Raw genomic sequence first — 511,449 nt, forward strand, 5'->3', positions numbered from 1 at the left:
GGGGGGGGGGGGGGTTATATGACTTTGGCCCGAATTGTGCCCTCCGCCACACACCGCTTGGTGGCTAGTGGAGTATATATGCAGATGTAGATTTTTTGAGTGGATAGCTCTACGGAAGTGCCGATGAAGTTAAAGAAGCCCTTAATCAGTGGTTCAACAACTTGGCGGGAACTGAGTACGCAGATGGTATAGGAAAACTGGTAATACGGTACGACAAGTGCCTAAATTTGAACGCTGACTATGTAGAAAAGTAGCTTGGGTACCAAATTGTATGTGAAATACCGTTTCGTTTAATTGTATCAAATAAAATTTTCTCCAGAAAAAATGTTTCTTACTTTCCCAATGACCGTCGTACATTTAATGACGAGCTGTCCGCGACTGTATTGCGTTGTACCTATTTTGCATTATGTCTGTTGAAACTTCCTGGCAGATTAAAACTGTGTGCCCGACCGAGACTCGAACTCGGGACCTTTGCCTTTCGCGGGCGAGTGCTCTACCATCTGAGCTACCAAAGCACGACTCACGCCCGGTCTCACAGCTTTACTTCTGCCAGTATCTCGTCTCCTACCTTCCAAACTTTACAGAAGCTCTCCTGCGCACCTTGCAGAACTAGCACTCCAGAAAGAAAGAATTACTGCGGAGACATGGCTTAGCCACAGTCTGGGGGATGTTTCCAGAATGAAATTTTCACTCTGCAGCGGAGTGTGCGCTGATATGAAACTTCCTAGCAGATTAAAACTGTGTGCCCGACCGAGACTCGAACTCGGGACCTTTGCGTCGAGGAATCGAGTCTCTGTCAGGCACACAGTTTTAATCTGCCAGGAAGTTTCACATCAGTGCACACTCCGCTGCAGAGTGAAAATCTCATTCTGGATTATGTTTGTTTCTTGATAAACTTCCTAACATAATTTTTACAGGTAGGTCGCATAATGCTCCATCGGGTTCCCAATCGTGTTCTAGGTGTTGCAGATAAGGATGATGCGCTCCGGCGTTGTTGATCATCAGCTGGCATACTTTCGTCCACGTGCAGGCGGAGCGCCAGAGCGCGCTACACGGGTCTCTGAGGAGCGAGTGGTCCATTCTCCCAGCCAGCAGGCAGCAGGCGGGCAGTCGCTTACCTCGCAGCGCTTCGCTTATCGCGGCGTAATTTTAATTAGCGGCCGCTCGGCCCGCCCCGTTCACACGTCTCGCCGTCCAGCGGGCCGGCCCCCGCACGTCACGTTCACGTTCACACGGCGGACGGGGATCCCAGCCACACCAGGCCGCCAGCCCAGTCTGCTCCTGAAGCGGCTGTCGTCAAGAGGGGAGGGACGGATTTTCTCACTGTGTTCCGCAGTCGATTAATTGTGCAGTCATGTCGCGGTCTGAAAACTATGAAATCGGTATATTGTACACGTAATCGGCAAAACTAAAGAAATATGACCGGAACATGCCAAGCATATGTTATACACACATCAAAAAAAGTCTTGCATCACACCGGTTCCCAGAACTCCAGAAGATAGACGTTGACTGTGGATATTGTATCACAGACACAGTCCTTTTGACTGCTCAGTGATGTCACTAAACCCGCCCAAAGATGTAAACAACCATGCATGAGCAGCGCCTATTAGACAGAGGGGGTCCGACAGCCGATCAGTTCCAGTCATTCCACCAGATAGGAGGTACACGGTTCGTGTTGTCTGTAGTTCATCCATGCCTAGACGGTTAATACCGCGGTTCCATCGCGTCCGCATTGTTACTTTGTGCCAGGAAGAGCTCTCTACAAGGGAAGTGTCCAGGCGTCGCGGAGTGAACCAAAGGGATGATCGGACATGGAGCAGATACTGAGAGACAGGAACTGTCGATGACATGCCTCGCTCAGGCCGCCCAAGGGCTACTACTGCAGTGGATGACCGCTACCTACGGATTATGGCTCGGAGGAACCCTCACATCAACGCCAACATGTTGAATAATGCTTTTCGTGCAGCCACAAAACGTCGTGTTACGACTCAAACTGTGTGAAATAGGCTGCATGATGCGCAACTTCACTCCCGACGTCCATGGCGAGGTCCATCTTTGCAACCACGACAGGATGCAGCACGGTACAGATGGGCCCAACAACATGCCGAATGGACCGCTCAGGACTGGTATCACGTTCTCTTCACCGATGAGCGTCGCTTATGCCTTCAACCAGACAATGGTCGGAGACGTGTTTGGAGGCAACCCGGTCAGGCTGAACGCCTTAGACACACTGTCCAGCGAGTGCAGCAAGATGGAGGTTCCCTGTTATTTTCGGATGGAATTATGTGGGGCCGACGTACGCCACTGGTGCTCACGAAAGGCGCTGTAATGCCGGTACGATACGTGAATGCCATCCTCCGACCGAGAGTGCAACCATATCGGCTGAGCATATTGGCGAGGCATTCGTCTTCATGGACCCCCATCGTGCACATCTTCCGAATGACCTCCTTCAGGATAACGACATCGGTCTACTAGAGTGGCCAGCATATCCTCCAGGCATGAATCGTATCGAACATGCCTGAGGTAAATTGAAAAGGGTTGTTTATGGACGACGAGACCCAATAACCACTCTGATGGATCTACGCCGAATCGCCGTTGAGGAGTGGGACAATCTGGACCAACAGTGCCTTGATGAACTTGTGGATAGTATGTAACGACAATTACAGGCATGAATCAATGCAAGAGGACGTGCTACTGCGTATTAGAGGTACCGGTGTGTACAGCAATCTGGACTACCACCTCTGAAGGTCTCGCTGTATGGTGGTACAAGATGTAACGAGTGGTTTCCATGAGCAATACAAAGGGAGGAAATGATGTTTATGTTGATCTCTATTCCAGTTTTCTGTACAGGTTCCAGAACTCTCGATACAGATGTGATGTAAAACATTTTTTGATGTGTGTAGATAAATATAGCTTTGACTCTGGTGATTTTGCCCTATGTTATATTTCCTGATGTGAAATACGACAAAATATTGAATCACTATCGGTTATTTTGAGTTCTGCTGGCGGAACGTTTGTCTCTGCATTTCGCACTTGTTATGTTACCAAGTTGTCCTCCACATTTAACAATCATACACAACCGCTCGCTCGACGAAAGATCCGTGCCCAAAGATTGGAAGGCCGCACAGGTCACAACAATATTCAAGAAATGCAGTAGAAGTAATCCGCTAAATTACAGAAGTAATCCACTAATATCATTAACGAAGATTTGCAGCGGGATTTTTCAACATATATTGTGTCTGAACATCATCAGTTACCTCGACCGAGCGACGTGGCGCAGTGGTTAGCACACTGGTCTCGCATTCGGGAGGACGACGGTTCAATCCCGCGTCCGGCCATCCTGATTTAGGTTTCCGTGATTTCCCTAAATCGCTTCAGGCAAATGCCGGGATGGTTCCTTTGAAAGGGCACAGCTGAATTACTTCCCCCATCCTTTCCTAATCCGATGGGACCGATGGTCTCGCTGTGTGGTCCTCTCCCTCAGAACACCAGACCTTGATGAAAAAAATGGTTCAAATGGCTCTGAGCACTATGAGACTTAACATCTGTGGTCATCAGTCCCCTAGAACTTAGAACTACTTAAACCTGACTAACCTAAGGACATCACACACATCCATGCCCGAGGCAGGATTCGGACCTGCGACCGTAGCAGTCGCGCGGTTCCGGACTGAGAGCCTAGAACCGCTAGACCACCGCGGCCGGCAGACCTTGATGAGATCGGTCTACTGACACACAGCATGGATTTAGAAAACATCGTTCTTGTGAAACTCAACTAGCTCTTTACTCACACCACGCGTTAAGTGCTATTGACAAGGGATTTCAAATTGATTGCGTATTTCTAGATTTCCAGAAGGCTTTTGCCACTGTACCACACAAGCGGCTTGTGGTGAAATTGCTTGCTTATGGAATGCCGTCTCAGTTACGTGACTGGATTCGCGATTTCCTGTCACAGAGGTCACAGTTCGTAATAATTGACGAATGTCACCGAGTAAAACAGAAGTGATTTCTGCCGTTGCCCTTATCTGTATAAACGGTTCAGGAGACAATCTCAGCAGCCATGTTAGGTTGTTTACAGATGATGATGTCGTTTACCGTCTAGTAAAGTCACCGGAAGATCAAAACAAATTGTGAAACCATGTAGAATACATATTTGTAGCGTGCAAAAATTGGCAGTTGACCCTAAATAATTAAACGTGTGTCATCTCCTTGAGTGCTAACAAAGAGTCCGTTAAACTTCTGTTACACGATAAATCAATCAAATCTAAAGAACGTAAATTCAACTAAATACCTAGGAATTACAATTACGAACAATTTAAATTGGAAAGAACTCGTAGAGAATGTTGTGGGGAAGGCGAACCAAAGACTTAGTTTTAGTGGCAGAACACTTAGAAGATGCAACAGATGTACTAAAGAGAGTTCCTACGCTACGCTTGTCCGCCCTCTTTTGGATTACTGCTGCGCATTGTACCATATGGGATTAACGGAGTACAGCAAGAAAGTTCAAGAGGAAGGACAGCACGTTTTTTATAATCGAGGAATAGGGGGCAGTGTGTGACGGACACGATACAGGATTTTGGGTGGATGTCATTAAAATAAGACATTTCTCGTTGCGGCGGGATCTTCTCACGAAATTTCAATCATCAACTTTCTCCTCCGAATGCGAAAATATTTTGTTGACACCGACCTAGAAAGAAACGAACATTATTTTAAAGACCATTACTGGCCATTAAAATTGCTACACCACGAAGATGACAGGAAGAAGATGCTATGATGTGCAAATGGTTAGCTTTTCAGAGCATTCACACACGGTTGACGGTTGGCGCCGGTGGCGACACCTACAACGTGCTGACATGAGGAAAGTTTCCGACCGATTTCTCATACACAAACAGCAGTTGACCGGCGTTGCCTGGTGAAACGCTGTTGTGATGCCTCGTCTAAGGAGGAGAAATGTGTACCATCACGTTTCCGACTTTCATAAAGATCGGATTGTAGCTTATCGTGATTGCGGTTTGTCGCATCGCAATATTGCTGCTCGCGTTGGTCGAGAACCAATGACTGTTAGCAGAATATGGAATCGGTAGGTTCAGGATGGCAATACGGAACGCCGTGCTGGATCCCAACGTCCTCGTATCACTAGCAGTCGAGATGACAGGCGTCTTATCCGCATGGCTGTAACGGATCGTGCAGCCACGTCTCGATCCCTGAGTCAACAGATGGGGACGTTTGCAAGACAACAACCATCTCCAAGAACAGTTCGACGACGTTTGCAGCAGCATGGACTATCAGCTCGGAGACCATGGCTACGGTTACCCTTGACACTGCATCACAGACAGGAGCGCCTGCGATGGTGTACTCAACAACGAACCTGGGTGCACGAATGGCAAAACGTCATTTTTTCGGATGAATCCAGGTTGTGGTTACAGAATCATGATGGTCGCATCCGTGTTTGGCGACATCGCGGTGAGCGGACATTGGAAGCGTGTATTCGTTATCGCCATACTGGCGTATCACCCGGCGTGATGGTATGGGGTGCCATTGGTTACGCGTCTCGGTGACTTCTTGTTCCCATTTACGGCGATTTGAACAGTGGACGTTACATTTCAGATGTGTTACGACCCGCGGCTCTACCCTTCATTCGATGCCTGCGAAACCTTACATTTCATCAGGATAATGCACGACCGCATGTTGCAGGTCCTGTACGGGCTTTTCTGGATACAGAAAATGCTCGACTGCTGTCGTGACCAGTGCATTCTCCGGATCTCTCACCAACTGAAAAGTCTGGTCAATAGTGGCCGAGCAACTGGCTCGTCCCAATACGCCAGTCGCTACTCTTGACGAACTGTGGTACCGTGTTGAAGATGCATGGGCAGCTGTACTTGTACACGCCATCCATGCTCTGTTTGACTCAATGGCCAGGCGTATCAAGGCCGTTATTACGGCCAGAGGTGGTTGTTCTTGGTACTAATTTCTCAGGATCTATGCACCCAAATAGCGTGAAAATATAATCACATGTCAGTTCTAGTATAATACAGGGTGTTACAAAAAGGTACGGCCAAACTTTCAGGAAACATTCCTCACACACAAATAAAGAAAAGACGGTATGTGGACAAGTGTCCGGAAACGCTTAATTTCCATGTTAAAGCTCATTTTAGTTTCGTCAGTATGTACTGTACTTCCTCGATTGACCGCCACTTGGCCCAATTGAAGGAAGATATTGTTGACTTCCGTGCTTGTGTTGAAATGCGACTCATTGCTCTACAGTACTAGCATCAAGCACATCAGTACGTAGTATCAACAAGTTAGTGTTCATCACGAACGTGGTTTTGCAGTCAGTGCAGTGTTTACAAATGCGGAGTTGGCAAATGCCCATTTGATGTATGGATTACCACGGGCCAACAGCCGTGGCGCGGTACGTTTGTATCGAGACAGATTTCCAGAACGAAGGTGTCCCGACAGGAAGACGTTCGAAGCAATTGATCGGCGTCTTAGGGAGCACGGAACATTCCAGCCTATGACTCGCGACTGGGGAAGACCTAGAACGTCCAGCCTATGACTCGCGACTGGGGAAGACCTAGAACGACGAGGACACCTGCAATGGACGAGACAATTCTTCGTGCAGTTGACGATAACCCTAATGTCAGCGTCAGAGAAGTTGCTGCTGTACAAGGTAACGTTGACCACGTCACTGTATGGAGAGTGCTACGGGAGAACCAGTTGTTTCCGTACCATGTACAGCGTGCGCAGGCACTATCAGCAGCTGATTGGCCTCCACAGGTACACTTCTGCGAATGGTTCATCCAACAATGTGTCAATCCTCATTTCAGTGCAAATGTTCTCTTTACGGATGAGGCTTCATTCCAACGTGATCAAATTGTAAATTTTCACAATCAACTTGTGTGGGCTGACCAGAACCCGCACGCAATTGTGCAATCACGTCATCAACGCAGATTTTCCGTGAACGTTTGGGCAGGCATTGTTGGTGATGTCTTGACTGGGCCCCATGTTCTTCCGCCTACGCTCAATGGAGCACGTTATCATGATTTCATACGGGATACTCTACCTGTGCTGCTAGAACATGTGCCTTTACAAGTACGACACAACATGTGGTTCATGCACGATGGAGCTCCTGCACATTTCAGTCGAAGTGTTCGTACGCTTCTCAACAACAGATTCGGTGACCGATGGATTGGTAGAGGCGGACCAATTCCATGACCTCCACGCTCTCCTGACCTCTACCCTCTTGACTTTCATTTATGGGGGCATTTGAATGCTCTTGTCTACGCAACCCCGGTACCAAATGTAGAGACTCTTCGTGCTCGTATTGTGGACGGCTGTGATACAATACGCCATTCTCCAGGGCTGCAACAGCGCATCAGGGATTCCATGCGACGGAGGGTGGATGCATGTATCCTCGCCAACGGAGGACATTTTGAACATTTCCTGTAACAAAGTGTTTGAAGTCACGCTGGTACGTTCTGTTGCTGTGTGTTTCCATTCCATGATTAATGTGATTTGAAGAGAAGTAATAAAATGAGCTCTAACATGGAAAGTGAGCGTTTCCGGACACATGTCCTCATAAAATATATTTTCTTTCTTTGTGTTGTGGGTTGGCAGGAGAGCCAACACCCTAATATTAGAGGAAGCCGAAAGGCACGCGTTTTAGCTCACGCAGGCTGGCGTGAGGTCTGGAACAGGACAAGGAAATTAGAATTTAGAAAAAAGGACGTAGGTGGTGTAATACTTAACTTTAATCCATTAATGGTGAACGTCGGTCTGACGCTACATGTATCACAAGATCAATAGCAACTGATAATGGCGCCTTGCTAGGTCGTAGCAAATGACGTAGCTGAAGGCTATGCTAACTATCGTCTCGACAAATGAGAGCGTATTTTATCAGTGAACCATGGCTAGCAAAGTCGGTTGTACAACTGGGGCGAGTGCTAGGGAGTCTCTCTAGACCTGCCGTGTGGCGGCGCTCGGTCTGCAATCACTGACAGTGGCGACACGCGGGTCCGACGTATACTAACGGACCGCGGCCGATTTAAAGGCTACCACCTAGCAAGTGTGGTGTCTGGCGGTGACACCACACTTTGTGTGTGAGGAATGTTTCCTGAAAGTTTGGCCGTACCTTTTTGTAACACCCTGTATATTTGTCCAATGAATACCCGTTTATCATCTGCATTTCTTCTTGGTGTAGCAGTTTTAATGGCCAGTAGTGTAAGCGAAATCAGAGCTCCCACGGAAAGATATAAGTGTATGTATTTTTGCGTGTGAAAGTTTTATATCTCCCATGCGCGTATTTCGGCTGGAGTTTGTTTGCGGAACTCTTCACACTACTAGTTATATATTTTGGTCAAGACGACGAATTGTTTCAGTTCGTGTGAGTGTTATGTCCAATAAATTCTGAGAAAGCCGAAATTTTATGCCTTTAATTAGTACAAGGTTTTGTACTCTATCTGAGCAAAATTGTCCGGACATACCTATGTAACAGGGAGCTGAACACTAGATTCAACGAGGGGGCAGACCCGACAGTATGAAAGGAGATGGAGAGAGAATTGTGTTGTCAGTAGAGAAGCAGTTAGTAGCAAATGGCTCTGAGCACTATGGGACTCAACTGCTGAGGTCATGAGTCCACTAGAACTTAGAACTAGTTAAACCTAACTAACCTAAGGACATCACAAACATCAATGCCCGAGGCAGGATTCGAACCTGCGACCGTAGCGGGCTTGCGGTTCCAGACTGCAGCGCCTTTAACCGCACGGCCACTTCGGCCGGCAGTTAGTAGCAGAATGGGTCGATTAGGAGAATAGCGGTTTCGATCGTGGACAAGTCATTGGATGTCACGTGAGCAACAGATGTGATGGTGAAATGTAAACGTGAGAAAGCAAACGTAGAGCAGGCACACCTTATGTACTGACGGACAGACACGGTGGACGATTGCTGGGGGCGGTTGTAAAATCGCATGAAATGAGAGGGAGGAAATACTCTTGTACATTAGATATAATTATTATACGGACACTACATCCTAGCAGTTTTAGGTGGGCAGTGTTTTGAACTGTAGTTGTGTAAGGTATTGGCAGCGGTCGGGTCTGAACTACCACTGCACTTTTTTTTTCCTTATTTCGAAATGTAATCGGACTTTTCCTGCATACTCGTGATAACGCTGGTGCCCGCCAAAAGACCAAAGTACGGCAGATGGATTTGATGGACTGGGACTACCAAACTTTTGAAGGAATGTCAAACATTTATGGGACGATACAGAACATACGTTGCGTGCTAAAAAATATTATCAGAAAGAAAAGTACCAAGTTCACTGCCTTCTTCAAGAGCAACACAAACAAGCTCTGCTTTTGGTGCACCATAAGAAAGAAACCTCACCAAAAGATAAGGAAAATAGTAGCATGTGCAACAAACGTTCCGTTAGCAAGATCAGCATTAGATATCCAGAGGTATTAAGCAGCATATTAGAACATCTCAGAGTGAGATTTGTGTTATCCGCGGAAATGGTGTGGAGCGAAAATATACCGTGGTAAGAAATAAATTAACATATACACTACGCCAAAGAATTAACGCAAATTAAAGAAAGTATGTCCAGCCTGCCTAGGTCACACGTACGAGAGTTGCTCAGAAACTAATCTTCCCATTTTCTATCTGTCTTTTAATTCAGAAGGAAACGAAGTGGCAGGCCGTTGTGGCCGAGTGGTTCTAGGCGCTTCAGTCTGGAATTGCGACACCACTATGGTCGCAGGTTCGAATTCTGCCTCGGGCATGGATGTGTGTGGTGTCCTTAGGTTAGTTAGGTTTAAGTAGTTCTAAGTCTAGGGGACTGATGACTTCAGATGTTAAGTTCCACACTTCTTAGAGCCATTTGAAACGAAGTGAAATCTCCAGAGCATATAACCACAACCTCCTCATTAAATGTCGTTTCTCTTTAAAGTGCACATCCTCTCAATTTCCGTCGTCGCTTGAAAGCGGACACATGCGTTTCTCGCACGTCGAAAATCACTGTCCATCTTAATTGGCTGATGAAGTTCTCCAAGTTTTCAGAGTAGCGACTGCAACGAGTCTAGCAGTACAGACCGATGAGAGGCTGATGGTGGATGCTTGAGGCCGTATGGAAGATGGGGATGAGACCTCTCATCGAAGTTACGAACTATGGGCTATGGGCATTAACATCTGAGGTCATCAGTCCCCTAGAACTTAGAACTACTTAAACCTTACTAACTTAAACCTAAGGGCATCACACACATCCATGCCCGAGGCAGAATTCGAACCTGCGACCGTAGCGGTCACGCGGCTCCAGATTGAAGCGCCTAGAACCGCTCGGCTACAACGGCCGGCGCCGTGTCCAGGGCATTTCATATTTTGCTATTTAAAGATTACAGAGCCGAGATACAGGGATGAATGTGCACCTAAGAAATAAATATGGGAGAAAATTAGGGGGAATGTGGAGGGTAGATGAGAGAATAAAGCCATAGGAGAATGAAAGTGTATTAGAACGAGTCGGGAAAGGTGAGAGGGAGTAAGGAGGGTGGCGAGAAATTGTGCAAGAAAAAAGGAGAGTACAGAAATGAAAGGATACGAACAGAAGCAGGGAGGAACCGAGAGAGACGCGGACAGTGGGGAATGTGAAGACAGACAGGCGAAATTTAGACAAAGAAGAATATTCAGGGGGAAAAAAGTGTTCAGGTAGAAGAAGGGATCGAGGTAGGGGATACACGATAAATATGGGACTTAGAGAGGACGGGATGGGACAAGTACCAACCACGTTGTGGGAAGGAGCTATTACAACGCTAATCCCGAGTGATTTAAGCAAAGCGAGGCAGCCATAAATCAGCTCCACCGCGGACGTAATAATGTAATTCCTGCTGCCGGAGGTTACGACTGCAGGCTGTCCCCGATGAATCACGGTGCTCGCCGGAGCTGTCCCTTCTACCATGAAATTTCGCTACGCGATGTCTTAATAACCCGATGGGAGGCAAACGAGAGACTGGGAGGCAAAAAGCCCCGCGTCCCGGCGCAGCGATTGCGCATGCGCGCTGCGACGTCGCGGACAATCGCGGCCGCTGGCTGCGCGTCGTCGCCGGCTAATCAGCCGGCCAGAAGCGAGCAGCAGAGTCTAATAATATTCCGTCAGCGTGGCGGCCGGGGACGCGGCGTTATAATAAAGATATAAATCGGCCGGCGCTTATTAAGGGGGCAGTGAAATACGTCGGCGCGTGTAATTGGGCGAGGCCTGGCCAGCCCGGCCCGTGAATGGCGGCTTTTTGCCCAGCCGCACGCCATTGTGTGCGCCGACCCGTCCCGACAAATTCCGCGCTCCCACAATGCCGTCGCCATTAATTGGCAGTCGGCGGGCGGACCGCGAAATAATACAGCGATATTTCGCGGCTCGGCGAGCGTCTGCGAGCGCGAGCGCAGAGGGGGAGGGACGGATCCCCTCTGAATTGCCGGCGCCGACTTTAACTTTTAAATCGAGTCCGAGTCGCCGCCGCCCCCTCCGGGCTGTGTCGTGTTAGGCCTGTAAACGCTTGTACCCGCGCTCCGCGCTGCGCGTTCCGCATTTTCTGCCGCGGAGCCGTTTCGCCTTTCCCGGTGGCGGAAATTTAGCGCCGCTGCCGGCGTAACAAGCGGCGAGGCACGCGAAGACAGTCGCAGGATGCACTCGCCGGCCACCCACGGCTGTCTGCGGCCGAAGCGGGTGCGCAGACTCCTACACCTGCCCAGCAGCAACACCGACCCAAAGGAAGGCCTCGGCGCTTGTTCGTGACGTCACGTCAGCTAGGCACGGCGAACGCCAGGTCTGTTGCAGGCATACTCATAATGGTGGTGTCTCCCTCCCTGACACAGGAAAATGTTAAACTATTGGCGGTAGTTGAGCAACACACATTTGTTCTGAGAGATTTCTGCAATCAATTAATTGTGCAATTCATTACACTTCTTAACAAATAGTGTACTCCTGAACTTCAATTTCCACCTGTTTTAAGGATTGACATATAAAAACAACTTCATGGTCCAGCAGCAACAGAATTCGTGCTTCATTCCCTTATTTGTAAATCTGAGGAAGTTACGTTTGTACTGGATTGCTTTTACAAGAAACTATGAACATATTGGTGCTCTTCTTCAGGTATCTTGGTTGACTATGGGGTGAGGAGCACTGCATTTTAATGAAATATAGTGCGATTGTGCACGTTGGGGGAGGGGGTGGGGGACAGAAGAAGAGGCAAAAGAGACATACTTGTTTTATCCAATAAAATTTTTTTATCATATAAAGTTTCTCCTTTCAGTTGCAAGAGGGGAATATTAATCTTTTCTAATGTGCATGCTTAAAAAAGTTTAAGCTCAGCAGTATTTTCGATGTATGAAGCTATTTTTTTTTTTCCTGTTTAGAATTCCTTTCGTTGAAAACGACTGTAATCTAATGACTGGCAACAGTTGGACATTTACACATGTAAATTAGTTCACATTTCCAGTGACGATGTCAAACGAAAATAAATAAATTAATAAAAGAAACGAGTTAATTGTAAGGGGGTTGGGGCAAGATTCGATAACAAAATGGGACAAGTAAATATAGTTACTTGAACGTAAAATTTCCGAAGCTTGCAATGGGACAAAGCACCTTCTCGTATTGATCTACGTTTGTTTCGACAGGATTCAGTAATACAGAACTATGATCTTCATTTGTAGCTTTACGACAGTAAGAAAATCTTTCATCTAAATAAAACTGCAGAATCCAAAACAATACCAAACATTTTGTCCAAAAATAAGAGATTTATAGTGATAAGCACGCCCAGGCGTTTCTGCCTGCAACAGACCTGGCGTTCGCCGTGCCTAGCTGACGTGACGTCACCAACAAGCGCCGACGCCTTCCTTTGAGTCGGTGTTGCCAGCAGGCGGCTGTCTACTCGCTACAGTACGCCGGCGTCGGGGGGTACTCTGTCTCGAATCACTAGGGTCACTCCAAAAGAAATTCACACTATTATTTTTAAAATCTGTCTTTTATTCTACACGTTTGAACGTTTTACAGTGTGTAGATACATCCTTTAGGAACAATATTTTCATTTCTCCACATAATTTTCATCCCTCTCAACTGCCTTACTGACTTTACGACTAATCTTAGAAGAAAGATGAAAAGGCAAACCTACGGTTCTAGCATTTGTAGACTTGGAGAAAGCTTTTGACAATGTTGACTGGAATACTCTCTTTCAAATTCTGAAGGTGGCAGGTGTAAAATACAGGGAGCGAAAGGCTATTTACAATTTTTACAGAATCCAGATGGCAGTTATAAGAGTCGAGGGACATGAAAGGGAAGCAGTGCTTGGGAAGGGAGTGAGACAAGGTTGTAGCCTCTCCCCGATGTTGTTCAATTTGTATATTGAGCAAGCAGTAAAGGAAACTAAAGAAAAGTTCGGAGTAGGTATTAAATCCATGGAGAAGAAGTAAAAACTTTGAGGTTCGCCGAAGACATTGTAATTCAGTCAGAGACAGCAAAGGACTTGGAAGAGCAGTTGAATGGAATGAACAGTGTCTTGAAAGGAGGGTATAAGATGAACATCAACAAAAGCAAAACGAGGATAATGGAATGTAGTCTAATTAAGTCGGGTGATGCTGAGGGAATTAGATTAGGAAATGAGACACTTAAAGTAGTAAAGGAGTTTTGCTATTTGGGAAGCAAAATAACTGATGATGGTCGAAGTAGAGAGGATATAAAATGTAGACTGGCAATGGCAAGGAAAGCGTTTCTGAAGAAGACAAATTTGTTAACATCGAGTATTGATTTAAGTGTCATGAAGTCGTTTCTGAAAGTGGAGAGTAGCCATGTATGGAAGTGAAACATGGACGATAAATAGTTTGGACAAGAAGAGAATAGAAGCTTTCGAAATGTGGTGCTACAGAAGAATGCTGAAGATAAGGTGGGTAGATCACGTAACTAATGAGGAGGTATTGAATATAATTGGGGAGAAGAGGAGTCTGTGGCACAACTTGACAAGAAGAAGGGATCGGTTGGTAGGACATGTTCTGAGGCATCAAGGGATCACCAATTTAGCACTGGAGGGCAGCGGTGAGGGTAAAAATCGTAGAGGGAGACCAAGAGATGAATACACTAAGCAGATTCAGAAAGATGTAGGCTGCAGTAGGTACTGGGAGATGAAGAGGCTTGCACAGGATAGAGTAGCATGGAGAGCTGCATCAAATCAGTCTTAGGACTGAATACCACAACAGCAACAACAACAACAACAACAACAACAACGAGCAGGGACTGGATATTGCGGCTGAATCTTGAAATGCTTACGAAAAGCAGGATTGACGCGCACGACAGATTCGTCGTAGCGAAAATAGCACTCCATTATGAACGTACGATGTTGTTTCGACCATATGACATCATTACTGACGTATACATGGGATGAAAGTAGACACTCCGTAAAACCAACAGACGGCTGTACCTTGTTCTTAGCACGCGTTATTCAAATTTGAAATCGTCGAAACATTTCGCTCCCCGTGACAGAACTCTCCAATTATCTATTCCCAACTGTTACCTGCGGCTGAGCCCCAATCTCTGATTACTAAATGCCCAACCCCCTTGACATATTTTAAAAGATAATTAAGGTTGTCGATCAGTTCTTCAGCTTCACTGTCATCTGCATCTGCGACCGGCATGTATACTTAAGACATGATTCTCAGCGACCCGTCCCGGATTCACAGTGTAACACTGACCAGGTGGAGGCCTTACACTTTGCCAGCCGATGAGGACCTCCCAGAACGCCCGATATGAGTCCCATCGAATATTTATGGGACACAAACGAGAGGTCAGTTCGTGCACAACTTTCAGCCCACCGGCAATACTTTCGCAATTATGGCCAGCTATAGAGGTAGCGTAGCACAATATTTCTGCAGAGGACTTCCAACGACTTGTTGTGTCGATGCCACCTCGAGCTGCTGTACATCGTCTGTCGAAAGGAGGTCCGACACGATATTATGTGGTGTCCTATGACTTTTCTCACCTCAGTGTAAAGTAAACGCTATTCCATGAAAGTGTCGCCGGCGTAGCTACCAATGTATCTGGCTGCGGAGCACGGAACCTGGTTTCGATTCCCAAATGCGTTCTACAGAATTTTTCATTTCTATTTTCTCAGTTTCGGAACTGGTAGGAATAGGGCGTTTAATAAGGTGGATAAATAAATTTCTCAAACGGCGTGTGTTTGTACGGAATTAAAAGCTTAATCTTGGTCGCTTTACAATGGTTCTTTCGCTCGTTCTGTGGCATGCCAACAATTTCCTTGGAACAACTACATGGATAGTACTTGCTGTACACATTCGAAGCAAATATACTCAGGGTTCCGGGAACATCTAAGGAGCGCAATCTTTGCGCAAGTACGTTATTCCTTCGGAAGATTCGGCGGGAAACAAAGTTTCGTGACAAGTAAATAAAAACGCCTACAGTCGTCCTTATAATTTTATTTTATTTTGTCGCTACTAGTTTCAACGGTTTATTGCGTCAGCACTCCAACCATCAACTGCGGCCGGTCGAAGTGGCCGTGCGGTTAAAGGCGCAGCAGTCTGGAACCGCAAGACCGCTACGGTCGCAGGTTCGAATCCTGCCTCGGGCATGGATGTTTGTGATGTCCTTAGGTTAGTTAGGTTTAACTAGTTCTAAGTTCTAGGGGACTAATGACCTCAGAAGTTGAGTCCCATAGTGCTCAGAGCCATTTGAACCATTCAACCATCAACTGCCAAAGTCATAGGACACCACCTAATATCGTCTCGGACCTCATTTTGACAGACAACGTACAGCATCAGTTGGCAGTTGATGGTTGGAGTGCTGACAAATTATCTGCGTATCCAGTAATGCTGGCAACTGATAGGTTATGCATGGGGATCATATCAACCTGTACCGCATCAAAACAGCCTGAAGATGACGCAATGAACCGTTGAAACTGCTAGCGACAAAATAAAATCATAAGGACGGCTGTAGGTGTTTTTATTTACTTGTCACGATAGTAAACGGCCGTCGTCCCAGAGACCTCCTGCTAAAAGGATGGACATACAAAAGCTTGGAAACATACTTGGTTTACATTCAAAGTATTTCTTTTCCGACAATTAATCTTGACGCGTAAGAAGAGTACGATAACATTGGTGGAAATGTAGATGCTGAAAGTTGATCATGAAATATTGCTGAATCGTTATTGCATCTGGGCACTTGTAGCTCAGGGTTTTCAGAAGCAGATTGCCATTTTGAAGCTTTGAAATAAAGTTTTGAACTCTTTGGTAAAAATAAACATCACATATCTCGTATACAGGTGTACAGTTTTCCGTTATTACTTCTACCGGGTACGTCTGCTGTCCCTAGTCATCTATAAACATGCTATGATACATGACGGTATTAGTTCATCCACTCTAGGAATCGGATTTCAGAAAAAACTTTTTATCAGCAATGCGTGGTTTTAAAATGTTTTCAAGATTTGTTTTGTAAACAGAATTTGTGAATTTATCAGATTTGGAACAAATGGTGTAAACATTTTTCCAGACGCTGTGATGGAATTTTGCGTCGTGTACGAATGCGTTATCTTATGTAGGGTCAGGGGCCCTAATGTTGTCTCCGCTCCTAATTTCGTCCCTCTGGGAATTTTCAGTTTATACAGCTGCGTGTACGTGCGTGACCTCTGTCCATTGTGCTGTTGAGAGAGTTTGTTGTTTGGAGCACACGTAGCATGAATGTACGAAGGAATTCATTTTTTAATGCTGAGTTGAGTTAGTGTAGCAGTCAAATTAAGAGCCTGGAATTCCTGGCGTGAGCACTGAAGTCAGTTCAAATACTGGGCTTCATTTCAATCGTGTGTTGTGGTTTCTGGAGTGTAATCGTCACGGTCAGGGGTTTCCCCTGTGTTATTGTAGCGTGGGAATGTTCTTAATTTCGTCCTCCGTGAAGTTCCTATTTTCGTCCCAGGGACGAAATTTGCAGTTGTTATCAAACACTGATTTCTATTTGCTATTCAAAAAGACTACGTCACTTTTTTAATATGGGACTACACAAGGGGGAGAGAAAGGCATTCGTTGCAGAAGTGCTTAGTTTATCATCTACACAGACACACAAATTCATGTGGTACACATCTTTGGAAGGTTAAAAAACTTGAAAATATAGGTTCATTTATGACAGACATTCAAGTGATTCGTAGTAGTGAAACTGCCTGGCAATGTTAGAAAGGAAAAAATACTGTTAAAGCAGTTGTACTTAAAAGAATTTTCATGATGGACGAAATTAGGAATAGATTTTTTTTATTTCTGTTTTTGCAGTGTTAACTTTCATGTCAAATATTGGCTTTAGTGTGTTACAACAATTTAATTGTAACTTGCCTTCAAGTGGGGCATAAATTCAGGAATGTATATAACAATTTGTAGCCTTTTCCGTAACCTTTAAGGACTTATACAGTTCTTAACGTACTGAGGCGACGAAATGTGGGCCCCTACTTTATACTACGAAATCTGAGAAGCTTTCGTTTTTCCCCCTTACGCGATAACGTGCTTCGAAGGCTCCTCTTCGCAGCAGTCTTAGTCGGAGTCGTTTTCTTACAACGAAGCATAGAATTTTAATTTTTTACTAATCCGAGTGGTTTGAGATATTTATTTGCCTACGTTGTTCTAATTCTTTATTGATTTACTTATCTCCTATTCCAGATTCCTTGACCGTTACCCAGCGGGTCCTTCATTATGGGTACATAAGCACCAATCTAGAAAGTTTTTTCCTCCTTTTCCAGGAAAACACGCGTTTACGGACCCCATATACAATGAAAAATGTTCAGTTTTAAATTTATGATCCCGTGAATTTTGAGTCGATTGCATGCAGTACACTTCAGGGGTGGTTTTCTCGAAAACTGGGGTTGCTGAGCCAAAATACCTCAAAGTCTTTCATTCCACGATGTACACAAACGACCTGCCGAATATGAGCTGAATCGGTTGGCTGTGCCTGAGGTTTTTCCCCTTGTCCCTAGGGACGGACAACTTGTTTATAATAGGTAGTGATATAAACAAAACTTCGTCTGTCAATTTATTACTAGAAACGGTATCCAAATCCTTACAGTAGTTTCTGCGATTAGCCTTCACATACAGACAGAAAAACGAGGCGGAAATTTTAATTTATAATGTGTGTAGATCGATCAAGTCTGTTAGGTGTTCACTTAATCCGACCACCAGGTTTATTTCTGTTCGTTATACACAATCATTTACACTATTACCAGTTTCCCTATTAATTATTATTCCTTCACCAGGTCTGCCTTTTTTTACCCGCTGCGAATAATCCTATGATACCCACTTCTAAAATCCTCCTCTTCTGGCCATCCCATCTCGCAGATTACTGAAACATCTATGTGGATACCTTCCATTTTCATCTCTTGATTGTCATGTTAATGTAGTGTTTTAATGCTCCGTGTTATCAGCCTAATCATGAGGCGTGTTTTTAAAGTAAGTAGCGTTTTGAAATTAAAAAAAGACGTGCTAAGATATCTCAATAATTCTATTTTTAGATGAAAGCCTGTACCTTAATCTACTTTTCTACATACTTTCCGTCAGTATTGAGGCACTTGTCATAACGTTGTACCAGTTTCTGAATACCCTCCTCATAGAAATCTGCCGCCTGACCTTTTAACCACTGCATCACTACTGTTTTGACTTCGTCATCGTCTTGAAGACGCTGACCGCCCAGGTGTCTCTTCAAGTGCAGGAACAGATGGTAGCCAATGGGCGCAAGATCGGGGCTGTACGGAGGATGATCTAGAGTTTCCCATCGAAAAGATGTGATGAGATCTTTGGTCTGATTCGTCACATGCGGAAGGGCATTGTCTTGCAGGAAAACGATGACCTTTCTCAACTCCCATGGACTGTTGCTTTGATACTGATGTGGCGTAGACCATCCATGTTTCATCGCCCGCAACAATTTGGCTTAAGAAATCATCACCGTCGTTGTGGTACCGCTCAAGGAAAGTCAATGCACTGTCTAAACGTTTGGTTTTGTGCACATCCGTCAACATTTTCGGTAATTCAAGTGCTCTGTCACAATGCCATACAAAACACTACGAGAAACATTAGGAAAGTCATCCCGCAAGGAGGAAATCGTAAAGCGTCTGTTTTCTCTCACCTTATTGTCCACTTCCTGCACCAAACTTTCATTAACGACCGAAGGACGCCCACTCCGTTGTTCATCATGCACATTTGTGCGGCCATCTTTAAATGCTCTCACCCACTTTCTTACCATTCCAACACTCATAATGTTTTCTCCGTAAACTGCACAGATCTCACGATGAATATCGATGGCTTTTAGGCCTTTAGCACTAAGAAATCTTATAACAGCCCGTACTTCACAGTCGGCGGGACTCACGATTATCGGAGGCATCTTAAACTCTCAGTACACAACGTAAACAAGGAAGAATCAGACTGTAATGGCGTCAGTGCGTAGATTAAGGTAAAGGCTCTCATGTAAAAATAAAATTGTTGAGATATCTTAGCAAGTGTTTTTTTTTTAATTTCAAAACGGTACTTACTTAAAAAAAAAACACCGCCTCGTAGCATTCCTTTCAGTTTGATAGCTCCTCCCGAAGAGACTTCGAACTAAAGATCCGAATAAGGGACTGTTTAAACTCGGAATATTTTACCGAGAGGAAGCCGTCATGACACTTACAGCAGCGAATTTTTCTTCTTTAGAGCCAGCAGCATAATATACGTCAATAATGACATGATCACTAGAAAGATGCATCAAAAGAGCTGCTTACAATAATTAATTTTTAATAACGCCGAGTGTTTCGGCATTTATCACCACTGTCAGTTACGTGCGAATACAGTTCCGATGAGAATATGACAACTCAGCGATGTGCACAAATGAAATGACACAGTTTCAAAGACTTTACTGGTCCCAAACAGATATGATTTGACGTATATGGACTGAAGTGGCGAGTGAAAATTTGTACCAAGGCCGGGCGTGTATGCCCGCGTGGTCCCTCTGGTGGACGGCGCAGCCAACGTGTTGCTGCATCAGTAAATCCCCATCACCCGCGTACTGCTTCGCAAGTTGGGAGACGCTGCAGCATGCGTGAGGAAGAACAGTGCGATGAAGTACTGAGAGGTCCTCCCGCGTGAGCAGGGTTGAGCGAGGCCTTGCGTTTCCATGGAGGAAGCTAAGTCCGTTTGCATTTTTGTGGCGACCAACACGCGGAAGTCGTTCGTTCAATTTCCAGGGACGGGGCGGGGGGGGGGGGGGGGGGGGGAGTCACGGCTCTGAGGGGCCGGCCAGCACGCGGGAGAGATCGGAAAGGTTTGCGCGACCTTGGCGTGATCAGCTACAGTGCGTTTGTTCACTGCCATGTTCCCGTAGACATTCTGCAAGTGCCTACGAATATCTACGATGCTCTGGTTTTCCCCCATCTCTCTGCTTGGAACACACCTCCTTCGCAGACGACATTTTGAAGGCTGTGTATAGAACCGACACCTATCGGAACTTCAAGAAACTATAGCGGCTGTTCAGTCTGGAACCACACGACCGCTACGGTCGCAGGTTCGACTCCTGTCTCGGGCATGGATGTGTGTGATGTCCTTAGATTAGCCAGGTTTGCAGGCCGAAGTGGCCGTGCGGTTAAAGGCGCTGCAGTCTGGAACCGCAAGACCGCTACGTTCGCAGGTTCGAATCCTGCCTCGGGCATGGATGTTTGTGATGTCCTTAGGTTAGTTAGGTTTAACTAGTTGTAAGTTCTAGGGGACTAATGACCTCAGCAGTTGAGTCCCATAGTGCTCAGAGCCATTTTTTTAGCCAGGTTTAAGTAGTTCTAAGGTCTTGGGGACTGATGACCTCAGATAAGTCCCGTAGTGCTCGGAGCCAAATAGCGGCTGAAGCGGGAATATACCACGATGTTCCACAACAAATTCCCCATTTTTTTCAATAGAAATGGCAGAGAAGAAATGTGTTGCATTACGTACTGAATGTCCCTCGTATCTGCGAAAGAACAGATAAATTTAAATTACTAATACGAGGTGCATTCAAGTTCTAAGGCCTCCGATTTTTTTTCTAATTAACTACTCACCCGAAATCAATGAAACTGGCGTTACTTCTCGACTTAATCGCCCTGCAGACGTACACTTTTTCACAACGCTGACGCCATGATTCCATGGCAGCGGCGAAGGCTTCTTTAGGAGTCTGTTTTGACCACTGGAAAATCGCTGAGGCAATAGCAGCACGGCTGGTGAATGTGCGGCCACGGAGAGTGTCTTTCATTGTTGGAAAAAGCCAAAAGTCACTAGGAGCCAGGTCAGGTGAGTAGGGAGCACGAGGAATCACTTCAAAGTTGTTATCACGAAGAAACTGTTGCGTAACGTTAGCTCGATGTGCGGGTGCGTTGTCTTGGTGAAACAGCACACGCGCAGCCCTTCCCGGACGTTTTTGTTGCAGTGCAGGAAGGAATTTGTTCTTCAAAACGTTTTCGTACGATGCACCTGTTACCGTAGTGCCCTTTGGAACGCAATGGGTAAGGATTACGCCCTCGCTGTCCCAGAACGTGGACACCATCATTTTTTCAGCACTGACGGTTACCCGAAATTTTTTTGGTGGCAGTGAATCTGTGTGCTTCCATTGAGCTGACTGGCGCTTTGTTTGTGGATTGAAAAATGGCATCCACATCTCATCCATTGTCACAACCGACGAAAAGAAAGTCCCATTCATGCTGTCGTTGCACGTCAACATTGCTTGGCAAGATGCCACATGGCAGCTGTGTGGTCGTCCGTCAGCATTTGTGGCACCCACCTGGATGACACTTTTCGCATTTTCAGGTCGTCATGCAGGATTGTGTGCACAGAACCCACAGAAATGCAAACTCTGGAGGCGATCTGTTCAACAGTCATTCGGCGATCCCCCAAAACAATTCTCTCCACTTTCTCGATCATGTCGTCAGACCGGCTTGTGCGAGCCCGAGGTTGTTTCGGTTTGTTGTCACACGATGTTCTGCCTTCATTAAACTGTTGCACCCACGAACGCACTTTCGACACATCCATAACTCCATCACCACATGTCTCCTTCAACTGTCGATGAATTTCAATTGGTTTCACACCACGCAAATTCAGAAAACGAATGATTGCACTCTGTTCAAGTAAGGAAAACGTCGCCATTTTAAGTATTTAAAACAGCTCTCATTCTCGCTACTGGCGGTAAAATTCCATCTGCCGTACGGTGCTGCCATCTCTGGGACGTATTGACAATGAGCATGGCCTCATTTTAAAACAATGTGCATGTTTCTACCTCTTTCCAGTCCGGATGAAAAAAATCGGAGGCCTTAGAACTTGAATGCACCTCGTAGATCTACATGTATGGAAGTGGAACGTAGACGATAAATAGTTTAGACACAAAGAAAATAGAAGCTTTCGAAATGTGGTGCTACAGAAGAATGCTGAAGATTAGATGGGTAGATCACATAACTAATGACGAGGTATTGAATATAATTGGGGAGAAGAGGAGCTTGTGGCACAACTTGACCAGAAGAAGGGATCGGTTGGTAGGACATGTTCTGAGACATCGAGGGATCACCAATTTAGTATTGGAGGGCAGCGTGGAGGGTGAAAATCGTAGAGGGAGACCAAGAGATGAATACACTAAGCAGATTCAGAAGGATGTAGGCTGCAGTAGGTACTGGGAGATGAAGAACCTTCCACAGGATTGAGTAGAATGGAGAGCTGCATCAAACCAGTCTGTGGACTGAAGACCACAACAACAATAGAGTTACAGGGTACCCCGCGCTATGTACTAATATACGGTGACTTGCAGGTTATGTTTGTGGACGTGTTAGACTATTTTAAAATATCTTTCGGTACTAGCCCTGCGAGGTGCGGTACTTTCGTAGTACGTACACCAGCTTTTTCTTCTCCTCCCCCCTCGCCATTCGCTTCACTGGTACGCTTCCCGTTGGACCAGACCAGATCTTGTCCTTGTCCCTATGCACGGTGAACAGCCTGGTAGCCAGAGGCGTGTCACCTGCTCTCTGACGCGCAGCTATGGAAAGCCTAGGTATCCGCTCAGCTGGCAGTGCGTTCGGCGTCTATAGTGCGATTAAAACTACTTTGTACTTGACAGCTAGCCGGGCGCGTCACCGTGGGACAGTGCGGGCCAATCGCACGCCGACGTCCAGCACCCCTCCCCCGCGTAGTTGCCACTGCTTATGCGTCTGCGTCACGCTTCAGTACCTGCTAACACCTGGTCTTGTGCGCGTCGTGTTGCGTGAACTGCGTTATCCCAGTGTCTGCTTCTCCTTTGTTTCCACTACGAGTGTGTGATAAATTACTGTACTGACTTCTGTGCACAAAACGTCCGAAAATAAAAAGCGTGGTCGTCCTAGAGTTCGTAGTCTGAAATCATCTTCGAAGAAAGTTGGGCAAGGAACAGCATTGAGAGGACAATCGCGCGAATACGTCTGCAACGTAAGACAATATTTTGAGATGGAAAGGGAGAAGGGAGGGCTTCTTCTTTCCGTTAATAAGGTAGTCCAGAGGACTGCGGCAGCATTAAGAATTAGCAGAGCAACCGTTATAAACATAGGCAAAGAGCAAAATGAAAAACTGAATACATCGAATCTTAACTCCGAACCGCCAAGTCTGGAAACTCCGGGGAAAAAACGACACGTCGAGAAACGTGTGACGAATGTTGATTCTTTCGAGCAGGATGCGATTCGCAGACGTTTGTATACATATTATCACCGTAGAGAGCATCCAACGTTACAAAAACTGAATGTATCGCTTAAAGAAGCTAGTCTTTTTGTTGGCAGTAAGTCATCTCTTCGGATGGTTTTATTAAACCTGGGATTTAATTACGAAAAATTAAGTGGTCGTACAGTTCTCTTGGGACGGCAAGATATTGCTGCTTGGCGATGCCGATTTTTGCGGCACGTAAAGGACATTGGATTCTGGCCATACACTGAAGACGGGTTGGTTTGACGGATCACAAGAAGGATTGGCAATACCTGTTGGCAAAGGAAGTAGAATTATTGTTGTTAATGCAGGTACCGCCTGTGGGTTTGTTGCTGGCTGTCTACATGTTTTTAGGTCAAAGAAAACCTCATGTCTTCGCGTCATATTTTCGCGAGGAAATGAACCACGCCACCTTTTTACGATGGTTTGAAAATTCATTGTTACCGAATTTGGAGACACCGTCGTACATCATTATTGACAATGCGCCATACCACACTGTTGTAAAGGACAAAGCCCCAATGCTATCTTCTAGAAAAGACGAAATTATACAGTGGTTACGGCGAAATAATGTACAATTCGATGACGGAATGAAGAAAGTGGAACTATTGGAACTTGTGTCACAACATAAGCCACGACACCCGACATACGTTGTAGATGAAGTTGCCAACAAACATGGACATTCTGTAATTAGATTACCTCCCTATCATTGCCACTTTAATGCTACAGAGCTAATATGGGCCCAAATCAAGGGGTACATAGCACGTGAAAACAAGACATTCAGGCTTTCAGAAGTGGAAAGACTTTTACATGAAGCTGTTTCTAAAGTATCTGTAGAAAACTGGAGTAATGTTGTAGTACATAGAAAAGCTGTCATTCAGGAGGCGTGGAAGAACGAATCCTTATTGGAAGATAGTGTTTCCGAATTAATTATTGCCGTCGGGGAGTCATCTGAAAGTTCTAGCGAAAAAGATATAAGCGGCGTTTTCCAGCTGTCGGACACAGAACACGTCGAGTGATGGTAAGTTGAAAAAAAAATTGTACCTTTTGGTGGTGTTGATCTCGTTGTCTCGGTATTTAGAGTTTTGTGATTTGTTGCGAAATTAATGGCACAAGACGAAAATGTAACTAACGGCGGTATATGTGCTGTTTTCTCCCACCCCGCGTAAGTTATATCAGCACTTCAACGGTACGCACAATACTATTCTTGTCTTGGCGAAACTGTAGCACGCACCCACTTCCAACAAGCTCTAAAAATAAATTCAAACCTTTCCCAAACTTTTCCTCGCTTTGACCCTCCATGAAAAATGTAAAGGGAAAAATTTGTCGCTTACTACATTTCTGATGTCGATTTGGAAAAAGTTCCGAGTCAGACGTGAGATTTTAATTTATTACTCCACAATTACTGGCTGTATTGCTCAGAAAGTTTACAAATATTATCGAAATATGCCACTGAAGCCAACATTAAAATTTTGTTGTTTTACGACACATGGTTTAGGAGATTTGGAATGATTAATATTGAATAGCGTGAAAATTAAACTTTTCGTAAAAAAGTTAAATATTTCTCTATTTCAGTAGCACAAAATTTTCAGTGAGTTCAAAAATGGTTCAAATGGCTCTGAGCACTATGGGAGTTAACAGCGGAGGTCATCAGTCCCCTAGAACTTAGAACTACTTAAACCTAACTAACCTAAGGACATCACACACATCCATACCCGAGGCAGGATTCCAACCTGCGACCGTAGCGGTCGCGCGGTTCCAGAATGAAGGGCCTAGAACAGCTCGTCCACCAAGGCCGGCCCAGAACAATGATTGGTACCGATAGGGCACACACGCCCGTGTTTGGCGCTGGAGGAAGGCCATAGACCGGGATGGAGATTACGTGAATTGCGAACAACTTTCATTTTTATCAGGATAATGATCGCAAGGATACCGCGCATATTGTACAAATGCGGCTGCTCTTCAATTGCTCGAAAGTATTTCACCCCCCTCCCCAATCGCCAGACCTTAACCCAATCGAACATTTGTGGGATAAATTGAAACGGACCCTCCGCGCAGACAACATCTATACGAAGGACACCTTGAAAGAGAAACTGCGCCAAGAATGGGCAAATACAGGCCCAGATTTCACGAAAAAACTCGTGGAAAGTATGCCTAGTAGATTGGAGGAGGTATTGAAAATGAAAGGTGTACCCACAAGGTATTGACATTTTCGTCGTACAACTTATTAACATTTATTGGATAGTGTCCGAATACTTTCGTAGCAGCAGGGTGTGCAGGATGTTTCATTTTTGTTGTTACGTTTTCTGTTATTTATGTTTTGGAAACGAAATAATACAATAATTCTTTTGTAATTAATGTTGTTACGCATATAAAAGGTGTTACAAAAAGGTACGGCCAAACTTTCAGGAAACATTCCTCACACACAAATAAAGAAAAGATGTTATGTGGACATGTGCCCGGAAACGCTTAATTTCCATGTTAGAGCTCATTTTAGTTTCGTCAGTATGTACTGTACTTCCTCGATTGACCGCCAGTTGGCCCAATTGAAGGAAGGTAATGTTGACTTCGGTGCTTGTGTTGACATGCGACTCATTGCTCTACAGTGCTAGCATCAAGCACATCAGTACGTAGCATCAACAGGTTAGTGTTCACCACTAACGTGGTTTTGCAGTCAGAGCAATGTTTACAAATGCGGAGTTGGCAGATGCCCATTTGATGTATGCATTACCACGGGGCAATAGCCGTGGCGCGGTACTTGTGTATCGAGACAGATTTCCAGAACGAAGGTGTCCCGACAGGAAGACGTTCCAAGCAATTGATCGGCGTCTTAGGGAGCACGGAACATTCCAGCCTATGACTCGCGACTGGGGAAGACCTAGAACGACGAGGACACCTGCAATGTACGAGGCAATTCTTCGCGCAGTTAACGATAACCCTAATGTCAGCGTCAGAGAAGTTGCTGCTGTAGAAGGTAATGTTGACCACGTCACTGTATGGAGAGTGCTACGGGAGAGCCAGTTGTTTCCGTACCATGTACAGCGTGTGGAGGCACTATCAGCAGCTGATTGGCCTCCACGGGTACACTTCTACGAATGGTTCATCCATCAATCCTTATTTCAGTGCAAATGTTCTCTTTACGGATGAGGCTTCATTCCAACGTGATCAATTGTAAATTTTCACAATCAACATGTGTGGGCCGACGAGAAACCGCACTCAATTGTGCAATCACGTCATCAACACAGATTTCCTGTGAACGTTTGGGCAGGCATTGTTGGTGATGTCTTGATTGGGCCCCATGTTCTTCCACCTACGCTCAATGGACCACGATATCATGATTTCATACGGGATACTCTACCTGTGCTGCCAGAACATGTGCCTTTACAAGTACGACACAACATGTGGTTCATGCACGATGGAGCTCCTGCACATTTCAGTCGAAGTGTTTGTTCGCACGCTTCTCAACAACAGATTCGGTGACCGATGGATTGGTAGAGGCGGACCAATTCCATGGCCTCCACGCTCTCCTGACCTCTACCCTCTTGACTTTCATTTATGGGGGCATTTGAAAGCTCTTGTCTACGCAACCCCGGTACCAAATGTAGAGACTCTTCGTGCTCGTATTGTGGACGGCTGTGATACAATACGCCATTCTCCAGGGCTGCATCAGCGCCTGAGGGATTCCATGCGACGGAGGGTGGATGCACGTATCCTCGCTAACGGAGGACGTTTTGAACATTTCTTGTAACAAAATGTTTGAAGTCACGCTGGTACGTTCTGTTGCTGTGTGTTTCCATTCCATGATTAATGTGATTTGAAGAGAAGTAATAAAATGAGCTCTAACATGGAAAGTAAGCGTTTCCGGACACATGTCCACATAACATATTTTCTTTCTTTGTGTGTGAGGAATGTTTCCTGAAAGTTTGGCCGTACCTTTTTGTAACACCCTGTATATTGCTAATAAATATGTTTGGGTTTCATAGTTAGTGTTTCTCGAGTACTCATTGTGAAACTTCCCACTGTAACTGAATACTTTTGCGACTGAGTGTATATACGTATAGGCTCGAAATGAATGCTAATATGGCGCCTCACAGCTCGATGCTGAAGGGAGATGGCGTGCATGTGAGGTAGGTGGCGTTGTGCCATCTGATTGGTCAACGCTCAGACCCACGCTCAGAATATCTGACATGCCAGACATTGCTCTGCACGTTCGGAAACATTCCCGAAAGTGCTATTCCACGCTGTGACGTCAGAAACGCGGCACACACAACGCTCAACGTTTCGGATGCACGGTCCGTGTGCCGACGGCTTAAGTATGCGCTCAGCTGGTACTTTTTGCCGATGATACAAGTATAGCTACCACACCCGACAGACAAGAATTAACTGATGAAATTGTAAACGATGTTTTTCAGAAAATCGTTAAGTGGTTCTTTGCAAATGGGCTCTCATTAAACTTTGACAAAACACAATATATACAGTTCCACACAGTAAATGGAATGACCCCATTAATAAATATAGACTTCGATCAGAAATCGGTAGCTAAGGTAGAATATTCAAAATTTCTGGGTGTATGCATTGATGAGGGGTTGAACTGGGAAAAACACACTGAGAATCTGCTGAAACGTTTGAGTTCAGCTACTTACGCTATTAGGGCCATTGCAAATTTTTGCGATATACATCTGAGTAAATTAGCTTACCACGCCTGTTTTTATTCTCTGTTTTCGTATGGCATCATATTTTGGGGTAACTCAACATTGAGTAAAAGAGTGTTCATTGCACAAAAGCGTGTAATCAGAATAATTGCTGGAGCTCATCCAAGATCATCCTGCAGACACTTATTCAAAGAGCTAGAGATCTTCACTGTAGCCTCACAATATACGAGGTGCATTCAAGTTCTAAGGCCTCCGATTTTTTTTCTAATTAACTACTCACCCGAAATCGATGAAACTGGCGTTACTTCTCGACGTAATCGCCCTGCAGACGTACACATTTTTCACAACGCTGACGCCATGATTCCATGGCAGTGGCGAAGGCTTCTTTAGGAGTCTGTTTTGACCACTGGAAAATCGCTGAGGCATTAGCAGCACGGCTGGTGAATGTGCGGCCACGGAGAGTGTCTTTCATTGTTGGAAAAAGCCAAAAGTCACTAGGAGCCAGGTCAGGTGAGTAGGGAGCATGAGGAATCACTTCAAAGTTGTTATCACGAAGAAACTGTTGCGTGACGTTAGCTCGATGTGCGGGTGTGTTGTCTTGGTGAAACAGCACACGCGCAGCCCTTCCCGGACTTTTCTGTTGCAGTGCAGGAAGGAATTTGTTCTTCAAAACATTTTCGTAGGATGCACCTGTTACCGTAGTGCCCTTTGGAACGCAATGGGTAAGGATTACACCCTCGCTGTCACAGAACATGGACACCATCATTTTTTCAGCACTGGCGGTTACCCGAAATTTTTTTGGTGGCGGTGAATCTGTGTGCTTCCATTGATCTGACTGGCGCTTTGTTTCTGGATTGAAAAATGCCATCCACGTCTCATCCATTGTCACAACCGACGAAAAGAAAGTCCCATTCATGCTGTCGTTGCACGTCAACATTGCTTGGCAACATGCCACGCGGGCAGCCATGTGGCCGTCTGTCAGCATTCGTGGCACCCACCTGGATGACACTTTTCGCATTTTCAGATCATCATGCAAGATTGTGTGCACGGAACCCACAGAAATGCCAACTCTGGAGCCGATCTGTTCAACAGTCATTCGGCGATCTCCCAAAACAATTCTCTCCACTTTCTCGATCATGTCGTCAGACGGGCTTGTGCGAGCCCGAGGTTGTTTTGGTTTGTTGTCACACGATGTTCTGCCTTCATTAAACTGTCGCACCCACTAACGCACTTTCGACACATCCATAACTCCATCACCACACGTCTCCTTCAACTGTCAATGAATTTCAATTGGTTTCACACCACGCAAATTCAGAAAACGAATGATTTCACGCTGTTCAAGTAAGGAAAACGTCGCCATTTTAAGTATTTAAAACAGTTCTCATTCTCGCCGCTGGTGGTAAAATTCCATCCGCCTTACGGTGCTGCCATATCTGAGACGTATTGACAATGAACGCGGCGTCATTTTAAAACAATGCGCATGTTTCTATCTCTTTCCAGTCCGGAGAAAAAAAATCAGAGGCCTTAGAACTTGAATGCACCTCGTATATATTCACTTATGAAATTTGTTATTAACAATTCGAACGAATTCAAAAGTAATAGCAGTGTACATGGCTACAACACTAGAAGAAAGGATGATCTTCACTACTCAAGGTTAAATCTAACTTTGGCTCAGAAGGGGGTACATTATGCTGCCACAAAAGTCTTTGGTCACTTAAGTAATAGCATCAAAAGTCTGACAGAGAATTTCTTAATGGCAACTCCTTCTACTCATTAGATTAATTTTTGGATGTAGTTAGTGGGTAATTTGGCAACCGCCACAACAAAAAATATTGAGTGTCATGTAATATTTTGTCTAATGTAATATCTTGTACAGGCACCTTTTATTGACCTGACACGTTCCACATCATTACGAGGCGTCGTATTCATGTTCTATACGAATGTAAAGCTGGCAGTGCGGTGCGTTCGGCGCCTGGCTGCACTCAGCCGCCCGCCCGCACACCCACAAACAAACCTGCCGCGGCCTTGACGGCTGGCGCCGCAAGGCCGCGGGCTGGGGAGGCGGCGCGACCCTCCGGGCTGCCCTCCGCCTCCTCCTACCCCTCCTCCTCCTCCTCTGGTCTTTTTGCAGAGGGCCTGCCCCGCTGCCTGCTGACTGATGGAACGCCGGCCGCGCCTTTAATTGGCCGGCCTGCCAGACGACAGCCGCAGACACAGACACAGAGCCCGGGCACAATTAGTGGCTCCGGCCCGACATTGGTGGTCCGTCGCTCTCAGGGCAGACGGCGCCCCGACAGCGCCGCCGCTCTCCTCTGCTCTCCTCTTCTCTTCTCTGGGGCAGGGTCCTCAGACTACGCCGGCACGACCTCAACCGTCTCCAGGTTGCTCTTCGTTTCTTTTAGCATCTACTGCCACGCTGCCTTCCGTCCTCAATTATAAATTGCATACCATCACTTTCATTCAGAGGCTTCTAAGAGTTTCATTTGTGTGTTTGCTAGTTTCCCCGTTTCATATCCGTAGAGCTGTAATTGGTACATGACTTTCTTTAATTTTTTTTATTGCCTCGACATTAGTACACTACTGGCCATTAAAATTGCTACACCAAGAAGAAATTGCAGGTGATAAACGGGTATTCATTGGACAAATATATTATACTGGAACTGACGTGAGATTACATTTTCAAGCAATTTGGATGCATAGATCCTGAGAAATCAGTACCCAGAACAACCTCCTCTGGCCGTAATAACGGCCTTGATAGGCCTGGGCATTGAGTCAAACAGAGCTTGGATGGCGTGTACAGGTACAGCTGCCCATGCAGCTTCAACACGATGCCACAGTTCATCAAGAGTAGTGACTGGCGTATTGTGACAAGCCAGTTGCTCGGCCACCATTGACCAGACGTTTTCAATAGGTCAGAGATCAGAAGAATGTGCTGGCCAGGCAGCAGTCGAACATTTTCTGTATCCAGAAAGGCCCGTACAGGACCTGCGACATGCGGTCGTGCATTATCCTGCTGAAATGTAGGGTTTCGCAGAGATCGAATGAAGGGTAGGAAAAAAAATGGCTCTGAGCACTATGGGACTTAATTTCTGAGGACATCAGACCCCTAGAACTTAGAACTCCTTAAACCTAACTAAACTAACGATATCACACACATCCATGCCAGAGGCAGGATTCGAACCTGCGACCGTAGAGGTCGCGCGGTTCCAGACTGTAGCGCCTAGAGCCGCTCGGCCACAATGAAGGGTAGAGCCACGGGTGGTAACACATCTGAAATGTAACGTCCACTGTCCAAAGTACCGTCAATGCGAACAAGAGGTGACCGAGACGTGTAACCAGTGGCACCCCATGATAGGCCAGTGTGGCGATTACGAATGCAGCGTAAAGGGTAACCGCAGCCATGGTCTCCGAGCTGATAGTCCATGCTGCTGCAAACGTCATCGAACTGTACGTGCAGATGGTTGTTGTCTTGCAAACGTCCCCATCTGTTGACTCAGGGATCGAGACGTGGCTGCACGATCCGTTACAGCCATGCAGATAAGATGCCTGTCATCTCGACTGCCAGTGATACGAGGCCGCTGGGATCCAGCACGGCCTTCCATATTACTCTCCTGAACCCACCGATTCCATATTGTGCTAACAGTCATTGCATCTCGACCAACGCGAGCAGCAGTGTCACGATACGATAAACCGCAATCGCGATAGGCTTCAATCCGACTTTATCAAAGTCGGAAACGTGATGGCACGCATTTCTCCTCCTTACACGAGGAATCACAACAACGTTTCTCCAGGCAACGCCGGTCAATGCTGTTTGTGTATGAGAAATTGGTTGGAAACATTCCTCATGTCAGCACGTTGTAGGTGTCGCCACCGGCACCAACCTTGTGTGAATGCTCTTAAAAGCTAATCATTTGCATATCACAGCAAATTCTTCCTGTCGGTTAAATTTCGCGTCTGTAGCACGTCATCTTCGTGGTCTAGCAATTTTAATAGCCAGTAGTGTACTTAAAAACACAATAATATTACACTTAACATAACGTACAGGCGGCAGTTTGAATAATATCAAAACACGTGAATATATTAGAAAGCCACCATTAACGGCACCACATCCGATTCTTTAAAGAATCGAACACCCATATATAAACACCTCCAAAGAATTAGGGGCACAGAAGCTGACAGCCTGAGGTCTTAACTGGTTTGGTCCCAGTGCTGGGAAACCTGTCTCGGTGGGCCGTATAGATTTTGAAGTGACTGATTCTTTGTGTCTGCTGGAACAGTTTAACTTCTATGAGGGGAGCTTTAATCTTGTGAAGTTTTCCAATAGTTTCGAATGATTACAGTTGCAAGCAGGTAAAAAGACCGCCAGAGTGCATTAGTGTTGTTCGTGTTGTTGCCGGCCTGGCAGCGTACATAAAGGACGTGAATACGGTCAGACATTGTCTGATCACGGTGAAGGATACGGAGACGGCGTGTACTCGTGAGAAACAAGGTTATCAGTCGTGTGTCTCCATTTATCCAGCTGGTTGAATCGTGCAATATCCAGGTTTGTGGAACTTTCGGATGATTGGTTTTAGAGGGCGGTACAGAATTTACCTTCTACAAGTGCCGCTCAGAATTCACATTTTGTGTGTATTTCGATGTTCAGAATAGTCCCGCACACATTCTATGAGACTAGGATCGGATAATTTGAAGGAAAGGTTGCCCTAATCTTTGTAAAATCAGGAGCGTATGCGTATCAACAGCATACTCGCCACGAAGACCTAAAAGGAGAAGCTAACCTTGGTCACTGAGAATGTTGAAATAAACTTCCTGGTTAACGTTCATGGCAACGTAAATGAGTGAGCTCGATGTATGGCACGAAAAATACTACCGGAATACATTCTTACAAGTTAAAAAAGGACACAACACGAAGGAATTATCCAACTAGGACGGAAATCAGTGGATAAATGTACGTGTACAGACAAACAAATGATTACAATTTCAGACAAATTGAATGTTTTATTTAAGGGAAAGGGTCTCGCAAATTGATCAAGTCAGTAAGGCGTTGGCCCGCCCCTGGCCCTTAGGGAAGCAGTTTTCCAGCTTGGCATTGAGTAACAGAGTTACTTGGTGTGCTCCTGAGGGATGTCGTGCCGAATTCTGTCCAAACGGTTCGTTAGATCGTCAAAATCCCGAGCTGGTTGGATAGCCCTACCCACGAAGCTCCAAATCTCCTCAATTGGGGAGACATCTGGCGACCTTGCTGGACAAGACAGGGTTTGGAAAGCACGAAGACAAGCAGTAGAAACTCTCGCCGTACGTGGGCGGGCATTATCTTGCTGAAATGTAAGACCAGCATTCCCATCACAGATGATTACCAGGCAGTAGGGCGGGTCGGTCTCCCACCGCTGTCTGGGGCGCCTCCAGTCTTCGGCCTGGAATCTCACTGACTGAAGTAGAATTGCCTTCGGTAACGAGTCCTGCTTCGAACTGAGCCCCGATGAACGGCGAAGACGTTTCTGGAGAGGCTCCAAACAATGGTGGGATGCCAACCTGAGCGTCGCGCACGCCACACGGCTGGGGGTGCTATTTCCTTTCATTGTAGGACCCCTTGGGTTGTAATCCGCGGCAACCTAACAGAACAGCGGTGCGTCGACGATATTCCACGCCCCTCTTGTTGCCCTTCACGGCAAGCCATCCTGGGCTTCCATCTCATTAAGATAGCGCCTGCCTGCACGTGGCAAGGATTTAAACTGCTTTTCTTTGTGCTTGTCAAACCCTCCCTTGACCAGCGATGCCGCCGGGTCTCCCTCCAATTGAGAATGTTTGGAGCATTATGGGTAGTGCCCTTCGACCATCCCGGGATTTTGACGATCTAACACGGCAATTGGACAAAATCTGGCACGATATCCCCAAGGAGGACATCCTACAATTCTACACCCCAAAAGTAAGGTCTCCTATTTTTTTATAAGTACATAGACCTGTTTATTTCCACAATGGTTTACATCAGTTTACAGCTGGAACATTTAGCTACTTTTCGACATAATCACCATTTCTGTCGATGCATTTTTGTAGACGCTGTGGCAGTTTTTGAATGCCGATGTCATACCAATTCGCCGCCATGCTGTTCAGAAAGTTATGAACCTATTCTTTCACCTCGTCGTCGGACCTGAATCGCTTTCCGGCCAAATGTTCTTTTAACCTAGGGAACAGGTGATAGTCACTGGGCGCCAAATCAGGACTATAGGGTGGGTGGGTGATTGCGTTTCACTGAAACTGTTGCTGGAGAGCAACGGTTCGCCGAGCGATGTGTGGGCGAGCGTTGTCATGGAGAATGTGTACGCCCTTGCTCAACATTCCTCTACTCCGGTTCTGAATTGCCCGTTTGAGTTTTTTCAGAGTCTCACAGTACCTGTCAACGTTAATTGTGGTCTCAGCGATTCAGCTCCGACGACGAGGTGAAAGAAGAGGTTCATAACTTTCCGAACAGCATGGCGGCAAGCTGGTATGACATGGGCATACAGAAATGTGCCACAGCGTCTACAAAAATGCATCGACAGGAATGGTGACTATGTCGGAAAATATGTTCAAGCTGTAAACTGGTGTAAACCATTGTAGAAATAAACAGGTCTATGTACTTATAAAAAAAAAGGAGACCTTACTTTTGGGATTACCCTCGTATCAATCAATGGCAAGCCGAATCACTGCTTGCGTAAAGTCCAGAAGTTGACCGGCGCATTATTGACTCGCTCAGTTTGTGAAAATCATTCTCTTGAATATACAACCCGTTTTTTCTGAAATTGTAACCAGTTGATTGCTTGTACATGTACACCATATCTGTCGATTTCCGTTCCGTTCTGGTAATTCCTTCGTGGGCATCTTCTTGTGTCTACCACAAAACCAATTCCGGCCTTAACTAAACACTCCATATACTGGGGTTCCACGGCTCTTCGTGCGTCCATTCACTCGGCGTCTTGCACCATTTGTAAATACGTAACATCGTGATTCGTTGGACCACACTACACGTCCCCAGTCAGATACTGTGTACTTTCTATGTTCTTTGCCTCATTAATGAGGTGAGTAATATTCTTTTGCCAGGTTGTCGTTGTTGTTGTGGTCTTCAGTCCTGAGACTGGTTTGATGCAGCTCTCCATGCTACCCTATCCTGTGCAAGCTTCTTCATCTCCAAGTACCTACTGCAACCTACATCCTTCTGAATCTGCTCAGTGTATTCATCTCTTGGTCTCCCTCTACGATTTTTACCCTCACCGCTGCCCTCCAGTGGTAAATTTGTGATCACTTGATGCCTCAGAACATGTCCTACCAACCGGTCCCTTCTTCTTGTCAAGTTGTGCCACAACCTCCTCTTCTCCCCAATTCTGTTCAATACCTCCTCATTAGTTATGTGATCTACCCATCTAATCTTCAGCATTCTTCTGTGGCACCACATTTCGAAAGCCTCTATTCTCTTCTTGTCCAAACTATTTATCGTCCATGTTTCACTTGGATACATGGCAACGCTCTATACAAATACTTTCAGAAATGACTTCCTGACACTTAAATCTATACTCGATGTTAGGAAATTTCTCTTCTTCAGAAACGCTTTCCTTGCCATTGCCAGTCTACATTTTATATCTTCTCTAATTCGACCATCATCAGTTATTTTGCTCCTCAAATAGTAAAACTCCTTTACTACTTTAAGCGTCTCATTTCCTAATCTAATTCCCTCAGCATCGCCCGACTTAATTCGACTAGATTCCATTATCCTCGTTTTGCTTTTGTTAATGTTAATCTTATACCCTCCTTTCAAGACACTGTCCATTCCGTTCAACTGCTCTTCCAAGTCCTTTGCTGTCTCTGACAGAATTACAATGTCATCGGCGAACCTCAAAGTTTTTATTTCTTCTCCATGGATTTTAATAGCTACTCCGAACTTTTCTTTTGTTTCCTTTATTGCTCGCTCAATATACAGATTGAATAACATTGGGGAGAGGCTACAACCCTGTCTCACTCCCTTCCCAACCACTGCTTCCCTTTCATGCCCCTCGACTCTTATAACTGCCATCTGGTTTCTGTACAAATTGTAAATAGCCTTTCGCTGCCTGTATTTTACCCCTGCCACCTTTACAATTTGGAACAGAGTATTCCAGTCAACATTGTCAAAAGCTTTCTCCAAGTCTCCAAATGCTAGAAACGTAGGTTTGCCTTTCGTTAATCTTTCTTCTAAGATAAGTCGTAAGGTCAGTATTGCCTCACGTGTTCCAACATTTCTACGGAATCCAAACTGATCTTCCCCGATGTCGGCTTCTACCAGTTTTTCCATTCGTCTGTAAAGAATTCGTGTTAGTATTTTGGAGCTGTGACTTATTAAACTGATAGTTCGGTAATTTTCACATTTGTCAACACCTGCAGTCTTTGGGATTGGAATTATTATATTTTTCTTGAAGCCTGAGGGTATTTTGCCAGGTACCAGACTCTAAGTGTCCCCTGCATGCTGTTCCCTTCGCAATGTTCGCTAGGAAACTGATGGTGGAGTTATATTCGCTAACAGCGGCGATCCCATTTAGTGCGAAACCGATTGCCACTGACAAGCCGTGACACTCGCCACCCGTCCCTGTCGGTTAACATCTTTCTGCGGCCACTTTTCTTACAACACGGTACGCGGCAGCGTGTGATGCATCTTCCTTTGTACACACGTTGGACGGGCCGCAGTGATATGCCAAGCAATGGAGCAACTTTATTCACAGTGTGCTCATGGGCATGGCCGACGCGATAGCTCATTTTCACCATTCTGCCACGGCCACCCACATTACTGCACTGATTCCATACAAGGGTTAGCACACCAGCTCACTGCCATGACTAGCGTTGCGCAGTGGAGGGTCGCGTGACCACTTGGTACCGTTATATACCATCTACAACGCTCCGAAGCTACCAGTGTGCTTTTGTCTGGTGAGCTTACCTCGTTACTTCATGTTCCAAACTGTCCATACCTTGTATTATTGTCTCTATTACTAGCTTGCTCGATAATGCCCAAAGTGAGCGAATTTGGTTAATCCCCAATGAAAAAAATTATTTGTTTCCAATAACGTAATGTTGGTACAGTCCCAGAAAAGTTGATACAGGAAATGCTGCTTTGATTCTATTTATAGGTCGTCTCATCTTCTCAACCACACCGGATAGGCAGCTAAGTTCACAAAATATGTGATGATTATAAACATTTTTCGTGTACGCTGGCTAGCATAACATGTTGCTGCTTCGTCGCTCTTCTTATCACCACCCATGTAACATCTGGAACTGGAATTTAGCACTCTATATATGGCTGCAGTTTCACAGAGCATCAAGTCACCCTCATTACTGCTGTTTGCAACAAAAGCTGATGCGTTCAATGTCACTTTTTCATCATGAGAGCACTCTGCGTGGAGGAGCTCTTCTGGTTCCGAATAATTTGCCAACTCCGGTCTCTTCAAATCAACTGTTTTCATTAGGTTCCACACAGCGGTCTCTTCCTAATGTAGTAGCTCATGCAGAATGATAGCTTCTTGTATACATTCTGATTCTGTCACCAAAATCTCCCACAAGACAGACGTTCTATATTTAATTGTGAACATTTTCGAATTATTTTCGTACTATTGGAAAGAAAACTTGATTTCTCTTTCAGACATTACATTGGCTACCAGGATAGCGTACTTTCCTCGGTGGCTACGAATAACTTCGACTATCATTTCAAAATACATTTGCAAAATTGAAGAGCCAGCAATTTATCCACAGTCGATGCACCTCAGAATACAAAACACCATTCGTCGAAAAACTTCGATATTTGACTTTGCAATAGCACCGCGGAACATTACCTCGCCTTCACTTTTGTATCACTTATAGGATAATCACCTGCATGAGCTGCGTTCTGCTTTACTCGGTGACTCTAAGCCATTTGACATTCTGCTCAGTAGAATTTAATCTCCTAAAAAATAAAACAGTAGTCTCCAGTTCTCATTATGGAACACACATTTACACAAACAAGGTTACATGCAGCGCCATGTGATAGGTGACTCCAAAGACAGCGGGAAGACTGTGAAACGCAGAGCACGGGGGGGGGGGGGGGGCAGTCAGACAGGAAGGTGCCTCTGACAAGAGCAGACCAGTACTGCCGTTTTCCACCAGTCTGGAAAGAGGGGAACAGTCGGGAACCACACTTCCTTTGTGTACACTGCTTATAATGGCGGACCGAGTGAATGCAACGCAACATGGTGAAGTGTTATATTCGCAGAATATAAATATACGCTTCAGAAAGGTCAAACACAATTGCGAAATTACTGTCACATATTGCTGAGCGATACTGTTTCATTTTCTTCCACTATTTGGCGCTCATTTTATTGATTTTATGTGGGATTGGGAGGAAGGCTTTCGGTTTGTTGCGCTGGGAAGGTGCACAGCCGGAATGGTCTTAAGGTCCTGCTATCGGCAGAAGGCAGTCAGTAAATCTTGTTAGGAGAGGCGAACTCCACCAGGGAGACGTGTAGTTTTCGACTGACCTACCTGACGGCAGGATGTGCTGTGCTGCCACTGCCGACCCAGACAATAAATGAGTTCGACATTTTGCCTTTTCTGCAGGAACATCAAAGGTCGAGATGCTGCAGTGCCATCCAGCCAGCGTTAGAAAAATGATTGCCGTTCGTAATCCCATCACTGTGCTTGGCACAACCAGGAGTGTGCCAACCTCGTGTTTGTCAATGTGCATTTTGTGTAACAGAAGTGAGAAATTTCTTCTAAATCTCTCTGTTCCCGCCCTCCCCCAAGGAAATAAGCAATATTCTTGTCCCTCACATTGGCGATAGCAATGGGTCATCCCCTCCACATGGTATTTTCGAAAGTTATGCAGTTGAGGGCCGTGAACTGAGATTCTGGGGTGCTCTGTTATGGGCTGCTGCGCTGGACGTTTCCTCTGCAGGCTACTGCCCCGTGCTGGTTTGCACACGGTAGATGTTGGCGAAGTGTGTCAAACTGCGGTAGCGTGATCTATATTCTAAGCAGCTCATTAATTACTTTCTCTACCATACAACTAATGTTGCTTAATTTGGCTAAATTTGTGACTTCTTGTTGTGTTGTCAACTTTGATTTTGCCAACTGCCCAGATGAGCAAATATAATTAAGCTTTCTCCATACAGTTTTCCCATACTTTTTGGTGCCTCTCCTCAGCGTCAGCATATTTTGCAATTTGATATGAGTCTTGGAAAACTTTGGTCTCTGGTAATTTGATTGTGACTTATGTCAGTCATTAAACCAAATACATATCCATTAATATCAGTTCTGACTAAGATTTCAAGATCACTTCTCTTAAAACTTCCGGGCTGATAGGCCGTGGTCGAATTATAAAAGTCTCCCCTGACGTTTCGTCTCCGACTGCGGGAGACATCCTCAGAGGTACAGCGGTGAACTGCGGAGAGAACTCGAGGAAGCGCCGATTATATAGGCAGTACAGAGGGCGCCACTGTCGATCACGTGGCGTCGGCTATGAGATTGTCTCTGGTAATGCCAACATTCTCGATTGAGAGTAATCGTTCGTCACGCTTGCGGTGCAACGCTGACATCCAAATTTTATCCAGTTTAACACCTTCGTCTTTCTGTTAAAATTATTACGGTGTTTATCAATCTCGATAGCCTCTATATACATGGGTGCATAATAATGAGAGGTTTTTGATATAGAATGTTGGCACTACCAGAGACAATCTGATAGCCGACGCCACGTGATCGACAGTGGCGCCCTCTGCACTGCCTGTATAATCGGCGCTTCCTCGAGTTCTCTCCGCAGTTCACCGCTGTACCTCCGAGGATGTCTCCCGCAGTCGGAGACGAAACGTCAGGGGAGAGTTTTATACGTCGACCACGGCCTATCAGCCCGGAAGTTTTAAGTGAAGACAATACCGGCCGTGAAAGCTTACATTGTATGATCATCTCAAGATCTAAATGTCCTGGAGCTTTTCCATGGTTAGGTGACCCACTAATAATAAATGTAACTTGCTGCACACCCAAGCTTGATGTTCTCGCAGTAACCTGTGGCCACCCCACAACTAGAGGTACAGGCTAATTAATTAATCCTGGGGACACAAAACATGTCAGAACTTTAAAGTCTTACACAGATACGCAGTATATGAAAGCCAGACCCTTTTATGTTTGTTTTAGTGGTAATTTGGATAATTGATTGTGCTGGCGATTAATAAAGACGCAAGTCATTTGAATTGGGTTTCCTTACCTTATAACGTGATAGCACCGCCATACAGTCTGGAGAGAGGCACATCAATTGCATAGATGAGTCGTAATGTATCGTATATATTTCAACACATTTATTCGTGAGCAAATGTGCAAGTGTTCTCCAGTATAATTATTTATGTCAGTTTAACATGTATAGTCTTGCGAGGTGTCGAAGAGGTCAGCCACGGTAGGCGCTACTCAGAGTAAAAATTTGAAATTTGTGGTAAGATCTTATGGGACCACACTGCTGAGGTCATCGGTCCCTAAGTTTACACACTACGTAATCTAACTTAAACTAACTTACGCTGAGGACAACACACACACACACACACACACACACACACACACACACACACACACACACACACACACACAAGGCTGGACTCGAACCTCCAACGGCGGAAGCCGCGCGAAACGTGACAGGACGCCTAGACTGCGCGGCTCCTAAGAGTATCTATAACTATACAAGTTTCAATGTTAATTGCGGTTCGTTTCATTAAACTGGTGGTTTAAACGGTGGAGGAGGGGGGGCTGAGACTATGAAAGGCACAGAAACTCAGTCCTTGTGGTCTTGTGTGTTTGGTCTTCAGTTTTGGAGGAAACTTAACTCCGCTATAAATCTTTATTAGTCACAGTACACTGTGTGAAGCCACTATTCACAGCATGTTTTCAAACTTTTAATAACCCTGATTTAATTTAAAACTTTCAAGTTTTGCTTTGGGCTGCTTCAATAATCCTCTCCAATTTTTTCATTAATTCTTTTATAATGATTTATTTAAATAAAGTTGCAATCCTACAATACTTTCAAATCTGACGATAAGGTCTCTTGAATTTTCTAGCACTCAGCGTGACTGATAGCGGTGTGAGACTTCTCCCTCCCTCCCCTTTGATATAATGCCTGTCTCATTTGCTCGACTCCCCCCCCCCCCTCCCCCCGAATTATATTTATTCAACTACGAGAGAGGGGGGAAACCTTTCGAGGTTACCTTAATGCAATTGGCCTGCCTGTGGTTGGTTTCCTATCGAGTATGCGAGGAGGTGCAAACTATAATTGCACCCAAAATCAGCATTGTCAGAATGACAAAAATTATTATTAGTAGCATCATATAATGCCACAAACCTACCTACAAACTGTCGGATTCCTGATATGCAGAATCAGTAATGTATTTCGTTCCAATGACAAAGAGGCTATTAAGCAGGCGGTCACAATGTTTTGACTCATCAGCGTATATGCATACGGAGTGTTTGCAGATTAATGTCTAACTTTCACAATCCGATATCAGCGCTCACTGTGGCGTCCTGGAAGTTTTGGCTCCATCCAAGTCTTTCAGGGACCTTTTAAAAAGCTGGAGTGAACGGTTCTCCGCAGTATGTCCTCCAGATCGTTCCTCCACACCACACACATGCTTATTCTAGACGTGGTCACATTTCCCTTGACCGATTTGTGGGATTAATTTTTGACAATTCGTAACAAGGAAGATAAAATCCTGCAACCCTCTTTGTTAGGTATTAAGTTAGATGTTAGTTCTAGGATGAATGTCCAGAGTTAGGTTCTTTACATTTCTCGGTATGGCAGAAAACGTGTGTTCTGACACCGCCGGTAACGATTCTCATCGCCTGATTCATAGGTAGCAGTTTTTTCGTCTGTGGATCGTCTTCACAGCTACAACGGACAATTTCGTTTGTAATCACACGTCCTGTTTGACAAGGTCGGGACAGGCAGAGGACGCAGCATTGCCAGACGAAATTTTGGAGCATCACAGACAACCTAAATCAAGATGACCACGTGAGATTAGAGTCTTTATCGTCCTAAATAAAAGGTCAGCCTCTTTAAAAACGTACAACCCTATTCGGCTTATCCCTCGAGTAAAACATTGATTTGTTTATTCAATCATGCAAGGAAGTTTTTGATTTGAGTTAAAAGCTAGTGGTACACTGTTTATTCATTTCTCAACGCCTGTCACTGCACACACACATTATTTCATAATGTAACAGTACACGCTATTAGGACCATTACGCCGATCTCTGTTTCCCATCTGTAACGTAACTTCCCATTTGCTTACCTGAAACACTGACCAGTTGTTTCCGGCTGTTTTATAGAGTCGATTTACTCTTGAACCACGCGTATACGGCGGGATCGTGCATTGCTGCTCAAGCGACACTGTCCGAACAGGAGTGATACAAAGATTTTGAAGTATTTGCGCCTTTCAAATAGTACAGGGTTATTACAAATGATTGAAGCGATTTCACAGCTCTACAACAACTTTATTATTTGAGATATTTTCACAATGCTTTGCACACACATACAAAAACTCAAAAAGTTTTTTTAGGCATTCACAAATGTTCGATATGTGCCCCTTTAGTGATTCGGCAGACATCAAGCCGATAATCAAGTTCCTCCCACACTCGGCGCAGCATGTCCCCATCAGTGAGTTCGAAACGGTAAGGCTTCTGCTTTAGCCTTTTCCGTAAGATTTTCCAAACCGTCGGCTGTGGTACGTTTAGCTCCCTGCTTGCTTTATTCGTCGACTTATGCGGGCTACGCGTGAAACTTGCCCGCACGCGTTCAACCGTTTCTTCGCTCACTGCAGGCCGACCCGTTGATTTCCCCTTACAGAGGCATCCAGAAGCTTTAAACTCCGCACACCATCGCCGAATGGAGTTAGCAGTTGGTGGATCTTTGTTGAACTTCGTCCTGAAGTGTCGTTGCACTGTTATGACTGACTGATATGAGTGCATTTCAAGCACGACATACGCTTTCTCGGCTCCTGTCGCCATTTTGTCTCACGGCGCTCTCGTGCGCTCTGGCGGCAGAAACCTGAAGTGCCTTTATGAGTTTTTCTACGTATCTGTAGTGTGTCGTGACCATATGTCAATGAATGGAGCTACAGTGAATTTATGAAATCGCTTCAATCATTTGTAATAGCCCTGTACATAATTACAGGTCCAGAGAAAAAAATCAGATAAGCAACTTTTTTTCTCAAAATGAGTTCTGAAGTGCCATTAGATTCTCCATAGATAGGACTGTGTGTTAGCAGCATGGGACACGAATTGGAATAGCTTATTCAAGGGTTTTCACATACAGAAGAAGAAGAAGAAGCAGATATCTCAATTGTCCCAGAGAAAAATAGCCACGTAAGTCAACTAAAATTCAACGAATGGCCGAGCGATCGCCGAAATTTCGCGGCGTTATATGCTTGTAATTTTATTGTTCCATTCTTTTTAAACATTGTATTTATGAGAGTAAGTTGTTGTTTCAGTGCTGTTTAGTATATAGTGCTGTGATATTGAGCTGTCGTCATTTGGGAATAAAGAAGAAGGAATTCCGCAAAATGAAGATAAGAAGCGGAGAGAAACTGGTCGAATTGATGATGTTAGTAAGGAATTAAAACTTTCACACGATATGGACGAGTGTCGTAAATATTCCGGTCATACGTGCTTTGATGTCAACACTAAATCAGAAAAAGCTTAAATAGTACGCAAATTTAACAGCCTAGAAATGTATAACGATCGGAATGCGTGTTTGGGTGGTTTGATAACAATGTCTGTACTCTATTAAGAGTAAGTGTACACGTCACACAGAAGAGAACGTGAAGTTACGGGATGCTGCGTTTGCGCACAGAGTTTGAGTTCCTGTAGAAGGGCAAAACACGAATTTCACCATTTTTCGCTTCATACACCATGTCGTTCATAATAACATAAATGGCTCGACAAACATCAAGATCACGTTTACAGAGCGAGTTCATTTGTATGTAGAATCTGACAGGAATGTTACTCTGTAGAATTTCAAACAAAAGCTGGAAACCATGGAGGATAAGCATGATCGAAACTTCGACAATGAAACCATTACCTTTCACTGTGGAGTGAGCCTGTCAGGAAATTGTCAACGACTGGAAAAACATTTTAAATGAGAAATATGAACTAAAATGTCCCTTTAGGACCTACACATGAAGTAAACTGAGGCCTCTTCCGGACACCCCAGTCTGATGAACTGGAGAGACGCGTACAGTTGACCCATGGCATCCAGGATCATAAGAAAGCCTGACAAAGGTGCATCAAAAAATAAGACTGGAGGATTGGAGCTACCTTCTTTGTCCTACACATGTAAATTTAAGTAGATAAATTAACGCTAGTCCTCAAATTTTCCTTCAAAATAGGGTGTATATAAACATGTAACAGAAGTCTTTATTTATCTGCAGGTCGCCTACGTATTTACAGGGCAGAGTACCAGGATTTAATTAATCTCATGAAATTATGTGGCCTGGCAGCAGTGAAGTTTGTCCACAGAATGTGACACTACTGATACCTTTGAAGATAACTGTGAGTTTCCATGTTACAATAATAATATTAGAGACGATGACGATGATGATAATAATAATAATATATTAATTATAATATTATAAATGACGATAGTGGTGTCAGAAATGTTAATAAAAAATTCGCAAATATTCATAATGATGATAAAACATTCGAATATGCAAAGAAAACCAAGAGCAGCTCACTCTCTTGCTTCGTTCTGTATCTGTATCAATACGAGGTGCATTCAAGTTCTAAGGCCTCCGATTTTTTTTCTCCGTACTGGAAAGAGATAGAAACATGCGCATTGTTTAAAATGAGGCCGCGTTCATTGTCAATACGTCCCAGAGATGGCAGCACCGTATGGCAGATGGAATTTTACCGCCAGCGGCGAGAATGAGAACTGTTTTAAATACTTAAAATGGCGACGTTTTCCTTACTTGAACAGCGTGCAATCATTCGTTTTCTGAATTTGCGTGGTGTGAAACCAATTGAAATTCATCGACAGTTGAAGGAGACGTGTGGTGATGGAGTTATGGATGTGTCAAAAGTGCGTTCGTGGGTGCAACAGTTTAATGAAGGCAGAACATTGTGTGACAACAAACCGAAACAACCTCGGGCTCGCACAAGCCGGTCTGACGACATGATCGAGAAAGTGTAGAGAATTGTTTTGGGGGATCGCCGAATGACTGTTGAACAGATCGCCTCCAGAGTTGGCATTTCTGTGGGTTCTGTGCACACAATCCTGAAAATGCGAAAAGTGTCATCCAGGTGGGTGCCACGAATGCTGACGGACGACCACATGGCTGCCCGTGTGGCATGTTGCCAAGCAATGTTGACGCGCAACGACAGCATGAATGGGACTTTCTTTTCGTCAGTTGTGACAATGGATGAGACGTGGATGCCATTTTTCAATCCAGAAACAAAGCGCCAGTCAGCTCAATGGAAGCACACAGATTCGGCGCCACCAAAAAAATTTCGGGTAACCGCCAGTGCTGAAAAAATGATGGTGTCCATGTTCTGGGACAGCGAGGGCGTAATCCTTACCCATTGCGTTCCAAAGGGCACTACGGTAATAGGTGCATCCTACGAAAATGTTTTGAAGAACAAATTCCTTCCTGCACTGCAACAAAAACGTCCGGGAAGAGCTGCGCATGTGCTGTTTCACCAAGACAACACACCCGCACATCGAGCTAACGTTATGCAACAGTTTCTTCGTGATAACAACTTTGAAGTGATTCCTCATGCTCCCTAATTACCTGACCTGGCTCCTAGTGACTTTTGGCTTTTTCCAACAATGAAAGACACTCTCCGTGGCCGCACATTCACCAGCCGTGCTGCTATTCCCTCAGCGATTTTCCAGTGGTCAAAATAGACTCCTAAAGAAGCCTTCGCCGCTGCCATGGAATCATGTCGTCAACGTTGTGAAAAATGTGTACGTCTGCAGGGCGATTACGTCGAGAAGTAACGCCAGTTTCATCGATTTCGGGTGAGTAGTTACTTAGAAAAAAAATCGGAGACCTTAGAACTTGAATGCACCTCGTATACTTACCTGATTTCTTTCCTGAGAAGTTGGTAGACTTTGTGACTTTTCTACAATTTTATTTCGTATTATTGATGTTAAGCACTTTATGAAAAGAACTTATTGTGTTTCGAAATTAAAAATTCGTTTTCTGAGTTTCACTGAAAAAGTGACTTACTTGGTTCTTACCCTGGACCCTTCATATAACATACTGCCTCTCTGTAACGTTGCGACCTCTGTATTACTTTGGTTAGGCTTGAGTCTCCATTTGCTTCTTGTTACTCCTCCTCCTCTTCTTCTTCATCCCGGCGTTTACACAGTGTCTTCACCTTAACTGAAGCGGTATGTGGGTATCAGACTGGTATTCCCCTAGTCAGATGTGAGAAACCGCCTAGAAACAACATCCGGTGTGCTAACGCGCGCCGCTATCTGAGCGGGTCCGGAGTCCCCATTTGCGAAACCACCCATTCAGTACGGTAAGGTCATTAGAATAAACTCTTGTAATTATATCTTTGCTGTTACTTATTCATGCCAGGTCATCTGTGTACTCCATTGTATTGCAGTTATATTTGCCATGTCGTGGACATACAACTTAAGCAGAATGGATGCCAGGGCGGGTCCCTGAGGGTGAAGGTTATTCAGGATTATTTGCTAGCTTTTCCATTCAGGAAAATCAGAGAGCGCGTTGTTGAGTGAACTTGCTGAGTACTAGTTTGAAATCACATCACCTCAACTCACTTGAGGATGAGGCCGCCTTTCCACACTTCGTCATAAGCTGCCGTGACACGAAAGCTGCAGCCAATATGAGGCGCCTCTGAAATCTGGAAACCACCAAAGTTGGAAGTGTTGGAACCTGACTTTAAATCACCCTGTTCGCCAGGTATTATTTTATAAGTGACCTCATGGATCCGACAGAGAATCAGCCTCTCCACTCATTTATGCGTTATACTGATAGACGTTGACGCTCAGCGACCTCGATTCCTTCTTTGCGAAAACTGCGATTACTTAACCTTTCTTGAATACCTTACGTCGTTTTTCCACTCGCAAGATTACACTGACGAATTGTACGAGCCATTGTTTCTGACACAACCCCACGGCTTTCAGGAACTCCGAATATACCCCACCAAATCCAGGAGCTGGGGCTTTTTCAGTATGCGGAACAATCACGACTAAGTTGACTTTTTGTATGAAATGATAATTAAATCGACACCCTAGCTGCAAACAGGCGTTGATATACTTCATTGGGGACATGTTGAAAATGTGTGCCCCGACCGGGAATCGAACCCGGGATCTCCTGCTTATATGGCAGACAGTCTATCCATCTGAGCCACCGTGGGCACAGAGGATAGTGCGCCAGCAGGGACTTATCAATGTTGGGGCATAGCATGTACGTTCGCACAAGAAGGTCAATGGCCGGGTAGCCATCTTTTTAACTATATAAGAAGGTAGTATCTATTCCCGAAGGAACAGATGTTATTGATGACCATGTAGCTTCTCTAGAATGAAATGATAATTAAAAACATGTCCCCAATGATGTATATCAACGCCTGTTTGCAGCTAGGGTGTCGACTGAATTATCATTTCATTCTAGAGAAGCTGCACGGTCATCAATACTATCTGTTCTTTCGGAAACAGATAGTACCTTCATATACAGATGACTCTTTGTACATTAAATTCACGTGCGTTGTGAGGGTATTGTCTGTCTGCACACAGTTGTTTCTTCACATTTCGTTTTTGTATCTTATGCAGTTTCCACTTGTCACAGCTTCCTGCCATGCCCTACTACAACAGCCATATTGATCCATTCTTATCAACGTACCAATAAGTATACTTTCTTTCTTTCGCAATTTTTAAATTTTAACGGAGAAAGGGACATCCACTACAAGACTAAGATGACATACATTACCTGCATTGCTTGAGACATTGCTGTTCAGATGAAGTGACTAAAATATTGCGACATTTATTTGGAGAAAGAAATGAAAAGTGAAATGCACTAAAGTCTTTAGCAAGACATCCCTATCGTAAATGCGATTCAGAAATCCAGGGGTTTGAATATCTCCATCGTGAGGCTTTCAGTACTCGGGACGATGAACATTTATCAACCAGTGCACAGTTAATATTTTGTTTGTTGTGTAAAAATAATTTAGTATTCGCTAATAAGCGTACGACAATGCTGCAAGTGGCTTGATCTCGTCGCTTAGCTTCCCCCAAACCTTTGCACAGAATGAACTAAAGTGGAAAAACAGGGGGAACAGCCAAGTCCCTTTGGAGAAGACATTTGTGCGTGTTCTTGAAACTGTTCACGATATGGAATTCGATATGTGATCATAGTGTAATTATTGCGTCAAATTTGGGATCTTTTCTGTTCTACGATTGTGATACGGCAGTTCCAGTTCACCTGCATTCCCATGATTAGCCTTGGTAACAATTCACTGCTCGGTTCGAGGCTGTAAGAAATGCCAAGTATGATGGTAACGAGGTCTAAAATAACTGGATCTCTTTCCTTGGACTCCACTTGTTAAAGGAATTGTTCGGCAGGTTAGACGAACTGCCGGATGTTTTGTGTGTGTCGAAAGCACATCCAGCTCCCGTCGAGGACACTAAATACAAGTACATAGACAGAGGAGTGGAACAAGAGTCAGTGCGCAATATCTCACAGCAGTATGAAATATTATTAGGAACAGAAAGTAATGTTAGTGTCTTCATTTACAACATGTGACACAGATTAGAAATGTTTCACATCCAAATCCGTTTACAAACTAAATATATAAATCTATGAATATATAATACTATTTATTAACACTATGACACACCAAAAGAATAAAAATATATATTCTGTACCAAGAAGGAAAAAATTATAAAGAATTTCTGATAAAATTGTTGAAAAATACTGATAGCGATTCGTTTACCAACCTTTTCGCAACACCTGCCTTTAGAATAGCCACGTCATGAGAAAACCGAGCCATTAAAAATAAAACTGGCCCCATAGCAATCTCAAATACCACGTCAAAAACATACTTAGCTGCGTGATACAGCACCAGGTCACGTTTTACGCTGCAAAATGTGATATGTCCAGAGGAAGCACGAATTTAACACGTTTTATACAGGCTTGCGAGTATGCCTCAGTACGAAGTCCAACTATTAGAACAAGACTGTAACAGGAAGTATATTCAGATGGACTACATGCTTGTATTAAACCGAGAGTAGAGGTTTCTGAAGCTGCTTGCACGAAGCTTACATAAACAAAAATGTAAACAAAAAAGGGAAGTTTAGCAACAAAAGCAGGTAGATACATAAATTAGAGAACCTGTTAAATGGAAAGAATCGAATATATATGACATGTATAAATACAGAGGACTGGAAATATTTAAAAGTGCAGCAGTCATGAAAATATTTAAAGAATTAAAATATCAAAAGTTGGTAAATATTTTCTGAAACTCTTTTAAGAGTGAATCATATCACTGGAGCTCGAAGACATTATTTCCGTGTTATTAGAACCTGGAAGACTTTTGTGATAAGTCTGCCGTAGACAGGCTTTAGAGCGCGACAATAACTGATGAACTGGAAAATACTACGTAAAATTTACAGGGGCGTCTCACGACATGAAATTATGTTGTACGCTACAGTGATGCGGGAAACATTCTGGAAGTGTCTGGGAAGACTAGACTTCACGGGGGAGCTGGGCAGGCAGCCGGGGCTAGCCGGCGCTAGCCGTCGCCCAGGGCGAGCACCTGCTCGCAGACGCGCTTGTAGCTCCAGGCGTCGCCGCGGAGGCGCTTGCGGCGCACGGCCACCACGTGCTCCGCGTCTGCAGAGGGCGCCACCAGGCACACCTCCAGCTCGAACGACAGCCGCGGCTGCTTGGCTCGCACCACCCACCTGCCAAACACAACACCTTCTCACTATCCTCATCGCTTTTATTTACATACGCAAAACAACGACACATCAGAATCGCCGAAATTTTTATATAACTGAACATTATTTGTTCTATTTACTCACATCATCAGAGTTCCACATATATATGAAATTGAAGGTACTACACTTAAAACTTTATAGAACAAAAATCCGCTTCAGTTTCTAGTAATTTTCTTAGTTTATTCCACAAAAGGTTTCGTAGCTTAAAGCAAGATCCTCGGGCGCCATTTGCGTGTCGTACTGTCCAGGCGGGTGCTGTCGCTGCTAGTCCTACGCTCCCATGCGTTTCAGAGAGGGCCACAGACACGGGTTCACAGGTAGATGCCGTGTCTCTTGACTTCCGCAAGGCGTTCGATACAGTTCCCCACAGTCGTTTAATGGATAAAGTAAGAGCATATGGACTATCAGACCGATTGTGTGGTTGGATTGAAGAGTTCCTAGATAACAGAACGCAGCATGTCATTCTCAATGGAGAGAAGTCTTCCGAAGTAAGAGTGAATTCAGGTGTGCCGCAGGGGAGTCTCGTAGGACCGTTGCTATTCACAATATACATAAATGACCTTGTGGATGACATCGGAAGTTCACTGAGGCTTTTTGCGGATGATGCTGTGCGATATCGAGAGGTTGTAACAATGGGAAATTGTACTGAAATGCAGGAGGATCTGCAGCGAATTGACGCATGGTGCACGGAATGGCAATTGAATCTCAATGTAGATAAGTGTAATGTGCTGCAAATACATAGAAAGAAAGATCCCTTATCATTTAGCTACCATATAGCAGGTCAGCAACTGGAATCAGTTAATTCCATAAATTATCTGGGAGTACGCATTAGGAGTGATTTAAAATGGAATGATCATATAAAGTTGATCGTCGGTAAAGCAGATGCCAGACTGAGATTCATTGGAAGAATCCTAAGCAAATGCAATTCGAAAACAAAGGAAGTAGGTTACAGTACACTTGCTCGCCCACTGGTTGAATACTGCTCAGCAGTGTGGGATCCGAACCAGATAGGGTTGATAGAAGAGATAGAGAAGATCCAACGGAGAGCAGCGCGCTTCGTTACAGAATCATTTAGTAAACGCGAAAGCGTTACGGAGATAATAGATGAACTCCAGTGGAAGACTGCAAGAGAGACGCTCAGTAGCTCGGTACGGGCTTTTGTTTAAGTTTCGGGAACATACCTTCACCGATGAGTCAAACAGTATATTCCTCCCTCCTACGTATATCTCGCGAAGAGACCATGAGGATAAAATCAGAGAGATTAGAGCCCACACAGAGGCATACCGACAGTCCTCCTTTCCACGAACAATACGAGACTGGAATAGAAGGGAGAACCGATAGAGGTATTCAAGGTACCCTCCGCCACACACCGTCAGCTGGCTTGCGGAGTATGGATGTAGATGTAGATGTTTGAGGTGGGTGTGATACACCATGACTCACTGGCCCGACCACCACGCATTTACGTTCTAGTATTTATTTGGCGGCACCTGATGATGAAACTTTAAGTTCGAAACCGGTCGTGGAATACTTTTAACAAAATTACCACCATAAATACGATCTATTTTGTACATTTAAAAGGACACTGAGACACAGTACCTCGTCAGATTCCTGTGTACGAACATGTACTGTGGTGGCATAGCAGCAATCACTCACAGTTAGAAAGCTGTAACATTCGTCTCCGTGGATTCTGACCCTACCGAAGGCGCTCCATGTACATACATACTCCGCATGCCCCACCACACGGTGCACAGTGCAGCGTACCAAGTTCGACTACTAGTCTTTTCTTTTCCTATTCCACTTGCAAAGACAGCGAGGGAAAAACTGCTGGCTACATTCGTCCGAACGAGCTCTAATTTCACCGATAATATCTTCGTGATCTTAAAGCGAAATCTACTCGTGCGTTGGGGACAGCAGAATCGTTCTGCAGTTGGCCGCTTCTCTAAATTTCCTCGACAGCAGCTCGCAAAAAGAACGTTGTATTCTCTCCAGGGATTCGAAACCGCGTCGCAGCAGCACCATAATAGAGTCATAGACTCATTTGGTAATGGGTACAATATAACACACCAATATATTTTAAAATGGCATTGCATTTGAAACGGAAGAGAAGCAACGTATGTATACGTTTCAAATGCGAGTCAATTCCTGCAAATGTCTGGAACTAGCAATGTACGGAAATATGAAGTGGAATAATTACTTTGTCGCAAATGGTAAGTAAAGAAAATGGCAGACTTCGATAGATCGGAAAGACAGCGACAAACTGAAAAATCCAAAGTTGCACAGTGGTTCAAAGTCCACATTAAAATGGCTGGGTCATACTCAGCAAAAGAATAGAGGTGTTCAAACCAAACGTCGCGCCGAAGACAGCTTTAATTTCTTGTAAACTGCAATTTGACTACAAAAGATACTGCTTAAGAAACAACAGCCTCTACGAAATACTGCTGAAATAAGTGGCATCCCTGTCACGTCACATTAAGAGGGGAAACGAAATGCATACCAAAAATACTCACGCGACTCGTCCCTGTGAGATACTGTCGCGAAAATGCCGGAAAACATTAAATAGGAAGCACACGAACAAACGCTGTATGTATCTCGCAGATATCTTAAATTCTCAGGTCAGAATCAGCTTCCCATGCGTAGTGCCCGCAAAAACCGTCAAGTCCCTAACGGTAATTACGTTTATTACTCGCTGACAGCGTCAAGTTTCACTGCACACTAAGCACTAAGACGTAATGAAGACTAACTTTTTTCAGTCATCAGATTATAACTAATTTGATGCAGCCCGCCAAGAATTCCTCTCCTGTGCCAACCTCTACATCTCAGAAAAGCACTTGCAACCTACGTCCTCACTTATTTGCTGGATGTTTTCAAACCGCTGTCTTCCACTGCAGCTCCCTCTGGTACCATGGAAGTCAGTTTCTGATGTCTTAACATATGTCCCTTCTCCTTGTCAGTTTTTCCCACATATTCCTTGCCTCTCCGATTCTGCGGAGAATCTCCTCATTCCTCACCTTATCGGCCCACCTAATTTTCAACATTCGTCTGTAGAACCACATCTCGAATTCTTCGGTTCTCTTCTGCTCCAGTTTTCCCACCGTCCATGTTTCACTACTATACAATGCTGTGCTCCAACCGTACATTCTCAGAAATTTCTTCCTCAAATTAAGACCTATGTTTGATACTAGTAGACCTCTCTTGGCCGGAAATGCCCTTTTTGCCAATGCCAGTCTACTTTCACGTCCTCCTTGCTTCCTACTTCCTCCGACCGTCAACGGTTATTTTGCTGCCTAGGTAGCAGAATTCCTTAACTTCATCTACTTCGTGACCATCAATCCTGATGTTAAGCTTCTCGCTCTTCTCATTCCTGCTAGTCCCCATTACTTTCGTCTTTTTTGATTTACTCTTAATCCATATTCACTGCTTATTAGACTGTTCATTCCATTTAGCAGATTCCGTAATTCTTCTACACTTTCTGAGAATAGCAATATCATCAACGAATCTTATCATTGATATCTTTTCACCTTGAATTTTAATTCTACTCCTGAACCTTTCTTTTATTTCTACCATTGCTTCTTCGATGGGATTGAACAATGGGGGCGAAAGACTACACCCCTGTCTCGCGCATTTTCTAATCCGAGAACTTTGTTCTTGGTCTTCCAGTCAAATTATTCACTCGTGGCTCTTGTACTTGTTGTGTATCACCCGTCTCTCCCTCTAGCTTACTCGTTTTTCCTCAGAATTTCCAACATCTTGCACCATTTGACGTTGTCGAACGCTTTTTCCAGGTAGACAAATAATATTAACGTGTCTTGATTTTTCTTTAGTCTCGCTTCCAGTATCAGTCGCATCGTCGGAATACCCTCTTTGATGCCTTTACATTTCCTAATGCCAAACTGATCGTCATCTTAAACATCCTCAGTTTTCTCTTCCATTCTTCTGTATATCATTCTTGTAAGCAGCTTGGATATATGACTTTTTAAGCTGATTGTACGATAATTCTCTCACTTATCAGCTCTTGCAAACTTCTTAATTGTGTGGATGATATTGTTCCAAAAGTCAGACGGTATATCGCCAGACTCATACATTCTACACACCAACGTGAATAGTCGCTTTGTTGCCACTTCACCCAAACGATTTCAGAAATTCTGATGGAATGTTATCTATCCCTTCTGCCTTATTTAATCTTAAGTCTTCCAAAGTTCTTTTAAATTCTGAATCTAATACTGCAACCCCTATCTCTTCAGATCGACTCCTGTTTCTTCTTCTTCTATCACATCATCAGACAAGTCTTCCCCTTCACAGAGGCTTCCAATGTACTCTTTCCACCTATCTGCTCTCTCTTCCGCATTTAGCAGTATAATTCCCATTGCACTCTTAACATTACCACTCTTGCTTTTAATTTCACCTAAGGTTGTTTTGACCTTTCTATTTGCTGAGTCAGTACTTCCAACAATCGTTTCGTTCAATTTCTTCGCATTTTTCATGCAGCTATTTCGCTTCATCTTCTCTGCACTACCTATTTGTTTCATTCCTAAGAGGCTATTGTTTCTGTATTCCTGAATGTCGTTTAACATTTTTGTACTTCCTTCCTTCATCCATCAACTTAAGTATTTCTTCTGTTGCCCATTGTTTCTTTACAGTTACCTTCTCTGTGCTTATGTTTTTCTTTCCAACTTCTGTGATTGCTCTTTTGAGAGACGTCGATTCCTCTTCAACTGTACTGCCTACTGAGCTATTTCTTATCGCATTATCTACGGCCTTAGAGAACATCAAGCGCACCTCTTCATTCCGTAGTACTTCCGTATTCCACTTCTTTGCGCACTGATTCTTCCTGTCAAGTCTCTTGAACTTCAGCATACTCTCGTCACTACTAAATTGTACCTGAGTCCATATCTGCTCCTGATTACGTCTTGCAATCCAGTATATGATTTCGGAATCAGTGTCTGACCATGATATAATCTTATAATCTTCCCGTATCTGGCGGCCTTTTTCACGTATACCTCCTCATCTTTTGATTCTTGAAAAGAGAATTCGGTGTTACTACCTGAAATTTGTTTCAGAGCTCAATTAGTCTTTCTCCTCTCTCATTTCTATTACCAACCCCATATTCTCCCGTAACCATTTTTTCTACTCCTTCTCCTATAACCGAATTCCAATCCCAATGATTTTCGCTTCGCTTTACGTTCCGTATTACACGTTGAACACCCTCAAATACTTTCTCTACCTCTTGATCTTCTACTTGCGACGTCGGCATTATACCTGCACTACTGTCGACGTTGTTTTGCTGTCCACTCTGGTGAGAACAACCCTATTACTGAACTGTTCGCCGTAGCTCTCTCTCTGTTCCATCTTCCTGTTCATATCGAATACTTCTCTCGTTATACCATTTTCAGCTGCTGCTGATATTATCCTGTATTCATCAGACCAGAAATCCTTGTCTTCCTTCCAGTTTACTCCACTGACCGCCGCTACATCTAGATTGAGCCTTTGCGTTTTCTTGGCTTCCCTATTACGTTCAAACTTCTGACGTTCCACGCACAGACTCTTAGAACGTTACGCTTTCGTTGGTTATTCAATCTTTTTCTCATGGCCGTCTCCTCCCGGAGATCCGAATGGGGGACTATTCCTGAATCTTTTGGCAATGGAGGGATTCATCACGACACTTTTCAGTTACAGGACACATGTCTTGTGGATACACTGTGTGTCTTTAATGCAGTGATTTTCATTGCCTTCTGCATCCTCATGCCGTTGATCAAGACTAATGCATATTACATAATATACGATACTAGCTGGTATCCATCTCTGCACATTAATTTAAATATTAAATTTGTACAAAAACCTAACTTCTACCACTTCAGAGGACACCTTTATCATGTGTGTAATTAAAATAACTAAAATATAAATATACTAATTTTTTACAGTCATTTGCATAAAATTTGCCAGACATTTATAATATTTAAATATCATTTCTATTGAATATCTACGACAGTCACAAAATTCTTTGACTTGCATGTTAGAATCTTCATCGTTCTTCTTGTTAGCACTTGGCGGGAGGAGTATCTATATGATGTGGTGTTGGAAACGCAGTTGTAAAGAGCAGTAACGTTTAACTGTTGAAAGAAGAATCTTGCGGAACATTTTATGACTCATATTTTGCAAATCAAGCATCTATGAATTCACGAATAAAGAAGATTCAAAGAAGAACTGCTTTATTTAATGTTAGTAAACTATTAACTCGGCAAACTTTGAAATAATACGAGTATATTCCCTAGAATAGAAATAATTCTAGACTATCATACCCCTGAAAAGAAGACAATGAGGTCCACTTCTAGGCAATTACATAAGTAAAAGACTTATACTTTAGTAAAGTGGACATTCCTTTCAATTAGACTTCTTTCAGAAAAATGACGAAAATCCGTTTGGTGGACAAGTACAATTTTAAAAGCATGTTTTTCACTCAAATGAAACATCCGCATTAGGATTCACTGCGGAAACGACAATAATTCCAAAATTTATATTTAAATATTGACGACTCTGTACTTTTATAGTTTGCTGAAGATTACGTGAAAATCCAAGCACTTGAATCAGTTCTTTTAAAACCAACAGTATTTTGACAATACGGTGATGATACTTCTACAATCTGGCCTCATGGTTTCAACAGTCTACGAGAGTTCCTTCAAAATCTTAACGCCGTAAAGAATAACAAAAAATTTAGTGTTGAGACAGAGAAAGAAGACTGATTGCCCTTTTTAGGCGTCTTTGTACGATGCAAAAACGATGGTACATTTCGAAGGCCCACTCATACAGACCTGTATTTACAGCCTACTAGTTGCCACCATCCACACAAACAATGGGCGTTCTGCAGACCTTGATCCACCGAGCACATGCCATCTCAAATGCCATTAACCCGCAAGCACAACTGGAATAGCCGCAAATTATGTTCCTGAACAATAGATTTTCGTATAAGCAAGCACAGAGAGTGCTTACACGTGTAAAAATGCCAGAATAAGGAAGAGGACGAGACAGTTTATCTACTATATATTGGAAATGTCTGCGCGAAAATAGAACATTAAGCACATACAATGTTAAAATGAGTTTTCGTCCTCTATCAAAACTCTCGACGCTTTTGAGATCTATCAAAGACGACTTGAAGTTGGACAAGACAGGCGTTTAAAGGATTCCGCCCGATTTCGGCAACCACTTTAGAGGGCAAACGACAAGTACTGTTTAGGAATGCATTGTGGAACGCCACCGGTATATTCGCTTTCTCGAAGCAAGGAAGTTCGCTATCGCTGAGCATTTCTACTGTTCATCTAATGAAATAAACTGACGGGGAAAAAAACGCGACGCCAAGCAGGAATTGTGCGACACAAACCAAAGTTCGTAGGCGTGTTTCTACATTCGAAATATGATTTCTATTCAAATTTCGTCACAGTCGCGCAAGAGCGGCGCTAGTAGCGGCATTATGAGGATACAAATCAGGTTTGTTTTAAATACACGCTGTAACTGTCTCGAGTGTTCGTTACCTTCGAGATTGAAAGTGGAGAGTTGATGTTAGCCAAGAAATCCTTTAAGGCAACAAAGACGCCATTATGAACACCTCACTGAGGCTGCACGAGATCCTGTAATAGGGCTACGAGAAGCTGGATGTTCCTTCTGCGATATTGCAGAAAGACCTGTCAGGAATGTAGCCACTGTACATAATTGCTGGCAGCGGTGGTCGCGAGAAAGTACGGTCGAAAAAGACCAGGCAACGAGCGGCCACGTGGAATTACCGAGAGAGAAGACCAATGTGTCCAGTGTACGGCTTTGGCGCATCGTACCGCATCTGCGGCAGCAATTTGAGCGACGTATGACACCACAGTGACATAACGAATTTTTACAAATCGGTTACTTCAAGAACGGCTACGAGCCAGACGCCATATAGCGTTCATTCCACTGACCCCAAACCACCACCGTTTGCGTCTTCAGTGACATAAGGCGAGATCTCATTGGAGGGCAGAGTGGAGGTCTGTTGTGTTTTCTGATGATAGCTGGTTCTGCCTCGGTGCCGGTGATGGCCATGTGTTGGTTAGAAGGTGGCTTGTTGATGGCCTACTACCAACCTGTCTGCACGCTAGACACGCTGCACCTACAGCTGGTGTTATGGTCTGGGGCGCGTTTTCGTATGAGAACAGGAGAATTCTTGTGGTTATCCCACAAACCTTAACTGAAAAGTTGTACGCCAATGTTGTGATTGCACTTGTTGTGCTAACACTGATGAAAAGCATTCCAGGGGTTGTTTTCGAACAGGACAACGCTCGCCCACAAACTGCTGTTGTAACCCAACGTGCCCTACAGTGTCGACGTGTTGCCTTGGCCTGCTCCATCACCAGATCTGTCTCCAGTCGAGCACTGTCATCCACAAACAGCATTAACCGTCCCTGCATTGACCAACAAAGTGCAACAGGCATTGAACTCCATGCCACAAACCGACATACGGCACCTGTACGATACAATGCATGCACGTTTGCATGCTTGTATTCAACATTCTGGCAGTTACATCGACTATTAATGTACTAGCATTTCACATCTGCAATGGCTTATCTCGCCCCTACGTTAACTTGTGATCCTGCAATGTTACTCAAATAGTCTAACTCAAACAGTATAACAAAAATTGTGGCCCATACGTCAGACTTTCGGAGCCCCATTTTCAATGAGCCAGAGGAAATGTGACTGTCCGAGTCCCTTATCAGTCGGGAAGGACGTCACTGTCTCAAAAATGAGGCATCATTACGATGCAACTATAAAATGTAATGAACATCTCCAAGAATAGCAATCTGGAGTATGGAAAGGCGAAAAAATTTAAAGGAGAAATACCAAGTACATGCTGCTCAATTGGTAAAATTAGATTGCCAGCACTAAAGTTACTCCCACCTGAATTTTCTGAATGCGTGAAAAGCGAAGCACCGGCATCGAAGGACTTTTTTTTCTTCTCCAAAAAGACGGTATAACGGATGCTTCCAGATGACATCATTTGGAGTAACACCAACAACCGAGGATGGAGGATTTAATCTGGTGTTTCGGATCCAAGGATAAGTGTATCACATGATTGGGTCATTGTTACCATTTACAAATGAAACGCGGAAGTTTTTACAAGTTTATTTTGTAGGAAACGAAGATGACGAAACCTACCAGCGCTCCTTCAACGTCACTGGATTGCATCGAGATACAATTCTGGATCTACAATGTTTCCTACATAAAAGTAATGAATTGGTACGAATGTTTAGAAATAAAATCGAATAAATGGTCGCAGATAGTTGCAATATAGTAATTTGAACTGATACGAGACCAACAGGCGAACAAAGAAAATGGTTAGATGCACCTCAGTCAAACGAAATGGCCTAAGTAATTGCGGACAATGAAACTGTTATCGTGGTATTGAGATAAGTACAGACAGGAAACTAAGACCCCAGTGAAGCGGGTTATTATCAGCTAGCTTAGTAATAAAATAATTTATCTTTTAAACTGATGCAGATTTTGACCAGAAAATATTGAAAGTGGAGGAAATTTCTAATGTAATACGCGTATGATCGCTAGTAGACATCACAACAAAAGTATTCGGGCACCAGTTAGTGGAAATTAAAATTGGGTGTGTCCACACTTCGCCTTTATGACTGGTTGAACTGCGTTGGGGACTGTTTCAATGAATCTTCTGAACCTCTGTGGAGAAATGACGGCCTATTGTTCCTCAAGAACCGAAACCAGAGAAGGTAGTGATGGTAAAGGAGCATCTGTGAAGCAACAGTCTGTGGACAATAACATTTCTAAAACAGACCGAGTTACCCAGTGTCCCGACCCGAAGCCAGTGGAACAGCTGTGGGTTGAGCGAGAACGTCGACCTGACTCCAGACCCCAGAGTCCACCATCACTACCTTCTCTGGTTTCGGTTCTTGAGGAACAACCCTGTCAAACTCCCTTCTCAACCACAGCTACCCTTTCGTGACTTTGACTCTCATAACTGCCACCTGGTTTCTGCACAAATTGTAAATGGCCTTTCGCTCCCTGCATTTGGCCCTGCCACCTTTAGAATTTGAAAGAGAGTTATTCCAGTCAACACTGTCAAAAGCTTCCCCTACGTCTACAAATGCTAGAAACGTAGGTTTGCCTTTCCTTAATCTACCTTCTAAGACAAGTCGTGGGGTCAGTATTGCCTCACGTGTTCCAATATTTCTACGGAATCCAAACTGATCTTCCCCGAGGTCGGCTTCTGGCGGTTTTTTCCATTTTTCTGTAAAGGATTCGTGTTAGTATTTTGCAGGCGTGACTTATGATTAAACTGACAGTTCGGTAATTTTCACACCTGTCACCATTTCCTTTCTTTGGCATTATATTCTTTTTGAAGTCTGAGGGTATTTCCCCGTCTTATACATCTTGCTCACCAGGTGTAAAGGTTTTGTCATGGCTGGCTCTCCCGAGGCTATCAGTAGCTCTAACGAAATGTCTTCTCTCGGGGTCTTGTGCTTGCGTAACAAACCGTAATTGAGTCAAATACACTACTGGCATTTAAATTGCTACACCAAGAAGAAATGCAGATGATAAACGGGTATTCATTGGACAAATATATTATGCTAGAACTGACATGTTATTACATTTTCACGCAATTTGGGTGCATACATCCTGAGAAATCAGTACCCAGAACAACCACCTCTGGCCGTAATAACGGCCTTGATACGCCTGGGCATTGAGTCAAACAGAGCTTGGATGGCGTGTACAGGTACAGCTGCCCATGCAGCTTCAACACGATACCACAGTTCATCAAGAGTAGTGACTGGCGTGTTGTGACGAGCCAGTTGCTCGGCCACCATTGACCAGACGTTTTCAATTCGTGAGAGATCTGGACTATGTGCTGGCCAGGGCAGCAGTCGAACATTTTCTGTATCCAGAAAGGCCCTTACAGGACCTGCAACATGCGGTCGTGCATTATCCTCCTGAAATGTAGGGTTTCGCAGGAATCGAATGAAGGGTAGAGCCACGGGTCGTAACACATCTGAAATGTTACGTCCACTGTTCAAAGTGCCGTCAATGCGAACAGGAGGAGACCGAGACGTGAAACCAATGGCACCCCATAACATCACGCCGGGTGATACGCCAGTGTGGCGATTACGAATACACGCTTCCAATGTGCGTTCACCGCGATGTCGCCAAACACGGATGCGACCATCATGATGCTGTAAACAGAACCTGGATGCATCCGAAAAACTGACATTTTGCCTTTCGTGCACCCAGGTTCGTCGTTGAGTACACCATCGCAGGCGCTCCTGTCTGTGATGCCGCGTCAAGGGTACCCGCAGCCATGGTTTCCGAGCTGATAGTCCATGCTGCTGCAAACGTCGTCGAACTGTTCGTGCAGATGGTTGACATCTTGGAAACGTCCCCATCTGTTGAGTCAGGGATCGAGACGTGGCTGCACGATCCGTTGCTGCCGTATGGATAAGATGCCTGTCATCTCGACTGCTAATCACGCGAGTGTGACGGAAATGCTTTAGGAACTCGGGTGGGAGTCTCTGTAGGAAAGGAGGCGTTCTTTTCGTGAATCGCTACTGAGGAAATTTAGAGAACCAGCATTTGAGGCTGACTGCATTACAATTTTACTGCCATCTTATATTTCGCGGAAAGACGACAAAGATAAGAGAGATTAGGGCTCGTACAGAGGCATATAGGCAGTCACTTTTTCCTCGTTCTGTTTGGTAGTGGAACAGGGAGAGAAGATGCTAGTTGTAGTACGAGGTACCCTCCGCCACGCACCGAATGGTGGATTGCGGAGTATGTATGTAGATGTAGATGTAGTGATACGAGGCCGTTAGCATCCAGCACGTCATTCCGTATTACCCTGCTGAACCCACCGATTCCATATCCTGCTAACAGTCACTTGATCTCGACCAACGTGAGCAGCAATGTCGCGATACGATAAACCGCAATCGCGATATGCTACAATCCGATCTTTATCAAAGTCGGAAACGTGGCGGTACGCATTTCTCCTCCTTACACGAGGAATCACAACAACGTTTCATCAGGCATCGCGGGTCAGCTGCTGTTTGTGTATGAGAAATCGGTTGGAAACTTTCCTCATGTCAGCACGTTGTAGGTGTCGCCACTGGCGCCAATCTTGTATGAATGCTCTGAAAAGCTAATCATCTGCAGATCATAGCATCTTCTTCCTGTCTGTCAAATTTCGCGTCTGTAGCACGTGGTGTAGCAATTTTAATGGCGAGTAGTGTACTTTGCAATCGTCGTGACAAGTAATGGAGAAAGTCTACCGGATGAAATATGGCGTCGCAGCGAATCAGCTAATCACATGCCACTTCATCTATGGCAACACACTGATTGTATACGGGCCCTGAAACAACAGCAGGTAGTCACACAGACGGGCTGTATTACATAGCAACCGACAGCGCCCCCCCCCCACCTCTCTCTCTCTCTCTCTCTCTTCCCCCCCCCCCCCCCCCCCCCCCACACACACACACACACGACGCATCGCGGCGCGTTGAGACCCTGCCGCGGGTGTCCCGTCGGCGGCTAACGAGACGATAAATAACAGCGGGCAGCCGCTCAGCCGCTGGTGAAGAATGGCCGCCGCCGTAATTTGGTTTATAAGGTTAGGCCGCGGGTTAATAACCTCCCATAACGCTCGCAATTATTTCCGAAGCGAAGCGAGAAACAGCGCCAAGTGTGAGCTGCCGCGGGGCAACGCGGGCCGGATCTGCCTGCCTGCCTTCTGCCTCAGCCCATCCCCCCCCCCCCCCACCCCCCCACTCAGCCTCCACTGCGGCGCTAATAGAACGAGTGTAGCGCGGCGCGGCTCGCGTTACTCCGGGAGAATACCCTGTCAATACTCGCGGGGCCTTTGTACACATTAGCAGTCGGCACCTCCATATTATAATGAATGCTCGGCGGGCAGTATTTCATTTATCTGAGCGCGCGCGCCGCACGACCTCGCAGATAAGCATCGCGCAGCCGCCAGGGGCGGACGCGGCCGAGCAGCGGCGAACGCGGCCGAGCAGCGGCGAGCGCAGCCGAGCAGCGGCGAGCGGCGGCCCATCGCCGCGGCCCATCTCGGCTCGGCGCGCCTGATTGATTCCACGCGTGAGATAGCGGGCGCGCAGCTGCGCTAGCCGTGCCGTGCTATCGCTTTCACCGCAGAGCGCAGTTGACGCAGGGGAAGGCGGCGGCGGCCTCCGGCAAAGGCAGCGGGCTGAGGTCGTGACCCCGCGGGGCGTCTGCCCTGCCGCGGACACTCGCTGCTCCAGATCCGCGTTCCTCGCTCGCTACCTACACGGGACGGCCGTACTGCCGATAGTACACCGCCTTATTTCTGCGTAAAGCTGGCGGAAATATCGATAGTTTGTAAGAATAACGTCGGTATTCGTACATCGATATTATGCTGTAAATACGTCGACAATAAAGATGCATTTTTCGATGTATCGGACTTCGAGAAGTCTATTTGTTATACATGTTTGTAAGTACGTACTGATTTTTATACATCCCCATGAAATTACTATAACAAAACGAAGATTCGTAAGTTTTTCCAGTGTTATATTAATACGACAGTTAATAAAGAAGATCAGAGACGTACTGTTAAATTCACAAATCGCCCAGCGATAACTAGTGATCATTTAAGACGGGCAACAAATGTAAGAAATTCTCGAAGGAGACGCTTTGAATGGTACTGAAGGACTACGCCCGAATTTGTACAACGTAGTTTGATGAAACTTCCTGGCATATTAAAACTGTGTGCCGGACCGAGACTCGAACTCGGCACCTTTGCCTTTCGCGGGCAAGTGCTCTACCAACTGAGCTACCCAAGCATGACTCACGCCCCGCAGGTTCGCAGGAGAGCTTCTGTAAAGTTTGGAAGGTAGGAGACGAGGTACTGGCGGAAGTAAAGCTGTGAGGACGGGGCGTGAGTCGTGCTTGGGTAGCTCAGTTGGTAGAGCACTTGCCCGCGAAAGGCAAAGGTCCCGAGTTCGAGTCTCGGTCCGGCACACAGTTATAATCTGCCAGAAGTTTCATATCAGCGCACACTCCGCTGCAGAGTGAAAATTTCATTCTGGAACCTAGTCTGATGCTGCCACACGTTGTTAGCAACTTTCTCCACATATGCTGGTTGCTGTGAAGGTTGAAAGCGACAGAAGTACGGAATTTACAATACCTATAACAAAACCGTCAGGAGAAGCCTGCGTCACAGCTAGTGTGGAAATTGCACTGCCAAATTGGTTCAGCCAGTCACTAAATGCACACGTACTATATATTAGAATCTATCTTCTGTTATACTCGAATAAAATATGCCACAGAGGTTCACTGTGGCGCCTTTTCTTTAGTGCCAGGCATTGACAAAATATGAAAAACGCTATACTTTTTTTTAAATTCCAAGTGCTGTACGAGTCAAAATAAACAACTGTGCTGCTTTCACCCACTGACTTACTAATATTTCTCTCCCTAGTCGACCATATATTTACTATTTAAATTTACGAAAATCGGCATATTTTATGTTACACACTCTTCTTAAAATTATACAATTTTTTATTTATTTGTTTTTTTGGATAGGGGTTCTATCCATTCTATAGTCTCTGGTGAAGTGATGAGGAGTGAAGAAAATACTGTTTCAGAAGTTTTTGTCGGTGTGGTATATCCGAAAAAACACAGGCATATGCAGCGCCACTAGACATTTCTCTCACTCGTACTGTGTATCATTTTTCGTCTTACTTGCTTGGCACATTACAAATCCTAACAAAATCTGAAAACGATTGCTTATAACTCGCAAAATATTGAAAGAAATCCAGTGTGTTATACACCATTAAATAGATCAACTTCTCAGCTTTCCAATGATACATGTCAGGCTATCTATTATCAGAGATGAAGAAACAGTAAGTCGAAACTGTAGCCGCTCGGTCCGTGTCACAGACAATGCAATAAGTATTTACAGTAAGTATATTATCTGTAGGCAAACTGATGTAATAAGGCAGAAGGAAAATGTAATTTAAAAAGGTTTTGCAGCGGATAAGAACTTTTGGAAGGACTTTGAGGATCTGAAATGCATTGCGCAACATTAAAAATCTTGTAATGGAAAGTGGTGGCATTCAACACCACAGTATCACCGACTGTGTGTTAACCAACAGAAGGGGGGGACCACAATGGCGGCCTAAATTCCTCTGTGCGCGCCCTAATCTCTCCAATATTGTTATCACGATTCCAAGGCCAAATATTCGACTGAAACTGAATGATTATTGTCGCATACTGTTCCTCGAACACAAATTTTCCCAAGAGGGTACCACAAATGCTACACTGCATTTCTTTCAAAGAATCCCTCAAGGACCCTGATCACACCTGTTTCACCAATCTAATCATTGAATTCGTTCGATTTCTGCTACTGTATCCTTTTTGACGCCGACTCCAAACGCTGGAGAATTACTCCATATCATCGCACTACAGTTAACATGTATTTCCTTTAACAGATGCACTCCGGTTTCCTAGCAACTTTCGAAGACCTCTATGTCTCCCTTCGCCTTTCCTAATACTGATTCTGGATGTTGATCGCGTTTCAGATACGTTATTAATAAGCTCCTAAATATTTATAAACGATTTGACGTGCTGAAGGTCACAATCAATCTTTTAGTCTCTTTGTAGTAGATATTATCTTTCTTTATCTACATTTAAAGAGAGCTGTCATACGCTACACCACGTAACAGTTGTTTATGTATATAGAGGGCAATAGAGATTCTACTACGTTTCCTGGAGGCACACTCAATATTACTTTCGTTTTTGTGGCACATTCACCGTCTAGCATAACGTACTGGATTCTGTTTTCTGCTGCTAATGATGCGCGAGAGGGTGACAGGGACGGAGGAGGAGAGAGACCGCCAGTTAAGCCGTCGTCCTCACATGGGACGTGCAAGCGTTCGTGGAGGTATAGTTGGCAGCTCTGTGACGTCACTACATGGGATTTCACGTTTCAGAGCACTCCCAACCGCGAAAAACTGAATCACACACATCATACTTTTGCTTGTAGATTAATGCAAGATCGCTTTCTACATCACAAGCATAAACTGGGAGACGCCAAACTGGATTACGTCGTTTGCAGCTGAAGGCCGTATTTGATGGTTAAGTTATTGTTTCAGAGCACTGGCCCCTTTATGATGCCTCGAAAACGCATAATTATTGGTACGATTTCTTATAGTAAAATTACGTAAACGACATATTGTTTTCGTACTGTAACTTGCGTACTACGGAAGTACGCCATTTCTAGACAACGGTGCAGTGAAGATCATTAAGAATATGTCGCTTTCGGTATTATTTGTTATAATAAACTGTCACTTTATGACACATCGGCGACTAAAGCCTTCAAGACATCGAAAGATCGACGACATAGTTTCATTTAGTACATGACAACGGTTGTGCAGTGGATTACGGCGAGAACTTAGTGAACTGAAAGGTTGTCGATTCACATCCTGCTATCTGCAAATACTTTTTTATTCACCTTCACGTCTCCTAAAATAAATGGGATGTTCTTATTACTTTAATAGAAGCGTGTTCTGCACCATGTGACGATGTGTGTGGAAAATTTGCGCTCTCTGTTACAAGTGAGTTTGTTCGATTTTGTGAATATGGAACAATGAATTGCGATAATGTTGTCTACGTCACTAGCTAATTCCTCGCTAGCAAATGTAGTGTATACTATAGACAGAACAACATGGCTGGCATGTGTACGACGGAACAAATTTGCGTATTTTTCGTAATCAAAATGTGCGCTTTGTGCGCCGAATGTAGCGGACACTACCGCTGCAGAGCACGGCGGTCGCAAACAACGTAGGTGAGCACGTTCTGTGTGACGTACCAGCTCGTTTCTGAGCGTGCACTAACCAGACGGAAACAACGTTTGATGTGTTTCACGTTCCGTGTGAGGTCGGCTTACGGCGGAGGGAGGCTTCGGCAGTTGTGACACACAACAGGCATAGCGCGGGCCTTCTCCCTCTCCAGTCGCACCTGCGGCCACAATTATACTCGCGTCATATTTTAAGAGGCGCTATTTGCGCGCCGACAGGGGAACCAGAGCCGAGAGCCGGTCCACCGCGGGCCAGGAAAGTGGCCAGCAAATTGGCCACACACACACACACACACACACACACACACACACACACACTCGCGGCCCATCGCCACGTCCCGTATCAACAACACAGTGCCAGATGCACTAGACTTCGGTTGCGTTTGCACCGAACCAACATGGTTAGGCCGGAAATGGCTCTGCGTGCTTGTCAACCGGTATCTGAAGTGAACATGGAACGGCCCTTTACTCCGAAGCGGCGTGCTCGCTGTCATGTTGTTGACTCGCAGACTGTCTTCACATCCCGGAGCTCTCCCTTCATCTAGAAATCTCTATTCTAGGGAACAGTGTGAAGTGCTTGGCACATGTTACTGTTCATTAAACCATATATTAAGCTTTCTTGTCGTTTCCTTCGCAGATGGAGCGTGTGAACAATGACTGCTTTCAAGCCTCTGGGGGATGTTTCCAGAATGAATGTCCGGCACACAGTTTTAATTTGCCAGGAAGTTTCATATCAGCGCACACTCCGCTGCAGAGTGAAAATCTCATTCTGGAAACATCCCCCAGGCTGTGGCTAAGCCATGTCTCCGCAATATCCTTTCTTTCAGGAGTGCTAGTTCTGCAAGGTTCGAAGGAGAGCTTCTGTAAAGTTTGGAAGGTAGAAGACGAGGTACTGGCAGAAGTAAAGCTGTGAGTACCGGGCGTGAGTCGTGTTTGAGTAGCTCAGTTGGTAGAGCACTTGCCCGCGAAAGGCAAAGGTCCCGAGTTCGAGTCTCGGCCCGGCACACAGCTTTAATTTGCCAGGAAGTTTCAGGACACTACTAATTTTGTTTCCAAATATTACAGATTTGTTTTTCCTACACATCCGCTTAATTTACATTTTTGTATATTTGGAGTTAGCTGCCATTCATCACACCTACCAGAAATGTTGTCCAGGTCATTTTGTATCCCCCTACAGTCAACTCAACTTCGCTCCCTTACCGTGCACCACAGCATAATCAAGAAACAACCGCAGATTAGTTGTCCGCCTTGTCCCACAGGTCATTTATGAATATAGCAGATATACCTGTGCTGGCGACTCATTCTCATTTGCCACCGACGTAAGGAGGAAAATAAAGATTAACTAATAGTCGTCTCTTCTGGTAGCAATCGCAGGGAAAGAACGCAAGGCAAACGCGCCCTCGCATTTTGTACAAGATTTTGTTCAATATGGTGGAGCTATAGTGAAAGCCTACATTGTATGAATATAGTGGAGAGTTGACAAAAAACTCATTATTGCCTATTTCATTTCAAGTGCAACCCTTTTAATGATATGCCTTTTCAAGTTTCTAGAAAAAGCAGAAACGAAGTGTGAAGATGCAGATTTGGAAACTGAAGCTCTGAGATTTTGAGTGAAGAAGGTAAGATTTTTTTTAAAAAAATATTATGTACCCTTACAATTTTTACGTCCCAAGAACTTCAGCACTATTCCAGTGTAGACAAAATAGTGGTTTTCAGTATCCCACCAATGAACCTTAGCCTGTGATCTGCTTTAGTTACGACTTAGGTTGTGTGTTCGACCACTTCATATCTATTCATGTTATTACTGCTAAATATTTGTGCCATGTTACTGACTAGCTATGTGTCATTTATCCTTTGGTCAAAGGCTCCTGCGCTCCTATGTTCCGCGAGAACCATCCATTCTTTGAATTTATCCTCATTAAAAGTTAGTTATCAGTCTTTGACGAAAGTAACACATACTCGATATCTAAGTGTATGTTGGTGAGGATGTTAACCCACTGAAATTCCCCGTAGACGACTCTTTCATCTGCGGGTGTAACTGGTGGTATTCGTCAAGTCAATGTATAACATGGACAGCAGCAGTCCCTGGCCTACAACGGATATTACTTCAGTAACTCTAGATATCACTTTATACTAATTAATGTGCTGTCGCAAAGCGGTTAGACATCCCACAGAAATACTTTCTTTAGTTGTCGGTGCGACACAGAATCAAAACCCAGTTGCCTGTATTCCTCTCAATGTATTACGCCTACATCTAGATCTATGCTCAGCAAGCACCTTACGGTGTGTGGCAGTGGGTACTTTATATACTGTCACTTTGCCCCTCCCTTTCCCGTAGCAGTCGCCAACAGTGCGCGGAAGGGACGATTGTACAAGGCTCCGTCTGAGCTTGAATCTCTCAAATCTTGCTGGCATGGCCTTTTCGCGAAACAAGTTTTGCAAGTTGGTATTTTTGAAAACTACTTCGACTCCCATTGTGAAGTTTATTTTGTCCGATGTAGGTAATGACAAAACAGGTTATCTTGTGGTGTTCTGCTACGAACAGACGTGAGTGACATGGGACTACTTTTGTGGATCAACTCTACTTCCTTTTTCTTTAAAAAAAATCCGATTGAAACAAATTCAAATGGCTCTGAGCACTATGGGACTTAACTTCTGAGGTCATCAGTCCCCTAGAACTTATAACTACTTAAACCTAACTAACCTAAGGACATCACACACATCCATGCCCTAGGCAGGATTCTAACCTGCGACCGTAGCGGTCGCGCGGTTCCCGACTGTAGCGCCTAGAACCGCCCGGCCACACCGGCCGGCTCCTTTATCTTCGCCGGCCGCTGTGGGCGAGCGGTTCTAGGCGCTTCAGTCCGGAACCTCGATGCTGCTACGGTCGCAGGTGCGAATCCTGCCTCGGGCATGGATGTGTGTGGTGTTCTTAGGTTAGTTAGGTTTAAGTAGTTCTGAGTCTAGGGGACTGATGACCTCTGATGTTAAGACCCATAGAGCTCAGAGACTTACATTTACATAACATCATAGTATATACTTGTATTAAACTAGTAATAAAGTACGAGAACCTAATAAAAACGTGAATGTTAGGTAGAAAAATTCGGAAGTGTCAAGACGGGAACCACTGCCCCAACTAACAACTCTATTGAGGTCAGTGACGCTACTCATTACGCTAGACCAACACCTCAGTCTGTGAATCTAATCATACTATTTTACGGCTTGCTGGAAACCTTAATCGTAGATATGTTACTAACTGAAATTTAATTATAACAAATTATACCAAGAACAATGCGGTTTGGGTGGAACTCTGTACTGAAGGGAGACGGCGTGCATGTGACGTAGGTGGCGTTGTGCCATCTCATTGGTCATCGCTCAGACGCACGCTCAAAGTATCTGACATGCCAGTTATTGCTCTGCGCGTTCAGAAAGACTCCCGAACGTGCTATTCCACGCTATGACGTCAGAAACTCGGCACGCTCAACGTTCGGATGCACGGTCCGTGCGGCTTTAGGAGGAAGGCAAACCGTGGTCGAAGAGATCGCCCAGTACGTAAACTTACGCGCCCTCGGCGCGCAGCAAAGGCGCGCGCGGTTCACGCTGGGAACAAGGAACAGTTTGACCACATTAATCTACATCTACATCCATACTCCGCAAGCGACCTGACGGTGTGTGGCGGAGGGTACTTTGAGTACCTCTAGCGGTTCTCCCTTCCATTCCAGTCTCGTACTGTTCGCGGAAAGATGGATTGTCGGTATGCCTCTGTGTGGGCTCTAATCTCTCTGATTTTATCCTCATGGTCTCTTCGCGAGATATACGTAGGAGGGAGCAATATACTGCTTGAGTCCTCGGTGAAGGTATGTTCTTGAAACTTTAACAAAAGCCCGTACCGAGCTACTGAGCGTCTCTCTTGCAGAGTCTTCCACTGGAGTTTATCTGTATCTCCGTAACGCTTTCGCGATTACTAAATGATCCTGTATGAAGCGCGCTGCTCTCCGTTGGATCTTCTCTATCTCTTCTATCAACCCTATCTGCTACGGATTCCACACTGCTGAGCAGTATTAAAGCAGTGGGCGAACAAGCGTAATCCTCGGTCGCGCCACATACACGGTTTCCAAATGCTCCTCACGCGTGTCAAGTCAAAACTGTTTGTAAAAAGCGACAGAAGCCCATTTTGTTCCCACGCTTCGTCAGCGAACGTAACAGGAGGAAAGCTCGATACACGGTACCACAAGTAATACCCTGTATGACGCTCTTCACAGTGATCCACAAAGTGCAGTTATACGCAGCGGTTGGGCCCCGACAGCGCCCTGCTTCAGGTACCAGGAGGTTTATAAACAAGGCGCCTTCCCCGTCAGTCCCGCCGCCTGCCTGTACACGCCGGCAGGTTGTCCGGTAAGCGCGCCACAAAAAGGGCTATTAGTATTAGCAGCAGCCGGATGTGGTCAGGGCAGGGCAGAGCGGCTCTGCGCAGCCACCTGTGCCGCGGCCAGACCCAAACTGGATTTACAGCGTCGGAGCGCCCGAGGACCCGCCAACGCGCTGCTTCCTTTTTCAATCCACGCACTACGTATTCTGCAAGCGCGAGACATTCTGCGGTACAGCAACACGTGACACTGCAACCGGACACTGCCACAAATCTGTAGCGTTCGCGATCAGCGCAGTTTCCCGACTTTCTCGCAGTCCAACATGTATGTGGTGTTCCGTTGGCGTCGTAACGACAGTGAAGTGCACAGAGACAGACTGCCACTGCAGTACTGAGAAGATGCCAGCGCTCTGAAGCTCAAGCAGTGCTAGGAGTATGGCTTCATTTCGATCTAAAAGTTCTCCGTATGTATGGAAGCAGCCTACTCACGCCGTAGTAAATTCACATCAGTCTTTCCATTGTGTGCCAGCCAGTCCGCGGTAACTAGCTCTGACGTCATAAAGGTTGCGCAATACTTTAAAAATCAAGTGAATAACCTGAAACATTTCTAGCATGTCAGGAGTAATACTAAATTAATATGTGTTGAATATCAGTTCGATAACTTTAGCCATTTTCGAAATTTGGACGTTTTTCTGTAAAAATCATTGGCGCAACAGAAAAGAGCTAGAGACTTCAAAATTTATAATTAGATTCCTTTTCATAAATATTTAATAGAAACAGTCTTCTGGATCTCACAAATTAAGATTTTAGTTGAAATTCATAATTTTCTGGTTTTTGTCTTAAAAAGTAAGGAAGCAAGATAGATTAAGTAGGCTAATAAATAAGGCTAGGATGTTTATATTTAAGTAGAATGGAGATCCGCTATAACCATAAGGATGTGAGAAGTTTCATTTGAATACCTATAAAACTATAGCGATAGCGTATCTCCAAAGGGCCAGTTCAGAGCTCGTCTACTGCGTGCAGTGTAATTAAATTAATTCTCTCGCCCAAAATATTTAACTTAAGCCACGTCAAACTTTTATTATGATTACTTACCTGTGTGCTGAATGCGCATTTAAATTAAGAGCTTCATCGGCCATCAACAAAAGAAGCTATGATTTATTCGGTAACCTAATGTGGTGCATTACTAGGCCAGCGGCTAGTCGGGAGAGCCGATTTGATCAGGCGTTCCCTTAGCCGTCCGCACCGCGGCTTTATATATAAGAACGCTGCGCGAGGAAGCAAGGCCCCAGTTCTCTCCAGACGCTGAATAGCACGCCATCTGTGTCGGGAGTCGCGTCGGTATCATTGCTACAAACAGCCTAGGATGCCGTATTAAGTTACTCGGAATACGCGTAACCATGAAATCATTTTCGAGTGAAGTGTTAATTCTGGGATGACTTTAATGATCTATCTTCAGTTTGCGTATGTCGTAGTTTCACGTGCCGCCGCGGGACAGACATTCTACCATTATTTAGCGTGGCGTTTGATGAAACATTATCATCAAATCATGGCGAGCATTCATTTAAATATTTAATTTGGACAGTTAAAGTTGCATCAGCGCATTAGACTCTGAACTGCTCTGTTAGTTAGATTGTGTGGATTCTTTTGTTTTCATCTGTGACTTTCAGAATACATAACGTTTTTTAACGACCGTTTTTGATAATAAATCCCAGACAATCTCCTAATTCCTCAGAGCTATAAGCTGTAACTATAAGTGTATTCTCAGATGAAGTGGGCACTAGGAATTCTAATTACAGGCTTCACGTTTTGCTAATCACTTTCTGGTTGCCAAAATTGTAGTTAGAGAGCCAGTGTTGAGAACGGCAAAAGACAGCATAAATAATAGGAACATTTTAAACAACATATTCCACCCGCCGCCCCACACGTACTTTCACGAGGAGAACACGGCAAGCGCCGCAACCTCATATCCCGGAAACTTCGCTCTGTGGAGGAGGAGCCAAAATAATCGAACACATGTCTCCGCTTATCCTTAAATACACGGCCGTTTCCGAGAAAATGACTGTCAAAATTTTCGTCGTAATTTACATCCATTTTACGGCCCACAAGCTCAGCCTAACTCAAGACGTAGTGGCTAGCATCGCGACCTCTCGGTTACTACAGGAATGTTTATTGCCAAGTTAGGGGATACATGGACGTTACATTAATTGTAAACTTACATCTGGATTTCACAAAAAGTATCATACATTTATTAATTGAATGTATGACATTTTCAGTGGTCACACTCTCTTTAGGGCAACGGCCTTGCCGCAGTGGATACACCGGTTCCCGTGAGATCACCGAAGTTAAGCCTTGTCGGGCGTGGTCGGCACTTGGATGGGTGACCATTCAGGCCGCCATGGACTGTTGCCATTTTTCGGGGTGCACTCACCCTCGTGATGCCAATTGAGGAGCTACTCGACGGAATAGTAGCGGCTTCGGTCAAAAAACACATGTCATAAAGAAAGCGTGTAAGCCGTCTGAGGATGAATCACAACGATTCGAAACCGGTAACGGTATCCTTTGAATAAAGGAACTGAAAGCAAATTTGTGGCTGGTCGCTGTCCTAACACCATCAACATCTGTCTTCAAACAACAGCCACGGTCTCCATCATGTCATCATATGACAAAATTGCAGCAAGAATACCACCTTACGACCGGGAGAGCGGTGTGCTGACGCCACGCCCCTCCTATCCGCATCCTCCACCGAGGATGACACGGCGGTCGGATGGTCCCGGTAGGCCACTCGTGGCCTGATGACGGAGTGCACACACTCTTTAAATTCTCATATTCTTACACTTCAGTATCATAAAATTCTTGTATTTTGTTCTTACGTTTATTCCTCAGGAAGGTTTGGTGTATTCCCTTCGATATTACCGATCCTAGAAATATAAAAATTTCCGAACACCATGAGAATCGCGCAAAGCCAGGTTTGCCACAGCGACATTTCTCCGTATCAATTTCACTTGGGAAAGAAACGTCGTTGACACTGCTGAAGATTGCACGCGGTGGCAATAATTTCGCGGCAAACCACGCATAACGGATCACTTTTCCACAAACTGGCGCTTGCAGCTGATTATGAATCAATATACACTACAGGAGTTTCACTCGAAACAATATCAGTTTTTTTGTCTCATTCACGAGGCACACAATTAGCAGACGAATGACAATGCTATTTCAATACACATTGGAAAACATTCGTGCAGTAATTTTCTACTGACATGGGTAGATCTATGAAAAACAAAAATAATAATACGGTTTCGAACACGAGGCCGCAACGCTAGCCACTGTGCCACCGCTTCGGTTAACCTATTTTGTTGCTAAAAGGCACATACAATACCTCGAAAAGTTTCACCGCCGTCTTCACAGAAACGGTCGATTATCTACGGATAAGCCAAGACACTTTTTCGCCTACTTTGACCCCTCTTCCACTGAGCGAAGTTTCCAGGAAATCGGTTTATGGCACTTGCCGTTTTCTCCTCGTAAGCACAACTCAATCGGCGGAAGTCAAATTTTTGGCATGTCAAATTCATATTTTACGGCGACCACAATAAATTTTTGGGAAACATTCCGATACAGATAATTACAAGGAAAAAGTCCGTTGCAACGATAACCTGGGAAACATTACCCGTTGCACACTAATTTTAAGAAATGCAGAACGTAAATGTAATAAAGCATTAAACACAGGGTGCGAGTTAGAGTTTATGCGGTTCTTAGGATAAGCGCATTAAGCCGTTACTCGTCGTACTGTGTCGCTTACTGCGTGGCATAATGTAAATATGCAAGTAAGATATTGGCAAACACCTGTTACTTTTTTAAAGTTTCCCTGAAAGTCGCTGGAAAATAAGATCCAGAGCTGCTTAATCATGTAGTGAGTCAGAAACTGTAGTTCACGTAATCTATATATTCCCGACATGGTATCATGATGTGTAGTTATCTGCAATAGTTTGGACCCTAAATAAACTTTTAAACGCCAAGATCCTTGTAAAGTGTTTACTAGATTTAGACAACCGATTTCGTCAAGACCATATTGCCTTCTTCGGATCTTATGCTTTATAACATTGCATTATCTTTTTCCTGAGAATGAGAAAGGTGACAATATAGTGTAGATGAAACCGGCCATCTAAATGTAATAAATGCTTTACTAGCGACTTTTTCGTCTGAAGTTTCTTCAGAGGTCACGTAATGGTCAGCTCTACGAGGCGAGTCTGGGGCTCAGAACTTGAAAACTTTATTTACACCGTCCGGAAACAACCGCGAGCCCACGGCACCGTCAACCACATCCAGCCCCTTATGCAGAAATGGAATTACCGACGGTGAATGCTGTTGGGCGAAACGTACTTCCTGGACAATTCCTAGCTTCACAGTCAAAATGCTTCAAAATGGCTCTAAGCACTATGGCACTTAACAACTGAGGTCATCAGTCCCCTAGACTTAGAACTACTTAAACCTAACTAACCTAAGGACAGCACATAAATCCATGCCCGAGGCAGGATTCGAACCTGCGACCGTAGCGGTCGCGCGGTTCCGGACTGAAGCGCCTAGAACCGCACGGCCACATCAGCTGGCCAGATAGAAAGTGCAGCTGCCACAATAGTGGTTTTTGTACGATTGTGGTAATCGTTCCCGAAACCGATTGTGAGCACCGGAAATAGTCTCAGATGTAATGAATAACTTCAAAACGGAGGGCTGAAGTTGTGAAACGCAGCGGTCTGTTAACATAGGCTGTACAGCCCTGCAACGGATAAATTTATTGTCTGGCGTCGATCCCGTTTTCCGAGTCCACGCATTAAGGGCTGTGGCCCGTCCTAGATTAGCAATGAATTAAATTTTGTTGCCATTTCAGTCGCCACATGTCACTGCACCTTCAAAAGGCAGGACAGAGTCGTGAATACCACGAGCCGTCAATTGATGTAACCTTCAGTGTGTTCTTTTCTGTACTTTAAGAGTTTGCTTGATGTGTATCTTGCAGAATCTGTCCAGAATTTGGAAAGCGTGTGTGTTCGAAGCCCCATAAAGTCTACATCCCAGCTGATGCGTTTGCCAGGAGCAGCGACGACCATCAGGACTGTGCACCGTTTCCAACAAGCTCTGGGTCTGGGGTTACCAGACGTCAGCGTTTACGCGGACATGTCCTCATTTTCGACGTGAAACGTAGCGTCCGCATACATTTTTGCGATTTCCGTTTACGTCCGCATTTTTTGGTTTTGGGAATGCAGATCTTTCGATTTTTGTTTTCATGTCGTATCGTCAACAATTTATGTACTTTTTACTACTTTCATTGAATTGCATCGTTTGTTATTAGCTTAAATTCGATCTGTTACACTCACAAAATCGAAAATATCGAAAAAAATGGTTCAAATGGCTCTGAGCACTATGGGACTCAACATCCGTGGTCATCAGTCCCCTAGAACTTAGAACTACTTAAACCTAACTAACCTAAGGACATCACACACATCCATGCCCTAGGCAGGATTCTAACCTGCGACCGTAGCAGCTGCGCGGTTCCGGACTGCGCGCCTACAACCGCTAGACCACCGCGGCCGGCCGAAAATATCGATTTGTAGTGCATACAAATTATGTATCTTTTACCTTCGAGATAGCTGCTTCGACCATAGGTAGTATCTATGGTCAAAGCATAGCTGTGATTGTCTACGTGCTGTTTGTTTTTGTGAGAGACACGTGTTTTTAGCGAACTTGTTGATCATCCAGCTGCATCTTTACTTTCCGTATTCATCTTATTGGGTAAGTTTCGTGAATTTCAAAATATAGCTTATGGCACAGAATTATAGTTAACTTTTGTAAGTGAAGACTTTTTTATAGATTAGCTGAACAATGCGTTTTGATAATTCTTTGTTTAACTTTTGTTTAAGATTATTTCTCATCATGCCAAAGAGGAAGTGTGCATTTACGGATAAACTCCGAGAAAAATACCCGAGCTTTCGTCCTGGATGAGTTGAATGGGAAGCAGAACGTATGGTTTGTTGCCCAAGGAGCTATGTATCTATAGCAAATCACGGCACCAGCGATCTGGAAGTTCACATGAAAACAGAAAAACATATGAAGTGTGTTAGAAGTGCAAGTTTGTCAGGTGAAGTGTGTAATTTTTTTTTACAAAACCCTGTGCTGAACTGGGCACCAAAGTAAGTGCTGCTGAAGAAACTCTTGCTTACCATACGGTGGTTTCACCACACCAGTTTCAAATCTATGGACTGCACCAGCGGACTGTCGAGAGAAATTTTTCATGACTCGTCCATATCATCAAAATTCTCGTGTGGACGTACCAAAACTGAAGCAATAGTGAATTCAGTTCAAGCACCTCATTCACTACAATGCATCATGAAAGATCTGGAGTGCATTCCTTTTGTTCGTGTCTCGACAGATGCTAGCAACCATGGGAACATTAAAATGATCATTATTGTAGTTCATTACTTTGATCAAAGGAATGGAGGACTGCAAATTAAAATATAGAAAGTAGACCAAATGAAACTGCAGAAACCATTTCAACATATATCACTGATAGGCTCAACAAGTTTAAAATTAAGGACAAATGTGTGGCGTTTGGTGCTGATAATTGAAACACAATGTTTGGTGGTATTAAAAGAGGTGATGGAAATAATGTATTTGCTAATCTAAAGAGGGTACTTAACAAGGTATTGGTTGGAGTGGGATGTCCTGCTCACATTCTTAATAACTGCATTCAGCACGGAACTGACCTCCTTGAAATTGACTTACAAGGATTAATAATGAAAATATATAATCATTTTTCGATATGCACTGTCCGTGTACAGTCACTAAAGAAATTTTATGGTTTTGTCGAAATAGAGTACCAACAACTTCTCAGCCATAGCAAGACTCGATGGGTGTCACTATTTCCAGCCATTCAGAAACTTACAGAGATGTTTCCCGCTATGATATCCTTCGTTCTGTCACAAAACAAACCTCCAACAGTCCTAAAGAATTTTTTATGGACCCTATCAATGAGTTATATCTATGGCTTCAATATTTCGTTGGCATTTTTCATAATTATATTAGTATCTTAGAAAAGGAAGAAAACTCCCTTATGGATGTCATGAATGTACTGTATTCCCTTAGTGGTGTTCTTCAGCACAGAAAAGATGAAAATTTTATATCTTTGAGTGTGAAAGAAAGATTGTTTCAAATGGAAAATGATGGTTATGCTTTGAAGGTGTAGGATTTTAAGTGCCATGTTGGTACCCTCTATGAAGGATGTTTGGAGTACCTGAATATGTGGATGGAACCATTTTGTGAATTTTCTTGTTTTAAGTGGCTCAGTTTTTCAGATATATCGTGATCTTACGTGCAAGAATCAATCAAATTTTTGTTGAATAAATATATTAAAACTGACGATGAAAAGTGCTTTGATCAGTTTTCCAGTTTAAAAAAATTCATAGCCACATATGGGCCGTTTCTGATTTTCCATCATAAGAAGTGGTGCAAGTATGTTGAGTCGTGTAGCAGTGAGGGACAGTTTAGCGAGTTGATCAAAATTGCACAATTCTTCTTCGCCTTGCCAGCCCATAATGCTTGTGTGGAGAGGTTGTTCTCCTTAAAAGAGGCACAGTGGACAAAGGAGAGAAATAGACTCACTATTGACACGGTAAAGGGGATTGCAATGGTGAAATTTAATTTTAGAAATTTGAATTGCAAGAACTTTTTTAAATATTTGTGTCAAGAAAAGCAACTTTTAAAAAAGATGCAGTCAGATGAAAAATACATAGGTGTGTGAGATGTGTGTAATGTTTTTATTGTTTTTTTTCTTATGTTATAAATTTAAGATATAGAAAGTGTGCTCATTTTTCATCCTAAAATATGGAAAATGTCCTCTTTTTGGCATTCCGAAATCTGGTAACCCTGTCTAGGTCGGCACTCATCTCGTCGCGCGTCGCACTGTATACTACCCCGTACGCTCTCTTCGCCAAAAGAAAAAAATTAAAAGAAATTGGGACTCCGTACAGTACCCACCGCCGTGTACTGTACTAGATGACGGTGCAGCCTCGCTCTAGATACCAGCCGCAACAGAACCCAGCCAGCGCGCACACGCCAGACAACAGCGCGTGTAGCGGCGCAGTAGCGTGACGTTTTAATGACGGCTCGAACGACAAACAAGCGCGTTTGTCTTCTCCTTCCGGCGAGTAATTATAAAAGGCACACTTCTTACCAGACTCCGCTATGAGCGAGTAGTCACATGTCGCGTAGAGATCCTCACGCAGTCACTTCGCGGCAGTAACAATAGTCATCTTCCCGCAGCATAACATCAAATGGACGACAATGTCATATATCAGTAATGACTGAGTTGGGACTATATCCACGTCGAAACTGTAAATGCTGAAACGGTTACACTAGATGTTTGTAGAGGAAGGAAGTTAGATCTCACGTCCCGTAGACGAAGGAACAGAATTCCGCCGTTTCCTTTTCAAAGGAGACATTCGCTCATTAGCGACAAGTAGTTTAGGGAAGCCACAGAAAAATCTGAATCAGAACTGCTAGATGGGCTCTACATCGCCGTCCTCCAGAATGTAAGAACTACTATCCCCCCCCCCCCCCATGTCAAATCCCGTCGCTAAGTATCAAGCTTCAAGAACCGGAACGATATTAGCGGTTAGAGCAAGCGGCAGGGATGAGTACACTGCGAAACAATCATTGCCTTACGAGAAACAGTCACACAGTGGAAACCACCGACGACGACGATATTCTGCATACTGGATGGTAAACACTCGAAACTAGATCACTACGCTTCCGTTTACGAAAAAATCGAGCTCAACGGTCGTGAATGATCAGCAGCACTCGGAATTAACTCAACTTCATTTATGTACATAAGCCCCGCAACTTAATAGAAGGGCCGACTGAAAAGTTTCCGTATGGAGCCGTGCTGTCCAGAGTAGGTATGCTAATCATGCCAAATCGCAGTGAGCACTGAGGCAACCAACCCATCAATACACTAGGTTGAAGATACCCATACATAATCCCATGTCTGTTGCGCGAAGAAGTCCGTAAAGGTCTGCTGAACATCCTCATCCGCAAGGATTCGTCGACCCTTGAAAGGCCATTTTTAAGGGGCTGATGGGGGGACATCAGGACTATAGGGCGGCTGCTCCAGGGTGTCCCATTTCGGTTGGCGTAACGTCTGCGTTGCGACGTTGGGACGTGCCTTATCATGAAGCAGCGGCACCCTTTGGTGCACCATTCCACAAGTGTGGTTTTCGACAGACATGCTGAGCCCATACACAGTCTTCATTCTCCGATGGATGTCTGCTGGTGTTCGTCCTTCGGCAACCAAGAAAAGAATGACAGAGCGCTGGTCCAACACGGTGGCGCACGAAATGTGTTGCCAGTTGTTTCTTTCACACTTTACGACGCACATTAGATATCCAGCTGGGATCTCTACAGATGTACCAGCAGAGCTTGGAAAAACAAATGAGTTACGAAATGAATGTAATTCACGATACTGCCGCTAGGAGACTAGTAAGCAGCAATAGCTGACAATGGAAGACTGACGCCACAGCAACGATCGACAATTGTGTTACTTTTTCATGAAACGAAAAGCCTTGTTGTGACTCAGAGGCGTTTTCGACAACAGTTTAACACACGATGGGTCCCTTGCAAGAAGACCATCCACAGGTGGTACAGGAAGGAACAGTATTGGAAGCGAAGCGACCTCGGCCTAGGCCTGTTTGTTCGCCGGAGAATATTGAAGCGGTACGAGTTGCTGTACAGAGAAGTCCCGGGAAATCGTGTAGAAAGGCATCAGTGCAACTGGGAATATCCAGACGCTCCGTTCAACACATTCCTAAAAGTGACCTCCATATGAACCCATACAAGATGACCTGTGCACAGAAGCTCACTGAAGAACACAAGCAGAAGAGATTACTGTTTCCTCAGTGGGCGGAGATAGGGAAGAAACTCTCAACAACGTTTGGTTTTCAGACGAGGCGCATTTTCATTTAGACGGTGTGGTTAACAAGCAAAATGTACCCTTTTGGGCCACTGAAAACCCACATGTGTTTCATGAACGACAACATTATGCTCCGAGGATTACAGCGTGGGCATCAATTTCCAGTCACGGACTTATTGGACCCTTTTTCTTTAAAGAAACTGAACAGCGAGCTTTATTTGAGCATGCTTCGCAATAGCTTCTTGCTACTGCCTTGCCCTTCAACAAGCAGTAGTTCATGGAAGATGGAGCAAGGCCACATACTGCAAACAGTGTGTTGGAGTTTTTACACGAGCATTTCGACATGCGGATCATTTCACTCAGGTTTACAGGTCGCTTCAATGACGGACACAATTGGCCCCCCAATAGTCCAGACCTCAATCCATGTGAATTTTTTCTTTGGGGATACCTAAAGGAAAAAAATTCTCCCGAAACGTCCACATGATTTAATGGAGCTCAGAAGAGTTATTCTTCAAGCTTGCAGTGAAATTACGGGAGACATGTTCCGTAGGGTAATCACCAACTTCATTGTTCGTTTGGAGGAAGTTAGGAAGCGAAATGGTGGATATATTGAACATGTGCTGAGTTAGAACAAATCTCCATGGACGGCTCTTCATTGTAGTATGTGTTCCTTTCAGATTGTATTTAAAGTTTATATTCAAAAACAAAATGGTAACACATTTCGTGCGCCACCCTGTATTTGGACGCATTTGGTAATAACGCCGACATAGTTCACGTTTCCGCATTTACCGAATGCACTTCGGAAAGACACAAATGTCACACTAATCCCTGGCCTACAAGTCGGTGGTTATATACGCGCATCGGAGTCGCACTACGTTGCATACAGCTGCAGCAACGCCCTCAAACGGAAAAGTTTTCATCGCCCGTTATACTTTCCGACATATCGCAGAATATTTTATTACGATCCGTTGTAGGCGTCTGGAGAGGAAAACCATTGCTACCAGGCGCAGTGGCCAAGTGGTCTGTCTCAGGCCTTCGTTCAGATCACAGTCACCTCTGTGAGCGCGACCGTTCGAACCACACTTTCTGCAAACTTTTTACTGTACAACAAGAGAGTAGAAGCTATCGTGAAATTTTTATATCATCATTTCAAATAAAATAAGTTTTATTATGACGAAGGAAAAAATTAACAGCGTATGTGTCCACGTACTTTGATCCCACGTGCTTCATCATCTGCAGGTAAGCCCCTACAATGCGTCGAACTGTATTCATCACAGAAACAGGGTAATAGAGAAACCATCTTATCTTCTGCACAAGGTACACTAAGCGTGAGCCACTGTCTTGTGTGCATTTATTTCCTGCCCATTGTGTGATGGCAAGGAAACCTAGTTTACGTGTCTGAAATACTTGGCTTCGCGACTTATCTCGACTTACGTGTACGGTAGCAAAGTCAAAGTAACAAGAACAATTTTGTATTACGGAAATGAAGTGGTAGAGGGACCTCCAGACCAGATGAGAGGAAACGCAGACGCCAACAGACTGTAAGTAATTACTTATTCACATAAAAAAGGCCGACGTGAACTATCTGATAATCTAAAAACAACAAAACTGTATCCTTCTGGATCTCACTGAAAATTCCAAAGAGTAAAAAACAGGCGAAACGCGTCTGGGAAAAATAAATTACAGTTCCAGTACGAAAACGCCGTTTTATTTGCAAAACAAATCCTGCTTCGCCGTTCTATGCAAGGTCCTTATACCGTGTATGTGCTTTGCTGCTGTCTTCCTGCGACTTGTGTTGAAATCTGCGTATCTGTAGATGAGTGTGATGACAGCGTGAAGAGCTTAGCGTTTAGTTTGTGTTGTTATGGGACAAGGGAGGTTAAGCCCGATGCCGATATAAACCGGACTCCTCCCCAATAGCATCAGGAGAGCCGGAGGGCTGAATGTCCCCATCCGACGCATGAATAACCATCGTCATCACATGCTCTCACTTCATGAGACACTCTGAAGTGTTTTGGCATTTAATCCGAGACACTGGCACAAAGGCTGTATTCAGAAACTTTACGCCACCACCTCTCTTCCCTTCCTGTCTAAATACTGGCAGTGAAAATCTTCTACCACCAGAATTCGAACCCGCTTATTTCCGTGTCGAACGCCATCGCACGTGTGTTCGTCAGCAATCCCCGCTATGGAGGCTGGTAGGGTAAGGTAAGGTCGTAATATTTATTCTGAAACAATTGATAATGAACAAGATTACAATGGGGGAAAGGAGCAAAGGTTTAGAAGAAAATACACGAAACGAGCGGAAAATGAAAAGGGGAGACAATGGGTGGGGAGAAAAGGTGTCAAAGGAAATATGGGAAACTGCCGACGCAACGATGATCACGCGTCTTCTGAGGCTAGCGAAAAATGCAAATTCTACAGATTTGTGCTGCCCGTGTTGTTGCTAACGTCACTACGAATTTTTTTCAGGAATTCTATAAATGAAGTTCTCTTTCCTTGAAACTACAGTCTGACAGGCGCCAACAACTGATACCACAAGCACCATTGCCTCGTATGTCCGCACAGGAGATTCATTTATAGACTTGCAACAGAGGAAGTAGTGTCCTCAGTATGACTACCAGAATTTCCTCTAATGCGTGTGCGAATACAACACATCCGACGTAACATCGAAGGGAAAGAAATGCTAATTTCTGGAGAACGAGGAAACAATTTATAACTATGATAACCCACGAGGATGGCAGGAATATATAATTTCAATAAACTAACGGAAATATTAATTTGGAACGCGGCACTCGAATACACAATTTTCTTTATTCTTTAAAGTTTGTTGCTCTTTGACGAAGTTCATTGTAGCCCATTCGACTGGAAAAAAATTTGACGAAGGAACCGGTCGCAGTTTAACTCAAGAAAGCAGTCTCGCATTCACCCGAAATGATTAGCCGAAAAACGAAAAAAGGCTCAATCTCGAGATGCGCTCTGCTTCGTAAGGTTCTCAATATTTCATACCTTTTCAAAACGTAAAAACCAGATACACAACATTAGCTGATGGCAGTTAGTTACGGTAGAAGATATAAACATTTATCTCACCCACGAAAAAAAAATTAAAACTTATCGTTCTGTCGATGTTTATGTAATTGGCACCGGAGAACTAGCTGAGAGGATGGTACGGAAGACCGTGTCGAAGGAATCCCACAGGCGTTTGCCGAAAGTTTTGGGCGACCGTGGACAACGCGTATAAGAAAGACCACGCGGTCGGAGCCCCGGTCCTCTGGAACAAACAATCCCGTTCCTTCATGGGTGCGCCGCAACGCTCGGTTTACTCCAAGTGATGTTGGCGTTTCCGACGGACATTCGCCACTTCTGAGCAGTCACTTCACCTGTTAGCGCCACTACGTCATCAGGCTCTACAATGGCTGCGAACAACGTACATGCGAAGAAAGAACTTATGCTCTGCCTATAATCTTAATGGAATATGCACCCCCCCCCCCCCTCTCTGTCTCCGTCCGAACAGGCCTTGGAAGGACCAACGGTACCGACCGGCCGCCGTGTCATCCTCAGTCCACAGACGTCTCTGGATGCGGATGTGGAGGGGCATGTGGTCAGCACACCGCTCTCCTGGCCGCATGTCAGTTTCCGAGAGCGGAGCAGCTACTTCTCGATCAAGTAGCTCCTCAGTAGTTTGCCTTACAAGGGCAGAGTGCACCCCGCTTGCCAGACCGGAGGGACTGCGCTTAACTTGGGTGATCTGACGAGAACCGGTGTTACCACTGCGGCAAGGCCGCTGGCAGACGGGATGGCCGGGCGCGGGTGTGAACCATCGTCCTCCCGATTGCAAGTCCAGTGTGCTAACCACTGCGCCACCTCGCTTGGTACGATTCACCTACATAATATAAAACCGAAACAAGTGACCAATTGGAATTTCATTTATTAAATTTACACGACTGGTTCTCCATCTTCAAGCACCATGTCCGGTTTGGCCTGTAACTGGCCGCCACTGTTACCATGTTTATGTAGTTCTCACTAAAATACGAAACAAAGTTAATGTTTCATACGTTTCACTATGTACATCAAAGTAGCAAGTTAGCAGTGACCACAAGGACACCAACCCAGATCTTGTAGACAATATCTACCTAAGGAATGTATAAGATTAAGAGGCGGCCGTTGTGGCTGAGCGGTTCTAGGCGCTTCAGTCTGGAACCGCGCGACCGCTAAGGTCGCTAGTTCGAATCCTGCCTCGGGCGTGGATGTGTGTAATGTCCTTAGGTTAGTTAGGTTTAAGTAGTTCTAAGTTCTAGGAGACTGATGACCTCAGATGTTAAGTCCCATAGTGCTCAGAGCCATTTGAACCATTTTCAATTATAAAAATTGAAGGTCAAGAGAGAAGTGCTATGGTTAAAAGGGCGCACGGCAGGGTTGCGGCGTTTCTTATCTACTACACAGACTTCGTAACAAATAAACAACGTAGGAAATGAAAGGAATGTCAGGTGTGAGATAAAATTTCAGAATGTCTTCAGTGAAAGTGAGGAAGAATTCAGGAGCTGGTGAATGAAATTAACAGTCTGCTCACCGCAAAATATGGATTGACAGTAAATCAAAGGTAGATGAAAGTATTGACGACTAGCAGAACTACGATTAACGATCAACTTATCAAAATTGCGGACCACACAGTAGACGAAATTGAAGGAATTTTGCTACATTTAAAACACCTGACAAAGTATGGAAGACATAAGAAAGTATACGACCAATCCGAAAGAGGGCATTCCTCGCTAACAGATGTCTACTGGTATCAAATATATGTGCCAATCTGAGGAAGAAATTTCTGAGAACGTATGTCCGGAGCGTTGTATGGAAGTGGATCATCTACTGTGAGAAAGCTGGAAAGGAAGAGACTCTAAGCGTTTGAGATGGAGTATTAGAGAAGGATGCTCAAAATTAAGTGGACTAATAAGAAATACGGTGGTTCTGCGAAGAAACAACGATGAAGTGACTACGTGGTGAACACTAAATGCAAAAAGGGAGCAGAATGATAGGGCATGTCTTAAGTCAACAAGTATCAAGGGCAGAAGCTGTAGGAGAAGGTACAGTTTTGAATATATACAATGAATAATTGTGAACGTTTACTGTTGGTGCAACTCGGAGACGAAGTAGTTGGCACAGAAGTGGAAAATGAAATGAAATGATCGTATGGCGTTCTTGGCCGGGAGGCCCCATATGGGGCAGTTCGGCCGCCGTATTACAAGTTCGTTTTAGTTGACGCCACTTCGGCGACTTGTGAGTCAACGATGATGATGAAATGATGATGAATGACACACAACACCCAGTCATCACGAGGCAGAGAAAATCCCTGACCCCGCCGGGAATCGAAACCGGGACCCCGTGCGCGGGAAGCGAGAACGCTACGGCAAGACCACGAGCTGCGGACACACAAGTGGAAATCGTGGCAGACAGCATGAAACAAATCACATGACTGGCGACATTAAACACCGTTCTCATATACAGGGTAGCAATGAAGTCCAGGAAACATTTCCAAAACATGTATAGGGTAATGACTAACGTAACATAATAAATGATCTAGTACGTGGAAGGAAAAATCTCAGGATTTTTTACGTTGTATTTGGAAGCTAGTACGGAGAACCGACAATATGGGTGCCACCGACCATATTTTCTGAAAATAGCGGGGAACCAGCCAGTCTAAGCATACTGTGTGCTGGAATTTGTCCATCGGTAGTTAAGAATGCAAGGAGTTCTCCGTGTCGAGTTTCACAAGACACTGCTAGTTTACGACAGCATAGTACAGTTGTTCAAGAAATTTCTGGTGTTGTGGTTGGTTGTGCGATGACAAACGTCCACAACGTCGATCGGTCATGTCAGAACAGACAACGCCGGCCGATTGGCCGAGCGGTTCTAGGAGCTTCAGTCCGGAACCCCGCTGCTGCTACGGTCGCAGGTTCGAATCCTGCCTCGGGCATGGATGTGTGCGATGTCCTTGGGTCAATTAGGTTTAAGTAGTTCCAAGTCTAGGGGACAGATGTTAAGTCCCGTAGTGCTCAGAGAAATTTGAACCATATTGAGAACAGGCAGTGGACAGTGTGAGGAACAGACTTCGCAAAGTCTCACAAAATCTACCTGTCGAGCTGGTGCAGAATTAAACAGCCCTCAGCCACCAGCGTACAAGACTACTAGAACGCCACGTCGCTGAACAGGCCGCGCCGCGGCCGTTGATCTGGCGCTACTTGAGTGACCAACACGGTCGCCGCTCTCGGTGTCTTGTGAGGTTACATCAACATTGGGTTTATGTTCCACCTCTACCACAGAACCTCGGAGAGTTGTGACACCGAGTCGCAGCTGCTGTTCCTAGCATCACTCCTGGTACGCTAGGTCGGACATGGGTAGAACTGGTTTACCGATTAGGTGGGTTCTGTCTTACTAAAAGCGGACATACACAACATATATAAACACTGTAAAAAGCTTTAGGAGAGTGTCTTTCACATACTGTATCATCACGTTGTTCATGTGCACTTTACAGATTTTTTTGAAATGTTTCATAGACTTTATAATTACCCTGCACATTTTTTTTACATTATAATAGTAACCATGTAGATTAAAACAGAGGAAACTGCAAAAAGGTCGGAATTTAAGGAGATGGGACCTGGATAAACTGAAAGAACCAGAGGTTGTACAGAGTTTCAGGGAACAATTGACAGGAATGGGGGAAAGAAATACAGTAGAAGAAGAATGGGTGGCTTTGAGGTATGAAATAACGAAGGCAGCAGAGGATCAAGTACGTAAAAAGACGAGGGCTAGTAGAAACCCTTGGGTAACAGAAGAAATATTGCATTTAATTGATGAAAGGAGAAAATATAAAAATGCAGTAAATGAAGCAGGCAAAAAGGAATACAAACGTCTCAAAAATGATACCGACAGGAACAGCAAAATGGCTAAGCAGGGATGGCTAGAGGACAAATGTAAGGATGTAGAGGCTTATCTCACTAGGGGTAAGATAGATACTGCCTACAGGAAAATTAAAGAGACCTTTGGAGAAAAGAGAACCACTTGTATGAATTTCAAGAACTCAGATGGAAACCCAATTCTAAGCAAAGAAGGGAAAGCAGAAAGGTGGAAGGAGGACATAGAGGGTCTATACAAGGGCGATGTACTTGAGGACAGTATTATAGAAATGAGAGAGAATGTAGATGTAGATGAAGATGAAGAAGAGATATGATACTGCGTGAAGAGTTTGATAGAGCACTGAAAGACCTGAGTCGAAACAAGGCCCCGGGGGTAGACAACATTCCATTAGAACTACTGACGGCCTTGGGAGAGCCAGTCCTGACAAAACTCTACCATCTGGTGAGCAAGATGTATGAGACAGGCGAAATAGCCTCAGCCATCAAAAAGAACATAATAATTCCAATCCCAAAGAAAGCAGGTGCTGACAGATGTGAAAATAACCGAACTATCAGTTTAAAATGTCACGGCTGCAAAATACTAATACGAATTCTTTACAGACGAATGGAAAAACTGGTAGAAGCCGACCTCGGGGAAGATCAGTTTGGATTCCGTAGAAATATTGGAACACGTGACACAATACTGACTCTACGACTTATCTTAGAAGAAAGATTAAGGAAAGCCAAACCTACGTTTCTATCAAAAAATGGTTCAAATGGCTCTGAGCACTATGGGACTCAACTGCTGAGGTCATTAGTCCCCTAAAACTTAGAACTAGTTAAACCTAACTAACCTAAGGACATCACAAACATCCATGCCCGAGGCAGGATTCGAACCTGCGACCGTAGCGGTCTTGCGGTTCCAGACTGCAGCGCCTTTAACCGCACGGCCACTTCGGCTGGCTACGTTTCTATCATTTGTAGACATAGAGAAAGCTTTTGACAATGTTGACTGGAATAATCTCTTTCAAATTCTGAAGGTGGCAGGGGTAAAATACACGGTGCGAAAGGTTATTTACAATTTGTACAGAAACCAGATGACAGTTATAAGAGTCGAGGGACATGAAAGGGAGGCAGTGGCTGGGAAGGGAGTGAGACAGGGTTGTAGCCTATCCTCAATGTTATTCAATCTGTATACTGAGCAAGCAATAAAGGAAACAAAAGAAAAGTTCGGAGTAGGTATTAAAATCCATGGAGAAGAAATAAAAACTTTGAGGTTCGCCGATGACATTGTAATTGTGTTAGAGACAGCAAAGGACTTGGAAGAGCAGTTGAACGGAATGGACAGTGTCTTGAAAGGAGGGTATAAGATGAGCATCAACAAAAGCAAAACGAGGATAATGGAATGTAGTCGAATTAAGTCGGGTGATGCTGAGGGTATTAGATTAGGAAATGAGACACTTAAAGTATTAAAGGAGTATTGCTATTTGGGGAGCAAAATAACTGATGATGGTCGAAGTAGAGAGGATATAAAATGTAGACTGGCAATGGCAAGGAAATCGTTTCTGAAGCAGAGAAATTTGTTAACATCGAGTATAGATTTAAGTGTCAGGAAGTCGTTTCTGAAAGTATTTGTATGGAGTGTAGCCATGTATGGAAGTGAAACATGGACGATAACTAGTATGGACAAGAAGAGAATAGAATCTTTCGAAATGTGGTGCTACAGACGAATGCTGAAGATAAGGTGGGTATATCACGTAACTAATGAGGAGGTATTGAATAGGATTGGGGAGAAGAGAAGTTTGTGGCACAAGTTGACTAGAAGAAGGGATCGGTTGGTAGGACATGTTCTGAGGCATCAAGGGATCACCAATTTAGTATTGGAGGGCAGCGTGGAGGGTAAAAATCGTAGAGGGAGACCAAGAGATGAATAAGCTAAGCAGATTCAGATGGATGTAGGTTGCAGTAGGTACTGGGAGATGAAGAAGCTTGCACAGGATAGAGTAGCATGGAGAGCTGCATCAAACCAGTCTCAGGACCGAAGACCACAACAGCAACAGTAATCATATCATGCCTGCTTTAAATATTGTCTACATGTATTGCCGTAATATAAGACGCTTTCACCTAGTTATCGCTGAACACGCGGAAGTAGTAACAATTTCATATATGACTTTGTAGTAATGGGCCAAACTGAGAAGAGCAACAGTACACCGTGTAACTGTCGCTCACCGAATGTTCAGCGGGTCTCTCCAAGGCACACATTAGGGCAGACAGTCCGCCAGCTCCCCCTGTGTGTCAGCGAGTGGACGTGGTGTGTGAGCCTACGGGGGCGCCCGCACGTGAGCCCGGCTAACCTGCCGCTGGGCAGGCGCCGGGACCCGCGCGAGCGGAGCCGACTGTACCGAGATGCGCCCTTACAAGCCGCCGCGCGCGGCTAATAACTCGCCGGGAAAAACTAAACACGGCCGCTCACGCTCACTCTCACTCTCGCTTTCCGGCGTAAACCACACAAAAGAAGTGAATGACGGGCGAGCAGCAAATTACGCGCCCAGGAGGCCGCACAGCTGGCCGACGCGACGCGACGCCACAGCTCGGCGCCACAATCGCGGCGGGCTGGCGAGCGCGCGCCCACCGCGACCGACGACCACTTGCTGTGCGGAATCGGCGAAACTGTCCTCGCGCCAAGACGGGTTTCGTGCTTCCGCCACTGTTCACTACGACCAGTGTGGTTACACGCTTGTCGTCATTATGCAGTCTCCGTTTTCGACAGTGCATTTGTCTTGTACAAGGACTGTTGTAATGTTGTTCCATTAATTTGTTCTGAAAGCGGTGCTGATATTCAAGACAATAAAAGCAGGTTAAAAGCTGTCAGCTATCTGGGGAAGCCAACCTTGCATTACTGAGCAACTGTTTCACCCGGTATCCAGTCTAGTTTACCAAATTGCCAACCAGACTAATTACAATCTTTTAATAGTCATCTTACAACAACCGGTGATTATATATATACATAATAGAATTTAAATAAAAAGAAATAAATCAGTTTATATTTAGACATTTGTTTTACTATTGATCATTGTACCGTTAAAATTTCAGCATATTAAACTTGATTCATAACTAAACTGGTGGCTTATTTAGGGTTGTGGAAATGTGAGTTTGTAATCTTACGGAACACATCAAATATGGAGCCAAGATTGGGAGACTACATACAACACTGCATTCATAAAATAACACACGAAGAACGTTGAAACATGTGCAAGAGGAAATTAACCACAACCAACTGATTCAATTTTCACCCAAACAAGCTACGCTCGTAGCGCAATCCTGTCCGTCATGAAATTACCACACACTGGTATACTAAATTCATACTAACTCTCTGTGAAATCTTCCCGAAAAGAATAGCTGAGGGTTACTTTGATGCTTACACCACATGCTTCACGTGGTCAACGTGGTTTGCACAAACAGTGTAAATGCACAATAATTTTGATGATTAAAATAAATTACATCGAAACGCAGTTTACAAAAGAAAAACCTCGAACTGGTTACTATCGTCTTGCTATTAACCTGATGGGTCAAACAATTGTATAAGCACGTGGTACTGGTCTCACAAAGTACACCCCACGTGGGTTGAACATAAAGAAAAGTTGCTATATTGAAAAATACTGTCAAGTCGAGACGTTATAATCTCACGCACATTCGCATTTAAGATTGATGATCTGAATTAGAGTTACTGATCAACACGTGGTTCCACTGTACTCACAAAGTAGTGACAAAGCAACTACCGGAAGATATTCTGAACTTCACACTCGAATTACACTGCGTTGCAACTGAAGACAACATTAGATATTTTAGAGCTAAACCTGAAATAAAGGTGATTAAATTTTCAGTTAGGCTGAACTTAAGAAATCCATTGTCCTACAGACTTAGCAGAAACGCGCTTAGCCGGAGATCTTACCACTTCAGACGCTCGCCACGGACAGACTGCCATGGGCCCCTACCGAGCGTGCTAACAGATACAAACGGAAGTGAACAGAGAGGCAGCTTCCTATACCAACATGACAAGGGACAGACATGACCATACTAAGAATAGAAACCTCTCTGCTTTTAGAAAGCGTAGCTACCTGTTCCGGCATTGGTCCTACTGTTCTCTAGCAGACAGGCCTGTCTGCTACCATCAACTATGCAACTAGAAATATATTTGCTCATTCATCCTCCACACAGACGGGAACGGATGACAGTATCTTATCATATACAGTATATAAAAGAAAGCGTATGCAGGTTCCGTATGGGACACTGTGACATGAATTAGATATAAACTGTGTTTTATAGTGTAGTACTGTGACAGATCGTTCTTGTTTATATGTAAAAGTAACACGTTCCACTACTCAGTCTCCTCCCAGATAGTCAGAAACACCACAGTAAATTTAGAAGAGGAATTTATGCCGTAAATGACAACAGATTTAAGAAATTAACATGAAAGGAATCCAACAGAGACCTTTCACTGTCCTGATGCTCTACTGCGAAAATATTTTGACAGAGTACTGAACGACGTAGACCGAAACGGGCCACGTGCACTAGATGACGTTTCCTCGTTGCCAAGCTTGTGTCGCGTCAGAGGGTCGCCAGTTCGAGCACCTGCTTTAAGTAAACAATGTCCAAGCTATAAAAAAAAGGGCCCCTTTTAGGGCCGACACGATTTGTTAAAGACTTTCTGTATGTGGACTAACAGCTGTTGATGGGTTTGTTCTCCGTAGGCCGGCCGGTGTGGCCGTGCGGTTAAAGGCGCTTCAGTCTGGAACCGCGTGACCGCTACGGTCGCAGGTTCGAATCCTGCCTCGGGCATGGATGTGTGTGATGTCCTTAGGTTAGTTAGGTTTAATTAGTTCTAAGTTCTAGGCGACTGATGACCTCAGAAGTTGAGTCGCATAGTGCTCAGAGCCATTTGAACCATTTGTTCTCCGTATGTCTTATAATGAAACTACAATGGATGTGTCGGGACCCCAGTGGATTCGCCCCGAGAGCGGAAGGCTGGCACGGAGCGTGCGGCCCGCCTCGGCTACACCGCGATCTCCGGCAGGCAAAGTATTCGCGGTCATGCGTTGTCCAGAGCATCCGGCTACAGGGAAATCCCGCGGCCAAGTTCCCGTAGTTTAAAATTGTGCGTTGTCAACCTACATAACATTAGTACTTTTCGTTCCTACTAGGGTTAAAATTTCTCTCCACCCTGTATACAGAGCATGAAACGTCTGGTAAAAGCCAACCTGTGGCAAAATCATTTGCGGTTAGTAGTCCAGTCGAATGCGCAAAAGGTGGTGTAGAATATTTCATTTTTGTAATTCGTTCACACGATTGGAAAGGTTCAAAAACCGACTTTTGCCAAGAAAATTTATGTTGTCTTAAATGTAGTTAAAAAAAACCTTCGAAAATTTCTTCCTTTTCCAGGTCTACAACAACATTTCAGTTTCTTGTGCTCCCAGTGCTTTGACGTCTATTTCCTTTTTAAAACAGTACAAAATTCTCTACAAATCTAATTGCTACAATTAGCAAAATCGCTATAGTTCGTCAAAAAATATCACTTTTTAAATTTTATGCAAAGTGGCAAAATTTAGTTTTTTAGCACTTTCATTTAAGTTTCTGTTTATTGGGTGAGTCACAAACTATTGCCACCAAGAATAACTCCAAAAGTATGATAGGAACTGAAAAGTTTGTGGGACAAAAGTTGCATGGGACAACAGGGACCATAATATGACGTTGGTTTTTTGTTACTAGGCGGGGTCACTTCAGAGATATGAAGGTCAACTTTTTTTTATGGGATGCTATAGTTTGGTACTTATTTTCTGATAGCAGCTATCGAGACGAATCGAATTATGTCCAACAGTAAGGTCTTTGAAGGTCAACGAGGCTCACAAAAGTGGCATGAACGTCCATCTACATTAGGTGTTCAAAGTGATGACCATTGGTGTCAATGCAGTGCTGCAGTATTCTTATGATGGATTGAGTGGTATTCCTTATCACTGCGGCCTTTATTGAAACACGTGCTCTGACAATTCTCTCTCGCATATCGTCAGGTGTAGTTGCAACGTCTTTATAAACAATGTCTTTTACGAATCCTCACCAAAAAAAAAAAAAATCCAGAAGCGTCAAAACTGGCGAACTACACATCTCCTCCGTGTCCAATCCGACGATTTGGGTATTCTCTCTGCAACTCATTTCTAGCGATCAGCGAAAAATGTGCCGAACACCCATCGTGTTGACACCACATTCTGTTCCTTGTTCCTAAAGGTATTTGTTCCAATAACAGACCTAATGTTTCGTGCAGGAATGTGGTGTACTTCCTGCCATTAAGATTTCCTTCAATGGAATAGGGGCCTATATTTGTGTCCTCAAGTATCCCACACCGTACATTCACCGACCACGGTTTATGGTGTGCAACTTGCCGCAGCGAACATGGATTTTCAGTTGCTGAATAATGCATATTACACAAATTAACATTACCATGGTTCGTCAATGTAGCCTCGTCGGTAAATAAAATCAAATTAATAAATGTGTCATCCCTCTGAATTTGATGTTGAGCCCATCCTCAGAATTCAATGCGACGCATACAATCCGTGCCCGTTAATTCTTGATGGAGACTGATGTGGTCAGGATGATATTTATGGCGATGCAGAACACGAACAACACTACTTTCTCTCATTGCAGATTCACTTGCGATTTGACGCGAACTAGCACAAGGATCTCGAACCACAGTGGCAAGAGTACGAGTTTCCGTTTCCTCGTTAGTAACTTTCCTTTGCCGGATATGTTTCCGATGCGTTAAAGATCTAGTTGTTCTCAATTTATCGTACACATATCTAAACGTACGACGTGTAGGGTGAGTGTGTTGAGGATATCTTTCAGCGTATAAGTCTCTAGCTCTCCTAGTCTTACCGTTCCTGTAAGTGTTGTATTGCGAAACAGATGGATACGCCGTATTCGGCGAATATTTACTATTTGCACGGTATACGAGGGACAATTGCCAGAGCATGTGCTTCGATAAGTGCCGAAGTGATAAGGAATACCGCTCAATCCATGATAAGAAGGTTGCAACACTGCACTGATACCAATGTTCAGCACTTCGATCACCTTCTGTAATTGCACATCATGCCACCTATTTGACCTTCGTTGACATTCAAAGAACTTACTGTTGCACATCATATGATTCGTCTCGATAGCCTCTATCAGAAAATCCCATTTGAAAAAATAAAGTTTACCTTCATAGCTCTGACGCGATGCCACCTAGCAATAAAAAACCAACGTCATATTAGGGCCCCCGTTGTCCCATGCAACATTTGTCCTACAAACTTTTCAGCTACTATCATACTTTCGGAGTTATTCTTGGGGGCAATAGTTAGTGACTCACCCTGCATATATGAACTAGCCAGCGACAAGAAATTGAACTAATATTGACTGAAATAGGTAAACTGAAATAGGTAATTAATTATACTTGCACTGTATGAACAAACCATATACAATACGAGCTGTGGGTAAACAGATGGAACATAACTAGTTCGGAGGAATCATTCCGGCGGTTTGAGTTAACGAAGCAAGGGAACCATGGAAAACCTGAATCAGGATGGCCAGACAAGGTTCCGAGGCCACCTTGCTCACCAGAACGATGCCGACTGGATCCCCCACCCCCCAATCGCCGTTTTCTCTCTCTCTCTCTCTCTCTCTCTCTCTCTCTCTCTCTCTCTCTCTCTCTCTCTCTCTCTCACACACACACACACACACACACACACACACACACACACACACACCTGAGAAAGAGGGGGGAGGGGAGGGAGGGAGAATAGAATTGGGGAGACGAAGTATGGCAAATTATCCGCCCTCCTGCACCAATTATCTCACATTGTCACCTTATCATGAAAAAGAAGGTCTTACAGGAAATTAAAGACATGTGTCAGCTTGGCCAAATTGCAAGTGGCTACATAGAAGAGTCTCACACATCTGCATCAGGTTGGAACGCAATGGCTAAATAAACTTCGTCATGCCATTCCATCAGAAAAAAGAGAAATCAATAAACAAACAATATTTATGTTATAATTCACTGTACATCGCTAGGCGTTAGACGATGAATGTGGACCTTAAGTGATAGGGCATAGTCGGTTCTGTCTTGTGGCAACCGATGTACCACAAACGTTCAAATTACCGAATTAACAGTATGAAGTATGCGTGTTAGCCAGAATAAATTTTTTTAGAAAACGAAGGCAAAATACGTTTCATTACATGCGAAGAAAATACGTACGAAACATAAAGCGAGTGGCACGAACTATTATCGTCCACGCGATTCCAGAAAGGCAGTACTCTTCCCAGAACAGAGGGGAGGTGAGGGGACGTCTTATACAAACGACAGAAGCGGTCCAAGGCGGCTGCTGTGCAGAAATCGTGTACTTCAAAATAAGCACGTACTGGTGGAATTTGTAGACGCTATTAGCGTTTCGGATCATACAACACTTGCAGACGTGTTGATCATCTTTTACTGACGAGACGTTTCTTCAAAATAGAAACTCGACAACTTAAGCATAAGAACGATAGCCGCAGTCCGTCACCGTTCATCCCACTTCGTAACAAAATTGGCAGATCAATCTCACTACTGAACACTTTTAAAACGTGTGGCTCAGATTACACGCGGTGACATGACGTCTCGGATACACACAGCTGAAGGTAACGCTAGTGTGACTGATTTATTGATACTGCTCGATTGCGAGGAAAACAGCTTGCAAAGAAAACACAAGTACGCAGTGGCCTCTAATACCGTCTGATTATAGGGTACTCAGAGCAGCCTGCATTAACCAGGTACGCAGAAAGTGTTCTGATGGTCGCCGGACCCTTCATTTCATGTCACGTGAGCGCATTGTTGAGTGTTCTACACAGGCAGAAGCCGCAAGAAAAACGCCGATTTATTTAATGCAATCCACTTACGATACTGAAATGCCAGTTTTAACAGCGATTATAAATTTTTTTCGTTTATTTTTCATGTTCTATCCTAGCAAATTAAAAATTACACCTGAATGTTCGAAGACTAATCACCATCATTTTTATCAATGTTCTAATTTACCACGAGAAGGCCAGTTTCCAAACGCTATGTTTCAAGACCGAACTGACACGATCACAGAGGTCTGTACGTTTCCAGCGGTTTTCACGGACGAACTAAATACATTCTACAGCCGCCTATACTAGGGTCACAGTGCTATACCGATAATCGCGTGACATCGCTTTCATTCAATGAATAGTTCTAGTTCTCGAAACGAGGTTTACGGCATATTGCAGTATGCAGTAGGTCACGTAATTTTGTCATAGGCTTCAAAATCTTAACTCTTTTACACGAACCGAGATATTTAAGCAAGCCTTTCTTTTACTTTTAATAGAACGACATAACATCTTGAAAGACGAGTACAGTGAAACAGCGATAATTAATGCTTGCCTTGAAACTTTTCTCAAAAGTACCCGTGAAACATTCTAAAAACGTAAGACAAGGCGGCCAGAATTGACAATTGCGGTGTTAACATCGCCAGGTGGCGTTCTCATGCCAGACTGTGTCGTAATAAGCAGCGAGAACGTATGTCGAGTCTGCTGAGACAGGGAGCATTTCCTCTTGACCGTACTGTCTATGACAGAGTGCGGAATACGATTTTTGTAATGGAACAATACGTTAACATTTGACGAATCAAAAGTTGATTGAGGAAGCACTTCGAAATATGTGTATCTACTCGTGTTTAGTATACGTTGCATGTAACAACATAGCATGGCATGACAGCCTCGCTTATCTACATTTAAATTACCAATTTCACCACAATTATCAAATACTTTTATCATATCTACATCTACATCTAAATCTACATCCATAGTCCGCAAGACACCTGACCGTGTGTGGCGGAGGGTACCTTGAGTACGTCTATCGGTTCTCCCTTCTATTCCAGTCTCGTATTGTTCGTGGAAAGAAGGATTGTCGGTATGCCTCTGTGTGGGCTCTAATCTCTCTGATTTTGTCCTCACGGTCTCACGGTCTCTTCGCTTGACCCCTCGGTGAAGGTATGTTCTCGAAACTTCAACAAAAGCCCGTACCCAGCTACTGAGCGTCTCTCCTGCAGAGTCTTCCACTGGAGTTTATCTATCATCTCCGTAACGCTTTCGCGATTACTAAATGATCCTGTAACGAAGCGCGCTGCTCTCCGTTGGATCTTCTCTATCTCTTCTATCAACCCTATCTGGTACGGATCCCACACTGCTGAGCAGTATTCAAGCAGTGGGCGAACAAGCGTACTGTAATCTACTTCCTTTGTTTTCGGATTGCATTTCCTTAGGATTCTTCCAATGAATCTCAGTCTGGCATCCGCTTTACCGACGATCAACTTTATATGATCATTCCACTTTAAATCACTCCTAATGCGTACTCCCAGATAATTTATGGAATTAACTGCTTCCAGTTGCTGACCTGCTATTTTGTAGCTAAATGATAAGGGATCTATCTTTCTATGTATTCGCAGCACATTACACTTGTCTACATTGAGATTCAATTGCCATTTCCTGCACCATGCGTCAATTCGCTGCAGATCCCCCTGCATTTCAGTACAATTTTCCATTGTTACAACCTTTCGATATACCACAGCATCATCCGCAAAAGGCCTCAGTGAACTTCCGATGTCATCCACAAGGTCATTTATGTATATTGTGAATAGCAACGGTCCTATGATACTCCCCTGCGGCACACCTGAAAGCACTCTTATTTCGGCAGACTTCTCTCCATTGAGAATGACATGCTGCGTTCTATTATCTAGGAACTCTTCAATCCAATCACACAATTGGTCTGATAGTCCATATGCTCTTACTTTGTTCATTAAACGACTGTGGGGAACTGTATCGAACGCCTTGCGGAAGTCAAGAAACACGGCATCTACCTGTGAACCGGTGTCTATGGCCCTCTGAGTCTCGTGGACGAATAGCGCGAGGTGGGTTTCACACGACCGTCTTTTTCGAAACCCATGCTGATTCCTACAGAGTAGATTTCTAGTCTCCAGAAAAGTCATTATACTCGAACATAATACGTGTTCCAAAATTCTACAACTGATAGACGTTAGAGATATAGGTCTATAGTTCTGCACATCTGTTCGACGTCCCTTCTTGAAAACGGGGATGACCTGTGCCCTTTTCCAATACTTTGGAACGCTACGCTCTTCTAGAGACCTACGGTACACCGCTGTAAGAAAGGGGGGAGGGGGGCAAGTTTCTTCGCGTACTCTGTGTAAAATCGAACTGGTATCCCATCAGGTCCAGCGGCCTTTCCTCTTTTGAGCGATTTTAATTGTTTCTCTATCCCTCTGCCGTCTATTTCGATATCATATGTATCCTAGGCCGACATAAACAAGCAAGTTATCGCTGTTTTCGCCTTTTCATGAGCTATCGAATGGTTCGGCCCGAGACTCAAACCCGGAACCTTTGTCCTACCGACTGAGCTGTCACAGCAAGACCTGCGTCCCGCTCTCACATCTTCACCGCCAATGCCTCACCTCCTACCTCACAAACTTCGCAGAATTCTCCTGCTCTCGGGACTAGTAAGAAACGATATTGTGAAGAATTGCCTTAGTCACAATCTAGCGGACTGTTCCCAGAATGAATCTTTCCGCCTGCAGCGGAGTGTCCGCTGCGGGCGGTCGTGAGTCGTGCTCGGACAGCCTATGAAAGATTCCGTGTTCGAACCTCCTTCGGCACAGCTGAGACGTGAAAATAAAACAAATAGGGTTTTCACATGGCTTACTCACCACTCTATTTTAAAAATTCCGCCGTCACTATGTCGGTAGACTAAGATATTTAATAGAGCACCACTATGACCTGCCACGTGATACCCTTCTACTAGAATTCAGCTATTAGCACTCACGTAACTCCCGCATAATTTACTGACGCTGAGACAAGTCTCTACGCTTTAAAATAAATAAATAAATAAACTTCCGGGAATCAAAAACAGACCTTCCTGTGATCATCCTTGTGCCATCCACCCATCTCGCTACACGAGCCGCCCATCTCCCCTACATTTTCATTATTAAGTTTCTTCGCCACTCTGTTCCCCTGTCCATTTGTTCTCTCTCTTAGTTAATTCCCGACATGCATCTAAATTTTTCGATGCTTTCGAGCTAAAATTCATGTCTCACTGTCACAGAGCAGAACTCTTAATACCTATTGAATGTATCCTCACATTCAGACGGACTAGAAGCTTCGTTTACAAAATTTATTTAGCTTACCAAGAGCGGACCAATTTCACTCTTCTGCTCAGCGTCTTTTGCGGTAACCTACATCCACTGATAGCAGTTCATTATCTGGCAGCAGAAATTAATTCTCATAGCAACTATTTTCCTGATTGCAATAAATGCCTGAGTTCTACGACCACTTTCAGTTAATGGATGAATATTTTCAGACACTGAAATCACAGCCAAAGTACAATTCGTTGGTCACCGAAAGACAACATATTGGAGACAGATTGCGATAAAGCAGGGCTGTTATCATTCTGGTGAGAGTTCAGTGATTAGTTTTACTAACGGAAGCACTCTTAAGACTAAGTGCTATGTGTAATGCCAAATATTCACGAAGCACACGTGCGATAAGACGCCTAGTGAATGCAATTGGGTTTGCCGCTTACCTGCATACAGGCCGATTCGGCTCTTACATAAAAAAGTCGGCAAAATTTGTCAGAAAATGATATGGCATGAAGATCCCACCAGAGGACATTCTAGTGATCTTGCATATGGTATCGCTATTTACAGTGGTCAACTTACTGGAAGTATTGCAACAGCTGATTCCGATTTTTGCTGCCGAGGTCTTTAGATATAGTCTCATGACCACGTACTTGGAATGGATTGGCAAGTTTTACGAACTGACGGATGGCGTGTCCCTCGGAAGCCGCTCTGACACGGCTGTAACAAAAATTTTCGTGGAAAAATTTGAACAGGCAAAATGTTCAAATGTGTGTGAATTGCTAAGGGAGCAAACTGCTTAGGTCACCGGTCCCTAAGGTTACACACTGCTTAAACTAACTTATGCTAAGAACAACACACACACCCATGCCCGAGGGAGGACTCGAACCTCCGACGGGAGGGGCCGCGCAGTACGTGACATGACGCCTTTTTTTTCCTGTTTTGTTGTTGATCGTTGTGTTTGGTCTTGCGGACGTCACATGACATCTGTTCAAGTTCGTTTGTTGATCCTTCCACTCAGTTTTATTATTATTATTATAATTATTATCATCATTACAGAGGCCAACCAGCTCTCTGACCGAACACGCTGAGATACCGTGCCGGCTGTTTTTCTTGCTGTGCTAGTCATCCTGTAAGAAGATGGCAGGAATCCCGCACACTCGGGCCGTTACCGTCACGCAACATAAAGAGCACAGTGAAGTATAACTATCTGAGAAATCAAGGTCTTCCTAGTGCTCATCAAACACGTTAACGAACACGTAGCAAAGATGTTCTCTAACCGAATTATCGCCGTAGTTTACAAACTCATCAAAAAGATACAGGATGCCTGCAAGCCGTTGGAAAAAAGCAGGAATTTACAGGACACCGTGTAGTCATGGTAAAGTATATGGGGGAGGGTAGCACAAAAAGAACGATAGAAAAACCACTAGAGGAACACAGCGGAATCTCCAGCAACGGGGAGAGCAGCTGATGAACACGTTGCGCACCCGAAAGACCATCAGAATGGGTTTGGTAAGATTCAGACCTAGGCTGTCAGGAGCAGATACTACGATAGGCTGTAAAGAGAGTCGATAACGATTATTAAATACAATAATAACATTAATCCGAAGGAGGAGGGAGTGAAACTGATATTTATCTGGCTGCCAGTGCTAAAGAACTTGCACAACGGTCTTCCACCGTGGGTCGATGGCAAAAGCGGACGACAGGAAACGATAAAACTGCGATGTGTATCGGATATTCTTAGAACTTGAAACACCCATCCACCGTCTCCACATGGCGTCCTCTGGAAACAGAGACGAAAAGCTGCGTTCCTCCAACAAATAAACTGCTCGAAATTACACTACTGGCCATTAAAATTGCTACACCATGAAGAAATGCAGATGGTAAACGGGTATTCATTGGACAAACATATTATACAAGAATTGACATGTGATTACATTTTCACGCAATTTGGGTGCATAGATCCTGAGAAATCAGTACCCAGAACAACCACGTCTGGCCGTAATAACGGCCTTGATACGCCTGAGCATTGAGTCACACACAGCTTGTATGGCGTGTACAGGCACAGCTGCCCATGCAGCTTCAACACTATACCACAGTTCATCAAGAATAGTGACTGGCGTATTGTGACGAGCCAGTTGCTCGGCCACCATTGACCAAACGTTTTCAATTGGTGAGAGATCTGTAGAATGTGCTGGACAGGGCAGCAGTCGAACATTTTCTGTATCCAGAAGGGGCCGTACAGGATCTGCAACATGCGGTCGTGCATTATCCTGCTGAAATGTAGGGTTTCGCAGGGATCGAAAGAAAGGTAGAGCCACGGGTCGTAACACATTTGAAACGTAACGTCCACTGTTCAAAGTGCCGTCAATGCTAACAAGAGGTGACCGAGACGTGTAACCAATGGCATCCCATATCATCACTCCGGGTGATACGCCAGTATGGCGATGACGAATACACGCTTCCAATGTGCGTTCACCGCGATGTCGCCAAACACGGATACGACCATCATGATGCTGTAAGCAGAACCTGGATTCATCCGGAAAAATGACGTTTTGCCATTCGTGCACCCAGGTTCGTCGTTGAGTACACCATCGCAGGCGCTCCTGTCTGTGATGCAGCGTCAAGGGTAACCGTAGCCATGGCCTCCGAGCTGCTGCAAACGTCGTCGAACTGTTCGTGCAGATAGTTGTCTTGCAAACGTCCCCATCTGTTGACTCTGGGATCGAGACGTGGCTGCACGATCCGTTACACCCATGCGGATTAGATAGCTGTCATCTCGACTACTAGTGATACGAGGCCGTTGGGATCCAGCACGGCGTTCCGTATTACCCTCCTAAACCCACCGATTCCATATTCTGCTAACAGTCATTGGATCTCGACCAATGTGAGCAGCAATGTCTCGACACGATAAACCGCAATCGCGATAGGCTACAATCCGACCTTTTTCAAAGTCGGAAACGTGATGGTACGCATTTCTCCTCCTCACACGAGACATCACAACAACGTTTCACCAGGCAACGTCGGTCAACTGCTGTTTGTGTATGAGAAATCGGTTGGAAACTTTCCTCATGTCAGTACGTTGTAGGTGTCGCCACCGGAGCCAACCTTGTGTGAATGCTCTGAAAAGTTAATCATTTGCATATCACAGCATCTTCTTCCTGTCGGTTAAATTACGCGTCTGTAGCACGTCATGTTCGTGGTGTAGCAATTTTAATTGCCAGTAGTGTATATAGTTCCGACCGGGAAAGTTCATGTTTTAACATCCAGCCTACCACGACGTCGTTAGAGACGCGCAGCAGCTGCCCGGATTAAAGAAAGGTGAGGAAGGTTTCCGTTCGTGTTTTATTTTATTTTATTTTTTCTTTTTTAACCCACGATTTTAGTGAATCTCCGAAAACTGTCTGGTCAATCGAAAGAGTATTTGAACCGCCGTCCTCTGTGTCTGAACACTGCCTTAGCCACCCCGCTAGGTACTACCGTACCGGAGGAAATGTGAGCAGTCGTTATCTTGCTCTAGGTGCGAAAAGAACATATGGTACTACACTGACAACAGAAATACAGGGCTATTACAAATGATTGAAGCGATTTCATAAATTCACTGTAGCTCCATTCATTGACATACGGTCACGACACACTACAGATACGTAGAAAAACTCATAAAGTTTTGTTCGGCTGAAGCCGCACTTCAGGTTTCTGCCGCCAGAGCGCTCGAGAGCGCAGTGAGACGAAATGGCGACAGGAGCCGAGAAAGCGTATGTCGTGCTTGAAATGCACTCACATCAGTCAGTCATAACAGTGCAAGGACACTTCAGGACGAAGTTCAACAAAGATCCACCAACTGCTAACTCCATTCGGCGATGGTATGCGCAGTTTAAAGCTTCTGGATGCCTCTGTAAGGGGAAATCAGCGGATCGGCCTGCAGTGAACGAAGAAACGGTTGAACGCGTGCGGGCAAGTTTCACGCGTAGCCCGCGAAAGTCGACGAATAAAGCACGCAGGGAGCTAAACGCACCACAGCCGACGGTTTGGAAAATCTTACGGAAAAGGCTAAAGCCGAAGCCTTACCGTTTACAATTGCTAAAAGCCCTGACACCCGATGACAAAGTCAAACGCTTTGAATTTTCGGCGCGGTGGAGATCATGATCAGCAATTCATGTCATGGCCTCCACGCTCTCCCGACTTAACCCCATGCGATTTCTTTCTGTGGGGTTATGTGAAAGATTCAGTGTTTAAACCTCCTCTACCAAGAAACGTGCCAGAACTGCGAGCTCGCATCAACGATGCTTTCGAACTCATTGATGGGGACATGCTGCGCCGAGTGTGGGAGGAACTTGATTATCGGCTTGATGTCTGCCGAATCACTAAAGGGGCACATATCGAACATTTGTGAATGCCTAAAAAAACTCTGAGTTTTTGTATGTGTGTGCAAAGCATTGTGAAAATATCTCAAATAATAAAGTTATTGTAGAGCTGTGAAATCGCTTCAATCATTTGTAATAACCCTGTATATTTCGCCATGCATATCGCAGCTTCAGTCCACGCCATAAAATGCTAATACGGACAGGATTTTGTAGACGCCGCAGCGTCCGCTACTGACAGAAGTGGACATTCCTGCTATCTGTAGAAGCACAGATGAAACCCTGTAATGTGTGGTCACAGCCGAGAGGTGGCCAACGACACGGAGCTAGTTGAGTCGGCAGAGTGCTGGAAATGCCGACCACGGCTGCCACCGACACCCGCGCTGGGGTGTCCCGACAAAAAGAACCGTAATCTGCCGGCCTTCGTGTGGAAGTAAATGTAAACACTGCGCCTGTGTTTTCGAAAACGTACAAAGTTTTAAGAATGGGAGGTGCAATTGGTCTTTTACAGGGAAAACAAAAATACTGCGTGGAATAAATATGCCGAGCAGTGGCAAAGAATTAACTTACGTACAAGTGACAGGCGTAAGAGATAATATTTCAGATAATTTTTATTTCTACAAAAAAAGGCAAAAACTTTCGATTATTATTCTTCTGTTCTGTCAGAGTTTTGAGGGGAAAGCCTTACCGTAACTCACCAGACGCTGTACAATTATTTAGTTGATAACGTAAGTCATCAAAAGCATCCGTGTTTTATTTGAAATGACGGTACACCGAACCTAATTGCTTCTGTCATAAACAATTTGTATTTATGTAGCAACACTTCGCAGCAATCAGCGCGAAGATAGCTGACGAAGGATAATCGCCGTTATCTAACATTTTATTAGCGGTCTCGTGTTACAATATGTGCCCCTTCAGACCAGCAACCTGTATCTTTTATATATCAAAGACTGATGTTTCCTCGTCCGGCGACCGTAAGTTACAAAATAACATTTTAATTGTTTTAATTACGAGAGCCATTATTCCTTCGAGAATTCGCAAAAAATCACTAAAAGGAAAGTCACCATAAAAGTGAAGCAAAGTTACATTAACATTAAAACTGAAACACTATTTGAGAGAGCACAACTCAAACCCGTAATCCGACTGTTTATCTCATTTCGCGAATAAGCCAACCTTTAGAAGCCGGAAAAGACAGACAGAACAAAAAAAAAATGAGGGAATACTGGAAGGAAAGGATGAAACAACAGCGACATATGAAGAACTGGAATTGGAACGTGGTATCTAGAAGGCCCTAATGCAGAAAGAGGAAACAGTTTATTCCGTCGTGTGTGAAATAACGCCACTAACAATAAGAAGAAACAACGGTAGTGGTAGTTGTGAACATCTGAACCACGACATACTACATAATTAAGCGTGACGCTAGGAAGCTATATGAAGTGGCACGAAAACGTAAAATCAGTGTTGGGAGAGGCGAAAGGCAAACTTGAATTTCTTAAAAAGTACTGGGAAAGCGCGGTCGTTCTGCACAGGAAACTGCATACAAGACACTAATGCGGCAGATCGGCAGATACTACAGTTCTGTTCCACCGTTCGGAGTTCTTTCAAGTAGCCATGACGGTAAAGAAGGCACAAATTCAGAGACGCGCTGCTAGATCAAAACCGGTCGGTTCAGCTCTTACGAAAATGTCACAGGAGTACTTGGGTAATAAAACTATGAATCTTTGGAAGAAAATCTGAGTTGTTCCCAGGAAACCCTGTTGAGCAAATTTTAAGAATCGGCGTCCAAGGGAGAGGGAGTGTACGAATATCCTGCTGCGTTCGGACAGATACTGTTCTCTCGCTCACTACTCGAACAGAATTGGGCACAATAACGCTAATGATGATACAAAGTACGCTCCTTCAAGCACAGCACGGTGGGTTGCGGAGTACACATGTAGATGTGAGTGTGTTTCGATTCGACAGTCTATGCTACTTAGCCACGGCCACGACAATAAGATTTACTAATGAAGAGGAGTGTTGGAATGAATGGTTTAACTGAGACGTCATTATACGTATCCGATTTCCAATCTACAGCCGATACGAGGGATCTCATATCCGCTCTCTCTCTCTCTCTCTCTCTCTCTCTCTCTCTCTCTCGCGAGCGCGCGCGCGCGCGCGCATTTTGGTTTTCACCGCAATCAGGTCTACTAGTACGTATAAATGTGTCACTCCACGTGAATAGAGATAGCAGTTCTTGGAACAAAAATATTTTAACGAGATAGGTATCTGTAAATGTTTCCAACATCGCACTCACTGCACAGAGCATTTCAGTAAATTTCCATGTAATCTCCTGGGACTGCTCCACTCAACGGCGACTGAAGGTCATTCAAAAAATACTTTTGAACTGTAACCAGATGCTGGCACCGTGGTCGAAAATGCTAGGTAGCACGTTCGAATTTAGGATGCGAAGAAAGTATCTTCAATGATGTTTGGCCGGCGAGGGAAGAATGGGGTGGAGGAGTGCTGTGTGCCAAAGTGGCTAATTACTTCAGAAGTGACACAGTTAATACATACGAGACACCAGCCCTTCACTTCGATAAGGACAGTCGCCCTAGTGTTTTTAAGTGATTCAAATGGCTCTGAGCACTATGGGACTTAACATCTGTGGTCATCAGTCCCCTAGAACGTAGAACTAATTAAACCTAACTAACCTAAGGAGATCACACACATCCATGCCCGAGGCAGGATTCGAACCTGCGACCGTAGCAGTCCCGCCGTTCCGGACTGCAGCGCCTAGAACCGCAAGGCCACCGCGGCCGGCCGTAGCGTTTTCCTTTTGCAGGTTAGTATTCCGTTTACTATGGGTTTATTTATCGACTGCAATTTTTTTTTATTTGTAGTTCACTGTTGCTATCTGAGTTTACATATTGTCGTTTGCAGATAGTGAGTAGAAGTAGAGTTGTGGACGGTAGAAAATAGGCTGCCAAGCGTAGAAATGGGAACATTTCCGAGTTAGTCTTCTAAATGAGTTCAGTAGAGGAGTGACAGCAGCAGAGGTGGCCAGAAACATTTGCGGCCTGTGTGGGGATAACGTCATTTCACAAAACACGGCAAGCAAACGGTTCTCTCTTTTTAAGGAGGATCGTTTTGACACTAGCGACTCTACATCTACATCTACATATATACTCCACAAGCCACCCAACGGTGTGTGGCGGAGAGCACTTTACGTGCCACTGTCCTTACCTCCCTTTCCTGTTCCAGTCGCGTATGGTTCGCGGGAAGAACGACTGTCCGAAAGCCTCCGTGCGCGCTCTAATCTCTCTAATTTTACATTCGTGATCTCCTCGGGAGGTATAAGTAGGGGGAAGCAATACGTTCGATACCTCATCCAGAAACGCACCCTCTCGAAACCTGGCGAGCAACCTACACCGCGATGCAGAGCGCCTCTCTTGCAGAGTCTGCCACTTGAGTTTGTTAAACATCTCCTTAACGCTATCACGGTTGCCAAATAACCCTGTGACGAAACGCGCCGCTCTTCTTTGGATCTTCTCTATCTCCTCCGTCAACCCGACCTGATACGGATCCCACACTGATGAGCAATACTCAAGAATAGGTTGAACGAGTGTTTTGTAAGCCACCTCCTTTGTTGATGGACTACATTTTCTAAGCACTCTCCCAATGAATCTCATCCTGGTACCCGCCTTACCAACAATTAATTTTATATGATCATTCCACTTCAAATCGTTCCGCACGCATACTCCCAGATATTTTACAGAAGTAACTGCTACCAGTGTTTGTTCCGCTATCATATAATCATACAATAAAGGATCCTTCTTTCTATGTATTCGCAATACATTACATTTGTCTATGTTAAGGGTCAGTTGCCACTCCCTGCACCAAGTGCCTATCCGCTGCAGACCTTCCTGCATTTCGCTACAATTTTCTACGTTCAGGAAGACCTTCGGGGATTGATAAAAATCGTTTAAACGCACCAATCCACAATGATCCATATCAGTGTACTCAAGAACTGACAAATGTGATGCACTGTGAACATTTCACCATCGTGTGACATTTGCATGCAACGGGAAAGGTTAGAAAATCGAGGGTATGGGTATCCTCTAAGCCAAAATCATACAAATCAGCAGGTGGGCATCTGTGCGTATCTGCTTTACCGTCGGTCAATTGGCTCGTGAAAAACACCGACCATTTCTATCTTGAATCGTTCCTGCTGACGAGAATTGGTGTCTGTATGCTAACGTAAGGAACACAATGGACTGGTTGCGCCAAAACAAAGCGGCAACTCCCCGTACAAAGATCTGCGCGCATTCTCAAAAGATAATATTACGCAAATGTTCAAATGTGGGTGAAATCTTATGGGACTTAACTTCTAAGGTTATCAGTCCCTAAGCTTACACACTACTTAACCCAGGGCCGGACAGAAATTCTGCACGCGTGCGGTGCTCCTGCACATGTGCAACTTCCGTGTCACAGCGTGCACGCCGCAGCCGTCAGCGTACATGTAGTGCACGTTTCTACACACAGATGTCGCTGCTCTGTTACGCAATGTGCGTTATCGACACCTCGTATGTATATCACAACCTAGGCTGTATCTGTAAGATCTGTTGCTTCATCGAGCGCAACAGAGAAAGCAACAAAGTATTTAGCCCTATTTATAGCTGCCTGTGCAGATCGCCGGCCATAGCACTTGTCACTGTTTGTTTGGATAGACTGATTTCTTGAAACCTGCTAACGTTCGTGGGACACACAAGTTCTGCAGCATCAATCAGACACTCTTTCACAAACTCCCCTTCAGAAAAGGGTTTCCCAGATTGTGCAATTCTTAATGCGATTTTAAAACTTGCTCGCAGTGAAGGTTTAGTGTGGTTGTCATTCTGGAAAATTTGAAACAGTACATTGTACAGCGTACAGTAAAACAGACATAAATGTAACACTAGAAACTAAGAGTTCAAGAAGTATCAGTTACTTTGACGTACGGTAAAATCGAGTTGATGTGTCTCGTCCATTTTCTGGAGGACATTTAATTTTGCTTGCCGTTCTTCACTGTTGAGTACACTACACTCGTCTTTGTGACATGTATTGTAATGTCTTTCAATTGAAAACTTACGCTGGACGCCTATTATTCGGCGGCACAGCAAACACTGTCAGTTTTCACAAACGGCTACAAAAAAGAATTGCAGTTCCCAGTCAATTTTAAACGACTGAGAACATAGATCTCCCGTCCTTTGCTTTTTCACAGTACTTGCCATTTCTCAGTACTTCTCTGTTAAGGTCACCAGGGGTAAACGAGACTGGATATGTTGAGCTCTTGCTTGTACCACAGGGAAGTGGAGCCGCCGCCGTTCATTTAGGACACAAGTCTAATAACAGATGTCGCTCTCGCTCGCTGTCGCACACGTGCGTACATGTGCAGCACTTCCGCACGTCTGCACACTGTGCAGCGCTTGGCCGGCCCTGACTTAACCTAAATTATACTAAGGACAAACACACACACACACATGCCCGAGGGAGGACTCGAACCTCCGCCGGGACTAGCCGCACAGTCCATGACTGCAGCGCCTCAGACAGCTCGGCTAATCCCGCGCGTCTAATATTATGCATCTGACGGTACAGTGACGGAGTGGTGTACTACGAATTGCTTCCTCCAGGTGTGGCCTTCACTGCTGACATTTATTGCCAATAACCGAGACATCTTGCGGATGTAGTCAAAGAAAAACTATCAAGACGACTGTGTGAAGTTATGCTACTCAGAAGTAACGTGCACCCCCAGTCTGCTAGACTGACAAAAAGCACTATACTGGAGTTGGGTTGAGAAGTCATCCCGCACCCACCTTATTCACCTGACCATGCGCCCTCAGATTTTCACCTATTCCGCTCTCTATCGAACATCATTCAAGGAACTTCCTTTCCGGATGAAAATGCGCTCCTAACACGGCTCAATGAATTCTTCACCTCAAAACCACGTGATCTCTACAGTCGCGGAATCGGAAAGTTATCCTAGCATTGGGAGACTCTCGTAAATAGTGAATGAGGATATGTTACTGACGATTAAAGCCTCTGTCACGTTTATCTGCTGTGTTTATTTAACATATGGAAGAATGCTGTGAACTTAAGCACCATCCTAATGTTTTCCGGGACTCTGCACCTTTTTGGCTGTAATTATTAGACAGTCAGCTGACCTGCTATTTTGTCTAAAACTGACACGGTGAGACCGTGGCTGTGTACAATTAATGTAGGTTAATTCTTACAGACAAGAAAACAGCAACCAGCCACTATTAATACTGCTATTTATTTAGGTAAATAGCGCCGTTACTGGTTTCGAACTGGCAAGTTCATCATCAGACGGCTGTTCACATGATTTTCAAGATGCACTTTACACTATCGTCCGTTTTCGATTTTTTGTTATTTTTGGTGTGTTGTTACCCTACGGTAGAAAAACAGTGTTAGAAGCGCCCTATGTGAAAATAACTAACCTCCAAATGATGAAATACAGCGTAAATAAATATGTGAGGTTAAGTGGTTATGGTACTTACGTCGAAAATTCTGCGCGATTTTGCAGGGTTGTATTTTTCGAATCTTCCTAAATGTATCCAGCGTTACGTAATTTGAACATCAAATGGTTCAAATGGCTCTGAGCACTATGGGACTTGACAGCTATGGTCATCAGTCCCCTAGAACTTAGAACTACTTAAACCTAACTACCCTAAGGACATCACACAACACCCAGTCATCACGAGGCAGACAAAATCCCTGACCCCGCCGGGAATCGAACCCGGGAACCCAGGCGCGGGAAGCGAGAACGCTACCGCACGACTACGAGCTGCGGACTATTTGAACATCACCATCTTGTGCAAAGCAACACACACACACACACACACACACACACACACACACACACACACACACACACACACACCAAAAAGAATTTGCCACATGTGAAGTTATCACAGAGATTTACAAACACGACAGTGTCAGAGACGTTCTCTCTCAGAGATATCACAATACTTACGCTGTATTTCATCGTTTGGAGGTTAGTTATTTTCACATAGGACGCTTCTAACACTGTTTTTCTACCGTAGGGTAACAACACACCAAAAATACTTCGCCACAGTCGAATAATAAAAAATCGAAAGCGGACGATAATGTAAAGTGCACCTTGAAAATCATGTGATCAGCCGTCTGATGATGAACTTGCCAGTTCGAAACCGGTAACGGCGCTATTTACCTAAATAAATAGCAGTATTAATAGTGGCTGGCTGCTGTTTTCTTCTCTGTAAGAATTAACCTACACTAGTCAGCTGACCGTTTAAAAAGTCACCAATACGTCCAAATAACTCAGAAAAGTGCAGGAAAAGTATAAATTTTGTACATAAATGCGTGAGCTTATCGACAGAGCGTAGTGTTCCATTCCCGTTACTACTTTTCAAGTTGTGAGCGGCAGAATACCAGTCCAACTAGCGAGGAAACGTTTGGCGGTGTGACAAAGGGGAGACGGTGCTACAGGAAGACGGGGACTGACTGTTGTGGGAACAGTGGTCGCGCATTGTAAGTGCAGCGTATCGCATCGCATTGCGCGGTGGCCGGCCGGGAGGCTGCGCGCTGCAGCGGAGGAATGCGAGCAAGTAGCGGCGAATGAGTCACCAAGGACACGGCGGGCCCCGGCTTTTTACGGCGGGCAGCGCTGCCCTGCGCTGCTCTGCTCTGCGGTTATCGATATTTCGAGGCTGGCCGTGGGAGCAGCCGACCGCAGCAGCAGCAGCCTTTGCCTCCCTCCGCTTCTCACGGGACGCGCAGTGCCACGCCACATCCGGAGCGTCACCGCGTGCCTCGCCTCTGTACAGTACACAGGGGCCTCCTCCGGTCGCTACATTGTAGGCGCGCCTGCCGCCTAACGAACTGACGCCGCGGATCCTCCCCACAATCTTAGGCGGCATTCTCGTGGCTGTCTCAATCACGCCAGTTTACATTAGGGATGTGCAATGTTGGCAAATCATAGATGCTGATGTCGATTCGTCATCGACGCCTGAACATCGATGGCCGACAACAACCGATCGCGCTAAAATGATATTTTTAACATCGATGTTAAATAGTGAATTTATAAAATGGCATAAAAAACCAATTACAAATACACCTGATATATTTGTTATTCAATGGAAACAGCAGTAGTGTAACAATGACATTTTAGAGAAGTTTTCCCTTCTTCAGTCTATTGCATTGTCGACAGAGAGTTCAAAAATGAGTTACAATAACACTAAAAAATGTACTATGACCATACTGGAAAAAAATAGTAAAAATTATCAGTGACGTTACAATAGCTGTGCGTAAGTTCTTAGTATACAGGGTGATTCAAAAAGAATACCACAACTTTAGGAATTTAAAACTCTGCAACGACAAAAGGCAGAGCTAAGCACTATCTGTCGGCGAATTAAGGGAGCTATAAAGTTTCATTTAGTTGTACATTTGTTCGCTTGAGGCGCTGTTGACTAGGCGTCAGCGTCAGTTGATGCTAAGATGGCGACCGCTCAACAGAAAGCTTTTTGTGTTATTGAGTACGGCAGAAGTGAATCGACGACAGTTGTTCAGCGTGCATTTCTGTATATGGGGCACTGAGAATCCGCGGGAAACAACTCAGTATGAACGTGACTCGCCTAAGGTGAACGTTTCCTGTGCCATTTCAGCCAATAAAGTTTTTGGTCCCTTTTTCTTCGAAGGTGCTACTGTAACTGGACTACAGTATCTGGAGATGTTAGAGAATTGGCTGTTCCGTCAGCTCGAACAAGAAGCACAACAATTCATATTTCAGCAGGATGGAGCGCCACCACATTGGCACTTATCTGTCCATAACTACCTGAACGTCAACTACCCGAGGCGATGGATCGGCCGCCAGGCAGCCCGTGACAGAGCACTTCATCACTGGCCTCCAAGAAGCCCTGATCTTACCCCCTGCGATTTTTTCTTATGGGGGTATGTTAAGGATATGGTGTTTCGGCCACCTCTCCCAGCCACCATTGATGATTTGAAACGAGAAATAACAGCAGCTATCCAAACTGTTACGCCTGATATGCTACAGAGAGTGTGGAACGAGTTGGAGTATCGGGTTGATATTGCTCGTGTGTCTGGATGGGGCCATATTGAACATCTCTGAACTTGTTTTTGAGTGAAAAAAAACCTTTTTAAATACTCTTTGTAATGATGTATAACAGAAGGTTATATTATGTTTCTTTCATTAAATACACATTTTTAAAGTTGTGGTATTCTTTTTGAATCACCCTGTACTCGTATATTTAGTGTAGATGAAGACTGCGTCTGGCTGTACAGAGAACGACATTAACAGAAGACCAGGCTACAGATAACTTGGAGTGCTTTTGGTAAACTAAATAATGAATTCGAAACTAAATTTCCCTTATCTCTTGACAAGAGAGTTTACTATCTGTATCTACCACCAGTTACGGCCTACTGCTGCGAGATGGACACTTTAAATGTGAAAGGCAGTCGAAAACAGAATTATTCAGCAAGCAATGTAGACATGCTAGGAATTACTCGAAGAGACAGGAAAAAGTTAGGATCAGAGGACCAGGACCAGAGTGGAAGGCGTAACGAAACTGAAATGGAGGTGGGCGGATGATATAGCCAGGCGAGCGGCGGCACACGGAATAAGCGAGTTCTGTCTGCTGCATTCCAGACCAGACAAGGAGAAACCGAGACGACGACCTGATGGGAGTCGGAAAGTGACGGGCACGAATAGCTGAAGACTACTCATATTTGCACGAACGTCTGTATCTTTCCGTGTGAGCCCTCATTTCCCTTACTTTATGATGATGATCGTTTCTACCTATGTAGATCGGCGTCAACAAAATATTTTTGAGTTCGAAGAAAAAAGTTTGTGATCGAAATTCGGTGAGAAGATTCCACCGCACAAAAACGCTACGTTTTAATGGTGTCCTTCCCAAATCCTGTATCATTTCAGTGACACTCACTCCCCTATTTCGCGATAACACAAAACGTGCTGTTCTTCTTTGAACGTTCTCGATGTACCTTAATGCTATCTGGTAAGGATCCCACACCGCCTAGCAGTACTTTACAAGAGGGCGGACGAGCGTATTATAAGCATTCTCTTTAGCAGATCTGTTGCACGTACTGCCAATAAAACTGAGTGTTTGGTTTGCCTTCCCCACAACATTTTCTCTGTGTTCTTTCAATTTAAATTGTTCGCAATTGTAATTCGTAGGTATTAGTTGAATTTACGGCCTTTAGATTTGACTGATCTATCGTGTAACCGAATTTTAACGGATTCCTGTTAACACTCACGTGGATGACCTCACACTTTTCATTATTTAGGGTCAACTGCCAATTTTCCCACCATACAGATATCTTTTCTAAATCTTTTGCAATTTCTTTTTATTGTGGTGATGATTTTAATAGATGATAAACGACAGCTTCATATGCAATCAACTTAAGACGGCTGATCGGATTGTCTCCTAAAACGTTTATATAGGTAAGGAACAACAGAGTGTCTACAACTCTACCTTCAGGAACGCCAGAAATCACTTCTGTTTTACTCAATGACTTTCCATCAATTACTACGAACTGTGACCGCTCTCACAGGAAATCACGAATTCAGTCCCTTAACTGAGACGATATTCCATAAGCACTTTGCGAGTTTCTCTGCTGTCAGATGAGTTACACCAGAGTCTTTAGACTTTTATTCAAAACACTCAAAACAGCCATTTTCCTGTGATGAGTTCGAATGTGAGCAAGAAAAAGATATGTTCTATTGAATAGCAGGTTCCAATTGAGTACTTTTTTTTTTTCTTTACTATACGAGCGGTCTCGGCCGTTCTCAAGTGTTCACAGCTGACTTAAGAAGATATAACTGGTGTCTTAAAACAAGGCACTAGCAGGTACACGCCGCGAAATTCTGAACGATGTCACGTAGCTACTGGCCACAACTGAAGTACATGCAAACCAACTTTTGTCAGTTGCACCGCTCAGGATAGATCGGTGGGCGGTGAGCTGCATTACAGTTGTAAGGACGAAATGCAGTAACAGAGGGTGCCAGCAGAAGACGGGAAATTCGCACTTAACCAGCAGCACTTGGTACCAACAAATCCTGCAAAGTATATTTCAAAACAAAATGATGATACAGACATAAAGAGAAATTGATACGATATTTGAATACTGTAGGCATCAATGTACTACGCTTACATGTTAAAACAGAACATAATCCCGTAGGATATAAAGTACAGCAGACGACACTCCAGGTACATCAGTGAGGTAGAAACCAGCACGGCAAGTTGCCAGTATGAACGGCACACAAACAGTAAAACATTATCACCTTGGACGGAGTTCATTTACGTTAAAGTACGTTAAACATATTTTGAAAGACGTGTGCAAGAAACAATACACTAAATTACAAGAGAAAGAATCCTAGCGAAAATTATTAATATGTAGGGTTGACATCCGTCCCGACATATCGGGACCGTCACCGTTATGGACCTTCTTGTCCCGACAAGACCCAATTTTGTCCCGATTTTGCAAAATAATGTTACGACCTTGGCTCAAATACTGGCACAACATGTGACTGTAGTCTCAGTTTTATTTACGTCAGCAGGTTTATGTTGACAAGAAGTTACTTTTTACGGAATAGGCAACGACGCTTCGAAACACAAGGCTGAAAAGATGTTTCCGTTAGTTTTTCAATACTTTACTGAAACTGACTGACAATCCAGCAGAAGCTGTTGAAGTTTGATTCGCTGAATAACGAAACATCGGAGACAATTACAAGTTTTTTCTAGACACTGCAAATCCTATTAGATAAATTAATCGCTTTTTGTGGAGAAAGTTCCAACAACAACTTCGGAGAGCTTCATCGACGCGACCAGCGAAACGTGTTTCACCAAGTTAAAGAAGAACTAGGAAAAAATGTAGAAGGAATTGGATACCCTGCACGTATTCTCCACGATACTATATCAAGCGGTACTGGTGTCTTAACTGTCGACATTGAAATAATCGACATGAAAATATTTAATTATTTTTAAATACACACGGTAAGGACAGAGAAGCTGAATGAGTTCTGCTTATACATTGATGTCAACATCAGACTCTTCTATCTCGTTCAAAAACAAGATGGCTGTGTCAATGCCCGCAGTTGAGAAAATTCTAAAGCTTTGAATTCCATTAAAACAATTTTTGATGGCAAGGACACGCCGTCTAAAATAATTCCAGATTTTTTCAGAAGTCCAGTCAGTGAAGTTTTCTTCATGTTGCTGCAGTCAAACTTGGCTCTGTTTGAAAAAATACATAAAAAGTGTGGATGGAATAAAGTCTCGATAACTGAGATAAAAAATATATCAATCGACACTCAAAGATGTCTGGAATGAAGGGAAGACTGTCAATTTTATTGGCACGCAAATCAAAATGAATTTGAACAAATTAAAGAATGAGAACTCTAACCAAGAAAATAATAATTAATTTGATCTGAAATTAGAGGAAGAGACTGGCTTTCTATACCACAGCATCTGAGTACTTAGAGAAATGGGCTATTTCTTGTAATAAATATCAAGGATTTGATTCGATAACGCTGTCTAAAACCCACCATTGGGTGGTGATTGAAAACCCTGTTACATACCTGACTAAAAATGGTGTGAAGACTTCAGGCAACAATTGTTTTCGGGAATATATTTACCGGTATCTGAAGAACTTTTTAGAAACAAAGCGTGACTCGGAAGAATGTTGAGTCTAAACACTCCGTGGAGGAAAGATGTAATCCACCAGTCCGTTGGACCAGCAGCTCTCATATGCTGTGACAGAATCTTCTTGAGTGGTGCGGTGCGGGAGTATCCGTTACGTTTTCGCCGCCAACTGACGTAGTTGTAACTTTCGCCACTAGGTGGCAGCAGCTTTCACAACGTCGGCAGATACGCGCGGCGACGCCAGAGACGCCACGCTGTCTGCGAACGCCTCGGTTGGCGCGTTGGATTGGTAGCACGAATAAGAATTAAATCAAGCCAACAACGAGAAAAATGCGAACAAGGTGTCTCCACTGCTTTGTTGGAAGGACGCATTTAACGCCGAAGACCGATTTATGTTCCAACAAAAACGAACCGGACTTTGTACATCCAACAAAACGAAGTTATATTTAAACAGACGTGCTGAATAGTAAACGTTGTGAATGCGTTTAGCACCCGTCAAGAGCACTAGTGTAGTACAGATTCGTCTGTAGTACAGAAATGGCTTAAGAGCATATACATCAGTGTCAGGAAGGTTCAGAAACACAGGCACCGACTGTCTTTTCGTAGGCAGGAGTGAGGACAAGTACTGTGCTCAATTTTGCAAGACTGTTGCATAAATGAAACTTCCTGGCAGATTAAAACTGTGTGCCCGACCGAGACTCTAACTCGGGACCTTTGCCTTTCGCGGGCAAGTGCTCTACCATCTGAGCTACCGAAGCGCGACTCACGTCCGGTACTCACAGCTTTACTTCTGCCAGTACCTCGTCTCCTACCTTCCAAACTTTACAGAAGCTCTCCTGCGAACCTTGCAGAACTAGCACTCCTGAAAGAAAGGATATTGCGGAGACATGGCTTAGCCACAGCCTGGGGGATGTTTCCAGAATGAGATTTTCACTCTGCAGCGGAGTGTGCGCTGATATGAAACTTCCTGGCAGATTAAAACTGTGTGCCCGACCGAGACTCGAGCTCGGGACCTTTGCCTTTCGCGGGCAAGTGCTCTACCATCTGAGCTACCGAAGCACGACTCACGCCCGGTACTCACAGCTTTACTTCTGCCAGTACCTCGTCTCCTACCTTCCAAAGGTTCGCAGGAGAGCTTCTGTAAAGTTTGGAAGGTAGGAGACGAGGTACTGGCAGAAGTAAAGCTGTGAGTACCGGGCGTGAGTCGTGCTTCGGTAGCTCAGATGGTAGAGCACTTGTCCGCGAAAGGCAAAGGTCCCGAGTTAGAGTCTCGGTCGGGCACACAGTTTTAATCTGCCAGGAAGTTTCATATCAGCGCACATTCCGCTGCAGAGTGAAAATCTCATTCTGTTGCATAAATGCTTACCGATTTTTTTAATACTACACAGGATTATGTGGGTTAGATGTGGGTCAGATGTAATCTGAGATATATTCATGGACTCATACACTTGATAACTGGCCAGTAATGGTTTAAATACCACACAAGGGGACACTATCGGCAGAAATGTCCACGGGGAAGATATAAGCTAAGACTCTAAAAACAATGTATATGTATGCGAACATTTAAAGAACTATGATTTATAAACTGAATAAGTTAAAGAACAGCTTCATTACAGACGAAAGACGGATGAAAATGAGAATTGCAACGAAATTTACTGCAGTGTACCAACATACATGTAATGTAACATTAAATGGTAGGCTAATCCTTTTTGGACCTGTACAAAGAGTGTGCTTGGAAAAAGAAGTTAACAATAACTGTGTGATAGAAGTCTAAGAACGATGCGGATGGAATGCCCCTCTTTAAGAACTGCTTTCCAGAAGAGCGTTACACAATTCTCAAGAAAATTTCGTTTACTGACATGAAAATATTTGATAGTGGTTTGGACAATAATGCTGGTACTTGAAAGCCAGTGTTGTGTGTACATCCTGAATCAAACATGGAACATCGTAGATGCACCAGACTTCCACTGCGATGTAGTCGTGAACGCTACATGTGGGTTCGGTCGGTCGGTCGGTCGGTCGGTCGGTCTCTCTCTCTCTCTCTCTCTCTCTCTCTCTCTCTCTCTCTCTTTCTGGCAGAACCTTTTGTCTGTACCGGATGAATAAGCATTTTGCTTACTTAGATGTCCAGACGAGAGAATTGCGTTTCCGTTCTGGACTAGCACAGTTGCCTTTGGGGCGCGTAGCCGGCCAGCACCTTGGAGGCTAAAAATAGCCCGCGACCTGCGGCGGCTCTCTTAATGCATACTGAGCAGCTGCCCGTAATTCCGGACATAATTTTCGCCATTAGTTGCTCGCGAGGCTGCGAGGAAGAGGCGCAGCGATGGCGCTCTTGGGCCATCAGTCTGGGTGGACAGCTTTACGACAGGAGCACCTGGCCTGAGGGCACGAGCCAGTCCCATACATCCTGCCAACTGGCTCCTCATCCAACTCGATTTATAAACAGGGCTTCGGCAATGCCTCTGCTGTCTATTAGGCGACCTTCAATGGCTCTGCGCCCAACAAACAAGTTACAAGTTTAGAACGCAGGAACACGTCTGCCCATACTATCCGTCCGCACATAAATTAAATACGACACTTCCGAGAATGTCCAGGCCCGTAACTGTACGTTGATCTAATCTTTTTGCGTATTCGCGCGCCAGCTCCCATAATTGTTCGAAATATGTCATTCAATTTTTCACAGAACATTTTCTCTAACAACATATTTGTAAATTACTAACAGAAACTAGCTACAGGATCGTCCAACGATCCACGCTGTAAAAAAAAGTACCACCCTATCCACTGTAATAGTACTGTGGTCTCGTAACACTATTCGGCAGCAATGAATCTAGGGCACAACGGGGCTGAGCCGAAGTTTTTGTTGGTTCACTACGACTGAACCGAGAGCACGCCAGGAATATCCCATCACTCCCGCCTTCCCTGTAATGAATGAAGGTCGAGGGGCACCGCATTAGCTAAAATAGAGGCAACTGGAAATTTTTAAACACATAAATTTGTCGAAAACTTAGTCCAGATGCATATAGTAATTCACACTGGAAGCGGTAGTGACGAAACCGTTTTACCGGCAACATTCGTAACATGCATTATGCAGGTCATACGATTTACCTAGTAAGGTATGTACTTCGCCGCATTGGCTTCGAAATCTATGTCTGTAGTGTGATTTTGTTTTCTATGGTTTACAACATTCACGTGACAACGTGGAATGGACGCACTTCCCATACCACGATGCCCACTATCTTGTTAACAGCGCGTTGCTACAGCTGCCAACTCTGAGAAAGGTCCAGCAGCGCTACACTCTCTTCATTCGTCCGCGTTAACAATCCAGCAGCAGCAAATCGTGTATTTATCCCTTAAATTCACATATAAATCAAGTTACAACTTCAGCACAATAATATGCCTAACTTCAGTTCATGCTTTGTATCTCCCATGTGGTCTAGTGGCTAGGATAGCTGGCTTTCACCCAGCAGGCCCGGGTTCGATTCCCGGCATGGGAAATTATTTTAATTTATCACAACGACGAGACTTTGTTTCTAGATGCGTTTTATAACTGTATTTGAACAGATCTCAAAGTTATTGTCGCTTTCATCTGTTGCTTACATGAGCGATGACGATGTTTATTTAGTTAGCCGACATGTAAGACGGCTCTGCTTCGGTGGCTGCCATTTTCGCTTTATCATATGCCTGAAGCATTCTCCCCAATTATGTGACACTGTATACCGAGCTCTCTTCTTAGAAATTTTGGTCGTCTTCCGTCAATGTTTCTCGCGGTTAGAAAGGAAGGAAGGAATTTATATAGTACCCTACACCAAAGGTGTACTATATAGTACTTATTATATAGATAGGCTTACGATTGGCCGGGCTACGACGCAGAAATCAAAGAATTCTGCACGCCAGGTATTAAGTCGACTTTTAGGATGGAGGAGTCCTACTAGCGCCAGGTTTACTTCTGAAAGTAAACAACCCGAGGTACTGCTCAGAAGCCTGACGGCGTTGTGCTCATAAATCCATGCACCAACGATCTCACAGCCGCTGTCCCAGTCACAGTAGTTGTTGCACATTATGATCACGACAGCCTCCCTGACCACAGAATCGTGGTACGTCGCTAAATCAGACAACATTTATGTCCCAGTCAACGTAATTTATACTCGTTTGCGCCGCTGTGGCAACAATCGCCGATTTTTCCAAACTCGATATTCGACGTGCAGTTGCTGTTTTGCACATCGTGCGTGCTGATAGTTGCTATCGTCTTGTAACTGATAAGGATAACGCAATTGGGCTAATCATATGACGGCATAGCAGCCACGATAGTCAGTTGGCCCTGATGATAGCCAACTATTGTAGTTATTTGTATGTTCCGTGAACCACATTTGCAACAACTCGCTATGATGTGAAATGTGTGTAAATGGTTTACAAATACACATTTTCTGTTTGAAAATATCGCTACACATAGACAAATAACACAACTTCATTCTTTCTTTAATCATAATTTAAAATACAATTTAATAAAAGTAGCCCAGCCACATACACACTTTAGGTGGTCAGGATTCATCAATGGAATGGAAGGACTTGTGAAGCAGAAATAATTTCAGTTTATTAAAATATTTTCATTATCTGCCAGCACCTTCAATTCACTACGGAGATGGTTAATATATTTTTGTGGCTGAGTATTTTACACCTTTGTGTACACATTGGTGGATTGTGGAGGATATTTTTGCTCCTCGTGTGATGATTATTAACGTCATTACTATTTTGAAATTGTGATTAGTTCTTCACAGGGAAGTTATATGGTGACGCTACTTCTAATGCACCTTCTTTTTCGAACAATTGCCTGCCTGAGGTTGAAGGACAGACATCAGATACCTTGACCAAACGTTTCTGTGTAAATAAATACGTTGTGATGTTCACCTACTATAGCCCTAGAACCAGCGATTGTGTAATATATATATATATATAAAGAAGAGAGCAAACAACCACTCTTTGAAATCAGTTTTTTATTTTTTATTATTCTCACTAAGCAGTTTTAGAGCCTCTTCAGGCTCATTTTCAGATGGGTCACGTTGGTGTTACACATTTGTTTACGCAGCCTGATGCTGGGTGCTGGTTTCAGTATGGAGGCATTTGTAGCTATTACTGCAGCATACTACACGTATTATACACGGCGAACATTAATAAAACCGACAAACTGCAGGGACGCATTCCTGACTGAAAGTGGACGAAAAAAGGTCGTACAAACACGTGTCCGGAAGCGGACGGTGAGCGTGCAATGACAACAAACGGTCGCGGAACACAGCACAGAGCTGCATCGCATCCACGTCACAACAGACGTTCAACGTGGCCTCCATGGGATGCACACGTCACATCACGGAGTGCCGCACTCTTTCGCATGTTCCCGCCTCTCCCCAATTACAATCAAAGGCGTCCTGAATACGCTCTTGAAGGGTCTGCACGTCCAGAACTTGTCTAGAATACACAACGATGATAATCCTTGCACTTGTTGTGCCCGCATCTCGTGGTCGTGCGGTAGCGTTCTCGCTTCCCACGCCCGGGTTCCCGGGTTCGATTCCCGGCGGGGTCGGGGATTTTCTCTGCCTCGTGATGGCTGGGTGTTGTGTGATGTCCTTAGGTTAGTTAGGTTTAAGTAGTTCTAAGTTCTAGGGGACTGATGACCATAGATGATAAGTCCCATAGTGCTCAGAGCCTTTTTTTTTTTTTTTTTTTTTGTTGCACTTGTTGTAATGCAGGATACACGTAATCGTACTACGGCTTACTCCATGTTGGGTGCCACTTGCCGCGGCTTGCACTAGGAATCGTCTCTCTATTCTGTAGAAACCGATCCTCCAAGTCTAGTGCCGGAGTGGCCGAGCGATCTACGCGCTACAGTTCGGAACCGCGCGACCGCTACGGTCACAGGTTCGAATCCTGCCTCGGGCATGGATGTGTGTGGTGTCCTCAGGTTAGTTAGGTTTACGTATTTCTAAGTTCTAGGGGACTGATGACCACAGCAGTTAAGTCCCATAGTGCTCAGAGCCATTTGAACCATCCAAATCTAGTGTACGCACAGCTCGCCGCCTTCCTGCATGTTCGTCTGTCTGAAAGGGCCCATGATGACACTAACGCCCCCAAAAAGGACTTGAAATTTTATGTGATGTGCTTGGTGTATGTGAGGGTACTTATTTTGGTACAGCCGTGCAGCCTCTCGACCGTTTCCAGCTGGTTGGCCGTTCACAAACACCACCTCGGCTTGTTCCAGACATGGCAGCCGGACCAGTCTGCTGCTTAAAGTATGCTGCCTGAATCACACAGCCTGCAACACACATGGAACACACGGCACGGGGTCAGAGGAACTTTCATTCTTCAGCGCCATCTACCGTGGCAACGATGCATTTTCGGACACATGTTGATAGGACATTTTTTCCTCCGTTTCCAGTAGGAAACGGTCCCTGCAGTTCGTCGCTTTTATTAATGTTCATCCTGTATACACATCAATTGTAAAACATTTATTGGATGCTGCAGCCTTGTGGTTACGATCAGTATTATATGTACAGTCAAAAGTGATTGATTTGTGACCAACAGGCAGTCATAATGAAAGCTGACAAGTGGATACAGTAGAGTCTCGATAGTTCGAGGTGAACGGGACCGGAACCACCTCTAACTATCGAAATTTAAATGGGAAAAAGAAATATTATGATATTGTAAGTAATACAGGTCAAAATATGAACTTTATTAAAATAAAAGTATTTACACATGCATTTGCATTGGCAGAATAACATTAATTATTTATTTAGGCAAGTAATAGTGAAGTGTCTTTTGTTTGGCGAAGCTGCAAAGTTTCCACGCGTCAATGTCACGCCATAGTCTCAGGAGCAGTAGGTCAGTTGGTGTCGCCTCAGGCTGTTGTTCCCCGTAGCATATCAATGCCATGATCCATGGGCTGAATGGGACAGGTAACGTTTGGTGGGAAAAACAAGGCGAGGATACCGTCGCACTGCAGTTCTCCTGTACGTGGATGTGAGGACGCATTATCCATGAGCAAAATTGCTTTGCATGGCAGTCCCCTTTCTTTTAAAAAATTCTTGAAGTCAGGTACAAATGAGCTAGAAAACCAGTTCTTGAAGATTTCCTGATTCATCCAGGCACTATTCTGATGTGTATAGACAACCGGAAGAGCTGAGATGGATACATTCTTGAATGCTCTTGGCTTGGCCGACTTCCCAACCACAACTAGTTTTAGTTTGTGGTTTCCAGTTGCATTTGAAGATGCCATAACTGTGAGCCGCTCTTTGCTTTTTTTGTGCCCAGGAGCACTTTTTTCTTCACAAGAAGCAAGTGTTCTCGTTGGTAACATTTTAAAATTTAGCCCAGTTTCGTCACTGTTATATATTTGTTCATTAGACAAATTTTCGTCAGTTATGATTTTTTTTAAACTCGATGATAAATTTTGAAACGGCCTGAGCGTCACCAGAGAGTTTTTCTCCACATAGGTCTAGTTGACGCACTCCATACCTCTTCTTCCACTTACCGAGTCAGCCCACACTAGCGGCGAAATTGTCATCTCCTTCCTGCAGCTGGTTTCCAAAAAACAAAGCTTTTTCTTGCAAGATTGGGCCACAAATCGGAGCACCCTTCTGTCTCTGTTGGGTAAACCACATGAACAATGCCTCACTTGGTTTTTGAAGTCTGACTTCTTTATACTTCTTCGACTGAGAGATTCGTGTGAGCATTTCTGTGAAAAAAACTGTTCCAATTTAAGTCGGTTTCTTCGCCAGTCACCAACAGTAACTTCACCAACACCATATTCGAGAGCAAGTTTTTTTATTGTGTCTCCTATGTCAAGTCGTCTCAATGCTTCTAATTTTAGATGCGAAGGCACAAATTTCCTCTTTTTTGTTACAGCACTCATCTTTGTAAGGTGTAAAACGGAACACACAGTCAACAAACAAAACTGTACAGTACAGGTACCGGGAACTACAGCAGCGTATGAACTCCACAGTTTTGATCGGTAGCAGTCGGGGTATTTCGTGCCATACTGACAACAGATGTTCGTGCAACAGGGCAGCGAGCTAATAGTCGGTGTTGATTGCATTGTTGTCTGCTTTGTTACTGAGCTGTACTCTCCCTATCTATCTTTAGCAATGATGTTTTCATTATTTATAATGTCAGTAAAACAAAGCAGATCTTTACAACTTTATATATATAAAGAGGCTTGGATTATTGGAAACTCGAACTGTCGACACTCTACTGTACTTTAAAAAGGCAGCGTGCCACATGAAGATCCGGCCAACAGCGTCATTCTGCCGCACCTACCTGCAGCACGCGCTTTGGGATGCACGTAGAATATTTAGCGTTGACTTTCATGTTAGTTTAAATTATAGTGGGATTATTTAGCCGCTACAGTGTTTATTATGGATGGCATAAAGAAAAGGGAACAAGTTTCAGCTTATGAGGCGGCAACGGAGGTGGCTTATGAGACGTAAATTCTACTATACCTACATCATGCACTTCTTCACGAAGGCAGGGAATGATAGGAGGATGAGGAGGTGGCAGGGAAGGGAGGGGGGGGGGGGGAGGAATGGGCGCGTTCGAAACGTCTGTGATTCTCAATCTGTCCAATCGTAGATGGAACTCGCCTCTGTGGAATGAGGAATGTCAAGACACGGTATTTCTTTAATGTCACAATTGGAGAAAACATACCCGCCTACAACGAGGACCAAGAGTAACGAAGCTTCAAAAGCTTGAATAGTCCGTCATGATAAAAATATCGGCAGCAAATAATGCACTCGCTGGGCACCTAGGAGTTAGAGGATGGCCTCCCGGAAAAACGGGTCGGGTTTGCGATGGCCTTCCCCCGGTACGTACTGAGTTATGACCAGCGCCATTTAACAGCCTGAGGAGAGCAAGTGAACTGTAAAAACAGCGGAAACGCCTCCGCGCGGACGCTGGAACAGCTTTCCGTCGCTGCACTGCTGAACGTATTTCTACACCAACATCTATAGTCTGCGCACCACGGTGAAGTGTGTGTGGTAGAGGGTCCTTTTTACTGCGCAATATATTAAGTTTTATTCACATTTCATTCATTCACGGATAGAGCTTGCAACTGATATCTGCTTGTACACCTCTGTGCGAGCTGTTATTCGCCATCTCTGCGGGACAGACCGACAGGGGACTGAAGAATGTTCGTACATTCCGTTCTCAAAGGCAGTTCTCTAATTTGCCTATTCACGTTGTACCGATATTAACGGTCTTCTCACTGAACTGTCTGTCAGTGAACATTTTTCAACGTTACTGTTACTGTCACCAGTCAAACGCGCATGTGGCTATTCATGTCGCATTTCTTTTAATCCTCTCCATGCCCTCGACTGTTCCACAAACTTCGGCAGTAGTCATATATTTCTGTTGTGTCAGTTTCGTATCACACTGCCGCATCTGGCCATTAGAACACAGGTAATTACGTCGGCTATCCCAGAAAACGATAGACATCGGGGAAGACAGTCTTGCCAAAAACGTGATTACTTGCTTTACAACAGTCAGATGCTCGGCGTCTTTGATCGCAGCAGAATAGTGCTACAGCATCGAGCGCTTAAAGAGATAAGAGCGTGTTCTACCGTCTGTTCCCAGCCACAGACGGGCCTGCCGCTTCCGCAGCCTGCCTTCTACACGAGGTCGCTTCCGCATCTGGACTCTTGTTGCTGGTCGCGCCAACGCTGCCCACTTACGGTACGGCAGCTCATATACCACAATCTATCAGCTAATGCTTCCCTTAATACGGAAATGCCAGGCAAAACAACCTGCAGCCAAAAGATGGACGAGGCCCTATAAAACTGGTCGAAAAAATTACGCGTCATCCAAAAGAATGCTTGCTCCTGTTTGGAAGAAACACTGGAGACTAGGGATTTCTAAATACATGGAACAGTTCTGAACGGAGTCGTGATTCTTATGTTGTACACAGGAGAAAGTTCCGAAAGCTGTTGGTCACTGTAATACAACGTCGATTATCGACCAAGATGTGTTTTCATGTGGTATATTTACAGGTATTCGATCTTCGAATTTTAGTAATAAAATGTAACTCGTTGTGTAATATCGATGTTCGTGAATGTAGCGTTAATAGCACCACTTCGGTTCTCAATGCAGGTCAACGATCAGTCAGACAGGGTCAGAAGGAGATTGTTCGCTGACGATGGTGTTGTCTACAGCAAAGTACAGTAACTGGGTGGTCGTTAGCAAATGTGTACAAACTTCGGCCAAATTTCCACTTGGTTGAATGAATAGCAATGGTCCTTTTCAAATGTGGGACAATACAAAATAAAGCACGGAACATGCAGACCAGATAGTACCTGATTCAAGATTAGTCGCGAATGTAAGCAACTCGTCACATCATTTAAAAGTGCAGGGTAATACTGAGAACCGAAACGAAACACGACGAATACGTGCAAAGCAAATTGCATAAAAGACGTTAGTGCGACCACTTGCAGAGTATTGCTCTAGCGTCTGAAGTCCTTATCTACACTGCTGGCCATTAAAATTGCTGTACCAAGAAGAAATCCAGATGATAAACCGGTATTCATTGGACAAATGTATTATACTAGAATTGACATGTGATTACATTTTCACGCAATTTGTGTGCATAGATACTGAGAAATCAGTATCCAGAACAACGACCTCTGGCCGTAATAACGGCCTTGATACGCCTGGTCATTGAGTCAAACACACCTTGGATTGCGTGTACAGGTACAGCTGCCCATGCAGCTTCAACACGATACCACAGTTCGTCAAGAGTAGTGACTGGTGTATTGTGACGAGCCAGCTGCTCGGCCACCATTGACCAGACGTTTTCAATTGGTGAGAGATCTGTAGAATGTGCTGGCCAGGGCAGTAGTCGAACGTTTTCTGTATCCAGAATGGCCTGTACAGGACCTGCAACATGCGGTCGTGCATTATCCTGCTGAAATGTACGGTTTCGCAGGGATCGGATGAAGGGTAGAGCCACGGGTCGTAACACATCTCAAATGTAACGTCCATTGTTCAAAGTGACGTCAATGTTAACAAGAGGTGACCCCATACTATCATGCTGGGTGATAACGCCAGTATGGCGATGACGAATACACGCTTTCAATGTGCGTTCACCGCGATGTCACCAAACACGGATGCGACCATGATGCTGCAAACAGAACCTGGATTCATCGGAAAAAATGACGTTTTGCCATTCGTGCACCCAGGTTCGTCGTCGAGTACACCATCGCAGGCGCTCCTGTGTGATGTAGAGTCAAGGGTAGCCGCAGCCATGGTCTCCGAGCTGATAGTCCATGCTGCTGCAAACGTCGTCGAACTGTTCATGCAGATGGTTGTCATCTTGCAAACGTCCCCATCTGTTGAGTAAAGGATCGAGACGTGGCTGCGAGATCCGTTACAGCCACGCGGATAAGGTGCCTGTCATCTCGACTGCTAGTGATACGAGGCCGTTGGGATCCAGCACGGCGTTCCGTATTACCCTCCTGAACCCACCGATTCCATATTCTGCTAACAGTCACTGGATCTCGACCAACGCGAGCAGCAATGTCGCGATACGATAAACCGCAATCGCAATAGGTTCCAATCCGACCTTTATCAAAGTCGGAAATGTGATGGTACGCATTTTTCCTCCTCACACGACACATCACAACAACGTTTCACCAGGCAAGCCGATCAACTGCTGCTTGTGTATGAGAAATCGGTTGGAAACTTTCCTCATGTCAGTACGTTGCAGGTGTCGCCACCGGCGCCAACCTTGTGTGAATGCTCTGATAAGCTAATCACTTGCACATCACAGCATCTTCTTCCTGTCGGTTAAATTTCGCGACTGTAGCACGTCATCTTCGTGGTGTAGCAATTTTAATGGCCAGTAGCGTAGTAGCCATGGATCGGTATACAAGGCTACAGAGAGTCAAATTTTACCTCGCTCAAAACAACAATGGTGTATGACAGGCATTCGGCGCTACTGGTACGAAGTACTCTCCACCACACACTGTACAATGGATTGTGGAGTGTACATGGAGACTTGGCCACCAGTTCGTTCATATTTTGCCAACACCTGTGGCTGCAGGTTATCCGAGCCAAACTACCGCTAAACGTTCCCGCAGAGTACGGAACTTTTTGAGCGGCTGCGCGCTTCCCACGGCGGGCCGCGCGGTCCATCCGCAAAGCCGGCGAGCGGCCGGCCGGCTGCTACCAGATACCAGCCCGCCGCGTATTCTGCGACGCGGCGCGGCGCGGCGCGACGCCAGGCCACGCTTTGTCTGACGTCCGAGTCTCACGGCGCGGCGACCCAAAAAACGGCCGAGCTGTGAGAATGGACGGAGTCTTCTGGACTCGGGACGCAGCGTCCGCGAGGCCCCGTTAGCCCGGCGGAATCTCACAGAAAGGCGGAGGAATTATATCCGCGCGGCTGCAGCCCGGCCCTGAACAAAGCGCAGCGCATCGCCAAAGAAGCGCCGGGGACGCGCGGTAAGTCACGCAGCGCCGGCACACAATGAGCGGAGGCCCGGCGTCGGTGTCCAGCTCGTTTTCATTCCCAGCTCTACGCTCGGCGCAGATTCTGCGTTTTGCTACGGATTAATACTCCGTCGACGGCGACACTACTAGCAGCCGGCAAACGAGTTCTTTTTTCTCTTTCTTTTATCGGCTCATCCAAGTCATTAGCGTCGCAGACCCTGCACAAAGCTCGTGGAAGAATCGAACTTCGAGTTTGTGTAACGAATCAAACCACGCGAGTCGTAGCGTTCTTTAAAGAAACTAGGGAAAATCTAGACTGAAATCGCCTGATCAGTCGTTTAAGCACGACTACGTGCCAGAGATTTTATCGCTGGTATTTCACTTCTTGTAACATATCAACAGAAGTACCATTCCTTGTGCAGTATTAATTCATGTTTGCCTCACAAGTGGGAAGAAAAGTACAGAGACCGTGTTGAAAGAGCCACATCAACATGTACTTGCGTTAAGTGCAGAGAAAATCGTGCGCAACATAAACCACGATGTCTAAAAAATGGTTGAAATGGCTCTGAGCACTATGGGACTTAACTTCTGAGGTCATCAGTCCCCTAGAACATAGAACTACTTAAACCTAACTAACCTAAGGACATCACACACATCCATGTCCGAGGCAGGATTCGAACTTGCGACGTAGCGGTCTCGCGATTCCAGACTGCAGCGCCTAGAACCGCACGCCCATTTCGGCCGGCCACGATGCCTAAATAGGAGCCAGAGCGCTGTTCCCCCGCAGCACATTTCCAGATTAACCGCCCGCACTCGGTCGCCTCGACTTCGACGATGGCGCGACAGTACGGTTCCGAAACATCGCATGGATTACGATTCGAAGCAACCGACACTAAGCGATACGGAAATACGCAAACTTGATGACTTGTCACAATGACAATCGTGGGAATTCTAACTATGGCTTAGTATTCGACAATGCGTCGTTTCCGTGCTGATTTTGACCTTCAAATAATTATGTGGTCAATAAAAATCACACTAGAAATTACGATGTAACTTTAGTGTAAAAATTTTAATGAGAACAGAAAAAACTACAGCTACGGACTAATAGTGCAGTTTATTGTGAAATTGCACATGATGCTTCAGAAGCTCGGTTTGTCTTAGACGAAGAGACGGTGGAATTAATTGGAATGGCAAGTCATTAGAGACGTAAACAACTTGGGGCATACCGACAATGTGTTCACGAGAGTTTGCAGGGGTGCAACGGATCCGCGATCTCTTACTCTAGGATAAACATATTTTACTCACAAAGGTCGAGGACACACCTATAATAGATTATCAAGCACCGAGAGCGCCCGGAGAGTGTTATAGTTACAAGATTTTAAACATGGCTGCAGCAGCAACTGTTAAAATTCTTCACAATAAAGGATGGCAGCCAAAAACAGTTGCAGGATAGAATTTTTTTATTGAAATTCTTGACCAAGGTTTCGGTACATATAAATATACCTTCATCAGAAGTAAAACTTCTAAAATTACATCATGCACTGGAGAATAATAAAACAATTATGCCAAAAGGCGTCGTCAGTAATTAAAATATCATCTCCATTTGTACAACATGTGTAATGGGCACAGGATCAAAGCGAACAGTTTAACAATGTTACTTCGCCTATGAACTATGAGTTCATGGGCGAAGTAACATTGTTAAACTGTTCGCTTTGATCCTGTGCCCATTACACATGTTGTACAAATGGAGATGATATTTTAATTACTGACGACGCCTTTTGGCATACTTGTTTTATTATTCTCCAGTGCATGATGTAATTTTAGAAGTTTTACTTCTGATGAAGGTATATTTATATGTACCGAAACCTTGGTCAAGAATTTCAATAAAAAAATTCTATCCTGCAACTGTTTTTGGCTGCCATCCTTTATTGTGTTATAGTTACGTTTTACAACTGAGTCTTTACTGGGAGTAGTGGTGTAAGAGTGGTGGTGTAATGGCGTAGCGGGAGGAAGCATGTTGTACCGCATGAGATCGTGTCCCCATCTCCGTGGGTTGACTCCCAGCGAAGCAGATTATACTGGCTACTGACAAGTGTCTTTATTAAGAAATGATCATAAATTCGGAGTGTCAATTTTACGCGTCCCAGACTACAGCGCCGGCCCATGGCTTGCAGTGAAAGGATAGCACGTGTAGTTTGTTAAAACAACGTATTACCATATTTCAACATATCTGGCCTGTTTCGAGACTAGGCGTGAATAGAGATGTACTACTATAGTACTGACGGTCTCTACCAGTGTTTAAGGAGGATACACAACTTTGTGCAAACTTTCCGCAACCTTTATTAGTGCAAAAGCTCTGTTCTTATAATACAGCGTTATTAAGCAGCCGAAACCCGACTGGAACAAGTCCTACCTAGTGGTTAAATCAGTTAGCACTTACCCATTAGCACACCGTCATTTAATATAAAGGTTAGGTTGCTAGATTATAAGACTAGTAACAATACTAAAATTAATCGGGCGTGTTTCAGCGGGCCTGCTGTTGGCGACATTGCAGGTCAAAGACGTCCTGAACCCACCCAATGACTGAGTAGGCCTTAATTAAGTCATCAGAGACCGAGCAGCTCTCGGCAGCGCTCCGAACAAACCATACGCGACACCCATCCTTTCCTGGGTGATGCAGTGGTTGAAGTGACGGACCAGCACCTGGAGTCGCAGGATTCAAATCCCCATCGAGCTTTCTAGATTTGGATTCCCTTGAACATACCGATTGAAACGTCCCCTTAGAAAAATTATACATGACTGTGTTTAAACTGACACACAATATTTTTAGCGCAACGCAATCTGACTATCAAAAATCCCTACAAAAGAATGGCCCTGACTAACATTAACCTATACCTTTCACAAATCACTTAATTCACAAAAATCTTCGTTACTCGAACTACTGCAATACAGCGAGCGCCACTACTGCCAGCTAAATAAAAGATTCAAACTACGGAAGGCACTAACTACTGATAGGCATAGTTAGCAAATGAAAGATTTTAATAGAGAACAAACAATGTATTTACCTTAATAGTCATAATATATATAGCAGTTCATGACATCCAGTCTTACAAATTTCAAAACTCCGCCATCTCTCTCCCCACATCCACCACTGCCGGCGGCTCACCTCCAACTGCTCAACGCTACGAGCTGTTCACATCCAGCTGCCCAACACTACAATGGCAGACAACAATGCAAACTAGCCACAGACTGCACACAGCACAGCCAGTGATTTTCATACACAGCGCTACGTAACGTTGCCAATAAGAAAACATAAACACCCTACTTACACGATACGAATGCCTTGAATTTACTTTGAAAAGTACACTTCTGATTTTCTGCTCCATACCTGCTCAATCTCGGAATCCACGGTTGGGTTTCGGTTAAAAAGACAGTTTTTGGGATGTTTCTCCATTATGGATAAAAATGTTTGGAAACGAGGAGGTGGCTCTGCTGGATAAATGCCGAGAGTATATATCGTTAAAATCTCGGAAATCTTCTGTGCTTATTTATTATTTAGGTTTCGCCTCATACAGGATTTCACCTGTAGAAGTGGGGCAACTCTGAACCTCTGTATCTTGAAAACAGATAAAGATATCACGAAAATTTTCGTTTCAATAGTCTTCGAGGTCAGAGTCTTACGAATATATCGCAAAAATGTCAGCCATTTGCTGTACATAGCCCTCTTGGAATCCTCGGATGGGTTTTGGTCCGCTGATGACAGCAAAAACATAGAAAAAACAAAAACTTTTTTGGGGTTTTCCGAGGAACTGCCCGTGAAGTAATGGTGCCTCCGTAAGTCTCATCAAGCCCGCCGTAGACCACGTACATACAGACAAGCAGCAAGTGCATTGCCGCCAACATAGCCGTCGCTGGACATTGGAGCGGTGGAGGCCTCGTTCCCTGTGGACTCAAGATCCACGCTGCTTGAGGCTGCACTCCAGACGGGCTTTCGTGGACATGTTATAAGCCTGTGTAAAATATTCTCATTGCGAGTTTATTTACCCTTTCAACGACAGGAAGACGGAGCTCCTGAGTTGTTATACTTTTACTATTTTTTAAAATGTCTATTTGTTACTGATAAAACAATGGCAGGTCAGAAAGTGGCCTAGTACTTTGCTTGTAGTGTGTATTTAAAAATACACTCAAGTGAAAAAAATGGGTATTTCGAGGGTTGTCGCTGGATAGTTTTTTTCCATTTTGGCAAAGGCCTAACTCAACTAGAAGGCCTGAGTGCAACATGACCGAAGAAACACGTGCTTGCCGTGAGATGACAGGCATCCTTGGACAAATGGCAGACGAGTACTTTAAATCTGTTCTCGATGCACTGCGCACTTTCTGACGAAAGCTCAATGCCATGGGTGTGTCAGTTGGTATGAGGAAATGCAAAATCCGTATACGATATCGTAACAGGAGATGACAATTGGATGTAATCGAACGAAACGGAAACTGAGCAACTATCAACAGTCAAACTGTTTCATGATGAACCGAAAATGACTAAAGTGATTCGTCCGCGGAGCGCTTCCAGGAAAATGACGACTTGTCTCTTTTGCTACACAGCACATGGTGCGACTAGTGATTTAGTTTTCAGTTGATGAAAGAACAGTTGCCGGCCGCTGTGGCCGAGCGGTTCTAGGCGCTTCAGTCCTGAACTGCGCTGCTGCTACGGTCGCAGATTCGAATCCTGCCTCGGGCATGGATGTCTGTGATGCCCTTAGGTTAGTTAGGTTTACGTAGTTCTATGTCTAGGGGACTGATGACCTCAGATGTCTAGTCCCTTAGTGCTTAGAGCCATTTGACATAGAACAGTTACTGTTCACTGGTAACTAAGATTTGTCATGGCTCAGTTTATCGATGAAGTCAGGGTAAAAACGCGAAAACATCGCATCTTTCTTTTACAACTACATACAAACTCTGCATGCTACTGTCTTGTGCTTGTCAGAGGGCATCTTGTACCATTTCCTTTCCTTTCCTGTTCCCAAATAGACGAAGGGAAAAAAAAGACCGTTTGTATGCCTCTGTACAAACCATAATTTCTCTTATCTTTCTAGTCCTTACGTGAATATTATTCATAATGACAATGCGCCCCCCCCCCCCCCCCCCCCCCACCTCACCCGTCAGACAGCACGCGAAGGACTGAATCATCTAACGGAGAAAAACATCTCTCGACTTGTACCTGCCAGATATGCCGCCTAACGGCATGTTTGTTCCCTTATGTTTAACAAAACGTGCGTGGACAGCTGATTTCCATCACGCCGAGCAGCTGTTGAGTCCTTCCAAAACCATGTCTTCGAGGTACCAACATCAAAGTGGAAAATATGAATCCAGAATTAGTTCAAAGTCATGTACAACTCTCTAAATTTGAAAGCGAATTTTTTGAGTAAAAATAAAACAATTTGTACCACGAAATCGTCTTATTTCACTGTTTTTATAAACACTAAGTCTAAATATACGGTTCCCCTATTCTTACGCATCTACTTACAAGCGCAGACATTCACAGGATCTCTGCCATAACAACAATCAGTTCTTGCTGGTAAAGATCATGGATGTTAGCGTCTGAAAGGCAGAATTTCTACTGTGATTTGAGGAGGCAAGAATACCAAGAATGTCATCTCGACAGACTTCGTTGTCGTGGCGGAAGCCTGGCGAACAGTATTTACCTTAATGTGTTGTGGTGACAGTGATATTTTGGCGCATGTGGCGGCTTGAGACTTCATTATAGTTCAGAATTTTTGTCAGTAAATATTGCCTAAGGTTTAACGAAAACGTGTACACTGTAGCTTGCTTTGGAATGTAGCCTCTCGTGCCTCTGGCCGATAATGTTCATGACTGCAAATAAAGGACCATTACATAACGGTTAGAAAAAAACTGAACCGATGCTTCCCCTTGCTCTATTTGCGTGTGGAAAAGGAAAGGAAATGTCCTTCGAATCTTATAACCGCACGTAGTCTGTGTGCAAATCTTGAATAATCTTTCGCTCCCTGTGTTTTATTCCTGCTGTCTCCAGAATTTTAAAATTTTTTCTCTAAATCTAAATATTCTATAGACGTGAGTCGCCTTCATTTAATGTATGGTCTAAGAGTCGTAGGGTCAGTTTGCATCGCGTGTTGCTACATTGCCTCGGAACCTAAAATGATACTCCACAAGGTCGACCTCATTTTTTTTTCTATTCTGTGTAAGTAATTCGTGTCTTTATTTTGCAATCACGACTTATTAAATTGGTATTTATGTAATATTCACACGTTGTTGCACAACTGTAAGTACACTACTGGCCATTAAAATTGCTACACCACGATGATGACGTGCTACAGACGCGAAATTTAACCGACAGGAAGAAGATGCTGTGACATGCAAATGATTAGATTTTCAGAGCATTAACACAAGGTTGGCGCCGGTGGCGACACCTACAACGTGCTGACATGAGGAAAGTTTCCAACCAATTTCTCATACACAAACAGCAGTTGACCGGCGTTGTCTGGTGAAACGTTGTTGTAATGCATTGTGTAAGGAGGAGAAATGTGTACCATCACGTTTCCGAATTTGATAAAGATCGGATTGTAGCCAATAGCGATTGCGGTTTATCGTATCGCGACATTGCTGCTCGCGTTGGTCGAAATCCAATGACTGTTAGCAGAATATGGAATCGGTACGTTCAGGAGGGTAATACGGAACGCCGTGCTGGATCTCAACGGCCTCGTATCACTAGCAGTCGAGATGACAGGCATCTTATCCGCATGGCTGTAACGGATCGTGCAGCCACGTCTCGATCGCTGAGTGAACAGATGGGGACGTTTGCAAGACAACTATCTGCACGAACAGTTCGACGACGTTTGCAGCAGTATGGACTATCAGCTCGGAGACCATGGCTGCGGTTACCCTTGACGCTGCATCACAGACAGGAGCACCTGCGATGGTGTACTCAACGACGAACCTGGGTGCACCAATGGCAAAACGTCATTTTTTCGGATGAATCCAGGTTCTGTTTACAGCATCATCATGGTCGCATCCGTGTTTGGCGACATCGCAGTGAACGCACATTGGAAGCGTCTATTCGTCATCGCCATACTGGCCTATCATCCGGCGTGATGGTGTGGGGTGCCATTGGTTACACGTCTCGGTCACCTCCTGTTCGCGTTGACGGCACTTTGAACAGTGGACGTTACATTTCAGATGTGTTACGACCCGTGGCTCTGACCTTCATTCGATCCCTGCGAAACCCTACATTTCAGCAGGATAATGCACGACCGCATGTTGCAGGTCCTGCACGGGCATTTCTGGATACAGAAAATGTTCGACTGCTGCCCTGGCCAGCACATTCTACAGATCTCTCACCAATTGAAAACGTCTGGTCAATGGTGGCCGAGCAACTGGGTCGTCACAATACGCCAGTCACTATTCTTGATGAACAGTGGTATCGTTTTGAAGCTGCATGGGCAGCTGTACCTGTACACGCCATCCAAGCTCTGTTTGACTCAATTCCCAGGCATATCAAGGCCGTTACTACGGCCAGAGATTGTTGTTCTGGGTACTGATTTCTCATGATCTATGCACCCGAATTCCTTGAAAATGTAATCACATGTCAGTTCTAGTATAATATATTTGTCCAATGAATACCCGTTTATCATCTGCATTTCTTCTTGGCGTAGCAATTTTAATGGGCAGTAGTGTATTACATTCTTCTTGAAGTCTGAGATACTTCGCCTTTATCATAGAACTTGCAGGTCAGGTGGAATAATTTTGTCAAGGGTGGCTCTCCAAAGAATCTGAATAACTTAAAGTTAATTTCGTTTGCTCCAGGGGCCTAGTTTGGACTTAGATCTTACAGGCCAATTCTTGTTGTAGTATCGTGTCGTCCACGTCATTTTGTTTCCTGCCCTTTTTTTCCTTTTTACAATACTGTCTTGAAATTCATTTTCCTTGTGTTGCGGACAATACTTAAGCATTAATGGTGTTCCATAATTCGAAAACAGATTGACAACGACGGTACAGGCGTATAATTATGTGCATTTCTCCGGCGAAAGTTCATGAAAACCGTATGAAATACCTCACCACTGCAATTTTTTTGTGTTATTATTTCACTCGTGTATTGCTGCTGGGAGGATTAATGCGGTGTTTCCTAAACGACTTCCAAAACTACGCGTAGTCGACAGACGCGGCAGGTTAGGTCTTCTTGAATCATGGATTAACGCTATGAAATTCGAGTGGACAGTAATGTCTTTAGCCATGTGCCATTGCGCCCCTTAGGTGGATATCAAATGCTTCTGCACTGAGACGTCGTTAAATGTTTGCGGAATGTAATTTACATACAAAGGTAAAGCTTACGTTCAGACGAACGCATGACTTAACAATCGCAAAACGTAAACAGTGGGAAAAATATGCACTAACAAAGAATACGTCGAACGTGCTCGATAGTAATTAGCAAATGTCACTTGCTGTAGTTCGCAGCTTGATATTTCGAGTGCTATCCGAAGGAGATTGTGTTTATACGCACGCAGAAGTTAACTATTTCACAAAAAATTCCAAGCATGTCTACCGCGTAGAGAATGTGTAATACAACTTGTAACACGCCCGGGGGTACAAATGGGTGGGGTGGGGTACCTTTAAACTGTTTGCCTTTTCGTGACCGTGCGCCCTGTTCACACCACGTACCTGGTAATCCCGCGGCGGTCGTACTGTTCTGCTCCACACTGCTGTTGGCTTGCCTGAAATTATCTATCGAAATATGCAAGCGGGGTTAGGGGAGCCATTCAACGTTAAAACACAACACTGCCCTATGTCTGGTATGAACAACTATATTCTGAGACGATTAAAGAAAATCGCAGGTTGCACAGTTTACATTCTAATTCGTAAGTGTTTATCGCAATTAATGTATGATTACCAGTCCACAATATCACTTGGACGAGCGTACGCGTAACCGGCACGACGCGGGTGATTGTTGATGATGCGGAAACGCGGTGACCGAACGCATGTTCTCACGCTCGCTACAAAACACTGATACTTGTTTGCACTCTTTTATGGTAACTAATTTTTGCTTATTCACATTAGTTCATTCTGAGAGAGCGAACACGGCGCCGATGATTGATACTGTACTGTACGAAACTCAACGAGAGGATACACAAATACGTTATCAGCAGCACTGCTCATTTTTAAATTACTTCTTGACGCACTTTCCTCTGAATCACTTGCATATTTTATCACTTTACTGTAATAACACTTGTAGCACCATGCTAACAATGACTCCCAACATGCAGAGCTACACACTACACAACTTAACAGTTCCGTGTCCCGCGCTCGACTCGGCAGACGCGGCTGCCCGCAAAGATCCTCCGCAACCAAGCCAGCGATATGACAGTACGCTCACAGACTCAATCACGTAAGCATATAATTTTAACATATGAACTTAAGGGGGATAGGCTGTCAAACGGGCCGACTTGGAGCAGGAGAGTCACCACAGGACATTTTAATTTCTACTGTCTATACTTTTACAAATAAATTCATAAAACTTTGTCACCATGACCAGGAAGAATTGAGGACTCTCACTCATCGCAGTGGAAGTTCAAAAACGTAGCAAAATACCTTTTTTTTTACATATGAAATTTCATCGTTTTTTCACTTATTACTGGCTGCATTTGTTGCTATAGGTACACTTTTCTTCCTAAGTAAGAGAGATTCTTCGATGAATTTTTCATAGCATACAAACAGTAGTTATAGGTGTATGAAACTCTAGAATTTTACTAAACTATTAAAAAACTGTGGAAAAAATTGAGATAATTAACTATAAAACTTGAATTTTTTCTAAACATGAAGTTTAAAATGTAACAGTTCATTAATTTTTTCATAAATTAAATAAATTCTAGAGTTTATTACGCCTGTAACTATGGTTTGTGTGCTGTGCAAAAGTCATCGAAGAATCTCTCTTACTTAAGAAGAAAAGTGTACATATAGCAACAAATGCAGGCAGTAGTAAGTGAAAAAATGATTAAATTTCACATGTAAAAAAAAGTGTTTTGTTACTTTTTGAGCTACCACTTCTACGAACATTAATCCTGAATCCTTCCTGGTCATGCTGTTCAAGTTTTATGAATTTATTTGTAAAAGTATAGACAGTGGAAATTAAAATGTCCTGTGGTGCCTCTCCTGCTCCAAGGCGGCCCGTTTGACGTCCTACCCCCCCCCCCCCCCCTTAACGTGTTTACGGAAACATAATGACTAAAAAACTACCGCATCTGGGGTCCAGGCGAAAGATGCTAGTTGAAATTCAAAAACCGATTAGCGTAGATAAGAAACGGAGCCTCCTTCTTCAGTGCAGATGCAGAAGTAAGTCCGAACTCCTATGGGGATCTAAAATTAGCGAGCTCGGAGGACCTGGATGGAGACTGCGGACAGATGGCGCTCGGTGGTAGTCTGGGTCGGCCGTGAGGCGCGCCGAGGTAGTCCTTGCAGTCGCTATACGCACTGTGTCCCGGGTGGCGCAGTGGTTACCGCACCTGCCTAGCATGCAGGGGATCCCAGGTTCGAATCACATTTTCGCTCGTCGTCGCTGGTTCCGCGTAATGTCCCGATGCAGCTGACGTCAGTAATCCCTTCCCTTTCATTTATCCCCTCCCCTTCCACCTTCAATATACATACAAACAGAACTATACTTACTGCCGAATGATCGGCGAGTGCATCGTCATGCCCAACAGTCGTGTATGTAGTGGCAAAGCCGCGACTCCTCGATTACACTTTCAAACTCGTCCAATCGCTCTCCTTTCTACGCTAGTATGTTCCACTTGTATGCGACAGACTCAAGTGAAGAGTTTGCAGTTAAACGGGCAGCGGCGAAGACTGGCGAGTCGAGTCTCCGAGCTTACGCAGACGGCGAGTTCGGAGATGATGCCATAGGACCTACTGGCGAGTTTCTGATTGCTGGCGTTCAGCCAGCTTCACGTACGTGTTTAATAGTTAAGATTGCTGGTGCTCGTCGTCCAGTCTTTAAGTAGCGCGAAGGCGCGTGCGCACGGGTTATTGCTGCACGACGCGAACTGTCGAGTTTGGCGTCCTCTGTCGAATATTCATCTTTGCTGCGTGGGCGCAGGGCAGGGAGCTCACCAAAGTGGCTGGCTTGACAAGTGGTGTGACACATGGCGTGGCAGACGCACGGCAGTAGCGTTGCGCGCGCGTGACTCGGGCCAACAGAAGCAGCATGGCACCGTGTCTTCTTCGCACGATCAAGTGTCCCGGTTTACTCGACTTGACGTTTCATGTGAATGAAGCAAAGCCACGGCGCTTGTGTAGGCAGTTTCTCAGCAAAACTTGTACCTTTCGCGCAAAGAATTCAAAACTACTAAGAGTTGTCGCACGTTCTCCGCTAGGCTCATTTTCTCACACAATTTTGAGAAAACTATTAGATTTAAGAAATTGATTTTTCTCGCATCTTAAAGAACTGTCATCGCATCTTGATAATGAACTGGCTCTTTTCGATTAACATGATTTACACAAAACCAGCTTACTTAGGTCTCTTTAGTTGCATATCTCCATTCTCTTCCACAAACAAATTAAATGAAATCCAATTACTATATCTGTATATTACGTTTTGTTGGTCTAGTGGAAAAATATCGGTGTATTTACGGTCACAGCAGTTCTGAACACAGAAACAGGAATGCTCAAAATAAAATGTGGGACGTAGCCAATTATGATTGCAGTGGGCTTGGGATAAGCGAGACCTGGACCACGATTCAATGGAAAAAGGACTGCAAGTGAAATATCATAGACAGATTCAGAAATTGAAATTCATTTAACTTGTTTGTGGAGAAGAATTAAGATATATGACTAAACAGAATCACATAAGGTGGTTTTCTATAAAATACGTATACAAATCTTTTTACCAACTTGCTATAATATGCTTTAGGTATATAGCTAAATACACTTTTTTTTCAGAAAAGAAAATGCTTCAATTGGCTCAGAAATAAACTACTGAGTGGAAGTATTCAGTCTCATAGCACTGCACTGTTCTGTTGGTAGTCGTTGATTTTCTGACTTTTGACTCGAGTTCTCGATAGGGTGGTGAACATTCTGCTGCACAGGTGACTTAAAATACCGGTTGTTTCAAAATGAATATGGGGTTTTAAAGGCCTTGTAGCATTTATTACACTCAACTTAGAATTATAAATAATACAGCAAATTAAAGACCAACCCAAACAGTTTCTCTCACAACTGTTAAACGTGAGCACCATTCGTCACACGGCATACACCCGAGTGGATAGCCGAATTCTCCCCAAATCCTGATCAGTGTGTGTGGAGTAATTTTTGGAAAAATTGATGCAATCATATTTCTTAAGTCGGGTGGATTAGTTGGTAGGTGAGGCACATACACGACATATTTTATGAAAGTAGAAATTTCTTGGCATCAGATCGGGTGCACGTGGATGCCAAGCTCTGTCATCCGGTCCCTTGGGGCCAGCACGGCGGTCGATACAACGTCGTTTAACCAATCACATACTGAGTTACGCCAGTGAGACGGCGCACCACGTGCTTTCCAAATAAAAGTTCTGTGCTTCAGCTTCTTCCTTTTGAGGGAAGAGCCATAGTTCTAGCCCATCAAGATAAGAAACGCCAGTTGCTCCAGCGAAAAACGAAGGTCGGAAAGGGGCACAAAAAAATCAATTTAGGGTAGTGTCGCTGGAATTGTGCCGTCTCCTGTGGATTTGCTGACCTCTAGATGCCCACATTGTGTGTGTGTGTGTGTGTGTGTGTGTGTGTGTGTGTGTGTGTGTGTGTGTCTCCACATTTCCACTTAGGTGACACGTTGATCATCACTGAAAACATCACAACCATGAAAATCTACGTCATACAGTAACAGTTCGTTTGCAAAGTTGACACGTACAACCATAGTCGTAGGTACATAGTCATCCGACGGCACACCCTTAAGACTATTCACAGCATATCGGTCGGGAAAGCTTGAAAAGTCACATAGTCGCAGGCTTTAGAGCTTGTAACTGGTATACAAATAAAGATGTTTGAGCTTCTCTTTCATCTGATGTATTATTGACAAGTGTACGTTGAATGTAATATACTTGCTATAAATCCTTAAAACCCCGATACTCATTTTGAAACACCCAGTATACATAATCATGAATCCTTAGGAAATTATGAAGCAGACAAACAGCTTGAGCTACACGTCGATTTTATTCGTGTCACAATTTGTTGAAGTATCCAGAATCCGGATCCTTCCATTTCTTACACGAAGAATACAAGTTCTAATGGGAAACAAAGTAGATTGAAGGATGCTGCTTTTCTTCTTTAAATACATAAAACACATATTAAGTTGTTTAAAAATCAGGATATCTTGATCGTCCTTCTACTGGCGTTGATTTCCACGCATGCTTCGCTACTGCCGTATACTTGACACGCTGTGAGTCATGTCACTAGTCTGGCCACTTTGGTGGCGTCTTGCCTAAAGGTGGTATTAAGTGCATGCCCTCTGTCGAATTGTTGGCCAACAGAGTTAAAATTCAGGTGTCAATAAACTGTCGCTACACGAGACAATAGGTTTAAAATGTTTTCTTTCAGAATATGTTTTAAGGAAATCACAGGGTCCCACGCCTTATCCAGTTGGAAACTGCCATCACGATTAATAAGATCTTCCACAGTCTTCACTCCACAGATTCCTTCATAACTCAGTTCCGGAAGTATCTTGTCATGGACAAGATTTCCGTGGCAGAATAATCAATAGAATACAATGCTTGACTATAGCTGATTTAATGGTCTGCAAAAGGTGAGTGTGGCGATAACGCTTTACGCACCTTTGACGTCCTATTACTACGTGTTTTGTGTGGCATGGCATTCTGCGTACTTCAGCCTTCCGCAAACCCATATAATTCTTTACCGATCCGAGCAGAGCACAGGTCTTTGCGAGTTGAAGCGGGCGCGCCACCAAAACATTATGACATGTGGTGCCGGATTGAGCACCAGTGACGTCACTGCCGAAGGCGCGCCTACGTAAGCACGGCAGCGTCATCCACACGACTGTCAACCACTTGACAACGGCAGAGCAGATCTCTGCAGAACGCTTGAAACCCAAGACTATTTTCCTAATAGACAGGGGCTTACTGACACTCGCTGTTGCTGCGCGACATTCGCAAATGGAACAGGAAATGTAAGAACCACGGTGTTCGAAGTACTGTCGCCCGTACGTAATGCAGCTTGCCGAGTATACAGGGTGGTCCATTGATCGTGACCGGGCCAAATATTTCACGAAATAAGCGTAAAACAAAAAATTACAAAGAACGAAACTTGTCTAGCTTGAACGGGGAAACCAGATGGCGCTATGGTTGGCCTGCTAGATGGCGCTGCCATAGGTCAAATGGATATCAACTGCGGTTTTTTTAAAAATAGGAACCCCAATTTTTTATTGCATCTCTTCGTGTAGTACGTAAAGAAATATGATTGTTTTAGTTGGACCACTTTTTTCGCTTTGTGACAGATGGCGCTGTAATAGTCACAAACATATAGCTCACAATTTTAGATTAACGGTTGGTAACAGGTAGGTTTTTTAAATTAAAATACAGAAGGTAGGTACGTTTGAACATTTTATTTCGGTTGTTCCAATGTGATACATGTACCTTTGTGAACCTATCATTTCTGAGAACGTATGCTGTTGCAGCGTGATTACCTGTAAATACCACATTAATGCTCAAAATGATGTCCGTCAACCTCAGTGTATTTTTGCAATGCGTGTAACGACATTCCTCTCAACAGCGAGTAGTTCGCATTCCGTAATGTTCCCACATGCATTGACAATGCGCTGACGCATGATGTCAGGCGTTGTCGGTGGATCACGATAGCAAATATGCTTCAACTTTCCCCACAGAAAGAAATCCGGGGACGTCAGATCCGGTGAACATCCGGGCCATGGTATGGTGCTTCGACGACCAATCCATCTGTCGTGAAATATGCTATTCAATACCGCTTCAAACGCACGCGAGCTATGTGCCGGACATCCATCATGTTGGAAGTACATAGCCATTCTGTCATGCAGTGAAACATCTTTTAGTAACATCGATGGAACATTACGTGGGAAATCAGCATACATTGTACCATTTAGATTGCCATCGATAAAATGGGGGCCAATTATCCTTCCTCCCATAATGCCGCACCATACATTAACCCACCAAGATCGCTGATGTTCCACTTGTCGCAGCCATTGTGGATTTTCCGTTGCCCAGTAGTGCATATTATGCCGGTTTACGTTACCGCTGTTGGTGAATGACGCTTCGTCGCTAAATAGAACGCATGCAAAAAATCTGTCATCGTCTCGTAATTTCTCTTGTGGCCAGTGGCAGAACTGTACACGACGTTCAAAGTCGTCGCCATGCAATTCCTGGTGCATAGAAATATCGTACGGGTGCAGTCGATGTTGATGTAGCATTCTCACTCAACACCGACTTTTTGAGATTCCCGATTCTCGCGCAATTTTTCTGCTACTCATGTGCGGATTAGCCGCGACAGCAGCTAAAACACCTACTTGGGCATTATTATTTGTTGCAGGTCGTGGTTGACGTTTCATATGTGGCTGAACACTTCCTGTTTACTTAAATAACGTAACTATCCGGCTAACGGCCCTGAGACTTGGATGATGTCGTCCAGGATACCGAGCAGCATACATAGCACACGCCCGGTGGGTATTTTGATCACAACAGCCATACATCAACACGATATCGACCTTTTCCGCAATTGGTAAACGGTTCATTTTGACACGGGTAATGTATCACGAAGCAAATACCGCCCGCACTGGCTGATGGTGGTGGTTGGTTTTGGGGAAGGAGACCAGACTGCGTGGTCATCGGTCTCATCGGATTAGGGAAGGATGGGGAAGGAAGTCGGCCGTGCCCTTTCAGAGGAACCATCCCGGCACTGGCCTGGACTGATTTAGGGAAATCACGGAAAACCCAAATCAGGATGGCCGGACGCGGGATTGAACCGTCGTCCTCCCGAATGCGAGTCCAGTGTCTAACCACTGCGCCACCTCGCTCGGTCGGCACTGGCTGAATGTTACGTGATACCACGTACTTATACGTTTAAGACTATTACACCGCCATCTACCACAAAGCGAAAAAAGTGTTCCAACTAGAACATTCATATTTCTTTACGTACTACACGAATATGTAATAAAAAATGGGGGTTCCTATTTTTAAAAAAACCGCAGTTGATATCCGTTTGTCCTATGGCAGCACCATCTAGCAGGCCAACCATAGCGCCATCTGGTTTCCCCCTTCAAGCTAGACGAGTTTCGTTCTTTGTAGTTTTTTCGTTTGATGCTTATTTCGTGAGATATTTGGCCTGGTCACTATCAATGGACCACCCTGTATAGTACGTACATGTGGGATTTGTAGAGGAAGGACGTAGCAGAGACCATTTGTACCACGTGTAGCACGCAGGCTACGGTAGCTCTGCTGTTGTCACACAGCTTTGCACGCGCGCTATTGGCAATGTCGGACACAGCATCGGTGCCGCCATGTCGACGCCGCAGGGAAACGATGCCGTGGGAACAGAGCTGAGCGGGCCGGCGCCTGCTTCCTGCAGAGCTGCCACGACACGGCCGCTGGACCGCGGCGCCGCGCTGAGAACGTCTCAACCCCTCAGTTTAGGCGACAGTGAGTCGGCACAGAGCGGTGAACCGCGGCGCGTCAGCTGACTGCGCGGACCGCTATGCTATGACGGCGCCGCGCAAAAACCGCCGCGCCGGCCGCCGGGGACCGCTCTTCCCTGTACGCGTATTGTGAGGACGGCGCGAGCGCACAATAGCCTCCCTTCAGACGCCGTCGTGGAAACACCCAAATAACTGCCCGCGGCACTGGGAAGACTCCTCAGGTCGAGAACGTGTCCGTACTGGAACGACAGACAGACAGACAACAGCTAACTGTAGGACAAACTTATAAACACCAACTCGTTCTTAGAATGGTCATCAGGTACAACCGAGAATGAAAAAAATAATGGAACGAATGGTGGGAAGGAAGGGCAGGACAGCTCGAACTGGGGAAGGAAACCAGCCGTGTCCTTTTCAGGTTAAACATTCCGGCATTCACCTTAAGTCATTTGGGGAAAACGCGCGAAATCTAAAACTTGAGGGGCGTACAAAGGTTTGAATCGCCATCCTCCATACAGCGAGTCCAGTGTCTGAACTGTTAGGGAAATTGGAGATTTCTGTTTCCTTTCACGATACTAATGGAAACGTAATTGCAATAGCATCAGCCGGCCGGAGTGGCCGAGCGGTTCTAGGCGCTACTGTGTGGAACCGCGCGGCCAGTACGGTCGCAGGTTCGAATCCTGCCTCGGGCATGGATGTGTGTGATGTCCTTAGGTTAGTTAGGTTTAAGTAGTTGTAAGTTCTAGGGGACTGATGGCCACAGATGTTAAGTCCCATAGTGCTCAGAGCCATTTGATTTGCAATAGCATCTACCAAAGCTCAGTTCCAGTTCCCAAAGTGTCAAAAAGTGTAATTGACAGCAGGCACGGATGAACTGCGTTCTTTAAGACTCTGATATTGCGGAGAGTGGTAGAAATTACTACACTTTTATACAGCAGAAATGTATTATGGGAAAATGCAAAACTTTCTCAAACTCCTCTTACGGCCAGCACCAAGCCAAGGTGAGCGATGCCAATGCTCCACAGCAATCAGGACGACAAACATGCAGAACGCTGACTTTGCACACAGCAGAGCAAACCCGGAAAATATTGACTCACCGCGCGCGAGCGAAAGGCTCGAGTCCAAAACTCAGCAACATGACCTCAGCGAGGAGAAGACATGTCATCGTAACAGCACGGCTTTATTTCGCATTAGAGATAAAAAGTTTCACAAAATCACCAATCAGTCTGCTGATATCGCGGAAAGGCAACAAGCTGAAGCCGTAAAAGCCATTCTCGCGAAATAGTGGGGTTGTGAAGACTGCTGATGAGCCCGGAAAAGGCCACATTCGGTCGTCGCTGGCCACGAGTAACATCACTGGCTCAGACGAGCAGCAGTAAATACTCAGGCTTCCGAGCCTTTTGAGGAGTTACGTTGCAGTACACCAGCCACGACACTGAACCTGTGACACGCTGCTACCGTTGCCAAAGATGATTGCTGCCTTCGCAGCTGCTACCTGGCTGGTCTCCTGTACCGTTCGTCGTGAGCTGCCAACCTCCCAATTACTGGTGAGAAGACTTGGGAGACTTCTACCTCTGGCTTGCTAAGCCGAAGTGATGGCGTTAGGCGCACAGTTCACCTGTAGCTGTATCCGGGAGGCCGCTAACCGCTGCCGCCCCAGACTGGTAACTGTACACAGTCGTCGACATCCCTGGCCTACCCTTGTGGAAGGGCTGTGCTGCTGTCCACCTCCACAAAGTTCAGAACTGGTGCCGAAATTACCCGAGCACACTGCTTCAATGTGCACGAGAGTGCTCAGGTAATACACAGCGGCTTTCCTAGGCAGCGACGCCTGCAGTACGGGCTACATCGAGCACCAAGCCAGGCCAGCGGCCCGTGTAGCAATCAGAGCGACAAACAGGCTGGAAGTCGTCACTGCCAAGAGCAGAGAAAACCCAGAAGATGTATCCTCACCTCAGCGAGACCTGCCGCCCACCCAACACCGTGTTGAAGCACCTGTGGCGATGTCTTTCAAAGATTTCTGAGACAGCGTCAGGCTGTGCTCTGTGCTGTCACTGGCCTAGCCTGGCCACAGAGAATAATACACGGTTGTAAACTTTAAAGTAATGAACGCTCGTCCCGCTAATGCTGTATCATTAGCCCCTAATTTTGCAGACCGGCCTGCTCCACCACAGCCCACACTCTGTCATTTCCACAACACTAGGGGTCCCTATGATATTTCGGTCAGTTTAGGCAAATATTTTCAAATATAAGGAGCAGTCAAATGAAAAATGAACGCTTTCCACAACGGACCGTGCAACGATTCCGTAAAAGAGATATTTATTCCACTGGGAGACGTGACGACCAACTCCTGTTTCGTGGTGTGTCGCCTGCCGCAGACGAATACGCAACACACCCAGCCTTGCACTCTCTCGTCCGACTGAAACCGACATCCATGCACGTCTTTCTTTGGGTCGCCAAAAATGTGAAAATCACACTTGGAAGATCCGGACTGTACAGAGAATGTTGCAGTGTTTCCCAACCAAATCGCTGAAGCATACCCTTTGTCCGACTGGCAGTGTGGGGGCAGGCGTCGTCGTGCAATAGGATGCGTACACACCACTTCCACAAATATTTGCCCTCGATCTTTTGGACTAATTTTTGTTGTATTTCAGGCCCCATGAGTTCAAAATCTTAAATGGAATTTTACAATGTCTTTAATGCAGCTGCATCCACAAGAATACCATCCATGCTTCACCGGCATTCCTTTATTTCTCTTTCTAGCAGTCAGCTAGATCAATAAGTAACTCTGAAGACAAATGTGTACGGGTAACTCCAGTTATTTCTTCACGTGGTCATCATCAAGCATTTGGCAGCCACTCCTGGGTAAAATATTGCTTCAGATTAGTCTATGCATTACTGTCTTCTGGGATATTCATCCATATTGCTCTGCCTCGTTTCAAATGTCGTTTAAACACCTTCCATTAGGTCACTGTCTGTCTTCTCTTTTCTTTTCTTTTGGAATTCAGCGCAAAACTTCTTGGGTCCATCTACAGACCATCCACCTGGCTCTATCACCAACATACTTCCAGTCAATGTTTATTCTATTCACAGTTATACCTTTCATAACACTTTGCTTCCCGATTCATTTGGTTGTCTCCCCCCCCCCCCCCCCTTCTTTCGCTCTGGAGGAAGGCCACACAACGGTATCGAGATCACGTGGAAAAATTGGGTGTGTAATTCTCTTTATGCTCAATAAAGAATTGCTGAAGAAAAAAATTCGGTGCATTACTTTCTGGGCAACCCTCGTATATAGGGGACGTCAAAATTAAGTTAAATACCTCATCCCGCGCTAAGACCCTTGCTAACGTGAGTGAGGAATTGTCAGAAGAGAATACATGTTCTAGGTTTCCTGCACATACATACTTCTACTGCACTATATACAACAGGTGGATCAAAGAAAGAGAGTGACGTGACGCACCTGGAAACGAACTGAAACGCTGAAGCACGCAGGACATTTCAACGTCTCAATTGCACGCGATTTCACGGTGATATTCTGAGGAAATGCTACGTCGCGTTCATCGGTAGTGCCAAAAAATTGACAAAGGACGCACAGACGTGCTAATGCTGTTGGGAATGAAGGTCATCGAGATCGATCACAGACGACAAAGTCCAGGAAATGATGGTGATGAGGCCGTTCACACAAAGGTTCTCGAATGGAACTTGGTGACTATACCGAAAACTAGTGTCATGGATCTGTGTCACTTCAAAGTGTAGGGCAGCATTCAATAAAAGTTACGTGGCCTGCCATAATAATGTGCAACTTTAAGTCCTCTGTGTAACGTTAAGTATATGTAGGCGACTTAAATGGCCGCCTAGAATTGGTATGAGGTGAATATGTGAAGCTCTACGGCCCCAAGACAGAGATCGCGCCATAGCCGGTCCATCTAGGCGACTGGTACCAGCCATCCACGTACGAGGACAAGCAGCATGCATAGAAACGGGGAACATCCCACAAGAGGGGAGCTGGCTTAGCAAAATGCGGAATGCAGAAGCAACGGCGCACTTTGCGACAATCTGAAAGATGCATAAGTTAGAAATTAGACGATAAATCACAGTTACATAAAAATCAAAACTAAGTCCATTGGCGATCTCAGATAAATGAGGTATATCCAATGACACAACAATAACTTTCAGTGTCTTTAAAAATACAGTAATAAATGCTTCAGACAGACTAAACATTTTCAAAATAAAACATTGAATTAGTAACTTCTAAATGCTTCATGTGATTTCGACAAACGATACCGCGGATAATGCCATTGCAGTATAGATATTGAAAGGTCTCTGTTGGATTCCTTTCATGTTTAATTTCTTAAATCTGTTGTCATTTACGACATAAATTCCTCTTCTAAATTTACTGTGGTGTTTCTGACTATCTGGGAGAAGACTGAACAGTGGAACGTGTTACTTTTACACATAAACAAGAACGATCTGTCACACTACTACACTTTAAAACACAGTTTATATGTAATTCATGTCACACAGTCTCATACGGAACCTACATCCGCTTTCTTTTATATACTGTATATGATAAGATACTGTCATCCCTCTTCCCTTCTGTGTGAGAGGATGAATGAGCAAATGTATTTCTAGTTGCATGCTTGAGGGTAGCAGACAAGCCTGTCTGCTAGAGAACAGTAGGACCAACGTCGGAACAGGTAGCTACGCTTTCTAAAAGCAAAGAGGTTTCTGTCCTTAGTATGGTCCTGTCCGTCCGTTGTCATGTTGGTATAGGAAGCTGCCCCTCTGGCCACTTCCGTTGGTATTTGTGAAGCACCCCTCAGGAAGGGACCAGTCAGTCTGTCCGTGGCGAGCGTCTGAAGTGGTAAGATCTCCGGCTAAGCGCGTCTCTTCTAAGTCCGTAGGACAATGGATTTCTTAAGTTCAGCCTAACTGAAAATTTAATCACCTTTATTTCAGGTTTAGCTCTAAAATATCTAATGTTATCTTAAATTGCAGCGCAGTGTAATTCTCGTGTGAAGTTCAGAATATATTCCGGTAGTTGCTTTGTCACTACTTTGTGAGTAAAGTGGAACCACGTGTTAATCAGTAACTCTAACTAAGTTCATCAATCTTAAATGCGAACGTGCGTGAGATTATAACGTCTCGTCTTGACAATATTTTTCAATATAGCAACTTTTTTTATGTTCAACCCACATGGGGCGTACTTTGTAAGACCAGTACCACGTGCTTATACAATTGTTTGACCCATCAGGTTAATAGTAAGACGTTAGTAACCAGTTCGAGGTTTTTCTTTTGTAAATTGCGTTTCGATGTAATTTATTTTAACTATCAAAATTATTGTGGAGTTACACTCTTTGTGCAAACCAAGTTGACCACGTGAAGCATGTGGTGTAATCATCAAAGTAGCCCTCAGCTATTCTTTTCGCGAAGATTTCACAAAGAGTTAATATGAATTTAGTATACCAGTGTGTGGTAATTACATGACGGACAGGATTGTGCTACGAACGTAACTTCTTTGGGTGAAAATTGAATCGGTTGGTAGTGGTTAACTTTCTCTTGCATATGTTTCAACGTTCTTTGTGTGTTGTTTTATGAATGCAGTGTTGTATGCAGTCTCCCAATCTTGGCTCCATATTTGATGTGTTCCGTAAGATTGCAATCTCACATTTTCACAATCCTAAATAAGGCACCAGTTTAGTTAGGAATCAAGTTTAATATGCTGAAATTTCAATGATCAATGTTAAAATAAATTTCCAAATATAAACTGATTTATTTCTTTTTATTTAAATTATCTTTTATATATATATCACCAGTTGTCGTATGACTATTAAAAGATTATAATTAATGTTAGTCTGGTTGGGAATTTGGTAAGCTAGACTCGATACCTGGTGAAACAGTTGGTCAGTAACGCAAGGTTAACTTCCCCAGACAGCTCACAGCTTTTAACCCGCTTTTATTGTCTATCAGTAACGCTTTCATAGCAAATTAAAGTAACAAAATTACAATATCATCCCCGAAAGCTACGTATCTGTGCATATTTTATTTCTTTCTTAATTGCGTTTTTTATATATTTTCATTATGCCAGTGTTTGTCAGAACATCGCGTTTTCCACAAAAGCACAGCAAATGAATGCAGAATTAGTAAATGGCTCAAATGGCTCTGAGCACTATGGGACTTAACATCTATGGTCATCAGTCCCCTAGAACTTAAACTACTGAAACCTAACTAACCTAAGGACAGCACACAACACCCAGTCATCACGAGGCAGAGAAAATCCCTGACCCCGCCGGGAATCGAACCCGGGAACCCGGGCGTGGGAAGCGAGAACGCTACCACACGACCACGAGCTGCGGACTGCAGCATAAGTAGCTCATCTCTTGTCATTCGGTGTAGTTATTTAATTAATATGTTAAATTTTTGCCAAATATTTATTTCACAATTGCTGATACAAAATAATGGTAAATTAAGAAGTGGAAAACCTGCATCCGTTATCTGACATCACTATTGAATACAGTGCCAAAAGACGGTTGTCAAGCACGCCTAAATAACTTTTTAACGATGATCTGTTATCTAAGGTGAGTGTATTTGCGCAAGAATGCTGGTTTATTTATTTATGAACGTTACTGTTAATGACACGAGCGTGAATGAGAAGTTATAACATTTAGTTATTTCAATATTGCTATAATGTATTAGTTTAGTCAGAAAAGGGGTAAATTTGATTCTAAACATGTATGTAGACCTTAAGAATGATGTATTTTTGGTGGGGATGGCCTTCACGCAATGGAGAAGCAGGCAGTGGCAGAACACGCTGCAGTAAAGTATAAGCTGACAGTTTTCGAGTGGTGTGCTCAAGGAAGCGCTTGAGGGCACTTTTCATTTAGTGCTTGAAGAATACAATTGTGTTCGTTCTGGAAGAAGGCAGACCTGCCTGTAATATTGTACGGGATTTCATCACATAAGTGATAGATCCTAGGCGGTGAACGCCCGCTACAATACTATAACTTTTTCTGATTGCATTACGGAATTGAGAATAGACAGAGTATATCTTTCTACCCATTATCTCGCGTGTGTTAATTTGTAAATCATCATGTTGAACTCTTAACTGTTTTGAACTGGTGAATATTTCGTGTATTGAGATCACGAAATGGATTTAGTTTCCATGTAGATGACGGGCTGTTTAGCTTGGGAATTTTGCAAGCACTCTCGCAATGCTCTCAACGCAACTGTACTGCATTTGATAAAGTTATTTTCTGTTTGTGTTTTAATTGGATTTCGTAGGACCACTTTGCATCTAGCTGAGAAAAAGATTCATGAACAAATTCTCTGTTGCTTGTATCAATTACAGACGTTAGAACACAACCCTTTTTATTAAATGATTCATTTATCTTTATTTAATACTTCTATGTGTTTTATTAATTCACAATTAATTCACTGTAAGAGTATTTTACAGCAGGATCACAGCTACAGGCTATTATTGCAGCGAGTTAGTTGCTGGGCATGAAAGCAAACGTGTGCGGCCCGATCTGCATTGCCTAATTACCTAAGGTGCGAGCAACATCAAGTAAAGACGCAACTGGTTTGCTCGTGTGGAAGGAAAGAAGATTGGGTTTAAGGTCTCGTCAACAACGATGTCATTACAGACTGAGCACAAGCTCGGATTGTGTCAAAGAGGGGGAAGGAAGTCGCCGTGTCCTTTCAAAGAAATCATCTCGGCATTTGCCTTTAGCGATTTAACGAAATCACGGAAAACCTACATCTGGATCACCGGACGGAGATTTGAACCTTCGTCCTACCGAACTCAAGTCCAGAGTGCTAACGACTGCGGCACCTCGCCGGGTTTGTTCGTGAGGGATGTTGTTTAGAGAGCAACTGTTGAGCAGCAGAAAACCGTTATGTAACATCGCATCTCGTCACTGACATCGTTTAAATGCGTATCACAGACCATGATTCGTTTGTGGCTATCGAATTATTGACGAAAAACAGCCTCAGAGAGGAAGCTAAAACATGTTTGAGGTAACACACTTCCCTGTGACACTTTTTAGAATTCTATCACGAGAGTAGTGTTCTCCAAATCAGATGTGGGCATTGTGATTGCAGTACGGTCTTTCAGTCAAAGAGGTATGTTTGTCCGTCGAGTCCTTTGAGTTTCTACACCTACGTCTGTGCTCCACAAGCCACCTTGCGAACGACCGTCGGCAAACCTTAATACGGGCTGCAACTTCTCCGTGCTTCCCGCCATAGTCGTTTCCGAAAGTGAAGTGGGAGGCAGTTACATGTAATCCACTATTTGTGGTACCGATGAATTTGGAATTTCGACAGATAACCTCTCCATGATGCATAACATCGTAAAGTATGGCGTCTGCCACTGGTTTTGTTGACGTTCTCACGCTTACTTTAACGAAGCCGTGAAGAAGCGCGTCGTTCTTCCCTACTGAACTTGTCTGGTAACGGCCCCTGACTCATAATCAGTACTCAGTGGAAAGAAAAGATTTTACGAAAGATACATATTTCATGGACGAATCAAATTTCCTCGGCGTTACTCCTACTTCTCCTACAAATACAATGCGCAACAGAATTAAAGGATTTTTTTTTGAAACCCTTTAATTATTTCCAGTTGCAACGTTTCAATTTAGAATTTGGATCAAACGTGCCCACAACCTTCCTGTATAATTATGCTAAAGTGTGGCGCCCTACGACATCAACGATGGGCGCGGGGAAAAAGCTTCAAACAGCAAGGTGTCGAAGCATGCGAAAAGAAGGCCAGAGCTCAGAAGTTCATGTGAGGTGTATGGTGGGTTAATGATGCCACATTGGGACCAAATTTCTCCTCAATTCTGCCCAGCGCCACCGTGGACGTGTGCCACGGCGCGAATTTCGTCGCAGCCTCTCTCATCCCCAATTCACCCCTTCTTTTGAGGTCTCCACAAAGGTGGTTAGAGACGCGCGGGATTAGCCGGGCGGTCTGAGGCGCTACAGTCATGGACTGTGCGGCTGGCCCCGGCGGAGGTTCGAGTCCTCCCTCGCGCATGGGTAGGATAATTTAGGTTAAGTAGCGTGTAAGCTTAGGGACTGATGACCTTAGCAGTTAAGTCCCATAAGCTTTCACACACACATGAATTTGAAAGATGGTTAGAACCGCGACGCCGAGCGTTGAAATCGCGTAGTTTTCTTATAGGGATGCGTGGAAAACATTTCAGATAGACCGCTTCTCAGAATCGACACGAAAAAACCTCACGGAGTGCTATAAAGGGCGTTGACGAAACCACCCCTTCCTTTGAGGCATTGATTCGCACGCATTTTGTGGTCGAAAGCGACATTTCACAGTGCGACACTGCTGACACCCCCACGGACGCTTCAACTCTTCTCTAATGACATCGCGGGCCAGCAACCTCACTGACCGTGATCGCATCCCTTTGGAGTATAGTGCATTCGCAACCTTTGCTGTGATGAGCAGTGTGGAACCACAACGGAGTACTCAAATATATTCGATGAAATTTGAATGCGAGCCGAAACTGAAAAGGATGCTTGGCGTTTTTCAGCTCTCTCGTGTTGCGCCGTCCTGCGGCAGGATCAGGAAGGGTGTGACATTCGCACATCCGTGATTAAAACGGCGAAGCGTCCCCCTACCAACACCCAGTCCGGCCACGCTCTCAGTGACACACGCCCAAGTTTGTTGCGCATTTTAAAACTGTACCAGTACAGAGGAAACCCACGACGACAGTACTAGGCACTGCAGGTAGATAAGCATTTGACAGCTCTCCGTTCCGGAATGCCTACTAGCAGTTGGTCAGGAGCCTCACAGGTTTTCTTTGTGAAGGCACATTTTTGAAGTGCTCAACAAAGTTGGGCGGGTGTCACTCATAATATTGCCTAACGGGGGGACGGGGGGGGGGGGGGGGCGGATATTGGAGTGCCTTTTGCAGTTTTACGTCAATGACGTACCCCTCCATGATCGTGCCACAGAAGAGCGCAAAACAAGAAGGGTGAAAAAGCAAAAGCACACTGTATATTTTAGAGAAGGGTTGAAGCGTGCGTGGAGTGTCAGTATTCTCAAAGATGATGATGAACGTTGCCCTGTTGCTAACCCCACATTGAAATGTTTCCGGCTGCAAAATATGTGGGGATCAACGTCTCGAGGGAAAGTATGGTTTCATTGACGGCCCTTATGCCATCCCCTGAGGCCTTTTCTGAGCGGCGGTGTGTCTGAAACCATTTCATCGCCCACGCATAAGAAACCGCGTTATTTCAACGCTGCGTGTCGCTGTTCTGATTTCCGTCGCAGAGGCGTCAAAAGCGGGGGTAAAATGTGAGTAAGAGGGGGTGCGACGACCTTCTGATCGTGTGACGCATCCACGGTGTCGTTGGGCAGAATTGTGGTGAGCTTTGGTGCCAGTCTGACATCATGTAGCCACTCAACACCTCACATGAACTGCTGAGCTCTGGCCTTTTATCCGCATGCGTCGACACACTACCGTCTGCTCGTCGCCGAATTCGAGCGTGACGTCGCAGAGGAAGGTTTTACGGACTTTTAGAACCTTTCGGTCAATTTTTAAACTAGTGTGTCGCAATGGGATGGGAAATAATTACGAGGTTTCGAAAAAGTTATCTTTTAATTGTGTTCCGCAGTGTAGTTTTATGTCATCGTTCCACATTAGGTCGCTCCGGACACATCCTCGTCGACATTTTACGGCTGGGACTGATCGCAGTGATTTAGCGTCAGTTGCGTAATCGAACACTAACGGATCTCTCCTCCTGTTCATGTACAGTACTCTAAATGTATTTACGTTCGAGATCAACTGGCGGTGCCTGCACCAGTCACAGCTCCTCAGCATTCTGCTGCAGTTTTTCTGGCACTGCAACTTCCCTACGGCATCGTTTCCAACATTTTCCTCTGCAGTCCTCCAGTTCCCCTTGTACACGATAGTGCTGGCGCCTGCTGCTACCAGCAGTGGCGACTCCTGGATGAGGACGAGACCATCAGGCAGCTTGACCGTGGACTTGCCAGTTGACGAGTCCAGCGGTACCAGGCGCCTGGCAGCAGGTAGCGGGGCCGCCGGGCCGCTCGCCGGCTGGGCCGCTACTCGGCCGGCAGTGTTCCGGAACGCGCCGGCCGCTGCCGCCCTCGCCCTCTGCTGGTGACAACGTAATCCCCGTCGGCGCTAACGAGCGGCCGGCCGCCCAGAGCGGCTGCGCTTCCACGAAGGCGGCCCGCCTAATTACTCGGCCCTGGCCTAATCACCGCCGGCCGCTGACTCTTTATGGCGGCGCCACAGTCGCTCCTCCGCAACGCTCGCTGGAACATTATTCCAATCTCGTGTAGCGCGCGCAAAGAACGAACATCTACATCTTTCCGTACGAGCTCTGATTTCCCTTATTTTATCGTGGTCACCCTTTCTCCCTAACCAGGTCGGTGTCAACAAAATATTTTCGCATTCAGAGGAGAAAGTTGTGTTTTAATGACGTCCACCCCAAATTCTGTACCATTTCAGTGACACTCTCTCCCATATTTCGCGATAATACAAAACGTACTGCTCTTCTTCGAACTTTTTCGACGTACTCCGTCAGTCATATCTGGCAAGGATCCCACACCGCGCAGCAGTATTCTAAAAGACGACGGACAACCCTAAAGGAGGCAGTTTCCTTAGTAGATCTGTTACATTTTCTAGCAAGGGAACTTCCCCATCACACCCCCTTTAGATTTAGTTATAAGTTGGCACAGTGGATAGGCCTTGAAAAACTGAACACAGATCAATCGAGAAAACAGGAAGAAGTTTTGTGGAACTAAGAAAAAAAATAATTAAAATATACAAACTGAGTACTCCATGTGCAAGATATGCAACAAGAAGGATAAATTGAGCTTCGGAACGCCGTGGTCCCGTGGTTAGCGTGAGCAACTCCGGAACGAGAGGTCCTTGGTTCAAGTCTTCCCTTGAGTGAAAATTTTAATTTTTTTTTCAGACAATCATCAAAGTTCAGGCACTCACACATAATCAACTTCGCTCTCCAAAATTCCAGGACATGTTCAGATTTGCTTGGACATACGCAGGATTTGACGGTCTACACACGGAAAAATTTGAAAACGTTAAAAACATGTTTTGACAGACCACAGAGAAAACTGTGCGACTGTGAAATTGTTGCATTCATTTGTTGCAGTTTATGTGACAAACTTTTATGTTTTCATCACTTTTTTGGGAGTGATTATCACATCCACAAGAAAACCTAAATCGGGCAAAGTAGAACAATCTTTTTACCCATTCGCCAACACCACAAGTTAGGTGGGTCTACAATATATTCCTGTCATGTGACTCACATGCCGTCACCAGTGTCGTATTGAATATATCAGACGTGGTTTCCAGTGGAGGAATCGGTTGACCTATGACCTTGCGATCAAATGCTTTCGGTTCCCATTGGAGAGGCACGTCCTTTCGTCTACTAATCGCACGGTTTTGCGGTGCGGTCGCAAAACATAGACACTAAACTTATTACAGTGAACAGAGACGTCAATGAACGAACGGACAGATCATAACTTTTCGAAAATAAAAAAAAGTAAACTTTTCAGTTGAGAGAAGCATTGAGCCAAGGACCTGTCGTTCCGCAGCTGCTCACGCTAACCACGGGACCACAGCGCTCCTAAGCTCACATTGTCCTTGATGTTGCTTATGTTGCGCATGGACTACTCAGTTTGTATATTTTGCTTTTTTTTCATAGTTCCACACAACTTCCTCCTGTTTTCTCGATTAATCTATGGTCAGTTTTTCAAGGCCTATCCACTGTGCCAACTTATAACTAAATCTGAGGGGGGTGCGATGGGGTGATTCCCTTGTAGGTGTCCTGCCAATAAAATGCAGTCTTTGGTTGGCCTTCCCCACAACATTTCCTACGTGTTCCTCCCAATTTAAGTTGTTCGTAACTGTAATTCCTAGCTGATTAGTTGAATTTACGGCCTTTAGATTTGTGCGATTTATCGTGTAACCGAAGTTTAACGAGTTCCTTTTAGCACTCGCGTGTATCACCTTACACTTTTCGTTATTTAGGGTCAACTGCCAATTTTCGCACAATTCACATATCTTGGCAAAATCGTTTTGCCATTTGTATTCATCTTCTGATGACTTTATTCGTCGATGAATGACAGCGTCATCTGCAAACAACCGAAGACGGCTCCTTAGATTGTCTCCCAAATCGTTTATATACATAAGGAACAACAAAGGGCCTATAACACTACCTTGCGGAACGCTAGAAATCAATTCTGTTTTACTCGATGACTTTCCGTCAATTTCTACGAGGTGTGACCTCTCTGGCATGAAATTACAAATCCAGTCACATAACTGAGACGATATTCCATTAGCACGCATGAGCTGCTTGCGTGGTACAGTGTCAGAAGACGTCAGGAAATCCGGAAATACGGAATCGATCTGAAATCCCGTGTCAATAACAACACTTCATGTGAATAAAGAGCTAGCTGTGTTTCACAACAACCATGTTTTCTAAACCCATGTTGACTGTCTGTCAATACACTGTTTCCTTCGAGGTAATTCATAATCTTCGAACACAATATATGTTCCAGAATCCTGCTGCATATCGACGTTAATGATATGGACCTGTAATTAAGTGGATTACTATTACCCTTCTTGAATATGGGTGTAACCTATGCAACTTTACAATCATTGGGTACGGATCTTTCGTCGAGCTAAGTGTTGTGTATGATTGTCAAGTATGGAGCTAATGCACCAATATACTCTGGTATATAGTCTGGACCAGACTTCTACGTCACTCACATTGGCAGCTGTTCTCGATTAGAATTCTGGAATATTTACTTCGTCTTATTTTGTGAAGGCAATTCGAAAGGCTGTGTTTAGTAACTCTCGTTTGACAGCACTGTCTTCAATAGTATCTCCATTGCTATCACGCAGAGAAGGCACTGATTGTTTCTTGCCGCTAACATACTTCATTTAAAACTGAAAACTGAAGAAACTGCAAAAATGTGGGAATCTAAGGAGATGGGACCTGGATAAACTGACTAAACCAGAGGTTGTACAGAGTTTCAGGGAGAGCGTAAGGGAACAAATGGCCGGAATGAGGGAAAGAAATACAGTAGAAGAAGAATGGGTAGCTTTGAGGGATGAAATAGTGAAGCCAGCAGAGGATCAAGTAGGTAAAAAGACGAGGGCTAGTAGAAATCCTTCGGTAACAGAAGAGATACTGAATTTAATTGATGAAAGGAGAAAATATAAAAATGCAGTAAATGAAGCAGGTGAAAATGAATACAAACGTCTCAAAAATGAGATCGACAGGAAGTGCAAAACGGTTAAGCAGGGATGGCTAGAGGACAAATATAAAGAGTTAGAGGCCTATCTCACTAGGGGTAAGATAGATACTGCCTACATGGAAAATTAGAGAGACCTTTGGAGAAAAGAAAACCACTTGTATGAATATCAAGAGCTCAGATGTAAACCCAGTTCTAAGCAAAGAAGGGAAAGCAGAAAGGTGGAAGGAGTATATAGAGGGTCTATACAAGGGCGATGCTTCTTGTTAGTGGTGTTGATACAAAGCAGAGCAATGGCAGCGGTAAACAAAGCACACATTGCATTATATCTACAACAGCTGCTGAAGTTGACATTTCGTCAGAAAGGAACCCAAGGAATTTCGCAGAGTGAGAAGCAAGTGGCAGATGAAATATTAGCGTTTATGCAAGATAAGTGGAATGTGTGATGTCGTATACACTGGTGTGTGCGGACAAGGTACATGAGGAATACAATGACGATGATACGTGCTCAACAAGTATTATTGAAACCGGTGTCCAGCCGTGTCATCCATCATCCTTGCCGGAAAGCGAGCCACAAATCCCGTCCCCAATGAAACATAGTAAAGGATAATCGTTGTCCAAGAATTGGGTACTAAACATAATTACGTACATGGAAGATCATCCGCAACATAGTAAAAAAAAAAAAAAAAAAAAAAAAAACAATTATGAACAGGTTTCGTTTAAGTCGCAACAATACGAGCGTGTAATGCATAAGAAAAAACTAAGGATATTCAAGGGAGGACAAGGCGCACTTGTTACAAAAACTGGTGTTTCCGCGTTTCAAGGACGGTCGATAGAATTTACAGGATGTGCATGATAGTCACTTACTACGTTACGCACATCAAATTGCGCGCGACACAGGTTACAATGCTTTCAAAGGAAGCAGTGGATGGTTTTGCAACTTCTAATAGTGCTACAGAACTGGAAGACTTAAAGATAGCGAAATTTCAAACAAAGCGTCAATTTGACGATGCACAGCAAACTGCGGAATCGCCCCGAAAATTTGTAGATGAGATAAACTTATCTCATCGTTCAGTAAGAATTCGTTTTCACCGCGACCAATCGGAATTTGAAGAGGAAATGCACGTGAAAGAAATCTGAAAATTAGAGATACCAAGAGAGTTGTACCGAAATCAACTAACATCAATGCCTTAACGCAATCGTAGACAATTGTGCCAACTGTTAATTTGGATGGTAAAATTGACTAGAAAGATATTTATTGTGATGTGAGAATTTGGTAAACAAGAGGTTGCTGGTAGTTTGAGAGGGAGCACTAAGGAACGATTGACTAAAACAGAAGAAAGCAACACAACAGAGCTGAATGGGCAGCTTTGTGAGATGTTATAGCGAAGGCAGCAGAGGAAAAAAGACAAGAGCTAAAAATCCTTCGACATAACAAGCGATTAAGTTTAACTGACGGAAGATGAAAAAAAATAAAAAAATAAAAAGACCAGCAGGAATGGCCAGACGACAAACGTAACCCTGTACGAGCATCCATATCTAGGAGGGACGGAGATGACGTCTACAGGAAAATTAAACAGATCTTTGGAGTACAGAGAAGCAACTACATGAACATAAAGCGCTCAGCCGGCAACCCAATATTAAGTAAAGAAGTGAAAGCTGAAGCGCGAAAGAAATATGTAGAAGGGCTATACAACTGTAACGCAGGAAAGTAAGTAAATGAAGAGTAAATGGAAGTTGTTATACTGCGAGAAGAATTTGATTGAGCACAGGAAGTCGTAAGTAGAAACAAGGTCCACAGAGCAGACGACATTCCCTCACAAGAATTGAGATTCTTCGAAGTGCCAGCCGTGAGAGTTATTTCATCTAGAGTGCAATATATACAACACATGCGACTTCAAGAACAATTCAGTACCTCCTCATTAGTTATCCGATCTAGTCTGTAACCTTGAACATTCTTCTGAAGCACATTTCAAAGGCTTCTACTCTCTTTTTGCTTGAACTGTTTAACGTTCAAATTTCATTTCCGTGCAATGGGACGGGTAGTATGTTGCTCAAATACCTTCAGAAAAGATTTCTTAAGACATAAATTTATATTCGATGGTAATGGGTTCCTCTTATTAATGCTTGTCTTCTTGTTGCCGATCTGCTTTTTATACCCTCTTTACTAGGCATCGTGAGTTTTTCGCTGCCCAATTACCAAAACATCATCTAATTTTAAAGTCTCTTTTCCTAAGCCAATTCCCTCAGTATCATCTCATTTAACTCGCGTAATTCCACCACTCTTGTTTTAGTTTTGTCGACACACATGGCCTAAACTTTTTTCAACAAAATATCCACTACATTCAAATTCTTTTGCAAACCCTTCCTGCGTCTCTGACAAAATTACACTGTCATTGGCGAAATTCAAAGTTTTTATTTCTCCGCGATGAACTTCAATTCCTTTTCCAAATTTCTCCTCGGTTTCCACAACTGGTATAGGCTATAATCCTCTCATTTCCTCCTCAATTACAGCTTGCCTTTCATGTCTTTCGACTCGCAGCTGCAGCCTGGCTTTTCTACAAGTTCTAGATAACTTTTCGGACATGTATTTTATTGCAGCTAGCTTTATAATTTCAAAGAGAGTAACCCAGTAGACACAGTCAAAAGCTTACGCAAAATTTACAAACTCTATAAACATAGGTTTCTCTTTCTTCTATGGTATGTCTTAGCGTCAGCATAACCTCGCATGTTCCTTCCATTTCTTCTGAAATAATACTGATGATGATGGTCATTATGCTTTAAACGGACTTAATTAAGGAGACAAATAAGATGACGGACTTTTACGCTTAGCAGTCTTCTGATCTTGATTAATATAGCTTTCATGGGGGCGGAGAAGCAATGCGCCCTGTAGTGGTGGCTTTACAGTCATATCGACGACGAAGTTATTAGCAGTCGAGAAAGGACTGGAATGGAAACCGGCCACGGCCACCACAAAGGCGGCGTCCCAGCGACTGACTACCTGCCGAACTCGAGTCCAGCCTCCTTCCGTGGCGCCACCTCCTACGGCTTGACTAGGTTACACACCGTTAGTCCCTCGCCGTTGTGTTGTAACAATGCTCAGCACGCAGAGTATTACGTAAATTAAACAGCTAAACTCTGTAAATTGAGTGTCAATGAGAAAGTCAGTCCGGAATCGTTTGCTGGTGACCCCCAATCCCAGGGCAGACGACACGCCGGCGCAGACCCCTTCTACACCGTCGAAAATGTTGCACCTAACAGTGTGTCTGAACGCGACAGCTCGTAACACTGTAACCGCAAAATCTTGGTGACAACATATCTGATGTATTTCCACCTGCATCATCATACTGTTTTTAACCAAACTCACGATTAGTTCAGTAGGATACAAACTTATTCCCCAATCAATATCGAGTATCGTTTATTTGTCAATCGTGTTAACAAAAATGCACAAATAAAATTCATGCCAGTAAGCTTGCATAAATATGTGAATTTTATTCACTTGTAGTTTAACTATCAGTGTACTTTATAGCTACATTGTTTCTCTAAGCAGGAACTGAGACAAATGCCTACATCAAACATTTACAGTAATTTCAAGTTTATGCAGCCAGTGCAGTTCTCAAAAATTAATTTTATATCAAACACTGCATTGGCAACGCCTTTTTGTCTGCTTAATTCGTCATATAGTCCAGCTTTATTCAGTTTCTTTCAAATCAACACTGTACTTCTGAACACGTGCAAAAAACTAAAACGGTCGACTGTTATCACGAAGTAACAAAGGTAAGTGAGCATTACTGTGGAGCCTCTGATTTCACTATCTTCAATGAGCATTCTTCTGTCTCGTTTCGTATTAAAAAAAAGAGGGGGGGGGGGGGCACGGACTTAATGTAATTACTTTTCCAAACTTCAGCATACCTTAAGGCAATCGATGCGCACACTGATCCTATATTTTGTGAACCCCTGACAGAAATTATTAGTACACAAAGCCGTTTTAAATAACATGAAACGTATTTTAATGAGAAAGAGTACCCCCATGTGTAACAGGCAATGTCCCGACTGATTCATTATCACCCAGCCCACACCACTAAGGACAGAAGTTGAAGCCTGCAGAGCGTGTTGGTCTTATGCTGTAGGCGTCGTTTGAAGAAGGGATTTTTTCGAAATTCCACGCCAAAGTGTGAAATAGGGGATGAAACGTTTATTGAAACAGCGTCGTTCTTCTGACAATTTTGAAGCTCGACTTACGAAACTAGGTATTTGGTTTCTCGGTCAGAAATGAAAAAGTACGTGTTTCAGCATTTTTGGGAATTTAACTATTAAGGGTGTAAAATAGTGGGCGAAATTCTTTTTGAAAATAAATCATTATTAAAATACTTCTAATGCATTTTTAAAGCTACATCTACGAAAATTGGTATTTGAATTATTGGTTGGAAATAAAAGCATACGTGTCGTAGTGTTTTTTTTTTTTTTAACTTCTGCCGTTAATGGGGCGAAATTTTTGTGTTAAGGGATGAAAGTTTCTATGGTAATATCACCACTGTAAACTAAAAACGCAGGATCAACAAGGACCTCCGACTTCAGCTACAACAGTCGGTTTTTTGTCAGAAGTATATTCGGAAAACACCATGCTTGTATCGCCTTAAATAGTGTGAAAAGTTTAGATGATGCTAACAAATTTCAACAACATAAAAACTCGATTATAGGAAAACAAAAAATCAAAGTCTGTGCGGACAACACAGTCCACTCAAGCGAAGCAGCGGGCGCTAAACTAGTGAAACATATACAGCATTAATTACTGATTTGAAAATTATGTTCTGCCTACTGACCTTGAGCTATGCGTGTTACAGACAACATGGGCCAGTAATTTTACTCCTACCTTGGTACGCTCGAGTCCATGACACAATGGGGGGATATAGCATTCTACATGTGCGACGCATCGGGTTTCACAGCACATGGTTAAGTTCAGCTAAATATTATGCTGAAATTTAGAGCTTCTGTGGGCTGTACAGCTCACTCTTTTGTGGATTCGTAGTCCAAGATCAATTTCACATCAGGCTTGATTTACCCTACACAAAATTCCAATCTTACCTTTGTAGTGAACGTAATAAAATATTTAGCAACTTCTGATCTCCTTTTCACTCAAACAATACGCGAGGTTGATGACGCATTTGCAACGTTAGAAAAGGTCGGGCACACGCTCGTACCGCTGTGTGAAGGAAACCACGGTTTCTAGACTGTAGAGTATTTTTGTTGCAGCTTTGAAAGCGGCGACACTTGCGCGTCGCTTCTTGTAGGACGCATACTGAAACAACTGGCTTCATTTAAATGTGCGTGGTTAACAAGATGAGAAGTTTCACGCCGCAACACCTTGGACAGCAATAATTGTTACTCTGACTACTGGTAACTTTTGGACGGTTCTGATCAGCTACTGTAGTGCAATCTTGTTACAGTATTTTTCTCCTTTTTCCTTAAAATTTAGTCTGATACATTTTAAGTTTATTTGATTTTGCTCTTGTTTATTAACATTTTTCGCTCACTTTCTTTGTCTGTTGTGCGTGGCAGTCCTGTTTATCACAATCGGCATTTTTTGTCTTAAGGTGGCGACAGTAGCTCCTTGTGCGCACTCCCGATCGATTAGGTCCCACGTTTCTACATCTACATCTACATTTATACTCCGCAAGCCACCCAAAGGTGTGTGGCGGAGGGCATTTTATGTGCCACTGTCATTACCTCCCTTTCCTGTTCCAGTCGCTTATGGTTCGCGGGAAGAACGACTGTCTGAAAGCCTCCGTGCGCGCTCTAATCTCTCTAATTTTACATTCGTGATCTCCTCGGGAGGTATAAGTAGGGGGAAGCAATATATTCGATACCTCATCCAGAAACGCACGCTCTCGAAACCTGGCGAGCAATCTACATCGCGATGCAGAGCGCCTCTCTTGCAGAGTCTGCCACTTGAGTTTATTAAACATCTCCGTAACGCTATCACGGTTACCAAATAGCCCTGTGACGAAACGCGCCGCTCTTCTTTGGATCTTCTCTATCTCCTCCGTCAAACCGATCTGGTACGGATCCCACACTGATGAGCAATACTCAAGTATAGGTCGAACGAGAGTTTTGTACGCCACCTCCTTTGTTGATGGACTACATTTTCTAAGCACTCTCCCAATGAATCTCAACCTGATACCCGCCTTACCAACAATTAATTTTATATGATCATTCCACTTAAAATCGTTCCGCACGCATACTCCCACATATTTTACAGAAGTAACTGCTACCAGTGTTTGTTCCGCTATCATGTAATCATACAATAAAGGATCCTTCTTTCTATGTATTCGCAATGCATTACATTTGTCTATGTTAAGGGTCAGTTGCCACTCCCTGCACCAAGTGCCTATCCGCTGCAGATCTTCCTGCATTTCGCTACAATTTTCTAATGCTGCAACTTCTCTGTATACTACAGCATCATCCGCGAAAAGCCGCATGGAACTTCCGACACAATCTACTAGGTCATTTATATATATTGTGAAAAGCAATGGTCCCATAACACTCCCCTGTGGCACGCCAGAGGTTACTATAACGTCTGTAGACGTCTCCCCATTTATAATAACATGCTGTGTTCTGTTTGCTAAAAACTCTTCAATCCAGCCACACAGCTGGTCTGATATTCCGTAGGCTCTTACTTTGTTTATCAGGCGGCAGTGCGGAACTGTATCGAACGCCTTCCGGAAGTCAAGAAAAATAGCGTCTACCTGGGAGCCTGTATCTAATATTTTCTGGGTCTCATGAACAAATAAAGCGAGTTGGGTCTCACACGATCGCTGTTTCCGGAATCCAAGTTGATTCCTACATAGTAGATTCTGGGTTTCCAGAAACGACATGATACGCGAGCAAAAAACATGTTCTAAAATTCTACAACAGGTCGACTTCAGAGATATAGGTCTATAGTTTTGCGCAACTGCTCGACGACCCTTCTTGAAGACTGGGACTACCTGTGCTCTTTTCCAATCATTTGGAACCCTCCATTCCTCTAGAGACTTGCGGTACACGGCTGTTAGAAGGGGTCCAGTGGACTTTCCTCTATTGAGTGATTCCAGTTGCTTTTCTATTCCTTGGACACTTATTTCGATGTCAGCCATTTTTTCGTTTGTGCGAGGATTTAGAGAAGGAATTGCAGTGCGGTCTTCCTCTGTGAAACAGCTTTGGAAAAAGGTGTTTAGTATTTCAGCTTTACGCGTGTCATCCTCTGTTTCCGAGAGGATGGCCTTATGATCGACGCACCAGCAACACATCCACGCGGGCAGCAGTGCCAGACGATCAGACCATGCAGGGGGAGAACGCCGTGGGTCCAGTTCGCTCGATGAGCCATCCGTGGTTCTTTGTTCGTCAGCTCCCTTAGGTAGGACGCATGCTGCATACTAACGCCGCTTACAATAATTGGTATACGGAGCGCTCGCTTGCCTGTAAGCAGCAGTGTCGGTCCACTGACAACACCTGACGTCATTGTCTTCAGGCTCCTCGCCATTTACTTGGACAATAAATGTATTTTGAGGATTCCGTCTTGAACAAAATACCTGCTGGACAACACGGGGCAGACAGCACACTGACAGCCGAACACGCTATTAAGGCATATGCTTCTTGTTGAATCTCACAGCCACAGCACCGAATTGCATACATTTGTATCCAATATTAACTTCTGTTTTTAAGAATAAAGAAAAACCCACTGATGACGGTCTAACATCGTCGAGACATGTATGGCTGAACAAAGTATCATCGGAATACATTTTACCGAAGACCCACGCAACCCTCCATGCTACTACCACTGTCACTTACCCCTTCTGCTTGCAGTCGAAGCCCCTGTCGACGAGCATGCGCAGAAGCTCACTGCGAACGCGCTCCGGGTCGTTGCACGTCATCGTCGACACGTTACACACATTCTGCAACAAACAATACCTCTGTGAATCAAGCACAAAACTCACAGATAGGTAAGGAGAACTTTACTACAACGAACGGCACACATCAATCATTACTCTTAATAATTGATCTCTAATAAGTTACCTCACCAGTAGCTATCTCAAAAATGATAAATGCCTCCCTATTGCGTAAACCATTTTCCATCGGTGGGTAATTAAATGAAATATTTTTGTGACAACACACTTCACACTCTCAGATCGCATGTCTATTTCAATTATGGCCAATTAAACGACTACTCTTCGCCAGTATTCCAATACACTTACGAATTACTTACAATACATTTGTTTGTATGGTATATCCACTGTGAAGCTATAAAACAAATGTTAAGTTAGACGTATCTACAAGATGATCTTGGGTTCGACCTAAATGTTATTCTTATTGCACACTTCAAAATTAATTTAATTCACCAGCTTCTGTAAGACTGTAGAGCCTATTCCCTTCACCCTTGGGATTAAGAAATAAGTTGCAATAGTTAAAGTAGTGTTGTAAGTGCAAATCACTTTTCCATCTAGTGTTCGCTAAGCGCATGTGAGAGAAATGATTCCACATTACTACCCACAAAGCTGCTTCGTACTGAAATTAGCCATTCTGTTCTATTCCATTCGTGCGTAGTACTTGAAACGACCCTTTCGTCCGCACCTCGGTTCCATGACGTCACGTGAAAAAACACTCGCAGTTGCGGCCGGAATCTAGGTTCTCCTAGCGTTGTGCGGCGCATTGTTCTGCGGATTTAGTCGGAAACCTCTACGGGTGACAAGGATTAACTCTCTGCGCTGAAACACTACCAAATCATCTTACATACGGGTCATTAGTCTCGTTTTTACCGGCGACGCAGGGTTAAGCTGGTCCGAACCCCAGAGACAATAATTGGACGTCGTTATGCAAATGGGTACCAACTACCATTTTTCAGATTTCTGGTTCTCTGCTGCAAATTTTGATGGAATATGTGTGGTATGTCATGCAAATTAGAACCAACCCTATTCCATAACGTGCTGCTGTCTGTATCCAAGTGGCAATGATTCGCAATATGGAACCAAATCCATGTGCAAGAAACCCACATGTTTTGTTTGTTTACGTATAGGAGTAGAAACATAAGTAATTAATGGTTATTACGGGGAGTCTATTTTTTTGTATGTAATTGTTTAATAAGACACACTGTTGTCATGGAGGTGGTATGAAGAGGAAAGTCGTTGGCGTCTTTTTGTTCGGCAGAAAATACTGAAAGCAGTCATTGTGAAGTTAGTATGACCATGTACCTTAAAACGTATAATGGTTATTAGCGACTGCGTTATGTAACATTTTGTTAACAATATGAATCACTAAATTATCTTAAAAACCGTAAATAAATAATTACAAGCCAGAGAATATTTAATAAGTTTTATGAAATCTTAACTTCAGACCCAGATGGATGATGTTGATAGCATTGATGATACACTCGATTTCATTTTGGAGTACTTTTCAAGCTGTCAGCGCGTAGAAGAATGATTTGGGCATAACGTATTTATATAATTAATAATACTAATAATAATGCAACCTTAGGGTTGAAGTATCTACTTTCATAAACCTGTTCAAAGCACAGTAAATTAATAGCGAATTTGATAAAATGTTACACCCATTTTTGAATTTACGTCTTCATTTTGCTAGTATTACAGTAACATTGTCAATAAAAAGCTGTTCACATATGAATTCTCAAGTGTAGTTATTTCAGTTATAAAAGTGTTGCTTCATTTTCCTTTTTTTCAGCTACAAACCACAAGAACCAATTCCCGGTGTTAAATTTTAAAATAAGCAATAAGGAACCAATTCCAATTATGGCCCCTTACGCTCGGTGGATCAATAAATGTTGAGACCTACAGCACTGATCTGACAGAGAAATAGAAAATCTTTATAATGCGACAATTACTTTTGGGATAATGCCATATTTGAATTTTATTTATAAAGTTGTGCTGAATCATCTCTAGCTCAAAATGTTGATTTTGGAGTTGGTTACAATATTGCCTTACCATGTCCAATTAAAAGTCCTGTAGTTATTATCTAATGTCCTACCACTGTACTGTAATATGTTCACTGCGAACAGTTCTAAAAATCTCCTCCAACTTGCTACCAGCAACTCTTGCCCCTAATCACCACAACAACAAACAGAAAAACAGTTCAAAGTCAGTACGGAAAAAAGCCACACAAAAACACTATTCTCAAATCTGTACAGAAACAAATGAAATTAACTGGCAGTAATTTGTCCTAGGCAAGACCGTCACTCTTATTCAACGCCTCCTTCAGGTAGCTAATGGCTCCATATTCTGATCTGCAAAAAACCACGCTCGCCAATCCACAACACTCGCCGAGAAATGCAGAAGACTGCCAAGCAGAGTTGACGCCAACCCACGGGAACACATGTCTCAGTGTTTTGCCAGCTTTTCGTACCAGAAAATTAACTTCGCTGATCACGAGGGTTTGATAAAGCCAGGCTTCCGAAAGGATAACTCATTTAAAACAGAAACTCCGCTACAGAGGGACGACGACTTGTCACTATAGCGCTACGAGGATCCCTGTCAGCACCTCGATTTCGCCGAGCTTCGTGCCGCTCCATAATTATTGGTTTTCTAATATAGGTCTTTCAGCCAATGAGAATCAGATGCAGAACGTAGATATTCTCATTGGCCATTTCGTGCGGCTCCTTAGAGTGATTCCGTAATGTGATGTTTTCTGGCAGTGCTTTAAGAACATTTCTGCAACGAACGTTGAAAACGCCAGCCGACATAGGGAAAATGCGGTGTAGTGCCTTGGGTCACAACTGTTTTGTCGATTACAGCATTCAGGATTGTTTTTTCCAACTAGCGACTTTTATTTAACCAAAGCCTTAAGTATTCATAATCCTGGACTTTAATACTTTCTCATGGAACTCTGCTTGGTGCACAAGATAAGAGCAGGTACGACACAGCCTGACATCGCTGCATCGAGAGCTACATGGTCAAGCCCGAGAGCTACATGGTCAAGCCGATGAAAAGAAAGTGGCCATTAACCTTTCTTGTAATTGCAGTCACGTTCTTGGAGTTGTACGATTCTGTTTCTGGTGTGGCTAGTTGTTGGAGTCGTCATTAAGTTCGCTAGTTATTTTTTCAGCATTAACAGAGGTCTAAAGGCCAGTGGGAGTAATTAATAGTTTTGATTCTTAGTATGTAAGTTGGGCTCGACTTATTCTGTGGACTCAAGATTGATATTCCAGCGCTGCTGTTCTGTGGATTGCACACAGTGTTGGAGGGGGATGGGGGATGGGGGAGGGAGGGGGGGGAGGGAGAGAGTGGAGAGAGAGAGAGAGAGAGAGAGAGAGAGAGAGAGAGAGAGAGAGAGAGAGAGTAGTGTGTCGAAGTACAGGAGCGGTGAGGCAAGCGCCCAGCCGTCGTTTTCGTAGACGGCTGCTGAGATTCGTAATAGGTTACGAACGCGCCAGGTAGGATAAAAGAAAGGAGGTTTGATTGAATCGAAAAATTTGGAGTAACGAACAGGGTTCTTGCTGGTACACCATCCAGAGTTTAACACGAGTCGAAAGACATGTGTACGAAGCTACAGTGGATATGTGGGTGACATCCTAGCGGAACTACATAACGAAGTGCGAAAACAAGAATAGGAAGCTGGGCATCCAATTCAATACCTTTGGCCGCTACTATTCTGCTTCAAATTATCCGTCCTATTCCACATATCTATTGGTATCCTTCCCTTTACCTTATCAGCTTTCATATTGAGCTTTTTGTATTTGGTTGTCTGTTAAAAATTATGGCAGCTTTAACTAACATGTACTGAAAGTCAGGACCACCTTTCATTCGTAGTTACATAATGGATTTTTGGGGAATAGCATTTCTCAGCTAATCCTGCAAAGCCTCACGCGGGAACACTAATATCGTAACATAGAAATTTTTTTTAGAGAAGTCTTTTGAAGCAATTGATGAATTTCAAGCGGAGCACTAGGTCCAAATATCTTGATTCTGATAGTTCGTTTTACTTAACAGCCAATTTTGAGTACCATTAATAAATAATGACTAAAGCCTAAATAAAATAGATCCACAACTCACCTAATGGTTTGGCCAAACAATATCCAATGGAGGCGAGGTACTGGCGGAAGTAAGGCTCTGGGGCAGGTCGTGGGTCTTGCTTGGGTAGCTCAGTTGCTAGAGCTCTTGCCCGCGAGAGGCAAAGGTTCGACTCTCGGTCCGGCACACAGATTTAATCTGCCAGGAAGTTTCATATCAGTGCACATTCCGCTGCAGAGTGAAAATCTCATTCTCAATATCCAATTGCAGTTTGGTAAACCTCATAAATCGTTTCATATACAACACAAAAGCATTGTTTGATTTTTATATCGTTATTTTTCTAGCGATATTTGTTTTTGTATGTTTTTGGACCTCCCAACCCCTATCAACACCGTTCAATCAGTTTATTATAAATGCAATTTGCATGGCTTTATCAATACTAGACATGATTTTGTTATTGGGATTACTACGATCGTTCTTTAAATCAAAATTTGATCACGATCGAAGACTTAAAGGCCATATTTTTCTTTTTTTTTAATTTACATGGCATCAGAATCGCCAATCTGTAAGTAACTCTCAATGTCATCTGGATGCTTTGAATTATCGGTATCATTTGCCATCGAAATGAATAAATATACACAATAATTAATTTAATTGTGAATGCCGACGTAGGGATTGTTTGACGCCAAGGGAGTGACGTCACAAATCGCCAGAGTAAAAGAAATAGCCTCCTTCGAACAAGGTCAGTAGCACTGACGCAGTTGTGGCGGCAGTCTTAGCAAATATCCAGATTCTCAGCACCCGCTTTGGCAGCCACAGATCTGCACACGTTTCCAAGATGGCGCTGTGTTGTTTTTGTGTAGGGTGAAGGCGGCAACAATGAGTCACTGATGCAACGAAATATTTCAAAACATCCGTCTCATGCTATTCTTCAGCTTCAGAACAACAATACACCGAAACTATTCGAAGTTCTTGTTTCTCAATCGAAGTACGAAGCCGTCGACCTACAACTCTAGGCAACAAAAGACTGCAAGGTAAGTACATCCACGGGAGGTGAGGATTTGGGACTACAAGTTATTAGTGAGGGCTCAAATTGATGCCATTCAAAATAAACTACAGGCAGATGTCAGTTTTGATCTCTACAGTCCATGATATGTACATATGATGTGATTTTAAGCTTTTTGATTTTCTTGCACAGGAAAAAAGCTCCCAAAGGCCACAGCCACTCAACGTGACGAAAAATACCCTGACGGAACAAAAATCGAAACACAAAGGAGGAGATGTCCGACATAAACGGAAGTTGGGAGGTGTGTTTCTGCATCTGAAAGACGACGTCTGTTCAAATTTGGCGCCAATGGCATACCAGTGGCGCTAGTAGAGCCACTATGAGGCTGCCCATCAGGTTTGCTCTAAATGCGCGCTGTAACGGTCATGAGCGTTAGTTACCTTTGAAATCGGATATGGTGAGTTCACGCTAGTGAAAAATGACCTTAAGGCGACAAAGACAGCATTGTCAGTACCTCACTGAGTTTGAACGCCATCACGCAATGGGGCTGAGAGAAGGTGGATGCTCCTTTTGCAACACTGCAGAAAGTCTTGACAGGAATTTAGCCGCTGTACATATTGCTGGTATCGGTGGTCACGTGAAAGTACGGTCGCTAGGAGACAAGACATCGGATGGCCACGTGGCACTACCGAGAGGGAAGACTGTGTTCGGCGTATGGCTCTTGCGCGTCGTACACTGCGCCTGCAGCAGCGATCTGGGCGGCAGTTGGCAGCACAATGACACAACGAACTGTTAGAAATTGGCTACTACAAGGACGACTCCGAGCCAGACGCCCTGTAGCGTGCATTCCACTGACCCCAAACCACCGCAGTTTGAGACTTCAGCAGGGTCAAGGAACAGCTCATTGGACGGCAGGGTTGAGGTCCGTCGTGTTTTTTTGATGAAAGCTGGTTCTGCCTCAGTGCCAGTGATGGCCCTGTATTGGTTACATGGAGGTCCAACAGAATGTCAAGATGTGGCCTTGGCCTGCTCTATCACCAGATCTCTCTCCAATTGAGCACATGTAGGACATCATCGGACGACAGCTCCAGCGTCATCCACAAACAGCATTAACCGTCCCTGTACTGACCGACCAAGTGCAACAGGCATGGCACTTCACCCCACAAACTGACTTCCGGCACCCGTACAACACAATGCACGCACATTTGCATGCTTGCACTCAAGTCTGGCGGTGACTCTGGTTATTAATGTACTAGCATTGAGATTCATTGGGAGAGTCCTTAGAAAATGTAGTCCATCAACAAAGGAGGTGGCTTACTAAACACTCGTTCGATCTATACTTGAGTATTGCTCATCAGTGTGGGATCCGTACCAGATCGGGTTGACGGAGGAGATAGGGAAGATCCAAAGAAGAGCGGCGCGTATCGTCACAGGGTTATTTGGTAACCGTGATAGCGTTACGGAGATGTTTAACAAACTCAAGTGGCAGACTCTGCAAGAGAGGCGCTCGGCATCGCGGTGTAGCTTGCTCGCCAGGTTTCGAGAGGGTGCGTTTCTGCATGAGGTATCGAATATATTGCTTCCCTCTACTTATACCTCCCGAGGAGATCACGAATGTAAAATTAGAGATATTCGAGCGCGCACGGAGGCATTCCGGCTGTCGTTCTTCTCGCGAACCATACGCGACTGGAACAGGAAAGGGAGGTAATGACAGTGGCACGTAAAGTGCCCTCCGCCACACACCGTTGGGTGGCTTGCGGAGTATAAATGCAGATGTAGCATTTCACATTTGCAATGGTTCATCTCGCGCTTACATTAACCTGCGATCTTGCAATGTTAATCACTTACACAGGTTACCATGTCAAATTGAAATTTCATTACTCTATGTAAGTTGTTATTTTCTGGCGTTGCGATATATTGACCATGAGTGTATAACTGGAAGAAGTAATATCGTACAGCATGAAAGGGCTGCGAGATCCCAAAGAGCAGGTTCAGCCGTCTAGCTGGAATGAGTTCAATGGTGTGTGTGTGTGTGTGTGTGTGTGTGTGTGTTTCCATCTTGGAGATGATGAAAGAAGGCTCAGGGTGAAACTCGGTGCCCGCACATAGCCTACTACTCTCGAAAAGCACCAATGGACGAGCCGAGGTTAACGACCCCATCGACGGATGATCACTATCAACAGTGTCGCATGCCGTGACTTCCTAGAGCCGTGTCCTACTACATAAGCGTCAGAAGCGAGCGACGTGTGGATACGCGACCCTTGCGCAACAAGCAGCAGCAGCATCGGGCAGAAAGCGCGTGCGAGCGACCATCTCGCGCTACAACATGTCTGCTTAGAGCCGACCAGCTCTTTCTCTAAAACGGCGCCCCTAAACTGTAGAATACTGTAGCTGGAGAAAGGCTACAAAATTAGCCTTACTTAGGAAAATAAAGCGAAAAGGAATGCTGTGCATGAAATTTACAAAGGTAGCAAACTTCGTGGAAACTTCCATAATGTATATCGTCAACTACGAAGAACACCAAACAAATTCTTCGAATATACGTGAACGAGCATAGGAGCATACGACCGTCTCATCAACAAATTGAAGACTAATGTTTCTTACACGATCACGAACTTTTAACAAGCGGTATATGCGGGTTCGGTCCCCGTTGCTTCTTATATTTTAACTAACTCAGCTACAATTCTGTATACTAAGTCTTATGTAAACTGTTTACTACACCTAGTCTTAATAAAATACAGTGAACAACCATGAAATTTTACTGGTATTTGATGTTGCGAACGTAATTCATCAGCACTCAATGTTAAGGCCAAGCGTTTCAATTAATCTGAGTAGTCCGTAAAAGTAATGCATACAAAATTTTTGAAACGAAAGTCAAACTTTTGTGAAACAATTTGTCTGAAAGTATGAAATAAAAAATATTAGAGAAACGTTTGATGCACCTCACTTTATGTTCGTGATTTCGAGCATCATTCAACCCATCCGCGGATACAAAAACCAATATCTGAAGAATGAAGGGAGATATCATTCCACTCTCAACTTTAAATGCAATTCAGATATATTGGTTACATTTCAAACGCAATAATGTATGGCCTAAAATGAACAATACGTAAAGTGTACGCTACGTGATTTTACTCTGCGCCGGCCGGAGTGGCCGAGCGGTTCTAGGTGCTTTAGTCTGGAACCGCCCGACCGCTACGGTCGCAGGTTCGAATCCTGCCTCGGGCATGGATGTTTGTGATGTCCTTAGGTTAGTTCGGTTTAAGTAGCTGTAAGTTCTAGGGGACTGATGACCTCAGATGTCAAGTCCCATGGTGCTCAGAGCCCTTTTTACTCTGCAACTCTTAAAAATTTCGTGCAGCCATGCACTCCGTTTCGTGTAGCACAGTAACTATGACGAATACCGAAAATAAATTCAGACCTTTATCGAGCAAAGACAACAAGCTGTAAGATGCGGAACAATCGAATTTTTTTGACCAAATAGTTTTCTTAAAATCGGATGATAAACATCTCATAGCTGCCGTCGCATCCCTTCCAATGCTTTCGCGGGAAGACGCGTAGCTGTAGCGCTTGCCGCAGCGACGAGATTCGAACACGTCGAATTCACACGTCGCCAGGACAGGCAGCGCATGGACGTCGTCTACGTTAAAACACTACCGTAAGTACGTATACCTGCGGTGGTGGTTCGTCTGAAGCTATCGCGCGCTGTCGGTCGCTTCTGTCGCTTACGTAGAACGCGGCCTAGGACATTGCGGAGAGGTTTGCAATTTAATCCGGGACATTGGGGCAAAGACCTGTGATCACGGACTTTACGGCAACACCCCTCCTGTTCCCTCTGCCGAAAGGGAACACTGTCAACAGCGCGCTGCGTACCCGGAAGCTTACCCACCAAGTAATGGCCGCGCCCGACAGTACGTAAGAGATTTATGTGATCTGACAGGAACCGCTGCATCCATTTTGGCACGGCCCTCGACATTACTGCAAGATACCGTGAACGAATGAATACAGGAAAGTCAGTCTGACACGAGTAGTTTTTCGCAAATCCGTGCCGAATCTTGAAGTTTCTTTTTCCCGACGACATTATAACGATAATTGGGACTCACGATAAGATATCGTGTATCTCGCTAGGAATCAGGAGAATAAGCTAAGAAAAAATTGGAGCGCGTACATATGCTCATGGAAAAACATTTTCTCATCGCCCAGTACGGGTTTGAATAGGACAGAAAATTGTTAAGTACCTTCCATCGCGCACTGGACAGTGGCTTGTGGAGTATACATGAAAATGTAGAATGCATCTCTTACCGCAAGGTAACTGCGCCAGTGCCACATAGTAGACTGGTGCCTAACTTCGTTGCATTCTTGTTTTGCACGTTGGTATTCCGGTTGCTATGGATTTATTTATCGATCATCTTTTTTTGTTTTATTCGTAGTTCACCTTTGCTACTTGAGTTTAAACATCGTCATTTTGTCATGTGGAGATAGTGAAGGGAGCTGTGGATGCTAGAATATGCAGTGCCAACTGGAGAAATCTAAAGATTTCCGACATATTCTTCTGTTCGAGTTCAATAGAGGTGTGACGGAAGTAGAGGCAGCCATAAACATTTGCGCCGTGTACTGGGATACTGTCACTAGACAGAGAACGGCAAGAAAATGGCTCTGTCGTTTTAAAGAGGTTCAAAAATGGTTCAAATGGCTCTAAGCCCTGTGGGACTTAACATCTGAGGTCATCAGTCCCCTAGACTTAGAACTACTTAAACGCAACTAACCTAAGGACATCACACACATCCATGCCCGACGCAGGGTTCAAAGCTGCGACCGTAAGCAGCAGCGCGGCTCCGGACTGAAGCGCCTAGAAACGTTCAGCCACAGCGGACGGCTTAAGGAGGATCGTTTGTACATTAGTGACTCACCACCTTCAGGAAGACCTTTGATAAAGATCGTTTAAAAGCATTAATCCATAATTATCCACGTCAGCGTATTCGAGGACTGGCAAATGTAACGAACTGTGATCCTTCCACCGTCGTATGATTTTTGTATGCTATGAGGAAGGTTCAAAACTCCGGTGTAAGGGTACCGCATGCTCTAACAAGGGGAGGCCGCCAATTGTGAAATTCAGATTCGATTCATACTGCGCATAATAAAAGCTCATGGCCAGAGTTGTAATGTGGCAAAGCACCAAGATGAACTTCTCAGCCGTTGTCGAGAAAATCGACAGTTAAAATAAACCGTTGCGGTGAAATACTCTCTACGATTAATAATTCCCTACAGCGTCGTGGCGCAGCGGTAAGCGCTCGGGTTCGTAATCCGAAGGTCGCCGGATCGAATCTCGCGCCATGCAATATTATTTTTTATTATTAGTTTTTTGTATATATATATATATATATATATATATATATATATATATATATATATAACTATTAATGAATTGCTTATGCATGTTGGTGAAGGCGGATCGCTCTCCAATTGTACCGCCTCCATTTCTCCGTTTGTTTAACAGGGTGTACCAAAGCTCTCACGTCCGCACTGATTTTCGACGATGTTATAAGTTGCGCTAAGGACCGCATCTACCTTCTTTCGAAGTTAGCAGGCAACTACGCTGTTATGCGGCGGCTCGTTTCGGCCCATTCAACATCCGTCCTTCAAGTGTAACGAGCGAGTAACGGAGTTTATATTTCATACCTGCCACAGCAAATTTGTGTTCGTGGGGTTTCTATTCTAATTCGAACGTTTGACTTACGCTATACGTATTCGTTTCGGAATATCGTTTCTACGTCTTCCGTTAACTATACGTGTTAAACATTATGAAGACAATTAATAACATTTGTGAAATACAACTTTGTTTGCGGAAAACATAATGATGTTTGAAGTCGCCAGTTTTTCCACGACAAACGACTTTCAACAACTTATTATATGCATAATTGTTGCAACTGATTGCCAGGAATTTTATATATATATATATATATATATATATATATATATATATATATATATATATGTGTGTGTGTGTGTGTGTGTGTGTGTGTGTGTGTGTGTGTATGTATACACACATTTGAATTACAAAAAACAAATACCAAAGAAAAAAATCAAAAAAGTTGCATGGCGGGAGATTTGATCCGGTGACCTTCGGATTACGAACCCGAGCGCTTACCGCTGCGCCACGACGCTGTAGAGAATTATCAATCGTAGAGAGTATTTCAGCGCAACGGTGTATTTTAACTGTAGATTTTCTCGACAACGGCTGAGAAGTGCATCTTGGTGCTTTGCCACATTACACCTCTGGCCATGAGCTTTTATCATGCGCAGTATGAATCGAATCTGAATTTCACAATTGGGGACCTCCCCTCGTAAGTCAAAACCACAGAAATCAGCGGCTGGCCGTATGTGTAGCCCTACTTGCCCTCATCAACTGACTATGAACAACACTGATCGTCCCTATCTGCTATCGTTGCTGGTGACGAGAAACGGTGTCTCCATGCTAACATATCCACATGGATACTCTGCAAATCACATTTAAGTGCCTGGCAGAGGGAATGAATAGGAAAGAATGGTTGAGACCGAGAAAAGCAGCAGCTCCCAGTACAAAGACCTGCTCGCATCCAGAAACGATTATTTTACGGCTCTGGTGGAACAGCGACGATGCGGTGCATTACGAATCGCTCCCCAGAGCTGTAACCATCACTGTTGAAATTTGTCAACAACTGAGACGTGTTGCGAACGCATACGAAGAACAACGACCAGGAAGACCGCGTGACGTGCTGCTACTTCACGATAACGCTTGCCCGCGACTGCCAGCAAAAGTTGCCTTGGGAAATCATTCCGCACCCACCTTATCCACCTGATCATGCGCCCCCAGATTTTCATCTTTTCCACACACTATCGAAAAACCTTGAGGGGAGCTTCCTTTCCGGATGAGGATGCACTGCGAACATGGCTCGACGAGTTCATAGCCTCAAAACCACGTGATTTCTGTAGTCGCTGAATCGAAAAGTTACCGCAGCATTGGCAGACCGTTGAAATAGTGAAGGGGAATACACTGTTCATGACTACAGCATCTGTTATGTACATCTTTTGTGTTCATTAAATTATGGAAAAGCGCTACGAACTTCCGCACCAACCCAACACATCAATTGCGGCTACTGTAGTTCAATGTCCCTTATATCCACTACAAGGCCCCGAAAGTAGACAACATTCCAATGGAACTACTGACCGCCTTGGAAGAGCCAGTCCTGATAAAACTCTACCATCTGGTGACCAAGATGTATGAGACAGGTGAAATACCCTCAGACATCAAGAAGAATATAATAATTCCAATCCCAAAGAGAGCAGGTGTTGACAGATGGGAAAATTACCGAACTATCAGTTTAATAAGTCACAGCTGCAAAATACTAACACGAATTATTTACACACGAATGGAAAAACTGGTAGAAGCCGACCTCGGGTAAGATCAGTTTGGATTCCGTAGAAATGCTGGAACACGTGAGGCAGTACTGACCATACGACTTATCTTGGAAGATAGATTAAGGAAAGGCAAACCAACGTTTCTAGCATTTGTAGAATTAGAGAAAGCTTTTGACAATGTTAACTGGAATACTCTCAAATTCTGAAGGTGGCATGGGTAAAATACAGGGAGCGAAAGGCTATTTACAATTTGTACAGAAACCAGATGGTAGTTATAAGAGTCGAGGGGCATGAAAGGGAAGCAGTGGTTGGCAAGGGACTGAGAAAGGGTTGTAGCCTCTCTCCGATGTTATTTAATCTGTATATTGAGCAAGCACTAAAGGAAACAAAAGAAAAGTTCGGAGTAGGTGTTAAAATCCACGGAGAAGAAATAAAAACTTTGAGGTTCACGGATGACATTGTAATTATGTCATCAGAGACAGCAAAGGACTTGGAAGAGCAGTTGAACGGAACAGACAGTGTCTTGAAAGGATATAAGATGAACATCAACAAAAGCAAAACGAGGATAATGGATTGTAGTCGAATTAAGTCGGGCGGTGCTGAGGGAATTAGATTAGGAAATGAGACACTTAAAGTAGTAAAGGAGTTTTGCTATTTGGGGAGCAAAATAACTGATGGTGGTCGAAGTAGAGAGAATATAAAATGTAGATTGGCAATGGCAAGGAAAGCGTTTCTGAAGAAGAGAAATGTGTTAACATCGAGTATAGATTTAAGTGTCAGGAAGTCGTTTCTGAAAGTATTTGTATGGAGTGTAGCCATGTATGGAAGTGAAACATGGACGATAAATAGTTTGGACAAGAAGAGAATAGAAGCTCTCGAAATGTGGTGCTACAGAAGAATGCTGAAGATTAGATGGGTACATCACGTAACTAATGAGGAGGTATTGAATAGAATAGGGGAGGAGTTTGTGGCACAACTTGACTAGAAGAAGGGATCGGTTGGTAGGAGATGTTCTGAGGCATCAAGGGATCACCAATTTAGTACTGGAGGGCAGCGTGGAGGGTAAAAATCGTAGAGGGAGATCAAGAGATGAGTACACTAAACAGATTGAGAAGGACATAGGCTGCAGTAGGTACAGGGAGATGAAGAAGCTTGCACAGGATAGAGTAGTATGGAGAGCTGCATCAAACCAGTCTCAGGACTGAAGACCACAACAACAACATATATCCACCATAGAACTAGGTTGCACTCGGGCTTCACGTGTACTGCCCATAGAGCGCTTGAAGGTGGGGACGCCTGTGGAATCGGCAGGCAGGCAGCCCGACATGCCCGGATGGTGTCGGCTCCTTTGGCCGGCCAGATGCCAGGGCGGGCCACACATTCCGCCCCTCCCCTCCCCCCCCCCCCCCCCGCCTAATTACCGCCCATTTAGGGCGATAAAAAAGACCGCCGCCGTCAGAAGAGGCCGGCCGGCCCCTCCTGTCAGTTCCAGAGCACAGCAACGCAGCCCAGCACAGCGCGTGCCCGCATGAGCTCGCGTGCCGCACACACGCGCCGCAGCGCGCACACGCACGCACACACACACACACACACACACACACACACACACACACACACACACTACTACTACTGGCTGTCCAAACTGCGCCCCTCCGGAGATCCTCCACGTGTCCATCCTGACGACTGTGTCCGACTATATGCAAATCGTCGAACAGTGCTCTGAAACTACTGAAGCTTTGTTTAGAGCAAGAATCACCTCTACTCGAACCAACATGTATGCCAGAAACAGAGAACTTGTAAGACACTATTCACTCTCTTCATCCACGAGATTTAAAGGGCTTCAGACGACAGATCGACGCTTAGCGTTAGACACTGGCAGTTGTCCCTCAAAGTTTTTGTGCATTAATCGGTAGAGACACCAATTACTGTTCGACTACATTAGTTGCGATCAGTCATTGCATCTACGTCTACATCCGTACTCCGCAAGTCACCTGACGGTGTGTGGCGGAGGGTACTCTGAGTACCTCTATCGGTTCTGCCTTCTATTCCACTTTCGTATTCCTCGTGGAAAGAAGGATTGTCGGTATGCCTGCGTGGGCTCTAATCTCTCTGATTTTATCCTCATGGTCTCTTCGCGAGATATACGTAGGAGGGAGCAATATACTGCTTGACTCCTCGGTGAAGGTATGTTCTCGAAACTTCAACAAAAGCCCATACCGAGCTACTGAGTGTCTCTCCTGCAGAGTCTTCCACTGGAGTTTATCTATCATTTCCGTGACGCTTTCGCGATTACTAAATGATTCCGTAACGAAGCGCGCTGCTCTCCATTGGATCTTCTCTATCTCTTCTATCAACCCTATCTGGTACGGATCCCACACTGCTGAGCAGTATTCAAGCAGTGGGCGAACAAGTGTACTGTAACCTACTTCCTTTGTTTTCGGATTGCATTTCCTTAGGATTCTTCCAATGAATCTCAGTCTGGCATCTGCTTTACCAATGATCAACATTATATGACCACTCCATTTTAAATCACTCCTAATGCCTACTCCCAGATAATTTATGGAATTAACTGCTTCCAGCTGCTGACCTGCTATATTGTAGCTAAATGATAAGGGATCTTTCTTTCTAGGTATTCGCGGCACATTACACTTGTCTACATTGAGATTCAATTGCCATTCTCTGCACCATGCTTCAATTCGCTGCAGATCCTCCTGCATTTCAGCACAATTTTCCATTGTTACAACCTCTCGATATACCACAGCATCATCCGCTAAAAGCCTCAGTGAATTTCCGATGTCATCCACCAGGTCATTTATGTATATTGTGAATAGCAACGGTCCTATGACACTCCCCTGCGGCACACCTGAAATCACTCTTACGTCGGAAGACTTCTCTCCATTGAGAATGACATGCTGCGTTCTGTTATCTAGGAACTCTTCAATCCAATCACACAATTGGTCTGATAGTCCATATGCTCTTACTTTGTACATTAAACGACTGTAGGGAACGCCGGCCGGGGTGTCCGAGCGGTTCTAGGCGCTACAGTCTGGAACCGCGCGACAGCTACGGACGCAGGTTCGAATCCTGCCTCGGGCATGGATGTGTGTGACGTCCTTAGGTTAGTTAGGTTTAAGTAGTTCTAAGTTCTAGGGGACCGATGGCCTTAGAAGTTAAGTCCCATAGTGCTCACAGCCATTTAAACCATTTTTGACTGTGGGGAACTGTATCGAACGCTTTGCGGAAGTCAAGAAACACTAAAGCCATCCTCTCAGGTAAAAACGCCCGTGGACGAGGGCGGTGACATCACAGCGTGGAATTTCGCGTTCCACTACACCGCGGAGCGTGAAATGAAGATTCTCGCACGTCTGATTTTTGCCTTGTGAAAAGGAACATCGCCGACGACATGTGACATCGTTTTTATTTCACAAGCATAACTGAGGAGCCGCCATAATGAACTGATTAAACCATGTAATTGGTGATTCTTTTCTCATAAGAGTGAGTGATATGAATATAAAAGCTGTTTCAAAGCATCAGCGAACTGAGGATCTCTCGAAAACGCATCGTTTTAGCTACGATTTGTAATAAAAACGCGACAAACTACATATCAGCATATAAAGGCTCCCTTATTAGACGTTTTTTACTGTTACAGCTTTTGTGCTATGAAAGTATACCTTTTCAGTGCTACTGCACAATTATGATCTATTGAAAAGTCGTTTTGATACAAACTGTCATAGTTAAATATCAAATAATGATCGTTGTAGATCCAATCTTTATATAGTGTATATCATATCTGGAGGTCTCACTGCTGTATTGAAGCCACAGTTCAGTTGATAGCGTCGTACGTTGTAAAGGAAAATGTAGCAAATTCGCGTCCACCTCCTTCGAATTTTTTTTTTCCGCATCTAGTTTTCTAAACATTCTCAGTATTTATTACGCATTTAATAGAAGTATTATCTCAAAAGTCCATGTTGTTTATTATAAATAATGCAATTGTTGCTGCAAAGGCCAACGGCTGGAATGTAAACCCAGTCGCTAGAAATCATACTGTGACCGCCAGTCTATGTCAGATGGAAAACACAAGTCACATATTCGAAGTTTTTGCTATTATGAAACTTCCTGTTGAATATATACCCCCATCTCATGTTTGTATCTTGTCGGTAAAAACCTTGTTCAGTCGTCATCTGCAGCTTCGAAAAAATCTCCTCTTGCATTCGAATTAAATTACAAAACGGATCTCCAACTTGAAGTTCAGGGGATGAAGTAAGTTATTTCCGAGTGTTGGTAGTCTATGCATCATCGAGAACATGGATCCTACTCAAACGCAAGCTGACATTAGACACTATACCTCTACTATATTCAAATGAAAAACGAAAATAGGACGAAAATTCAAACTGAGTTAACGAATAACTTCTACTAGGACGTATCACGAATCATTTTAAAGCATTATGTAGTGTTCTCTATCAGCAGCTTGCCGTTCGAGCCATGAACGAGTCGAGGACTTTCTTTGCGATTTTCTTCGCTCTTCTTCGACAATCGCTAAGAGTGTTAATCCAGCTAATCGGGGGTCCATAAACTGTGTGGTTTGCAGGCCAAATAAAGCCGGCAACGGCCGCTGGAGAGCGCTGACAGCGCCAACCAGCTCGTCCCGTGTGCCTATAGCGCTTCTCTCGTAGGAGCGGATGTCCCGTCCTCGTCAACGTTAGCTGCCTCGTCCCGTGTGAGGTCGGCTTAAGAACTGTAAAATATCCGAGTAGCTGTCTGGAGAGATGTACTGTGAAACCAGATATACCTCCACAAAACTATTTACAGTAAATAGCTGATGCCGGGTTCGGATTTATTGCAAGAATCCTAAGAAAATTTAATCCAAGCACGAAGAAAGTTTGGAAGGTAGGAAATGAGGTACTGGCGGAAGTAAAGCTGTGAGGGCGGGTCGTGAGTCGTGCTCGGGTAGCTCCGTCAGTTGAGCACTTGTCCGCGAAAGGAAAAGGTCCCGGATTAGAGTTCCGCTCCGAAACACAGCTTTTATCCGCAAGCGAAGTTTCGCGAAGAAAGCTGTTTACAAAACAATTCTTTGACCGTTTCTTGGGTACTCCTCGTCAGTTTGGGACCCTCAAGGCTGATTCACATTTGACGGAACGGAACGGACGGGACGGAATAAAATGTTAAAACACTCTACGACGCGTTTCCAATGGCGGCATTCACACAGGCAGACAATGGCAACAGAACGGCTATTCACCGTGCAGTTCCTGGTGAAGAAAGTTTCTGACGTTGACACTGGTGGGGACAACGGCATCGTCCTCTCCTAAAATCTGAAGTTAAGCTTTTTTCGGCGTGTTGACCCATATTACAATCGCGAATTTAGTGCTTTTGCGCCTCCATAGTCGTTATTTCATCATTTTGCTTTTTTTCCGCGACACACTGAACATGTTTGATGATAACTTGGCTATTTTTTTCCAATGAGTCTTCTTCCACAAGAGCTCAGATACCTGAATGTGAAAAGTGACTAATTTTTACTACAACTGGACAGAGAAATAGCCTACATCGCATAGAAATAAGAACATAAATTGATGACACCATTTTCATTTTAAAAAATTTGTACCAATGAAAAAGTCAGCTACATTGAAGGACGAAAACTTACGTTTTTCAGTACTTTGAAGGAAAGAAAAAAAATGGATAAAGTCAACAGGGTCTATGTATTGCCTTATACACGATATCGCAAGCTTTAGGGACGGATTGCTTATACAGAAACAAGACGAAAATGCCTAGTAAATATGGGCTCTAAAGTGCGTGCCTTTCGAGCTATGAACCCTTGTTCAGTAGAAGAGATGTGCTTCACACTAGGGAAGATGAACAATTGCTCATAACTATTCAGGTATGCATTTCAGAGCCCACGTTTACTGGACATTTTTTTCTTGTTTAGGTGTAAGGAAGCTGTCTCCAAAGCTCGTCGATGTTTTTATGGGACACCCTATATAAATATCGCTTGATGGGTTTGTATGTATTTCCACTTGCAAATAAATGTGGATGTTTTGAAATGTTTGTACGCTTTTCCTGTTGTTTCACTTCTCAGCTGTTTATGAAATAGATTTTATCAAAAGTGTCTCATAAAGTTTGCTTTCGCCAATAACAACCTCTTTCACTGCTAGTTCCTTAATTATAAAGCTATACTTCGACCTTTCGTATCACGGATGGTATCTCCTAAGCTCACTTTCACAGTTCGGCACTGGACTAAGCGAGCTGGTGATGTGCTGGCGTTCCGTCTCGTGTCGACACACCAGTATCTGAGGGTGAAGTCACCTGGCGTTCCTTTCCGTTCATGTCTCGTGTGAATCGGTCGATACCAGGTAGCATTAGTGGAGTAGGAGCGAAGAGGAACGACGTGTTTCCTGACTGCTCGTATACTGAGCGCGAATGTTATTACCGATATGTTGATTGAGCTGCAACAGCAGCCACTACAAGAGGGGTGAAGATGCATCACTGAGTGGTTAACAATTAAAATTTCCGAGCGCGTATTTTCAAGGAGGGCCTTGCCACAACAAACTGTTTTCCTTCCTCCCTCCCACGTACGCCTTGCGAAAATGACTAGCACGGAGGCGTACCGGCAGTCGTCCTTCCCATGCAACAATTGCGGATGCAACAGTGAGCAACGGACAGAAGCACCCCGCTCCAGACACGGTAAGATGCCTTGCGGAGTAAAAATGTAGAGATGACAGCCCGAATCATGGGACTTGCGATCTCATAAAGCTTTTTATTTCAAAAGCATGACAGAATAGTTTTTGACAGGAGGCAAATTACCGTAGAATTTCCAGAAGTCTCCAGAACAATGTCGTGGAATAGGAGCAAACACTAAGACATCAGAAACAGCACGGACGATGGGTAGAGAAACATTGCACGTTTCTCCTCACATTACACGTGTCTCGTAACTATGGAAACGGGAAATTATGCTGGTCAGCATGCCCTTGGCCACAAACCATTCGGTGGCTTGCAGAGTGCACATGTAGATCTAGAATGGAGTAGCTCAAAGACGCATTTAGAAAAGACGTTTCGGATGTGCTTACGTTCAGTACGTTTCCGGACTGCGACTGCTGTACTGTCCAGCTGTGCATGCCTGATGCCGTGATCTGTAACGGAAGCCTCATTTTTCTAACTGTGATTCTTTATTCTTGTATCTCTCCTAGAAAAAAATGGGTATTCGTCTTCTCAGACACAGAGGACGCTACCAACGCACTGTTGCACTATTACTCCATTGAGAGTGATTAACAGTTCCCGCGACTGTCACGGAAACGTCACAGAGAGGGAAGCGAGCGTCAGCCTAAAATCCAAACGCCGTTTCACAAGCAGATGTGTTCAGAATGAAAGAGTACTTATTCAGGAAGCTGCCGAAGCGGAACCAGCTACCCTGCACCTCTGAAAGGTGAAGTCTGGCAATATTACAGCTTCGGCTAGCCTCCTACAGGAGCCGACTACTAAACAAGAAAATCAGAACAAATATAGTCATCACCACCCAATGGCGACCCTTGGGCACTATGTCCTGCTGTCCCTGCACCCCCCCCCCCCCCCAAACCAGACCTTCATTCTCATAAGGTCACAAGTACTCGCCGACGTTCTCTGTACAAGACTACCAAGGATTCAATCGCTTGTCGGGTTCTCATTGTTCGTGTGTGTGGTTCTCTCATCTGGTAAGCTCTAAATAAAAAATACAACACACTTAAAATACACAAAAATTCCAAGATAACCACAACCAGTACTCGGACATAACGAGAAGAAATCCCTTCAATCTTTACGGCGAGTAGGTAAACACGTCCTTTCCATACACCGATGCATCTCTTGCCCATACCGTTGGCAAGTACTACATGTCCTTAGCACTTCATGGCCCACTAAATTAGACTTCTGGTATCTCACTGGTCGTAAACAGTGTTCGCTATAGTTCCCCTTAAACTGAGAAAAAACTGCAGATCCTTTCGATTTCATAAAGTGCACCTGCAGAATCCTGTACACATCAATTCCCCCTCCCATTGCTGTGCCCAAGAATGGAAGAGGGCTCAAAAATACAAAGTTCATTCATCACACTCGTACCGTCGAAACTGCAACCCACAGTTGGTCATTTCGCCGCAGTCGGAGTGTCCTTTCGACGGTTGGCAGCACTCGACGTTGACAGACTTCTGGCTCCACGATGTTGGGCCTGAGAGTTCAATCTCGAAAGGGGCGGGCAAATCGGCCGTTCGCAGATCAGGAAAACGTGCCGCTTCTTCTTCTGTACAAGGGTTGTGGAGGTGGTGGTGACGGTGAACCATTAGTGAAACATTCCTGTTTAGAATAGTCCTTCATTCATGTTGATACACAGACGGAATGTGGCAGGTGTGCTGCCACTGCCCCTCGGTTACATAGTTGGCTGCAGATTATCAAGTGACGAAGTCAGCAGCTTCTGGTCCGAGAGACAGTAGGCGACAGCAGCGAAGGGCACTGGTGTCAGCGAAGCCGCCAAAGGGTGATGGTACCACGTGCCGTCGTTTGTATGTAACAGGTACAGGTCCTGCCAGTCTGTCTTCATTGTGGTTGCACCAGGAATGGCAGTTAAACTGCGGTACCCAGCATGGTCGAAGTCAAGGTCATATCCTTGGACTGAGCAAGTAGTCACCCGGCAGGAGACCCAGTGGTACAAATACGCCTAGTTGTCTACATACGGTCCCTAGCTAAGGCGGACATCTGGAACCAGTGGAGATGAAGCTCTTTGAAGTTGACTGGATGCTTTCTAGGGCATTACACTGATTTTTCCCTCGTAGTTAACAGTTGATGAATACGTGGGTTTTGGGCACCACGTACACAATCTGACACGCTCGTGTAGAGAACGTCGGCAAGCATCTGAGAGTGAGGGTAATTGGGGGCGGGGGTATGGAGAAGATTCATGAGAGCCTATTGGCCAGTAATTGTCCAATAGCAGCACCCTCACCCTAGAGGGGACAGCGGGTTGCAGTGGTTATGAGTCGACACTGAGTGACGACGAGTTCATTTGTTCCGATTTTCTTGTTTAGCCAGATGCTGCAGGAGCCTAGCTGAAGCTGTAACATTTCCCAACTTCATTCTTCAGAGGCGCTGGCTAGCTTCGTCAGCTCCCTAAATAAACGCGTCTGCATGTGAAATGGTGTCTGGACTTCAGGCTGCTGCCCACTTTCCTCGGTATGACGACGTTTTTTGAGCATTGGAGGAATACTTCTATCACAGTACAAAGGTGTAACAAGGAGATGGATGAGGCTTACAAAACGATCTACTATGAGCTATAAATTGGGAATATTTCCACGAAAATAGGCAGAGTGCTAAGAAACTAACAGCTTAAATTGTTCTCTCCTCCTCTGGAAAAAAATATCGACTCTTCTGAGATCGATCAGAAATGAGTTAGTGCTGCACAAGTAGTACGTTTAGAATATTTCCGTGTGAATGCTGCAAATCTTACAGAAGGAGAATGACACGCACTGTGGAACACTAAAGGCATACACAGCAAATTCACTATTAACGAATTCTCTATTTCTATTGGGCATTCGATGGTCTGTAGTAATTAGAAAATTGCGGCTCCGTACATCGAAGTTTTTCGACTCAGTCATCGAGGCAACGAAATCTTTCCACGGTTTTACCGAATGTAGATATGATATAGATAAGGCGAGCTTTCATCACAGCGGGCACTCAACTGACGCCTGTGCAGTGATTGCCTGAGCAAACAGGTTGCGCCGTCGAAGTCTTAAAATAGTTGGCTTCAGTGTACTTCCTTCAATATACGGTACACGCTGAAGATGGCTAGCCAACTATGCACCGAAAGCTTGGCAGCAATTTAACAACATCCGGCAATTTTCCCGTAATTTCGTGAAACAGCTTAAAAATGTTTGCAGAGTTTACGCTAATTTGGACAATCGAAATCGATGTCAGATAAGAGATCGGCTTGAAGGCCTCATCTGTAGCTGACGACATCAATATCTGTTGTTGTTGTTCCCCCCCCCCCCCCCCTAGGAACTGTAAGATGGCAAGAACTATGCCCCTTACATGAAGTCATTAAAGATCACTGAACTCACGTTGAGCAAACAGTAGGGGTGAACAAAAATGACTGACAAGGCACAATGCATCTTGTAGAGGGTATAGTATTGACGTATTGGAATAATTAATGTTGGGTGATGGTTTTAAAGTAATTCACACGACATGAAAACTGTGTGGAAGTGCGTCGTTTTACTGGAGGCTATTTTATCCCAGGGAAGTATTCAGAATTGACTGTGGCCGGCTGGGATGCTGCGAAGGGAAGCGACAATAGGCAGCTTAGGGCAGCTCAAGCTCTGAGAAAGCAGTAACGGGGCGTGGCCTCCAGCTGCCTTAAGATGAGTGACAGTGAGTGGGTGGTTGACCCATGCTGGTGTACCGGAAGCAGACGGAGAACTTGTACGCCTGTTGATAAATGTCCGATGGGAACGTAGGACCAAGGAATTTGAAGTACTCTCCTGGGAGTCAGAATTTCGGAAAAATTGGTGTTTTATGCAGATGCTAACCTTGATGGGTGGCCTGGGAGGAGCTAAATAGCATAAATTGAGACGAAGGGAAATTTTGTGGGAATTTGTTCACTTCTCAGAGCAGGCATTGGTCAGCGCTGGGAAGAGACGCATAATTAACGTGACTTGCGCTGCAATTGGCGTAAGTGATTTTGCTGGAGGGGAAACCGAGGAGAAGAGCGGACTGGCAGAAGTCCCCATAGAGGTTTTTTTCCGTTCCCAGCTTGCCTAGAGTGTGGATGTGGAGTTCTTTACTCAGCTTGCCTGAGAGAAGGGGTGAGCATCTCTGCAGTTCAGGACATAGCAAACGGAACAATTGAACTTGGAGACAGAAAGTTTTGGTTCAGCTATGTACTGAGCAAGATAGCTAGGAGTGAATAGACGAGCGCAGCCTTGCAGCAGCACGAGGCCGGCCGACGTCCGCACAACGACGACGCCCCGTCACGCTGAAGTCGGTGATATTGCGCCCGCTCCAGCTTCAGTTAGGCCACTCATTAATTTGTTGGATCACGTCGGCACAATTTCCACGAGGGTTTCATGGGCCGTGTATTGTAGAATTCTTCTCGCACTTCGCATTACGCCTGGGTCAGTCGATAGGAATTACTTTTGATTTATCGCGCTTACTCCACGCAAACACAATTTATTACCACTGCCTGATAGTATAGTCTTGTAATGTCATGATTGAAGGTTGGGAGTGAAAATAAATTTGTGATAATCGACTGCATCTGTTTTCAATCAAGTAGTTGAAATCCCAAGTCACTTTCTTAATTAATTTTACGTTCAACATTTGCATCTGGTGTTCGATACCTGAATATAACATCAATGTGCACCCCTTTTTAATTAAAAGGGATCAATTCTGAATCAATTAATGTCAACACTGCCACCGCAGTTCAATCAGGAGTCACAGGGCCTTACTACTTTCTTTGCGTTGTCCGATATTCCGGCAGTTTTGCAATGTCTGTTGATCTGTTAGTCAATTAGCTGGGGTGAACACACGCCAAAACCAGATAAGTGACGGGTGGGGTGTTACAGAACAAAGTGTAAAGATGTTCCAGTCCGTCAGTTAATAGAGATTTCTCCAGCTGACTGCTCGGTGCCGAACACTCTGCTATCAATGGAGACGCTGCTGCCGCCGCCGGCCGCCAGAGTGCAGCCGCGACGCCCGTGTATCACGGCGGGAATCCCACGAGATCTGCGGCGGGCAGTAAATTAGCCAGGTGGAAGCCGCGCGCAGCTCGCGTGCGGAAGGATCTGTAGCAACAGGCGGCGCAGCTACTCTATACTCGCCCGGGACGCCGTCTCGTTAGGCACGGCCGCTAAGTTAAGGGTGGCGCGGCGACGTTACTCGCAAACGCGGGGATAATTTCTCATTAAAAGCCGGGGAGGCCACGCGAGCCGCAGCCAGAGCCGGCCGTGATAGCGGCCGCGTATAAATCGCCGCGGCTCCGGGTCCCACGCGGGTACTGCACGCAAAGTGGGCGTGGCGCGCCGCAACTCATCTGCCCGGCCCGTGCGGCCGGGCGCACGCAGCGCTGGCGTGCAGCAGTAGCAGGCTGCGGGACGCCCACTCTGTCGCGGGCGCACAACGAGTGTCGGCACGTCGGCCGGTGAGCGGAGCACTTTTCGTCGTCGAGATAATCTTCCCTGCCTCCGCCCTTCAAAAGACACTAGTGCGATCAGAGTACCCGGAAAGCATACAAATGGGCACGACAGCAGAACTAGAAGGACTTCTGAAATATGTTGTTAGGGTCTTAATAGGTCGGTACAGCCCATGCGAAAGTGCAACGGAAGCACTCGGGGAACTTAAATCTGAATCCTTGGAAGGAAGACGACATAGTCACCGCGGTAAAACGCGTAATGTTTGAGAACATGTACTGTACACAGAGAAAAAGTGTGACCATTATGCTGCCGCAATAGTACCGGGTGATCAAAAAGTCAGTATAAATTTGAAAACTTAATAAACCACGGAATAATGTAGACAGAGAGGTAAAAATTGATACACATGCTTCGAATGACATGGGATTTTATTAGAATTTATATATATATATATATATATATATATATATATATATATATATATATATATATATATAGGATTTGTAGACTTAGAGAAAGCTTTTGACAATGTTGACTGGAATACTCTTTCAAATTCTAAAGGAAGCAAGGGTAAAATACAGGGAGCGAAAGGCTACTTACAATTTGTACAGAAACCAGATCGCAGTTATAAGAGTCGAGGGGCATGAAAGGGAAGCAGTGGTTGGGAAGGTAGTGAGACAGGGTTGTAGCCTGTCCCCGATGTTATTCAATCTGTATATCGAGCAAGCAGTAAAGGAAACAAAAGAAAAATTCGGAGGAGGTGTCAAAGTCCATGGAGAAGAAATAAAAACATTGAGGTTCGCCGATGAAATTCTACTTCTGTCAGAGACACCAAAGGACTTGGAAGAGCAGTTGAAAGGAATGGAGAAGTGTCTTGAAAGGATGATATAAGATGAACAACAAAAGCAAAACGAGGATAATGGAAAGTAGTCAAATTAACTCGGGTGATGCTGAGGGAATTACATTAGGAAACGAAACACTTAAAGTAGTAAAAGAGTTTTGCTATTTGGGGACTAAAATAACTGATGATGGCCGAAGTAGAGGGGATATAAAATGTAGACTGGCAATGGCAAGGAAAGCGTTTCTGAAGAAGAGAAATTTGTTAACATCGAATACAGATTTAAGTGTCAGGAAGTCGTTTCTGAAAGTATTTGAATGGAGTGTAGCCATGTATGGAAGTTAAACATGGGCGATAAATAGTTTGGACAAGAAGAGAATAGAAGCTTTCGAAATGTGGTGCTACAGAAGAATGCTGAAGATTCGATGGGTAGATCACATAACTAATGAGGAGGTATTGAACAGAATTGGGGAGAAGAGGAGTTTGTGGCACAGCTTGACAAGAAGAAGGGACCGGTTTGTAGACATCTTCTGAGGCATCAAGGGATCACAAATTTAGCGTTGGAGGGCAGCGTAGAGGGTAAAAATCGTAGAGGGAGACCAAGAGATGAATACATTAAGCAGATTCAGAAGGATGTAAGTTGCAGTAACTACTGGGAGATGAAGCTTGCACAGGAAAGAGTAGCAAGGAGAGCTGTATCAAACCAGTCTCAGGACTGAAGACAACAACTATATATATATATATATATATATATATATATATATATATATATATATATATATATATATATATATATATATATATATATATATATAATTTTTTTCCACGAAATGTACGGCAGATGGCGCTGCTCAGCAAAACTGAACTGCTACCGTGACGGGTGAGAGGTACGCTGATATGTTACAGAATCGCATCATCCCCAGCCTGGCTGATGAACACCTGCTGGAACGTACGATGTTTATGCAGGATGGCGCTCCACCCCATATTGCTAGACGCGTGAAAGATCTCTTGCGCGCGTCGTTTGTTGACGATCGTGTGCTCAGCCGCCACTTTCGCCATGCTTGGCCTCCCAGGTCCCCAGACCTCAGTCCGTGCGATTATTGGCTTTGCGGTTACCTGAAGTCGCAGGTGTATCGTGATCGACCGACATCTCTAGGGATGCTGAAAGACAACATCCGAAGCCAATGCCTCACCATAACTCCGCACATACTTTACAGCGCTGTTCACAACATTATTCCTCGACTACGCTATTGTTGAGGAATGATGGTGGACATATTGAGCATTTCCTGTAAAGAACATCATCTCTGCTTTGTCTTACTTTGTTATGCTAATCATTCCTATTCTGATCAGATGAAGCGCCATCTGTCGGACATTTTTTGAACTTTTGTATTTTTTGGTTCCAATAAAACCCCATGTCATTCCTAGCATGTGTGTCAATTTGTACCTCTCTATCTACATTATTCCGTGATTTATTCAGTTTTCAAATTTATACTGACTTTTTGATCCCCCGGTATATCTTCCGTATGGACCGTGAGAGCAACGTAAGAGAGATTAGTGGCGTACTGTAGTGTATAAACAGTCATTTTCCCCTTGCCCAATACGCTAATGGAATAACAGAGCAAACTGAAAATATTGCAACAATTGTTGAAGCTGTGAATTTTATAACGGGAGACGAGCGGGTTCGTGTGTGGCAGGAAATGAGTCGCCGTTTCCATATTTGTCGTGTAACACATGGTGCTCACACTGAATGCAAAAAAATTCTATTTTTTTCTCTTCCGCGAAACGTTGGAATTGTGTTTCTATCTTTTGTAGTTTGGAAACAATAAATGTTTGAAATCATTCCTCCTTTTCGGACAGCCTTGTACTTTGACACACTTCGCGTATAATCAACGAATTAAGTACGCATAATACTGGACAAGGCTAACTCGAAATCGTTTACTTCACGTTTTTTCTGTATAATTCGCTCGTCGATTGCAGTTCATCTAAAACGTCCAGCTTATGACCTCTATGTAAAAGATTAACAAAGTCATTAGAATTATTTTACTGTATTTGTACTCATTCGTGTTTTGCATAATTTTTTGCAGTCACTAAGTTCTCTTCAGACATTTTAAGACTCTTTATAGCCCTGTTTGTCTGTGCAATACCACTCTGGGCATACTTGAATAGCTGGTAGAAGTACGATGACAAAATATTAGCATCTCATGAAAATGTCACGCTCTGACTGGCTCACCTACATGCATAGTTTGGTGGCTTCAGAGCCCTCGCGATGACCGCAGAACCCTACATCAGTTAGAACCACATTCACGACACAGACAGGATATTATCCGCATATTTCACGTACCTCTGGTCTCGGTAACGCATAATGATATTAAAACAGTTTCAAGTTTCAAAGAGAACACCGTCTTCAAAGAATATGGTAAAAGTTTTAGGTGTACCCATCGCTACAATTGATACTTCTGGTACCCATAAATCCTGATTTTTTCGGGTGTATCACGATAACTGATAAACATTTTCCAAAACGGGGAAAACGGCGTTCCTAGATAAATGTTTAAAAAATATACAGTTAAAATTTGAGCCGTTTGCTCCAGTTAGTTATTCAGATAATTGCGGCCCACGGTGCAAAAAAAAAGATTAAAAACCGCCCACGGCGCTTGTATATGCTGCTTAAGAGCCATTCTGGCCCACATCTAATGCAAATTCACGAACCGATCCGCTGAATCTGGCTAAGCCGGAGCAAGCGTGTAATGTTTAAATTTTTACCCTTTACTGTGCAATAGCTACAGTATGCCCATTCTTCCGATACGTACACAGGTGGTGGTCGGTAGGCCAAGGGTTAGCAAAAACACTTGACACCTTATCTATGATCAACAGAACGCAAGATATGGCCGCATGAAAAATGGTATTTTTGCACTTGCCACGCATTGTAGTGGATGGACCCGTTCAGTAAAAAGGACTTTATCGTGAGTCTGAAGTTTTGTCGTCATTAACGCGTCTGGCTCGTTTGACGCTCCGTGGTTACAATGACCCCGTCTCAGTTGGAAGATGGTCAGGCGTGTGGCAGAGTATTCGTGCGCCACACATTTCATGCTGGCAACGATATCAGCCACATTGAATTTCCTATAAAATATCACTGTTATTGCAGTGCACGTTTGTAAGAGAGTAACACATTACGCAATGCTTTCCATTAATTTATCCTTTGGCTACATCACAAAGAAACAACCTCAAACTCTGAAGTGAGAGCCGCGGACCAGCACCTCCAGAGCAGTGATTCCCAAACCTTTCCTCTGACACTTTGAGAATCCTACTACTTTGATGGAACACCTTGTTGATTTTGAAGAGTAATAAAATCAATAATTTTTTAAAGAAAATGAGAAACTCGTTTTATTTACTGATTACTTCAATTTAAAATCATGACTAATAACACAGAAACCATAATAAAATTTTAAAACCAAGGAAAAATCTAAAAAAAGACATGTTATTAACAGTTTTTCGCGGAGTACTTACTTTCCGCGGAACACTGTTTGGGAAAAACTGCTCTAGGAGGCACAGCGGGCTGAAAGATTTATAAAAGGTGAATAAATACAAGCACGAAAGTCGAGTGTTTGTTCCAAATACTGGTCTATAAAAATGATCGCTGGACATGTATGTATGTGTATTCCAAGCATCGGTAAAACTGCTAAGAGTTTGATATCACCCTTGAAGAACAAAATCGTGCGAAGGACAGCACGAACTGTCAAAGGTTTGTTTGAACCGTGGGAGAGAGAGAGTCACGGAAATGCTGAAGAAACTTAACTGACAGAGACTTGAATACACACGTAAGTATAGTGCCACGTCGTCTAATTGAATATTTAGAATACCAGAATAACCGACGTTTAGACCACGTTGCATCCGCCAATCGCGTTTCTAACCACCTACGTCAAATTTATTACACTTTACTGGTCCTAAAGCACTTGTGATCGGTCTTAGAGAACACAGCAGGGAACGGATACATAGCAACTCTATAAAATCGAGGAAATTTGACACCTACATCTATACTCCGCAAGCACCTTACGCTGTGCGGCGGAGGGTACTTTGTGCATCACTTCCCTTTTCCAATCGCATATGGTTCGCGGGAAGATCGACTGCCGGTAAGCCTCTGTGTGGCCTCGAATCTCTCAGACTTTTTTCTTATTGGCCTTTTCGCGAGATATACGTAGGAGGAAGCTATACAATGGTTGACTCTTCTAGGCATGTACGCTCTCGGAATTTAAACACTAGACGATTCCGTAATGCAGAATGCCTCTCTGGTATCTCCGTGACGCTTTCGCGCTAACCAAATGAGCCTCGAACGAAGCGTGTGCTGCTCTTCTTTGAATCTACTCTACTTCGTCTATCAGTCCTATCTGGTACGGATCCCGATTGACAAATAATATTCCTTTGTTGGTGGACAACATTTCTTCCCATGAATCTCAATCTGCCATTTGCATTGCGCCTGTTCAATTTTATGTGTTCTTGCACTTCAAATCGCTCTGTTCACATAATGCTAGATATACTTTAGGAACGCAGTTTATCTAATCAAGGCCCTTCCCTCCATTCAAACTGGTCTATGCCCACAGGAAATTTGTTTCAACATGGACTAAAAGACTTATTTCAGTATTTTGTGACGGGACAGTACAATCAAAAGATTTTAATGAGATACACGCTGGCCACCGGAGCTCGTATTTACAAAACTATCTCGTCATCTGGAGATTGGCAGTACTTTCTTGCACAACAAGGAAGCGAAAGGTACTCATAAGGATTCTGACGTTCCCGAAGACCTCTGTGAACTCGTAGCGCAACTCATAACAAACACCTCGGAATAGCTATTTGTAGCGATGTGAAACGATCACAAAGGTTCAGTCGTAGGTAAAGCAGCTGGCAGACTGCAGTTCATTGGTAGAATACTAGGGAAATTCAGTCTACAAAGGAAGCCGCTTACAAAACACTCCTACGATCTGTTCTAGAATATTGCTCAAGTTCGTGAGATCCATACCAAATAGTACTAACAGGGGACACTGAAAGGATAGAAAGAAGGCACCACGAATGCTCAAAGGTTTATTTGACCCAAGAGGGGGTGTGACGGAGACGTCGGAAAAACTTAACTGACAGACTCGAGTACAGACACAAACTTTCATTGAAAGTCTACTTAAATCAAGAACCAGCTTTAAATGATGAAATTAGGAATGCACGACCAACCCCCTCCCTCTTCCAAGTATCGGACCGGTAGGAATGAGGACATGACTCGATTAATTACTGGAAGCACAGAGGCGTTTATATGGTCATTCTTGCCGCACACCACACATGAACGGAACAGGAACAAGCCCCAATAATAACCGCTACCATGGGAAGTGCCAACTGCCATGCACTTCGCAGTGGTTTGCAGAGTACCTGAAATAATAAATAGGAAGAAATGGTTCAAATGGCTCTGAGCCGGCCGGAGTGGCCGTCACGGTTCTAGGCGCTACAGTCTGGAGCTGAGCGACCGCTACGGTCGCAGGTTCGAATCCCTCCTCGGGCATGGATGTGTGTGATGTCCTTAGGTTAGTTAGGTTTAATTAGTTCCCAGTTCTAGACGACTGATGACCTCAGAAGTTAAGTCACGTAGTGATCAGAGCCATTTGAACCATTTTCAGCCAAATGGCTCTGACCACTATGGGACTTAACTTCTGAGGTCATCAGTCCCCTAGAACTTAGAACTACTTAAACCTAACTAACCTAAGGATAACACACACATCCATGCCCGAGACAGGATTCGAACCTGCGACCGTAGCGGTCACGCGGTTCCAGACTGTAGCGCCTAGAACCGCTCGGCCACAAATAGGAAGACAACCGACCTAGCTGAATATATGCGACAAGTGATATATTTTTAAGGCTTTGACTTTTTGAGGGATAAGTGCTCTTCGTAATTTCATGCAGCAGCAACAATGGAAAAACGGCCAGGTGTGAGACAAATTTAATTTTATTTGCACGTCTGGTGTGAGGAGGAGGAGGAAGATTTCAGCTGCAATACAATAAAGGCAAGGAAACCAATTAAACGGCCGTTGAGGGGCGGTTTTGCATGAAGCTGTAAATCTGCAGACACCTAATTGGATTTCAGAGCTGTACCGCGTCGCTCGCGCGCATTCCTCCGCAGTCGCAGCCGATGCTATACAGTGATCGGGAGCTCCGCGCAGCACGCCAGCCAGAGCCTCACTATATACTGCCCCTTGTGCGGAAACTGGTAGCTCTGAAAGAACGGCACTGCCTCATCGAGATGCGCGCCACTGCTGCCACCATTACCGATCAATAAGAGACCATAAAACAGCTGTTCCACTCTCCTGTCGATGCAACCTGCTGCTAAAAGTGAAGTATGGTGGCAGGTAGCTTCGACAGTTCTCGATGGTCGGGAAAAGCATGACAAGGTGTTGAACGACTTCTAACGTGAAGCCGTCCTCACGCGGGAGAGGCAGCTGACCCTGACGTGCACGCGGACGGGAAATCCATCCTGACGGTAGACAGCGCTCGCATCACACGGGACTTGGTAGTTAACACGATTTGTCACGCGGCGCTCTCCAGCGGAAGCTATCGTCTGTACCTGGCTTACAGGGCACGCTGTTTGTTTACGAATATGGGCGCGCGTAAAATTCCTACGTTAGCTCTATTAAAAAATGGTTCAAATGGCTCTGAACACTATGCGACTTAACTTCTGTGGTCATCAGTCGCCTATAACTTAGAACTAATTAAACCTAACTAACCTAAGGACATCACACACATCCATGCCCGAGGCAGGATTCGAACCTGCGACCGTAGCGGTCGCTCGGCTCCAGACTGCAGCGCCCAGAACCGCACGGCCACTCCGGCCGGCCTCTATTAAAACGCACATTTCCTCCTCTGTCCACATACTAGTCGTGTTGTTATGTCTGTACTGTACAAAAATTGAAACTTCAGTATCCATGAACACGTATAAGGCAAAAATGAAAGTTTCATGTCCATTCAGTAAGCACATCAGTTTATAACACTTCACAAAATCGGGCAAACTCATTCCTGAGAATGGCAAAAATGGTTCAAATGGCTCTGAGCACTATGGGACTCAACTGCTGAGGTCATTGCCGGCCGGAGTGGCCGAGCGGTTCTAGGCGCTACAGTCTGGAACCGCGCGACCGCTACGGTCGCAGGTTCGAATCCTGCCTCGGGCATGGATGTGTGTGATGTCCTTAGGTTAGTTAGGTTTAAGTAGTTCTAAGTTCTAGGGGACTGATGACCAGAGCAGTTAAGTCCCATAGTGCTCGGAGCCATTTTTTTTGCTGAGGTCATTAGTCCCCTAGAACTTAGAACTAATTAAACCTAACTAACCTAAGGACATCACACACATCCATGCCCGAGGCAGGATTCGAACCTGCGACCGTAGCGGTCTTGCGGTTCCAGACTGCAGCGCCTTTAACCGCACGGCCACTTCGGCCGGCTGAGAATGGCCTATTCAGTTATACGAGGGCTCGTTTTTTTATTTTTTTTTCAACCTCCGATTGTCTGTAAATAAAAGAAAAATGAACAGAAAATAATAATTTTATTACCAAAAGTACAGTAAAGTCTTAACTTATTTTTCTACATAATCGCCAAAACGATTGGGGCACTTGTCATACCGTGACACAAGCTTTTCGATGCCCTCCTCGAAGAATGTTGCCGCCAGAGAGGACAGGTAAGTCTTGACCGCGTCCTGAAGTTCTTTGTTAGTAGCGAAGCGCTGCCCACCTAAGCATGACTTCAGTTCTCGGAACAGGTGATAATCACTTGGTGCTAGGTCCGGGCTGTATGGTGGATGTTCAAAAACTTCCCATTTAAACTTTTTGAGGAGGTCTTTTGTTTTGAATGGCTCTGAGGAGACGACGTAAAGTTTCACAATAAACTTCCTCGGTTACCGTCGTAGCTTGCTCCATAAAGTCCACCAGCAGCACTCCTTTATGGTCCCAAAACACAGTGGCCATTGTTTTTCTTTTCGTCAGTGAATGTTTAAACTTTTTTGGCTTGCTTGGGGAAGCTGTGTGCATCCACTGCTTTGATTGTTCCTTTGTTTCAGGATTGTCATAGAGGACCCACGTTTCATCACCAGTAATAATCGACTTGAAAAAAACGTTTCCCTCATTGGCATAACGTGTGAGAAACGATAATGCTGACGCCATCCTTTGCGTTTTGTGGTCGGTACTCAGCATTTTTGGGATCCAACGTGCACACAATTTCCCATAGCCTAGGTCTCGAGTCACAATTGTGTACAAAGCAGACCTTGAAATGTCTGGAAATTCACCACACAGTTCGCTAATTGTGAACCTCCGTTTGCATCTCGCCGCCTGATCGACACGCTCAACGAGGCCTACAGCGGCGACAGTCTTGCGACCTTGTACACCTTCATCATGGACGTCTGTTCGTCCTCCTTTAAATTTTCGACACCACTCCCGAACACTACCATCACTCGTAACGTCGTTACCATACACGTTGCTAATTGTGCGATGGATTTCCGCAGCACTACATCCTTCTCCTTGCAGAAACGGATTACACTTCGTAACTCACATTTGGCGGGGGCATCGAGCGTAGCGGCCATGTTTACAAGGACATAGTTCGGCTACAACTGACAAACTGCAGCTGAAAATGGCAGAGGTTGTGGTGGGAGAGCTGCGCAATCGCACGACACGCAGGTCCGGCCCCTCCCTGCCTCTTACTTGCTTAGACGGACGATCGGAGGTTGGAGAAAAAAAAACAGCCCTCGTATTTACATAACATCGAATATTAAAATAAAATGTTTCTAGCAACTTCTTAAGGAGGTCCTACAGACTTCTAGAAAACGCGAGCCGGCCGAAGTGGCCGTGCGGTTAAAGGCGCTGCAGTCTGGAACCGCAAGACCGCTACGGTCGCAGGTTCGAATCCTGCCTCGGGCATGGATGTTTGTGATGTCCTTAGGTTAGTTAGGTTTAACTAGTTCTAAGTTCTAGGGGACTAATGACCTCAGTAGTTGAGTCCCATAGTGCTCAAAGCCATTTGAATTTAGAAAACGCGAACTTGGAGAGAAAACTACTGGGTGTCCCAAGAGGAATGTTCAATATTCAGGAACGATCATTCGAAGCAAAAATGTCTAGTAAACATGGGCTCTTAACTGTATACCTTAAGAGCTATGAACGCTTGTTCAGTAGAAGAGGTGCGTTTCACAGCAGCGAAGATGAAGAAGTACTCATAGCTCTTAAAATACACGTTTAAGAGCCTATGTTCACTATACTTTTTTGCTTCGAATATTCGTTCCTGTCATATCCTTGAATATTTGCCATTCCTCTTGGGACACCCCGTATAGGATACAAGAAGGCGCAAACCCTGAACTAATTGTTTCGTTAACTCTGCGCCTCTACCTGTTGCGCTATGAAGAGCTTCTACAACAAACGATTTACTTTATGCTACGATTTCTGAATGTATTATCGCCGATATGTTTTTAACTGTAATCAACTGCAATAAATCCTACCGAGAATGGCGCTTTTTTTTATTAATCTTCGATGTTCTGTTACCTTAGAACAGCACACTTTCACTTTCATAAAACGCCACTTATAACAAGAAAATATATACGAAATATATTTATCTACCAGTGTGACGTTCCCCGTCAGTTTACTAAAAAAAAAATCAAATCGTACCAATAACTACGCGTTTTCAAGAGATCCTTAATGTGCTGGTCTTTCAAAATAGGATATATTCGTAGGATGCAAGTTGTAATATGGAACCCACCAAATATGGGCTTTAAATGAAAACGACAAATACAATATGGCGTCCAGCAAGTTCCGCTAGTGACCTACACGCCGTCCTTGCTCCTTACTGGTTCAGTCTTACGCGGCACGTTCGAAATATCACAGAACGTATTTTGCGTTTCACAGGAGGCAACGGCACTTCAACGCGAAACAGCAAACAGATCCAGGTCAACGTTAGTCAACTCGTCCCGTATAAGGACGGCTTAACTTGAGTCGCATTAGCTCCACGGTTTTCTGTACTAATTCTCTTCACTATCTACTTCCTCCCGTACACATACACGAAATGACCTCTCCCAAATACGTCAGCTATTCAAACTGGTACGAAGCTTACCTACAGTCGTTCTCCCCACCCCCACCTCCGTCTCTCATTCCCCATACCCATTCGTGAATGGAACAGACCGAGGGTAGGATGGAGAAGCGAGGAGTGATAGTAATGCCGGAAGTGCCCTTCTTCACACGCTGTAATGACTTCTGGAGAGTACGTGCAGAATTTACCTAAAGGAAATTCATACAGCTGCATCTCTAAAAAACATTCAATGAATCATCATGTCGTGAACTCACAGCAGGTATTATCACCACTTCTTTACTATATAACAGCTCATTTGCTTCTCGTCTTATTTCCCGCTAGGTTTCATTGATGAAACTGTGAGGCAATGTTTGACGACTTGGTAACGACAGGTTGTCCAGACAGCCGGTGACGAGACGCCTACCAGGCTCTCGTGTTACTATCAATCCGGTAAATGTATCGAAACGGCAGAGAGCAAAACCTGTTGTCACGGGCAAGGCCATAAGGTGCCTAAGGCAAGGCAGCATTGCTGGGACATAGCCTTCCGCGTGGTTGCCTGGAGAAGATCACACGCAGATCTGTGCCGCCATCGTTGTCCTACTGAGTAAGTCTTTAACGACCCCGTCATCGACAGAAACGTTAAAATCTCACCTTGCTCTTCTTCATAAAACTGTAGCCATTGCTTCTAATTCTAGAAGCACCTCAAGTTTTCATTTAATGAAATTAAATGCTCCAATCAGCAACTTTGCTGCAGTGTTATTTACAAAGAAACATTAAATACAACAATCAAATAATGTTAGATTTACTGCAAGATTAGAACCATATCTGTATTTTGTTACACATATTAGAGTGATCAACCCACAAGGATTATTCTCTATATCTTTACTTTTTGTTTTATTCTTTAATGTTTGTCGTTATATAAATTTAATTATTTGAATTTATATTCATTTATTTGCTAATCGGTTTTAAAGTTACATTGTTGCGAATTTATTCCATTTTTCTTTGTACTATGTTCAAGTATTGGTGTACTATATATTGATCAGTAAATTGATATAATGATCAAGCGAATAAAGAATTACCAACTGGTATAGTATCGGCATAATTCGCGCACGCAGCCACGGTTTATACGTCACACACGCCAGCTGCAGTCACGGACATCTTAGAAGCTTAAAGATTCTGAAATCTCACAGGGATGTCAGTCTAAACTAGTAAAATAAGGCGGACCACGGCACTGCGACGCGGATGAAGGAGTGAACAGGTGGGTGGAATGGGTTCCAGGGTACCATGGAAATACCCAGACTGCCCTGCCAGTCCTGCGCAGTCCACAGCCACCTGACGAACCACGTCACAGACACCTGTGCGAAATGCAGAGAAGGGAACAATCTCGTCATAAGTCCTTAGTATAGGCGTGGAGAGTCGCAGAACGTCGATCAGGTTACTATATTTCGTCTCGACGTCCAACCATCCTCTTCTATCAATTTCTTTTAGATCACCTGACCACAAGTTAGTAAGCCCTGGAACAAATTACTACACATATCGCTCTCAGACCAGAATGTCTTTAGAAACCGTGTAAACAAGATTTATCAATGAGACTTCCTGACGGTTTTAAGCTCTGTACAGATCCGGTTCTCGAATCCTAATCTCGACGTTATCTAGCGGCGCGATTACCGACTGAGGGATACTCACACGAATCCTGGAGTGCCCTCACATCTTCAAAACTACCAGCACCTCTGCTACTTTCCAAACTTCGCGTAAGTTCTCCTGCTGAACTAGCACTCGAGGGAGACAGAATATCGCGGAAAAACGGCTTAGGAATAACCTAAGGATAGCACTGCCAGAGAAGGGCAAAGCCACGCGTTCGGGTTCCGGTCCGACGCGAAATTGCAACCTAACTAGGAGTTTTATGCATTCCAAGTCTTTCATGCTAAGGTTGGCGCCCTCTACAAGTATTAAATGCTTGAGACGAGAAATAAATGAGACATCAGTCTGCTCAACGAAAATTCTTTACCAGTGCTCTGGAAGCGGGGTATGTAGGCGGTGTTGAGATCTCGCTATCATCATATTTCGGTGTTTCTAAAGCGTACACGAGTGATCGCGGCTCGTCGTGAAAAGTGCGATCAGCAGCACCTCGGACTGACGGAGGATGAACAGTGTGCGTAAAAAAGAACAGGACATGAGACATAAGATCTTGCACCTTACCAGGGTTAGTTAAGAAATTTTAAGCAAACAACTGAAAACTGCCCGTAAGTACGACATTTGAATCATGAAAATCTGCTTAGGAGACTAAAGAACTGGCACTTTGAGAGGCACGTGTTACTTATCAGCCGGCCGGGGTGACCGAGCGGTTCTAGTCACTTCATTCTGGAACGTCGCGACCGCTATGGTCGCAGGTTCGAATCCTGCCTCGGGCATGGGTGTATGTGATGTCCTTAGGTTAGTTAGGTTTAAGTAGTTCTAAGTTCTAGGGGACTTATGACCTCAGAAGTTAAGTCCCATAGTGCTCAGAGCAATTTGAACGTTTTTTTGTTACTTATCTCCAGCCTGCTAAGTTAAAGTCACTCAAGACTCATGAAGAGAAATCCAAATTAATTCCCGGGGCGTAATCAGCCATTCTTCCGGTGTTTAGTATTTGAATGGAACGTAGAGAAATTTTTTTGTCGTAATTCAATATAACGAAAATTACCCTTTCGCATACTCTTCACTACAACTCGCGGAGTGCACGTGTGTATGCAAACACGGGTTGAGCGCTGGAAGGCCTGGTAGTACCGCATTACTGAAGCACACACGAAGGCTAAGGAAATAATGGAGACATTACTCACGGAGGCAGCAGAGCGAAAACATGAGTTACAGCGGCAGGGACATGCGGCTCTCTTGCCGAGGGTAAAGGGGAGAGGACCGCTTACTGGTCGCATACCGCTCGGGGTTGGGTGATATCATCGCATCAAGTAGTCGAGAAACACGACTGAAAGGGAACGGCCGTCCTAAAATTGAGCGATGTTACATCCTGCAATGACGAACAGGGTTCCGCCACGGCCGTCGGAGGAGAAAAAAAAAAATTACCGCCTGAACAATCTCCCGAGACGCGCTAGTACGGTGCACATAATACAGCATTACTTCTAGTCGAAATTAATTCAGACGTCTTACAGAGCTGGTGCGCATGTAATGGTGTAGAGTAGAGGACAAACTGATTGCACAAACCTGTATACACCAACGTCCTCAACGGTGCGAGCTCGTTGCCGAACTACACTGAGGTGACAAAAGCCATGGGCTAGTGCTATGCACATATATAGATGGCGGTAGTATCACGTCCACAAAGTGTAGATGGACAGTGCATTGGTGGAGCTGTCATTTGCAGTCACGTGATTCATGTGGAAAGGCGTCCGATGTTGTTATGGCAGCACGACGTTGATTACAGACTTCGAACGCGGAATGACAGTTGGAGCTAGACGCATGGGACATTCAATTTCGTAAATCAATAGGGAATTTAATATTCTCAGACCGACAGTGTCAAGAGGGTGCTAAAAATAGCAAAGTTTAGGCTAGAGCTCTCATCACGGACAACACAGTGACCGCGTAACGACCGAGAGCAGCGGCGTTTGCGTCGACTTGTCAGTGCCACATACGAGGGTTGTTTTTTAAGTAAGGGCCGTTCGCCCGTATAGTCCCGTAGTTCGCGCGGACGCCGCAACAAGCCACCGCGCCACTTGCCGGCATCCTTCCCGTTCACACTGATGCAATTTGCAGCTCTGTAGCTGACGTGTACGCATCGCTGTGCTACTTTATAATGTTTACGATTATTGAATCGCCCGCCGCGTGTGAGATACGGTCAGTGATACGTTTTTTGACCGCGAGACACCTATCAGCTGCAGAAATTCATCGTCAGTTAACAGAAAAAATGGCTCAGAGCACTATGGGACTCAACTGCTGTGGTCATCACTCCCCTTGAACTTAGAACTACTTAAACCTAACTAACCTAAGGACATCACACACATCCATGCCCGAGGCAGGATTCGAACCTGCGACCGTAGCAGTCGCACGGCTCCGGACTGTGCGCCTAGGACCGCGAGACCACCGCGGCCGCCCAGTTAACAGAAGTTTATGGCTTGAATGCCATGAGTGAAGGTAAAGTGCGTCAATGGGTTAGAGAGTTTAAAAATGGCCGTCAAAACGTCCATGACGAAGAACGCTCAGGCCGGCCCTCTGTGATCACTGATGATTTGGTGGCTGCAGTCGAAACAAAGATTCGTGAGGACAGAAGATTCACAATTTCCACTCTTTCTTTGGAATTTCCACAAGTTTCAAGATCGGTTTTGTACAAAATTGTGTCTGAAAACCTAAACTTTAAGAAACTGTGTTCTCGGTGGGTACTCAGACTCCTCACAGAGGACCACAAAGGGAAGAGATTTGCCACTTCATTGGACTTTTTGATTCGCTACGAGGAAGAAGGGGATGACATTTGAGTCAAATTGTCACTGCAGATGAAACGTGGGTATCCCATATCACTCCCGAAAGCGAGCGACAATCGACGGAATGGCGACACACAACCTCACCCGTCAAGGTCAAAGCCAAACAGACCCTGTCAAAGCGCAAGATTATGGCAACTGTTTTCTGGGACCGGCGCAGTGTTTTGCTAGTGGACGTTATGCCACGAGGAACGCCAATCAACTCAGATGCCCACTGTGCGCAACTCTAAAGAAGCTCCGCAGAGCAATTCAAAACAAAAGGCGCGGCATGCTGACAAAAGGAGTTTTGCTCCTGCACGATAACGCTAGGCCTCACACCTCTCAAACGCCTCGGGATTTGATTGATTCTTTTGGCTGGGAAGTTCTGGACCATGCACCATACAGCCCCGACCTTGCTCCTAGGAATTTTCACCTTTTCCGGTACCTGAAACACCATCTTGGCGGGCAGCGCTTCAATGACGACGATGAAGTGAAAGCGGCCGTGAACTCTTGGCTGTCGGAGCAGGCGGCCGAATTCTTTGAAGAGGGAATTAAAAACTTAGTTGTACGGTATGACAAGTGCTTAAATAAACAAGGCAACTATGTAGAAAAATAGGTAAAAGTGTGTAGAATCTGAAAATAAAAGTTTTTTTACAAAAGTATTTGTATAATTTTTTTAAAAATAAAAACGGCCCTTACTTAAAAAACAACCCTCGCAAAAGCAACACTAAGTGAAATAACCGTAGAAATCAATGTGGGACGTACGATAAACGAATGCGTCAGGACATTAACGAGCTGTGGCAGCGGCCGATGCGAGCGCCTTCACTGACAGCACGAGATCGCCTGCAGCGCCTCTCCTGGGCTCCTGACCGTATCGGTTGGACCCTGGACGACTGGAAAACCGTGACACGGTCAGATGAGCCGCGACTTCAGTTGTTAAGATCTGGTGCTAGGGTCCGAGCGTGGCGCAGACCCTCACGAATCCACGGACCCTGGTTGTCAACAAGGCACTGCACAGTATCGTGGTGGCTCCGTAATGGTGTGACCTGTGTCTACACGGAATGGACTGGGTCCTCTGGACCAGTTAAACCCATCATTGACTGAAAATGGTTATGTTCGGCTATTTGGACACTACTTACAGCCACTGACGTGCTTCATGTTCCCCAACAACGATGGAATTTTTATGGACGACAATGCGTCGTGTCACTGGGTCATTCTTCGCGATTGGTTTGAAGAACATTCTGGACAATTCGAGCGAATGGTTTGGCTACCCAGATTGCCCATCACGAATCCCATCGAACATTTATAGGGCGTAACCGAGAGGTCGGTTCGTGGAAAAAATACGGCAGCGGCAGCACTCTCGTTATTGTGGACGTCTGCAGCGGCAGCGTGGTTCAGTATTTCTGCGGTGGACTTCCGACATCTTGTTGATGTGCACGCCAACTCGAGTCGCTGCACTAAACCGCATGAAAGGAGGTCCGACACGATGTTAGTAAGTATCCCACGACTTCTGTCACCTCAGCGTATTTGTACGAAGATGATCTCTGCGAAGATCTCAGAATCTTAAGTGCATCTCTCCTCGTGACAGGCGACGTCTTTGCTGTACCTTCTTCCGATGGAGTAAACATATCTCCTTTGTAAGAAACTCCACAGCTACACTGACGTGAACAACGTAAGGACGAAAGCAACTTCCGCATGATTTGTCTCTGCTAAAAGACACTGCTCGATGACACTTGAAACCTACACAGAAAGAACCGCTATAGTCATCATTACCTGTTGCCTTTGTCCCACTTCAACGCGGGGTCGGCCTTGTTACTACTGATTTGGCGTTGTTAGAGTCAAAGGGCGGCCGGATGCCCTTCCTGTCGCCACCCCATATCCCACAGGACAGAGTTAGTGTAGACCAGCTGTCTGCATCTAGTGTGATCCATGCAAGAGTGCAAACGTGTTCAGATGTCTGCGAGTCGTGTAACTGAGACGGAACGTGGGGACCAGCCAGATATTCATCTAGTGGGATGTGGAAAACCGCCTAAAAACCACATCCAGGCTGCTGGGCACACCGGCCCTCGTCGGTAATCCGCCGGCCGGATTCGATCCGGGGCCGGCCCGCCTACGCGAGTCCAGGAAGCAGTGCATTATCGCTCTCGGCTAACCTGACTGGTGAAAGAGCTGCTACAGTATAGTACAGAATGTAACTGAACAAAATACGGAATGAGACGAACAGAAATGACTTTCGCGTTCAAAGACAGTAATTACACCGGCGCCACCGCTATTTAAGATGGGTCTCAGGATATTGGTAAAGGCGGGAAATGTTGCTTAACATGGTGTGTGATGAGCACGAACGGCGATGCATGCTCTGCAACGTGCACCCATTCTGGCCACATGACTGGTAAGGGGTTCTTGTGGTAGCGTGTTCCATCCCTCCACCAGCGGGATTCACAACTGCTGGATGGTTGTTGGTGCATGCGAGAGGAAAAAGAAAAAAACTGGCCAAGTCCACACGCCGAATATCCTCTCGTTCAGTGGGCTGCTCCACCTGCGCTGTTTGATGTGGTCGTCCAATACAATCCATAAAAATAAAGACAAGGCAGTATGCATCCCTTAAAAAAAAAAACAGGGGGAAGGAGTACAGCGCCACAATAACGTTGAACGGTGGTGTACCATGTCCAAACACTTGGAGGCCAGTATGTCCATACAACGTTATGCATCCCCAAAACGTAACACCTGGACCATCAAAACCAACATGTTCGATAATGTTCCCGTGTGCATTGCGTGCTTCCTCCTCTTGCCTTATGAGTGCATGTTCAGAATTACTGCTCAAACAAACTGTTCGAATCAGAGGAGAGCTCGCTACGCCACTCCTCGTTGGTAAGGTCCTCGTGCACTTGAAACGATCGCAAACGGTGCCGCCCATGTGCGGGTGTGAACAGAACACAGGATACTTTTCGTCGGGCACAGACCACCCCTTTGCAGTCGCCGTGTCACCGTGGATCGTAAGATTGCGTGCCTAGCAGTCCTGTCAAATGCGGTTGCAACATCACCCGCTGTTTGACGTGAGTACCTTCTTGCCTGTTGCACAATGTAGCGGTCGTCTGCTGCTGTAGCTGACCGTGGACGGCCGTCTCCTCTCCTTACGGCAGCAGTGTCTTAGGTTCGGCCAGTCCCCCCTGGCATATGAAATGATGCTGAGAGAAATACCAGCCTCCTCGGCTACGCTCGTCACACTGCCACCTTCTTCGTTTCTTGATGATTCTTCCCCTTGTGAAATCATTCAAATGTCGCCTCGGGGCCATGTTTTAAGGGACAACAGCACCACCAACACAGTCAGCCGTAACTGCTCGCCGACTCACACTCAATGTCTTTTTCCGTTCCATCAACCGCCTGGCGCTGCAAGGCCAGCTCCATCTGGCACTGTAGTCATGTTGTCCTCACGCTTTGTACCGTCCAGGTCTCTATTCTCGGCCGGGAGACCTTTACCAACACGCTTCTGCACTTTCATTGATTTCCACTCAGTTGTTAATATGTTATGTTACATTATTTACCTCGTCCTCAAGTTTTGCAGAGCAGTGTGTTTTTTTGATATCTTTCCGTTCAGCCTTTCACACTTCTTGGAAGTCTAAGCAAAGTAAAATGTTGTAGGTTACTCCAACGAGTTTTATAGGCTGTTCCTCTTGCAAGTAACCTACATCTTCTTCCTACAAATTCCAGGAGGTATTAGTCGTTCTACGTTTAACAACCTCGTGAATCTCGTCTGCTGCGCACGGAGTGAAATTCCATCCCGCAAACCTTCAGTACCATCCCATTAACTGTCGACAAAATACGACTAATACCTTCCTACAAAGACTAGGAACCAGCTTCTGAACTACAGAAAGGCAGTGCTGTGGACTTCACGAAACATAAAAGCGTAGTGGCTTCGACTAGAGAGCCACAATTAGGGTCAACATCTCATGAAATATACCTAGGACACAAAATTGTTGTTCAAGTACTTTAATAATTATGTCTAAAGAAACATTAAATTGCAATTACGTAATTCACATGTTTTGCTGACGTAAAACACTGCAATAATTGGGATTACACTAGGAACAATAAAAAGCTAATCTCAAAACTTCGTCTAGTGTGATGAGTAGGTTGTGGGAAATGATACCTTATAATATATGCAGAAATGAAAGTTATGGAAAGAAAATTTAAAGAAAAACACAAAATTAACACATTTAAAAATACACTCTAAAACACGAGATACCCGCAGGGTTTGATGCACATTCTTTCTCTTCTCTTTCTTGCTTTTTTTTTCGCGTGCCCACTTTTCTTTCTGAGGACCTTCGTATACTTGCATTCACAATTTTTGTTTGCATAAAATCAACGGTTCTAGAGATGCAATGCAACTAAAACCCTGCTTGCACATCCGCTCTCTCCATATTTGTTTTGAAACATGCAAAACCATTATTGAACCTCAACACAGTACCGGTACAAGGGCGTTCAATAAGTAATGCAAAACGCTGCAAGTACTGTTTACACATCGCTCCAGATATTGTGTCTGAACAGTCGTCGAGATCAATCCATGTCGTTGTGCAAGTGTGCTAATTGTATTTCCTGCGACCAACGGTCACAGTGTACAAGTACGCGTTCTAGGGTCCCTGTTTCTCCACAAGCACAATCAGCCTCCTAACCGAAGTCCCCACGCAGAAATGCGTACGGTATGGCCCGTGGACAGTCAAGAAATGAACAGAGCCCCGGCTGGCATTGAAATGTTTCCTCCTCAATCTCTTCCTGATGTGGAAGGAAGAATATATACGCCCTATGGGGCCTTTTCGCAGTTGTCCCACTCCCTTTGCCACAAACTCACTCTCCAGGTTTTGAGCTCTCTCACGGTCTGTACTTCGTCCCATACGAGGTCTCACTGTCTCCGATCTGAGGCTTTTCGGCCAATACGTTGCGAGCTATACTTCATACTCGTGTCTGACATGGTGCCGAAAGTCACAGGTAGCCACAGCAGCACACCCCTCTCTCCGCTCCTCACCACCATAGTACCGGCCGCAGCATAGAGTCGATGTGCCCACATGCTGGCAGAAAAAAATACAGTTGACTCGAAGAGATGCGTGAGGTACTTTCTCATAGTCTTAGGTAATCTGCAGTTCACTCCGTTGATACTGCAAGTTTATACAGTAAGCCGCATACCCTTTTTGTAGCTGTTTTGGTATCTTAAGTTTTATTTCTAGTCCAGGTAAGTGCCCAAGTATCTAGTAACAATGTTTCTTGTTACGCTATTTCCATCTACTTTAACTGTAGGATTCCTTTGCAAGTTTCCTCTCAACATAGTGCAGAGGATATTCTTTGCCGCAATGGCTAGACTTTCTCGAACAGCAATTGCTCATGACAAAGTGCTGCCGATGTTTTTGCTTCAGGCTGATGTCTCGAGCTCGTCGCTACCACAAGGAGGAGGTAGTGAACATGTACTACTACTACCACTACTACTCCTCCGGTGCGATCTTCCCATTCCATTAATTATAGAAGGGGTTCAGTAGTGATAGTCTAGAAAATGGACCCACAAATCGATCCCTGCGGGCATTCCTCAGTACTGGTTTTAATCACCTTATGATTCCCTCTCGCAGATCAGTGACTATTTCTGCAATAGTCAAGAAGTGCCGCCAGGATGGCGTGCACTATAAATTGGCACACTCCCCTATTACATTTACTAGTAATGCTAATGTGTATTTTTTACCAGTTCTGTTTACTATTCGAGTAGCCTGATTAACAGAGTCATCCATCGATTTGTCGGCTGTAAATCCAAAGCGACCTGAGCGCCTGAAGGCGGTCACAGAAGAGTCGCTGCCGGACCTTAGTGATTTTTAGAAGGGAAATCGGTCAATAAAATTTGGGTTCTGACGGAATTTTGTCCACAGGTTTTTCTTTTTTTAAAAAAACAGTGACGTTAAGAAGATTCGTGAGGTATGGGTTGATTTGCGGTGCGATTTGCTGTAGCACTCCTGAGTGAATTCGATCAGGCTCGGGAGCCTTCTTTCTCCTTTGCCTCTTAATGGCTAACGCGACCTCCTCTTGTGCGAACGGGGCGAACGGCCTGTTATGTATTGCGTGTCCGGCTGTGCTCGAGATTTCGTGTGTTCAGGTTCGTCAGCCTGGGATTGCAGCTGACCAATGGGCCCCATGACGTAGGTGAGGAGAGGAGAGGAGCGTGAGGCCCTTTGCTTTCTGTATCCCACATCGTGGAGATGGCTGCGGATGGCACGGCTGCTCTCTGGCTGTCGCATCAACCAGTTGAGTGATCTGCTGCCGCCTTTATCACCACCGGCTCGCTGCCGACGGCTGCTGCTGTTTCTAGGGGGAAGGGGCGGCGATTTTCCCGTAACATAGGTACTGACCCTACTTGACACAGCGCCATGCGAAAGCCCCAGTGCATTGTGGTGTCGCACACTCCGCGCACCCACGATCGGATGCAGTGATACCGTACATCTCGACCACCCCACGCTAGACCATCAAGGTATGAACAGTACATCTGACGGCGATTGCAGTCCAGTTGTCATCACACATGCAAACTGAATGTGCTTAAAACACTTGCAGAGGTTACACAGTCTCAAATCTAAATGTTTGTCTTAAGGGCTCCCTCATCTAAAAAGGACAATGTTAAAGAGAAAATGGGCATTCTACTCAGCACATTAACTGGGCGTTATCAGTTAAACCCGAAAGCAGAAACTGGATAAAGAGGCGACCACGCCGGAAATCTCTGACACTTCATCCCTTTGTTTCATTCGAGATAGCAAGAATCTTTCCGAAATTTGGGGTTAAAGTGGTTATCTGCCCACCATCTGACCTTCCAGACCACCTGGGATTAATGAAGAACAACTTGATATCGCAGAAGGCTATAATTTACAGAATATGGTATGGCTTACAAAGGCCAGACGAACAGCACCGAGGAAAATGCACTCACATTTAAAAACCAACTAAACCTGTTATTGCTGAACCTTATACCTCTACCACACATTCAATGTAATACGATAAAATTTTAATTATGGCAACGGCAACGTCTTTTTGGGCTCCATGGTTTGAGCATTCGTGGAAATATTTTGGACGTTATCAACAGTATTGGCAAATTATAATGGTCGGAACCAGACTGAAGTGTTCACTGAAGCTTTGTAGCGCTGTATATTCGATCATATCGCCTACCTTCGGTACTGACTATGTAGCGTTCGATGGATCACAGCGTCATAAACTCTTTTACAAACCACTTTTGTTTACTGCACATCAAATGTTGAGAATAACTGTTGCTTCATATAGGTTTCCTCTTGATCCATCATAGCGACACTATCGTCTTATTTCTAAAGTAAATACTAAAACGAAAGTTCTCTTTCGTGCCCAAGTTACAGGTCTACTCCTACCTAGCAAGTTTTGCGTCACTGAGCTTTCAGGCTCAACGATGTTTCCCCACTCCTCGGTGATATTAGAAACGACAGATTTGTTACAAATGGTACCTGCTGGATTCCTTAGCGTGGAACTGGACGGCCAGCGCTGTGGACCTCTCTCTAGCTGTATCTGTGATTGTGGATAGACCCAGCGAATTCCACTCATGAAACGCTCTCGGATTTCCCGCTGATACGGCGACGTTTCGACGACTATTATGTCATGATCTGGCGAAGACGACGGGCGTGACACTCTTCTGGCAAAGACGGTTATGAGTGCGGCACTCTTAGAAACGTCGATATCTTATAACAGCTGCCGCTGGCTAGAAACTCAAGAGCTTTCCGTCAACTACCGGCCTGCCTTCACTAAAACGAACAAATATCACGCGGCAATAATAATTTGCAAGAAATGATGACCCCCATTTAACAACGCACAACGTGATAGGTAGGAGTAGACCTGTAACTTGGGCGCGAAAGAGAACTTTCGTTTTAGTACTTACCTTAAAAATAAGACGATAGTGTCGCTATGATGGATCAAGAGTAAATCTCTATGAAGCAATAGATGTTCTCAACATTTGATGTGTAGTTAACAGAGGATGACACGCGTAAAGCTAAAATACTAAACACCTTTCTCCAAAGCTGTTTCACAGAGGAAGACCGCACTGCAATTCCTTCTCTAAATCCTCGCACAAACGAAAAAATGGCTGACATCGAAATAAGTGTCCCAGGAATAGAAAAGCAACTGGAATCACTCGAAGACAGTCCACTGGACCTGACGGGATACCAATTCGATTCTACACAGAGTACACGAAAGAATTTGCCCCCCTTCTAACAGCCGTGTACCGCAAGTCTCTAGAGGAACGGAAGTTTCCAAATGATTGGAAGAGAGCACAGGTAGTCCCAGTCTTCAAGAACGGTCGTCGAGCAGATGCGCAAAACTGTAGACATATATCTCTCACGTAGATTTGTTGTAGAATTTTAGAACATGTTTTTTGCTCGAGTATCATGTCATTTCTGGAAACCCAGAATCTACTCTGAAGGATTGCGGAAACAGCGATCGTGTGAGACCCAACTCGCTTTATTTGTTCATGAGACCCAGAAAATATTAGATACAGGCTCCCAGGTAGATGCCATTTTCCTTGACTTCCGGAAGGCGTTCGATACAGTCCCGCACTGTCGCCTGATAAAGTAAGAGCCTACGGAATATCAGACCAGCTGTGTGGCTGGACTGAAGAGTTTTTAGCAAACAGAACACAGCATGTTGTTCTCAATGGAGAGACGTCAACAGACGTTGAAGTAACCTCTAGCGTACCACAGGGGAGTGCCATGGGACCATTGCTTTTCACAATATATATAAATGACCTAGTAGATAGTGTCAGAAGTCCCATGCGGCTTTTCGCGGATGATGCTGTAGTATACAGAGAAGTTGCAGCATTAGAAAATTGTAGCGAAATGCAGGAAGATCTGCAGCGGATAGGCACTTGGTGCAGGGAGTGGCAACTGTCCCTTAACATAGACAAATGTAATGTATTGCGAATACATAGAAAGAAGGATCCTTTATTGTATGATTATATGATAGCGGAACAAACACTGGTAGCAGTTACTTCCGTAAAATATCTGGGAGTATGCGTGCGGAACGATTTGAAGTGGAACGATCATATAAAATTAATTGTTGGTAAGGCGGGTACCAGGTTGAGATTCATTGGGAGAGTGCTTAGAAAATGTAGTCCATCAACAAGGGAGGTGGCTTACAAAACACTCGTTCGACCTATACTTGAGTATTGCTCATCAGTGTGGGATCCGTACCAGATCGGGTTGACGGAGGAGATAGGGAAGATCCAAAGAAGAGCGGCGCGTTTCGTCACCGGGTTATTTGGTAACCGTGATAGCGTTACGGAGATGTTTAACAAACTCAAGTGGCAGACTCTGCAAGAGAGGCGCTCTGCATCGAGGTGTAGCTCGCTCGCCAGGTTTCGAGAGGATGCGTTTCTGGATGAGGTATCGAATATATTGCTTCCCCCTCCTTATACCTCCCGAGGAGATCACGAATGTAAAATTAGAGAGATTCGAGCGCGCACGGAGGCTTTCCTGCAATCGTTCTTCCCGCGAACCATACGCGACTGGAACAGGAAAGGGAGGTAATGACGATGGCACATAAAGTGCCCTCCGCCACACACCGTTGGGTGGCTTGCGGAGTATAAATGTAGATGTAGACGCACTGTGATGCGGGTACATCACATCGTCATTAGCCGTCGCAAACAGAAACACGTTCCATACGACACCGCAAGTACGTCTAATTAAATCGCTGACGCGAGTACCCAAGATAGAGAGGAAATTAACAGCGTCGGACGTTCAGGGCAGCCGTGGCACCTTCTCTACACGAGCCACGAGATCGCGTGCCGTCACGGGAGGAGCGGGCTGTCACGTGGGACACGACACCGCAGCAGGTGTCATTTTCCGCCGCGGCCCTAAGTGGCGGCCATTGTGCGGCTGACGCGGACGTGCCGCCGGCGCAGTGGCGCTGGAACTAACACTCGCATACGGCGTGGGCGTAGGCCGCAGCGGCGGCGGCGCGGCGTTCCGGGAACGGCCGCATTGTGTGTGGCGCGCTCGGCGCAGCCCAATTAGACACAGCGGGGCTGCGGGCGCGGACATTTACATCCGATTTGTTACATTTGTCAGCGCCTCCTCCGTCCGCCGACATCCATAATAGCCACTTCTCAGTAGTGATTAATGTTGCCCGAATTTATTATGTCTGCAGCCGTCTGCGCGTAACTCGGTCGCGGCAAGTGAAGGTTCTGTGGGAGGCGAGAGACAGAAAAAAAAGGGAAGAGGAGAGGCTCCAGTGACGGGGTGAAAACTACCTTGAGCAGTTAAACAGAGAACCGACTCGTGGCGATAACGTATTAGACCTTCTGGTGACAAACAGTCCCGAACTATTTGAAACAGTTAAAGCAGAACAGGGAATCGGTGATCATAAAGCGGTTACGGCATCGATGATTTCAGCCGTAAATAGAAATATTAAAAAAGGTAGGGAGATGATCTGTTTAGCAAAAGTGGCAAAAAGCAGATTACAGAGTACCTGACGGCTCAACACAAAAGTTTTGTCTCAAGTACAGATGGTGTTGAGGATCAGCGGACAAAGTTCAAAACCATCGTACAATATGCGTTACATGAGTATGTGCCAAGCAAGATCGTAAGAGATGGAAAAGAGCCACCGTGGTACAACAACAGAGTTAGAAAACTGCTGCGGAAGCAAAGGGAACTTCACAGCAAACATAAACATAGCCAAAGCCTTCCAGACAAACAAAAATTACGCGAAGCGAAATTTAGTGTGAGGAGGGCTATGCGAGAGGCGTTCAACGAATTCGAAAGTAAAGTTCTATGTACTGACTTGGCAGAAAATCCTAAGAAATTTTGGTCTTGTGTCAAAACGGTAGGTGGATCAAAACAAAATGTCCAGAAACTCTGTGACCAAAATGGTACTGAAACAGAGGATGACAGACTAAAGGCCGGAATACTAAATGTCTTTTTCCAAAGTTGTTTCACAGAGGAAGACTGCACTGTAGTTCCTTCTCTAGATTGTCGCACAGACGACAAAATGGTAGATATCGAAATAGACGACAGAGGGATAGAAAAACAATTAAAATCGCTCAAAAGAGGAAAGGCCGCTGGACCTGATGGGATACCAGTTCGATTTTACACAGAGTACGCGAAGGAACTTGCCACCCTTCTTGCAGCGGTGTACCGTAGGTCTCTAGAAGAGCGTAGCGTTCCAAAGGATTGGAAAAGGGCACAGGTCATCCCCGTTTTCAAGAAGGGACGTCGAACAGATGTGCAGAACTATAGACCTACATCTCTAACGTCTATCAGTTGTAGAATTTTGGAACACGTATTATGTTCGAGTATAATGACTTTTCTGGAGACTAGAAATCTACTCTGTACGAATCAGCATGGGTTTCGAAAAAGACGGTCGTGTGAAACCCAGCTCCCGCTATTCGGCCACGAGACTCAAGGGCCATAGACACGGGTTCCCAGGTAGATGCCGTGTTTCTTGACTTCCGCAAGGGGTTCGATACAGTTCCACACAGTCGTTTAATGAACAAAGTAAGAGCATATGGACTATCAGACCAATTGTGTGACTGGGTTGAAGAGTTCCTCAGCATGTCATTCTCAATGGAGAGAAGTCTTCCGAAGTAAGAGCGATTTCAGGTGTCCTACAGGGGAGTGTCATAGGACCGTTGCTATTAACAATATACATAAATGACCTGGTGGATGACATCGGACGTTCACTGAAGCTTTTTGCAGCTGATGCTGTGGTGTAACGAGAGGTTGGAACAATGGAAAATTGTACTGAAATGCAGGAGGATCTGCAGCGAATTGACGCATGGTGCAGGGAATGGCAATTAAGTCTCAATGTAGACAAGTGTAATGTGCTGCGAGTACATAGAAAGATAGATCCATTATCATTTAGCTACAAAATAGCAGGTCCGCAACTGGAAGCAGTTAATTCCATAAATTATCTGGGAGTACGCATTAGGAGTGATTTAAAATGGAATGATCATATATTGTTGATTGTCGGTAAAGCAGATGCCAGACTGAGATTCATTGGAAGAATCCTAAGGAAATGCAATCCGAAAACAAACGAAGTAGGTTACAGTACGCTTGTTCGCCCACTGCTTGAATACTGCTCAGCAGTGTGGGATCCGTACCAGATAGGGTTGATAGAAGAGATAGAGAAGATCCAACGGAGAGCAGCGCGCCTCGCTACAGGGTCATTTAGTAATCGCGAAAAAGTTACTGAGATGATAGATAAACTCCAGTGGAATACTCTGCAGGAGAGACGCTCAGTAGCTCGGTACGGGCTTTTGTTAAAGTTTCGAGAACATACCTTCACCGAGGAGTCTAGCAGTGTATTGCTCCCTCCTACGTATATCTCGCGAAGAGACCGTGAGGATAAAATCAGAGAGATTAGAGCCCACACAGAAGCATACCGACAATCCTTCTTTCCACGGACAATACGAGACTGGAATAGAAGGGAGAACCGATAGAGGTACTCAGGGTACCCTCCGCCACACACCGTCAGGTGACTTGCGGAGTATGGATGTAGATGTAGATGTAGATTCTATGAGCAGAGGAGGAGGAGGAAAGCGGTGCACTAGTAGAGGGACAGAGTCCTCCGCGACACACTCCAGCAGGTGTCATCAGCACTTTCGGCAAATGTGTCTTCCTGATAAAACCGTGCAAGAGATGGGAATGCGCGAAACAGCTAAACGGTCATCGCGAAAGACGAGGGAGAGTTAGAGCCTATTTACACGTTCCCTAAAGAGCGCAACAAGCTGCGCGGATATCGCGTCAGTATCGCACACCCAGGGCACCAGCCGTCATGGCGGCGAGCGCGATTGTTGTCCACTTTATGGCCGCTGCAATACATGCCGTGGCCGAAAAAAGCGAAAAGAAGGAAATGGTAATATTTAGTGAAAAAATGGACGAGCAGATGGAAGGAGATGACAAGCTAAGTGTTTCTTCAAATAGAACAATTGTCGGACGAATCAGTGAAGAAAAGAACCGAACTCCCCATGTAAAAAAGCAGCTTCAAACGACTTATCACTTGACAAATGAGATAATATGTTTAACATTTTACTTTAAGCAAATATGAGGAAAGAGTTTATTAAAGGTTTGAAATAATTGTTGGAAGTCGCTAAGTGCTCTCATAATGAAACACGGAATAAACTGGATAATTTGAGCTCCATTTTAAGCAAAGCTACACTACTGGCCATTAAAATTGCTACACCAAGAAGAAATGCAGATGGTAAACGGATATTCATTGGACAAACATATTATACAAGAATTGACATGTGATTACATTTTCACGCAATTCGGGTGCATAGAACCTGAGAAATCAGTACCCAGAACAACTACCTCTGACCGTATAACGGCCTTGATACGCCTGGGCTTTGAGTCAAACAGAGCTTGGATGGCGTGTACAGGTACAGCTGCCCATGCAGCTTCAACACGATACCACAGTTCATCAAGAGTAGTGACTGGCATATTGTGACGAACCAGTTGCCTGGCCACCATTGACCAGACGTTTTCAATTGGTGAGAGATCTGGAGAATGTGCTGCCCAGGGCAGCAGTCGAACATTTTCTGTATCCAGGAAGGCCCGTACATGCGGTCGTGCATTATTCTGCTGAAATGTAGGGTTTCGTATGGATCGAATGAAGGGTAGAGCCACGGGTCGTAACACATCTGAAATGTAACGTCCACTGTTCAAAGTGCCGTCAATGCGAACAAGAGGTGACCGAAGCGTGTAACCAATGGCACCCCATACCATCACGCCGTGTGGTACGCCAGTATGGCGATGACGAATACACGCTTCCAATGTGCGTTCACCGCGATGTCGCCAAACTCGGATGCGACCATAGTGATGCTGTAAACAGAACCTGGATTCATCCGAAAAAATGACGTTTTACCATTCGTGCACCCAGGTTCGTTGTTGAGTGCACCATCGCAGGCGCTGCTGTCTGTGATGCAGCGTCAAGGTAACCGCAGCCCTGGTCTGCGAGCTGATAGTCCATGTTGCTGCAAACGTCGTCGAACTGTTCGTGCAGATCGCTGTTGTCTTGCAAACGTCCCCATCTGTTGACTCAGGGATCGAGACGTGGCTGCACGATCCGTTACAGCCATGCGGATAAGATGCCTGTCATCTCGACTGCTAGTGATACGAGGCCATTGGGATCCAGCACGGCGTTCCGTATTACCCTCCTGAACCCACCGATTCCATATTCTGCTAACAGTCATTGGATCTCGACCAACGCGAGCAGCAATGTCGCGATACGATAAACCGCAATCGCGTCAGGCTACAATCCGACCTTTATCAAAGTTGGGAACGTGATGGTACGCATTTCTCCTCCTTACACGATGCGTTACAACAACGTTTCACCAGGCAACGCCGGTCGACTGCTGTTTGTGTATGAGAAATCGGTCGGAAACTTTCCTCATGTCAGCATGTTGTAGGTGTCACCACCGGCGCCAACCTTGTGTGAATGCTCTGAAAAGCTAATTATCTGCATATCACAGCATCTTCTTTCTGTCGGTTAAATCGCGTCTGTAGCACATCATCTTCGTGGTGTAGCAATTTTAATGGCACGTCTTATCTCCTGAATTTTTGCGCTTTCGACAGGTTTTTCAACTTTGGAAATGAAAAGAAGACCGCAGGGACCGGGTCTGGAGTGTATGAATGATGAGGCTGCACAGTGATTTCGTTTTTTTGTGCAATAGTCACGCACCAACAGGGATGAATGTGAGGGTGCGTTATAGTGATGGAGCAGCCATGAACTGTCTGGCCACATTTCAGCCCGTTTCCTTCTCACATTTTCTCGCAGGCAGGGGAACACTTCCCGATAATACCGTCGATTAACAGTTTGTCCTTGTGGCAAGAATTCATGACGAACTAATCTTTCAAAGTCAAAGAAAACTATCAGCATGGCTCTGACGTTAATTTTGACCTGACCTGTCGAGCTTTTTGTGGTCTTGGAGAAACTTTCCCGACCCACTGTGAAGACTGAAACGTGGTCTCAACATCATAACCGTAGACCCGCTTCACATCACCATTTATGATTCTGCCGGGCAGGGTGGTCGAGCGGTTCTAGGCGCTACAGTCTGGAACCGCGCGACCTGCTGCGGTCGCAGGTTCGAATCCTGCCTCGGGCATAGATGTGTGTGATGTTCTTAGGTTAGTTAGGTTTAAGTAGCTCTAAGTTCTAGGGGACTGATGACCTCAGAAGTTAAGTCCCATAGTGCTCAGAGCCATTTGAACCATTTATGATTCTCATAAGGAACATCTCGTTCTCGCTTGTCCGATCCACAAGTCTCCACATATTGCGAGGCATACTTCTTTCTGGTCTTGACTCACGAGCCGTGGAACGAACTTGGCGGCAACACGATGCAGTCGAAGATGCTGTGTTAGGATTAGATTATGTGATTGAACCGAAATGTTACGTTCTTCTGCAGTCTCTAGCACAGTCAGTTTTCGATTACCACGCACAGTTTCGTTGACGTTCCTGACACGTGCGTCGTCGGTAGATGTCGAAGGACGTCCTGAAAGAGGATCATCTTTAACCTCCCTCCGGCCATTTTTAAACGTGTGAACAATTCGTAGCAGTGAGTGCGGCTTAATCACTTGTCACCGTAGGCTTCCTTCATCATTTGGTGTGTCTCTCTATAAAGGTTTTTTTGTGTTTCAAGCAAAATTTAATGCAGACCCGTTGCTCTTCTACCTCTGCCATCTCGAAATTCGCGAACTGTGCGACACTCAGTTCTATTCGTTACAGTACTGAACAACAACTAACAGACATACAGCAATGAAACTTGCGGCAGTTACACAATAAACACAGGCGAGCGCAGAGATGCTAACCGTATTTCGCTCACACCATTGGCGCGAATTTACGAATGTTCTGTAACTTTCTGAACAGATCTCGTACATTGCTACCTTAATGTTTACGCGTGGGAGCCATGTAGCATAGCAATAAGCTAACGCGAGACACCCGTGTAAGCCATAGAATACCAATGTAACTGCCTATGAACTGCTTCTAGTCTAGTTCTAAAGCATTACAAAATTAGTAATATATGACGCTCCTTTAATACCCAAAATGGATTTGGTGACATAACAAACAAAGCAAGCAAGCACAAACAGGTACACCTTTCCTTAGGTGTTTTTTAAGTATTGCGAACGCAACGTTTGAAGATATGCCGGAGTGGGGCAGTGAGCAATTCTGAGATGCTTCAGTTGGTGAGGTTTATGTACAAAAGACAAAGATGCCAATTGGCATCCAGTTCCAGTCTGTTGGAATATCTTATTTATCTTCTTACAGCTTGAACATTAATCTTATATTCTTTTCTGATTTCATTGTTCTGTTTCTGTGTCTGTACCTTTACGTTCCAAGTATTACAACGGTATGTGGTGGAGGGTACTCCTACATATTGACCCCATTCCTAGGTATTTCATGTGTGCATGACACATGGCTTTGAAGAGTGTTGGGATTGTCGACTTTTGTTGTCCACCTAAAGTACGCAGATGTATCTAATTACGTTCATCAGGTTCAATGCAATCGTATCAATGAATATCGATCAGAAGTATAAATACGCCATCGCTGGTGAAAATTTCTGCTGGATCCTCATTTCCTTATCACCGCGAGCAGCCGCCTCAGCCTCTAGGCTACCTGAGCACACCTCCTGGCGTGAATCCAGTTTTCACTGCCACCGAGGTTTCCCCCCGTGTTGCCGGGTGAACGACTGTCCTCCACTAAATCAGTACCCCCAGTCATGCCTTTCCACTCCCACGTATCCCGTAGGAGAACATCTGATGGCAGTGTCCGGAAATCATAGCTGTAAACATCAGTGACACTGAAATTTTGGGTGAGGTCTACAGGGGTGTTCAGGTTAATGCGGCTGCTCTTGACGTAAGCAGTAAGCCAGGGTCAGACTCCCGGTGTGACTCAAATTTCCATTTGTCGCGACACTTCCATTAGTCTCTGCCTCCGTTAAATGTAGATCATTGCAGCTGGGAGAAGAAAGTATCCACTCGAAGCCTTAAGAAACTAAGCAGTGAAAATATCTGTCAAAGTGCTTCAGAAACGGCCTTGGGAGTGATAAATGCAGTTTTTCAGGTCACGATTAGTTACCTTAAAACCTGTTAGTTAAAGAAAACATTGTTTTGAATTTCCGTACTGAAGACACTAATTGTGTGTCGACTAAAACGATGTTCACCTACCTACATAAAAAGCAGACACTAGAACTTGCTTTATCTGTTAGGAAACTGCGAGAAAGTGCCATCAACAATATGTTATAGAAATCAACAACCGTTTTGAGGCCCTACAAAACCTGAAAGCATGAGAAAACATGGAGGGAATGTGGAAAGAAATAGTGTCCACAGTGTTACGTGAAGCGGAGCAAGTGACTGGCTGACACGGAGAATGAGAAGAAAAAGGAACATTTTCTCAACACCAGAAGGGAGACGAAGCGAATCTTGAGAACGTATAGGAGAATATATCTAACCAGTTTATTAGAACAAGTGTCCGCAGCTCGTGGTCTTGCGGTAGCGTTCTCGCTTCCCGGGCCCGGAGTCCCGGGTTCGATTCCCGGCGGGGTCAGGGATTTTTCTCTGCCTCGAGATGGCTAGGTGTTGTGTGTATTTCATCATCATTGACCCTCACGTCGCCGAAGTGATCATTTCATTAGAACAAGTTGAGGTAGAGACGCACAAAAAGAACGTAAGACGAGTTTTCTAATAAAAAATCGAAAACGTGGATTTCAGAGACCAATCTTCTTCATTAGAGATCACAACAATAACTTGATAAATGAAAAGGAAAGGATTGTAGAAAAATAGACAGAATACTTCATAGAACTCTTGAATCGCCAAGACCCAGAAGAGATGCTACTTGCAGATATCACGAAGGAAACGAAAGACGATGAAGAAGAATGGGAAGTGACTGAAAAAGATGTGAAGATTGCAATTAAAAGACTCAGAAGAAACTGCAAGGCCCCCATAGGAGGCCAGAATAACGGAAGAATTAATCAAAGGAGGAGATGAGAGCTTGCACTTAGAGATATATAAACTGATTTAGTTCATATAGAAGAATGAGACATTACCAGAAGATTGGGAACTGGCCAGAATATGTCTGATATACAAAAAGAGAGGCAAACTGGAATGTGGTAACTACAGAGGCATCAGTTTGCTGAGTGTAACTTACAAGGTACTACCATTATCTTCAGAAAATTGCAACCATTCACAGATAACAACATACATAAATACCAAGCTGGCTTTCGACTAAACCGATCGACGATAGATCACGTTTATCACGTTTTCATCCTAAGACAATTTTTTGAAAAACACTGAGAATATGATAAAGATGTCTATAGCCAGTTCGTCGATTTTCAACTTGCATACGACAGCATCCACGGGGTAGCCAATACAATGCACTATATAACGTCAGAATTCCTGAGAAGCCAGTGAGAATGGTGCAAATTTGTATGGATGGATCAGGGCCAGCGGTGGTCATAAACGTTTGAGATTTAGACATGTCTCAGACAAGCGGACGCGCTCTCGTGTGTTCTAGTCAATGTCATCTCAGAGACAGTTCTTAGGGTCATGTAGGCAACAGGAACGGGCTGGACCACAGATAGATGGTAAATTCAATTGTCTTGCATATGCAGACGATCTAGTACTGCTAAGTGCACCAAACCATGAGCTGAAAGCAATGTACGAGCATACGGATGATTACGCACAGAAGGTTGGGCTAAAGCGAATCACGACAAAACAGGGTTCATGGATTTAGGAACAGGACAAGAACAGCAAGAATTTCTTGAAATAGATGGCGTGAGGTTCAAAGGAGTTCACCACTTCAAATACTTGGAATCTTGGTTTAGCAACACAACACCACAGAAATGGACATCAAGGGAAGACTAGCAGTGGGAATGAAATTCGTGTGTTTCCTCAGGGAAATGCCCAGCTCAAAATCAGATGAAACTTCTAAAATGAGAATACAAATGAAGGAGATAGGGGACCGATCTTAGATAAAGGAGAATGGAGGAGGAGGGAGAATGAGAAAATTTACATTTTGCTGCAACAACCAACAATACCACAGAAGCCAAAGAGGAAAAGAATCCAATGGGCAGGCCATGTAGCCTGTATGCCAGAAGAAAGTCAGGTGAAGATAGCACTTGAGGGGAAACCAAACGCCAGCGCCCCCCTAGGACGACCAACCCAGCGCTGGATGGACGACATAGCGAAGGACCTGGTAGCTGTGGGGACTGAAGACACCTGGATGAACCGCGCACAAAACAGAAAGGAATAGAGGCAATTTGTGGAAGCATGGCGTTGTCTGCAGAGCCTGCGACCGCAGGGCATGTAAGCAATCAATGAAATGTCATGTGTCGTGTTACCTAATGTAGTATCTTTGTCTAGTTGCTGTTGCTGACATTTCATCAGGTCAGGTTCGAAATTCAAAATCAAGCTAATTCCCCTACTCCATTCCGAATACACCTAGAACACCCACGTTTTGCTGATGCAGCTGTAATGCTGGCTGCAGTGCAAACAAATTGGAATAACTAATGAAAGAACTTGATAAAATGTTTGAAAATAGACCTGAAAATTAATGGCAATTAACACATATAACAGTCATGTCGGAAAGAAAATTGTGAAATTACATAACGAAACAAAAGAACCAGTTCGCGGGCATATGAGCAGAAGAGTACATATGGCAAGGAGTGGTTCTGGTAAAGTAAACAGAGTCTTCAAAACCAATCTTCCGGTAAGTCTGAAAAGGAAATATTACAGTCAGTAAGTGTTAGCAGATTTGACATACATCAGTAAGACATTGTCTTACAATGCTAAAACCATTGAAAACCAAAAATTGCTCTGAATGGAGAATTTCACAAGTTCGAAATTACTAGGAAAGCCAGACATACACACGCAAATGGAGTAGGGAGCGGAATGGTTTGGAGAAAAATGAAATGGTGGTGGATAGGGCGTAATGGATGGTATAGGGAGCACGGAAATAGTTCACCTGTTGAAAAAGAAGACGTGCATGCGTAACGGGGGTGTGTAAGGCAGAACACTGTTAGCACGAGTAACTGTGGAAGAGGCCTTCACCTAAGGACGGGCACAAATTGGAGTATTATTATTACGATGATGATGATTATGACTATGAACTAGAAACGCAACATGGGAAAGGCGGCGGAGGGTAGTTTGAATCTTAAAGGAACGGTATGCGCTCTTGTATACAGGGATTACACGATAGCAATAATTCCATTAGAACGTATCAGAATGCAAAATTTTTCGGTAGTGCTGTAGCTATTTTGGTCTAACGCTCAACTCTTCATGATAAGAAAACTGCTTATGCATGACATAAAAAGGAAGATCCCTGGGAAAGTTCTTCAGCGTATTCGAATTTTTTTAGCCATGTACAGGGGCTGGGGAAAAACATGGAAAAACCACGAGGAATGGATGCTTGAACACACATGCAGACGCTAGCCAAGTCTGCAGGTTGCACTGTTGTACGTTGTATTTGACCAAGAACGTCATCTCTGCACTGTCCTCAACCCTCAACACGTTGCAAGAGTCAGTCCGTGGTCAAAACTGTGTTCTGTGTAGTAGTGAGTGCATTTGTCGGAGCTCAGTGCATTCGAACGGGGGCAAATTGTTGAAACTCGCGAGGTGGTTTCTTCTGCAACCAAGGTCGCCGAACTACTTGGTGTTTCAACAGGCACCATTTCCAAGTTTTATACCGCAGACACGGAAAGCAGAGAAATTTCATCCGCTAAGTCACAACGAGGAGTGTGACCAAAAAAAATAAAGAAACAAACAAGAAAAAAATTACGAGTACGATAGTTGCAAAAAGTCACTGCAGATCTGAATGTAGCACTCGCGAACCCTGTCAGCACCAAGGGAGCTCCATAAGCAGCGAACTGCAGGGCGAGCTGCAAATCAAAAGCCACTGATCAGCAATGCAAATGTCCGGAACAGAACAGCGTAATGGCGAAGTGATAAAACCTGAAATATGGAGCAACGAATTAAAGTCATTTGATCGGACGACTTATTTCACTCTGTTTCCAACTTTTAGCCGAGTCTATGGCCCAAGGGTGAAACGTGGCGGGGGTTCGGTGATGATTTGGGCAGTCATATCGTCAAATTCCATGGTCCCCTCCGTTACTCTGCAAGATCGCATTACCGCCAAAGATTATATAATCATTTTGGCTGATCAGGTCCGTCTCATGGTACAATGTTTGTTCCCTATGGTGATGCTGTGTTCAAAGAAGACAGAGTTCCTGTTCACTTAGCTCGCATCGTCCAAGACTAGTTTTGGACGCACGAGGGATGAGTTGTCGCATGTCCCCTGACCATCAGTCAACAGATCCAAATAATGAGCTTTTTTTGGTCTATTTTGGAGAGAAGGGTGTGTGATCGCTACCTATATCCATCATCGTTATCTGAAGTTGCCACCATTTTGCAGTAAGAATGGTATAACATTCCGTTTTTTATACAGGATCAATTCCGAGACGACTGGAAATTGCTTTGAAGGCCAACGGTTTTCACACACTGTTTTAGGTGTGAGAATGTCGGTATATCCACTGTGTATGACGAATACTGCCACTGCGACTTCATCTGGTAATAAATTAGCAACCAGTCGCTTTTTTACGATTTATTCAACAATGAACATGTTTTCGAGCCACTGCAGGCTCATCATAAGATGGAAGTGTTACGAGAACATTATGCCGTGGACCAAGTGTGGGTGGATGCAGTGCTGGTCCTGCTGGCGGAAATGACGAAATTCTAATAGTCGGTGACGAAACATTTACGAACCGAAAAGTTTATATTTTCGGTATTCGAAAGTGGTATCCATATCAGATTGCTTCTTATAGCATAAATTATTAAGCTATGTATACAAATATACACAGTATTTAGCAACATTTGGTTTTACACTGATTCACAGAATGTAAACACTCGATGTTTTTACAAAGAAGCTGGTCACGAGTGATGGTCACGAGCTCATGAGCTGCCGATGGAGGGACTCCCACGACGAGACAGGGACGACCTGTCCACCAGCTCTCCCCTGGGCCAGTCACAATGATGAAGTCAGATGGCTCAGCGGACTACACTCCATTCAACAGTCCAGTGCGCGCTGCAGCTGAATCTGCGCCTGGTACGTCGTATCTAATGAAGAACTTTGCTGTTCAAACTGCAACGTGGCACGGCACACGATCCCATCAAAGACTTCCGCCTGCCACGACTACCCCAAAACTCTCAGATGATCAGGGTTTAGCAGCGAGGGGTGAACATTTGGATTGTATTTGTGAATGGCTCACTTCTAATGTGCCACACTACTTCGGCTAAACTTTTATTTTACCACGTTAACGACACCACTGCGGCCGCTGATACTCAGGATAGGAACAGACCGGCTACCTCGTCAGGCAAGTTGTTGCTTTGCAAATTGTCAAAGAATTGGACCTGCTACGTTTCCATGACGGCGTGTGTTTATCAGAAACAAAAATAGCGTCAGATTTGTCCTATAAAGTGATGGGACTTCTATAATCACAATACATACATGAACTATTTCTCAGATAAAGCAGCACACTCAGCTGTTTCGCTGACGGCGCTATTCTGTAGGTATGGAAGCGACACAACAGGCAAGGTTTGCAGCGCTTTGTGGCTATTTGCGGGTGAAGCGGTCCTAAGAAAGTTGAGCCCGTCGTCGATGCGCACAGCTATACGCATACCAGAAATGCAAGAGTTAATTTACCTATGAAGAGAGAAACTGCTAGGAAATGCAGGAAGACGTCACATAAATAAATGTAACCTATTTCGCATATACAAAAGAAGAAATCCACTGCTTATCTATTACACTACTGGTGATAAATTACTAGAAACACTAACAACTGTAAATTATCAAGGAGGATCCGTCCAGAGTAAAAAGTGGAACGTCTTATAAGACTAGCTGTGAAAATAGCAGATGCCAAGTTGAAATATAAGCAAGAATTTTAAGAAGAGAGTGATTAATTCGCGAAAGAAGAGGATTACAAAGGTGGCGATCCTAAGTCGAAGTAGCAGAATAGGGTTAACTTAATTGCAGCTTCATGCAGTATAAAAAAATCTTCCGTACAATGCGTCGAAGTTATGGAGCAGAATTTAAAGGATATTTTACGGATTACAAGTCCTCAGTTAGTATTCTAGTCGCTGCGTCTGCATCGCCAGGTCCCGGGTTCGATTCACGGCGGGGTGGGAGATTTTCTTCGCTTTGGGACTGGGTGTTCGTGTTTTCCTAATCATTTCAACGCATCTTTACCACTCAGGCCGGCCAGTGTGTGAAATCCTATGGGACTTAACTGCTAAGGTTATCAGTCCCTAAGCTTACACACTACTTAACCTAAATTATGCTAAGGGCAAACACACACAGCCATTCCCGAGAGAGGACTCGAACCTCCGCCGGGACCAGCCGCATAGTCCATGACTGCAGCGCCTCATACCGCTCGGCCAATTCCGCGCGGCAATCAGACGACAATACAGGTGTTACGCATCGCGGGGAGCCCAACTCACGAACTTCTAAGAGACTGTTCCAAACCGAGACCAGGTATGTTATACTTGCTCAAAAATAAACCTCCCATAAAGGCCATGACGCTTAAATTAGAGAAATTTGAGTTCCTACAGAAAGTTACTGACAATCTTTTTCCCTGGGTGTCAAGCACACATGAAATACCTAGGAATGTGGTCAATACGTAGGAATACCCTCCACCACATACCGTTGAATACTTGGAACGTAAAGGTACAAACACAGAAACAGAACAGTGAAATCAGAAAAGAATATAAGATTAATGTTCAAGCTGTTAAGAAGATAAATAAGATATTCCAACAGACTGGAACTGGATGCCAATTGGCATCTTTGCCTTTTGTACATAAACCTCACCAACTGAAGCATCTCAGAATTGCTCACTGCCCCACTCAGGCATATCCTCCCTGCTAAAGTATGGTCCGCCAAGTTATGCAGGGAAGTTTCTGAGGGGCGCGGCTGCCTGGAAGAGAGCTACTGAGAATTGTCGCTTTGAATTGGGCAACGATGTATGTTCGGATGCCGTAGTTGCTGACAGCATAGTGCTAGAAAAGCTACGTCCAGGTTCTAGAACCGTTGCGGCACAGACCCTGAGTTTCATTAACAGTACACTCCGATCTGCGCACACATCTGTTTCTGAAAGGAGAAAAAGGTATCACCTGGTGATTAGCTGGTTGCCATAGAGACGAAATGAGGTACCTGTAGCGAGGAGCCGAAAACTAAGAACGGTTTTGTATTGTACACTATTGGCCATTAAAATGGCTACACCACGAAGATGATGTGCTGCAGAAGCGAAATTTAACCGACAGGAAGAAGATGCTGTGATATGCAATTGATTAGCTTTTCAGAGCATTCACACAAGATTGGCGCCGGTGGCGACACCTACAACGTGCTGACATGAGGAAAGTTTCCAACCGATTTCTCATACACAAACAGCAGTTGACCGGCGTTGCCTGGTGAAACGTTGTTGTGATGCCTCGTGTAAGGAGAAGAAATTCGTACCATCACGTTTCCGACTTTGATAAATGTCGGATTGTAGCCCAACGAGATTGCAGTTTATCGTATCGTGACATTGCTGCTCGCGTTGGTCGAGATCCAATGACTGTTAGCAGAATATGGAATCGGTGGGTTCAGGAGGGTAATACGGAACGCCGTGCTGGATCCCAACGGCCTCTTATCACTAGCAGTCGAGATGACAGGCGTCTTATCCGCATGGCTGTAACGGATCGTGCAGCCACGTCTCGATCCCTGAGTCAACAGATGGGGACATTTGCAAGACAACAACCATCTGCACGAACAATTCGACGACATTTGCAGCAGCATGGACTATCACCTCGGAGACCATGGCTGCGGTTACCTTGACGCTGCATCACAGATAGGAGCGCCTGCGATGGTGTACTCAACGACGAACCTGGGTACACGAATGGCAAACCGTCATTTTTTCGGATAAATCCAGGTTCTGTTTACAGCATCATGAGGGTCGCATCCGTGTTTGGTGACATCGCGGTGAACGCACATTGGAAGCGTGTATTCGTCATCGCCATACTGGCGTATCACCCGGCGTGATGGTATGAGGTGCCATTGGTTACACGTCACGGTCACCTCTTGTTCGCATTGACGGCACTGTGAACAGAGGACGTTATATTTGAGATGTGGTACGACCCGTGGCTCTACTCTTCATTCGATTCCTGTGAAACCCTGCATTTCAGAAGGATAATGCACGACCGCATGTTGCAGGTCCTGTACGAGCCCTTCTGGATACGGCAAATGTTCGACTGCTGCCCTGGCCAGCACATTCTCCAGATCTCTCACCAACTGAAAACGTCTGGTTAATGGTGGCCGAGCAACTGGCTCGTCACAAAACGCCAGTCACTACTCTTGATGAACTGTGGTACCGTTTTGAAGCTGCATGGGCAGCTGTACCTGTACACGCCATCCAAGCTCTGTTTGACTCAATGCCCAGGCGTTTCAAGGCCGTTATTACAGCCAGAGGTGGTTGTTCTGGGTACTGATTTCTCAGGATCTATGCACCCAAGTTGCGTGAAAACGTAATCCATGTCAGTTGTAGTATAATATATTTGTGCAATGAATACCCGTTTATGATCTGCGTTTCTTCTTGGTGTAGCAATTTTAATGGCCAGTAGTGTATTTACGCGAAGGGATAGTGCAGTAGCAGGGAAATCGCGGACCCTCTAAACAGTGCCTCCTCGCTGGTACACTCTTCCCAACCATTATACGCGACGGGACAGGCAGTTAGTCTCTAGGGGAGGGAGATACAACTACCTGTATAGAGGACGAAAAAGTCGATCGGACTGTACAAGATTAACGACCAAACAGGGCACTCTGCTGATATCGGAGAACATAAAATTTTTCAAAAACAGAAGGCTCTGCAACGTAAGCCAAGTGCGGTAAATGTTGAGTTATTTAATAGGAACGACAGTTGCCAGCAAATAATTTAGAACAACTAATTCGTCCTCGCCAGACATATAAGGGCATGTACAGAGCAAATTTTGCGGACGCTAGGGAGAGAGCATTCTGCTGCTAAGCCTGAAGGAAGGCACTTTATCATCTGCTGGGCGACTGTTGACAGATCTGACGACAGGCATTCACTGATCAGCCAGAACGTCACGACCACCGACCTACTACTGACACAAGCCCGTCCAGGCGACTGCGGCGTCACCTGGCTAGGAATGACTGCCGGTCAGACACACGCACATTGCACTTAGTGTCAATGAGTGCGCTGCCTGTGTGTAGGAGGCGCGCGATCTATCAGAGTCTGACCGAGGGCACATTGTGATGGCCCGGACTCGCGGCACGAGCATTTGGGAAACTGCAGGTGCTGTGGGGAGTTGTCTTCAACATGTGGCGAAACCAAGGTGAAACCACGTCGAGACATCGTGGGGTTGGGCGGCCGCCCTTCATTACAAATGTCGAACGTCGTAGGTTGTGCAGACTGGTAAAACCCGGCGACCTGTGGCGGAACTAACATCAGACTGGATACTGATTACGAGTGTGTGTGAACATACAGTGTACCGATCACTCCTGAGGATGGACCTCTGCACCCGACGACCCACGCATGCGCCAATGTTAACACCACGACAACACTGCGGCTGAAATAAATGGGCACGCGACCATTGGCACTGGACGTTGGCGCAGCGGCAGGACGTTGTACGGTCTGGTCTGATGAACCCCGACACCATCTTCATCATGCCGATGGGAGGGGGCGCGAATCCTTCGTCTTCCAGGGGAACAGCTCCTTGATTCCTGTACAGCCGAACGGAGACAAGCCGGCGGCGGCTCCATTATGCTCTGGGGAACATTCACGTGGACATCCAAAGGGTCCGGTGGAGCTCGTCCAAAGCACCATGACGCCCAAGGAGTATCGTACACTGCTTGCACACCACGTACACCCCTCTGACGATCACGTTTCCCGACGCCAGTGGCCTTTTGCAACAAGATAATGCGCCATATGGCAAGCCAAGAGTGTGATGGAGTGATTAAAGGAACTGGAATCTGACTGAACGTGGCGTCAGGGCTCAGCGCCCCTCCCTGGAATTAGAAGACACGTGTTTTCAGATGTGGTGCCAACTCCTCCCAGCGAACTACGAAGGCCTCATTGCTTCAATGGCACGACGCGTAGCCGCTGTTAACCGTGCCAAAGGTGGACATACCGGGTATTAGGTAGGTGGTGATAATGTTGGCTGATCAGCGTAAACTATGACAGCCACGTGTCACAGTTCATCACAGCAACTGGACGCAAACACAAACGCAATTAATATACAGGGTGAATCAAAATGAATAACTCCATTTTTCAAAAAAATCATAACTATTATATTATTTGTGATAGGACAAGGAATTCCGCCTTATGCAAGGCACCTTTTCAGTTTCGTTTTACCCAGACATGTTTCAGCTGTTTTTGTGTGATCTTCAGTGGTTCATTTTATTTTCTTTCTTGCATGAAGCTATTGAGAACGCGCTTTCTACGAGTTTTCAATCTTTGAAACTTCGTAGAAAGTGCGTTGTCGAACCACCGAAAGTCACAGAAATCAGCGTATTCACCCAGCCAAAACACATGAGAAAGCATTACAACATCAAAGCCATGACAAGTAGTTGTTTGTGTAGCAGACTAGCTACCAACATAAGTACCCAGTAGCTTCATTTAAGTGAGAAAAAAAATAAACGCACTGAAGATAGCACAAAAAGCGCTGAAACATGTCTGGGTAAAACGAAACTGAAAAGACGTCTTGCATAACGCGCAATTTCTCGTCTTATTCTCATAGCAAGCACGGACGTAAGAAGAAATGCAACACCACAAAATGGTTATTTGAGATATGCCCGTGACCAACTTACTGTTGGGAAGAGCAAACTTTCGAGTTTTACATGGTTCCCGCTAGGAAGCAGCAGCGTGCGCCCACTTCATTTCTAGTAAAAATGGTGTCGGGACAGCACAAAGCGTTTTGTGTTCTACGTTTTGCGCAGTGCGGGTCAGTAATAACCCTGCACCGTGACTTTCGTACTAGGTATGGTGTGGATCCTCCTACAGCACAGACCATTACACGATGGCATGAACAATTCCGAGGGGGTTGGGGGTTGTTGGGGGAAGGACACCAGACAGCGAGGTCACCGGTCTCGTCGGATTATGGAAGGATGGGGAAGGAAGTCGGCCGTGCCCTTTCAAAGGAACCATCCCAGCATTTGCCTGGAGCGATTTAGGGAAATCACGGAAAACCTAAATCAGGATGGCCGGACGCGGGATTGAACCGTCGTCCTCCCGAATGCGAGTCCAGTGTCTAACCACTGCACCACCTCGCTCGGTGAACAATTCCGAGAAACAGGTTGCTTCTGCAAAGGCAAATAGCCGGGCCCTCCCCGTGTGTCTGACACAGCCGTCGAACGCATCCGCCAATGCGTTCCCCGTGTAGCTCGACGGCCCAACATGCCCCTCCCCCGTGCGTCTGGCGTGTGTTGCGTCGACGTTTACACTGAAACCATACAAAAGTCAGCTACTGCAGGCTCTTCGTTGAAGTGACGAACAACAACATGTGGAGTTCTGTAATTTCGCTCTTGCCAAGATCTACATCTACATCTACATTGATACTCCGCAAGCCACCCAACGGTGTGTGGCGGAGGGCACTTTACGTGCCACTGTCATTACCTCCCTTTCCTGTTCCAGTCGCGTATGGTTCGCGGGAAGAACGACTGTCTGAAAGCCTCCGTGCGCGCTCTAATCTCTCTAATTTTACATTCGTGATCTCCTCGGGAAGTATAAGTAGGGGGAAGCAATATATTCGATACCTCATCCAGAAACGCACCCTCTCGAAACCTGGCGAGCAAGCTACACCGCGATGCAGAGCGCCTCTCTTGCAGAGTCTGCCACTTGAGTTTATTAAACATCTCCGTAACGCTATCACGGTTACCAAATAACCCAGTGACGAAACGCGCCGCTCTTCTTTGGATCTTCTCTATCTCCTCCGTCAACCCGACCTGGTACGGATCCCACACTGATGAGCAATACTCAAGTATAGGTCGAACGAGTGTTTTGTAAGCCACCTCCTTTGTTGACGGACTACATTTTCTAAGCACTCTCCCAATGAATCTCAACCTGGTACCCGCCTTACCAACAATTAGTTTTATATGATCATTCCACTTCAAATCGTTCCGTACGCATACTCCCAGATATTTTACGGAAGTAACTGCTACCAGTGTTTGTTCCGCTATCATATAATCATACAATAACGGATCCTTCTTTCTATGTATTCGCAATACATTACATTTGTCTATGTTAAGGGTCAGTTGCCACTCCCTGCACCAAGTGCCTATCCGCTGCAGATCTTCCTGTATTTCGCTACAATTTTCTAATGCAGCAACTTCTCTGTATACTACAGCATCATCCGCGAAAACCCGCATGGAACTTCCGACACTATCTACTAAGTCATTTATATATATTGTGAAAAGCAATGGTCCCATAACACTCCCCTGTGGGACGCCAGAGGTTACTTTAACGTCTGTAGACGTCTCTCCATTGATAACAACATGCTGTGTTCTGTTTGCTAAAAACTCTTCAATCCAGCCACACAGCTGGTCTGATATTCCGTAGGCTCTTACTTTGTTTATCAGGCGACAGTGCGGAACTGTATCGAACGCCTTCCGGAAGTCAAGAAAAATAGCATCTACCTGGGAGCCTGTATCTAATATTTTCTGGGTCTCATGAACAAATAAGGCGAGTTGGGTCTCACACGATCGCTGTTTCCGGAATCCATGTTGATTCCTACATAGTAGATTCTGGGTTTCCAGAAATGACATGATACGCGAGCAAAAAACGTGTTCTAAAATTCTACAAGAGATCGACGTAAGAGATATAGGTCTATAGTTTTGCGCATCTGCTCGACGACCCTTCTTGAAGACTGGGACTATCTGTGCTCTTTTCCAATCATTTGGAACCCTCCGTTCCTCTAGAGACTTGCGGTACACGGCTGTTAGAAGGGGGGCAAGTTCTTTCGTGTGGATGGAGGATGACAGTTTTCCTCCATGCTTAGTGTTTAGTGACGAGGCAACATTCCACTTAAAAGGAAAGGTGAACCGTCATAATGTGATAATATGGGGTACGTAACAACGAAATGAAGTTGTACAATCTGAGAGGGACTCCCCAAAATTAATGTGTTTTGTGCAGTATCACGGGATAAGGTGTGTAGTCCATTTTTCTTTCCCAAGAACACTTTGCACATATCTCGATATGCTTGAGAACTTTCTCTTCCCACAACTGCAGACAGATTCGAACGACTTCATTTACCAAATGGATGGGACACACCCCCAACAATGGCATCTGAAAGTGCGGGAATTTTTAAACCAAAGGATTACTGGACAATGGATCTGTCGCATTGGACCAAATTATTCAGACTTACATTAATGGCCTCCAAGGTCACTGGACCTGACTGTATGTGATTATTTCTTGTGGAGGTTTATAAAAGACTCCGTTTATAGGCCTCCGTACCAACAACAATGAATGAACCGAGACATCGCATAACAGCAGCGGTGGAAGCTGTAACTCGAGACATGCTCGCTGCAGTGTGGGAACAATTTGAATATTGCATTGACACATGTTGTGCATCTCAAGGGGGGCATATAGAATACCTATGAAAAGCTTTGAGAAATCTTTGTGTGTTTCCCGTTCATCAAAAAACAAAATTCATTGTACGAGGCGTGTTTTTTAAGTAAGTACCGTTTTGAAATTTAAAAAAAGCCATGCTAAGATATCTCAATAATTTTATTTTTACGTGAAAGCCTGCACCTTAATCTACTTTTCTACATAATTACCGTCAATATTGAGGCATTTGTCATAACGTTGTACCAGTTTTTGAATACCCTCCTCATAGAAGTCTGCCGCCTGACTTGTTAACCACTGCATCACCTCTGTTTTGACATCGTCATCGTCTTGAAGACGCTCACCGCCCAGGTGTTTCTTCAAGTGAAGGAACAGATGGTAGTCACTGGGCGCAAGATCGGGGCTGTACGGAGGATGATCTAGAGTTTCCCATCGAAAAGATGTGATGAGATCTTCTGTCTGATTCGCCACGTGCGGAAGGGCATTGTCTTGCAGCAAAACGATGACCTTTCTCAACTCCCATGGACTGTTGCTTTGATACTGATGTGGCGTAGACCATCCATGTTTCATCGCCCGTAACAATTTGGCTTAAGAAATCATCACCGTCGTTGTGGTACCGCTCAAGGAAAGTCAATGCACTGTCTAAACGTTTGGTTTTGTGCACATCCGTCAACATTTTCGGTAATTCAAGTGCTCTGTCACAATGCCATACAAAACACTACGAGAAACATTAGAAAAGTCATCGCGCAAGGAGGAAATCGTACAGCGTCTGTTTTCTCTCACCTTACTGTCCACTTCCTGCACCAAACTTTCATTAACGACCGAACGACGCCCACTCCGTTGTTCATCATGCACATTTGTGCGGCCATCTTTAAATGCTCTCATCCAGTTTCTTAACATTCCATCACTCATAATGTTTTCTCCGTAAACTGCGCAGATCTGACGATGAATATCGATCGCTTTTAGGCCTTTAATACTAAGAAATCTTATAACAGCCCGTACTTCACAGTCGGTGGGACTCACGATTATCGGAGGAATCTTAATCTCTCAGTACACACAGTAAAAAAGGAAGAATCAGACTGTGATAGCTTCAGTCCGTAGATTAAGGTACAGGCTTTCATGTCAAAATGAAATTATTGAGATATCTTAGCACGTCTTTTTTAATTTCAAAACGGTACTCACTTAAAAAACACGCCTCGTATATGTTCACTAGTTACAGAAATACAGACGTGTCACATCTGATGATTCTTTTTGATACACCCTGTACATTGGCTTCTCACAAGTTGACTAACATAACAAATCCTTCGCCGTGTAAATCACCTTCCATTTACAGATTTTTCTCTTGTAAAATGAGTATATGTATTCAGAAATGCCTCTGGTTCGCCTGAGTGGTAAACTGAAATTTTCTGACAGGTAAAACCGAAAAGGTTCACTTGCCATTATGTGCTCGCAGTCTACTGCTGCTCCATGGAAATACTCTTATATTTTTCTATAGTATATTCCCTTATGTTTATGTATTATTTTAATATATTCCATCTTTAGAATGTTTTGTTTTGTTCGGGAGTGTAACTTTTAATACCTATTACTTGCTTTTAATAAAAAAATTTATTTTGAAATTACTCATGCACGTCATCTGTGTGTGTTTCCGCCACTGAAGCCCATGAGGTGCCCAATCCAACGCTTAACTGTTTACGTGCTTGATGTCTTGAGTTGTGTTGGTCAGTTTCACTAGACTGTGATTAAATGAAGCTTTGGGCTGATCCTACATGGGGATCCGCCGTAAATAGAAATATTTAAAAAGGTAGGAAGATTTTTCTGTTTAGCAAAAGTGACAAAAAGCAGATTACAGAGTACCTGACGGCTCAACACAAAAGTTTTGTCTCAAGTACAGATAGTGTTGAGGATCAGTGGACAAAGTTCAAAACCATCGTACAATATGCGTTAGATGAGTATGTGCCAAGCAAGATCGTAAGAGATGGAAAAGAGCCACCGTGCTACAACAACCGAGTTAGAAAACTGCTGCGGAAGCAAAGGGAACTTCACAGCAAACATAAACATAAGCAAAGCCTTGCAGACAAACAAAAATTACGCGAAGCGAAATGTAGTGTGAGGAGGGCAATGCGAGAGGCGTTCAATGAATTCGAAAGTAAAGTTCAATGTACTGACTTGGCAGAAAATCCTAAGAAATTTTGGTCTTGTGTCAAAGCGGTTGGTGGATCAAAACAAAATGTCCAGACACTCTGTGATCAAAATGGTACTGAAACAGAGGATGACTAAAGGCCGAAATACAAAATGTCTTTTTCCAAAGCTGTTTCACAGAGGAAGAGTGCACCGTAGTTCCTTCTCTAGATTGTCGTACAGATGACAAAATGGTAGATATCGAAATAGACGACAGAGGGATAGAGAAACAATCAAAATCACTCAAAAGAGGAAAGGCCGCTGGACCTGATGGGATACCAGTTCGATTTTACACAGAGTACGCGAAGAAACTTGCCCCCCTTCTTGCAGCGGTGTACCGTAGCGTTCCAAAGGATTGGAAAAGGGCACAGGTCATCCCCGTTTTCAAGAAGGGACGTCGAACAGATGTGCAGAACTATAGACCTACATCTCTAACGTCTATCAGTTGTAGAATTTTGGAACACGTATTATGTTCGAGTATAATGACTTTTCTGGAGACTAGAAATCTACTCTGTACGAATCAGCATGGGTTTCGAAAAAGACGGTCGTGTGAAACCCAGCTCCTGCTATTCGTCCACGAGACTCAAGGGCCATAGACACGGGTTCCCAGGTAGATGCCGTGTTTCTTGACTTCCGCAAGGCGTTCGATACAGTTCCCCACAGTCGTTTAATGAACAAAGTAAGAGCATATGGACTATCAGACCAATTGTGTGACTGGGTTGAAGAGTTCCTAGATAACAGAACGCAGCATGTCATTCTCAATGGAGAGAAGTCTTCCGAAGCAAGAGTGATTTCAGGTGTGCCAAAGGGGACTGTCATAGGACCGTTGCTATTCACAATATACATAAATATCCTGGTGGATGACATCGGAAGTTCACTGAAGCTTTTTGCAGATGATGCTGTGGTGTAACGAGAGGTTGTAACAGTGGAAAATTGTACTGAAATGCAGGAGGATCTGCAGCGAATTGACGCATGGTGCAGGGAATGGCAATTAAGTCTCAATGTAGATAAGTGTAATGCGCTGCGAGCACATAGAAAGATAGATCCATTATCATTTAGCTACAAAATAGCAGGTCAGCAACTGGAAGCAGTTAATTCCATAAATTATCTGGGAGTACGCATTAGGAGTGATTTAAAATGGAATGATCATATATTGTTGATCGTCGGTAAAGCAGATGCCAGACTGAGATTCATTGGAAGAATCCTAAGGAAATGCAATCCGAAAACAAACGAAGTAGGTTACAGTACGCTTGTTCGCCCACTGCTTGAATACTGCTCAGCAGTGTGGGATCCGTACCAGATAGGGTTGATAGAAGAGATAGAGAAGATCCAACGGAGAGCAGCGCGCTTCGTTACAGGATCATTTAGTAATAGCGAAAGCGTTACGGAGATGATAGATAAACTCCAGTGGAATACTCTGCAGGAGAGACGCTCAGTAGCTCGGTACGGGCTTTTGTTAAAGTTTCGAGAACGTACCTTCACCGAGGAGTCTAGCAGTGTATTGCTCCCTCCTACGTATATCTCGCGAAGAGACCGTGAGGATAAAATCAGAGAGATTAGAGCCCATACAGAAGCATACCGACAATCCTTCTTTCCACGGACAATACGAGACTGGAATAGAAGGGAGAACCGATAGAGGTACTCAGGGTACCCTCCGCCACACGCCGTCAGGTGGCTTGCGGAGTATGGATGTAGATGCAGGACGTGAGCGAAACAGGTGCCGCTATGGACAGGAGTGGTGCAGGGCAAGCATTTTTTGTTACAAGTTTCTACCCTCAACGTGGATAGTTAGCTTTCTTCTTTGAGGAGTTGTAGCTCGAGACGCGCCGATAAATGCTTCATCATTCCACAAAGAAAGATAGTTAGACATAAGCAGCACCAAATATCATCAATGTGAAGCATTAGTCTACAGTCTGGAACCGAGTGACCGCTACGGTCGCAGGTTCGAATCCTGCCTCGGGCATGGATGTGTGTGATGTCCTTAGGTTAGTTAGGTTTAATTAGTTCCAAGTTCTAAGAGACTGAACACCTCAGAAGTTAAGTAGCATAGTGCTCAGAGCCGTTTGAACCATTTTTTGCGCATTAGTAAAATAATAAAAAAACTGCAAAAACTAAATATCATTTGTCTTTCGTTATTTAAAAAATGACAAAGTTTTAAAAAATCTTTTTCGTTCCGTAGTCTAGTCAGGTGGTAATGTTGATGATGGGGAGGAATTTAAGTAGTTAGTATCTGACTGCACTCAGGATTATCTGTGGCAGAAAGGTTGTTGAGGAGAAACATCTTTACATTTCCAACACTTCCGACATCTACAGGAACGGCCGCTGCATTGTCGCAGCAGTTACGGTACGTCGCCTCTGGACGTCTGGCTGCGTCCCCTTGTTGGACCGGCCCGGAAGCAGACCGCATCTTGTAGTAGCCACACAGTCCGGCTGTATCGATTACAGGTCCGGCGAGGCCAGCGACTTGAAGACGCGTCACAAAAACGTGGGAACGGCTGCACAAATGGGCTAATTTTCCGGTATGTCTATAAATAGAGCGCTAATGGCCGGGCCTCCTGGAAGCCCGGAGGAGGCGAGGCGAGCACAGTGGCGGGGGCGTTCCCAGGGCGGCGGGGCGGACAAAGCCGCCGTGGCGCCTCACGGCAGGTAGCGGGCCGCCGCCGCCGCCGCCGACGCCGCCTTTGTGTCGCGCCTCCCCCACACCCCACTTCGCGCGGTGTGGCCAGCTGCGCCGCGTCCAAAATTAAATTGGTCAAAATAAACACAATGGTGCGCTCGCCTCGGCCGAGAAAGGAGGAGGAGGAGGAGAAAACGGAAGCAGCTCCCGGCTAAGCTGCTGCCCCGCCACAAAGGCAGCGGACGAAAGCCCCGAAGCTCATTATCCGTCCACAGGATAGCCACTGGCGTCCTAACGGAGCGGAGCCCAGAGGCCGGCGTGTTAGCTGGACAGGGACAAAGCTGCGCCGGCTACAGGTAGCCCGGACCGGCCAGGCGGTGCCCGGCTGCGTATTGTCTCAGACGCCTTTACAGCGGCGCGGTCTGAATACTGTTCGTGCGCCGGATGTCCACGGCAGTGGGTTGCTATTCTACGGACACTCGTCGAAACCTTCCACCTGTTGTCTACTAACACCTACATTCGGCGTTTTTGCTTCTTTCTGTAGTATTCATTCGGCAGCCATTCATTCTCGCTAGCCGACGCTTCTTCCGTTCAGCTTGCGTCATCGTCCACGTGTAAGACAATTCCTAGCAGAAACTTGCGTTACCGCGCTCCCCTCCATCTGCATCCACACCCTGCAAGCCACCAATTAATACTCCAAAGCAATACTCCAGAACAGGGCGGACAAGCGTGGCGTAAGCAGTCCCTTTACTAGACCTGTTGCACATTCTAAGTGTTCTGCCAATGAGTCGCAGTCTTTGGTTTGCTCTACCCACAACACTATCTATGTGATCGTTCAAATTTAGGTTATCTGCAATTGCAATCCCTAAGTATTTACTTGAACGTACAGCCTTCAGGTTTCTGTGATTCGTGTGAATAGCTTCACACTTTTCTTTATCTGCAAATCGTTTCGGTCATCTGATGACTTTACAAGACGGAAAATGATGGCATCATCTGCAAACAATTCAAGAGGGCTACTCAAATTGTCTATGTCGTTAATATAGATCAGGAACAATAGAGGACCTTCCTTGGGGAACGCCGGATATTTCTTCTGTTTTACTCGATGACTTTCCGTCTATTACTACGAACTGTGACCTTTCTGATAGGAAAACACGAATCCAGTCGCACAACTGAGGCGATTTTCCATAGGCACACAGTTTGCTTACAAGACGCTTGTGAGCAACGGTGTCCAAAGCCTTCTGAAAATCTAAAAATATGGAGTCAATTTGACATCCCCTGTCGATAGCATTCATTACTTCTTGAGTATAAAGAGCTAGTTATGTTCCGCAAGAACGATTTTTCCTGAAACCGTGCTGACTGTGTCAGTAAATCGTTTTCTTCGAGGTACTGTTCGAATATAGAATACGTTATAAAACCCCACTGCATATCGACATTAGTGATATGGGCCTGTAATTCAGCGGATTACTACTATTTCCCTTTTTGGGTATTAGTGTGACTTGAGCAACATTTCAGTCTTCAGGTACGGAACTTTCTGTGAGTGAGCGGTTGTATATAGCTGCTAAATATGGAGCTATTGCATCTGCATAATCTGAAAGAACCTGACTGGTATACCATCTAGACCGGAGGCCTTGCCTTTATTAAATGATTTAAGCTGCTTTGCTACACCGAGGATATCTACTTCCATGTTTCTCATCTTCGCAGTTGTTCTTGAGTGCAATTCGGGAATATTTACTTCGTCTTATTTGGCTTTGGTGGCACTGTCATCAGTGACTTCACTGTTGTTACCGCGCAGTGAAGGTACTGATTGCGTCTAGGCACTGGTGTGTTTTATATATGAGCAGCATCTCTTTGGGTTTCTGCCAGATTCCGAGACACAGTTTCATTACGGAAATTATTGAAAGTATCTCGCATTGAAGCACGCGCTATTTTCGAACTTCTTCAAAACTATGCCAATCTTCGGGATTTTGCGTTCTTTTAAATGGCAATCTTTTTTCGTTGCTTCTGCCCATTTTGTGTACCATGGTGAATCAGTACCATCACTTTTTAATTTATGTGGTATACATCTCTCAATTGCCGTCGATACTATATCTTTGAAATCATTCTACATCTACATCTACATCTATACTCCGCGAGCCACCTTACGGTGTGTGGCGGAGGGTACTTATTGTACCACTATCTGATCCCCCCTTCCCTGTTCCATTCACGAATTGTGCGTGGAAAGAACGACTGCTTGTAAGTCTCCGTATTTGCTCTAATTTCTCGGATCTTTTCGTTGTGATCATTACGCGAGATATATGTGGGCGGTAGTAATATGTTGCCCATCTCTTCCCGGAATGTGCTCTCTCGTAATTTCGATAATAAACCTCTCCGTATTGCGTAACGCCTTTCTTGAAGTGTCCGCCACTGGAGCTTGTTCAGCATCTCCGTAACGCTCTCGCGCTGACTAAATGTCCCCATGACGAATCGCGCTGCTTTTCGCTGGATCATGTCTATCTCTTCTATTAATCCAACCTGGTAAGGGTCCCATACTGATGAGCAATACTCAAGATTCGGACGAACAAGCGTTTTGTAAGCTACTTCTTTCGTCGATGAGTCACATTTTCTTAGAATTCTTCCTATGAATCTCAACCTGGCGCCTGCTTTTCCCACTATTTGTTTTATGTGATCATTCCACTTCAGATCGCTCCGGATAGTAACTCCTAAGTATTTTACGGTCGTTACCGCTTCCAATGATTTACCACCTATGGCATAATCGTACTGGAATGGATTTCTGCCCCTATGTATGCGCATTATATTACATTTATCTACGTTTAGGGAAAGCTGCCAGCTGTCGCACCATGCATTAATCCTCTGCAGGTCCTCCTGGAGTACGTACGAGTCTTCTGATGTTGCTACTTTCTTGTAGACAACCGTGTCATCTGCAAATAGCCTCACGGAGCTACCGATGTTGTCAACTAAGTCATTTATGTATATTGTAAACAATAAAGGTCCTATCACGCTTCCCTGCGGTACTCCCGAAATTACCTCTACATCTGCAGATTTTGAACCGTTAAGAATGACATGTTGTGTTCTTTCTTCTAGGAAATCCTGAATCCAATCACAAACCTGGTCCGATATTCCGTAAGCTCGTATTTTTTTCACTAAACGTAAGTGCGGAACCGTATCAAATGCCTTCCTGAAGTCCAGGAATACGGCATCAATCTGCTCGCCAGTGTCTACGGCACTGTGAATTTCTTGGGCAAATAGGGCGAGCTGAGTTTCACATGATCTCTGTTTGCGGAATCCATGTTGGTTATGATGAAGGAGATTTGTATTATCTAAGAACGTCATAATACGAGAACACAAAACATGTTCCATTATTCTACAACAGATTGACGTAAGCGAAATAGGCCTATAATTATTCGCATCTGATTTATGACCCTTCTTGAAAATGGGAACGACCTGCGCTTTCTTCCAGTCGCTAGGTACTTTACGTTCTTCCAGCGATCTACGATAAATTGCTGATAGAAAGGGGGCAAGTTCTTTAGCATAATCACTGTAGAATCTTAAGGGTATCTCGTCTGGTCCGGATGCTTTTCCGCTACTAAGTGATAGCAGTTGTTTTTCAATTCCGATATCGTTTATTTCAATATTTTCCATTTTGGCGTCCGTGCGACGGCTGAAGTCAGGGACCGTGTTACGATTTTCCGCAGTGAAACAGTTTCGGAACACTGAATTCAGTATTTCTGCCTTTCTTCGGTCGTCCTCTGTTTCGGTTCCATCGTGGTCAACGAGTGACTGAATAGGGGATTTAGATCCGCTTACCGATTTTACATATGACCAAAACTTTTTAGGGTTCTTGTTTAGATTGTTTGCCAATGTTTTATGTTCGAATTCGTTGAATGCTTCTCTCATTGCTCTCTTTACGCTCTTTTTCGCTTCGTTCAGCTTTTCCTTATCAGCTATGATTCGACTACTCTTAAACCTATGATGAAGCTTTCTTTGTTTCCGTAGTACCTTTCGTACATGATTGTTATACCACGGTGGATCTTTCCCCTCGCTTTGGACCTTAGTCGGTACGAACTTATCTAAGGCGTACTGGACGATGTTTCTGAATTTTTTCCATTTTTGTTCCACATCCTCTTCCTCAGAAATGAACGTTTGATGGTGGTCACTCAGATATTCTGCGATTTGTGCCCTATCACTCTTGTTAAGCAAATATATTTTCCTTCCTTTCTTGGCATTTCTTATTACACTTGTAGTCATTGATCCAACCACAGACTTATGATCACTGATACCCTCTTCTACATTCACGGAGTCGAAAAGTTCCGGTCTATTTGTTGCTATGAGGTCTAAAACGTTAGCTTGACGAGTTGGTTCTCTAACTATCTGCTCGAAGTAATTCTCGGACAAGGCAGTCAGGATAATGTCACAAGAGTCTCTGTCCCTGGCTCCAGTTCTGATTGTGTGACTATCCCATTCTATACCTGGTAGATTGAAGTCTCCCCCTATTACAATAGTATGATCACGAAACTTCTTCACGACGTTCTGCAGGTTCTCTCTGAGGCGCTCAACTACTACGGTTGCTGATGCAGGTGGTCTATAGAAGCATCCGACTATCATATCTGACCCACCTTTGATACTTAACCCAGATTATTTCACATTCGCATTCGCTAATAACTTCACTGGATATTATTGAATTCTTTACTGCTATAAATACTCCTCCACCATTGGCGTTTATCCTATCCTTGCGGTATATATTCCATTCTGTGTCTAGGATTTCGTTACTGTTCACTTCCGGTTTTAACCAACTTTCCGTTCCTAATACTATATGCGCACTATTTCCTTCAATAAGAGATACTAATTCAGGAACCTTGCCCTGGATACTCCTGCAGTTTACCAATATTACGTTAACTTTTCCTGTTTTTGGTCTCTGAGGACGGACATTCTTTATCAACGCTTACGTGATCAGATCGGAAGGAGTGGAGGCTGTCTCTTAAAAAGGCGTTAAGAGCATTTTTATCAGCTTTTTTAAATAGATGTACTTTGCATTTCTTTTTGATGGTTGTGGGTGTTATGGTATTCAGCCTAGCAGCAACTGCCTTGTGGTCGCTAATCCCTGTATTCGTCATGATACTCCCTATTTGTCAAGAATTATTTGTTAATACGAGGTCAAGTATGCTATCGCAACCATGCACGCTTCGAGTGGGCTCATGAACTAATTGTTCAAAATAATTTTCTGAGAAAGCACTCAGTACAATTTCGGAAGACGTTTTATACCTGCCGTCAGCTTTAAACGTATAATTTTTCCAACATATCGAGGGTAGATTGAAGTCACTACAGATTATAATTGTATGAGCGGGATACCTATTTGAAATGACACTCAAGTTTTCTTTGAGCTGTTCAGCAACTATATCTGGTGAGTCGGGGGGGGGGGGGGGGGGTCGGTAAAACGATCCAATTAATAGTTTAGTCCGATTATCGAGTATAACCTCTACTCATACTATTTCGCAGGAACTATCTACTTCAATTTCACTACTAGGTAAACTACTTCTGACAACAATAAATACTCCACCACCAACTGTATTTAATTTATCCTTTCTGAACACTGGTAGATCGTTTGAAAAAATTTCGGCAGAACTTATTTCCGGATTTAGCCAGCTCTCTGTACCTACAACTATTTGAGCTTCAGTGCTTTCTATTAGGGCTTGGAGCTCTGGTTCATTCCCAGCACATCTGCGATAATTTACAATTACAATACCAATCGTTTCTACAATTACCTTACTGTGTTTTACCTGCCCACTTTTAGACGGACGCTCCTTCTGTGGTTCCCTGAACCTAAAAAACCGCCCAGTCCCTTCCACACAGCATCCGCTACCCGTGTAGCAGCCTCCTGCGTGTAGTGGACTCCTGACCTATTAAACGGAACCCGGAAACCCACCACCCGACGGCACAAGTCAAGGAATCTGCAGCCTACACGGTCACAGAACCGCCTGAGCCTCTGATTCAGACCCTCCACTCGGCTCTGCCCCAAAGGACCACAGTCGGTTCTATCGACGATGCTGCAGATGGTGGGCTCTGCCTTAATCTCGGAAGCAAGACTGGCAGTCTTTACCATTTCCGCTAGCCGCCCGAAACCAGAGAGAATCTCCTCCGATCCAAAGTGACACAGGTCATTGGTACCGACATGAGCCACCACCTACAGCTGGCTGCACCCTGTAATCTTCATGGGATGCGGAAGCACCCTTTCCACATCCGGAATCACTCCCCCCAGTATGCACACGGAGTGCAGATTGGCTTCCCTTCCTTCCTTGCCAGCCACGTTCCTAAAGGGCCCCATTACGCGCCTAACGCTGGAGCTCCCAACTACCAGCAAACTCACCCTCTGTGAATGCCCAGACCTTGCGGGTCGAGAAGCTTCCTCTGCAACAGGGTGGACGACTGCATCCGGCTCAGAGACGTCGTCAGCCACAGATAACGCCCGAAACCTGTTCGTCAAACGCCTACGATCGACCCCACGGAAAGTCTTTCGCTGTCTGCCAGACTTTGGAATGATCTCCCACTCGACCACGGGTGAGGGGTGAACCTCAGTGCAGGCAGTACCCAGGGCGGCCACAGGAGTGGATCGGTCGGGGGACACGTGGGACATGCTCGACGTCTCTCGCATCCCTGCGTCCGACCCCCAACGGTGAAGCCCCTTGGCAGCAGCCTCAAGCTGTGTGACAAAAGCCAAGACTGCCTGAAGCTATGAGCGAAGGGTCACTAACTGAGCTCGCATCTGTGCACAGCAATTACAGTGCCTATCCATTTCTGAACTCGCTCCTGTTTGACACTCCTAAAGATACGGTTGTTGTTGTTGTGGTCTTCAGTCCTGAGACTGGTTTGATGCAGCTCTCCATGCTACTCTATCCTGTGCAAGCTTCTTCATCTCCCAGTACCTACTGCAACCTACATCCTTCTGAATCTGCTTAGTGTATTCATCTCTTGGTCTCCCTCTACGATTTTTACCCTCCACGCTGCCCTCCAATGCTAAATTTGTGATCCCTTGATGCCTCAAAACATGTCCTACCAACCGATCCCTTCTTCTAGTCAAGTTGTGCCACAAACTTCTCTTCTCCCCAATCCTATTCAATACCTCCTCATTAGTTATGTGATCTACCCATCTAATCTTCAGCATTCTTCTGTAGCACCACATTTCGAAAGCTTCTATTCTCTTCTTGTGCAAACTGGTTATCGTCCATGTTTCACTTCCATACATGGCTACACTCCATACAAATACTTTCAGAAATGACTTCCTGACACTTAAATCTATACTCGATGTTAACAAATTTCTCTTCTTCAGAAACGATTTCCTTGCCATTACCAGTCTACATTTTATATCCTCTCTACTTCGACCATCATCAGTTATTTTACTCCCCAAATAGCAAAACTCCTTTACTACTTTAAGTGTCTCATTTCCTAATCTAGATAAAAGATACGGTGTACCCGCCTAATTAACAGCAGGAACTCGCAGTGCTCCGTCAGTGACGGGCTAACCGACGGATGTAGATGTAGACGGGACTATTCAACTAGATTAAAGAAGACTGAAGCTTGGAATAAAATATGTATGTTACATGAATGGCATTTTTGACACCTTTCCATCACAGGAGATGACAGGTGAGTACTTGTAATAATTTTTATTATCCTTTCGCAAACAATTTAGCGCATAAAAAGGCGTAACTAAGTACAGTTGTTTCCGTGCTAAGTGACAACAAGTAAGAAAATTTCTTCCTTTAAGTGTGCTTTTTATCTGGCTGCAATCAGAGAATACTGCCACTTGCGCCCCGTGCAGCTGCTAACGAAACGATCTGCCAAATTATTGTGCATAGTTTTTGCTGCTCTGTAACTGTAGTTTGTAACAGAGCCAGATTCTGTATCACTGCTAGGTATCTTCGAATTTTACTCCGTGTTGAATGCGAACACAATTGTGAAGGAGAAGGCAACACTTTATTTCTCCCGAAAATTCGAGGGGGACAATGAAAGGACTTTTAAAAACTTGGCACTTGCTGGATAAAATTGTAAATGTCACTTTAATCTGGCATTTCGCTTTAGACAACTGCTAATTGAATGGTGGTTATACTATTTTTTTGCAAAGATCAAGCTTTTCCAGCAAGTGGTTGCATCACACTAGTTGACAAACGAAATTCTCCATTAGCAACTAACCTAAGGGTGATACCTGGCTTTGTGCTTCCTGGCGCTCGGCACGGGATAGGTTCGTCCAATGTTTTGCTCACCTTAGAATGTTTCCCGAAAGCTCAGTTCAAGAAGGGAGGAAGTTTAGGCCTTTTCCCTATATTCTGCGTGTTATGGCAATTACTTTGTCAACGGGAAACACTTTCTATCTGCGGAGAGCGAGGTTTTTTTAATTATTTATTTATTTATTTATTGTTCCGTGGGACCAAGTTAAGGAGATATCTCCATGGTCATGGAACGGATCAATACATGAAAGTATAACACGATAGTAGAAACAGATAAAATGAAATATAAAAAACATATTCAGGCAACAAGTCGTAAGTTTAAACAAAGAAAATCAACAATGTAACACTGGAATTTGCTTAATTTTTCAGCTCTTCCAGGAGCTCCTCGACAGAATAGGAGTGAGCCATGAGGAAACTCTTCAGTTTAGAGTTAAAAGCGTTTGGGCTACTGGTAAGAGTTTTGAGTTCTTGTGGCAGCTTATTGAAAATGGGTGCAGCAGAATACTGCACTCCTTTCTGCACAAGAGTCAAGGAAGTGCATTCCACATGCAGATTTGATTTCTGCCTAGTGTTAACTGAGTGAAAGCTGCTAACTCTTGGGAATAGGCTAATATTGCTAACAACAAACGACATTAAAGAAAATACATACTGTGAAGGCAATGTCAGAATTCCCAGACTATTGAATAGGGGTCGACAAGAGGTTCTCGAACTTACACCACATATAGCTCGAACAGCCCGTTTTTGAGCCAAAAATACCCTTTTTGAATCAGAGGACTTACCCCAAAAAATAATACCATACGACATAAGCGTATGAAAATACGCGAAGTAGACTACTTTTCGTGGTGCAGTGGCTAAGCACACTGGACTCGCATTCGGGAGGACGTCGGTTCAGTCCCGCGTCCGGCCATCGTGATTTATTCTTTCCGTGGTTTCCCTAAATCGGTCCAGGCAAGTGACGGGATGGTTCCTTCGAAAGGGCACCGCCGACTTGCTCCCACGTCCTTTCCTAATCCGACGAGACCGAGGACATTGCTGCCTGGCCTCCTACCCCACGAATAAGCCAACCCACGGCCAGTGGAGGCTGCGTACCTTGGCGGCCAGGAGGCAGGGCCTGTCCCTGTCGCGGTCCCGGGCCCTGCGCGGTGTCAGCACGTGCCTGACGCGCTGCAGGCTGCGCTCCAGCCCGCCCAGCACCTTGCGCGCGCACCGCGGCGTCGTGGCGCACGGCGTCGACGCGTTGCTGCTGCCGCTGCCGCCGCTGCCCGCCGCCGCCTCCTCGCCGGCCTCGCCGCCGCCTCCGGGGCTGCAACAACACGTGACAGGTCACATCCTAACGTTCCGCACCTGTGGAACAATGCCCCTTGCTAACAAGGGAAATTCCCCATCGCATCCCCCTCACATTGTTTGGTAAGATGACCCAGTGGATAGTCCGTCAAAGGCTGAACACGGATCAAGCATGGAAACAGGAAACAGATGTATTCAACTGCAAAAAAAAGTAAATAAATACCGGGTGATCAAAAAGTCAGTATAAATTTGAAAACTGAATAAATCACGGAATGATGTAGATAGAGAGGTACAAATTGACACACATGCTCGAATTGACAAGGGGTTTTATTAGAACCAAAAAACACAAAAGTTCAAAAAATGTCCGACAGATGGCGCTTCATCTGATCGGAATAGCAATAATTAGCATAACAAAGTAAGACAAAGCAAAGATGATGTTCTTTACAGGAAATGCTCAATATGTCCACCATCATTCCTCAACAATAGCTGTAGTCGAGGAATAATGTTGTGAACAGCACTGTAAAGCATGTCCGGAGTTATGGTGAGGCATTGGCATCGGGTGTTGTCTTTCAGCATCCCTAGAGGTCAGTCGATCACGATGCACTTCCGACTTCAGGTAACCCCAAAGCTAATAATCGCACGGACTGAGGTCTGGGGACCTGGGAGGCCAAGCATGGCGAAAGTGGCGGCTGAGCACACGATCATCACCAAACGACGCGCGCAAGAGATCTTTCACGGGTCTAGCAATATGGGGTGGAGCGCCATCCTGCATAAACATCGTACGTTCCAGCAGGTGTTAGTCAGCCAGGCTGGGGATGATGCGATTCTGTAACCTATCAGCGTACCTCTCAGCCGTTACGGTAGCAGTTACAAAACCAGAATCACGCATTTCCTCGAAGAAAAAAGACCCGATAACGGTAGATGTTGTAAATCCAACCCATACCGTGACTTTCACGTCATGCTATGGAGTTTCCACGACAGTTCTAGGATTTTCGGTAGCCCAAATTCTGCAGTTGTGGGCGTTGACAAATCCTCGTAGCGTGAAATGAGCTTCGTCGGTCCACAACCAATCGTCATCTACCGCCATCTTTTGAAACGCCCACGCCGCAAATGCCCTCCGCTTCACTAAATCACCAGGTAAAAGTTCATGATGCCGATGGATTTTGTACCGATGGCATCGGAGGGTACGCCTAAGTGCCAACCAAACAGTAGTGTACAGAATGCCGGTGCGACGTGCGACTGCACGAGCGCTGACTTCCCCGTGCATAGACGAACCCGCTACAGTCTCCATTTCTTCCTGAACTGTCTCAGCAGCATTACGCCTTGTGTTTGGTCGGCCACTACGGGGTCTATCGTCTAAACAACCCGTGGCTTCGAACTTCGAAATCATTCTCACCACAGTTGCATTTGTCAACGGACCTTTACCCGTCCGAATCCCCGTCCTATGGTGATAGCATCGTAACGCTGAACTTGCACATCCCCCATTCTGATAATACAGCTTCACTAAAAGCGCCTTTTCAGGTAACGTCAACATGCTGCGACTGCTGGCGCATCTGATTCTCTCGCTCTCATTACAGCTCCTTTTATACGCGATTGTCATGCGCAGTCACTGACGTTTGGCTGTCCAGCGCCAACTGTCGGACATTTTGTGAACTTTTTCTGTTCTAATAAAACCTCATGTCATTCCAAGCATGTGCGTCAATTTTTACCTCTCTATCTACATTATTCCGCGGTTTATTAAGTTTTCAAATTTATACTGACTTTTTGATCACCCGGTAAATAAAAGCAGCGATCGCTCCAGGCTTGACTAGTACGACCTCGAGCGAAGTTGTACAGCCACGGCGTCGTGGTTTGCCGAAACGGTAGCTCAGCGTTTTCGGTGAGAAGGCTGGCTCCCTTCTGTATTTAAAAAAAATAAACGTAGTAAAGGAATCAACGATCTACTTGAACGGATGTCATGTGACGACCGCCCAGACCAAACGCAACGAACAATACCGGGAAAAAAGTGGTCACGCTGTTGGACTGCAAAGCGAAAGAGCGCCGTTCAAAAGTCCCACGTGCCATGTCTTTCTTCTTCTTCGCGGATGCATCACTTAGGACCACGCGTAATCAACATTTGTTGGCCTTCCTTTTCGCCCAGTATTGCTTCATACGCAACGAGTGGGCTAGCTTTCTTTGCGTAGACCACGTATGTCGGATAGTTTTTCTGTCTTCTTCCTCAAAACCCCGTGTGTTTGAGATTTTTCTGATTTCATTTCTGTCGTGTAGATTTGGAGACCCTAATTCTCTCAGGTCTTCCTCCGTCTGTTTGTACCAGTTCGGTCTTGGAGTTTTGTTCTTTAAAAATGTATGGATTTTGTGCGTTAACCTGTCTGAGTCCATTCTTTCTAAATGCCTTATGAACTGGATTCTTCTCATGCGCATTGTGTCTGTTATTTTGGAGATATTTTTATACATTTCTGCATTGGGTTTTGGATACTGAACACCATCTTTATTTCTCGGCCCTAGGATTTTCCTCATTATTTTACGTTCTTTCACTTCCAATTCCCCTTTTAGTGTTCTGTGTTGAAGATTTAGTGTCTCAGATGCGTAGAGAGCTTCGTGTTTAATTACTGTTCTGTAATGTCGTATTTTGCAGTTCCACGAGAGACTGTTTTTGTTGTAAACGTTTTTTGCTAACTGAAACGCCGTCTCCATTTTCTGGACTGTTGATCTGACAGATTTCTTTTCATTACAATTTTCTGCAATCCATTCGCCTAAATATTTAAATTCTTTTACTCGAGATATGCAGTTATTAGCAATTTTGAGATCAGAAGGTGCATCTTTGATGCAAGTCATAAATTTTGTTTTTTTAAATGAAATTTCTAATCCTATTTTTGCTACCTGCTCTTGTAATAATTCTAGCTGTTTCTGTGCATCGGTAATGTCTTGGGCGATCAGTGTCATGTCGTCAGCAAATAGTAAACAGTCTAATTCTGTGCCCTTACGTTTTGTTTCCAGTCTGTGTACTGGTGCACCTGCTTTTCTCCAGTCTCGAACAACTTTTTCAAGAGGCATTTATTTTTATTTATTTATTATTTTTTTCACAGCATCATCAACTGTCCGTCCACTCACTGAGATGTTTGTTCACTTTCTCTAGTCTTGGCAGTTGCCATACTTGACACTGGTTATAGAAAGCGAGACATCTGATAAGAATACATTACCGTCGCAAGTAAATGTGATGAATACTGAGAGCAGGCGAGATTCCACTAGACTCACAAGCTGCGACATAGTCGCGAAAAACAGTGACCCGTGTATGTGATGTTATTTATATGTATTTGACGATGCTGGAACCGAATCCGCATTTAACATTTGACGATGCCACTATGGCTGCAGTACATGAGGACTTTGTTTTTATGAAACAGGTATGCCTCTTCATATTTAAAGCGCACAAATGTAAATTTTGTCAGTACTGCTTTTCATTATGCCCTATGTATTGTTCTTAAGCTGTATACAGATTGCGGGTGTATTTATGTTTTTCTCATTTTTGCTACAGATCTGATGATGGTCATTAAAGACCGAAACCGGTAATATGTTAACAAAACGTTTGTGACCATAGACGTAAATTAAAGGAAACTTATTCCACTAGACGTCCCACAGAAACGAAAACAATTTATACAGGGCTGCGACCTGTGTTACAATAGAGGAATTCAAGAATCAAAACTTTCAAAACTTCAAAAACGTTAAAAACATTTGTTTTGACAGAGCACAGAGAAACTGTAGGATTGTTAACTGTGGCGTTCATCTGTTGCAGCTTATGTGGCAAACTATTTCGTTTTCATCATTTCCTTGGGAGTGATCACATTCACGTTCATACAATCACCCAAATTGGGCACGGAGGCGTATCTCACTCGCTCACCAGGCCTACAAATTAGGTGCGTCGGTAACATATTACTACCATATGACACACGTACTGTCAATAACGCCGGGTATGACTCACCAGACGTGTTTTCCAGTGGAGGACTCGGTTGACTTGTCGCCTCGTCATCAGACGTTTGCGCTTCCCTTTACGAAAGGCACTTCCTTTCGGCTGCTAACAGAGTAACAAGTTTGTTTCCGTGGCCATCCTCCGCAGCAAGCATATGAATACTTGTTTTGTAAATAAAACTGCTTTTTCCTGCTGCTAGTTACTTTATTTATACCATACGCGTTTCGCCTTTTCCCGTTGTAGGGCATCATCAGTGGGGATCTATAATGATAGTTTTGTTAGTTTTAGATTATTGAACAGTACACTTCGCGATTTTTTTTGTAAAAAGGTAATCACGATTTGCTGATCTGCGTTTCCTCACACCTGGTCTGGAGATCGCACTACCACTTTTATCACTGCCATATAATCACAACTTCGTGTTCTGGCCTTCCTTACACTGTTCACCATGTTTCTCACTCTTTTTTGTGGTGTACTATTGTGTTGTCCGCAGCTCGTGGTCGTGCGGTAGCGTTCTCGCCTCCCACGCTCGTGATTACTTTTTTACAAAAAAAAAAAAAAAAAAAAAAAAAAAAAAAATCGCGAAGTGTACTGTTTAATAATCTAAAACTAACGAAACTATCATTATAGATCCCCCACTGATGATGCCTTACAACAGACAAGGTGAAACGCGTATGGTATAAATAAAGTAACTACCAGCAGGAAAAGGCAGTTTTATTTACAAAGCTAACAGAGTAGTTGTGCAGAATCAGCTTTCATTACAGGACCCTTCCTTACACCTCGCTGCACCAGACGGACGTTACACCACGACACAGACACAAATCTGAATACAGCGAACAACGAGAAAAGATAGGGTACGAGGGATCTTTGCACACGGCTCGCCCGCTTTGCAGTCCAACACCGTGACCAGTTAACCACGACGCCGTGGTCCAGCGGGCTGTTCTGTGGTGCACTTCCTGTGCTTGCACAGTTCACTCTTTCTATTTTGCTTTTTTTTTTCTTTCCTCCACTGTTCAGTACACCTCCTTCCTGTTTTCATGCTTCATCGTGTTCAGTTTTCGACGGGCGGTCCACTGGCCCCACCTCTCACTAAATCTGAGAAGGGTGCAAGGGGGAGTTTCCCTTGTAAGAAGTAAAATTACATAGGATGGGTCAAGTGAGGAAGACCCTACAGTTTGTAGATGACGAAGCGATGATACGCCCAAGTACGGTGACAGCATTTTTTGACTTAGAGAAAGCTTTTCAATATATTGACTGGAGTACGTACACACTTTGAAATCGTGCTAAGTAGCAGAGATGAAATAGAATGAGCGAATAGTTATCTGTAGGTTGTATAGAAATCAGAGTAACATGAAAGGGTAGCAGTGGTTGAGAATGGAGGGAGAAAGTTGTAGCCTAACGCCGATGTAGCTCAGTTTCTACACTGAGCAACCTTCGTAGGAAAAGAAGGAGAAATCTGCAGAGAGAATTAAAGTTCAGGGCGCATAAAAAAAATGAGGCTTGCTAATGAATTTGTAATTTAGTCAGACGCAGTTCGCTACTTACTAGAGAACCCGAAGGGGACGGATTGCTTCTTCAAAAGAGATTGTAAGATGAATTTTAATAAAAGTAAAGCGAAAGTAATGGAATGCAGTCGAATTAAATCAGGCGATGCTGAGGGAATTGCATTAGGAAGTGACACACTAAAAGTAGAGAATGAATTGAAGCAAAATAAATGACGGCAGTAGTGGAGTGGATATGAAATGCAGAATTGTTATAGCAAGAAAAGCGTTTGTGGAAAATGGGAGTTTGTTAACGTCTAACAGAAATTTGGTATTAGGAAGTATTCTCTGCCTTTGTCCAGAGTGTAGTCTTGTAGAGAAGTGAAGAGTCTTCTCTTTGTATGGAGTGTAGCCTGTCACGGAAGTGAAATTTGGTTGATAAGCAATTCAGACAACAAAGCAATAGAAATATTCATCTTTTGGATCTGCAGCTCTTGTCTTTCTTTCCTTGTTTCCAGTTAAATTATGGGTTACAGGTTCCGCCTTTTATGCAAAACCAGTTTTGTCTTGTTACAGTGTTTTTGCATAAAAGGCGAAACCTATATCCTATAAGGAATACAAGCTTTTAAAATGTTGCGCTACAGAAGAATGCTGAAGATTAGATGGATAGATCGAATAACTACTGAGGAGGTAACGAAACGAATTGTAGAAAAAAGAAATGTACGGATAATTTGGCCAAAGGAAGGTACCGGCTGATAGCACAAGTCCTGAGGCGTCAAGGAATCGTCAGTTTGGTAGTAGACGGTAGTAATGGCGGGAAAAACTTTAGAGGGAGACAAAGGCTCGAAAAAAATTTTCAAAAGTGAAGAGTCATCCACAGGGTAAACTAGCGTGGAGAGTTTTATGACACCAATCTTCCGACTAAAGACCACAACAAGAACAGTAACCAAACTGTTATCCTAATTATAATATACACAGTATGAGAAACGTTAGTGTCTGTCCGAGGCGACATTTCTACTTGCCACGGATTCACTCAACTCGTAAACAACTCATCTCGACATAAGTCTCCTTCTGCGATCCTCCAGCGTTTTCCTCCCAACAGAAAAATAGGTTCTGTCCAACTCTGCAAAATACTCACCGACTTTAACTATCACTTCCTGATCTCATGAAAGTTTCTTCCCAGCTAACTAAAGTTTCAAGTTAGGAAGCAGTCGATTCGGGGTAAGTCTTAGGAACAAGGTGGATGAGGAACCAATTCAAAGCCCAATTCATGCACTATCGCCACTGGTAGCGCAGGTGCATTATGCAGGTGATGAGCACTTTGTTGCGTGCCAGCCTTTGTCTTTTTACTGCCAGCGCAGCTTTCAGACTATGCAACAATGAAGCATAATAGGGTCCAGTTACGGTCCTGCTTTTATCCAAGTAATCTATGAGGACTACTCCTCGGGAATTCCAAAAAAAACAGTGGCCATCACCTTACCAGTTGACAAAATGGTCTTTGCCTTCTTCAGTGCACTTTCACTAGCCTTTGTCGATTGTTTTGACTGCTGTTTTGAGTCTGGTGTATCGTGATGAATTTAGGTTTCGATAACTGTCACAAAACGGCGCAAAACGTCTTGCGAATTGTGATTAAACACTGCCAGACATTGTGTCGAGATGATCTGACGGATCCGCTTTTGATCGACTGGGAGCAATCGCGGGTCCCACCTCACACAAAGCTTTTATAGAGCAAATGCTCAATGCAAGATAATATGAGTTGGGATGCCTACAGTCTCAACAATCTCGCGAATTTTTATTCGGCGATCTTCCACTACCATACATGGATCTTGTCAATGATTTCCTTTGTGGTGACCTCAACTCGACGACCGGGACACACTTCGCCATCTGTGCTTGTCCGACCACGTTTAAATTCATTAATCCAAAAGTAAATGGGCTTCAATAAACGGGCGGAGCCATTTCTGCTCCGACATGTGCCCCGCAATCCATGCGTTAAAATGCAAATGTTTAATAACAGCACACAACTAGGTTTTCTCCATTTTCAGTCGCAAACAACACACTGACCAATGCAGACGGCTATCAACAATCAACTGCTCCGACATGTGCCCCGCAATCCATGCGTTAAAATGCAAATGTTTAATAACAGCACACAATTAGGTTTTCTCCATTTTCAGTCGCAAACAACACACTGACCAATGCAGACGGCTATCGACAATCAACTGCTGTACACTGTTGAAATTCTTTATACGATCCTTGAATGAACAAGCTTACCAACCATGAAGGAGCAACAAAAATGTTCCATTCTTCCACGGAAATATACCACACTTATCAAACCAACCTCACATCTGGGACAATGGAATGCTGCGTTTATGGGTATTCCTTGATAAGGTGGCAGAATAAATGGTCAGATTCGCACCTTACGTGAGACCTTTACAAATCGACAGTTATGAGAAAATTTGCGTATCAATATGTAATGCAAAAAGGGATGACAGAAAATCGACAGTAATTAACACACCATTCCATGCAAGTCTTTGAGCGGAAGGTTGAACAGGAAACGCGAGTCGAGTCAAAAGCCAGCTCCACAACATCGTAGCAAAGCCGTGCTGCGGGAGTTACGCCGGCAACCACTTAAAGGGGTGGCAGGAAAGAGGACAGCGACAACAGGCCAGGTGATTCATGATGGAGGGCCGCCTGTAGCGAGGGCATCGGTACAAGAGCAGAGAAGAAGCTTTAGAAAACTGCGCTTCGAAATTCCAATGGGATACGAACAAAAGCAAGTGACGCATTTTCGTCCAGTGAGTGCGACACACGGAAAAGTCAAAGTACTTTAGGTGTCTAGAACAGGCGCAAAACGTCCGATTGGGGGAAACTCACCAGAAAAGAGAAAACTACTGAAGTTTCGACGCAGTTTGATAGAAGGGACGTTGCGATTGGTAGAGGGTGTTTCTCCAAAGTAAGAGGAACGCTCCTACTGGTCGAAGAACGGCATGACGTGAAAAAGGAACCCAATTGGAGGGAGGCAGTTCTGCCACGAGAGGACAAGAGAGAAATTTTGTGTGAGGGGATTCTTCTCTGAACTGGCGTCAAGTGCATAACCGTGCGCTTAATGCCCTGTACGAGGTAGAGAAGAAATTGGTGTGGACACTGCATTCACAGTGGCTGTACTCTAGCTAAAATTAGCTGTAGCAACGTTTAGCTCCAACTTATGGAGAAACGAACCGGCCAAATTAGTTAATTGTTCTTGCGAGAACTATAATATGCATGCTGATCACCACATAAAAAGACTAGGGCTGAGTACATCTTTTCTCGCATAACGAGAAACATAGGGAAAGTTTCTGCTGGAAAGTTCAGCAAAGGCCAGATTAGTTTTGTAGGAATTTCAGTGGGAGAGAGGGGCCTAGCAGACATCAGCACGTCGCACATTAAGGTAAATACCGCGCTCAGAGGCGTAAACTTTGTTGGTTTACCAGCTTGCGTCCACTGTAAACTCGAGTGGCCTTGGGTAATCTCGCGCTCAAATTTGTCACTTGACTAACCATCCATCGTAGACTTGATTGTCAACCTAAATAGTACCGAACTTTGAACCAGAATCGGACGATTTTCGTAGCACTGACCAACATCATCATAACATGTGTGTAGGAGCAATTTTGTAAAGAAACGTCTAATTAAACTTTCATATTATTGTGCTTAGGATTAATGTACAGAAACTTCCAATTAAACTTTCAAAATATTGTGGTTAAGATTAATGTTCTTTCAGTGTGTTAATATTTAACATCGTTGTGTATAAACTTATTTCACTTTTGATGTTGGCAAGATGCGTTATCCATTGCGCTGTTTTTATGTTGGCGAGTTGAAAACTGTGTGAAAAGCTGTAATGTGGTGAGAAATATTGCGACATTAAACTTGTCATTTCACATCACACAGTTGTTGTCAATTCAAGAAAATATAAACGCAACCCTTACACCTTGTCTTACTCTACAGCCGCACGTGTTCCTATACTACGTAAACTGATCGGACTGGACACATGAGCAATGAGAAAGTGGATGAGTACTTTCTTAGGTTACACATGTTTCATCATTGATCTTTTACATCACGTAAGAAGTTGTACATTTTCCTCTCTGTCTCTCTATTCGTTTAGTCGGTTCCGACTCTTCGCGACCCCATGAACCAAATCAGACCACTTTTTCCTGTCTTGGACTTTCTCCCATAGACCTTCCAGGTTGGAACACATTGCTTCTGTGATGCCATCGATCCATCTCATCCTCTGACGTCCTCTTCTTCTAGTTCCGTCAATCTTCCCCAGCATTAATGTTTTTTCCAGCGAGGCATACCTTCGCATTGTGTGTCCTAAGTAGGTCAGCTTTTGTTTTAACATTAGACCTTCCAGGGAGAAATCTGGTTTTATTTGCTCCAATATCGATCTGTTGGTTCTCTTTGCAGTCCATGGAACTCTAAGAAGTTTCCTCCAGCACCACAATTCGAAGGAGTCAATTCTTCGCCGTTCAGCCTTTCTAATGGTCCAGGTCTCACATCCATACATCACAACTGGAAAGACCATAGCCCTCACAATACGGATCTTTGTTGCTAGTGTTACATCTCTCGACCTTATAACCTTGTCAAGGTTTGACATCGCCTGTCTACCGAGCAACAGGCGTCTCCGGATTTCATGGCTGCAGTCGCCATCAGCAGCTATCTGGGAACCGAGATAACTGAATGTGGTCACTACCTCCATGATTTCTCCTGCTATATCCCACGAATTGGTAGGTGCAGTTGCCATAATTTTCGTTTTCTTCACATTCAGTCTAAGACCGGCCTTTTCACTTTCGTCTTTCGCCTTCAGCAAGAGTGTTCTCAATTCTTCTTCACTTTCTGCCAACGGGATCTTATCATCCGCGTACCTGAGGTGGTTTACATTTATTCCAGCTATTTTGATTCCTGTTTCTCCTTCATCTAGCCTCGCGTTTCTATCCGAGCCAAATATCTTGCTTTGCTTTGAGAATATTCTGGTCTCGAAATGCCCATAACTCGACCAGTCTTTTGCAAGGTCAGAAGGCACGGAACATTTTTCTGGAATCTGTGATGGGGTCATCAGCAACTAAATGAGTGGCTGTTTCCGTTTGACTGCCGCCCCCGCAGCAGCAGGCTCGCGCTGCCCGCGACCGCCCCCCGACCTCTCGGGAGGCGGCCAGCACGAGTGGAGGTGGAGCCGGGAGCGCCGAGTCTGCTCTCGCGCAGCCGCGCCGCCCCCGGCGCCGTTCGTTAAACGTCGATCGCGGGCGGCGGGCGTCGCAGGCGGACCGCGACGCCAATTTGCATATAGAGTGAGTACATTAGTATGGCGACATATTATGCCGCGCAGCGCGGGAGAGGGCAGGGCGGCCTCATTACCGCCGAGTCACCCCTCCTGGCAGGGCGCACCCCTCACAGGGAAAATTGAGTTATTAAAGAATTCCGGGCCAGGGGGGAAAGGGGGCGCGCCACGAAAGATGGCAGGCGGGTGCGGCCGTGGCGGCTGGAAATTCTGCTCACGCGGCGGAAGGCGGCCGTCTGCTGCCACCCACCAGCGCAGCTCTCTGCCTACACCACCACGCGTCACCGCAATACAAGCCGCTCAACCGCGCACACTCACCACTTCATCTCCCTGTCTCTCATTCACTCGGCAATTACTTACATAAGCCAACTTATGCCACATCGGCAACCTCGGATCTCCGCCCAAAGACGGGATTCAAAATGCGTGTAAATGTTGTTATAAGGAGTGTGAGATATCAAACTGCCACACGTGAAGAAGGCATGAAAGATGATCGTTGTTAATGAAGTAAATATTCACGCAGTGACAACAAAATTATTAAAGAAAACACCACACAAAAAAATATTTATTTAACAAAAGCCTTACTAAAATGAGATCTATGGTTGACAAAGCGATCTGCTGGGGATCGATACACGACACTAACCAGAACACTACTCGCTCTATCTCACTTCATACACATGAATCCACGTTACGGCATCAAACTACGCCGCCACCAAGCATCTATATTCTACCATACACAAAAAAGAAAAATATGGTTCAAAAGAACAGGGTGCTGAGAAGTATGTATTATAGCCCTACGTCGCAGCAGCGAATATTTTACCGTCCTACTGGTCAAGGCGGCACACCACAATGTGTTCGGCGACTGAAGTCACGGATGGCGGCAATCTGTTGTTAAATGCGCGTTCCCGAAAAATGCAAGTACTTGGTCTCGCGTTCGGTTAATTCAGAACACAGGTACTTCCCTATGAGCCTCTGAAACCCCAATGGATTCCAATGTGCAAGCGGCCCGTTTCCTGGTCTGCCAAAATCAATTTGACTCCGTGCCATGACTGTAAGTGTAGGAATACGTCAAATGTTTGGACGGCCGACTCAAGACAAATAAGTACACGCTCGCGTCACTCGTTGTGACCGTGACGATATAAGCTGTACCTCTGATGGTTCAGAAGGTGATTGGCACAGGCTGTAAGTCGCACCCCAGCAAAGGACAAAAGTCTCACCGTTTAGGTAGAGACCTGCAGCTCTTTACTAGAGAATCGCCAGTACAAGAGACTTGTACTAGAGTGATCTTTCTTCCTTTCACCCTGTTTCCTCCTAAAAAAAATGTTCAAATGTGTGTGAAATCTTAAGGGACTTAGCTGCTAAGGTCATCAGTCCCTAAGCTTACACACTACTTAACATAAATTACCCTAAGGACAACACACACACCCATGCCCGAGGGAGGACTCGAACCTCCGCCGGGACCAGCCGCACGGTCCATGACTGTAGCGCCTCAGACCGCGCGGCTAATCCCGCGCGGCGTTTCCTCCTCAGCCCAGTTCCAAAAGCACCTTTCTCTTTTTGACTTCCCCCACTTTCACATAAGCCAATCACGAGCTGGGGCCCAGCACACTATGCTCGGAGAATGGTCTTTGCACTGCAAACCGATTTGACCAATCAGAGACTTTAAAGTTAATTGGCAGAAAACGAGAAAAATTCAGCCTCACGGCCTTTTTCCCACACATTTGCCGTGCCTCTTGCTAACACAATACAGGGTGAAAGCACAGCCCTCCATAAACAGCGTGTTATCTCCCCTGTTGTATCCAGTTCAAAGTTTGCAAAGAATGGCCACAAACTCGTAAAAAAGCTTCATGCTCTTAAGCTTCATGCTCTTACAAACATCTTTTGATGTCTGGACGTCTGGACACCAGTTTCCCTATCCCACAGACATTTGCAGAACGTTTACATTTCTTTTGGCGGTTTGCTCTTTAACAAGGGCCCGCCCTGTGCTTTATTGTCGGCCTACAACGCGCTGTCAGCGACTTTTCGGCGCTAGGCCGTATACCTGGACGTCTGCCCCCTGTCTGGCGCCAAAGCTAATGTGTTTTGTACAATGCGACCACTGCACGCAGCCATCTGGAAATGTTTCTTCATCGTTCCCCAGAAAAAAAGGGCTCTGTCGGCCCACCAACGCCGTGCTTTTACTGCAGTCTATGTCGGCACCCTGTTCCTTTGAACGCAGTTAAAGCTTACTGTATTTCCCTCCCTAAATAATAACCGCTACCAATCACAATAGAAGATGATTTTATTTAAGACACGACCGGATGCAGGCTTGGGCACACCTTCAGGTGGCTTACATCTGTGTAAACGTTTTGATACTCACTGCAGGAGATCACTGTTTAAACAAAAACAAAAAAAAGTGATGATGACTATATAGACACAAATGAAACATTTCGAAGTGACAAATCGACATGTGTTGCAAAACGCAGTAGTACTTACAAGAAACTGTTGCTTGATTTTGGAACCACACTGTCATTTATAATATATAGAATGATTGCTGGCAAATTATGTAAGGTAAAAAACGTGGACATCATCTTTTTTCCTCCAGAAAATTGCAAATTGTGAGGGGGCCATGAGTTACAGTTTTTGATTTTTTAAATATTTCATTAAAGATGTGCAGAAACGACTTCTTCTCAAAGTCTACTTGTTGAATGAGAAATAGGTGCAGTGATTTGGAACTACGGACGCAAATTTCGAGCTCTTGTAGAAGACTCATTTCCTTTTCTTTGCTGACAGTGTGGTTCCACAATCATGCACCAATTTCATTTTCATAATTTGTAAAGTCTTATGTATCTGTACGTGTAACATCTCTGTACTTCTTTCACCTAGTCTCCTTAACCATAACCTCTATTTTCGAACGTAAACATGTTGGATATTGTGAGTGTATGTGCTTCGAAGTTACTAACGTATGAAGTGCACTTCTTTGTAAAAGACATAATATGGAAGCAGCAATGATTAGCACGGTGATTGGTATACAGTTAACGTGTAAAAAACGTTCAAAATGTTCAAATGTGTGTGAAATCTTATGGGACTTAACTGCTAAGGTCATCAGTCCCTAAGCTTACACACTACTTAACCCAAATTATCCTAAGGACAAACACACACACACACACTCCCATGCCCGAGGGAGGACTCGAACCTCCGCCGGCACCAGCCGCACAGTACATGACTGCAACGCTCTAGACCGCTCGGCTAGTGCCGCGCGGCGGTAAAAAACGAAATATTTTTCTAAAAAAGTGGTAAATGTAATCTGAAAACAATATGGATACACCAGCTATACTAACTATTACTATGTTTTACAACACTTGTCACTTTGCCACTTCCAAATGTTTCATTTGTGTCTATACAGTCATCATCACATTACCTGTTTCTGATTTACACAGAGATCACCTACAAAGAGTATGGAACCATGTACACGAATGTAATCCACCTGAAGATGTGCACAAGTTCGAAACCGGTCGTGTGTAAAATAAAACCAGCTTCTATGGTGTCTGGTAGAGAACGGTTATTATTCTCACCCTATACTTTTAATAAGCTTTTATTTAATAGCAACTAAGCCTATGACGATAGAGTTCCTAAGAGTGTACATCTAGACTACATTATTGCATTTAAGTGAAACGTGGACAATGCGAAATCCGGAGAAGGAGAAATCTGAAGCATTCTCTCGTTTTGACCCACAGGGCAGGTTGGCGGGTCACGAGTATTGAGATAAGACCCGCGCTTTGGAAGAACGTTTCCAGCACAGTCTCCAGCCAGAGCTGTTACGCGTGCCTCACAGTTTGATAAATCGCTCACAGCGTTTAATGGACGTCAGCGGTGGCCATTCATTTCAAGCATCTTCGCTCAGTTACACTGAGTGAGCTGTTTGCGTCCCAACCTGTGGACGTTATCCGAGTGTCAGTCTGGACCCGTGTACACTGAGCGAGCTGTTTGCGTCCCAACCTGTGGACGTTTTGGAGTGTCAGTTTGGACCCGTGTACTGCTATGTTGTTATTGTTCCTATGAATGGTTTGACCCAGCTCTCCATGCTAAACAGCGCAAGTCTCTTCATCTCTGCGTAATTACTGCAGCCTACACCTCTTTGAACTTGCTTAAAGTAATCACATCTTTGTCTCCCTCTGTACGCTTTATCTCTCAAACTGCCCTATATTATCAAACTGACGAATCCTTGACGGCTGGTTCCTGTGAAAGTCGTAAATAATATTTCGTTCTCTGCATTCTATCCTTGCTACCTTCCGAAGTTTCAGAGGGTGCTATCCAGTCACCACGGTCAAAATGCTACAAATGTAGGTTTGCCTTTCTTCAACTAAGATAACCTGTATCAGTATTGCTTCGGGTATTTTTACATTACGCCGGACCCCAAACTGGTCTTCACCGAGGTCGGCCTCTCTAGTTTCTCCACTTCTCTGTAAATAATTCGTCTGAAGTTGATAGTTCGGTAATATTCATACACACGTCAGCACGTGTCTCTTTGTGGAGTTAAGATTTGCTATATACCTACTTCTTGAAAGTCTGAATGTATTTCGCCTGTCTCTTAAATCCTTCATTCCATGTGGAATAGTTTCATAAAGGCTAGCTCTCCCAAGCACCTAAATAATTTTGAAGTATGTCGTCTACCCACTTTTGAAGCAGCTGTCTTTGCTGTGCGTATCGTGTCACAAAATATTTTGGCTTAGTGGATAATGTACGAGATACAATGCATGATACGAAGTTTAAATTCTAGAAATCTGCTACACTGCCAGATCTACAAGCTATATATAATAATCCGGCAAGCAACTGGCTACTATTTGACAAAAATATGCACAACGCTCAAACTTGTTTGTCAAATCGAATGTTAATAAACATTTCTATCAGTCAGCGTTTGACAATTCCGTCGAACTAGCAGCACACTTTAATAATGTGACAAACACGTGAAGGTTGACAAATTGTTGGATCGTCTACAGGAGCCTTCAGGTCTTTCGGTGTTCTGCCGCATTTTTCTTGCAGTATCGTATCGCCCATTTTCTCGTCATATTCTTCCTCCTCCCTTACCATAACACTGTTTTCAATGCTTTTCCGTTTGTATAGCTCTTCCATGTATTCCTTCCACCTTTCAGGAGTTATGTCTAGGCTTAAAAATGGTTAACTTTATTAGTCTCGATATTTATAAGCTGCTTCTATTTTCTCCAAATATTTTCTTCGTTTTACTATTGGCAGCATCTATGTTTTCCGTAGATATGCGTGCTTCTACAGTTTTGCATTTCTCCATTAGTCATTCTTACTTTGCCATTTCGCACTTTTCTATCAGTCTCATTTTTTACACGTCTATATTCCCTTTTGTGTTTCATTTGCTGCATCTTTACACTTTGAAACTCTTAACGATCTCTGCATCTTTCAATTTATACAGACCCCATCTCTCTTCACTTTCTACGTGTCTGTTGTTTCTTCATTTTAACCATCTGCTCATAACCAATAAAGTATTGTCTGAGTCTACATCTGCCCCTGGAAATAATTTGCAATTTAGAAGCATGTTTCGAAATCTCTGTATTGCCATTATACACTGAAGCGCCAAAGAAACTGGTATAGGCATAAGCTTTCAAATACATAGATATGTAAACATACAGGGCACGGCGCTGCGGTCGGAAACGCCTATATAAAACAAAAAGTGTCTGGCGCAGTTGTTAGATCGTTTACTGCTGCTACAATGGTAGATTATCAAGATTTAAGTGAATTTGAACATGGTTTTATAGTTGGCGCACGAGCGACGAGACACAGCATCTCTGAAGTAGCGACTAAGTGGGGATTTCCCCGTACGACCATTTCACGGGTAACCCGTGAATTTCCGGAAGCCGGTAAAACATCAAATCGCGCCAACCGCCGCGGCCGGAAGAAGGGTTCATCGACGACTGAAGAGAATCGTTCATCGTGACAGAATTGCAACCCTTCCGCAAATTGCTGCAGATTTCAATGCTGGACCATCAGCAAGCGTCAGCGCGCGAACCATTCAACGAAACATCATCAATATGGGCTTTCGGAGCCGAAGGCCCATTCGTGTACCCTTGATGGCTGCACCATACAAAGTTTTACGCCTAGCCTGGGCCCTTCAACATCGACATTGAACTGTCGATGACTGGAAACATAATGTCTGGTCGGACGAGTCTCGTTTCAAATTGTATGAGTGTATGGACGTGCACGGATATGAAGACAATTTCATGAATCCATGGACCCTGCATATCAGAAGGGATTGTTCAAGCTGGTGGAGGCTCTGTAATGGTATGGGACGTGTGCAGTTGGAGTGATATGGGACCCCGACTCAGAGGTGACACACACATAAGCATTCTGTCTGATCACCGGATTCCTTTTCATGTCCATTGTACATTTCGACGGACTTCGGCAATTCCAGCAGAACAATGCGACACACCACAAGTCCAGGATTGCTACAGAGTGGCTCCAGGAACACTCTTCTGAGTTTAAACACTTCCGCTGGCCACCAAACTCCCCAGACATGAGCATTATTGAGAATATCTGGGATGCCTTGCAACGTGCTGTTCAAAAGAGATCTCCACCCCCTCGTACTCTTACGGATTTATGGACAGTCCTGCAGGATTCATGGTGTCAGTTCCCTCCAACACTACGTCAGACATTAGCCGAGTTCGTGCCACGTCGTGTTGCGGCACTTCTGCGTGCTCGCGCGGGCGCTGCGCGATATTAGGCAGTTGTACCAATTTCTTTGGCTCTTCAGGGCGTAATCTATACAAGGTTTTAAGGTGAAAGCCATTCGACCACGCCGTAATAGTTTACATTTTACAAGCTATACAAAACCTTCCCTTCCATGTACACAGCCATCTTTCAAACTCTTTGAACCAAGTATTAGCAGCGCTTTGTGGGAAATTCTACCAGACGGCTCACCCTTTCATTCCTTGCTCGAGACAATATTTTCCTTTTCCTACTATTGAATTTCAGTCTCACCCCCCCCCCCCCCTCAATTTCGTTTCCCTTGACGATCTAAATTATTTGTTTTGTTCATCATCCAATGTCTTTATCATCTGATCTATCAGGAATTTGAACTTGTACTGATGTGGTCGGAGGTCGGCTTCCGTCTATCTCGGCTATGATAATCCACTCACTATGCTGCACATAACGCCTCACCCGCATTCCTATTTTCGTGTTCATGACCTGCTCCTAGAGTGCTAGACAATTGAAAAAAAAAAAACTCGTGCAACAGCACTTTTTGATACCGTCCTTATGAAGTAAAGACATCCGTGTCACTATCGATGCCGAGAAGAGAGAGAGAGAGGGGGGGGGGACTACTAGTTTCAACATGTGTTGAGAGGCATAACTTTTTAACACGAGAAGTAAGCCAGAACTAAGAGTTTCTCAGCGACCAATGCAGGTAAGGATGCGGGAATTTCTAGGAGAGACAGGGAAACAGAAGAATGGATCAGGAGACACAACTAAGTGAAAGGCCTGATTATGACTGCAAACAAAGGAAATGAAGTGGTGATAGACGGGACAGGTGGCCAAGGCAATGGATGGTAGATTCGTCAAGAAAGTTTTCTGTTTCGGGTGTAAAAGATAGCTAAGTTCGTAAAGATAACCTAATGGGAGGTGAGTAGATGGCGTTCGGACGTGCACAATGAGTGCTGTCTTCGTAAGCAATACAAAATAAAGTGAAAAGAAACACACCAGTGAATTAAGGACAAGCAGAAGTTCACACTTTCGTGTTCACACGTCTCTATAAGTAAAGGCTTGTTTCATGGAAGTCCACAAACTTTCCTCTAACGCTCAAAAATTTTGCTGTGCGCACACACATCTCCGCATCTCCCGCAAAGGACGTCTGAGAAGTTCGGAAGGTATGGAACGAGGTACTGGCAAAAGCAATGCTGTGAGAGCGAGTCGTGAGTTGTACTTGCGTAGATCAGTCTGCAGAGACGCAAAGGTCCTAGGTCCCCTAGTCAGGTACACAGTTTTAATCTGCCAGGAAGTTTAAAATCAGCGCACACTCCGCTTCAGAGTGAAAATTCATTCTCGGAAAAATACATAGCTCTCAGTCTGCCGTGTTGGAGGGGCTTTCAATGGAAGAGCACAGTTTCGAAACTAGAAGTAGTCTACATCCCTTATGTTAGTAATGTCCCGAGATTCTACGAGTGCCATAAAGAAGACGCAGTTTACGTTACAAAACACAGCAGATCTGCTTGTTGCACGTTTTTCCGATTTGGTTAGGCTGAATGACGCCTTGCATGGATTATTATTTGAACTCCAAATCGATGAAAAATCCATGGTTCATCATCGAGCTGCTTTCACAGAGGAATCTGATCACTAAACATAACTGGAAAGCCTACGAATATTTTCTTTTTAACTACGCCAGTATTTTAACTCAATGTTACAGGCTGCGTACGAGGCAGCACTGTCAGGAGCTCTGGTTACCAACAGCTAGTTTTTATTCTACAGAAGAGCGCAGCAGGAAGACAGCGAAAAGTTGATAACCTAACATGGTTGCAGAAGTCTCTTCAAGGGACTTGGGATTCTCACTACTGCGTGTCAATATGTTTACGCCTTAATGATGTTTGAGGTTAATAGCAAGAGTGAATTTAGAATGAATCCGCAACTCTCAACGACAATACTAAAATTGGAACTAATTTCCAGGAGGACTTTGCATCCTCATCTTGGTTTCGGAATAGAGTTTTATATTCTGGAGCAAAAGCCTTTAACAGGTTGCCGGCAGACAGCCGGTAGGAAATTGAAAAGTAAGCGACTACATTATTAGTCACTCCTAAACTTTATCAGAAAATTTGGACTCAAGATATGTAAATTCCGAATAACTGATGTTTATACAGGGTGTTACAAAAAGGTACGGCCAAACTTTCAGGAAACATTCCTCACACACAAATAAAGAAAAGATGTTATGTGGACATGTGTCCGGAAACGCTTAATTTCCATGTTAGTTTCGTCAGTATGTACTGTACTTCCTCGATTCACCGCCAGTTGGCCCAATTGAAGGAAGGTAATGTTGACTTCGGTGCTTGTGTTGACATGCGACTCATTGCTCTATAGTACTAGCATCAAGCACATCAGTACGTAGCATCAACAGGTTAGTGTTCATCACGAAAGTGGTTTTGCAGTCAGTGCAATGTTTACAAATGCGGAGTTGGCAGATGCCCATTTGATGTATGGATTAGCACGGGGCAATAGCCGTGGCGCGGTACTTTTGTATCGAGACAGATTTCCAGAACGAAGGTGTCCCGACAGGAAGACGTTCGAAGCAATTGATCGGCGTCTTAGGGAGCACGGAACATTCCAGCCTATGACTCGCGACTGGGGAAGATCTAGAACGACGAGGACACCTGCAATGCACGAGGCAATTCTTCGTGCAGTTGACGATAACCCTAATGTCAGCGTCAGAGAAGCTGCTGCTGTACAAGGTCACGTTGACCACGTCACTGTACGGAGAGTGCTACGGGAGAACCAGTTGTTTCCGTACCATGTACAGCGTGTGCAGGCACTGTCAGCAGCTGATTGGCCTCCACGGATACACTTCTGCGAATGATTCATCCAACAATGTGTCAATCCTCATTTCAGTGCAAATGTTCTCTTTACGGATGAGGCTTCATTCCAACGTGATCAAATTGTAAATTTTCACAATCAACATGTGTGGGCTGACGAGAATCCGCACGCAATTGTGCAATCACGTCATCAACACAGATTTTCTGTGAACGTTTGGGCAGGCACTGTTGGTGATGTCTTGATTGGGCCCCATGTTCACCCACCTACGCTCAATGGAGCACGTTATCATGATTTCATACGGGATACTCTACCTGTGCTGCTAGAACATGTGCCTTTACAAGTACGACACAACATGTGGTTCATGCACGATGGAGCTCCTGCACATTTCAGTCGAAGTGCTCGTACGCTTCTCAACAACAGATTCGGTGACCGATGGATTGGTAGGGGCGGACCAATTCCATGGCCTCCACGCTCTCCTGACCTCAACCCTCTTGACTTTCATTTATGGAGGCATTTGAAAGCTCTTGTCTACGCAACCCCGGTACCAAATGTGGAGACTCTTCGTGCTCGTATTGTGGACGGCTGTGATACAATACGCCATTCTCCAGGGCTGCATCAGCGCATCAGGGATTCCATGCGACGGAGGGTGGATGCATGTATCCTCGCTAACGGAGGACACTTTGAACATTTCCTGTAACAAAGTGTTTGAAGTCACGCTGGTACGTTCTGTTGCTGTGTGTTTCCATTGCATGATTAATGTGATTTGAAGAGAAGTAATAAAATGAGCTCTAACATGGAAAGTAAGCGTTTCCGGACACATGTCCACATAACATATTTTCTTTCTTTGTGTGTGAGGAATGTTTCCTGAAAGTTTGGCCGTACCTTTTTGTAACACCCTGTATTAAACAAATCTTGACTTTAGCAGTATGCAAACAGGTAATAGGGACAGTGCAAAGAAACATACAGTTGCTTGAAATACATATAACGTGACTCGTTAGACAAGCCAAAATGCTCCCCTTCGTGACGGAGCAGGATGTATGAATGAATACTAGCGCAATGAGTGTCAGTACGAACTGCTGCACAAGCTAATGATTACAGGCAAGTGCTATTGTTGTCCCTCTCTGGGGAGTCTCACACTGAAGCTCCGCCACAAGACTTAACGACCACGCCCGAAACATTGTTGGCACTTCAGCTCAGCGCATTGCAGTAAGGGTCTCGAGAGGCGGACTCACAAGGGAGGCCACGACGTCTGGAACGCGGATTTACCTCAAACTTCGTACACTCGTAGTGCTCCATGAGGACAACAAAATGTGTAAGCAGTAGCGCGTACTTCTCAAGGGTTATTGAGAAAATTGCAAGATAATTTCTATCGTCAAATATATACACCTGTGCGTGGCCGTTTTCACCAGGAAGCGCCGGCAGCCGAGTGGTTAGCGTTCAAGCCCCGTAATCGCTGGGTCGCTGGATCGAGTCCCGCTCGTCAGTTTTTTTTTAATTTCTAACAGTCATTTTTTCTTACTTTTTATATTACAATTGATGTAATGGGAAAAATACGTGTAATCGGATGAACTTTTATTAAATTTACAATGCTTTTTCGCAGTCTACAAATTTTTATTATCACAAATAATGTCATATTCATAACTACCGACTAGTAAACGACCAAAAGCATAAAGTGATACTGAAAATGTATGATTGTCCGTGTCTTCAAAATTGTTCGTATTTAATCGAAAGAGAACGAGAAATTGCTTCTCGTGAAGACGCTATTAAAATAGGCTCGATACTGCATGACCAATGATCAGCGCCGATATTTAAGGAAATGCTGCGTTATGCATGGTTTGCTTCCAAATTATCGGCTGAGAGAGAGGTTTTTGAAAATGTTAACGAGGTTTGTTTTTCCACGGAAAACTTCAAAACACCTTGCGTGTGCGGAAACATAGCGTTTATCCAATGCAATTGGTGCCGTTTAACTCTATGTTTTCCATGTTTTTACGAAAAATACAATCCCGCAACTTGTAATCGTAATGTCGAAAGCGACGATTAATCGTACATCTTTCCAAAGCCGTCTGTGCCGGTCAAAACTTGGAGGTAACAAGTCGTTTCGTGCTCCTTTCAGGTATAAGGGATTTCTCAAATCACGGACAAGCATACATTTTCAGTATCACTTTATGCGTTTGGCCGTTTGTTAGTCGGTAGTTATGAATATTATATTATATGTGATAATTAAAATTTGTAGACTGCCAAATAACATTGTAAATTTAATAAAAGCTCGTGCGATTACACGTATTTTTTCCATTACAAAAACTGTAATATAAACAGCAAAGGAAATGACACTGTTAGAAATAAAAAAAAAACTGACGAGCGGGACTCGATCCAGCGACCCAGCGATTACGGGGCATGAACGCTAACCACTCGGCTGCCGGCGCTTCCTGGTAAAAATGGCCGCGCACAGGTGTTTACATTTGACGACATCTGACGATCGAAATTATCTTGCGATTTTCTCAATAACGCTTGAGAAGTACGCGCTACTGCTTACACATTTTGTTGTCCTCACGGAGTACTACGAGTGTACGGAGTTTGCAGTAAATCCGCGTTCCAAACGTCGTGGCCTCCCCCTGTCAGTCACGCGCTCACCGCACCACAGGTTGCTAGCTACCCGTGCTGGCATTCAGAGCAGCCGCCTTAATGAACGACTCCGTGTAAATAACGTTGAGGGTCGACCTATCGCGTCAAACGTCTGCTGCACTGTTACACGCTGCTCTACTACTGTGGCACTAGCTGGGCGCCATGCCACGCGAACTGCAACCGCTCTGGTTCTCCCCAGCCAGCCACAGCCGTAACTTGTTGATTTTAATCGTTATTGCCTGTAGCGCTGCTCCAGACTACGTAGTAACGTTTAGTAGCTCCCCACGGGGACGCCGCAAAGCTGTGCCGCGGCTCTGTTGGTGGGGGAGCGGGGATTGCACTCAATTTGTGTCCAGCAGAGCCAGTGCCGTGTTTAGGGAAGGCGCTGGTGTGTGTGTGTGTGTGTGTGTGTGTGTGTACGCAGGGTGCTTCCAAGCCACCTTTATACTCCCTTTTCCTCGTAAACAGCAAGCACGTCCGTCCTTTTCGGATGGAATACGGGTTTAGGTAAACTGATGGGAATAAATCGCCTGGAAAATGTATAAGGCGGAATTATCTCCAAAATTCCAAAACAGCGAAACATTAATTAGTACGGTTGAAACGAGCCCTCAACACAACATTTTTGTCAAGAAAGATATTTCTGTCCTTTGTGTCAGAGAAGGCCACTCAACCAAAGTAGGCGTGACGACAGGTGTGCCTCTCAGCCCTATTAACAAGTATAGCAGATGGCATGATTTCCATTTTCCTAGCTCCTACGAGAGTCGCCTTTTACGTTTTTTACAAAAACGATAAAGGAAAACCATTTTTTGATGCAAATAATTTTATTTCTCAAAACATTCATCTTTACAATTTACACATTTTCGCGAGGTTCAAATCAAGCCTGGTAACACTGCAGACTCCTAACTAAGGTGCGAGCATATGGGATCGGTTCCCAAGTATGTAAGTGGCTCGAAGGCTTCTTAAGTAATAGAATCCAGTACGTTGTCCTCGATGGTGAGTGTTCATCGGAGGTGAGGGTATCATCTGGAGTGCCCCAGGGAAGTGTGGTAGGTCCGCTGTTGTTTTCTATCTACATAAATGATCTTTTGGATAGGGCGGATAGCAATGTGCGGCTGTTTTCTGATGATGCTGTGGTGTACGGGAAGGTGTCGTCGTTGAGTGACTCTAGGAGGATACAAGATGACTTGGACAGGATTTGTGATTGGTGTAAAGAACGGCAGCTAACTCTAAATATAGATAAATGTAAATTAATGCAGATGAATAGGAAAAAGAATCACGTAATGTTTGAATACTCCATTTGTAGTGTAGCGCTTGACACAGTCACGTCGATTAAATATTTGGGCGTAACACTGCAGAGCGATATGAAGTGGGACAAGCATGTAATGGCAGTTGTGGGAAAGGCGGATAGTCGTCTTCGTTTCATTGGTAGAATTTTGGGAAGATGTGGTTCATCTGTTAAGGAGACCGCTTATAAAACACTAATACGCCCTATTCTTGAGTACTGCTCGAGCGTTTGGGATCCCTATCAGGTCGGATTGAGGGAGTACATAGAAGCAATTCAGAGGCTGGCTGCTAGATTTGTTACTGGTAGGTTTGATCATCACGCGAGTGTTACAGAAATGCTTCAGGAACTCGGGTGGGAGTCTCTACAGGAAAGGAGGCTTTCCTTTCGTGAATCGCTACTGAGGAAATTTAGAGAACCAGCATTTGAGGCTGATTGCAGTACAATTTTACTGCCGCCAACTTACCTTTCGCGGAAAGACCACAAAGATAAGAGAGATTAGGGCTCGTACAGAGGCATATAGGCAGTCATTTATCCCTCGTTCTGTTTGGGAGTGGAACAGGGAGAGAAGATGCTAGTTGTGGTACGAGGTACCCTCCGCCACGCACAGTATGGTGGATTGCGGAGTATGAATGTAGATGTAGATGTAGAACGTGTTTACCCCTCTGATGCTGGTTTTGGAAGCATTCTATATCTCCATCTACAATGCGGCGGGGGCAACTTCTAATACTAATATCTTTTCCCTCCTTCCTCGTTCCATTCACATAGTCGTTCAACATCCGTATTAGCTGGTAATTTCTCTGATTTTCTCGTTGTGGTCATTTCGGGAGACTTACAACGGAGGAAGTAATATATTGCCCGATCTTCCCGGGAAGCCCACAATCACAATTTCAATAGCAAACCTCTTCGTGATGCATAACACCTGTTTCGCAGCGGCGGGTACTGGCGTTTCTTCAGTATCCCCGTAACACTCTCGCACATGAGTCCGTTAAAACTAGTGTTTTGTGAGCCACTTCTTTCGTGGAAGTATTACATTTCCATAATATTCTTCCCATGAAACTCAATCTGGGCCCGATTTTCCTACTGCTGTATTTGTTTCACGAGATCATTTCGCTTTAGGTCTCCCCAGATGGTTACTCCTAGATATTTTACAGCAGTTACTGTTTCCAATAATTTGTCGCCAATGGCTAACAGTGTAGCTGCCAGGGATTTGGAGAACTGGAAAGGGGTGCACAGTCAGGCTCCTAATGCCGATTCACGAACTAATGATCAAGTAATAGCGACTCCAAACCACGAGAACTGACAACGGCCGGGAGCGTGGTGAGCTGTGGCCACGCCCCTCCATACAGCATCCAATTATGTCACTGACGGAGGATGACGCGGTGGTCGGTCGGTGCCGACGGGCCGGCCATATCCTGTTGGTGGAGTTTACATTTTACGTTGCGTTACACTTATTTCTGCTCGGGGCAAGCTGCCAGTCCCTGGACCACTGAAGAGCCCCTTGATGTAATGAAAATCGCACTCCACTTATTTTCGTTACCTCCCACGTATTTTTTGGCATACATACGAGGTGCGGCTAGAAAAAAACCGGACTGATGCTGGAAAAAACATTTATTTACAATTATTTACAATTTCATGTTATCTCCTTCAATGTACTCTCCTCCTCGGTCTCTACACCGCTCCATACGAATTTTCCACTGTTCATAGCAATGCTGCAGATCATTTTCGGTAAGTCCATACATTACTTCCGTCGCTTTTTCCTTTACTGCTTCAACAGTCTCAAATCTAGTTCCTTTCAAAGTTGACTTGACTTTAGGGAAAAGAAAAAAGTCACAGGGGGTCAAATCAGGTGAGTAGGGTGGATGATCTAAGATGGGAATGTTGTGTTTTGCCAAAAACGTCTTCACTGACAACGCACTGTGAGCTGGGGCATTGTCTTGGTGACGGATCCATGACTTTTTTCTCCACAAATCGTTCCGTTTTCTCCGTACTCGCTCACGTAGGGTAGCCAGGACGCTAATGTAGTAATGCTGATTCACTCTTTGTCCCTCTGGTACCCAATCAATGTGCACAATCCCTTTGATGTCAAAAAAAAACAATCATCATTGCCTTGAATTTCGATTTTGACATTCGTGCTTTTTTTTGTCGTGGAGAACCAGGAGTTTTCCAATGCATCGATTGGCGTTTAGTTTCGGGATCGTAAGTAAAAAACCACGATTCATCGCAAGTAATAACATTTTGTAAGAAGGTGGGATCACTTTCAATGTTTTCCAGGATGTCAGAACAAATCATTCTTCGGCGTTCCTTCTGTTCAATTGTGAGACACTTTGGAACCATTTTTGAACACACTTTGTTCATGTTGAAACTTTCATGAAGAATCTGCCCAACACTTTCCTTGTCAACTCCTGTTAACTCAGACACTGCTCTGATTGTTAAACGGCGATCTTGTCGAACAAGTTTACCGATTTTTTCAATCTTTGCATCAGCTTTTGCTGACAATGGTCTGCCAGTGCGGGTGTCATCACTGGTGTCTTCGCGGCCATCTTTAAATCGTTTAAACCACTCAAACACTTGTGTTCGCGATAAACAATCAACGCCGTACACTTGTTGTAACATTACAAACGTTTCACTTGCAGATTTTCCTAGTTTGAAACAAAATTTGATGTTAACACGCTATTCTTTCTGTACACTCAACATTTTCCGACGCACAGACAAAACGTCAACTACTTAAAACAGACGCCACGGGCAGACTGAGTGCAGGAGGCAGATGAAACTCGAGCAGTGGGCGGAGCGAGAGTCACGTGAGAGGCCACGCGACTTTCAGCCTTATTGCATTCGTTTTATTGTTTCACCAGTACTAGTTCGGTTTTTTTCTAGCCACACCTCGTATCGGTTGGTAGGACATGTTCTGAGGCATCAAGGAATCGCCAATTTAGTACTGGAAGGCAGCGTTGGGGGTAAAAATCGTAGAGGGAGACCAAGAGATGTATACACTAAACAGATTCAGAAGGATGTAGGTTGCAGTAGGTACTGGGAGACGATGAAGCTTGCACAGGATAGAATAGCATGGAGAGCTGCATCAAACCAGTCTCAGGACTGAAGACAACAACAACAACAACAACAACAAGGGAACAAAAAGAAATCGTTAGACGGTAAGTCATGTGAGTACGGGCAGTTAGACGTTAGTTCCAGATTTTTACACGTCATATAATCAATAGTTTTACGTCCACTGCAATAGAAGGCATTGTGAAGATGAAGAACGATGCGATTTTTTTCTGTTGTTTTTCCCGATTTCGTCGATGAGTTGTGCCAAATGAATAGCATTCAATATCTCTTTCGAATACATCCAAGTTTCGTCCGCTGTTACGATGTCGCATATGGATTTAATATTTTCTCGGTCGAGTCTTTTCACAGTAAATGCAAAATCTAGCGCACGGCAGTCTCCGTTGCGCTGTTACACATTTCAAAATCGCCCATGCCGGTCGGGACATGTTTTACGGCGACTGTAGGAGCGCATTCTCTCACCAGTCTCACGTAGTTATCACGATGTTAAAACCAGAGAAATTAGATTTCGTATGGAGGCTTGCTGCCGGTCTTTCTTCTCACGCATCATTACCGAATGAAACTGGAAAGAGTTTGAAACTGCTCTCCACCACACATGTAAATGTAAAATTCCTTTTTTAATTGTATTTTGGTATGGATAGTAGATATCTAACTAAAAATAAGACAATCTGCTTCGACTGCCCATTATAACTTCATACAACACATGAAATGGTTCAAATGGCTCTGAGCACTGTGGGACTTAACTTCTGAGGTCATCAGTCCCCTAGACTTAGAACTACTTAAGCCTAAACAACCTAAGGACATCACACACACCCATGCCCGAGGCAGGATTAGAACCTGCGACCGTAGCAGCAGCGCGGTTTCAGACTGAAGCGCCTAGAACCGCTCGGCCACGGCTGCTGGCACACCACTTGAAATAACCGTTTTTACGGCGCACTATCGCATTCTAGATACCGTGCCAGTAGATAAAAATAATACGAGAGGTGTGCATGTACAAGGGTTGCCCAGAAAGTAATGTACCACAATATTTTTCTTCAACAATTCTTTACTGTATATAATGAGAATCACACACACGAAAGAACGGTGTTTCATCTACATACCCTCTTTTTCTACGTAATCTCCACCCCATTCTACGGTCTTCCCCCAGCGCGAAACAAGGGAGAGTATTCCTGTCGGTACAAATCATTGTCCTGGTGACGGAGCAGTGCTTCACTGTGCGAATCACCTCCTCATGTTCCTCAAAATGTCTTCCACGTATGGCATTCTTTAATGGCCCACACAAGCGGAAGTCCTAGGGGAGGGGGGGGGGGGGTTAGGTCGGGGCTCCAGTGTGGATGGGGTAACACTGTGCAAGCCTGTTTTCTGATGTGTTCAGCAGACCTCAGACTTGTGTGGGGCCGAGCGTTGTCGTGTTGCAGCAAAACATCTCTATCGCTGGAAGCGCGTCTTGAATTTTGTTTGACACGTGCTTCTGAATTAACGGTACCGCCTCTTGGCATCACATCAATGAGAATCACACCTTCACAGTCCCAGAACACTGTGATCACAACTTTACCGGCAGAAGCAGCTGCTTTGAATTTTTTTCTTCTACGGGGAGTGGGAATGGCGCCATTCCACCGACTGTTGTTTCGGGATCAAAATGGTGAACCCAGGTTTCATCACCTGTCACAATCCGGGAGAGAAAGGCCTCCCCTCAGATTCGAAACGCTTCGATGTTTTTTCTGTGCGCTTTGTGATCCACTGTCAGACACCGCCGGACCCGTCTTGCTCACACTTTTGAATACGCAAGAGTGCGGATAAGTGCATTCACACTTCATTTGCTGATTGATAGATGCATCGCCAACTGCCGAGTCGTAATGCATCTGTCCTAGCGAATGACAACACCTGCTCGCTGCAACATGTCAGGTGTGACAGCCGTGGATGGTCTCCCCGACCGCTACAAATCGTGGAGCTCCGCCTAACCGCCTTCGGATGACCTCACCCTCCGTGCCCAGCGACTAAATGAATTTAGATTAGGTCGGGAGAGCTTAGATGGTGATCCGCACAGTGGTCGGCCAAGATGTGTCACTACTCCAGAAGTCATTGCAAAAGTGCACAAAATGGTCATGGAGGATCGTCGATTGAAAGTGCGCGAAACTGCTCACGCTTACCATATGTCATCTGAAAGGGTATATCTCATTTTAACTCAAGAATTAGAAACGAAAAAATTATCTGCAAGATGGGTGCCGCGACTCTTGACACTAGATCAAAAACGCATGAGAATTGACATATCAGAACAATGTTTGACCCTTTTTAGAAGAAACGAACAAGATTTTTTGCACCGGCTTGTGACCACAGATGAAACTTGGGTGCACTACTACATCCCAGAGACAAAACAGCAGCCAAAGCAGTGGAAACATGCTGATTCTCCGCCACCGAAGAAAGCAAAGACTATTTCTTCGGCGGGAAAGATCATGGAATTTGTGTTCTCGGAAGCAAAGGAGATTTTGTTTGTAGATTATCTCCCTACTGAGCAAACAATTACCGGAGAATACAATGCTAACCTCCTGTACAGACTGCAACAAAAGATGCGCGAAATAAGGCCAGGTTTACCAAGGACGAAAGTCATCTCCCATCAAGACAATGCGCGCCCGCACACATGTGCCGTCGCCATGGCAAAATTACACGAACTAAGGTATGAACTGTTGCCACATCCACCTTAATCACATGATATGGCTCTGTCAGACTGCCATCTCTTCCCAAAGCTGAAAATTTTTCTTGGTGGACGAAGATTCACTTCAAACGAAGAACTGATAGCCGGAGTTTACAGCCGGCCGGGGTGGACGAGCGGTTCTAGGCGCTACAGTCTGGAAGAGCGCGACCGCTACGGTCGCAGGTTCGAATCCTGCCTCGGGCATGGGTTTGTGTGATGTCCTTAGGTTAGTTAGGTCTACGTAGTTCTAAGTTCTAGAGGACTGATGACCTCAGAAGTTAAGTCCCACAGTGCTCAGAGCCATTTGAAACATTTTTTGAACCGGAGTTTCCAACTATTTCGCAGTCCTGGAGGAAACTCATTTTCGAGATGGGATTAAGGCACTGGAACATCGGTGGACCAAGCGCATTAGTCTGAAAGAAGACTACATAAAAGTTTCAGTGATGTAAGTACTTTTTTTTTTCTATTCCGTTCCGAGACCTTTTCAAATCACCCTCGTACGAGGCAATGACGTGTCTTTTTGTGATTTTCTCCGTTCATCCAGACCGAGAAAGAACGGAAAGACATCCTGAAAAAAAATTTGAAGTTTCGGGATCTCTACGGCTGAGAGGGGCGCTGCTTGGCGACGTTCATCTGGTCTGAGGAGAAGCACCGCAGGCCCTCGGCCTCCCTGCGGCCAACAACGAATCCCTCGTGAGTTGCGCGTAGTGACAGGACAACCGACTGGTTTTAACTGCCGACTGGCTAGTCGATTTTTTTCCCCGTTTAGTCTTTTTCTTTCAGTCGAATGAAACGTACGCGTCAGCTATACGAATGGTTTCACTCTCGTTTTGAGTGGTTTCACTTCATGTGAGACAACCAACAAACTCAAGTCCTCTCAGTTACGTTACTTATATGAATGTCAAAATTCTACATATTCCTGTCTTTCCGATTATACAAAAAGCATGAATAGGGTTAACAACTTTTTTTAGTAACAAATTTTTTCAGGGAGAGGCGAATAAAAACTGTATTTCTAAAGCTGAAGTATTTTTAAAATTCTCGTCTATATTTACTTAAATGCGATTTTCTCGTACTTTTGGCTTTAAATGCGGATTCTTAATAGTTTTAAAAGGTTAATGACAACTGGTGCTGCATTATAAATTTATATTTAAATAAATGAATAATTACTTTTCATTTAAATTTGTGGAAGCCCTGTCTCTTCCCGCTGGTTTGTAGCCATCACAGATATCTCTCTTTAGATACGGTAAATTTTGAGGCCGTGAACAGAAAGCATGTAAGACATTTTTTAGGAGATTCTTGACATAATCACTTGCTTTTTAAGCATATACAGTCAACTGTCTCACGTTTTTGTTTTTTTTTCGCGAAAAATACTTGTCATAGTTAATTTTCTTTGAATTTCTTTCTCAATGTGATTCATCCTCACCGATACTGTGTATTGCATTAAATTTATCTTGTGGATCACTTTTTATCCAGTCGTATGGTTTATTCCAGTCCCACGCCAATGAGCGTTTCGGCGTTTTGACCCAGACTAGGTTCACTGTTAAGTAAACGCCTATTCACAAACACGGGCGAAACTGAACTAAAAGCTAGTTATTGGTACTCAGTAAAAAAGTAAATCTCGGAACGACAATAAAAGTGATGGCAAGTGACAACACAGTGCAGTCTACAATAACGATTTAACAGCCGCAAAACGACGGAAGTTGCAGCCCAGAACTGAATGCCCCGGGGACCGTTTTCATTTAGTACCTCCCACAGACCGGTTTCACTCAAAAGAATAGATGAAAAGTCTACGGGACACGCAAAAACTACAACCAGCTGAAACGATTGTTTTCGTTCGGTTACTTCCATTACTATCTGCGCGCACTAGTCCGGAACGAGACACGACAGCCGAGTCGCCGCTTGCAGTGACCGACGGCGTGGAGGCGACACGGCGACTGCTGAACTGGTACAAATATTACCCGACGACAACAAAGCCGATAAAAAAAACAGCAGTTCAGGCACGTGCATTGCCTCGCGTTATGTATTACTTACTTATCTAAACATCAAAAGCCAAGTACAAACACCGCGTGACAGAGAATGGATGACTCGTCCACATTTCTGTATTCTTACCAGCACTACTCCGCTGATATTCGTCCAACAACGTAGCTTTCGAATTAACTCAGCCGCTAGACACCTCGGGTCGACGAATCTCGATTCCCTTATTTTTCCATCACCCGCATTAACTGATTTTAGTTTTACTAGCTATGCATTTCGAAGCTACATAAGCTTAATTTTCAGGCGATTATTTAATCAAATTAACATCAGGTACTTTATTGTGTAGTGTAGTGTATAAAAGTGCAATAAATAGGTACAAAGACAGATCTAAAATAGTACTTCTCACAGTATGAAACTCGAACCCCTTGGCGTCGCCTGAACATTGTTGGTGATCGCGCAATAGTTTTTGTGTTGTAGAGTCCTCAGTCAGTCGGAAGACTTGTTTGATGCAGCTCTCCACGCAACTTTATCCTGTGCAAGCCTCTTCATCTCTGAATAACTACTGCAACCAACTTCCTACTGAATCTGCTTACTGTATTCATCTCTTGGTCTCCATCTACGACTTTTACCTCCTACACTTCCTTCCAATACTAAACTGGTGATCCCTTTATGTCTTAGAATGTGTCGTATCAACCGATTCCCTCTTCTAGTCAGATTGTGACACAAATTTATTTGCTCCCCACTTCTGTTTAGTACCTCCTTATTTGTTACGTGATCTATCTATCTAATCTATCTATCTAATTCTTGAGCAGCATCACATTTAACCATCCTCTGTTTTCTCCTTGTGCAAACGATTTGTCGTCCGTGTTTCACTTTCATACATGGCTACACTCCATACAAATACATTTAAAAAAAACTTCCTGAGACTTAAATCCATATTCGATGATAACAAATTTCTCTTGTTTAGAAACCTTTTTCTTGCCGTTGCCAGTCTAGTTTATATCCTCCCTACTTAAACCATCCTCAGTCATTTTACTGCAAAACTCATCTACTACTTTAAGTGTCTCGTTTCCTGATATAATTCCCTCAACATCACCTGATGTAATTCGACTACATTCCTTTACCCTTGTTTTGTTTTTGCTTATGTTTATCCCGTATCCTTCTTTCAAGACATTGTTCGTTCTGTTCAACTGCTCTTCCAAGTCCATTGCCGTATCTGACAGAATTACCATTTTAACGACGAACCACAAAATTTTTATTTCTTCTCCTCGAACTTTAATTCCTTCTTCACATTTTTCTTTGATTTCCTTTGCTGCTTGCTCAATGTAGAGATTGAAAATCATCGGAACAGACTACAACGCTGTCTCGCTCATTTCTCAACCAGTGCTTCCTTCCATGACTTTCGACTCTTGTAGTTGCAGTCTGCTTTCTACACAATAGCCCTATATTTTATCCCTGCTACTTTCAGAATTTCAAAGACAGTATTCCAGCCAAAACTCTCAAAAGCTTTCTGTAAGTCTACAAATGCTACAAAAGTAAGTTTGCCTTTCCTTTATCTACCTTCTAAGAGAAGTCGTAGGGTCAGTATTGCTCCGCTTGTTCCCACATTTCTCCAGAATCCAGACCTTGTCTTTTTACCTCCACTGCCATTTGATCTCTCAAAGCTTCTACCGTTTTCTCCATTGTTTCTGTGAATAATTCGCGTTAGTATTTTGCAACTTTGACTTATTGACACCTGCTTTATTTGGATTTGTAATTACTAAATTCTTCGTGAAGTCTGAGGATCTGTTACATACCTTGCACATCAGACGGAAGTATTCTCTCGTGGCTGGTTCTCCCAAGGCTATCAGTAGCTCTGAAAGAATGCCATCTACTTACGGGGCCTTCGATTTAAGTCTTTCAGTGTTCAGTCAAAATCTTCTCGCAGTGTCGTATCGCCTCTCTCATCTTCATCTACGTCGTCTTTCGTTTCTATAATATTGCCCGCAAGTACATCTGTCTTGTATGGACCCTCTACGTAGTCCTTTCACCTTTCCCTTCTTTGCACACGACTGGTTTTCTATCTCAGTTCTTGATATTCATAGATCTGCTTCTCTTTCCTCCAAAGGCCTCTTTAATTTCCCTATAGGCGGTGCCTGTCTATGCCCTAGTGAAATATGCTTCTAAATCCTTACATTTATCCTCTAGGCATTCCTGCTCAGCCATTTTGCAGTCCCTGTCAATTTGTATTCCCTTCCTCCTGATTCATTTACTGTATTTTTACATTTTCTCCTTCCATCAATTAAAATCAATATTTCTTTTGTTATTCAAGGATTTCTACAAGGTCTTGGCTTTTTACCTCTAATACCTTCACTATTTGATCTCTCAAAGCTAACATTAGTCTCCTACTGTATTCCTTTACCCTGTTCTAGGCAATCGTTGCCTAATACTCCCTCTTGAACTCCCAACAATGTCTCGGTTTTTCCCCCAACTAATCCAGGTCCCGTCGCCTTAATTTCCTACATTTCTCCCATTTCTTCAGTTTTCATCTACTAATTACAGTAATTCATATTTTGTTGAAAATACTTACACCTGTAAATAACAAACTTTCAAGTTCATTTGGCCACTCTGTTGCCTCTACTCTCTTCATCTTTTAACTGCTTTTAACTCCTGTCAGGTTCCAACGCAGACTAGCTGCGCGCAAACTGATACAGCTGTGTGCGAACTGTTAGTAACAGTTTGTGACCTGTTGAATTCGGCGATCTAGCTAGTTACCAAGTTTTCGTAGCAGTCTTCATTTGTTTAGATGCTTCATGCATGGTCTGAAACTGGAAACGATCGTGTGAACTTTGTTCATCCAAGGGCTGGCATTGTTTCAGGGCGAAAAATATCCGAAATATATTCGTAACTGATAAACAATGGAAGGAAGATCAGAGTTTAACGTCCCGACCCACAACGAGGTCATTAGACACGTAGCATAAACTCGCATTACAGAGTGTTGTTGTTGTTGTTGTTGTGGTCTTCAGTCCTGTGACTGGTTTGATGCAGCTCTCCATGCTAATCTATCCTGTGCAAGCTCCTTCATCTCCCAGTACCTACTGCAACCTACATCCTTCAGAATCTGCTTAGTTTATTCATCTCTTGGTCTCCCTCTACGATTTTTACCCTCCACGCTGCCCTCCAATGCTAAATTTGTGATCCCCTGATGCCTCAGGACATGTCCTACCAACCGATCCCTTCTTCTAGCCAAGTTGTGCCACAAACTTCTCTTCTCCCCAATCGTATACAATACCTCCTCATTAGTTACGCGATCTACCCATCTAATCTTCAACATTCTTCTGTAGCACCACATTTCGAAAGCTTCTATTCTCTTCTTGTCCAAACTATTTACTGTCCATGTTTCACTTCCATACAGGGCTACACTCCATACAAATACTTTCAGAAACGACTTCCTGACACTTAAATCTATACTCGATGTTAACAAATTTCTCTTCTTCAGAAAGGCTTTCCTTGCCATTGCCAGTCAACATTTTATATCCTCTCTACTTCGACCGCCGGCCGACGTGGCCGTGCGGTTAAAGGCGCTGCAGTCTGGGACCGCAAGACCGCTACGGTCGTAGGTTCGAATCCTGCTTCGGGCATGGATGTTTGTGATGTCCTTAGGTTAGTTAGGTTTAACTAGTTCTAAGTTCTAGGGGACTAATGACCTCAGCAGTTGAGTCCCATAGTGCTCAGAGCCATTTGAACCATTTTTTTCTACTTCGACCATCATCAGTTATTTTGCTCCCTAAATAGCAAAACTCCTTTACTACTTTGACTCATTTCCTAATCTAATTCCCTCAGCGTCACCCGACTTAATTCGACTACATTCCATTATCCTCGTTCTGCTTTTGTTGATGTTCACCTTATATCCTCCTTTCAAGACACTGTCCTTTGCGTTCAACTGCTCTTCCAAGTCCTTTACTGTCTCTGACAGAATTACAATGTCATCGGCGAACCTCGAAGTTTTTATTTCTTCTCCCTGGATTTTAATACCTAGTCCAAATTTTTCTTTTGTTTCCTTTACTGCTTGCTCAATACACAGATTGAATAACATCGGGGAGAGGCTACAACCCTGTCTCACTCCCTTCCCAACCACTGCTTCCCTTTCATGCCCCTCGACTCTTATAACTGCCATCTGGTTTCTGTACAAATTGTAAATAGCCTTTCGCTCGCTGTATTTTACCCTTGCCACCTTTAGAATTTGAAAGATAGTATTCCAGTCAACATTGTCAAAAGCTTTCTCTAAGTCTACAAATGCTAGATACGTAGGTTTGCCTTTTCTTAATCTAGCTTGTAAAATAAGTCGCAGGGTCAGTATTGCCTCACGTGTCCCAACATTTCTGCGGAATCCAAACTGATCTTCCCCGAGGTCGGCTTCTACCAGTTTTTCCATTCGTCTGTAAATAATTCGTGTTAGTATTTTGCAGCTGTGACTTATTAAACTGATAGTTCGGTAATTTTCACATCTGTCAACACCTGCTTTCTTTGGGATTGGAATTATTATATTCTTCTTGAAGTCTGAGGGTATTTCGCCTGTCTCGTACATCTTGCTCACCAGATGGTACAGTTTTGTCAGGACTGGCTCTCCCATGGGAAAGGAAATCAGCCGTGTCTTTCTAACGAAACCCTCTCGGTATTTGCCTCAAAGCGACTTGGGGATATCACGGAAAACCTAAATCTGGATGGTCGGACACGGATCTGATTCGTCGTCCTCCCGAATACAAGTTCAGAGTGCTAACCACCGCGCCACCTCGGTCGTTAACGACTGGTAAGTGACTGAATCCGTTAAGGTTCAAGATACAAGACAATACCGAAGCTACACAACAGGCAGCACCGGGACTACCCAGTTGTAACACGTGTACGCCGATACTACGCCCTCGCACGCAGAAATTGGAAGTTTCTGTATTTCGGATTTACTTTCATTTCTGCAAGACAGCTGTACGATCAATTTATAATGAATGCTTAGCGACGGAAAGAAGCTTGAACCCTTATTCTTACCCGTTGGTCTATTTTCTGTTTAAATCTTAGTTCCCTGTTTCTCAGTTTCCTTAAATTTTCTGTCATCTTTTGCAGATAGTCGAGAGTTAATTCTAGCTTTTTCACATCCGCCCTTATTTCCTTTATCTAACCTACATGTTGCTTCACGTTCCAAAGTTTCTCTACGATTTTTCTTGCTAGTCTGCTGTTTGGTGTCCCTATAACGTGACAATAGAAAGAGATGCCTTTTTCCGTATTGTGTATATGCAGTGAGCTCCAGTTCGCCGTACACCATTTAGCACTGTTATCCTTGTCCATACTTTTGATATTTCTAGTCCTGTACTGACAAAACAGGCATTCTGTTCCAATAACTTCCGTAAGCCAGAATGCAAGAAGGCAAAGGTCCTGTGTTCGAGTCTCGGTTCGGCACACAGTTTCAACTTCAGTAAGGTTTTTGAACGGTTCTGGTATCAGGTAAAATCCAAAACAGTCTATTTAATCGGACACATTGCTCGATAAGTAGTAGTTAAGATCATCCTATGACTGCACTTACTTAATTCCAAAGAAAGAATGAACGAATAAATGAATGAAAATATTATATGCCAGTACTCTGCAGACGAATTCTGAAAAAAGTACATAGTGAAGTAATACTGTATACAGACGTATTTTGGAAATCAGCACTAACCATTAAAAGCATCTTATTGCAAAGAGTGAAAGGACGTTCGAAATATGCAATTCAGATGGGCGAATCGACTAGCTCCGCAACTTGGGGCAGCTGTTGGTCTGTCAGTTATTGTTACACTGAGAGTGCCACGAAGATGTACCATTTTGTCGCTAACAAAGAGAATAGTGTTCAAAAAGTGAACGGGCTTTTTGATGAAATGGGCTCGGGTCGAATAAATGTGTTGGAGGATGTAGCGATCGTCTAGTGGCAATGGCAGGAAGAACAAATAGGTTTCACGTTACGGCTAAATCTACATGCGATGGCCCCACTGCTTTTACTCACTGAATGATTAGTCACAAAACTTTAGTGGATAAGCAAATTTCTGAAACTCTCAATGCTGTATTTCAGTACACGTTTAAGTTACTAATCTCATGTAAAGTCTTCACTTAACAGTCTTTCTTCACAGGTTTACGTGATAAAATGGTTTTTTTTTCCGCACACCTTTACGGCGTAAGGGAATGCGACGGCTGTCAGTACGTCGAGCTCTGAAACATGAAGTAATACTGTTTTTTGTCTCAAGAAATAAACTCTGACCACGTAAATTTCTTACACAAAATAAATTAGCTGCTCAAATTATGCACACCAAGCTAGAACTGCAAATAATAGGGTATAATTTTGACATAAGACACAACTGAAGCAGTCGAGATTAACCGGATGGCAAAGTGACTTGGAGGCATCAGATACGGATCTTAGAGTGCATGAAATTTTCCCAGATATCAAAAAAATAATGAGAATGGATTACAACAAATCCAGTGGAGAATGATTCCTTTCCTTACGGGCTATGGCTCAACCTCAGTACAGCTGGGTACACAAGCGTATGCGATGGCGTACAGTGCGCCCTGGATGGAACTAGTCTCTCAATTTCCCACTTAGGATACTGACAGAACAGGCGTCAATAAAAATATGAACAGTATAATTTACGATACAGAAATGTAGCATAAAGTTGATAGGTCAGCATACCGAATATCAATGATACGGGTGAGGACGTACCACGATAACCGGACTGCACAACACGACGCAAGACATTTTCAAATACAAGATGAAGCTCTCAGGGCATCATCCAACGGATTGAGCAGTGACGAACGTGTGGCAGAAGTGGTGCACAGTTTGGTACTACACCATCATAACAAGAAGTACACACACAAATGTAGATTCCGCTACGCCATCGACATCTGCACGACACAGAGAACTTGATATTACAGAGGAGGGGGGGCTCGGTCTTCACCGGTAGGCATCCGACAGGGCGCAGAACCAATAGACCAGGAGACGAAGACTATAGCGCTGAAAACTCATCTGATGTTCCTGAAATGTGTGGAAGATGTATTTTTGAGAACTCTGTACTCTGTATATATTTTATAAATGCAAAAATATGAAAGCATCACGCTTAATTATAAATTTTCTGTAAACTTAGTAATAGAAAATGGTACTTCAGTAGTAGCATACTGTATGTGGAATAGTACCAGACCCAATGGACTCTACTAGACGTGAGAGTTACTATGTCACATTTGATAATGCGGGTCTTCAATAGTAGTTTAGGAATTGTTTGTAGTTTAGCTTCAGAAGTGATAAGATTCGAGACATTCCGAGACCAGCACTGCTTTGGAGGTATTTGGTAGTATATGCTAGTTAGATTATTATTTTTTCTTTAAATTTTATGTTAATATTTTTGAAGTAGGTTACTTGTTAATCAATTTACTTTGTATTTCGTGATGGCCAATATTTCATATTAGTATCATCATTTCCACGACCTACTACTGTAAACTACAGAGCATGTCACTAAATGCAGAAAATAATAAATAAATGTTCGAATTATGCTACCTGCCAAATATACTGAAAAAATTAAGGTGCTTCACATTTCTATTCAGGCAAGCGCTATTATCTTTACGCTGAAACGAACATAAAGGCTTTTACGAAGAGACTGAACATTTTGAAGCATAAGAGGAAAACAACTAGTTTCAAATGTTTTCTTGGACAGACGACTTTATTGGTGACAGTTTGATTTTGATTTGGTAAAACATTTCACTATTCGTTATTAGCTATGATTGGAAAATAATTTCCAGAAATATTTCTACCACAACTAAACAATAAAAAACAAGTTACACAGAATTCACAATTTTTTTGCAACACGAATAGAATAAGTGGAACCCTATCTCGCTAGAATCTCAGGGATAATTTACAAAGATGTCCTGTGACTGAAATCACAACCTTGAATTTTCAAGCAAAAACGTGGACAGGTTTCAGTTTGCTTTTTAGAATCTAACTGCGAACTTAACAAACGAACGTTGAGCAGCTTTGGAAACGAATGGCTGATGACAAATCAGTGTGTTTACATCTGCCATTTATCGCTCTCCACTCACGGGGCATGCGTCATGCCATGAACACGTGATATGTATGACCATCTCTAATACTTAGTTTCTCCAGTAAAACTTTTCCCCTCGTATACTGTTTGATGCAATGTTGAAGGATAAAGCACGACTAAAGCCATTAGTTGAGATTGGAAGTGTGTGTGGTGACGTCACACTTAAATCTCAATCGAGTTAAATGTGTGAGTGAAATATTATGGGACTCAACTGCTACGGTTCAGTCCCTAAGCTTACACACTACTTAAGCTAAACTACCCTTAAGGACAAACAAACACACCCATGCCCCAGGGGGGACTGGAACCTCCGCCGGGACCAGCCGCACAGCCCTTGACTGCAGAGCGTTACACCGCTCGGCTAATCCCGCGCGGCCAATCGAGTTAAAGTGACAAGAAAATGCGCGTGATAAAGCTTATTATTGTGTCTAGCTTCGAAAACACTACGGGTTAAAACAGTAAAGTGGCGATAAAAACTTGAAAAGGTGAGGGGCAGTTAAACCTGTGTTTTTCTGATCACATGATCTTCCTTCTGAAGAAAAAAGAACAACATGGAAAACAGCGACCGCCGTGAGACCAGAGTGACAGACAATAAGCCACGCTTCGATCTATTCTCTCTAAATGAAGTCACATCCAGCAGTTCCTCCAGACACAAGAAAGTTCACAACCCGATAGTGTGAAACAAATATTCCGTTTGCCTGCACTGTGGTTGTTGTTGTTGTGGTTGTGGTCTTCAGTCCAGAGACTGGCTTGATGCAGCTCTCCATGCTACTCTATCCTGTGCAAGTTTCTTCATCTCCGAGTAACTATTGCAACCTACATTCTTCTGGATCTGCTTAGTGTATTCATCTCTTGGTCTCCCTCTACGATTTTTACCCCCCATGCTGCCCTCCAGTACTAAATTGATGATCCCTTGATGCCTCAGAATAATAATCCCTTCTTCTATTCAAGTTGTGCCACAAACTCTTCTCCCCAATTCAGTTCAATACCTCCTCATTAGTTATGTGATCTACCCATCTAATCTTCAGCATTCATCTGTAGCACCACATTTAGAAAGCTTCTGTTCTCTTCTTGTCCACTTCCATACATGGCTGCACTCCATACAAATACTTTCAGAAGAGACTTCCTGACGCTTAAATCTATACTCGATGTTATCAAATTTCTCTTCTTCAGAAACGCTTTCCTTGCCGTTGCCACTCTACATTTTATATCCTGTCTACTTCGACTATCATCTGTTATTTTGCCGCCCAAATAGCAAAACTCATTTACTACTTTAAGCGTCTCATTTCCTAAGCTAATTCCCTCAGCATCATCCGACTTGGGTTGGGCGAATGCCTGGAGAACGTTCCCTGGCTTCTCTGCTGCGCCAAGCCGGCCGCGGTGGCCGTGCGGTTCTAGGCGCTTCAGTCCGGAACCGCGGGACTGCTACGGTCGCAGGTTCGAATCCTGCCTCGGGCGTTGATGTGTGTGATGTCCTTAGGTTAGTTAGGTTTAAGTAGTTCTAAGTTCTAGGGGACTGATGACCTCAGATGTTAAGTCCCATAGTGGTCAGAGCCATTTGAACCATTGCTGCGCCAACAGCGGGGGAAGTACGCAGGTGGTGGTGTTACGGTTTGGTGTTGTCTTCCGTGGTTACGGTGTGATACCCCTTATTGTGCTTAAGAAAATGCTAAATGCGGAAGGATATGAACACGTTTTGAGTGACTGCACTAAGGGCATAGAAATGGAAATAGAGGCAGGCGGGTGGAATCCTGTTGGTTAATGAAACTTTCGTTTTGGCAGCCAAGAGGAGAGATGATGATGCAGTAAGCGCCTGAACACCGTCTGCGCACAGGAAGTAAAATATGTGTAGACGTAACAGAGCACACTACAGTGATTAGACTGAAGAGTTCCTTGCGAACCGAAACCATCGTACCATCAGATCAAAGGTAGTGTGAGCTGTAAGCTAACTGTATTGCAGGGGTACCGCAGTTCACGGTACATAGGCATGCACTAGCTAATCACAAGTATCAGGATACCATTGTGTAATGCGGAATTCACAGCCTAGGTATCACAAGGAGGACCCGCCAGTATAAGAGGCGGCGAAGAGTTTTGTGTTGTCAGCAGAGACGCATCACCAGCAGAATGGGGTGCTCAAGACGTGGATGTCACTTGAATTCTGCCATTCAACACCTGCCCAAGTCAGCCGCTGATGACGCAACCATGAAGGAACCACAGCTAAACCACGACCATGCAGATCTCGTGCACTGACGAGCCAAGCGCCACCTGAAACCAGTGCAACAGCTTCGAGACGAGTTACAACGCAGGCTTCGCTCCAGACCCCAGTGTCCAACGTCAATACACTCTCCGGTTTCAGCTCTTGAGAAAGAACGGGCTGCCATTCCTCCCCACATATTCAAACACCTCACTGAAAACGTCCCCACCAGAATTCAAGCAGTCACAACGGCGAAGGGTGGACATATATCAGTGTCCACTAACAGCTGTCCCGATACTTTTCGTCAGATGGTCTGTAAGTGAGCCGGCTGATAATGCCTGTAGATCTATGAGGTGGTTCGCAGGTAACAAGTAGGCGACGCCGTTAGAAACTTGTTACGAAATACACACACTTGTAGGTGGTCAGCGCCTGCGGCGAATTTCAGCAGTTGATTCTGAACATAAATATTAGTACCGTCCTAACTTCCTTATTATACTCATTTTCCAAACCTGCTCTCTAAACCTATACAGTGGTAATCCTCGACATGATCAATAAACTTAATTTGTAAGTCATTTACGAGGAAACGGGGTGTGCCCGCCGCGGTGGTCTAGCGGTTCTAGGCGCTCAGTCCGGAACCGCGCGACTGCTACGGTCGCAGGTTCGAATCCTGCCTCGGGCATGGATGTGTGTGATGTCCTTAGGTTAGTTAGGTTTAAGTAGTTCTAAGTTCTAGGGGACTGATGACCACAGATGTTTAGTCCCATAGTGCTCAGAGCCATTTTTATACTGGTTGTGGCCTTTACTTGTTCAGAAAGGGAATTCAACGTGGATTTCTGTAAAGAGTTTGACGTCATTGGTAGGTTTTACCGTCCAGACTTTTGGGTCACTGGAATTGTGCCGCATCTGCCACCGCCACGCCAGGTTAGAAATTTTTATGATTCTAGTTCTGTGAGTGTGAACGGATGCATAATAATACTGCAAGCACTGGCTCGCAGTTTTTGGCTGCATTCAACATTTTGTAACCATTTCCGTTTCACGTAAGAATATACAGTGGGCTTTCTTTAGAGCACTCAAGTTACGGGTCACATAATGGTAGGCCGTAAGTAAATTCGCCCTCTTCACTCATGATATCCACAATGGCAAGGACAGAGGAAATCAAGGGTGTTTCGTGGCTTCTAAACATTCCAAGAGTTTCTGATTCAGTACCTTACCAACGCGTTCTAACGCAGATACACCCTCATCGGAATCTAACCAGACACATGACTGGTTCGAACATTGACTGGCAGGCACGGCGCAGCACGTTATCGCCGATGGATAGTCGTCTATAGGCACTTTACTAACATCCGGTGTGCTTACAGCAATGTAATACGACGTCGGTCGTGTGACTAGGGCCTCCCGTCGGGTAGACCGTTCGCCGGGTGCAAGTCTTTCGATTTGACGCCACGATGGGGATGAAATGATGATGATTAGGACAACACAACACCCAGTCCCTGAGCGGAGAAAATCTCCAACCCAGCCGGGAATCGAACCCGGGCCCTTGGGATTGACAGTCTGTCGTACTGACCACTCAGCTACCGGGGGTGGACATACGACGTCGGTGTCTGTGTCATATATTAATGAATTTGCAGATAGTACTTGCAGCCTTACACTCTTCGCAAATGGAGAAATTATCTACGAGGAAATTCTGCCCGGTAAAACTTGCAGTCTTACGGAAACAGATCTCAACAAAAATATCCGTCTGGTGCAGACTTGCAGCCAGTCCTCCATCAAGAGAAATGAGTTGTGTACGTCACAAAACGCAGAAGCGTGGTATCCTTTGACGAAAGGAGTCACAGTTTTGTCGACGAGTGAGATGCGGCGACAATTATTTCCTAATTCTCGTTTGTGTGTATGAAAACGTTTAATAGAAAGTGAGAATTAAATGAAACACTCATGAGAAAGGGTGTATATAATTACAGCGAGCAAAGAAAACTCACCGAAGATATGGCAGAAGACAGCTGAAGACAGCTGTCAAGGCTTAAAAACAAGCCACCTTGCAGAATTCCTTTTCCGTAATTTTTATTCCGGCGAGTGCAAGATGCTTTTTTCAGAATTTGGCAAATTTTATTTTATTATTTACATCTATGGCCAGATGCTCTTCCTGACGTCGCAGTCGTCAATGTAACCTATAGCAAGAAAGTCGTGTGCGCCATCTGTATGTTAATTGTGTAAACTTCGTGTAGAGATTGTTATTTCTCGGTAATTCAAATGGTTCAAATGGCTCTGAGCGATATGGGACTTAACTGCTGAGGTCATCAGTCCCCTAGAACTTAGAACTAATTAAACCTAACTAACCTAAGAACATCACACACATCCATGCCCGAGGCAGGATTCGAACATGCACCCGTAGCGGTCGCGCGATTCCAGACTGAAGCGCCTAGAACCGCTCGGCCACTCCGGCCAGCTTTCTCGGTAATTCCTTGCATTATTAATTTTTGAAGAAGTCTATAAATGTTATGTCTAAAATAATTAATGCTGGTATAATGAATATTCATATCGTTAAAGTAACAATTATAGTAATTGATTTAGGTTGAAATATTTCATTTTATGCAGTTCTTGTCATATAAATAAATAGGACTAATATACCATCAAGAAATGTTAAAAATAGACTATATGACAATCAATAACTTTACATTATTTTTGAGGTCTGGCCTGCTCATTTGGTGAATTTTTGAAGAGCTGCAGTATTTTGACCATGCAATAGTTCCTCACAATAAGTTAATAAAGGTAACAATTTTATACATATATATATATATATATATATATATATATATATATATATATATATACTAATTTTATCATTATTGCAAAGATTATTAAATTAAATCGAGAATCTTAATACTGAACCTAAAATAATTATAAATACAAAATGTAAAATAATGAACTAAAATGTAATTTCAAAGATAGCTGGTTTAAAGCTTACTATTATATTCCAAAACAAGCAAATTATGGGTTAATAACTTTAAAGCTTATCCCTCAAAGAATAAGTAAGTTAATATTTATATTTAAAAAATTAAGTAAAAATAATCGACTTTAAAAAAATTATTTTTTCTGAAGAAACTACATATCTTAGGAAACGAATAACATTTCATTTTTATAAATAATTTAGCAATAATTATGACAAATTAACTGTAAATTATTTATAAATCAACCAAAATTGAGACAAGTAATATAAATATTAAAATTCTGATCAATGTTGATGCAAAAGGTAGAACAAATAAAACCTACTTTAAAAAATTTAAAATAACTTTTTTTTTAAATACTTACATTAACGACATAGTATATTTTAAAAAATAAATTCTGTACAATGTACTAAGACAAAAAACAACAAAATTATTTATATTACACAATTAAATAAACAAAAACCAATATGAAACTTCCTGGCAGGTAAAAACTGTGTGCCGGACCAAGACTCGAACTCTGAGTGCTAGTTCTGCAAGGTTCGCAAGAGAGCTTCTGTAAAGTTTGTAAGGCAGGAGACGAGGTACTGGCACAAGTAAAGCTGTGAGGACGGGGCGTGAGTCGTGCTTGGATAGCTCAGTTCGTAGAGCACTTGCCCGCGAAAGGCAAAGGTCCCGAGTTCGACTCTCGGTCCGACACAGTTTTAATCTGCCAGGAAGTTTCATATCAGCGCACACTCCGCTGCAGAGTGAAAATTTAATTCTAAAAACCAATCAAATATATTTAATAATCAAGATATCCTGATTTGCACAGAAAAACTTTTAGTGTAAGTGAAATACTTCACTAGTAAGCGCCATCTTGAACCTCTTCCTAGATATCTACTTTGGCCAGCTGCGGTGGCCGAGGGGTTCTAGGCGCCACAGTCTGGAACCCCGCGACCGCTACGGTCGCAGGTTCGAATTCTGCCTCGGGCATGGATGTGTGTGATGTCCTTAGGTTAGTTAGGTTTAAGTAGTTCTATGTTTTAGGGGACTGATGACCTGAGATGTTAAGTCCCATAGTGCTCAGAGCCATTTGAACCGTTTTATATACTTTCCAAATATCTACTATGTTACGACTAATCGCATCTAAATTGAAGCTACCTTAAAATAATTCCAATAGAATAATCAATAATGAGAGTGATAGGTGATGTGTACACACCTCAGAACCAATATCAGTTAAATTAAATAAATCAAATTACTATCAGATCCACCTTCATTAACAGTATTTCACCGTCAAATTCGTTATCAACAAAAATCTATTGTAACCCACCTCCTCTTAATTATATGTTGCACCTTGACCTGAAATATTTGATAATTATAAATCCTGAGAATTATTACTGTAAAAAGATTATCTGATAATGGAGATAAACAAACAAGTAAATTAAGTAGAGATAATGGTGTATTATCAATGACGGTATAGGTTCCTCTGAATGGAATGAGATACCGTCAAATCCTTGGGTTTAAAGACCTTAACTAATAGTGCACTGGTAAGTATAATTAACATTTAAAACAATAGGGTATCTAATCCTAGTTTATTATTTACATTTCACAAATTCACAAGAAGGAAACGAGACCCACTGAAGATGACACGCAGGAGTGGAGTCAGGTGTAGGTAAAAACTGAAAAAAGCAAATTGAGTTTTGCAGAAGGCGGAGTAAAGGGAATCCGAATGCAAGAAGAACCTGCGTCGGCACACTTCACCGCGGTGAGGGGCAGAGTGCAGGTAGAGGCGCTGAGCGTTATGGCAGAGCTGGTCCGCCAGCCAGCGTGCAGCCAGTTGCGCGGGGCTGTGACTGTACGCGGGGGTGGTGTGGTGTGGTGTGGTGTGGGCGGTGGTTTGGTTTACAAACGGCCGCTGCGGCGATGCGAGTTAAGCGCGCGGGGGCGCAGTTTACGGCGGCGCCGGCCCAGTTTTATCGGCGGGGAAAGGACGCTCAAACTCAATTAGGCAGCGCCGGCCACAGCCGCGTGTTACACCCTGTGTGTGTGTGTGTGTGTGTGTGTGTGTCTCCTCTGCTGTGCGCTGCTGCGGTAACGCCAGTCGCAACTCGGCCGGGCAATTACGTCGCGCCCTTACAGTAGCTGCCTGTACACCCCGCACTGTACACGGCGCCCGTAATGACGACACCACCGGCTCTCCCCCCACTCCTTGCCAGGGCTCAGGACCCAGCCGCACTTTAGGTGCGCCGCCTCCTATACGGGCGCGTGCGGCCTAAACCCTGTCGGAGGGCGCCAGACACTCAGAGTGCCGCGGACGTTAGGATAACGCAAATGTTTCCCGACACACGAGGGCCATCCGGCAAATAACTACCGTTGTCATGAAGCATGGGAAGCAGTTCGCAGGGGGGAGGAGGGGTTTCCCGTCTATCACTGCTAATCATTCCCTTTCCTGTTCCACTCGCGAATGGAGCGAGTCTACAGGGTGATCCATTGATAGTCACCGGGCCAAATATCTCACGAAATAAGCGTCAAACGAAAAAGCTACAAAGAACGAAACTTGTCTAGCTTGAAGGGGGAAACCAGATGGCGCTATGTTTGGCCCGCTAGATGGCGCTGCCATAGGTCAAACGGATATCAACTGCGGTTTTTGTTTTTTTTTTTTAAAAAGGAACCCCATTTTATACTACATATTCGTGTAGTACGTAAAGAAATGTGAATGTTTTAGTTGAACCACTTTTTTGCTTTGTGATAGATGGCGCTGTAATAGTCACAAACGTGTAAGTACGTGGTATCACGTAACATTCCGCCAGTGCGGACGGTATTTGCTTCGTGATACATTGTTGTTGTTGTTGTTGTTGTTGTTGTTGTTGTGGTCTTCAGTCCTGAGACTGGTTTGATGCAGCTCTCCATGCTACTCTATCCTGTGCAAGCTTCTTCATCTCCCAGTACCTACTGCAACCTACATCCTTCTGAATCTGCTTAGTGTATTGATCTCTTGGTCTCCCTCTACGATTTTTACCCTCCACGCTGCCCTCCAAAGCTAAATTTGTGATCCCTTGATGCCTCAAAACATGTCCTACCAACCGATCCCTTCTTCTAGTCAAGTTGTGCCACAAACTTCTCTTCTCCCCAATCCTATTCAATACCTCCTCATTAGTTACGTGATCTACCCACCTTATCTTCAGCATTCTTCTGTAGCACCACATTTCGAAAGCTTCTATTCTCTTCTTGTCCAAACTGGTTATCGTCCATGTTTCACTTCCATACAACCCGTGTTAAAACGGACAGTTTACCAATTGCGGAAAAGGTCGATATCGTGTTGATGTATGGGTATTGTGATCAAAATGCCAAACGGGCATGCTATGTATGCTGCGCGGTATCCTGGACATCATCCAAGTGTCCAGACCGTTCGCCGGATAGTTACGTTATTTAAGGAAAAGGGAAGTGTTCAGCCACATGTGAAACTTCAACCACGACCTGATGCCCAACTAGGTGTCGCGGCTAACCCGCACATCACTAGCAGACAATCGGGAATCTCAAAAACGTTGGTGTTGAGAATGCCACATCAACATCGACTGCACCCGTACCATATTTCTATGCACCAGGAATTGCATGGCGACGACTCTGAACGTCGTGTACAGTTCTGCCACTGGGAACAAGAGAAATTATGGGACAATGACAGATTTTTTGCACGCGTTCTATTTAGCGACAAAGCGTCATTCACCAACAGCGGTAACGTAAACCGGCATGCACTATTTTACAACGGAAATCCACGGTGGCTGCGACAAGTGGAACATCAGCGACCTTGGCGGGTTAATGTATGGTGCGGCATTATGGGAGGAAGGGTAATTGGCCCCCCATTTCATCGATGGCAATTTAAATGGTGCAATGAATGCTGATTTCCTATGTAATGTTCTGGCGATGTTACTACAAGATGTTTCACTGCATGACAGAATGGCGATGTACTTCCAACACGATGGATGTCCGGCACATAGCTCGCGTGCGGTTGAAGCGGTATTGAATAGCATATTTCATGAGAGATGGATTGGTCGTCGATGCACCACACCATGGCCCGCACGTTCACCGGATCTGACGTCCCCGGATTTCTTATTGTGTGGAAAGTTGAAGGATATTTGCTATCGTGATGCACCGACAACGCCTGACAACATGCGTCAGCGCATTGTCAATGCATGTGCTAACATTACAGAAGGCGAACTACTCGCTGTTGAGAGGAATGTCGTTATACTATTGCCAAATGCATTGAGGTTGACGGACATCATTTTGAGCATTTATTGCATTAATATGGTATTTATAGGTAATCACGCTATAAGAGGATGCGTTCTCAGTCGTTATACTATTGCCAAATGTATTGAGGTTGACGGACATCGTTTTGAGCATTTATTGCATTAGTGTGGTATTTATAGGTAATCACGCTATAAGAGCATGCGTTCTCAGAAATGGTAAGTTCACAAAGGTACATGTATCACATTGGAACACCCGAAATAAAATGTTCAAACGTACCTACGTTCAGTATTTTAATTAAAAAAAAAACCTACCTGTTACCAACTGTTCATCTAAAATTGTGAGCCATATGTTTGTGACTATTACAGCGCCATCTACCACACACCGAAAAAAGTGGTCCAACTAAAACATTCATATTTCTTTACGTACTACACGGAGGGATGTAATAAAAAATTGGGGTTCCTATTTAAAAAAAAACGCAGTTGATATCCGTTTGACCTATGGCAGCGCCATCTAGCGGGCCAACCATAGCGCCATCTGGTTTCCCCCTTCAAGCTAGACAAGTTTCGTTCTTTGTAGTTTTTTCGTTTGAGGCTTATTTCGTGAGATATTTGGCCCGGTCACGATCAGTGGACCAGCCTGTATACGCTTCCGTACGAGTCCTGATAGCTTGTCTTCACGCGACATGTATGTTGGTGGCAGCACGGTCGTGCCGCGGTCTGTCGCGAATGCCAGCTCTCTAAACCATCTCGACAGTGTTTCGCAACAGAACCTCGCCCTTCTTCCAGCGATTCCCATTTGGGTCCACGGAGCACTTCGTAATCCTTCCGAGTTGATCGAATCGACAGGAAAAATAGACCGTAACGCTCGCCGTAGGTCGCTCAGTGCGCATAAGTGCCGTGGTAGCGAGAAAGCCTCATTGATCGTGCGGAAGGAGGCGGCCTGCTGATCAGAATCGAGATCGGTGACCAAACATGAGTTTGCTATGCTAAATTAGTCAATGGTATGCGGTCAAAAAACGCGTCTCACCTTGACAGCCAAGAGAGATTATGGCTACCTTAATCTTGTTTGTTGATTTCATGGAACGCATGAGGACAATGAGTTCTGAAGACTATTGCGAGACATTACTGAAACTGAGAAGAGCCATTCAAAACAAGCACCGTGGCGCGCTGTCTCTGCATACTGCCCGGCTACTCTCTGCTCGGCAAACAACTATCACACTGACATGTTCCACATCCTGGAGGACCTCCTCACTACGGATCAATTGGAATGAAAGTAAATCTAATCTAATCTAATCTAATCTAATCTAATCTTCAAATGGGAAGTTTTTGAACATCCAGCCTAGCTGACAGATTAGTTTAAAAAATGTGTGTGAAATCAGCAGTCCCTAAGCTTACACACTACTTAAGATAAATTATCCTAAAAACACACACACACACACACACACACACACACACACGCCCGAGGGAGGACTCGAACCTGCGCCGGGACCAGCCGCACAGTCCATGACTGCAGCGCCTAGACCGCTCGGCTAATCGCGCGCGGCGACAGATTAGTCTCAAAGTGATTTCCACCTGTTGATGCACATGAGAAAGTGAAGTAGCGCGCGCAGTTCTACGGTTCTGACGTAAAACTTAAAATTGCCATGGACTGTCTGTGACCTCTGGCGGCCGATTTTTATGTAGTGAGAATATAAGTCGATACGAGATAGCTTCGCCCTCCGTTGTTTGCACTAGATATCTCCAGTTAGTCCGACTTGGTATGGGTTCCAAACATATCAACAGCATTCACGAATGGGTAGCACAAGCGTTTCGTACGCAATCTCTTAGCTATCTTAGCTATCGAGTTTCTGCATGTGAGATTTAGAACATAGATGTTAATATTCAAATGACAGTAAATCGATAGAAACCAAATTTTACTGATCCGTAATAGTCAGAAAGCGGATTAAATTCAGTGCCCTCGAATGAAGCGATTGAACTGGGATCAAATCATTAAAGATGTAATGACATGAAACGATAGCAGTGAAATACGTGTACTTCCACAACATGAACCAAAACGGCCTTTCTGTGCTGGTACTGCGAACAGCTGAAATCAAGGGAAACTACACCCTCAATTTTTCTGAAGGCATGTAGATTTCATCTTCTTGCGTAAAATATTCCCGAGGTAAAGTAGTTTCCCATTCAGTTTTCCGGGCGGGAACTACTCGGGAGGATGCCATCAGAAAAACAAAAATGGCGTTCTACGGATCGGAGTGTGGAATGTTAGAGCCCTTAATCGAGCAGGCAGGTTACAAAATTTAAAAAGGGAATGGACAGGTTGAAGTTAGATATAGTGGGAATTCGTGAAATTCGGTGGCAGGAGGAACAGGACTTCTTGTCAGGTGAATACATGGCTATAAATATATAATCAAATAGTGGTACCGCAGGATTTGGTTCAATAATTGATAAGAAAATCGGAATGCGAGTAAGCTGCAATGAACAACATCGCGAACGTATTATAGTAGCCAATATAGATACGAAGCCCACACCTACCACAACTGTAAAACTTTATATGCCAAGTACCTCAGCAGATGATGCAGACAAAGAAATGTACGATGAACTTAAATGAATTGTTGAGATAGGTAAGGGAGACGAAAATTTAATTGTGATGATGGACTAGAATTTGATAGTAGGAGAATGGACGGGAAGAAAGGAATGGCAGAGAAAGCCGCCTGGTAGAATTTTGCTCCGAATCATCCCTAACACCTGCTTTAAGAACCACCAAAGAAAAGTGTATACTTGGAAAACACCTGGTAGCACCGGAAGGTTTCAGACTTTTTGTATAATGATAAGACAGAACTTCCGTAACAGATTTAGAATTGTAAGACATTTATAGGGGCAGATGTGGACGCTGACCACAATGTGTTGGTTATGAACTGCAGATTAACACTGAAGAAATTATAAAAAGGTAGGAAATTTAGGAAACAGGTCCAAGATATATTGAAAGAACTGGGACCTGCTGAAAGTGGGAGACTAATGACGGCTTTAACAGATGAAATGGTGAAGGCAGCGGAGGATCAAACAGGCAAAAACAAGGCCTAGCAGAAACCTTTGGCTAACACAGGTGATACTGAATTTAACTGATGAACGGAGAAAATATAAAAATGTAGCAAATGAAGCAGACGAATCAGAATACAAAGTCTAAAAAATTAAATTGACGGGAAGTGTAAAATGGCTTAGCAGGAATGGCTAGAAGACAAATGTAAGTATTTTTGAAGCGTGTATCACTAGGGATGACGCCTACAGGAAAATTAAAGAGGCTTTTGGAGAAAAGAAAAGCAGATGTATGAATATCAAAGGCTCAGAATGATAACCACTCCTAAGCAAAAAAAAAAAGAAGGCGAAAGCTGGAAGGAGTACGTAGATGATCTACACAAAAAAGAAACTTCAATGCAATATTACAGAAATTGAAGAGGACGTAGATGAAGATGAGATGGAAGATATGATACTGCGAGAAGAATTTGATAGAGCACTGAAACACCTACGTAGAAAGAAGGTTCCGACATTTCATCAGAACTACTGACAGCTTTGGAAGAGGCAGCCGTAACAAAATTCTTCTATCTGGTATGCACGATATATGAGACTAGGGAAATACCCTAAAACTTTACGAAGAATTTAATAATTCTAAATTCAAAGAAATCGCTTGCTGACAGGTGTGAAAACTGCCGAACTATCATCTTAATAAGTCATAATTACAATATACTAACACTAATTCTTTATAGAAAAATGGAAATACAGGTAGAAACCGACCTCGGGGAAGGTCATTTCGCATTCCGGAGGAATGTAGCATCACGCTAGGCAATACTGACCCTACAACTTATAGAAGAAAGGTTAAAGAAGAGCAAACGTATGTTTATAGCATTTGTAGACTTAAGAGAAAGCTTTCCACAATGCTGACTGCAACACACTCAAATTCTGACGGTGGCAAAGGTAAAATGCAGAGAGCGAAAGCCTATTTACAAGTTGCACAGTAACCAGACGGCAGTTGTAAGAGTCGAGAGGCATGAAAGGGAAGCAGTGGCGGAAAATGGAGTGACAAAAATTAAAACAATTGCAGCCCTCGGTTGCGAAAATGAAGTATTTTTGACCTAGTTTTCGGCCACTTCTGAGTGTGCCTTCATTAGAAATAAAACATTTAAAACTGGCATGTCACGTATAAAATAAATACGAAGTACTAACACTTTAGTCACAAAATATTAAAATAGAAAACATAAGAGGCAGGCTACTAAGGGCTGCACCACATGTCAAGCTGCGATAGCATCAGACTGAGGCCTGCCTCTAATGTTTTCTATTTTAATATTTTTTTACTAAAGCGTTATTACTTCATATTTATTTTATACGTGACATGCCAGTTTTAAATGTTTTATTTCTGATGAAGGCACTCTTAGAAGTGGCCGAAACCTGGGTCGAGCAGACTTCATTTTCGCGACCGAGGGCTGCAATTGTTTAAATTTTACCTTTTAACGGTCGCTGACAATGCAACCATGTTCAAAGCTTTAAAGAGTGACACAGGGTTGTAGCCTATCGCTAATGCTATTCAATTTGTACTACGATCAAGCAGTAAAGGAAACCGGAGAAAAAAATTTGAGTAGGAATTAAAATTCAGGAAAAAGAAATAAAAACGTTTTGAGGTTTGCAGATGGCACTGTATTTCTCTCAGAGACAGCGAAGGACTTGGAAGAGCAGCTGAATGGAATGGACAGTGTCTTGACAGGCGAATTAAGTGATACTAAGTGAGTCAGATTAGGAAACGAGGCACTTAATGTAGTAGATGAGTTTTGCTATTAGGACAGTGAAATAACTGGTGATGGCCTGAGTATATAGGATATTAAATGTATATTGGCAATGGCAAGAAAAACGGTTCTGAAGAAGAGAACTTTGTTGACATCGAATACAGATTTTTATCTCAGGGAGTCTTTTTTGAAAGTACAGTATTTGAATGGTGTGTAGCCGAGTATGAAAGCGAAACATGGACATTAAACAGTCAGAGCAAGAAGAGAACAGATGATTTTGAAATGTGATGCTACAGAGGAGGTACTTTACAGAAGTGGGAAGATATGAAATTTGTTAAACATGACTGCAAGAACAGATCGGTTGATAGTACACATTCTAAGACATCAAGGGATCACCAATTTAGTAATGAAGGGCAGTGTTGTGGGCAAAAATCGTAGAGCGAGACCAAGAGACGAATGTAGTAACCATTTTCAAAAGAAAGTTGGTTGCAGTAGTTATTCGAAGATGAAGAGGCTTCCACAGGCTACAGTATTGTGGAGAGCTGCATTAAACCAATCTTCGGACTGAAGACAACAACAACGTCCAGAAATGCTCAAATAAAAGGCACTACATGTCTACAGCGTTGCAGGGTGTCAGTTTTCTGCGTGAACGGCAGGCCTGTTTGTCGATCGACACATGACCCGCCACTGTACATGACAGCAACCTCTCGCAAGCAGGATGCGATACACAATGGAGCGACGTACCGGTCTAGGGAGCTCTCGAGCACGCGACGATTATCTCGGAACCCTACAACGCAAATCATTTTTCCTTTTTCAAACACAATACCAGAATGTAATTCAGCTAAATTACGTGTAACAATTGTGGAATTCTTTAAAGTGGAATTGTCCACTTCAGCTTCCAAGCAACTACCGGTACTTCGTATAAGAAACGTTTTTGAAGGGTGGACTGTGCTAACCGCCCATAAAAGGTGTAATGAGTGTAATTTCCGCCAAACATTTTACTGAAGCCTCAACACTTCCGCCCTAAACCATTTACACCAAGATTTTTGTGATTACCAATCAGTAACTTATAGTAGCCGAATTGTTACCCCACAGTGTATTTTTGCATTGTGGTAAGTTCCTATGGGACCAGACTGCAGAGGTCATCGGTCCCTAGACTTACAAACTACTTAATCTAACTTTAACTTACGATAAGAACAACACTCACACCTATTCCCGACGGAGGGAGCATCGCGAACTGCGAAAGGCGCCCTTAGACCGCGCGGCACCGCAGTGAATTAATTGGAAATTTGTGGTAAGGTCTACTGGGACCAAATTGCTGAGGTCGTCGATCCCTTGGCTTACGCATTAATGAATCTAGCTTAAACTAACTTACGCTAAGGACAACACACACACCCATGCCCGAGGGAGGACTCGAACCTCCGACAGGGGGGGGGGGGGGAGCCGCACGAATCGTGACGAGGCGCCCGAGACCGCACGGCTACTCCGCGCGGCAGAGAATTAATTACGAAACTATATATACGGAAACTTAAGATAAGCTGGAACGTAACAGTCTGACAAAATAGTTGGCTCCTGAATAGATCATATCATAACTGTGAGAAAACCAAGGTAGATTGTTCACTGTGACACTACAGAGGCGACACATCGACACCATTCCAAACATTGCCCAAAAAAGTGTACGGCATCTATACTAATGACATTATCCCAAATCAGAAGCAACGCATCACAAAGGCATCAATATTTTAAACATTTTCCTTTATACAGGTGCTGTTTTAATGCTGCAACAAAAAGTCCGATAACTCCCTGAACGATTCCTTTATCGAAATGTTTTGGAATGAGTCAACTTAAAGCATATGTACACTTCATTAGTGTTAACATTAATTTTTAGTCTTACTCCTGCACTCATGCAACTATATTTAAAAACTAGGTACTTTTAACAGTCTACCAGCTTTTAAATAAAAATTTTTCGTGTAATAGAAGGAACTGTCGAGGAGTTTGAAACTTCCCTTGCTACCTGTCAGATATTTTACGTTTTTAGCCAAATGATAAATTTCTGTTCCTACAAAGTGGTCTCTTTTCTGAGCCACTGACTGCTTCAAAAACTGGCAATAAAGGTCAGTTTTTTCTCTAGCGTTGCAGGTACGGACATGACTATTTTTCTCAAATTGTGATGGATTATTCACGGCGAATTTCGTTAGCAAATATATGCATCGCGACGGTGCAGTTGAAATGCTCTCAACTCCATGACGACCGCGGGTGAACACCATATATTATTCTTAGTGCAAGCTTTTGTGCAACCAATACTTTCTTTCTAAGCGAGGAGATTCCCCAGAAAATTATTCCGTAAGATATTAATGAATGGAAATACACAAAATATTTCAGTGTTCATTCGTTTGTTTCCTAGACTAGCAATTATATGAAGGGCAAAAGTAGGTGAACTGAACTGTTTGAGCAGCTCGGCAACATGCGTCTTTCTGTTCAAGTTTTCATCAACAAAAAAAATGGTTCAAATGGCTCTGAGCACTATGGGACTTAACATCTGAGGTCATCAGTCCCCTAGAACTTAGGACTACTTAAACCTAACTAACCTAAGGACATCACACACATCCATGCCCGAGGCAGGATTCGAACCTGCGACCGTAGCGGTCGCGCATTTCCAGACTGAAGCGCCTAGAACCGCTCGGCTACACCAGCCGGCGTTTCATCAAATGTCATCATGACTATTTGTTGTACAGGATCGAATATAGGGTATTTTCTTAACGTTTACGGAGAGTCCATTTTCAGAGAACCACTTAATTCTGTGAAAAACATTTTTAACAATCTCCCTGGTTGCTTCCTGCGTAACGGAATTTGTTGTAACACTACTATTGTCTGCAGAAAGTACCGATTCTGCTAGACGAATGTAAGCTGGAAGGTCTTTCACGCATATAAGGGATAGCAATTGACCCAAAATTGAACCTCACAGTCCTTAAAATTTTCTCTCCTTCCAACATTGTTTTAATTATTCACTGCAAAATTTTGCAATCTGTTTGTTAAGTATTATTCAAACCAGCTGGGTGTAAAATTATAAATTCCATAAAATTTGAGTTTTGCTAAGAGTAACATGATTTACACAATGAAATGTCTTGGAAATGTCGTCAAATAACTAGCCGGCCATATTTTCTTATTTAACGCTTGTCATAACAGGGCTATTCAAAAAGAAGGAACAGATTTCAAACATTTATTGTTTCCAAACTATAAAAGATAGAAACACAATTCCAACGTTCCTGGAAAGAGAAAAAAATTAAATTTTTATGCATTAATGTGAGCGCCATGTGTCACACGACAAATATCTAAACGGTGGCTCATTTCCTGCCACACACGAAGCAGCTTGTCTCTCGCTATCGAATTCTCAGTTCCAACAATGTAATGTCGCAGGCTTTCAAGAGTGTCACGCACAGGGTAGATAAAATCGCGGTCTTTTACGTAACCACACACATAAAGTCACAAGGTATGAGGTATGGAGACCTGGGAGGCCACCGGCGATGAAGTTCATCTTCTGCTCATTCTGATCCAATTCAACGTCCTGGAATGGTGTCACTCAGGTAACGTCGAACGTGCGTAGAGAAATTCTCCAATTTGTAGTTTGGAAGCAATAAATGCTTGAAATCTGTTTCTTCTTTTTGAATAGCCTTGTATTTGGTGAGTGAACGTATAATAGCATTCTTCGTCGAACAATTTTTCTGGAATCCAAATTGTGATGTGCTAATAAAGTGTTTCCACTTAAATATGAGACTAATCTCGAGTACAGTTCTTTTTCGAATATTTTGGAAACAGGCGACACTAAGGAAACTGTACGATAATTATTTAAGTATTTCTTATCGCCTTTCTTATAAAAAGGTATGTTGTTGTTGTTGTTGTTGTTGTTGTTGTGGTCTTCAGTCCTGAGACTGGTTTGATGCAGCTCTCCATGCTACTCTATCCTGTGCAAGCTGCTTCATCTCCCAGTACCTACTGCAACCTACATCCTTCTGAATCTGCTTAGTGTATTCATCTCTTGGTCTCCCTCTACGATTTTTACCCTCCACGCTGCCCTCCAATACGAAATTGCTGATCCCTTGATGCCTCAGAGCATGCCCTACCAACCGGTCCCTTCTTCTTGTCAAGTTGTGCCACAAACTCCTCTTCTCCCCTATTCTATTCAATACCTCCTCATTAGTTATGTGATCTACCCATCTAATCTTCAGCATTCTTCTGTAGCACCACATTTCGAAGGCTTCTATTCTCTTCTTGTCCAAACTATTTTTCATCCATGTTTCACTTCCATACATGGCTACACTCCATACAAAAGGTATAACAACCGCATAATAATAATAATAATAGACGTTAAGTTACCGAAGCAAATGCTGAATCTTATCCTAGGTGCGGGCAGTGGTGTGTGGAGTGGACGCGCTTTCGATACCCTCCCTGCGCTCAGTTTGCCATATGCGACCTTTTCCGTGGCACTCTTGGAAATAATAGCGATCTTCTGTCACCTATCAGGCCTCTTTGTTTAATTGAGTTGCCATGGACTTTGGTACGGTCGCACAAATAGTGGGTGCGACGAGTTGGTGCAACTTTGTTCTTACCTGCCAACATTCAAATATTGGAAAATGGTCCTTGTTTTTCGAGTACAACTCGTACAACTGACGTATATCAATCTGATGAAAATAGCCCCTATCTTATCGCGCACGAGTTACTTACAAGATGGACCGTATATCGTATGACACATTTCTCTTGGTCAGACTAGAAATAGAGACAGAAAGAAATTTTCACTCTGCTGCGGACTGTGCGCTGATACGAAAGCCGCAGGTATTCAGTCATTACCGACGCTTCCATTCGACTACTAATAGTAAGGGAAGACGGCTGTGTTTATCAAAATTTCTGAAGAATGGTATGTGTTACTATATAATGTTTGCCACAGTTATTTTGGTTTCTGTCAAATCTTTACCCCAATTTACTGTTGGAGGTAATGTTAGTATTGTTTCTGAATACATTTAAAGTTGGACGTATATACACTATGAGATCAAAAGTATCCGGACACCTGGCTGAAAATGACTTACAAGTTCGTGGCGCCCTCCATCGGTAATGCTGGAATTCAATATGGTATTGCCCCACCCTTAGCCTTGATGATAGCTTCCTCTCTCGCAGGTATACGTTCAATCAGGTGCTGGAACGTTTCTTGGAGAATTGCAGCCCATTCTTCACGGATTGCTGCACTGAGGAGAGGTATTGATGTCGGTCGGTGAGGCCTGGCACGAAGTCGACGTTCCAAAACATCCCAAAAGTGTTCTGTAGGATTGTCAGGACTGTGTTGGCCAGTCCATTACAGGGATATATTATGACGTGACCACTCTGCCACAGGCCGTGCATTATAAACATGTGCTCGATCGTGTTGAAAGATGCAATCGCATCCCCGAATTGCTCTTCAACAGTCTGAAGCAAGGAGGTGACTAAAACATCAACATAGGTCTGTGCTGTGATAGTGTCACGCAAAAAAACAAGGGGTGCAAGCCCCCTCCATGAAAAACACGACCGCACCATAACACCACCGCCTCCAAATTTTACTGTTGGCACTACACACGTTGGTAGATGACGTTCACAGGGCATTCGCCATACCCACACCCTGCCACGGATCGCCATATTGTGTACCGTGATTCGTCACTCCACACAACGTTTTTCCACTGTTCAGTCGACCAATGTTTACGCTCCTTACACCAAGTGAGGAGTCATTTGGCATTTACCGGCGTGATGTGTGGCTTATGAGCAGCCGCTTGACCATTAAATCCAAGTTTTCTCGCCTCCCGCCTAACTGTCATAGTGCTTGCAGTGGATCCTGATGGAGTTTGGAATTCCTGTGTGATTGTCTGGATAGATGTCTGCCTATTACACATTACGGCCCTCTTCAACTGTCGGCGGTCTCTGTCAGACAACAGACGAGGTCCCTACAGTCCCGATCTCGTAGCTAGCGAATATTACTTCTTCCACTTGGAACAACGGCTTGTGGACAACGGTTTGAAGGTGGGAGAAACAAGAGACGCGCCGGCGGACTACTACTACGCAGTTACATGGAAAAGTCAAGTAGCTCCGATAGAAACTAAAACTGCCGATAAAATCTTGTTCAAATGAATACTTTTTTTGCGATTGTATGGCCCTTGCTTTACGAATAGTTGCCCTGTGTCCTTTTTTATCTTTTTCAATTTTTGTATAGCATACCTCATGCAATTAAATTTGGATATACTGGGCGTAGGAAATCGTAATTCTGTAGCATTGGCGACGGTTGTCATCGTCTGAAGACAGCCATTTGGTGTAGCAATTCTGACATGTGAGGGAACAACCTGAGCTATATCAACTCGCTAGCGTGTTTTGTAGACGCACGCAAAGCCAAAATGCACCGTTTCCATTTCTTCATTTAGTAATAATCTGTAGCACTGTTCTTTACTTGTGTACAAAGAACAAGATGACTAGGCAGGCTACACTGAGCCTGTATTTTGAATGAAGAGGGCATATGGGCGACCCTTTAGAGGCCACAGCGACCGCGCTCGTTATTAGCGGTGATTTAAAAAGTGCCAACTCCTCGGCTGTTTGCTACTGCTGCAGCGCTGAGACGGTCCGCGCGGCTGCAGCTGGAATGAGAGCCATCAGTCACCCGCGGGTGCAGCAGGCAGCAACCCGAGGCCGGTCGTCTGTTCCCTCCCTCCCTCCCTCCGTCATTACGGGCCAGGCATCGCTTATCAAATGGCAGTGACATTTAAATCGCGGATTTCCATTCATTCCGGCGCCCGGCCCGCGATTTTAATCTGCGCGCGCGGCGGGGCGTGAAATATCAGCAGGAGATGGATGTCGGCAGCTCGGCTAACGCCCGCCTGGGGACGTGACGCGCGCCGGTCTGTAATCCTAGTCGGGTGCCTCTCACAGTTAGCACAAAGCAGCGCCCCCCGCTCCCCTACATGTCACACACTTGTTGCGCATCACAGCACTACACCGCCTACTATATGACGGACCGAAAACTACCACCATCCGGTTGTGTGCACTTGTTCAAATGAAGTATTGCCTCCAAACATTTGGGTGGCCAGCGAAAGCCAGCATTTTTGCTGCCCAGTCCTTGCAATCTAATGATTCGTTCGATATCCAGTTACTCGGTTCGATGACATCCTTTTCGTCACCGATACTCTACACATTTGTCTCGAAACCTGGGAGAAAATCCACAGAGATTCTGGTCGTATGTGAATTATGTTAGCGGCAAGAAACAATCAATGTCTTCTCTGCGCGATAGCAATGGAGATACTATCGAAGACAGTGCTGCCAATGCAGAGTTACTAAACACAGCCTTCCGAAATGCCTTCACAAAAGAAGACGAAGTAAATATTCCAGAATTCGAATCAAGAACGGCTGCCAACATGAGTAACGTAGAACTAAATATCCTCGGAGCAGTGAAGCAATTTAAATGACTCAATAAAAGCAAGTCTTCTGGTCCAGACTGTATACCAATTAGGTTCCTTTCAGAATATGCTGATGCACTAGCTCCATACTTAACAATCATGTACAACCGTTCGCTCGACGAAAGATCTGTACCCAAAGACTGGAAAGTTGCACAGGCCACACCAATATTCAAGAAAGGTAGTAGGAGTAATCCACAAAATTACATGCCCATATCGTTAATGTCGATATGAAGCAGGATTTTGGAACATATATTGTGTTCGAACATTATGAATTACCTCGAAGAAAACGGTCTACTGACACACAGTCCTCACGGATTTAGAAAACACAACTAGCTCTTTATTCACATGAAGTGTTGAGCGCGATTGACAAGGGATTTCAGATCGATTCCGGATTTCTGGATTTCCGGAAGGCTTTTGGCACTGTATCACACAAGCGGCTCGTAGTGAAATTGCGTGATATGGAATATGGTCTCAGTTATGTGACTGGATTTGTGATTTCATGTCAGAGAGGTCACAGTTGGTAGTAACTCACGGAAAGTCATCGAGTAAAACAGAAGTGATTTGTGGCGTTCCCCACGGTAGTGTTATAGGCCCTTTGCTTTTCCTTATGTATGTAAAAGATTTGGGAGACAATCTGAGCAGCCGTCTTCGGTTGTTTGCAGATGACGCTGTCCTCTATCGACTAATAAAATCAGAAGATCAAAACAAATTGCAAAACGATTTAGAAAAGATATCTCAATGGTGCGAAAACTGGCAGGTTACCCTAAAAAACGAAAAGCGGAAAGTGTGAGGCCATCCACATGAGTGCTAAAAGGAATTCGTTAAACATCGGTTACACGACAAATCAGTCTAATCTAAAAGCCGTAAATTCAACAAAATACCTAGCAATTACAATTACGAAAAACTAAAATTTGAAGAACCACACAGAAAATGTAACAGATCTACTAAGAAGACTGCCTACACTACGCTTGTCCGTCCTCTTTTAGCATACCGCTGCGGGGTGTGGGATCCTTACCAGATAGGACTGACGGAGTACATCGAAAAAGTTTAAAGAAAGGCAGCACGTTTTGTATTATCGCGAAATATCTGAGTGTGACAGAAGTAATACTAGATTTAGGCTGCAAATCATTAAAAGAAAGGCGTTTTTCGTTGCGACGGAATCTTCTCACGAAATTCCAATCACCAACTTTCTTCTCCGAATGCGAAAATATTTTATTGACACTGACCTACATGGCGAGGAACGATCACCACGATAAAATAAGGGAAATCAGAGCTCGTACGGAAAAATATAGGAGTTCATTCTTTCCGCGAGCTATACGAGATTGGAATACTAGAGAATTGTGAAGGTGGTTCGATTAACCCTTTGCCAGGCAATTAAATGTAATTTGCAGAGTATCCATATAGATGTAGACAGAACGTCAGAAATGAAACTCAAAAACTAACGGCCACTCACTGGACATACTTAAATTTCTCCACAAATACGAGCGCCGCCAGAAACATGCAGAAGTACTTAGGGGCGAAGAACACTCCAGCATGTGTGTGAAATCTTATGGGACTTAAATGCTAAGGTCATCAGTCCCTAAGCTTACACACTACTTAAAATAAATTATCCTAAGGACAAACACACACACCCATGACCTAGGGAGGACTCGAACCTCCGCCGGGGTCAGCCGCACAGTCCATGATTGCAGCGCCCGAGACCGCTCGGCTAATCCCGCGCGGCATTCCAGCATCACCCAAAATTATACGCCAGACTTTTCGGCGAAGCAGTATGTGATAGAAGCTGTCCTCCGCTACATTAGATTACCTCACACTTACCTCTGCCTTGAAGTAGTTAGTTTTACAAGAAAGGAAAAATATGTGTCGGTTTCCCAATACACAAAGAGACGGCACTTGCAAAAAATCCAGTTTCATATACCTACAACAGCAAGCATCTCTGAAACCAGAGAGTGTAAAGGCCACACATCTGCAATAGCTTGCATCCGATTGGAACACGGGTGGACATAACGGCGTCTCCGTTCTGTGAAGCTGAGCCAGAGGAACTTTCGGATGTAAAGCGTTCGGGTACTGATTCGAGAACAGGTGTGCCCATTAACTAAATTGTTACCCTTTGTGTATTGAGGGCGGTAATATAATTCAACATGTTAATCTGGGCAGATGGGTACAGTATGGACGGCGTGTCGCTCCTCCAAAGACCTTGTAAAAAATAACTAGACTCACTGATGGCGCTGCAGTCGCAGGATAATTTGAACCTTCGTCTGGACGCCATTGTAGTGGTTCTAGTCTGACGTGTTGTGTAGTATTGTTGTTTATGAAGACCCTGATTCAAAGTTGTATATTTGTTGGGGCGTACATACAGTATTTGTTACTCGTAATTCTACTGTCTGTACGTTCCAATCAAAAGAAGTACAATGGTGAAGAGTTGTGCAACGATTAATTGTACAAATAAATTCGAGAAAGGAACGAATATTACATTTCACAGATATGTGAATATTTTAAGTTGTTTTGTGTGTCAGGTGCACTTACTTAGTAAATGTTTTTGTAACACGGTATTAGCATAATGCCTGTGCATATATTTGCAGGTTTCCTTTCTCAAAACCACAGCTGTTACAAAAATGGTTACACGCTGTCAGGAGGCAAGATTTCCGACCGACAGAATACCATTTTACACTCCTGGAAATTGAAATAAGAACACCGTGAATTCATTGTCCCAGGAAGGGGAAACTTTATTGACACATTCCTGGGGTCAGATACATCACATGATCACACTGACAGAACCACAGGCACATAGACACAGGCAACAGAGCATGCACAATGTCGGCACTAGTACAGTGTATATCCACCGTTCGCAGCAATGCAGGCTGCTATTCCCCCATGGAGACGATCGTAGAGATGCTGGATGTAGTCCTGTGGAACGGCTTGCCATGCCATTTCCACCTGGCGCCTCAGTTGGACCAGCGTTCGTGCTGGACGTGCAGACCGCGTGAGACGACGCTTCATCCAGTCCCAAACATGCTCAATGGGGGACAGATCCGGAGATCTTGCTGGCCAGGGTAGTTGACTTACACCTTCTAGAGCACGTTGGGTGGCACGGGATACATGCGGACGTGCATTGTCCTGTTGGAACAGCAAGTTCCCTTGCCGGTCTAGGAATGGTAGAACGATGGGTTCGATGACGGTTTGGATGTACCGTGCACTATTCAGTGTCCCCTCGACGATCACCAGTGGTGTACGGCCAGTGTAGGAGATCGCTCCCCACACCATGATGCCGGGTGTTGGCCCTGTGTGCCTCGGTCGTATGCAGTCCTGATTGTGGCGCTCACCTGCACGGCGCCAAACACGCATACGACCATCATTGGCACCAAGGCAGAAGCGACTCTCATCGCTGAAGACGACACGTCTCCATTCGTCCCTCCATTCACGCCTGTCGCGACACCACTGGAGGCGGGCTGCACGATGTTGGGGCGTGAGCGGAAGACGGCCTAACGGTGTGCGGGACCGTAGCCCAGTTTCATGGAGACGGTTGCGAATGGTCCTCGCCGATACCCCAGGAGCAACAGTGTCCCTAATTTGCTGGGAAGTGGCGGAGCGGTCCCCTACGGCACTGCGTAGGATCCTACGGTCTTGGCGTGCATCCGTGCGTCGCTGCGGTCCGGTCCCAGGTCGACGGGCACGTGCACCTTCCGCCGACCACTGGCGACAACATCGATGTACTGTGGAGACCTCACGCCCCACGTGTTGAGCAATTTGGCGGTACGTCCACCCGGCCTCCCGCATGCCCACTATACGTCTTCGCTCAAAGTCCGTCAACTGCACATACGGTTCACGTCCACGCTGTCGCGGCATGCTACCAGTGTTAAAGACTGCGATGGAGCTCCGTATGCCACGGCAAACTGGCTGACACTGACGGCGGCGGTGCACAAATGCTGCGCAGCTAGCGCCATTCGACGGCCAACACCGCGGTTCCTGGTGTGTCCGCTGTGCCGTGCGTGTGATCATTGCTTGTACAGCCCTCTCGCAGTGTCCGGAGCAAGTATGGTGGGTCTGACACACCGGTGTCAATGTGTTCTTTTTTCCATTTCCAGGAGTGTATATGTTCTGATCATTTTGAAGAAAGCTGGCTGACCGGTAGTGTTTTCATGGTCTACATTAGGTTGAAACTTGATAATTTGGTCGTGAGTTCCCAAAGCACTATGCCATATATAACCCACTTCTCGTCATAAAATCTAAAGCGAGGTAGAGTCAGAAAATATCTATTAATATAGTGGGGAAATCTTCGAGTATTTCGATGCATTTTGTGTAGATCTATCGTAAATGAACTACGAAATATGCTAGGGGTCCAGTACATAACTTTTAGCTACGGCAGATTCCATGTAGTACGTAAGATAAATTCATAAACAGTGACTAGTTGCTGTTCGTTCATAAATTATAAAGTATATTGTAGTAACGTATTTAAATGAGGCATTATGTTTGTAACTTAACTCAAGGGAAGGCATTTTATAACCAAAAGCGATGTATAAACATTCGAACTCCGCGCGTCAGTTTAGCACTCTAACGGCCGCCGCCCAGCTATTCAATTTGTCCGCTCTTTACAGTCGACCACTCGTGCGGTTGTAGGGGCCTGCGCTCTTCCTTGTTGGGTCCATCCCGCCCAGCGTGAGGGACTATGGCGCCCGCGTGCCTTCTCTGGCGCCTCCCACTCGGTCGTATCCCCACACGTGGGAGAGCACGGACACGTTCCTGGCCGGTACGCCTTCTGTTGCGGATCTAATTTTCAGGTGCTGAGTTCCCCGCGTCTGACAGGGCACCAGTCGTCTGTTATCTATCTGTGGCGTTGACTGTAAACAGATACAGGCAGAGGTGTACAAATTCTCCTTCCAGCCTGCCTGCACCTACCTCCGTCGCAACCATTAAAGCAGCTCAGCATACCGCAACGGAGACACAAGAACACATGTGCACTGAAGTACAGTGGTTACAGCAGGCCAGCTTGGGTTTCCGCTAGCCCGGTAAACTTCAAGGGACCCGTTCAGCCTGCTACACCCGACAACAGGTTGCGTTATCAATCTATCCTGACTAGCCAGGTGTATGTTTGCCTAGGTAGTTTCACTGTGGCTCATTTATCATAACGGTGAGAGTCGCAAAATGAACAAACTTAAAGAAGGTTGACGAGAAATTAAGAATTGAGGTACGTATACGAGTCACGAAACAGAAGCCAAACCCAGCAGGGGATAAGTTTTCGTGTGTTTATGGGGCAGCTTCAAGTAACTCGGTAGGTGCGCCGTAGTGCAAAATGATATTGAATACTCTCTCGGGAACATCAAGTATGTTGCAACATGTTTCTAAATTCATCCGGCAATTCCCTCGCTGTATAAATATTTTGAAAGAGAACAAGGACTTACTGGCTGACAAGTGTGTGGGAATGTGTGCCAAGGCCTTGATGCCATTTGGCAGTATATACGCTTTCTAAATTTTGGGGGGAAACACTGATTGAAATAGGAAAAAAATATGGCTCAGTGGCTATTAAAAACCATATTCTGGTGGTATACAATGCAGCGCGAAGAAAGCTTAATATGGAAGAAACATGTACTTTTCAGGCTAACATAATATGAAAAAAACGAGCTTCGTGTTTAGTAAAATGGATTTGAGGAAATTAGAATGAACTATTTTGGCCATTTACAATGAATCCAGCGAATCCAATACACATCTTGGATGAAGTAATCAAAACTCATAAGTAGACTCATTTTGGCTGAAACACAGTAAGGTTACAGAAACTATACTTCCAAAATAATGCTGTGGTTGGCGTAGCAGTATAATACACATCTTCAGGTTGTTAAGTGCCAAGGATCTCGGCTTTCAAGATGGTTCTGCTTACTAAGAAAACATTTATTTGACGTGACTTAATGTTGGTTCGAACTGAGAGTAGCCAGTACTGGTAGAAATAGGGTAAAGCAGAAGAGAAACAATTTCGAAATAAATAAGCACAAAACACGCCGAAAATAAAGGAGTACAAATAAATTCCGCCATTTTCTGGCTCACAGTGTCCCAAAATGAAGATATATTTCGTTGCGCCTCGTCTTGGGACACTCGGGTAATTAAAAGACTTTTCCCCCAACTTTCCAACCCAATTCATAACACTACAGTGAAAGCGTACGGAATAAACTGTTATGTAGCGTTGCATAGTGGACAGACAGGTAGGCCAGGAAGATTCCTTTAGCCTGCTTGGTTTGGGCACAGCTTGGCTTGTATGGGAATAAAGCAGCCTGCCCGTTCTGCTGGTAACGTGTGAAACCTTCCTGCCTCGCTGACAGGCAAGCATGCCCCCCAAGTTGAAAGTGGAATGTGTACACCTCTGGATGCAGGTCGGTATAATTATATTTATAGTAAACCGCCCCCGTAACTGCATGGTCAGCGTCACAGTTCGGAGTGGAAGGACCCGGATTCGACTGCCAGAACAACTCGCATTTTTTTCTGAGGCAGGGAGCTCTGGAATGGGGTCCACGCAGCCTCGTGAGGCCAAATGAGGAGCTGCTTGAATAAAGAAGCACTGGTATCATCAGGATTTATCTACTGGCAATAAAGGCTGGTGGGACTGGCGAGCCGTGCGGAGTGGCCACGCGGTTTAAAGCGCCATGTCACGGATTGCGCGGTCCGTCCAGCCGGAGATTCGAGTCCTCCCACGCGCGCGCGTGTGTGTGCGTGTGTGTGTGTGTGTGTGTGTGTGTGTGTGTGCGTGCGCGCGCGCGCCTGTGTGTGTAGTTCTTAGCATAAGTTAGTGTAATTAGTGTGTAAGTCTAGGGACCGATGACCTCAGCAGTTTGGTCCATTAGGAATTCACACACGTTTGAACATTTGATTGGCGACGTGTTGATCACATATCCCACGATCACAGAATGCTCCTCGTAGTGCCTTGTAGGCAGCAGCAGACCGGTCAGAAGAGGCCCAGGGTTCATCCGCGAGTGGTGTTTACGTTTAATAAATCGCATATCCCTGTATGCTCCGTGAAATTATTTATTACCATTACATAGTTTACGTACTACACTTGTGCGGTGAGGTACCTTCAGTGCGTGTGCGCGTGTGTCACTCAACTACTAGGTTATAATAAGCACGAATGTGTTTTAAAGAAGGTGAAATACTAGTCCTTCAAATCACAAACTCTCTCCCCGTCTCCCTCACGTCCACCAGAACATTCACGCTACAACGCAACCTGTAAAATATTCTTGAATAGATCAAATATTCTAATTTTTTTAAACATAAATAATACAAGTAGTAAGTTAGTCTATAATAAGAGCACTCAGGGAGTCGGTGCAGGTGAGGAATTTAGCAGTCCGAACACACAGAATTCTCTACGTAGCCAGCTGTTGAGGACACTATTACGGAAAACGACGGATCGCTAAGAGCGTCTCCCAGCACTGACCCCATTCTGAATATAACTAGTTAATTGCGGTGTTCATTTACAATGTTATCTTGTCTCCTCATTAAACCTAAATTACTCTGGGTCTCTTCATTGACCAATGTGACAGGCACTTCCAACCCTGGGTATAGGTTTGAACTTTATCTACACTAACTGTTACTAGTTCGCGTATCGCTTTGATCCCAAAGACCTTCACTCCTGGAGACTTATTTCCGAAAATTTGTTTCGTAGCAGGCAGAGCAACAGCTTGGTATGACGATGAATTTGGAACAGCGAAACTATTAAATGCCTGTTGCGTGTACTGGTCCTCTGGGAACGAGAGACATTTATGTACGGTTAAATTGATATGTTTACGCAATAAAAACGAACTGTTATTCTGTGTACGAAAGAGTACGTAAAAATATTGTGTTTCTGTGAGGTATATGAAAAACAGTATCGATATTTTGTGATAACAAAGCCATGTTTTGTAGTGAAGATACTGAGAACAATGAAAACAACAGAAGTAAATTTTCGTAAAATCTTTTACTTTCTTTTGAATCTTCCTAGGAGAAAGACATGGATGGAGACGTATGTACCTTGTAACGTATGCTATTGATAACCAAACCACTTATTTCAGTACCATTAGCATCCACACAGGTATGAGAAATCAACCGTGCATCTCTCAGAGATTACTTACGCACGGTGCACCGTGAGTTGTAATTAGTACTGTTGGACGCCATTTGCGAGATGGCAGATTCTTTTTTAAATTACTACAATATTACATGGCGTAAAGCCAAAACGAGATGGTTTACAATTAATTTCTTGGATAGACTAAAGCCAAGTAAATTTCATTCATTTTGCAATGAGTAGTATCGACATCAAAACACATTCAGGCGGTTGCCGCTTCACGGCTATCTTTTGTTCAAATGATGAGATTTCTTACAGTTAAGTAGGGGCTCAGCTTTGAATTAATAAGTGTACCACACAAAAGGTGTTCCTTCACGCGAACCTACGAAAGTATAAATTATTATTCATGCTAAAAGACATTCCATTACAACCCTGAGATATTTCTAAAAGTAAACGGTTAAGTTGGTTCACACCGATCTGTTCGTATTTAACATCTATAGAAACTTAAATGTGATTTATTTGTCGGGCACTTCAATATAAAAAGCCTGGAGGGCACTGAGGACATAGGGGCTGACTAGAAAATTCTTCCCTCTCTCACCCCACATCTGCTCCTGTGCCTTCAGGATGGCACAGAGCTCTGCCCTGTACACCGCAAATTCATTTGGGAGGGATGCCCTTTCAACACGGCCGGGAATAAACACTGAGCACACAAGTGAATCTCCCTGCTTAACGCTGTCAGTGTACGTTGGAATAAAATCACCATGCTTGCGTAAAATACTGTTAAAAAACAATTAAAGACTACACTAGATGTGCTATTTTTACGAATGAACTAAGGAAGTACTGAACTCATTAAGTATAAACCGATATTAAAATGTGCAAAGGCACCTACTTCTCAGTCTAAAGTGAATACCATTTTACATACTGCGTATTTGAAATGATGCTTTGATTACTAGCATTTGTATTGTCACGACAACACCACAATGAGGTCCAAATTCTAAGGCAGTGTCGTCAATGACGTACAACACTCAGAACAGAAAGCATGTTGTTACTGATACCAATTTACAGCCAGAACAGAACTGGCCTCCGCGACAAATATCGCATATTCCAAATAACACAAAAGTTAAAAATGTGAGATGTGTCAAGAATTTTCAACAAATGATAAATATTATACAACAACTATTTGGTAATTCACCAAATCTCGCGGCAGTATCAGAGAGGGATATAATGCAAAATGTGACCACGCATTTCTCTCAACGCGGCATTAGATATCTAGTTTCCGGGAAGGTTATATGCTCTTCTGGGTACTACATGTAATCTATTAACACGGATACATTTATAGGGCGACACACAATGGACTTCGTGAACACTTGCGAATGCTTCTCGGTTTAGTAGCAGGAAGTACATTGTAAAGATACAAAACAAACCAACTATTTTTGTATTACAAATTTGTAAGAAATAATACAGATCGCGGTACGTCCTTACCTGACGATGACAGTTATGGAAACCATTTGTGGAGTACTAAATCATTCATTAACATTTTTAAGAACTACACAATAGTGACTGTAAAATTGATAGCTTATGAGGAATTATCCTGGTTATGTGGGTGTTGACTAATGAAGTGTTGCTGTCTGGCAGCGATATAATAGTCCCCTATCAACAAGCTGTTAAGCCTTGTCCGCGCAAGAGTTAAAACAGCATTGCGTTAGACGTTAGCGGCTTTTAAAACGTTCTTGACATCCTTGTTCACACGGACGCTTTAAAATCACTCTCGTCTCGTTTCTCGTTGCAGTTGGACGTGAAATGAAATCCCCCACATTACTAGCAACAGCGGTTTGTGTTGCAAGAAAGAAACAAGGTATTCTGGATGCGTCCCCTGACTGACAAACGATATTTAAAAGGACAATTCGTGACACTTTACAACATCTGAGGGAGTATTTTGATAATTTTTTTTGGAACTATTTTCGAATGTCCATAAGCACATTCCATGAACTGTTGGGAATAAGTGGGGCCTTGAATAACGCTTCATAAAACCAACATGTAATGGGATACCACGTGTAGAACAATTGGCTGTGACACTGGGGTAAGTAGGTTACATTATACAATCAGCCATTATTTATCCGCGCAACGTAGGAACTGAAGTAGATAGTTATCTCGAGACACACTGTAGTGATTGCTGGAGTCAGGCAACGATTTTCATGATTTACATTATCAGTTTCTGCCGCTTAGTTATAACTAAACTTCCCTTATTTAACACGTTATAACACGGAAACTATTTACCGTACGAGTACCAAATTTGGTAGCGTTAATGTCAAGGGCATGGGGAAGAGAAATAGTGCAGATTCAATTCAATTGAAACACTTTTAATGTGCTGTTACGGTACATAATACCGTTTAATACTGGTACCATTACTGCTACAAAAGGGGCTCAATGTATTGTCAAGAAGTAAGCGCAGGATTGCATTCTACACAGCACAACGAAGCATGTCCGTAGCTATGCTGGCTTCCTCTCTCGATAGCCGGCCGCGGTGGCAGTGCGGTTCTAGGCGCTTCATTCCGGAACCGCGCGATGGCTACGGTCGCAGGTTCGAATCCTGCCTCGGGCATGGAAGTGTGTGCTGGCCTTAGGTTAGTTACGTTTAAGTAGTTCTAAGTCTAGGGGACTGATGATCTCAGATGTTAAGTCCCATAGTGCTCAGAGCCATTTGAACCAATCCTCTCTTGATAAGCTGCGCTTCAGATCAACACATGTGTGAATGACAAACTGCCTATTGGCTTCTGTCTCGGGTTCTTCGGCCGACGTTCATCTAATGATTTTTCTGACGTTTCGCCAGCACGAGTGGCTGGCATTGTCAAAGCTTCACCCTCCATTGCCGGTGGTGAACTGGAGCCGAGCTCGCGGCCGCAGACTATATGTACCTGGCGCGCCAACGTCCGAGGGCTTCTCCGCGGTCATTTCCGGTGCGGTTCTCCTCTTCCTACATGCGACGGTCGTTGGCTGCAGTACGGGAAGCCAGGATCCGTTTACCTTAAGGCTTTCCTCTTTCTTGTTGAAACTGTTCGCGTGTTTTTGTATTTCTACAGCTTCTCTAAACAAGCGCGTGTGATAGTGCTTCTCTACAGCCAGAACTTCCGTGTCGGCGAATTTTAGAAATACAAAAACACGCGAACAGTTTCAACAAGAAAGAGGAAAGCCTTAAGGTAAACGGATCCTGGCTTCCCGTACTGCAGCCAACGACCGTCGCAGCTAGCAAGAGGAGAACCGCACCGGAAATGACCGCGGAGAAGCCCTCGGACGTTGGCGCGCCAGGTACATATAGTCTGCGGCCGCGAGCTCGGCTCCAGTTCACCACCGGCAATGGAGGGTGAAGCTTTGACAATGCCAGCCACTCGTGCTGGCGAAACGTCAGAAAAATCATTAGATGAACGTCGGTCGAAGAACCCGAGACAGAAGCCAATAGGCAGTTTGTCAACAAGTGGCCACGAAAGCCTTAACAATTTTGTACATGTGTGAATGTTCCCCAGGTAGCGCCACAACCAGAAATCACAGGGAGTGAGACCAGGTGATCGTGAAGGCCAAGCATTTAGAAACGGTCTCGGCTGATAATTCGATCGTTTCCAAATGTGTTTTGGAGAAGCAGGTCAACTTCACGAGCGATGTGCGATGGGACCCTATCTTGCGCGAAAACCGAAGAGTTCAAAACGTCTCTCTCCTGTACGGCGGGCGTGACATGCTGGCCAAGCATGCACGTCTTTCGTCCTTGAGCGCCAATCTGTTCGAAAAAGACTGGGCCAATGATGAACGTAGCCGTGGAGCCACACCATACAGAGGAACTTCGTGCACAGTGACTGGAGGCGAAGACCCCCGCCCCCGCCAGCTCGGCAATTCCGTGATGTTCACCTCACCCGTCGGTTCTAGGCGCTACAGTCTTGAACCGCGCGACCGCTACGGTCGCAGGTTCGAATCCTGCCTTGGGCATGGATGTGTGTGATGTCCTTAGGTTAGTTAGGTTTAAGTAGTTCTAGGTTCTAGGGGACTGCTGACCTCAGACGTTAAGTCCCATAGTGCTGAGAGCCATCTGAACCTCACCCGTCAGAGAAAAACGAGCTTCGTCTCTCCATAGGATGGTCTACGGCCAGCCCTCGTCAACTTCAATCCTTGCGAGAAAGTGGATAGCTAATTCGACACGTCGTCGTACGTCCTGTGGTGTTAAGCTGCAGTACGACACGGATCCTGTACGGATGCCGTTTGAGAATGGTTCGAAGCACCTTCCGTACAGTGGACCACGGGATGTTCAACTGTAGCGACACAGCACGCCCACTACCCGACTATCGGGAACTGCGCGCAGCGTTGTCTGCCACAGCAACAGCGATTTCATCAACCACATGTGGTCCAACCGGTCGTCGGCCTCTTCCCGGAGCGACGCCCAGTTCTCCAGCCGATTCGAACCACTTCATCATACTCCACACAGCAGATGGTTCAAATGGTTCAAATGGCTCTGAGCACAATGGGACTCAACTGTTGAGGTCATAAGTCCCCTAGAACTTAGAACCACTTAAACCTAACTAACCTAAGGACAACACACACATCCATGCCCGAGGCAGGATTCGAACCTGCGACCGTAGGGGTCGCGCGGTTCCAGACTGAAGCGCCAGAACCGCTCGGCCACCAGCGGCCGGCCACAGCAGATGGAGAGAGAGAGAGGACTTTTCCGTGATCCTTTCAGCTGGAGATATTCTTGAAGTGCAGCTGCAGCATTAGTGTTGTTTCGATAATACAGTTTCACCAATAATGATCTGCTCCTTCTGTCAAACCTCATGATGACACGTCAGCAAGAGCACTGCGACTGGTCAGGTGTGTGGGACTATGAATCACGGTGACTGACCACCGCACCTGGTGGCCATAGTTGGAACTGGACGGTGGCGCTGTGACGCATGGGAACGAGCACCCCGTTACTGTGGACGTTAATGCTACGAAGTCTGATAGTCGTACGGTAATTAGTTTCATGTTATAAAGTGTCAAATAGGGAAAGTTTAATTATAACCACCCGTTACTTTGAGTGTGTACCATACTTAACGCTATTAAGCAAGTTTTTGACGCAATATGGGATTCTTCGACGACTACGTATATGCCAAAAAACAAGGATGACCTTGAAAATTTTCAGAAGAATTTTATCGCTGCATTACTTTTTCTAATGTGATAGGGGCTGTCAATGGCAAACTTTGAAACAGCAATGCCCGATCAAAGCGGTTCTCTGTACTATAATTATAAAGACTTTAGTTTTCTATTGAAATTATAAATACTTAGTTTTCTATTGATTTAGTGGTAATTTTTGATGCACTGTTTTACTTGCATTGAAGTAGGGGCATTAGGTGGTTCTGCTAACTCAAAATACATCACTTAACAGGAGATTGGAACGGGGGCAAATCGATTTACCAGAACCGAGAACAATACCTAATGATCCAAACGGAAAACTAATGGCGTTTGTATTAACTGGCGATGAAGTATGTGCCTTCTTTAGACACGTTTTAAGGGCACACCCAAATTACAACTTAACTATGTAACAGTGTATTTATAATTATCGACTTACACGAGCAATGAATGATAGAATGCACTTTTGGTATACTTTCAAACAAGTGGAGAATTTTAGCTAAAGCTAGAGATCTTCAACCCGATCATACGATATCGGTAGTTAAAGCATGCTGCGTGCTGCAAAATTTTGTCAGAATTAAAGACGGAGTCCAATTTGATAGTGCATTACACCGTTTACAACCAACAGGCCTAGAAAGTATCCATGAAGGTCTGGAAGTACGAGATTATTTTGCTAAATATTTTACATCGTCACAAGATTTGGTTCCGTGGTAATATCAAGCTATCAATAGACAGAAAGAAGAATAAAAGATCAATTACTGAAACTAGCTGCATCAAAGGTTTTTTAATAATCTTGTTAATTACTTTATTGCATTGAAATAAAGATACATTATGTACTTAAATCAATTTCTTCTTCTTCTCTGGTTAATGATTCCCAGTCCTCTGATAATTTTACTGCTATCTCCTGCCAAGCATCATTTTTTACAGATTTATTACCATACTCAGGCAATGATTATGAACAAAGCAAAGGCCAAGATTCAGTCTCCACAATCAGCACTTCACGATCTACAACCCACACATTTCGTATCAAGTCTGAGGCGTAGATAGAAGCGAATAGTCAATGTGTACGCAATTCACAGACGCAGCACGAGCGAATGGTTAAAAGTGAGCGCGCGGCACACGAACACAGGGCCGGCGTTTTCTTACTTCTCATCTGAACACAACCTAGCGGGGCCGTATGGTAACTTTTAGAAAACGCCAAAATTCCAGCACTTGAAACAGGGCACTGCTCGATAATAAAGCGTCGCGTTTTAAAAGCGCTAACGTGTGAATTAGTGTGTAACGTCCCGTCGACAACGAGACGGAGCACAAGCTCGGATTAGGGAAGGACGGGTAAGGAAGTCGGCCGTGCCCTTTCAAAGGAACCATCCCGGCATTTGCCTGGAGCGATTTAGGGAAATCACGGAAAACCTAAATCAGGATGGCCGAAGACGGGTTTTAACCGTCGTCCTCCCGCATGCGAGTCCAGCGTGCTAACGACTGCGCCACCTCGCTCGTCAACGTGTGAATAAATACTTGGGTATCCATTTGTTTCACTTCAACGCTTTTTTAACAGACGTTGAAAAAGCTCCCGTGCGAACAGGCACTGGCATGAAGTTCATAAACAAAAATAAGTAAATCGTTCTTGGCGACGGAGAGAGAAACTTTCTGCCTAACACCACGGCGGACGATGCAGACGGCAGGAATCTGCAGGCGCGCCTACGTTCTATGCTACGAGATCGGAGTTGCCCCTACTGCCTGCAGATACCCGCTGGACGCCGCCAAGCTGTCCTGTTTGGGTTTTGTTGCCTTGCCGCAGCCCTCGACAGCGCGTATTGTTGCGGTCCCGCGCTGTAAACACTCGGCTCCCCCACCAAACGCCTCCCTGAGGTGCCGGGCTAACGACGCGGCTTTGCATATGACGGTTTTGTGCTCTGCCATGCGTGAGATGAAGTTGGCGCCAACTGTGGCGGCACGCGCCGGCCAGAGGTGGGGGGGGAGGGGGGGGGGGCAGGACTTTGGCCGTCACGGCTGCTGCCATCTGGCTGCGAGGCACAGCGGCACGCGATCGGCGCCTCCGTCCTTCCCCCTGTTAACAATTGCTAGCACGGCACAGCCACACAAGAGTTCGTAGCGGTTCTCGGGGATCCCACCGCACAGCGGCATTAGTTCATGGCTGAAACAGTCATAAAGCCGGGTTCCCGCACGCAACTAAAAATTGACGTCCTAGCAAGCTGCGTGTCGCCTCCGATTGCTGTGGTGCCAAGAGCTACCCTTCCCATATGCCACAGCCAGTATCCAGTAGAGTTGGGCAACACGATTCTTTTTCCCGATTCGATTCCTACAATTCAATCTCACACTGCGAATCGATCCCTACGATTCGTTCACGATTCTTTCACGATTCATTCTAGTCTGCGATGGCACGATTCTTACGGAATGCAAAAAGTTCTACATCTTACTCACAGATGGCAGGACATGTCTGAAATTGTCAATGGGGTCAGAATCGAACTATGTCACGATAAGATGTGCCAGAAATAGTTTATTTATGAGTAAACATGCATATGACGTTACAAGTGTGATTCTCAATTTATACGTGTAATGCCTTAATTGATGAAAGGTCACGTTTGATTTGATTGCATCTATTGTTTTATTTCAGTATGCCAGGGAAGAGGAGTCGATTTGTGCGAAAGGTGGTGCAAAATTAAGTGATATGCCAGTTTGGTTGTGTGGCTGTTTTATAGTAACAAAATCTAGCAGTGAGGCAGACGTGGTTTGGCCCATATCATTCTATGTTTTTCTGTGCTAAGATGTCTTTCCAAGTCCACATCACCCTTGTAACTCATAAAATACTTATTGTGTAAAATCGAGTTTTTTCAGGAAACACACCAATATAGATAAACTTAAAAATCAAAATCTGTATCCAAATATAAAATTTTATCCAAACTGTTAAAGGAGTTCCCAAGAAACACGAATGGACAGACACCTATATACAGATAAACATAAAAACCAAAACCTTAACTGCATTCAATACGTACTAACAAAGTTTTACGAGATGGCGTCATAAAAACAAGTGAAATAGCGTTTTTATAATATAAAATTGCGTTTTTACGGATGGAACTATGTAGGATATATATATATATATATTGTAAAATTGACTTTTTACGAAAGAATGGTACTATTTAGGTGAACTCAAAAACCAAAAACCAGTCTAAATACAAAATTTCATCCAAATCGTTAGGGCCGTTTTCGAGATACGCGAAATATAATACATAATCCAAGTGCTATTTGCTCCTGTGTAAAGGTGTGTGTGTTTTGCATTGCAGATCCAAGGTAGGATACTGTGGAATGTAATCCCAAGCTTCAAGAATAAATGCTATACGTATTTATTCATCATGCTTGGATTTCTTGATTTTAATCGTGTGTATTGAGAGCTGTGTACTCGCTGTATATCGTTTCTGTCATCACTAGTTCGTGTATTACTCGCGCAAACTAAGCTGACGTCGGCGCGGTAGCTGATGGTAGCGATAGTGAATGGGAAATGCCTTTACGCTCGTTCCCGTCAGCCACCACCAAGTGTCAGCTTGGTTTTCACGAGTAATATTGCGGCCCACGAACTTCGTTTCTTTGTTCCGAGCTTCCTTTGTTCACACGCATCCTCCACTTGACTGCCATCTGGCGGTCGTAATCATTCGGCACGACTCGGCATGATTCGGAAGCTGCCTCCGAAGCATAGCGTACTAACAAGAGAACCTTCCAATCGCACCCCTCTCAGATTTAGTTATAAGTTGACACAGTGGATAGGCCTTGAAAAACTGAACACAGATCAATCGAGAAAACAGGAAGAAGTTGTGCGGAACTATGAAAAAATAAGCAAAATATACAAACTGAGTTGTCCATGCGCAACATAGGCATCAACAAGGACAGAACAAGCTCATGGGTGCCGTGGTCCCGTGGTTAGCGTGAGCAGCTGCGGCACGAGAGATCCTTGGTTCAAGCCTTCCCTCGGGTGAAAAGTTTAACTTTTTAATTTTCAGTTTATGTCACAAACGCTTATGTTTTCATCATGTGACAAACCTAAATCGGTCAAGGTAGAAGAATCTTTTTACCCATTCGCCAAGTGTACAAGTAAGGTGAGTCGACAACATATTCCTGTCGTATGACAGAATCTTCATATGAGAAAGACGTGGAGGGAGCCGTATGTATTTTGTTATGTATTTCTGGTACATCTTTGCAACTTATTTCAGTACCAGTAGCATCCCTGCATATGTGAAAATTAAATTGTACGTTTTTTTTTTTCAGAGATTAATGACGTGCGGTACAGCACGAGTTTTAATTTGTATTGTTGGCGCCATTTGCAAGACGGCAGATTCATGTTCAAATTACCCCGTTAGTAAGTGGCGTAAAGCAAAATGGAGAGGGCTGACAATTACTTCTTGGGTAAACATACTAAAGCCAAGTTAATTTCATTAATTTTGCAAAGAGTTGTATCGACATTAAAATATTCTTGTGGTTGACACTTCACTGCTATCTTTTGTCCACGTGACGAGATTTTCACAGTTAAGAAAGTTATCAGCTTTGAATTAATAGTAAGTGTACCATCAAGACGTGTTTCTCCAAGCGAATCCACGAAAGTATAAATTATTATTCAAGTAAAAAGACATTCAATTACAGCTCTGAGGTATTTCTAAATGTAAAAGATTAAGGTGCTTCACACTGGACAAAAAAATGGCTCTGAGCACTATGGGACTTAACTTTTGAGGTCATCAGTCCCCTAGAACTTAGAACTACTTGAACCTAACCAACCTAAGGACATCACACACATCCATGCCCGAGGCAGGATTCGAACCTGCGACCGTAGCGGTCGCTTCTTGATAGGAAGCCTTATGTGATCTTACGATGTATTATCAACAGACGCACGCGCGCGCGCGCACACACACACACACACACACACACACACACACACACACACACACACAAATCACTACACTGGCGCCATACGGTGTGGCCAGAAACACATGGATGGTACAATATACTACATTTGTACTTTGTGGTAATTTGTGTTGTCTTCCATATACACCAATGTCTACAACATCGAGGGTGTGAATTGATCGACAAGACAATAAGCTGAGAGAAGTTGTTGCTAATAAGATCCTGAGCAACACTAGAAAACTACTGCATAACATCCAAGGTAGGATACTGTGGAATGTAATCCCAAGCTTCAAGAATAAATGCTATACGAGGAGCATTTGAATAGTCCGTGCAAAAATAAAAACTACGTACATGCTTGGGGTAAACCTTTTTATTTTTCAACATAGTCTCCTTTTAGACTTATACAGTTCGTCCAACGATGTTCTGATTTGTTGATCCCTTCCGAATAACAGGAATTGTCCAAGTCTGCAAAATAGCTATTAGTTGCTGCAGTCACCTCCTCGTTTGAATAAATCCTTGTCCTGCCAGGCATTGCTTCAAATTGGAGAACAAATAGTAGTCTGAGGGAGCCAAGTCTGGAGAATATGGGGGATGTGAAATGAGTTGGAATCCTATTTCCATTAATTTTGCGACCACAACTGCTGAGGTGTGTGCTGGTGTATTGTTGTGATGGAAAAGGACTTTTTGCGGTCCAATTGCCGGCGCTTTTCTTGGAGCTCGGGTTTCAAACCGTCCAATAACGATGAATAATATGCACCTGTGATAGTTTTACCCTTTTTCTGATAGTGAATGAGGCTTATCCCTTGCGAATACCAAAAGACAGTCGCCATAAACTTTCCGGCTGAAGGAAAGGTCTTCGCCGTTTTTGGTGCAGATTCTCCCTTGGTAACCCATTGTTTAGATTGTTCTTTGGTCTCAGGAGTACAGTAATGTATCCATGTTTCATCCACAGTGACGAAACGACGCTTAAAGTCTTTCGGATTCTTTCTGAACAGCTGCAAACCATACTTGCAACACTTCACACGATTCCGTTTTTGGTCAAGTGTGAGCAATCGCGGAACCCATCTTGCGGATAGCTTTCTATGTCCAAACGTTTATGCAAAGTATTATGTACCCGTTCATTCTAGATGCCCCTTAACTCTTCTGTCATCCATCACCATATCATGAATTTTGTCAATTATTTCTGGAGTCGTAACCTCCACAGGACGTCCAGAACGATCAGCTTCACTTGTGCCCATATGGCCATTCCGAAAATTTTGAAAACACTTATAAACTGTTCTAAAAGAAGGTGCAGAGCCACCGCAATGTTTATCAAGCTTCTGTTTAGTCTCCAGAGGCGTTTTTCTTTCATAAAGCAATGTTTAATCGCCACACGAGATTCTTTTTCGTCCATTTTTTGACAATCACTCGACTTTCTTGATTCACACGAATGCCAAACACAAGAAATAGACCAATATGGCTGAAACACTGTGTATCTATGGTCGAAGGTGTGCGTTCTCTCCAAGGAGGCTACTAACCAAACAGAATCTCGATATGCGCCTGTGCTGCCATCTCTCGGAGTTTGCACCGACTTTTTACGCGCTCCACATAAGTGTATTTGGGGGAATGCATAAGTGAAAATCCATTTTTGCATTTTCAAAACTGCTTCTTGATTATACACAACTGGCAGTGCTGTGTGGGGAAAATTACTTTTGTCGTTTATCCACGTAAGAGTTGGAAGTAGTAGTGGCAGTGGGTTTTTTTTTTTTTTTTTAATTTAGATTATCGTGGTGTTTTCAGTGCGCTAATATTTCTTTAATCTTGCAGTTTTCTTTGTATATTGCGCTTATTGGACTTTGGTATTCAACATGGATAGGTCTACTTTATTGGCTTATACGGAAACAGAGGGTAATTGTTCGGATTTCCAGAATTTGGAAACCGTGATAGGTAATCAGATGTCTAGCTCTAGAGAGGGAACACTGGAATAACAAAGTGCCAGACCAGCTGACACTACTACTAGTACTGCACAAACCGTAGCGACAGGTCAGGTGCTGTCACTTATTGCGACAGAAAACGATATCCTTTCTCTGATGCTACAGAAGCTAGACTTGAGAAAGAATGCAAAGGAACAGGAACGGGAAGAAGCAAAAGGGATTAAGGAAAAACAATAAGAAGAAACGGGAAGGGTAAAGGAAATGGAACGGGAAGAAAGAGAGGGATTGAGGAGATGGAACAAGGGGAAAGGGAAAGAATACGCAAACTCGTGAGAGATAATAGGCTGACCGAACAACTCAATAAGATTCTCGATGCTCGAGATAAGTGTATCCTGGACCACATAACGCAGAAAATGGATAGTATACCCACAGAAAAGGAAGAACTAGTTACAGTACTCAAAATAAGAATTTGCCTAGAAAAGTGAGTGAATTGGACTCTCAGACAAATAGACTAGGGGCATCTCACCAAAAACTTGAAGGCCAGGTTAAAAAGATTACTAGCACTGTGGACAACGGGAAAATAGAATCCATGGTCACCGCGACACTGCAAAGTTTGAACATCGCAGTAAATCGCGAGAAAGATGACCTTAATGCACGACTGCCAAAGGACATGCGTGAAAAACAGCAGCGTATGGTTACGTTACATTACTACTTGTCCCATAGCTCATGAATTAAAACAATTTGGAATATTATTAAAAGAGAAACAGGTCAACCAAGAGCAGAGGAAGACAGTATTACCATCAAATTGAATGAAAACTTTACGAACAAAAAGTCAGAAGTTGAAAATATTTTTAATAATCATTTTCTAAATGTTGTGGATATAGTAGGATCCAGGTGTTCATTAGAAGATGCTAGGCTGTTAATGGAAGAGGCCATACCTATGCAATTTGATACAATTGAAATCTCACCCACTTCTCCCTCTGAAATTAGGAAAATAATAAACTTGCTTAAAAGCAAAAACTCACATGGAATTGATGGCATTTCCAGCAAAATACTAAAAGCTTGTTCTCAACAGATAAGTAAGATTCTCAGCCACCTGTGTAATAGCTCTCTGGAACAGGGCATTTTCCCTGATAGACTGAAATATGCTATTGACCTTTGCATAAAAAGGGGGATAGATCTGATGTCAACAATTACCGTCCAATCTCCCTTCTAACAGCTTTATCCAAAATTTTTGAGAAAGTAATGTATTCAAGAGTAGCTTCACATATATGTAAAAATGAAGTACTAACAAAATGTCAGTTTGGTTTCCAGAAAGGTTTTTCAACAGAAAATGCCATATATGCTTTCACCAGTCAAATTTTGAATGATCTGAATAACCGAACACCACCCATTGGGATTTTTTGTGATCTCTCACAGGCTTTTGATTGTCTAAATCATGAAATTCTGCTAGACAAGCTCAAGTATTGTGGCATGAGTGGGACAGTGCACAAATGGTTTAATTCGTACCTAACTGGAAGAGTGCAGAAAGTTGAAATAAGTAGTTCTCGTAACATGCAAAGACCAGCACATTCCTCAAACTGGGGAACTATCAAGAATGGGGTTCCACAAGGGTCAGTCTTGGGTCCTTTGTTGTTGTTATTATATATTAATGACTTGCCATTCTATATTCATGAAGAGGCAAAGTTAGTTCTCTTCGCTGATGATACAAGTATAGTAATCACACCTGAGAAACAAGAATTAACTGATGAAATTGTCAATACTGTCTTTTAGAAAATTACTAAGTGGTTCCTTGTAAACGGACTCTCACTGAATTTTAATAAGACACAGTACATACAGTTCCGTACAGTGAATGGTATGACGCCATTAATAAATATAGACCTTAATCAGAAGCATATAGCTAAAGTAGAATATTCCAAATTTTTAGGTATGTCCATTGATGAGAGATTAAATTGGAAGAAACACATTGATGATCTGCTGAAACGTCTGAGTTCAGCTACTTATGCAATAAGGGTCATTGCAAATTTTGGTGATAAACATCTTAGTAAATTAGCTTACTACGCCTATTTTCACTCATTGCTTTCATATGGCATCATATTTTGGGGTAATTCATCACTGAGGAATAAAGTATTTATTGCACAAAAGCGTGTAATCAGAATAATAGCTGGAGTCCACCCAAGCTCATCCTGCAGACATTTATTTAAGGATCTAGGGATATTCACAGTAGCTTCTCAGTATATATACTCTCTTATGAAATTTGTTATTAACAACCAAACCCAATTCAAAAGTAATAGCAGTGTGCATAACTACAATACTAGGAGAAAGGACGATCTTCACTATTCAAGATTAAATCTAACTTTGGCACAGAAAGGGGTGAATTATACTGGCACTAAAGTCTTTGGTCACTTACCAAATAGTATCAAAAGTCTGACAGATAACCAACAAGTATTTAAGAAGAAATTAAAAGAATTTCTGAATGACAACTCCTTCTACTCCATAGAGGAATTTTTAGATATAAATTAAGAAAAAAAAGAAAAATATTAAAAAAAATAAAATAAATAAAAATAAAAAATAAAGAAAAACAAAAAACACAAAAAAATAAAGTTGTTATATTAACTTAAGTATGTTGTTAAATTAACCTAATTATGTCATGTATTGGAAAATTCGACTCGTTCCACATCATTACGAAATATCGTATTCATGATCCATGGAACTAGTATTAATCTAATCTAATCTAATCTACAGGCGCCGACCTGAGGGGGCCCGAGTTCCCACAAATATTCGTTTGGGGGGGGGGGGGGGGGGGGGGGAGGGAGGCGGAACCTCCCCCCACCCCCCAGTAATTGGAGATTATTAGTTATATTATGCTTTCTGAAATCACAAAATGATGCTGAAATATTTTATTTTCCTTGTTTGACGATAGTTACCTTTTAAAATGCATTCAGTAATGAGTTAATACAAATAATTATTACGGTAGTAAGCAGGTTAACTGAAAACGAGTGGTGTGAATCATGTTAGTGTTACATTGCTGCGGGCACACTTAGAATTTGTCCTGGTGCGCGAACCTTCAGGTAAAGTCTGGCGCTGGCGGGTCAGCGCTGCGGCTGCGGACATCAAAAGGACTGGAGCAGAAGCGCCTGGGACCCTCCGCCTCACGTCGCCTTGACGCTTGGAGACATTTCGACGCCGTTCTATATAAAGCCCACCCTGCTGTCACGCTCATTGAGTGTGGATAGTTACATTCAGTGCATGCTGCAGATGTGTTTAGTGTTCCGACTTTAGTGTCTAGTGGACTATTTTATACGACTATATTTTATTCATTTACTTTAGTCTCTTAGTGTATTGTGAATTAAGTTTGCAATGGATAAATTTGTTTCCAAAAAGCCGCGCTTGGAAGTTGTTGATACTGCAAGTCAACCTCCAAAAATTATTGTGTCGTCAATTGCTTCGTCGTCTTCAGGCGAGAACTGTTCACAGCCGAAACCTGGACAGTCCGGTAAGGGAAGATCATTTCGGAAGTCCTGATTGGTCAAATAGACATGGCTAGAAGTTTTTGCAAAACCTGCAAAGTGGCACATGCTAAAAACCTATTACAATTTTCTCGAAAAAAAAAAAGAAGATGCATTTACTTCCGCAAGTTTTCTAACTGGAAAAAGGCTTTGGGAGAGTTCCGTATTCATGAAAATACATTTAAGCGTAAAGAAGTGCTCTGAAACTAAATTCTATCATTAACCGAAGTATGGCCTCTCGATTGAATGAAGTTAGATAGTGATATGAAGAAAGGCCGTTTAGCTCTTGAGACAATTTTTACTAACGTGCAGTTTCCATACCGACAAGGACTAGCAATTAGAGGGCACGAAGACGTGAACTCACTTTTTTTTTCAATTGTTAAAACTCCGAAAGAATGACATACCTGAGTTTAAAGATTGGTTAGGGCGTTCGGGGTATAAGTGGGTGTCCCACGATATTCAGAACGAGATCATTGATCTACTAGGAAAGTCTGTGTTGAGAAAGGTATTGGATTCAATCAAGAAGGCGGAAAATTTTTCTATTATGGTTGACGAAAGAAGTGATTCTTAGATTCACGAACACGTGTCATTTTGTATTCGTACTGTCCATGATTCCTTAATCATTAACGATGACTTCATTGGCTTATACAAGACCCCTAACACTGAATCACAAACGCTGTTTAGTATTTTAAAAGACGTTTTTGCTCGTCTTCATTTGTCAATGGATAACTTAAGAAGACAGTGCTATGATGGTGCCTCAAATATGAGACGTAAGTTCAAAGGGCTTAAAAAGTTAGTTTTGGATATACAACCAAAAGCACATTATGTGCACTGCACTGCTCACAGTTTAGACTTGGCAGTTGTAGACAGTCTCCGCCATCTTATGTCTATGAGGGATATTATGGCTTTAGCCAAGGACTTAATAAACACCGTAAGGGAATCCAACAAAAGGATGGGACTTCTGCCTGACATGATGGAATATGCGAGCTTCTAGTATCTTGAGAATATTGAAAAACTTCAAAGAAGTTCTACAGTTTTTTGAAACATTTTCTGCCGAGGACAAAACAGAGGCAGGTAATAAATGTGCAGGCTACCTTGAGTCAACGTTACAGTTTAAGACTTATTTCTTTTCACGTCTTTATTGCCATGCAATGAACCCAGTAGAGGACGTCAATGAAGAAATTCAATGCCCTCATCTAAGTATTGCTGATCAGGAAAAAATATATGAGGGCTTGATTTGTATATTGAATGGTAGGTGACGTAGTTTTGAACACTTTTGGGAATTGTGTTTAAAAGAAAAACCTTCAGAAGTTGATGATCCTTCGCTTCCTCAGAATCTAAGTAAACCAAAGAAGTACGAAAACGATGAAGCCAGCTCACCACACACTTTCAAAACCCCGAAGGAATATTACAAAGCTATTTACATTGAAGTTTGTGAAACGATGCAATCTTGCATTACTGAGCTGTTTGCTTCAACTGGACACACACAGGTCATTGCAGCTGAAAAAAAGTGCTTGCTTTTAGCAAACAGAGGTGAAACAAATTTGGAAAAATCAACTGAGTTTTTCAAAAATGACCTACACATTGAGAGACTGCACTTACACTTGAATATGTTAGCCAATATCGCTAATTAAAACATGAGTGATGTAAGAAAGTACATTACACGAGAGCCTGCAGGTGGAGAAATGTTACGTGAAGTGCATTAAGCTTCTCCAAGTAGATCCAATCACGACAGAAACAGCAGAACGGTCATTTAGCGCCCTTAGATGTCTGAAGTCATATCTCCGATCAACAATGGACAGAAGCGATCGAACAACTTGTCTGTTCTTCATGCCCACCGAGATGTTTTGGATGAATTGGATATCCGACCAGTCATCAACGACTTCATATTCAGTAATCCAGTCAGACGGTCGACATTTGCACATGTCTAAAGACACTCCAGCCCTAATAATGGCATTTAGAGTGATACCAAAAATCTTTATAAAATAGAGAATTAAATACATACATAATGTTAAATTTTCAGTTTCGAAATATTAGTACTAGTTTAGTACTGTATTACTATATTACTATAGTACTGTATTAGTTATTTTTAAATACTTAATTATTAAACCCAATTAAAACCCGCTATTTCCATACTTTTTGACTGAAAAGTGTTGGGCATACTGTATTAACAGTATTAAGGCATTAACTTTCAGATATTATTTTTATTTAATGAACCCTGAGTCTTATTCAAAGTAAGCTTAAATTAATCATTTCACTTATTTATCAAAGTGCTATTACTGTGCGACAGCAATATTTCATGTTTTATTCTTTTAACGATAGTTTAGGATTTATTTAAATATAATTTCAGTCTTTTCAGAGCTATATATTCACTGCTCTGTGATAGTCTTAAGCATGATTATTACTGTAAATTAAATCAGTTTTTTACGAAAATCCTGTGGGTGTTTATGTTTTGTTTCTTTTTTCAAAGCCAAAAAATGTGTCAGGCTTGTCGAGTTTCCCAGAGTGTCAAGTTTCCCAGAGTGTCGAGTTATCGAGAGTCCAGTTTTCGGGGTTCTAACGTTGATCACTTTGACTATAAAATGCTTAAAAAATCTTTAAAACTCACTATTTTTCATCTAAAACTTAGAAAATTTCCCAGGGCAAGACCCTCAGTATGCCCCCCCCCCCCAATATTTTTTATAAGTTGGCGCCCCTGATTACGTGATTACGACATTTAGTAATAACGTGGAATGTGTCAGTTTAATGTAAGTTTTCTTAACACAATGTAATTATTTTTTGTCTCAGTGACTACTTCATATCTAAACACTCATCTATTGAGTAGAAGGGGGTTGTCATTCACAAATTCTTTTGTTTTTAAATGTTGGTTGACTATCTGTCAGACTTTTAATGCTATCTGGAAAATGATCAAAGATTTTTGTGGCAGCATAATTCACCCCTTTCTTCAGGTGTTGTGGCTATACACTTCGCTGTTATTTTTGAATTGGGATGGGTTATTAACAATAAATTTCATAAGTGAAAATAAGTACTGTGAAGGTACTGGGAGTATTCCGAGTCTCTTAAATGAATGTTTGCAAGCTGATCTTGGGTGGACTTCACCTATTATTCTGATTGCACGCTTTTGTGCGTGAATACTTTTTCTCTTCATGACGAAATACCACAAAATAGGGTGCCACGTGAAAACAGTGAATGCAAGTAGACATAGTAGGCTAATTTACTGAAATGTTTATCACTAAATTTTGCAATAACCATAATAGCATAATTGGCTGAACCTAACTGTTTCAGCAGATCATCAATGTGTAACTTCCAATTCAAATTCTCATCAATGCACACACGCAGAAAATTGGAATATTCTGCCTTAGCAACAGACTTCTGTTTAAAGTCTATATTTATCAATGGTGTTATGCCATTTACTGTACAGAACTGTACATACTGTGTCTCCTCAAAATTTAGTGAGTCCATTTGCAGAAAACCACTTAATAATGGGAGTAGAGCAGAGCATGGCGACAGATTCAAGTGTTCGTAATATTCCTGTGCGCGAAAATTACAGCTCCGTAGTGAAAAACAGTCATTATGTGAATGATAATGGTGTTACAACAAAATTAAATGAACGTATTATCAGCCTACAGAAAATTGTCGAAGTGCTTCGTAAAGAAATTTCATGGCTCAAGAAAGAAAATTATGATCTCCGATCAAAACAAGGTACGTGCTACACGCGGGACTCGGTGCAAAACATTTCGCCTGCTTCCAAAAACTGGAACAAAGCTACGTTTAAAAACAACCAAGCTACGTTTAAAAACAACAAACAAGAAGTGTTAAATCGTGTGAACAATGACCGCAACGTTAATTTCGTGCATGAAAACTCGTTTGAAGTACTCGCAATTGTAGACAGCGAGGGTAAAACGAGCCGTTACGAGTCGCTTGGGAAGAAAAGCATTCAAGATAGTAGGCCTAAAACCACTAGTGAACAGTCTAAACACATCAAAAAATCTCGAAACAGCGATAAAGTGTCGTATGAACTTCATGAGACAATACTGGTACAAAATGACCTTGAAGTACGTCACAAAATACCGATACAAACAGACACTCAAACGAAAAACATTGTAACAGATAACTCGCACAATAAAATACTCATGCTTTCAGATAGTCATGGCCGTGGACTCGCAAAGAAAATTAAAGAGAAAACTAATAAAAGTTTGTGTAGCATAGTAAAACCTGGAGCCCCACTAGCGGAAATAATAAAAACGACTGAATCTAGAGAGGTTAAAAATCTACACGATAAAGACTGTGTAATACTCATCGGAGGTTCAAACGATATATATAAAAATGAAACTGCAAATGCTACACGTTATCTTAAACAGTGTCTGACGAACCTCACGCATACAAATGTGATAATCGTGAATACACCACATCGGCACGATCTGGATAACCAATCATGTGTAAACACAGAAATACAAAAAGCCAACTATCAGTTTGCCAAAATCTGTAGACGTTTTAAAAATGTTAAATTTGTTAATATAAATAATATAGGTCGTAGATTCCATACACAACATGGACTACACTTAAACAGTATTGGGAAAGAATATCTGGCGAACATGATAATGAAGGAATTAAAACTACTTCAAAACACCTTCAACACAAAAACAACTGTTATACCACTATCAGTAATAGAACATTCCACAGTACAAGAAAAATCAACAAAGGCAGTCATCTCGTCAGCAGCAGAACTGACATCAGCAGAACCTTCACCACCACCACCACCAACAATAAGAACAGGAGACACAGCAACAGTGGGACAGACAACAGCAAAGCCAACAACAGCAGTAGCACCAGAAATGACAGTACCAATGGAGAAGCCACCAGCTAAACCACACCCCATCAGAAGGAGCCAGAGGACAAGAAAGTACATCACTCCAAAGGAGAATTTTTTATGGTTCAGCACCAAGAGGAGAAAAAAACTGGGACAAACTGGCGCAAAGCATCAGTCACTGTCAACAAAATGCAAACAAAAGATACAGGCAAGGTAAGCTGTGCTCGTTTCTCAGTCTTTCATCAAAATATACAATCTATCAGAAACAAAGTGCAACAATTAGAAGTGGAATTACAAACTTTAAACAGTTCAGTCACTTGCATTACTGAACATTGGTGTAGAGGAACTGAAATAACATTAATAAATTTGAACTCATATATACTAGCATGTCATTATAGTAGAACCACCATTAGAGGTGGTGGATCATGTATATATGTTAAGCAAGGAATTGCCTATAAAATTAGAAATGATATTAATTCTGTAAGTGAGGAAAAACACATAGAAATATCAGCCATAGAGATAAGCAAGACAGATGAGGCACAAAGGTTAACTATAATATGTATTTACCGTTCACCCAGTGGTGATATAGATACTTTCACTGCAAAACTAATCCAGATTCTAGACATGGCTTCGAATCCTAAAGGGAAGGTTCTCATTTGTGGAGACTTAAATATAAACACACAAAACCCAGATAGATTCTGTAACTCATTCTTGAATATATTGCGCTGTTATAAGTTATCACCATTAGTTAACAGAGCCACGAGGATAGCCAAAAACTCATCATCAACAATTGATCACATCATCACAGACATAGATAAAGAAAGTTGTGAAATTATTGTAGATAACCTTGGCCTTTCTGATCACTCCTGTCAAATCCTAAAATTAAACATAAATATAGACAATACAACGAAAACATACACATACAGAAGGGTTTTCTCCAAACCAAACAGATCGGAATTTGCCAAGCAAATAAACAGTATAACTTGGGAAGAAGTGTATGCTGAAACTAATGTAAATAAGAAATTTTCTAAATTCATGTCACTATTTAAACTCAGATTTGATGAAGCATTCCCAAAGGTGCAAACTGCAGTACACTCACACAAAAGAAATACCTGGGTGACCAAAGGAATAAGGAAATCCTCTGCAACACTCAAACAACTGAACAGGTTAAAAAACTACCATAGTGATCCTGGTTTCCTAAACTACTACCACACATACAAAAGAATATACAGAAGAGTATTACGAGATGCAAAAAAAGCCCACAATGACAGTATTATAGAAAAGGCAGAAAATAAAATTAAAGCAGCCTGGACTGTTACCAAACAGGAAACAAACAGTAATAAATTAAAAACAGTAAACATTCAAATTAAACATAATGGTGCTATTATACATAACCCGAATACACTAGTAAATACTGTAAATGAGTACTTCAGCAGTGTTGCTACCAAGCTACAGCAAAAGTTTGGCAAAAAACAGCTTGAACAAAAATTGAACTATATGGATAACTCAATGTTACTGTTACCAACTTCTACAGAAGAAGTAAGGATGGTTGTGAAGAATCTAAAGAATAAAACATCAGCAGGTTTAGATGAAGTGCCAGTGTGCTTACTGAAGGACTGCATTGACAGCATACAACATCCTTTGGCACACATCATAAATGAATCTTTCACTGCAGGCTGCTTCCCAGAATACTTAAAATGTGCAAAAGTCCTGCCTCTATTTAAGAAAGGCGATCCAGAAAATATAGAAAACTATAGGCCCATCTCATTACTCTCATCCTTTTCCAAGGTAATAGAAAATATAATGAAAAAGAGACTAATGGATTTCCTAAACAAGTACAACCTACTGTGTAAAGAACAGTTTGGTTTCAGGCCAGGAAGAAGCACAGGTACAGCAGTAGCTCACTTCACAAATTTTGTCTTAGAAGCACTTGACGAAGGTGAACATGTAACAGGCATATTCCTTGACCTTAGCAAAGCATTTGACACGGTAGACCAAAAAATACTACTAAACAAAATGGAGGCACTAGGAATAAGGGGAACAGTAAATAATTGGTTTCAATCATACTAGGAAAATAGGGTACAGTGTGTAGAGATCTCACAAACGAAGTTCAGCAGATTGACAAAACACATTTCCAAACCAGAACATATTAACATAGGAGTCCCTCAGGGAAGTGTGTTAGGGCCAATACTCTTCCTAATATATATCAATGATTTTCCCCAGAGTGTCAAATACGGGGAAGCAATACTATTTGCAGATGATAGCAGTATCCTTATCAGTGACAAGTCACCAGACAAATTGAGAGACAAAGCTGAAGAAACACTCGATCATGTATGCAAGTGGGTAGTAAGCAACAAATTAACCCTCAATATTAAAAAAACAAACAGTATTAATTTCCACATAAATAAAAAACATAATAACATAGGCCTAAGAGTTAAAGATGAACTTATAGATTGTGTCACAAACACAAAATTCCTAGGAATGCATGTTGACTCACAGCTTAACTGGACTGACCATATTGCAGCACTAGAAAAGAAAATTGCTACTGCTTGCTATGCACTCCGGATAATTATGTCAGTATGTAATAGTTCATGTGCTAAGACGACATACTTTGCATATGTGCATTCAATAATTAGTTATGGCATAACCTTCTGGGGTACAAATGTGCAGAACATACAAGCAATTTTCAAGCTCCAAAAGAGGGCAGTACGAATAATAACAAAAAGCAGCAAGAGTGCTCACTGTACTGATTTATTCAAAACCATGGGAATCTTGACAGTACCATGTGAATACATCTTTCAGACTGTGATATATATAAAGAAACACTTTGACCAGTACACACAAAACAGATCTATACACCAACACTGGACTAGATCCTGCCACCATTTGCATCTCATACGAAAAAACAAAACAAAAACCCAAAATAGTTTATTATTTAATGGATTAAAAATGTATAATAGACTTCCAGAGGAGATCAAAGCTGAAACTGGAATACATGCCTTTAGGAAAGCTGCAAAAAATTATTTAGCAGATAAATGTTATTATACTGTCAAAGAATACTGTAAATGACATGTGTTCACCTCAATTCATGCAAGAGTACCTTTGTAACTTTATATTTATGTTTAATTAAGATTGGTATGTATTTGTTTTGTGTAATCTGCAAGAATACATTTGTAAATTTATATTTATTTGTAACTAAGATTGGTCTGTATTTGTTTTGTGTACAAACGATTAAGTTGCACCATAGAAATATGTGCTACCAGAAGTACTATTATGTATATACTCATTCCATGTATACAGTTGACGACATCCATACAACACAAGTTGTCTACGGATGAATAAATAAATAAATAAATAAATAAATAAATAAATAAAAAAAATAATATTCTGAAAGACATTATTTACAATTTCGTCAGCTGATTCTTGTTTGTTGGGTGTGATTACTATATTTGTATCATCCGCAAAAAGAATTAGCTTCGTATCTTCACGAACACAGAGTGGCAACCCATTAATAAATGACACTAAGAGCCCAAGACTGAACCCTTTGGGGCATCATTCTTGATACCTCCCCAGTTAGAGGACTCTGCTGATTTTTGCAGACTATCTGTACTGTTAATTTCAACTTTCTGCATACTTCCACTTAAATTATGAATTAAACATTTGTGCACTGTCCCACTCGTACCACAGAGTCAAAAGCCTCTGCGAGATCACAAAATATCCCAATTGTTGATGTTTGGTTATCCAAAGCATTTAATATTTGATCAGTGAAAGCATATAAAGCGTTTTCTTTGAAAAGCCTTCCTAAAGATCAAATTGCCATTTTGTTAGTACTTCATTTTTACTCTCGAATACATCACTTTTTCAAGAATTTTGGATAAAGGTCTCAGAAGTGAGATTGGGAGGTAGTTGTTAGCATCAGGCCTATCCCCTTTTTTATGCAATGGTTTAACAATAGTGAATTTCAGTTCCGGTGAGCTACTACGTACGTGGCTGCGAATCCTACGTTTCTGTTGGGGACGAGCCTTTAGTACTCTGTTGAAAATGCCATCAATTCTATGTAAACTTTCACTTTTGAGTGAATTTATTATTTTCCTAATTTCAGTAAGAGAGTGGGTTGAATTTCAGTTGCATCAAATTGCATACGTATTTAATCTTCCATATTCTGCTTTGCATTTTCTAACGAACATCTGGTTCCTATTTTATAAAGACTTTACAAATGTCTGCTGGTGTCTGTGTATGTGTGGATGGATATGTGTGTGTGTGCGAGTGTATACCTGTCCTTTTTTCCCCCCTAAGGTAAGTCTTTCCGCTCCCGGGATTGGAATGACTCCTTACTCTCTCCCTTAAAACCCACATCCTTTCGTCTTTCCCTCTCCTTCCCTCTTTCCCGATGAAGCAACCGTTGGTTGCGAAAGCTTGAATTTTGTGTGTATGTTCGTGTGTCTATTAACATGCCAGCACTTTCGTTTGGTAAGTCACAACATCTTTGTTTTTAGATATATTTTTCCCACGTGGAATGTTTCCTTCTATTATTTTCATTGAGTTTCATAGAAATACAGTCTTCGTGTCCTCTCAGTTGCCCTGTTTCTCTTTTAACAACATACCAATTTTTTTTTTTTTTTATTTTACTATCAGATGTGCTAATCTCTGACATAATGTGCGTACTTCTGGAATTTTTAATAACTTTTCTTAATACAGTGCAGTAGTTTTTGTTATGTTTCACTCTTCCTGGGTCATTACTCCTTCTAGCCACGAGATACATATTCTTTTCTGTTTACAAGATATTTTTATCCCTTTAGTAAGCCATGGCTTTTTAGATGTTGTCTTGCAATTATATTTCACTGTTTTCTTAAGGAAACTGTTTTCGAATAAACTCAAAAGGTATCATGAAATGGGCTAAATTTTAAATTAGCATAAGGTCCCTCATACAACTCATCCCAGTCTAACGGGTGCAAGCTTTCCCTAAAATTTTCAGTTGTTAAATCGTTAACTGAACGCACTATTTTTGAGGACTGATTTGCATTACCGTATTGGGCTATGTCATATTATTTAACTAGCGGCGCCTCATTATCAGATAGGCCATTCTTAACAAGAAAAGTTTTTATTTGATTAAATTTATCTTGGTCTATACAAACATTATCTATCAGTGTGCTGCTTTCCTGTACCACCTGAGTAGGAAAAACAACAACTGACGTCAAACTGAAAGAACCAAGTAGTACTTCAAGGTCAAACTTTCGATCAGACTCTTTCAGAAAATCTACGTTGAAATCCCTACAAACAATAATTTGCTTCCCTCTGCCTGACAGATAGCACAACAAAGAGTCCAAGTTTTTTCAAAAATAGCTTAAAATTTCCCAATGGGGACGTACAATGGCTACAATTATTAACAATTTTTTTTAGCTTCTAAATGTTTCACAATATGACAGTTTTTAACATATACAGCAACTCCTCTCACCATAGTGTCTCTACTTACATGTGCTGGAAGCTTGTATCCACCTACATTTACATTTTCCGTATCTGTGACTATATGATGTTCAGACAGGCATAGTACATGTAAGTCACCCTCAGTTTCTAAATATTCAAAACAAACAAGAAACTTATCTACTTTGTTTTTTAATCCCCTGATATTCTGATGCAATATGCGAACATTATTTGTCACTGTACTTTTATGAGAATCGTGTGATATTTTAACATCTCTTGCACATGCCTGTCTGAGCTTCTCACTAAGGTTAATTTCATTCAATGTTGAATCATTGGACACTGATCTTAGCCTAAAAAAAGAGGTATTCCCACGAGTATCTGTTGAGAGGCCAGACAAACGTGTGGTTCCTGAAGAGGGGCAGCAGCCTTTTCAGTAGTTGCAAGGGCAACAGTCTGGATGACTGACTGATTTGGTTATTGTTACAAGGCCAGAACGGCCTTGCTGTGCTGGTACTGCGAACGGCTGATAGCAAGGGGAAACTACAGCCGTAATTTTTCCCGAGGGCATGCAGCTTTACTGTATGATTAAATGATGATGGCGTCCTCTTGGGTAAAATATTCCGGAGGTAAAATAGTCCCCCATTCAGATCTCCGGGCGGGGACTACTCAAGAGGATGTCGTTATCAGGAGAAAGAAAAATGGCGTTCTACGGATCGGAGCGTGGAATGTCAGATCCCTTAATCGGGCAGGTAGGTTAGAAAATTTAAAAAGGGAAATGGATAGGTAAACGTTAGATACAGTTGGAATTAGTGAAGTTCGGTGGCAGGAGGAACAAGACTTCTGGTCAGGTGACTACAGGGTTATAAACACAAAATCAGATAGGGGTAATGCAGGAGTAGGTTTAATAATGAATAGGAAAATAGGAATGCGGGTAAGCTACTACAAACAGCATAGTGAACGCATTATTGTGGCCAAGATAGATACGAAGCCCACACCTACTACAGTAGTACAAGTTTATATGCCAACTAGCTCTGCAGATGACGAAGAAGTTGAAGAAATGTATGATGAAATAAAAGAAATTATTCAGATAGTGAAGGGAGACGAAAATTTAATAGTCATTGGTGACTGGAATTCGAGTGTAGGAAAAGGGAGAGAAGGAAACGTAGTAGGTGAATATGGATTGGGGCTAAGAAATGAAAGAGGAAGCCGCCTGGTAGAATTTTGCACAGAGCACAACTTAATCATAGCTTACACTTGGTTTAAGAATCATGATAGAAGGTTGTATCCATGGAAAAACCCTGGAGATACTAAAAGGTATCAGATAGATTATATAATGGTAAGACAGAGATTTAGGAACCAGGTTTTAAATTGTAAGACATTTCCAGGGGCAGATGTGGACTCTGACCACAATCTATTGGTTATGACCTGTAGATTAAAACTGAAGAAACTGCAAAAAGGTGGGAATTTAAGGAGATGGGACCTGGATAAACTGAAAGAACCAGAGGTTGTAGAGAGTTTCAGGGAGAGCATAAGGGAGCAATTGACAGGAATGGGGGAAAGAAATACAGTAGAAGAAGAATGGGTAGCTTTGAGGGATGAAGTAGTGAAGGCAGCAGAGGATCAAGTAGGTAAAAAGACGAGGGCTAGTAGAAATCCTTGGGTAACAGAAGAAATACTGAACTTAATTGATGAAAGGAGAAAATATAAAAATGCAGTAAATGAAGCAGGCAAAAAGGAATACAAACGTCTCAAAAATGAGATCGACAGGAAGTGCAAAATGGCTAAGCAGGGATGGCTAGAGGACAAATGTAAGGATGTAGAGGCTTATCTCACCAGGGGTAAGATAGATACTGCCTACAGGAAAAATAAAGAGACCTTTGGAGATAAGAGAACCACTTGTATGAACATCAAGAGCTCAGATGGAAACCCAGTTCTAAGCAAAGAAGGGAAAGCAGAAAGGTGGAAGGAGTATATAGAGGGTCTATACAAGGGCGATGCACTTGAGGACAATATTATGGAAATGGAAGAGGATGTAGATGAAGATGAAATGGGAGATACGATACTGCATGAAGAGTTTGACAGAGCACTGAAAGACCTGAGTCGAAACAAGGCCCCCGGAGTAGACAACATTCCATTGGAACTACTGACGGCCTTGGGAGAGCCAGTCCTGACAAGACTCTACCATCTGGTGAGCAAGATGTACGAGACAGGCGAAATACCCTCAGACTTCAAGAAGAATATAATAATTACAATCCCAAAGAAAGCAGGTGTTGATAGATGTGAAAATTACCGAACAATCAGTTTAATAAGCCACAGCTGCAAAATACTAACACGAATTCTTTACAGAAGAATTGAAAAACTAGTAGAAGCCGACCTCGGTGAAGATCAGTTTGGATTCCGTAGAAATACTGGAACACGTAAGGCAATACTGACCATAGGACTTATCTTAGAAGAAAGATTAAGGAAAAGCAAACCTACGTTTCTAGCATTTGTAGACTTAGAGAAAGCTTTTGACAATGTTGAATGGAATACTCTCTTTCAAATTCTAAAGGTGGCAGGGGTAAAATACAGGGAGCGAAAGGCTATTTACAATTTGTACAGAAACCAGATGGCAGTTATAAGAGTCAAGGGACATGAAAGGGAAGCAGTGGTTGGGAAGGGAGTAAGACAGGGTTGTAGCCTCTCCCCGATGTTCTTCAATCTGTATATTGAGCAAGCAGTAAAGGAAACAAAAGAAAAATTCGGAGTAGGTATTAAAATCCATGGAGAAGAAATAAAAACTTTGAGGTTTGCCGATGACATTGTAATTCTGTCAGAGACAGCAAAGGACTTGGAAGAGCAGTTGAACGGAATGGATGGTGTCTTGAAGGGAGGATATAAGATGAACATCAACAAAAGCAAAACGAGGATAATGGAATGTAGTCGAATTAAGTGTCGGGTGCTGCTGAGGGAATTAGATTAGGAAATGAGACACTTAAAGTAGTAAAGGAGTTTTGCTATTTGGGGAGCAAAATCACTGATGATGGTCGAAGTAGAGAGGATATAAAATGTAGACTGGCAATGGCAAGGAAAGCGTTTCTGAAGAAGAGAAATTTGTTAACATCGAGTATAGATTTAAGTGTCAGGAAGTCATTTCTGAAAGTATTTGTATGGAGTGTAGCCATGTATGGAAGTGAAACGTGGACGGTAAATAGTTTGGACAAGAAGAGAATAGAAGCTTTCAAAATGTGGTGCTACAGAAGAATGCTGAAGATTAGATGGGTAGATCACATAACTAATGAGGAAGTATTAAATAGGATTGGGGAGAAGAGAAGTTTGTGGCACAACCTGACTAGAAGAAGGGATCGGTTGGTAGGACATGTTCTGAGGCATCAAGGGATCACCAATTTAGTATTGGAGGGCAGCGTGGAGGGTAAAAATCGTAGGGGGAGACCAAGAGATGAATACACTAAGCAGATTCAGAAGGATGTAGGTTGCAGTAGGTACTGGGAGAGCTGCATCAAACCAGTCTCAGGACTGAAGACCACAACAACAACAACAACAACGTTTTGAAAGGAAATAAAAGATGGAACTTAAAACCTCGGGTGTAATATTATCCATTCCTGAAGCCTTCCCATTCTTTATCTATTTGAGAGCTATTTTAATTTCAGTCTTAGTTGGTGTGTTTACATTGATTCTGTCACTGGCATCTGGAAAATTCTATTGCCTCTCCCTCTCTTCAGGTTGCTCTCTGTTTAAGACTTCAGAAAAATGTTCTGTTCTCTCCACAGACTTCAGAAAAATGTTCTGTTCTCTCCACAGGCTTCAGAGAAATGTTCTCTCCACAGGCTTCAGAGAAATGTTCTCTCCACAGGTTTCAGAAAAATGTTCTCTCCATCTTCTAAGTTGGTCTTCTTCTGTCATCAACAGTCGACCCTCCTCGCTTTTCACATGTCTGTTCTCATTGAAACCTTTTTTGGATAACATTCTAGTGATGCGGTACAGTTCTTTTGCATCATCCCTTGTTGCAGCTCTCTCTGCTCCCAGAGCTTGCTCATCCATCCACTTTCTCTTATCATTCCTCACACTCCCATTTATTTGAGAGTCAGTAGCCGCATACTCCGCTTGCATTTGAGTTTTCTGTTGTCTTGTTTTACTCATATTTAATTTTGCCTTGATCTCCTTCCTACAGCTGATCAAATTCCATTTACACTCAGACATCCAATCCTCCTTCAAATGATTTTTAAAGCCAAGGACCTGTTTGCTCACATTGCGATAGACGTCCTTAATCTGACATGATGACAAGATGTGGCTTTTGCTGTATTTCGGTAATGGTCGAGTTAAATTCAAAATTTATAATGGACCCCACTACAGTAGGCCACAGCAAGGACTGTGCTGAACGCATTTCAAAAATAATTCTTGAAGCAATTTGGGCGCATAAATAAGGTGATTTCAGATAGCAGGCTGCAATTCTGATCATGAAAAGATGCCGTGTTGCAAGTTTCTCTCTTTTTACAATAGGCCACTGCGAGTTCAGCAGATCGTGCATGCTAACATAGTCAGAGAAATTGGGATAACAAAAGCAAAATTCTTGAGATGAGCAGTGCCAATCTTTAGTGCTTAGAACTCCCACTCTGTCTCTGGATAAATTTTTCGTAATTATGTTGTGTATGTAAGAATTTCTGAGACTGATAAGATCAAATTCTTGTTGTGTGTTTTGGTTGAATCAAGGAGAGATGAATATTATTTGCAGTGTCCACTATCCAATGTGTCCTTACAATGTTCTCTGTACTGAATTTGCGCCTTCTGTTGTTGACAATCTGAGAGTTACATTGTCTTGGGGAGGAGTATGTTATCCTCTTATTTTCTTTGCGAAAGGTGGAAAGTGGTCTAGAGAGCAATAGGAGTATAGTGGATAGACACTGTGCAATGTTTCTATTTGTGGCAGGCTTGATGCCTCGTTAATACTTGTTTTGTTCATGGATTTCATGAGAGAAGTGAAGATCCGGTATCTTGAAGGGACATAGGGTGCTTCATTGTGGATATGCTCAGATATTCTTTGCCATGTACTATAGTCGAGTCATGAATATTCTTAATTTGTGACATTCTTAGATGGGAGAAAGAGTTGAGTTGTGTTTTCTTCGTTTGGGAGATGAAGTGATGTGTTGTATTAATGCTCACAACTTATGAGCATTTGGATCCTATCTATGAAGGAAGTCTCAGAGGATTTTTGTGGTTTATGCATGTCTGATGACAAATAGGCACATGGGCCTTATCCTATGAAAGGATGGCAATTTTTTGTGTAGGATCTCAAAATGAGCGGAGATTTGTTTGTTTGTAATCGAGCTTTCTTGTCATACCTGTGTGCTAAGAGATGATCAAAAACTAGGATACAATACCCACAGCCTTTAATTGAACCTTACTAAAGGTAGACTGATGAACTAGTTCTAATGTTTCTTGTTTTTCAATAAGTATGTTTGTGTGGGCAGCCACTAGGCAGACGGGAGAGGAGTCACAGAGGATAGATCACTGAGGAAAAAGTAATAAATACAAAAGTACAAAATTCTTATGCAAAGATATGCTATAAATTAAACGAAGCTACATGTCAAAGTAACTATGGACAGGAATACAGGAACTCCAGGTAATGAACAGGCTAAGATAAGGAAAATAATCCTCAAATGGCTCTAAGCACTATGGGACTTAACATCTGAGGTCATCAGTCCCCCAGACTTAGAACTACTTAAACGTAACTAACCTAAAGACATCACACACATCCATGCCCCAGGCAGGATTCGAACCTGTGACCATAGCAGGCGCGCGGCTCCGGATTGAAGCGCCTAGAACAGCTCGGCCACAGCGGCCGGCAGAAAATAATCTGGTATTGATTGTTGTCCACCATGTGTTTGACAAGCTCAATGAAAGTGTTTCTTTTTTCCTTCTTTTTGTTTCTTTTGCAGGGTTGCCACAAGTTTCCCCAAGTGAAATTCCGTGATATTTCCTTAATTTCCAGACACATTTTAGCATTTTTCCCTGACAAATTTTGAGATCAAGGATAAGGAGAGACATAAGTTGACAAAAAAATGTAAGGACTACCATATTTCGCCCCTGAGTGAGCAAAACCCTTAAGTATTAACATCATCATCATCATCTACTGTAATGAACTGTTTTTAGATGGAGAGAGCAAGCCAAATGGTATGTGTGTTTCATGAATATCACTGTCGTTACTTTATTCCAACAAAACTAAATCATTTGGTGACAAAAATTCATATTTCCTGTGTTATATCTATTATTTTACAGGTATTGTGTAATTTTTCTTTTGAGAAATAGTGTACAAACCACCAGTGACTGCCACAATCGTCTTCTTCTTATCGTCTTTACTTTCTAATATATAAATTATTTTTGAAGTGCCAAAATGTACTAGAATAAATAAAATGTCTATAAAGCACTGCACTGTTCACTGTACTGGCAGTGAGGCAGTCACAATTCCTGAAATCCATTATATGTGGCCTCAGGCCTGCCGAGGAGCACCGCAGTCCTGGGTCCTTCAATTAACCACGAAAATCCATCGCATTACGCCACACGCAATCAGACTCTGCCTGCGGGCAGATCGCCGAGACTAGATCCAATGGGTAGAGCCTATACACTAGTGGGAAACCGTGGTCTTCAGATCAGCTGGCCCCACCCGTTAGAGATGCCCACAGGAACAGCCTGCGGTTTTGGCCTGTCGTGGAAGTCCACTCATATGGCCAGCAATTCACGTGTCACAGACTCCATGCTGACGAAACGAGACTGCGGTGATCAATCGATGCAACAGATAACTTGCGCAAAGGCTCTGAGAGTCAGTACTAATGAGGGTAGGTTGCAATTCATCGTGAAGATGATTGCTGAGCTGCAGTTAGGCAAGCATAAAAGACAAATTTCACACTCGCAAATAAATTTTTGATCAAATCCTTTGCGAGATAACGAGAGCATACACTCGTTCATACAGTCACTCAGACACAACTCGTGCACACATGACCACCGTCTCCAACCGCTGCGTCAACAATCTCTGAGAATTAGATCCATACAAACCACTCCTCACACCTCCCTGCCTCTCGTCAGCAGCAGCTGCTTGGCTAGTGGTAAGGAGTGGTAGCAGCACTGACTGCAAGTTGAGTGGATTGGTAGGAAGGGGAGAAGCATTAAGAATGAGGGAGTAGGGAAGCAACACACGTACTCAGCTGTGCCCAACCAGCGATGATGCATAACATCTCGGTAAACAAACCATTTCATCTACTGAGACAAAAAAGTGATTTTCCAATGTGTTTTTTTTTCCAAATTTTCCTGACAAGTTTGAAATTCCCTGATTTCCAGAACTTGTGGCAACCCTGTTTTGTGTTCACTGTTAGTTGTTTGCAGGTCCAGTAATTGCTAAGTTTTCTACAATCTGAATTTGTTTGGCACTACTATCTGCCACAGTGAAGGAACTTGAGACAACGGGAGGAGAAGAGAGAACAAGAACAAGGAACTGGATGAGAAAAGTGCATGCAATTTTTAATAAAATTTAGCATCGGATTTGGTAGCGTTTTTTTTCCCCCTCCTCTTTTTTTCTGGGCATCCTATAGAACACCTTTGGGATGTTTTGGAACACTTTTATACCTTGTGTGCATTACACTATGGGTGTCTTTTGTAACCTCAGTGTACTGCATAAACTGATCAATTCTTTATATTGGTTTAAGTGCAGAAATATGAAGCATTATCAGATTTTCAGAACTATCTTATTTGTACTTCAGAGTATGCAGGAATCTTTTTCTAAAAACAGATAAAAGAAAGTAATATTTTTTTGTAAGTGGGCTACAATGTAATTTATTTACAACTACACTACGTGATCAAAAGTATCCGGACACACCCAAAAACATATTTTTTCATATTAGGTGCAATTTGCTGTCACCTACTGTCAGGTACTCCATATCAGCGACCTCGGTAGTCATTAGACATCGTGAGAGAGTGGAAGGGGCACTCTGCGGAACTCACAGACTTCAAACATGGTCAGGTGATTGGTGTCACTTGTGTCATACGTCCGTACGCTAGATTTCCACACTCCTAAACATCCCTAGTTCCACTGTTTCTGATGTGACAGTGAACTGGAAATGTGAAGGGACATGTACTGTTGAGTGACAGAGACCGTCGACAGTTGAAGATAGTCGTAATGTGTAACAGGCAGAATTCTATCCAGACCATCACACAGGAATTCCAAACTGCATCAGGATCCACTGCAAGTACTACGACATTTAGGCAGAAGGTGAGAAAATTTGGATTTCATGGTCAAGCAGCTACTCATAAGCTACTGGTAAATATGGAACAATGCCTCACTTGGTGTAAAGAGCGTAATTATTGGACGGTTGAACAGTGGACAAACGTTGTATTGAGTGACAAATCACAGTACACACTGTGGCGATCTGATGGCAGGATTTGAGTATGGCGAATGCCCAGTGAAAGTCATCTGCGAGCATGTGTAGTGCCAACAGTAAAATTTGGAGACAGTGGGTGTTATGGTGTGGTCTTGTTTTTCATGGAGGGGGCTTGCACCCCTTGTTGTTTTGCATGGCATTATCACACCACAGGCCAACACTGATGTTTTAAGCATGTTCTTGCTTCCCACTGTTGAAGAGCAACTCGAGGATGGCGATTGTGTCTTTCAACACAATCTAGCACCTGTTCATAATGCACGGCCTGTGGCGGAGTGGTTACACGACAGTAACACCCGGTAATGGACTGGCCAGCACAGAGTCCTGACCTGCATCCTATAGAACACCTTTGGAATGTTTTGGAATGCTGACTTCGTGCCAGGCCTCACCGACTGACGTCGATACCTCTCCTCAGTGCAGCACTCCATGAAGAATGGGCTGTCATTCCCCAAGAAAAGTTCCAGAACCTGATTAAACGTATGCCTGCTAGGGGGGAAGCTGTCATCAAGGCTAAGGGTGGGCCAACACCGTACTGGATTCCAGCATTACCAATGGAGGGCGCCACAAACTTATAAGTCATTTTCAACCAGGTGCCTGGATACTTTTGATCAGATAGTGTATATTTAATATGACTGCATGCTGACTATTTCTTGTTGAGGTGATGACTGTTCGAAGAAAGGTGTGACTGGAGCTCTCCATACTAAAATTCTACTTAAATTTGGGCAACAATGGCAGTGTAGCATTGTGCCTGCCATTTCACAAGTAGATACTGTTTTCTTTTCAGCAAAAAATTTGCCTTCTTCAACAGAAATGTAACTCAGGCCCTAACTAATGACAGGAACAACTGAATGAAAATAATCAATTCAGCTGGTTGTTGGGAAACAATAAAATCTTTCAGCTGTAGTTTTATGTACTAGTTAAACAATTCACCCATTCATTTTTTGATTGAAATCAGTCTGTGGGAATGACCAAATGAAAACCATTGACACAGTCCATTTTAGATTTGCATATTAACTGAAATATTCATTCTTTCTTTTCACAAGAAACCAGCCTGCTGTGTTATGTCAGGTGGACCATGTATTTCAGCTGAAACCACTTTTAAGTGCTTTAAATGATTGAGCTATCCATTCATTCTTCTAAGTAAAACCAGTCTGTAACAAACATGGAAATTCCTGAATGAAGCAAAACGTAAAATAACGGAAAGACAACCACTCACCTATAGAGGATTGATGTGTGGAGCACAGAAATCAGCATTCATACTAGCTTTCGAGACTAGTTCTTTTTCAAGCAGAAGTGCACACACACACACACACACACACACACACACACACACACACACACACACACAGAAATGTACACTCCCATGGCCACGGCAAGATTGAACGAGCAGTTTTTTGGTATATGCAACATACACTGTTAAACAGAGGAATTTGAATTTTTAAGTACTCACTGTAAATTGCAGTGGAGGGTAGAATCTTGGCTCTCCCTTTCAGACCCAGGTGTCATCTTCTTTGGAACTGAAAGGCAAATGTCATTTTTGTACATTTACTATTCATTGGAACATGGCAGTCATATTTTATATTTTTCCTTATGTACAAATTTGTCAGAGAGAGAGAGAGAGAGAGAGAGAGAGAGAGAGAGAGAGAGAGAGAGAGAGAAACTGTAGCAAGATCTGTTAAGGTTGGAAGAAGGAATTCAGCACGGTTCTGCTGAAGGAACCACCTGATGCTTGCCATTATCTTGAGACACTACAAAAATATCTAGGTTGCAATGGTTCTGATAGCACAGTGTTTTACTTTTAATGGGCATTTTGAGATGTGGCAATACAGACCTGAACACCTCACGTCTAAAAAGCAGCTACCTGGATAGCTGGACATTTGCACTATGTTTTCACAGATGAACACAAATTTGACAAGTAGATGACAGCGCTTCACGCTGATCTCTCAGATCTCTTTTAAACATTTGGAGTGGGAAGTTCTGCACAATATGTTTTACTAATGGTTTCTCCATGCCAAGAGTTACATGCAGCTGTTTCATAATAATCCCATTAATTCTACATGTCACTCCATACCCCTTGCCCCATTCGACTGCAGTTGAGTTTCAAGCATTCGAGATAGGAAAGGTCAAATCCTGCAACCTTCTTCATTGTGTTTCAATTAATTGGATGTTCTGGAATGGATGTCCATTCCACTTCTCGGTGACTTAGATTTCTCACAGGAGTTTGTCATCTCAAGAATTTGCATACTGACAGCTTTTCTTCTGATATTTAAGAGAGTGTTATTGGACAGGACAGGCAACCACTGAGTAGGAGTTGATCTGACCCTCCCAGTAATGTTGTTCATGGTCTCATTAAGATTTAAATCTTTCTAATTTGTATGTGCACAATTTTGCTATGCAGTATACAGTATGGTCGAGTAGGCACAAGAAGCAACAAGTAACTAAATAAATTAAGTGATGTAACATTAACACTTAACAATGTCAAAAAACCACACATTCAAAGTAGGAAGGTCATAAGAAATAAAATAGCTGCACATGACAAGTACAAGAACTATTAAAATAATAAACAATGGAAAGTGTAGGATGGAATATCAACAATATTATGGGAAGGATAGATTGCCACTCATCGTAAAGACGACACGTTGAGATGCAGACATGCACATCAAAGAGACATTTACACACTCAAGATTTTGGCCAAAAACTCCTTCTGAAATAAAAGGACACACACACGTTCGCACAAGCAGGCACACCTCACGCACACTTCGCCAGTATGGCCAGCTGCTCTGTCCAGACAGCAGTCTGGGAATAGAGGCCAGAGATAGCATGCGTGTGTGTGTGTGTGTGTGTGTGTTTGGCCAAAAGCTCACTATGTAACATTCTTTTCATTATTTTGTCTGTCTGTAAGTCAACATGTCGTCTTCATAGTGAGTAGCTGCCTACCCTCCTCATAGTATTGTTTAACATAATAAACAGTAATTATACATTTTAGACAGGAAAGAGTGGAGCAGAGAATGTTGCTATTATAGATCTTCAGTTGTAGAGAGAAAAGATGAGGAGGGAGGTGAGTGAGTGAGGCAGGCAGGCATTTACATTGAGATGAATAAATACTGGAAATTCCATCCTTGAGATCTTGGGACAGGTCAAGCAGGAGAACAAATGACATTCCTTTCTCTTTCCTTATGTTCTCCTCCTCCTCCTCCTCCTCCTCCTCCTCCTCCTCTTCCAGTAGTGCTACAGCCCTTGGTGAGCCTTGGCTTCTTCAACAATCTTCCTCCACACTTCTCAGTTATTTGATGCTCTTTTTACTACCCCTGGACTCCCATACTGGTGAGATCTATTATTATGTTGTTGATACACCTTCTTCTAGGTTTCCCTTTTCGCCTAGCTGAATGGATCACAACTTTCATAATTTTCTTTAGAATTTTATCCTCTGCCATTCTCTCCAAGTGTCCTAGCCATCATATTCGCTGTGATTTCACAAATTTTACTATGTCCCTGCCTTATATTAACTCTCGTAATTCGGCATTGTAGTGTATTCTCCAGCCTTCTTCCTCCCTTACTGGCCCATAGATTTTGCGTAGTATTTTCCACTCAATGGTTCTTAGTGCATTTTTATCATGTTCCATCAACGTCCATACCTCTGACCTGTATGTGATAGCTGGGCGGACTAGGGAATTATTTGTTTCTCTTGTGTTGTTGTTGTGGTCTTCAGTCCTGAGACTGGTTTGAAGAAGCTCTCCATGCTACTCTATCCTGCGCAAGCTTCTTCATCTCCCGGTACCTACTGCAACCTACATCCTTTTGAATTTGCTTAGTGTATTCATCTCTTGGTCTCCCTCTACGATTTTTACCCTCTAGGCTGCCATCCAATACTAAACTGGTGAGCCCTTGATGCCTCAGAACATGTCCTACCAACCGATCCCTTCTTCTAGTCAAGTTGTGCCACAAATTTCTCTTCTCCCGAATTCTATTCAATACCTCCTCATTAGTTATGTGACCTACCAATCTAATCTTCAGCATTCTTCTGTAGCACCACATTTCGAAGGCTTCTATTCTCTTCTTGTCCAAACTATGTAACAAGGCTATTTCTGAAAAGTTGCATATTTGCAAAGTAAGCTCTGTTTCCTGCTTGTATTCTTTCCCTTATAGCCTTTCCAATACTGTTATCATTTGTTATTAGGGCTCCCAAGTAGTTAAGAGGGAACACTCCTTTGAAGCATTACCCACTGATGTTTAGGTTTTAAGAGGTTCTTCTGGCCTCAGATTGTGACATTACCATATATTTTGTTTTGTTTTCATTCACTATGAAGCCAATTTTTAATACTTCTGTTTCCATTGCCCAGTATGTTTGAGTGTATTGATATTTCTTCCAACTACAACAATGTCATCAGTGTATGCACATATCTGGCTAGTTTTCATAAATATGGTGCATCTTTTGTTGATTTTATTTACTGCACTACGAAGGGCTATATTGAATAGGACAGTGGAGAGACTATCACCTTGCTTCATACCTTTACTAATGTCAAAGTTTTCATTTTTTCTGCTAAGGACCTTAACGTTTGCTCTTATCTCTGTCATTGTCATTCTGATTAGTCTTATTAGTTTGCACATATATCAAGTTCTTCCACTACTCTGCATAGCTCTTGCCAATTTATGCTGTCAAAAGCTTGTTTGAAGTCGATGAGTAGGAAATGCAGATCTATATCATATTCACAGAACTTTTCCATCCTTTGTCTTCTCACAAATATTCGATCAGTTGTTCCTCTGTCTGGTCGAAAGCCACACTGATATTCCCATAGTATGGCTTCTGCACACTTTTGTATCTTTTTGTTTAATATACTTGTGAAGATCTTATAAGCTGTGCTTAGGAGTGTTATACCTCTATAGTTTCCACATGCTGTTCTGTTTCCCATATATCTGATATTAAAGTGTGCAGTTCCTTTATTACAGCCTCACCACCAGCTTTTATTAATTCAACGACCATGCTATCTTCCCATGGGGCTCAATTGTTTTCTAACTTGTGCACAGCCTGGGAGACCTCTTGTAGAGTTAAGTTTCTTGCCTCATTGGTATCGTTGTCTACTTCCAGCTCCACTCTTTCCTCCTGTGCGGCTGTCTCTTAATCTTCTAAGCTGGTGCATGGTACATCCTTGAAAGACAGCCCATCTTCCCACTATCTATTCTTCCTCCCTTATCATTTTCCCATCTTTACTGGAACAGGTCACTGTTTTTGGCTGGAAGCTATTCTTCATTTTGCCTACAACATGATAGAACATTCTCGTTTCACTCTGTTCCTTTAACTCTTCTAGTTCTTGAAATTTCTTCTTAGTCCACTCTCTTTTCTTTCTCTTGTGGTCTGTTAGCTCTTCTTAATTCTCTATATTGTTCCACATTATGTCTGGTTTCTCTCTGTAGCACTTTTGTTCTTGCCCTGTTCTTTTCCTCTATTGTTGACCTGGAATCTTCATCAAACCATTTCTGGGTTCTTCTATTCCTTCTTATGACTATTATTTCCTCTGCAGCATCTTTAATGGTTTTTTCAATCCTGCTCCACCTTTCATCTACTCCTACTGCGGTCTCTTCATTGCTCAACTTTCTGCTTACTGCTACTTGGCATTTTTTTACTTCATCAGTGATTTTCAGTTTGTCTGTATTCCATTTCATCACCGTTACTATTCTGTTGCCATTTGTTAGTGACAGGTTTTCTCTCAAGACTGATTTTATCACAAAGTGGTCTGGTCTAAGTCACAGTTTTGGTCATCTACAGCTCCGTACATCCGTAACTGACATGGAGTGGCGTGTAATCACTAAAATATGATCAGTCTGATTGACTACTCCATTCCTTAACATCTGTTTCACACAAAAAAGAAATAACTTTCTTTTGAGAACTTGTAGGTAGATTAGTCATAGTTTTTGTTTGGAAAAACTATTCTTTTTAAATGTCCAACATTCCAATACTAGCAACAGGATCAAACACAGTACATTAGCCAAGTTTCAGCAATGATGAGAAAAGTATCCATACACTGAGTGGAGGAACCATTTGATAAATAAACATCAATGCATTACAGAAGCAAGGAAAACCGAAATCAAGAAATTTAGACTTATATATTAACTGAGCTTTTCCTTCATTTGAAGGCCCCAGGCTGTAACATGAATACTTGAAACAGCATCTGGGGTTTGGAACGTGTGTGTGTGTGTGTGTGTGTGTGTGTGTGTGTGTGTGTGTGTGTGAGCATTACACAACTGCCAGAGATCACTCACAAATTTAGGTAGGCAGGTTTCATCAAGTTCAATGAATGAAAAAGTTTTACGGAACTTTATAAACAGTATTTTTATCAACAGTGCAGGGTAACACATGGAATTCTGCAAAAGAAATACTGACAAGTGAAACCTTACCAGGAGAAGGAGGTTCTTGCAGTCCTGGGCTCCAGTACCTCTTGTGGGCTCTCCGTTGTGGTGTCGGAGCAACAGGCTCCGAGAAACCACTGCTATTTTCTTTTCCATCACACATAGCTCGATCAGGATTGGCAGCTTTCTTTCGAAGAGCTATAAAATACGATGTCCTGACAAATTCAGTCACAATTTAACCACCTGCATATAATTATTTATAGACCATACAATACACTAAGTTACAGAAAATCAACATTAAACTAAAAAGCAATATTTAGCCTTCGATTCTTTATAAATCTTGCAGAAGGTAACATTATACTAATTAATATACAATGTAGCAATTACGACAAATAAAAAGTACAAAAGTCTGGAAAATGACATAGAATAATATCAGGGGAACCCCTAAAATAACTACTTGGTTTTGAGCTGACAACAAAACCGTCATTTCAAGACCTCAATACTGGTATGTTCTGAAATGAACAATCTGGAATGATTTTTTAATACTGTGGAAAATACTGATTTTCCTAAGTGGATGGCAGTTTTCCACTGCAGCATAACATCAATATGTGGGAACAAGGAACCATACTTGTGTCAAAAATGCACTACGCATCACTGGGAAACAGTATGTTGACAGGGAATGGTTCAGGATTGTGACAAATTGTCCTTTACCAGCTCCATAGCTGTGACACATTATTGCATGTTGAGTGGTACTCATGTTCACTGTGATATGCCACAAAACAAATGCACCTACAAAGGGATGAAATGAGTGTTCCATTTTCTGCTGAGAGGAATTTTATTGTAGTACACAGTTTCAATCACCCATCAGTGTCATTCATTTTGTAGCACACTACAATCATATGACCCATACATTAAAACAGCATTTCACCATAAAAGACAGCATATATTAAGCAATATGTACTTTATGTACTAGTTCATTATTTCAAGACAGAATAAAGGTTGCATTACTTGCAGGCTGTTGTTTATATCAAAATTCTCCACATATGAGCCTTAATGTGCACAAGAAAATTTCCAACTAAAAATAAATTCTCAACAAAAATTCCTTAAAAAACCCATGTGCGTCAAACAAATCACACCAAAACAAACTACAGTAAATTACCAACACACACACACACACACACACACACACACACACACACACACACACACACACACAGAGAGAGAGAGAGAGAGAGAGAGAGAGAGAGAGAGAGAGAGAGAGAGAGAGAGAGAGAGAACTGAATTGTGAATTTCTCTGTAGTGTCTTTGCACCACAGTACAGTTAGCAGTGTATAAAGAATGCAGCAAATTTCTTGTTATGGTGGTCTTCTGTTCAAAGACTGGCTTGATACAGCTTTCCACACTAGACTATCCGATGAAAGCTACTTCGTCTCTGTTTAACAATTGCAACCAACCTCCATTTGAACCTGCTTACTGTGATACAACTTTGGTCCCCCTGTACAATTTTCACCACCTACACTTCCCTCCATTACCAAATTGATGATTCCTTTATGGCTCGAGATGTGTCTTATTCACCAAGCCTTACTTTTAGTCAAGTTGTACCATAATTCTCTTTTATCTACACTTTGATTCAGCACCACCTCATTAGTTATTCGATCTTCCTACCTAATCTTCAGCAATTTCTTGTAGCACCACACATCAAATGCTTCTACTGCTCATCTTTTCTGAACTGTTTACTGACCACATCTAACTCCCATAAAAGGCTACAATCGAAGCAATCATCTTTTAAAAAACTTCCTAACAGATTTATATTTGAAGTTAACAATTTTCCCTTTTTCAGAAATGTTATTCTCACTATTGCCAGTCCGAATATCCTCTCTGCTTTGGCCATCGTCAATTATTTTTAAGCCCAAATATGAAAACCCATCAATTACTTTTAGTCTCTCTTTACCAACAGGAATTACCTAAGCATCACCTGATCTAAATCACCTTAACATTGTTTTACTTTTGTTGATGTTGATCTTATAACCTCTTTTCAAGACATTATCCAACCATTCAACAGCTCTTCCACGTCTTTTGCCACATCTTACAGAATGACGATGACATCGGCAAAAACTCAAAGTTTTAATTTCATCTCCCGAACTCTTAACTTCATTTCCAAATTTCTCATTGGTTTTCCTCACAACTTGCTCAATGCACCATAGTGAATAAGTTCCAAGCCTATCACTCTTTTCTCAACTATCGCTAACCTTTCATGTCTTGTAACCCTTATAACTGCAGTTTTTACCAGGTTTGAGTACCGGAATGATGGTGCTCACCCGCCACTATGATAGAAAGATGCCATTGCACAAGATCCGGTTGAAGATGAAGAGAAGATGTCACTTATAGTCAGATGAGAGATGTTTAGTCATGCGATCAAGCCCAGGAGCTGTGTCAGGGCAATGTGCAAGGGCACTGAGGAGCTCCCACTCTGTAAATGAGGCATTATAGGATTCACTACAGCGTGTAGTGAATGAGAGGAAGTTCTCCAATCCAGAGGCTCGGGCAAAGTGCTCAGTAATCGTGTTTGCGTCGGTACATAATTCGCCATTTATGGTAACACCAGGGACAGCTGTCGGGGCCTGCTACCCAAAAAGACATTTGATCTTTGTTAAGACTTGGGAAGGTGACATGTGGCAACCAACGGTGGAGACATATCTCTCCCAACACTCCTGCTTCCGTTGTTTGATAAGGTAGTGAGGTACAGAGCAGTTTAAAGGCTATGAGGGCCTCCAGGGAAGGGTGCCGCTTATGCCACCGTAGAGCTCGCCGATGCTCCTTAATTGCCTCAGCGACTTCCGGCGACCACCAAGGGACTGCCTTACGCCTCGGGTACCCTAAAGAGTGAGGGATTGCGTTTTCTGCCGCAGAAACAATTGTGCTAGTCACCTGCTCAACCATCACATCGATGTTACGATGAGGGGGAGATTCAGCGGTGAAAGTTCCCCAGTCCGCCTTGTTCAAAGCCCATCTGGGCAGGCGTCCGTGTGCCTGATGCTGGGGCAGTGACAGGAAGATGGGGAAGTGGTCACTACCACACAGGTCGTCATGTGCTCTCCAGTGGATAGATGGGAGAAGTCCTGAGCTGCAAAGTGATAAATCAATGGCCGAGTAACTACCATGAGCTACACTGAAATGTGTGGCAGCCGCAATATTTAAGAGGCAGAGGTCGAATTGCAACAGTAAAGCTTCGACATCTCTGCCTCGGCCAATAAGTGCGGTGCCACCCCACAAGGGGTTATGGGCGTTAAAATCTCCCAAAAGTAGGAAATGTTTAGGGAGTTGGTGAATCAGTGCAGCTAATACATTCAGGGTAATGCACCATCTGGAGGAAGATATACATTGCAGGCAGTTATTTCCTGCGTCATCCTTATTCTGACAGTCACAGCTTCAAGAGGGATTTGAAGGGGCACATCTTCACTACGGACCGAGTTTATGACATAAACGCAAACTCCACCTGACACACTATTATAGTCACTACGGCTCCTGTAATATCCCTTATAGCCGCGGAGGGCAGGGGTCCGCATTGCTGGGAACCAGGTTTCGTGGAGGGCAATGCAGATAACAGTTGTAAAGCTTAACAGTTGCCGTAGCTCACCCAGGCGGTGGAAAAATCCTCCAAAATTCCACTTCGTGAGACTGGGAAGACATGGAACATTCAATGAGGCAGTTTACGCCTCAGAGTCACCTGCTGCCACCAATTTATTGCCTGAGCAGTGTATATCCATTGTGTCTGAGGGTCTGGCGAGATCTAGGTCATAAGCGGATGCCAAAATCTCCACCCATCCTCAGTCACAGAGCTTGTAGGTAGCCGTGGTGTGGGTGCCATTGCAATTTCCTCGGTCTTAGGGATTTTCTTTTTGGATTTCTCTCGCTGCTCCTTGGGTTTCCCTGGCTGGGAGAACATCACTAGTTCAGTCTCCGGGACTGAGGATGAGCGTCAGGCCCTACGACCAGCTGCTTTTGGGCTCTTCAGCCACTGGCAGGTGTCGTCTTTCCCACTAGAAGAAACCTGGGAAGGGAGTGACCCAAGGGACCCCTCCCTAGCAAGAGAAGCCACATAAGACTTACACTTCTCTGCCTTAGAAGTGGGTACAGATGTCCCAGATGGTTGGGGGTTGTTGCTCCCAAAGTAGGTGGTGCAGGAGCAACAGGGAGGGAAATGGCCCCCCACCATCAAGGGAGCAGTTGTAGTCTTCCAGCTCTGAGAGGTGACCTGGGTTGGCGGAGCTGATGGTGCCAGAACTGTTGTAGTGGCAGCATAAGACAATGTCATACGCAGGCGTTCAAATTTTCTCTTAGCCTCAGTGTAGGTCAGTCTGTCCAGGGTCTTGTACTCCATGATTTTACTTTCTTTCTGGAGAATCCTGCAGTCAGGCAAGCAAGGTGAATGGTGCTCTCCGCAGTTGACACAGACGGGAGGCAGGGCACATGGGGTATTGGGATGTGATGGGTATCCGCAATCTCGGCATGTGACACTGGAAGTACAACGGGAAGACATATGGCCGAACTTCCAGCACTTAAAGCACCGCATCGGGGGAGATATATAGGGCTTTACATCACACCAGTAGACCATCACCTTGACCTTCTCAGGCAATGTTTCACCCTCAAAGGCCAAGATGAAAGCCCTGGTGGCAACCTTATCATCCTTCGGACTACAATGGACACACTGGACAAAATGTACACCTCGCCGCTCTAAATTGGCATACCACTCAACACGCCCCGATGTCCATCGGGATTTACACATGAAACCATACAAAATTCAGCTACTGCATGCTCTATGTGAAGGTGACAAGATGTGAAGTTCTGTAATTTTGTTCTTGGCAAGATGGAGGATGACAGTTTTCTCCCACACTTAGTATTTCGTGATGAGGCAAACTCCAGTTTAAATGATAAAACGAAAAGGTGAACCGTTATAATGTGAGAGAAAATGGGGTGCAGAACAACCACATGAAGTTGTACAACATGTGGGGGACTATCAAAAATTAACATGTTTTGTGCAGTTTCACGGGAATAGGTACATGGTCCATTTCTCTTTACCAACAACACTGTTACAGAAAGCACATATCTCAAAATGCCTGAGAACTTTCTTTTCCCTCAGTTGGAGACTGATTCAAACAACTTCACTTACCAACAGCATCGGGCACCACCACACTGCCATCTGGAAGTACGGGAATTTTTAAATCAAACGATTACTGAACGATGGATCGGTTGCACTGGACCAAATGATTCAGCCTTACATTACTGGCCTACAAGGTAACCGGACCTGACTGTATGTGATTATTTCTTGTGGGGGTGTATAAAAGACTGTTTATGTGCCTCCACCACTAACAACAATGAATGAACTGAGACATCACATAACAGTAGCTGTTGGAAGCTGTACCTCAAAACATGCCCAGTGCAGTGTGGGAACAATTTGAATACTGCATTGACATTGCCGTGCATCTCAAAGGGGGCACATTGAACACACATAAAAAGGTATGGCGTTGTAGTGCTAGTTCCCATCTGTGGAGTTTTGAGAAACTTGCGTCTGGAGGAAGAATCCAGATGGCATATGTTGTGAAACAGGCACTGAGGTCATGACTGTCATGTTTTAGAGCATGCTTTGCAACAGGATATTGTGTGTTGCCAGTATACACAATCTGCCTACGCCCACTCATCCTAACTGACAATATGGTGGTAGTTATGCCAATGTAAAAGGACGAACAGTATTTACGTAACAGCTGGTAAGTGACATGTCATTTCACAGGTGGCTCACCCTTTGATAGTATATGTTGTGCCAGTTACAGGGCCTGGTATAGTTGATGGTACGAGGGTGCATAGGGAAAGTCTTGCAGCGGGAACAATCATAGTGGTAGGAACCATAAGGTGGGTGAAGACGGAGTGTTGATTCTGACTGGGATTGTGCAGAGATTGGGGGGGGGGGGGGGGGGGGGGGTGGAAAGCTATTATAAGTGTGGTGGGCAAAATCTCAGGCAGAAGGGATCTCATTTCAGGGCATGATTTTAGGAAGTCATAACCTCATCGATGTAGGTGATTAATACATTCAAGATCAGAATAAAACTGAGTGGCAAGTGGTGCACCTGGATATGAAATCTGCTTTTAAACTAGGCTGGTGGGATAATTAAGTCCATTTAACATTGAAGTGAGACTGGTGGTGTGCTGCTGTAAAGAGTCTGCATGGGAGGGAATGTTTGACATGAAAAGGACAGCAACTGTCAAAATGTAAGTACTGTTTTCTGTTAATGTGGACAGAAGTGTAGCTGGCCTTTCGTGAGGTTGAGATCAGCTTCATGGAAAGTGGCATGGGATTCGGAGTAGGACCATATGAAATTTAATTGGTAGAATGTATTTAGTGATTCCAGGAATTTTAACAGGTCAGCCTCACCTGCCATCAAGATCCCATTCCCCTGCGATTCAAACTGACCTTCAGTTCCTTCTTACAACCTCAGGCCCCTAATCGGTATGTATGTCTTCCCCTCAAAGATGAAGTAGTAGTTGGTAAGTATAGAGTTGATTAAGGTGAGCAGGAAGAATGTCTTATGTTTGGGATCAGGTGGGTGCTGACTGAGGATTGTTCAACAGCAGACTGGCCATACGTGTGGGAGATGCCGGTATTGAGAGAGGATGGCATCTGCGGTGAGAAGCAAGATGTTTGATGGGAGTGGGACGGGCACGGATTCCAGATGATCTAGAAAATGACTGGTGTCTTTAATATAGGAAGGAAGCCTTTTCACTGTGGGTTGCAGGTATTGATGAACTAAGGCAGATATTCATTTGGTGGTTGGCTAGTAACTGTAGCACAGCCAGGATGATTGTGTTTTTGGATCTTAGGAAGAAGGTAAAACGTGAAGTGCGTGGTTTAGATTGGGTAACAAGTTCTATGGAATTAGGTGTTTAGTCCCTGTGAGAGGCCAGTGGTTTTAAGGAGGGACTGCATGTCAACTTGAATCACAGAGATGGGATCTTGATTTCAGGTGAGGCTGACCTGTTAAAAGTCCTGGAATCTCAACACCTTCTCTCAATTAAATTTCGTGTGGTCCTATTCCAAATTTCATGCATTTTCTTTGACATTGATCTCATCCTCACTGAAGGCAAGCTACCAACATCTGTCCACATTTAACCTACTAACAAAAAACAGTACTTACATTCTGACAATTGCTATTCTTTCCTTGTCAAACATTCCCTCCCATACAACCTTGGCATTTGAGACAAATGTATCTGTTTGGATGCAGACTCTTTACAGCAATACACCACAAGTCTCACTTCCTCCTTCACTGGGCGTAATAACCCCACCAGCCTAGTTCAAAAGCTGATCTCCCAATCCTGGTATTGCTGATCCCTCCAAAAAGCAATTTCGGAGCACACCAGAGGTCACTCAGTATTATCCTGGTCTGGAATGTATTAATCAGCTACTTTGACAAGGCCAGGACTTCCTAAAATCATGTCCTGAAATGAGATCCATTCTGTCTGAGATATGTTTGCCCACCACACTTATAATAGCTTTTTGTCACCCCCCCCCCCCCCCCAAAATCTCTGCACAATCCTTGTCAGACCCTATGCTGCTTCTTCACCCATCTCCCTACCCAATGGCTCCTACTGTTGTGATTGTCCCCGCTGGAAGACTTTCCCTATGCACCCTCGTACCATCAACTACACCAGCCCTGTAACTGGCACAACAAATACTATCAAAGGGTGAGCCACCTGTAAAACGACACACATCATATACCAGATGTTACGTAAACACTGTTCGGCTTTTTACATTAGCATAACTACCACCATGTTATCAGTTCAGATGAGCGGGCATAACCAGAGTGTGTATACTGGCAACACACAATATCCTGTTGCAGAGCATGCTCTACAACATGACAGTCATGACGTCAGTGCCTGTTTCACCACATGTGCTATCCGGATTCTTCCCCCAGACACAAGTTTTGAGAAACTCCACAGGTGGGAACTAGCACTACAATATGACCTTGCTTCTCACCACCCATCTAGTCTTAATTTACATTAACTTCTTCTGTCTCAACATTTCTTAACGGTAACTACTCCTTTCTTCACACTGTTTTAGTTTTCTACATGTTTCATTTTATGATCTGTTTATTTTTCACTCTTATAAACTCATACACAAAGCTTTAGCATTAATCTCTGTCTTGCATACTACCCTGCCTTCAAGTCTCGTCTGATTAATTTCCAATATATCAGTCTTTCCTTCTCATCCTGTCCTGTAAGTCTCCCCTTACCTGGGGTGTTGGGTGCCTTTTACGAACTCTACCCTTTTCCTGAACCTCTCCCGTCCTCTTCCTTCATCCCTCTTCCTTCCCCTTCAGGCCTTCTGCCAGAAGGATGAGCCACTGACTCTGAAATCTTGCATATGTAAAACCTCTTTTTATTTTTGTCTTTAGCTGCCGCTTGGTGAGTAGATTTTTTATATATCCAATTACATTATGTTATGTTTTATAATTTTCAGAGTGACAGTGGTAGTCATCATAGAAACACTGCCAACAAAAATTGTTCTAGTATCATGATAATGGTAAGGGTGTCCTGCCATATCAGCATTTAATTTTTAATGACTTTAAAGGGAAACTTATGTGATTAACACTCAATGACATCAGTTTATTGTATGTTAATTTTGCAGCCATGAACTGGCGTATGAAAAAGAGTCAGCTGTCTTCGCCCTCATTTTTGGTCATATTCACCAATGCATATTGACATCAAGAAAAAGAAAAGCATGACAAGACTTGCAACAAAGCCAAACCAGAAGCACGCTAAGGCAGTCTGCTACCTCACCACTATAAAATTCGATTCCATTTTAAATGACGTAAGTAAATTCACCTCACCTGCTTCTGGCTATGAAATTTGATGTCAAACACTGTAAGAATGAATCAGAATGGACATGACAATTGAGTCTCAAAAGAGAAACTACGTTACACTTTTATGAAAAAATTAGGCATGAGAAATAAACAACCAGAAAATTTTAGTAGCAGGACCGCAGGAAATGAGAAATACTACAGAAGAACCATTCGAATCACAAGGCTACAAACTTTACAATGGGAAACCTGGAATAAGGGTCATGAAAGAATGTCCCCAATTTGAAACTAGGTTTATACTCAATGTGAAAATAATAGATTCAATTATCGATTTTCAAGCCATCTCCCCTAGAATTGCAACTCTGAGTTTAAATGCATCCAACAAAATTTATACCATCATTAATGCCCTTCCCCCTACTAATGAAAAGAATTCTCTAACAAAAAGTAGGAAAGAAGTGGAAAAGTTTTGGGATCTCCTTGACCAAACAATAAACCAAGTAAATATTAACAATGTCAAGATCCTGTTAGGAGACTTCAATGCCCAACTCAGAAGAGAAAAGAAATACTGGGATCTCATTGAGAAATGGGCTCCACATAAATAAACAAATAAGAATAGTCAAAGACTTGTTGAACTCTGTAGGGAACACAAACTGATCTCAAAGTCCACATACTTCAAAAGAAGGCCAAACAAACTTAAAACTTGGAAACATCCTGATTGGAGAAAAGGAGAATGGCAGCTGGATCATGTATTTATGGACAAATTCTTCCGCAGAGAAATCTACACTGTTAAAGTATTAAGATGGGTAGATACAGGCTCAGATCATTACATTGTCAAAATCAAAATTAAGTTCACACCACTAAAAAAGAAACCAAAATGCAATAAATGAAAGAGGAACTTCGAACCCCACCAATTAACTAGAAATGATAAATATAGAAAAGTCACACAAAATATAAGAATGACAGATAATTTAAAAGAACTGGTTCAAATTCTCAGGCAACAAGCAGAAAATTTAGCCCCATTGGACCCATGTAAAAGACATGTCTGGTGGAACACAGATTGTGACAAAATTCATGAAGAAAGACATCATGCAAAGATAAAATTTCAAACACACAGAACAAAAGAAAATGCAACCAAGCTCAAAAATATCAGGAAAAAGTTCACACAAATTATCAGGCAAGCCAAGAGACAATCACAGAAAGTTCTAATTGACTCAACAGAAGGCAATTACCATAAAACCAATTCCAGAGACTTTTACAAAATGTCTGGAAGAGAATTACAAAAATTTGCCCCTCCCACGTTAATGCTGAAAAGAGAAGATGGAAAAATGGCACATAATGACAAGGAAAATGCTGAAATCCTGGCAAAAGCATTTAGCAAACTTTTGAATTGTGAAGAACGCCAGGAACTTTTAATAATTATTACAGGCACACTCACCAAGACTCCACCTGATCTCATAAATCCTCCAATAATCCAAAAGGTGGAAACAGCACTCAGAGAGATGAAAAATTATAAGGCACGCGGAGAAGACCAAGTTTTTGCAGAAATGTGGAAATATGCCAGTGATATAGTTCGAACTTCCTTACACACAGCCCTAACAAAAAACTGGATAGCAGAAAAGTTTCCCGAACATTGGACCACAGCCATAATCCACCCACTCCACAAAAAAGGAGATAAAAGCAACCCAGATAATTACAGGGGTATCTCTCTCTTAGACCGAACATACAAGATTTTCTCCAGAATCCTATACAAGAGGATCAAAGTGCAACTAGAGGAAGAATTAGATGAATACCAAGGAGGCTTCAGACCTTGGAGAAGCTGTGCAGAACTGATCATCACTTTAAAATTAGCCATAGTATATTACAAGAAAGGAAATAAACCTCTTGTAATAACCTTTGTGGACTTTAAAAAAGCACATGACTGTATCCATAAACATTCAATGTTAAAAACCTTAAGAAATTTCGGGCTCCGTACAAAATTAATCAAATTGACAGAACTCACCTTAACCATCTCTGTATCAAAAGTCAAGTTCAGGGGGGAACTCTCTGACCCATTCATCATAAAAACAGGTTTAAGACAAGGAGATTGCTTGGCACCCCTGCTGTTCAACTGTGCTTTAGAATACATCATGAGGGAATGGTACAAGATTAACCCAAAGAATATCCAAATCGGAAGACCCAAAGACAAAATAAGTTTAAATTATCTGGGATTTGCTGATTACCTTGCTCTCCTGTCCAACAGTATTCAGGAAACCAAACAAGTTATCTCACTGCAGGAAATAGCACAGAAAATTGGTCTTGGACTATCCTTGGAAAAAAAATCATCTTGTTAACTGACCCACCCCTCGTAAACAAAATTGCCACAGGAAACCAAGAAATCAAAATTGTAGATAAAATTAAATACCTAGGAGATATAGCATATAACCTCAATGGAAAGCCAACATGGCATAACAGAATAAACAAATTGACTAGAGCACAATATATAACCAAGGACACCTACAACAAAAAGAGCCTGTCAATAGCAATAAAATTAAAACACTACAAAACAGTCACTCAACCAGAAATAACATACGCAAGTGAAACCATCTTCAAAACAACTAACACTGCACAAATAGAAAAAATACTCATAAAAGAGAAGAATTATCAGAACGTGCATCAACAAATCGTACCAGAAAGATGGACACTGGAGAATAGTTACAAATGAAACAGTTTACAAGGAAATAGAACCAGTGATGAGTACAATCAGGAAGAAACGCATTTCATTTTTCGGACATCTAATCAGAACACCATAGAGCAGGATCATCAGGAGAATAATAGAAAAATTGTGGAATAGTAAGTACAACATTAAGTGGATTACAGAAATCAAAGAAGATATGGATGAGCTACAGATTACATTGGAAGACCTGAGAAACAAAACTGAAAAAACCAGGAAACTCACAGACAAACAAACCAGACTGCAAATGAGAATCAACAAACAGACAATAGGAAGGGTGATTTCCGATGGAGAAAGAACGATAAGATCCAACAGAATGAAGTAGTACTGGGCTGACAGAAAACTGGAAAATTCTCTGTATACAGTTGGCTACAGTGGTCCAATGAAGGCCATAAAATGTAAATAAAAATAAATAATATGTGGCCAGGGGTTTATTTAGACAATGTACGAGTTCATATATATTATACTGTAAATAAATGCTGACAAAGTCATAGTGTCCGAGAAGTATTATCAAAGAAAAGTGCGAGCCCATGTTTAATTGTTTCACTATCCAGGGCATTGACATACAGCAGTGTGATATCATTCCACTTATAAGAATATTGGTTCGTATACTATTTTACCCCTCGTTCCTGCTTCCCAATCAATCAAACAAGACAGTGCTGCCTACCCGCCCAGGTCTTCAGTTCACTTTGATGGATAATACATTCTCCAACAGAAGGAACATTGTCCCAGCTGACAGTACTACTGAAGAATTTTAACTTCCTTGTTATGTATATTTACTATTAAAAACAGTCTTGATCATGATTTATTTATTAAGGTGACCAGTTTCGACCACTACTGTGGTCATCTTAAGACCATTGAGTAGGAACCTCTTTCTGCTGAAGAAAGAGGTTCCTAGTCAATGGTCTGAAGATGACTACAGTACTGGTCGAAACCGGTCACCTTAATAAATAAATCGTGATCAAGACTGTTTTTAATAGTAAATACTTGTAACACATTGATCACCGTCACTACCATAATGTATTCAAAAGTAATCCATGTTATGTTATTTAACATGGACTAGGTTTTTCCAGTTTACTGTTTTGCTATATTTATGCTTAATTAAAAAGTATACCCTGAAGTCTTACATTTTGCTGTCAACTTCTCAGTTGTTCTCTCTTCGTTTGCAACAACCACATATGTCTCTTTCAGCCTCGCATTTGCTGTTTTTGGAATTCTGACAGGTGAATCTTCCATTCCTTGGAGTCTATCGTCACAACCCTGCATAGGGGGGAAAAAAATAATAATTAGAAAGCCACATATTTAACACGGTGAAAGAGAGAATGAAATCTGATCTGTGTGTCTTGAGATACCAAAAGTACTGTAACTTTAAAAAATATATTCATATTATAATCTAAAAAAACATATTCGTATTATAATCTACAGCAGAAGTCTAATTAACTTGGATTTTGTGAAAATTCACGAAAAGTAGCTCTTTAATAAGTTATGTATAAACATTGCACACAAAAATTAACTCTGTTATTAGCTTCCTAGTTAACTTCAACAACATGATGAAATTACTTCCTTCCTTACCATGTTAGCAATGCAGAAAACAGCAGATGCTAACAGATTTGTGACAGTGACATTGGGAATTATATACCAATTTTTTGACATGTAATATATGATGTACTTTTTCCACATAAAAATTATTTGGCAGTCAAGTTTGTTTTCTTAATTTCTGGAACTCGGTGCTTCAAGATGCCAGAAGTACATAAAAACTTAAAAACAATTAAAGTAATTAATTTACGTTTGAAAGCGAATGCCATTTTCTGCCAATGTACCACCCGTCATTCATCTCCGCACAGGTGCTAATTTATTTTCATTTTGAAGGATATGTCAGAAAGTGCTTGCTTTCAGACCATCTTCAATAAAGCATTACACACACACACACACACACACACACACACACACACACACACACACACACACAGAGAGAGAGAGAGAGAGAGAGAGAGAGAGAGAGAGAGAGAGAGAGAGATAGATACAACAGAAAATGTGCTGTATACTGTCCAAAGAACGTGTATAAATTGATTCATTTTATCAAATACTTAATCAAATTTAACCTGTATACATAAGGGAAACTAAAATAAGATAGATAATCAGTCATTAAAATACTAAGTGTTGATATTCTTTACCTTAACACGGTATGTCGGACGAGATAACCTTACAGGAGAACCACGTTTCTTCTTTGCAAGAAGGAGAAGATAAGTGGAAGTATTGTAGTCATAAGGCCACTTACTCAGTGATGACCACATTTCTTCCCATGTTATTCCATGGTAATGGGCCATAATGCCAACACACGTGCGATCCATTTCATGAAACTGAAATGACAAGAACATACAGTAGCTACAGATTTACACCTTTGTTAAATCTTTGAAGACATATCCATGAATGAGCATGAAAACTGTGTATCAAGAATGGCACATTTCACTGACAAGAACACAATACCTCACATTACATCTCCATCTACATATATACTCAATAAGCTACTGCATAGTAACTGGCAGAGAGAACTTCATACCAACATTATCCATTTTCTGTCCTATTCCATTTGTGTATAGAGTGATGGAAAAATTATTGTCTATATGTCTCAGTAGGTGCCCTAATCTCCCTTTCCTTATTCTTGTAATCAGTATACAAGATATATGATTCAGGTAGCAGAAATGTTGCATAGCCCTCTTCAGATAGAGGTTCTTTAAATTTACCCAATTAGGTTTTGTAAGAACTTTCATCTAACGATCCCTATCTATCTACATTCCCAGAACATCTATGTTATACTTTTGTATGGGCTACACTGACCCGATAGAATTCAAGCAGTCATCTTGAAAGTTGCTCCATACGTATTGTCTCCATACGTATTGTCATATTTACTAAATAAGGACTTAAAACACCGGGACAATACTCCAATATTAATTATATTAGCTTCCTGCACGTGATTTACAATACAGATGCACTGCAGTTTCCCATAACTTTTCCAACACATCGAAGTCTTTTATTCATTTTCCCAAATACTGAATATTAAGTGATCATCCCATGTCGTATAACCCTCTTAGATTTCTACTAAATACTTATATTATGTGACCTGCTCAAGATGTTGACCACAAATCTTGTAATGAAATACTGTCGGGTTCTCTGTTTATTATAGTCATTATCTTACATCTACTCACATTGAAAGAGATCTGCCATTCATTACATGAAGTGGAAATTTTGTCCAAGTCTTCCTACATTTCCGTAGGACCATTTGATGATGATACTTTTCTGCAGATGACAGCATCACCAGTGAAAAAATTTCAAAATGTTGGTGATCCTATCTGATATATTGTTTATGCATATTGACTATATTGTTTATGTATATTGAAAACACTGGAGATATAATTAAACATCCTTTGGGCAAACCTAGTGTTGTTTTGATTTCTGAAGGTCACTCACATACCAGTATAACAAATTGCATATATCCAGAATGAATTTTCACTCTGTAACACTTTGTGGCTGATTTGAAACTTCCTGGAATACTTCAGCTGTGTGCCAAACCAAGACTCAAGCCTGCGACCTTTGCTTTTGTGGAGAAGTGCTCTACCAATTGAGCCATCCAAGCACGACCTATCCACCTTCAGAGCACTTGCCTGCAAACTGCAAAGGTCCTTGTCTGGCACATAGATTTAAACTGCCAGTAAGATTCAGGACTATAGGTAATCTCCAATTTTAACTGTATTGTAACAGGAATTTTTTAGTACTCAAATACTGACTGTTAATGATCAGATAAACTGTTAATTATGAGTTATATGTTACAATGTTTCAGTTCCAACCAAGCAAAAGATCCGAAACAACCATTAATTATTTAGTAGGTTCTACGTAGTCCATGAAACATCCTGAAACCAGCAACATAGTTCACCTGAGGAAATCATTATGAATTTTCATATTTTGTAGTTAGGTAAGCCCGACAGTAATTGAATTGCTGAACTTAGGTTATTAAATGCCTTCGCTCCAGATGTTTTCTGAAGTTACTCCGCTGTCATTCAGAAGCATAATGCTTGACCATAAATATTGCACCATGCAATTTTGTTATTTTGGTCTCTTACAGAAAAATATCTCCAAAGATAACTACATTTTTATTCATTGTCAACAACACACAACTACACAAATTTTAATGTGAAATTTCTATAACACTTTTTTACAGTATATCACATTTGCATAATAAGCGAGTACAGGAATGCGGTTAAAATCCAACGACAAACTTGGCACTGTACATGTGTCATGGCTTCAGTGTTGAAACGGCCTGCACAGTGCAGCAATTAAGCACTCTGTGTAGTGCAGACCTATTAACTTTTACTGAAGCAACAAATGTGTTCCAGCCCCTGAGTGACATCCCCACTGCACAGAGCTATCTGTATGTGTAACAGAATGTTACAAGATGGAACTCTGGGATGTCTATTACAGTGACAATGGTACCAGTTTGTTTGAAATTGCTGTCATTTTTAACGCCATGAAGAGAAGCACTGTAAAGAAGTTTTCTCACTGTATCCAAAAACAAGGTGAAAACACTGTTTTTTGTTGGTGAATTCCACTCTATTAGAAATTTAATAGTGTCTGTTGTGGAACATATCATTTGCTTAATAGGTATGACATAGTAACTGTATTGTTTTAAGAGTTATGTTAAATATTATCCATTCCTACTGACAGTAGCACTAATTTTTCTCCAGTCTGAGCAAACATCAGTTAAATGCTCAAATTTTTTGTTTCTATGTATTAGTAGCAGTTTCATTTCACGATATTCAAACAAACTGTTTTCTCATTCACTTTACACTGAGTTTATGAGATTTTTAAAGCACTTCACACTGTGGAACAAACATGATTGTGTGTAAGATGACACTGATAGTAATGTGTGTCAGTCACAGATAGAACTGTACACCTCTAAGAATCAAACCAAGCAAGCAGAGTCAGCAAATCCATAGTGCTTACAAAGGATTTGGTTGATTATTATGATGGCATGTGCTGCAATGCCAGGCAATGGAGAACAAGAAAAGTGTTTCCCTTGAAGAGCATATGTAAAATGAATGGTTTCCATGATTGGTCGAGCTGGAAGCCCTCGTCCCGGTTGAGTAGATTGTCTGCTAATTGTATTTCCACAGTTTCAGTGACCATTGAATACCAGTAGTATGAGGCTGTGGCCAGCATCTTAACTTTCCCTTAATCCATTGAATGACCAGTGGAAATAAAATGTTCAGCCACGGCATATTTGTTGAACCGTAGTATGGGAATGTATCCCTAATGTTCAATGGTACATTATATTACAGAGTTTATTGTTTATCCTATGTACATTTTACCACATGCACAAGGAATATTGTATGTATGCACCTTTTGTAAAAGAAGATCATCCTTCAAATATTACAGACGAGCTGTTATCTTGGCTGGTGAAGTGAACATCACATCCACTTTATTCTTCTTCATTACTCTTGCAATTTTTGAAGAAATGTTTCCCACATATGTTATAAAGGCTGTAGTACTCACATCTCTTTGTTCTTGCTCCTCTTCTGAATGGCCTAGTGCTTTCACCTGCAGAGCTCTCTTAATTTGACTTTTTGTATATCCATTTGTAGGAAATATTTCTTCCAAGTGTACCATTTCACTCAGTAGGCTACCAGCATCTGATACTACATGAACCCTGTGCACTTAAGTCTTAAATACACCCATAGTTCGTGAAAGATGGTGGCAGCTAGAGGTGTGCAAGTATAAATCAGTATGGGTGGGCTTACGGTAGACACAATGTCCTAAAAACCTCTCTCTCTTTTTCCGTACTAATATAGACAGCCATTTGTTTCCTATTCCATTATAAATATAATAGAGGGAAACATTCCACGTGGGAAAAATATATCTAAAAACAAAGATGATTTAACTTACCAAACGAAGCGTTGGTATGTTGATAGATGATGTGTGTCTATCAACATACCAACTATTCCATCATAAGTGTGATATTTTCGTGACTGGAGTTTAGATGTTCAAGAAACTGGATTAAGTTGTCCTCACCATGGGATCAAACTATGAATGTGTCATCGACAAGTTAAAACTGAAGAGTGGAATCCTTCTTATTCAGGATCTTTTGCGAATATATTAGCTACTCAAATATTTAGCCTCATTGTTGAGACCTTTTGTAGGTCTATGTGAACATAATTTCCATAATTCAGCAGATTTTATCAGCAGGTTAAAAACTTTGAAACTTAACTGCTATGATTTCGTGGTCAGTTTTGGCATTGTTTACCTGTTCACAAAACTACCTACTCTTGACACTCTGTCACTGAATAGCAGCAAGTTTGAAGAAGACATAACGGCATTATTTAATCATGTGCTAACCTCCAACTACATTTTATTTGATAACCAATATTTTGAATACATTGATGGTGTTGACATAGGCAATCCTCTGTCACCCAAGGTGACAGATTTATTCACAGAGGATTTTGAAGAAAAAACACTCCACTCTTCAGTTTTAAAACTAACAGTGATCTGAAAATATGTGTACGACACATTCATAGCTCAGCTCCGTGATGAGGATAACCTGATCCAGTTTCTTCAGTTTCTTGAACATTTAAACTCCATTCACGAAAATATCAAATTTACAATGGAATGGCAAATGAATGGCTGTGGTGTCTAATGTTTCTGGATGTATTAGTTCGGCGAGGGGGGGGGGCAGAATATGGGTTTTTAGAACATTGCATCTACCATAAGCCCACACATACGAATTTATACTTGCATGTCTCTAGCTGCCACCATCCTTCGCAAACTATCAGTGCACTTAAAACTTTAAAAAACAGGGCTCATGCAGCGGCATACATTGATAGCCTACTGAGTGAAATGGTATGCTTGAAAGAAATATTCCCTAATATTCCCTACAAATGGATATAAAAAACATCAACCCATGAGAGTTCTGCAAGTGAAAGTACCAGACCATTCAGAAGAAGAGCAAAAACAAAGAGATGTGAGGTCTACAGCATTTCTACCATATGTGGGGAATATCGCTTCAAAAACTGCAAGATGAATGGAGAAGAATTCAAGGGATGTGATCTTTGTGTCACTACTTAAGACAGCAGCTCTTCTGGGATATGTGAAGGATGATCATCTTTTATAAAAGTTGCATGTATACAAAATTCCTTGTGGTAGTGGTAAAAGGTACATAGGACAAACAATATACACTGTAATAAAACATTCCACTGAACATCAGGGATACATTCGCTTACTATAGCCCAACAAATCTGCAGTTGCTGAACATTCTATTTCCAACTAGCCAATCCATGGATTAAAGGGAAGGTAAGATGCTGGCCACTGCCTCATCCTATGGGTATTCAATGGTCTACATCTACATCTACATTGATACTCCGCAAGCCACCCAACGGTGTGTGGCGGAGGGCACTTTACGTGCCACTGTCATTACCTCCCTTTCCTGTTCCAGTCGCGTATGGTTCGCGGGAAGAACGACTGTCTGAAAGCCTCCGTGCGCGCTCTAATCTCTCTAATTTTACATTCGTGATCTCCTCGGGAAGTATAAGTAGGGGGAAGCAATATATTCGATACCTCATCCAGAAACGCACCCTCTCGAAACCTGGCGAGCAAGCTACACCGCGATGCAGAGCGCCTCTCTTGCAGAGTCTGCCACTTGAGTTTATTAAACATCTCCGTAACGCTATCACGGTTACCAAATAACCCAGTGACGAAACGCGCCGCTCTTCTTTGGATCTTCTCTATCTCCTCCGTCAACCAGACCTGGTACGGATCCCACACTGATGAGCAATACTCAAGTATAGGTCGAACGAGTGTTTTGTAAGCCACCTCCTTTGTTGATGGACTACATTTTCTAAGCACTCTCCCAATGAATCTCAACCTGGTACCCGCCTTACCAACAATTAGTTTTATATGATCATTCCACTTCAAATCGTTCCGCACGCATACTCCCAGATATTTTACAGAAGTAACTGCTACCAGTGTTTGTTCCGCTATCATATAATCATACAATAAAGGATCCTTCTTTCTATGTATTCGCAATACATTACAAATGGTCAAGGAAACTGTGGAGCTACAATTAGCAGAGAATCTGTCTGACTTAGACGAAGGTTTCCAGCTCAACAAATCATGGAAACCCTCATTTCACATCTGCACCCTCAAGGGAAATCTTTTCTTGTTCTTCATTGCCTGTCATTCCCACACATACCATCCATAATAATCATGCAAACACTTTGTAATCACTGTGGATTTGCTGATTCTGCCCTTGCTTTGTTTTTATTCTTTATCTATGACTCATGCTCGTTATTAACAGTGTTAGTTTTGACACATGTGTGTGCAAAAATATCAGTACAAGAGTTGATAATATCCTGGATGCACTCCCAACAAATGATGGAATACTCAGACTATATTCATCCAGTGTTTCATAATGAGAACATTTAGTGACAACTAACAACCTTTAAGCAAAATTCTGAACCCTTTCTAAACTTTTTCTTGTCAGCACACTTAAAGTCAGGTATTAAACACTATAGTAAAGTTAGCAGACATATGTAGCAGTTTTATACATAGAAGTTTGATTCTTTATAGAATAGGAGGTTTACTTGGATGCTCTATCGAAAAAGACTTTTGCAGTGGCAGTCATCGTGATTCTTAGCTAACTGTCAATCTCACACACGCACACCTCCATGTAACTACTGTGTGCCACCTGTCAGTGCAATGTAGCTGCACAGTTTATGTGTGTGTGTGTGTGTGTGTGTGTGTGTGTGTGTGTGTGTGTGTGTGTGTGCGCAGTCAGGGCATTTTGAAAAAGGCAAAGCTAGTCAGTGGGTCAGGAGCTAGTCAAAACTTAAGTAGGTGACAATGTGTTGGATATCCACAATGCATCATAGAATGTGGGTATCGGAAGCTTCCAAGCTCTGTAAAGTAGGCCAGGAAGCAATCTGTGGCAGATCCGACAACAGAGTACAATACTGGTACAGGCACACGTGTTTCTGAGCATACAATTTAGTACGCATTGTTAAATACGGTACTCTGCAGCAGGCAGCCCTGACCTGTTCACATGTCGACCCAATGACTTTGTCAATCGTGATTACAGTGGGTGATCAAGATTCGGCCATGGATCAATGGAAACATCTCGCATCATTAAATGATGTTTCTTGTGACTGTTTGAAGCATGTACTGCACCATGAACACAGGCAGAGGTTGGTTAGTTGGTTTGTGGGATTGGAGGGACCAGACTGCTAGGGCCCTCGGTCCCTTGTTCCAAAACCTTCAAACACCCACAGAGAATAAAAATGAACAATGGAGACGACAAGAGACGACACAGGACAAGAAAGACTCAGACAGAGACCAGACTAAAGGAATTAAAATCACACAGTGTGTGACAGTGGTTGGCCGACCATAGAGACAAAAAAGGAAAAGCCAACCACCCAGAAACACACTAAAAAACCCAGTCTAAAATCGTAGGCCAAAGGCCAGACTCAACACAAAAAAAAAAAAAAAAAAAAAAAACGACAAACACTTAGATTAAGTGATAAAAGCCCACTGCCCGAATAAAATGCAAAACTAAGCCTGTCGTAGCAGTGTCATCGGTTAAAAGTGCAGGGAGCGTATCAGGCAGTGCAAATGTCTGCCTGAGCACAGTTAAAAGAGGACAGGACAACAAAATGTGGACCACCGTCAAGGCCGACCCGCAGCGACGTAGAGGCGGGTCCTTATGGTGCAGTAAATGGCTGTGTGTCAAGCTGGTGTGGCCCATGTGGAGCTGACAAAGAACAACTGAGTCCCTGCGTGTGGCTCACATGGATGACCACCACACATTCGTCATCTCCCTGATAGGATGGAGTTTGTTTGGTGTGGTCAGGTTGCGCCATTAGGTGTCCCAAAGTTCAAAAATTTTGCGGCGTAAGACTGCTCACAAATCAGTCTCTGGGAGGCCAATGTCCAGAGATAGTTTACTGGTAGCCTGTTTGGCCAGGCTGTCAACATGTTCATTGCCGGGTATGCCAACATGGCCTGGAGTCCACACAAAGACCACAGAGCGGCCGCAACGGGCAAGAGTATGAAGTGACTCATGGACAGCCATCACCAGACGAGAGCGAGGGAAACACTGGTCGACAGCTCGTAAACCGCTCAGGGAGTCGCTACAGATAACGAAGGACTCACGTGAGCAGGAGCGGATAAACTCTAGGGCACGAAAGATGGCAACCAGCTCAGCAGTGAAAACGCTGCAGCCAGCCAGCAATGAGTGTTGTTCGTAATGGTCCCCTAGAGTGAGAGTATAACCAACATGACCAGCAACCATCGAACTATCAGTGTAGACAACGCCAGAGCCTGATACGTAGGAAGGATGGAGAGAAAGCGGCGGCGAAAGGCCTCCGGAGGGTCCGAGTCCTTCGGGCCCTGTGCCAATTCAAGCTGAAGGCAAGGGCATTGCACACACCATGGGGGTGTACACAGGGGGGCCCGGAAAGAAGGTGGAAGAGGGAAAACCCCAAGCCCGGAATAAGCTCTCTGACGCGGACAACCCAACCGGGGCCGATGGTCTGGGAGATGGATGACCGACAGAGGGAACAGGAGATGATAATTAGGATGCCCGGGCAAGCTACAAACGTGTGTAGCATAAGCGGCCACTAAACGTTGGCGCCGTAACCGCAGTGGAGGGACACCTGCCTCCACAAGTATGCTGTTCACAGAGCTGGTCCGGAAAGCTCCAGTGGCAAGTTGGATTCCACTGTGAAGGATGGAGTCCAGCACCCGCATCGCAGAAGGGGAAGCTGAACAGCCTTCCATAATCCAGGCGGTACTGAATTAATGCCTGGTAGAGCCGTAAGAGGGTAGATCGGTTGGCTCCCCAGCTGGTGTGGCTCAAGCATCGCAGTGTAATAAGATGGCACCAACACGTCTGTTTAAGCTGCCGAATATGAGGGAGCCAAGTCAACCGGGCATCAAAAACCACACCCAAAAACCGATGTGTCTCCACCACAGCAAGAGGTTTGCCGTCAAGATAAAGCCATGGCTCAGGGTGAACAGTGCGTCGCCGGCAGAAATGCATAACGCAGGTCTTGGCAGTCGAAAACTGGAAGCCATGCGCTACAGCCCAAGACTGCACCTTGCGGATAGCGCCCTGCAGCTGACGTTCAGCAGCTGCAATGCCAATAGAGCTATAATAGAGGCAGAAGTCGTCAGCATACAAGGATGCTGGGACAGATGTTCCCACAGCCGCAGCAAGCCCATTAATTGCAATTATAAACAGGCAGACACTTAAGGCAAATCCCTGCGGAAGGTACGATGCGACAGAAAATTTCGCATGAAAATCGGTAGCGGACCCTGAAAACCCCAACCATGGAGCGTAGAGAGGAAGTGATGTTGCCATGTCGTATCATATGCCTTCCGCATGTCAAAAAAGACAGAAACGAGGTGCTGACGGCAGGCAAAGGCTGTACGGATGGCTGACTCCAGGCTCACCAGATTATCGGCGACAGAGCGGCCCTTACAGAACCCACCCTTAGACGGAGCCAGAAGGCCCCGAGACTCGAGAACCCAACTCAACCTCCAGCTCACCATATGTTCCAGCAACTTGCAAGGAACGTTGGTGAGGCTAATGGGGCGGTAGCTGCCCACCTCCAATGGGTTCTTGCCAGGTTTCAAAACGGGGATAACGATGCTTTCCCACCATTGCAACAGGAACTCACCCTCGACCCAGATACGGTTGTAAAGGTCTAGGAGGCGTCGCTGGCAGTCCACTGAAAGGTGTGTGAGCATCTGACAGTGGATGCGATCTGGCCCGGGAGCCGTATAAGGGCAAGCGGCTAGGGCACGTTGGAATTCTCACTCACTGAATGTAACATTGTAGGATTCAGAATGGCACGTGTGAAATGAAAGGCTCCAATGTTCCAACCGCTCTTTAATGGAGCGGAAGGCCAGTGGGTAATTCGCAGAAGTGGAACTCTGAGCAAAATGCTCTGCTAAGCGGTCGGAAATTGTGTCGGGGTCAGTACAAACTGCTCCATTCAGTGAGAGCGCAGGGATGCTGACAGGGGTCCTATAGCCATAGAGGCGCCTAATCTTGACCCAAACCTGTGATGGAGAGATATAGAGGCCAATGGTGGAGACATACCATTCCCAGCACTCCTGCTTGTGCTGGTGAATGATACGGTGGGCCCATGCACGGAGCCGTTTAAAGGCGATGAGATTTTCTAATGAGTGATGCCGCTTGTGACGCCGGAGCGCCCGCCTGCGATCTTTAATCGTCTCAGCGATCGCAGGCAACCACCAAGGCACAGTCCTCCGCCAAGGGAACCCAGAAGAACGGGGAATGGCAGATTCTGCGGCAGCAACGATGCCAGTGGTGACTGAGTGAACCACCGCATCAATGGCTTCATTAGAAAGAGGCTCAATAGCGGCAATGGAGGAGAACAAGTCCCAGTCAGCCTTATTCATAGCCCACCTGCAAGGGCACCCAGAAGTCAGACACTGTGGCAGTGACAGAAAGATCAGAAAGTGATCACTACCACCCAAGTCGTCATGCACACTCCATTGGACAGACGGTAAGAGGCTAGGGCTGCAGATCGAATGGCGGAGTACATGCCATGCGCCACACTGAAATGTGTGAAGGCACCATTGTTTAAAAGGGAGAGGTCAAGCTGTGCCAATACATGCTCAATGGAGGCACCTCGACCTGTCGCCACTGACTTACCCCACAGAGGGTTATGGGTGTTGAAGTCGCCCAATAACAGGAAAGCTGGTGGCAATTGGGCTATCAGCGCAGCCTGGACATGCTGCGAGACATCACCATCCAGTGGAAGATACAGACTGCAGACAGTAACAGCCTGAGGCGTCCACACCCGAACAGCGACAGCCTCTAAAGGTGTTTGGAGAGGGACAGACTTACTGTGAAGAGAGTGAAGTACATAGATGCAGACGCCACCAGAGACCCTTTCGTAAGCTGTCCAGTTCCTATAATAACCCCAATAGCCAGGGAGGGTGGGAGGTTCGCATCGCCGGAAACCAAGTTTCTTGGAGAGCGATGCAGAGGAAAGGGTGAAGGCTGACAAGCTGTCGGAGCTCAGCTAGATGGTGGAAAAAACCGCTGCAGTTCCACTGGAGGATGACATTTTTCATGTCCGAGGAAGGTGTGAAGGGACTGGGGAGGCAGATTACGCCTCCTGGTCACCTGCTGCCACCGGCTGAATACCTGTGCAACTGCTATCCATTGCGTCTGAGTGACTGGCGAGATCCAGGTCCGAAGCGGATGCCAGAATCACCACCTCATCCTCAGACGCAGAGCTGGAAGGTTGTGGTGGGGTGGGTGCCACCGCGAGTTCCTTGGGCTAAGAGCTCTTCTTCTTGGATTTGCGGAAGTTGCGGAACAAATGGGCCTAATACAGTTGTCATTGCAGTGGCATAGGAGGAAGTCATTCGCACAGGACGTAGTCATTCATATTTCCTCTAAGCCTCAGTATAGGTCAGTCGGTCCAGGGTCTTATATTCCATGATTTTGCACTCTTTCTGTAAGAGCCTGCAGTCTGGCGAGCGAGGTGAATGATGCTCTCCACAGTTGACACAGATGGGAGGCAGGACACGTGGAGTATTGGGATGTGATGGGCATCCGCAATCTCAACATGTGAGGCTGGAAGTACAGCGGGAAGACATATGGCCGAACTTCCAGCACTTAAAGCACAGCATCGGGGGAGGGATATAGGGCTTGACACCACAACGGTAGACCATCACCTTGACCTTCTCCAGTGATGTATCACCCTCGAAGGCCAAGATGAAGGCACCGGTAGCAACCTAATTATTCCTCGGATCCCGATGAACGCATTGGACGAAATGAACACCTCGGCGCTCTAAATTGGCGTGCAGCTCGTCATCAGACTGCAAAAGTAGGTCCCTATGGAAAATAATACACTGGACCATATTTAAACTCTTATATGGTTCTCAGCAAAATGCAACACTGCACAGTGCAGAGTGGTAATCGCACCCAGGAACATATCCTCACCCAAGAGATGGAAAACGAGTGGGACAGCATTGCGACGACGAGAAAGTCGGCTAAAGGTCTCAACGCACGACAGATACAGTGCGCTACGTAAGGCGCCCTTCCGCAATTGGCTCGCTCTTCGGAAGAATTTAGAAAGATGGAGGTCAAACCCGAGAGGGGACCATCACATAAGGCCGATACTTTTGAGACTCATTTTAGTCACCTCTTACAACAGGCAGGAATACCGCGGGCCTATTCTAACCCCCGAACCCGCAGGGGGACAGGCAGAGGGGAGGGGTTGGGCGCTAAGATGCTATGGGGGTGCAGGTAAAGGGGGGGGGGGGGAGGAATGTTCACCTAGGATTCCATGAGAGTCTGATAGTAATCAAAGGCATTATGACAGCTGTTTGATGTCTTCTCCGACACGAGTATCATCTTCCAAGCACGGTAACTGTCCTTGTCACAAGACCAGAACCGTGCAACGGTGGTTCTGTGAAGGCCTTCATGATAGTTTCAGCATACTGGGCAGGGGAGTTCCCTTCACTGCAGATATGTCGCCCACGGGTGGCTAATCTGTATGGGAGGGATTTTTGGGTGTGCAAAGGTTGGCAGCTGTCGAAACATAGGTACTGTTAAAAATGAAAATTTTATAATCTTGCCTACTCTCAGATAAATTTTTCCAAATATTCATGTTATCTGTATTGTAAGCAGGCTGTTTCCATTTAGTGCTCCTGTTCTAGTAATATCTAGACAAAATAAAATAATTTATCTTCTTAAACCAATCCTTATCTACCTCACAGTGTACAAGAGACATAACGTAACTTACTTAAAGTACAAACATAAATTTACACTGTCTTCAGTTGTCATAGCATCATTTAAACAACAGAGAGAGTTACAAAACAATAACAATATTGTTCTGTGTGAATGTGTTTAGCAACTCATAATTATGTTAAAAGTTTACTCACATCAATGAGACTTTCTGAGGCAACAGGTTCTCCATAGCCAGTCAAAACCCAAGGATGATTCTGGAGCTCTTTAATTGTGATTCTTTGCTTTGGGTCTAATTGTAACATTGATTTAATAAGGTCTTTGCTGTTCCTTGACAGCCATTCTGGTTCATGGTATCGTCCTGACTGCAAAAGAATTTCATAGTGTCATGCCTATTACAAAACTTCTGTTTAACAATGCTTAAGTAGTAAGAAGAAAAATAAATTTTAACATCCAGTTAATTATGAGAGCATTGAGATAGATGTCAATTTAAGATGGGAAAGAATGGGAAATATATCAGTTGTGTCCTCCTCAGAGGAACCACCCCAGCTTTCATCTTAATAGCTTTATGCAAGCCACGGAAAAAACACTATATGTTTAGCAGGGGATCTGAACCATTATCCTACCAAATGAGAAACCAGTGTTCCATCTCACTAGTAACACTTCTTAGGGCCAAGAGAGAACACAGCAATTTAAGAGAGAACAACGAGTCAATGACAAGTGATTTTTGCTTGCTGGTCTCCTGGAAAAAAATGGCTCTGAGCACTATGGGACTTAACATCTCAGGTCATCAGTACCCTAGAACTTAGAACTACTTAAACCCAACCAACCCAAAGACATCACACACATCCATGCCTGAGGCAGGATTCAAACCTGCATCTCCTGGAACAGATGAAGGGAAAAAAAAGAACCATGACACTGATATTGCACAAAACAAGACAAGATTGCTCAGAGATACCGTTCTATGATAACATGATTAGTAACATTCCAACATCTTCACGATCTGATTGGGTAAGGCAAGATCTCCATAGTGTGCGACACACAATGGTCACTAAAGCATCCTCATTGCTTACGGTTACAGAGGACTGGCAGTGCTCACCAGTCCACAGCTCAGGAAACTCAGACTTGCCAAACACCTTCTCAGTCAATAAAAACTGGGCTCCCTGAGTTGCTCATCAGTGGCACAATCTGGGGGACACATGTGCATTGTTGAGTTCCACGGATGCGGCAAGCATTATCCCCAGTCTCCTTTGTAAACTGACTACACTTTCCCAGTATCCTGCTAATGAACCAAAAGTTTAGCACATCTCTTACCCATGACAAACACAAATCATGGTTTTAAAAAGGGAAACATTTTTGCTGTGATAAGTAGAGAAAGATTGCTCACTTAGGGATAGTTTTAGTCTTACATTCAGTTCCAATTTTAAAAAACTGTTTTCATAAAATTTACTCTGACTATGAGTCCAAATTTCCACTCATTCTTACAGCCAGTCATCTGTGTGGTGTTATCATGTATGCGTTTTGACTTTATCGGCACTCAACAGCGAGGTTGTCAGAGCCCTAACACATTTTAAAAGGAACCAATGGGGATAAAATTGCTAAAATAGTTGCGCACAGTGAGAATGAAACCTACAAAATGATGTTCATGTGCTCACTCCCACCTCACTCTCATTAACTCACACAATCACTCTTATCCCACAAGCTAGACACAGAGAAGGCGTGAAAGGTGCTACACAAGGGATTAAATCAGAAGTAAAATGACAGACGAGCTAAACAGGGATATGTGACCAGCTGACTATTTACAAAAAACATGGGTGAGACAGTTACCCTGTTAACAAATTAAGAATCTCTCCCTAAAATTTTTGGACACAAGTTATACAAATCACAAAACCTTAAAAGCCTCACACATTTTTTTAAATGTCACTTAAAATAGAGGTCAAATCTACCACTGGCCTCTGGTCTGAAAATAAAACACAGTCTAGTAAAATGTGATGCACAGTGATCTGTACTCCACTAGCACCACCCTTTGAAGGGGCGTCACACGGGAGCAAGAAGCCATGGGTCAGAGGACTGTAGCCTTTGCGAAGACAAATAAGGAGGACCTCATAGCGTCTTCGTGGCTGAAAGGCAGTACACTACAGCTGTGTATAGGGCTTTACTAGATGCAGCTTATTATGTTTCACTTCCAGCCACTCACCTTCCCACCAGCACATGCCTCTGTAACTCAACAGTAAGGAGATAGCATGCAGGGGGATGGCATACTGAAATAACTGAGGATCACGACATGCCTTCTTGGCTGTTACATCTGCCCTTTTGTTCCCTGCAATACCCTTGTGCCACAGTACACAGAAGAAATAGACCTCCTTCACCAGCTGTTGTAGTTGTAGAAGGTTGTCCTGGATAATCTGAACTACTTTATCTGCAGGATACAAGCATTGTAGAGTGTGAAGGGCTCTCTGGGAATCAGAATAGACAAGGAATATAGCACTTGAAGCACATTTCATCTGCTCCAGTGCCTGTAAGATCGCATTTAGTTCCAAATCTAAGATAGTAAACTCTCGAGTCAGTTAGACCTTGAGGACATGATCAGGGAAAACAACAAAGCAACCAACAGTGTCCACCTGTTTCGACCCACCCATAAAGACAGCTGTAGAGTAGCAGTGCTGAGTTAACATGTCATAAAAGAATGTATTAAAAACACATGCTGGATGTGCAACCACTCCTGTACCGCAGTAAATCTAAGATTACTCTGGACCTCTGCAGTAATCAGTGTGGCAGATGGTTAAAAACCTGGGTTTGAGATTGTGCTTGCTCCTCAGTAAGTGACTATAGAAAATGCTGCACGCAGATCCCAAATGGCCTACGGACTGGAGAAAACGTATTCCAGAGGTGGACAAGCAACATTATGGTATGCACATGGATTCAGAGATGTAAGAAACTTACATGCCGGAAGCACCATGAGCAGTTGCTGTGAGATTGTAAGTGGGAGTTCACCAGCATCAACACAGAGACTGGGTGAGGCTGATCCTGTAAGTACCCGTGGGCCAGTCTAACCCCACATGGTGGACAGCGTCAAAAATGGTTCAAATGGCTCTGAGCACTATGGGACTTAACATCTATAATCATCAGTCCCCTAGAACTTAGAACTACTTAAACCTAACTAACCTAAGGACATCACACAACACCCAGTCATCACGAGGCAGAGAAAATCCCTGACCCCGCCAGGAATCAAACCCGGGAACCCGGGCGCGGGAAGCGAGAACGCTACCGCACGACCACGAGCTGCGGACGTGGACAGCGTCAATCATCTTCAAATAAGAACGCCTCACCAATCCACACACTGTGCAACCAGAGACCAGCTGCAAATGCACGAAAGCCCTTTGAAAGTGGAGCAGATGCACCCTGTCCACTCCCCGAGGAATGAAGGAAGGAAGTCTCATTAGAAACGGAGCACAGGCTCACATTGTGTCAAGGATGGGGAAGGAAATCAGCCAACTCCTTTCAAAGGGATTATCCCTGCATTTGCCTGGAGCTATTTATGGAAATTGCAGGAAACCTGAATCTGGATGGCTGGACAAAGGTTGAAGCATCATCCTCCCAAATGCTCCACTGACCTAGACTTGTGACTGGTGCACTTTAGGGTGTTCAGTTCCTTCAGGGTTCTGGGTTTCAGGTCCATCAGGTGTGGCAACCACAACAATTTGGAATCAAGGATGAGGTTCACAAACCTCACCGAGCCTCTAAAATGTAGAATGGTGTCCCTCATACACAAGTCAGGTAAATTAAAATACAATAAAAACGATTAAATCACACACACACACACAAAATCTGTAGAAAACCTGTCTTTGCAGCCCACTGCTCTAACCTCGGCATTGTAAGTTGCAAATGACAGGTCGCTGTTGCAACACTGGAGGAGGAAGAGAAAACAGCAAAATCATCCACAAATAGGGAGCACTGCACAGAACTCCTTATGATAGATGTGATACTTTTTTGCTTTATTGCTATGGCAAAGTAGGTAACACTTAAAAACACTGCCTTGAGGAACAGAATTTCCTGCTCAAAACAATCTAACAGCACATCATTAACTCGGGACCTAAAAAAGCACTCAGACAGAAAGGACCATATGAAGAAGGGGAGGTGGACACGAAAGCCCCATTCCCATACATTTGTAGCATAATCGGAACGGTTGATGGTGTCCAGGAATGCTTCCCAGACCTTTTCTTGCTCTCCTCAAATTGTGTGTCAAACCTGGGGTCTCATGATCTGATGGCTGTGACGTTGTCAGCTGTTGGACAGTACTTAAACCGTTGAAGAGTCTCATGCCTGTCCCATATTTCTGGGCCGCACTCACCAGTCCACCCAAGGAACAGGTTGCCTCTGAAGATGGTCTGAGGACTGTGGACACTGATAAGGCAGCAGCACGATGGATCACTCTTAATATGGTCCACCCATTCCTGGACACTGTCGCGGTTTTTAAACACAGTCAGGTGGCTGAACAGTGTCCACCTAACCCTGCTGACCACCCACTTCATTGGCTTCTGTTCAAGCAATCCTCCATCCAACAGGTGAATACAGAGTGCGAAGTGGTCACTGGAATGAAGAATGCCAAAGGCAAGTAGAGGTGGAGCCCCACAAGACTTAATGGGCATTGAAGTCTCCCAGTAGGAGAAATGGATGGGGGAATTGTTCCATAAGAAGTATGAAAATCTCAGAGTCTACATCACCTTGTGGAGGTAAATACAGCAGGCAAACATCGATCATCTGACATGTAGCAATTTCAAATGCAACTGCTTGCACATCAGTAGCCAGGGGATAGTGTGTGCAGCCCCATAGTACAGGGGCATCAGATGCTTTAAAATGTGTTTCCTGCAAACACAAGCACAGGGGGCATTCTTGTGCTAGCAGCTATAGTTCCTCCACAGGCATCCTGAATCCATTAATGTTCCTCAGGAGGATGGGTGCCATTTATCATGGAGGTTGCACTTTCATTCTTTTTTTTTTTTTTTTTTTTTTTTTGCACGTAAGCACGTAAAGGGAGCCTGCCATGCGTGGAGTATCAGCATTTTTCCCCTGAGTGGACTTTGGAGCAACAACTATGGCTGTAGTAGTAGCAGCGGCACTGGATGGAGGACCAGGCTGAACCTTCGGAGGGGCATGGAGCCATGCGACAGCAGCGACCACAGCCTTGTCTCATGGTCTGTGGGGAGCTATGGGCTTCAAAATAACTGCAGCAGAACAAGCGCACTGACAGACACAGGTAGTAGTGCTGACACTGGCAACCTCCGTTTGTGTAGTAGCATCAGTTTTAGGAACTGGCTGTTTTACGAAAAAACAGCACAGGAGGTAGCAAACATGGCGGGCTGCGCGGTCTTATACATATTTTTGGTCTCACCATACGAGATATACTTAGTTGTTTTGATTTTCTGTATCTTGATTTATATACCTGCATAGCACTTCCCGTCAGGTTTAGAAAATGCATCTCAGCGAGGGAGGAGGGGAACGCATTTTGGAAAGATCTTTGATGCACAGCAACATGTATGCTGCATATTTTCATATTACGATAAAATGGCTATTTTCAAATTATGAAAGTATAACTTCAAATTCCACCAAGGACTACACATTAGTTTCCAAAGCATTGCAATGCGCTTTTGTAAGCCAATCATAACACATGCCACATGATCTCGCCAGCCAATGACAGCAGATATTCAGAGCACCAGACACGTCATGTAGTCAGCAACATCCCGGTTAAGTAGCGTGAACACACAAATAGGAAAAGTTAATGATTTAAATTAATGTACATAGTGTAGCTAAAAGAAAAGCTAAGCTTTCACATATATCAGTCTTTTTAGTGTGTGGTACACTTTAAGATACATCACAGAAATATGCCAGTAAAATTTTAAACAATGACATTAATGTCTGGTCTTCTGAGCTCAAAATTGTTCTGAATGGCTGGTACTCAAAATGTTAAATTTTAAATGAGAGTCAAATGTGATTTAAGAAATTCATTGCACACTCTCACATGTAACATGATCCATCTTGCGTACAAGGAAATTTCCTTTGAAAATAACACTTTTCAAAGAACTGTTTGCAATATTTTCTCATGACCCCTTAGATATGATGATGTAGGAGGCCTGTATGTTCGTACACATTTAGCATTAAGAGATCTTACATAACGTCATAAAAGAAATAGGACATCAGAGGATACTCCAAGAGCATAGAAATTTTGTAAACCATACTAAAATGCATAATTCGACTTAAAGGACACATTCATATGTCCATATTCCCAATGAAGTAGGCCCCAACCTGAATTAAGCTTTTCAGTGCACTTTTCAAGGTGCAAATTTTCTTAGAGTACCCGTACTATATTGCCTCATCTTTGGTTCTTTATTATGGCATAATGCCATACGTGCCAGAAGATAAAAATGTGCACCTGAGATTCAGTAATGAGCTGAAACTAGCCAATAGTGTGAAACGAAACACTTCATTTCTTATAAGCTGACTGCATAGGCAGAAAAGGTTAATAAAAGCCATATTTATTTAACAAGCTGACAAAAGTAACTTCACTGTTGTGCAAGGTGATTAATACTAAACTGTCTCAAAAGTAGAAATAAAATAAAATAAAAAAACTTAAACTAATAACATATATTAGCCTTCCATAATTACATGAATGTATTTTATTTCACATGATAGCCCCCGGCCACAGAAATCTGTTTTGTTTTCATTTCATGTGTAAAATGTAAACAAAGAGGAAGCAGCAAAATCACTAAACATAGACAATGATCACTACCTTGCTACCCACTACAAACCAGACTGCTCTGTCTATGGGCAAATCTGGCAGCTTGGGCACACCAGAAAAATTCCTTTAGCTAGCGAAAAATTCCTTTAGCTAGCATAACTGCTTCTTGCTACTGCTTCAGCCACATTTCAAGTAGCCAGAAGCGGGAAAGGGTACTGCTCACACACAACTCAAGTGCGCATGCACAAGAGCCCGCTGGCAACTGTTCAAAATGAGCTTAATGTAAACGGTTGTGACGTCACGCTCATCTTAAGCAGTTTGCTACTAAGAAGGATTCCATAGTCTTTGTCCGAAAGCCTTTGTCACATTTCACTTTTGGCAGGCGCTTGTGTTTGCACTGTGTTTTATTGTAAATGCCGCATTTCCTTCGCAACTTAAGTTTTATTCATTCGTTTACATTTTATTGCTGCAGTGTTATTCTGCAGTAGCGGGATACAGTAAAATTCTTTGATAGACTAACAGTTCTTACAGTCAAAATTACAAAAATTTAACTGAAGACTAAAACAATGAAAAATTCCCAGAATTCTGAAAAATTCCCAGGTTTTTCCTGGTTTTCTCCTGGATAACAAAATTCGAGTTTTTCCAGGATTTCCTGGTTGTCCCAGAGCATATACACCCAGAATTAACTCCTGAGTCAGGCAGACTGGCTACAAAAGCCCACTTATTTGATCGGTTGTTGGCACTTAGCAGTGGCCACCCTCTCCACTGGGAGGAGAAGAAGAGAATTTCGAGGGTTCCATCCTGATCCCACGAGCAGCTAGGAAAATAAAAGTCAAACGAAACAGAGCCCTGCGTCCGTAGATCTGCCTTATACAACTGGAGTGCGCAACATCCATGCATCTCATTGGCATGCAGCAAATCTTGGGATTTAAGAGTTTTTTTTTTTGGTAAAGGTTTTTACCATCCTCATGATCTGGGGTTCAAGCCAAGATCCTGTTGCCTGAGACACACAATGTTCCACTGTCACACTGTGCAGTGGTTGCTGGAGCATGCCCAGAGCTTACAGTGACAGAGGACTGGCAGCACTTACCAGTCCCCAGCTCAGGAAGCATCGGTTTGCCAAGCCCGTACCCAGCAAGCAAATGCTGAGCCCCTGAGCCCCTGAGCGTTTACCTGTTGTTATCCACAGTTGCCTTGGCACTAACAGAATTTTTCCTTTAATGTGCACAATACATACACTAATACATTTCTAATTTAACCGTATCATGAACAGGGAAGTATCCACTCACCATATAGCAGAGATGCTGGTTCGCAGATAGGCACAACAAAAAGACTGTCACAAATAAAGCTTTCAGCCCATAAGGTCTTCATCAAAAATAGACAACACACACACATACACTCACACAAACACAGCTCACACACACATGACTTAAGTCTCATGCAACTGTAGCCACAAGGAGCAAAAGGAGGCTGGGGCAGGAAGGGAGAGAGATAGTAGATTAGGGGTGGTAGATAGTGAAGTGCTACTGGGGAGCAGACAAAGACGACATGGACAGAGGGTAGGGCAGCTATGTGCAGTTGGGAGGTTAGATGGAGGGCAGTGGAGAGGTGGAGAAAGGGGGGCGGGGGGGCTAAATGCAAAAGGAGAGAAGTAAGAAGACTGGGTGCGGTAGTGGAATGAGGGCTGTATAGTGCTGGAATGGGAACAGGAAGGCTGGATGGATGAGGACAATGACTAATGAAGATTGAGGCCAGGAGGATTACGGGAACGTAGAATACATTGCAGGGAACTTCCCACCTGCGCAATTCAGAAAAGCTGGTGTTGATGGGAAGGATCCATATGGCACAGGCTGTGAAGCAGTCATTGGAATGAAGATTGCCATGTTTGGCAGCATGCACAGCAACAGGGTGGTCCACTTCTTGGCCACAGTTTGTCAGTGGCCATTCGTGCGGACAGACGGCTTGCTTGTCGACATGCCCACATAGAATGCACCAAACTGGTTGCAGATTAGCTTGTTGATCACAGGACTGGTTTCACAGGTAGCCCTGCCTTTGATGGGACTGGAGTAGGTGGTGGCAGGAGGATGTATGGGACAGGTCTTGCATCTTGGTCTATTACAGGGGTATGAGCTAAGGGGTTGGGAGCAGGGGTTGTGTAGGGATGGATGAGTATATTGTGTAGGTATGGTGGACAGCAGAATACCACTGTGGGAGGAGTGGGAAGGATATTGGGCAGGACATTTCTCATTTCAGGGCACAACGAGAGGTAGTCGAAACCCTGGCGGAAAATGTAATTCAGTTGCTACAGTCCTGGGTGGTACTGAGTTACCGTATTTACTCGAATCTAAACCGTACTCGAATCTAAGCCGCACCTGAAATTTGAGACTTGAAATTCAAGGGTAGAGAAAAGTTTTAGGCCGCACCTCCCAATCGAAACAAAGTTGGTCCATTGTAATATGAGACACAATTTAGGTCGAATGAATGACGATACAGCTATAGTAGTTTGGTTCGAGTCGTAAGCTTAGCAGTTAATATTTACCAGGTAGCCATTGCTATGCGTCAGGCGCTCCGTCCGTATCTATACGGGTACCCTTCCTTTTTCACGTGCTTCGTCTGGTTTGAGTTGATTGCTTATTTTTCTTTGATCTGATAAGTGCCGTTCTCTTTGTCATAGGTGTTTACGCCACTCTAAGCTGAAAATGCATTACTATACTGGGTCATGCATTGTTTGTCGCATTCTGATAATGAGTGTTTACGGCCTGTCGTCGCTCATGGCATGGCTTGCTTTTGTGCACGCTAGCGCACTTACAATTAAAGAGAGAGAGAGAGAGAGAGAGAGAGAGAGAGAGAGAGAGAAATCGTCTCGTCTCATTAGCGAAACAATGGCAAGAGACTGCTATCTGTTCTTACTTACACTGCTGCTTTCTTTGATAATGATCAACAAGAACCAAATAATAGACTGCGTATGATAGAAGACGTTCTGAACGAGAGTTTGGCGATAATTCTTCTCTGTTTGAAAATCTTTGCAGACGCCCCTTTAGTACATTACATTCTGCACAGAAATTAGAGTCATCTTAGATTTAAAAATCTAGTCAATTGCCGTGCTTCATTTCTGACTGTAACACTATTAGGCATAAGAATAATACAAATATAAACATGACATGACATGATCTGTATATTGTTCCGCGTTTGCTGTTGTCTCACTCTAGTTTCGTAGTTTATTAGGCAGGCAGGATTTAAATGAGATAGCAGCAAACACGAAAGAACACATGGCAAAATGTTTATATTCGTATTATTCTTATGGTGAAGAGAATACTGCATGTGATTCACAATTCATAAAAGTTCCTATTAACAACCGCGTCTTCTCACAGGTAGGAAAAAATTCAGAACGTAGAGTTCGCCATATTGACAAACATCCCAAACCATCTTGCCAGTCGGATTTTCGTAGTACATTGAAATGCTACTACATTCAGAGATGAACAATGCGGAATTTGTATTTACTTTGTTGGATGATGTATGAAAATGCAGCGGTCGAAACTCGGGGCGGAGAAAAAAGCTCGTCTTCCACCTTTTTTTATTTTAATTTATTTACTGACGCAGAGATTTTGGCGCCAGTATTTATCTTTGTGCCTGCAAAGCATGCCTGTGTAGCGCTACATATATTCGATGGCAGAAGTTAGTTGTGGCGGCACCCACTAACATTTTTCAGAACTTCCACTTACTTTGCACTCGATTCTAAGCTGCAGGCGGTTTTTTGGATTACAAAAACAGGAAAAAAAGTGCGGCTTGGATTCGAGTAAATACGGTATACCGAGGGTCTCACCAAAGCCTTCACAAACTGTAATTATCCTCCCAACCTTGTACAAAAACAAATCTCCCGTGCCTTATCCTTCCAGTCACCCACCACCTCCCAAAGACCCACTATCTGGGCACAGAGCAGCATGCCCCTCGTAACTCATTACCACCCAGAACTGAAGCAACTGAATTACATTCTCCACCAGTGTTTCAACTACCTCTCATCGGGCAATGAAATGAGAAATGTCTTACCCACTCTCCTTCCACCCCTCCCACAGTGGTATTCTGCCATCCACCGAACCTACACAATATACTCGTCCATCCCTACACAACCCCTGCTCCAAATCCCCTACCTCATGGCTCACACCCCTGCAATAGACCTAGATGCAAGACCTGACCCATACATCCTCTCACCGCCACCACCTACTCCAATTTGGTCACAAACATCACCTATCACATCAAAGGCAGTGCTACCTGTGACATCAGTCATGTGGTCTACGAGCTAAGCTGCAACCTCTGTGCTGCATTCTATGTAAGCATGACACCCAACAAGCTGTCTGCCCACATCAGTGGCCACCGACAAACTGTGGCCAAGAAACAAGTGGACCACCCTCTTGCTGAACACACTGCCAAACATGATATCCTTCATTTCAATGACTGCTTCACAGCCTGTGCCAAATGGATCCTTCTAAACAACACCAGCTTTGCTGAATTGCGCAGGTGGTAACTTTCTCTGCAATACATCCTGTGTTCCTTTAACCATCCTGGCCTCAACCTTCGTTAGTCATTGTCCTCACCCATCCACGCCCATGTTCCCATTCCAGCACTATACAGCCCTCATTCTACCATCACACAATCTTTCTACTTCTCTCATTTTCCGCCACCTTCCCCCCTTCCTACTGCCCTCCATGTAACCTCCCGACTGCACATAGCTGTCCTACCCTCTCTCCACCTCGTCCCTGTGCGCTCCCCAGCAGCACTGCACTGTCCGCCACCCCTGCCCTACTATCCCTCCCCCTCCCTGCCCTAGCCTCCTCTTTATTCCCCCCCCCCCCCCCCAGCCGCCACTCCCATTATGCACGCGTGTGTGTGTGTGTGTGTGTGTGTGTGTGTGTGTGTGTGTGTGTGTGTGCGTGTGCGTGTGTTTGACGAAGCCTTACAGGCCAAAAGCTTTATCTGTGGCAGTCTTCCAGTTGTGCCAATCTGTGACTCAGCATCTCTGCTATTTGGTGACTGGCAGCTTTCCTTTGCATAATATTGTAATTCTTAACTGTGTTATCTGCTTTCATAATCTTGGTTTCTAATTAATACCACAGAAATAGTTAGTTACGAAAATACATATCCCTTCCTTCCCCCACTGCAGCCAGATATTGATACCTTATAGTAAGACTTTTCCAGGGGCAGACGTGGACTCTGACCACACCACAATCTATTGGTTATGAACCGTAGATGATGAAGAAATAGATGAAATGTATGACGAGATAAAAGAAATTATTCAGGTAGTGAAGGGAGACGAAAATTTAATAGTCATGGGTGACTGGAATTCGTCAGTAGAAAAAGGTAGAGAAGGAAACATAGTAGGTGAATATGGATTGGGGGGAAGAAATGAAAGAGGAAGCCGCCTTGTAGAATTTTGCACAGAGCATAACTTAATCATAGCTAACACTTGGTTCAAGAATCATAAAAGAAGGTTGTATACCTGGAAGAATCCTGGAGATACTAAAAGGTATCAGATAGATTATATAATGGTAAGACAGAGATTTAGGAACCAGGTTTTAAATTGTAAGACATTTCCTGGGGCAGATGTGGATTCTGACCACAATCTATTGGTTATGAACTGCAGATTGAAACTGAAGAAACTGCAAAAAGGCAGGAATTTAAGGAGATGGGACCTGGATAAACTGAAAGAACCAGAGGTTGTAGAGAGTTTCAGGGAGAGCATAAGGGAACAATTGACTGGAATGGGGGAAAGAAATACAGCAGAAGAAGAATGGGTAGCTCTGAGGGATGAAGTAATGAAAGCAGCAGACGATCAAGTAGGTAAAAAGACGAGGGCTAATAGAAATCCTTGGGTAACAGAAGAAATATTGAATTTAATTGATGAAAGGAGAAAATATAAAAATGCAGTAAATGAAGCAGGCAAAAAGGAATACAAACGTCTCAAAAATGAGATCGACAGGAAGTGCAAAATGGCTAAGCAGGGATGGCTAGAGGACAAATGTAAGGATGTAGAGGCTTGTCTCACTAGGTGTAAGATAGATACTGCCTACAGGAAAATTAAAGAGACCTTTGGAGAGAAGAGAACCACTTGTATGAATATCAAGAGCTCAGATGGAAACCCAGTTCTAAGCAAAGAAGGGAAGGCAGAAAGGTGGAAGGAGTATATAGAGGGTTTATACAAGGGCGATGTACTTGAGGACAATATTATGGAAATGGAAGAGGATGTAGATGAAGATGAAATGGGAGATACGATACTGCGTGAAGAGTTTGACAGAGCACTGAAAGACCTAAGTCGAAACAAGGCCCCGGGAGTAGACAACATTCCAATAGAACTACTAACGGCCTTGGGAGAGCCAGTCCTGACAAAACTCTACCATCTGGTGAGCAAGATGTATGAGACAGGCGAAATACCCTCAGAATTCAAGAAGAATATAATAATCCCAATCCCAAAGTAAGCAGGTGTTGACAGATGTGAAAATTACCGAACTATCAGTTTAATAAGTCACAGCTGCAAAATACTAACGCGAATTCTTTACAGACGAATCGAAAAACTAGTAGAAGCCGACCTTGGGGAAGATCAGTTTGGATTCCGTAGAAATATTGGAACACGTGAGGCAATACTGACCCTACGGCTTATCTTAGAAGAAAGATTAAGGAAAGGCAAAACTACGTTTCTAGCATTTGTAGACTTAGAGAAAGCTTTTGACAATGTTGACTGGAATACTCTCTTTCAAATTCTAAAGGTGGCAGGGGTAAAATACAGGGAGCGAAAGGCTATTTACAATTCGTACAGAAACCAGATGGCAGTTATAAGAGTCGAGGGGCATGAAAGGGAAGCAGTGGTTGGGAAAGGAGTGAGACAGGGTTGTAGCCTCTCCCCGATGTTATTCAATCTGTACATTGAGCAAGCAGTGAAGGAAACAAGAGAAAAATTCGGAGTAGGTATTAAAATCCATGAAGAAGAAATAAAAAGTTTGAGGTTCGCCGATGACATTGTAATTCTGTCAGAGACAGCAAAGGACTTGGAAGAGCAGTTGAACGCAATGGACAGTGACTTGAAAGGGGGATATAAGATGAACATCAACAAAAGCAAAACGAGGATAATGGAATGTAGTCGAATTACGTCGGGTGATGCTGAGGGAATTAGATTAGGAAATGAGACACATAAAGTAGTAAAGGAGTTTTGCTATTTGGGGAGCAAAATAACTGATGTGATTCTTGAGTTTCTCCCGGCGTATTTGATAATCAAAATATCCACAGGTATGCTGCCGGTCTATAGTGTCCAACGGGCACAATATTTCGGCGATCAACCATGTCGCCATCATCAGGTGAACTGACGGACTGAGCTCCTGTGAACGTGCCGGCACGGAGATCCGTACGCTATGGCTGCTCAGAGGGAACTGGGTTCGGTCGCGGCGGCGGCCGATTTAAATACCCTCCGCCCGCGGCGCGCTCCCTCCGCCGTCCGCGCCCATCGCCACGGTCGTGCGGTGGAACAGATTGCGACGGCGTCTGAGATGACGTCGGTGTGATGGCTCTGTCCGCCGTGGTCGTCACAACTATACGTCTGCTCGATTTACTCTTGATTAACCCGATCGCTGGTTCCCAAGCCTTGCTAAGATTATAGCCACAGTCACGGTTTATGAGGTCGTCATTGGTGCGAATTTCGATGGCCTCTCTAACAACGCTGTCCCAGTATCTCGACGTCTGTACCAGAATCCTCGTGCGGTCATACTCCATGGCGTGATTTTCCGACAAACAAGTATTTGTATGGAGCGTAGGCATGTATGGAAGTGAAACATGGACGATAAATAGTTTAGACAAGAAGAGAATAGAAGCGTTCGAATTGTGGTGCTACAGAAGAATGCTGAAGATTAGATGGGTAGATCATATACTTAATGAGGAGGTATTGAATAGGATTGGGGAGAAGAGAAGTTTGTGGCACAACTTGACAAGAAGAAGGGATCGATTGGTAGGACATATTCTGAGGCATCAAGGGATCACCAATTTAGTATTGGAGGGCAGCGTGGAGGGTAAAAATCGTAGAGGGAGACCAAGAGATGAATACACTAAGCAGATTCAGCAGGATGTAGGCTGCAGTACGTACCGGGAGATGAAGAAGCTTGCACAGGATAGCGTAGCATGGAGAGCTGCATCAAACCAGTCTCAGGACTGAAGACCACAACAACATGGAATAGCACTACTAAAAAAAATATTCCTATTTTTCTAGTGTTTTCAAATATTTCTTATCCCCCATTCTAGGTGCTGATACTACAGATGTAAGTTCGCCACGCTGTGCTACTTTTATGAACAACAACATTGTGTTTAATTCATTATTTTACTACTGAAAGTTGGGCCTGCAACTTCAATACAAAATCCAGTAATCATTTTTGAAAACATTCTCCCGTGTGAGAATATTAATTTACTAATGTGGTCATACATCACCAAACATACCAACAACCAACACTGATTTTTGGCCTGTGACATCAGTCTTTTAAATGAAAGGAAATCTACAAATAATTTACAAGGAAATTAAAGAAAAGTAATCGAAAATCGAATTGCTGATCAGATGTGGAAAGTAAAGTATTTTTGTTCCACCATTGTTGAAGTGGGTCCTTTTGATGTACAATTTTAAAAATTCTATTGCCTTTGAAATTAAATGAGTGGTACAAAAGGAATCATTTCAAAATGGAAAGAATTGCTACTAATAAAATCCTTAAACACATGATTCTGAGTAGTACATCATTTAGCAATAACTGGAAATATTTCTAACCAATATCTTCTTATAAAGGCTGTCAATAGTCTCGTCATCAAATGGTAGAAATCCACACAGCAATGCGTAAAGCAGTACACCCATACTCCAGATATCAACTTCAGAACCTGAAAAACAGAACATCATCAATATTTAAAATAATTATACCTACATGTCTATATTGTGCATAACTAAAGTTGAAACATATCTAACTTAACAGTGAACTACCATTGTAAAACACAAGAAGTTACAGTACTTAAAAGTTTTAGATTTCTTATTTTCATTTTAATGAAAAACCAAATAAAATATTAGCTACAGCTGTTTTGCTATTCTAGTATTCTTCAATATTAGACTATGAGCTAATATCATCATTGCGAAACTCTCTCGATAGCTTCTATAAAGGGCGATACAGTTCAGAATTATTAAAAACTATTTTATTACTGCCTGAGAGCCATTAAAATGAACACTAACTGTGTGTGTGTGTGTGTGTGTGTGTGTGTGTGTGTGTGTGTGTGTGTGTGTGTGTGTAGGCACACACAAGCATGCTCTTTTATAGGGGTGAATGTGACAGAACCAATGACAATTCAGAAGTGTCAGGAATTATTTTACAGTATAGGAGAGGTTAGGAAAACTGTTACTGTATGCCAGATAGTTCCTGCACAGCTTACATGTACTTCTGAATGTTGAGGCTTACATATACAGGAGGTGCCTCGTAAAAGTTCTCAGGCACATTTTCTCTGGTATTTTGGCAGATATTTGCAATCTCATTTTTGCTGTAAAACAAAATTTTTTTTTTTAAGTGGAATTTTACTTGTTCATTCTATATAGTAGTCACAGGTTAATCCAGTCGATATGTATTAACAGGGACAGTAAAGCTTGAAGAATAATCCGTACTCCAGCAGTGACTGAGTAGCACTGATGCATGGTGGTTGCAATCAGTGCTTGCCATGGCAGTACTGTCACAGCTAGAGCATTGCTCATTCTTTCTGTTTTATTGTCATTGTTAATACATGTTGATAAAACAAATATCACATTATATTAAATTGGGACCACTCTGACAAACAGACACGTAAAATACTGCTTCAGGAATCATTTTGTTTGTAACAGGAAACAAACCAACACTTTCCATAGAGACTGAGCATCACATGAAAGATGTGATGAGCAGTGCCGCCCCCCCCCCCCCCCCCCCCGCCACACACACACGGCAAAAACAAAATTGCAAATATCTGCCAAACCACCAAAGAAAACGTGCCTGATGACTCTTAGGAGTGACATGCAGTATAGGCGACAGCAAATCCAATATTTGAGATCAATGAAGGAAAAGAACTATTTTTGAAAAACTTCAGTGCTTCTACAACTTTATTTGAGATAAGACAATGTTAGAAGCTGAAGATATGAATTAAAATTTGTACCATGGCAAGAAGTGAGTCTCCTTGCTTACTAGGCACGTGTGGTAGATATTACACCACCTTAGCAGTATAGGTAACACAACTGCACGGACTACCGTAGTCCAATGCCCTCCCTAACACAAACTTCATTCATGTCCTCCGCTCATTTTCCCTTCTTACATAGTCACTATTTCTGAGGCTCTCTGGTAATAGAATTGATAACCTACACCTGAGGTACAGGCAAGATTTCCCCATTACATCCACAGTTGAGGTGCTATTACTAACCAAGAGAGCTTTGGCAAGAATGAGAATGTAAGGAGGAGACAATATGCTGGAAACATGAACTGAAGTTTGTGTTAGGGAGGGGATTGGACTAGAGCAGCCCATGCAGCTGTGTTACCTATACCGTTAGAGTGGTGTAATGGCTACATAAGCAAGGAGACCCTGGTTCAAGACCCAGTCATTAAATAAATTTTAATTCATTTCTACAGCTTCTAACGTTATTGTAGATAAAGTTGAGACTCATATGTCTCAAGGAAAATTTAATTATACCTGATTTATTTGAGATGTTATTTAAGTATACATGGAAGAGAAATTTAGATACATAGTTATTTAAACATTTGTGTGTGTCTCAGTGAATCAGAGGTTAAGTAACAAACTACTATGCCGAAGGCATGAGTTCGTTACCCAGTTGCACCGACAATCCTTAAGTCACTCATCTGTAACACAGGTGTACCCTGAACTTTTTTCCCAGTCACTTGGGATACTTCACTTCATAAGAAATTTGAGATAAATGCAAGCTACGAGGGCATTCGTGGAAATTCCCAGTGTACCTGACGGGGTCTGATATCCATAAAGGTGCTTCACCTTAGTCCAAACCTGGGAAGGAGAGATTCACATTCCAATGGTGGAGACGTATTGTTCCCAACACTCGTGCTTCCATTGTTTGATTAGTTGATGGACCCAGGCACAGAGCATTTCAAGGAAATGGGGTGCTCCAGGGACAGGTGCCACTTATGACGTTGCAGAGCCTGTTGATGGTCTCTAATGGCCACTGTGATTTCCAATGACCACCAAGGCACTGTCTTCTGCCGGATGCAACCTGAGGAGCAAGGGATTCCCGATTCAGCTGCTGAAAGGGCGGTAGTAGTAATATTCTGGATCACCTCATTGATGTTGCCATGCAACGGAGATCCAATGGCAGTAGCATCCCAGTCTGTCATGGTAAGAACTCATCTGGGCAAATGTCCAGATGAGTGATACCGGCGGAGGGACAGGAAGAGTGGAAAGTGGTCATTACCAAACAAGTTGTCATGAGCTCACCTGTGGGTAGAAGGTAGAAGGTCAGGACAGCAAACTGAGAGATCAATAGCAATTGGAGCCTGCCAGAAGCATTGGCATGGTGGGTCACAAGGATATCTTTCTTGAGGAGGCTTCTCTGAGTTTGTCTCAGGAACTGATGATAACCATGAAGCCCTGCGACCAGCAACTTGTGGCTCCTTCAGCCACTGGCTGGTATCTGGCTTCACAGCAGCAGCAGAAGCCTTGGAGGGCACATCCTCAAGGGAAGCCACAATTTCTCCCTATTCAATTTCCATTTTGTTAGAGCCCTTAAGAAAGACATTCATGGTCATTAATTTGCTCCAGATGAAGAGGTGTATATCTGGGTACAATCATGACTCCGTAGGCAATCACAAACATTTTTCCATGAAGGCATTGCTCATCTTACCCCACAGTGACATAAATGTATTAACAGTTACGGTGATTAGTTTGGAATATTAAACAGTTTATTTACTTTTTTCCCATCTGTCTCATTTTCATTTCACTGCTCCATATGTAATCATGGGGCTGGAAAAGAAACTTCTTCAGAGTTATGGAATGCTTTTGCCTGCTCCCAGGAGTAACATCAGTGGTTTATTATTATTATTATTATTATTATTATTATTATGTGAGGGAAGTGGAAAGGGTCCCATCCACAGAAGAAGACAATGGTGGTGAAAATAATTAGAGAGTAAATAGTAACAAGTATTTCAGTTTGTTTGTAATGATGAAGGAAATATGTTGAGCAAAGGAAGAATAAATGGTATTAATAAGCAAAGTGAGAATAAGGAAGACAAACCCAGTAGGGAAGAGAACTATGCTAAGTGTCAGTTAACTGTAACTGAGAACAGATTTGATGATTAAGATGACAGTTTTATGCGAAAAAAGGATTAATGAGGATATATTATATGAAGAAGACATAGAGGTAAGTGACAGTGAAATATGGCAATCTGTGGTTTTGGCTAGTGTTCAGGGTACACCTGTTAAATGTTTACTGCACTGTGGGAGTGAATTAAGGGGGCTTTCACAAGCATTTTTTGAACAAATTAAAGACAAAGGAGGAGTAATGATGATTAATGTTTCAGGAATCAGAATTGTATGTGTTGCTGGAAAATGTCTAAAATTTTTATGCAAGAAGCATTATAAACTGTTGAATTGGCAGGACAGCAGCTATGAGGACACTTGTCTTGACCACAGATGTGATTTTAGGTTCAGAATTTTTATGCAGATAGAATGTCAATATGGATTCTGCTGCAGATTTTCCACCAAGGTACTTAGCCACAGGCAGTGAAGGGACTGAAGAGTATGGGCTGATTGACAAACATTTAGTAGATGAAGATGTAATTGTTACTTGTAATTTAAATGAACTTGGTGAGGAAGGACTCAGGAGTGATGAATATGCGGATTATTTTGTTGGGGACAAGGATGTTTTGTTGGGGAAAAGGATGTTTTGTTGAGGAAAAGGATGTTTTGTTGGGGAAAAGGATGTTTTGTTGGGGAAAAGGATGTTTTGTTGGGGAAAAGGATGTTTTGTTGGGGAAAAGGATGTTTTGTTGGGGAAAAGGATGTTTTGTTGGGGAAAAGGATGTTTTGTTAGCAGAAGAGAAGACACTTTCTAGTAAGTTGACAGAAGTAAGTAAAAATGTGAATGAAGTTGCATATGAAGAGTCCGAATCTATCCTAAGAAAGTCAAATAAAGTTCAAAATTTAGTCACAGAAAGTATTCAGAAAAAAGCTGTCAGTGAATTATCTAACCAGTCTTCTACATCTACATCTACCTCTATATCTACATGACTACAATGCAATTCACACGTAAGAGCCTGGCAGAGGTTTCACCAAACCATTTTCAGTCTATTTTTCTACCGTTTCACTCTCCAACAGGGCATGGAAAAAACGAACACCTAAATCTTTCTGTGCAACCTCTGATTTCTCTTATTTTATGATGATAATCATTCCTCCCTGTGTAGGTGGGTGTCAACACAATATTTTTGCATTCATAGGAGACAGATGGCAACTGGAATTTCTCGGAAAGATCTAGTCGTAATGGAGAATGCCTTTGTTGTAATGATTGCCACCCTAATTTGCATACAATATCCAGGACACTCTCGCCCCTATTTCGCAACAATACAAAATGAGCTGCCCTTCTTAAAATTTTTTGATGTCCTCTGTCGATCCTATCTGGTAAAGATCCCATACCACAAAGCAATACTCTAGCAGAGGACAGACAGTTTAGTGTGGGCACTCTCTTTAGTAGGCCTGTTGCATTTTCTAAGTGTTGTGCCAATAACACAGGCTTTGGTTTGCCTACCCCACTACATTGTCTGTGTGTCCATTCCAGTTTAAGTTGTTTGTAATTCTAGTTCCGAGGTATTTAGTTGAATTGACAGCCTTTAGATTTGTGAGATTTATCGCATAACCGAAATTTGGAGTATTCCTTTTAGTACTCAAGTGAATGGCTTCGCAATTTTCATTATTTAGTGTCAACTGCTACTTTTCTATCATACAGATACTTTGTCTATATTTTTTGTCGTTTTGATTTTGATCTTATGGTGACATTACTACATACTAAATGACAACATCATCTGAAAACAATCTAAGTTGATTGCTTCAATCACTTATACAGATTATAAACAGCAGGGGACCTATAACACAACCTTAGAGAATGTCTGGTATCACTTCTGTTTTGTTTGATGACTTTCCGTCAATTACTATGAACTGTGACTTTTCTGACACAAAATCATGAATCCAGTTGCAAGTTGCACAACTGAGACGATACTCCACAGGCATCCAATTTTATTAGAAGCTGCTTATGAGGAACAGCATAAAACACCTTTTAGAAATATAGAAATATGGAATCCAATATAACGGAAGGAAACATTCCACGTGGGAAAAATTATATATAAAAACAAAGATGAGGTGACTTACCGAACAAAAGCGCTGGCAGGTCGATAGACACACAAACAAACACAAACATACACACAAAATTCAAGCTTTCGCAACAAACTGTTGCCTCATCAGGAAAGAGGGAAGGAGAGGGGAAGACGAAAGGAAGTGGGTTTTAAGGGAGAGGGTAAGGAGTCATTCCAATCCCGGGAGCGGAAAGACTTACCTTAGGGGGAAAAAAGGACAGGTATACACTCGCACACACGCACATATCCATCCACACATACACTGCTTGTGTCTGTATGTGTGGATGGATATGTGCGTGTGTGCGAGTGTATACCTGTCCTTTTTTCCCCCTAAGGTAAGTCTTTCCGCTCCCGGGATTGGAATGACTCCTTACCCTCTCCCTTAAAACCCACTTCCTTTCGTCTTCCCCTCTCCTTCCCTCTTTCCTGATGAGGCAACAGTTTGTTGCGAAAGCTTGAATTTTGTGTGTATGTTTGTGTTTGTTTGTGTGTCTATCGACCTGCCAGCGCTTTTGTTCGGTAAGTCACCTCATCTTTGTTTTTATATAAAGAAATATGGAATCCATTTGACATTCCTTTTTTATAGCGTTCATTACTTCGTGAGAATAAAAAGATAGTTGTGTTTCACAAGAAAGATGTTTTCTGAATTCGTGCAGACTGTGTGTCATTTTCCTTGAGGTAATTCATAATGTTCAAACACAATATACATTCCAAAATCCTACTGAAAATCAGTGTCAAGTGATACGGGTCTGTAATTCACCACATTACTACTACTACTTTTCTTGAGTACTGATGTGACCTGTGCAGCTTTCCAGTTTAAAGTACTGGTATTTCGTCAAGCGAGCAGTTGTCTATAGTAAGTATGGAGCTATTAGATCAGCATTCTCTTAAAGAAACCTAAATGCTATTGAGTGTGGACCACAGAACTTGCCTTTATTAAGAAATTTAAGCTGCTTTGCTACACCAAGGATATCTTATTCCAACTTAAACATGATTACAGCAGTTCATGATTAGAATTCGGGAGTATTTACTTCATCATCATTGGTGAAGAAATTTTGGAGAACCATTTTTAGCAGCTCTACTTTAGTGGCACTGTCATAGGTAACATTGCTGTTGCTATCGCACAATAAACGTATTGATTGTGTCTTGCTGTTGGGGTAATTCGCATACAATCAGAATCTTTGTGTTTTCTGCCTGATTTCGAGGCAAGAGTTGTGCTGTGGAAACAATTAAAACACCTCGCACTTAAGTTTGCACTAAATTTCAAATTTCTATAAAGCTTCATCTATCTTGAGGATTGGGTGGTGTTTTAAATTTGGCACACTTATTTTGTTGCTTCTGCAACAGTGTTCTGGCAGTTTTGTGTACCATGCATGATCAGTGCCATCTTTTATTAATTTATTTCATAGAAATCTCTCCATTGCTGTCGATACTATTTCTTACAGTTAAGCCTCATCTGGTCTATGCTTACATAGTTAGTTCGGAAGAAATGGAGGCTGTCTCTTAGGAAGGTGTAAAGCAAAATTTTATTTTATTTTTAAATAGATATATTTTGTGTTTATTTTTGATGAGTTTGGATGTTATGGTATTCAGTCTTGTTACAATGACCTAGTTGGCACTAATACTTGTGTCCATCATAATGCTCCCTATTTCCCCTAGATTGTTTGGTAGTAAGATGTCAAGTATGTTTTTGCAACCGTTTACACATCTGTACTATTTGTTCAAAATAATTTTTGGAGAAAGCGTTTAGTACTGGTTTCAAACACACATTTTCACCAATGTTTTGAAGTTAGATTGAAGCCACCACCAGCTATAAATGCATCAGTGTGGTGGTAGCTATTTGAAATGATATTTGACTCAAGTTTTCTTTGAACGGCTCAGAAACTGTATCATCTGACCCGGGAGGTAGGAACCCATTATTGGTTGTCAAGTATAGCCTCTACCCATACTAACTCATAGGAATTATATATTTAAATCTGACTACAAGATAAAACTACCTCTAGCAGCAACAAACATGCCTCCACCATCTGAATTTAATCTACACTTTCTGAATACCATTACATGTCCTTGGCATAAGCTTTGGCTTTAGCCGGGCTTCATTACCTGTGACAATTTCTGCTTCAGTGTCTTCTATCAGCACCAGAAGCTCTGGTTCTTCCACAACACAGCTACAATAATTTACTGGTATAATACTTACGGCTTATTGGTCACCCCTTGACTTGTCTTTGACCGGCACCCTCTAACACTAAAAATCTTTCTGTCCTTTCCAGAGACCCTCTAGCACATAAAAAACCTCCCAGTCCACTCCACACAGCCCCCACTAACCATGTGTAATGGCCTCCTGAACAGTTATGTGGAACATCATACCCTACCATCCTATGGTGCAAGTCAAGGAACCTGCAGCCTACAAGGTCACAGAACAGTCCGAGCCTCTGATTCAGACACTCCATTTGCCTCTGTAACAAAGGTCTGAAAACGATCCTGTCGACGCTACAGATGGTGAGTCTGCCTTCATCTCACAAGCAAGACTGGCCATCTTTACCAACTCAGATAGCCGTTGGACACCAGAGAGAATCTCTTCTGATCCAAAGCAACACACATCGTTAATTCGTTAGTAACCACATGAGCAACACAAATCTTTAGTACCAACATGAGATACCACCTTCACGGTCTGCTGGTCATGGCATCCAGGAAGACGTTATCCACATCTGGGATCACTCCCCCTGATATGCACACAGAGTGCACACTGGACTACTTCCTCTCCTTGACAGCCACATCCCTAAGGGAGCTCATTACTCACCTAACATCAGAGCTCCCAACCATCAATAATCCCACCCTTTATGACAGCCCAGATCTTGCAGGCTGCGAGGACTCCTCTAAAACAAGACAAGCGACTGCATCTGGCTCAGGATCATTATTAGCCACAGATAGCACCTTAAACCTGTTTGGCAGATGAACCATGCAGGCTTTTCAACCCCCACCTCCCCCTGGAAAGTTTTTCCCTGCTGCTACACCTTGTGGTAACCTCCAAGTCGATAACAGGTAAATGATCAACCTCAGTGCGGGCAGTAGCTGGAGCAGCCACAGTAGTGGACCAATTGGGGGCTCACAGGCAAGTGCCTCAAGATGTGAGACAAAAGCCAGCACTGCCTGGAGCTGTGTCTATTAAGTGTACAAACACACAAGAACTTTAAGAATTAAACTAGTAGCACAGAATAACTTGAAAATAAGTCGCTCCTGTTAGATGCTCATAAAAATAATTAACAGACAAATGCTGTACGTGCCTGTGCTGATGCATAAATGGAAGCAGTTGTCTTGCTGATTGTCTGACCAACACTGAACTGTTCTGACCAAAACAAACAAATGCCTCTGGTGGTACAAGTGGCGGTACTCTACACTTCTGTGCTAGACCCTTCAGTGCTTCAGTACAGAGTATGGATGGATGTTGGAGAAGGTCTATCAAGTGGCTCAACTTGGAAAAAAGTAGCAATTTTACACAAAAAAAGTTTATCCAGACGGGTGAAAAGAATGGTGCACTGAAATTTATGTATCATATAAGAGAAATGCGGGAATGAGTCAAGATTTAACTGTGTTTTGGATAACTTGTGCAATGAAAATAATGAAGTGGGAGGCAGTGAAAGTGAGATGGAAAAAGTACCACATGAACTGAGAAACCAGTAGACAAATGAATGTGTGACCTTAGCAGGATTCACATCCTTTGCGAATCATGCTCAGCGAACACAGGGCTCCAAGCTATGATGTGCTGTTTTTAAAAATCATTTTCCCCACATTGCATTCTTGTTCTACTGTCCTATCAATCTATTAAAAAATTTCTTCCACTGTTGTAGCTTTTGGCCATAAAGGCCTTTGTCAGCGGTACACACACACACACACACACACACACACACACACACACACACACACATGCAAACGCAACTTGCACACACGTCCGCAGTCTCAGAGAACTGAAACCACACTGCCAGTTCTCTGAGACGGCAGATGTATGTGCAAATTGTGTTTGCGTGAGTGTGTGTGTGTGTGCGCTTGTGTGTATGTGTGTCTACTGCTGACAAAGGCCTTTATGGCCAAAAGCTACAATTGCGTGAATCTTTTCGTTGTGCCCATCGCGACTCAGCATCTCTGTTATATGGTGAGTAGCAACTTTCCTTCTCTGGTATTGTTACATTCCATCCTGGTTTTTCCATTGTTTGATTTTGTTCCACTGTCGTCATCTCTCTAGGAATAGGTTTTTGATCATTATGATGCTACTTACCAGGAGGTAATCGGTATTGTTTAGGTCACTGAATTTTTCACTATGCCAAATTTGTCAATCGAATGCAGTTTTAATTTTAATTATGTTCTTACATATATTTCAAAATATCATATGTCTATGTAGTTACGGTGACAATGCAATTTGAGTATTCATTTTAATTAAATGTTGAGTGCTGTGGTTGAATAACCCAAGTAAATTTTTTGCAGTGATGCAAAGGCTCTTTAGTGGGCATACCACACGGTGAGTGGTGCCACCACTAGCTGGGTGTATCCATTCTTCCTTTTCTGGTACACTCTTATCCACATCCCTCTCACCCAGCTTAGCCACCTGATTTCTACATTCTGTTTTAACTTAAACATGCTTTATCTCCTGCACCTTTATCATTTATCTATTCCATATTCATTTACACCAACACGTGACTCTCATTTGGAAGAGTTGTTCTTCATTTGCTGAATAGCCTATTACAGTTTTCGGTCCCTGTCCTACTTTATTTGTTTATGATATTTCAGATTTTCATCACTGTCCTCCATATCCATACATCTTTCATTGGGAATTCCTTTCTATTGTCAGTTACTTGTGAGTAACCAGTAACTGACCAATGCCTAAGGCAATAAAATGGCTTGTCCACTGAACTACATGGGTATCCTCATGACAGGACGAAGACAAGAGCGAGAGAGTTGCGAGAAAATGGGAAGCAGAGCTTAATTTTTGAATGGCATATTTTTACACACAGAGATAAACATGAGCATTACGATGGCAAAATAACACTGAATGTGACTGATTGATAATTTTCTTTGCGTAAAACCAGTTGAGGTTGTAGGGAGTGAGCTTCCACCTCCTTAATAAAAGTAATTACACAGTGTATCGTAATATAGCAGTTGTTGTTTGTTGTTGTGGTCTTCAGTCCTGAGACTGGTTTGATGCAGCTCTCCATGCTACTCTATCCTGTGCAAGCTTTTTCATCTCCCAGTACCTACTGCAACCTACATCCTTCTGAATCTGCTTAGTGTATTCATCTCTTGGTCTCCCTCTACGATTTTTACCCTCCACACTGCCCTCCAATACTAAATTGGTGATCCCTTGATGTCTCAGAACATGTCCTACCAACCGATCCCTTCTTCTGGTCAAGTTGTGCCACAAACTTCTCTTCTCCCCAATCCTATTCAAAACTTCCTCATTAGTTATGTGATCTACCCATCTAATCTTCAGCATTCTTCTGTAGCACCACATTTCGAAAGCTTCTATTCTCTTCTTGTCCAAACTATTTACCGTCCATGTTTCACTTCCATACATGGCTACACTCCATACGAATACTTTCAGAAATGACTTCCTGACACTTAAATCAATACAGGATGTTAACAAATTTCTCTTCTTCAGAAACGCTTTCCTTGCCATTGCCAGCCTACATTTTATATCCTCTCTACTACTCTACATTCCATTATCCTTGTTTTGCTTTTGTTGATGTTCATCTTATATCCTCCTTTCAAGACACTGTCCATTCCATTCAATTGTTCTTCCAAGTCCTTTGCTGTCTCTGACAGAATTACAATGTCATCAGCGAACCTCAAAGTTTTTATTTCTTCTCCATGGATTTTAATACCTACTCCGAATTTTTCTTTTGTTTCCTTTACTGCTTGCTCAATATACAGATTGAACAACATCGGGGAGAGGCTACAACCCTGTCTCACTCCCTTCCCAACCACTGCTTCCCTTTCATGTCCCTCGACTCTTATAACTGCCATCTGGTTTCTGTACAAATTGTAAATAGCCTTTCGCTCCCTGTATTTTACCCCTGCCACCTTTAGAATTTGAAAGAGAGTATTCCAGTCAACATTGTCAAAAGCTTTCTCTAAGTCTACAAATGCTAGAAACATAGGTTTGCCTTTCCTTAATCTTTCTTCTAAGATAAGTAGCAGTACCAAATGTTAAATACATAAAAAAATCTTTTAATTGTTTTATTATAGGTTTAGAAGAGAGAGTACAAATTTTTTAATGTAAACAAATTTATCATGGTGCAAGAGGATGAACCAAGCACCTGGACAATTGAAGGCTTTGAATGGAGACGTCAGAAGGAGAGGTTGGATTGCAAGCGAGATGTGTGGCGCGTGATGGTTGTAAAACTCAAACTCATATTATTATTATTATTATTATTATTATTATTATTATTGGTGAAGAGTTCTCGGGCTTCTAGCCAGGTGGTGGTGTCTTCAAACTGCGATGTTTATATGAATGACATACTCATCATCTTCCAGCGAAGTGCCAAGACTTTGCAGATTCCGGTCCCTTTATACCTGCGGATTGCCCCCCACCACCTGGCCATGGGAGGCTGGATCCAGGGGAGCTGGTGGGCAGGGGAGGGGCGGAAGCGGGTGCACCATTCAGAGCATTCCGGCCACGTCTCGCGAGCTGGACGGTTCTTGGTGCATTCACAGCATACTGCGGCTAATGCTGGATTCCAGACCGCACTAAGTTGATAACCTTCGTCTCTGTTCACAAGATTCTTGTGGACCGTACTTCTATCGATTCTTTAATGAAACTGTCCAAATTGCTCCTGGCTCGGCACAGCACCCTGGTCTTCTCGAAATCAAAGGTGTGGTTTTCTCTGATACTATGTTCAGCTATAGCAGATTTCTCTGTCCAAGTCGGACATGTCTGATGCGTTTCTCACACCTTTTCAAGATGCAGAGCTGTGTTTGTCCAATGTACTGTACACCACATTTGCAGGCAGTGCTATATATGCTAGCTGTGTTGAGTTTGAGTGGGTCTTTAGCTGAGCCCAGCAGCTCTTTCATCTTCGGCGGTGGTAGGAAGATGGTATTTATGTTCGATTTTCTCAGTGGCCTCCCAATTTTGGCTGGCATGGGGCCCAAATATGGCAGAAAGGTGAGTCTCTTGTTATCTTCCTCTTCTTCTTCTTCGTCTTCCTCTTCCTCTTTCTGAAATTTGTCAGCCTGTCTCCTCTTGAAGGCCCTACAATCTGTGTTTCACTGTAACCATTTTTCCAAAATACCTCTCTTAGGTGGTGTAATTCGCCTGGGAGGCTTTCTTTGTCACAAATAAAGTGTGCCCTATGTACCAAGGCAGTCATTACTGACTGGTGTTGTGCCAGATGGTGGCAGCTGGTTGCATGGAGGTACAGGTCTGTGTGCATCTTCTTTCTATACACTGAATGGCCCAGCATGCCATCCGCCTTCCTCCTAATCAGTATGTCCAGGAATGGAATACAGCCATTCTCCTCTAACTCCATTGTGAAGGTGATATTCTCATGTATGCTGTTTAGGTGGTCCAAAAACTCCTCCAGTGCCTGCCTGCCACGCTGCCAAATCACAAAAGTATCATCGACATAGCGGAAGATGTGCCTGAGGTTAATGTGAGCAGTTTGTAGAACCACCAATATATTTGTATATTTGTATATTTGTAGAACCACCAATATATAGATTTGCGATCCCTGGAGCAAGGGGAGATCCCATGGCCACTCCATCTACTTGTTCCTAATGCTCTACATTGCACTTGAAGTAGGTGGTCTTAAGTGCATATTCGAAGAGCTTCACTCTTTCAGGCTCGAAGTGCTGATTAAGGAAGGCGTGCCAACGTGTCTTGTAGAGGCACTTTCATGAACAAGGTGACGTCGAAGCCCACGAGTGGGTCATCTCTCTGTATTTGGATGTCCTTCAGTATTCTCACGAAATCTGCCGAGTTTTTCACGTGATGAATGCAGTGTCCCACCAGTGATTTTAAGAGTGTCGCAAGGTATTTGGCCAGTCCATAACTGTGTGAGTTGATAAGTGTCCAGAATCAGCCCTAGAGGTACCCCATCTTTGTGAACCTTGGGCAATCCATGCAGGCGCGATGTCAATGGCGCCCTGGAATGCAGCCATTTCTTCACTGCCTCTGGTAAATCTGAGTCCTTCAGTAGCGCCACTGTTTTCCTGGTCATCGTCGGGTAGGATCCTTGTTAAGCTTCCTGTAGGCTGGGTCTTCAGCAAAGAGCAGATTTTCTGTTGATAGTTGACTGTGCCAATCAGCATCGTCGCATTGTCCTTGTCTGCTGGGAGGACCATGGAGTCAGCATCATCCCTCAGTGCGCGGATAGCCTCTCGTTCCGGCACAGCAATGTTGGCTTATTATTATTATTAATCATCATCATTATCATTGTTTATTGACAAAATTTTGCTTTCCTTAACGTTTATTATTATAAATTAAGATTGCATGGAAAGTTGATGATGGCTGTGTAATACCAGTCAGTGTATCTGTACACAACTGCTGTGCACCTGATTTTAAGTCAGTCAGTTGTTGATCAGCATCTGGCTGTATAGCTGCATGTGTGGAGTGACATTGATTAATAAATTCTCTTACTAGTAATTATGCTAAATATCATACTGTTAATTGCACCAAGTCTAACAAGATAATTAGTTATCACTTAAGCCACATTAAGCAGAAACTATTGGTAATTGAAATTCTTACTATCATACAACTTTGCCAACATGATGTGAGCTAATACACACTTATTAAAGAGACTGGCATCCCAGCTTCACAGTAATATTTTATTTTGTATGAAACTACACATTGAAAATTCCATTATGTCAAAATTTATGTTGCCAATTTTATCCTTGGGCTTGTTAGGTACTGATTTTTTTCACTGTGCTTTTGTTGTTCTATTTGTTTCTGAGTCAGATGATACTCTTTACTAATTAAGCCATTAATTAATTTTTTTAATAATTTTTCATTACACCAAATAATTTTTTTTTAATATGGCAGCAGTACTCATGAGTCGGGTAACCTTATTGCGAATGCAAAAAGTGAACCAGTAAAAATTTTCTAAATTCCTAGATGACAACATTTTGTGTAGACCAAAACTTTGTCAATACTTATAGCCATTCCTGCCTAGCGGTATTTTGTATAGCTGTTTATTAAATGATTGTATAATTTCTTAAATAACAATTTATTTATACAGCAGTTTTTAAATAGTCTAATCTCACTCAATGTGGGGAGAGGTCGTGCCCATTCCCTGTCAGGTTAATAAACCTGTAACATCTACACTCCCGGTTTTTGCTCATGCTACAGCTATGTGCACAGTTTGCTCACAGAAATATGTACACCTGCACCCACAAAAACCAAGTAACATTCATGTCTAATAACTTTCAAATTGTTTTTGTAATTAATTCAAGTTAATGAACATTTCGACTGAATTTTGTCGTGAGTGGTAGGAGGCACTGGCTATCACTGTCACGCAAACAAGGTATTGTTGACCGGTGCGACTAATTAATGAGTGAACACCGCCTGTGACGTTTCTGAAAATGAAAATGTGGGCATTGTTTTGTGCCACAATCACTTTGTTCAGAGACTTGTGAGGACTATCTTTGATTACTGGACTGTGCGTCATTAATGTGTGTTTTAACAGCTTTGCAATTCATGTGTTTCTGCCAATGTATCGTTTAGTTATTTGTGAGTGCCAATCTGATCACAAGTGCTAGTAGTAAATACCATCAAACATTCAGGAAGACTTTCAGCCTCAAGGCAACATCTACCAAGGAGGTAACAGAGAGAACAGAAAATCTTGTTGGTGCTTTACACAATGTAACATTCATCTACAGAAATAAAATAGACAATAGTATTCAATTGAGAAAATTTATAAATTAGAAGGAAATAAAACAACTGGTTGGTACTTGGCATCTGAAGGTGATATTTTCTTGTGTTGCCAGTGAAAACACTTATGGCACAAATTACTACTTCTAGCTTTTGGAACTTGTATAATCCTTCCATGCGGCTCAGTGACAATGTCCCAGACACAGGAGCCAAAGGTTTTGGGTTTGATCTCTGATCAGTCCCATGATTTTCACTTGTTACTTTGCACTTCCTTCACCTCTGGCAATGTATTTCATGTGAAAAGTGCCAAGTTGCACTGTGGTTCAGAATCCACACATCAAACTGTACCCCCCCCCTCCCCCCAATCAATAGTTGGGTAAGTCCATTCAAAGGTCGGAGGAATGCAAGAGCATACCACCTTCGATACTGCTTCTGGTCCTCCCTTACGGCAGAAAGAGGAGTTCAATGGCAATTGGAGGGGGGGGGGGGGGGGGGGGGGGGACTGGCTGAGTTACCTCCCACCCCCTCTGACTCTAGGTTGAACAAACAGGACCATCTCCTTGCTTCTTATTGTTCAGAGCCACACTCTACAACAGTATGCATGCACTTCTTGTGTTTGTTGAGACGGAAATAAGCAGTGCAGAATCTAATAATTACACTGACAGGGCATTAGAGTGGTGTAAAAAGACATGTCCGCTAAATATATTTGAGTATATTTTGGGAAAACCTGCTCTCTCCTCAGTCATCTTAAGTAGTAAAGAAATCGCCTATTACGTGAGGAAAACTTGAATTGGGAACATAGCTGCATTTTTTTAATTTTCCACAAGTCAGTATTAAAGCACAGACAACACTTTTAAAATCACAGACACAACAATTTAGTGATGCTGCTATAGGATTACAGATGAACATTGTCATATGGCAGTTAGCATTACAACTCATTTTACAAACATATTACATAACTGTTAAAAAAGTTCAGGTTTCATTACTTGCCTAGGTACTGCTTGCCCAGAATCAGTTCTGGTGCTGCATATGTTGGAGATCCACAGGATGTTAAGAGGTGTGACTCCAGGCCTCCTGCTGGCTTGGCACAGAGTCCAAAATCAATCAATTTCAAGTTCTGATTCTTGTCAAGTAGTATATTTTCAGGCTTTAGATCTCTGTGTGCATACCCCTGCTCGTGCAGGTACGCAACAGCTGAGATTATCTGCCTGAAGAAAGAGCGAGCCGCTGCCTCAGTCAGCCTGTTGCGTTCCACTGCAAATGAAAATATTTACATAGTTATTCTCTGATTGTATACAGTCACACAAAACACAAAAGAGTGAATACTAAAATATGCACTGAGTGTGAGTTGCTTGTAAGAATTGCCTGTGGTACAAGGAAGCTTGGGAGACTATTTTTCTTATTACTTATTCCATGTAGGAGGTTTCTATGTTACCATTATAAACTTATACGTTTTGACTAAACAATAATTTGAGAAACAGTATCAAAATGGAAATTCTAACTGGAAGTTCATAATCTGTTTTGATTTACGCTACTCACCAATGTGATCGAACAGTTCACCACCAGCACAGTACTCTATTACCATGAATATATGAGTATCAGTTTCAATGACTTCATACAGTTTACATATGTGATGATGTGAAAGCCTCTTCAACGCTTCCAGTTCTTGACGTACTCTAGGAAGGTCATCCTATTCAAACACAAGATAGGAAAAACAAAACATAGGTAACTCTTAAATGCCGAACAGACGAAAACACAAAGATGAATGTACAAAAACAGACAGATAATGTTTCTTCCTGTTCCAATAAATACTACCTGTAATTGTAAGCCTAATAATAATTCAGATTGAGGTACACAGCTATTAGGGCTTACGAGTTGCGACAATAAAGCAATGAGCCAGATATGAAAAAAAATTTTGCTTACCATTTTAGTCAAGTTTAGTGTTGTCTCCTTCAAAGTAGTTCCCTTCTGATTGCATACACTTTTTCCAGCACTTCTGCCACTGATGGTAACATTGCTGGAACTCATCTTCTGTAATATCCTTCAAGACCCTCATCACAGCTTTTTGGACATCTTGCGTTGTTTGAAAACTGTGTCCCTCGACCGCCATTTTGACTCTTGGAAATAGAAAAAAGTCGCACAGAGCGATAGCTGATGACTAAGGTGGCTGTGGTAGTACTGACATTTGTTTTGAGGTTAAAAATTGCTGTACTGACAGAGCAGTATGGGATGGCGCATTATCGTGACTTTTGCACAAATCTTTCTCATACCAAGATCTTCAGTTATTATTAGACGAACCATTTCTCGATTGATGTTCAGTTCTTCTGCAATCATTTACACGGATAATCTTTGATCAGATCATATGAGTTCACGCACCCTGGCCAAGTTGACATCCGTCCATGAGGTTGATGGTTGTCCACTGTGGTCTTCACCTTCAACATTCATTCTGCCTTCACTAAATATTTTATGCCAATGAAAAACTTGAGCTCTTGACATAACCTCCTCTCCAAAAGCCTTCTGAAGCTTACTGTAAGTTGTCATCGCGTTTTCACCCAATTTAACACAAAAAGAAATGTCATACCGTTGCGCAATATAATGCAGTTCCATTTCCATGACGAGACACACAAACACGTGTTATTACAGCACAACTCACGACTGTGCAGTCGCATCGATGTGCCGCTTGGACTAGAAGCATTTTATAGACCAAGGTCGAAGGTATTGTGCCTACACAAGCCTGCAGGGTTGCCACATCTTGCAAAGAAAATCTGTCTCATTATTTTATTGCCGCACCTCGTATGATGTTACAAAACACAACAAATCTGTCTACTTTCACACTCCACGAGGCTGAAGCACTCTCTAACGCCCAACCCCAGGTTTACAACCAGACTGAAGCTAGAAGTCAAACACTGCTGTTGTAGTGGCTTGTTAAATTACATTCAAAATTAGCAGTATGCCATAATACAGAATAAGTCTTGTAATCCATACTGTAAAGATAACGCCCCTCTTACATTGCTGACAGTTAAGGAATGAAGAATTACTCAGATCGAAAAACAGCTATGTTGTTGTTGTTTTTTGGGAAAGAGACCAGACAGCGAGGTCATCGGTCTCATCGGATTAGGGAAGGAAGTCGGCCGTGCCCTTTGAGAGGAACAATCCCGGCATTTGCCTGGAGTGATTTACGGAAATCACGGAAAACCTAAATCAGGATGGCCGGAAGTGGGATTGAACCGTCGTCCTCCCGAATACGAGTCCAGCGTCTAACCACTGCGCACAGCTATGTAAATTGACACCAAGTTCATCAACAGCAAAAAGTGCCTGTATCAGATATGGATCGGGTCAATGAAGTAGTAGTGAGTGTTTTATGTGGGCCCCCTGCCACCTTCACCGTAAAATCATAACGGCTTATGGAAATGCCACAGGATGTCATTGTTGTCAACTGCTGATATTTCAATAGGTGTACATGCAGTTATTTTCAAGGCCTTAACAACAACAGGGCGTGCACTTGTCAAAATATCAGTGGTTGTCATGATATCACCCTACTACGTTCCCATAATTTATTGGAACATCGTATAGGCCAGGGGAAATTCAGGTCTCACACTTCTCACAACGTTTGTAATCCAATTTCTAACCATCACATTACATACGTCTTCCATTGCAGGGTACTTCTGTATACTACCAAACAAATATGACTAGTTATGTTTACATTGTTTTTGAACTACTGCCGATGTACAGTTTCCCGACTGATGTCTGCTGCCTAACTATTAATGACATTTGAAGCACAATATAATACTCCATTCTGAAGTGCAGATAGGGATACATAATAATAAAGGATATTAACAGCAGGTGTGCCTGAGCTTAAAGTGCATCAACCATGAATAACACTGTTCTGTAACATTCCATTGTTGTTTTACAGTTGTGAGCCTGTACCTGTTCTTCATTATTGCTTCAGCTAACACAGTAAGTTCTGCTGTCATACGTCAAAGTGAGCAGAAGTAATACAATAAGCAGTGAGCTGGGTGAGAAAAAATTTACGATCAAAACAAGGAAATCACCAAGATTCTGGGCTAGTGGCACAATCCCACAATGAGGCAGCTGTCTATGAGATAATTAACAACTAACTAAGTGGTTGGCTGGGACTGATGCAACTGCACTGTTTAATGCTTCAAGTGGGCCATTACTGTGGTGTGGCAATTGCACATGACGACAGAATGACACAATGAAAGTTTATTTTATTATTGTTTAATTAAACATGAATTACCTCATATCATGTAAGTTTACGTTATAGGTGTTTAATTAAACTGAGAGCAAACTGCGATTTCGCTCATACCTGTTTACCTAGCTAACATAAAAACAGCTGTTCTTTAAATGTCTACACAGTACACTGCACATCCACTCATGTTATAAGAAGTTCGAGGGTTAATACAACAAGGAAAATTCTGGCAAAATGCATATACTACAGGAGTAAAGGAGACCACTCACCAAACAGATGTGTGTGTGTGTGTGTGTGTGTGTGTGTGTGTGTGTGTGTGTGTGTGTGTGTGTGTGTGGGCGCGCGCACTACTTGCACCCTTGCACTGTAGCTTGACAAAGGATTTCTCCTGAAAGCTAGCAAGTTTCCTTTCTCTTTAGTGTGCACCTGTCGACTACTCGACACTTCTGCTATTCGGTCTTTTCTATTCCTGGAATGTTTATTTTAATATTATTGTCACTTCCGGTATTGTGGTAGTGACTTCTACAATTCATCTTAAATTCAATCTTATTTTTTAAGATAGATCCCATTAGGAAGTAAATGTATTGACAAGCATGTCTACGAATCCCATGGTTTCTGATGTTCAGCAATCAACTTTGCCTAATGTCCTCACTGTATGCTTCTGTAGGATAAGTACTTTTTGACCTTAGTTGCATTTCCCCTCAGATTAAGCCATAGGGCAGTACTGAGTGAACAAATGCAATTTGCCAATAATTCTTTCTATGGGTCAATAGAGTGAGAGAGATCTGGGTGCAATACCACTGTCACCTGTCTGGACGTGTAGGAACTACACACATGGAGCCTCATCCCGTGTATGCCTTCTGGTAAGTTGTAACCCTGTTTCACTACTCTCTGGCTTTGTCTGTCCATGCTTTGTTTGGGCCTTTAATCAGTATACCTGACTCACCAACATCAAAGCTTTCGAAGGGTCTTCCAGGTTTTCACTTATATTCATAAAAAGACCGGAGTATAATGCACCACCGTGTTCCAAAAAGCAGAATAATGAGCAACAATCAATGGCATGAAGATACAGAAGGCAATGGAAATCACTATATTAACAACACATTGCTTATCCACGGAAATGTGGTCTGTAACTGAGAAAGTGTAACAATATCTCTCAATTGGCAAAAGCTTATGGGTTAGTCCTCCATTCGCACCTCCATGAGGGGACTGGCCAGGAGGAAATTACCATATGAAAAAGATAGAAAAACCACCAAAATGGTAACATTCTGTGAGTCGAATGTCGAAATTTTGAATGTGGCAGGGAAGTTAGAAAATCTGGAAAAGGAAATGCAAAACCTAATTTAGATACAGAAAGGGGTCTACAAAGTGAATTGGAAAGAAGACAAGTATTTCTGGTTAGAAGAATCTCAACAGCAAAAAATGGCGTAATAGGAGTAGGATTCATCACAAATAGAAAGATTGGGCAGAGGGCGAAAAACTATTAGATTTTACTGCAAATCAATAAATGAAGTGTATTATCTATGTTACTAAATGGGTAATGTGGGTCACAGTCCCTGCTGGCTGCCAATCTAATAGATTCCAGAGGAAATAAAATGTTGACTAAATATTTCGTACTGACTGACTTTAAAGATTTTAAATACAGTCATAATCAATTCATTAACAGTTATAATCTTATGTTAAAGATTTAAAACAAGCTACATCTACAGCATTACTCTGCAAACCACTGTGAGGTGCATGGCAGGTCTACTTCCCATTGTACCAGTTATTAGGGTTTCTTTCTGTTCCATTCACATATGGGTCGTGGGAAAAATGAATGTTTGACTGCCTCTCTGTGTGCAGTAATTATTTTAATCTTATTCTCATGATTTCTATGCAGGGGTTGCTGTATATCCCTAGCGTAATCACTTAAAGGCAGTTCTTGAACCTTGACTTCCTCAAGATAGTTTACGTCTACCTTCAAGAGCCTTCCAAATCAGTTCCTTCATCTCCCATTAAACAATCCCGTGACCATTTGTGCTGCCCTTCTCTGTATACATTCAATATCCACTGTTAATCCTATCTGTTATAGTTGCACACACTTGAGCAATATTCCAGAAGTGGTTGCATGAGTGATTTTTAAGCAATCTCTCTTTTAGATTGATTGCACTTTCCCAGTATTCCACCAATAAACCAAAGTCCACCACCTGTTTTATCCACAACTGAATCTATGTGATCATTCCATTTCATATCTATACAAAGTGTTACACCCAGGTATTTGTATGAGTTGACCAATTCCAAGAGTGACTTACTGATACTACAGACACAGGGTACTACGTTTTTTTTGTTTTGTGAAGTGCAAAACTTTACATTTCTGAACATTTAGATCAAGCTGCCAATCTCTGCACCATGTTGAAATCGTATCAAGACCTGACTGAAAATTTATGCAGCTTCTTTCAGATAGTACTTCATTATAGACAACTGCGTCATCTGCAGAAAGCCTGATTCTATTAATATTGTCTGCAAAGTCAAAGTCATTAATATACAACATGAACAGCAAGCATCCCAACACAGTTCCCTGTGGCACACTCAAAGTCACTTCTACATCTGACGACTCTCCATCCAAGATAATATGCTGTGTCCTCCCCACCAAAAGTGCTCAATCCACTCACAAATTTCACTTGATACCCCATATGGTTGTACTTTTGACAATAAGCATAGGTGCAGTACTGAGTCAAATGCATTTCGGAAATCAAGAAATACTGCATCTACCTGGTTGCCTTGATTCAAAGCCTTCACACTATGTCATGCTAGAAAAGTGCGCATTGGATTTCACATGACCGATTTTTTCGAAATCCATGCTGGTTGGCATTGAGGTGGTTATTCTGCCCTAGATACCTCATTATGTTTGAGCTCAGAATATGTTCTAAGATTCTGCAACAAATTGATGTCAAGGATATTGGACAGTTTTGTGGATCACTTCTACTACCCTTCTTGTAGACACGTGTGACCTGTGCCTTTTTCTAAGAATTGGGCACGGTTTTTTGTTCCAGGGATCCATGATACATCATAGTTAGAAGAGGGGCTAACTCAGCTGCAGGTTCAGCATAGAATCTGACAGTGATTCCATCGGGGCCTGGGGCTTTGTTCAATTTTAACGATTTCATCTGTATCTCACCACCACTAACACTAATACTTATTTCATTCATCTTTTCAGTGGCACGAGGATTAAACTGGGGTAATTCACCTGAGTTTTCCTTTTATAAAGGATCATTTGAAATTGCAGTTACGCATTTCAGGTTTTGCTTTACTATCCTCATTTCAGTTCCTATATCATTTGCTACAGACTGGATGCTAATTTTGGTGCCGCTAACAGCCTTTGTATACAACCAGAATTTCTTTGGGTTCTGTGAAAGATCACTTGACAATATTCTGCTATGGTGGTCACTGAAGGCATTATGCATCCATCACTCACCTGACCGCCAAACGCGTTTCATTCTGCATCTCGCTATCAGTAGCCCTACCATTTGTTTTACATCTGTTGTGCAGTAATCTCATTAAGAACTGTTCTACTGAGTACACATCTATCCATTGCATGGTCAACTACGCTTTTAGACTTGCACCATAGTTCCTTTACAAGCTCCTGCCCTGCGCATAAAGTTCCAAGTACCTCATTGAGGTATGACGCTATCAATTTTTTTATCCAGTGTAATCAACATATATATCTTTCTGCTTGTTTTATTTGTCCTTTGTACTTTGGTAATCATTGTTACCACAACCGCATCGTCACTGATACCAGTTTCGATGTGGGTGTCTCAATGAGGTCACGTGTATTTATGGCCATTAGATCTAATATGTTTCCACCATGAATGGGAATCCTAACTATCTGTTCTAGGTAGCTCTCTGAGAAGGCATTTAGTAATGTTTCACAGGATGTCTTAGCACGTCCATCACTAAAAAAACTGTAATTTTGCCAATTAATTATCAGATTATTAAAGTCTCCACCGAATTACAGTATGATTGGGAAACTTACATTACAAGTTAACTGAGGTTTTCTCTAAAGTTTTCGGTTACGTCAGGAGATGAGTCTGGTGGGTGATAGAAGGATCCATTTAGCATTTTATGACTCTCCTGATAGGTCAAGCAAAACAATTACAAGCTGCAAATTACCCAGACTATAATCATCAAGTATTTCAGAATGAGAGCACTTAGTGGCTTCCAGTAAACTTTACACACAGTTTCGAGCCTTTTCTAAAGTGTTTTTCTTTCTTACGTGCTTAACAGAAATATTTAACACATTAACTCATTTGTAAAGTAACCAGATGTTTGAAACAGTTTTATACATGGGAATTAGATTCTTTAAAGAACTGGGGGTGCAGGCTTACTGGTTGACACTAATTCGTAGCTTCCACTTTTTTTATGTTTTTACCACTTTGCTTATTATACGATACATATGAAACATGATTTTTTTTTTAAATTTACTTGAATTATTGTATGATTGGCTTTACGAATAATCATAGATAGTTTTATTAATTGCATTTATGTACAGGTGGAACAAAAAATGTGTTCACATGTGTACTTTGGGTTACAGTGTAGCACTGAAATCAATAGCAAAGAATTCAAAACCTGCAAATGTAAGTGAAGATTTTGTTCACACTATTTATTAAAAAAATAGTAATAGCAATTGCCCCCAGTCTATCATAAGATAGATATGAGAGATTCGAATATATCCAACAAACAATTCTGGATGTTGGCTTGATTGGTTGGTTGACTGACTGGTGGTTAAGGGACTAAACAGCAACATCATCAGTCTCTCAATCCAGGGAAAGTTAACTGGATTTAGTGACAACTGCAAACTATGTAGGTGGGGTAAGACCAAGGTATTGAAGACAATACTGATGCCAGAGCTGGGAAACAATTTATGGGAACGTGTATAGATTGGGTCGGTATGTAGGTCAGAGCACACGAGGCCTCTCCCATGGCTCATCCAATGGCAAGGAAAGCCCCCCCCCCCCCCCCCCCCCCAAATCTGACCCCTGCCATATTGATGAAGGGTGAAGATGGTTACAGAGCAAAGAATGTCCTCTAATTATCAGATTCAGTTAATTAAATGTGAGAAGGCTAAAAATGTAATGGGCATCAGTTGGGCCACGAGTAATGAAAACAAAAGGAGAGAAATAGGTAAGGCAGCAGGTGGATGTCCCCATGGCTCTGCATGTGACAGGTGTCATCCCAGTCCTGCTCCAATGTAGTCAAGGCATGAAAGAGCACCCACCATTCAACATTTGAAGAAAATAATTGCTAAATGTTGTCTGGAGTGTAGTGTTATACAGCAGTGAATCATGGGCAGTTAAAAAGAAAGATGTTTAGGAAGCTTTGAAATGTGTCTATGGAGAAGAATGCTCAATGTGTAGTGGACTGACAAGACTTAAGAATGAGGTAGTAATGAAGTAAATAGGGGAGGAAAGAAGATTACTGGAGGTGATCAGAAAGAGGAGGAAACCTTGGGCTGGGACATACACTGTGTAGAAAATGTCTGCAATAAAGAATATAGAATAAAAAGTGGAAGGAATGAAAGGGTGAGACGGAGGAGAATTGGAATGGTGGATGACATTAGAAGAGAACAAACATATTAACAGATGGAAGATGCTCGGAACAGGACACGATGGTGAGCCTGTAGTTGAAACCTGTCAGATATAAGCACTAAATAAGAGCAAGAAGACCCAACAAAACACGACAGTACAACAACTTTCAAGTACTGGGTACCGTAGCAGGGTTTTGGATTAGTATGGACCTCGCTATGGTGGCAGAAATGCACAACTCGCATTTTTGCAGGAGAGAACTGGAAACCATGGGAAAGAGTCAATCCTGGAGCCCATCAGACGGCACCTTGGAGCTGGCATTCAGCTGAGGTTATTCACTAGTCACTGCTATAAAGCACAGGGGTGACTGCGGCCCATGGTCACTAGCCCATTGACAGCAAGGAGGAAGAGCGTAACACTCGCGACAGAGTCCAGTGGCACACCATTCTCTTGGTCCTGTGGCTAGCTCAGTGAAATACCAACTTGTACATGGAACAATGGTGGGACAAAAACTGACAAAAATTGAGAGGAAGCCTCTAAGGCCCCAGCCATGAGGGTAAGGAAATGTTATAGCACCAAGTAGTGTCGTGTGCTTTATGTAAGTCAAACTGCTGCTATGGAGGTGCTGGCATTTAGAAAAAATCTGTAGGACTGCAGTTTCCAACCTAGCCACACGGTCAGCAGCAGATCGTCCCTCCTGGAAACCACACTGATAAAGGCACAAAAGGCACCCAGACTCAAGAACCCAGTATAATCTGCAGGCAAACATCTTTTCAACCACTTTGCAGAGCACATTGGTGAGGCTAATCAGTTGGTAGCTGTTGAGAGATGTTGGATTTGAACAGTAATCAAAATGGCATGGGTCCCCGGTTCGAATCCAACCATTGCTTAACTTTGGAATAAAAATCATCAGCAATTGCGAAGAAGACTTCTGACATAAGGAATCACTTTTGCTCTGCCAACAACCTTGTCAAAGAGGGCAGAGGAGCAGACAGAGGTCCAGGACACTCTTGCTTTTGGGTGGGAACCAAATCAAAGAGGTGGAAGGATCAGCAATGATTGGCAGCCTGAGGAAACAGAAGGTAATTGAAATTACTGCTGTAAAAACACATGATGTTTATTCACAGGACATGTGGTCTGTAACTGAAACAAAGTGTCATGATGATCTCTCCACTGGCAAAATATTGGACTGCCAAGTAGGTGGTGACCATGAGAAAAAGATGGAATCACTGAGAAAGAGATAACGTTCTGTATGTCATGCCATGAAATGTCATATGTCTTAACGTAGCAGGAAAGCTAGAAAATTTTAGAAGGGAAATGCAGAGGATTAACCTAGATATAGTGGGAGTCAAAGACGTGAAATATAAAGAAGATAAGGATTTCTGCTCACGCGAATCTAGGGTAATAGCACCAGTAGCAGAAAATAGCATAACAGAAATAAGATTGGTTATGAATAGGAAAGTGGGGCAGAACATGAGCCACTGTGAACTTTTCAGGGATAGGATTGTTCTCATCAGATTCAACAGCAGCCAAATGCTGAGGGCAATACTTCAGATGCACATACCAACATTGCAGTCACATGATGAAGAGAGAGAGAGAGAGAAAGTATGAGGATACCAAATAGTTAAATCAGTATGTAAAGGTAGGCCTTCCCAAGAATCCTGGCCACGAAATGTTGTGAAGGAGGATGAGGAGAGGAGAAGAATTGGGACAAGACTACTCCAGTGACCCTAGAGGCACCAGATCCCCTCACAATGACAGATTCTGAACCAATGCTCACTGATCTGGTTCCGCCCTGTCGGGACAGGCAGTGATCCTGTGGTGTGACAATTCCTCTTGCTCCTTTACGCCTAACTTGGACACCTATAACGTGATCATTCAGTGATCTCTGTGACAGTGGCCATTTTTGGTGATCCTGTTGCTTCCTTGGTAGATGGACCAACTATGACATTAGATGCTTTGGAGAGCCAACTGGCAGTTGTAAGCCTCTGCAGTTACCTTCGCCCGCTGTCAGATTGCATCAACAAGGCTGTGCAAGTTGTCTCCATCATGGATTATTTTGCTTTCAAGGTAGCAGAATTCCTTAACTCCTACTTCGTGCCAACTAATTTTAAGTTTTGTAATACCACAATACCTTTTGGGATCCTGTATCCTATTCCAATCTCGTCTCCACTCTCCCGCAGAGGGCATATATAGAATATTGGTAATTTAGTAATTTACACCAATTTAAACTAGTGTTTTGACGTTGTTTACATTGGGCCTCACCAGTATATAGAATGAAGGAAACATGTTGGATTAAAAACTACTGTACCATCATAATTTACACACAATGCAAACTACAGGCACATGGTAGGAATAAAATTTGCTACTGTAATTAAGGAGTAATTAATGATTAAAGTTCCGATATTTGTAGTCATCAAGAGAGAGCTATTTTTATGCTGTTAGATAAAGAAAAGCCTATTTGTATTCCTAATAGAAATATGACATCACGATTTTTCAGTCAGAATTAAGCATATTCATGTTTTAATTGATGTTAGTTAACAGACCTGTACTTATGACCATATAGAAATGTAAAATTTTACTCATACAAAATTTAATTAATTGAATCTAGCCCTTTTATTCAATGAAAGTAATTGCTCTGTTCACCTGAAAAGGATATGACTATATTCTTTTAAGTCAGTAAAGTAATGTATGCAAATTAACAAAATACACTGTTGCAACAATAAAACATGTAATTTATAGTCTTAATAGAAACAAATTCTTTCCTATCTTTGTATGAAGTTATTCATTTTTATTTCATGTAAATTTCTATGTAATTTGGGAAGATGTATGTAAAAACCTTTAATTGTATAAATCCAACATTCAATATGTACAATGGCAGATTGTTTAAAACCCTACAAATAGAGGCAATTTGCACGGCTGCATAGGTCTGTCTTGGAACAAATTCTGTTTCAACAGCATGTAGTCAGACACTGTATACAACATCTAGCGTGCAGAATAAAATTCTCTGTGAACAATTAGTACTGAAACTTATTTCTACCATTTCATGATTCCCTTGTGGCAATGCAGTAACATCAAGATGAACCTATCGCAGCATTAAGAAGCAGCATCCGGATTACACAAGATACGTATTATTTTATTGGTGAAGGATATCCGTAATATGACGCGGTATATTAATCATCATTTTTCTTGTATTAAACAACGATAAACATCCCAAACTTCACCCACAAAAACATGTTTGCCATGTTATATTACAGTTTCTCACTATTCTCATTTTTGCTACTTCTCGTTTTGTCTTTTTCCAGTTTATTCTCAATCCACATTCTGTACGCAATCGACAGTTCATTCCATTCAACAGATCATGTCATTCTTCTTCATTTTCACTGTCAATAGCAACGCCAATTTTAATCCCTCTCTTGAAACTTTCTTTTATTTCCGTCACTGCTTCTTTGATGATGTATAGATTGACCAGTATGGGGAAAAATTGCATCCCTGTCTACATGCTTTTTAATCCAAGCACTTTGTTCTTGATCTTCCAGTCTTATCGCCCTCTCTTGGTTCTTGTACACATTGTACATGGCTTATCTTTTCCTATAGTTTACTCCTATTTTTCTCACAATTTCAAATATCTTGCACATTTTCACATTGTTGAATGCTTTTTCTAGATTGACAAATTCTACAAGCGTATCTTTGTTTTCCTACATTCTTGCTTCCGTTATAAGATACAAAGTCAGAACTGCCTCTCTGGTGTCTTTACCTGTCATAAAGCCAAACTGGTCGTCATCTAACAGACCCTTAAGTTTATTTTCCAATGTCCTGTACACTGTACTATTCTGTACTCCAGTTTGGACGCATGAGATGTTATGCTGATCGTGCCCTTGCTATTTTCAGAATTCTGTGTATTATATTTTCCAAAAGTCTGATGGTACATCATCAATCACACAGTTTGAATAGTTGTTTGGTTGCCATTTCTCCGAGAGATTTTAGAAATTCTGATGGAATGTTGTCGGTCCCTTTTGCCTTATTTGACCTCAAGTCTTCCGGAGCTCTCTTAAATTCCGAATCTAGTACTGGATCCCTGATGTCTTCCTTGTTGACTCCAGTTTCTTCTATCATGTCATCAGAAAAGTTCTCCCATCACAAAGGTCTTCAATGTACTCTTCCTATCAATCCACTCTCTCCTTTGTGTTTAACTTTGGAACTCCCATCACATTCTTAAAGTTACCGCCCTTACTTTTAATTTCACTGAAGGTTGTACAGACTTTTCAGTATGCCGAGTCAGTCTTACCAGCAATAAGCATGGGGAGAGATGAATATCATTGGCTGTCATCAGACTTCTCATCAGTGAGTTTCCAGGGAAAGTTGTAGGAGAGTGAACGCTGTCACCTTTGGACACCAAAGGAGAAAGCTGCTGCTCCTCCATATAGGTGCAAAAGTGGTTCCTGAAGACAGTGCGACAGGAAGCACAAGAGGGGAGGGCAGTGGAAGAATTGGCTTAAAAAAATTGAGGTTGTGGAAGTGATGGTTATGACTTTCACATAAGTGGATGTCATGTCAACAGGATGTAGGCATTAATATTTTTCACATGCCTCAGTGTACGACAGGCGGCCAATAGATTTACATACCTGTATTTTATTTTATTTTTTGAAAATCGGGCAAATCAGTGAAGTTGGGGCACTGTGTTCCTTGCAAATGATGAAAAAAGGTGGGTGGCTGTTTACAAGGAGTAATCAACCACAGTTTCTGCACTTTGAGAATGCCACGATGCAGAATGACGTATGCTCAAAGTGTAGGCATTGGTGGTAGTACATAAAGTCTCACATCACACCTATACGCTATGACCTTTACTTTCTCCAAGAGAACATTCCCTTCAAAGGCTAAGATAAAGGCACCAGTACCTATTCTGTTAACATTAGGACCTTATTGGGTACATTGGATCAAATGTTTGCCTCGCCACTCGAAATTAGCCTGTAGCTCCTTGTCCGTTTGGGGTTTAAGGTCTAGGTGGAAAATTATTCCTTACAACATATCAGAAGTCTTGGGTAAGGCAATGGTTACTGTTATGTTACCCATACATTCACATGTCTGAAGAACTGTAGATTGTGCAGCAGAAGAGGCTTTAATCAATAGCCTTGCATTGTACATCCTTCCTAACAGTTGAACTTCTCTAAATTTATCTTCAAAATATTCCATGAAAAGTAATGGCTTCATCACAATGAAAGTATCCCTACCAGTTCAAGTACACACTAAGTATATATAAATTGTTTTGCTTCTAGACATCTGGCTTGTCCCTCTTCTCACAGGGTATCCAGGATGGGGAAAGCAGTACGGTTATAGCTATTCACATTGAAATTTCTATACATCTCTGATCAGATGGCCAGATCACAATTGCCATTGTTTTGATGTCATGTAATCCACCCACGTGCCACCTAGCCACAGTAAAAGCTATCTAGCATGATGGCTGTTGCCAGGAGCCCCCAGGAAGACTCGCATCTATTCCTTGGCATGCACGGGGAGCTAGCATCTCGGGCATAGAAGTGTTATCCCTGTGTTGTAAGGGAACACAACTAAAACGACACGTAATGACCCAACCATGTTGGACTGGCTACCGCATTGGCTCTGAAGTGCAAATAAGAGTGTACGCAGGTATTTGCATGGATAACCTTTAGCACTGCTTGCAGTAACCACTGTTCTTCCACAGTCAGTCAACACTACAGAAAAATTTGAAAAATGGTCAAACCCATAAAAGGACCACCAATTACTTCAGCCAAATGGTGTTGAATGAAAGACTATTCCAAGAAAGGAAAGCAGAACTGAGGTAATAGCCAGGTTGACATCAAAGGTTGCCTCCATGGGAAAGAGCAGCAAAGGAAAGGAAGTAAGGCTGCTATACCTTCACACCCCATGCTCAAAACATATACACTCACAAAAGAGTTGGGAACCCGCTGAGAGGTTTAAGATGTTGGGTGAAAATGCTGCCATGAGATGAAAGGTTGGCAAAAGAGAGGAAGCCATTATGCTGTTTTCATTCCATCTTTCTCCACTGTTTTGCTTTTGTTAGTTAAAATTTTGCAGCTTTGTATTCAGTTCTTATTTTCTCCTGCATTACATTTAGAATGATTTTGTCACTGCTGCTAGTAGCCTTTGCATGTGAACCAGAGATCTAATTTACAAATTCCCGTCTTTATTTTTTTCTTAGATTTCATTTTTTTCAGTTGCAGCTTACAATTGAACATATGCTACTACTGTTACTAGACACATACTGGTTTACAACTAAGTCAATTGAAAATCTACTAATAATAAGTATTCACACCTGCACCAAAATCAACACTCCGTGAGCCACTTGAAGTGTGTGGCAGAACGTGCTTCCTGTTGCACACTGTATTAGAGTTTCTTCCCAATCCAGTCACAGTAGTGTGTGAGAGGAATGACTCCTCGCATGCCTTTATGCGAGCTGTTATTCACACAACTTTATTTGCACGATCTTTCGGAATATATATGTAACGGGATGAAGGATATCGATAGTTTCTGGCCTCGAACAGTGTCTAAAGTCCTCTAAGCAGTTTCTCACAGTATGTACACTATCTTTCTTCGAGCAACCATCAGTTAGGATTATTCAATGTTTATGTTACACTTTTTTGCCAGTCTTGATTACTGTCATCACCCAATTTATTATTGACTCAATGTCTCCGGGTAGTCTGACCTGATATGCACTTTAGCAAAACTCAATAATGGGCTGTACAAATATTTTATATGCAATCTCGTTTTTTAGACAAATTATAGCTCACAGAATTTCCTAACAAAAAACTACATTGTTTTCAAAAGCCTGAGATTACAAATAATACCATCAGTTGTTGTTGTTGCGGTCTTCAGTCCAGAGACTGGTTTGATGCAGCTCTCCATGCTACTCTATCCTGTGCAAGGTTCTTCATCTCCAAGTACCTACTGCAACCTACATCATTTTGAATCTGTTTAGTGTATTCATCTCTTTGTCTCCCCCTACAATTTTTACCCTCCACGCTGCTCTCCAATACTAAATTGGTGTTCCCTTGATGCCTCAGAATATACCCTACCAACTGATCCCTTCTTCTAGTTAAGTTGTGCCACAAGTTTCTCTTCTCACCAGTTCTATTCAATACCTACTCATTAGTTATGTGATCTACCCATCTAATCTTCAGCATTCTTCTGTGCCACCACATTTCGAAAGCTTCTATTCTCTTCATGTCCAAACTATTAATCGTCCATGTTCCACTTCCAAACATGGCTACACTCCATACAAATACTTTCAGAAACGACTTCCTGACACTTAAATCTATACTTGATGTTAACAAATTCTTCTTCTTCCGAAACGCTTTCCTTGCCGTTGCCTGTCTACATTTTATATCCTCTCTACTTCAACCAGCATTAGTTATTTTGCTCCCCAAATAGCAAAACTCGTTTACTATTTTAAGCATCTCATTTCCTAATCTAATTCCCATAGCATCACCCGATTTAATTTGACTACATTCCATTATCCACATTTTGATTTTGTTTATGTTCATCTTATATCTTTCTTTCAAGACACTGACCATTCCGTTCAGCTGCTCTTCCAGGTCCTTTGTTGTCTCTGACAGAATTACAATGTCAGCGGCGAACCTCAAAGTTTTTATTTCTTCTCCATGGAATTTAATTCCTACTCCGAATTTTTCTTTTGTTTCCTTTACTGCTTGCTCTATATACAAATTGAATAACATTGGGGATAGACTATAACAATGTCTCACTCCCTTCCCAATCACTGCTTCCCTTACATACCCCTGGACTCATAACTGCCATCTGGTTTCTGAACAATTTGTAAATAGCCTTTCGCTCCCTGTATTTTACCCCTGCCACCTTCAGAATTCGAAATAGAGTATTCCAGTAAACACTGTCAAAAGCTTTCTCTAAGTCTACAAATGCTAGAAACGTAGGTTTGCCTTTCCTTACTCTATTTTCTAAGATAAGTCGTTGGGCCAGTATTGCCTCAAGTGTTCCAACATTTCTATGGAATCTTCCCCGAGGCACTTCCTGTCGATCTCATTTTTGAGACGTTTGTATTCCTTTTTGCCTGCTTCATTTACTGCATTTTTATATTTTCTCCTTTCATCAATTAAATTCAATGTCTCTTCTGTGACCCAAAGATTTCTATTAGCCCTCGCCTTTACACCTACTTGATCCTCTGCTACCTCACTATTTCGTCTCTCAAAGCTACCCACCTTCTTTCATGATTCTTGAACCAAGTGTTAACTATGATTAAGTTATGCTCTGTGCAAAATTCTACCAGACGGCTTCCTCTTTCATTCCTTACCCCCATTCCATATTCACTTATTATGTTTCCTTTTCGTCCTTTTCCTACTTTCGAATTCCAGTCACCCATGACTATTAAATTTTCGTCTCCCTTCACTATCTGAATAATTTCTTTTATCTCATCATACATTTCATCAATCTCTTCGTCATCTGCGGAGCTAGTTGGCATATAAATGTGTACTACTGTGGTAGGCGTGGGCTTCGTATCTATCTTGGCCACGATAATGCATTCACTATGCTGGTTGTAATAGCTTACCTGCATTCCTATTTTTTATTAATTATTAAACATACTCCTGCATTACCCCAATTTGATTTTGTATTTATAACCCTGTGTTCACCTGACCAAAAGTCTTGTTCCTCTTGCCACCGAACTTCACTAATTCCCACTATGTCTAACTTTAACCTATCCACTTCCCTTTTTAAATTTTCTAACCTACCTGCCCAATTAAGGGATCTGACATTCCACGCTCCGATCCGTAGAACGTCAGTTTTCTTTCTCCTGATAACGACGTCCTCTTGATTAGTCGCCGCCCGGAGATCCGAATGGGGGACTATTTTACCTCCAGAATATTTTACCCAGGAGGACGCCATCATCATTTAATCATACAGTAAAGCTGCATGCCCTCGGGAAAAATTACGGCTGTAGTTTCCCCTTGCTATCAGCCGTTCGCAGTACCAGCACAGCAAGGCCGTTTTGGTTAGTGTTACAAGGTCATATCAGTCAATCACCCAGACTGTTGCCTCTGCACCTACTGAAAAGGCTGCTGCCCCTCTTCAGGAAGCACACGTTTGTCTGGACTCTCAGCAGATCCCCCCCACCATTGTGGTTGCACCTACGGTATGGGTATCTGTATCGCTGAGGCACGCAAGCCTCCCCACCAATGGCAAGGTCATGATTCATGGGGGGCAAAAAGCCCCAGATTTCGCAAAGTTGCTTGGCAGTTCTAATTTTAAGGCAAGTAACGGATGGTTGCAAAGATTTAAGGACAGATATGGGATCATTTTAGAGTAATTTCAGGAGAAGAAAATTCATCACTTTTAAGTGATACAAATTTCCGAGGAAAAACACCGTGTGTAAACTGTAAGAAAACTTCAGTCCTGAAAACTTATACATTGCAGATGAGATGGGATTGTTTTATCAACTGATGCCAGAAAAGAAGATGGCCTTTGGAGGAGAAAAGTGTAAAGGAGGGAAGCCTAACTATTCCTGTCTGCAGCAACACGTCAGCAACACATAAATTGACACCACTGGTGATCCGGCGATCAGCAAACCCACAGTGCTTACCAGGTAAGAGGGTACATACATTTTATTTTATCTTCATTTAATTTATAAGTTAATACAGTATAGTATAGCTTCAGCTCTAATGTTTTGCTACAGTCGTATTGTAAATATGATTTCTTTTATTGCAGTCAATTACAAGGCAAATCGAAAAGCATGGATGACACGTACTATTTTTAGTGAGTGGCTGTTTTTGATTGATAAAGAGATGTATCTGAAGAATAAGAAAACTGCACTGTAGGTGGATAATTGTAGTGTGCATAACAACATACCAGCATTGAAGAACATTGAATTATGCTTCTTCCCCCCGAGCTGTACTTTGATTCTTCAGCCACTAAATACAGGGATAATTAAGAACTTTAAGACAAAACACCATTTGCATTTAGTTCAACACATGATCGAAACATTGAAAGAAGGTGAGCAATCCCTATAGTTTCAATGTGAAGCAGGCTTGTGACATGATTGCTAGCTCCTGGAACAGTGTACAGCCAAATGTGATTGTTTAAGAACACTGTGTTGAGCAGCTAGTGCAGCAGGCCACAGACAATGGAAATGTCTTAGACCTTGTAGCTATAAACGGGATGGACCTTATTGACATCATGATGTCATTATAGCAACTATGGTTTTGGAAGTTAACAAATAAGACAAAAGACAGTTAGTACAGGATTCCCACTAGAAAGTGCAGATAAGCAGTTGTTAGAATCTCACTTAGACAGTGAATTGACATCACTTAGTTCCGGCTACATGGACATAGAGGAATTACGGGCAATGTTTAAGGATATTGTAAATCGAGGTCTACAGAATGTGCATAGTAGGCGGATTAACAACAGAAAAGACCCACCATAGTTTAATAACAAGATTCGGAAACTGCTGGGGAAGCAGAGGCTGTTGCACTCTTGGTTAAAAAGAGAACTTGCAAATGACAAGCAAATGTTAGTAGAGATCTGTACGTCTGAAAAAATCTATGAGCAAATCATGCAACTACTACAACCATCATACCTTCGAAACAAAAGCTGAAGTTTTAAATTTCACGTTCAAGAAATTGTTCACGGAAGAGAATTGTACAAATATGCAATCTTTTGACAATCAGACAGACTGCCATGTGGACGGCACAGTAATAAGCATCCCTGGTGAAGAGAAAGAACTGAAGGAGTTGAAAACAAATGTCACCATGTCCGGAGGGACTCAGTTCGATTTTTCAGAGAGTATTCTACAGCATTGGCCCCTTATTTAGCTTGCATTTATCATGAATCTGTCGCCCAGCACAAAGTTCCAAGCGACTGGAAAAAAGTGCAGGTGACTCCTGTGTATAAGAAAGGCAAAAGAACAGGCTTGCAAAATTACAGACTAATATCCCTAACATCACTTTGCTGCAGAGTCCTTGAACACATTCTCATTTGAAATATAACAAATTTTCTTGAGACCGAGAAACTTGTGTCCATGAATCAGTATAGTATTAAAAGCATCACTCGTGTAAAACTCAGCTTGCCCTTTTCTCACACGATACACTGGGAACTACTGATGAAGGGCAACAGATAGATTCCATATTCCTGTATTTTCGGAAAGTGTTTGACATGGTGCCATACTGGTAGCTGTTAAAGAGGATATGAGCATATGGAATAGGTCCACAGATAAGAGAGTGGCTCAAAGACTTCTTAAATTATAGAGCCAACAACAAGGTCCTCAAGTCCCTCGATCCAAAAACAGTGGTACACCCAGAAAGTCTAGTCAGAAGATTCGTAACAGTAAATGCGAGAAGGTTAAAACATAATGGACATCTTTTGTATCATCAATAATAAAAGCAGAATGATGGAAATAAGGTAGTCAACAAATGGGTGTCCCCAGGGCTCTGCATGAGACAGGTAATGTCCCACCTACAATCCTCCTGATTGATACGTTACATTCAAAAGCACCCACTATTCAAGAGAAAATAGGGTGCAGCAGCTAGGAGGTAAATTGAATCTAAAAGCTTTTAAAACAGATAAAAGAACAGTCTGGTCAAGGAGGTAAGATCTGGGAACCCACACACCTAGAATGCACTGGGAGACACCCCATCCCCAACCACCCCGCTTCTTCAAGATGATCTGCACCCTAAGATGTGTGTGCAAGAAAGATGAGAGCAGTAATCTTCCACATACAGCTTGTCTTCAGGTAATGAATATGGGGCAGAGCACGAAATGGTACAGTGCTACAATGTCGAAGTGGTGGGTACCTAAGTAGAGTTTGGGGTCAGGATGGACCGTGGTATGACAACAGAAATGCATGACCCACATTTTTGTAGAAGAGAAGTGGAAACCACAGGAAAGAGCCCATAAAGAGGCCCACTATAAGGCACATTGGAGCTGGCATTCAGCAGGTGTTACCGAGTGGGAGCTGTACCAAATGCTGATCAGTGGCCCACCGGAGGTCATTAGCCCGTTGGTGGTAAGGAAGAGACTCAACACAGAGCCCTAGGGACACTTGTACCCACAAGGGGGGCTCAGTGAAGTGCTGACTAACAGGAACAACTGGCGGGATAAAAACTGAAAAACAAAAATTGGTAGGAGGCCCCAGGCATGGAGGGTACATAAAATATAATGACGCCAAACAGTATCATATGCCTTATGCAGGTCAGAAAAGTCTGTGATAAAGTGTTGGTGTTTAGTAAAAGCATTTCAGATTGCTGCTTTCAACCTGAGCAGATGGTCAGCTGTGGATCATCCCTCCCGGAAACCACACTGATAGAGGGACAAAAGGCCCCCGAAATTTGAGAAATCAGTGTAATCTGCAGGCAACCATGCTTTCAAGCAGCTTACTGGGTACATTCGTCTGGCTAATTGGCTGGTAAATGTCAAGAGAGGTTGGGTTCTTGCTTGGCTTAAGGACTGGGACAACTACATTAGCTTGCCATTGCAAGGGGAAGGTATCCTGGAGAGAGGCACCCTGAAGAGATGTTGCCTTTCAGGAACATTCAGGTATTGGATCATCTGATTGTGAATTGTATCAGATTCTGGGGCTGTGTCACGGGACGAGGCAAGAGCCTGAAGCAGTTCCCAGTCAGCGAAGAGTTCATTATAGGATACGTGGGGATGTCCTCAGCTTGTCACTCCTGTGGTAGAAAAGTAGTCAGATAGGAAGAGGATGCCGATGCTGTCACAAAATGGGTCACAAGGTGTTCTGCAAGAACTGATGAATTGGTACCAAGACTACCCTGTAGGACAAGACCGGGAACAACTGTAGATCATTGGTGGCCTGTAAGACCATGGAGCTTGGCCTAAGGCTAAGATGGAGACGCATACATCCTCAGGGCGGATACATAGAACTCCCAGCATTCATTCTTACTGCATTAGATTATACAGCAAGCTGTAGCATGAAGTCGCTAAAAGTGACAAGGTTGTTCTGCAAAGAATGTTGTGTGAATCACTGCAGGGCTCATCAGCGATCCAGAACTTCTATTGCAATGTCTTTTGGCCACCACAGCACTGACCAACAGAGGAATGGGGGGGGGGGGGGGAGGGGGGGGGACATGGGCACCTGTAGAAAGGAGAACAGCAGCTCCAGTGTGGGTGATCGCGACTAAGATGTCTTCCGTGAATCTCATCAATACACCATAACTGATCATCATGTCTACAGGATGTACGTGGTCATATTTCTTCCACCGGCATATGAGAGATGGTCAATGGATCTGTATTCCTGGATGTTCTGTTCTTTCTTGAAACTCAGCAAACTGCTAACTTGGAGAATGGTGATCTGCACAGTTACTCACAACGGTGTATGTTCACATGGACTACCTTCGTTGAGTGATTGTCCATAGTTGCCGCAGCTTGGGTCCACCACGCAGTGTGATGACATATGCCCAAAGCGTAAATGTCTGAAGCAACTCACAAGTGGTGGCACATACGGTTTCTCATCACATCGGTACACCATGACCTTCAAACGCTAAGACAAAGGTGCCTTTATCTGTATTACTACCCGTGGGCCCTTTTTGTAAATGTCTGATAATATGTAGTCCAGAGCTCCACATCTGTTTGGAGCATAAGGTCTTTGTGGAAGATGATTTCTTAAAACATATTCAAATTTTGAGTGGGGAAATGGTCAGAGGTGTCTCACGTAGACAATCACATGCTTGAAGAGCTGCAGATTGGACAGCAGAGGAAGTTTTAGTTAATAACGAATCAATTAACATTTTTCCCAGAGACTTGACTCTACCAAATTTGTCTTCAATGTCTTCAGGAGGAGGGGGGGGGGCTGCGGGGGAGGGAGGTGAACCACAATGCTTTCGCTGCAATCAAAGTGTCGCTATCAGTCTCAGCATGCACCAAGTATTGTTCACGCCTAGATGTGGTTGAGCAGCTATGTACATAAAAAAACAGTATTCCTTTTGAGCCCATAGACCTATCACAGCACTGCACTGAACAGCTATTTGAATGCTGTGCAGGGGCAGTTGAATTTAATGAAACTAAACTTCTAATTGTTGTTGTTTATAGGTCCCCTAACTCTGACTTCAGAGCATTTCTGCTCAAGCTGGAGAGGGCTCTTGATTCACTTTGTAAGAAGTACCAGAAATTAATTAGTTGGTTGGTTGGTTGGTTTAAAGGCAGGAGAAGGAACCAAACTACGAGGTCATCAGTCCCTTGTTACTACTAAAATAATGCCACAAGTGCGCGAATAAAACTAACAAAACCTATAACACAAAACAGAATGAAATGAAAAGCCACAAGAACAAAGGGAAGACAATGAACACTAAAAGGAACAAAAGAGGACAAGAAAACAACAGAGAGATGCTATAAACAGAAGAGAGTAAAATATGAAAGCAGATTACAGTGGCTGGCCAACCATGAGAAGAAAAAGGTAAAGCCAGTCATTCTGCAACACATTAAAACCTCCACCCTAAAAGTACTGGGATGGAGGACACAGAGGGACAAAGGACATTCGCTAAAACCTAGTATAAAACACACTCTCATGGATAAAATGTAAAACTAAAGCTGCTGTGGAGGAATTGTCGCCCAACACCAAAGGCAGGGTGCTGGGAAAGGTAAAAGTCTGCCGCAGAGCTGCTGAAAGTGGGCAGTTCAGCAAGAGGTGGACGACTGTCATTTGGGATCCACAGCGACACTGAGGTGGGTCCTCGCGACGGAGTAGGTAATCATGCATTAGCCACATATGGCCAGTGCGGAGGCGGCAGAGGACAACTGATTCACTGCCAGAGGCCTGCATGGAAGACTTCCACACATTCATAGTCTCCTTAATGACACGCAGTTTGTTGTGCGTGCTGTTATGCCATTCCACCTCCCAAAGCCGGAAAACCCTGCGGTGTAAGACAGAACACAGGTCAGCTTTGGAGATGCCTATCTCCAGAAGCAGTTTCCGCATCGCCTGTTTGGCCAGCCTATTAGCAAGTTCGTTGCCAGGGATTCCGACGTGTCCTGGGGTACACACAAATGCCACGGAATGGCAGGACTGTTCCAGGGCATAGATGGACTCCTAAATGGATGCTACCAGAGGGTGGCGAGGGTAGCACTGGTCGATAGCTTGTAGGCTGCTCAGTGAGTCAATACACGGGAGAAATGACTCGCCAGGGCATGAGCGGGTGTACTCAAGAGCACGAGATATGGCCACCAGCTCTGCAGTGAAAACACTGCAGCCAACTAGCAAGGAGTGCTGCTCAACATGTCCTCCATGAACATACACGGAGCCTTCGTAACTATCAGCCATTGAGCCGTCGGTGTAAACCACTTCAGAGCCTGGAAACACGTCAAGAATCGAGAGGAAGTGACACTGGAGAGCAGCGAGGTTAACGGAGTCCTTAGGGCCACGCAAAAGGTCCACACGAAGCTGCGGCTGAGGCGTACACCGTGGAGGCGTATGTGAACGGACGACGAGTAGAGGTGGTAAAGGGAACGACTCCAGTTCGGAGAGAAGGGACCGCACGCGAACTGCAATCGTTAGCCCCGATCTGGGCCGCCAATGCATGAGATGGACTGCCGTGGGCAGGAAAAGGAGATAGTAATTTGGATGCTCCGGGGAACTATGCATGTGTGCTGCGTAACTGGCAAGCAGTTTCGCACATCTGACCTGCAGTGGAGGGACACAAGCCTCCACCAGTACACTGGTCACCGGACTTGTCCTAAAATCTTCTGTCACTAATCGAACCCCACAGTGGTGCACAGGGTCGAGTAAATGCAATGCTGAAGGCGCTGCTGAACCATAAACCACACTCCGATAGTCAATTCAGGATTGGACGAGGGCTCTGTAGAGCTGCAGCAGCGTACAGTGATATGCACCCCAATTCGTGTTGCTTAGGTAATGGAGGGTATTGAGGTGCTGGCAGCACTTCTGCTTAAGCTGATGAAGATGAGGGAGCCAAGTCAATCGAGCATCGAAAACTAGTCCTAGGAATTCCTATGTCTCCATTACAGTTAATAGATCATCATTAAGGTAAAGTGCGGGTTCCGGATGAACGGTACAGCGCTGACAGAAGTGCATGACACATGACTTTGCGGCTGAAAGCTGGAAGCCGTGGGCTAGAGCCCATGCCTGCACATTGTGGATGGCTCCCTGGAGATGCTGCTCAGCAACAACAGTACTGGAGAGAAAAATGTAAGTTAAGGCGCATGAGTAGGAGAAACAAAACTGTAATGTTTGGATACAGTGATAGTAGTGCAAAGCGATATGAAATGGTCGCCTTCGGTTTATTGAAGTGGGGTTCATCTATAAAGGATACTGTATATAGGGTGCTAGTGCGACCTTTTCTTGAGTACTGCTCAAGTGTTTGGAATCTGCACCAGGTCAGATTCAAGGCAGGAAATTCAGAGCCGGGCTGCTTCATTTGTTACTAGTAGGTTCAAACAACACACAGTTGTTATGGAGATGCTTCAGGAACTCAGATGCGAATCCTTGGAGGGAAGGTGACATTCTTTCCAACGAACACTACTGAGAAAATTTAGAAATCTGTCATTCGAAATGGATTGCAGGACAATTCTGTTGCCTACCACATACATTGCATATGAGGACCACGAAGATACAAGAAATTAGAGCTCATACAGAAGCATATAGACAGTAGTTGCAGTTGCGAGTGGAACAGGAAAGGAAATGACTAGTAATGGTACAGGGTACCCTATGCCATGCGCTGTAGGCAGACTGAGAAGTATCAATGCAGATATACACACAGAATAGAGCTGGCAGTCTCTTATGATTGGTTGGTTTGATTAAGAGTGGGGGAAAGGACCAAACTACGAGGTCATCAGTCCCTTGTTCCAAATAAAACAATGCCACATGTGTGAGAATAAAACAAACGAGAATGAAAACACAAAACGGAATGAAAGGAAAAATCACAACAACGATGAAGGGCAAGAAACATGTAAATGGACAGAAGGGGGACAAGAAAACCACAGAAACTCAAGAAACGGGATGAAGAGAGTAAAATAGCAAACGACCATGGCTGGCTGACCATGAGAATAAAAAGGAGAAGCCAGCCACTCCACAACACAATAAAACCTCCACCCTACAAGCACTAGGGTGAGCCCCACAGTAGCCAGTCCATTGTGTTGGGGCCGCCATGTACCCTGTTGGTTGTAGCCCCCTGACAACACAGAAGTCTCTCTGCTGATGCCTGTGCCGTTAACTCCCCACATATGCCAAAGAGTAGATGCCTGTCACCCACTGACACGGAGAGGATAAGAGGAGCGGAAAGAAGAGAAGGTGACATGAAATATGATGGAACAATAGGACAGAAAAGAAGAATAAAAAGGAAGAACTTGACAATCCACCCTATACTGCAGGAATGGATTGAGAAACTTTGGACGTCATTTCCCATAAATTAGATTTTTTCGAATTTAAGGAACATTTTCTCAACAACCACTGAAGACAGGCAGATGAAACTTTGTCATCAAATTACATTGTAAAACAGCCATTTGACAATGTGTTCGGTAGTGTATATGTAACTTACTTAAATATAATGATATTATGAGACGGAAAGTTGCTACTCACCATATAGTGGAGATGCTGAGTCACAGATAGGCACAACAAAAATACTCTCATAATTAAAGCTTTCGGCCATTGGCCTTTGTCAACAATAGACACACACACACACACACAAACACACACACACACACACACACACACACACACACACACAACTGCAGTCTCAGGCAACTGAAACCACACTGCGAACAGCAGCACCAGATCATGATGGGAGTGGCGACTGTGTGGTGGTGAGGGGGAGGCTGGGGTGGGGAGGGGGAGAGATAGTATGGTGAGGTGTTGCAGACAGTGAAGGACTGCAGGTTAGACACAGGGCAGGGGGGAGGGGGGTAGGTAGTGGAAAAGGAGAAAAATAAAAAGACCGGGTGTGGTGGTGGAATGACAGCTGCGTAGTGCTGCACTGGAAATAAGGGAGGGGCCGGACGGGTAAGGACAGTGACTAACGAAGGTTGAGGCCAGGAGGGTTAAGGAAATGTAGGATGTACTGTAGGCAAAGTTCCCACCTGTGCAATTCAGAGAAGCTGGTGTTGGTAGCACAGTAAGTGAAGCAGTCATTGAAATGAAGGATATCATGTTTGGCAGTGTGTTCAGCAACAGGGTGGTCCACTTGTTTCTTGGCCACAGTTTTTTAGTGGCCACTCATGTGGACAGACAGCTTGTTGGGTGTCATGCCTACACAGAATGCAGCACAGTGGTTGCAGATTAGTTCGTAGACCACATGACCGATGTCACAGGTAGCCCTACCTTTGATGGGATAGGTGAGGTTAGTGAGCAGACTGGAGTAGGTGGTGGTGGTGGTGGTGGTGGTGGTGGTGGTGGTGGGAGGATGTAAGGGACAGGTCTTGCATCTAGGTCTATTACAAGGGTATGAGCCATGAGGTAAGGGATTGGGAGCGGGGGTTGTGTAAGGATGGACAAGTATATTGTGTAGGTTCGGTGGACAGCAGAATGCCACTGTGGGAGGGGTGGGAAGGATAGTGGGCAGCACATTTCTCATTTCAGGGCACAGTGAGAGGTAATCAAAACCCTGGCACAGAATGTAATTCAGTTGCTCCACTCCTGGGTGGTACTGACTTACAAGGGGAATGTTCCTCTGCGGCTGGGCAGTGAGACTTTGGGAGGCGTTGGGAGACTGGAAGGATAAGGCATGGGAGATTTGTTTTTGTACAAATGGTTCAAATGGCTCTGAGCACTATGGGGCTTAACATCTGACGTCATCAGTCTCCTAGAACTTAGATCTACTTAAACCCAACTAACCTAAGGACATCACACACATCCATGCCCGAGGCAGGATTTGACTCTGCGACCGTAACGGCCGCATGGTTCCAGACTGAAGTGCCTAGAACCGCTCAGCCACACCAGCCGGCTGTTTTTGTACAAGGCTGGGAGGACAATTATGGTCAGTGAAGGCTTCAGTGAGGTATATTTTGAGAGGGACTGCTCGTCACTGCAGATGCAACGACCATGGTTGGGTAGGCTGTATGGAACGGACTTCTTGGTGTGGAACGGACTTCTTGGTATGGAACGGGAGGCAGCTGTTGAAGTGGAGGTTTCGCTGGTGGTTAGTAGATAGCAACTTTCCTTCTCATAATATTGTTACATTCCATCCTGGATTTTCCATTGTTTGATTTACTTAAATATAGCATTTTTTCAAAAAATAGGGTTGGTAACAAAAAATGATACGAGGAAAACTGTAAAAGATAACAAAATATCTCTCCTTCCTAACTTCAAGACTGAACCACCGTGTAAGTCGACAAGTTTTCAAAAATTAAGAGAAATGAAAGCTTTCCCATAAAGGTTTCTCAAATTTCGTCGTTTAACATGGGATAGCATAGGCACCACCACTTCGTCCACTCTTCTCTTTTCAAAAAAAAACTATTTAGCAAGGTGTAGAAGAAAATGAGGAGAGTCACTCTTAAAAGTCTGCAACACTCCCTTTGCACAAATATTAATAACATTTTTTAAAAAATATCTGTCTAATGTTTTAAACTTCTGTCTAACAATTCTAAATGGTAGGCAGTTGGATTTTATATTTTAAATTTGCATGAAGTAAGTTAAAAACACTTACCCCAAGTCCTGACTTGTTCATTATCTTGATAGCCACTTTCTCCCTGGTTAGCAAGTGTGTTGCAAGTTTAACCTTTGCAAATCCTCCACAACCAATTGTCTTTTCTATTTCATATTGAGCCTTGAGATTGCTGTACCTGACCATCTTTCACACTGTAAAATACAAAAGCCTTGAGGTTTCCCTGTAGTAATTCACGGACAACAGGGTAAAAAGTGAATATATTTTCTCAACACCTCATAGCAGAACAATGTCATATTTAACACAAAACTATGTTTGTTCTCATTGATATTTATGTAAAGTAGTTATCAGTTTTGTCACTGACAGATAACAGTCAAGTTGCATCCATAAAGACATTAGATTGCTGGATAATGAAACCTCGAAAGTTACAGACATTACATGGGCCCACAGTCTTCTGTTGTAACACAGACAATGGTGTCACACTGTGTGCTCCAAACAATTATTATGTAGCAAAACACCTCCACTGATTTCTTAACCATGTTTTCTTACTGGTAGAATCACTGAGTACAGGATGTTGTCTTTAAAACAAACAGTAAGTAAACCGACAGAGTTAAACCATTTCTAGAAATGTTAACCAGGTTTGAAACTGTGCCCTTCAACACCATGCACACGACGGCATTGAGTGAATGTTTCATTATCGACTTGACTCCTGGTTTGTTGTTCAGCTATTCCCTCCCATGTGTGACAGTCCTGCAGGGGACACACTGAGGAGTTTGGAAAAATTGGAGGAATGGTTTTCATAAATTTAAACCTTCAGGCACATTCAGCTGGATTAGTTGACAATGTTGTGCAGGTAAATATCCACACTAAAGTTCTCTCAGATGCAGTGAACACCAGTCAGATGTTTCATTACAATGAAGATTCCTTTCCAGTGTGATAGTTCATTTTCACTATTAATAGCTTTTGTTAAGAAGCATTCTCTCAAATGGATTGGTCTATGAACTCCTGTAGGAAGGCAGTGTTGCTGTAAAAGGTAGATCATCTTTGGGTGATTCATGCTGGTGACGCGGAGGTTGACTGAGCACAATGTTTTTGCACAGTACTGCTACTGAGGAGGATCTTCGCATTTGCCAGAGAAGGATCTGCACTTTTGATGGCCAGAGATAAACAGAAAATTTCTTTTGATGTATTGCCCCTTAAATTTCTGTTGTCCCGTGTGAGTCACTAAATACTTCCCCCATGTGGATACAGGTTGTATAGTATGTTGTGAAGATTTGTAACGGAACAGTATTACTTTATATATTTTTGTAATGTCTTTTTAGTGCAACTGATAACTTATTAATGATAATTTCAATGTTTTTGATGTTGTGGAGAGACATCATTAAATTGCTACATAAGTATTTTGTAATGTGGAATTTAGCACCTTATTTACATAGAAATGATTATTTGCAACTATTATAATTGTCAATTTTTGTTCTTTTCCTGAGGAAGCTTTCTCCCCTCGTCATTTACGTTCTTCGGCCTCTCTCTTTGGGAGAAACATACAGTAGACTGATCCCAGTGGATAATGCCCTTATAGGGTTTTCCAGCGGGTTTTATTTTCCATTTTTTGGTACAAAATTTTCTTTGGGCAAAGAGTCCAGCTGGCAGAATGCAGTGGACAGTGTCTAACAGGACATGGATTAAGTAAACTGCACATAATAGTGCACTCTACAAGATTTCAATATTTGTGCCTAAGGTGGCACAATTTATGGAAGAATATGACAATTAATATGTTTTGCAGTGGCAAGCCATTTTATACAAATTGTAGCAGTGAATGCAAGATATTTTTCGGCAAAAGTTGGTGCTGCAAGAATTGCACCTTAATTACACCACGAGTGGTTCCAATAGGTAGAATACAGTGCATGTTTTGACTACTTGCATAATAAGAGATGTGAAGATGCTGCAAAAGCAAACTTGCATGAAAGTCTTAAATGCACTGCAACTGAAAAGGCAAGCTCTTGACATCTTATTTTATAACAAGTATTGTTACAGGACAGACAGACATCTGAAAAGGAAAGTATGATGATTTTTTTTTTTTTTTTTTTTTTTTTTTTTTTTTTTTTTTTGGGGGGGGGGGGGGGCACAACATAACAACAATGATGTTGCATTAGTTTACAAGTACCTTACAATCATTTTTGCTTAAATCCTAGTAAAATACTATTTGCCAACTATGAAAGAGATTGCAGTTAACATTAAAATTGGTTTGGTAAATTTTCATAAGAAAATGCTGAAGTACAAACTTGATGGGCTGCACTGCAAGTGTACTTGATTAATTTAACTTGCTTAGTTTCTCACAACACAAGCAAATTCAACTAGATAATAACAGAGAAGTTCAATTTTAATCAAAAGTTTTATAAATTTGATTGTTAAAAAAGACTGTCACTAAATGTCCTGTGAGTTTTATTCTGATACTTAAAATTATGGTTGCATTCATTTGAAAACAATTTCATTGGCTATTTTAAGATCAATTAAAGAGTAGAGAACTTAGAGAACTATTTTCAAAACTTGGCCCTCTGGGTCTGGGAAACTTTTTTTGTAGACAGTATTATTTACACTGATCAAGTTGTAAATACTGTGTTTTGAAGACAAAAACAAAATTATCAAATTGATAGACAAGGTAAGAGTAAAGTGTAGAGTTAAATATTGTTTCTACAGAGAACTAGCACACTAAAATTCCACTAAATGCCCTAGAACAATCACATTTGCCTCAACAATAATAAAACAGGTTTACACGTGGTTAACTTTAATAACAGAAGAGTTAAATTTAAGTAAAAGCAGTTTTTAAGAGTAATTTGTAATAATCTCTGCAAGTTCGTAGTTAGATGCTACGATAAGTACTCAAGGTTCTAGCGAGGTATACAGTTTAGTAGGTGTGACCAACCCCCGTAATAAAAGATGACAAAACTTTATGATATTGAGAGGTGAACAAATGGTTGTTACATACTAGTAGACAAGGATGCTATTTTAATGCTCAGGTGTTTCACAATTGTGGCACGGAACTAAAGGTTGCAGGTCCATGTGGCTATATACTTGTTTGCTCACAGTGTAGCCGTTTCAGTGCTTTAACTGTTAGATGGTGATACAGCAAGCTTTTGTATGGCAAATATTTTCCCCTCACTCAAATGTCCCACAAGGCCTGCCCATCGAGGCACATGGGGCACTCACAGGATGACACCACACGGTTCCCTGTACAATTAATGCAATGGGGGAAGGAGGTGTGCAACTGGAGGGGTCAACAGAAGAAAGTGCTAACTGTCACTTCAGTAAGAAAAAGTCTCATCACAATCTGCTGTGTTTTGGAATGCACCACATTCTGGAAACAAATATGTATCTATGTACCACTAGAAAGCAAAGTCTATATAAACCCCTTAGTCTTACTGTATTTATGTCCCTTTTTTGGATTTAATCAAACTTGAAACTTGTAGTGTCTCAAAATTCAAACTTCTAGATTAGCACTTTCTTCTGCCAATCCCTTCAATTCTCTGCTACAGTTTACACATTTGGTTGCATTTCCACATGGCATGTGAGATCAGTGCATCAGGTTCATTATTTAGAATATTAGTGCCTCACATTGGTGACATCAGAACCTACCTCTGGATTAAATGTGAGCTCTGCCCTATCGAATGTAAGGGACAGGGTACTAATAGGCACTAATTCATTATCTACCCTCTTTGTAATACGCTTCCCAGCCACCAACTTTTCTACATTAAAAATGGAAAATATTCTATCGAATAGAAGGAGTTGTCAATGACAAACTTTTTCAGTTTCTTTTCACATTTAACTTTGCTGTCTGTTTGTTATGTTATATCACTGGTAAGTTTAAGGAGTCTGTAAATTATGACAATTATGTGGCCAATAAGTGGATTAAGGATGGAAAAGACCCACCTTACTGTAATAACAAGATTCGGACACTGCTGAGGAAGCAGAGGCTGTTGCACTCTCAGTTCAAAAGAGAACTCGTAGATGACAAGCAAAGATAGCAGAGATACATGCATCTGTGAAAAGATCTATGCACGAAGCGTACAACTACTACCACTGTCGTACCTTAGCAAAATATCTGGCAGAGAGCCCGAGAAAATTCTGGTCCTATGTAAAATCGCAAAGAGGGTCTAAGGCTTGCATCCAGTCATTTGCTGACCAGTCTGGTGTGGTAGTTGAACATAGCAAAATTAAAGCCGAAGTTTTAAATTTCATGTTCAAGAAGTCATTCATGCAGGAGAATCATACAAATATACCATCATTTGATCATCAAACAGGCTCCCGTATGAATGACGCTGTAATAAGCATCCCTCGTGTAGAGAAATAACTGAAGGAGTTGAAAACAAATAAGTCACCACGTCTGGATGGAATCCCAATTTGGTTTCTCAAAGAGTATTCTACGGCACTGACCCCTCCCTTAGCTTGCATTTATCACAAATCGCCCACCCAGCACAAAGTCCCAAGCAATTGGAAAAAAGCACAGGTGACTCCTTTTTACAAGAAGGTCAAAAGAACGGACTCTCGGAATTACAGACTAGTATCCCAAACATCAGTTTGCTGCAGAATCCCTGGACATGTTCTCAGTTTGAATATAATAAATTTTCTTGAGACCGAGAAACATATGTCCATGAATTAGCTTGGTTTTAGAAAGAAAAACTCAGCTTGCCCTTTGCTCATGTGATATACTGCAAACTGTGGATGAAGGGCAGCAGATAGACTCCATATTTCTAGATCTCCATTGCAGGCTGTTAAAGAAGGTACAAGGATATGGAATAGATTCATAGATAAGCGAGTGGCTCAAGGACTTCTTGAGGTATAGAACCCAGCGTGTTATCCTCGACAGTGAATGTTCATCGAAGACAAGCGTATCATCAGGAGTGCTCCAAATGAAGTGTGATAAGACCCCTGTTATTCTCTGTACACATAAATGATTTAGCAGACAAGGTGGGCAGCAACCTGCAGTCGTTTGCTGATAATGCTATAGGTACGGAAGGATACAAGATGAATGTGATGACGAATGCAGCTAGCTCTAAATGTAGAAAAACAAACCCATTATGTTCTGATACAGCATTAGCACTGTCCTGCTTAACGGTCACATTGATTAAATATCTGGGTGTAACATTGCAAAGCAATATGAAATGGAATGACCACATGAGGATTGTAGTAGGAAAGGTGAACGGTCGACAGAATTCTAGGAAAGTGTTGTTCATCTGTACAAGGTGTGTTCAAAAAGTGAGCTGTGACTTTATATTTTTATGAAAAAAAATTATTTATTCATCAATTATTTTGTTGTCCCCTTCAAAATAATACCCTTCAGATACAATACACTTGTGCAAACACTTCTTCCAATCCTCAAAGTACTTCTCATAAGCACTTTTTGGTACAGCCTTGAGTACTTCCAGTGATGCAGTTTTTTTTTTATTTCCTCAGTCGTTGAAAATCTTTGTCCTTTCATAGGTCTCTTTAGTTTTGGGAACTGGGAAAAGTGGCAGGAGCCAAATTCAGTGAATATGGTGGCTGAGGCATGATTGTCGTGTGATTTTTGGCCAAAAAGTCCCATGAGCAATGATGAATGAGCAGGTGCAGTATCATGATGCAAAAGCCATGAATTGTTTTTCCACAATACAGGACTATTTTTGCATATTGGTTTTAGCAAATGGTGCATAACATCAATGTAATACTCCTTATTGACTGTACAACCTTAAGGCAATAGTTCATGATGCACTACACCACGGTAATTAAAAAAAAAAAAAAAAAAAAAAACAGTGAGCAAAACTTTGACATTTCATCGAGCGCGGTGTGCTTTTTTCGGTCTTGGCTCTCCACAATGCTTCCATTGGGACAATTGGGCTTTGGTTTCAACGTCATAATCATAAATCCATGTTACGCCACAAGTTATGACCCTTTTGAGCAAATCAGGATCATCACTGACGTCATTCAAGATCTCCTGAGTGATGCTCATGCGATGGTTCTTCTGATCAAAATTGAGAAGTTTTAGAACAAACTTCGCTGACACATCTAATGCCCAAAAAATCCGGATTCAAAGAACATTTCCAAAATTCTTGTGTGTCTCTCTAATCTACCAGTAATAAATCTATACCTCAATTAAAATAACTTGGCGACTAACATTTCAAAGACTATGGTGATAGGGGCCATCCGTCAGCCAATCACAGATCTCACTCGAGCGCTATGTACCCTTAGAGTTTCCTGCTCTCTAGATGTGTGCAGAGCCCTGTCGTGTGTCTGGTAACCCACCAGCAACACTGCACCCCACTCCACCCCCGTCAGAGCAATCTGTCAATCACAAAGTTACTTTAACTGAAATATAGCAGCACACCTCAGCATTTTCCCACATTTAAAGCAAGGTGCCACTCAACATGCCAAATAGAAATTCTGTGAAGTCGTCCTATATCCTCCTTGAGGTCCTCAAAATACTACATTTTCTCAAACACTACAGCATCATCATCATCAACAAACAGTCACAGACTCCTGCTCACCGTATCTGTCAGATCACTAATGTATACAGGGTGTTACAAAAAGGTACGGCCAAACTTTCAGGAAACATTCCTCACACACAAAGAAAGAAAATATGTTATGTGGACATGTGTCCGGAAACGCTTACTTTCCATGTTAGAGCTCATTTTATTACTTCTGTTCAAATCACATTAATCATGGAATGGAAACACACAGCAACAGAACGTACCAGCGTGACTTGAAACACTTAGTTACAGGTAATGTTCAAAATGTCCTATGTTAGCGAGGATACATGCATCCAGCCTCCATCGCATGGAATCCCTGATGCGTTGATGCAGCCCTGGAGAATGGCGTATTGTATCACAGCCATCCACAATACGAGCACGAAGAGTCCCTACATTTGGTACCAGGGTTGAGTAGACAAGAGCTTTCAAATGTCCCCATAAATGAAAATCAAGAGGGTTGAGGTCAGGAGAGCATTGAGACCATGGAATTGGTCCGCCTCTACCAATCCATCGATCACCGAATCTGTTGTTGAGAAGCGTACGAACACTTCGACTGAAATGTGCAGGAGCTCCATCGTGCATGAACCACATGTTGTGTCATAGTTGTAAAGGTACATGTTCTAGCAGCACAGGTAGAGTACCCCGTATGAAATCATGGTAACATGCTCCATTGAGCGTAGGTGGAAGAACATGGGGCCCAATCAAGACATCACCAACAATGCCTGCCCAAACGTTCACAGAAAATCTGTGTTGATGACGTGATTGCACAATTGCGTGCGGATTCTCGTCAGCCCACACATTTTGATTGTGAAAATTTACAATTTGATCACATTGGAATGAAGCCTCATCCATAAAGGGAACATTTGCACAGAAATGAGGATTGACACATTGTTGGATGAACCATTCGCAGTAGTGTACCCGTGGAGGCCAATCAGCTGCTGATAGTGCCTGCACACGCTGTACATGATACGGAAACAACTGGTTCTCCCGTAGCACTCTCCATATAGTGACATGGTCAACGTTACCTTGTACAGCAGCAACTTCTCTGACGCAGACATTAGGGTTATCGTCAACTGCACGAAGAATTGTCTCGTCCATTGCAGGTGTCCACGTCGTTCTAGGACTTCCCCAGTTGCAAGTCATAGGCTGGAATGTTCCGTGCTCCCTAAGACATCGATCAATTGCTTCGAACGTCTTCCTGTCAGGACACCTTCGTTCTGGAAATCTGTCTCGATACAGAGGTACATAGAGCATAGTAACCACTGACTTTCCTTTGTGAAAACTATGCTGCATGTCCTTGAGGAATTTGTCGTCTTTTGAGTAACTTGGTATTGGGTGTTTTGTAAGGATTCCATAAGTTTTGGTAAAATTGTAATTATTGAAATAGGTCTAAAATTGGACGCTTACAATGGGTCACCTGTTTTGTAAACTGGTGTAGTCTGTATCTGATATCTGATTCTGGATTTCTGGGAAAATGGTGAAGGATAAACATTAGTTAATTACTATGGCTAGTGATCTTTGGTAAAAAAAAAAAAATAAATAAATAAATAAAATTCTGTTACAAGCCAATAATGCCAATAGTAGCCAAAATATTATTAAAAGTGAAACCCTTGTGGCTACAATAAGCCACAAGGGTTTCACTTTATGGTTGAGTACCATGAAGACCTCATTTCTGTTGAGTTTGCCAATCTATGCAAATCATGAATCCCAATTTTTAAACATATCGTAGTGTTTTGCATGGTTGCGAATGAGAAGCTACACTGATGTTTTAGGAGGTATAACTTGAATAGCAACACTCTCATTTCAGAAAAATTTAGAATACCTCAAGCGCTGGAACTCTGTTTATGGTCTATAAGTGGTGTGCAAGGTGTACGAGACGGACGAAATGTCCTCAGAGTTCAGGGTGAGTATAATAATTCCAGTTCCAAAGAAAGCAGGTGCTGACGGGTGTGAACATTACTGAACTATTACTTTAAAAAGTCATGGCTGCAAAATACTAACATGAATTCTTTACAGAAGAATAGAAAAACTGGTAGAAGCCAACATCAGGGAAACTCAGTTTGGATTCGGGAGAAGCATAGGACCATGCGAACCACTACTGACGCTGTGGCCAATATTAGAACATAGGTTATGGAAGCTCAGACTTACTTTTAGAGCATTTGTAACTTAAAGGGAGCAAAAGGCTATTTACAACTTGTACAGAAATTAGATGGCAGTTAACATGAGTAGAAGGTCATGAAAGGGAAGCAGTCGTGGAGAAGGGAGTGAGACAGCAATGTTACTCAATATGTACACTGAGCAAGCAGTAAAGGAAACCAATGAAAAATTTGGAGTGGGAATTAAAGTTCAGGGAGAAGTAGTACACACTATGAGGTTTTCCGTTGATGACATAATTCTATCAGAGACAGCAAAGGACTTGGAAGAGCAGTGGAATGGAATGGACAGTGTCTTCAAAGGAGGATATAAGATGGATATGAGCAAAAGAAAGACAAAGATAATAGAATGTAGCAAAATTAAATCAGGTGATGCTGAAAGAATTAGATTAGGAAATGAGACATTTGGAGTAGTAGATGAGTTTTATTATTTGGATAGCAAAATAGCTGATGATGGCTGAAGTAGGGAGGATATGAAATGTAGACGGGCAATGGCAAGAAAAGTGTATCTGAAGAAGAGAAATCTGATAACATTGAATATAGATTTAAGTGTTGGGAAGGCTTTTCTGAAAGTATTTGTATGGAGTGTAGCCGTCTATGGACTGAAACTAATACTGTATGCAGATTCAGAAGGATGTAGGTTGCAGTAGTTACTCGGAGATGATGAAGCTTGCACAGGATAGAGTAGCATGGAGAGCTGCATAAAACCCGTCTCAGGACTGAAGATCACAACAACAACAACAACTAGTGATCCCTTGAGGCCTCAGAATCTGCCCTACCAACTGATCGCTCCTTGTAGTCAATTTGCGTCACACATTTCTTTTCTCCCCAAGTCTACCAATCCTACTTAGTACCTCCTCATTAGTTACGTGATCTACCTGCCTACTCTTCAGCATTCTTCTGTAACACCTCATTTCAAAAGCTTCTGCTCCCTTCTTGTCTAAAATGTTTATGGTCCATGTTTCGGTCCATAGATGGCTACACCAAATACAAATACTTTCAGAAAAGCCTTCCCAACACTTAAATCTACATTCGATGTTAACAAATTTCTCTTCTTCAGATACACTTTTCTTGCCATTGCCTGTCTACATTTCATATCCTCCCTACTTCAGCCATCATCAGCTACTTTGCTATCCAAATAAGAAAACTCATCTACTACTCCAAATGTCTCATTTCCTAATCTAATTCTCTCTGCATCACCTGATTTAATTTTACTACATTCTATTATCCTTGTCTTTCTTTTTCCTCATATCCATCTTATATCCTCCTTTGAAGACATTGTCCATTCCATTCAACTGCTCTTCCAAGTCCTTTGCTGTCTCTGATAGAATTATGTCGTCATCGGAAAACCTCATAGCGTGTACTACTTGTCCCTGAACTTTAATTCACACTCAACATTTTTCAGTGGTTTCCTTTACTGCTTCCTCAGTGTACATATTGAGTAACATCGCTACAATCCTGTCTCACTCCCTTCTCCACGACTGCTTCCCTTTCATGACCTTCAACTCTTGTTAACTGCCATCTGCTTTCCGTACAAGTTGTAAATAGCCTTTCGCTCCCTGCATTTTACCCCTGCCAACTTCAGAATTTGAAAGAGTATTCCAGTCAACATTGTCAAAAGCTTTCTCTAAGTCTACAATTGCTAGAAACGTAGGTTTGCCTTTCCTGACTCTTTCTTCTAAGACAACTCGTAGGGTCAGTATTGCCTCACGTGTTCCAACATTTCTAAGGAATCCAAACTGATCTTCCCTGAGGTCAGCTTCTACCAGTTTTTCCATTCGCCTGTAAAGAATTCGCGTTAGTTTTTTCAGCTGTGACTTCTTAAACCGATAGTTCAGTAATTTTCACATCTGTCAACACCTGCTTTCTTTGGGATTGGGATTATTATATTCTTCTTGAAGTCTGAGGGAATTTCGCTTGTCTCATACATCTTGCTCACCAGATGGTAGAGTTTTGTCAGGACTGGCTCTCCCAAGGCTGTCAGTAGTTCTAATGGATTGTTGTCTACTCCCGGGAACTTGTTTTGACTTAGGTCTTTCAGTGCTCTGTCAAACTCTTTGAGCAGTATCATATCTCCCATTTCATCTTCATCCTCTTCCATTTCCATAATATTGTCCTCAAGAACATTGCCCTGTATTGACCCTCTATATACTCCTTCCACCTTTCTGCTTTCCCTTCTTTGCTTAGCACTGGGTTTCCATCTGAGCTCTTGATATTCATGCAAGTGGTTCTCTTTTCTCCAAAGGTCTCTTTAATTTTCCTGTAGGCAGTATCTATCTTACCCCTCGTGATATAAGCCTCTACATCCTTACATTTGTCCTCTAGTCATTCCTGCTAAGCCATTTTGCACTTCCTGTCAATTTCATTTTTGAGATGTTTGTATTCCTTTTTGCCTGCTTCATTTACTGCATTTTTGTATTTTCTACTTTCATCAATTAAATTCAGTATCTCTTCTGTTACCCAAGGATTTCTACTAGCCCTCGTCTTTTTACCTACTTGATCCTCTGCTGCCTTCACTATTTCATCCCCCAAAGCTACCCATTCTTCTTCTAGTGTATTTCTTTCCCCCATTCCTGTCAATTGTTCCCTTGTGCTCTCCCTGAAACTCTGTACAACCTCTGGTTATTTCAGTTTATCCGGGTCCCACCTCCTTAAATTCCCACCTTTTTGCGGTTTCTTCAGTTTTAATCTACAGTTCATAACCAATAGATTGTGGTCAGAGTCCACATTTGCCCCTGGAAATGTCTTACAGTTTAAAACCTTGTTCCTAAATCTCTATCTTACCATTATACAATCTATCTGAAACCTTCTAGTATCTCCAGGATTCTTCCATGTATACAATCTTCTTTCATGATTCTTGAACAAAGTGCTAGCTATGATTCAGTTATGCTCTGTTTAAAATTCTACCAGGCGGCTTCCTCTTTCATTTCTTAGCCCTAATCCATATTCTCCTACTACGTTTCCCTCTCTTCCTTTTGCTACTGTCGAATTCAAGTCACCCATGACTATTAAATTTTCGTCTCCCTTCACTATCTGAATAATTTCTTTTATCACATCATACATTTCATCAATTTCTTCGTAATCTGCAGAGCTAGTTGGCATATAAACTTGTACTACCGTAGTAGGCGTGGGCTTCGTGTCTAGCTTGGCCACAATAATGCTTTCACTATGCTGTTTGTAGCAGCTTACCCGCACTCCTATTTTTAATTCATTTTTAAACTTACTTCTGCATTAACCCTATTTGATTTTGTATTTATAACCCTGTATTCACCTGACCAAAAGTCTTGTTCCTCCTGCCACCAAACTTCACTAATTCCCACTATATCTAACTTTAACCTATCCATTTCCCTTTTTAAATTTTCTAAGCTACCTGCCTGATTAAGGGATCTGACATTCCATGCTCCGATCCGTAGAATGCCAGTTTTCTTTCTCCTGATAACGACATCCTCTTGAGTAGTCCCCGCCCGGAGATCCGAACTGGGGAGTATTTTACCTTCGGAATATTTTACCCAAGAGGATGCCATCATCATTTAATCATACAGTAAAGCTGCATGCCCTTGGAAAAAATTACGGCTGTAGTTTCCCCTTGTTTTCAGCCGTTCGCAGTACCACAACAGCAAGGCCGTTTTGGTTAGCGTTACAAGGCCAAATCACTTAATCATCCAGACTGTTGTCCCTGCAACTACTGAAAAGGCTGCTGCCCCTCTTCAGGAACCACACGTTTGTCTGGCCTCTCAACAGATACCCTCCGTTGTGGTTGTACCGACAGTACGGCTATCTGTATCATTGAGGCATGCAAGCCTCCCCACCAACGGCAAGGTCCATGGTTCATGGGGGGGGGGGGGGGGGGGGGGGGGGAGTCTTTGGCATATTAGTCAATAAAAATCTGTTATGGAGTCACCATGTGGGTCAACTAAATAGCCTTGTATATATTATGAATATCTTGTATAGTATCACTGATTTAGCTGTAAGGAAAAACTGTATATAATGCATATTTTGTTTTAGTCATTAGGTATAGTATAATTTTCTGGGGGGTCTGAAAAGACAAATTTACTTAAGAGGTTTTAGGCTACAAAAAAGAATCATCCAAGCAATGGTGGGAGCAAAACCAAAGCAACATTGTAAACCTTTATTTGTGAAACTAGATCTAATGAGCATTCCAAGCATATACATCTATGAAACTCCCACTTTCATGAAAAGAAACCCACAACTTTTTGAGGGTAACTCCTTGCATCAATATGAAACTAGATATAGAACGAGCTACATGTTACCTACCCACTGATTAAAATCATTTGAAAAAACCCCATACTATATGGCATGAAATTTGCAAGTAAAATATGGGAAGGGATGGATGACCCAAATGTAAAAGGTACCAAAAGAGACCTGGAAAAATATCTGAAAGATAAATGTTACTATAGTGTAGAAGATTTCTTGAATGGCAACAATGCATTATAATTGAAATTAAAATACCTCTTTGAAGATGTTAAAGATGTTACACCATGTGTATAATTAGTTTATTGTCTATTTTTAGTATTTTTATATATAGTGTAAAACTGACAAGTCACCTATGCCACAATCTTTGATTGTATAAGGCATGTTATGTGATGATAAAAATGGAAATACATGTCCTTATTGTGGACAATTTTCTTTGTGTGTTATTTGAAAAATTACAGACAACTCTTATGTGTGTAATTTTGATGCAGACCATCCAGTCATTACTTGTAAACAACACAGATCTAGTATTAAAACAATGCAAAATCCAGGGTGGAACATCAACAATGTAAGGAAAAGATAGATTGCTACTTAGCATACAGATGACATGTTAAGTGGCAGCCAGATTAGATTAGATTAATACTAGTTCCATGGATCACGAATACGATATGTCGTAATGATGTGGAATGAATCAAATTTTCCAATACATTACATAATTAAGTTAATTTAACAACATAATTAAGTTAATATAACAACTTTTTTTATTTTTTATATTTTTTTGTTTGGTTTTTCTTAATTTATATCTAAAAATTCCTCTATGGAGTAGAAGGAGTTGTCATTCAGAAATTCTTTTAATTTCTTCTTAAATACTTGTTGGTTATCTGTCAGATTTTTGATACTATTTGGTAAGTGACCAAAGACTTTAGTGGCAGAATAATTCACCCCTTTCTGTGCCAGAGTATATATACTGAGAAGCTACTGTGAATATCCTTAGATCCTTAAATAAATGTCTGCAGGATGATCTTGGGTGGACTCCAGCTATTATTCTGATTACACACTTTTGTGTGATGAATTACCCTAAAATATGATGCCATACGCAAGCAATGAGTGAAAATAGGCGTAGTAAGCTAATTTACTAAGATATTCATCACCAAAATTTGCAATGACCATTATTGCATAAGTAGCTGTACTCAAACATTTCAGCAGATCATCAATGTGTTTCTTCCAATTTAATCTCTCATCAATGGACACACCTAAAAATTTTGAATATTCTACCTTAGCTATATGCTTCTGATTAAGGTCTATATTTATTAATGGCGTCATACCATTTACTGTATGGAACTGTATGTACTGTGTCTTATCAAAATTCAGTGAGAGTCCGTTTACAAGGAACCACTTAGTAATTTTCTGAAAGACATTATTGACAATTGCATCAGTTAATTCTTGTTTGTCAGGTGTGATTACTATACTTGTATCATCAGCAAAGAGAATTAACTTTGCCTCTTCATGAATATAGAATGGCAAGTCATTAATATATATTAAGAACAACAAAGGACCCAAGACCGACCCTTGTGGAACCCCAGTCTTGATAGTTCCCCAGTCTGAGGAATGTGCTGATCTTTGCCTATTATGAGAACTGCTTATTTCAACTTTCTGCACTCTTCCAGTTAGGTACGAATTAAACCATTTGTGCACTGTCCCACTCTTGCCACAATACTTGAGCTTGTCTAGCAGAATTTCATGATTTAAACAATCAAAAGCCTTTGAGAGATCACAAAAAATCCCAATGGGTGGTGTTCGGTTATTGAGATCATTCAAAATTGATTGGTGAAAGCATATATGGCATTTTCTGTTGAAAAACCTTTCTGGAAACCAAACTGACATTTTGTTAGTACTTTATTTTTACAGATATGTGAAGCTACTCTTGAATTCATTACATTCTCAAAATTTTTGGATAAAGCTGTTAGAAGGGAGATTGGACAGTAATTGTTGACATCAGATCTATCCCCTTTTTAATGCAAAGGTATAACAATAGCATATTTCAGTCTATCAGGGAAAATGCCCTGTTCCAGAGAGCTATTACACAGGTGGCTGAGAATCTTGCTTATCTGTTGAGAACAAGCTTTTAGTATTTTGCTGGAAATGCCATCAATTCCATGTGAGTTTTTGCTTTTAAGCAAGTTTATTATTTTGGCTCTGAGCACTATGCGACTTAACTTCTGAGGTCATCAGTCGCCTAGAACTTAGAACTAATTAAACCTAACTAATTTCAGAGGGAGAAGTGGGTGAGATTTCAATTGTATCAAATTGCATAGGTATGGCCTCTTCCATTACCAGCCTAGCATCTTCTAATGAACACCTGGATCCTACTACATCCACAACATTTAGAAAATGATTATTAAAAATATTTTCAACTTCTGACTTTTTGTTCGTAAAGTTTTCATTCAATTTGATGGTAATGCTGTCTTCCTGTGCTCTTGGTTGACCTGTTTCTCTTTTAATAACATTCCAAATTATTTTAATTTTATTATCAGAGTTGCTGATTTCAGACATGATACACATACTTCTGGATTTTTTAATAACTTTTCTTAATATAGCACAGTAGTTTTTATAATGTTTGATAGTTTATGGGTCACTACTATTTCTTGCTGTCAGATACATTTCCCTTTTCCGGTTACAAGATATTTTTATACCCTTAGTAAGCCATGGTTTGTTACATGGTTTCTTACGAGTACATTTAACTATTTTCTTGGGGAAGCAGTTTTCAAATCCATTTACAAAAGTGTCATGAAATAAATTATATTTTAAATTGGCATCAGGTTCACGGTACACCTCATCCCAGTCTAACTGCTGTAGCCTTTCTCTGAAATCTGCAATTGTTAAATCGTTGACTGAACGTACTACTTTGGAGGACTGTTTAGTATTGCTGAATGGAGCTATGTCATATATTGTAACTAGCTGTGCACCATGATCAGAAAGACCATTCTCAACAGGCTGAGCATTTATCTGGTTAAACTTATCTTGGTCTATAAAGAAGTTATCTAGCAGTGAGCTGCTATCCTTTACCACCCGAGTAGGAAAATCAATAACGGATGTCAAATTGAAAGAACCGAGTAATACTTCAAGGTCATTTTTCCTATTACACTCTTTCAGAGAATCTACATTGAAGTCCCCACAAATAATAATTTGCTTCCCCCTGTCTGACAGATAGCACAATAAGTAGTCCAAATTTTTCAGAAATAGATAAAAATTTCCCAATGGGGACCTATATACAGTTACAATTATAAATGTGCCTTTATTTAATTTAAGCTCACAGGCACATGCTTCTATATGTTTCTCTACACAAAACTTTGTTGTTTCTATACTTTTTGGACAATGATAACTTTTGACATATATGGCAACTCCTCCTTTCTCCATATTTTCTCTAATTACATGTGCAGAGAGCTTATATCCACTTACATTTACCTTATCCATATCAGTAACAATGTGATGCTCAGACAGGCATAGTATATCTATTTCATCCTCAGCTTCTAAATCTTCTAAACAAACCAGAAGCTCATCTATCTTATTCTTTAAAGTCCCAATATTTTGATGAAATATGGTAGAGCACTTGCCCGCGAAAGGCAAAGGTCCCGAGTTCCAGTCTCGGTCGGGCACACAGTTTTAATCTGCCAGGAAGTTTTATACTTACATTATTTTTAATTATACTTTTATGAGAACCTTTCCTTATTCTAACATTTGCAGTACTCTCCTGTCTGAGTTTCTCATTGTCCTTAGGCCTAGTTCCTATACCAGTGATCACATGGTGTTCAGAGAGGCAGATTATGTCAACTGGGTTGGGTGACTTTAATTCATCAATGCAATTACCTAGGACTGAGATACAACTTGGTGGAGATAAAATTTCTGGTGATTGGTGAAAATTTATAACTGACAGCTGTGATTGGTGATCCAATGTGCTAGAATTGTGCTCTTTAATTTCTTTCCTAAACTGAAGATTTGTTTCAATCCTGACCTCTCCTAGAACTTGACATCTTTCTGTCCTACCTATCCTAAAAAAAGGTGCTGCTCCAACACCTGTAACCACTGGTATTTTACCATTCATGGCAGTGCCTCCCCCCCCTTAAATTTCCTGCTATTACCCCAGCCAGTTTCCCCTTCCCTTTCCTGTTGAGATGTAGGCCGTGCCTGGTGTAGTCCCACCTACTGAGAGAATCAACAGGAACCACACCAATATAAGCCCCCGCACCCGACCCAAGCAGCCGTTCCAACTCCAAATTAACTCTCCCAACAGAAGAGTTCAAATGAGGCCGGTCATGGCATCTCAGGACAGATACAAATTCAACATTGGTGTGTCTCGATGCCGACGCAATCTTCACCAGGTCACAGTCTATACTGTACCCAGGATCTCTGTCGATACTGTTCCCTGGCCCTCCCACAATAACCACGGTGTCTTCCCTGGTAAATCCTTTACAGAGTGAACCTAAATCCTCTGTCACCTGATCCAGACTAGCACTTGGTTTGAAAAAAATTGTGACCTGGTATTCTGGGGAAATACGGAAGCGTCCGATCCCACCCGTCAGCTTTGACCCATGACGTCACAAATATGGCGGAAACAAAAACAAACACACACACACACACACACACACACACACACACACACACACACACACACACACACACACACACACTTTCCACAAGAAGCCTAATGACACTAACGGGACAAGCACGGGAAATGGGGTGTTTTGGGTGGGGGGCAAACTAAATATAAACAAATTTAGACGCCTTGCGTAGCTACAACGTGTAAGTGAAGACAGCCACGCATGAATACCCACCGACCCCCCCCCCCCCCCCCCCCCCCCAGAGGTCGTAACCCCTGCAACCCATAGAAGATAAAGATGCTTCAGTAGCTGATTAGTGTTTTTTGTCTTTTTAAAAAAAACTCTCACGGGATAGAAGGAACAGATCAGAAAGATAAATATAATAAACTAAAACAGAAATTCGAGGAAACAGATAATTAAAATAAGTAATAAGTGTTTTTAAATTAAAAAAAAAAAAAAAGAAAAATCTCACGAGATAGAACGAACAGATCTGAAAAGTAAATAAAATAAGATAAAACGGAACTGGAGACAGCCACACTCAAACCAAACTCCACGCCGTCATGACATCACACATGACAACACCCTTACGTCACGGGTCAAAGCCGACGCGTTGGATCGGACGCCTCTGTCGACCCTATTCTGGTCCTAATTCCTCCTGCAGAAGTTGGCCTACACCTCTGGCATGAGAACTGCCTAACAACAAAACTTTCTTCCTTTTCGATGACTTTCCTACATTCTTTTTCAATTTCCTATTGAAAGTTTGTTGTGTCCTGTCTACACCTACCTCTGCTTGAGGCTCATCAGTTTCTAACTGAAGCAACAGGTCAAACTTATTTTTGACATTCACCACAAAACTGTCAGACTTAGTTCTAGGCCTGTTCCTTCTGTTACCTGTTGCCACTTCCCTCCTCTCCTTGCCCTTCTCCCTCCTTAACCTGTCCAGATCTTCCCTAGCCTGATCTAGCTCAGCCAGAAGGGCAGCAATTTTCCCCTCCTGTTCCACTATCTTCCTATCTCTGCTGCAAATCCTACATAACCACTGATGAGCCTGATCCACTTTCCCGACACCCATGCCACTGCAGTCTCCCCAATGAAAAAAACTACTGCATACATCACACCAAACCCCAGAACTAACAATTCTACGGCAAGTCAGGAACTTCTCACTCATGGCAAAAATAATACTTTAGCTACAATAAATCAATTAAATTACCGAAAATCAAAAAAGACGTTATAAGAATTAAGCCTATTCACAAATGTATACAACCAAGTTTCTGATTTAAAATTCCGCTGTTTTTCTGAGATCTGTATTAAAACAACGAAGGTATACGCTATTTATTATATATTTCACTCAATGGAATGAAAAAAAGGACAATTAAACGAGATACTTAAAGTTTGATTCTCCAAAAACGTTACGAGAATTAGGCCTATCAACAAATGTATATAAGCAAGTTTCTGACAAAGTTACGCTGCTTTTCTGAAATCTGTATTAAAACAATGCAGTTATACGCTATTTACGGTAGTTTACTTATTTGTTACCAAGAAACTAGTCAAATTACCGTGAAACAAGAAACAAACACGTTTACAAAATTTAAGCCTCAACGCGACTTCGCGAAGTTACGATCTTTTCGTGTTTTTTGAAAAAATACGCAAAGAAAAGTGAAACCTTTAACAGCAAGACTAAATGATACACTAATTCATGTATTTAATTTGTTGTTGGTGTTAAACTAAATTATATTCCTGTCTAAATCACTTAACTTTCACTAGAGATGGCGATCATGTGTACATGCTTTCTTTTGTGTGTGTGTGTGTGTGTGTGTGTGGGTGGGGGTGGGGGGAGGGGGTGGGGGGGGGGAAGGGACACACACTCTTTTTGTTTTCCTTTTCTGACGAAGGCTGCGGTCGAAAGATACTGTGTAAGTATCTTTTAGTTTTGCCGGCCTACAACTTTAACATGCCTTCACAGTAAGTAGCAATCTACGTTTTCCTTACAGTGTAGATCTAGTAATAATATGAAATCTCCCCCCCCCCCCCCCCCCTACAACAATACACTAGCATCTAATAACCATTATCAAATTTGGGGACCAAACCAATTATAAACTTTTAAGCTACCAAACCTTGTATAACATAATCATTAGTGGCAGAAGAAAAATAGACATATTCCTAACAGTTGCCAATTATTTTTGCTTTCATAGATACCCACACTTCACCATTCTACCACACAAGAGTCTGTAGAAAAGACTGAAAAACGGCCAAACATTCAGTATAAACCCATTTCTGGCTCAGTAGTGCAATGAAAAGTGTTGGACAAAAATGAAGTACGACTGGCAGAACACGAATAAAAGATTACCAATCAATGTCTCTCAAACGTAATGCTACAGAATCTGAATAATCACACCATGTGTCCCACAATGTTAAACTAGACCTGTGAGTTTGTAAATGCATATCCCTCTATATATGAATAACTTTTTTTAACTCTGAAACTGCAATACTGTTTCATCATCCAGAATCCATCCAACAGTGACCTACAGATTACTGTGACTAATAATATTAATAATAATACAGGGTGTTCATAAATGAATGTCGGGGTTTTAACGCTTTATAAAATTTATTACATTGAACTTACAGTTATAAATGATATGTCAAATGAAAAAGCAACTCAAACAGTTTCACCAAGAACCTTATAAATGTTCAGTGTGAGCACCATTTGTCACACGTCACACATCAAGTCTATAGCCGAGCCCAATGACAGGGTTGCTTTGCATGGCCTCCACTTTCACCTGACCTAACGCCACGAGATTTTTCCCTTCGTGGCTTCATCAAGGATGAACTCCACTACCAGCAGACCTCCCTGAATTAAGAAACTGGATTGAAGCAGCTGTTGCTACAATCAAATCACTGAAGACATATTTATCAACATTTGGGAAGAACTCCGCTACAGACTTGTATGCCATGTGACAAATGGTGCTCACATTGAACATTTATAATGTTCTTGGTAAAACTGAGTTGCTCTTACATTTGACATAGGGTCGAGGCCCCAGTTATGGCCACATTAAGGGCAATTCGAGATACACCACATTTTTAGTATAGGAAGAAAGTATACGAATTACTTAAAAAAATTGTATCTATTGCTTCAAAGTCTACACATTACAACCATGTAAAAACAAATATTCTAAGTTATTTAACAAGAGCAGAAAAAAATATTGAAAAATAAATGGCGCATTTCCCCTGTTTTGGCCATGTTAACCCCACCTATGGCCAGTTGTTTCCCCACTTATGGCCACTTCATATTATAATAAAACTATGGCTAAAATAATTGTCAATACATGTGCCAGAAAGTAATTTCTGCTTTATACAAGTATATAAGACAACAGACAACAAACATACATAAAATAGGTAAAAGGTACAGAAACTGAATGAACAGGAAAAAAAATTCGTTAGGCAAAGAATTGTCCCAGTAATTCCTTAAATCAATTTCCACACAAGTTTATTTCTCACGAGTATCAATGGAACCAGGGAACTTTGTTTTTAATGAACGTCCTTCTTGCATCAAGACTGGATCTGGCAGTTTCCCTATAATATCTTCACCCGTTATAGTCGAAACATCATTTGCAATGTATTCGAAACAAGTTTTCTGAACATTAGAACTTTTTAGGCACTGAATTTCATATTCAGAGTCAGAAAGCACTTTCAAAATTACAGATACATACTTAAAAATTGCAGGTCTTGTTCTTCTATTTCCTGTTAAACTAAATTTTACCAAAATAAAGTCCCCTACTTTCAAATTCTCACTCGAAGATAGTTTCACATTTTCTGGTATTTCATCTTCATCTCCTTCTACATAGTCATCGAAACTGCTTCCATTGTCCGTCCATTCTCGTTCCTTGGAAGAACTTGTTGGCCTATCACTTAACTCTTGTCTGTTTCTTGTTTTCCCCTTTTTTACGTGTGAGAATGCCAAGTGCTGCTCTTTGGACTTTAATTCCTTCATAGCTTTTCTCTTCCTTTTTTCCTGCTCCTTCTCCTGCTTCTCTTTTTCCTTCAGTTCATGATATTCCACCCACTTGTCACTAGTCACAACAGTGGGTGTATGTTCTTTCTTTCTCTTTGTGCCTCGTTGTTTAGGTTCTGGCCAAGTGATGACACTTTCAAAAACTGTTGCTAATGATTTTGGTGGTGTCACTTGGATACACACTGAAGATGGACTATGGTTGGATATTGGAGTAACTGAATTATGTGAAATACTGTTGGGGGTTGTTGATATATCTGCAGGAATAAGACTGTTGGTGGGTGTTGAAGGAATATCTGAATTGCGTGTTGAAAATATGTCAATATTATCAACATTTTGATTAAGTCTGTCTGCGTTTTGTGAAACATTCTCTGTTTGATTATCTTCAGAGGGAGGCGCTATGCTATCTGTCAGAATGTCATCAGTGTTACCACTAGCACCATGCATTTCAACCTCATCAGCTATTTTTCTCCAGAACTTGAAAAGTAATAATGCTTCTTGATTTCCTTCCCACTCATGATTGCTTCTCTTGGTTGCTCTGAACTCATCTAGAAGGACAGGATCAATTTGCTTTTCTATGTATGAGAAATGTCTCTGAAGTTCCTCATTTGTCTGAACTGTGGTTGAGGCTGGTATACTACGAACAACTATCTTGCTGTAATCTACATTGTTCACATTAAATGGAAACAGACCAGTGGCCCTGAAACCAGCACGAATATTTGCCACCATTTTAGGTTCTGTAATAATTTGTGACAGAACAGAAGGTACATCAGATTTTGAAATTTCAGTGCCATTATTTTCAAAACGCCATTTCTGAACAATCTTCTTCCACATTTTTTTCATAGGTCCAAAGACAGCTACATCTAATGGTTGCAAGATGTGTGTAGAATTGGGATGGAGAGCAACTAGAATGATCTGATTTTCCCTACAATATCGGCTCAAATGAAGTGTCAAATGAGAGCAGTGCCCATCTAAAAATATTACTACAGGCCGGGGAATTTCAGCTTCTTTCAAGAACGGATCAAATACATTTGTTATATACTCAAAAAAACTTTCACCTGTCATCCACCCATTTTCTGTTTTTCCAATGCCCCAGTTCGGAGGAGCTGCTTTCACCAATGATGCTGGAATCCTTGCATATTTGAACAGTGTTAAGGGAGGAGCAAATTTTCCAGCAGCATTCACTGCAAACAAAGTAGTAACGTTATCTTTGTCAGAGTTACACGACTCTTCATAAACATGATGGCCACGAGGACCTATGATTAATTCCCCTTTAGGAGCCAGAAAAAAAGAAGTTTCATCCATATTAAAAATTCTATTTGGGTCATTTAACACATCCATATCATTTAAAGTGATGGATACTTCGTGAAACCAGTTTCTTATTTTCTCTTCTGTAACAGAACCTCTAGACCTATTGACATATTCTGCATGTTTTTGTGACAGAACCTTGTGCCTCTTAAGAAATCCATAATACCACTTTTTTCCAGGTCGATTGTTAGTAAATGTAGCCTTACAACTTTCCATATCTGCATTCTCAATAAGTTTGTGCACAGATGCACAGAGATTTTCTTTAGTAACTGGAAATCCCATGCTAGAACAGTCCAAAACCCAGTCCACCAATTTTTTTTTCAATTTGTTCTCCTAAGACAGAATGTGGACCACAGTGCCCTGTAGATTCTTTTGGAGATACACCAGAAATTTTGTTTCTTAATGTTGTCCTTGGAACTTTGTACAACTTGCTTGCAGTAGCAACCTTCATTCCCTCATCAATAGCCTTTAGAGCATCTTTAACTTTGCTGGGAGAATACTGAAACTTCTTATTCTTTGGTTGACTCATTTTTCCTATAAATAATGCACAAAGATTTAGTTAAAGAATGTTGCATATTTGAATAGTGCCTATTGCATATTTTGTATCTTACAAGCATAGGTAAATTAGTATGATATGCCAAGACAATACTATCAATGAGATATATATTGATATAAAAATACCAAAAATATTTTAATAAGCCTATTTAAATAAAATTAGCCTAGTGTAATGTAGGACAGAACACTAATATTGATGTTTTTGTATCAGTTTTTAGAAGTGGCCAAAACAGGATACATATATGTCTCCACTTATGGCCACATGCGTGGCCATAACACGGAACCAGGGCTAAATATGGATCTGTTAATGGCCACATACTTTTGATAACATGTTTTTAGGCTGAGCGATATAAAACTTAAAAGAAATGAAAATATAATGTCTTATCTTACCTCTGAACAGATTAAGTTTCTTCTGATGTTTTATTTAAACATGTAAAATACAAAAAAACAGATTGTGTGTTGCTTAAAGAAAACTTCTGCAAAACCCAGCTTCTGCAACACTGATCATTTCACAAAATGGTGTCTCCAAACAAAAACAGACAAAAGAATTATTATGTAGACAAATGAAGAGAGCCTTTCACAAAGTTTATAATAATCTATAGTAGAACTGGCTGGTATTCCAGAGAAGCTTAAAAATTAACCTTTGACATCAAGGTGGCCATAAGTGGGGTAGTGGCCAAAACTAGAGCCTTCACCCTATCATTTATAACTAAGTTTAATATAATAAATATTAGAAAAAACCCTAACATTCAATTATAAACACCCTGTAATAATAATAATACAACATTTAACATTCAGAAAACACTCAACTGCCAGAGGTCAGCTGAGATTATAGCATAGAGTCATTCAAATGTCTGACATATGATTGAGCAGATGGTTTACAATAACCAATAGTTTATACTAATCATAATAAAAATAATTTAACTGCAGATTAAAATAATATTTTCATTAATGCTAATACTAATCACTCTTTCCACAACATTTTGATAAAAGAATTGTTCAAATTATCTAGGGGGCAAGTTGCTACAATAATAACGGTACGGAAACGGAGAATGATCTTGCATGTTTGGTCTATACGTGTCACACACACATCAATATCTCTAATGATATTTCACATATTCATTACGCTAGCTTGACTACCATGATTCTGTACACAAATATATTTTTTTGGCATTGCGATATGAGATGTAATAAGACAGTTATTCCTTTTATTTACAATTCGTGATACTGTTGGACTACATACAGCCAGTCAGCGTCAGAACTGTCACTGTTGGCTTATGCAACTACCTTGGAGGGCATATTAAATAGAAATCTTCTCAGCTAATCTATAATGATTCTGTACCGGTAGTGGATGCCAGGAAATAATATTGGATTTTAAGGGTCAATCAAAGAGTAGGCCGACATATCAGAAGCGTGTCCACGAATCGAGTTCAATGTCTATATTAACAGCACTAAAATTCTTTGGCAGACCTTTTATTTTCCTCGCGCATTTAAAACAAAAATCCATAACAGACCTATGACCTCACTTTCGTGCGTCTCTAATGCAGTACTGACTACGACAGAAGTGGAGAGAAACAAGTAATCTAAAAGGATATCGGTGTGCAAACTATCTTATAGTTCACACTTAGACTGCTGCTTTATTGAAATATAAAGATTATTTTTGTGTGAACTGATTATTTGACAAGTGCGCTTTTGCCTTCACTTGGGTAAATACCCCTACATTGCAGTGGCAGTTATTCTCACACACCTCTATCCGGTAAAACAAACACTTAACACAATGTAATGCATAAAATGTTGTAAAACATCGTACTGTATGTTTTTCTCATAACATGCAGACGTTACGATCGTCCCCTTATATACTTACCGCTTCCAATAAAGTTCAGTAAAACGTAAAATTAAGTGAACAAGAACTGATCTGAATTCATAAGACGGACACAAATTATTGAAACTTTTACAGACATTCAAACTAACAAGCAAAATAAAGACGGGCTGATATGATTCCGTGTACTGACATTCAAAATCAAAACTTTACGGCGCACTCAATGCTGCCAACATACACGCTATAAACAGCGACATGCAAAATGAAAAGTCAAAAGTTTCCCGAATCATACATAATTTTCGAATAGAAGTTTAGATTTTATTTATTAGCCATCAGCTTGTTTACAAAAAGTTGGCTTCTTAAGTTGAAATTATACATGTACATGTACTTTTTAGTTATGTACATACAGTTCTTAGCCATTTAAATTGATGATGTTCACTACATAATTTACATTCTATTGTCTAATTTATTGTACATGACACAGATAAAGAATTATAATCAAACAAAATTACTTTACACAGTTAATTCACACAGGCCAGAGGGCGTCACGTCGTCACGTTAGCCTGTATTCACACAGACCGTCACGTCACGTCAATTTGCTTATCCCAGTGAATAGCACTGAAAATGTGCTTTTGAGCTACCATCTGTGTTACAAAAAGATCAGCAAATTTCATAACGTCTGTTTTTGACCTGTTTTGTGTGGTAAAGTGCTGCGAAGTGGAACATTTCAAAACATCGACATTTATTTGACAGTGAAAATATATACATACAAATACATCAAACAATATTTACAATGGAATAAAAAGATTCTGTTCACCTTAGCTATTACGACTTTTTTGCTTCTTATGTAACTAATAACGTCATTAACAACTACATTTTTCTCCTTCGTTAGAGCTGATTTTTTTTCACTTAAAATGTTATTTAATGAAAATTGCATCATCAACTTATGTTGTTATTTGTATACACTAGGGACATCAGCTCCGTTCTGTTATTGTAAAACATAAATAATTTTTCGCTTTGTTGTACGTGACATCGTTTGTGAAAGAACATTCAATGGAAAAAGTATCCAAGACATTTGGGAATATTCAATACACCACGGAAACAAAGGGCAATAACAGAGTAAAATTAATAAGACTCAAAGCACAAATTCCACTATTATTAAATAAGTGTGCACTGCAAAAATTGGGTAAGTTCCGATGTTAGCACACGACACCACCGTCAAATTTTCTTCCAGAGAAACCTTGACGTGACGTGACGTGAAGGGCCATTGGTGTAATGCCACCACTTGAAATGCATAATGGAATATTTGACGTTACGTAACGTTATAGGAGTTCTATCTTAATTCTCGCGTTCACTATAAATATTGTTCACCATTCAGTAATGGACTTTGTTATGCAAGCACAGAATGAACTACAAACAGAGGATAAACAACAACTGTAAAAACGACAGTAGCCATGTCTACAGCGGCAAAGATGCTTATTATTGTTCGCTATGATTTCATTTGCTTATCTCGGTGAAGAATATTGTGGTGTCCTCACATGAGCCCCCTCCCTCGTTTTGAAACCACATGCTCCCGGTATTTGAGGGATCTTGCACTTAATCTGCCAATCGGTCCTCGAGAAAACAGCTGTTGTAAAATTGTTCCTGGTCTGAGGTAGATGCTTCAGTGTCTTCTACTGGTGCCAAAGCTTCTGTCTCCTCATTTGAGTGCGATATTCTGGTATTCGATGGGGACATACCCTCGTCGGTTTACGCAGGCTTGATTCGTTCTATTTACACTGTCTCCTGTTTACCAAATTTTTCACACTTCAAAGTGTGGCTCCAATGCGCGATTGCTCTCTATGGCCCTGAATATCGCTATATGAGGGGGGATTTCTAGTATCATTCTTGAGCAACATGTGGATCGTTTTTACTACAGTCAATCGGGGTAACTTTGTACCACTTTTTTCCATTTTGTGAAAATACTGCATAAAAAAAATAAATTACACATCAGAACAGATATTGTAACATTTTGCATCTATAGTCATTGAGTGCTTGGGAAAATAGAAATATATAATAATTATGCCCTATTACAAAGAAATTTCAGTTTTAATACTGGTATGTAACGGTAGAATTGTACGGCCGTAGCGGACAGCGGAAGAGCCGGCGCGCTGTGCGCTTATCACGCGGAATGCTGACGGGAAATGCAATATGAGTTGCGCGCCGTGACGTGTACACAGCCACCGGCTACGAAGATCAGTATGAGACCGGCCAGTTGCGAACATCTATCGCTCTCGACACAGTGATGACGGGTTACCAGACGCGCGTGGTGCATTGTCGCACCGTCTTTGTCAATAAATGGTAAAACTAAGTTTTCCGTGTTCCACATTCTGCACTACCCTGAACTACCGCCCACGCATCCCATCCCAACAGCAAATGGACGCAATAACATTTTACTCGGCCGTCCAAAAGACCCCATTCGAAAAGTGGTGCCAGGTGTAGGATTATTTCCTGAGAAGAGCAGCGATGCGTAAACTTAACATCGGAGCATCTTCACGACAACACAGCAAGCAGCAGCACCCAGGGACGTCGTCCGACAACATGGGTCATCCAGCGCTGGAATTCAGGTTAGTCTACTCAAATTGGCTTAAAACGAAAGGCAGTGATGGATTTTAAATTTTTCTGTGTTGAGTAACCGGTATAGACTGCATTCAAAATGGTAGACGCAAACGCGAGTAACACGGTCGATCTCCAAATCGCTATAGAAGAACTACGAAGAGAGATTCAACAATTAAAAGCAGATAAAAGCGAGCGTAGCCTCCCGGTTGATTTGTCACATGACGGCACTTCTGTTCCAATAAAGAATTTTTCACTGTTGCCATCTGTACTTGTGTTCAGTGGAAAACCTGAGGAAGATGTGAAAGTATTTTTTCGGAAACTCGAAGGCGGAGCTCTGTTGGGTTCGTGGACTGATTCAGATAAGCTAGCAGTTGGTAAATGGAGAATCCAAGGAGCCGCACAAGATTTCATTAGCGCGGAGCCGATTTGCTTGAAAACAGAAGTTTACAATGATTTTAAAACGGTAGTGGTTCAGAGGTTCAAACGCAAAAATACAATCAGATTCTACCGTGAGCAACTTCATAGTTTGCGCATGCGGCGTGACGAATCTATCGAGCAATTCGCTGATAGAATCCGAAACATAAATGCTCAGACTGACGAGCTTGTAGAGGACGAAAATGAGAACCGGATCCAGCTTTTCGAAGCCGATCAGAGAGCACTTGACACATTCATCCATGGGTCGTATGGGGAAGAAGTAAACAAAGCAGTCAGACTCACATGCTGTAAAACATTTCAAGAAGCAGTAGAGGCAGCTGTTGGTTTTGTCGAAGCATTGAGACGTCCAAATGACGTGCGAAAAGAAGAACGTCGCGTGTTCAACTCAAATTTGGAATGCATTAGGCCCGGTCACAAGCGCAAGGATTGTAAGGAGAACAGGACCTGCCAGAACTGTGGGATACAGGGTCACTTAGCGAGGAACTGTCGCAACAAAATAACCAAATGTGAGCAGCAGACGACTCGGCAGATCTTTAAACGAGTGCGGTAACGTACGTGCCACCACAGCGTCCGCCCCTTGCCCGAGGAAGTGATTCCTGTTAGTGCAGCTGAAAATCAATTCGATAATGACTTCGTGATAGGTGCTGTTTATCACGGAAGAAACATTAACTCATTGATCGACACGGGAGCACAGACATTGATGTGGTGTTCTATAGACGAAAGGGACAAGCTGAGACCACCAATGTTTAATGTGCGGGGGCTGAACGGTGGGAAACTACGTAACTATGGAGAAGTTGGCGTAGAATTGTGCCAAGGCCTGGACAAATTCACAGCAACGGAGCAAATGGTTTCTAATAATGAAACGCGCTACGATGGTGTACTTGGATTTTATTTCTTATCCTCTAACGGGGCAGAGATATTTGTCGCAGAAGGATCAGACTAGGTCGTAACAATTACAACCTGGAAAATCATTCTTCATATTGCGCTCAAAGGAGCCGAAATTCTGACGTCGAGGGACTGATCACCCCGACCGACGCATCAGTTGGAACCCTCTGAGCCGAAGCACAAATTACTCAGCCACAGAAAGTTCCTCAGGGAACAGGAAAGACAATCCATGTTGGAGTAAAGTCGCCACTGATCAGAAAAGGAGCTCTGTTGTTGACCGAACGGTCGAAAAATTGTGAATTATTGGACACAATGCATTGTTATGTTGCCCGAAGTATAGGCGTAGCTACAATGGTGAGGCCGAACGTGGCGAGAGTCCCAATAACGATAACGAATATGAGCAATACAGATGTCGTTTTGCCACGAGGAACGAAGGTTGCTGAAGTGTCGAGCATGAGTAAAGATGACGTAATACCGATTCCAAACGAAGCAGCAGATGTAGCAGTCACGAAAACAGATTTTTGTAGTAATATTGAAACATTGAAACAAGGAGCTGAAAATGAAATCGAATTAAAGAACAAAATTTGGAAGAAGATTGAACATTTGTCAGCTGATGATCAGAAGATTTTAGCACCTGTTTTGTTAGAGTATTCAGATCTTTTCAGAGAACGTTCAAATTTACCTGTTACTCACTTAGTTCAGTATCGCATACACACTGGAAATGCAGCACCAATCACGCAGAAGCCTTACCGAATTCTATTCAGTCAAAGAGAATTGGTCGAAGATATGGTCAAGGAACAACTAGAGGTCGGAATTATTAAACCAAGAGATCCTGCTGATCTACCTTGGTCATCACCAGTGGTCCTAGTAAAGAAGAAATCTGTTTCGGGCGAACCACAGATCCGATTTTGCGTTGATTACCGAGCTTTAAATGCAGTCACCACACCAGACATTTACCCGTTACCAAACTTGGCAGAAAGCCCGCATCTCGTGGTCGTGCGGTAGCGTTCTCGCTTCCCACGCCCGGGTTCCCGGGTTCGATTTCCGGCGGGGTCAGGGATTTTCTCTGCCTCGTGATGGCTGGGTGTTGTGTGCTGTCCTTAGGTTAGTTAGGTTTAAGTAGTTCTAAGTTCTAGGGGACTGATGACCATAGATGTTAAGTCCCATAGTGCTCAGAGCCAAACTTGGTAGAAACCCTGGACTGTTTGGGCAGATGTCGCATATTCTCAGTCTGTGATCTGACTAGCGGATATCACCAATTAACAGTGCATCCAGATGATCAAGCAAAAACTTCATTTGTAACTGCAACAGGAGTGTACAAATACCTCCGTATGCCCCTTGGACTATGTAGCGACCCAGCTACCTTCCAACGCCTAATGGATTCTGTTTTACGTGAGCTCACCTCAACACAAGCTCTTGTTTACCTTCACAATGTGATAATTTTTGGTGAAAACATGAGGCAACACACTGAGAGACTTCAAGCAGTATATGAGCATATCAGAAGTGCGAACTTGTCTTTATCAATAGATAAATGTCACTTCGCACAAAGTGAAGTGAAGTACCTTGGACATGTTATAACCAGTGAAGGTGACCGCCCTGATCCAAAATGAATCGAAGCTGTCAAAACTTTTCCTGAACCACAAACAGTCAAAGAACTACAATCATTTTTGGGTTTATCGAATTTCTATCGTCGCTTCATAGCCCATTACGCAGATATCACAAGGCCAATGACACAGTTACTTTAAAAAGGAGCCACATTCAATTGGTCAACAGAATGCAAAAATGCAATGGAAAAACTGAAAACTGCTCTAACCACAGTTCCAGTTTTGGCCTATCCGGATTTCAGTAAGCCCTTCATCCTCTCCACCAATGCTTCAAATTTTGCAGTTGGTGCTATTTTGTCCCAAAAATTTGATGGTCAGGAATGTCCAGTATCATTTGCTTCCCAGCAATTAAATAAGGCGGAATGTAACTACACTACCAGTGAAAAGGGACTTTGTGCTCTGGTCTTTGGTATCAAACAAAACAGATGTTTCTTAACAGGAAGAGAATTCACTGTAATCACAGACCATGCCACACTTGAATGGCTGTTGAGCCTAAAGGATCCCAGTTCGAGAGTAAAAAGATGGGCATTAGAACTGAGCGCTTACCAATTAACAGTTATCCATCGTCGTGGAAAACAACATGTGAATGCTGATGCGATGAGTCGTAAGGTTCGTGTTTGTGTCATCATAAGCCGTGAGGAGGAATTAAAAGCAGTCCAAGAAGAAGATCCACAATGCGAAATATGGAAAAATTTTCAACGGTTCGTTGAAATAGATGGATTGCTGTACAAAGTTACTAACAAAGGGAATCGCCTAGTTATTCCAGGAAGCACGAGAGAGCAAATCCTAACTGAACAACATGATTCCTTACTATCAGGACACTGCGGTAAAAAGGCAATGAATATCAAAGTAGCTGAAAAGTATTGGTGGCCAAGTCGTAAGGCTGACGTATTTGAGTTTGTTTCACAATGTGATTCCTGCAACAGACTGAATAATTCGGGAAGAACTAAGGCACCATTACAGGAACTGCCGGAGACTAGTGAACCTTTTGAAAGAATTGGGTTAGACGTCGTCGGTCTGCTGCTGAAGACTAAGGACGGGAACAAGTACATATTGACGATATTATATCATTTCTCCAGATATCTTATGATGGTACCAATACCTGATCAAAGTGCTGAAACCATAGCTAAAGTTAGTGCAAAGGAATGGATTCTAAAGTTTGGATCTCCATTAAGCATTATCAGTGACCAAGGGACGAATTTTGTGAGTGATTTACTTAAACAAACATGTAAGGTGATGCAAATAACGCAGTTGAGAACCACACCAGCCCACCCTGAAGGCAATGATTGCGTCGAGAGAGTACGCAGAACCATCATTAAAATGCTTAACCACTATGTAAGCAGCAAACATGATAATTGGGACGTCTGTCTTCCATATGTTGTAGTTGCCTACAACGCTAAAATGTACTCATCAACGGGCCTCAGTCCCTATGAAATTGCATATGGACAGAAGATGCGTTCACCCTTGGACCTTGCACGATCGACAGCTGAAATCAGCAATGAACACATACGGGAGTTAGCTCGCAAACTGAAGTACGCATGGAGGGGAGTGAAACAGCGGAACCACCAGTCCTTCCTTCAGCAAGCCAAGCAACATGATTGCCAAGCAGTCGCGCCGCAGTATCGAGTGGCAAACTTTGTCTACCTGAGCAACGTAGTGCTAAAGAAGTCGCAGGTCAAAAAGTTTAAGAAGTTTTGGTTGGGACCATACCCGATATTGGAGGTGGTGTCACTTGTCACTCTAAAGCTCCAACTGCCTTTTCGTTCGATTGTCGTCCATGTCAACCGTTTAAAGCCCTGCCTGGGTAGATTCCCTGTAGCAACGCAGGGCGACGACAAGTACTGACGGAGGAGCAGACCAGCTGCTCCAAAATCAAGGAGCCCGAGGCATCGCCGCCACCAACCCAGCGATCCAGCCTAAGGCACACTTACAACATCCATAGCGTGTGTAGTGTGAGTGTATGCAAGGTGCGTTGCGTTTAGCCGAGTGCATATGTGAATGTGCTGTGCAACATAAAATCGCAGCTATTGCACAAGGTGCTCAAGTGTAAATAACATCAGTTCCACAGGTCGCCGAAGACGCATATTTCTTCATATTCATTGTTAATTTTAGTATGTACAACTTATTAATCATGTTTACTGTAATTACATTCTTTGTTATGTTACTGTGTTCCATTAATGCTGTAGACGTAGTATCACAGAATGCAGGTGTGTTGTTTGAACCACAATCAGACGTGGTAGTCTCAACGTCCAGTGCTACAATTGTGCTTAAATATAATTTGTCTGAGATTCACCAACAATTTGAGTCTGTTAAAAAACAAATTGATTTGATCCGTTCAATTTAGAATAATGATACAGTCTTGGAAACTGGAACCTCTTGGTATAACAACTGGATTACTGCAAAAATGCAACCACTTTTGCTAGCTATGAGCAAGAGATTAACTGTTTCTTAAAACTCTTGCCACATAAAAGCTTCATTAGGCGTAAACATGCCTGGTTTGATTTTGGAGGTAGAGTTCTTCATACTGTATTTGGTACCTTAACTAGCCAAGATCTATTGGACATAAAGGATAAAATACTAGCTCTAGAGCAGCAGTCTAACACAAATTCAACTAACCTTTCTAATGAAATAATTGTGTTAAGAAATATGCAAAAGACTGTTACTAACCACACATTGTTTATTGAACAAATTGTGAAAGAGTTCATTACACATTTTAACACAATTCGTGGTGAAATGAATGCAACCATCCGTGAATTATACGCAGTTTTTCAAGCTGTGAGTGCACATTTAGATTTAAACACCCTACTGTTAAGAATTACTGACAGTTTATCAAACGCTAAATTTGATGCTCTCAATTTAAGAATAGCCTTAAAAACTAGTTCAAATGATTGCTTGAATAGTGTTTTATTGCATCCAGACCAATTTTTACAGTGTTGTTGTTGATTGAACGTAAGCTAGATGCATCATCTACCATGATTTACCCTGTCAATTCCTACAGTTTAAATGCTTATTACAGATTAACTACCACATATCCTTTAATGATTGAAGATCAATTAACTGTAATTGTTTCTACACCAATTGCCAGATACGAGCATAATTTTGAACTGTATAAAATTCATGCTTACCCTGTGAAATGGAGCCAAGTAGGTATTCACGCAATGTATCAGCTAAAGGATTATTTATTAATCAGTAAATATAGAAGATATTTTGTATCCCTGAATGAACATGATGTTCATAAGTGTAAATGTAGTCATAAGCCAATTTGCCCAGAGACGGCAGTATTCTTAGATACTAGAGTGTACAGTTGTGAGAAAGATTTGTTTATGAACAATCCACCTCGCGGTGATTGCCCTAGGATTTTGATGCATCTTCATCAACCATTCCTTAAAAGATATTCTGAAGGTATAACATATTCGTTTAATTCGACTCTCGAAATCACATTTACCTGTAAAACGTTTGACACACCTGAACTACCTTCCACATTCAAATTAACTGGTAGTGGATTAATTATGAATGTTACGCACTGTGATTTATCATGTGATCTGTTTGAAATGCCTTCTGTATTACCAACCACCTTTCATGCAGATGCAAAATTCCCTTTAACAAGGATGTTACCTGTTTATTACAATGAATCATACTTACTGACCTATGCAAATCATTCTCTGTCCAGCTTACCCGAGGATTACAATTTAACTGCGGATATCCATGAAAGTGTAATAAATACTAATAATGAGTTAAATTTCTTAGAAGTAGCAACTAAAATTAAGTCTATTGAATCTTTCAATAATGCTAATCCATATTTGATTGTCAGTGTTGTATTCTTTGTGCTTTTATTGATATCTCTTGTATGTAAAGCCTATGTAATGTATGAAATTGTCCTGAAAACCCGCTCGTCAGTGCCCGTCGTCACTGTGTCTGCCAGCAGAATAAATGTTAAAGTGCCTCCCAACGCCGCCATTGGCGAGACAAATGCATGACGCCCAGGAGGTCGTCTCGAGCAACCTTCGGTAACTCGTTTTCATGAGGGACGGTTGTTGTAATGGTAGAATTGTACGGCCGTAGCGGACAGCGGAAGAGCCGCCACACTGTGCGCTTATCACGCGGAATGCTGACGGGAAATGCAGTCTGAGTTGCGAGCCGTGACGTGTACACAGCCACCGGCTACGAAGAGCAGTCTGAGACCGGCCAGTTGCGAACATGTATCGCTCTCGACACAGTGATGACGGGTTACCAGACGCGCGTGGTGCATTGTCGCACCGTCTTTATCAATAAATGGTAAAACCAAGTTTTCCCGTGTTCCACATTCTGCACTACCCAGAACTACCACCCACGCATCCCATCCCAACAGCAAATGGACGCAACGACATTTTACTCGGCCGTCCAAAAGACCCCGTTACAGGTATAAAGTTACACTGTCATTCAGGTTAACTTTAGACCAGTCTTTAAAAAATCAGTATTTTCCTATATCTAATGCTCTTTGTAACTTTAGACCATGCCTTAAGGAAAACAGATGTTAATAAGACATAAAAACAAGCAGTGTTAATTCACTATAGAGTGTTTATTTTGAAATATCAATATATTTGTGTGGTGGATTCAGGGTGGTTTTCTCCAGAGAATACACCAACATGTTGAGAACTATATTTTATTGCACATCATGGCAGAACAACACACACGGAACTGAACTTTAACACCGCGGGAAGCAAAGAAATCAGAGATGAAATACAATACAAAGATGGTTTGTTCATGTATTGATATTTCTGGTGACGCGTTTATCGGCACCACATAGCCCCCGCCCCCAGTACGGAGTACTGTTGAGAGACCGGAGGAGGGATAACTATGGCGTCAGGTGGAGTTGTCCGAGGTAGACGAATGATAGTAAGCTCGACGGAGTCCTCTGGTAGTGGTGTTGGAAGTCGTCGAGTTGCGAGGGTTGGCCAGTTGACATGGAAATCGTGGAAGTGAGCCGGTCGACGTACAGGCCGTGTGTGTCGGGAGGAGGCAGGTCTGTACGGAGCAATCACGACGATGTCGGCCGAAGATGTTGTGAATGCCAGGAGCATTTCGTGGTCGACGTCAGGCAGCAGAGAGAAACACTTAATTAAGTGGCATGGTATCACAGAATTATCACTGGGAAATGAGAAACACACGATAAATAGCAAATCGTCCCTGAGTATTATAAAAATTTCGTGGATGATGTCAGAAGGCACAGGGACTGTCACCTCGAGTGAGGGTGTGTTGACCAGGGGAGCGGAGAGAGAAAAACCTCGACACAATGAGGCAGGTGAGAGCGGGGATGTGCTCGACATACGTAGCGGTGAGCAGTTCGGGGTTGTGGGTTGTGAGCTCAATCGAGAGAGTGTGGTTGGTGGGGAGCTCAGCAACGAGCTCGACGAGGAGTTCTGAGATGCACAAGACAGTGAGTGATAGCTCGAGGGAGGGAGCAAAGGTGGAGCGTCGTGAGGTAGTAGGCGTAGTGGAGCACTCGTGTCAGATGATGGAGTAGATTCAGCAGGTTGGAGAAGTGAGATTTCACACGTTCAATGAACGAGGGTAGGGGTGAAAGCGAGTGACAAGCAGGAGGACAGACAAGTTCTCCTGGGAGGACCAGGGTTTGTCCATTTATGTAGTCTGCAGCTGTCCCTTTGATGTCTTCCTCGTAGGTTGCACGAGCACCGAGCAGTACAAGCGGCAGGGCCACCGTCCATAAGGGGTCGTGGCAGCGGAGGGCCGCCTTGAGGGAGCGATGCCAGCGCTCGATGAGGCCATTGCTTTGTGGATGGTAAGCAGTCGTGTGCATGCATCGGATTCTGCAGATACGGCAAATGCCATTGAACAGGGCCAACTCGAACTGACAGCCCTGGTCAGTGGTAATGACCGCGGGACAACCGAAACGCTATACCCATGACGCAATGAAAGAACAAGCGACAGTTTCTGTGGTAATGTTGGGAAGACGGGCAGCTTTGACCCAACGAGTAGTACGATCAATGGTGGAAAGTATGTAGCGGAAACCACTGGAGGCAGGAAGAGGGCCCACAATGTCAATGTGGACGTTCTGAAATCGCTCAGGGGGAATAGGGAAGGTGCCAAGAGGGGGAGAGGTGTCTTTCTGTACCTTGTTGCATTGACGCGCAAGGCATCCGCGTGCCCACTGTTGCGAGTCTTTATTGACGTTTCGCCACACGAAGCGCTCCGCGACTAGGCAGGATGAAGCCCAAATGCCAGGGTGAGCCAAGTTGTGAAGAGCTTTGAAAACAGCTCGACGGAGCATGGTGGGGATAATGGGGGGGGGGGGGGGGGGGGAGTGTGCCCGTGCTGTCATCGCATCAGACTTTGCTGGAAATACCGGGAAAGGTGGTAAGGACAGGGTGTAGAGAAGAAGCTGGGTCAGAGATTAATTTCTGTGTATCTTCGTCAGAGGATTGGAGTTCAGGGAGAGCAGAAAGATCCAAAAGGGAAGATACAGCATCGACACGGGAAAGAAAATCAGCAACTATATTGTCGGCACCTTTTATGTGCCAGACATCGGTGGTGAATTGTGAAATGAAATCGAAATAATCGAAGAGACGTGGGGGAGGGTCAGCCGGAGGGTTCATTATAGCAGCTGCCAAGGGTTTGTGGTCAGTGAGAAAATAGAATGAGCGCCCCTCAATGTCCGTTCGAAAATGTTTGATCACCTCGTACACAGCCAGCAGTTCGCGATCGAATGCGGAATATTTGAGTTAGGCGTTGTTGAGCTTTTGGGAGAAAAACTACAGGGGTGAGGTCTGGCCGTCGACTGTCTGACTGAGAATGGCGCCGATGGCAGAGTCACTGGCGTCTGTTGTTATGAAAAGTTGCGCATTGGGGTGGGGATGTGCGTTTGTGCAGGCTTTGGCGAGGAGTTTCTTGAGTTCCGAGAAAGAGTCTGTCATTTCTGGTGTCCACTGCATAGGTCGGGTTCTGGAGGTGTTTTTTCCTGCCAAAGCGTCGCTTAACGGGGCTTGGATTTTCGCGGCTCTGGGTAAGTGTTTTCAATAGTAGTTCATGGTACCAAGAAAACGCCGAAGTTCTTTGAATGAAGAAGGTCTTGGTAGATCTAACATGGACTGTACTTTCTCCAGTGGAGGTGAGATACCGTCAGCCGATACCCAGAAACCAAGGAAGGTGACAGCAGGCTGTTGCAGTTATAGTTTGTCGGGGTTGGTTTCGATGCCTGCGACTTTCAAGGTGTCTAGAACGGTCTGTAAGTGATGTATATTGTCCTCGACAGAGGAGCTGAAGACAAGTGCGTTGCCACGTCTGTGTGGCGTTTCTGAGTCCAAAAGGCATGAATCGGAATTGAAAGAGGCCTATGGGTGTGGTGATTGCTGGTTTTTCAATATCCTCAGGGGCCATTGGAATTTGGTGGTAAGCCTGTTTACAGTCAATGACAGAAAAAACAGATGCACTCAATAGTGCACTGGTGAAGACGGCAATGTTTGATACAGTGTAGTTGTCCATTATAGTTTTCGCATTCAAGTGACGGTAATCCGCGGACATGCACCAGGTCCCGTCTTTTTTGGGTGTCATATGAAAGGGAGTGGACCAGCAGCTGGCGGAAGGTTTGATGACACTGGCGTTTAAGAGCTCTGTGATTTGCTTTTTGAGATCAGAAAGGCGCTCGGGGCAAAGTCTCCAGGGTTTACTAGAGATGGGAGGACCCAGTGTGAGGCGCAATCTGTGTATTGTTCCGTTAGTAACCACAGCGATGTTGCCTGACGCAAGGGAGGCTGTTTGTTTACTGCTCGCATCGTGCGATTCAGGCTCGCATCGTGCGATTCAGGCGGAGCAGGATTACTGCGTTCGGTGTAGGTCAGCCTTTCCGAAAGAAGCCGAGGTGGCGACATGTCCCAGGAGTCAGCGCGACAAGATGGCTGCCGGCCCGAAGCGCAAACACCAGAATCGTGAAAGTTCGGTTGGGTTCGTGAATCGTTAGTAGGCACAGCAGCCGTGAGCGCTGCCTGTGGCAGCACGGTCTTGGTCGAAACATGTGAATTGCGTTCAGGTGCGAGTGCACTGTCTGTGTAGTTCATTGAGTTTACAAAGTGTCGCGCAGGAGCAGCGGTTTCACAGTTTGCAAGATCATCCACTGGGGGCAGGCCAGGCTGAAGTGAGACGAGGCACGCATGCGCAGTGGTACACAAATCAGAGTCAACAACTGTGGCGCGAAGAGGGCATGGCACTATGGGGCTGTCAGTACATGTGGCGAAAGCAGTACGGGGGCCTATTTTTCACATGTCTGTGTACGACATTCCGGCAACAGCACAGTTGATAGAGGTGACAGATGAGGAGCACACGGAAGTTGGATTGTCTGTACAGTCGATGCACTTACTAACCTTGATTTGTCCTTGTTGAAGTGTTTTTAATTTCTTGAGAGCAATGGAGAGCTCGAACTGCTTTTCGTGGATCCGGTGGGCGAGCTCGAAATTTTCGTTTCGTAGGCGAGCGAGCTGTTCCTGCTCGACAAAGCACTTGTGTGTAATTTCTTGTAGCGCAGTCGAAAGCGACGAGCATGTGTGTACTAGTTGAGCACAAACAGATGCATCCAGGGAGCGAGGGCTCGACGGAGCACAGGGAAAGTGAGTGTTTGTCGGGTGATGATACACAGTGTTGCACACTATGTCCGGGGAAAGTTTGTGGTGACGCAAGAAATCAATGCCTATGATTGCTTCGTCAATATCACAGACTAGGAAAGTCCACTCGAACTTGCAGTTCGGACAGAGCATAACAGAGTGGGATGTTGAACCAACACACAGCGGTTTAGTGGAGTTGACCTTGTGTTATGTGGACATGATGCTAAGTATTGTGTGAATGTTTCCTGGTGGCACAGAAGAGTTCAGTGAGTGCTGGAAAGTCTAGGAGTAGATTACTAAAAATGACTCCTCAGATGATGCCATGATTTTCCCCACAGTGCATGAATCATTATGAGTCTGCAGGTTCTTCTTGTGTGACACACGTGTGCATCACACATCGTTGTGGTAATGGAAACGAATCAATATGTTGATGCTGTAGAGACACCTGACGTCTTTGTGTGGGAAGTCACAGGCACATGGCACTGTGTATGATGCTGTGCGGAAGGCACAGTAGAGAATATCCATTCTGTGGGTACAGGTACTAACTAATGGTTGACCAGGTTGCGCAAGACGCGATAATGATGTAAAAAGCCCATTCCAATTATGTGATGAGGCACATCTACAATCGCAAAACTCATAGAAGTTTGCATCCAGGTGTAGTGCTAAAGGTTTTTTGCCTTAGGTACTGATCATGCAATCGTTCGCCGCAGTAAGTATGTGGTGCATTGTTGCTGTCAATGTGTCACTGACACCTCTTGGACAGACACAGACAGCTGAAGCCATATCGATAAGGAACTTGTTATCTGATAACTGAGTTTAAACAATTGGTGTGACTGACTGACTGCTACTAACTTGGTGTTTTCTTATCTTCTTCTTCCCACACTCTGGTCTGGGTGCTTGTGTTTTGCCAACAGACATTAGCGCCTGTCTTTGAAATTTGGGTAATTGTAGAGTTGAGTGCCCTGACAGCACCACTGCTCTGATGAGTCTTGTTGCATGGCAGTCTTCCATTTTTTAAGCTGTGACTTCAAAGTTGCTGTTAGTGTGTGGCTACCTGCATATTTAGTTTTCCCACTTGTGCTGCTAGTTGCTCCATGATGGGTTCGATTGATGTGTGCAGTAGGTGAGAAGTACTTGTGTGAGTTACAGGACTAGTGGTGTCAGCTTCCATTTCTCAGCCTGTTCCTGCATCCTCCACTTGACTGTTGCTGGTTTTTGCACATGCAGAAACCTCACTTAAGCTGTTTTCTGTGGTGTCTGCCTTCTTTGCTATGTTTTACAATGGCATGCCCGTGTCGCAATAACTGTGAGGATGGTTGCTGGAAGTTATGAAGCCATAATGCACATAAAGACTGTTTAGGTAAAAGTTTTGGGCCTGCTATTGTATGTAAAGTTTGAGCTCTTGTAACAGAGTCTTATCGCCCATGATTTCATCTGCAAAAATATTTTGCAGTCGCCATTATGATGTCAGTGTGTAGTGTTACATCCCCCCGACCTCAGGTGTCATAACGCGTTAGGATGGCTGAGAGATATGCTTTGGGAGAAAGGTGTGATTGAGGCTGGGAGCTGCAGAGGTACATACACAGACAAGTTTGGCAATGACTTTTATTTTACTGAAGAATACACAGTGCCTCTGATGATCCTGACAATGGTGGCACAGTGTGTGTACGTGTGTCAGCGCAAAAGCCAGCACAAGAAAATGCTGCCAAGGACCCAGCCATTCTGTCCTCATAACGTAACAGCTCCTGTCCTGTCCCAGGTGACATGGTCAACAGCCTCTGTCGACTGAGCTGGAAGTCCCGCACCTGCCCTACAGAGCACAGCTGGCTTTTCTCTCAAGAGCTTCTCGTGGTCACCATGTCGAGCACCGAAGGGTAATTCACAGCATTTGCTATTGCAACAGAGCCTCAGCAATTCCAGTCACCTGGCCAGGGCAGCTCGGTCGATGACTGAGGACAGCCTTGGATCTGGGAGGCCAACAGATTCCATCCTGGCTCCACCCTTGCAGATGCTAGCTTGCAGTCCATCAGGCCCCATGACCCTGACAGCGGAGGCTGACTACACCCCAGCTCATGTACCCGTGTAGCGCCAAGTTTCAGACCCACCTCACCACAGCTGTGGTGCATCCGTATGGCAGAGTTTGATGGCTGATTCAGCGGGGTGACTGGCCACCGAAATTCATCACCGGATGGTTGTCATGGTTGGCCTGTACCTTAAATAATCATCATTTTCCCTCATTCCAGGCACAGACAGAAAGGCGACATGACTGCTCTCTTTGGGCCTCTGTGTTCCATTATTTATACTCCTTGTCTTACTTCTCTGACCTAGTCCCTCTGGAGGAATTACTGGAGTACTCCTTAATAATTATAATGACTGCTTTTTCTAGCCCACCTGGGTTCTCACATACAGGTCGCCAGGCCCTGTTGTAACTGCAACGTACATGTTTCTCATGATATGGCAGAGCCCTGTGTTGAACCTGTATACTCCACATTTGTTTATAGTGCTTGCCAGGCTGTAAACCTGGATTCATAAACCTGCCTCGCAGGATCATTTCCTTAAAAACAACACTACCATGCCTGCTACCAAATGTGGTCATTCGTCCCATAATTTATACTGTCTGGACAAGGCTGCGCAAAATTTTCAATAAATCCTCAACTCAATGCTTATACTTATTTGTGGTGCAGCATACCTCCCCCCTTTCGAGAATATTCGTCGTAAACCGTTAACATTGGGTTCCCACTAAAGTACCTTAACTCTAAACTAGAAAATACAATCAATGTTTTTAACAATGTAATATAGCTTTTTATTTGCATTTGAACTAGGAATATTCAATAAAAAATACACTATGTAAGGAAACATCCATACAAGACAGCTAAAAGACAAACGATCTGGTGAAACATTTTGTAATAGAGAAAGAGAATTTCTGTTGTTTATTATGCCTGCATGGTTTACACACAACACAGCCAACGATGATGAGGTGGTGGTGCAACAAGACAGAGATGAAACATAGCCAAAGGCAATGGTGCAACAAGACAAAGACGAAAAATTCATATCTTGAAAATAAAACTTTCGGCACTGAAATGAAACCAGTTATCATTTACTGAGTACAAAGCTGATGCAGGTTGCTTATTGTAATACACAAGTACAATTACAGAGCACGGATCCTCAGATTTTGCACCAAATAAATGGTATCATTTCTCAAAATATATATGAATTTGAGTGCAAAACACGTGGCACTACTGTTACAATTTGATTGTTCTAGAAAATTTTAAAAAAAATATATGACTTACATATTGGCACTACTGATAAAAACTAAAAACTGATGTCCAACTGATACATTCTGATCTTTTAGATTTTGTTGACATAATAATATTCTTCTAGTTACAGTGATAGTAAAGTGGGATTAATTAATATGTTTTCCAACATATCACCTTGCTTGTTCAATTCCAACATGGCACAATTGCCGAGGAAAATTTTCCATCTTGGTGCACAGCAGTGAGAAAATTTCTCTAGCTATATATTTAAAGGGATGCTGAATGCATATGGAATTAAAAGTGTAATAATTTTCGGGAATCAGCAAAGACAAACATTGCAGCCATCAGCGGAAAAGTATTGATCACAAGACAGAGGGTAGAGTGCATTAGCAGCCAGCAGAAGGTGGAGCAGAGGATTACAGAAATCTGTTGCAAAACACAATTTATTTCTGCCAGAGAGCTGTGGCTGAGCAGCAGCCAGCTGAGTCACATAGTACCACAAATGAAATGAACTACATGTGCCAACTGTGATACCTACTGCACTGCTTCGACAGACCACTGTGGGTTGCTGCAAAAGAAAGTTAAGTGACTGAAAATTGTTCTGTTTGCTCAGAAGCGTCTTAGTAATGAGTAGCAAAATTGCTGAGCTAGCACAGAAGAGTATGTTTCCATCTCCTGGTGAGTCAGGTGAATCCTCTAATATACATATGCAGTGTCTGTTCTTTCAGATATGTCCGAAAGAACTGACACGACAAATGTATAATTAAAGCAAGGACAGCCAATGATATCTTAAGTGTGGGTCTGCATCACACTCGAACTCTTATGGGAATTGGTGAAATGCCACAAGTAATGTGGATAATAGGCAAGGGGCACTTCAATAGTAGTGTGTGGATAACTTGTTAATCTGGGCCTGATGGGAGGGGTGCAATTGTAATGACTAGAGCATCTGCCTAATAATGAGGAGACCTGCAGTTACACCCTGGCACAGCACAAATTTTCAACTTCTCACATTGATTTAGATCAATGCCCACCCACAGTTAATGTCTGTAATTCCTTTGTGTCTTAATTCATAGTGGCTGCTGGATCAAAATGGTGTCTGTTGTTTCAGAAATGTCTGAAAGAAGAGAGACCACATTTGTATATAATTAAGGTGATGACAGCCAATGATCTCTTCAGTGTGGATGCGCACCACACTCAAACTCTTACGGGAATCAGTGAAATGCCACAAGTAATGGGGTTAGTGGGCAAGGGACAGTAATTAGTAGTGTGTGAGTAAGTTGAGAAATTGGATCTGAGGGGAGGCTTGATAGGTTAGTCCATGCAGTTGCAATGACCACTTTGTCTGGTTGGATTAGTGATCAGAGCATCTGCCTAGTAATCACAAGACCCATGTCCAAATCCTGACTGGCACAAATTTTCAACTTTCTTCATTGATTTAAATCAATGCCCATTCACAGCCATTGTCTGTAATACCTTTGTGTCTTAGCCCTCCAATAGCTTTAGTGATACTGAAATTCAGCAAGAGCTACTTGATGATAGTGTAGAGGGTGCACCAATCAGTGGAATGGAGAGTATGTATGTAGTTGAATCCAGTATGTACAGATTACGGAAGAAATAATTGAGGAGTGGACCATATATGATTCAGGCCATTACCATGCTGAAAGTACTAGGAATCCTGAAAAACCAGAACAACCTAACTATTCTCAACAAATACTTGCTGGTGTTGGAATCAACCAACTTATATCGTTTCTGAGTGCATTTAGCACCCAAATAACTGCTGTAATCGTAAATTAAAACGTAGAAGCTGTAAATTCAAATGTAGAATCTCAAAATGAAATCTGTAGAACCCAAATTGAAGAAAGTAGAGAGTAAGCTTTTTGGTGAAATGACCAAGTTCAGAGTCGAAAGAAATAAAAGTTTTGTTGAGCACTATAACCAAATTGAAAGAGAATGGGAGTCAAAATTTTCAAAGGGGGTAAGGAATTAAGAGGAGAGATAAAAGGGGTTCATGACGAGTGTGAACAACTGTTCACAGATTCTCCACATCTGCAGAGATGGAAGATTTAAATACCCATAAAAAAAGAATGTATGGTTCAATGATGATGATGTCCACTTGGGTGAAATATTCCGGAGGTAAAATAGTCCCTCATTCGGATCTCCGGGCAGAGACTACTCAGGAGGACGTCATTATCAGGAGAAATAACACTGGCGTTCTACAGATCAGAGCATGGAATGTCAGATCCCTTAATCGGACAGGTAGCTTAGAAAATTTAAAATGGGAAATGGATAGGTTAAAGTTAGATATAGTGGGAATTAGTGAAGTTCGGTGGCAAGAGGAACAAGACTTTTGGTCAGGTGAATACAGCGTTATAAATACAAAATCAAATAGGGGTAATGCAGGAGTAGGTTTAATAACGAATAAAAAAATAGGAGATCGGGTAAGCTACTACAAACAGCATAGTGAATGCCTTATTGTAGCCAAGATAGACACGAACCCCATGCCTACTGCAGTAGTACAAGTTTATATGCCAACTAGCTCTGCAGATGACGAAGAAATTGATGAAATGTATGATGAGATAAAAGAAATTATTCAGATAGTGAAGGGAGACGAAAATTTAATACTCATGGGTGACTGGAATTTGACAGTAGGAAAAGAGAGAGAAGGAAACGTAGTAGGTGAATATGGATTGGGGGGAAGAAATGAAAGAGGGAGCCGCCTGGTAGAATTTTGCACAGAGCACAACTTGATCATAAAAGAAGGTTGTATACATGGAAGAAGCCTGGAGATACTGACAGGTTTCAGATAGATAATATAATGGTAAGACAGAGATTTAGGAACCAGGTTTAACATTGTAAGACATTTCCAGGGGAAGATGTGGACTCTGACCACAATCTATTGGTTATGAACTGTAGATTAAAACTGAAGAAACTGCAGAAAGGTGGGAATTTAAGGAGATGGGACCTGGATAAACTGAAAGAACCAGAGGTTGTACAGAGTTTCAGGGAGAGCATAAGGGAACAATTGACAGGAACGGGGTAAAGAAATACAGTAGAAGAAGAAAGGGTAGCTTTGAGGGATGAAGTGGTGAAGGCAGCAGAGGATCAAGTAGGTAAACAGATTTAATTGATGAAAGGAGAAAATACAAAAATGCAGAAAAGGAAGCAGGCAGAAAGAAATACAAACGTCTCAAAAATGAGATTGACAGGAAGTGCAAAATGGCTAAGCAGGCATGCCTAGAGGACAAATGTAAGGATGTAGAGGCTTATCTCACTAGGGGTAAGATAGATACTGCCTACAGGGAAATTAAAGAGACCTTTGGAGAAAAAAGGACCACTTGTATTAACATCAAGAGCTCAGATGGAAACCCAGTTCTAAGCAAAGAAGAGAAAGCAGAAAGGTGGAAGGAGTATGTAGAGGGTCTATACAAGGGTGATGTACTTGAGGGCAATATTATGGAAATGGAAGAGGATGTAGATGAAGATGAAATAGGAGATATGATACTGTGTGAAAAGTTTGACAAAGCACTGAAAGATCTAAGTCGAAACAAGGCCCCGGGAGTAGACAACATCCCATTAGAACTACTTTCAGCCAGTTCTGACAAAACTCTACCATCTGGTGGGCAAAATGTATGAGACAGGCGAAATACCCTCAGACTTCAAGAAGAATATAACAATTCCAATCCCAAAGAAAGCGGGTGTTGACAAGATGTGAAAATCACCGAACTATCAGTTTAATAAGTCACAGCTGCAAAATACTAACGCGAATTCTTTACAGACGAATAGAAAAACTGGTAGAAGCCGACCTCAGGGAAGATCAGTTTGGATTCCGTAGAAATGTTGGAACACGTGAGGCAATTCTGACCCTATGACTTATCTTAGAAGCTAGATTAAGAAAAGGCAAACCTACATTTCTAGCATTTGTAGACTTAGAGAAAGCTTTTGACAATGTTGACGGGAATACTCTCTTTCAAATTCTAAAGGTGGCAGGGATAAAATATAGGGAGCGAAAGGCTATTTACAATTTGTACAGAAACCAGATGGCAGTTATAAGAGTTGAGGGGCATGAAAGGGAAGCAGTGGTTGGGAAGGGAGTGAGACAGGGTTGTAGCCTATCCCTGATTTTACTCAATCTGTATATTGAGCAAGCAATAAAGGAAACAAAAGAAAAATTTGGAGTAGGTATTAAAATCCATGGAGAAGAAATAAAAACTTTGAGGTTCGCCGATGACATTGTAATTCTGTCGGACACAGCGAAGGATTTGGAAGAGCAGTTGAACGCAATGGACAGTGTCTTGAAAGGAGGATATAAAATGAACATTAACAAAAGCAAAATGAGGCTAATGGAATGTAGTCGAGTAAACTCGGGTGATGCTGAGGGAATAACATTAGGAAATGAGACACTTAAAGTATTAAAGGAGTTTTGCTATTTGGGGAGCAAAATAACTGATGAAAGTCGAAGTAGAGAGGATATAAAATGTAGACTGGCAATAGCAACGAAAGTGTTTCTGAAGAAGAGAAATTTGTTAACATCGAGTATAGATTTAAGTGTGGAAGTTGTTTCTGAAAGTATTTTGTATGGAGTGTAGCCATGTATGGAAGTGAAACATGGACCATAAATAGTTTGGACAAGAAGAGAATAGAAGCTTTCAAAATGTGGTGCTACAGAAGAATGCTGCAGATTAGATGGGTAGATCACATAACCAATGAGGAGGTACTGAATAGAATTGGGAGAAGAGGAGTTTGTCGCACAACTTGACTAGAAGGAGGGATCGGTTGGTAGGACATGTTCTGAGGTATCAAGGGGTCACCAATTTAGTATTGGAGGGCAGTGTGGAGGGAAAAATTGTAGAGGGAGACCAAGAGATGGATACACTAAGCAGATTCAGAAGGATGTAGGCTGCAGTACGTACTGGGAGATGAAGCATCTTGCACAGGATAGAGTAGAATGGAGAGCTGCATCAAGCCAGTCTCAGGACTGAAGACCACAACAACAACAAAAAAAGAATGTGAGCAATTTCAGCACATTGTTAGAATTGAAAAAGTTGCTCATGAGCAAGATGTTGAGGATAAATTAGCAACTTTACTTACTTAAGTGTCGAAAGAAAATGCAGAAATTATCAAGGGAGCAGTGTCAGAAATGAATAAGGTGTGTGGCACGGAACATTAAACCTGGGAATCATTTCAGGCCAAGCAGCTTGCTGATGAAGAAATGATAGACTAGCAAATTTCAGAGCTGAGGAAACCAGTAAATTGCCTTGTAAAGTTGTGCATAGTTCAGCTTCCGGATCAGCACATGTGGCATTAATTAGATTGTGACAACCATACCACAGAATCACGTGAACTGTGACAGTATTCTCCAGTGAGTGCAGATTTTACCATTAGGCCAACTTTTGTCAACGAAGGAGAGACAAATCAAAAATCAGTGCGAGCTAGACTTCTGTCTTACGTGGACGTTTACGCCGATTGCAGATTCCGTCAACTGCGCATCATGTGGATCCAGTACAACGGACACTCCACACCAACACGTTCACGATTCTGAACAGGTGCTCATCGTTCACTCTGTTCCGTTGTGTCTGCAAATTAAATGGCACTCCATGAGACAAGAGGCTATTTGAACTTTCAGCTGGACACGCGTCCTTTGTCTTTCTGCAACCACGAGATCATGCTATGCCCTCACTCACTGAGGATGGTGCACCCTCCGGGATCAGTGGTTGAGCTATTTACCACAGTCACGTGAGCAACGCATGTGAACGTTTCAGACGATACTTTGCAAGTTTGTTGATGTTCCCACCTTTGCCAATAAATGTATTGTTACATGATCACATATTTAATCTTTTTACTATCATCTGAGCCTATACCATGGGCTTTGTGTGTGGGCACCACAGTAAAAGCCGACTCATCATGCAACAGACTTGAAAGCAGTGAAAATAGTCTGTTTTGCATTTCAGGATGTAAATAATTTTATTATTTTGTCCCTCGTGAAAAAGGCATCCATAAACATTCATTCAAAGCATTGGCAATGCTTTATCTAATGGCTGGGAGGTAAAAGAGGAAATATTCTGATTAAGGGACACTTGCGATAAGATGGTGTTATATGGGTGGACATTATCACAAATTTCTATAAAAACTGTAGAGAAATTTCAAAATGGCTCTGAGCACTATGGGACTTAACAGCTGTGGTCATCAGTCTGTAGAGAAATTTGAGGTGAACCTTATGCACATATATTTGTCTAGAGAAATCCAGGAAGATTCCGTTAGAGATTTCTTTAATGGAGAGCCTTGTCACTCAAGCTACAGCTCATTAACTGCTTCCTGTGAACACTGATGGGCAAAGGAGAAGTTCATAGAGGCTGGCATGGAAGTGAAGTCATTCAACTGTAATTTGGAGCATCTTCTGCTTGTGCTGTGCAAGAAGCTGTGTAACCAGCACCATGTGACATGTACGAAAACTATGTGTTGTGTTATTTTAATAGGGTATAACCTTTTACAGGAGCACAACAGCAGTCTCCGAGATCAATAGTCATCATGGGAGCTGCCTAAGCTGGTAATCATGTTGCGCATGTATCCAGGGTGCCCAGATAGAGGCCACAGACTTGACTGACAACAGCCCGCATATCATCACAGTTTTGATAACAATTCTGCACACGACCATAAGTTAACCTAAGGAATGACTCAGTGCAGGATCAACTAAACACAAGACAGGAATCTGAGTTGTCACGAAAAAATACAGAGCCCATGAGATGAAGCTGAAATGTTGCGTCCATTGGAGGCAGGAACTGGGGGTGGCATTGCAATTGAACCCAGTCCATTATAGGCAAATCATAACGCATTGGAAGCTGGAGGCTGCAGTACAGATGGTCAGCTTTCTCCACTTGCAGAGCATGCAGCAAAACTCACCTCCAATGAGCAGTTAAAATTTGGCAATGATATAAAAGTAAATAACAGGATTAATATGATGGGAAAACAGATTTTTGACAGTATTTCTGACATTTCTGTATTATTTAAAGATCCAATTACAGAAGAATTATTTGACATAAATTCCAAGGAAGAGACTATGGGTACATGTAATTTCAGCAATGAAATATGGAAGAAGTGGTTTCTTGAAACTGAAGAACATTTGCATGAGGAACATGAAAAGTTAAGTCGTTTTGATGACAATGTGATTGGTGAACATGAGGTTAGCAATAATAACATGCCACTTAGTAATAAGGAGGATATTAGGGCGTTTATTTTTGAAGAGGAAGATGGGAATGAGTATAAATATGTTTCTGAGAGAATTAATGCTGCGAAGCTTCAGGATTTGGATGTATAAGAGGTGTGGGGTGAGGCACACAACGTGTACAGCCTAGCATTTCATGAGAGATTGGATCAATTTCATCATTGCTTACTCATTGTTGTTGTTTGAATGTATAAGAGGTGTGGGGTGAGGCACACAATGTGTACAGTCCAGCATTTCATGAGAGATTGGCTCAATTTCATCATTGCTTACTCATTGTTACCAATAACAAGGAATAAAGGAATTAAATTTTGACCCTGCAGCGGACTGTGCACTGATAGCACTGATATGAAACTTCCTGGCAGAGTAAAACTGTGTACCGGATCGAGACTCGAATTCAGGACCTCTGCCTTTTGCAGTCAAGTGCTCTACTGACTAAGCTACCCAAGCACGACTCACGACCTGTTCTATATTCCAAACTTCAAAGAAGCTCTCCTGCGAAACAAAGGATATTGCGGAGTCGTGGCTTTCTTACAGCCTGAGGGACGTTTCCAGAATGAAATTTTCACTGTGCAGCAATTTTCAAAGTTGACAGTTAGGAGTTTAAAAATTTAATGTGCAACCAGGAAATTTTCTAGAACAATTAGAATTGAAGTATTGCTAGCTGTGGTTCTGCATGGAAAGATAATGGAGTATAGCTTTTGTTTATTTAAGCTTAAAATTATTGGGAGCTGTGGATTTCTTGATTGAGTTCAAATGCTCTATAAACTTTAAAGGTAAAAAGATGACGATGTGTATGTAATGCCAAGAGATAGTTCTATTTAAAAATCAATGTAAGTTCGAAAGGAACAACTCAGGTATTTTCTTTATTGAGCAGTTCCAGGATGGCAGTGAACCAGACTAGATAAGTTCAAACAAATTTCGGGCATGCAGCCGGTCGTCGTACAATTCACATCAGACTAGTTAAGCATCTATAACATTCAGAGAAGTAAAAGAAAGGGTATACACAATAGGAATCTGAATAGAAGGATACTTTTGAAGAAATAAAGAACAGATTAGAGACATCTGAAGTTTTGTCTGACTGTCAGGAAGAGGATTTGAGGGAAATGCTTATGAATTTCAAGGATGTGTTTTTGAAATCTCCACAGCATATTACAGACTTTGAATGTCAATTAACAATAAAGCCACATGGCAAGTTTGTAACAAAAATATATGCAAAGAGGAAGCAGTAAAAAGTAGTTAAATAGAATTTAAAGGGTAAATTGGCCTGAATGTTAGCAAAATCTTTAAGAGGGATCACTGAAACTCATGGGACTAGCTCATTTTTAGGCTATGCTCAGTTTCCAATGGCTCAACATTGAATGAAATCAAACTTAATCAGAAGCTCAGAGAGACAGGTTCCAGAGATCTTAAAATATCAGAAGGTTCTCATAAAAGTATAGTGAAAAATAATGTTAGTACACTGCATCAGAGGATTAAAAAAAAAATTTGTTTAGAAGATTCAGAAATTGAGAGTGGAATAGATGTACTATGCCTGTATGAACATCATATAGTCACAGATATGGAAAAGATAAATGTAGGTGGATATAATCTTTCAGCACATGTAAGTAGAGAGGATATGGAGAGAGGAGGAGTTGCCATATATGTTAAAATTTACCATAGTGTGAAAAATTTAGAAACTAAAAAAAATTGGTGTAGATCAACAAACAGAAGCATGTGCCTGTGAGCTTAAACTACATAATGATACTTTCATAACTGTAGTTGTGTATACGTCCCACTGGGAAATTTTCAGCTATTTCTGAAAAACTTTGAGTCTTTGTTGTGCTACATGTCAGACAGAGGGAAACAAATTGCTGTTTGTGGGGATTTCATTGTAGATCTTCGGAAGGAGTTTGATAGAAAGAATGAACTTGAAGTATTACTTGCTTCTTTACATTTGAAATCAGTTATTGATTTACCCATTTGGGTAGTACAGGAATACAACACACTGATAGATAATGTTTTTATAGAGCTACATAAATTTAATCAAACAAAAACTTTTCCAGTTAAAAATGATCTTTTTAATCATGATGTACCGCCAGATACAGTATATCACACAGCTCTATACAGCAATGCAAAACAGTCCTCCAAAACAGTGCATTCAATTAACGATTTAAAAATTGCAAATTTTTGGGAAAGCTTGCAACAGTTACACTGGGATGCGGCCAAGGGAACACGACACAAATTTAAAATTTAACCTATTTAATGACCCCTTTGTGAGCATACTTGAAAACATTTCTCTAAGAAAACAGTGGAACATAATTGTAAGATACCATCTAAAAAGCTGAGGCTTCGTAAAGGATAAAAAACATCTTGTAAACAGAAAAGGGAAATGTATCTTAGAGCTAGAATGGGTAATTATCCAGAAACAGGGAAGGGGCACCAAAAACAATAAATGCATTAATTAAATGCGCAATGGTGGTAGCAGCAGTCATATTACAACTCAGAAGAAGCCAGGTAAACCTCGAAGTGCGTCAATAATAACTAATACGTACTGATAGGCTCCTTGGCTGCAAGGTAAGGGCCCCACATAATCAATATAGAGCTTGTCCATGGGGCAGGATTCATGCTCAGAACTCAGGAAGCCCTGTTGAAGAGTGTTCTTAGTTTGGCCACATGACACAACTGACACTGAGAAACCATCTCTCTAATGTCTCGGTCCATAGACAGCCAAGTCACTTGCTCCTTAATCTTCCGCAAGGTCTTATAGGTTCCTAAATGCCCGCCAATCAAAGGGCTGTGAAAGTAATGGAAAACCGGACATACTAGGGTGGCTGGTAGCCAGATCTTAATCTCCCTGGCATATCCCACCCTTTTACACAAAATGCCTTTGCTGATAACGTATTCATCCAAACGTTCTCCTGCCGAAAGCCGTTTCTTAACGGGTCCCCAAGTGGGGCCCTGATCCTGATGGTCGGCAATGTCGCTAAACAAATGAGGAATACCGCCTAACACGGCACAACTAAGATTGCCCTCACTAGATAGATGTTCAGTAAACATATGGCTGAGGACGTCCGCAGGTACATCCTCAGTGCCCCTAATGTGTTTAACCTTGAACTGAAACGCCGAAATGCGTACTGCCCACCTCACGATACAGGCAGTTTTACGCGGTCTGGCTAGCACCCAGCTTAAGGCTTGATTGTCAGTCTCTCCCTGAAATACTCTATGTTCGAGATAAAACCGGTACTTCTCCAGCGTGAACAAGATGGACAATGTCTCACATTCGTAAACAGAATATCTGAGCTCGGCGCTGGTTAACCGACGAGACGCATAAGCTAATGGCTGCCTTTGATCCTCGAACACCTGGAGGAGGACTGCCGAAATTCCCGCATTAGATGCATCGGTTTGTACAATAAATTTCTTATTAAAATCAGGCACTCCGAGAACCAGAGGATTGGCTATAGCTGCCTTAATGTGCTCAAAAGCGGCCTCTTGGGCAGGTCCCAATCCAAAACGCACCCCCTTTTGGCGCAGTTCACTTAAAGGAGCCGCCAGCTGAGCAAAATTAGGGACAAAATGCCTAAAATAATTCGCCATGCCTATAAAACTGGCAATCTTACATTTATCAGTAGGCGGCGGCAGAGCCCTCAATGCCTTAGTCCGCTCCTGGTCAATGCGAATGCTCTCACCTGATACTAGATGACCTAAGAAGGATACCTGCAGCCTGGATAATGTCACCTTACTGGGTGTAACAGTCAAACCTGCCCCCTGAAACCTAGCAAAAATCTTGCTGGATATGTTCCAAATGCTCTTGAAATGAACAACTATAAATTACCAAATCATCCAGATAATTATAAACACAGACTAAGTTCAAGTCTCAAGAATATTATCCAGCAAACGAGTACGGACAGCTGCGCCAGTAGCCAAACCAAAGGGGACCCTGCTAAACTCAAACAGTTTCCAATCAGTACAAAATGCTGTAACATGTTCACATTCCTCGGCTAAGGGAATCTGACAATAGGCCTGATTAAGATTGAGCACAGTGAACCAATTAGCCCTGGCAAACCAAGTAAAAGAGCTATGAAGATCAGGTAAGAGAAATGATTCTAGGATAATCTTTGTATTTAGGCAACAGTAGTCAACAACAGGCCGAAAATCCCATCCCTGATCCTGAGGGACATGGAATATACGGTACGCATAAGCAGATGTAGAAGGCCTAATAACTCCTTGCTCAAGCATTTTGGAGATCTTTCCCCTTAGTATCTTCATCTTAGGCAGTGAGAGACGATATGGGGACTGCCTGATGGGAATGTAGTCAGATAGACGAATATGGCAGTCAAGAACATTAGTAACACACAGTCTGTCACAGAGAAGCTCTCCAACAAACCCCCTAGTTCAGAGGCCTGCTGGGAAGAAAGATCAGTGAGATCAAATTCACTAACCTTAGTATCAACAGCCAGCATTCCAACATCTCGATGCACCTTATGTTCAGCACATTCACAGGACCCAAATTTCTGAGCAGAAGCGAACTTAAGAAAAAGGTGTACCTGGAATAATCCAAGACAAAACCAGTTTTACCGATAAAATGACACCCCAAAATCAAATCAACTGGCAGCTTCTTAACCAAGGCCAAAGACAAGGGTCATGAGAAATTGCCAACTGAGATATTGCCTCGGACCCAACCACGCAGAGGCAACACCTGCCCGTTGGCAACCTGACATCTCTGCACCAGAGAAGGGACCGACCTAAGCCTCACAAGATGACCAAATTCAAGGAACCATTCCTATCTCAACAATGAAAAGGAGCTACTGGAATCCAAAAGGGCACAAATAGGTTCGCCACCTACTCGAGAACAAATATAAGGCAGAGGAGATGATGATCGAGCAGCAACGCAGGCACACCAGGGTTTAAAGGCTCAATCCCGACATTGCTGCCCAGCCAGGCATCATTTATTGACTCTGAGTGCCCACGGCTCAACGCACGTACGAACTAAATGCCTTTTCCGACCGCACCTGAAATAACGCCGCGATCCCCTTTTAGCAGACTCAGCTGATGTAGATAATTCGGAATTCTTCTCAACAACGCCTGTGGACTGAACCTTAACTTCACAGCATCCATTTTCCGAGAGCAGCAACACGGATATCACTACAACTGCGGCATGAAGTTCCTCCCAAGTGGAGGGATGACCCTGAAAAACAAAGTGTGACTTATCCACCGCTTGCGTCCCCTTCAGGACAATAGTAACTAACTCCTTTTCTGGCAAGTCTACTAACGAGGCCAAACAGGCTGTCTTGATTCTTTCCACATATTGATGTAACTCCTCTTTATCTTGCTGCATCTGCCAAACATACTGACACTCGAGATTCTTGTGAACTCCCATGGTCAACCTCTTGCTATTACAAGCTCCCTCAACTACTGCAAGGAAAACCCTTCTGCCATGGCCCTGGATTCCAGGGTCCTCAATTTGCCTCTAGTTAAAGAATACAATAGAGACAAAACTAGTTGATGTGAAACACCAAACGCATCAGCATGTTGCTCAGAGCAAACCAACAACCATAACAACCTTTCATCCAGTTCTAACCATGTGACCTTAAACTGCAACTTACTAACCAAGGACCCTAATTCAGCTGTTGCTTCCTTATCACAATCCTCTAACTTTAATCGCCTTAAACCAGATATCCAGTTGGTCAAATGTATCAACTGCACCCACACCCTGTCTAACTGACTGCCACTAGGTTGAGTACCCTCTAAGAAACTGATGTTACCCTCAAGACTACTAATGGCTGTAAACAAGAACTCAATGACTGCCTTTGTCTCACCCACAACCTCCGGCATGACGTCAATCGGCTGAAGCACGGTAGCACATAATCAGGCTGCCAAGTCCGGAACACTACCCTCAATAGCCTGGCATCTTATAGCCAGCTCATAAATCAGGTGGTCCTTCCTCAACAGGCTGATCCCGGGGCACTGCCTGGCCGCCATTAGAATTGCTCGCCTAAAACAGAACACAATAACAAAGACAAATATCGTATAACACTGGCAGAGTTACAGTTCAAACCGACAGTAACTGAAATGGCAATATCAGAATCATAACCACGCTCTGCTACCATTTGGGACCTGGTACCAAGGAAGGCAGGATTGGGTTACGACTGTGGACGGGGCCATAATCAATTATTGTTGGTTAGTTCATTTTTTTCAATCACATACACTTTATTTCGAAACAACAACAAATAAAAGGTGACAATAAATTAAGAAGTGTTCCATGGGTGAAGGTATTAATGACAACAAATTCAAAACTATTTGTCAGCTGAAGGCTCCAATAATTATAATTTAAAAACTGTTTCAAGGCTGAAGGCCCAACTAGCAATCCTTTAAGAACCAGTTAAACATCTTCAAACTTGAAATTATAGTTATTAAAATATTTAAAATAATCTAAAATAATCATCAAATCTGACCAAACCAGGAGGGGGGAGGGGGGGGGGGGGATGGTGCTCCAACGATTGACCTGGGAAAGTCCCTCAAAACTTTGCAAGCGATGATACTGGCAGCAAAGTGTTGCATTCACCTCATGAGATGGCAACTCAGACTAGTGGCAGTTTAAACGCATGACCAATAATCATTTGCCGAATCTACCTAACATCTGATGACCAATGCAATGATGGAATAACACACCCAAGCCAGAACCGGCGGTCAGCACTATGTCTTCAGACTCCGGTGTTTAGAGCATCCAGATGCGGAAAGGAACGACTACTACCGGAGTAGGGGGGGGGGGGGGGGGCAGCCCACAAATCAAGGAAGCTGTCAAACTACACACCTTACCGGACAGCAGCGGCAAAGTAAGGAAAAGTACACTGCCATAACATACAGTAAGCTCCAGGGCAGGTAACCGGGGCGTTAGCGGCCACTAGGCAGGAAAAATACCACTGGTTGAACTTGACAAATAATAACATATAGGATGCAACATTTAATAATAAGAAGTGGAGTAAGGTTAATTAGGTTCGGCTTCCCCAAATGCTCCACTCGCTGTTGCGAGCAGCAACACGCAAGCCAACGGCGAGATCTCACAATTGTGGAGATTTCACTACTTGAATTAAGGCCCACTCAACTTAAACTTCCTGGGTCCAGTTGACAACAAGGTTGTACCCCTTGCAACTATAGCCCTTCCATCCGGTAGTGCATGCGTGCCACCAGTGGTCCTGGCATGTTCTCACGCTGCGTGGACCTGGCTGCTCGTCTGTCCCCAACCGAACTGCCAACTCACATGACACAGAAACACCACGACATCACCCCAAAGATAGTACCACCATTACTAGATATCGATAAGTGCCGCTGCTGCCACTAACGGATAGACAACACTTGCAAACGGAGTGGCGCCAATGAACACAAGAAAAAGACGACAACCATAACTATACCAACTAAACGATGCCAACCTAGCAATGGCACCAACGCGAGCCGCAGCATGGCCCAATATGCTTTTTTAAATCTCATCCCCAGCTTTTTCTTTGAACAGTGATATACCACGACTATGAAACTAGACACAGGACTGACTTCTATAGAGAAGTACTTAAGAAAGCACTGCATCAAAAAAGTGTAATACGTCATCCCAAAATTCTTTCTAGGTCCCCTTAAAAGTTAAAAAGTTACCAAAGCTGCACATTTTTAAAAATGAACTTAAGAAAATACTTATAATTGAAAGCTTTTACAGTGTTGATGAGTACGTAAATTTTATCTACATCTACATCTACAACCATACTCCGCAAACCACCTGACGGTGTGTGGCGGAGGGTACTTTGAGTACCTTTATTAGTTCTCCCTTCTATTCCAGTCTCGTAATGTTCGTGGAAAGAAAGATTGACGGTATGCCTCTGTGTGGGCTCTAATCTCTCTGATTTTATCCCCATTGTCTCTTCAAGAGATATACGTAGAAGAGAGCAATACACTGCTTGACTCCTCGGTGAAGGTATGTTCTCGAAACTTCAACAAAAGCCTGTACCGAGCTACTGAGTGTCTCTCTTGCAGAGTCTTCCACTGGAGTTTATCTATCATTGCCATAACGCTTTCGTGATTACTAAATGATCCTGTAACGAAGCGTGCTGCTTTCCGTTGGATCTTCTCTATCTCTTCTATCAACGCTATCTGGTAGGAATCCCACGCCTGTGGGCAGTATTCAAGCAGTGGACGAACAAGTGTACTGTAACCTACGATTCTTCCAATGAATCTCTATCGGGCATCTGCTTTATCGACGATTAACTTTATATGGTCATTCCATTTTAAATCACTCCTAATGCCTACTCCCAGATAATTTATGGAATTAACTGCTTCCAGTTGCTGACCTGCTATATTGTAGCTACATGATAAAGGATCTTTCTTTCTATGTATTCACAGCACCTTACACTTGTCTACATTGAGATTCAATTGCCATCCATAGCTTAAAGTTAAACATAGCCGTTTGTCATTGGATATAATGTAAACTTAGAATTTGTTTGGTTTATGTATTGGGTTTTCTGTATGAGTTTATTTGCACCTGTATGATTTGCTTTTGTTTATGTACTTAATTATTTGCATGAGTTGTAAACAGATGCTATTATTTAAGTTTTCCTGTGTTAACATATGACAAGTCCTATATCATTGTACATGACAAAATGGATGATCAATAAATGAAAATAAATGTTGCTACATTTCCAATATTTAAAACAAAACTATAGACAATTCTAATAAAGCACTGTTTATGTTCTTTAAAAGATATCTTGGATATGTAAAAATAAATCTTGCTTAAGCAGTTATGATAAACTTAGGTTATATGAATATGTACTTACTTATATCTAAAAACAAAGATGATGTGACTTACCAAACGAAAGTGCTGGTAGGTTGATAGATACACAAACAAACAAACAAAATCCAAGCTTTCGCAACCAATGGTTGCTTCGTCAGGAAAAAGGGAAGGAGAGGGAAAGACAAAAGGATGTGGGTTTTAAGGGAGAGGGTAAGGAGTCATTCCAATCCCTGGAGCGGAAAGACTTACCTTAGGGGGGAAAAAGGACAGGTATACACTCGCACACACACACACATATCCATCCGCACATACACAGTCACAAGCAGACATTTGTAAACGCAAAGAGTTTGGGCAGAGATGTCAGTCGAGGCAGAAGTACAGAGGCAAAGATGTTGTTGAAAGACAGGTTAGGCATGAGCGGCGGCAACTTGAAATTAGCGGAGGTTGAGGCCTGGCGGATAACGAGAAGAGAGGATATACTGAAGAACAAGTTCCCATCTCCGGAGTTCTGACAGGCTGGTGTTAGTGGGAAGTATCCAGATAACCTGGACGGTGTAACACTGTGCCAAGATGTGCTGGCCGTGTACCAAGGCATGTTTAGCCACAGGGTGATCCTCATTACCAACAAACACTGTCTGCCTGCGTCCATTCATGCGAATGGACAGTTTGTTGCTGGTCATTCCCACATAGAAAGCTTCACTGTGTAGGCAGGTCAGTTGGTAAATCACGTGGGTGCTTTCACACATGGCTCTGCCTTTGATCGTGTACACCTTCCGGGTTACAGGACTGGAGTAGGTGGTGGTGGGAGGGTGCATGGGACAGGTTTTACACCGGGGGCGGTTACAAGGGTAGGAGCCAGAGGGTAGGGAAGGTGGTTTGGGGATTTCATAGGGATGAACTAAGAGGTTACGAAGGTTAGGTGGATGGCGGAAAGACACTCTTGGTGGAGTGGGGAGGATTTCATGAAGGATGGATCTCATTTCAGGGCAGGATTTGAGGAAGTCGTATCCCTGCTGGAGAGCCACATTCAGAGTCTGATCCAGTCCCGGAAAGTATCCTGTCACAAGTGGGGCACTTTTGGGGTTCTTCTGTGGGATTTTCTGGGTTTGAGGGGATAAGGAAGTGGCTCTGGTTATTTGCTTCTGTACCAGGTTGGGAGGGTAGTTGCGGGATGCGAAAGCTGTTTTCAGGTTGTTGGTGTAATGGTTCAGGGATTCCGGACTGGAGCAGATTCGTTTGCCACGAAGACCTAGCCTGTAGAGAAGGGACCATTTGATGTGGAATGGGTGGCAGCTGTCATAATGGAGGTACTGTTGCTTGTTGGTAGGTTTGATGTGGACGGACGTGTGAAGCTGGCCATTGGACAGATGGAGGTCAACATCAAGGAAAGTGGCATGTGATTTGGAGTAGGACCAGGTGAATAAATCTGTACCAAACTTTGGGTTGGCAGGCCTGGGTAACCAAGAAGGCTTCCTCTAAGCGACCCATGAATAGGTTGGCGTACGAGGGGACCATCCTGGTACCCATGGCTGTTCCCTTTAATTGTTGGTATGTCTGGCCTTTGAAAGTGAAGTAGTTGTGGGTCAGGATGAAGCTGGCTAAGGTAATGAGGAAAGAGGTTTTAGGCAGGGTGGCAGGTGATCGGCGTGAAAGGAAGTGCTCCATCGCAGCAAGGCCCTGGACGTGCGGAATATTTGTGTATAAGGAAGTGGCATCAATGGTTACAAGGATGGTTTCCGGGGGTAACAGATTGGGTAAGGATTCCAGGCGTTCGGGAAAGTGGTTGGTGTCTTTGATGAAGGATGGGAGACTGCATGTAATGGGTTGGTGTTGATCTACGTAGGCAGAGATACGTTCTGTGGGGGCTTGGTAACCAGCTACAATGAGGCGGCCGGGATGATTGGGTTTGTGAATTTTAGGAAGAAGGTAGGGGTGCGGGGTGTCGGTGGGGTCAGGAGGGTGATGGAGTCAGGTGAAAGGTTTTGTAGGGGGCCTAAGGTTCTGAGGATTCCTTGAAGCTCTGCCTGGACATCAGGAATGGGATTACGATGGCACAACTGACCTGCCTACACTGTGAAGCTTTCTATGTGGGAATGACCAGCAACAAACTGTCCATTCGCATGAATGGACACAGGCAGACAGTGTTAGTTGGTAATGAGGATCACCATGTGGCTAAACATGCCTTGGTGCACGGCCAGCACATCTTGGCACAGTGTTACACCGTCCGGGTTATCTGGATACTTCCCACTAACACCAACCTGTCAGAACTCCTGAGATGGGAACTTGCTCTTCAGTATATCCTCTCTTCTTGTTATCCACCAGGCCTCAATCTCTGCTAATTTCAAGTTGCCGCCGCTCATACCTCACCTGTCTTTCAACAACATCTTCGCGTCTGTACTTCC

At 43.2% G+C, this 511,449-nt stretch overlaps 1 protein-coding gene and 1 non-coding gene across 3 annotated transcripts; one reads left to right on the top strand and one right to left on the bottom strand.

Moving 5' to 3' along the window:
• Positions 1 to 49,074: 49,074 nt before the first annotated feature.
• Positions 49,075 to 475,913, bottom strand: LOC126419526 (maternal embryonic leucine zipper kinase-like). 2 transcript variants are annotated; one of them, XM_050086719.1, is made up of 13 exons: positions 475,758 to 475,913; positions 450,604 to 450,755; positions 422,741 to 422,891; positions 422,192 to 422,455; positions 405,747 to 405,853; positions 390,420 to 390,587; positions 377,624 to 377,809; positions 376,577 to 376,709; positions 363,939 to 364,088; positions 358,996 to 359,062; positions 253,631 to 253,844; positions 168,881 to 168,984; positions 49,076 to 50,280 (listed from the first exon to the last, which is right to left on the bottom strand). In XM_050086719.1, the coding sequence occupies exons 2-13, from the start codon at positions 450,745 to 450,747 to the stop codon at positions 50,109 to 50,111; spliced, it is 1,860 nt and encodes a 619-aa protein (XP_049942676.1). In that variant the 5' UTR covers positions 450,748 to 450,755; positions 475,758 to 475,913; the 3' UTR covers positions 49,076 to 50,108. The 2 variants fall into 2 exon arrangements, with proteins under 2 accessions (XP_049942683.1, XP_049942676.1); XM_050086726.1 differs by lacking the exon at positions 450,604 to 450,755 and having other exon boundaries at positions 49,075 to 50,280.
• Positions 121,079 to 121,150, top strand: Trnae-uuc (transfer RNA glutamic acid (anticodon UUC)). The gene has a single exon. It is a non-coding gene; the product is annotated as a tRNA-Glu (tRNA).
• Positions 475,914 to 511,449: the final 35,536 nt, after the last annotated feature.

This window comes from Schistocerca serialis, chromosome 1 (assembly GCF_023864345.2).
Source record: "Schistocerca serialis cubense isolate TAMUIC-IGC-003099 chromosome 1, iqSchSeri2.2, whole genome shotgun sequence".
In the NCBI taxonomy this organism is placed as follows: Eukaryota; Metazoa; Arthropoda; class Insecta; order Orthoptera; family Acrididae; genus Schistocerca; species Schistocerca serialis.

Excerpts from the sequence above, each read along its gene's own strand:
- LOC126419526 (XM_050086719.1), bottom strand. The coding sequence starts at position 450,747 with ATGGTCAGGTACAGCAATCTCAAGGCTCAATATGAAATAGAAAAGACA. Across the intron at positions 422,892-450,603 it reads TGAACAAGTCAGGACTTGGG|GATGACCTTCCTAGAGTACG; the intron begins GTAAGTGTTTTT and ends GTGTTTGAATAG. Across the intron at positions 422,456-422,740 it reads TGAACTGTTCGATCACATTG|TGGAACGCAACAGGCTGACT; the intron begins GTGAGTAGCGTA and ends TTTCATTTGCAG.